Source organism: Periplaneta americana, chromosome 2, assembly GCF_040183065.1.
Source record: "Periplaneta americana isolate PAMFEO1 chromosome 2, P.americana_PAMFEO1_priV1, whole genome shotgun sequence".
Lineage (NCBI taxonomy): Eukaryota > Metazoa > Arthropoda > Insecta > Blattodea > Blattidae > Periplaneta > Periplaneta americana.
Genome location: NC_091118.1, coordinates 183,534,143 through 184,013,959, shown reverse-complemented (window position 1 = coordinate 184,013,959; position 479,817 = coordinate 183,534,143). Strand labels below are relative to the sequence as shown.

Sequence of the window (479,817 nt, the reverse complement as noted above, 5' to 3'; positions counted from 1 at the left end):
GAATTGATTTAAATCACAGGCGAGAAATTGCGTAACTAGCCAATAATATTCCATCACGTTGTATACGTTTATTTTCTTGAATATTCTGGCGTTTATCAAGATTACAACCCTCTGTATTATTATATAAGTCAGAGTTTCTCAAACTTTTTTGAAGTGGGGACCACTTTTTCCAGTCACTTTTGTTCCCTTCGAAAGCAAATTTAATCACTTTTGTAGCATATTTTTATACCACCATACTTATATTTTTAAATATAATTAATTAATTAAAATTAATTTAATTAAATTAATTTTATATTAGTATTAGCTAATTAAACTAATGATAATAGAAGAAAATTCACTTTTGTTTCTTTAATAATTCAAGGTTATTAGAGTTTGGATTATCTTTAACATATTAAATAAAAAAATAAATAAATGTTGGTACTCATATTAATGAGATGGATGAGCCTGCCGATTCTTCCACAGTTCTATATTTGGAGTATGCTGGTAAGCTTAAGTTGGAGATCGTCATACATCGAGTCGATTTCGGTACCCTACTTTGTTTTTATTAGAAAACCTTTTCTTACACAGATACGTAGAAGCAAACTGAATTATAATCTCTAAAGCACCATTGTACAGTTCACTATTATTCTCTTTTCACTTGTGATGGGGGTCCAGAAATTAAACATACCTTTCGCTTGGCATTTCATTTTAAGTCCGGTCTTATTCGAGAGCTCAATTAGCTGTTCTCTATCACTCAATGAAAGTTTGTTAGTTTCAATATCGCAATGAAAGTGATCACGAACCCATGAAAATTCGTTATATTTACTTGCAAATAAGTTTCAAATTGTGACCTCAGAGTTGTATTATTGGTGTACGACGTACAGTATGTGACCATTTCAATGTGCAGACTGGGTGTCGGCAAAACTATTAAGAAAGTCATAAATACATGAAAAGGTTCGGTACTCTGTTATGAATTCGGGTTGTCCCTGGCTGGATTATAGGCGCGGCGCTAGATGTGCAAGGGAAAGATGGCGAGAAACACCACATTCATAGTGCTTTAAATCCCTCTATTGTTATTGAGAGTAGAGTGGGAAGTCAGTAGGGGGATAGAGTAATAATCTATACTAATAATAAATCTGTAGCCGAAATTTTTCTGGTACTTTTCGATTTTCCAAAAATAATTGGTCCTAACATATATAATTAACCACCCTGAAACCGAAAATCGCTTTTTTGAAATTTTTGTTTGTATGTCTGTCTGTCTGACTGTATGTTTGTTACATTTTCACGCGATAATGGCTGAACGGATTTCGATAAAAATTGGAATATAAATTAAGTTCGTTGTAACTTAGATTTTAGGCTATATGGCATTCAAAATATATTATTTAAAAGGGGGGTTATAAGGGGGCCTGAATTAAATAAATCGAAATATCTCGCTTATTATTGATTTTTGTGAAAAATGTTACATAACAAAAGTTTCTTTAAAAATAATTTGCGATAAGTTTTATTCCTTGAAAAATTTTGATAGGACTGATATTTAATGAGATAAATGAGTTTTAAAATTAAAATAACTGCCATCTTAAGGCCGTGTAATGAATTAAAAAAAATGACTTCGTCTATAAGGGGCCTTGGACAGCAACAATCGAAAGCTATGAAAGATAGCCTACAGATAATGTTTCTGCGTTTCTATGAAGTAATATCGGAAGCTAAATTAACCGATTTGTATAATTAATTATTAATTCACCATTGGAAAGTGTAGTTTCTCTAGATGGACATAATGCTATAATGTTATCACAGCAACTTCTGAGTGAATCGAGGACAGGTAAGATTAAAATAGATTCTTATGCACAGAAAACTCGATAGGCTATTCTGTATATTCGTTTCCTGTATTTCCTAAACTAATTTTTATGACCAAATGAGTTGTCTCTGGATCAAAATGATCGCATTTTAATTTTTTAATTCAATTTAAATTAAGTAACATAATAAACGATTTATCCTTCTATCAAACACGAATGTTCCCTGGATCAAATGTCCTATTTTAATTATATAATTAGAGACGTAGATGGGAGGATAATATTAAAATGGATTTGAGGGAGGTGGGGTATGATGATAGAGACTGGATTAATCTTGCACAGGATAGAGACCGATGGCGGGCTTATGTGAGGGCGGCAATGAACCTTCGGGTTTCTTAAAAGCCATTTGTAAGTAAGTAATTACTTTATATTTATTTCTAACGGGTGCAGCGGAGCGCACGGGTACGGCTAGTATTTCATAAAATATCAGTACTGGGAGGAAAAGTGAAAGAGCGACTGCCATGTGTCATTTCCAAACTCTGAGATTTTCAGCTATAGAGAGATACGAAATTCGATTTGAATTTTATTTTTTCCTCTGCCATTTTTGAAGGATCACAAAGGCAGACCTCGAGGACCACAGGTAGTCCGCGGACCATAGTTTGAGAAACGCTAATATAAGTTATTATATAAGTTGGCACCTGGGATTTCGGCAGATGAATTTTGTTAATGTGAATTCGAGAGCGAGTTCCTCACCGCTGCAAGATCGGTTGTTATCTCTGTCGCAGTGGAATGGGTAGGACATAAGAGTAAACATGCTCGCCGAGTATTCTATTGGATCTCTGGACAGTCACCTTCAAAAACTAAACAAATATTACACTAGTCTATATGTGTCTTTGGTATTCCCAAGAAACTAGTTCGATTAATTAAAATGTGTCTCAATGAAACTTACAGCAGAGTCCGTATAGCCAGTTTCTATCTGATGCTTTTCCAATTCACTGCGGGCTAAAGCAAGGAGATGCACTATCACCTTTACTTTTAAACTTCGCTCTAGAATATGCCATTAGGAAAGTTTAGGATAACAGAGAGGGTTTGTAATTGAACGGGTTACATCAGCTTCTTGTCTATGCGGATGACGTGAATATGTTAGAAAAAACTCCACAAACGATTAGGGAAAAGACGGAAATTTTACTTGAAGCAAGTAAAGCGATAGGTTTGGTAGTAAATCCCGAAAATACAAAGTATATGATTATGTCTCGTGACCAGAATATTGTACGAAATGGAAATATAATCTGTTATATATATATATATATATATATATATATATATATATATATATATATATATATATATATATGGAAATATGTTAATCCTTAGTCAATAGATAAGACTGAGTTTTACGAAATACGAACATTAAGAGATAGAAAATGGGAGGCAGTAATGATCAAAATAATTATACCGATTTATTTTTTAACCAGCAGACGTGCAGCCTTTAAATTTAAAACAAAGATTCACTCATAAAATTGGGTTAGACTATTCATCTCATCTCTCAGAATTGTTTCTAAAATTTATAAGGAAAGTGAAAAAATTCAATTTAATGTAGGCTACTCCCTTCAAATAACTTGAGTTTTACTCCCGAGCAGAGAGGAGAAAGAAAGGAGTTGACGATTTTAAAAATTAACTAAACTATACTTAACTACAGACGTAGAATTTAAAATGAAGGTTACTCTCTACAATATTGGTTAAACATTCTTAGATTTTTTAAATACCATATCCTAAGGTACTGATGAAAAGGCAGAAGGGAGTGAGAACTCTCATGTCATACGATCTCAATGAAAGTCGATATCTGGGGATCTTTGCGATCACAGAATAGGAATAAGGTATTATTTAGTCCGACTTTGTCCCTAAAGTGATGGAGTGGGACAAAAATGAGTGAAAAATTAAATTAGATATCTTAGGGGTTTTCGAGACAAAAATTACAAATAATATATTTGTGCGAATTCAATATGGCAGTTTCAGTACTATGAATTATATTTAAAAAAATTAAACACCGGACACCGCAAAAATACATAAACACAAGTAACACATGTGCAGTATTTAATGGGGTATGTAACACCTTTTGATAGTAGGGCTATACATTTAGTAAAATCCAAAGTGTAATTTCTACATATTCTGAATTAATTTTGTGCTGGAATTTAGTATAGCCATCAGCAGGCTACGAGACTTCGGACCCGATAGAGTAGTTCAGTGGGAAATCCGCATAACGGCGTACTGAGTATAGTGGTAAAGCGTACAGTGGGTGGGGGTATTGTAGAATGAATGCCAACAAATACGCAAAGGAAAATGCTCCGGATTTGAAGGTTCTGACGAATAATTATTTGGTTTTCATACAAACCTATTTTCAAACTGAAACTATTACACGGTTGGAAAAGTCGGAGCAAGAGATGCCAGGAGCCCTAAAATTAGTTGAGGAAATGACACAGAGATTTAATGAGACACCAAGTACACCGGTTACTGAACGTGTGAAACAGAAGTGGAAATCAGTTTTATGTAAAAATAACGGACATGGAACATTGTTTAACATAAACAGGAAATTACTGGACATGGAGTCACCCGAGAATAAAGGACTGTCTCTTAGAGATTGCAATGATGTTAGCTTTTTTCGTTTTGCTCCTATCACGTCATGCGAAGTAGAGCGCACCTTTCTGCAGTACAAACTTTGGCAGATAACCGAAAAATATTTACGTTTGAGACACTGAGAATGTGTCTCGTAGTACATTGCAATTCGGTACTGTAACTACACTTCCTAAAGACGACCATTAGGATAAATGAAAAAATTAAAATTGCTACATGCTTATTTCCACCATTAACACTGTGTATAATTAAACACAAATGCTTATAAAAGAAAGGAGAATAAATGCTTTTCACATTCTTCTGACATCATTGTGTAATGTATATTTACTTTCAGAATGTACATATGTGTGTGTTCCCCCATACTACCGTACTCTACTCTAAATAGCAACGTTGTTACCTCAACACATCTCTATCTACCTGCAGCGAGTCAACAACCTATAGTGCATGCGCAGTAAACTTATTGTATCGGGTCCAAAGTCTCGAAGCCTGGTCATCAGCCAATACCTCTAGATTAATAAACAACTTTTTAGAATCCATAAAATACAGTATTTATTGTAAATTGTAATTATATTTTTTAATTGGTGCAATTTGTGCAGGGAAAATTGGTTTCTCCGATATTTTGTACGATTTCGAATATTTTAAAATGCTTTCTTTTCTGTTCTATTCACAATGTGCGTGTGAAGAAATTATTGCCCTTGTAATATACATTACAGTCCTATTTATTATACTCTTATATAAATCTAACTTCCGCAGCATGCAATTTTACCCAATTAACCAAATTATATTTTGATTATTAAGAAGAATCGTAATTTTATTAACTTGAATTTTCGCACCACCAGTAGAAGATCCCTCGATTATTACTGGACAAATCTTGTATATTGATCTGGTAAGGGTAGGATTATATATATATATATATATATATATATATATATATATATATATATATATATATGCGCAGTGCAATGCATTTTCCTTTTAATTAAGAATTAATTTAATTTAGAAAATATAGGAGAGGTATTGTAAAATCATTGCAAACGGAAGTCATTTACATATTTATTTAAGCTATTCTTTGAGTAAGACTGTACCGTGGTGTATTTCATAATAAGGATAATTGATATGAGCTGCTGTTACGAAAATATGAACGACTCAATGTTATCGCATCTCATTCTCGCAGCTTACACAAACAATATTGGCTCGCCTACTGGAAATGTCATCGAGGTCATCTGCCAAAATCGGTGCCTCCGACTTATACACGTTACACTAACGGAGAGAAACGTATGAGTTTTCCCGGGATACAGGATTTATCTCGAGGGCTGCAAATTTACCGCGAGAAAAGAATTGTGTTTCGATCCCGTGGTATATAGTCCTATACTCATACAATTTTTTCCATAACTGGGAGTAAACTGTCACATGTTATTTCTGAAATATTTAGTTCACTGGAGCTATTTTATTGAGCGCATATACGCAGATGCATAGGGAATTTTGTAGCAACAACGATTGATGAGTTATAAGTGGGCGCCATCGATTTAGGCAGATGGATTTTGTTAATCAGATCTCCAGAGCGAGTTACTCATAGCAGCAAGGTCGGTTGTTATCTTCGTCGCAAGCAAACTGCAGTTGGGATGGGTGAGACATAAGAGTAAACATACATTCCCGATTATTCTAGTGGAGACCGATGGATAGTCACCTCCAAAAACAATGCACATATAACCACTTTTGTGGAACTGTGTGCATGCGTAAGAAAAGGGTCCAATTCCCGGTACACAGTTTTGAGATAATTCCAGTTGCTGCATAATCTTTTCCTCGTTACTATAAAGTAATAAAGACAATCTACACACACACGCACGCACGCACACACACACCTGTTCTAATATCAACGGACTGACTAATCATCTTAAATCTCCTTAAACCCTGTGTGTAGGTTTCTGTTAATCCTTAGTCATAAGATAAGCGGAGTTTTACGAAATACGAACATTAAGGGATGTAAAATGGGAGGTAATAATGATCAAAATATATTGGTTTATTTTTTGAACCAGCATACATTAAGCCCTTAAATTTAAAACAAAAGCTCCTTTATAAAATTGAGTTAGACTATTTATCTCATCTCTTAGAATTGTTTCTAAAATGTATAAGGAATGTAAAAAAATTCAACTTCAGCTACTACATTCAAATAACTTTTGAGGATTTTTTATCCCCCAAAGGAGCAGAGAGGAGAGAGAAAGGAGTTGACGGTTAAAAAAATTCACTTAAGTATTTTCAACTACCCGACGTAACATTTAAAATGAAGGTTACTCTCTACAATTTTAATTAAACATTTTCCGATTTTTTGTTATTAATGAAGACAATTCGACACAACTCATATCTATTTTTCGCCTGTCGCTTCATGAAGTAATGAACATTTGCAATAATTTCGTGGTTCTAATTATGCAATGCTGTTTTCCTCTTAATTTAGAAAATGCAGGAGGCGAACGAAAGTCATTTACGGCACTCCCATGAATCGGACTGTACTGTGGTGTGTTTATTAATTAATAATGACGATACGAGAGGCGAGTGTGAACATATAAACAACGACAGACAGCCTTATCGCAATTCATTCTTGCAGGTCTCACAAAACAAAACATTGGCTCGCCTATTGGAAATGTCATTGAAGTCATCTGCCAAAATCGGTGCCTCCGACTATATGTTTCATTGTTAATATTTCTTTCCCTTAGAGAGAGAAGAGAGAGGAAGATAAAGTAGTATTTCTCTCCCTATGGAGGAAATTTTATATTTCTCTCCCGATTTCCGTAACCTAGAGCCGATATTTTCTCCCGGATCATGTAAAAATTGACTTACAGTAATGCATTGTGTAACAATTTTTTTCCCGTCTTCTCTTTCTGTCGATAGTTATTTTAATTCTTCAAATAGGATATCCGGGTTTGAATATAGAAGCCATTTCCAAACAACCTTGTTGAAAGCTCTTTGAAACGCTTAGTTAATGTGTTGAAATTGAGAGACTTTTTATACAAATTAGTATGCATCTGTGATTGCAGAGAAAATGTTTAACCGTGTAACACAAAAGGAATTCGTATCACGGTCTATGAAAGCTAAGTAAATAATGATGTTTAAAACAGAAGAAAAACTAACTCCGTCACTGCTTCATACAAACTTTTATTAAAATTCGTTTGACGTAAACATCTCTGTCAACGCTTATAGTTGACAGAATAATAACGAGTCATTTCATTTTTGCACATTTCTTGTCATGCTTCAGACGTCACATGTTTGTCACATACCACATTTTTATCCACCAAAACGCAAGATGCAAGATGATGACGAACTTTAGAATATAATGTCTTCTCTTCTCTTCTCTTCTCTTCTCTTCTCTTCTCTTCTCTTCTCTTCTCTTCTCTTCTCTTCTCTTCTCTTCTCTTCTCTTCAGCTGTGCGGTCCGAAGGTTCATGGCTTCGAATCCCTACTCGGGCGTGGATGAATGTCCTTCATTGATGTTCTGCCCTGTGCGTGTGTGTGTGTGTGAATCTGGAGACCTCTACGCTCGTCCACCATTGTGGAATAACGGTTAATATGTCTGACTGTGAAACGAGCTGGTCCAGGTTCAAATCCTGGTAGGGACAAGCTACATGGTTGAAGTTTTTTCCGAGATTTTCCCTAAGCTCATTAAGAGCAAATGTTGGATAGATAACTTTCGGCGCTGGACCCTGGATCATTTCGCTGGCATTATCACCTTCATTTCACTCAGACGCTAGATAACCATCGCAGTTGATAAGGCGTCGTAAAATGAACCAACCAACTTCCCTCTACGCTCTGCTGACTCCAGACTATGGGAGGCCCACATGTTTATGTTTAGTGTGTGTGTGCGTGTGGTCTATAAAATCGTCCCCTTTCGCTATAGGCAATTGGTGTACAACTGTACAATCTACAACAAGATATTAAGTTAAATGGAAAAAGGACCAGAAGACCATCGGCATAGCTCATAGGGTAGCGCTTTTGTCTGCTCATCCGGAGCTGCGTTTCCGCGTCTGTTCATTTCTCACTTGGACTAATACTCTGTTTGGTTTTTCCGAGGTTTTACCCAACTGTAAGGCGAATGTCTCGTAATTCATAACTATCCTCGGCCTCATCTCGCAAATACCATCTCACTATCACCATTTCCATCGACGCTGAATAACCTAGTAGTTGATATAGCGTCAAATATCTGAAGAACCAGGAACTTGTTCAGATGCCATTAGACGGAGATGTCAGACTCATGGACAGACAATGCTATCATAGACAAGTGATGTCCAAGTTGGATTCGTGACCTTGAGATTATGACGTGAACCTACCTTCACGCAGCGCATACTGGTATTTCATTGTGTGCTCGAATGTGTGCCTTACTGTCGGGACATGCTACGTGTATAATACTGGTCAAGAAATTTTAACAAGTTGCATGTAAAACCAATCAATTATAGCCTAATATATTATAAATTATTTTGTGCGATATCGTGCGTATTTGCTTACTTTCCGCACAAAACCAATACGCGGTAAGTGTGAAATACCACATTCAGTATTCCCAACGTAACACACATAACAATTTCCCTATTCTTACCGCTTAAGCGTCATATTCATTTTACTGCTTTAGGCTTTTAACATATTATTTTTAAAGACGTTCAGTATAGTAATAATTATAAATTGGAAACTTACCACTGCAATTTCACCTAAATTGCACTGTTAATTATTGTTTTTAAATATTTGCAAAAATTAAGTAAACTCTACAACAGCAAAAAAGTTACTGCATTTGTAATGCAAGTAACATTAAGGAAGCCTTGAAAAAATCAACAAGATTCCATACTCATCATAGACTGGGGGGAAAAAAAAGACAGACGTATATCACGGCCTGCTGCAGTATAGTAAACACAGAAAACATTTTATAGGAACATTGTTGAAGATAGATATATTTGTTCTCCAAAGTTGCCGTCATTGAACAGAAACCAAGATGGAGATTTCAGTGCAACTAATTAGAAATTCCTCTTTCAGGTATGTAATAAACAATCTTCGCACAAAATAATGTACGATACACGAGCGGTATGTTTGTTTTCATGTTCGAGGAAAAGATTGAAAAAGCGAAACGTAGTTGAGCTTTTTTAATTTCCGAGAACATGAAAACGTCAACATACCGCTCTTGCAACGCATATTACTATTCTCATTCGCCACAAAACAACAAGTACCCGGTAAATGTTTTTTTATACCTCCGAAGTCAGGGGAGCTAATTCTTAGGGAAATTTATATGCTGATTCCGAAAATGTCATTAGATTTTCTCTATCGGGTCCAGTTCAAAAGATATTCAAGAAAAGATATTCAGTACTTACTTACTTACAAATGGCTTTTAAGGAACCCGAAGGTTCATTGCCGCCTTCACATAAGCCCGCCATCGGTCCCTATCCTGTGCAAGGTAATCCAGACTCTATAATCATATCCCACCTCCCTCAAATCCATTTTAATATTATCTTCCCATCTACGTCTCGGCCTCCCCAAAGGTCTTTTTTCCTTCGATCTCCCAACTAACACTCTATAAGCATTTGTGGATTCGCCCATACGTGCTGCATGCCCTGCCCATCTCAAACGTCTGGATTTAATGTTCCTAATTATGTCAGGTAAAGAATACAATGCGTGCAGTTCTGCGTTGTGTAACTTTCTCCATTCTCCTGTAACTTCATCCCTCTTAGCCCCAAATATTTTCCTAAGCACCTTATTCTCAAACACCCTTAACCTATGTTCCTCTCTCAGAGTGAGAGTCCAAGTTTCACAACCATACAGAACAACCGGTAATGTAACTGTTTTATAAATTCTAACTTTCAGATTTTTTGACAGGAGACTAGATGATAAAAGCTTCTCAACCGAATAATAACAGGCATTTGCCATATTTATTCTGTGTTTAATTTCCTCCTGAGTGTCATTTATATTTGTTACTCTTGCTCCAAGATATTCAATGGAAATCAAAATTCTAGAAATTTTAAGTATTATTTCATATTAAGTACATACCTTACAAACGTGGTTTTCTTAGCCATTCTTATGTATTTTACTTCTGGGAAATCCCTTAGTACTGACCAACAATAATCAGCAATCATCTTAATACTCCATTGACCCTGATATCTTCTTTCTAGAGTAGCGATATCTTGGTTAAAACGTTCCCCATGTTTGTCACTTTTACTTTTCCCTCTTTTCCCTCTTGGAAATTTATGAAAAAGGTACCTAAAAGCATCTCCATCTCTCTTCATACCCTTTACATAGTTTTTCATAAATCCCAGTTTAAAATGCAACCCGGTGATATTTGGGTCTCATCTATCAGTGGCATACGAATAACATTTTTAATGCCTAGTTCTAACTTGGGCCTAAGGGGTCACAGCTTATTTACATAGTGTTTATCTCTTGCACGACTATCCCACTCACACAAAAAGCAACAATATTTTGTGTAACCCTGCTGAAGACCTAATATTAATGCAACTACTTTCAAATCTGAACATACGCACCACGTGTACTTATTATAATTCAAACAGGTAATTAATACCTTAATGTTATCATACTGTATGTCTCTTTCATGGATACTGAATGTCAGACTAGAATACATGATAATTTATTGCAATTATGCAGTAATACTGCTTTAAGACTGGCTTTGGATGAATCTATAAAATGGCGCCACTCGTCTGCGATGTGTTGAGTCTCCATAGCATCCATTAGTCCATCATTAATTACAAAATACAAGATTGTCCTGTATAGAAAAAAAAATCTTTCCAGAGCATGCTGACGAAGTCGAAATTCGATAATTTTAACTTTTTTTTTCAAGATAATTAATTAAACTGCTTAAGTCGTGACGCTAGTAACTCAGCCTTATTCGTAGGTACGTGTAGTTCTAAGTCCTTAACGAGATCATTTAGTTCATATTGAGTCATTATTTAGGAAGGTTTAATTTTATAAGAAATATCTCTCGTTGCCTGCTAAATAAGGCATATTAGTAAATTTTCTAATTGTGTGATAACTGATTTATAAATATGTACACTGTATGTACAGGGACATCATTTTATTTTTACTAACATTTCTAATATTAACCTAGCTATACCTTTGGATCAACGATTAAGAACCGGAAAAACCGTTTGCTACTCCCTTCCACGATTGGAGTTCAATGATACTGGCGTAATATACAAACAAATCACTTTACTAGGTATAGGAGGGAAGAAAAGTAGGTCATCCATTTACGTAAACTAGGAAATATCGCGATTTTGAGTTTGATAATTTTCATTAGGTTTTTGTTTAATCAAAATACAGTAGTATTAACAATAAGTGTTTTTACTACGAACTGAGCTTTCCATGCGGACGTATTCATTATGAGGTGTATATTATACAACACATTAGCGTACAATATAGAGAATGAAGTTAAATTGAAAAATAATCATAATATAGATATTTAAACACATTTTTGAAAATGGTGGCCGTTCATTTCGATACAGACTTCAGTTCTTTTTTGCATATTATCGCACTATTATACGTAATTCCAATTACCAGATTCGTACTTCGTATCAGTAACTCATATTGAAATAATTCTGTACCTACTCTATAAAAGAGACCTTACGTACTGTAAATTCAATCTTCACTTCTGCCCGATCCGAAAAGATAAAATTACTCAGACATGCTATCTAATGTCCGTCCTAGTGGTTACGTCGCAGCGTCGTAGAAAGGGAGGAAATCACGTGACAGTTAATTACTTAACGAGGCCCTTTTATTTAAATTATTGTATGGGTATAATATTACGTAGACGTCCAATTCCTAACAGAAATTTATGTTCTCAGAAAAGAGCAAAGACAGCCCAGCCACTAGCATTTACAGAGAGGCGAATAGAAGCAGGTGGGGGAAACTGGGATGCGACATAGGCAAATGGAAAATGATGCAAAATTGAAACCTCTTTCGTCACTGAAAAACGCGAACAAAGTTTTGGAACGTACTGCTTACTATGACCGTAAGGCTACTATGACTGTATATGCGGTCTTGGATCTGTGTGGAGGACGGTTGAACTTCATTAGTAGAAGGGGTGGGAGTGAAGTACAGTCAAAAATTCGGGTACAATAAAAATTGAAGTAAACATAAAATGATGTCCCTGCATATATACTGTATGTACATATATATATATATATATATATATATATATATATATATATATATTTCTTACTATGTCATTACACTATGTCTTTATCGACATACATAGGCTATAAATATAAATAAATATCATCTCGAGAAAAATCGTGAAATCGGAGCTAAAACGCTATGCAAAATCGAAATGAGAACTAATCCACCAAAATGAAGGTCATTTTCGTTTTTAGCGCCCCAGAATTAGTAAGAAATGACTAATTTCATCTCCGATACAATTTGGCTGTTGACCTGTGTAATTAGTATATTTATTGTATTACTATGGCGCTCCTGTTTCCAAAACTTCAAGCTCTTCACATAAATGTAATTAAAAAAAAATGCGAAAGTGATTTTTTTTTTGTTATAGAATGGGGAGATAATGTGAGATATTCATTATGTAGTAAAATAAAGGCTATTATTACGAGGTGTATAGTTAATTAATCATTATTTCATAATATCACTTTATTTATTTTTTGTCTGCCTAGCCATTCAATTATTTTAGGACATCCGTATTCTGTGACTATAAAATGCGACTTCGTATTCCTTACTGAAGTCTGTAAGCATCATAATCAACTCGATTGCAGACTTCAAGGTAAATACAGTATAAAAACATAACTTATGCTTTTAGCTCTAAAAACATTCATAGACTCTTTAGATTTATGGAAATCTCAGCTGATTGTTAAAATCGCTAAATACCGGTAATACTTCTTATAGCAAGAGTGAACAATATTGAAGCCTTTTGAAAACGTTTAAATCAGAATTTACTCGCCATCCATTTGAATACTTTTAGGCTTTGAGATAGTTTTATTTTTATTATTTGCAAACCCCATATCGTTTTATGTTCGGAGTTCTAATTTAATTTAGAGGAAGAGCCAATAGAAGTGCGGAACTATAGAATTTTAAAAAACAGAGATTTGCGAGGAGAGCATTTATTTAAAGCACTTGAAAAATCACATTATCCTAATCTTCGGATAGTTCCATAAAAATAATGACAATGTTTATTTTACCGATGTCTGCAAGCGTCTTCTAAAGTAAAAGAGAAGTTTAGGAAGTTTGCGTTTATCTGACAAAAAGTTAGGAGCGTAATGAAATATTGCTGTCACAAACATTGAGCCAGATTTCAATCAAATTGTAGAAAATCGGAAAGGAAACTGAATACAGAATGTGTGAACACATTTCTTAGGACATTCCGCCACTGAAACAAAGAAAAGCTGTCATAAAATAAACATACACAGATGGGTGCAGCTTGATTGAGGAATTTTGGTCCTTGCAAAAAGTAGATAGACTAAGAGCGAGTTACTCATCACTACTGGTGGGCTGGTCACACAGGTCAGGCCGCGCAGTCATAACACGTAACACCTCCTTCTTATCATGTCGCGGTACACTGTGTCTTAAAAAACATAATATTCTTCGTAGGTATTTTTTTTACCTAACTTTTTCTCAGGCTGTCATCTAGCGGCTCAAAAAAGAACTATGTGGGAGAGATTTGTAGTGTTTTATATCGATAAATTATCTAAGTTCATATGCGGGTTCAAGGAACGAATTGAACGGATTCAGGCTGAAATGTTGTCAAACCTGCAGGAGAGGACATGGCATGATGACGTCATTGACAAGTATGTAAAGATAACTTATTTGGTGAGTGACGTTTTATTATTTTTCAATAATGATAATAAAAATAATAATAATAATAATAATAATAATAATAATAATAATAATAATAATAATAATAATAATAATAAGGGTAGCTGCGAATATATTGAATAAGCAGTCGTGGACAGCCGATAAGGGGTGGTCCTCCAGCTTGGGGGTTGGGCGAAGGGCTAACAACCCATCACCGTAAAAAACAGCTTGTTACGAATTCCTACAGTAAGCCTCGGAATAGGACTGATTCTCTGGCACGACCACAGCAAAGGAGTTTGAGATGGGCAGGGCATGTAGCACGTATGGGCGAATCCAGAAATGCATATAGAGTGTTAGTTGGGAGACCGGAGGGAAAAAGATCTTTAGGGAGGCCGAGACGTAGATGGGAGGATAATATTAAAATGGATTTGAGGGAGGTGGGGTGTGATGATAGAGACTGGATTAATCTTGCACAGGATAGGGACCGATGGCGGGCTTATGTGAGGGCGGCAATGAACCTTCGGGTTCCTTAAAAGCCATTTGTAAGTAAGTAAGTAAGTAATAATGATAATAATTTACTAATATTAATGTCAATAATAACAGCAAAATAATAATAATAATAATAATAATAATAATAATAATAATAATAATAATAATAATAATAATAATAATGCCGGTGAAAAGTGTCCGGGGTCCAGCACCGAAAGTTACCCAGCATTTACTCGTATTGGGCTGAGGGAAAACCCCGGAAAAACCTCAACCAGGTAACTTTCCCCGACCGGGATTCGAACCCGGGCCACCTGGATTCGCGGCCAGACGCGCTGACCGTTACTCCACAGGTGTGGGCGATAACTATATATATTGCTGATTAATAAGTTATTCGAGATGTCCAATGTAGTCAAATTATTTACTCCAGGAATCATTGCAAACCAAAAGTGCATATTGTTTAAAATACAAATAAATAATATAGGTTGAAACAAAATCTGTTGTGTTCTATAAGCTCTAAACAAAGGATAAACACTCTTCAATACTTATCTAAGGACTAATACTTTTATGCAGTATACAATCATTCAAAAGTTAAAATATGTTGTAGTTGGAATTTACAAAAATTCTTAAACGAAAAAATAGACATTTATATGTAACAAACGATTGCTTTTAATAGTGTAAAATTCAATTATCACTGCCACTGTAATCTTCAATCATTAATAGTTTTCCATTCAGGCTCTGAACGTCATTTGAAAGAAAAATTTGCATAATGTTAAACATTTTCTCAAGATAGAAGGGCCTCTATTACGTTCATAATAACAATGAATAAATTCAGTTCACGTCTAAAAGATAAAACAATTACTTAGGGGAATAGTTGTCTGAATAAAAAAAAATAAATAAAATAACTCACGAAAATGAGCAACTTTGAATAATTTGATTAGTCGCATTAAGTATTAAAGTAAGTCACTTTTTTTGTAAGTGAAATGTTATTTCTTGAAGATCTTTTAGGGCGAATATTGAGCAGTTTCATTTGTCTTCACTTTGTTTCGCATAGCACTTCAATTCTCTCTTTGCTTGAGCTGTCAGTTTGTAGAGGACAGAGTACTGTCTTTTCTGTCTATCAGCTTCAGTTTCAGTGGAGTCACAGGTTTTAGTACAAAGTCAGTTATGAACCGAAGTTCCTCTTTGGAGTCGCTTTCAAGGATCTTGAATTTCCTCATCACTTCAGACACAGTACTTTTGATTTCCAGCATAGCGAACTTCTGACCTGTTAAAAACAAAATTGAGTGTCCTCTATCATTTTGTACGATTGAAATATTATATACATAAGTCATTCGACACTCTTAGTATTCAGCTCCCCTAGCTGTGACTAATGTAAGCTGTCAGTATGAGATGTTGTACTGCCTGATAATATGTGTTATCTGTAGAGATCACAGAATTTAGCATTAATTTCCAAAAGAAATCGTGATAAAAATATATTTCGCGTTTTATCGCTAATTAGTTGTAAGATTATCTGTAGTAATGTCACGAGAGATCTGAGATTTATCTAGGAAATCTCAGACCTCGTGTGACATTTATTAGGACTATTTCGTGAATAAAAAAATGTAAATAATATATTCCTAAAATTCGATTACAAAATGTTAATAATTGTATATTTACGAATACTTAACCTATTCAGACATTGTGAAGTTGAAATAGATGAATATCGATTACTGCAATAAAGAAATTCGATGTTATTATTCAGTAATGCCAATTGCGAAAAGCGAAATACAGGTTTAACAATGTTAATTACATGTACCGCAATTTTCTCTTATTATTATAAATCATAATTTAATTTAAAATTGTATAATATAATTACAGTAATCTAATTAATAACCTACATTAATTAAATGAAGAACTCTTGAAAACGCAGTTATCAAATCTGAATGAAGGAGTGTAATTTTATTCAGATAGCCTACAATGGACATGGAATTAGAACATGAAGATGTAGATGTGGAAGTAGAATTTCGTACTTTATTTAGTATTTCATCGTTAAATTGCACACTACACCGAGAACTAAGAACTATGTAATATGTGTGGAGACAGCTATATCTCACTGTAGTGTGTAACAGGACTAAAGCTGCATCTACACAGTTCAATTTTCCATGCGCGTATACATGCAGTCTGGGAAGAATATTGAAATAATCAAGTTTAAAACGTACGTTCGATCCTAGATCATATTTACATATATGATCTAGGGTTCAATTAAGATGCATCAAGATTTTGTGTCTCTACATAGTGCGCCGTTTTAAACGTCGTCTTCACTGCGTAAATATATTAATATTAAATATCAAACTTGCATTCGTTGCTTCGTAAAGTTGAGAGAAAAGTTTAACCGTGTAGATGCAGCTTAATGGATTCATGCCCATCGATTTAAGGGGAAACAGTTGGCGACACCAACTAAACAAAAGAACGACCATGCGATAAATTGATAGCGATAAATCTAGCTGCAGAAATTATCGCGATGTTTGACTGTGATTGGTTGGAATTCAAAATTTCATTACACTTCATTGGTCGAAAATGGAATGACGTCATATAAACGAAATAGTCGCAATAATTTCGTATAAATTGGAAAGGAATTTTTACGTGAAAAATAACGCTATATTATGTATTATGGGTCAAAATAATGATATAAAAGTTTTAAACATAAATTTATTCCACATTTATTTTGATCCTATGCTAATTTTAAATAATTAGAGGTAATCAGCCAGCTGATCCGTGACACGGGCAGCGTAATTCCAACATTTCGCAAACGGGGTCGATGACGACTGACAAAATTGTTGACAGGGAAGAGGAGATTTTAAATTTGGTCGAGAAAAACAGGGGCCGAAGCAGTCGCTTGATTTTACAGTACGTAGCCTTTCGTTTACATCTTACGTTGGCTGAGTTCAATGCCTCCGTGTGGAATCTTGGGCACTGCGATATTGCCAGCGTGCTTAAACTTTCGATGCAATTATTTAATTAACCATACACTTAATTTCAAAAGTTATAATAGATGTTTTGTTTATTTTCATGTAATCTATGCCTCCTTTCAATACACAGGGCTATATCGCTTCCACAGGAAGTAACTAATATAGTAGGCCAAACTTCAGGTATGGATTCCTCATATGTAGAGAAGAAAAAAAAAGGTTACATGACCATAGGTCCGGAAATGCCTGGTTGCCGCGTTATGGGGCTTACAAGGAGGATCATTGTGCACTACAGAAGTTAGGGATTAGTTGATTAATTCAGTCTGTGCACATTTGTTTACAGAAACAAAATGTCCACCCTGCCTGAATACAGGCCGCAATTCGTCGCACTGACGTCCGGACCTGCTCCCAAATTCCTGGCGTAGCACGTATTGTCCGACAATGTTGCTCAATTCGCACTTATTTCAGTTTGGATGTACGTAGACATCTTAATACAAAATTCCCTGGCCGATGGATAGGGCGAAGTGGACCAACTGCTTGGCCTTCACGCTCACCAGATCTCAACCCACTGGATTTCTACTTGTGGGGGCACTAGAAATCGTTTGTGTAATCCACTCCTGTGAACGATCTGGAAACTCTCCATTTGCGAATTGAGCAACACTGTCGGACAATACGTGCTATGCCAGGAATTTGGGAGCAGGTTCGGACGTGAGTGCGACGAACTGCGGCCTGTATTCAGGCAGGAGGTGGACATTTTGAACAGTTTCTGTAAACAAAAAAAAAAAATGTACACAGACTGAAATATTAATCAACTAATACCTAAGTTTAGTAGTCCACAGTAATCCTCCTTGTGACCCCTATAGCGCGGCAACCAGGCATTTCTGGACCCATGTTCATATAACCTCATGACATAATTAGGAACATTAAATCCAGACGTTTGAGATGGGCAGGGCATGTAGCACGTATGGACGAATCCAGAAATGCATATAGAGTGTTAGTTGGAAGGTCGGAGGGAAAAAGACCTTTGGGGAGGCCGAGACGTAGATGGGAGGATAATATTAAAATGGATTTGAGGAAGGTGGGATATGATGATAGAGACTGGATTAATCTTGCACAGGCTAGGGACCGATGGCGGGCTTATGTGAGGGCGGAAATTAACCTCCGGGTTCCTTAAAGGCCATAAGTAAGTTAGTAAGAAAGCAAGTACGAATAAGTCTAAATAGGGCCTATCATACATTACATTATCCTAAGTATTATATTTTTCTTTACGCACCCTCTTAAAACCTGATGAATCATTTAAGTAATTTTCAAACAATTAAATGCAAAGAAAAGTAGACTACGTTTTTAACATAGCTCGGAGAACAAAAGGCTTTTTTCTTTCTAATCTTTGGTTTTTATTAGTAATTATGGTTTATCCAGTCGCGGCTCGTGGTTTTAATATTGAGGAAGGCTCTAGGCTGAAATGGCAAATTTTCAAGGTTTCGAGCATGAGTATTTGTTTATTTTTTTCTTTTTGTTTATTCGTGTATTTCCGTAAATGGGAATTTTTAACAATAAGTTATTATTATTATTATTATTATTATTATTATTATTATTATTATTGTTATTTTATATATATGACATGCATCTGACTTACCTTCATTCATTTGCTTGTAGACGAAATCGTCCCTTCTGTCTTCCGATATATTACACACACAATTCATTGTTCTCAAATAAACACTCGCAAAAGGTTCTCACAATTACAAGTTCACAACCACATAAAATACTGATACTTACGAAGCAAGCCAAAACTATATAATTCGCACGTTAGAATTTCCGTTGTGTTGTTTTCCATTCCCTGAAGGAGGTTTGAATAACTTTCACTTTATGGGATACTAGGGATACCAATTGTGTCAACGAATAACTAAACGACTCATTCATCTTATCATCGCAGTGTTATCCTAAAATGCCAATTAGGCCTATGACCTACCGTAAAATGAATGAGAGAGCAAACACGTAACCTCAAGAATGGAGTGTCAGACATTGTTTCTTTTCTCTTCTCCAGGAGAGATTTTTAAAACTCAGAGCTAGAAAATGTTGGCAACGACTCAAGGTGTAGATCTCTACGCCTTAGCTGTATCCTTATTGGCAAGACTCCATTAGTAAACCACCCCGTCCTGTTTCTATTGTGCTGAAGGGACCATGAAAGGTTGAGCCTCTATTACTTATAACCTATCTCAAAAACATCTGTCGGTACCAACAGTTCCAAATATTGATATTGATATATTGATATATAGGCTATTTCGTCACGGCACTTCTTTACATGTAATGGTGTACCTCACATTTCTGTATCCGGTGCCACCATTAACATATTATTACAATAACACATTATTTGCAGTACACGTCTGCACAAATATTCCCAATTACACTATGTACCTTTTTGTTACTTGGTCAATCTCCCCTACAGTATTTCTCCTACATTTCAATTGCTATTCTCTATTACTTCATTAATCCTAATATATCTAATATTGTATACTCCTTTCACACACCCCTTTTCCTCTAACTACTATTCACTAAAATCTCAATTTCACTTTTTCTCTATAAATTATCATATTGACTTATTTGTCCTATTTGTTCTTTGACCTTTTATTCATTTACTGTTCCAACGTTCAAATGTTAGTACTAATTTTATGCTGTCACTTGTTCACTTCTCTTAACCCTTTCTCACTATTTTCACTCATTCCTATTTGCGCTCACTTCCACTTTCTCACTACTCTGCTTACACCTAATCCATTGACACTATTCTCACTTCCTATAAATACTTATATTTTATTCTGCACATCTGCTTATACACTTTCTCTCTCCCCTATACTTCTCGATCTTTTCCAGTTTCACTTTACTTGCACTTTTTGATCACATCCCCACTATTTTTTACACATATCAAATATCTCTGCTAAATCCTCAACTGTCGCAAGTTCTGACCTTTCATTACTGTTCGTCTCTGCCTTATTTCTGTCTTTGTCTGTCTTTCTATTTATTTTTTCTTCTAGTCCTCTTTTATCCCCTCCCCTCGCTTCCACTTTCACATACTAGATTTCCACTTACACTTGCACCCTTATTCTTTCCACTGTTTCCTTCCCTATCACTTCCTGGCTCTTGGTTTCTCTTTTTATCACCCCTTGCCTTTTTTCTAGCGCCCGTGTTGTTTGGGTTCCAAATATATTGACCGTTATTAACGAACGAGCCGAGTAAAATTTCGATGTTTCTTCTCCATTGAAAATCTTTATTCTACTATTAAACACAAACAAATGTCAAGATTTTTGTAGGAGATTTTTATAGGGGCGGTTCAGCCTAAGAGCCTTTAACTACGAGCCGCTACTGGGTTTATATCATTAAAACTGAAGAAATGATAACTCTGTTTGAGATATACGTTGTCAGATCTCTCTCTCATACGTACCTATGCAGTTTCTGGGACCAGCAGAAAAAGGCACATAGCTGAACGGATCTCTTGAAATACAGTTTTCCGGCAGGAAGCGATCTGGATCAAATTTCTCAGGATCAGCCCTTCTCATCAGTAAATATGGTAATACCACTATGCCAGTTCCTGCAGGAACGGTGTGATCACCTATAATAACATGTATATACAATTTTAATACACTCCAGAAGTGAGAACTTCAGCGCGCAGCGCTTCCAAAACAGACATTGCAGATACTAACCGAAAGTCATAGTCTCTGTGAGTTGCCGACCGTATAATGGAACGCTGGGATACAGGCGCAATGTTTCTTTAATCACCATCTCCAGATATTTCATGTCCTGGAGATCATGAAAGTTAGCGCTCCGAACAGAATCTCCAAAAATCCTCTCCATTTCTGCAAGAACGTTTTCCTGCAATAGAGTAGATATCCGTAATTATCAAAATTAGCACAATTATACATATTACCTTGTTTTAAAGTACTTTCTTATTTTATAATAGGGATCGTTATGACTATTTTGACAGTATTTTTCCACTCTGTATTTCTGATACTAGATAGTGTATAGTTACTCAATACTCGGTGGAACTCTTTTAGGGCAAGGTTTACATAAGAATAAAAACACAATTATTTTAGTCACAAAAGACTGGAATTTGAGAAATTCTCGTTTAGCCCATTTTTTTTATTTAATATAAGTTATACATTCGAATCCAGCGGACATGAAAAGGAGAAGTCTGTTGAAAATTTATATTTATGAGCGAGGAAAGAATAGGTTAAAACCTAAAACTGCTGATAATGTAGATAATCAGTTTTACAGCTGAAATTCAGAGTTGTCTGATCAGTGTTTCAAAATAGTGCATTATGCAACGAGCCTATAATGGTAGTAATTAAGACGCAAGTATGATTTCTTATGAAACGAGCGCAAGCGAGTTTCATAATTTTCATACGAGCGTCTTAATTACTATTATAGGCAAGTTTCATACGACTTTTTATGCTCGACCACATTTCTAACTTGAAAGTACTCAAAATTATGGTTATGTGCGAACTGACCTGAATTGTGAGATGTGCGCAGACGCGAAAATATTGATTTTTTCCGAGGTCGAATTTAATTGACTTTGGCACAGAATAAGATGAACATTACTCTGGTATAACCTGAAAATTGATTTAGAATTGAAAAACGAGATAACAAATTGAATTTATTTGAATATTATTTACAATTAACTCTAATTATTATAGTAACAGAACATAACCTTCTGCGACAGTATTGGATTTCCAGCCTCCGTGACTTCGCTAATTCTCTTTCGATTGCATATCCGAGAATAATCGATACTTGCAGTTTTATAACGATACAAAGCTGACTTGTCATTGGCTGAACACCTGTAAGCTGAGTTGTCATTGGCTGAACACCTGAATTCTGTATTTCTTCCTTCTTAATTTTGATGATAGATTTGGTGAGGCCATGTAGTACAGAGAGATTTCTTTCCTGTTGCCTCCGCTGAGGTGACAGCGAGAATATAAAGTCAGGATAAAGCCACGGCCTTGCTATTCGATCATATGCCAGATGATCCATACTAAAGACAAAACATCAATGTTGATAGTAAATGACTCGTGCTACAAACATAAATAATCTTAACAATACATGAGTGTAGGGAGCGGATTTTTATGTGCTAAAAAATTTAAATATATTTATTTTTTATGTGCTAAAAATTATGAAAATATTTGCTAAAAATAAAAAAAATATTTCTTTTAAATATGACAAAAATATCTTAATTAGCTTGGAAAAAAAATGTTACTAGATACTCACCAACCACACTTGAGTGCTAGTAGTTGGCCGAGAATTGCAGTGAACAACAAAGGTCATCTCCAAATTCTCCATCACAAATGCATGTCAATTATCTCTGAACAACGACTTATACTGTGAAAACGACCTTTCCACATCACAGGACGTCAGACTTGCATATTTAAAAAGAGGAATGTCACAAACACAAACACCGTCAATTTCACCTACAGGCACACCCTCCAATACTTGAGCAAATTTACACATTTTTATTATATCCACTGTTTTTCCCAAACACATTCTGGAATTGTCCCTTAGTACTTGTACTTGTGAACCTGGTAGCGAGTCTAGTTTAATTTTCACGGCACGCATATCCTTGTTTCAGACAACAGGTTTTTGGATGTTTCGAGTTTTTTTTATGGTGTCACACAAAAAGTTTAGATTTGCTAATAGGAAAGCCAAATCGTTTTTTAAAGAACCATCTTTCAGTATATCTTCAAGGATATCGATTGACGGAAGCCCAATAACAGGGAATCACAACAAAACGTATTGCCTTACTTGATGGACATGAGCGAGAGGCGAGAGATTTGTTTAAATTAAATAATGTTCATACCCGAGCTCTTATCTGTTGTGTTTCACAAACAAAGCGTGGAATGAAATCATCTTCAGCAACAACAAACATTCCTAATTATGTGTTGCAAGATCTCTCCTCCTTGTCCATGTTAATTTATTCTCTAATAATATTGATATGCTGCCTAGCAGTTCTCAGAACTTGAGGCAATACTATTACAAAAATGGATCATGGATGCGCCACACAACGCTTAGAAACACAAAGCAATCAAGAATTCTTAAAAAGATAACGTACGGTACTTCTGAGTGACATAATTGATTTATTTTTAAAATATTTAAAAGTTCTTGTAAAAAAATTATTTAAGTAAAAAAAATCCAAGATTTATGTGTTTATAATAGATTTCCTGAAAATATGTATTTACATATTTTTTTTTGTGAAAATATGTGTTTTTATGTGAAATAAAATTCGAGTTTTAAACTTGAAACTTCATGTTCGGAATTTTTAACTTTGATAATTGTGTTTTATCACACGCAAAAATAATATTTAATTACATAGGAATCCGCTCCTTATACATGACATACACTGAAGAAAAACAACAATACTCTGTGTAATAATTGAAAGAGAATGTTAGACCAAGTCTTATTTTTTCCTTTACATACCATACATATTTAAACTTTTATACGTTTTACATGTAAAATTTTTTGCTCCGGGACTAGGAGAGATGGCAATGCACAATTTCTGATTATTAGATTGTGCTCCAATATGCCTGGGTTAAATCTCACATCTCTCTGCAGTGCATATGAAGAGAAGACATATTTTACTGTTGATTGTGATTCGTCCTTCGGACGGGGACGTTAAGCCTGGTGGCTCCCTTGGTGTTATTCGACAGGAGTAGGCTACGTGCCGGCACCGGGTTTACCCTTCTCTCTTCCTCATCTTCATCTTCATCATCATCACTCATTCCATACACTACACTTACATTTACACATACACTCACCCTAGTACACAACATAACTCTCTACAGATACACATGTACAGCGTGGCCCGCCGAAGTGGTGTACAACTAGGAAATGGGTCACAGTCCTGTCATCTATCCGCAATATGCGGAATCCGAATCACGTAAAGTGAAGTGGGTAGGCATTAGATACATACATACATACATACATACATACATATATATATATACATGCATGCATACATACATGCATGCATACATACATGCATGCATGCATGCATGCATACATACATACATACATACATACAGTCCACACCTGTGGAGTAACGATTAGCGCGTCTGGCCGCGAAACCAGGTGGCCCGGGTTCGATTCCCGGTCGGGGCAAGTTATCTGGTTGAGGTTTTTTCCAGGTTTTCCCTCAACCCAATATGAGCAAATGCTGGGTAACTTTCGGTGCTGGACCCCGGACTCATTTCACCAGCATTATCACCTTCATCTCTTTCAGACGCTGAATAACCAAGATGTTGATAAAGCGTCGTAAAATAACTTACTACATACATACATACATACATACATACATACATACATACATTGAAATTCAGATCTAAATAAAGAGGCTTTTTAGTGTTCACAATGTCTATTCTGACGTGTAATGTCTATATTCCACCTACACGAAGAGAAAAAATGAAGTAATTTTGTGGAACGTAAATTTGACTTCGGTTTCCATTGCAGTAGTTACGTCATATCCGATAAAATGGCACTATGACGAGTCCATACCTATTTCCTATACAGAAGGGGATCCGCATATGCGCTTAACATCCTTGGAAGTGTTTATTATAATATACTTCATGGGGTTTGCAATATATTAAAAAAAATATGGTTATTCAGTTGTACTTTGACATGGACGCGATACAGATGCGTATATGCGTCACTATAGAAAGTTAATACTAGCTTCGTATTACTCACATACGGATGGATAAAATATAATTTATGTGATATTTTCATGTGCTTATATATATTATAGCAGCTAATTGTTATTGTCTATGGCTCAGAAATAGCTCTTTACTCTCCTATCTGTTTTAATGCATTACAATTACTGTTATTCATGGCTTATTTCATTCCGTTCATTACATACACTTAAATCTTAGAGTAAATTGCATTTATTTATCCCAATTCCATTACAATAATTCCTATATAGACGTTACACACGCAGTCATAGGGATTTTCTGTAATACGTACCCCGTTACTTTTTTCCTGTAGGCGCTCAGTTTGATATTTTTACAACAGCTGACATATTGCTGTTATTAAGAGAACTAATCAGGCGTTTATACCCAATAAATGAATACCAGAGTGTAACATCAAATTAATTAAATATGTGACTTCGGTGGGAAAAGTAAGTTTGAAGTAAGCTTATTCATTTATAGCAATAAATGAATGTATCCAATAGCTGAATAAACTTGATTAGTGAAATGGTTCTGCTGGCAAATATAAGCCTAACGAAATATGCTCCTGAAATTATTTTATTTTCTCCTGAAGCGTGTATTACAAATTTGTTGGTTACACCCTTATTCGAGGGGGGTCTTCAATTATAGCTTGAGTTTCATATAGATTGAATGTATGTCCGAATTTGGCCGCCCGAGTGGAAACTGTGCCTAAGTGAAAATTCAACTTATCAGTTGATTCACTGAGTGTACTGGGTCTGAAATATGTGCAAAGCTGTAAGTCGTCGGCATAGAGGTGATATTGGTAATACTATAAGTTATTTGATACGTAATTAATGTAGATAGAGAAAAGTAGTGATCCTAACAGAAAGCCCTGTGGTACTCCCGGCTCTATACGTCACCATGAGGTAAACTGATTATATCAAGTGAAACACACTGTTGGCTGTCACGTAGATAGGAGTCTATCGAGATCAAATTATTATCTCATAGGTGCAAAGTCTTTATCTTTGCAAGATGCAAATCCTTGTCAAAATAAGTTTGCTTACCGGATTGATAAAACAAGAATTCTAAACAATATGAGATTATCAATAAATAGGTAGAAGATCAGAAATATATCTTAAGAGGTTTTGGGCTAGTTGAAAACGGAACGGAATAACCTTTCGCTTACTTTCGAGACTACGTTATGATAATAAATATAGGTACTCTAATGTGAACATAGCGAATGAACTTTACAGAATATTATTTTGGTCACTGCATAAAACAAATATAAGTACAGTAAGTTTGCGTCGCCTGTATACCAACTTGATAAAGTACAAAAATACGAACCTAGAACAGAAAATATTTTGATCGGAATATATCTTCTGCAGAGTTCTCCTTCTATTAAGTTTTAGGGTTTATAAAATATCAATATGAATTACGTAGGTACGAAAATTTAATGCAAACCTAGTGGTTTAGGAAATAAAAACGTCAGGTCGAATTTCGTCTACATGAGGTGACTTTATATGGCAACGTGAACACTTGTTCAGAAATAGTACCGAGATCAAGGTAGGGAATCTAATATTTTATACGAAGGCTGCTATAGGCCCTTCGTATCTCACCTGCGGACGGCGTGAACATACTCCATACTTCCTCCTCGCTGACAGTTCAGTGTTACACCCATAGCTGTTTCTGAAATATGACAAAAATTTGTTAAATATTTACAGACAACTTTCTGTGTTCCTTAGTCTCGCAGGAGATTCATAATTTAATGCTGTTGGATGTGTTTTCAATACGAGTATATATATATATATATAATTTGAACTGGTAATGGAAATTAGGTGAAAACGGCTGAACGGATTTTATTAAATCACTTCTCATTTTGAAGCTTGGAACCCACTATTTTTCAGAAAAATAGTAGTTTTCAGTTTTCAGTAAAATGTCAATTTTTCAACATAATTTTCCTATTTTCTAAAATCCATCTGTCGTCACTAATTGCATTTCAGAATAAAACAAAACACACACACTACAGTAAACAATATTACACGAAGGCCATGATCTGCAAGAATACTGACATATTTAGAGCTCAAATTAAATTGGTTATTAAAAACTTCAAGACTTGCTAAAAATAATTTACAGGTCTGATTCTGTGGTGTGTTATTTTCTGAGTACAGCTGTGTATTGGATATTAAAAACTACAAAACTTGAGGTGATTTGATGACATTATTACCATTAGAAATGAAATGTTATTATAGCTAATGCCATGCTGTGACTATTTTTCATTAATTATACATATTAATGCTATATTGATGATATGAAAGTGAAACGTTTTGGGGTTATATAAGTAGATGTAGAGAATATCTTAAATTAGATCTTAATTTCCTTATGATGAAGTAGATATTGCTGAAAAAATATGTAAATATAATAAAACAATGGGGATCATTAATAAAATCATGAAACCTTCACTAGTACAAAGACACACAAGAATAGGCTTGTATAAAACCTTAGCACAGCCAGTATTAAGCTATGGTAGCGAAGTGTGGACTGTGAAGAATAAAGATGTCAGTAGAATAACAGCAAGTGAGATGAGGTTTATGAGAGCAACAGCTGGATATACTCGCTGGGTTCATAAAAAAAATGAGGACATAATACAAGAACTTCAAATAGAACCCATTATGCAGTTCATCAGCAAATATCAACTTCAGTGGAAGGTTCATCTCGAACGAATGAATCGATGCAGAATCCCAAAAGCACTGTTTCATTACCATCCATATGGCAAAAGATCTCTAGGCCGTCCAAAGGAGATATGGACTGAAAATTCTAGTTTGAGACCGTAACAGGCCACTTGGCCTAATACTTGTTAGGAAGATGATGATGATGATGAGATCTTAATTTCTATAATTTACTGAGTGGCGGCTATATAGTACATCTTACTGAAAACTATAAAACTTACGTAAGATAATAATATTATTGAAAATCAAATATTTTTATAGTTATTAATCAAGTGAGGTTGGGTCTTTTTCATATATTTAATGGCGGTGTGGTGTAGATATTTATATGCGTGATTCTCTTCAGTATTGGCTCGAGAGAGTGCAAAAATTAGAGCTCCTAAGGAAAGACCAAAAGGTATTACTTACTGATAAAATAAGAGGCCTACAAGATTTTGTACTCTCCCGATCATTTCAGCAAGATCTCGTAGCAGGATAAAATGATTTACTTTCTACATTTCAAGGTAGTTTACGAAACATGCAGCAGCTATACCAGGATGCTATGTCTAGTGTTCGAAGGCATAGCAAAACTGACATTTTTTAAATTTTTTTTTTAACTTTACCTACAATCCACAATGACCTGAAATAGGTACTGCTTTACTCCAACATAAAAAACTGACTGATCATCCTGACATTGTTACTAGCGTTTTCGCTTTCAAACTGAAGGTGTATAGGTTCAAGAAAAAGTATTTGGCATAAAAAACCATTCAGAGGGAGTATGTTTCATTATTATGGAAGCAAATAACTTTCAGAATGTCTGGTATTCTTCATTGAAAATAAATCTGAAAAATGTTTATTTGAACGTCTAATGAACTTAGTTTGCAGCATTTGCTGCAAACTAAGTTCATTAGACGTTCAAATAAACATTTTTCAGATTTATTTTCATATATATACATATATATGATCAGCAGTTAAATCGTCTACAACAAATACTGGATGCCTATATAGTGGCAATTCCCAGTACGTATTACTATTTTTATTTTTATTAAATTGTTATTTCAATGAAAGACTGAACAGATGGAAAAAACTATTTTGGGCAACTATTAAATATACATAGGCCAAATAGAAATGATCGGGACGAAATTCAAATACAAACTGCTGAGCCATTTATACCCGAACCCACACTTTCTGAAGTCGAAATTGCGATAGAAAATCTGAAAAAGTACAAGTGTCCAGGTATCGATCAGATTCCAGCAGAATTAATACAAGCGGGTGGAAGCGCATTATCTAGCAAAATGTATAGGCTTGTACTTGCTATTTGAGAAAAGAACATTGTACAAGAACAATAGAAGGAGTCCATAATTGTACCTGTCTTTAAGAAGAGGGGAAAAAACTAACTGTAGTAACTTTCGAGGAATATCACTTATGTTGAAGTCGTACAAAATTTTGTCCAATATTCTTTTGAGAAGATTAACTCCGTATCTAGATGAAATTATTGGGTATCATCATTGTGATTTTAAGCGTAATATATCGACTATTGATCAGATTTTTTATATTTGACAGACATTGGAGAAAAAATGGGAGTATACGGGTGCAGTACATCAGTTATTCATAGATTTCAAGAAGGCATATAACTCGGTTAAGAGAGAAGTTTTATATAACATTCTTATTGAATTTGGTATTACCAAGAAACTAGTTCCATTAATTAAAATGTGTCTCAGTGAAACGTACAGCAGAGTTCGTATAGGCCAGTTTCTGTCAGATGCTTTTCAAATTCACTGTAGGCTAAAGAAAGGAGGTGTACTATCACCTTTACTTTTTAACTTTGCTCTAAATTCTAGAATATGCCATTAGGTATATGATTATGTCTCGTGACCAGAACATTGTATGAAATAGAAATATCATTTCGGAAACTTATCCTTTCAAGGGGTGGAAAGTAACAAATATAAATACCACTCGGGAGGAGATTAAACGCAAAATAAATATGGGAAATGCGTGTTATTATTCGGTTAAGAAGCTTTTGTCACCCAGTTTGCTCTGGAAAAAGCTGAAAATTAGAATTTATAAAACAATTATATTACCGATTGTTCTGTATGGTTGTGAAACTTGGACCCTCACTTTGAGAGAGGAACAGAGATAAAGGAAATTTGAGAATAAGGTTCTTAGCAAAATATTTGGGTCTACTTCCACTCGGTAATGAGTTTTGGAATAATATTCTGGGGAAATTCCACAGATAGTAACAGTATATTCCTATTACAAAAAAGAGTAATTAGAATAATAGTAGGTTCCAAATCTATGGAATCGTGTAGGACTATTTAAAAAAAAACTACAAATAATGCCCATGGCTTGTCAGTATAACCTTTCGTTAATAATCTTCCTCGTATGTAATCGTGAAGATTTTGTAACAAATTCATCAGTTCATAGCATAAATACACCGTCAAAAAATGACTTTCATACTCCATCGGCAAGTCTATCATGCTATCAAAAAGGAGTGCGTTACGTGGCAGTAAACATTTTTAATAGCCTCCCTATGGATATAAAAAATGAAACTCAAAACATAAGATCATTTAGGGCCAAATTAAAGAAGTACCTAATTTCTCACGCCTTCTATTCTGTAGGTGAATTCATCACATTCAATAACGCTTCATGAAATTGATACTAAAGCTATATGTTGTACTAGTAGACTGTATTGTAAATCTCGTCTGTATATATTTCATCTAGATTGTGACTCTATATATATATATATATATATATATATATATATATATATCTATCTGTGTGTGTGTTTTAATTTGAATATTTAAAACTGAAATGTGTCGCTCAATTTTTCAGTAAAATGTCTGATTTTTTTTAAAAGACCGGTGACATATTTAGAAAAACATCAGATATTAGCTTTCTTATATCTTTACTGCAAAAAGAGGAACAAATGTGTATAGCCAATACCTATGTAAAACTAAAAATGTTCCATTCCCTTTATAAATGTTTCATTTTTATTTTAAAAAGTATTGATTTAATCACAAACCTCTTGTGCTGTTTTGTTAACCACAGTACACAGAACACGCAGTGAGAATTTCATGTTCTTAGTATCAAAATTATAAGAGACTTTACACTTCAAACCTGACGAAATGTGCTGAAAAGAAAGTGTGAGAACAGCTTGTAAAATTTGATTGGAATTGAAGTTTAGGAGTGCAGCCATTTATATGTTGCGTAATTTTTGTGCTTTTGAACGCCATAAAGCACTTAAACTTTTTCAACATGTAAATAAGGGATTGGTGATCCATTTTTCACAAGAAACCGAAAATGCTATTTTTTTAATTAAAATAATAAAAATTTCACCCATCTCCCCCCTTAACTTTTGTCAAAGGCTCCATTTAAAAACAATTCAGAAGATTATAAACTATTAGTTACATGTAACTACGTCAATGTGTGCTACTTTTTCATTTATCCTAAAACTGAATTTAAACTATTTCATATACCTACCGGCAATATTATCCAGCGTGCACAGTTCAATATATTGAGTAATCTCGAATTCAGGACCATTGACATGCTTGGACAGATTCTCCAGTAAAATTTTTCCATTGTTGTTGAACACTCCGACAAATTGCTCGAGGATCTTGAAGTGAAATGCTGGAGTGAGAAACTTCCTGTGTGAGTGCCAGCGTTGCCCTGAAGAAAGCATAAGAATTTTATTGCAATGAAATTGTTATTATTCATGAAGAAGACGAAGGCAAAAGCGGCTATGTTAGTTAAATGTTTGTGAAAGAATGTGATTTATGCATATGTTGTTGTTTAGTCAACTGTCCGAAGACAGGTTTCAACCTCATAAGTAACACCAATAAGGCATCACTCATGAGGCAACTAAGCCAGGAGATAATGGGGTAGGTTGGCCAGATCCTCTTCCCCGCCAATGCATACATCGCCGATTAGCTACATATTCCACTACTAATCAGACTTCAGATGCATACAAACAAGTGTTCTTCCTCTGACACAACTGCCTTATAAATATACATTATCAGCCAGACCCTCAATCATATAGGCCTAGCCACCAATTTCGTGAACTAGCCATCGTATTACAGAGGTTGGACAAAATTATATGAACACCCAGCTAATATTGTGTAGGACCGCCTTTGGCGTTGATAATAGCCTCAATCCTCCTGGGAAGAAATGCATACAAATCCTGTATGGCAGTCAGTGGGATTCTATACCATTCGTCGAACCAATTCCTTGAGATTTGTTGGAAGGTAACGGGCCCGTACTCTGATTTCTAATAGAGACCACAATGGCTCAATAATATTCAAATGAGGTGACTGTGCAGGCTAGGCAAGATGTGTAATTTCGTCCTCGTGCTCATGAAACCAATGTGGACAATTAAATAATAGGTAGAAAAGCGCAAAATATGCATATTTTGTGTGTTCGTTCCATGGATGCTTATTCACTACAGAAACTCGTTAGTGATTCGATTCTTAGTCTGCATGAGAGGGCGTGGTATCTTTCACAGGCACCTTCGCACAATTTACACACGTAATCTGCACTGGACTCATGGTAGCCTGTCGTTTTGCAGATCTTGAAATGAAAACCATGTACTGCGAAGCGTGTGTTGGTGTGTCTTGAGTTCGTAGTACGGTCTCTTCCACTCGTCGGACAGCATGGCCTCTCTTGTATAGAAGTCGCTCCATATTTGTGACCTCTTCGTTCGGAGTTCCTGTAGGAGATTCTCGTACTGGGCAGTGGACGGGAGCAGTAGTTGGTGTCTCAAATCTTCGATATAGAAGGGTTCCCTTGACATTTTGTAGCATAGTCGTGATGGAGCATATTTTGATATGGATAGGGCTCTTTTAATAAATGTTGCCTTCACTCGTTCTATGCGTTTTAGATTGTTCTTTGTAAGGTTCTCCCATATGATGTTCAGACCATATTGCAATATAGGGCTGATTTTGACTTTGAATAATGTCATGGCTGTCTCTAGCGATAATTTGCTTACATGCTGTACTTCATGCATTGCTTTTATAGCATGTATGGTTCTTTCATTTACATGTTGTGTATACGTATCCCCATGCGTCTGGAGGGTGATTCCTAAGTACTTGAATTGGGTTACATTTTGTAGTTCCCTGTGCTCCAGACGGAATGTATCTTCAGCTGCTATTCTTCCTCCTCGACGGAAGATCATGGATACGGTTTTGTCTACATTGATGGCTAATTCGTTCTCTCGGGCCCATATTGATAATTGGTCTAGCGAGGACTGAAGCTTTTGCCGTGATGTGGACGCTAGGGCCATGTCGTCGGCATATATATACATGCTGACTCCATCTAGCTTGTGGACAATTCCAGCTGTATGAATGGGATCATTATCATCCTGGAAGACGACGTCCCTTGCTGGGATCAATGATTGCCCACTGAATGGACTTGGTCACCTAAAATGACTTCGTAGACCTTGACATTTACCTTTCCTTTCATTGTGACATTAGGACTCGGTGAATGCTATGATATGACACCAGTGGTTCCCAACCGGTGTGCCGTGAAATTTTGGAATTGAAAAATACATTTTATGCCTTTTTTAAAAATAAAGCCCGGTTCAGACGGTGCGTGTTTCTGTGATGGATTCCAAGGTGGCAGCCGATGGGTAGCCTGCGTGGTCACTCGCCGGAAGTAATTGCGCTCTGGTGGCTCCGTGGATGGCTAGCTTGCTGGATTTCGAGGATAGGTTCCTTGCTATTTTTCGTGATGGTTTGCAGGCTGGAAACCAAAGATGATCATATAATATCACCACTGAAACCATGTCGCCATGTTCGTTGTTTTGCAACTAAACCTGTTTTTTTTCTATATTCTTTAGTTTCTAAGAAACAACAATTAAATATCGGACTTTAGCTGTTTTGCATTTATGGCTTAAATACTTTATTACGACATTTACTACTGTTAATATAGGACTTTAGTTGTTTTCCACTCACTGTTTAGTTTCTTTTTGACCATGAGTGTTGGCAACAGATGAAACAGCAGATGATTTTCCAATTTGAGCTGTGAAAACAGCCAGCTCCGTGTGAACAACTACCATCACCGTAGCCAACACGGGAGCCAGCAAGTGTGCACGCAGGACAGCCATCAGCGCAGCCACCTTGGAATCCATCACAGAAACTAGCACCGTCTGAACCAGGCTTAAGTCCCCATTCCCAAGCGCTCTACGTCATTGTGCCGTTTTTAAGCATGCAGATTAGTGTGCCCCTCTACAAACCATAGACCAGGTATGCTTATTCTCTGACTCGCGATTACGTTCTGTAATCACAACCTTCGAATGTAGAGCGTGCTGTTCCTCGTTCGAAGCTCGACGGATGACTGCGGAAGGCAATTCAAGTACTTAGTAACGTACGAACAGTGCGGGACAATGACAGAGTCAAAACCTTCTGTAAGCAAACGACATACACCATATTGTTTTGCGTTTGGTGTAATTACTATGTTGTAGACCTGGAAACTGACCGTGAACCAGAAGACACAGATTCAGATCTGCCAGCGCAAAATGGAGAGGAAAATCCTAGGACTCTCCCTCAGAGACAAGATTTCCAACACCAAAGATGACAAACACCAGAGACATGGCACACCAAGGGGAACGCCTGAAATGGAAATGGGGAGGCCACGTGTCGAGACTCCAAGGCTGCAGATGGGCGCATATTTCCACCACGTGGGACCCACGCATCGGGAGGCGAAACCGAGGAAGACCTGGGACCACATGGGCGGACTTCTTCAAGAGCCTAGCTGGACCCCTGTGGTCCAGAACAGCCAAGAACCGAGAAGAATGGAGATCGCTACAGTTTGCCAGTATCGAGTGAGAGTGCAAGTGTACACACACGAACGACGAACAAACTTATATACTCGTAGAACAGAACCTACCGTCATGCGGATTAGCTCACCGCATGATCTCTAAAGAGCTCCCCTTTTTAGGAGGCCATAGCCCTTCACGGGAAATCCAAAGGCTATTTCATTCATTCATTCATTCATTCATTCATTCAAGGTACTGTCAGGAATACTGCTGAGCAACATAAAATGACATTATACGCTCTGCCATCCAGAACATGCCGAAGTGACAGGGAAGCTGTTTTCTGTAATATGTATTCATATACCAACGTTGTTATTATTATTGTTACTATTGTTACTATTATTATTAATATTATTATTATTATTATTATTATTATTATTATTATTATTATTATTATTATTATTATTGGTGGTGGTGGTGGTGGTGGTGGTGGTAGTAGTATTGTTATTACTATTGTTAGGTATATTATTATTATTATTATTATTATTTCATTTCAACAGAAATACATGTTATGATAAAATAATTTTTCAGAGGCACTACAGTTTCAAGAATTGAAAGCACTTATGAAAGGCCAAACATTGAAGAGAGTCGAAGAATTCAGAGTCTATGTTTAGGAGCAAGTTATGTAGTGTGTTGGGAATTAGCTAAGGCACTAAAACCCTTCACGGATGGTGAACTTGTAAAGAGATGTATGGTACCGGTACCTGAACAAAATATAGTTAATTATATCTGTGTACTGGAACAAGTCAAATGTGAATTCACAGAACACAGATTTAGTGATTTTAGACGTATGGAAACTGATATTAATCTTTTTATTAATCCTTTCGTAGTAAATTTAGTACAATCCGTGAGAGTGCAGTTCGAGGACGAGTTAATTGATTTACAAAGCAATGTAGAATTCAGAACTAAATGCAGAGAATATGACTTGACAAGCATAAAGTATTAAAAAATTTAAAACACGAAATATCCCAAGATGGCCTTATTCGCTGCCACTATGTTAGCTACCTTTGCCTCGACATACGTGTGCGAAGAATTATTTTAGAGAATGAAAGTTGCTAAATCCAAACATAGATCCCGATTAACAGATGAGCATCTTCTGAGCCAGCTGCGCATTGAGTAAATTCCTTGGAAATAGATTTCCGATTACTTGCAGAAAAGAATCCACATGTTGAACAGACCGCAATGTATGGTGGAATATGAAAATAATATTATCTATGATATAATAATAATATCATATTACAGTGTATATTCTTTACTTTTTCAAATTCAGTTTATTATCCATATTTGTGAGATTATGAGAGCGATGCCACAGGCGGTGCTGCAACGTACAGTAGTTGCAGAGCCCAGATCGTATACTGTGTGTGTTATGCAGTGCAGCATCATCCGTGTAATCGGAGCTTTTACAATTTTGAGCATACCTGCCATAGACCTTCACAACTGAATCAGCGAAATGCTTTATATTATGTGACATATAAGCGGTGAGAATTCCACTCAAAAGGCAAACTGAATGTGCTGTAATTGTTAAACAACGTCTTTAGTTTTAATGCTAGATACCACCTTTACTTGTGAGTAGTCCATAACCCAGCCACGGCGTGAGGAAATTGTACCCAAATCCCTTTTCGATCTCTTTAGTGCTGCTGAGCAGAACCTGGAAATGTCATCAGTAGAGAAGAAAATGTTATTCCTCATATGACAATTATCTAATGTTTGCATCTCGCAATAGGCCTATATTTGGAAGTATTTCTAACTCCTCTTAATTATTGTCATTCAGAATAAAAATTATAATATTAAATTACACATATTCTTCCGTTACTCCTTAACTTTACATTATAACTGAAAAGATATTTAAAGAAAAATTGTGGTATATGAATTATTCTCGATAATATATAATAGCAATAAACAGGCAACAACAAAAGGCTATTATCATAGATCCAACTATACGCATGGAGAGAAATCTAAACCAAACTCACCAGGTTGATCATGAAAAGAGGGCCATTTATGAACCTTGTCTTCCCTACCTTAGTGCCAAGTATAACATCCCTCTCTTCAATTGGTCAGTGACAGGTTTATTTTTTGGTGCTCGGAGTTCTTTATCAAAATTTACATATTTTTTAAAATAATTATCATTATGATCTTTTGATATTCAAAAAATCATCTCGCAAATTCTTAAAGATTCCCTGCAGATTATACAATTTCATTTACACAACTCCGAAGGCCTTAATTAAGGATATGCTAATTTTAAATAAAATCTTTTATTTATAAGTATAATTTTAAAGTCAACTTCTAAGATTTTATTTTATAATTGATAATCAGCGGTGCTTAATTATTACATTTTATTTTTATAACAATACTCATATTTAATTAATTATATTTTTATTTGCTGTTAATTTCCGGATCCTCGTGATCATCCTTAATTAAGGCCGGACGATTTATTTCTCTCTCTCTCTATCTCTTATAACTCGGGAATATTTCAGAAATATGTTGTATTAAAATTACCTTCGGAGAGACCGAGACGTAGATGGGAAGATAATATTAAAATAGATTTGAGGGAGGTGGGATATGATTGCAGGGACTGGATTAATCTTGCTCAGGATAGGGACCGATGGTGGGCTTATGTGAGAGCGGCAATGAAGCTCCGGGTTCCTTAAAACCATTTGTAAGTAAGTAAGATTTTTAAATATGTTTAAATATGGTTGACATGATGCAGGGTACCTCGACAACAAACCTGATAAATTCGTCCCTCCTGTAAATTTTTGTTTTCTCGATGTATAGAACTGCTCTAAAGCTGACTGATGTTGTCTGAACCTCCAAAGTGATACCAATAGGGCATCACTTATGAGGAAACTAAGCCAGGAGAAACTCATTTTTCTGAAATGTTTGTGGTGCAAAGTTCCACTGTGTTTTGAGCATTTTTACAACGATTTCCACTACTGTGATCAGTACAGTGAGTAATTTCAGAGATGCTTACATTTTCTTATAATTTCTTCATTGACTGTTCTATATTCAATTTCATGAATATTATGTATTTGATGTCATTTTCATAACTTGTATTATTTAAGGAGATTTTGACAGTTCGGTACGCAGCTAGATGAAATTTATTGCCTGATATGTCTAGCATATAGCACTGTTTGAATTAGCTGTTACAGCTCTGAATTATTATTTTTTTTGTTTTACTTGGTTATTTAATGACGTTGTATCAACTATGAGGATATTTAGCGTCGATGGACTTGATGATAGCGAGATGATGCCGAGGATTCGCCATAGATTACCTGAAATTTGCCTTACGGTTGGAGAAAACCTCGAAAAAACCCAACCAGGTAATCAGCTCAAGCGGGAATCGAACCCGCGCCCGAGCGCAACTCCGGATCAGCAGGCAAGCGCTTTAACCGACCGAGTTACGCCGGTGGCTCCTCTGGATTGAAAAAAATAATAATAATCTCTAAAACTAAGCCCTTTCCGGATGTAGAAATTTATAGGAAGGTTTCTTATTTGAAATAGAATGTCTGGGAGAAAAATCGTTATGAAAATTCATTATCATTTGGTGAGGTTTCCTTGCTATAATAAAACGTATCGTGTTGAAATCTTCACTGCAATAGTTCTCAAGTAAGCGTAAATATTTTGGCACCGTATTTCAAAAATGAAAATGATCAAAATTGATCAAAACTCGACATCGCACCCTTTAATTGTCATTTTAGTTTGTAATTTATCCTTGTAGGAGCATGAATATTGAGCGTCAAATTACCTCTATATATTTTGGATTCCATATAAGAACATAAAGTTTCGTTCCCATTTGTATTTTGAATATATCTCCATACTTCAATGCTATGCGGTCTGTAACATACCAGTACTCTGAAAAGTGAAACAAAAGGTGATAAAAGCATTTAAATATGACTAGAATAAGAATAGTTTCCCAAGAAACTAGTTCGATTAATTAAAATGTGTCTCAGTGAAACATACAGCAGAGTCCGTATAGGTCATTTTCTATCTGATGCTTTTCCAATTCACTGCGGGCTAAAGCAGGGAGATGCACTATCACCTTTACTTTTTAACTTCGCTCTAGAATATGCCATTAGGAAAGTTCAGGATAACAGGCAGGGTTTGGAATTGAACGGGTTACATCAGCTTCTTGTCTATGCGGATGACGTGAATATGTTAGGAGAAAATACACAAACGATTAGGGAAAACACGGAAATTTTACTTGAAGCAAGTAGAGCGATCGGTTTGGAAGTAAATCCCGAAAAGACAAAGTATATGATTATGTCTCGTGACCAGAATATTGTACGAAATGGAAATATAAAAATTGGAGATTTATCCTTCGAAGAGGTGGAAAAATTCAAATATCTTGGAGCAACAGTAACAAATATAAATGACACTCGGGAGGAAATTAAACGCAGAATAAATATGGGAAATGCGTGTTATTATTCGGTTGAGAAGCTCTTATCATCCAGTCTGCTGTCGAAAAACCTGAAAGTTAGAATTTATAAAACAGTTATATTACCGGTTGTTCTTTATGGTTGTGAAACTTGGACTCTCACTCTGAGAGAGGAACATAGGTTCAGGGTGTTTGAGAATAAGGTGCTAAGGAAAATATTTGGGGCTAAGCGGGATGAAGTTACAGGAGAATGGAGAAATTTACACAACACAGAACTGCACGCATTGTATTCTTCACCTGACATAATTAGAAACATTAAATCCAGACGTTTGAGATGGGCAGGGCATGTAGCACGTATGGGCGAATCCAGAAATGCATATAGAGTGTTAGTTGGGAGACCGGAGGGAAAAAGACCTTTAGGGAGGCCGAGACGTAGATGGGAGGATAATATTAAAATGGATTTGAGGGAGGTGGGGTGTGATGATAGAGACTGGATTAATCTTGCACAGGATAGGGACCGCTGGCGGGCTTATGTGAGGGCGGCAATGAACCTTCGGGTTCCTTAAAAGCCATTTGTAAGTAAGTAAGTAAGTAAGAATAACAACCAATTTCCTGATAAATTCTGTGGTGTTTGGGTAAAGGGAGATAAGTCATAAAAATTAGTTCGGGGATAAATGAAAGTTAAACTTGGAACCTTTATTACAAATAATTTTCTACACAAATAAAACACATCAACTGCTAGTATTCTTTGATTTTTGCACACTCACTTGTATAATTTAACTTGTGTGTTCATCTGGGTAACAAAATTCCATCTGCAGAAAAAAATGACTTATACCCCTTGACCCGAACACCACAGAATTGTTTACATTCCATGGAATTTATTGTACTAGTTCATGACGCATCTTGTATTGCTTAAAATTGTGAGTTGCGCAAGAGAAGTTTACTTGTTTAATATAAACAGCCGTGGAACTTGAAAATTGCATAGGCTATATGCCACTTGCTTATGCGAAATCTGTAAGTTGCTTATAATTTCAAAGTGACATCGTCTTCATAGCTAAATAGACGGAATTGAAAGTGGATTAAAATTTTAGATAATTTTATTTTTGTGGAGAAGAATTTTCGCCGATTGCGATATTAGACTCATAGCCCTGAACTCCTTACATTTTTTGGCATAATTTATCTTCGATATTGGAAGCAACACTGTCTCCATAAAATCTTCAGGCCAGCCGCCTTTCTCATATATTTCGTTGCATAATGATAGAATTTCCTTCTTGTCTTCATCCAAGCATTTCACTAGTTCAGTAGGGATTCCATCAATTCCTGTTGCTTTCCCATTCTTCATTTCCCTAAGCGTAGTTCAACTTCTTCCCTTACAATAGGAAATCCTTTCTCGTCTTCTGATACGGGTGCTTCGTCTTCTATAGCCAAGTCATCTGGACGATTCCCTGTCTCATATACAGTAACTCTACTGCATATTTCAACCATCTGTTCAGCATTCCTGGTCTGTCTGTTATGTCATTTCCGATTTCGTCCTCTATCAACCACATGAGGCTTTGCTATTCTTATTTGTGAAGTCCAAACATTTTACTTCGCGATACATTAAATCATATCTTCCTTTTTTCTCTAGATTCTCTATTTCTTTGCATTTCTCTTTCATCCAGTCTTCTTTCTTTGTTGATGTTTTTCCATTTTCTCCTTTCCTCCATCTTCTCCAACATTTTCCATGTGACCCAAGGTTTCTTAATTCTCACACCTTCTGTTATCCTATTGTTTCTTTTGTTGTTGTCTATTCTCAGGTGTGGATTCTAATGTAGCGGTTTTCTCTTGAAAATTTGCTTCAAATTTTCTTCTTTCCTCTTCATTCTTCAGTTTTTTCATGTTCAATTTCTTCGTCACTTGTCTTCCTCTTATCTTCTTCAGACGAATATCAACTTCGCCTATCAGGAGGACATGATCTGAGTTAATATCTGCTCCTGGTAAAGTATTCGCATCTTTAAGCAATTTCGGAATCTTTCCTGTACTAGTATGTAATCTATCTAGTATCTGCTTTAGTCCCTTGGGCATGTCCATGTGTATGGAAAGTTAAGGGTCATCACAACTTCTCTAAAAATTTATGCTACATTTGAAGAGTCCACTGCAAGAATGATGGATGTCACTTTCTTGTCGAAAATGAATCAAGACTGTCAATGCGTAGCTTAAGACATATAGAATGTACATAGAGAGTTATATGGCATTAACACTGATAGTCATTGTCCAGTAATGATCGGAAAATCACAGTTAAGCTTTGAGCGCTAATCATTTCAAACTTTCAATTGCTTCTCCTGCAAAATGTATTCCAAATGACATCCATCATTCTTGCAGTGGACTCTTCATATGCAGTTTCTTGGGGTGCTGAATCTTAAGCTAAGCGCCGTCTTAATATCTGCATGGAAATATCATATGTACTCGTACTTCGGTACATTAATAGTACATTATGCAACGAGCCTATAATGAAGGTAATTAAGAAGTGAGTATGGGTATTTATGAAACGAGCGCAAGCGAGTTTCATTATTTTCATACGAGCTTCTTAATTACCATTATAGGCGAGTGTCATACGACTTTTTATGCTCGACCATATTGCTAACTTGATATTATTAATTTTATTTGTATCTGAACTTGAGCAATGTTCCGTATGTTGTGAGATGTGCGCAGACGCGAAAGTATTGATTTTTTCCGAGGAACAGATGTCCACATTGACCTTGCTAGGCCATAAGAACCTACAGAGATAACATTCAAATTAAATTAGACATTGAAAAACGAGATGACAAATTGAATTTATTTGAATATTATTTACAATTAACGCTAATTATTATAGTAACAGAACATAACCTTCTGCGACAGTATTGGATTTCCGTGACTTTTCGCTAATTCTCTTTCGATTGCATTTCCGAGAATAATCGATACTTGCGGTTTTATAACTGTAGAAAGCTGACCTGTCATTGGCTGAACAGTTGTAACCTGAGTCGTCATTGGCTGAAAGACCTGACCTATAATGAGTAGGTGTACTTTAATGACATGCATTAAAGGTCTGCTACCAGGTGTATAATTACTACATTTCGGCATGGTCGAGCATAAAATAATATATATGGTATGCGTAAATCACTTCGTGATTTAAGACGGCGCTTATTCCGTCGGATCCCGGCCAACTAGTCACTCATAACGAGTGCACCTCAGCACATGTGTGGACTTCAGTCCTACGTTGATAGACATCTATGACGTAGTGCAGAGGGCGGCCACTAGAGGGAACCCAAGAGTTGGAACTTAAACTGAGACGATTCTGTCCGGCGCCGGGGTGGGTATCCGGTGTGGCTTAGTGGATAAAGTATCAGCACGTAGAGCTGAAAACCCGGGTTCAAATCCCGGAGCAGGAGAGGGTTTTTCTCCGTTCCATTACTCTTTCATCTTAGTATACCCAGTCTGCTGACCAAGAAGCATGCACAACTCTCTCAGATCTCCACAGATCATCCAGTTATGATTTTTATATTTTATCTTTGTAAGAACGAGTTCAAGATTCTCATAAATTTCTTTAAGGTGTATAGAATGACCCAACAGATAACGAAGCATACTTGTTGCCATTGAGCAAAAGCACTGATCACTGCCTTCAGACTTCTTTTGGAGGAAGCAATAAAAGTCTCCATTCATAGACTTCGTACTGAACGTTAAACTTTTGTATCAAACCAGGAATATCACTGCAGTGTACTAAGACACTCTCTTGTGAAAAGTAGAAAGTAAATTCCTCTTCTCTTCTCCTGCACCAATAAAGAAATGTGCCTGGTGTCAGAAAATTCATTTTTTTTTATTCCGTAGTTTAAGAGCTCACCTTTTTCCTTGAGTAATCCTAAATCTCCTACTAAATCATTGAATTCAAACTATTAAACTCTTCAGGACTTTCACTTTCTACATCACACAGCCTTTTAGATTATTTTTCTGATGCTCATGAACAACTTCATACAAAATTTTACATTAGAGCAGTAGGTTATGGATGCATCAAAATCACCAGTATATTAATACTATAAAACATGAAATATAATTTTGTGTAAGAATACTGCGTGATGTGTCATTTTTATGTCATTTATGGATCCAGAACACAAAAATACATAAAGGACAGCTAACTCTTTTTTTTTTTTAATTTTTTCATCGCAGGCCTGTGATTATTAGTCTGCACAATATAATTAAAACTTTCAAGAGACAAAGATAACGCACATGATTCCTATCTTTCTTAGAAATGAGACAACACTGAGGGTATCCGGAAATAAATGCCATGGAGCTCAATGATAGCGTACTGGGCTTTATGTTGGACAATCCCGTGATCCAGAAAACACAGGATACTCCGGTTCCCTGTGACATCCCAGCAATTCTCCATAATTATAATTCATTACGAATGTAGACCTACTGCCTGTGCTGTATTCTGGATAGTCCCTAGAGACTAAGTGGTCTGCTCTTCCCGGCACTAGCGACGTCTATGAGCGACGAGCGTAAAGTGAGGCGGATAACGACAATTTGAGGGTCTGATAATTGAATCAGGATTTTGCAAAAGGAACCAAGTCCATTTTTTTTTTTTTTTTTTGCAAATTGAGTTTTTACCCGTTTCTGGTTCTCCAAACACTCTTCTTGGATTTCAGCATTAAAAGGAACCAAGTTCTATAGAATGTACACATTTAAATTGTGTATCAACATGTTTGGACTGTTAAACATCCAGATCCATAAAAAAAAAGGTTTTGTGTTGTTTTCTTAAGATTTACTTTTTCGGACTTGGTCACTTTTGCAAATTCCTGATTCTGTAGAAAAGTAAAGTTCAGGAATTAGCCGTCACAGTGTTTCTCTTATCCACGACACTTCAGAGTATGAAAGAATACATCTTACTAAAAAAAATGTACCAATATTTTGTCAGTGTATAGGCCTGTAGTCACCAAAGTAATAAGATACATTCATATCTTACCTTTTGAATTACAGCCCATTTGCAACAAATTGCCCAGTATGGGAATAGGTTTTGGTCCAGGAATCGACGCTGTAATTTCTAATACTTCCTTCGTGCTGAATCGGTAATGCAAGTACAGTATAATGCAAGTAAAGCCGCCAGGACGAAGCTGAGCGCTATGATCAACATCCTGTGGAATTATAAATCACCATTTGCAGTTCATTTACAGTAAATATAGTGACAACATAAGCAAACCAATATTGCAAAAACTTCATCATCATCAGGATCATTATCATGATCGTCGTCGTCGTAACGTAGTACAGGGACATCATTTTATTTTTACTTGCATTTTTATTGTACCTGCATTTCTGAATCTACTTCACTCCCACCCCTTCACTAATGTCCTTGCTCCCGTCAGACACACAAATTTACGGCCGCTGTTGCATTCGAAGTCTTCAAGCAGAGAAGTAAACACTGCAGTGTATAGGGTGTTTCATAAATATGATTGCGTTTTCTATAGAAGAAAGAACCTATATTAATAATATCGTACTAAAAATTATATTCAAGAAACGATAAATTCAATTTCAGAGAATATTCTTCAAAATGTTTTTAATAATATGCGTACTGAATTGAAGCCTGCATTGTAATGAGCGGCAACCATTTTCAGCAACTTGTTTAAAAATTCAGATTAGCTTTTTTTGAATTGAGGTGGCTAGAAGCAAAGAAATGCTAGTGACATTTGTAATAACATGAGTTAAGTGCATCCAGTGTAAGCAAAAGTATCTAAAATTTTAGTCGCAAAGGGATATTTTAATCGCATCACACATTAAAATTTAAATAAAAATTTCACCGATTTTACGAAAGCTTAAATATTTAAACCCCATTTTCACAAAAGTAACTTAAGTGCACTTACAGCCCTTTACTTATGACCCCCTCAATTTAAATGCACTCTCTATATTGTATGTTAACATCAATAATTAATATGCTAAATAAAGTAGACATTACATAACGAACATAGCCGCCTGAGTTTAAAAAAAATGTTACTACTCTACTGTATTTTGATAAATTCCGTAAAAGTGATGATCAAACTGAAAATCGTAATATCGTATTTCCCTACAACATAAATGAATACACTACTTTTCTCTCCTCCTATACCTAATAAAATGATTCTTTTACATATTGCACTAGCAACATCAAACTCCTGTAATGGAAGGGGGCAACAGTGTTTCCGAGTATAGCCAGGTTAATGTTAAAAATGTTGGTAAAAATAAAGTGATGTCCCTGTATAAAGAATTGTAAGTTTATAACAAATTGGTCTATTCTTCATTCACAAGGGAGCTTTCCGAAATCTTGTCGGAACGCAGGATTTAAAAGGTCCTATACAAATAAATAGTCTTTATCATTGTCAGGAATGATCATTATTTAGGAGAAATTGAGGACAGTTTTCACAAAACTCAACAAACGCCACTTTAAAAATTTTACAGGAAACTTTTTTTTTTTTTTTTTTTAGTTTATTCTCAGACCTTTGATACTGTAATGCTGAAACAAAAAATAGACATTGTTTTTCTTTCAGATATGCATTAGTTATTGATTTAAAGTGCAAGTATTATTGTTATCTTATTTATTTGGAAAAAAAATGTGACAAAAGTTAAGAATTTAAAAAAAAACTCAACATATCCACTTGTTTAAATGCACATACCTTAAAATGTTTAATTATTCTTCATTCGCAGCTGGTAGAATTCTCATCAAAATCGTTAATTCGTATTTTAAAATAATGCTAAAGTACTGCTGAGTTAAAAAACAGTTAATTGAACACAATGAAACCTAATTTCACGTTTTTTTTTCCAAAATTTGTTACTGTCTTACAGGAACTCTTTATTTGCATGAATTAAATATTTTTATTTGTGCAATACATTAACCAAATCACTGAAAATCAAAATCGTGCAGAATAATCTCAGTGCAGTGGTTCATCATAATCCATTCCATTGTAAGAATATTTGGCACATCTCTTTAAAACTTTGTGATAAAATACCTTGCTCTCTTACGAATTATTATTATGGAAATAATGAGTTATTTCTATAATGATAATTCGTAAGAGAGCTAGGTATTCTATCAGTCAGTAAGTAAGTAGGACTAATAGAAGTTCAAGTGTTTAAACCAAGGAAGACAAGTGCTTCTGTAATGTCTAAAGCACCTGACCTTCCACTGGTAAACCATGTCAGCAAAAACAAAGCTAATGATGTGAGAAAGTTAATCTCACATCATTAGCTTTGTTTTTGCTGACATGGTTCACCAGTGGAAGGTCAGGTGCTTTAGACATTACAGAAGCACTTGTCTTCCTTGGTTTAAACACTTGAACTTCTATTACTTACTTACTGGCTTTTAAGGAACCCGGAGGTTCATTACCGCCCTCACATAAGCCCGCCATTGGTCTCTATCCTGAGCAACATTAATCCAGTATCTACCATCATATCCCACTTCCCTCAGATCCATTTTAATATTATCTTCCCATCTACGTCTCGGCCTCCCAAAAGGTCTTTTTCCCTCCGGCCTCCCAACTTACACTCTATATGCATTTCTGGATTCACCCATACGTGCTACATGCCCAGCCCATCTCAAACGTCTGGATTTAATGTTCCTAATTTTATCAGGTGAAGAATACAATGCGTGCAGTTCTGTGTTGTGTAACTTTCTCCATTCTCCTGTAACCTCATCCCTCTTAGCCCCAAATATTTTCCTAAGAACCTTATTCTCAAACACACTTGAACTTCTATTGGTACAGAAAAATATTCCTTGTACATAACACTTTACGTGATTCTTGCAAATTTTTTGGTACGTAAGTACCCTCATCTCTGACATTTTAAATGGTAGTTTGGCTTTTACAATATTTTTTGCCATCGATTTTGAATCATAAGTATGTCAGTCTTTGCCCAAAACTTTTACGTCCCCAAACATTGCCTTAATTTGATAATACTCTGATGGCAGTGTGGTGTATTCATTTGTTCTCAGCTCTTTCTCTGTCAATCGAAACACATGGTCCGGAGGCATGTACCTTTCCAAGGATACAAAAGAAATGTTTAATTTCTTTAAAACTTCAAAGCTTTCCAGATAACCAACAAGCATAGAAATCATTATGCAATTTTTATTCTGAGACCCACAAGAATCTGAAAACAATCGAAGAGTTAAATTTCAGGATTTTTTTTGTGAGTAAACATTTTTTTCTAAATTATCTATGTAATTCTTCAATGTCGTAATAACATAACTGTCACTTTTCTAAACATAGCAGCACATAGGCCTGCTGGGAAATCTTCTCCATTTCCACCTCTTACGAAATATGAAATAGACACAAATCTTTCCAGCCTTTTGAAGTCTTTCTACACCGTTTAGGTCAGGGTTGGGCAGAATTATGCACACTGTGCTTGCACGGTGTACTACGAGAGAAGTGTGCTTATAGAGTGCACGAAAACCGGTTTATTCAAGTTGCGGTACGTACTGTATGTTTCAAAAGAAAATGTTATTCTACCAAACTAGATAAGAACACAAAGTAATGAAACACTTCCTTAAACACAAAACAAAACATGTCTGTTGCACATTAATTCATATTACTCAATTTCTCAAGATTTGAAGAAACTGTATTAGCACAAGCTATGCGAAGAACTGCCGTTAAAAGCCCATCATTTCTTGTTTGAGATTTATTTTCGTAATAGAAAATAACTGTTCACATCTATAAGTGGAACCAAATAAACACAAAACTTTCTCACACAGGTTTTTCAGATTGGGAAAGCGTTCTCTTGGGAATCCGTCATAAAACTGCATAAGACTCGACCTTGAATCATATTTCGCTCGCATCTCTCGATCACATCGCAGGTCAATCAATTCACACTATAATGAAGGGAGGACGTTATCAATAATTAGTTGCAGTGGCGGCTCGTGCCTTTCTTGAATGGGTGTTCACAAAACAATATGAGTAATGAACACACTGATATATTCTCGTATAGCTGAATCACACGTCAGAGATAAACGTGTTCTAATATGCATGCACCAAATCTACGCATATGAAACCAAAATTAAAACCATTAAACAAGAGTAGAGTAAAATTAATTCATAGGACTCATCTTCACTGCTGTTGTAGATGGTGTTGAAGATCTAGATTTATTTGTAGAGAAACTCTATGCGACTAATTTTGAGAGATGCAAACTTATCAATAACTTGATTATTGAAGTCTCTAATGTTGTTAACAAGTTTTTTTCCACTGCCAACATAGCCAATGTACTTAATCGGTCTTCTGTCATGGTGTTACGGAGGAATGTTTTAATCCTCTTTTAATTTAACACACAATTTCACACACGTCCATTTCCAAACTTCAAGTGTTACTGTTTCAACTCTCAGTACGCACCAATGCATCTTGTATTTTACTTACTTTGCTGAACAAAAGACAACAGAATCAGCCCCCGCGCATAATTTGAAAAGAAAGAGTAAAGAGAGAAAACGAGGAAAGAGGGAGAAAGGTACAGGATGCCAGACCCAAGAGGAACGGAGCATCTCTCTTTCTCTGTCACTAGCACATTGAGATTTGTGCGAGGCAGAGCTATTGTAACCAATGTAACAAACCAGAAAATATTCTCGCCTCAGGCTATTCCACCCTGCTAGAGAAAAATTGTGCGAGCTGCTGTCAACCTGTCCAATGGAGATTTAAAGACACACGACACACGAATGGGACATTCTCTCGAGACGAAAAACGTAGGAACGTCATTGCACATTGGAAAGTAATAGATGTACCGGTAATAATATTAATACAGTAATACGTATGATTATTTTTGGTTTTAAGGTGTTCACATGCTCCTGTGCTCATATAGAGGAACCGCCGCTGATTAGTTGGAATCAGAACATGTAGCAAAAATACGCAAATTCATTTCCAGGAAATCTAAATCGTGGAACCTTAATTTAAATTACTCTAATAGACCGGATAGAATACATGCGTACATTTCGAAATTTTCATTGTTCAAAATTCTATGCGCTTAGATAAGGATGGGAAATGATATATTTCGCCCTTTTGCATTTGACGCATCCATAACAGCAATTTCTCCTTAAAAGCTGCAATTCTATCTGCAAATTGTGTATTAAGAATTTCTTTTCCCTAAAGTCTTAAATTCAGCTCATTTAAAAGCTGTAAGATCTGTTATAGCTGCTGGCACACTACAGCGCTCGCACTTGGAATTCCTCGTGCGCACGGAGGGCAAATGCACTCAAACGCCCATCGCTGGTTTAGGTAGATCAACTTTCATATGTCTTAGCAAAAAATTATCCTGTTCAACTTTCGTGCTATTTCTGTATAAATTGTCTCGAAAATTAATTAGGTCATTTAAGCAGAAAGAACCTGCAGCACGTAACACACAACCAAATACCAACAGGTACTCCGCGCACTAACTAAAAGTAGGTTTACGTCATAGTCTCGAAGACGCGAATCAAAGATGAACATCACTGCTTTAAACACAACAGTACTTTCTTCCAAGTAAAGAACAGGGTAGAGAAAAAAAAATTGTGCGAGATCGTGCGTATTTGCTTGCTTTCCGCACAAAACCAATACACGGTAAGTGTGAAATACCACATTCAGTATTCCCAACGTAACACACATAACAATTTAATTATAAATTGGAAACTTACCACTGCAATTTCACCTAAATTGCACTGTTAATTATTGTTTTTAAATATTTGCAAAAATTAAGTAAGCTCTACTACTCCACAAAAGTTATTGCATTCCTGATGCAAGTAACATTAAGGAAGCCGTGAAAAAATCTACAAGATTCCAGATGCCGATGTTATTACTGCAATATGTTATATAAATAATATTGTTAAAATATTAAAATGAAAAATAAATCATTACATAACCTTACCGTTTGTTTTAAGTTCGCATTTATAGACTGGGAGAAAAAAAAGACAGACGTATATCACGGCCTGCTGGAGTATAGTAAACACAGAAAACATTTTATAGCAACAATGTTGAAGATAGATATTTTGGTATTCCAAAGTTGCCGTCATTAAACAGAAACCAAGATGGAGATTTCATTGCAACTAATTGGAAATTCCTCTTTCAGGTATGTAATAAACGATCTTCGCACAAAATAATGTACGATACACGAGCGGTATGTTTGTTTTCATGTTCTCGGAAATTAAAAAAGCTCAACTACTTTTCGCTTTTTCAATCTTTTCCTCGACCATGAAAACGTCAACATACCGCTCTTGTAACGCATATTACTATTCTTGCTTAGTTCCAAGTATGAATATAAGCATCATGTACGATTAATATTTATATTAATCAGTTAGCCTCCAACAATAATTTATGTCACTGTAGAAACGTTCCATCCTGATGTTACTATTAATAAAGTATTAATCTATATTAATAATAAATCTGTAACCTAAATTATTCTTGCAATTTTCGCTTTTCCAAAAATAATTGGTGTTAACATGTATAATTAACCATCCTGAGACCGAAAATCACATTAAAAAAATTTTTTTTTGTATATCTGTCTGTCTGTCTGGATGTTTGTTACCTTTTCACGCGATAATGGCTGAACAGATTTCTATGAAAATTGGAATGTAAATTAAGTTCATTCTAAGTTAGATTTTAGGCTATATGGCATTCAAAATACTTTATTTAAAAGGGGATTATAAGAGGACCTGAATTAAATAAATCGAAATATCTCGTTTATTATCGATTTTCATTAAAATGTTACATAACAAAAGTTTATTTAAAAATTATTTCCGATAAGTTTTATTCCATGTAAAATTTTGATAGGACTGATATTTAACGAGATACGAGAGTTTTAAAATAACAATACGTTCTATCACCGCCGCCTCAGACTAATAGGCTATAATGAAATGAAAACAAATGACGCCGTCTATTTAAGGCGGCCTTGCACATAACAAACGAAGAATATTATTCATTTAACACTATTTTTATACGACTATATTTCTATTCTATGGTGGGAATATATAAATGTTTATCAATATTAATATACAGAGAATGTTTGTGTGTTTGTATGAAGTGATCTCAGAAGCTAATTAACCTGTTTTGATAATTCCTTCACGATTTGAAATTTGTAGTTTCTCTAGATGGATTTAATGCTATATGAGGATTGAGGTAAGATTAAAATAGATCTTTACGCACAGAAAACTTGATATTATGTCGAAATATTTTATAACTTGATTATTTAAACTTTATTTGGTCCACATAAAATACTCTAATGGAACAACTGGATAATACCCACGGCAGAGCAATGTCGATAGTCGACGTTACTCGCTGGCCACTAGTCACCAGGCCGTACCGAGCCGTGCCAAACAAAACACAATCGAAATGGTGGTAGTAAAATTCGCTACTATATTCTTAAATAATTCACTGCATTAGTCAAGTGCAAGACTCCTGGCTTCTGTTGCATTCAAACAATTATAAAATACGATAATTTGGTCCAGGGAGCATCCTTTTTTGATGCAAAGATAATTTGTTTGCTTGTTTCTTAAATAAAATTACGAAATGGCGTTACTGTGCTTAACATTTAATAAAAAACAAATATAGAAAAGAAACAAATTTCTCCCTCCAACGACGCCACACACCAATGTTCTTATGTCGGCTAGATTGTGTATTTACTTAAATCTGGTGCTAAACGGAACGGCACGGTTCAAAGATACCGTGGGAATTCTCCAGTTTAGCGATTCTTAATTTTATACACTTCAGTTTCTTTTTGTTTACAGAACATAATAGTATTTTTCAGAGTTTTGTCGTAAAGATGGACCAAAAATACTGCACATATAGAGTGAAAATAAGTATTTTATCATTGAGCTCATTGGAGCCGAGTTGTTTTAAAAAGTGTCACGAAATGGCGTTCCTGCACTCATAATGTACCCATATTCGCTTCCTGTGTTCTTAAAATAATATTTATGTACCATATTCATTTCAATTTTTTTATTTACATAAACAATGATGCACAACCGAGCGAGTAGGCTCAGACGGTAGACTTTGAGACAAAGATTCGGGAGGTCACGGGTTCAAACTCTGTGGCCGACCAATGTAACTGAGGTTTTTCATTGTTTCCCTTAGTCATAAAGGCAAATGTCAGGTCGGAAATTTACATGCCATGATTCATCACCGCCTCAATTATCAATGAAAAATGTTAATCAAAATCGTTGGCCTCGGTAGCGTAGTCGGTATAGCGCTGGCCTTCTGTGCTCGAGGTTGCGGGTTCGATCCCGGCCCAGGTAGATGGCATTTAAGTGTGCTTAAATGCGACAGGCTCATGTCAGTAGATTTACTGGTATGTAAAAGAACCCCTGCGAACAAAATTCCGGCACACCGGTGACGCTGATATAATCTCTGCAGTTGCGAGCGTCGTTAAATAAACCATAATTAAAATTTTTAATCAAAATCTATAATCAGTTACGTGAACACAAGCCATCTACAACACACAATAGAAACAGGAGAACTCAACAATAATAAAAATGGCCTACTGGTATGCCCACACATTCTAAACACGCGACATGAAGACAGATGTTAAAGCGTGTATAAATAAACTTACTTACTTACATATTGCTTTTAAGGAACCCGTAGGTTCGTTGCCGCCCTCACATAAGCCCGCCATTGGTCCCTATCCTGAGCACGATTAATCCAGTTTCCATCATCATATCCTACCTCTCTCAAATCCATTTTATTATTATTATCCCATTTACGTCTCGGCCTCCTCAAAAGTCTTTTTCCCTCCGGCCTCCAACTAACACTCTACATGCATTTCTGGATTCACCCATACGTGTCACATACCCTGCTCATCTCAAATGTCTGGATTTAATGTTCCTAATTATGTCAAGATAAGAATATAATGCGTGCAGTTCTGCGTTGTGTAACATTTTCCGTTCTCCTGTAACTTCATCCCTCTTAGGACCAAATATTTTCCTAAGAACATTATTCTCAAACTCCCTTTATCTCTGTTCCTCTCTCAAAGTGAGACACCAATTTTCAAAACCATACAGAACAACCGGTAATATAACTGTTTTATAAATTCTAACTTTCAGATTTTTTGACAGCAGACTAGATGACAAAAGCTTCTCAACAGAATAATAACAAGCATGTCTCATATTTATTCTGCGTTTAATTTCCTCCCGAGTGTCATTTATATTTGTTACTGTTGCTCCAAGATATTTGAATTTTTCCACCTCTTCGAAGGATAAATCTCCAATTTTCATATTTCCATTTCGTAAAATATTCTGGTCACTAGACATACTCATATATTTCGTCTTTTCGGGGTTTACTTCCAAACCTATCGCCTTACTTGCTTCAAGTAAAATTTCCGTGTTTTCCCTAATCGTTTGTGGATTTTCTCCTAACATATTCACGTCATCCGCAGTGACAAGAAGTTCATGTAACTCGTTCAATTCCAAACCCTGTCTGTTATCCTGAACTTTCCTAATGGCATATTCTAGAGTGAAGTTAAAAAGTAAAGATGATAGTGCATCTCCTCGCTTTAGCCCACAGTGAATTTGAATTGCATCAGACAGAATCTGGCCTATACGGACTTTGCTGTAAGTTTCATTGAGACATATTTTAATTAATCGAACTAGTTTCTTGGGAATACCAAATTCAATAAGAATATTATATAAAACTTCTCTCTTAACCGAGTCATATGCCTTTTAGAAACCTATGAATAACTGATGTACTGTACCCTCATACTCCCATTTTTCTCCATTATCTGTCGAATAGAAAAAATCTGATCAGTAGTCGATCTATTACGCGTAAAACCACACTGATGATCCCCAATAATTTTATCTACATACGGAGTTAATCTTCTCGTAAGAATATTGGACAAAATTTTGTACGACGTCAACAAAAGTGACATTCCTCGAAAGTTACTACAGTTAGTCTTTTCCCCCTTCTTAAAAATAGGTACAATTATGGACTCCTTCCATTGTTCTGGTAGTTTCCTTTTTCCAAGTAGGAAGTAGAAGCTTATAAATTTCGCTAGATAATGCGCTTCCTCCCTCTTGTATTAATTCTGTTGGAATTTTATCGATACCTGGAGACTTGTACTTTTTCAGATTTTCTATCGCAATTACTTCAGAAAGTGTAAGTTCGGGTATAAATGGCTCAGCAGTTTGTATTTGAATTTCGTTCCGATCATTTATATTTGGCCCATGTACATTCACTAGTTTCCCAAAATATTTCTTAACAAAGAAAAAAAGATTCACAATGAGGTTAACATAAAAAATTATCTTCGTACACAATTCACTCTATATTAACATTAATTTGGAGTGATTTATTAAAGGATGCAATCAAGACTAATTTTAAAAAATGTTAAACGATTTATCCTTGCACCAAAAACGGATGTTCTCTGAACCAAATGATCACATTTTAATTATTTGCATGTAATAAGGATTAAGGTACATGTTAAAGGAAATATCCTTGCAGGTAATGAGTAGTGTTTGGTCCAAAATGATGGTATTTTAATTATTTAAATCCAATTTCAATTAAGTAACATATTAAGCGGTTTTTCCTTATATCAAACACGGATTTTCCCTGGACCAAATGTCTTTTTAATTATGTAATTACTTTACATTTATTTCTAATAAGTGCAGTGAAGCGCTGTGGCGAGTTATAAAATAAATCTGCTTCTGTAGCTGCGATTATTAGGAAGCTAGTACAAAATGAGTGCGGTAAACTCATTGTAGAAAAACATACTTTGAGCCAGTATTCTTGTCGAAAATACTTCTTTCCACACTTTCGTAGAAAAATAACAAATATGATTTAATAAAGGAAAAAAAACAGCACAGAGATAAACAAAAATAAGTCCATTTCATAGGCGGAACTCGACTGCACTTCATTCCTGTCTAGGCTTCAATACTGCGCTTAAATTTCCGTAATAAAACGAAACTGTATTTAAATTGTTAAAATTGTTGCAATAATATAGGAATTAAAAACTCACGTGCAGACGTCTGTTTCAACGTTCTGGATTCGAGACTTGTCGCACAAAACTGTGCAATAGTCTAGACATGCAAGGTGGTGTCACTGCACTGATGTAAAGCATTGCCAACCCGACGGTTTGACTGATTCGCATAATTGGTTCCAAATTATCGTACTTTTCATTGGAGATCGTACATTACATATAAAAATAGTCCTATTTGGATTATCTTGCCTAAACCTCCTCCACCGTGTTTTATTTAAACGATTTTTTTTTTAAATTCTTTTAAGGAAATAATTGAGTCCTCTAGAATCATAACTCACAATATTAAAAAAATTGTTTTGTGGCAATTAACAAAAAACTTACATCTCAATAATTACTGTTTGGCAGTAATTATTTAAAAAATGCCATACATTATAATTCTAAATATGAATGACTCTTTTAAGTAAAATCGTTTGTTTTATATAAGTTTATGAATTGCTAGCCGTACCCGTGCGCTCCGCTGCACCTGTTAGAAATAAATATAAAGTAATTACATAATTAAAATAGGACATCTGGTCCAGGGAACATTCGTGTTTGATAGAAGGGTAAATCGTTTAATATGTTACTTAATTTAAATTGTATTTAAATAATTAAAATGCGATAATTTCGGTCCAGAGACCGCCCATTTGGTGCAATGATAATTCCTATAACATGTTTCTTAATTGTTATTACATGCAACATAGTTTAATGAAGATTGACATATCATTTAGTTTTAATGCGTATACTTTATATTACTTGCTATATGTTTCCATTGAATTATGGTAATAACTTAATTTTAACCCTTGTTTTCTACGACATCAGTAAATGGCGCTTGGCCCACTATGGTTCTGAACCCTTCAAATAACTTAAATAGTGATACAGCATATGTGTAATTATATTTCTTTCTTTCGAAAATGTAAGAATTCACGATCTCCTATGTACCATTGCTACGAATGAATAAATGTGTTTTTTCTTCCTACTCAAAAATTTTATATTTTGCACATAGGAGTTATTGCAGGAACGACGACGCTATAATCTGAGGCGGCGGTGAAAATGTATTGTATTGTTATTTTAAAAGTCTTGTATATCCTTAAATATCAGTCCTATGAAAATTTTGCCTGGAATAAAACTTATCGATAATCATTTTTAAAGAAACTTTGGTATGTAACATTTTTCACAAAAATCAATAATAAGCGAGATATTTCGATGTATTTAATTCAGACCCCCTTATAAGACCCCTTTTAAATAAATTATTTTGAATGCCATATAGCCTAAAATCTAAGTTACAAGGAACTTAATTTATATTCCAATTTTCATCGAAATCCGTTCAGCCATTATCGCGTGAAAACGTAACAAACTTGCAGACAGACAAAAATTAAAAAAAAGAAGAAGCCATTTTCGGTTTCAGGATGATTAATTATACATGTTAACACCAATTATTTTTGGAAAAGCGAAAATTACAAGAAAAATTTCGGTTACAGATTTATTATTAGTGTAGATTAAAGAATAAGTACTTTTTATATTGTGAGTTATACCTTTAGAGGACTCAGTTGTTAAAAATTAAATATGAACTCACAGAAATATTAAAAAAATTGTTGTGTGCTCCTGGACAGGAGAGCATTGCTTATGCCGCATAGCAAACCTTTCCAAAGGGTGCTCATTGTTGAAGGGAGCACTCAGCTAACGGAGGGGAGTCGAAGAAATAACTCGCGAGCGCAGAGTAGGGGTGGTATCGTTGCGATGGAGGAGTGGGGTAATCTAGTTAGCTGTTCAGAATTCTTCAATATTCTCTTATCCCTTGAGTTGTAATTAACTCTAGTGCATAATGGACGTAGGGAAACGAAAGAAACGTGATCACCAACCATGTTCTTTTCATATGTTATGGGAAAGCTGTTATTTTTTTTTGTAGCAGCTGGAGAACATTCTCAGTGCCTTATATGTCAGAAAATTATAAAAGGAAGACGAAAACATAATATAATGCACCACTACGGCACCATACATAAAGCTGTGTATGATGATTTTGTTGGGGAAGATCGCAAGAGAAAACTTGACGAGTTAAAACTGTCTCTATTCCCTGAGGTAGGTTATAAATGTAGCGTCACATGTTGAGTGGTTTTAAGCATTTAAAATATAATATATTTTATGCTCGACCATGCCGAAAAGTAGTAATTATACACCTGATAGAAGCACTTTAATGCATGTCATTAAAGTACACCTACTCATTAAAGGTCAGGTCTTTCAGCCAATGACGACTCAAGTTACAACTGTTCAGCCAATGACAGGTCAGCTTTCTACCGTTATAAAACCGCAAGTATCGATTATTCTCGGATATGCAATCGAAAGAGAATTAGCGAAAAGTCACGGAGGCTGGAAATCCAATACTGTCGCAGAAGGTTATGTTCTGTTACTATAATAATTAGCGTTAATTGTAAATAATATTCAAATAAATTCAATTTGTCATCTCGTTTTTCAATGTCTAATTTAATTTGAATGTTATCTCTGTAGGTTCTTATGGCCTAGCAAGGTCAATGTGGACATCTGTTCCTCGGAAAAAATCAATACTTTCGCGTCTGCGCACATCTCACAACATACGGGACATTGGTCAAGGTCAGATACAAAGAAAATTAATAATATTAAGTTAGAAATATGGTCGAGCATAAAAAGTCGTATGAAACTCGCCTATAATGGTAATTAAGAAGTTCGTATGAAAATTATGAAACTCGCTTGCGCTCGTTTCATAAATATCCATACTCGCTTCTTAATTACCTTCATTATAGGCTCGTTGCATAATGTACTATTAGTTTGATTTATCAACTGCCACAAAATTAAAAGCACAGAATTCATTATATTTAGTAATTCTGTATTACAATTTTAAAATATTGTAATATGTATTAATTTCTGTGCAATATGTTTCTACAGTTCATAAAAATTATTTAAATCGGAACTGCAAAAATTAGAAGGAGACAACACTAAATAATAATAATAATAATAATAATAATAATAATAATAATAATAATAATAATAAAACAGGGTCGCAATATTAAACCTAAAGTAAATTGAAAAATAAAACATATTTTTCCATCTGGAGTGACAATAAAGTTAATGAACTTAAATTCAAAATTGCATAAGTAGAAAACTTTATTTCTTTTCATTTCTTTCAATATATAGGACTCTGATCAATATACTCTCAAAATAAATACAAAGAAAATCAATTAATTCTAACTCCATACGAGGAAGCTCTTTCTTCTGTGTATGTGGTGTATACATTTTCAATCGTATGTAAACACTCAACCCTTCGTTTACTTCTTATTTCTCTCTCACTCCTTTTCCGTACGATTTTTACATGCCCTGTCCTTCCTCTTTAAATTAAGACAACAAACAACCCTCCCCTATATATTTCAGTTTTGGAGTTTTGGCCAGGAATGCGGGAAGATGAACCACTGTGCGGCGGCCGAGCGTTGTAAGCAATCTGTTCCGCTCGCGTACGATCCTGCCATAATAATTTATAGGAATCTGTGTTGCGCTAATCTACTGTACAGCACATAGACCTCTAACGCAGAAGTGCTATATGCAAAAACTACTTTAAATGGATAAGCGGGATATAATACTGCAGAGATGTAAAAATAAGATTTCGAATGTCGTAAATTGTAACAAAATGTTTAAGATTCCCTATTTTTGACATGTTTTTCCCTTTTTGCGGACAGATCGTACATTTTGCGTACTACCCATGGGTTGGAACGTACGATCGTGCATGATATCAAATTATCGCTCATGTACGATCCAGGTCGTACGGTTGGCAGCAATGAGTTTGTCTGCTGTGCAACTTACGTAATAAACAAGAAATGCGCGAAAGTGCATACGTATGTGCAACTCTGTAGTGCTCGGGAAAAGTGGCACAAGTCAAAAATGTTAATTTTACAGGAGAAGGAAAAGAACTGTCTTTACACTGGTGTATGTCGATTTGATTTTCTTTTGTATGAATTATTGTAATGGGAGAAACACTTACGTCTCTTTTCCCAAGCGAGCAGATGTTTCGTAAGTTGTCAATAAATTAATAAAACATGTTTGTGGAAACTGACTGATGCTACTTTTCCCAAGCATTGCAGAACTTGTATAGAGACTGGTTCAAGGGAAGGAGCAGTTAGATCATGGCCGGAGCGACGACAGAAAGAAGCGTCAGAATAATAATAATAATAATAATAATAATAATAATAATAATAATAATAATAATAATAATAATAATTAGATATTTAAATATAATCACTGTTTAACATATTAAGAGAGAAAAAGTTCACTAAACTAGTCTAAAAAAAGCTGAAGTTCACACCTGTGGAGTAACGGTTAGCGCGTCTGTCCATGAAACCAGGTGGCCCGGTTCGAATCCCGTTCGGAGCAAGTTACCTGGTTGAGGTTTTTCCGGGGTTTTTCCTCAACCCAATACGAGCAAATGCTGGGTAACTTTCGGTACTGGACCCCGGACTCATTTCACCGGCATTATCATCTTCATTTCATTCGGACGCTAAATAACATGAAATGTTGATACAGGTCGTAAAATAACCCAATTAAATATTGCTCATGAATTTAATATTTACTATGTCCGTTAAAATAGGTAATTGTAATTTTAATTCCGAAAGACGATAGCGTGCGACAAGCTCTGATATGGGCCGAAAGAAGATTCCACTTTCGAGAGGTATAGATGTTGAAAGATTGAAAAAAAAAAAAAACAGCATATTCTTTGCTTAGGTATGAGAAGAGTATTTTCTTATTGAGACTGGATGTGAAATAGTTCCATATTTCCTATCAACCTGGTATGACAAACACGCGCTAGATTCAAACAACAATAATATGTCGTTTGAATGTGAAGTTAAGAATTATTTATTAGGATGAAGTTAAGGCCATCAGGCCTTCTCTTGCACTTCACCATAACTCAACATGAGGTACAAGGTAATTCATACAATATAAAAACATTATTACATTCAATGGTATTGGCTATAAAAGGCTGTATGACACATGCCACAGATGTTAGTAATAATTAGGAACCGTATTTTGTACCAGGACATACGGAGATAAGGTTAGCTTTCATAGACTATATTGAAGTGACGTCATATTGGACGCGTGCCACAGCATCTTGTGTTGAAGTTGACTTAATATTCGTGATTCAAACCTAGAGCTCATAGACTGTTTACAACGCATTACACTGATAAAGACTAACGATGATGTTTCCTCCGCGATCACCTGATTTGACTCCTCTGGACTTCTTTTTCTGGGGATTCATCAAGGATCGTGTCTAAGGCCCATATTCATAGACATTCTTAGCGCGGGCTTCCGGTGGATGATCAGCGAACTAACGTTTTTCGTATTCATAAACCAGTGTTAGCGATATGATATGATATGAATCCTGTACAAGATCCTACATACGTTTCACATTGGTACTGATAATAATCTTTCACTTTACTCTCATCTCACTCGCTGTAGTGGCACTATGACGCATTTCACTGACACTTTAGGACACATTTCACTGACACTCTATAACACATTTCGCTGACGCTGTAGAACACATTTCATTGACACTATAAATTATCACTGATCGTAACTATTCACTGCACTGTAAAACCATAACTTCACTGACTCACCACGCTTCACTGATGCTACAGCTCAAATAAGACACATAATTATAGTAGACACATAATTACACGTATTAAATGAACGTACCGACTATAGATAATTGAGGAGTTGGGTGCAATAAGAGCGTTAGCCTATTAACGCTGTTATTGCATAGATAGCTGTTCTTAAATATATACGTTATAAAATCTCTAATTTTATTAATATAGAATACACCGGGTAACCCCTGTGGTAGCGCGTTTGCCTGCGATCCGGAGCTGCACTCGGACGGGGTTTGATTTCCGCTTGGGCTGATTACATTGTCGTGTTTTTTCTAAGGTTTTCCCCAATCATACGACGAATGGCAGGTAATCTATGGCGAATCCTGGACCTCATGTCGCAAAATACTATTTCGTTATCACCAATTTCATCGACGCTAAATAACCCAGTAGTTGATACAGACTTCGTTAAATTACCAAGCATAAAATAATATAGGATCCCTTAACGTATTAATTATTACTAGACCACGGAACTTCATGCAATTGCATGTTTTATTGATTTGGCATATTGAAAAAGAAAAAGCGAATCTATGCCAATCATGGTTTTTACATTCGAATAAAGTCAATTTTATTTTGCATAAATGCATATTTTGGAGGTTTCTCCTTAAATGCATGTATATTTTTAATTTGCATATTTAAATACTTATATTAACATATTTTCTTGTTTTACCGATTTATTATTCAATTTCAAATTTATCTATGATAAATATAAGAATAATTTCGAAGAAATATAAAAATTATGTTGTTTGTTGTTTAGTCAACTGTCCGAAGACAGGTCTGAACCTCACAAGTGATACCAAGAAGACACCACTTATGAGGCAACTAGGCCAGGAGATAATGGGGAAGGGTAGCCAGTTCTTGTCCCCCTCCATTGCATACATCCCCGACTGGCTACATATTACACTAGTCAGACTTCAGATGCATACAAACAATTGTTCTTCCTCTGACACATATCGTCAAGTGAGATGTACTGCCTGATAAGAGATGTACATATCAGCCAGTATCTCCACCAGAGAAATGAGAAACAGTAATTAAGTTAATTACTGTTGATTTGAAATTGCTGCGATGACAGTGCCGCTAGTGAGCTTTGATTTCAAAAAACAAAACTAAATGTAATTAGGCAATGAAGTCACTTGCCACATCACGTGATAACGGGAGATCGTTACCGGCTTTTAAACTAATTCTGACAAATAAGAGAAAAAGTTTCGTAGTAGAGAGTCTCGAGAAATCGTTGGTTGTTTACTGTCATAATTTTATTTATTTATTTTTTTTTTTTTCAAAATTCAGTTCACTGTGCAATGATGAAGCGTTTCCCACATAACTAAAAAACTATCCAAAATTCTGTGATGAAATCTTTTGTGTTCATTTATGCATGTCATATCTATAATATGATGCAAGATCACTTCTCTACCTTTGATAGATTGTCTAATAAAAATAAATTCATTACAAATGGTCAAATATCAGTATTGTCTCTAACACAAAATAAAACAAATATTATTTATCAAGGAATATAGTTGAAAGAGCATGATATTGTAAACATGAGTTTCAGGAATAAAATAAAAGAGAGAGAACATGAAAAAGTTAACAAGTTTATGAGTTATGAGGGAAACGCTTCATCACTGCACAGTGAACTAGTACCATTATGAGTTTTGAAAAAATATATGAGTAGTTTAATATCAAAGACTGACATCTGTCGTCTCCATAGTTTTGATCTAGATGCAATTTTTTATTTCACTGTGTTCTTTGTAATATTTAACACAATTTATTTTATAAATATAGTGTTAGAGTTTGCATATGGTTTCACTATAACTGGAAAGAGCATGAACAATTGTATAAGAAACCACAGGCATCCAAATTTCGATTGAGGTCAGATGTCCGTCTTTGATATTAAGCTACTCATATATACTAGTGGCTTGTGCAGCAAATGCTGCTGCAAACTAAGTTCGTTAGACGTTCAAATAAATTTTTTTCAAATTTATTTTCAATGAAGAATACTTGTCTTTTTGATAGTTATTTGCTTCCATAATAATGAAACCTACTCCCTCTGAATGGATTTTTTTAGGCCAAATACTTTTTCTTGAACCTATCCAACTTCAGTTTTTGAGTTTTAACGCGAAAACGCAAGTATCAATGTTAGGACGATAGCAGTAGCTATTTCAGGTCATTGTGGATTGTAGGCAAAAGTTAAAAAAATGTCAGGGTTGCTAAGCTTTCGAACAATAGCATTTTCGTATAGCTGCTGCATGTAGAACTTGAAATGTAGAGCGTAAAATCATTTTATCCTACTAAGAGATCTTGCTGAACAGATCTGGAGACTACAAAATTTTCTAGGCCTCTTATTTTATAAGTAATACCTTTTTATCTTTCCTTAGGAACTGTAATTTTTGCGCTCTCTCGAGCCAATACTGAAGACAATGACACATATCAATATCTACACTACACCGCCATTAAGTATATGAAAAAGACCCAACCCCACTGGGTTAATAAGTATAAAAATATTTGATTTTTAATAACAATATTATTATCTTAAGTTTTGTAGTTATATATATCCGTCACTCAGTAAATTATAGAAATGAAGATCTAAATTAAGATATTCTCTACATTTACTTACATAACCTCAAAACGTTTCACTTTCATGTCATCAATATAGCATCAATATTATGTACAATTAATGAAAAATAGACGCATCATGATATTAACTATAATAATATTTAATTTGTAGTGGTTATAATGCCATCAAACCATCTCAAGTTTCGTAGATTTGAATATCCAATACACAGCTGTATTCAGAAAATTATACACTGCAGAATCAGTTTTTAATAACAAATTGAATTGAGCTCTAAATATGTAGGCAATCCTGCAGGTCATGGCCTTCGTGTAATAGCCTATTGTTTATTGTAGTGTGTGTTTTGTTCTGAAATTCAATCAAGTCTTCCATGATTCAATAAAATTAGTTCTCAAAACTGACAACAGATGGATTTTGTAAAATAGGAAAATTATGTAGGAAAATTGACATTTCACTGAAAACTACTACTTTTCCGAAAAAACTTTGGATGCCAGGCATGAAAATGAGGGGTCACTTATTAAAATCCGTTAGCCATTTTCCCGTAATTTCCATTACGAGTTCAAATTATATATATATATATATATATATATATATATATATATATATATATATATTAATTATATAAATAATTTTTTTAAATCGTAAAAATATATTTTTTTTTCATATAGCAAAAGGGCAGTATTTTAAACATGCTTATTGTACGAGATACAGTAATGTTGAATATTTCCAAAAAATTTTACTGCTGTAAGCTGTATCTAACCCCTTAATGTTGGTTCGAAGAAAGGCATTTAACACCTTCTTATAAATTAGACATTTTACACTCTCGTAATCTTTTTTTTTTTTTTTTCGTTGTTGGTAACTCTATAGCATCTATTAGATGCTTTATGGTTGTGATAACAGATGGAGTTACTTGTCAACAATGTGACGCTGAAACGTGTGTTCAGGTTACTGCCCAGCGACAGTCCTGATGTATTTTTTTTGTGATGATTGATTAATTAATATTAACCCGGCACACTCACAATTACACTCACATTCACACAAATTTCCAGACTCTAGACACCCAGGGAATTCTTCTTATTCAAGAAAAATTCACCGAGAGTCGAGCCCGGGAATCGAACCCGGGACCTCCTGATCTGGAAGCCAGCATGCTGACCAACAGACCACGGAGACAGTCAAATTAATCTTCTTTTTTTTTTTTTTTTTTTTTTTTTTACAACAGAAAAAAACTTGCTCTCATTCCACCAAAAGTTTCCGTTTTTTGGAAGTACAAGGTTTAGATACAGCTATTGCTCCACCACTGCTGCCGCTTGCTTGTACACATTTAAACTGAGTAATGTGCCAAGGGAGGGAAGTATGCTCTGCGGACAGCATATCTACACCGCTTGAAGGTCAGGAATCACAGGGATTCACGAATCCTCCTTTGCCCAGCGATATAATCTAAACCTTGGACGACTTGTTAGCGTCGATGAAATTGCTGATAGCGAGATAGTATTTGGCGAGATGAGGCCGGAGTTTCGTCATATGATTACCTGACATTCGGCTTACAGTTGTTGAAAACCTTGGGGAAAAAATTCAGCCAGGTAATCAGTCCAAATGGGAATCGAACTCATGCCCGATACAATCCCAGATCAGCAGGCCTGCCGCCTCAGCTCTGCTATTGGCATGTTAGAGTAGTTACACAACATTTAGCCTCTAATAATGTTTATACAATTTTAATTGGCAAAATTAGAAAATATTACCATTTTGTTTTCAGATGATTATAATAAAAGACTTATTGGCCTAGACGATGGGGAACATGGGTTGCTACTCAGTTTAAATTGTTGGCGATTTCCTATTTCTAATCATCTAGGCAATCATCACTGCCTTCACTGTGTTTTTTTCCTTCCACTTTTTGCTTTTTTTAATTATAAATTTCATTTAGTAGTTATTTATAATAAGTATTTTAACGGTCTCTTTAAAACAGCGTTCAGTGAAACATCTCGTGTATTCTATTCGTAGTAAATCATTAATAAATTCTTACTTTGTGATAAAGTGCACGTATGCTCGCAGAATTCTTTTCCTGCCATTTTATCTACAATTGAACGGATGAAGTCAAGAAGTGACCAAGTCATTTGATTCAAAATTTAGAAAATTCATAAAAAAAACTGTTTTGTATTATTTATACTGTTTTCATAGTTATGGAAATTACACAATACATACTTACTTACTTACTGACTTTTAAGGAACCCGGAGGTTCATTGCCGCCCTCACATAAGCCCGCCATTGGTCCCTATCCTGAGCAAGATTAATCCATTCTCTATCATCATATCCCACCTCCCTCAAATCCATTTTAATATTATCTTCCCATCTACGTCTCGGTCTCCCTAAAGGTCTTTTTCCTTCCGGCCTCCCAACTAACACTCTATATGCATTTCTGGATTCGCCCATACGTGCTACATGCCCTGCCCATCTCAAACGTCTGGATTTAATGTTCCTAATTATGTCAGGTGAAGAATGCAATGCGTGCAGTTCTGTGTTGTGTAACTTTTTCCATTCTCCTGTAACTTCATCCCTCTTAGCCCCAAATATGTTCCTAAGAATCTTATTCACAAACACTCTTAACCTATGTTCCTCTCTCAAAGTGAGAGTCCAAGTTTCACAACCATACAGAACAACCGGTAATATAACTGTTTTATAAATTCTAACTTTCAGATTTTTCGACAGCAGATTGGATGATAAAAGTTTCTCAACCGAATAATAAATAACAGGCATATTTATTCTGTGTTTAATTTCCTCCTGAGTATCATTTATATTTGTTACAGTTGCTCCCAGATATTTGAACTTCTCCATCTCTTCAAAAGATAAATTTCCAATTTTTATATTTGAAGGGCTAGTAGAAAAAAGGGGGAATGTCCATTTTTATTGCTTTTGAGATATTAAGGTTTTAAAGTTTAAATCTTTTGTACTTTTTTATAAAATGAGTTTTTATTTTTGAATTTATTTTCAGCTTATACCTTTATCAAATATACATGTCTGGAATAGTATATTATAACCTTGGTACACATTTCTTATTAGTTAAATAAAAAATAGAACCCAAACTCACATTTTGTTATGTTAAAAATGGGGAATGTCTATATATATTGCATTATTGAAGAGTGAATGTTGTTTAATTGTTAGAAATCACATTAACTATATAAACTTAGCATGGAATGAAATGAATTTTCTTATCAATTCTGCAATGTTTGGGAAAAGTGGCGTAAGTCAATTTCCACAATTTTTTTTATTAGTTTATTGACAATTTATGGAACATCTGGTCGCTTGGGAAAAGAGAAATAAGTATTTCTCCCATTAGAATAATTCATACAGAAAAAAATCAAATTGATATTAACCAGTGTGAAGGCAGTTTTTTCCTTCTAATATATAATTAACATTTTTGACTTCTGCCAATTTCCCCGAGCACTACAGAATTAATATCACATTTTTCACACCGATCAATCATTTCTCGGCAATTTCTCATAGAATCCTCTTGCTTCCTCTCCATAGAATTTTTTGAGTTGTTGAAGATCGTTGTACTTCCTCTTTGAAACTGGTAATGGACTTAAAAAGAGAAGAGTAGAACGAAATATTAAGAGCATGAAATGTTTGCAATAACTATTCTCGTTTTTATTTCAATAAAAAACTTTCATTTACCTTTGTATGTTTTTTCTGGTAAGATAAACTCTCTGCAATGTGAAGAAGCAACTTGTGGCAGCGATCCAGGGGTGTTCACTACACTCTCCTCCCATGCTTCATTATAGGTGGTCCTATACTTCAAAAATCTAGGATGTGATCGGTCTGCAACAATTTCCTTCACTGGACGCGTTGCGAAGGAACACTTGCGAAGATATTTCTTCTCCAGAAGTGCTGACCAGTTTCGAACAAGGGTTTGTCCACCTGTGTTACTGTGATATGACAAAGTTTTTGTCTTGCTGATTGTAGTTCCTGGATCCAGTCGTCTGGCAATTCAGCTCTTTTATGCTGATTAACTAGCCCAAAATTTTTATCGCACTCTAAGTACGAGTGACCAGTATTGGAAAAGTTATTTTGATTGAGTGTAATCTGTGAGTGTGATGCACAATGTAATTCATTAGTCTAAAAACAGTCCAACTCTTGTTTTGGCCACAAGCTGAATCACAAAATATCTCAAGATATCGAACATTTTGATTCATATGACACATGATGAAGTGATGCGAAAATGAACATACTTCATTTGCACCTTTATTAACAATGGTTTCGTCATAAGCATAAAAATGACTCTTTAGTTGATAGAACGTGAATGTTAAAACTGTAAAATCCAAGCTGTCTGCGATAACATGCATCATTCGACGTAACATTAGATAGATTCAAATTTTTTTGATAGTCCATAGATATTGCCTCCCGTTCCGAACGTTTTTCACTGTTTATTCCAGCTGCTCTTTTCCTTTTATACAAAACATCGGCTTTCAATTTATGGATTATGTTGGCTGTGATAAGATCCTGTATTTTTTTCTCAACTAATTTATGTTCATTATCAGACACTGGAACATAAAGTATTTTTTTCTTCAGGGATTCAACTTCTGTTACAAACTCATCACATACACTATAGGTATCAGTTCTGGGATAACCAAACTTTATGTTAAATTTTTCATTAAATATTGCAATAAACTTCTGATAAAAAACATTCAGATTTGTATACCGCTCTCTGAAGTGATTATGCATCTCAGTGACATTCCAAGTTCTCTGGAAGATATATGCGTTTGGGATCATACAAAGTATGACTCTGTCTCCCTTTATACGATGAAATATGATCACACACAGCTTTCAACGTATCCTCACTTAGACGATTTTTTCTGTTTTTGTGACTACCTCGGCAATCTTTGGGAGAGACTCCTTTCAAGTACCTTTGAATTACTTCTCGCCTCTTCTTGGTAATTCCATGCACCGACACAAAAGCTTTGCTGCATACAGGGACTTCAATCACTGCATCCTCCCTCTTAACCCATACCTTGTAACCATAAGAATTGTCGTGAAATATAGCATCTTCCTCAGGTTTCCTAGGTCTTCTGCGTTTTATGAGTTTACTGCAATAAGTCCACCAAGATACGAATTTTGTTCATTGTGTGTTAACTTGTTGAAATTTTTAATAATCTGGTCTCTGTCAACTTTCGGTATAACTTGAAAGCACTTATATCTTACACATTTACAATCGTCACCAGTCTCATTGCTCTGAGCTAGGATTTTTTCTTTTATATCAGTTAAACTACCCAGTCTAGGTCGTTTCTTGGCCTGTGTAAATTTTGCCTGGCTTTCCTCACTACTGGAAGACATTTTTCACAAACTTCTACGTTGAAATTTAATAGCTCTGTAATACTGTGTAACTAACTCACATTTAATCATTAAGCCAAACTCCCCAGCCATTTAAACGAAACGAAACAATGTGTACATTGTTGAAGTACTATCTGGAAAGAATAATTAGCTTAACTATAATTACAAGATTGCAAAATTTACAACATATCGTACATCAATGGACATTCCCCCTTCTTCAGTATAAACCTTTGGACATTCCCTCTTCTTTTAAAAAAAGTAGAAAAACAACAAGACCTGATATATTTGTGACCGTGCATGTTATTGCTTGGAAACGTTAGTGAAACAAAGTACATCGAATAAAGAAACGGAGGGTGCTAATGTCTCAATTTTTGACAAAAGTGGACATTCCCTCTTATTGCTAATAGCCCTTCATTTCCATTTCGTTCAATATTCTCGTTACGAGACATAATCACATACTTTGTCTTTTCGGGATTTACTTCCAAACCTATCTCTTTACTTGCTTCCAGTAAAATTCCCGTGTTTTCCCTAATGTTTTAATAACATTTAGGTTAATATCAAATATATTCAAAATCCATTATATTAATAGTTTTTTCTGCAGTTTGAAATTAAAAAGTGAAGACTTGGTCAGTTGAAAAAAAATGAACATATTACCTGCAAACGTTACATTTATTGTAAGACAATACATTACAATAATTATTTGTTGTAACATCATGATGATTATGGCATGAATAAGATTATCGACGAGTAGGATACAACACTTTATGACATTTTAGCATTATAAATTGTGTGAAATACATTATAAATCATCCATAGCTGACAAAGTCTTCATTGTTCGTATCGATTAGTTGCGCCTGGCATTGGCATTGAATAAAGAGAAATTGATGATCTTGCAGGTATTACAAACTCTAGTTATAGGTTAGGTATAAATTTTATGTCACAAATGTTCCTTTATTTTGTTAATATAGTTTCTCTGAACCGCATAACAGTTTTATGTGATATTACAAAAGTGATACAAAATTGTTAAAGATTAGAAATGCAGTACATGATACGTTACCTTGTGTCCTGCATTTTATTTCTTGTTACACGGCGCGTAGAAGCGGTAAGCAAGAGAGTCAGACGGTAGAGCCACAGTGTAGCATATACAGTCACGAAGCTTAATACTTACTAAATATGCAAACATAGACATTACTAAATATGCAAACCTAGACAGTTGAAATATGCATCCGTAGATAGTTGCTCACCACCAGGATCGCTACTATCGCCTCATCACAGACTCTTTCCCTAGCAGACCATAAAATGTATTGTACTTTCGATATCGTGTTCTTTTGAAAAAATTAACACTTTCCTTCCACTATTGAAATATGAAATACATAAGGTTTATGTATTAGTTTCATAATAGTACATTATGCAACGAGCCTATAATGATAGTAATTAAGAAGCGAGTATGGATGCTTATGAAACGAGCGCAAGCGAGTTTCATAATTTTCATACGAGCTTCTTAATTACCATTATAGGCGAGTTTCATACGACTTTTTATGCTCGACCATATTTCTAACTTGAAATTACCGGTATTCAGATGTATACATTTTATTTGTATCTGACAAGATCGGAATTGACCTTGTTCTAGGTCGTGAATTGTGAGATGTGCGCAGACGCGAAAGTATTGATTTTTTCCGAGGAACAATAATATCATTGACCTTGATGTAATCCCGTTAAACTTGATATAACCTTGATTATTGAATTCGACATTGAAAAACGAGATGACAAATTGAATTTATTTGAATATTATTTATAATTAACGCTAATTATTATAGTAACAGAACATAACCTTCTGCGACAGTATTGGATTTCCAGCCTCCGTGACTTTTCGCTAATTCTCTTTCGATTGCATATCCGAGAATAATCGATACTTGCGGTTTTATAACGGTACAAAGCTGACTTGTCATTGGCTGAACACCTGTAAGCTGAGTTGTCATTGGCTGAACACCTATACTTTAATGAGTAGGTGTGCTTTAATGACACGCATTAAAGGACTGCTACCAGGTGTATAATTACTACATTTCGGCATGGTCGAGCATAAAATATAACATATTATATTCTATAAACTCATCTTCCTGGATCTTTCGGAAGAAGGATAACTCTAACCTATTTTTCTTACAATTTATAGTACTACAAACATCTCCTTGTCCCATATTATTATTCAAATTATTGTATTTTAGCCATTTTCATTTATTATAACCGATAACGAACATTTCACAGTTTACATAGCTTTTCACAAAAATGCGAAATGCGGCACAGTCAATGCTTTTTCGATCTAGACCAGACCGTAATGTTTGTTCGGGTTTTCTATTTCAGTGTATGGAGCTCAGTGAAATATTATATTATAGCTTTATTGCTTATCATTGCTAAGCTTTATTTAGTGTAATGTGTCCATAAGTTCCGTTTACTTCTTGTTGCATAATATGTTGCAAGAAATAATTACAAAACTGTGTTATTTTAATGTGAAGAGAATTTTACATGTTAACATAGTCTGTTCGCGTGAAGATTTCAAGTTTAGAATAGAAGCTATTTTGACGTTTAATAAAAAAGAATTTATATTGTGATTTCAATTTAGCACATCTACCTTCCTTAATTTTAGACAAAACATTTACCATACCACTGCTATGAAATTAGTGTACGTAGAATTGTGTTACCTCATCTCTTAAGTAGTAGATAAATACAATAATTCAGTACTCAATTGTAGTATTAAAATACAGACAAATTGAATGTCCGGGGTATCATACATGACATTATGCTTAATTATAATGTATAATTGCGAATTTAGGAATATAAGTTAAATATAGTAAACATAACCTATAATTTTCATATGAATGGCATTGGAGATCACTAAATTTAGACAGAAAGGGGCAACTGGTACAGTAAACATAACCTATAATTGCAACATATCTAAATATCTGTGCGGTGCAATTGAAAATTATTGAATCATGCATAAATGAATGTACAAGAATTTCGCAATATTTAATCGAAATAAAGGCAGGTAGGTCTATTACACATACGAACAACGTAATTTTCACACCATAAATAATATTACATCTTAACTCGCAAGCAAATTATGTCTGAAGTGTCTCATAATCATTGTTTTAATTTTACTAATGGAATTACACTACATTTTAGAGAAATATATGTTACTGTTTATGCATTCCAACTAATTTATATGGTTGAAACGCCGCCCTTCATGATCGGGTTAAGCGAGTTACATGGTCTGCCTTACGGCCTGTATTAGATCACGATGGCTGTGGCACAGTCTATTTTTCCTAGTACTCACAGCGCTCCAAGCGGCTAGCAACTATCGTGAGATTTGCAAAAAATCATCGCAAGCTTCGTGACTGTATATAGTAGACTGTGGTAGAGCTCCGCTTATCGCTCGAACCTTGTTGAGGCATAATCGTCCTGTATACACTTCTAGATTACTGATGTAATGGTTAACGCTGTAACTCCACTGCATAACAGCTGATATCACACGAGAGAGCCCAACAACTTGCCATAATTAAAGTGATCTTGCTTGCGTTCAGTAAGAAAAGGTGAAAAGTAAGCCTAGTGTTCTTTTAAACTTATCAGATAACAAACAAAATTACGAAAAATGTAATAGAATGGAACTTTTCTCATTCTGATTTTTTTCAATTCATCGTTCAATCAGAACTACTACATCTGTCTGTCAGTTTTATTTTCAAGGGGTTTGTAGTTTTTAAAACAAAATCTGCTGTGAACTGAATTTCTTCTTTGTAGTCGCTTTCCAGAAGCCTGAATTTTCTCAGCACCTGGGACACCGTGCATTTGATCTCCAGCATTGCGAACTTCTGGCCTGGTGAACACAAATTCAATTTTCCCTTTTAATTTACAGTCATTACAATATGACTAATGTAACATAACACTTGTAAAGAAATTCATTAATTTTCTTTTTGGAAAGAAGGAGAGTTAAAATTTCTTTCTTGTATACCTTTTGAAATTGAAGTGCAATATATCATTTGCATTCCCATAAAAGTCTTATTTTGGATGAAGAGTGTTAATTATTACATCTTATCATAAGGACATTCACCTAATTTCAAAATTCTCATTCAACATAGAATCAAGGTTTCTCCATCGGCAAGAGTAGTTTGCTGAGTTTTTTTTTATTCTCGAAATGACAGTATGTACACATTGCAACTAATATAATTCTGTAGATTTTAATAGCTTATTCCTTGGATTGAGTAACTAATATTTCTAATATCATAAATTAGTCCCAAATTATCATTTTCTTATACAAAAGTATTTTTTCCAGAAGTTAATACTGTTTTAGTCGATAAGTGTAACCGTGAGATTCTCATTTTTACTCTAGAGAAACTGATAAGGAAAGATTTATCCCTTTGCAGTTTTTAAATGGAATGGACAGTTTTCTTGAAAATTGCATAAAAAGATTACCACATCGTTATTCGCTGTCTTTAGGAAATCTGGGAACTCTACTACTATTCACGTAAGATTATTTCTTAATATGCTAATATTGCCTTCTTTTCAAGTGACCAATTCTTGCCAAATATCATCAAAGCAGGTAAAATGACAATGTTATGTACATTATCTATCTATCTATCTATCTATCTATCTATCTATCTATCTATCTATCTATCTATCTATCTATCTATCTATCTATCTATCTATCTATCTATCTATCTATCTATCTATCTGTCTGTCTGTCTGTCTGTCTGTCTGTCTGTCTGTCTGTCTGTCTGTCTGTCTGCCTCTATCTATCTATCTATCTATCTATCTATCTATCTATCTATCTATCTATCTATCTATCTATCTATCTATCTATCTATCTATCTATCTATCTATCTATCTATCTATCTATCTATCTATCTATCTATCTATCTATCTATCTATCTATCTATCTATCTATCTATCTATCTATCTATCTATCTATCTATCTGTCTGTCTGTCTGTCTGTCTGTCTGTCTGTCTGTCTGTCTGTCTGTCTGTCTGTCTATCTATGTCTATCTATCTGTCGGTCTGCCTGCCTGCCTTCCTCCATCTATCTATCTGTCTATCTATCTATCTATCTATCTATCTATCTATCTATCTATCTATCTATCTATCTATCTATCTATCTATCTATCTATCTATCTATCTATCTATCTATCTATCTATCTATCTATCTATCTATCTATCTATCTGTCTGTCTGTCTGTCTGTCTGTCTGTCTGTCTGTCTGTCTGTCTGTCTGTCTGTCCGTCCGTCCGTCCGTCCGTCCGTCTGCCTGCCTGCCTCTGTCTGTCTGTCCCGTCCCGTCCCGTCCTGTCCTGTCCCGTCCCGTCTGTCTCAGGATTATCAACCGTATCTTGAACTGGGCTACGTAATGAATGTTTCGGCATTATTTACAGTATACGTTTGCATTCTCCTACACATGTTCAGTTCTGTACATACCTAGAATTTTAAATCTGATATAGGACTCAAAATTCCAGGAATTTACAGAGTTCCTTCACAATTTGGCGACGTATGCTCTGGTGAAATTGTATAGAATTCCATTTCGTACTAAAGGCGTTCACAATTCGTTGTATTGTGATTGAATTGTGATTTATTCACAGAATGCATCAGCAACAACGGCTGTCTGAATCCTTACTAGTTACCTTAGGGAAACAAAACATGAAACTTCAATTCCAAAGAAGATCACATCTTAAAAACTTTGTCTCACGAAATCTGTAAGGACATTTATTTTAAAACCAAGGTCGATCAAGTATGATTAATGAAACTCGTACCAGTAAAGTAACAAGACAAATATAATACAGGGACATCATTTTATTTTTACTAACATTTTTAATATTAACCTGGCTATACCTTTAGAGAACCGGAAACACAGATTGCTACCCCTTCCACGACTGTAGTTCGATGATACTGGCGTGAAACATAAACAAATCACTTTACTAGGTACAGGAGGGAAGAAAAGTAGTTCATTCATTTACGTAAACTAGGAAATATCGCGATTTTGAGTTCGATAATTTTCATTAGGTTTTTGTTTAATCTTAATACAGTACTGTATTAAGAATAAGTGTTTTTACTCACGAACTGAGTTAGCCATGCGAACGTATTCATTATGCAGTGTATATTATACTGTCTACAGCACATTAGCGTACAATATAGAGAATGAAGTTAAATTGAAAAATAATCATAATATGGATATTTTAACACATTTTTGAAAATGGTGAACGTTCATTTCGATACAGGCTTCAGTTCTTTTGTGCATATTATCGCACTATAGACTATTGCATCTAATTCCAATTGCCAATTTCGTCCTTCGTACGAGTAACTCATGTTGAAATAATTCTGTACCTACTCTATAAAAGAGTACCTTACGTACTGTAAATTCAATCTTCGCTTCTGCCCGACCCGCACAGATAAAATTACTCAGACATGCTATCTACTGTCCGTCCAAGTGGTTATGCCGCAGGATCGTAGAAAGGGGGGATATCACGTGACAGTTAATTACTTAACGAGTCCCTTGTATTTAAGTTATTTTAAACAGTGGTATAATATTATGTAAACGTCCAATTCCTAACAGAAATTAATGTTTTCAGAAAAGAGCTAAGACAGCCCTGCTTTTACAGAGGGGCGAGCAGAAGCAGGTGGGGGAAGTCGGAATGCGACGTAGGAAAACGCACAGTACCTGTGCGAAAATATGATTCAATATTGAAAGCTCTTTCGTCACTGGAAAACGCGAACATATTTCTGGAACGTACTATACTCACTAAGTCAGTGCTGTTTACTATATGCAGTCTTGGATCTGTGTGTAGAGGACGGTTGAACTTCATTAGTAGAAGGGGTGGGAGTGAAGTACATTCAAAAACTCAGGTACAATAAAAATTGAAGTAAAAATAAAATGATGTCCCTGTACAATGAACAAATATTAGGCTTGAGAAATAAGAAAGTCGAGAATGTCATTCTTTACAGTACGTACCTATGCAATTTCTGGGGCCAGCAGAGAAAGGTATATAGCTGAACGGATGTCTTCCAACGCAGTTCTCTGGCAGGAAACGATCTGGATCAAATTTCTCAGGGTCAGGGTAAACTTCGGCTCTTCGCATCATCATGACCGGTAAAGGCATTACAATAGCTCCAGCAGGCACGATGTAGTCACCTGTAATGCACACTTGTAGCGTATGAGCATATTACAGAACTTTAAACATCACGATTCCAAAGCAGATTCATGAACACATTACCAAAGGACATGTTGTCTGTGAGTTCCCTCGCTGACAATGGAACGCTGGGGTACAGGCGTAATGTTTCCTTAATCACCATTTCCAGGTATTTCATGTTCTGAAGATCATGATGTGTCGCGCTCCGATCAGAATTTCTAAAAATATCATTCAGTTCTGCAACAACTTTTTCCTATAATAGAAATGATAATTCTTAGTTAAAACATTTTTGCAATACCTCAAAAAATAATTTCTATGTTTTGCAATAGCTTGATGATTTTATGAAAAATTCAGCTGTTTGACTTTTTAAGTAGCATATGACTTGGTTTGATAGGTTTGGTTTCTAATGACTCGAAATTCAATCTGCGCGTAAACAACGTGTTGATAAGTCAAGTTTGATAGTGATATAGTACAGAAACTGTAGTTATTTGAGTAAAATGTGTTAAGAATGGATGACATTGGTATCTAAAAAGCTTCAGGTATTGCTTGTGCATCGCTTTTATCCCAAAAATCCTAGCAAAGGTAGGCTACGAAATAAGTTGTAATCGTTCTCGAAAGTGTTGCGGCGCTAAAAACGTAGATATTCATACCAAACGGTTTACTCTCATATTTCATTTAAAAAATCGGGAAAAATACACTGTTGATAACGTGACCAATTATACTTTTCACATTTCAATAAATGAAAAATGTGTTTAAAATGGAGAATGCGATCTTGACCTGGGAAGTGTCACAGTTCATGGTACTGGACATTCCATGTGGAATCGGACATATAAATATCTTACAAATGTGTAATTCCTTGGAAAAAATACGTGTAGAAGAATGAGAGATATTTAGTACTTTACTCTGTGGAGTATGTTCTCGTATAAATCTGTTAGTTTTCTTGTTTTAATGAATTAAATACATATCATCTTCTATACTAATAATAAATCTGTAGCCAAAATTTTTCTAGTAATTTTCGATTTTCCAAAAATAATTGGTGTTAACATGTATAATTAACTATCCTGAAACCGAAAATCGCTTTTTTGAAATTTTTGTTTGTATGTCTGTCTGTCTGTCTGTCTGGATGTTTGTAACTTTTTCACGCGATAATGGCTGAACCGATTTATATGAAAATTGGAATATAAATTAAGTTCGTTGTAACTTAGATTTTAGGCTATATGGCATTCAAAATGCTGTATTTAAAAGGGGGGTTGTAAGGGGGCCTGAATTAAATAAATCGAAATATCTCGCTTATTATTGATTTTCATGAAAAATATGACATAACAAACGTTTCTTTAAAAATAATTTCCGATAAGTTTTATTCCATACAAAATTTTGATAGGACTGATATTTAATGAGGTAAATGAGTTTTAAAATTACAATAACAACGCCATCTAAGGCACTGTACTGAAATAAAAACAAATGACTTCGTCTATGAGGGGCCTTGGACAACAACAATCGAAAACTATTAAACATAGCCTAAGAGAATGTTTCTGTGTTTGTATGAAGTAATATCGGAAGCTAATTAATTGTTTAATTATTATTTCACCATTGGAAAGTGTAGTTTCTCTAGATGGACATAATTCTACAATGTTATTACAGTAACTTCTGAAACATATAGCAAGTAATATAAAGTATACACATTAAAACTAAATGATATGTCATTCTTCATTAAACTATGGTTGCATGTAATAACAATTAAGAAACATGTTAAAGGAATTGTCATTGCACCAAATGATTGCTCTCTGGACCCAAATGACCGCATTTTAATTATTTAAATACAATTTAAATTAAGTAACATATTAAACGATTTATCCTTCTATCAAACACGAATGTTCCCTGGATCAAACGTCCTATTTTAATTATGTAATTACTTTATATTTATTTCTAACAGGTGCAGCGGAGCGCACGGGTACGGCTAGTATTTCCATAAAAATCTTCAGTTTCAAAGGACATACACTTGAAACGATTTAATGTATTGTAGACATTCCAACAAAAGTTCACATTGTAGCTGAGGGTACGATTTTCGTAACTATGTATGCACCATATTTTATATAATTTTTAACAGGTGCATAAATCGATATATCGATACTTGATAGACACTCCCACGGAGAGCATGAATTTTAATTTCGGTGTTACATAAAGAAGTGTTCCTGTAAAAAAAAAGGATTAAATTATACCGTATTAGCTACGCTCAAGCCTCGAGTCGGGTAATGGCGCGCTCACGCTTCGCTTCTGTACGCGTGACAGCAAACATTTTCCTAACGGCAATTAGTTTGTCTAGAGCAGTCCTGATGAGCATAAGAGAGGAAGTGAAAGGGACGGAAAAACCCCCGCCAATGTCCCTTTCGCTTACACCGCCTTACAAACAAACGCACAATAAAGCTCTGCATCAGTGGTGAATTTTACGCGACCAGGGAGAGCCGAAAGTTAGTAAAAACTATGATGCCCGCCTGATACAAATCCGCCACTGACCTTCCTGTCTGGTCGTACTGTACCAAAACATTACTGTCTCAGTCGGGGAAGGTGGAGTGGCGAGTTAAGTGGTGGTCTGCAGTGACTCAATTAGCGCCCAGGCCTGTTCTGGAGTGTACGAACATGTCATAACTCCAATGATAGTCACTCAATCGCGCTGTAAATTTTTGATTGCTAGATCAATTTTCAAGGAAAACATAGAAAAAAATTCGAAATTAATATCTTTTTTTAAAAGCTATAAAAAAGATACTAATGTTTTATGCATTCTTAGCATTATAAATTGGGGATAAATTACAAAATGACATTAAATCTCGAATACGTTTATGTCTTATGCGATGACATAGGGGTATATACGAGGCGCATCCAGAAAGTAAGTTCCCTATTTTTTTTTAAAGAACACACACTTTCAGGGAAACATTTATTGGCAACAGGTACAGCAATGTTTCAGCTATTTTTCAACATAGCCACCATCAGAATTGAGACACTTGTATCGTGGGATCAACTTTTGTATCCCTCTGTCGTAGAACTCTGCCGCCTGTGAATGGAACCAGCGTGTGACAGACGTCTTCAGCTCTTCGTCGTTGCCAAAACGCTCACCGGAAGACAGGAATTTCTGAGAGAGAGAGGGGGGGGGGGAGAGGAGGGAGAGAAGGGGGAGAGAGAGGGAGATGTTCGGCCCATAGACCTGACAGAGCTGCCGATGAATTTCAATTGGCGCAATGCTTTGTGCATTAAAGAACTTTATCACCGACCGAACCTCGCAGGCGGCGGCAGAAGGAATAAGAGCTTCCATTTCGGACCACTGCTGCCACGCTACTGGCACCAGGCGGGACCTGTCCGGCTGGCATATGATTGATACGTCATAGATCTGTTACGCATGCGCAATTGACACGGCTAATTACGTTTACTTTCAAGGGGGAAAAATCGGGAAACTTACTTTCTGGATGCGCCTCGTAGCTCTTGTTGAATAAGTAGACTAACTGTTAAGCATAGGCCTATTTGTTTTTGTTTTTCGTAAAGTCATTTCGTCATAATTTGTATTTTCTTTAAATTACTATGGATATTGTAGATAAGTAGAAACATAAAGAGAACAGAAGTTGTGTTAGGATAATAATTACGGTATCTGTGGAATCTTAATATGTAATTATCAGAAAACAAGTTTCTGACTGTTCTTACCTGGACATCTGGGTGTTTTGACAAACTCCAAAGTGCGAACGAAAGAGCTGACGTGGTTGTATCTTGACCCTGAGGGAGTGATATATTATTTAACTCAAAGAGTTCTTCGTTAAAGAATTCAAGCGTTTATATAATAATTTGGAATATTGTGAAGTGGAGATTTTTACCTCGAACATGAACGTGTCTACTTCCTCTCTGATCTCTTCGTCTGTAAGTTTGAATCCATCTTCTGATGTTTGAAGCATCAAATCAAGCAAAGCCAACCGGCGCTTAATGCCTGAAATCATTTTACAAGGATGATCAAACAAAGTACATTCTTTAAAAATGTTGACTTTTGTTCCGATATTTCTTTTAAAATTATGACTTCACAGTACATATTAATAATATCATGTCGTATTTAATGTAACCCGATTCCGTTTCCAAACACAGCTTAAGGTGAAAACGCATGTCTAGTCTGAGTCAAAGATATACATTCCACTTATCTGATTATGAATTGATATCGTGTTCTTGTTGTTGGAGTGTGGCATTGTATGGGGCAGAAATATGTATATTACGACGACGTGAAGAGAAACGAGTAGGAGCATTTGAAATGTGGTTATGAAGAAGAATGGAGCGTTTAGAAGCGATAGATAGGGAGAGCCGGTCCTGTTGCGTGGCCAGCGTGATCACTCGACTTCACGCATTAAACTTTTTTTTTTTATTTCGGGACATGTTGAGTAATACACCACTCGAATTGACAGCAGAAGGAACCGAGAATCATTTGCAATCGATAGGTTATGTTGAGTCGCATTGCTGATGACGAAAACTTTCTATAGCGCATAATGTTTTCAGACGAGGAAAAATTCCCATGTAGTCCAAGAACATGTGCTCCATGCCACATGGCGTGAAATCGAGTACAGACCGGACAGTCTTCGTGCTAAAAGAGGCGCCCATGTTCAAGTGCACTAAACTGAAAACTTTGTGAGTTTTACAATCATTTCCATACCTACTATTATTTGTATTCAATTTCCTTTAACTGTATGTGTTTAAAATGTTGAAGGCTCATGGTGGACACTCTGTATAATGGAAAGTTTTAAATTACAAATAATGAGTTGCTTACCGCACTGGTCTTCCGCAGAGTCTTCCGTAGTTTTCGACGTGGATTTCTGCAATTCCTCCTTCCTAGTCTTTATGATTCTTTTGGTAAGTCCATGCAGTATAGAGAGGTTCTTTTCTTGTTGCCTGCCTTCAGGTGTGAGTGGAAAAATGAAGTCAGAATGCAACCACGGTCGTACTAGTCTTTTAAGAACGATGTCAGCCATGCTGGAAGGAAGAAATAATGCCGTTGGTAATTCGTAGACGAATCAGATGCGACTTTGAAAATCCATCCGCTAGTACCCGTGTCTCACGTCCTGAACCGAGAGTTCCCTAGTGCTTATAACCACGCCTCTTAGGTCTGCTCGGAACGTCACGGGAGGTGCAACGTGGCGGCACGGCAGCATATTACATGTTCTGAAAACATCCTACGCCATCGCAGGGATCTTTACTGGTTATAATACTGGATACTGTAATCGTGGTTACCACTATCGCTATTATCTCTGATGGCGATTTCCTAAAATGTAAGTACACACTAGGCCACTCTTCGTTCAGTCTGGACAACTGCTGAATTACCATAGAGCAGCATTTCTCAAAGTATGTTCTGGGGTTCCGTGAGCCTTATATGATTTTACTTTGTTATTTAACATTGTATCAACTACTAGGTTATTTTGCATCGATGGGATTGATGATAGCGAAATGGTATTTGGCGAGATGAAGTCGGGGATTCGCCAAAGATTACCTGACATTCGCCGTACGGTTGGGGAAAACCTCGGGGAAAAAACCCAACCAGGTAATCAGCCCAAGCGGAGATCGAACCCGCGCCCGAGCGCAACTCTGGATCGATAGGCAAACGCCTTAGCCGACTGGACTGCTCCGGTGGCTATTTTATACTTAGTGGATATTATAAAAATATATAAATGTTGCGGAAATATGAATCAATAACATGAAACCACCGATAATAATAATAATAATAATAATAATAATAATCCAAGAATATGCGTAATAATAATATGTTTAATGAACATCTAAAACGGAAAATATCCATAATATTTATCACCTTCATCACTGGATTCTCTGCGCCTCTGTTCACTAAAACAAAATATCGAAAAGACAAAATTTAGAAATAGGCCTACAATAGAAATGAGACTACAACTTTCCGCCATAAAACCAGATTGCAGGCTTAAAAAGCAAATACATTCGTCCCACTGAACAGAATTATTGAGATACTAGCTTTCACTTGTCTGTTAATTTAAACACTAATAAAATATTATAGGGATTCCGCAGTTACACTTTAGATTAAAAGGGGTTTCGCGGTGGAAAAAGTTTGAGAAACACTGCCATTGAGGAAAGAGTTTACGGATGTGTACACGTGATAACCGTAATCGCGATTAGGTCTATAATGTCTTGTAGAGACTGTAGTCTACAACTGGTATTAGTGTTTAGTTACAGGAATTGATGGGGACATAATCTGTTTCGTGAGAGGACAGCCTATACATTCGCTTGTCAATGGCTGATCTTGCTCCATAGCTGACGAAAGGAATCCTGAAAAGGCCGATGTGTTGAACGTAGGGTAGTAGGCACATGCGGTACGCAGCTCCTCCTACCCTGTCCCTCTGCGTCTCGCCCCGCAAAGAAACAGCTCAGGAAGTGAGGCACGGGCAGTATAGATGAGGAAGTTAGACCTGGCATATGAGCTGTGCGACGAGGCAAAGAATTAGCTATCAGAAAGAGGATTTATTTCATGGTGGTTAATACGAGTATTATACGAATCTACCGACATGGATGTCCATCTCAGACTAAAATCTATCTTCCCCCTCCATACCTATTGGTGATACAGCCACGATACATGATAAGATCACAGTCTACTATATACAGTCACGAAGCTTGAGTTTTGAGAGTGCTAGAAACAATAGACTGTGACGGTACTATTTTGCATTGCTTGTAATGAGGCGATATTAGCGATCCTAGTGGTGAGCAACTATCTAAGGTTTGCATATTTACTACGTATTGAGCCTCGCGACTGTATATACTAGACTGTGATAAGATCACAGGAGAGGTCTTTCCTCCTCTACTGTAGAACACAATATAGAGAAAATATCAATCTAAAGACACGGAAGTGTCACCATATGACTCACGGTGAATATTTCATCATCATCATCATCATCATCATCATCATCCTTGCATGTATTGGGCCTAGTGGCCCGTTACGGTCTCTTGCCAACGCTTGAACGGTCTGCCCAAGGATCTCTTGCCCACAGGATGGTAATTTATATAAAAATCGCGCTATCAGCTCAATTAGCTACTGGCTTTCACCTCTGGAGAACATATATATTTTAATCGTTTATTTAATAAGGATAGAAATGGCAAATGAAGCTTTCAATAGGAAAAGGGACATTTTCTGCGGATCTTTGCAAAATAATGAAATAGGAGTCTAGTAAAGTGCTTTGTGTGGAGTGTGGCATTGTATAGAGCAGAAATACGATCATTACGACGAAGTGAAAAGAAACAACTGGAAGTATTTGAAATGTGGATACGGAGAAGAACGGAGCGTATGAAATGGATAGAGAGAATGAGATATATGGATCGTATGCGGAAACTAAGAGAAAGGCGGAAAATTGGGAAAATTGGAGAATGCTGGATTTTTTGTGAAAGACCTGCTCTTGGGCAGAACACTGTGTATGAATGAATGGATGAATGAAATATGGTCTCACAGAAGTAACTCATTCCTTGTCGAAATAGTCATTTAATTCTTTGCAAAAGCTAGATTTTATATTGAAATCAAAACCTGATATGTATGCGGATCTTCTTGAAAGGGCGTCACATCAAAGACATTTTTTCCCTATGCTATTGTCTTTGATCTTCCACACTGACTTATTCTTTATGTTTTCTGATTCGTTGAATTTACGTACCTACTATTTTCGAAAACTATTGCTCGTGTTTTGTAGCAAAGTGCACTTCATTTAGTAAATCACATTCATGCTTATGATTAGGGATTACTCATTTTTTCCCCATGACATTACACCGAAACGAAGAGAAACGAATTGAAGCATTTGAAATGTGGATATGGAGAAGAATGGAGCGTTTGAAGTGGACAGACAGAATAAGAAATGAAGTTGTGTTGGAAAGAGTGGGTGAAGAAAGAATGATGTTGAAACTGATCAGAAAGAGAAGAAGGAATTGGTTAGGTCACTGGCTAAGAAGAAATTGCCTACTGAAGGATGCACTGGAAGTAATGGTGAACGGGAGAAGAGTTCGAGGCAGAAGAAGATATCAGATGATAGACAACATTAAGATATTGTATTGTATTGTATTTATTAACATTCCATGGTATTCATACTTTGCTTTACAACTAGAATATGGAACAAGTCAAAAAACTTAATACTATTATAAAGTCTTAATTTATAGTCACAGTCTAGATGAAATATATACAGACGAGATTTACAATATTGTCTACTAGTACAACACATAGTTTTAGTATCAATTTCATGAAGCGTTATTGAATGTCATGAATTCACCTACAGAGTAGAAGGCGTGAGAAATTAGGTACTTCTTTAATTTGGCCCTAAATAATTTTATGTTTTGAGTTTCATTTTTTATATCCATAGGGAGGCTATTAAAAATTTTTACTGCTATATAACGCACTCCTTTTTGATAGCACGATAGACTTGCCGATGGAGTATGAAAGTCATTTTTTTTAGGTGTATTTATGCTATGAACTGTTGAATTAGTTACAAAATTTTCACGATTACATATGAGGAAGACTATTAATGAAAAGATATACTGACTAGCCATGGGCATTATTTGTAGTTTTTTGAAAATAGTCCTACACGATTCCCTAGATTTGGCACCTACTATTATTCTAGTTACTCTTTTTTGTAATATAAATATATTGTTACTATCTGTGGAATTTCCCCAGAATATTATTCCACAACTCATTACCGAGTGGAAGTATGCAAAGTATATTGTTTTTAAGGTATTGATATTTACTATCTTTTGCATAGATCTAATAGCAAAACAAGCTGAATTTAGTTTGGGGGTAATTTCTTTAATATGATTTTTCCAATTTAACACATTATCAATTTTTTAGCCAAGAAATTTGGTTGTTGTTCTTTCTAATAGGGATCTATTGTTAATTGTTGCGCTAGAAATTTGCGGGGTTGAATTTGCACAGGATTTAAATTGAATTATGTTAGTTTTGTTACAATTTAATACCAATTTATTGACTGAGAACCAGTCACATATTTTGAAGAGAATTTCCTCTGTTGAAGATTGGAATGTGTTGAAGTTATTGGCTGTAATTACTATATTTGTGTCATCTGCAAATAATATGGGATGACCTACATCTTTTATAAGGGGGGCAAGATCATTTATAAACACTAGATCATATGAGAAGACAAAGAAGAAGGCAGAAAATAGGAAAGATTTGAGAAACTGGGTTTGCAGTGAAATACCTGCCCTTGGACAGAACACTGAATGAATGAAAATTGCATATTTTACCTGCGAATGGCTTCAACATATTCCAAATTTTCTCCTCGCTGGGCATTCAGTATTACACCCATAGACGTTTCTGGAAGATAGAGATGCTGTTACACGTACACATAGAAGAATTTTAAGCCCATAAGTGTTATCCTAAAATTCTACAGAAGTTCAAATAAAACATTAAAGGAATTAAAATGAGTTCCAGGGAATTGAATCGAATTGACTAAAGACAAGAATATAAAACTCTTAAATCAGGTCATGTGCAGTTGCCTTGATCTCGATTACAAGAAAAAGCTGAATTACATAAACCAGAACACAAACTAGATCATCCTGTGCATGGATGTAACATGGGAATATCTAGTCCAAAGAATAATATGTTTAGAATAATTCATTGGAAATTAAAATTAAAATAATTATTATGTCAAGAAACATGCATTAAAGTCAATGAAATTATTGGAAAACTATCACCATTTTTGTGATATTACTGTTGGAAGTACTATTATGAATAATAATAATAATAATAATAATAATAATCATCATCATCATTATTAACAATCATTATATGTTCCTCTTTTCTGTGCTGGTACATTATAAGATATTTTGGCAATCATTAAATAGGCAATTAATACATAAAATGAGTCGCCTAGAATCAAACTGCACTTTCTCCAAATTATGAAATATGGGATTAAGGGTATCATACAGTAGCGTTGCTGCAAACTGTAAACATTTTAAATACAGTATCTTAGAGATGATTCAGTGAATCTTCCTCATTTTTTGTACGCAAATAAGTGGTATTTGATTCTCTCATTTGGCATCAAAAAATTTATAATTGTCATATTGGTTTATTATTTTTATTTGCACAATTTAAAGGAAATAATTTCCTGCTACATAAGAGGTAAAATATAGTATCACCTCAATCACTTGTCAGATTGTAAGTTTCTTTTTTATTTTTTACTTCAGAAATGCAGTGTTAGAGGATGGATTACAGTGGTCTTCCGATGTTATAAAACTACATTTTTTATTTTGTCATAAGGAAAAAATCATTTTGATTTTACATTATTTACTTACAATTTATGAAATTATGCTTATATCTCTATGAAAGTAGTTCATCCTCTACTTTTTCAATGGCTACAGATTTCCTGAAAATTTGAAACTATTTGGACAAATAGTTCAAGAGATATCATGTTTTGAGCTGTAAAAAACAGCAAATTATTTCCTTTAAATCGTGCAAATAAAAATAATAAACTAAAGTGATAATTATATATATATTGATGCCAAATGAGAGGTCCAAATACCACTTATTTGTGTAGAAAAATGGTAACGATCCACTGAATTATCTCTGAGATTTTTAACATTTTGTGTAAGCTTCACAATCTGCAGCAACACTACTGTATGATCTCCCTTAAGGTATGTTTCAGTGCAGAATTTTGCAGGGAATATGAAAAACTGCTCGTTAGCAATCAAATTGGGATTTATCTGCCTTCACATTAGTAATAAAATCACCGTGTGGAGTCTAACTGTATTTGTTTTTTGTCTTTTTTGGCAAATCAGGTTTTTGGATAAGGTATGGTTTGATTCTAGGAGACCTAAATATGCGATTCTTAATACAAATCTAAGAATTTTCTTCTATATAACAGATCTAAAATATTACTGTTTTTTTTCTGATATACGTGGTTTTGAATGAGAGCTCTTACCGCTAATATTATCCAAAGCGCACAGTTGCATGTATGGTTTGATTTCGAAGTCAGGGCCGTTGACATGTTTGGACAGATTCTCCAATAGAATGTTTCCATTGTTGTTGAACACGTCGACAAATTGCTCGAGGATCCTGAAGTGAAAGGCCGGAGTGAGCAGTTTTCTGTGCGAGTGCCAGTGTTTCCCTGAAGAACATGTATGGAGTTCAGCTGTACATTATATTTCATAAGTAACTGGTCACTTCAAGACTTTACCGACAGGGTTCATTCTCGAATATTTTATAATATAATTAGAGTCCAGTGTTCGGTCACATTGAACTACAAGTTTAGAGAACATGCCGACGCTCTCCACTGTTTTGTGCAAAGAACGATGCGACGTGACCCAGCTACTGATAATGGACATGTACGAGTATAAACAAGAACGATGCGACATGACCAGCTACTGATAATGGACATGTACGAGTATAAACAAGAACGATGCGACATGACCAGCTACTGATAATGGACATGTACGAGTATAAACAAGAACGATGCGACATGACCAGCTACTGATAATGGACATGTACGAGTATAAACAAGAAGGATGCGACATGACCAGCTACTGATAATGGACATGTACGAGTATAAACAAGTTTAGAAAACATGCCTACGCTCTCCACTGTTTTGTGCAAAGGACGATGCGACATGACCAGCTACTGATAATGGACATGTACGAGTATAAACAAGAACGATGCGACATGACCAGCTACTGATAATGGACATGTACGAGTATAAACAAGTTTAGAAAACATGCCTACGCTCTCCACTGTTTTGTGCAAAGAACGATGCGACATGACCAGCTACTGATAATGGACATGTACGAGTATAAACAAGAACGATGCGACATGACCAGCTACTGATAATGGACATGTACGAGTATAAACAAGAACGATGCGACATGACCAGCTACTGATAATGGACATGTACGAGTATAAACAAGAACGATGCGACATGACCAGCTACTGATAATGGACATGTACGAGTATAAACAAGTTTAGAAAACATGCCTACGCTCTCCACTGTTTTGTGCAAAGGACGATGCGACATGACCAGCTACTGATAATGGACATGTACGAGTATAAACAAGAACGATGCGACATGACCAGCTACTGATAATGGACATGTACGAGTATAAACAAGAACGATGCGACATGACCAGCTACTGATAATGGACATGTACGAGTATAAACAAGAACGATGCGACATGACCAGCTACTGATAATGGACATGTACGAGTATAAACAAGAACGATGCGACATGACCAGCTACTGATAATGGACATGTACGAGTATAAACAAGAACGATGCGACATGACCAGCTACTGATAATGGACATGTACGAGTATAAACAAGTTTAGAAAACATGCCTACGCTCTCCACTGTTTTGTGCAAAGGACGATGCGACATGACCAGCTACTGATAATGGACATGTACGAGTATAAACAAGAACGATGCGACATGACCAGCTACTGATAATGGACATGTATACCTTATTTTATTTCAAGGAGTGCAGTTGGGTGTTCAAAGGAGCCACCGAACTGCACTCCTTGAAATAAAATAAGGTATACGAGTATAAACTTGTACAGTCAGCTCACGAAAGAAATTAGTGTATTCATATGCAAAACACTGTTTTTAGAAATAATGATTACTTATAAGTAAAACATCTCGTACATGAGAAATTCACGCCATCATAACATCCGAAAACTAATAGCACAAGCCCTTAGAAACAAATCCTTCGAGGTCCATGAAGAGGCGCACTGCGTTGCGTCTGAAGGCGGCGGAATTAGAAGAGCGGACATCGTGGCTCTAGACAAGACTAATAGTAAAGGCTTTATACTGGACCCAACTGTTAGATTTGAGTTGAGCCAGACCCAACCATCCGAGGTCAACAAAGAGAAACAACAAATTTATGAGCCTACTATTCCGTATTTTCGAGAAAAATATCAGATGGAAGACACCTGGGAAGTACATGGTTTAATGATCGGAGCGAGGGGCATCATCCCACGATCAACTGTAAACACTATCAAAACATTTGGAATCCATGACATCATTCCAAAAATAATTACTTCAACCATTAAAGGGTCTGTGGCAATTCTGAAAAATCATTTATACGGAATATCATAATCCCCCACCCCTTTTCTATCCGTTAGTGTGTGATTGTTACAAATATATGTACAAATTTATTATTTCTTAAATTTAAGTTCCTAGTTTACATTTCAATTTGACTCATCTATTTTACTGTAATCGTTACTATTCTTATATGTGTGTTATTCTGTGTTTTTGGCAACCCAGGATGCCTGGGCAGACTATTTCTCGGAAATAAATTATATATACTTACTTACAACTTACTTACTTACAAATGGCTTTTAAGGAACCCGAAGGTTCATTGCCGCCCTCACATAAGCCCGCCATCGGTCCCTATCCTGTGCAAGATTAAGCCAGTCTCTATCATCATATCCCACCTCCCTCAAATCCATTTTAATATTATCCTCCCATCTACGTCTCGGCCTCCCTAAAGGTCTTTTTCCCTCCGGTCTCCCAACTAACACTCTATATGCATTTCTGGATTCGCCCATACGTGCTACATGCCCTGCCCATCTCAAACGTCTGGATTTCAAGTTCCTAATTATGTCAGGTGAAGAATACAATGTGTGCAGTTCTGTGTTGTGTAACTTTCTCCATTCTCCTGTAACTTCATCCCGCTTAGCCCCAAATATTTTCCTAAGCACCTTATTCTCAACCACCCTTAACCTATGTTCCTCTCTCAGAGTGAGAGTCCAAGTTTCACAGCCATATAGAAGAACCGGTAATATAACTGTTTTATAAATTCTAACTTTCAGATTTTTGGAGAGCAGACTGGATGATAACAGCTTCTCAACCGAATAATAACACGCATTTCCCATATTTATTCTGCGTTTAATTTCCTCCCGAGTGTCATTTATATTTGTTACTGTTGCTCCAAGATATTTGAATTTTTCCACCTCTTCGAAGGATAAATCTCCAATATTTATATTTCCATTTCGTACAATATTCCCGTCACGAGACATAATCATATACTTTGTCTTTTCGGGATTTACTTCCAAACCGATCGCTTTACTTGCTTCAAGTAAAATTTCCGTGTTTTCCCTAACCGTCTGTGTATTTTCTCCTAACATATTCACGTCATCCGCATAGACAAGAAGCTGATGTAGCCCGTTCAATTCCAAACCCTGCCTGTTATCCTGAACTTTCCTAATGGCATATTCTATAGCGAAGTTAAAAAGTAAAGGTGATAGTGCATCTCCCTGCTTTAGCCCGCAGTGAATTGGAAAAGGATCAGATAGAAACTGACCTATACGGACTCTGCTGTATGTTTCACTGAGACACATTTTAATTAATCGAACTAGTTTCTTGGGAATACCAAATTCAATAAGAATATCATATAATACTTCCCTCTTAACCGAGTCATATGCCTTTTTGAAATCTATGAATAACTGATGTACTGTACCCTTATACTCCCATTTTTTCTCCATTATCTGCCGAATACAAAAAATCTGATCAATAGTCGATCTATTACGCCGAAAACCGCACTGATGATCCCCTATAATTTCATCTACGTACGGAGTTAATCTCCTCAAAAGAATATTGGACAAAATTTTGTACGACGTCAACAGAAGTGATATTCCTCGAAAGTTACCACAGTTGGTTTTGTCCCCCTTTTTAAAAATAGGTACAATTATGGACTCCTTCCATTGATCTGGTACAATTTCCTTTTCCCAAATAGCAAGTACAAGTTTATAAATTTCGCTATATAATGCACTTCCACCCTCTTGTATTAATTCTGCTGGAATCTGATCGATACCTGGAGACTTGTACTTTTTCAGATTTTCTATCGCAATTTCGACTTCTGAAAGCGTGGGTTCGGGTATAAATGGCTCAGCAGTTTGTATTTCAATTTCGTCCCGATCATTTCTATTTGGCCTATGTACATTTAGTAGTTGCGCAAAATAGTTTTTCCATCTGTTTAGGATTGATGGAGAGTCTGCAAGCAAGTCACCATTCTCATCCTTGATCACGTTTACCCTTGGCTGATATCCGTTCTTAAATTCCTTTATACCCTTATATAAATCTCGAATGTTTTTATTCTTACTATTTGTTTCTACCTCATTCAGTTTTTCCTTCAAGTAACCTCTCTTTTTATTCCTAAGTGTACGACTTGCTTCCCGTCTTTCATTGAAATAATTATCTCTCTTCTCCTCAACTGGATCCTGTAAGAATTTCAATTTTGCCTGTTTCCTTCTTTCTACTACCATGCAACAATCTTCATCAAACCACGGTTTCTTTTTCTTAGTTTCATAATAACCTATGCTCTGCTCAGCTGCAATTTTGATACTATCTCTGATATTTTCCCACACGCTATTAACATCTAATTCTTTCTCAACTTCGTCGGAACTTTCTAAAGTGGCAAACCTATTCGAAATTTCGACCTGATAATTTTGCTTAGCTTCCTCGTCCTTTAATTTCAAAATATTGAATTTAGTAATATTAACTTGTTGCTCTACTCGCTTGGCTACTGATAATCTTTCTCTTAATTCTCCAATCACCAAATAATGGTCAGAATTACAGTCTGCACCCCTGAAAGTTCGAATATCTACTATACTAGTATGTCTCCGTTTATCTATCAAGATGTGATCAATTTGGTTGTGTGTCAATCCATCTGGAGAAGTCCAAGTATATTTATGTATATCCTTATGGGGGAATGTTGTACTTTTGACAATTAAATTTTTCGATGTGGCAAAGTTGACTAATCTAACTCCATTGTCACTACTAATTGCGTGTAGGCTCTCTTTTCCAATAGTTGGTCTAAAAACCTCCTCCCGTCCTACTTTAGCGTTGAAATCCCCCAATAAAATTTTCATGTGATATCTAGGGAACTGATCAAAAGTATATATATATATATATATATATATATATATATAATTTCAAAAAAGAAATAGGCTTATGCACGAAATTACAATTTATAATAAAAAAAATTGCAAGATTTTCACAACAATAAGAAACTATGACATCTGTTCAAACATAAAAAGCAATAAACTTTATGACTATAATATTCACCAGCCCCATTTAAAACCATTGAGTCTAATGTCTTTGTACATTTTAAAATTTTCAAACAAAAATATATTTTGGACAAGCAATGATTGTACTTTGGGGAAACTTCTTTCAATTTCACAAAGTTACAGGCACATACATAAAATGTGATACATCGATGTGTCCATTGGCATGATCCTCGTCCACCAAAACATGCAAACCTTTATTAATAATTGAGTCGAGTTGGGGTGTGTTGTGTGTTTGTGAGTGGTTGTATGTTTCAATTTCCTATGCAAGTCGGCAAAAAAACAGTTTCAATCAGGCTAATAATCGACACCTAAAATATTACATAGCCACTTTTTTACTTTTATCTTTTATGCTGATTATACCGAACGTTCCGTGTGCATGTGCTAGAGCTGAGTCGAGATGTTATGGCACCAACCTGCGCGAAGTTTTAAATTGCCGGCCAGCAGGGTAGAGGAGTGAGGGTTGTTTCGGTTACGGTTCTCAAGCTCAGAGCGGCAGACATGTCCGTTTCATCTCTTTCTAAAAACATTCGTCTTACCTTAGTATCCCAACTTTCCTACTCAAGAGTCCGAAGGTACCTAATGGAATTACGCCCGCTATTCCATTTTTATATTCTTATTCTCCGTCCGAATCAGACGACTGATCTGTGCTGGAATCAGATGTCCCTAAGTTTATGGAAATGTTCTCCAAAATACTGTCCACCACGTGCTCACTTTCAATGCAATTGTTCTCTATTTTCTTCACATAATCATACACTGATATCCATTCTTGGAAGAAGCGATTGCAGAGTCTGCCTCTGCTTATGCGTAGCGTAGAAATTATAAATGAGACTTCTTATGACTTCCTCATCAAAATTGTCTACAGCTACAACAATCTTCTTCTTCGGCTGTGATTTTTCCGGGCTGGAGAAAGAATCTGCTGTTCCTGCCTCAATATTTCTCCCTTCTTTCCTGATTCTTGCCAAGGTTCGCTTGGAAATACCAGTGGCAGCCAGTACTCTTGCACACATATTTTTCAATGGAATAGGTATTCCATTTACAGCCTCTTCTGACATGAATTTCCATACATTGTATGCTATTTCATGTCCTTGACTATGAACTACTCTATGATTTCACACCTTAGAGTGGAAGAGAAGGCCTCATGGCCTTAACTCTGCCAGAAAAAATAAACCTACTACTACTACTACTACTACTACTACTACTACTGCTGCTACTACTACTACTACTACTACTACTACTACTACTACTACTACTACTACTACTACTACTACTACTACTACTACTACTACTACTAGACAACACCATAATGAGAGCGCTCAGAAGGACAACGTTTTCAGTATTAGCAATAGCGGTAGTAGCAGAACGATCTGAACACTCGGAATGCTAGTAACCAACTGACCCAACATCCCTCCAGTTGAGTGTGAGGGCGAGTCAAAGCAAACGAACTAAAATGCGTCCCTCGCGCTGGTGCCATAACTTCTCGTCCGGGCTCTACCACCTATACTCCATAGCACAGCTGATCTCTTTTCTTCACTTGGTGACCAAACGCTGTCTTTTAGATATAACCTTTTCATTAAAAATATTTCCTGGTACCTTACAGCCAATCTAGCAAAAAATGTGCCCGGTGGAAAGGGCTACATCTCCATGAGTAATGTGGATTTTCTGTTGGTACAATCTAATGCATTAATGCCGTCACGTTTTGTAGATTGTTTAAAGCCAACACTTCATCCCGCTCCCATTGTTATGCTAGTAAATTATATACAACAGACACACAGCCATTCCCATGAGCAGTGGCGTGCCGCTGCATCTCTTAAATGTTGACAAACATCGCAAAAAAATTCTAATTGTGTAGTTACTACTACTCTAGTAAGAACACCACTGAAAACCGGAATACATAATACAGGCGAATCAACCCGTACGTGTGTAGTACGGCGGGTGGAGATAGAAGGCGCAGTTTTCGTTTTCAGTAAGGCTTAGAAACCGGACAGTATTAATGGAATCCAGTGTATCTGGTGAGTTGGCATTCTAAGCATCGACACACTATTGGTATGGAATAGACTAACAAAATGCCGTGTAGACATTTAACTGTACTACATAGAAGACAAATATCTGTCTGGTTTGAGATCGGGAACTGTGGCTCAAATTTAGTCTTTTTCACCTTCAGATGTATTTTATTTTGACTATTACACTTTTACTACGTCATACTACTTTTGACCAATAAAACGATACGAAAGGACGTATTTCAACCAATAATGGCTGCTTATCGTACAATTTTATCGCGTCCCTAGCATTTGTTTCTTTGTTTGCTAACATTTCAAACTGCGCTGGTCTGGACGTCAAAAAAAAAAAAAAAAAAAAAAAAACAGAAAATTACAAACCACTCCAGTCGATGCACAGCAGTTTCAAATATGACTCGCATTGGCATTCAAGAACAAGAATTAATAAAGATCACTGGTCATACCTATGCATCTTCCCTGAAATCCTATTTACAAATAAATGAAGAGCACCATTCGGAAATCCTGAATAAGTTGAGGAATACACCATGTAGACCTACATCAACGAGTTCCACTTCTTTTACGCACACGTACAATATAACATCAACCGAATCACCAACCACTAAAACATTCAAATTTGAAAATTGTACATTCAATTATTAGCCTATTCCTTTTAAATTTAGTCATGTTTATTTTTTATGTCATCGTCGTTAATTAAAACTTTTCTAACACTTGTATATATTATTAGGTTATGTTATAGCTTCTGCTATATGATATTATGGATAGTCACGTATCAGATATTGTTTAATATTAAGATTTATTGAAAATCATCTGTCAAGTGACGTTGATTACTGGGATTTGGATAATTGAAGTGGAATGCAACTGTTTTAATAAAAATGAAACTGAATCTACAAAGCCTTCTTGACTAGTAACACTGCCATCGTGATCTAGATCGAGAAGACGCTGCTAGTAATCGTCTACAGAGTTCAATGAAGATTCCATAGTTGGCACAACTGATAGTAAGATAACAGCTAATCATAACACACTACTGCCATCTAGCATGCATCTAGCGTAATATTTGTAATGTTGAGATGGTACAATAATACATTTGAAGAGAGTTATATTTTCGTAAGTCAATATTTTATTGTATTGGAGTACTTCGTTACTTCTAATCTTTATATTCTTTCTTCTAATCGTGTAATAGTCAATTAAATCCCAATCGAGTTTTGATTTTCTCTAGATAAATCAAAACCTCTAGTGAGATTACTGTTGATTAATTTTCATTTTAGTCTCCTTTCTCATCAGTTTTTTTTATTGTCTAGAATCCTTTTATTTCAGTTTTTTATATTTGAACGCCCGTTTTCTAGGTTAATTTTTATTTTTAAGTCATTTATTTTAGTTGGTTTTCATGTTGACACTCCTTTTATTTTGTCATTTAATAATCTTAAGACTCCTTTTATTTATACTATTTTCATTTTCACACTCCTTTTATTTTAGTCAGTTTTCATGTTGAGGCTCCTTTTATTTTGTTATTTAATCATTGTAAGACTCTCTCCGTTTTACAATGTTTTCATTTTCAGATTCCTTTTATTTTAGTGAATTTCCATCTGAGACACCTTCCATTTAAGTTAGTTTCCATTTTTATTGCAGTTAATTGAAGACTTGAAATAAAAAAGGCTCTAAATGCCGTAATCATGAATTTCAGGTAATTATTACTAGGTAATTATTGGTCATAATTTCAATATTAATGTGTTTTATTTGAAAGATAAGCATAATATGGAGCTAGTGTCCAAAGGAACTTACAAACGTAATACTGCAATAGTATGAAAAACGTACTGAAAGTGGAAATTTAATGAAAGGCTCTAAGTTCCATAGTTCAGAATCAGCAAAAAGATAGTGAAGAGGACAAACGAATGAAACAAAAATGGTTTTTTGTTCATAAAGTAAAAGTTTATTCTGTAATGCTTCTGAAAACTGTTTATGGTTATCATTTTTGTCAGGTACTGTATCATTTCAGTCAAATTCTTCTTCTTTTCGGTTAATACCTGGATTTTCTTCTAAGTTAACGAAAATATTTCAGAAAATGTTCCTCTGCAAACTTGCACTAAGTCACCTTGCCCATCTGGAACAGAGTAATGAATAGTTGCTTGTCTCCTGCTCTGTGAAGGGTCATCGTAGGTACCATGACGTCTTCTTTTAACATGTGATACTTGCATCAGCCCCATCAATAAACTCGCTTTTCAATATCTTCCAGGTCATAAAAATCTTCAAACAGCCCGACCTTATGTTCATAGCTGAGGTTCAAACAGTCTGTCCAGGTATGGTGTAGGTTAGCGATCAGTAATGAGACTAGCATCCTGTGCTGGACGAGGTTTTGCAGGAACATGTTTATTATTTGAACTTGTGTATTCATTTCCTCCATTTTTCAGCCTTCTTTTCATTGCAGCCGCAGTACCTTCTCCTTTAATTCGTCGTTTCTTTCCACTCAAACTCTTACAAATATCTGCCGCCTCCGCCATTTACTCTAACTATGAGGAGGAAGCGCGCGGGACATAGAGCCTTTCATATGTTAACAGCAGCGGCAGTTAAACCGCATGCTATCTGTCGATTGCATTTGGTACAGTACTACATTTTCATTCGTGTCAGTTCGAGCTTTTCATACATTATAGGGCTTGGCATATAGATCCCATTTTGCACACAATTTCAAAATTCCTTATTATGGCACTTAGAGCCTTTTTTTATTTCAAGTCTTCAATTTTCATTTCAGACTCCCTTTATATTAGTTATTTTTCCATTTTTAGAATCCTTTCATCTTAATCAATTTCCATTCCTAGGCTCCTTTCATTTTAGTTAGTACTAATTTAAGACTTGTAATTAGTTTTCATTTTAATCGTTTCCTATCCTTTGACTCCTTAAAGCGTAAAATCAAAACGTGACAACAATTTATTGTTATTGTGTCGAGACATGTGCCGATTGTATGTTCTGTACCCCTGTGGTGGCTAGGGTGGTCAGACTTTCAGCTCATCACGCAGGTGGTCCAGGTTCGAGTCCAAGTTAGGCCTGGAATTTGGCATTAAAAATCTATCTTGACACTTATGAAGGACAAGGTCGCAGTTTGGAGTTTTTCTCGGGGTTCTCGGATTTTAGCGCTGCGAAGTCAGATGTGGGTTCAGAATGTGCTTCGCTGGGAAATAGTGCAATAGATCAGACATGGTTTTCGTGGTGTAAGACCTAGATACAAAAAAAAAAAAAAAAGCGAGGGCTATCATAAATGGGAAAAACGTAATACGGCGAACGCAAAGCTCCGCCCACGTCCCCTTTCCACTTTTCCCCTACAAGCTCACCACACACCCTAGCGGGAAAGAGTGGAAATAGGGGTTTAGGGTGGGGTGACATCTAGTGTAGGAAAGTGGAACAAAAAGAATAACGACATATCTCTCTCTCTCTCTCTCCAGCCTCTCCTTCTCTGTTCCTTGCTTAATGTCTCTCTCTTTTTTTTTTTCTTACGACTTCGCAGGAAGGGAGATTCGATCCGAGAAAGTTCGTAACTAAACCTAAACGCACGCTTTTTGTTCACGCTTTAGACCTCTCGGCTATCGAGGCGAGTTGGGGGTAGAAGGGAAAATGAATCTATTTTTGTTTAAGGGAACTGCCATAACGTATTGTACAAGGGGACAATGACCGAATAGCGTGGGTAGAAACTGGTGGGCTTGTGAATGTCGCTTGGTAGGGGTTGACTACGGGGGTGGCTTCATTGTGTCCGTGTCCAACTTCGTGTACAGACGTAACCACGTGTAATAATGATCCGTACCGAAGACGTGTACTCATTATGAGTGTCCAACCTGTGGGAAAAAAAGACTACTGTGTTACTTCGAGGACGTGCAAAGTTAACAGGTGAGTGTTGTTTAATGAAAACCACATTACATTGTGTTGTGTTGTGTTGTGTTGTGTCAGTACATGTTGTGGACAGATGTCTAATGCGTATTGTCTAATGCGTATAGCATTGTGGTTGTGGACAGTTGTCTAATGCGTATTACATAGTGGTAGGCAGTGATCCATCGAAGCGGGACAGATAGTAGAGAGAGACAGTAGAGAGAGAGAGAGCTTGCGAGCGAGATGCCGAGCGGCGCGGGTGGGGATAACTTCCCCTACTGGCGTTCGCCGTAATACGTTTTTGCCTCATAATTATATTAATAGATGTCAGTATTAAGCTTCCGCGTCTGTGTTTGAAGTCCTAACGCGCTGGTCTTCCATCCAGGCGGCCCGGGTTCGTTCCCAAGCCAGGTCGATGTGGAGTTTGTGGTGAAAATAGCAGACGTTGCAGAGGTTTTTCTCGAGGTACTTCCGTTTCCCTCTATCAACCACCAACACACTTCACCTCCCCGTCATTTCATTTATCTTTTGCAATAACAAAAATAGGCTAAGCTACAGTGAACTCTTTGGTGTAGTACACGTTTCTGATGCTGATATACGAAGGGCTTGGAGCTGCAGGCCTCTGGGGCTTGTCATGCTACTTACGTGCGGATTGGATCCAACTCTAAGCTTTGGTTTTTCTGAACCGACGCATGCGACGTGCGAGGTGCGCACAAATCCGGACTACAGGAGAGATAATGAGTTGTTCCTATGGCTGCGAGGTGTGCAGACCAACGAGTTAGAAAGAGAAAGATATAGAGTGGTCATTGCGCCGCCATGTTTGAAGAAAATTGAACGACCGTCGGTAATGAACTTATGCGCCCAAAACAAAGTGGGCGTGGTGATAACTGACATTAGAATCGTCAGCTGTCTTAATTTCATTTGCATAAATCAGTTAAACTGAAGTGGAAAAACCTAGTATTTCGTCAAATTCGTGCTAGAAACTTAATCTAAACTTATGTACGCTAAATTTAAAACACTTGAGCTATTCCTAGAAGGAATGCTTAAAAGAATAACCTAAGCAAAATTGTCATGCAGTATGACAAAAAGTCCTAGCAAATATACTGAAGAAAATGTTAATATTCCTAGGTTCTTTTAAATGCGACCTGCAAGATTGCCTATAAAATGAACGAGTATGATTCGGATGATTTTATTAAATTGTTTTCCCAGTCTCTATACGTTGCAAAACTATTTGCTATACCATAAGATATAGAATGAAAGTAGGCCCTATCTCTAGTAAACAACCTTTACCTCCAAGCTTGTAACGTGGGTGAAACATGACAAAACTCGCTTTCAGTTTTTTTGTTACATTAAAGTATAATTATTATCGAAATGTGAACGTGAGGCCAACAGCCGGCTGGTCTGTCTGAGCCTTTCAAGGGCTGTGGCACCACAGATAATTATTAGTGTATAATTGAGCACCCACGTACTATAGTGGGGTAAGTAGTTACGAAAATATATATTCATACTTACCCCATTATTGCACATGGGTGCTCAATTATGTTCTTTCATGTCCTTCCAGTCAAAATATTAACAACAATACGATCTACCCCAGAGTTTTGCGTTATTTTGAATGCGAGTGTCGAAATACAATTTTAATATTTGATTGCTATTACTAGGTTTGAAACTGAATTGTAGCGGTTTTATCCGTATTTAGTTTAACTTTATTACTAGTGAACCATTTATTTGATTAATCGTTTGTCTTCGAAATAGGCCTACTTCTTATAAGCTACAGTTCATCGTCTTCTTGTATAAGCAGTAATGACAGAAGGAGCAGAAATAAAGGATGCCGGTGTCGAAATACAGTTTTAATATTGTATTGCTATTTGTTTTTCACTGGGTCTGAAACGGAATTGTATTGATTTTATCCGTATTTAATTTAAGTACATTACCAGTGAACCATTTATTTTGTTTATGCCGGGCGTTGTTACACATTTATGCATGAAAAAAATGCTGCTAATTAACAAAACTATGGACTTAACTTCATAAAATTTACATGAAATATGATATATCAGTTGTCTTTTTCCTTTTGACATTGCAGTTATATGCAGCATGCACAACAGGCATGTTTTTTCTTCGTTTTCTTGTGCTTCTTACCTCCGTTATACAACATTGTAAGCAGACGAATTTTTACAAAGGTGGGCGCTTAGCTCAAATCTGCCGTGTTTCGCGGTGGCACCGCAAAGAGCGCTGTACAGGACAACATGACCACTCTATAGTCTTCTCTTTCTAACTCGTTGGTGCAGACCTCGCATCTCGCAGTTATAGAAACCACTCACTATCAGTGTTGCCAACACATAAATTGTATCCCTGTCAGTCTAAGACCTGGAAATCCGTCAAAATCCGTCAAAATTAAAAAAAGACACACTCGTTATATTCATATACAAATAAAAGCAATTATTAACGCAACTTCCTTACCAGTCTTGATTAAAATAATAATAATAATAATAATAATAATAATAATAATAATAATAATAATAATAATAATTCACATCTGTCTCTAGTTCTGCAGTGCTTTGTGGGTCTATGCTCCCCCAAAATTTAAACAATTAAAAGTGACAGCAGCTAAAAAAGTCAAAGACGATGTGAATCATAAATTCCGCCAGAAAATCCGTCACTCGTCAAAGCCATTCTTTTCCCGTCCGTTACATTGAAATTCTGTCACTTTTGACGTAATTTCCGTCTAGTTGGCAACATTGCTCACTATCTCTGGTGTAGTCCGTTTCTGTGCGAGGCGAGCCTCGGACGTCGCATGCGTCGGTTCAGAAAAAACACGGCTTTAGGGGGCAGAGACAGGATGGACCACATGTCAGCCGACGATGAGAGGAAGGGCTTGGGGCTCCGTGCCCCTGGGGCTAATAAGGCTACTCGTCCGCGATAAGGGACCTGACTCTATCGGGGGCTAATGCAGACTGCCTACCTGTGTCAGCATCGGAGTCACGAATGCCACCCAGACCACTTGTCGACCTTGGACAGTCATCGCATATACAGCGAGAGCAATGGGTCAAAGCGTGCCTGACAGCGTATTCCGAATCTCACCGGTCCGGTGGCATCAATGACGTCACGTTGCAACGAAAATAAGGAACAAAACTGCTGGAAGAATCGATGCTGTCATGGCGACTGTGTAAGTGGTTATCTGTGCTACGCTAGCAAAATTTTGCGAAATTTCCGTACTGCCATCTTGTTCAAATAAAAGAGATCATAAACAACTTATTTCTTGAACCGGTAGTAATAACTGGTCCGTTGACATGTTAGCTAATAAGCCATTAACATATTGTTTTTACGTTGTGCTCATTACAACCAATACAGCAGAACACACCGCCATGTCACAACAGTGCACGATGTCATTCGTCTGCTAATTCCCGCCCTATACAAGAACCAATCAGATTCACTGATGGCGGTTGATGGGGACTGCCACCACCTCTGCAAGTTGATGGCACCGGTGCGACACTGGTGGCGCATCAATGAAGTCATCGGTGGAATTCGGAACACCGTGATGCCATCGGATTGCTCACGGGTGAGATTCGGAATACGCTCTGAGTGTACGGACCAGTCCTGGGTCTATACTGTTTTCGCTGTAAGAAAAATCCTGATGTAAACATAAGCATGTGGCTGTCATACCCGTGATTGTCTCCCAGTCGAAACACTCACACGACGCAGGAAAATATAGTTCGTATTTGGAAACCATAATCTTGTATTATTTGAAAATAAAACATTGAATTCTAGTTGTTAAATACTATGAAACATATAACTTCACTCATATGTAAAACGATACGTAAAAGAAAAGCTACTTTTATATTTTGTTTGCACTATGAACGCGGATGAATACCAACAGTAATACCGAGGTAGTCTGTTCTTGTAACAAGCTGGCGTCACTTGAGCTCCTAGTTGTTCACATAAGCGCATGATACTGTCACAATATACTATATACAGTCGCGAAGCTTGAGGTGATTTTTTGCAAATCTCGTGATAAAGCGCTCCAAGCGGTTAGCAACCAGAAACAATAGACTGTCCACGGTCGAATTTGGACTGTGTCGTATTTCCATCGAGTGCTAGCTCGTTGCGTATTTCACATTGATGCTTGTGAAATGTTCGTTATTGGTTGTAATGAAAATGTTTATGGCTAAAATACAATAATTGGAATAATAATATTTTACTAGAGACGTAGAAAAATTGTTTGTTTTAATGAAATTTATTGATCACGTTTTATTTTCAATTCTGGTGGGATTATTATTGCTTAGGCCTACTTTTTTTTTTCAAAGGATATGTTTTTAATTATAGCTGTTAATTTTGTTGTTATTTTTATTTGTTACTTTACTAGAGACGTAGAAAAAGTCTGTTACAATAAACTTTATTGATCACGTTTTATTTCCAATTCTGGTGTGATTATTATTGCTTAACCTCATCCCACTTTGTTAACTACGTAAGCCTACACTACAAGTCCCGGTACACGTAGGTTACTTCATTAATTCGTATTTCCATTATTATTGTTGTAAGGGGAAATGCAAATTAATATTTATTGGTTTCATAGTTAATTATCGCTATAATCTTGAATGAGTGAAGCGAATATAGTAAATTTCAGTTCGTTTTGCACAAATAAAAATAATATTAACCTATTTCTTGCAGGTATCTTCGAGTTTATGGTGGAATTTAATATACTTCATTAAAATAATAAATTAACTTCATGCATTTAATATTTCAATAATGGAAGGAAGGTGTTAATATTTCCAAAAGAACACAACGAAAGTGTAACATATTTTGTCGTCTGCTAGGAGAGAGATCTGCGATGATGAGGCGATAGTAGCGATCCTAGTGGTGGGCAACTACCCGTGTTTGCATTTTTACTACATATTGAGCTTCGCGACTGTATATAGTAGACTGTGGTACTGTAGTATGGCTTCTGCACCCTCAACTGTCCATTGTGAAGACATAAGACTTAAAAATCATTTAATTGCAGTAATTATAAAGTAAATGCTTCCTAAGCAAACGAATGCATAGTAGTGAGGTTAGGCCCACTTGACGAGTAACGGGAAATGTTTAACATGAAACAGATGTACAACAGTAGGCGGGAACACGTACTAAGAATCTATGGCGCCAAACAGCGGCCAATGAAGCCTCACTTCAGTCACGTGCTATTGTTTACATTAGGATTTTTCTTACGGCGAAAAGATTATAGTATTCATAAAGCAAAGCCAAACCAATATTAAGCTACTGTAGGAGTTACAAAAAAAAGTTTTATCATAATGAAACGAACTGTACATGAGCTCCAGAATATTTTCATAACAAACTGCAAGAAGTAATTGCCTGGCTGGAATAGTAACTCACGCAAACTTTTGGGTCACGTTATTCAAATTGGAAACTTCATCTTCCTGCCTCAACTGACAATAGAAAATTACCTGTACTTGTAAGGAGTCCGAGACCCAACCACGGCGTGAGGAAGTTGTATCCAAATCCCTTTGCGATTTCCTTATTGCTGCTGAGCAGAATCTGAAAACAACATCGTTAAGCATTTGCTTTACTGGTATTTGAAGTGGACGGGCAGTGACATGAATATTAATCTCTTAATAATTACAAGGCGGTTTTGATAAGTTCTTAAACTAACATGCAGAAAGTTACTGCACCTCAAAATAAAGTTTTATCTATTCAAGATAATTACCTTGTAACTGTATGCACTAGTGTCCTGCAATGTTCGAACATGAGAGAGACAACCAAGACATTTTAAATGTCGTCTTATTTCATATGAGCAACTAATCGGAAGATGTGCTAAAATCCTTAAGCGGCTAATACACGAGTGGAGAACAGCGAATATTTTTATGACAAGTTGGAACAAACACGACAGGCCTCTTCCTGTAGAGCGAACATCGGCGAATATCGAACTTCGCTATACTCGACTAACCTGAACCGAACTGTAACTCACGATGCTAGTATACGCTTAGGACAAACAAAGAGTTTGTAATATATAACTAGAGACACCAACGGCGCTAGTTTCGCGTACAAAATTGAACCGCTGTTCGGCCGCCATTAAAGGGAGTTGATGCTTCGCCGGGAGTGCAAGCAGTTCATGCTTATTGAGGAGTACGAATAAATATAAGTACACTTGAAGGGAAATAATAAGAAAATGGTGAAATACTACGCCGCAAATATTTGTTCGAACATAGCTATTATTGTAGGATGCCCAGGAAAGCATGCATATCTTAATATTTGGAAGAATGTTCCAAATGCAGTTCCTCCTTTGAATGTGTTTACAGAATGTCGGAATATTTCATGGATAAAAGTTTTTCCAGAAACACATTAATCAGGTTTTTAAGACTGATTTCAACAATGTATGTATGGGTTAGGTGCCATCACATTACACTGGATTATAATAGCAGAGTGCATAAGAAAATCCGCAGACTATATCTGTCTAAAACTTTTTTGTTTCACAATAAATGAATTAATCATGTAATTTCCGTTTTGTACAGCATGTACTTCTAGTTTTTGGTTATATTAAATGCAAAGAAATTAGTGAAAATATAGCTGATGGCCTAGCTAGGCCTATTATTACCACTGCTACTAGGTCTACTATGACCACTACTAGGCCTACTATTACCACTACTACTAGGTCTATTATTACCACTAGCACTGACTAGGTCTCACTACTACTAGGCCTACTAATACCACCAAAAACTAGGCCTACTATTACCACTACTACTAGGCCTACTATTACCACTACTACTAGGCCTACTATTACCACTACTACTAGGCCTACTATTACCACTACTACTAGGCCTACTATTGCCACAAAAACTAAGCCTACTACTACCACTAATATTAGGCCTACTATTACCACTACTACTAGGCCTATTATTACCACTATTACTTGGTCTATTATTACCACTACTACTAGGCCTACTATTACCACTACTAATTGTATTAAAAAGCCTGTACTGACCTCTAACTTGGTGGTCATCAATTACACAATGAATAGGTTGTTTTATGATAAAATTTATTCTCATAATTTTTATGATCTCATGTTTCACCACTAAATATTTTCTAAGCACCATATACCTTCCTCTTCCTTTGCATGAAAGGACTGAAATATAGATCATGTAGATATTTATTACAGTAAATATCCATTATTATGTCTTTAAAACAATACTAGTAATACTGAAAATTAATGTTGACATTGCCATTATTCAATATATCACATACTTATCCCGAGTGTAGGTGGTGATTTAATTTATTATTTAGAATATCGCCATTACAATACTTTGATAAATATAGCGCTCCTCTGCCATTCATGTTTATTTCATCACGACTCATCCTTTGTAAAAGATGTTTAAAACAGTGTCTATCACCAGGCTACATCAATGTATTGTGGTACTGTTTTCGAATTTCGCGCCGCAAACGCTCCCTTTAATGGCGGATACTAGCCGGTTCAATTTGTGACATTTTTCTTGCCTGCCACTCACGGATATGTGTCTCTAGTAAGTATTACAAACTCTTTGAGGACAAAGGTCATAGACCAATTATTATAAGCCTTTCAATAACAATTCGCTGGTGGATGGAGAAAAAGGGGATAAGTCCAAAATTGTAAAAAAAAAAAAATGAGTTAAGTGTACCTCGGTACTCATTGGGATCGAGCGCACATTTTTGTGACAGAAGGGATAAGTAAATTTCATTTTTAACACATTTTATGCTGTAGTGAAATCTGATGTAATTGCGGGTTGTTTTGTGCGAAGGGAGAGGGGGCAGAACTGGGAAAAGTCTTGGTTTTTCTGAACCGACACATGCGACATCGTTCTATATCTGGAAATTGTTTTGTGTAGCACAACTTTAAATTATTTAAAGCATGACTTTGGAGTATTCTTGAAATTTACAACTATCGACAAGCTTTAGAAATTTTAAATTTTGAATATCATTAAACCTTGAATTCATTTCCGACATTACATTATCCAATATTTCATAAAACAGGAACTTCAGGTTTTGTTTGTACTGTTCTAAAAACATATTGCGCATTTCAAAAGGGGCTTTCACTTTTGATGAAGTGGATTGAATAAGGCGGTTGAAAGTATCGTCGTTTCTCTTCCTGTTCAAAGTGTCTATTGTATTGTGGATCATGTTTGCACAGAATCCAATATCTAACGATTTCTTTTGCAATACTTTGAATAAGATATGAGTCATATCAAATATTTCTTTAAAAGCAAAAGCCAGGAACGCAAATTCAAAGTTACTAAACTTATTTACGATCCCTCAGCCTGACGAATACATGTTGAATCATCAATTTTCATAATATGTTCAAATACGTGTAGTCGTCTACTATTACCTTTAAGGTCTGCGAAACTAAGGACCACCTAGTGTCTGTTCCTGTAGGAATGTCTTCCGACCTCGGTATCAAGAACGTAAGATCGTTGACTAGAATGATAGAAGAAACCTACTATCCCACTTACGTTTGCAAAAAGAAATGCAGCATTTCTGAATTCTATCACAATTTTGTCGCAAAACTAGATTAAGTCTATGCGCAAAGCAGTAAATGAAGACTGCTTGGGGTGCAACGTCTTTCACCTTCTTTTGGAGACCGTTTACATGCCCGGCCAAAACTGCAGCACCATCATAGCATTGCCCCACAAGTTTAGATTTGTGTTGAAATTCTGATAATGAGTCATCAAGAGCTGGAAAAGTAGGGAAGAAGTACTGCCTTCACTAATGTCATGGAAGCCCAAAAATCTTCAAGCTATACTTCCACAAGAATTCACATATCGCAGAATTAAAGAGCAAAGAGCACTATGTTTTTGTGAAATATCAGTAGTGTCATCTATCTGCACCGAGAAAAATTGTGTGTCCTTAAATTCGTCATTAATAGAGCTCCTAATATAATTGGAGATACACTCGGTAATTTCATTTTTAATTGTTCTTTAATGCTCTACTAAAACAGATTTTATGTTTAAATAGTGATTTTGAACTTCTATGGGACTTCGCTCGATATATGAATCCAAACGTTCGTTAAAATTACTTTGTCAAAAATGGAGTAACAATTCATTAAACAACATACTCTTGTCCTTGTAACTGCTTTCGCTTTTGTTTTATACCGAAAGTCCAAAGTTAACAATAGGTTTGTTCATGCGCAGTAGTTCAACAAGACTAGAACTGATTGCGAACCAATACGAACTTCCAGTTTCCAGTTCCCTTTTTTCATTCATTGATTTATTTTATTCCATAGATCTTACATGAGCAATGAAGCTTTAAGATGTGGAACAAGTCAAAATTTTACAATATTACAATTACAATTTTTACAAATTTTTATAGTTTTACAATTTAGTAATTTTCTACAATTTTCACAATTTTGTGCAATTTTTTACAATATTTTGGCGAGATGTAGTAAGATGAAGTGAGGTCCGAGGATTCGCCAAAATATTACCCGGCATTTGCCTTTTGGTTGGGGAAAACCTCGGAAAACCCAACCAGGTAATCAAATCAAAGGGGGAGTAATCAAATCGAAGGGGTTGATGCCAAGGACTCGCCATAGACTCGCCATAGACCATCCGGCTTCAGTCCCACGACTGTGGAAAACCTCGGAAGAAACCAAAGACCAAAGAGGGATCCAACCCAAGCCCGAACGCAGCTCCGGATCAGCAGCCCAGCGAGTCTGCCGACTGAGCTGCATCGATGGCTCTACTAAAAGTATACAATACATAGCCAATCAGATTATTAAATTTACAAACGCAAACGATCAATCATCAGTTGAGCTATATGTATAATACAAAACAAGCACGTTAATTAAATTTAAGGCATAAACAATTCAACCAGTTGTGATATGCAGAAATTGATAATACATATCATGCAAACTACTTTAAATTACAAACACAAACAATTTATCAATAGAGCTATATAGATTACTATTCAATTTAAAGCATACACAATTCATCGGTCAAAACTATACAAATATATACATACAAAGTAGCATACTTTCATTCAGCTATACAAATTTGTGCAATTAATATCAAGTAGATTAATTCAATTTATAATCATACACAATTCATCAGTTGAGCTATGCAGACTACTATACAATTTATAGCATATACAGGGACATCATTTTATTTTTACTAACATTTTAAATATTAATCTGGCTATACCTTTCTATTAACGATTGAAACAGGAAACACAGTTTGCTACCCCTTCCACGACTGGAGTAGGTATAGGAGGGAAGAAAACTAGTTCATCCATTTATGTAAACTAGGAAATATCGCAATTCTGAGTTTGATAATTTTCGTTAGGTTTTTGTTTAATCAAAATACAGTACTGTATTAACACTTAGCGTTTTTACTCACGAATTGAGCTATCCATTCGGACGTATTAATTATGCATTGTATATTGTACTGTTGCTGCGCATTAGCGTACAATATAGAGAATGAAGTTAAATTGAAAATTATCATAATATGGATATTTAAACACATTTTTGAAAACGGTGGCCATTCATTTCGATACAGGCTTCAGTTCTTTTGTGCATATTATCACACTATAGAGTATTGTACCTAATTCCAATTACCAGTTTCGTCCTTCGTACGAGTAACTTATGTTGAAATAATTTTGTACCTACTCTATAAAAGAGTACCTTACGTATTGTAAATTCAATCTTCACTTCTGCCCGATCCGAAAAGATAAAATTACTCAGAAATGCTATCTACTGTCCGTTCAAGTGGTTTTGTCGCAGGGTCGTAGAAAGGGGGGGATCACGTGACAGTTAATTACTTAACGAGGCCCTTTTATTTAAGTTATTTTAAACACTTGTGTAATATTACGTAGATGTCCAATTCCTAACAGAAATGAACGTTTTCAGAAAAGGGCTAAGATAGCCCAGCTACGAGACTTTACAGAGGAGCGAACAGAAGCAGGTGGGGGAAACCGGGATGCGACGTAGGCAAACGGACGACAGTACCTGTGCGAAAATATGTTTCAATATTGAAAGCTCTTTCGTCACTGGAAAACGCGAACATATTTCTGGAACGTACTGTACTCACTCAGTACTGCTTACGCGCCCTCGGCTCTGTGTCGTGAACGGTTGGAAGTTTACTAGTAGAAGGGGTGGGAGTGAAGTACATTCAAAAACTCAGGTACAATAAAAATTGAAGTAAAAATAAAATGATGTCCCTGTACAATTCATCAATTGAGCTATACAAACTATCCTGTTCCAACGTGCTTTAGAACTCGTTCGAAACGAGTGAAATTGGATCTCGATTAAGAACAGGAACTGGGAATTTGAACTGCTGACGCATGCGCAGATGATTTAATCTGAAGTTTCGATTAAAATGCTTCGAAACTAGGCAGGTTAAGATAAAAAAGAGTGATTTAGAGGGCCATAACGATATATTTTACGAAAATTAAGTTCGAAATATGAATATAATTTTAATGTGAGAAGAAACTCCGAAGACCCTGAAAGAAGAGCTCAAGAATCGTTTCAAAAACGTAAAATCCTAAACTACTAGTACTGACGCAGTACACAACTAGCGCATGCGTCCAAAGAACTTCTGTATTAGTTCGGAACGCGTTCGAATTGCTGGAAGAAACCTTATATATCACAATTCCTATGTCTATTACCTCAACGTATTCAGGACTCCAGATGAAAACCACGAGTTTTGTACCAAACCACATCCTGAATATATCTCCATTAGACAAGGCTTGGTCTACTATAACACCTCAATACTCTGGAAAAAGAAAAGTAATTAGCACATATTTACATTTATGAAAATGTGTGTAGAAATTGTATAGATATTACACAGATGTTCAAGTAGGTCTAGAGGCAAAGGACATATACTGAAATAGTAAAAAGTATACTATCTTACGGGGGAGACATGAAACGTATTTACATAAAGCTTACTTCGAAATACTTATATATAGTTAAATATGAATTGAATTGTAGCCAGAGCTTGCAAATGCAGTATGTTTATGACCACTGGACATTTGACGTTTAGGTTTAACACATCAAGTTTTCAGGTACGGTACGGTATTTAAAATGGCACTTAAAATATGAATTTAGACAGTTAAAATGACTCTTAAAAGATAAAAAAATGGACGCTAAAATTGTGTATGGTACCACTGTATGACATTGTAGCCAGACAGTAGACATATTTAAACGCACGTAATTTATTTATCCTACTTTATAAACGTTAATTATTCTCGTTTCCAAACGTTCAAGTTGTAAGAGGATGTTTCACGAAGAAATGTCATAACTTTATGATATGGTTCTTCAAGACTTTTTGAGTGAAAAAACTTCCTATGATCATAGTTCCGAATTCGAACGTCTGAAGGGACAAAGGGGGGAAAAACAGAAAACATCTAAAAAGGTAGTAAACAAGCCATATAACAAAAATTGGTTCGTGCCAGTTACCGCATTTCCAAATTTATTACGAAAAAAAGAAGCCATTCGCAATGGAGGGGAATGTTAAAGACTTTAATTTCAGCTGTAGAAGATAGTTTCCTCTAACAAAGTCGAACAATTCAAGTACATCAGCCCGTCACCTCACATGATTCCTGACAGAATAGTAAAAATGGATTCTGTTGCAACGAAACATTATTAAATAATAAATTAAAAACTTTCAAAAGTTGTTTTAGAAGAAATTATTTTAGAACAAGTTTCTAATTTTAAATATTTAGATTGTGATGTAAGTTTTAACATTGATAAGGATATGGATGAAAAAATCAGTAAATTTCAGGCAATTTGTATAACAATTCAGAGAACGTTCAGAAACAAAATAAGAAGCGATACGAAAATAATATTCTACAGAGTAATGATGATACCAATGCTGCTTTATGGTTGTGAAACCTGGGTCCTAGCAAAGAAACAAATAAATATAATATGATATAAGGTTGTAACCCAATGGAGAAAATTAAAAATGAACAGATAAGCAGCTACCTAAATGTATGCAATAAGGTAATATAATACAGACAACAGTGGGTTGATCATATGAACAGAATGAGATGAGATGATGATGATGATGATTATGATTATGAAAAACTGTCAAATGATATTCCTTGGCATTAGACATTAAAGCTACACATTGTATGATACATCGGGAAAATTTACGTACAGCAGTAGCATATCCCTTAGTATCGTCTCCTCTTCTGCTAACAACGCCATATCGTCAGCAAATATTATGCATTTTATTCTTCTTCCTCCTACTTTTACCCTTCTTTTGTTCTGAAAACAGTTCTTCACCTAATCCTCCAAGTAGATGTTGAAAAGGGTAGATGATAAAGGGGATCTTTGTCGTACTCATCTCCATATTTCGCTTCCTTCTGACATTTCTTCTCCTGTCGTGACTTTGATTCGTTGTTTGATATTTATCATTACTGAACAGCCTCTTGTCTTTCCAATCCACACTTTTTTCTTCAGGATGTCCATCAGTTTGTTCCAATCCACTCTGTCAAATGCCTTTTCTAAATCCACAAATAATATATACACTTCTTTATTATTCTCAAGGTATCTTTCGCCGATTGTTCGTAGTAGTCCAATTGTATCGCTTATACCTTTTCCTTTTCTGAAGCCAAACTGGTCTCCCTCCAACTGTCCTTCAATCTTAGGATATAAACGTCGATTCAGTATTCGCAGGAGAATCTTCGCCGAGTGCGACATCAGGCTGACAGTCCTGAACTCCTTACCTTGGCATTATTTTTCTTCTGTATTGGCAGCAACACCGTCTCCGTAAAATCTTCAGGCCATTCGCCTTTCTCGTATATTTCGTTGCATAATGATAGAATTTCCTTCTTGTCTTCACCCAAGCATTTCACGAACTCAGTGGGGATCCCATCAACTCATGTTGCTTTCCCATTCTTCATTTTCCTAAGCGCTAGTTCAGCCTCCTCTCTTAAGGTAGAAAATTCATTTTCGTCTTCTGATATGGTTGTTTCGTCTTCTATGATTAACTTACTGGACGATTCTCTGTCTCATGTATCTCTCCTACATATTTCGTCCATGTGCTCAGTGTAATAATAATAATAATAATAATAATAATAATAATAATAATATAGTTGGCCTTGTAGTTTCACTTTGTTACATTTTTTTTTCATTCTAGTGAACTAGCTAGTGTTATATAAAAATAAACAAATTTAATAATAATTATATTGTTTTTTTTTCGGTCGTGGCCATTATAAAATCGCTAAATATTATTATGTTAGCTGTGTCCTGAAGCAATCACAATACGTGACGTAAAGTAACTAAATTGGGGAACCGTTTGATCATCTATTGGAGTGGAATACACATTACTTGGTAGAAATCCCGTATTTATTTCCGGGAATATCTCTTATTCTGCCTTTTTTGTTATCCTCCTGAGTCCTGAGATATTTTCTGTTTTACTTTTAAAGTTCAATATAATTCTACACTTAAAAAGTCACTGACATGAGTAAAAATGCTAAAAAAATTCTGCTGGTTACACTTAGGGCACAAATACAGGTATATTATACTATACTTCGGGTCTATGCACATACATCGTATATCATAATCCTGTATGAAGTATGATATAGTATACTATACTCTCAGGACTGAGAGGGATTCTTATGTATTAACTATACTCTATCCTTAATATCTATGGAGTGCCAGTCACAAATCAAGCCTTCTGCGCAAATGACATCATAGCTGGTTGGTCCAGTGAGTAGTCAGGGCGCGAAAGGAAATGCACGTGGGAGAGGGAATACAATACGCTATGTGAACTCTCGCCCGATCGCTCGCTAGCTTGGGAAAGGAAAGGGAGCAGGCTCCGCCCTCTCCCCAAGTGACGTCATGCGCCAGTTTACAGAGTACATGCATATACGGAGTATATATATTTAAACTTATTTACTGCTTATTAAAATTGGTTAATTGCACTTTATTTATTCATTGCTGTTGAATGAAACCTTTTTATAAGTGAGAAACTGGAAGTACTAATCTTATTATCTTACAATTCAGTTTAATAATGATGTGCTCTTCTAAAAACAACTGCAACGAAATTAACAAATGTGCTTCGATTTCTTTGCAGTCAATTTCTGTGAGCACGGAGATAGTTTGAAGGTTAATTCTATATTATTTTTGGGTCTTGGTATTGAAAGGAAAAAAAAATAATGTAATTGTTTTCATAAATTCACATATATTTACGAGTATATTGCATAAAGTTCGTTGCAAATTCTTACTCTCTACATCAAGCCCGAAGTCCAAGAGGTTGCCCAGGACGGGGATCGTTTTTGGTCCAGGAATCTTCTCCGCAAGCTTCATTGTAGCCTGAGTCTTGACTCGATAATATGCCAGTAATGCCATTAAGCCTACCAGGAGGACACTAAGAACTGTGACCAGCATCCTGTAACAACAATCAACAATGAAAGTCCATTTACAAGAAATAAGTTGTCATATAAAAATGCAAAAATAAAATAATCGATGTCACAGTGGTGATACAGTTTACGCATCTCATAAGAATTTGGTATGTGATCGTGCTACGAATGCAGTTCATTTTCATGTAGACTACCAAAGAGTTTGTAATACTTACTAGAGACACATACCCATGAGTGGCAGGCAAGGAAAATGTCACAAATTGAATCGGCTGACATCCGCCATTAAAGGGAGTGTTTGCGGCGCGAAATTCGAAAACAGTACCACAATACATTGATGTAGCCTGGTGATACTAGATATGTGATATGTAGACACTGTTTTAAACATTTTTTACCAAGGATGGATCGTGATGAAATAAATATGAATGGCAGAGGAGCCATTTATTGAAATATTATATGATTCATCTTTGGCGATATTATAAAAAATAAATTAAATCACCCATATGTACTCGGGATAAGTAAGTGAAATATTGAATAATGGCAATGCCAACATGAATACTTATTGTCAGTATTACCAGTATTGTTTAAGGCCACAATAATAGATATATACTGTAATATTTAAAATAATCTATACTTTTGTCCTTTCATGCAAAGGAAAAGGAAGGTATATGGTGCTTATGAGATCATCAAAATTCTGGAACCACTGATTTAAAACATTGTAAGAATCAATTTTTGTCATCATAATCTATTAATTGCATAGTTGATGACCACCAGGTTAGAGGTCAGTACAGACTTTTTAATGCAGCAGTAGTAGTAGTAGTAGTGGTAGGCCTAGTAGTAGTGATATAATAGTAGGCCTAATAGTAACAGTAGGCCTAGTAGTTGTGATATTAGTAGGCCTAGTAGTAGTGCTAATAGTAGGCCTAGTGTTAGTGATATTAGTAGGCCTAGTGTTAGTGATATTAGTAGGCCTAGTAGTAGTGCTAATAGTAGGCCTAGTGTTAGTGATATTAGTAGGCGTAGTAGTAGTAGTAGTAGTAGCAGTAGCAGTAGCAGCAGCAGCAGCAGCAGCATGTGTTAGCAGTGCCATTATAGAAAGTGGAAAGCAAGAAGAAAGCTGAGGATAACCACAGATACGATTTTCACTTTTCATTGGAATATTATACATGATATAAGACGAAATATTGCTTAAACGTATGAGATATTTGGTTGATATTTTAAACATATACACCCTTGCCTCTTTTTCGATGAGTTATACGAAGAGTATTAACAACGTTCTTCCTTAAGAGCATTAAAAAACTTTATAAGATAAGCAATTTAATTACATTTCATTAAAATAAATACGGGCATACTAGAAACGAGAAGATTTTACAATTCCCAAACTCAATTCCTATTTTAAAAACCTCGCGTTATATATAATATATTACATTTTATATGTTTTTCTAATATACAAATTTACATTCAATATATTAACGATATTATTGGGTTACTGTTTTCACATTCACTTCTATATAATTACCTTCACTCGTAGGATATGCCACAAGCCAGAGTGATAGAACATAGAACCCTGGACCTCTAGGTAGATATAAGCCTGAGGATTAAATTAAATTAGATAGGCTTGATTTTAAAAAGTAAAAGAAAGTAATCTTCAATTTCAATATGAGTACTGAATTAGACCTACGTATATATGAGCAGATATGCCTATAATATAAATATAAATATTCTTATAGCCGGATTCTTAGCCAGAATATAGAACCCTGGACATCTAGATACGTAAAAGTTAGAGAATAAAATAAAATTAGATAGACTTAGTTTTACAGAGAAAAATAAAATAATCTACAGTTTCAGTATGAATACTGAATTATACATTATGAACACATAATTATTATGATTACGTTGCATTATAGCCAGATTCGTAACCAGAATATAGAACCCTGGACCCTAAGTAAGGTATAAGCTAGAGAATTAAATTAAATTATATAGGTTTCATTTAGCAGAGGAAAAATAAATTATTTTTCAACTTCAATATCAATACTAAATTACGTTTCTACAAACATGTTTACGTTTTATTATCGCTAGATTCGTAGGCCTACAAACAAACTCTATCTCATCTTTCCTCTGAAGAAATAAACAATAATAAATTGAGCACTGCTGTACAAGAAAGTCTGAACGTTTGGGTAAAGTTTTTCGCCCTCAATTTTTTAGGAGAGAATTTTCACATGTCAGATAGTGCAATACAATATGCAGCCATTCCTTTTTTAAATTAAGACATTCTTCGTCTGACATTAGCAAAGTAAATTTCTACGTATCTGTCAATTTATTTCGCAAGTTAGTGACTCCAAGATCTACTGATCTGTGAAGCGAAGAATAATAAAAATTGGGATGAATATTACTTCAGTAAGAGTAATTATATTTAAACATTACACACAATGAAGGAACAGGTCTCAAACCTTTCACTCACTGCACCCAGCAGCGACTGATACTGATGTTTTCTGTCCTTATCTGTTGTCTCTGTCTTCCACGTCTCGTACACCGTGCACCGTGTGACAACGCCGCACTGCTGCTAGCACTCGATTGGCGTAGGCCATATGCCTTCTTATTCTGAAAGCGCTATAGTACAGTGGTACATATTGCTAATAGAGCTCGCCAGCCCAACTACCACAAAATCCAAAAACACTAGAGGACTTAGTGGAGATACCTGAAAGGCACAAAGTGACTCTTAGGAATAATGCCTTAGACGCAGGATGAAATGTTAGACAGCCTCAGCGACAGAGATCCCTGCAACTGAATTTATTTATTTATTTATTTATTCTGGTGTAGTTAAGGCCATCGCCGATTACAAAGAATTACCCCCAACACGTACGGCAAGGGCGTGTTCCTGAGTACTTGCGTCATAACTTCACAGGGTAGTGGCGAATAATTACATGTATTTAATCATTAAAACAATAAATATGTCATCCATTATTAAAAATAATAAATTAACTGCACCGAATGTTGCTGGGGTGTAAATCTTTGTGGGGTGTATTGTCGGGTGCCAAAAGGTAGTAGGCTAGTTTAAACAGCCGGGGAGAAATGTTATGGGTTGAGAAGTCCCTGGAGGTAAGTGACTTGGGGCGAATCGGAGGGGGTCAATTGGCATGTAATCATTTTGCCATGTATGTTGATGCCATCTACTTTATTATATATTAATTTATATAAATATAGTAAAGCATTGCAGTCTCTTATGTGTGATGAAAAAGAAGTATTAAAAATTAGCATCATATTTCATATTGTTAATAATGATTATAACTTAAAAATATATTTTTATTTAAATTCTGTGGCGCCTATGGGCAAATAAGGATTTAATGAACGGAGGTCTGTTATTTTAATGTGTCTGCAGTATACTGCCACCTCTATATCTCTACTGCAACTTTGTACTCAACACATAGAATTTCGGGGATGATAGAACGGTTCAGCATCACATTAATAATATGACCGCCTTTTTTTTTTTTTTTTTTATAGGGTTATTGCTTTCGTGCGCAGTGCCACAGAATATATTGTGAACTTGTTGAAGAAAATTAACATGTTTAATTGTGATTGGATTCCAAATCATCGAAAGATAAACTAAGCATATGCATTTATTTATTTATTTATTTATTTATTTACTTATTTATTTATTTATCTAATAATTGTAACATGAAATATAATACAGTATAAATATAAGAACTTTACCTCGCCCCGTCCACACCTGTGGAGTAACGGTTAGAGCTTCTAGCCGTGGAACCAGGTGGCCCGGGTTCGATTCCCGGTCGGGGCAAGTTACCTGGTTGAGGTTTTTTCCGGCGTTTTCCCTCAACCCAATATGAGCAAATGCTGGGTAACTTTCGGTGCTGGACCCCGGACTCATTTCACCGGCATTATCATCTTCATCTCATTCAGACGCTAAATAACCTAAGCTGTTGATAAAGCGTCGTAAAATAACCCACCAAAAAAAAAATTTACCTCGCCCCTGAAAGAGTAGAACTCGTCCTCAGAGGCATTGCAAACTATTTTAACCCTTAAATTGACATTGTATCCTATAGTATACAACAGGTTAATAAGCTATCTATATATATAATTTGAACTGGTAATGGAAATTACGGGAAAACGGCTGAACGGATTTTAATAAATGATACCTCATTTTGAAGCTTGGAACCCAAAGTTTTTCAGAAAAATAGCAGTTTTCAGTGAAATGTCAATTTTCCTACATCATTTTCCTATTTTCCAAAGTCCATCTTTCGTCAGTTTTGAGAACTAATTAATTGCATATCAGAATAAAACAAAACATTCACTACAATAAACAATAGACTATTACACGAAGGCAATGACCTACAGGTTTGCTGACATAGAGCTCAGATGGCTCAGATTCTTTCATATCAAATGTCAATATGTCGATCTTCATTTGTGTAATTTTTTGATAACGTATAAAAAATAATTTACAGGTCTGATTCTCTGGTCTGTAGTTTTCTGAGTACAGCTGTGTATTGGATATTAAGAACTACAAAACTTAAGAATGTTTGATGACATTACTACCATTAAAAATGAAATATTATTATAGTTAATGCAACACATAATGATATACTGATGATATGAAAGTGAAACCTTTTGGGGCTTTAAGTAAGTAGACGCAGAGAAAGAATATTTTGTATTAGATCTTCAGTGTTATAATTTACTGAGTAACGGCTATATATATGTTACTGAAAACTATAAAACTTACGTAAGGTAACAATATTGTTATTAAAAATGAAATACTTTTATAGGTATTAATCAAGTAGTGTGGGTCTTTTTCATACATTTAATGGCAGTGTGATATAGATATTTATATGTCTGATTCTCTAATTTTCCTTGGTAGTAATTGAGTCATGCTTCCTATTTTGCTGCGTCTTTAAACCACATCAAAATTAATTTAGTATTTCTTTGGTTTAATCGATTAAATTTGTGATCGCTGCCAAGCATATTTTGTTGTAGGGAAAATAGCATGCCATTTCACTTCATGCTACCATGATGAGTAAGTTTATTTCCCGCAACCAGCAACGAATGAAACACTAAAACTGCTAACGATTTACGATGGACAATTTTATTTAGGGCGTATATAAGATTCTACAACTCTGACATATCATTCGCCTCATTTTCCGCATCTCAGCAAAATGTTAAGTATTCTTCACTGAAAATAAATCTGAAAAATTTTTATTTGAACGTCTCATGAACTTAATTTGCAGCAGCATTTGCTGCACAAGCCACTAGTATGCTATAATTTTAACAAAACAATAGAAAAAGAATTGATAGGAAAATTAAAATTTCACAATACTGTAATATTGTACAACATATAAAAAATGGACATTGCGATAGTTGTTTCCTTTACGGTCCGACAAGGTTTAATAAACCAGTGTGAGAAATGAAGCTTTGCCAAGTTAAGAGTTAATGATATCTTTAATTTATGAAATATGATTTAACTTAACACCCTTGATACAATATTAATATGAGAATTATTTTGAGTTTCTAGAGAATTTATTGTTTTGCACTTATAAGTGCAGTTTCCTTGTAGATTTTTAAATGCATTACTTTCTTCTCAAGTAACTAGCAATACTGTGAGTGAAACAATCAATAGTCAGTGTTATTTCATTGGCCAATTTCAAGAAGATGAAGCCATGTATACAGTATGCATGGTTCCACTGCATACACAATTGAATCCACACCTGTGGAGTAACGGTCAACGCGTCTGGCCGCGAAACCAGGTGGCCCGGGTTCGAATCCCGGTCGGGGTAAATTACCTGGTTGAGGTTTTTTCCGGGGTTTTCCCTCAACTCGTAAAATAACCCAACAAAATAAAAAAAATAGAATACAAAATTGAATCGGTTATTGTTGAAAGGAACTAAGTCCACTTTTTAAAGTTTTGAGATAATCGAAAAAAACTGTTTTGTGGATAATCTATCGAAGATTAAACCAACATATATTGTACACATAATAAGTGGACTTAGTTCTTTTCAACAATAACTGATTCAATTGAAAGATATAAATACAACATTTGACTGAGATTTTCTAAAATGCATAATTTCTAAAAGAAAATCTATGGCTCTCACGTTCCACAGACCTGAAATCTGCTATAAAATCACGAGTATAGCATCTTCCGAGAGGGAAGTGTAGCTGGAGTTCCGTGTCGTATACTTACGGTACATAAAAGAACCGTTCTTTATACAGGGCTGCAGGCAAAATTTGTGGACCACTTCTCAGCCACTCGATTACGACGTTGAATAACATGTAACGTTGAAAGCATTGCTAAATAAAATACTACTAATTCTACTACTGCTACTAATTCTACTACTCCTACTGCTGCTAAAAATGCTGTTACTAATTCTACTACTGCTACTGCTGCTGTTATTACTTTTACTGTACTACTGCTGCTACATATGCTATTACTAATTCTAGTGTTGCCGTTATTCTATTACTTCTACTATTGCTGTTACTAATTCTATTACTTCTACTGCCGCTACTACTACTACTACTACTACTACTACTACTACTACATCCATCATCTTTTTATTTGATCCGATAACATAAGTTATTTATATTCAATTTATGAATCAAAGTCAAGAGAGAAATGATCAATGGCACAGGAAATAAGAGTGCCACGAGAAAGTCTGCCTTGACAACGTATCTGTCCTACACAAATTCCATTTATATTTATCGGCTTGCAGATAGTATACAGGGTGCACCAAAATGAAACTGGCAATAGATGATGTGGAGAGATTTGAAAAATCTAAATAAGTTTTTTCTCTAACATTCACCGTTTTAGAGAAAATAGTTACGGTATGTTCCTTTGAAGCATTTCGCTACTGCAAAGGCTCCACTCTGCAATGCGCGGCCTGCACTCCTTACCTTCCCCTCCCCCTCTGCTGTACTCAGTCGTTGACGCGCTATAGTGCAAGATTTATTTTAACGATTTTTGCAATTATTGAATTTAAATTCATGGCTAAACGGTTTGATATGCGAAAAAAAAATTCAAGGCATTAACTATTCAGATTATTTTACCTATCTGCTTGTATAGCAATCGGCCATTTCTCTCGGGCCATTACCGCAATAGAGCGTTGTAAACATTTGGCAAAGATTATTTTTTTCCTGCTTAACGGTGCAATAAAAGTTTCGTTACATTTAACATGTGGAATCACCTCTTAAAGTTTGGTGCATTGGTCTCCTTCCATCCTGTATTGTTTTGTATTATTTTTTTGGGTAGTGATATTAATTCTATTTAAAGCTGTCTTTTATTTCTTTTATATTTATTTGGATTCGGTGTAGCCTACAATACCGGTGGCCGACATGGAAAACAAATGCGATGCTTTTGTCGCTGATGCGCCTATAGTATGCTTAGGCCCGGCCCGATAAGAACCACATCCGACACCCCCCCTCCGAAATCCGAGATTACCTTATAACTAGGGAGCGGATTTCTATGTGCTAAACCATTTAAATATATTTATTTTTATTTGCTAAAAAGTACGAAAATATTTGCAAAAAATAAAGGAATATATATATATATATATATATATATATATTTTAAATATGACAAAAATACCTTACTTAGCTTGGAAAAAAAAATGTTACTAGGTACTCACAAACCACTCTTGAGTGCTAGTAGGTGGCCGAGAATTGCAGTGAACAACAAAGGTCATCTCCAAATTCTCCATCACAAATGCATGCCGATTATCTCTGAACAATGACTTATACTGTGAAAACGATCTTTCCACATCACAGGACGTCAGGCGTGCATATTTAAAACGAGGAATGTCACAAAAACAAACACCGTCAATTTCACCTACAGGCACACCTTCCAATACCTGGTAGCGAGTCTAGTGTAATTTCCACGGCACGCACCTCCCTGTTTCAGACAACAGGTTTTTGGATGTATCGAGTTTTTTATGGTGTCACACAAAATGCTTAGACTTTCTAATAGGAAAGTCAAATCGTTTTTAAACAACCATTTTTCAGTATATCTTGAAGGATATCGTTTGACAAACCCGATAACAGGGAATCCGTTCCCCCGCGGTGTCTTTGGAATAACTTACGTGATATGGGAGTAGGGAAGAAAGCATCAGAAGCTGAAGTTATAAACATACCACTTGATAAACTCAATGAATACTTTACCTCACCTCCCACTATACGACCTGAAAAACAGTCAAAACTAAATACAATTAATACTCTCCTAGCTAATCCTCCTCCTTCTCGCGAAAAATTTTTCTTCTCGCACATTACTGATTCTGAAGTAAGAAGGGCTCTTAAAAGCATTAAATCTAAAGCACAAGGCTCTGACAACATAAGCATAGTCTTTATCAATAAGTTAGTTGATATCGTGCTTCCTGTAATAACCCATATTTTCAATTCTTCAGTTATCACGTCTGTTTATCCGCAACTCTGGAAAACAGCTTTGGTACGCCCACTTCCTAAAGTAAATTCACCAACTTCTGCAAAAGACTATAGGCCAATCTCCATTCTTCCCGTTTTATCCAAAGCCCTGGAACGCATCATTCATAAGCAGTTGTCAGACTACCTAATAGAATTTAATCTTTTAGACCCTTTACAATCAGGATTCAGAAATGGCCATAGCACTTCTACTGCTTTGTTGAATGTTACTGAGGACATACGCGCAGCCATGGATAAACGACAGGCTACTGTAATAGTTTTATTGGACTATAGCAAAGCCTTTGATTCTGTTGACTTCGATCTACTATTGACTAAACTACAAACGCTACACCTTTCTGATAGTGTTATCACCTGGATGTACTCCTACCTTACTGGCCGCCAGCAGCGTGTCATATCTAATAATCGTTTCTCATCCTGGCGTACTGTAGATACAGGAGTTCCTCAGGGATCAGTATTAGGCCCCTTGCTCTTCTCTATTTATATAAATGGAATTTCTAAATCATTTAAGCACTGCAGATATCAAATATATGCAGACGACGTTCAATTGTATATTTCAGCGCGTCCTGATGCACTAAATGATAGCATTAATAGTCTTAATGAAGATCTTGATTCCATCTCTTCCTGGTCTCAACAATTTGGGCTTAACCTAAACGCATGTAAATCACAGGCTATTCTGTTCGCGAACCGTAGATTAATTCCTGAAGTCAACGACCTGAATATTCCACCTGTGAAACTGGATAAAACAATCATCCCGTTTAGCTCTACCGTAAAAAATCTCGGAGTGCATTTCGAATCTAATCTTAGTTGGGATACGCATATTAAATATACATGTAAGAAGGCATTCTCTATTCTCCATTCACTAAAAAGATTGTATCATTATCCATCTAAATTAAAACAGACGCTGGTACAGACACTCATTCTACCTCACTTCGATTATTGCGACGTTTTGTTCAGTGATCTCAGGATTGATTCCGCCCAGAAACTACAGCGTGTTCATAACGCGTGCGTCCGCTTCATTTGTAATGTTCGATACTATGATCATATCTCACCTTCTTTCGAGAAGTTATCATGGCTTAGGTTACATGAGAGGAGAAATCTGCACTCACTTTCTCTCCTATATCGAATTATGCACACTTCATCCCCCTATTATTTATTCGCTCGTTTTCATACTCTCTCTCGCTATCATAATATTAATACTCGATCACAACGCGATAACACGCTAGAAATTCCACTTCACACATCATCTCTGTATTCCTCATCTTTCGCTGTTGCTACCTCTCGTCACTGGAACTCTCTGCCGCCTGAAGTCAAGGGCTGCCGAACATTGAAATCTTTCAAATCCAAGTTAGAAAATTATCTTATGACGAGTTGCCAAACTAACTTACTATTATGACAAGTGTTGTATTGCATGTTTCCACGTATTCACAATTTTTTTTTTTTATGTTCTAGTGATATTTAACTTATTTTATATTTTTGTTCTCATATTTTCCGATAATGGTATATCTCTAATGTGATAAGTTGAGCTATATATAAACATAATTTTCCTTACTGTGTATACTTAAAAATATTGTATTCATTGTATGCTTTGTACTGCACTATTGTATTACTACTATTAGTATTATTATTGCTATTAGGCCTGTTATTATTATTATTTTATTTATTATTATTATTAATATTATTATTATCATTATTGTTATCATTACTACTCTATTTATTATTATTATTATTATTATTATTATTATTATTATCAATAATTCTTATTTTTTTATACTTTGTAGGCCTCATTTATTTTTGACCTGCTGTTGACATTTTATTATGCTTTTTTTTTTTTCTTTCTTTCTGTATGTTATATATTATGTCTGATTTCTTCTTACTTGTTGTTTACATTTTATTATTATTATCTTATTCAGTTTTGTGTGTACTTTGTAAATTTGTAGTGTTTCTATAACGCAGTTTTTACTCCTGGTTGAGTGTTAGAGAAGGCCGTATGGCCTTAACTCTGCCAGGTTAAATAAATCATTATTATTATTATTATTATTATTATTATTATTATTATTATCATATATATTGCCTTGGGAGAGGCGAGAGATTTGTTTAAATTAAATAATGTTCATACCCAAGCTCTTATCTGTTGTGTTTCACAAACAAAGCTTGGAATGAAATCATCTTCAGCAACAATAAACATTCCTAATTATGTATCCATGTTAATTTATTCTCTAATAATAACGTTGATATGCTGCCTAGCAGTTCTCAGAACTTGAGGCGATACTAATACGAAAATGGATCACGGATATACCACAGAGCGCTTAGAAACACGAAGCAACCAAGAATTCTTAAAAAAGATAACGTACTTCTGAGTGATATAATTGGTTTAGTTTTAGAATATTTAAAATTTCTTGTAAAAAATTGTTTAAGTAAAAAAACTCCAAGATTTATGTGTTTATAATAGATTTCCTGAAAATATGTATTTACATAATTTTTTGTGAAAATATGTGTTTTTATGCGAAATAAAATTCGGGTTTTAAACTTGAAACTTCATGTTCGGAATTTTTAACTTTGTTAATTGTATCTTAAAAATATTTATTTCAGTCACTGACTTCACAGCATAGGTTTAAGGTGCTATACCTTTACATTACATATTTTAAAAGACGTATGAACGTTTTCGTTGGTCTACGCCAACATCATCAGACACGAAGTACATTTCAGCAATACAGTGCTCTCTACATAATATCTACAAATACAAAACATATTTAGTAGCATGCAAAATGGGACATATTAAAAAATCAACATTGCTGTGATACACATTGACATTCTATATGACTGCCTTCATTGTCACTTACTTAAAATACACGTATAGATTACAAAAAATATTGATTTACATATATATAAAGTCTTCACATATGAGATAATAAAATGACATAATTTAACAGTGATAAAAATAATAAAATATAAAACTAAGATAAAAAGTAGTATGAATATGAAGAGTTGCAAAATGACAGTAATTACATTTATTATATTCCTATTTCTGTTTCACAATAATATATAATTCCACCATTCAGAAACGTATGCATCGTGGTTTGTGTCACGTAATTATTTGAATATTTTTCAAGTTTATATGGTTTTATTATAAATGTCAATTGACATTTATAATAAAACCATATAAACTTGAAAAATATGTCAATTGACATTTATAATAAAACCATATAAACTTGAAAAATATGTCAATTGACATTTATAATAAAACCATATAAACTTGAAAAATATTCAAATAATTACGTGACACAAACCATGATGCATACGTTTCTGAATGGTGGAATTATATATTATTGTGAAACAGAAATAGGAATATAATAAATGTAATTACTGTCATTTTGCAACTCTTCACATTCATAATACTTTTTATCTTAGTTTTATATTTTATTATTTTTATCACTTTTAAATCATGGCATTTTATTATCTCATATGTGAAGACTTGCATTTATATATATATATATATATATATATATATATATATATATATATGCAAATCAATATTTTTTGTAATCTATACGTGTATTTTAAGTAAGTGACAATCAAGGCAGTCATATAGAATGTCAATGTGTATCACAGCAATGTTGAGTTTTTAATGTCCCATTTTGCATGCTACTAAATATGTTTTGTATTTGTAGATATTATGTAGAGAGCACTGATATTGCTGAAATGTACTTCGTATCTGATGATGTTGGCGTAGACCAACGAAAACCTTCATACGTCTTTTAAAATATGTAATGTAAAGGTATAGCACCTTAAACATATGCTGTGAAGTCAGTGACTGAAATAAATACTTTTAAGATACAATATAGACTTCTCTGAAAATTAAAAATGAATTGCAAAATTTGTTAATTGTGTTTTATCACACGCAAAAAGAATATTTAATTACATAGGAATCCGCTCCTTACTTATAACCATCACCCGAGCCCTATCCGAAGATTGGCAAATAAAGCATAGACCAGAGACCATAGGGATCAGGAACAGCTGCGAGAGAGATCACTTCTGTAGGAGCATGATAATGAGTAATCTATCTGTCTCCCACGTAAAACAAGTAATCATGCTCTGTGTCTATGACAGAGTACAAACGAGATAGATGTCGTTACGAAATACGAAGTCGAACTAAACAATAACTTACGATACTGGTGCTCTGCTGTTCTGGATGGGTGTCGGGTACACATCTAATTGTGTAGCCTATGCATTTTTTTTAATCCGTACTTATTTCGCGGAAAAATATAATTCGCATTTCTTTAAGGTCTGAGGGCCGGTTTGTCCAAGTATTGTTAGAACACTTAACGACTGTTAAACCTTCAACAGTTTGTTAAATACAGTTTTTCCATTTGTTCAACACCAGTTTGGCTTAACAGCTTCTTAACCGTTTGTTAACTTTAAATGTAGGATTTCAGGCCGTTAACTCATTTAACAAACAGTTAAACATGGCGGATAACACCACAGCTGTTCAGACAAAAGTTGTGAAAATAACATGTTATGTTTCTCTTTGAGGAATGTTTAGAGTAAGGGCCGGTTTCACCAAGCTTCGGTAAATCAGTCCAAATGAAACATTAACTAGTACTGAACATTAAAATATTTACACGAGTGCGTTTACATGTGCGCTGTCTCCGTAGACCTCAAGCTGAGCTCCTATATGTGCCTCGTCGCGCTAGTTACGTCACTACTCTCTGATGGCGCAGTCAGTAGTGAGTTGGCTTGGCATCCCAGGGAGCCGTGTTCGAATCTCGGTGGTAACCTTTTTTTTTATCAACGTAACTAATTTTTATGCATGTTACCTTTCATTTTTTTTTAATATTGCGTAGTGGAACGAATTATTTCGCAACTCTGGCTCCACTAGGAGAATTAAAAAAACTCTTGGGAGATCAATTTTCTTCCCGAAATAAAACAAAGATAAACAAACAAATTAAAGAAAAATAAAAGAAATACACATGTGGATCTAATACATTGTCCACATGCCACCGGCGTCTATCACTGCCTGGCATTTTCGGGGCACTGAGTCCACCAGATCGCGGAAATAGTTCTGGTCCTTAGCGAAATCTTCCCAGGTAGCCAGAACTTGATCCCAGAACTGATCTGGATTTTGAGGTGGGATGTCTCGATATTTGTCAATCCTCCTCTTTTTCATGCTTTTCCGTGAACCGTCTTTGAACGTATATGGCGGAGTGCGCGGGGTGATTATCCTGCTGGAAAATTAAATTTCCATCGGAAAGAAAACGATTATAAATTCCAAGAATCCAGCTCTTTCGCTTCTGTTTTAAGCCAGTGCAAACATATCTTATCGCAAGCTATAATATAATTCTAATAAATGAAAGTTAATATACCAATTAAGTTTTGTTATGTTTGAATGCACATTATGTATTAATTTACTAATATTTCTTAGGTATACCGGTATGTAGTTATAATAATCACTTTCATGTCTTAAAATAAAACTCAGTTGTATGTTACCTAGTTGACTAGTTTCAGCTTTGTCTCAGCCGTTTTTATGATATTCTAACCTACAATCAGCTTCTTCTAAAATTTTGAGTACCGGTACCACGATCTTCGTGACGCGGTATCTTTTGTGAATTTTTATGTCATTCAAATTTTCAAAATGATCGGTTTTTAAATGGTTAACATTATCTCCATTTGACTCTTAATTTTCGAGCAGTTCCAGATATAACAATTCTGCGTCGAAACGTTCCGCCATTTTATATTGCAACTAATGAATAATTAAAAATTTAAAGACGGAAATTTCTATCACTAAATTTAATGATAGTTTTACTGGTTTGTTAGGCTAAAGATGCTTGGTGAGATATAAAAATGATTTAATGAACCAGTAAATACATTAACGAATCATTAAAACCTTAATGAAGCTTTGTGAAACCGGCCATAAGACTGGTAATATATAATTTCAAAAATATTTTGGAATATTAATATAGGGAAGATAATCTTTATAAGTCAACTGATTATCATACTGACACTTATTTCGATGCTGAGCTATTATCCATTTAATATTGAGGAAATGTGCGATCTCAACGTGGCAAGAAATTGAAGTCAGATTTGAATATCCTATAAACAGAAATAGGCCACTTGTTCCAATTCACCAGCTACTATTAACTCTAGATTCTATGTTACTGGCTCTTCAACTATAGCCGATGTCAATAGTGCTTCAAAATACGCAGTGAGTAAATAATAAAATGTTTCAGCAGCAATTGCTTCTTTAGGACTAAATTACATATAATTTATACATGGACCTGAATTAGAGAATTTTATATGATACGGAATTCTCCTCGGGGTTTTGTGTACAGTTGACTACACACACATTCGTGTAATTATTGTCACCTGGTGGTAATAATGCTGAGTTTTTCTAAACAGAAATTCATATTTAGCATTATAAAATATAACCATACTTATAATAATTATTATTATTCAATAGTAGTCAATGCAACTTTCATTTATCAACTCTCTGTACTGTATGAATCATGGCTACTGTAACAGGTTACGATTTTACACATTTTTCATGACATACTCTACAGTACAGAATTTAAATAATAATAATAATAATAATATCAGCCAATAAGAAGTTGTCTTATATATGCAAAATCATTACCAACTGCTGTTGAGTATTTAGAATAATATTAACGACAGTTAAAGTTAAGTGTTGGTTATTTTAAACAAAATTATGTTGGAAAAATGAAAAAAATCTTAACAAAACGTTAAAAATAAACCAGCTGTTAATTTAACATTTGTTAAGCCAAATTAAACATTACTTGGACAAACCGGCCATTAGTCTGACAACCATAAGTGACTTTCAACCCGAGCCCGGCCCGGGCAGACCTCTAGCCTACAATGCACTATACACTATGTAACACTAAGCACGCCAACATGGAGTAAAAGCATATCGGATATCTAGGCTTGCCAACTGTCCCGTATTTTCCGGGACAGTCCCGATTTCGACCATTGCGTCCCGCGTCCCGAAATAGTTTGCACACGCATCAACATGTCCCAATTTCATTGCATGTTAGACATACACAGCTGATTTTCGTTCCTATTTTATTGTTGGATTTAGTCTGGATTGGAAGATATTTCCGAACAGTCTCATACAGGTGTGTTTCCAATATGTGACGAAACGGAGAAATGACTCTAGTATGCATGTTGAACGCAGAAATTTAATTTTCGTTGATGTGTTAACAGAGTGCCGGGTGCAATGATCATACCTACACAAGTTAGGGCAGGTTTGATCAGAGTCTACAGAATATTTTATGAATCGTCTATTCTTTGTGCTCATCTTATGGGCTATTCCGTTTGAAATCGATCAGTAAAAAACCTCACATTTTTTATACCCTAATTTTTTCTCTATTTATACAAGGTGCTGAGGAGAGTGCATTTGCAAAAATATACTATCGAAAGTCAAACTGTTTTCGTATAGTTGAGCGATAAATTTAACGGATTTTAGAAAAACAAGCCTCTTTCAGCGCTCAGAACTCTGGAACCATTATTTTACTGCAGAACATTGAACGAGAGCTCATTTTGAAGCTGACATTTGGTAGGTTATGATAAGAAGTAATCTTTTTTATTGTATACAGAGAGAGATAATCTGATTTTACTTACTTTTAGGCTTTTTACCCATTTGTAAAAATGTAAAAAAATATTGTGAAAAAACCTTGCATTATTAAGAGAGATTCGGCATTGTTTGCTTAGTGTCACGGCAATAAGTTTCGAGGGTATTAAATAAATTATTTTCATACGCCTGGACTTGAACGGCGCAGTACTGCTCGCACTGGCCGAGAAATGAAGATAAGCGAGCTTTGGGCGTCATTTTACTCCTGTGTTTATGAAAACCTGTGATAAAGCTAGCCCAGCTATGCGCTACTAAACGAAACATCACGTGTTTGTCTCCTGGCCTTGCTTCCCTCGGCTAGATCCCTCCTCACAGTCAGCTGGTTAGCTCACGCGCATACTATATATTTTCTTTATTTGATATTTTCAATACTTTCTTATCAACGGTGCACCAGTAAAAAATATGTGTTTATTTGTACTTTCAATGCGGAATCTAACCATATATTTTAAAAATATTTTTTCGTGGGCAAAGGCGTCTTAATGAAGAAAAGTCTAAATTTTTCCATTTCCATAAAAAGTAAGAAAAACTGTTTACATGTCAATATAAACTTTAACTTTTCAGCATCAAAATAAACCATGATTTTGATCATTGGGTGAAAGGGTTTCGGAGCCACAACAGTTTAAAGTTGCTAATTTTATGAAAATACGATACATTTAAATATTTTTAATTTAAACACTATGAAGTTCTGATGCCTCAAACTTTGCACAAAGCATGGTATCACAGTTGTCTACGGACAGAAAAAGTTTCATTGTATTTAAAAATTGCAAGGTCAATTTTCTCTACATTTCGGTCGATTTGAGATGGAATAGCCCTTATGCACTTTGACTTTAGTTTGGCGCCATTCAATATTATGTCCACTTTGTTCCACTTGATGCGTCATTCTTCATTGTTTTCGGCGGAAAAGTGGGGGGGGGGGGAAATTATACAACCACTTCTACAATAAATATAGATATCAACTACAAGAACAACAATGATTTGTAAAATACCGCAGCCCCTCAAGTGTGATAAGATCTGATAGCTCTAGTAATAAATCATGTAAACATCTGTGTGTTTTCCGAGGAGAGTGGCTGAAATCTTTTGTGTACGTACGTTAAGTTAGTTCAGGTTACGTTAAGTTAGGTTAGTTTATATCACATTAGTAATTACATCAATATTATGAGTTCCTAGTTTCCGAGTTAACGTTTCTTTTTATAAGGAATTTATGTTGTTTTTCAACTTGTTTTGTGGTGATTTTGGTATTTTTTTTTTTTTTTACATATGAATCCAGATTGTTCTATTAATGGGTGGAAATAATTAGTGCAATAAAATTGTCAGTAACGTTTGTGTCCCTCATTTTTACTTACGAAAATTGGCAAGCCCTTATCACATAGAATCTACAGATAACTGATTAATGCCCACACTGAAATATAATTCGACTTCACAGTTCTGTGTCACACGCCACTTCAAGTCTATGGTACAGTTTTATTGAACACAACTGCTGGACTAATATCTTATTTAAAATTACCGAAACTGTTAAACAATACAGAAATAAAGTAAGTTGTAATATAGCACATAATATATGTTCTTTAATATAAGTAAATGTAACTTACTTGAGGATGTGAATTTTGCGGTGTCGAGGCAGAAGTAGTGTGTGCGGCTTGTTCCAAGGTCGTCGACTGCCCAAAATTGCTTGTGTGCAAGGTCGACTGCCAAAAAATATAAAACTTTTTGCTTCTTTTTTAACAGATTATACTTACGTAATCAATATCTTGGGTCCATAATTACAGACATTTTTTCATCAATAGGCTACATGACTTGCCTCACCTTCAGTTGCGTAAAAGGAACTAATTTGCAGGAATTATTGTGACGAATGCAAATCTGTAAAGTTACAAGGAGATATGAAACAACTACAAATTTTACATATTCTTCCACAAAAAGAAATGCCCAAATGCGCAGCGAACTCGCGTGTTGTTACTCTTATTTTTAAGTTTTGGATTTCGGCGCATTCCAGAATTGTAGTGGAGTGAAATTCAAACGACGTTGAACCAAGATCTACTTCTTCAGAAATGAAAATTTCTACTGATCCTAACAGCTTTCGTCTATAATTTTTACGATATTTTTTGCATTGAAAACATAGAGTAATAGTAATATGCGTTACAAGAGCGGTATGTTGAAGTTTTCATGTTCGAGGAAAAGTTTGAAAAAGCGAAACGTATTTGAGCTTTTTTAATTTCCGAGAATTGAAAGAAAACATACCGCTCGTGTATCGTACATTATTTTGTGCGAAGGAATTTCTAATTAGTTGCAATGAAATCTCCATCTTGGTTTCTGTTCAATGACGACAAATTTTCAAAACAAAAATATCTATCTTCAACATTGTTGCTTTAAAATGTTTTCTGTGTTTACTATACTCCAGCAGGTCGTGATATACGTCTGTCTTTTTTTCCCCCAGTCTATAAATGCGAACTTAAAACAAACGGTAAGGTTATGTAATGATTTATTTTTCATTTTAATATTTTAACAATATTATGTTATATTAGATCCACAACTCCTTCGGTCAAAGTAGCCACCATGATGAGTCTGGAATCTTGTTTATTTTTTCACGGCTTCCTTAATGTTACTTGCATCACGAATGCAGTAACTTTAGTGGAGTTGTAGAGTTTACTTAATTTTTGCAAATATTTAAAAACAATAATTAACAGTGCAATTTAGGTGAAATTGCAGTGGTAAGTTTCCAATTTATAATTATTACTATATTGAACGTCTCTAAAAAATAATATGTTAAAAGCCTAAAGCAGTAAAATCAATATGTTACTTAAGCGGTAAGAAGAGGGAAATTGTTATGTGTGTTAGGTTGGGAATACTGAATGTGGAATATTAGACTTTCCGCGGATTGGTTTTGTGCGGAAACCAAGCAAATACGCACGATCTCGCACAAACTAATTTTTCAAGGCCTTGCGTTTTGTTTCATTGTAGGCCAATAGTAACTAAGTAACCTCAAGAATACAGTTTGTTGGTGCTCCAACATTTTACGTAGCCAATTTAACTGTTACACATTCAAAAAATATAATTTAGTGAAAGTTTGTGTTATAATAAATCCAATACAGGGCTCCTACCAAAGAACTTCCCGGTTTCGAACACATGTAATTTACGTTCTATGAATCTGAGGTGTATGAAAATATCACCACTGGAAAGAGAAACTCAAAAAGTTTAGTTGTGACAGCATTGTTTTCCTAGTTGGTATCACTGCCTCATAATAGCGCATATAAACAAATTTGTTCATTGTTGAGGCGAAATGGCTACTATAGAGGACAGAAAAACTTGATTTTCGTGTGAGCCAGTCGGTTATTAATATGCAATGGCAATACCGAACAAAATTTGGTGCAGTCCCACCCAATGGGCCTACAATCCGTAAATGATACACCGATTTTAAGGCAAGATTCTTCGCAAGCGGTAGCGATTTCATCCGTACCGACTACAGTTGGTACCAGCCCTAAAACACGAGAACGAAGAAATTTCTGCATAAGTATACACACTTCAATCGAAAACGATGATGGATCTGTTCGTTCCGTGGTGCTTTCTGCCGAAGCCACTTTTCATCTTCGTGGTAAGGTGAACAGATATAAGTTCAGTACCCTGGGTTCGGAAAATCCGTATATACCTACGTCGCATTTGATTGTGCCGTGTTACCAAAGGGGGGACACATTGAACATGCTTAAGGTGAGGAACTAAACATTTTGAGTTTCTCTTTCCATTGGTACTATTTTCATGCCCCTCAGATTCATGGAACGTAAATTACATGTGTTCGAAACCGGAAAGGTCTTTTGTAGGTGTCCTGCATATCATAGCAGCTAAGATGGTTGAAAGTGATTATGCTGATATGTCTTTGGGCACAAACATTGAAGAGTTATGGAAAATTGGCTTTAATTCTTTGGTACTGTTTTGTCCTATAATATCACTAATGTTTCGCAATTTTTTGATAGGCCTTGATATGTGTTTTCACACAATTACAAGCCCTTCATTATTTTTTTAAATATATTTCGTCATTTTAAGAAGCTTAAAGTATAAATTAAATATTGCAATGCTGAAGAAATTCCATTTCGAAATGTTTATGACAATCACATTTCGTAACTCCTGACGAAAATATTTTGGCTTACCATCTAGGTCTGTATAGAAATTAAGGATGCCTATATCACCTACCCTATTCAACATCTACTTGGAGAATTTAGTGAAGAACAGAACGTGGGAGGAGTGATAGTAGGAGGAAGAATAATAAAGCGTATAAGATTTGCTGCTGATATGGCGTTGTTAGCAGAAGAGAAGATGATATTAAGGGATAAGCTACTAAATCTAAATGACAGCTGTGAACGGTATGGGATGAAGATAAATGTCTACAAGACGAAGACCATGGTCATAGGGAGAAAAGTAAAGAAGGTAAACTTGCGAATTCTAAATGAGACATTAGAGCAAGTAGACAGCTTCAAACTCTATTTTTTTGTCTATGGCTTCTTGGGGAGTACTATAAGCAGTAACATGAGCTGCTGGTAAGAAGTCAAAAGGAGAATAGTAATGGGAAAGGAAGTTTTTAATAGAAAAACTACCATGTTCTGCGGACCACTGGAGAAAGAACTAAGGTAGAGACTAGAGAAGTGCTTTTTGTGGAGTGTTGCATTGTATGGACAGAAACATAGACATTACGACGAAGTGAAAAGAAGCAGCTAGAAGCATTTGAAATGTGGATATGGAGAAGGATGGAGCGTGTGAATTGGACAGACAAAATAAGAAACGCAGCTGTGTTGGAAAGTGTGGATGAAGCAAGAATGATGCTGAAACTGATCAGAAAGAGGAAAAGGAATTGGCTGGGTCACTGGTTAAGAAGAAATTGCCTTCTGAAGGATGCACTGAAAGTAATGGTGAACGGGAGAAGAGTTCGTAGCAGAAGAAGATATTAGATGATAGACGACATTCAGATATATAGATCATATGCGGAGACAAAGAGGAAGGCAGAAAATAGGAAAAAACTTGAGAATGCTGGGTTTGCAGTGTAAGACTTGCCCTTAGGCAGAACGCTGTGAATGAATACGACAAATAAGTACAATAAGAGTATACTGGTTATAAACTTTATTACAAAAGAAACCTTTTTTACATTTGTTTAAAAAAATTCTTGTGACTAATGTAATTTTACCTTTTTTTAAGGCTTAATTGAATGCATATTATTTTTTATTGTAGATTGCTATATTTTCTTAAATTGCTAAATTTGGTGTTAATTATTTGATTTTATTTATACTTTGAATTGATTTCTAGAATTATAATGAGGCAGTAAAGTTGAATATGCACATTTTTTAATATTTCGTAACGAGTTCAAAAAACTTGTTATTCTTAAAATTAATAAATCAACAGCATGTATTCAATAATTAATTTTTAAAATAACATAGTAAACCATAATTGACTAAGAAAGTGATCTTTCTTACGTTCAAGAAGACAAGATGAAAAATAGGCCCAGTGTTCTAAAACTTACCAGGTAACAAACAAAATTACGAGAAAAGTAATAGAATGGAACTTCTCCCATTCTGAATTTTCCCATTCATCATTCAATGAAAACTACTACATCTGTCTGTCAGTTTTATTTTCAATGGGGTTATAGTTTGTATTACAAGATCTATTACGAACTGAATTTCTTCTTTGTAGTCGCTTTCCAGAAGCTTGAATTTCCTGAGCACATGTGACAACGTGCATTTTATCTCCAGCATTGCGAACTTCTGGCCTAATGAATACAAATTGAATGTTCCCTTTTAATTTACAGCCATTACAGTATGACGAATGTGACATAATAATTACAAATCATTTGATTAGTTTCCTTTTTGAATAGAAGAAGTGTTAAAAATTGGAAGGAGTTACGCAATAATAGACCAACAGACAATTTAAAAAAAAAAGAGATATTTACACAAATCTGTTGATGGCAAGCTAATTTAACTCTGAAAAAAGCAAGAATCCGATATCTGAATTTTGCAGCTATTTATGAGCAAAAATTTGTTTATTGCATAAAATTCATTTATTTATTTTGCTTTGAAATATTAATTTAACCGCTGGTCTTTTATTTCAAATCGGTTAGCCTTTTTTTAGTATTATTTGTGCTATTTTTTGTAATAGTATGAATGTTATAATACTCCTTGCATAAGATGTTATATAAAAAAACAGATTTATTTCAATGGTCAGTATCTTGAAACAGGTTTCTGACGCTTGGTCTTTAATTGCGTAACTCCGTCCAATTCATTTCTTGTATATATTTTGGAAGAGAAGTGAAATATAGGCATAACATTTGCATTTCCTTAAAAGTTTTATTTTGGATGAAGAGTGTTTATTATATGTTATAATAATGAAATTCACCTAATTTCATAATTCTCATCTAGACACATTTTTTCGACATAGAATCAAGATTTCTCCATCAGCGAAAATAGTTCGCTGAGTTCTTTTGATTCTCGAAATGGCAGTATGTACAAAGTATAACAAATATAATTCTGTAAATTTTAATAGCTTATTCCTTGGATAGAATACAACAAAACATTCTAATGCCATAAGAGTCCCAAATTAAAATTTTCTTCTGCAAAAATAATTCTGATTTTTATTCTTATCATTAGAGACACTGATGAGGAATGATTTATCCCATTGCAGTTTTCAAATGGAATGGACGGTTTTCTTGCAAATTACATAAAAACATTACCACAAAGGATATCGTTATTTCCTGTAGTTAGGAAATCTGGCAACCCTACTAATGCTAACGTAAGATTATTTCGTAATATGCTAATATTGCCTCCTTTTTCAAGTCGTCAACTCTTACCAAATATTATCAAAGCAGGAGAATTCAGCAGGAGGGTCACTCCTAAAGTAATGCACAACATTTATTTAAAAATTACATTTTTATCCTAGAGCTTTGCTACTTTCACAGAATGTAGATACATACATTGGGAACAAAATGTCACTTCTCCACATAATCCCCGTCCCTTTCACTTGCCTTACGGCACCTTGGAACGAGAGCCTCTATGTCTGCACGGTAAAAGTTTGGACCAACACGTTTAAGCTACTCTTTAGCAGCGTGCACGTGGGAGTCGTCATCTCTAAAACTCGTTCCGAGAAGAGATAGTAATCACATGGTGCCAGGTCAGAACTGTAATGCGGATATTTCAGTGTTGGCCATCCAAGTTTCCTCATCTGGTCTGTGGTCTTGTGACCGACCTGTGGCCGTGCGTTGTCGTACTATAGCAGAACATTCTGCTTCTCCCGATGTGGTCGAACACAACTGAGTCGAGCTTGAAGTTTCTTGAGAGTTGCCAGATACGCGTCAGAATTAATGGTGGTTCCGTGTGGCATGATGTTCACAAGCAAGAGACCTTCTGAATTGAAAAACAAAGTAGCCATAACTTTCCTGCCGAAGGCGCAGTTTTGAATTTCTTTTCGTTTGGTGAATTTGCATGATGCCACTCCATTGTCTGCTTCTTTGTCTCCGGTTCAAGATGGTGGAGCCATATAATCTCCACCATTCTCATACTGATCCAAAAGTTCGCTGCACTCAGTTTTTCGGGTTTCTTTGTGGGCTTCTGTCAACATCCTTGGAACCCACCTGGCACAAACCTTTTTCAACCCCAACTGTTTCGATATTCTGCAGACACTTGCTTCTCCTATTCCAACTTGGAGTGACAATTCTTTCACTGTTACGCGTTTGTCACCCACAACCATGTTGTTAACGCACTGTACATTGTCAGAACTTCGTGCAATGCAGGGTCTGACGCTGCGAGGAGTATCCCGAATATTAGCGTGCCTTCTTTCACCAGATAATCTGCTTGCCCACCGACTAACCGTACTGCGATCGACAACTGCATCTCCATATACCTTCTTCAACCTCTTGTGAATGTTTCACACTCTCTCGTTCTCACAACACAGGCAGTCGATAACGGCACGTTGCTTCTGACGAATGGCAAGTACAGCAGCCATTTTGAAGGCGTGCTATCGTGATGCCACTCACTCACGGGAACGACTTAAATCAAATATCAGTACAAGCGGGAAAAACATATCTATGACTTCCATAAATTCCAAAAGTGCATAATAAAAAAATAAATAAAGACGTGCATTACATTTGGAGTGACCCTCATAATGTACTAACTGAATCTATCTATCTATCTATCTATCTATCTATCTATCTATCTATCTATCTATCTATCTATCTATCTATCTATCTATCTATCTATCTGTCTGTCTGTCTGTCTGTCTGTCTGTCTGTCTGTCTGTCTGTCTGTCTGTCTGTCTGTCTGTCTGTCTGTCTGTCTGTCTGTCTGTCTGTCTGTCTGTCTGTCTGTCTGTCTGTCTGTCTGTCTGTCTGTCTGTCCGTCCGTCCGTCCGTCCGTCCGTCCGTCTGTCTGTCTGTCTGTCTCTCTATCTATATCTATGGTCCTATCCTATCCTCTCTAATCTATCTGTCTGTCTGTCGATTATGAACCATGCCTTGAGCTGGGCTACGTAATGGTTGCTTCGGAATTACTTTCATGTTTGCATTCTCCTACACACGTTCAGTTCTATTCATAGCTAGAATTTGAAATCTGATATAGGACTAAAAATTCCAGGAAGATACAGAATTCCTTTACAATTTGGCGACGTATGCTCTGACGAAATTGCATAGAATTCGAATTCGTATGAAAGGCATTCACAATTTATTGTACTATGAATTGTGATTTATTCACAGGATGCGTAAGTAACAACGGCTGTCTTAATCCTTACTCGTTACGTTAAGAAACACAACGTGAAACTTCAATTATAAAGACGAGCACATCTTAAAAACTGTCTCACTAAATCTGTAAGGACATTTATTTTAAAACAAAGTAGATCAAGTATAATGAAACTCATACTAGTAAAGTAACAACCCAGATGTAATACAATGAACAAATATTAGGCTTGAAAAATAAAACGGTCGAGAATGTCTTTCTTTACAGTACGTACCTATGCAATTCCTGGGACCAGCAGAGAAAGGAATGTAGCTGAACGGATGTCTTCCAACGCAGTTCTCTGGCAGGAAACGATCTGGATCAAATTTCTCAGGATCAGGATAAATATCGGCTCTTCGCATCACCATGAACGGTAAAGGTAATACAATAGCTCCAGCAGGCACGATGTAGTCGCCTGTAATGCACACTTGTAGCATTTGAACATCTTACAGGACTTTAAACATCACGATTTCAAAGCAGATCTATGAACACCTACCGAAGGACATGTTGTCTGTGAGTTCTCTCGTTAAAGTTGGAACACTGGGGTATAGGCGTAATGTTTCCTTAATCACCATTTCCAAGTAGTTCATGTTCTGAAGATCGTGATATGTCGCGTTTCGATCAGAATCTCCAAAAATATTCTTCAGTTCTGCAACAACTTTTTCCTATAATAGAAGCGACAAAATATGTTTAGTTAAAATTTTTTTCAATACCTGAAAAACATAATTTCCTTGTTTTGCAGTAGTTTGATGATTATATGAAAAATTCGACTGCTTGACTTTTTAAATAGCGTATGAGTCTAGACTTTGAAGTTCAGGTCCCGATCGAGGAGATATAGGTTGATTGATAGCGGAGTGAGAGAGATGGGATATGATGATAGAGCAGACGTCTCCAAAAGCGTACTCGCGAGTAAGCCCCTGAACGGAACCGAAGCCAGTACATAATGAGCGCGCTACGCCTCACTCATCCCCACCTGTACTGTACTCAATGTTTATGCGTAAACGAAGAGCAGTGGCGGAATGCCATCATCATTGTGTAGGTTGGCGTGTTCCACCTTTTCACAATGTTTTCTAATCATGGACGTAGTATATTCAAGGATGAATAGGAAGAGACAATTTTTTTGAGTTAGTAGGAAGAATGTGAAATGCTTAATTTGTTCGAAAATTCTTAAGGGTGTGTTAAAATTCAACATGCGACGATAATACTCGACTCTTCACAAAGAATATCATACAATTACAGGCATGTTGGACATGTGAAAATAATTTATTTTGCTGCTATCTGTATGACTGTTGTTTATACATAATAATCAGTATATTACAATACGTTTACACTCAGTTCCGCATAACAAACATACAGTTTTTCGTTTAGTTTTAGGTGAAATGCGTAGGCCTACAAATATTTTGATAAATATAAAAGAAGAATATACAAACACAAATCACTCACGTATCCTTAGTCTTAAACAAAAAAGCTTCTTGCTAGCTGTGTTCTAGCTTGGAATATTAGAAAATCAATGAAGTCCTTTACAGAAGCATCATTTGTAAAATCGTACATACAGGACGTTACTGAAATACTGTGTCCAGAACAAAGTCAAAGTTTAAGAAAATTAAATTGTTTCCGATTACAGTTCAGAGAAGGAATTTCAAGATTGTAAATGCAAATGAATCTGAAGTCGAAACCACAATTAACCAGTTTGTAGCTTACTCACATGCATTGCACGAAAGCACAGATAGAAATGACGAAGCTCACTTAGCCATCTTCATCCGAGGAGTTAATGAACATTTTACTGTGTCTGAATGTCTTCTAGATGTAATTACAAAATACAACTGGAGAAGGTCTTTTCCAGGCACTGAAAGGCACCATAGAACAGAAGAGGTTGAATTTGCAATGGCTTGTGTCTATAGCAACAGACGGGGCTCCAGCTTCATAGTATTTCAAAATAATATACAAGTGTATGATATTTCTTATTCTTTTGATGTTATTATTTGTAAATTTAAGCAGACCGTTGCCGCGATCCCCCACTGATCGCTCCTATCTGTTGAGGTACGAGCCTCTACCCCTTTTCTAACCGTGCAGCACACTGTGTTCGGCGGGCAGCATCGAGAGCACGAATGACGATACGCTTTTTGGAGACCTTTGTGGTAGAGAGTGGATTAATCTTGCACAGGACAGGGACCGATGGCGGGCTTATGTGAGGGCGGCAACGAAATTGCGGGTTCCTTAAAAGCCATTTGTAAGATAGCGGAGTGTTGGACGGAGAGAGGGGGATCCAGGCTTGTTTACTTTCTCCGGTCTGGTTGACCAAGGCGAGTGGAGCCGCGGGCGTAATGTGAACTATCGCGATGCGCTATTACGAACGCAGGAGCAGTGGCGCCACGGCTCCGGGCTGCAGGACTCCACCGGCCTTGGTCGAGTAATACTTACTAGCACTGAAGCTGGGACAGTTGAGACTGCGTGAAGTCATTGCGATGTCGAGAACGAAATTCAATGAATGCATGAAAATGTTTCTCTATGTCTTGTGAATTTAACAAAAAAATAAAAAAATAAAATGAAGCTTAAAAATTGAGATCTTTTACTAAAAAGTTGGGATTGAAAATATTTGTAAAAAAAATAGAAAAAAAAAATCAAAAGCCAAAAACATTTGTGAGTTATATATTTGGATTTTGTTAGTCCTTTACATAGTAAACATGGTCTCAAAATTTTGTTGACAAAAATGATTAGGGAAAAAGTTGTCATTTTTAGTGGTGTATCCCCTTAAGTCCGTTAGTTTTCTTGTTTTAATGCATTAAATTTATCACATTTCCATAAAAATCCCCAGTTTCAAAGGACGTACACATATAGACATTGCAACAAAAATTCATATTATAGCTGAGGATACGATTTTCATGTCTATGCATGCACCATATTTTATATTAATTTTTAACAGGGGCATAAATCGATTTATCGATACTTCATAGACATTCCCATGGAGAGCATGACTTTTAATTTTGGGTTACATAAAGAAGTGTTCCTGTAAAAAAAAAAAAAAGTCGTTAAATTAAACCGTATTATCTACGCACAAGTTCCGAGTCGGGTGATTGTGCGCGCACGCTTCGCTTCTGTAGGCGTGACAGCAAATATTTTCCTGCATTACTAGCAGAACGGAAGATTAGTTTGTCTAGCCCTTCAGTACTCGCGTGGATTACAATAGTAATCCACTGATATTTAATCCTGTATTACGTCACCGCCTGCAGCACTGCGTAGCTGAGCGTCAATGCAATTTCTCGTCACAGTCTAAGTGAGGCATTACTGGTGTTTAGACGTATTTGTCGCAACCCTTTGGAAAGTTATACGGAGTTTTATCAAGTTATACGCAGTTTTTCCGAGTGGATTACCATTGTAATCCACGCGAGTACTGACGTCAGTTTCTTGCTCAGGTAAGTGAAATAGTTTTTATATGGTTATGAGTGATGCAATGCAGGAACTTGATGAAAAAAGTGTGTGATATCGTTCCATCCTCTTTGTAGTTGGCTCCAATGGGTACGGAAAATACAAGCAATATTTGCAAGTGGCTAGATGAAGATCTGGATGTTGGCATTGAAAATGAAAGTGATGATGAAAGCAACAAAGAAGATCTTTTGAATGAAGTTCACGATTCTAATTCAGAACAAGACAATGAGGAGGAGGATGATGATTATGGTGATGGTGATGAAAGACTAATGTCTATAAATGATGGAAACTGCTATACGGGAAGAGACAACACTACAATTTGGCAGGAAGAACCAGTATCTCTACGAGGGAGAAGAAGAGCACAAAATATAGTGATTCATTTACCGGGCCCTAAAAGAGCTGCAAAAAATGCGCGGACACACACAGAGTGTTTTGACTGCTTTATTGATCAGACAATAATCAATGTAATAGTAAGGTGTACTAATATTTATATTGAAAAAGTGAAGCGTAATTACGGACGTGACAGAGATTGCAAATTAACAAATGACGTTGAAATTCGAGCACTCTTAGGTATTTCGTATCTTGCTGGTGCTTTGAAATCGGGAAGACTGAACGTAAGAGAACTATGGGATAAAAATGGCACAGGTATAGAGTCAATTTACCTGACTATGACCTATAATAGATTCCAATTTTTGTTACGATGTCTACGCTTTGATAACATTCATGACAGGCAGGAAAGAAAAGAAATTGATAAACTGGCTGCTGTACGTGAAGTGTTCGAGTTATTTGTTCAGAATTCACAAAGGTGCTACATTCCAAGCGAATATGTAACTATAGACGAGCAGTTGGTTGCATTCAGAGGACGATGTCCCATGAAAGTGTATATACTTACTAAACCAGCAAAATATGGGATCAAAATTTTTGCTATGGTGGATGTGAAAACATATTACACTCATAACTTGGAAATTTATGCTGGTATTCAACCAGATGGTCCATTTCACCAAAGTAACAGTGCACATGCAGTGGTGAAGAGGCTGGTTCATCCCATCAAAGGAACAGGAAGAAATGTGACCACCGATAACTGGTTCACGAGCATACCTCTGTGTTTAGATCTTCTAGAAAATGACAAAATTACACTTGTAGGAACCTTGAAAAAAAAAACAAAAGAGAAATCCCTCCTCATTTCACAACTACTCAAGACAGGGAAGTTAACAGTACATTGTTCGGATTCAATGAAAACTGCACAATTATTTCGTATGTACCAAAGAAAAACAAAACAGTGTTAGCATTATCAACCATGCATTATGATAAGGCAATGGATGAGGAAACAGGAGGAAGCCAGAAGCCTGAAATAATATATTTTTATAATAGAACTAAATGTGCTGTGGATGTCCTGGACCAGTTATGCTCAGCCTATGATGTAAGCAGAAATTCACGCCGCTGGCCTCTGACTATTTTCTTTGACTTACTAAACATAGCAGGGGTCAATGCTCTTGTTGTTTATTCTGCAAACAAACAAAAAATTCTACGGAAAAACTTCCTAAAAACCCTTGCTCTGGACCTAATGAAGCCACTAATTTCCGAGCGTATCACCCAACAGACAATTCCAAGAGAAATAAAGAGAAGAGGAGAGCAACTGTTAGGCATTCCACAAACAGGTCAAGAAGAAGGAACACGGCCAGAAGGTATTGGTAGGTGCTACATGTGTGGTAGAACAAGAAACAAGAGCACAAGACAATCTTGTTCCCAGTGCTTGAAGAGAATTTGTCCTACTCATTAAGATGTAATTTGTTTGAACTGTGTAGAAGAAATGCATAGGCCTACTCAGATAATTGAATCAGATGTAGATTAGACTCACGTGTGTAAAGTGTGTAATGCAAACATAAACATGAAAGTGCATCAATATCCTTATTACAATACACAAAAACATCTGTAAAATATTACAAGTGAAGTGAGAATGATTGTTACATCCCTGAATTTTTTCATTGCTACACCCCTGAGTGAGGTATTCGGTTATCAAATATGACGTAAGAAAGGTCAGCAGTAGTGAACTTGCGTTTCCCGTGGGAGACATTAAGAGAGATCAAGAGTTCAGATGACCTTCAAAAATCGAGTGAGCAACAATGCTAGATAACCTACATAATTATGATGATAGTGAACTAACTCATAACTATGATGCAACAATAAATTATGACTCAAAGACACGACCAGTGTTCAAATATTATGCAAACATGTCACTTGAATGCAATTTGTGTACTATCTATTTCATTATTAATATTTATATTTAATACGTTCCGTTATGCGTACCATATCCATTCTTATTACTGTAATAACTGAAAACAATATATTTCTTAACATTTAAATCTAATTCCAAAGTTTAAACCTTGTCTGTAAACAAAAACAAATGTGGATTACCATTGTAATCCAGGTGAGTACTGGTGTTACGGAATTTAACGCGAGTAACGAAGGGCTAGAGCAGTCCTGGGCATAAGAGTGAAAGGGACGGAGAAACCCCCGCCCATGACCTTCTTGCTTACACTTTATAAACTACTGTCCACACTTCACGAGATGATCTCTGCGAGGGGGAATGGTCCTTGCGGGGTAAGAGGCGAGGGTAAGGAAATGTACAATAACTTAGCGCGTCTGAAAGAGCAGGTAGATGAGGGTGGTGCCATTGACTGGCTGGGACAAAGTTCAGTGACACGCGACCTGAAAACGTTGGTTTTGCAAACTGTGCAAGCATTTTAGTTACTGTTGACATTTTATTGTAAGATGTTGGTGTTTTGAATACTGTGGATAACAAGTGTAGTTTACATTAAAACATTCTTAAGTCAGATTTTAATTTCTTAAGTTAACTCAAATACCGTGTCAGAATGGCTGTATTACGCTTTAATTAGGCAATTATCTTAAATTAGTAATTTAGTTAGACAATGAGTTACGAATTTGTTTAGTCAGTGAAATATTTAGTTAAGTAGTTTTAAAGCGTAGTAGAGTTCTGTTTGATTTCAATAGTGTCACATATCAGTTATCATAATGTTTACAAAGCGTAAAAATGGAAAAACTATTCATAGTGAAACACGACAAAGTATAGCGAATGTAATAAAGATGTATGGTGAAGAAGAAGGCAGAAGAGATTATTGTGTCCTTTGATGAACACTACAGAAAGGGCTGCTAAATACGCAGGTATTTATTTATATTTTGTAATTTAATACTAATTTCATTTACACTAACTTAATAATATTCTCATAATGTCAACATTAAATTATTGAAACTTACAATAACTTCAGTTAACCACGGGCGTGACTTCGAGAGGGGAACAAATTTAAAACTTTAGTTAGCTCAAAAGTATACATGAAGCTTTAATATTTCGTTTATATAACATGCAGCATTATACTCTTAAAAATTTTAATTCCTGTATATTAAAAAATCTTAATAAATTTAATAATTAAATTAATAAATTAAATTATTATTATTATTATTATTATTATTATTATTACTATTACTATTATTAATTAGTATATTGTAAACCAAACATATATTTACTTTGACTGGTGTAGTATAACACTGTCATTGAATAATTGCTTTCCGTAATTAACTTAATTATAGATATTAAATGTATAATATATAGCCTGTATGAATTAATAATCCGGATACAAAGTTAATGTTTTACTGAGGGACAATGTTTTCACTGTAGTTGATAGCGACACCAGTGGAGTAACGGTCAGCGCGTCTGGCCGCGAAACCAGGTGGCCCGGGTTCGAATCCCGGTCGGGGGAAGTTACCTGGTTGAGGTTTTTTCCGGGATTTTCCCTCAACCCAATACGAGCAAATGCTGGGTAACTTTCTGTGCTGGACCCCGGACTCATTTCACCGGCATTATCACCTTCATTTCATTCAGACGCTAAATAACCTAGATGTTGATACAGCGTCGTAAAATAACCCAATAAAAAAAATAAATAAAAAGTTGATAGCGAAAGTTTAGAGCACACAAACCCGGTTCTGTCTCGATGTTTGGTTTGAGAATGGGGGAAAACCTTGCATTCCTTGCTCGGATCATCTCTTGAAATGTGGACAGTAACGTACATGTCTGTGTGATGTATCTTGTCTCACTGTGAAAAGAGAGAGAAAGGAGATACGTCTTACTTCGTCTGTATTGTTATGGCGATGGGGGAATGGAGCGATGCCGTCCATCCATCCAGTGGCGGAAGGGACCAGTTGATACATTCAGTAGCGCAAAATAAAATTACAAAATATCTCTCTTTGTACTGTGTAGTTCCGTCACTGAGCTTGTCTTTAAAGAAATTGAGTTCCGGTAGCCTGTACAATAATAAGGTTTTGAAAGGAATACTGAAAATTTACAACCCTCCTATAATCTCCACCCTCATTTGAAGGGACTTGGTTTTATTGCTACTGAGACAAGATAAACCTTACCAGGTATAAGGCTCTGTGCATCAGTTGTGGATCTTAGGCGAGCAGGGAGAGCCGAAAGTTCGTAAAAGATATGATGCCCGCCTGATATCCGCTACTGGCCCTCCTGTCTGCTCGTACCGTACCAAAACAGTACTGTCTCAGCCGGAGAAGGTGGAGTGGGGAATAAAAGGGTGGTCTGCAGTGACTCAGTTGAGTTATTAGCGCCCAGCACTGGTCTAGAGTGTCGTAGCTCCTATCATAGGCAATCAATCGTGCTGTAATTGTTCTTATTGATAGTTTAATGTCCAAGGAAAACATAGAAGAAATTCGAAATCAATATATATATTTTTTAAAAGCTATAAAAAAAAACTAACGTTTTTTTTTTTTACATTACTAGCATTATAAATTGGGAATAAATCACAAAATGACATGAAAATCTCGAATACATTTCTGTCTTATGCCATGACATAATGATTTTTAGTGTTTATAGCGCTTATTGAATAAGTAAGCTAACTATTAAACATATTTGTTTTTGTTTTTCGTAAAGACATTTCACCATAATTCATATTTTATTTAAATTACTGTGGATATTGTAGATAAGTAGAAACATAAGAGAACAGAAGTTGTGTTAAAATAATAATTATCTGTCAAATCTTAATTATCTGTCAAGTTTCTGACTGCTCTTACCTGGACATCAGGGTGTTTTGACAAATTCCAAAGTGCGAACGAAAGAGCTGCCGTGGTTGTATCTTGCCCCTGAGGAAGAGATATATTATTTCACTCATACTAGTCTTCATTAAAGAATTGAAGCGTTTACCTAATAATTGAGAATATTGTGAAGTGGAGATTTTTACCTCGAACATGAAAGTGTCTACTTCCTCTCTGATCTCTTCGTCTGTGAGTTTGAATCCATCTTCTGATGTTTGAAGCATCAAATCAAGCAGTGCCAACCGGCGCTTAATACCTGAAATCATTTTACAAGGATGATCAAACAAAGTAAATTCTTTAAAAATATTGACTATTTTTCCGCTACTTCTTTTAAAATGATGACTTCACAGTACATACTACTACTACTACTACTACTACTACTACTACTACTACTACTACTACTACTACTACTACTAGAGCCCGATCGCAAACTTGTGACACCTGCGCGAAAGACGAATTGGCATCCACTTACATGGACTCGCCCAAGAGTCTTGCTAGGAGTGTGTTTGAACAGTAGTCCCTGTGAGTCAGAGACCTGCACAGCGGCCCAGCCCATGGGCTGCTTCCCCATTCTACAACACTGGGCTCCACAGTGTCGCACGGAACAAACTCGTGACGTCACCGCACTGGCCGGGCGGGCTGCTTTGCGAATCGGTTCTGTGCGGTGGGCTGATATGAAGCAGAGTCCTATACATCAGTCTAGCCCATGGGCTGGTTTTGCACTCTAGCGCACTGGACTCCACAGTGTCGCACGGAACAAACTCGTGACGACACCGCACTGGCCGGGCGGGCTGCTTTGCGAATCGGTTCTGTGCGGTGGGTCTGATATGAAGCAGAGTCCTGTACATCAGTCTAGCCCATGGGCTGGTTTTGCACTCTAGCGCACTGGACTCCACAGTGTCGCACGGAACAAACTCGTGACGTCACTGCACTGGCCTTGCGGGCTGCTTTGCGAATCGGTTCTGTGCGGTGGGCTGATATGAAGCAGAGTCTTATACATCAGTCTAGCCCATGGGCTGGTTTTGCACTCTAGCGCACTGGACTCCACAGTGTCGCACGGAACAAACTCGTGACGTCACCGCACTGGCCTTGCGGGCTGCTTTGCGATTCGGTTCTGTGCGGTGGGCTGATATGAAGCAGAGTCCTATACATCAGTCTAGCCCATGGGCTGGTTTTGCACTCTAGCGCACTGGACTCCACAGTGTCGCACGGAACAAACTCGTGACGTCACCGCACTGGCCTTGCGGGCTGCTTTGCGATTCGGTTTTGTGCGGTGGGCTGATATGAAGCAGGGTCCTATACATCAGTCTAGCCCATGGGCTGGTTTTGCACTCTAGCGCACTGGACTCCACAGTGTCGCACGGAACAAACTCGTGACGTCACCGCACTGGCCTTGCGGGCTGCTTTGCGATTCGGTTCTGTGCGGTGGGCTGATATGAAGCAGAGTCCTATACATCAGTCTAGCCCATGGGCTGGTTTTGCACTCTAGCGCACTGGGCTCCACAGTGTCACACGGAACAAACTCGTGACGTCACTGCACTGGCCTTGCGGGCTGCTTTCGAATCGGTTCTGTGCGGTGGGCTGATATGAAGGCATCGAATCCGAGTCCCCTCTATTATCAGCTTATTAATTGAGCTTTCGCGGGCTTCTGCTTGCCTATGGATATTTATGCCTACGACATACAAATCTATCTGCATACTCGACCTAACTACACAAATGACGCTATAACTAAAGTTAATGATGACTTGAATTCAATATCCATATGGTCGAAAACGCATAAACTTAATTTAAATGCAAGCAAATCGCAGGCTATCTTAATAGAACATCAAAGATCGAAGTGTGTGAAACAAAATTTGCCACCGATAATTGTAAATAATACTACTATTCCATACAGCTCGACTGTGAAGAACCTTGGCATTTATATGGATTGTCACCTGGAATGGAATGAACAAGTGAATCACACTTCTAAAAATATTTTATATTATTTACTCATTAAAACGACTGAAGCACTTTCTTCCTGATAAATTAAAATTAATCCTTGCACAAACACTCGTGATGCCACACTTCGACTACTGCGATATTATATTAAGTAACCTACATGAAAATTTGAGCAGCAGGCTACAACGTGTGCATAATGCGTGCGTCCGTTATATTTGCAATATTCGTAAGTATGATCATGTTTCCCCGTCTTTCCAAACTTTGTCTTGCTAAGGCTAAGCGATCGACGAGCCCTGCATTCTCTTATTCTCTTATTTCAAATTCTGCGCACCGCTACCCCAATCTATTTGACTTCTTGTTTTCAAAATTTATCGTCGACCTGGTTGACGAGTTGGTATAGCGCTGGCCTTCTATGCCCAAGGTTGCCGGGTTCGATCCCGGGCCAGGTCGATGGCATTCAAGTGTGCTTAAATGCGAAGGCTCATGTCAGTAGATTTACTGGCATGTAAAAGAACTCCTGCGGGAAAAAATCCCGGCACATCCGGCGACGCTGATATAACCTCTGCAGTTGCGAACGTCGTTAAATAAACATAACATTAACATCAATATTTATCCGCATATCATCAGCTAAGTACCAGGTCTCATAACAATTTACTCATTATACCCTACTACAAGACATGTTTATATTCTTCATCCTATACAGTTACAGTTGCTATAAATTGGATCTCGCTTCCAAGTGATGTAAGGGGTTGTTGGACAATAACTTCATTTAGGTCAAAATTACGTAACTTCTTACTTAACAGATTAATTTAATATTTGTTACTTATAATGAAACTAACATCTGTCCATTCTCATTATTATCATTAATTTCTGTCAATAGAATACAAAACTTCTAATGGTAAAATTTCATTACATTAATATTCTCATTATATAAATATAATTTAGATTTATACTTTTTCTCCCTATAACATAGTTCTAGTAAACTTATATTAAATTAACTCTCATCACTTTACTAGCTATCTCAACTTAATTATAATTGATTGAATTAAATTAGCTCATAAATTAAGTTATTACTTTATCTTATCCCCTTCAGGCCTGGTGTACATTATAGTGTACATGTTTTTTTTTTCTTTTTTGGAATGTCTTCCATACTTTTAAATATTTTGAAAAATTCAGTGTGATAGAAATGAAGAATATTATTTTTGAAACATTTCTATACCTGAATTAAAAATAAAATTTAAAATTTTGGGGCCCCAGGGGTCAAAATTGTCCCAAAATTTTGATTTTCTATGAAGATTTGATTTGGGAATTTTGGATCCCCAGAATGTTTATGTGACCTATTTTTTTTTTTTCAATTTTTTAAAATATAAATTCAGGTCTGCAGGGGTTATAGGTTTATCTAAATTTAAATAAACATTACTAGTCGTTAAAATTTAACTGAAAAATATTGCTGGAGAATCTTTTAAGTGTAGTGTAAATATTCGTAATTTAAATATGTATTGTATTGTATTGATTAAGGCTGGTTGAGTGGAAGAGAAGGCCTAAAGGCCTTCTGCCAGCGAAAATAAGACATTCTATTCTATTCTATTCTATTCTATGCGGTACGATCAACGATCATCTACTGTTTCAAACGTTTTTGTTTTAGATTGTGATTTTTGTTTTTCAAGATGAGCTCTAATAATAGTGCATCGCAAAGAAAATACAGTCTCTCTAGAAAAAAGTAGTGAAGGAGAAAATCGTACTAGAAAGTTTAAAACAACTGAGCAGGACGGAAATTAAAAAGTACCACTGGGTCAGTTTTTAAATCTGTGTTTGACAGCAGTGGAAAATAATTTAATTTTTGTGTGTTGTCCGGTATGCTGGAAACTGTATGCTTATGCCAGACTCCAGCCCGCGGGCTGCCTCGTTACTAGATGCACTGGCTTCACAGCCTCGAACGAAACAAGCCCGTCACTGCACCGCGCGTAACGTATATGTGCCGTAGACTGGTATCAAAGCATCGAACCCAAGTCTCGTCTGTAATCAGTCACTTATTTGCGTTCGAGCGGGCTTATTCTTATGTACGCTGTTCAATCAACACCAAATTACTATTTAAAACATTTTTGTTTAGCTTTTTATTTGTTGTTTTTATAATGAGTTCAAGTAGTGGTGTATGGAAAAGAAAAGACAGTCTCTCTAGAAAAAAAGAGGTGAAAGAGAAACTCGTTGCCGGAGAGTTCAAAACAGCAGAGCCAGATGTAAATTTAAAAAGTACCATTTGGACAGTTTTTAAACCTTTGATCGACAGTACTGGAAATACAGTCAATTTTGTTTGTTGCTCAATATGCGGGCAACTATAAGGTATTCGGCATAAGTAAAATGTCGCAAAATGTCGATTTTTTTTTTACATTATTTACTTTTTCTGAGAATAGAAGTTATTTTTCACATCATTATTGAAGAGCATAAATAGTGTTAAAAGTTTTATACAACTCCCGTTACCACATTTTCAGTGAATATTACAATAGACGTGAATCGGTAAAGAAGACAGGAAATACAACTCAAAGGTATTTAGTGGGCCTCTGATCCACTGGCCACGCGCCAAACGTCACCCAGCGGACTGCTTGAGGAGCGGTTTTGTGCGGTGGGTTTGTATGATGCCTCGAGCTCAAGTTTCCGCTTCTATCAGTTACTTATGAATTTAGTTTGCGCGGGCTTGTGCGGTTCGATCAATGGTCAACTACTGTTTCAAACGTTTTCGTTTTTTATTTCCGTTTTTCAAGATGAGTCCAATTATGGTAGGCCTACATGCAAAGAAAATATTATCTCTGTGAGGCTACTATTACACTATCAAAGTTCTTTGACAAAGAATATGATACAATATTTTATCTGCGATCTTTGATAAAAGATAGGATTTGTTGTATATTACACTACATAAATTCTTTTCATAAAATCTTTTATAAAAGATTTTAGGAACAAAAGCTCTCCCAGCACTTGTGCCACAACAGTGATTACTGATTACGTGTTCCGAGGATTTGTTGATACTAATATTTACGCGTTAAGTTTAAAAATTTAAATTATGGTTTATTTTACGACACTCGCAAGTGTATATCAACGTCGCCGGTGTGCCGGAGTTTTGTCCCGCAGGAGTTCTTTTACATGCCAGTAAATCTACTGACATGAGCCTGTCGCATTTAAACACACTTAAATGCCATCGACCTGGGCTGGGATCGAGTAACCTCGAGCACTGAAGGACAGTGCTATACCGCCTACACTACCGAGGCCGACCGTTAAGTTTATAACACCATGAATGAAGAACAGTATTACGCTTGTTTAGCTACAATTAGTTCAATTATTACAATATGCATGTTATTGAAAAAGAAACGCCTGTGAGTTAAACCCCTGATCACAATACAAATATGTGATCAGGGCTGAAACCATGGATTGGAAAACGTGATAAGAGATATATACATCAGAACTTATTGAAACAGCTACTATGCGAGGACTTGAAAAGTTATACAAATTATTACAAATTATTATTATACTTACTTACTGGCTTTTAAGGAACCCGGAGGTTCATTGCCGCCCTCACATAAGCCCGATTTGAAGGATTCGTAACAAGCTGTTTTTTACGGTGAAGGGTTGTTACAAAATATTATTATAGAATATTAATATTATGCTATACAAATTATTTATTTACAACATTTTATTTCCTTCATACTCCGATATCAGAATTTTTGTGGTAGCACCAGTCCAGTTATATTTGCGTTCCGCCATATTTATTTCAAGGTATAGAAATCTTTTAGCAAAGATGACAAGCTGCACTAACACTTTATAAAAGATTTTTTATCAAAGAAACTTTTATAAAAGAAAACCCATTACACTGTCATATATTATATATATATATATATATATATATATATATATATATAATAAAAGATCTTTATCAAAGAACTTTGATAGTGTAATAGCAGCCCGGAAAGCCTTCATCACAGACACCGGCTGTGAAAGCATATATTAAAAAACAGTCTCTCTAGAGAAGTAGTAGTAAAGGAGAAAATCACTGCTAGAGAGTTAAAACAACAGAGTCGGTTGGAAATTTAAAAAAGTACCGTAGAGACAGTTTTTAAATCTCTGTTCGACAGCAGTGGATAATAATTTAATTTTATAATGTGTCCGGTATGCTGGTAACTGTATGCTCATGCAACATGCCAAGCCAAAACACAACCAATACGCGCAAGCAGGAAAGGACTAGAATGCAATCAACTGGTGCAGCCTGAGCAGTGCGGCGGGCTACGCCGCAGAGTGATGGGCTATAGTAAGCGGCCGCGTCAAGCAGTGTTGGTCTTGGGTGGGCTGGGCTGCTGATGCATTAGGACTAGCTGTGGGCTAGTCTGCAGGACTGTGCTTGGAAGCCCAATGCACTGGGCTAGGAAGCGGCCGCGTCAAGCAGTGTTGGTCTTGGGTGGGCTGGGCTGCTAGTGCATTAGGACTCGCAGTGCTGAGCTGTGGGCCATTCTGCACGACTCTGCTGTGAGTAAGCAGTCGCCCGCACACACAGAACTCCCCACTTCGAAGCCTCAGAAAGAAGCTCGCGCATGTTCGTGCCACGAGTTTGCGATCGGTCTCTACTAGAACTCGAAAATTCGAACATACTGGTATCTTCTATTTACTTCCTATTCCATATTAATATTATAAAGAATTCCATCAGTCATTATTTGTGTGAAAGTTTTAAATTTCAAGTAATGAGTTGCTTACCGCACTGGTCTTCCGCAGAGTCTTCGGTAGTTTTCGACGTGGATTTCTGCAATTCCTCCTTCCTAGTCCTTATGATTCTTTTGGTAAGTCCATGCAGTATAGAGAGGTTCTTTTTTTGTTGCCTGCCTTCAGGCGTGAGTGGAAAAATGAAGTCAGAATGCAACCACGGTCTTCCTACTCTTTTAAAAATGATGTCACCCATACTGGAAAGAAGAAATAATGCCGTTTATAATTCGTAGACGAATCAGATGCGACTTTGTAAACCTGTCCGCTGGTAAAACACAATAAGCTTATACGAGATTCTCTCAATCTAAAGACACGGAAGTGTTGCCATGTGGCTTACGATGAATCTTTCATGAATATATGAAGGGTTCAGAACCATAGTGGGCCAAGCGCCATTTACTAAAACCGTAGAAAACAAGGGTTAAAATGAAGTTATTACCATAATTCAATGGAAACTTATAGGAAGTAATATAAAGTATACACATTAAAACTAAATGATATATCAATCTTCATTAAACTATGGCATTCACTTAACTTTAACCCTTGCTTTCTCCGTTTTTAATAAATGGCGCTTTGTCCACTATGGCTCTGAACCCTTCATATAAAAATCGCCCTATCACTTCTATTATTGGCTACTGGCTTTCACCTCTGGAGAACACACATATTCTAATTTTGAATTTAACGATGATAGCGACGGCAAAGGAAACTTTAATAGGAAATGGGGCATTTTCTGCGGACCTTTGCAAAATAATTAAGGAAGAGCCTAGTGAAGTGCTTTGTGTGAAGTGTAGCATTGTATGTAGCAGAAACATGAACATTACGACGAAGTGAAGAGAAACTACTGGAAGTATTTGAAATGTGAATATGGGGAAGAATGGAGAGTGACTGTGTACGTTAACAGAAAACCACAATTCCAAGTCACACAGAGTTTGTGTGCACTCGATGTGGGTCTCTGGCGTTTCGTCAGCCCACGCGAGTTGTGTGGATATAAAGGGAAAAGTTGAGACGGTGTCGGGTGGAGTTCCCGGGTAGCTCAGTTGGGAAGAGCGCTGGTACATTCAACCAGAAGCCCCGGGGTCGAAACCCGGCCCCGGAACAATTTTTTCCTTTGAAAATTATTCAAATCTGCTTTACAGGGAGCCTTACCTGAAAGACTAGATTTGCAAGTTATGTTATATGATTTGTGATTTCTCTTCTTCGTTATATCTGTGGACTTCTCACTTTATTTTTCATAACACATTCACAATCACAGCTCAATGAGTACCCGTACTGATCTGTGTTACTGAAACCAAAACTGTTCTGCTACTCCTGGTAATGTACAGCCCTGTCGCGTTCCCCTCCAAGCCGATTCACTCTCTCCAGGTAGGGGAATAGGAACTGCACATCGCTCAGAGACAAGCGCACAATCTGCGCGACTGCACAATGTGCAGGGTTTTGACATTCCTGACTTACGTTCAAACAAGATGGTAGCCGAGAATCGTCTAGGCTTGACAGAAAAGATCCTACGTTATGGTACTCGTCTTTATACAGAAAAATGTCTTACGTAATATCGAGTTTGAAAGGATATAAGTTTTTCTGTGAATATAATTACAGATATTGCATATTTTACCTGCGAATGGCTTCAACATACTCCAAATTTTCTCCTCGCTGGGCATTTAATATTACACCCATAGACGTTTCTGGAAGATAAAAATGCTGTTATACATACAAATAGAAGAGTTTTAAGCCCATAAGTATCATTCTAAAATTCTACAAGGTTCATATAAAACATTAGAAGAATTAAAATGAGTAACAGCGAATTGAATCGAATTGACTAAAGATACGAATATAAAACTGTTAAATCAGTACGAAAACTACTCATAAATCCAAAGAATAGTAAGGCCAGGTAAGAGTTTGCAAAAATTTATCAAACATGGAACACTACAGACTGGTATATGGTGTTATGGAGTGATGAGAGTAAATTTAATTTATTTTCTTCTGTTGGTGTGCAGTATGTATGTCGACCAAAAAACCAGAGAGACAACAGAAAATACCATGGTTGCGGTAGCATCATGGTGTGGGGATGTTTTTCTAGAAGTGGAGTTGGTTCTCTACTCTAAATAGAAGGGAATATGAACCGTTTCTTATATATAGTAACATTTTAGAAAAGAATATGAGTTCCACATGGGAGGAAGAATATGCCACGTAAATGAATTTTTCAGGAGAACAGTGATTCAAACACACCTCCAGCTATTTAAAAAAATTCTTTGCAGATAAAAAAATCAAACTTTTGGATTGGCCAAGCCAGAGTCCGGATCTGAATATTGTTGAACATCTCTGGGATAAATTGGGTCGACGTGTTCGTCGTAGAAGTTAGTCAAATAAGGATCAGTTCTTTGCTGCCTTATTGGCAAAATGGTCACAACTTCCACACGAGCGATTGCAGAATCTTGTGGATTGAATGCCAAACAGATGTACTACTGTGATCAAAGCTCGGGGTATGCAACGAAGTACTGATTTTTTCCTAAGCGTCCAGAATATTTTTGTTTTATTACATACGAAGATTTCGCGGGAAGAACGATGAATGTCACAGTTTTCTTAAGGTTGATGGCATTATCTAATTCAATGGATCACTGCGAAATTTAATGTTGTTCTTATGAAAAATTGTGAAAAGGAGAATTATCACCACGAATATAGTAATCCTTTCCTTTATTTTCTATAGAAACAGCACTACATCTTGCACTTACAGACTCAATTAAATCATTATCTAATCCTTAACAGAAATGTGACATGCATCGTTTTTCCCGCGAACTCTTCATACTTGAACTTACAAATTACTTTTGATCCAGAAGAATTTTCAATTATTTTTAAGCAAGATAACACTGTTTACACTATATGGATTTTCGTACTAAATAGGTTAGAAATACATACTTTTCAATTTCCCACTGGCATTTTTTTCTGTTCAGTACTTATCTTTATGTAATATTGTGACATATGCTTTCTACAAAATACTTTTGAGCGCTACTGAACATTACAAGATATTTTGGCAATCATTAAATAGGCTTACTTATGGCTTTTAAGGAACCCGGGGGTTCATTTCCGCCCTCACATAAGCCCGCCATCGGTCCCTATCTTGAACAAGATTAATCCAGTACCAAAAATCATATCCAATTTCCCTCAAACCCATCTTAATGTTACCCTTCCATCTACATCTCGGCCTCCCTAAAGGTCTTTTCCCTCCAGTCTCCCAACTAACATACTATATGCATTTCTGGATTCGCCCATACGTACTACTTGACCTGCCCATCTGAAACGTCTAGATTTAATGTTTCTGATTATATGAGGTGAAGAATACATTGCGTCCAGTTCTGCGTTGTGTAACTTTCTTCATTCTCCTGTAACGTCATCCCTCTTAGTCCCAAATATTTTTCTAAGAACCTTACCATTAAATAGGCTATTTATACATAAAATGAGTCGCCTAGAATCAAACTGCACTTTCTCCAAATATGGGATTAAAGTATGTATCAATGCAGAATTTTGCAGGGAATGTGATAAACTGCTCTTTTGGAATCAAATTGGAATTTATCTGCATTCATATTAGTAATAGAATCACCGTGTGGAATCTAACTGCCTCTTTTCTGCCAATTCAGATTTTTGGATAAAGTACAGTTTGATTCTATGTGATCCAAATCTGCGATTCTTAATACTCGTACAAGTCTAAGAATTTTCTTCTGTACAACAGATCTAAAATATTACTGTTTTTTTTTTTCTGATATGTGATTTTGAATGAGAGCTCTTACCACTAATATTATCCAAAGCGCACAATTGCATGTATGGTTTGATTTCGAAGTCAGGACCGTTGACATGCTTGGACAGATTCTCCAGTAGAATGTTTCCATTGTTGTTGAACACGTCGACAAATTGCTCGAGGATCCTGAAGTGGAAGGCCGGAGTGAGCAGTTTTCTGTGGGCGTGCCAATGTTTTCCTGAAGAACATGTATGGAGTTCAGCTGTGCATGATCTTTCATAAGTAACTGATCACTCCAAGACTTTACCGATAGGTGTGATTCTCGAATATTTTATAATATAACTGTACTTAATTCCATAATGTCGGACAGGAGATGTAAACATTTCCGCCGGCAGAAGAGGAGGGAAATATAATTGCTATTGAACCAGTGGCAGAAGCCTCATCCCACGCTTGTCTTGTAGCTGGGCGAGATAGAACGCTTCAACGTCAAGATAAGCGTGGAACGAAACCTCTGCTATTGGTTCAATAGCAATTATACTTCTCTTTCCTCTGCAGGCAATATTTACGTTGCGTGTCAGACATTATACAACGAAGTATAGAGCCCAGTGTTTGGTCACATTGAACTATAAGTTTAGTAAACATGTGTACGATGTCCACTGTTTTGTGCAACGAACGATACGACAAGGACCCAACTTGTACAGTCAGCTCACGAAAGAAATTAGTGTATTCATATGCAAAATACTGCTTTTAGGAAATGATGATTGATATTAGGGTCTATAAATAAAACAGCTCGCAGATCCACATGATTGTTCATAAGTAAAAATATATATATGTATATTACTTATATAGTAAAATTATAATTGAAGAGTCCACTGCAAGAATGATGGATGTCATTTGGAATGCATTTTGCAGGACAAGCAATTGGAAATTTGAAATGCTTAGCGCTCAAAGCGTAACTGTGATTTTTCGATAATTACTGGACAATGACTTTCAGTGTTAATGCCATAATAACTCTATATGTACATTCTATATGTCTTAAGCTATGCATTGGCAGTCTTGGTTCATTTTCGACAAGAAAGTGACATCCATCATTCTTGCAGTGGACTCTTCAATTTATAATAAAAATATCGCTAGATTTTCACAACAGTAAAAAACTATAACCTCTGTTCAACATAAAAAGTAATAAACTTTACCACTGTGATATTCACCAGACCTCTTTAAATAATTTAAGTCTGATGGCTAAGGTTCGAATAAAGTAGCTGTATCAGAATAGGCTATATAGCTGTATAGGATAAGGCCTTGACTTGCTTCAGACTAAGTAAGCACTACCCCTTCCACTAGCTAAAACTCTGCCTGCTGGGAAGGGCAGTCCCCACTCCCTAGTTAAAACATCAGTGAATGGACAATACAGCCGATAAGAACTGAATAGAGTATGTCCAAATACCTTACTATAAGGTATTTGATATGTCGTCGCTACTGTCGGCTGGGGGACACGCGACAACTAGTTAATATTTGTAAACAAAACGCACGGACCAAGGATGCCTATCCTGATACATCCCTTTATCCGAATCTTACTAATGACTAAGTAGGCCTACATTTTAAAATTTTCAAACGAAAATGTATTTCGGACAAGCAATGATTGTACTTCAGGAAACTTGTTTCAATTTCACAAAAGTTACTGGCACATATAATATATCGATGTGTACATTGACATGACACCTTTATTAATAATCGAGTCAAGTGAATTGGGGTAGGTTGTGTGTTTATGATGTGGTTGTATGTTTCAGTTTCCTATGCAGGTCGGCAAAAAATATTTTCAATCAGGCTAATAACACTACCCAACATAAATTTACCTCCGTGAAGATAATACATGTTTTTAATCCATTTTCACGAGTAGATTCTGAAATCAATGCTTAAAATGTCACATCACTTCACAATTTTGAGATATATTAGATATCCTACATCGAAAACGAGTTCGCGTGCCACCTGGTAACACACGTGTCATGTGTTGGCTGCCCTCGTTCTTACAAAATGTAAAAATGAAAATGTGTTATTTGTTATACTATCTAACCAAGTCTTATGGCCGGTTTCACCAAGCTTCTTTAAATCAGCACAAACGACTTGTCAGTAAATGGATCGTTTAATTTTAACGGAATCTTTAAAAGTTGACTCTTTCACCAAGCCTCGTATCTTTAAAATTAACAGGCGTTTACTAACGAGGGGATTTTGTACTTGTATCTTGCATGTTTTGTTTTTCATACGACCATGGCTTCGAAATCGCGAATTTCATTGGTTACATATGATCATGGCTGACTTTGTTTGGCATGAGGAAACAATCATAGGCAAACGGGTAAGAGGCAGTAATTTTAAGAACATCTTCCTAAATACAGTATGTTGTCATACCGCAATTAAAAAATAAAAAAAAAGACAGCTGCTTCCAAATGTAAATAATAGGAATGTAGAGCAGTTAAATTGTAGCTTCTAAAGGAAATCTGAGAAAATTTAGCGGATTACAAGGTCGACAGCTTAAAAACTGATGCCACAATTAATTCTATACAGAGCATTTTAAGCAGTTATATTAGGCCTAAATTTAGGACGGGAAATCGCCTCTTCCATAAATTGCATACTACTTTTCCACTGTATTTCATGCAGATTTATTAGTACCCTGTAACAGTTTTGCCATGCTTGTGTGGCAGGATTCAGGAGAGGTGTCATTAAATTGGATTTTAAGGGGTATCCATTGTCACCTAAAAGAAAATCTCTTTGCACCCTTTTCATTTAAAAGGCATCCTCCTTTGGAATGTTATGCTATCCGTGTAGACCGTAACATTATCTTAAACCGAGAAGAATCTGTTGGAGAGGAGTTAAGTGGGTGATTCCATCTGTCGTATTCTAACCTATTACAATTTCAATAAACTAGCGCTGAGGTAGTTCTGAGGTAGAAGTGAAAATCGTTGAACTTATAAGGGATTTTTTTTGTGGTAATGCAGTTGATCGTATATGCAAGGCATAACAAAAACCTAAACTAATCAAACGTAACCTGTCACAGATTCGTATGTCCAAAGTGTATAAGCAGAGTACGAAGGAAACTACCTCAGCGCTAGTTTAGCCACAATTTTTCTATGCGGAGCGTTACATAGGCCTATGAAATTGTTTGAATATTGAAGGTAAAATAGGATCTTCTATTGCAGAATCTTTTGGCTATATTACTGCCAGGATATACGATTGGAACATGTACACAATCTATGTTGTCTATGACAACATAAAATTTAGCTATAAGCTTATTAGGCCTATAGAAATAATGACTATTGTAATGTTGATAGTACGTCTGATAATTTATTCACATATCTAGACAGTACAGCTTTTGATACCCCGTTCTTATCATCAATTACTATTTCAAAACTTCCCGCAACGTTATTTTAAAACGAGAAGAATCTGTTGAAGAGGCGTTAAGTGGGTGATTTCTATCTGTCGTATTCTAACCTATACAGTATACCGGTATTCAGTTTCTTCTGGAATCATACTTACTACTATTTCCTTAATGTGTAGCTTTCGTGGAATTCTTTATCACTTAAATCTTCAAAATGATTATTCCGAGTGTTATTACAACATATAAGTTCGTCGTTATGTTGAAGTTCTAAATAAAGAACTTCATCATCGAATAATTACGTCCGCCATGTTGTTGACTTCTTAACGCATCGTTACTGTTTTAACGCGACGAATAGGTCCTAATAAATTAACGATGAATTTAAAGATGCGTTAGCAATAATGATACTTGGTGAAACACAAAAACTGACTAACGTGTCATTAAATTATTTAACGAGACGTTATAATGATAACGAAGGTTGGTGAAACCGGCCATCAGTCAGTTGTCAGGATACCGGTAATAAATCTGTCTTTTCTTCTAGAAGTTAAGAAGTAGATACCGCAAAGAGATAAATCCAGGTAGAGATCGGTCTGGCACTTCTAATGGAGTTGCAAAGTAAATACTATTTCCTGCATAAAACGTGATGTACTAAACGTGATGTAACTTATGTTATTCACGTTTCTGTTTACTAAAACAGAACCGGAAATTTGTCGGTAAACAACAATATTTGAAGAAATAACTTCTCTTATTCCTTTTAGGACAATGTTAACCGGAAGTTGAATATACTACCTGGGTGGTGATGTCGCCTATCAGCTTAAAATACTCATACTCCATCTGTGAAACGAATTGTCAGTCTCATTGTGGATGTGTTGATAGCAGTGTAGTATATTGAGAAGTTTCTTTTTCACTTAGTGTATTTTTTTCAGAAGTAATTGAGTGTTTTAGTAATGCAATGCAAAGGGCTAGTTCACATCGGAAGTGCAGAAATAATCCGGATAAGTTTTGTTACGTTTGTGGACGGCTTACTCCCAAAAATCAGAGGAAAGAATTTATAACATTACTAAACGTGCATATTCTTTATACTTCGGGTATCAAATTGGTGACCAGGAAAAACAATGGTCATCTGATCAATGTTGTATTACTTGTACGACAAATCTTAGATTGTTGTTACGTGACAAACTCAAAGCGTTACCATTTTCTGTATCTATGGTGTGGCGAGAATGAACAAATGATATTAATGATTGTTACTTCTGCATGGCAAATATATCTGGCATGTCTAGGAAAAGCAAACACGTTATTCAATATCCAGATATACCTTATGCCATGCAACCTGTTCGAGAAATTGCCTGTACCTGTACCTGAGTTATGTATCCCGACTCCAGTGGTCGAGCTACGAGCCCCAATGGCCCAAAACCTAGGGTTCTAACAATTAATATTACTATAATTATAATACACGGGTAAGAATCAGTCTGGTTCATATTGCTTCACAATGTAGCCAGACATATAGTCTGGGATTTATCACTAAGAAAGTAACTCATAAATTTAAGTCATCCATCTTATCGCCTCACGAGGATACGAGTCACCGTTCACACTAGCTGGACTCATGTGGGATGACACCCTATCACGGGGTCATGACTATCAATATGCAACGTCATGACCCTCTCTTCTGTCAGATCATGTAAGTTTGACACCAGAATTGACTTTAAACCTTGATTAATTACTTTGCTGACATGTAGATCAGTCTAAAAGGATTGTACATATTATAACCAGCTGTTCAGGATTCAAATAAACAAAATAACATTAAATTGGCTTCTCATTTCGATTGAATTTAGATATCACTCAGCGCGAATTGAACCTACGGAACCGTTAGCTTCAAGTTCGCAATCTACAAGACTTGTTAAGCTGCAAACTTAACTCCTGTACCCCCTAAGACATGTAGTAGTGATAGCAGTCCTGGTGATAGTAATGGTGAAAGAAATAGTGATCCCCGGTCTGAGTTGTCCCCGGAGCCAGAGGCCTCTACATCAAAAGGTTTTAACTTTCAAGCAGATAATTCTGAAAGTGAAAGACATTTTGTAGAGCAAGTATACTTGAATGATTTGGCACGTGACTTAAATTTGTCTAAAGAAGAATCTGAAGTTCTAGGTTCTAGGCTACAGCAATGGAAATTTCTTGCATCTGGTACAAAAAATTATAGTCACTTAAACTTTTGGGCCGCGTTATTCAAATTATTAACACTATCGTTCTATCTCAAATTTTAATCCTAAAGTACTTTTTATCTGACAATAGAAAATTACCTGTACTTGTTAGAAGTCCGAGACCCAGCCACGGCATGAGGAAGTTGTATCCAAACCCCTTTGCGATTTCCTTATTGCTGCTGAGCAGAATCTGAAAACAACATCGTTAAGCATTTCCTTCACTGGTATTTGAAGTGGACGAACAGTGACATGAATGTTAATCTCTTAATAATTAATTTTGATAAGTTCTTAACCTAACTTTCAAAAAGTTACTGTATCTCAAAACAATGTTTTATTTATTCAGAATAATCACCTTATAACTGTGTTAACTTAGGACAAAGGTCACAGAGCAATTATAAGCCTTTCAATAACAATATTGTTTGTCTCGGACTGCAAACCGTTCCTCCACAGTACTTATTACTTTTTTCCTTTTTTTTTTTAGCTTTGAAAATAATTAATAGTCTAAGAAGGTTACTAAATCTAGTGATTATAGATAGAGTCTACAGCGGTCTCAAGGTTAAAACTGCATTGGGCAAAGATCGTTAGTTATTGCCATGGGTGGGCAACTCGTACTCCCGAGGCGCTAAAAGTCTTGGCACAAAAAAAAGCACACACCGAGGCAGCCGCTGCAGTTACAAGCTGTGTGTAGTTTCGTTACAGAAGCAGTTCACTACCATGGTGTGCTGTGGCGGCTGGTGCAGGTGATCGTGGTATCTAGGGCTACTCTATGATTTGTATTTCAGAAAGACGCATTGTACAATAATTACAGTAGTTTTAGACAGGTTGTAACTAAATACTCAAAGCTAAAGAGGCCTACTCCAGGATTTGTATTTCAAAATTATGCTTGGTACAATAATTAGGCCTACAGTAGTTTCAGACACGCTATAACTAAATACACAAAACTAAAATTACATTATTGCCAAGCTTTGTAAATATAATACGTTATTATTTAGTGTTGAAAACATAAATTAAACACAACCCTTTCAAGATACAACAAATATACTTGCAGCATTTATTATACTGTTTGTTAATATTAGTTATTATTTGTCTCCATTGAAACATAGAAAGTAATCAGAGTTTACAAGTGTTTATAGAATAAAGAGATTTCAAAAAGGTATTACATTCCTAAATAATCACAAAATCAAGGAAGTAATTTTATACATATAACAGAAACTGAAATAAACTTACTCCTGAACTCCTTCTGTACATTTAGACGTTTGGCATCTTTTTCTTGCTGTCAGAGTATTAAAATCTGGTTCAAGTTTGGAAACACATAAGCGTAAAACAGCCACTAAATTGTCGTCTGTGACCCTGGATCGCCAAACAGTTTTGTTGTTGGTCGTAGTGAAAAACTACTCGCACACATAGGGTAAACTGTATAGTGATTGACCACTTAAGCTAATGAATAATAAAACAATGAAATAGCGGAACACAGTGGTAACTTATTGGGAGAAATTTAAAGGCATTGGGTCAAGTGAAGATTCAGAAACAAATCAAAATCAATAAATAAAAGAAAAAATTAAATTTTAATGCAAAGGTAAATTAAAAAAAACATAACAAGTCCACTTTTACAGTTATTGACCTTCTACTGCACAGTTATTGACCACACACTTACTAGTGATTGACCGTCTACTGCACAGTTATTGAATACTCACTTATTAGTGATTGAACAACACATTTTCACAGTTTCCACTTTTTTCTTGTCTGTTTCGTTTCTCTTGTTCTGATCTTTCTCATTAAGAACTCTTTGCCACCGGCGTAGCTCTGTCGGCTATGATGTTTGCCTGCCGATCCGAAGTTTCGTTCGGACGCAGGTTCAATTCCCGCGTGGGCTGATTACCTGGTTGGGTTTTTTCCGAGGTTTTGCCCAACCGTAAGGCAAATGTCAGGTAATCTATGACGAATCCTCGGCCTCATCTCGCCAAATACTATCTCACGATCATCAATCCCATCGACGCTAAATAATCTCGTAGTTGATACAGTGTCGTTAAATAACCAAGTTAAAAAAATTTAAAAAATAAATAAAAAAGAACTCTTCTCGCTGCCTTTTCTTTCATCTCTTATTCGCTTCCTTTCTTCTCTTGCCTCTTCTTCCATTTTTCTCTTTTGTGCCTTTTATCATGTGTGTCATTTCTCTGATGTTATTACAAATGGCTTCACTCAGCACTGGGCGAGGACCAAAGGACACTTCTCCTTCAACAGGATAGGCCTATTTGTTTCTGGACGCTAAGGTTGCTTTCAGGACACCAAACTTCTTGGCAGCTTCATTTAAACCAATTCCACTGCGGACAGGTTCTATATCATTTCGTAAAGCTTCCTCTGTATAATGCACTTTACCTGGCTTAGGCATTATAATATAGTATCAGTCCTGTAAAAATCCCCATCATTTAACCGATAACATATACTGTATACAATTGGAGCAAATTGGTCGTTATTCTAACAAATAATTTATAAACGACCAATCACTGTAGTTTGCGGACATTCATTTTATAGTAATTGACCACGGGTATTTTATGTCATATAAAAACTTTTACAAAATAATATTCTGTGGACGGAAACCTTATAACTTTTCTCACATTATGAGTGTAAAAACGAGCACCAGAATTTATGTATTCTTTGCAGAATAAATAAATTATTGTGTGCATTATTCTTAGCAATTACTCTAGTTACTTGCACTTGTTTACGTTCAGTTGCATTTCCAATCGATTTCAGTCCTCTCAGACAACAGACACTAACTCAGTGGGATGAACAGCGACAACTAACCACAAATAAGGGTTGTTACTAGAGGTTTATGCAGTAAAAAGTGAAATCACGATCGTGGTTTATTCACAATATACTTGAAAAAAGGAAGCGGTCAATCACCGTATACTGGTCAATAACAACCTAGTTTACCCTATGTGGAACCAAACATGGCTGCTAGGCGGGAGGCAAACAAGCATAGATTTGAAAATTATGACCTAGACAGCATTACGAACAGTTCGATTCCTGATTTCGCCGAAACTCTGAGCGTCGTGCTGTTCTGCAGATTTTCAATTCTACTTCCAAATTTTCAGGAGCTTCTATCTGCTGAAACCCAAAAGGATTGCAGAATAATCTCCATTCCTTGTCCATTGTCGCTAATTCTCCAAATCTACCAGTGAATTCTGTTGAGAGGTATTGAATAAGGGTTTTATATTTGATAAGCTGACTCTATTCATCGCTCTTGAAAACAGTTTCTAGTGAAGGAAAGTGGTGAATGTTGTTTATTTTCTACTTGATACTGCCATCCTTAATTTACCTACAAATGCTCTCAGATGGTCGATCATATTTATGATCAAGTTATCTTTTCCTTGTAAATGCACGTTCAGATCATTAAGTGTGTACAAATGCCAGTCAAAAAAAAAAAAAAAAAAAAAAACAAGATCAGAAATCCATACTGGGTCTGTTTGTTGTGGAATTTCTATACCTTCGCTTATCGTAAAAATATCTATTTCTTCCTTGAGCATGAAAACCCTGTATAACATGGCACCCCTGCTAAGCTATCTTACTTTAGTGTAATGAATTGGATCATGATAATCACTGTCAATGTTCTTAAGAAATTTGTGACGCGTAAGAAAGTGTAGACGAACATATAAGACACACAGCTTTACCTTCCTTCTTAACAAAAAGGTACTTGTTTTCCCATTCGTTAATAAAGGGAAAATATTTGAACGGATTACACTGTGATTCACTCATTACGAGCCGCCACTCACTATAGACGCAAGCGAACCAACAACCACTCGTGTTGCAAGGCCACGTACACTGCAGCTAGCACAGAGTTCGTTCTACCTGACTGAGTTTGTTCACAGTTTGGGAGCACGAGTTGCCCACCCATGGTATTCCGAAACCGAAGGAATCCGATCGTACATTGATGTAACCTTGAGAGCGCTGATCGTAACGCTTCTGTGATAAGACGTGTACCCAAATCACCTTTGATTCTTAACATCTTATTAACGTATTATAGTTCACGTTACGCATGTACATAATCCGTAGCGTGTGACACTGTGAGTGGTCTCTGCGTAAGGAAAATGAAAGTAAGCTTTCTGAATGGATATATTCCATATATGTGTATTCATTCATATTTGGGAATGATAAAATAGCTTACTTATGCATTGTAACATTCATGTTAAAGAACCTCAAAATTAAATTAAAAGTGTAAAAATATTAAAAATGACGAAAGCTAATCAATTGTAGAAAACTGTATAAATGAACACACACACACACACACACACACACACACACACACACACACACACACACACACACACACACACACACACACACATATATATATATATATATATATATATATAAAATGTTATGTTTTATTTACCGACGCTCGCAACTGCAGAGGTTATATCAGCGTCGCCGGATGTGCCAGAATTTTGTCCCGCAGGAGTTCTTTTACATGCCAGTAAATCTACTGACATGAGCCTGTCGCATTTAAGCACATGGCCCGGGATCGAACCCGCAACCTTGGGCATAGAAAGCCAGCGCTATACCAATTCGCCAAGCAGGTTGACTATATATATATATATATATATAATACACACATTATGCATAACCGAAAATGGAGTTGTAACCAATTCAAAATCCTTTTTAAAAAGATGAAACTCCTTGAATCTATGCTCAAAATTTCACTGTATCTAAGATGTTACTGTTCTGTTAAACCAGATAACCATATAACGTTCCCGATTTTCCAATAACGTGAGCATCATAATAAAACATTTGATTTTATCATACATGTCAGTTATTAAGCTAGCTTTCCCTTGTAGACTTTGACTAAGACGCAGTGATATGACTAAGAAAGGCTAAATCTTGTATCCATTCCTCATCAGTAAGCTCTGATACTGGGTGCTTAAAGACTGTCTAAAAATTCCTTTATCTCAACCTTATTAGTTTCACTTTCTGTAAACAAATAATATTTTTCCAAACTTTCTCGTAACGCAAAGATTTCAGATTTCCTAGCTACTTTAGACAGTCATTTCTCTACGGACGCTAACGGAAAACAATGTGTAACTGTAAGTCTAGATCATATATGTAACAGATAGGTTATCGCTATGTTAAAATCGTTTGCCGTAAACGAACACGAGATGGCAGTACAGTCGCTAATGCAATTCAAATGGGAATTATGACGTGAATCCTTATGTAACAACTAGATGGCAGCGTAGTAAACCTGACAAAAGTTGTTAACGTCAAAGCCTACTATATAAGGCCGACCTGTGTGGGGTATATTATGATCTAGGCCAGTGACCGGCATGTTCCGTGCTCTGTGACGTCATACCACGGAGCCGCCACGCTCTTTGCTCGGGAAACTGCATACTGAGCACAGCGAGGAGAGAAGGTTCAAATGAACAGTGGTGGTACGGCGCCTATGCAATGACAGAGCGCGATCCATTCGTCTGAGGTAGTATGAGAGCAGCACAATTACAATACATTTGTATGAAAAGAAAACTGTACAACCGTGATAAATCAGTGTAACATTATATTTTGGTTTGTAATCAAATTTAATATACTTATAATAATATGAAATTCATAATACAGCCAGCTGCAGAAGCATTCGCATTATGTAAATGAGGCTCCGAAACTGCTATAAATATACAAATGTAGAAATAAATAATTTAAACATTACTACAACACTTTGTCTACTCGGAATGGCGAAGTGTTTGATTTGTGGCAAGCTGTTTCAGCATGTAAAGAAGTTCAATATACAATGCCATTATTCTGTATGCCACACAAATGATTATGACAAATATGGGGGAGAATATCGACAAATACTGGTGCAGCAATTGAAAGATAAATTGTTAAGTGAAGCTAGGGAACACACTGTCAGTGAATCAATGGTAAGCTTAAGGCTTAAGATATAGGATTTCACTAGCCATTGCAAAGAACATGCGTTCTTTTAATGACGGGGAATTTGCCAAGAATGTTGCCATCATGACCTCAGAGTAGTTATTCCCTAGCAAAATACAGGAATGTGATTCCATCAATTTATCTCCAAGAACTGTCGCATCATTGCTGCACTGACGCCACTGCGCTGGTGCGAATTAACAGTAATACGACTCAACTGCTCGCTCTTCCAAGCTCTTGAGGCCTGACTGGCTCTTACGTCATAACCGCAGCTTTTACCGGCCACTGATCTAGGCTGTAAGTAGAGATGGCCGATATTTCACAAACCGATATTTTGTCACAGGTATTTTTTGTCACAGATAAACCTGTGACTGATGACGCGAAATATCTGTGACAAAATATCGCTATCGAAATCTGCTCCGTATTCAGTACTCTGCGACTGATATTTTCTCCTCTACGTCGTAGGTTTGCGCGTGCGCATGATACAATAACAGCAATCTGGCGGTAGTTTTTCCCATCTTATTATAAATGATGTAGTTATTACACGATTTAAATAATAACACCATTGGTTACCAGTACTTAATCTTGTGTAAAATCCTGTCTGAACAACTGTTTTTTTTTGTAATTATTTTCCAATGTTTTTCCGAATACTTATGTTTCATTAACTTTTATTCTGTGACTCAATATTATAATGTTAATGCACGAGTTAAAATAATTTATCCATTATATTATATGCAATAAAAAGGATCAATTTTTAAAACGATTAGGATAATTATATAACCTCAATTTCTCTATACCCAACTACATTTAAAAATGACCAACTGGTTCAATATCTATAATATAACCTCTTGGTACATGAGGTTAACTTTTGACATGTTGCTGTTCAGTTAGCTAAGTATTTATTTGTTGATGGTACATGTACATAATTTCTTTGTTGAATTTTCCCATACAAATCACTGATGAGTAGTGTGTCTAGAGAAATCGTATTCATATTTCACTGCTCTTCAATATTTCCTGCTAATTTTTATCGGTGTGACAAAATATCGGTGTAATTCATGCTACGTATCGATATAAAATATCGGTGTGACAAAATCACCGATAAAAGTCACAGATATTTAATTGTCACAGCCACAATTGTCACAGATACTTGAAAATATCGTTTAAGCTCATCTCTAGCTGTATGTGACCGAGTCGATCTGTTCATATTACGTGGTGTTTGACGTCACTGTCACGAACATACCCGAACGCTTATCTAGCTGCCCTCGTGAGGGCAGCGTTATTCCGGAAGGAGCGAGGTTTGCCCTATTAGCTAATGTTTGAGACCGCTGATGGTGGATGGTCGATCAATTCAAAGCCAACTTCATGAATTTTCTGCAACGCAAACAGGAACTAGTGAACGGGTGTATTACCTTGCAAGAATAGCACGAGTCTAGTAGTTTTACCACCACGTTTCTCCATAATTTTCCCCCAAAGTTAGTTAATAATGAAGAATAATACGCTCCCGTCAAAATTTGCTTTGTTCTAAGCGGTAGGCCTATATCATAATTATTCTGTCTTAAAAAACTGACGCGAGGAACTTTCGTGTCGAACTTACAGCACACAATTTCTTTGGACGGGGAGAACCAGTGTGTTTCATTTTTTTTATTGTTCTTTTATTTCGGAATCGTAATGATGGACCCATATTTCGACCATAATTACAATATGATCCAAAAAGTTAGAAGAATCATATTTAAAAAGGCGGAGAAGCAACTTGAAAGTTGTCACTCTAGAGTCGTTACTGATCAGGGCTCAGGTATTTAGGGATCCATTTACGGCATCCATATTTCCTGGAGTGATTGTAGAAGATGTCTTCCAACACGGTGTATACCTGCCATCTCCGTTCTTTCTCCTTTAAATTTCGCAACTCATTTTTATGGTGGCATATGAAGGACAGCGATTCTTTAATGCAGCCACTATATCCGAAAAAAATTCTTTACCGGACACCGGACAACTCTTTCAGAAATAGATACTTTACGATCTACTGTTGTTCAGTTTTATCCAAATTTAGTTTCTTGTCTACATAATTTATTTATTTAAAAATTCACAATATAGAAATAGGAGTATCTTCTGCGGACCTCTGGAAAAAGAACTAAGGAAGAGACTAATGAAGTGCTTTGTGTACAGTGTGGCATTGTATGGGGAAGAAACATGGACATTACGACGAAATGAAGAGAAACGAATAGAAGCATTTGAAATGTGGATGTGGAGAAAAATGGAGAGTGTGAAGTGGACAGACAGAATAAGAAATGACGTTGTGTTGGAAAAAGTGGGTGAAGAAAGAATGATGCTGAAACTGATTAGAAAGAGGAAAAGGAATTGGTTAGGTCACTGGTTGAGAAGAAACTGCCTACTGAAGGATGCACTGGAAGGAATGGTGAACGCGACAAGAGTTCGGGGCAGAAGAAGATATCAAATAATAGACGACATTAAGATATATGGATCATATGCGGAGACTAAGAGGAAGGCAGAAAATAGAAAAGATTGGAGAATGCTGGGTTTGCAGTGAAAGGTCTGCCCATGAACAGTACTCATATGTATGTATGTCCTGGATGCCTGGAATATCGTGGCTGAGAACAGTCGCTATTTGCAAAGACTAGTCGATTCCATGCCCACTGGACTGCAAGATGTGATCGAGATGTGGGGAAGTTGACTTTTTGTTTTGTTTTTTGAACGCTTAATTGTTTGAATGTTCTGAGGCAGACGCCAGTAAGTTTATGTTTATGCCACGAAATATATTTTTGTTGAGAATAAAATATTTTATTTTGCTTCTATTTGCAGCCATATTGTCATAATCAGGGAAAGGATTTATATGTAAATACATATTTACTTATAAAGCTAATATAATTTATATTTTGCATTATCTTTATGTTTCACAATGTGTAGGGTTGAAAAATCCTACTTTTATTTTCCATATTTTTCCATATTTTAGAGTTTAGTACATATTTTCGTTAATTTCCATATATTTTCCATATTTCATATAAAACAGTCCATATTATATTAGGTTTAACAATAAAACAAAACAAAATTCCATTAACTTTTAAAAATACATTTCAACAATAGAGATTTAAACACATGTTCAGTAATCCCTTTAACATCAGAGTTATTTGAAAATTAGCAGTCCTATCAACAATGGGAAAGTAAGTTACAAAACTGTATTAATTTAATTTAAAATTTTTAACAGACTTCAGTTGTGCAGCTCAACAGTTAAATGCCAGTCAGAGTACACATAGGTTCAGTTTTGTAAATCATACTATAAAGACGGTAAATATGCCAAAAGTACGTCATTCAGTCAATTTAAAATCAAAACTAACAAGTTACATTTCAGAATTTAAAGAAGATGGTTTATCAACTGACAATAAAATATTATTTTGTAATTTGTGTCAGTGTGCAGTATCATCTACACAAAAGTTCCTGGTGCAACAACACATTACAACTAGTAAACATCAGGCCAACAAACAACTAAATTCCAAGCAGAGACAATTGTTTTTAACACAACCAACAACATCGAATGTAAGATCTGAGTTTAACATCGACCTGTGCCGTTCTCTCATCTCTGCTGATATTCCTCTCTACAAACTAAAGAATAAGGTCTTCAGGGAATTCCTTGAAAAATATACTCAACATACAATCCCGGATGAGTCAACACTTAGGAAGACGTATGCTCCATCCATCTACGATGAGACAATACAGAAGATAAGAGATGAAATTAAAGATAGTTCAATTTGGGTTTCCATTGATGAGACTCCCGACAAAGAAGGTAGACTTGTTGGTAATGTAGTTATCGGTTTGTTAAGTGAACAATATTCTGAACGAATTCTTTTACATTGTGATGTTCTAGAAAAGTGCAATAACAAAACTATAGTTAAACTGTTCAACGAAGCTATGGGTATCCTGTGGCCAAAGGGTATTATGTACGATAATGTGTTATTCTTTATTAGCGATGCTGCCCCTTATATGGTCAAAGCTGGACAAGCATTATCTGTTGTATATCCTAAATTGACTCATTTTACTTGTGTGGCGCATGCATTTCATCGTGTGGCAGAAGTGGTCAGAGACAATTTCCCTAAAGTAGATTTGTTGATTTCATCAGTGAAAAAAGTATTTCTCAAAGCTCCCAGTAGAGTTAACGTGTTGAAAGAAATGTACCCTGAAATTCCATTGCCACCAAAGCCAATTTTAACTAGATGGGGTACATGGCTAGAAGCAGTTGAATATTATGCCGAACATATAGACTCTATTAACAATGTTCTCCTTGCATTGGACTCTGAAGATGCAGTCTCAATTGATACTGCGAAAACAGTTACCTGTGACATAAGTGTGAAGAATGACTTAGCTCACATTCAGCATACATTTTCATGCATCATAAAAACGCTCAAAAGTCTCCAAAATAGGCACCTTTCACTATCTGAAAGTTTTGAAATTATAAATAGTACTGTGGAACAACTGAATCGTGGTAGAGGTAAAGTTGCAGATGCAGTAAGAGCTAAGGTGGACACTGTACTTTCAAAAAACCCTGGATATGAAGAACTACAAAAGGTTGTTGCTGTGATGAGTGGTGAATCAACAGTGAAGATTAACTTGGACTTATCCCCAGCAGACATTGTGAAATTGAATTATGTACCAGTTACTTCTTGTGACGTCGAACGCTCTTTTAGTCAGTATAAATCTATCCTCAGAGACAATAGAAGAAGATTCACTTTTCAGCACTTGAAAGAAATGTTTGTAACCTATTGTTATGGTAACAGACAATAAAAATTGTGTTTTGTTGAAACTACATTGGAAGATAAGGTACGTCCATTATATTTGTTGTTTAGTTTGATTAAAATGTACCAATATTTAACGTACATAGTCATTTTTTTATAATTTTAAGTCCATATTTAATTCCATATTTTGGTAAAAATCCATATTTAATTCCATATTTTGGTAAAAATAACTACATATATATTTACATATTTCATATATTTTTAGTCCATATAAATCCGTTCCCTGGTCATAATAAATAATGATAAAGTCATGGAATAATAAATTCATGAACCTGATGTTAATTACTAAAATAATCATAAAACAGAAAGGAACAATTATATATATATATATATATATATATATATATATATATATATACTCTCACTCTGTCTCTCTCTCTTAAAAAACAAAACAAAAAAGAACATAAAAAGCACTAGGTTGTGTTCGAACACAGGGTCTCACGAGTACCAGGCCGGAATCCTATCATTACGCTATAAAGTAACAGAGAACACTTTAGTTATATCTGTAGATATCAGGCAACGTGGTCCAACAACATATAACATCGCCTGTCTCCGAATTGTAGCGAAGATACCCGAAGAGAACTTTGCTTCTAGAGAGCTACCACTTTTTCTTTTGACAACTGTACGTTACCTCAACGTATTTAGGACTCCAGACGAAAACAAGGACTTTTGTACCAATCCACATCCTGAATATATCTCCATGAGATAGGGCTTGGACTTTCATGTTATCCCAATACTCTGAAAAAAAGAAAAACAATCACTAATAATAGCATATTTACATTTACTGAAATGTCTGTAGAAATTGTATAGATAAGAGCCGTTCAGAGCAGAAGTGGTGTAAATAAAAAATTGATAATGAAGATTAAAGTAAACATTCTGTAAAATACAGCGCAAAGTAGCAATTAATATTCAATTTATTTAAACTATTAGTAGTCAGTGGTTAGCAAGAAGGTCATATTAATTGCTAATTTGCGCTGTATTTTACAGAATTTTTACTTTAAACCTCATTACCCAATTTTGACTTACACCACTTTTGCTCTGAACGGCTCATATTATTGTTCAAGTCGGTCTATAGGCAATGTACAGTACCGGTACGTGTACTGAAATAATAAAAATTATATATTATGCGAGGGACATGAAACTTGCTTCGAAATACTTGTATATTGTATATTTAATACCGTATTTGCTCGCGTAATTTGCGCCCCCGCGTATTTTGTGCAACCTAATTTTTAAGGGATTATTTTGAACTTTATTTTTGCTCCGTGTATTTTGCGCACACATTTTACGTACATATTTTTTTCAGTGTAGTAGGGATTACGTACATATTTTTTTCCGTGTAGTAGGGATTTTCCTTCCCTACAGTCGATCGTAGGTCATTCACCAGCAACTGAAGTACCTGCTTCAGAAAGAAACCCCAAAGTCCCGCTACTTTAACAATGCTTGTCCTTGGTAGAGACAAGTTACCGGTATAGAAAATTAGCCCTACCGTAAATACTTGTATTTCAGAACAGGACCTCTTATTTGAAAAATCCGCATATTTTACCCACCCCAATTTTTCAGTGGCCAAAGTTAATTAAAAAGTGCGCAAATTACGCGAGCAAATACGGTATTAGATTTCAGTTTATCAATTAAAAATGTTCATATAATTTTAAAAAGAACTATATTTCCTTAGGTACACTATTTAAATTATGAATAAGTGTATTATAGTGTTTTTACTCTGGTTTTTAAACAATTCTGCACTATTATATTGACATTTGGCACTAATATTAACTGCAATATTTTATTATAGCATTTAATATGTATCTTTCTTTCTTTCGTTTGTGTTGCTTTTTTTTTTTAATGTATTTTCTAAATCGTGCTCAGGATAGGGACCGATGGCGGACTTATGTGAGGGCGGCAATGAAGCTCCGGGTTCCTTAAAAGCCTCAACTAAGTAAGTATTATGTATTTTGTATATACATTGTATCAAGTAAGCCACCTATAATTGGAAGCTTGCTTCTGTTGGTGGTGAAGTTTAAATAACATTGTAGCGAGAGTTGCACATCCAGTGCGTTTCTGACCACTGGACATTTCACGTTTAGGCTTAACACATCAAGTATTCAGATACGGTAGTTAAAATGACACTTAAAATATGAATTCAGGCAGTTAAAATGGCTCTTAAAATATATGAAAATATTGAGAAATATGGACGCTAAAATTGTATATGTTACCCCTATACAGGGTGTTTAAAAAATATGGGGCATAATTTCAGGTATGTATTTTCCACATGTAGACAATCAAAATAGTTCATTACCAACATGTGTCCGGAAATGCTTCATTTCCGAGTTATGGCCTTCACAACATTGAAATTCACCGGAACGTTTTTCTTTCCGCAGGTCGTTGTCATTACAGAAGATGTTCAAAATGTCCACATCCTGCTTGAATACAGACCTCACATCGATGTCTCATTGACCTGCGAACACGATCCCAAACTCCAGGAGTATTGCGTATCTCCTCAGAACATGCCACAATTCGATTCCGAAGGGATTCAAAATCAGGCACCGGAGACGAATAAACCAATGATTTTAAATGGCCCCACAAGTAGAAATCGAGAGGGTTCAGATCAGGTGAGCGTGGAGGCCAAGCAATTGGGCCACCTCTACCTATCCATCGAGTTAAATTTTCCATACTCGCACAGACGGTAATGGAGACGTACAAATGTCTTCCGATCTGGACATTGTCGCTGTGGGTACCTCCCCCGGTACAAACGACGAGCCAGCGCAGCATTGCCGTCCGCCTTACCGTACATGAAGTGTATCTCTGCCAGCTCTTGATTTGAATACATGTCGCACAGTCTAACGCCTACACAACACTGAATGTAACCTTCGCCTCGGAATGAACTGCCCTCTTAATGTCTGCTTTGACGGCAACGACCTGCGGAAAGAAAAACGTTCCGGTGAATTTCAATGTTGTGAAGGCCATAACACGGAAATAAAGCATTTCCGGACACATGTTGTAATGAACTATTTTGATTGTCTACATGTGGGAAATACATACCTGAAATTATGCCCCGTATTTTTGAAACACCCTGTATGACATTGTACCCAGACAGTAGACGTATTTAAGCGCTCGTAATTTAGTTATTCTGCTTTACAAATTTGTATTACTCTCATTCATTCAAGTTAGAAGAGGATTTTTCACGAAAAAATGTTATAAATTTATGATACGGTTCTTGAAGCCTTTTTGAATGAAAAAAAAAGTTCCTATGATCGATCATAGGTCCGAATTCGAACGTCTAAAAAGACAAATGAAAAACATAAAAAATCTAATAAGGTAGTTAACAAGCCACAGAACAAAAATTGTTCATGCCATTTACCGCATTTCCAAATTTATTGCGGAAAAAATGAAGCCATTCGCAATGGAGGGGAATGTTAAAGATTGTTTAGTTTTAGCTGTAGAAGATGTTTCGAATAATTTAAGTACATCAGCCTGTCATCTCTCACGGTTCCTGACAGAACAGTGGAAATAAGTTATGTATGTATGTATTTATTTATTTATTTAACCCTATTTTACCCTAAAGTACATTAGGGTTATAGTTATAGACTGATAGTTTATATTATTACAAGGATAATACATTTGACGTGGGTAACCCCGTCTTGCTACTTGAAATTAACCATATCTACTGCATTAATTTGAATTAATTACAAATTCTTAAATATATTACATATAAAATTACATAACTGTTTATAACAGCATGTTTTTCTGTTCTGTTGTAGGGAAACAAATAGACAAGTATGTATTTATTCACACTGCAATGGGTATATATCCGGTGGCAGTGGTAACTATACACTCAATAATGACAATAATAAACTTATTAAATTAAAATACAATTAATAATAATACCAATAATTAATACTAACAATAATTTATAATAATAATAATAATAATAATAATAATAATAATAGGGAATATCCTAAATTAAATGAAACGATAACTTAAAATAACATTTGAAATAAATCTAATTTGTATCTTAAAACTAAGATCGAACTAAAACCCATGAGTATGATATCTTCATATCTGCACAAGTACCTTTCAACATTACACTAATTTCGCTGTCAACTCACTCGCTGCACTGGAACTACGACACATTTCACTGATTCTATCCTGATTACACTAACACTTCAAAAACATTTCACTGTTCAAATACTTTGCACTGCCACTATAAACTATAAAGCTTCACTGACAGAAACACGTTTCACTTACACTACACACTTCACTGACACAACATAATTCTTCACTGATACAACAGTTCAATAACAACATATCATTTACACCCTTTAAATACTGTGTATAATTACCGTCTATTAGTAAAGTCCTTAAGCCTATTTTTAAATACATTTTTGGTTGTTGGTAAAGCCTTCAGTAAGTCTGCAGGTAAAGCATTCCAGTCCCTGATAGTACGATTGAGAAAAGAAAACTTTCCAGTGTCCGTCCTCTGCCTTCTTTCCCTCAGTTTATATGAGTGGTCGTTCCTTGAAGAGTAATTTGGCGGCTGCAACCTATTTTTTATTTCTCTTCAGGCAGGCTCACCTCTGTATGTTTTGAACAGTGCGCATAATCGAATTCGAGTTCTCCTGTCCGTGAGTGTGTTCCATTTTAATGGTGAATTTTTCCGACAACACGTGAGAGCCCGTTTTTGAATCTTTTCCAGTGTCTTAATATGTTCTAATCTGTAAGGATCCCAACATGCACCACCATATTCCATTACTGGACGTACTAGTGATTTATATGCAATCTCTTTGGATTTATCAGAACCTTATCACAAAGTGTAACGCTCTCCATGCTTTTCCCGCTGTGTCTGTAACGTGTTCCCCCCAGCCGAGATCGCTGCTAAATGTTATTCCGAGGTATTTACATTCATTCCGAGGTATTTACATTAATAAAATAAAAACTTTCCACTGGTATTTTCAGTGGGTTATTTTACGACGCTGCATCTGAGTCCAGGGTCCAGTACCGATAATTATCCAGCATTAGCTCGTATTGGGTTAAGGTGAAACCCCGGAAGAAACCTCAACCAAGTAACTTGCCCCGACCGGGATTCCAACTCGGGCCACCTGTTTTTTCGCGGTCAGACGCGCTAACTGTTACTCCACAGGTGTGAACTCCAGTGATACTCCTTGGCTTTAGACTTTAAAGCCATACATTGAATAATACATCGGGAGAATGTAAGTGCGGCGTCTGCAAATATAGGCTAAAAATATTATGTGCATAGTTGTAAAGAGAATCAATTCCAGTAAATCATGTCCACTACTGACGCAGACTGCGACTGTCCTGTAACTCGAGCGCTGTTCTTCAGTTGGTTCCCAAACAAAATATCAATAACGTGAGTAGGTTCCCCATGTTCAAATATCAACAACGTGAGTAGGTTCCCCGTGTTCAAATATCAACAACGTGAGTAGGTTCCCCATGTTCAAATATCAACAACGCGAGTAGGTTCCCCATGTTCAAATATCAACAACGTAAGTAGTTCACCATGTTCAAATATCAACAACGTGAGTAGGTTCCCCATGTTCAAATATCAACAACGTGAGTAGGTTCCCCATGTTCAAATATCAACAACGTGAGTAGGTTCCCCATGTTCAAATATCAACAACGTGAGTAGGTTCCCCATGTTCAAATACCAACAACGTGAGTAGGTTCCCCATGTTCAAATATCAACAACGTGAGTAGGTTCCCCATGTTCAAATATCAACAACGTGAGTAGGTTCCCCATGTTCAAATATCAACAACGTAAGTAGTTCACCATGTTCAAATATCAACAACGTGAGTAGGTTCCCCATGTTCAAATATCAACAACGTGAGTAGGTTCCCCATGTTCAAATATCAACAACGTGAGTAGGTTCCCCATGTTCAAATATCAACAACGTGAGTAGGTTCCCCATGTTCAAATATCAACAACGTAAGTAGTTCACCATGTTCAAATATCAACAACGTGAGTAGGTTCCCCATATTCAAATATCAACAACGTGAGTAGGTTCCCCATGTTCAAATATTAACAACGTGAGTAGGTTCCCCATGTTCAAATATCAACAACGTAAGTAGTTCACCATGTTCAAATATCAACAGAGTGAGTAGGTCCCCCATGTTCAAATAACAACGCGAGTAGGTTCTAAAACTGTTTGGAAAGGGGATGTTTATCGATCATGTACCAGAGAAGTGACAGTGTTCAAATATCAACAACGGGGATGAAGTAGTTGTTATTGCCTATAACGCCACCTAAAATCGATAATTACTTCTTCCTCAGAGCGCACAACCAACTGTTGTGAATCTTTTCACAGTAAACTTAATGCACAATTTTGTGCCCCACACCCAAATATATTTTGCATTAGGAGATACTCTAAAGGATGTTCAGTGTGATACTTACATTAAGCTTAGAAGTAAAAGTAAATATAGACCAAAGATAATGCGACAAAAGGTAAATTTTGTGGAAGGTTTGATGGGAAAAACTTTCTAATAACAGAGTGATAGATATAGCCTACATTCCTGCGACACGTTTGTTACAAATTTTTACCGATAGAAAAATAAAATTATGAAGTTATTCGACGCTACGTGTCCGCCAAGCACAAAACATTTTTAACATACCCAGTACCGTAGACAGTAGTTGACAGTTCTAAGTCTGTATAAAATAAGAAGGGAAATGTTTTCTGGCTTGGTCTAGCGCGGGAACCAATTGCAGTACACAGATGAACCCAACCTGGAACCAACTCGGGTATAGCTCTGGAACGAACTGGGAACTGATTCACAGATTTGGGAACTAATTCCAGTACGCCCAACTCGAGCGGCCGACCCGTGCAGCGGTTGAGTGGTCAGACCTCCGGCGTGTCACGCAGGTGGCCCGAGTTCGCGTCCCGGTGAGGTCTGGGATTTTTCATTGAAAAATTCATAGTGACACTTGTGGCGGATAAGGTCGCAGTTGGAGTTTTTTTCCTCGGGATTCTCCCGTTTTTACCCATAGTAGACATCTACATCATGCCGTCACCATTTGTCCATTTCGTCATCATTCCATAGCATTCTCCGATCGAACGGGGCTGGCCTAGGCACGAGAAGGGTTGTCTGCTCGAAACTTAGGTACGAAGCGAACCTTAGTGTAGTCAGCCGGTGTGGGTTTGGGAATGCGCTTAGCTTGAGGGTTGGCGTAATAGATCGTAACAGGTCGCAGTGCTGGGCCATAGTGCCTCCTCCCTTCCGTTCCAGACTCGAGTTGCCCATCGTTGACTTCGCTTTGTTACGTGAACAAAAATTGGAGTCAGATTGCCACTGTGTTTATCCTTCAATATGAGCTCGCGACCTGTGCTAGGCAGACAGGAGAGACATGTGCGGGGCTATTACTTCAGATTCATAAATGGTACAACAATCTGAAGTAGAAGATGATGATGATGCTACTGAAACTTTTCAACCTTCAACGAAAGTTAAAATGCGATAGGTGTTAAAAGTTCTGCTATATAACGTTCAGCACAATCAGTAGATTTTCGAAAAAGAATATGGTAATGCAGGATTTGTTAGTGATGAAACCACAAATATCAATAAAAGATTTTTTAATTAATATTCAAATATATTCGGTGCAATATATTTGGTGAAAACGAACATTAAAGTAAAATCTCATTCTATTGCTATTAGACCCTAAAGCCTTTACAAGGATCTGGTAAATTTTAACAAAACAAAATATTTTGTTGTTACTTGTAATTTAAATGTGAATAATAACATCAAAAACTTACTTACTTACAAATGGCTTTTAAGGAACCCGGAGGTTCATTTTGCCGCCCTCACATAAGCCCGCCATCCGTCTCTATCCTGAGCAAGATTAATCCACTCCCTACCATTATAGCCCACCTCTCTCAAATCCATTTTCATATTATCCTCCTATCTACGTCTCAGCCTCTGCAAAAGTTTTTTTTTTCCTCCGACACCTCAACTAACACTCTATATGCATACGTGCTACATGCCCTGCCGATCTCATACGTCTGGATTTAATATTTCTAACTATGTCGGGTGAAGAATACAATGCGTGCAGTTCTGTGTTGTGTAATTTTCTTCATTCTCTTGTAACTTCATCCCTCTTAGCACCAAATATTTTCCTAAGCACCTTATTCTCAAACACTCTTAACATCTGTTCCTCCCAAAGTGAGAGTCCAAGTTTCACAACCATACAGAACAAACGGTAATATTCTAACTTTCAACTTTTTTGAGAGCAGACTGGATGACAAAAGATTCTAAACCGAATAATAACAGGCTTAACATCACAAACACATATGAAAAGGTAAATGAGTTTAATTAATACTTAGACACATTAATTATTTATGACAATAATATAAAATTGGTGCCCTATACAGAAAACAGAAATATGTTATTATGCGTTTCCCGATATATTAAAGAGTAAATTAATTTAAAAAAAATGCATAGGGTAAACCATACAGTTATTGGCCACTTAAGGAAAATTTTATGTTTGAACGTCGAGGATTTCAATGCATTATATTGTAAGAAGGAACTGTTTGTGCATCTGTAATTGTCAATTATTTCTTTATTCGAATCACTGTTACAAAAATGGAATCAAGAATACTGTGTGATACTAGTGACCAATTAAAATTAATATGTGTGAAATTATAGTTATTGGCCACTTCTTGACAGTTATTGGCCACCGATTGCATAGTTATTGGCCACTTCACAATTATCATCTCTAATAGACATTTATTTTTGTTTTGGCTGCAAATATTATTTTAAACTGTTGCTATCATTTCTATTAGTTATTTACACATGCATTGCACTGCCCTAATACCAGTTTTATGTAAAATATAAATCCACATGTCTCTTTACTGTATACCCTTATTTATATGTTGCTAGTTTATCAAATTTTTCAAGGTAATCACCATCCTCCGAACTACCCTTAAGATCCATACTGTTATGTGAATCTTCTCCTTTATAAAAATGAGTGACATAGGGAGATATCACCATCAGGAATGTGTTGTCTGTGTTTACGTGAATTATAATTTACATAGCATACGTTTTTACAATATTCACATCAAATTTCACTGGAAGCTTCTTGCAAATGTCACAAATTGGACTTCATTCATTTTGCAGTTCTCTGAAGAGTGTTCGTTTTCTTTTTTCTGTCGCAACTTTACGTTTTCTCTTTCTTTTTTCTTTTCTTGGACAACTTTCCGTTCACGCTTCTTTCTGTGAATATCCTGGTAGCTCTGTGATATTATCGAAAACGGCAATCTTTCTATATCATGTTTGCCTTCTCTTTTAGGTGTCTCTGGCCACACCAGAAACTTGCCGATTGATGTATTCTTGATTCTTTTGAGGATGGAAGATATTTTCTTACTTATGTCCTTTTTACTTGGTTATTTAACGACGCTCTATCAACTACGAAGTTATTTAGCGTCGATGGGATTGGTGATAGCGAGATGATATTTCTCGAGATGAGGCCGAGGATTCGCCATAGATTATCTGACATTTTCCTTACGGTTGGGGAAAACCTCGGAAAGAACCCAACCAGGAATCTAACCCGCGCTCGAACGCAACTCCACATCGGCAGGCAAGCGCCTTAACTGACCGAGCTACGCCGATGGCTCTCACTTACATATGTTACCACAACCAGAATGTTGACTACTGCAACCTGCATTCACACTTGTTGAAGTACTGTATTGCCATGGGGAGTCGGCCACTGGCGTAGTTCAGTCGGCTGAGGCACTTGCCTGCCGATCCAGACTTGTGGCCTAGCGTGGGTTCGTTCCCGCTTGAAATTATCATTTGGTTGAGTTTTTCCGAGGTTTTCTCCAACTGTAAGGAAAATGTGAGGTAAACTATGGCGAATCCTCGGCCTCATCTCGAGAAATATCATCTCGCTATCACCAATCACATCGACGCTGAATAACCTAGTAGTTGATACACCGTTGTTAAACAGCCAACAAAAATGCAATATAAAAATTGTCATGGAGAGTCACATTCCGGGGTTCATCTCTTGCATTTTATAATAGGCGTAATTGTCAATATTGTCAGCCAAAACTTCTTGTTGAGTACAGGGTTGTTTCCGATCTCTGATAACGAATTTGAATGACGTCATGTGAGTCAGGAATCACATCGACAACTAAATTGCGGCGAGAGGTGACAGACCAGTAGTGAGTGATTTCATAATCAGAGTGCACGGAGTATTACAGTAGCAACGCCCAAGAAAATTTAACCTTTCTGGGAGGTGTACATAACAACTCTTTCCGATGTCAAGTACAGTTACATGAAAATCATAGGAGCCTGTAAAAAACGTGGTTTCATTATTTCCAAGAAAGACATCTTATGTGTACTTAATAAGACTGGCAAAGCTCGGATGGGATTAATTCCAGAGTGGAAAAAGCAAGCAAATCCACCCCCCTGTCACAAGTCGCCGCACCCCACGAGATGATACAAATTAATTCCATTCGAACTTTATCAATATTATTAAGTATACAGAAGATGCCTTTCTTGGAAATAACGAAACCTCGTTTATTGCAGGCTTCTTTATTTTCACTTAACTGTACTTTGCATCACAAAGAGTTGTTATGTACCCCTCTCAAAAAGGCTCGATTTTCTTGGGAATTTCTGCTGAGAGTCGCCCTGCACTCTGGCTGTGAGATCACTCACTACTGGCTTGTCATCTTGCGCCACAATTCACCTGTCATGTGACTCCTAACGCACATGATGTCATTCAAATTCATTTCAGAGATCGGAAACAACCCTGTAGACTTGTCTGCATCCAGTGTTCGATATGAAATGACATTTTTCAGAACACTCATTATCGATTTCCTCCTAAGCTATAAGATTCAAATCACCTTTCCTTTTTAGCATTTTTTATTTTGATTTTTAGGGTTGCCTTAGGAACACCATACTTTTTAGCAATGACTCTAAGTGAAATCCAGTGAGTTTACAATTCTTCCACTGTTGCCTTCATCGCCTCTGGCTTATAGACAGCCCATTTTGGAATCTTAAAAATAATCTAACCAGGGTATAAAATAAATAACAATAGTTATTGGCCACCCAGTAAGACAGTTATTGGCCACGTGGCTAATAACTATGCACATATTTAATGGACTGAAAATAAAAATACTAGTGAAATAGTGGCATATAATAAGTTAAATGAAGGAAAATAATTTAATTTTAAAATTATTATAAAATTACAGTTATTGGCGGGGGTGGCCAATAACTGAAAAATGCGTTATTATTAAACAGTTATTAGCCAGTAAATTTTCAAAATTTAGGGATTGTATTTTATTACGTTTTATAAGTGTAAAGTCAAAATAGAGATGTACTTACCTCATAATTGGAATAATAATGAATACCAGTTAAAAGAAACAGTAATTATTACGACTCAACCACAACACAATTCTTAAGAATTTCACAAGAAACCAAAGTCTGGGAACGTATGTTTTGCAGAAATATCTTTTTCATCTCACAGTGCTATCTGTTGTTGAAAATTAAAGTAACAACGAAATAAGAAAACATGCTGCTACCACCTGGCAAAATATTAATTAATTATTTGCACATCCTGTCTTATAATAACACATCAAAGTTCAAGTGGCCAATAACTGTAAGGTGGCCAATAACTGTATGGTTTACCCTACCTGTTCCAGTCTATGCTTGTAAGACATACATACTCACAAAAACAATGAGAATAAATTGAAATTTATTTTAAAGAACAGTTTTGAGAGCAGTTCGAAATGTAGATATTTTCATGAATTGTAGGAAATTACAGAATAAAGAAATGAACATGATACTGTAACCACAATTAAAGCAAGAAAACTGCAATGGATTGGGCATGTGCTAAGAGCTTCAGAAGGAAGAAGAGCAAAAGGATTTTCACAGAAACTTCTTTAGGGAAAAGACCAATGAAGTTCAAAATAATTCTACACTTTAAAAAAAGTCACTGATGTGAGGAAAATTTCTGAAAAAATTCTGCAGGTTACACTTACGGCACAAATACAGATAAATTATTACTATACTTGTCCACACCTGTGGAGTAACGGTGAGCCTGTCTGGCCGCGAAACTAGGTGGCCCGGGTTCGATTCCCGGTCGGGGCAAGTTACCTGGTTGAGGTTTTTTTCCGGGGTTTTCCCTCAACCCAATACGAGCAAATGCTGGGTAACTTTCGGTGCTGGACCCCGGATTCATTTCACCGGCATTATCACCTTCATTTCATTCAGACGATAAATGACCTAAATGTTGATACAGCGTCGTAAAATAAACCAATAAATTAAAAAAAATTACTATACTTCAGATCCCTGCACATACATCTTATGTCATAATCATGTATGAAGTATAGTATACTATACTCTCAGGACTCAGGAGGATTCTGATGTATTAACTATACTCTGTCTTTGGAATATGTAGAGTGCAAGACGCAAAATAAGCCTTATGCACGTGGGAGAGGGAACACAACATGCTACGTGAACTCCCTCTCGGTCGCTCGCTAGCTTGGGGAAGGAGTGACGTCATGCACCAGTTTACAGAAGTACATACTGTACATATACGGAGTATATACATTTAAGCTTATTTATTGCTTATTAAAATTGGTTGATTGCACTTTATGTATTCATTGCTGTTGAATGAAACCCTTTTATAAGTGAGAAACCGGAAGTAACTAATCTTATTATCTTACAATTCAATTTAATAATAATGTGCTCTTCTGAAAACAACTGCATCGAAAGTAACAAGTGTGCTTTGGTTTCGTTTCAGTCAATGTCTATGAGCACGGAGATAGTTTGAAGTATAATTCTATGCTATTTTTGGGCCTTCCTATTGAAAGGAAAAAAATGTAATTGTTTTCAAAAATTCACATAGGTAAAGTTCTTTGCAAATTCTTACCCTCTACATGAAGCCCGAAGTCCAAGAGGTTGCCCAGGATGGGGATCGTTTTTGGTCCAGGAATCTTCTCCACCAGCTCGACTGTAGCCCGATTCTTGACTCGATAATATGCGAGTAATGCCATTAAACCTACCAGGAGGACACTAAGAACTGTGACCAGCATCCTGTAACACCAATCAACATTGAAAGTCCATTTACAAGAAATAAGTTGTCATATGATAATGCAAGAATAATAAACGATGTCGCAGTGGTGATTCAGATTACGCATCTCGTAACAATTTAATATGTGATCGTGCTACGAATGTAGGTCATATTCATGCATTATCGTTTAGAAGACATACGTAAATTACATCTAAACTAAATAGGCACATACAGTATCTTTCTATATTGCACTGATCATTCTTATATTCCGAAACATTGATATATCTTGACATCAAAATCATAACTTTTGGTGCGCAGAGTTTGAAATAAGAGAATAAAAGAATGCAGAGCTCGCGATCACTTACCTTAGCCAAGACAGACTTTGGAAAGACGGGGAAACATATCATATTTACGAATATTGCAAATATAACGGACGCACGCTTTATGCACACGTTGTAGCCTGCTGCTCAAATTTGCATTTAGGTTACTTAATATAATATCACAGTAGTCGAAGTGTGGCATCACGAGTTTTTGTACAAGGATTAATTTTAGTTTATGAGGAAGAAAGTGCTTCAGTCGTTTTAATGAGTGAATAATAGAAAATATTTTTTTAGAAGTGTGAATCACTTGTTCATTCCATTCCAGGTGACAATCCATATAAATGCCAAGGTTCTTCACAGTCGAGCTGTATGCAATAGTAATATTATTTCGATCTTTGATGTTCTATTAAGATAGCCTGCGATTTACTTGCATTTAGATTAAGTCCGTGCGTTTTTGACCATAAGGATATTGAATTCAAATCATCATTAACTTTAGTTATAGCGTCATTTATGTAGTTAGGTCGAGTATGCAGATGGATTTCTATGTCGTGAGCATAAATATGATGTCGGCAGTATGTTAGATTAGAAGAAATATCATTAATATAAATAGAAAATATTAAAGGTCAAGTTCTCAAGTTACCAGCAATACTTTGAAATGAAACAATTAATAGTCAGCGTTATTCTGTAGCATTCTGTACATTTCCATTGGCCAAATTCAAGAATATGAAACCATGTATGCAGTACGTATGGTTCTAACAAGAAAGTGCCACTGCACATACAATTGAAAGATTTATACAACGTTTGACTGAGAATTCTTTAAATGCATTTGTTATGGCTCCCGCGTTGCACAGGCCTGAAATCTGCGATAAAATCCCGAGTATAGCATCTTCTGGAAGAGAAGTATAGCTGGTGTTCCGTGTCTTAGATTTACGACTCGTAAAAGAACCGTTCTTTATAGAGGGTTGCACGCATGGTGGAATAACACTGGTGTGGCGGTGCGCAGGTATCGTCCCCTCTCACTTGCACAGATGACGTCACGCTGGGACCAAGATCCAACCTTGCCTTCAGTAAAGCATTACATTGACGCTGTTCTGATCATAATTGTGTTACTCGAAGGCATCGTTGATGAAAATAAATATTTGTTACGGGACATTATAATTATGAACAATGATAATATGCTGACGATACAGCAATGATGTGCACTGAAGGAGAAAAATGAATTAATAGACAACCGCAAAAAAAAGTAGTGAATTACGAACAAGTATTGAACTCTCTTTTAATTTTGATAATTATTATATTACAGCTGTGAATAGTACCACGTTTCTTGGAATTTGTGACGACAACACTTTAAAATGGTAGGCCTATGTTCATATTTATTTTACCTTTTATGGGGAAATGCTATTAATATTACTAGACCATTTATTCTTAGAAAAAGTTATTAGAACGATTTTATTATTAAAAGTACTGAATCTTATCAATCTTCTTTTTTTTTTAAGGAATAAAAAATATTAGAGTGTTGTATACTTATATCTATAGCCTATGCTGTTTAAGCGTAATGAAACTGAATATATAATAAAATATTAGATAGTCATGATTCTAATACACGTAATGCAGAACTATAATAACAGAACGTCACAGATTAAATAAATATAAAACGTCTTCTGATTATTGTTTAATAAGTTAATTTCTAGGGAGTCGGCCATGGCAATGACTGTGATCTGAACTGATTTTTTATCGGTATACTGAATTAAGTTCAATTATATAATAATCGACAGTGACTTCAGTTTTGCGTTAACATAGAGCAGTGGTTCCCAACCTTTTTTGACTGACGACACACTTTACTGAACGCCTACGATATCGCGACACATATTTGTTTTTATTAATAACAATATAATAATAACAACCAGTGCTTTTCTTCTGGAGAAAAAGGTGATGGAACTCTGTGTAGAATATTTTATAGCGGACAGGGAAATGATTACTGTTCACTGCACAGGAATTTTGTCGTTTTTAACTTCCTTTACGCCCAATTAAGACTGTCAAGGTCTAAGCGAAATTCAAAGAAAAATTATATTGAAAACATAGTTATTCACACATATTTCAGTTCAATGATGAAAAATGTAACAAAAATATGCCCGAACGCCGTTCCAGCGCGTTCCGCCAGAGAAAAGCACTGAAAACAACTTCTATGTAGTGTCGGATATCCAGTGTTGTAGATAGGTAGATGTTAATACACAATAAAAATAATAAAGAAACATGTAGCAACTTGAGTAGCATTAGAAAAAAACAAAGATATGTGTCAAAAAATTTAACCTATCTATGCTGGATGTCCGATAAAAGATTTTTATGATCGTTTTTGAAAACTCACCTATTTAAATTAATGTGAAGTCTGCGCTTGGTAGATTGCAAAGTGTTTATCTATACGTGGTCTTATAGTTGACAGGACAACACGTAAATAATCATCACGTAAGTCTGTTCCTTTGTTTATATTTCACTATTTTCATGGTAGAAAATGTTGATTCACACAATTATGACGTTGAAAACAGCAGTTCTGTGTGTATTTTTAGTTTATTCAGCACCGTCGACAAAACATTTCCGCATATAAGGCACTTGGGATTTTGTTTATATTCATCTTCACTGTACGTAAAACCATAGGCCTATTGCAAGTATTAATCAGTCTAGCTACGAAACGCAGTACGTTTTTATAAACCCTGGAGGGAAATTTCGCTCACATTATTTGAATTAGCACTGCTGTCATCTAACCCAGAACTTGATTCAGATTGTCTCTTTCGCATTAAACATTTGCCCATGATAAAATCTAAATAAAACGCTTTTGATAAAATAGTCGCACTATCACCCGCTCACACATACCGTATAGCTATACTAAAAGTGACCAATATATTCTGACGATTATAAACTCTTGTTTTTATTAGTGGGAAGAGTAAACGAATTACTAAGGCGTTCACTTCCATTCGAATTATCGCCAGGCAGAAAAATTAAACTGAGCAATGTTGCAGGTGTTCACGTTTTATTGGTAAAGTCTGTCTCAAATAAAATGTACCATATCAGAGACTTCGTTGTAAATAAAAAAAAATGCGTTATAAAGAGACTTTCTGGATGGCATAAAATTTATTTTTCAATTCCAAAATTTCGCGACACACTCCATGGCTTTTAAGGAACACGGAGGTTCATTGCCGCCTTCACATAAGCCCGCCATTGGTCCCTATCCTGAGCAAGAACCCCTGATATAGAGAGTTCAATTACTTTTCAGTGTTTGCGTTTGTTTAATTTTCGAAAAATGGTTCATTATGGCGTAGGCTTGGATGTAGTACGGACATCAGCAGTGCACACGCAAATAATTATTTTTACTTGTTAGAAACTACATTATTGTTATAAATTTTTGCATGACAATAAAGTTTTGCTTACATGATTATTCGTATTATTGGCAGTAATATTTTGTATATTGACAGTGATTTTGATTTCAGAATATGAATGGACACAAATGTTAAAATTTCGGACCGTATTGGTTGAATAGAGTATCTCTAAATAAATGAAATGAAACTAATTTTCAGAAGATAGTCAACCAGTGAGACATATTACAATATAAATTAATAATAATAATAATAATAATAATAATAATAATAATAATAATAAATTTGTATTAAGAAAAGCTGCCCTAAATAAGGGTTCAATAGATCGGCCTACTAATCAATTCACAAAGGACAATCATTACAAATAATTATGTGAAATTTGAAAAAAAAAAAAAAAAAAAAAGAAACATTAAGATAAATGATAAGAAAACATAGGAAATCATCCTTAATGGTTGCATTCGAAAAGTCATTTTCTCTGGTTTTTGCATAACCAACATAAATTTTGAAAAACTTATGGACCCAGAAATAATAAATAAAAATAGAAAAATAATAAGTGTCAATAAAAATAGTGATATTAATGTAAATAATAATAATAATAATAATAATCATAATACAACTTTTAAGGAACTCGGAGGTTCATTGCCGCCCTCATGTAAGCCTGCCATTGGTCCCTATCCTGAGCAATATTAATCCAGTGTGTACTGTCAAATCCATTTTGATATTATCCTCCCATCTAAGTCTCGGCCTCCTCAAAGGTCTTTTTCCCTCCGGCCTCCCAACTAACACTCTATATGCATTTCTATAATAATAATAATAATAATAATAATAATAATAATGGTAATGGTAATGGCAGTAGTAATAATATTAATAATAATTGTAATGGTAATAATAATAACTAAATAATAGGCCTAATTATTATTATTTCCACATCAATAATATTTAATATATTTGTAAATGCGTACATTCAAATGTTTCTACTATCATGAGAAAGACTTTAACAAGTATTTTACTTTTATGAAGTTATTGTAATGTCAGAACAAACATTCTTGTTTTAAAAATCGTAATTTAGCGTCTTATAAATTGAACTTGTCCGCCCTTCGACAGTGATCCACGAGCTCGCTAGTCGCTACGTCTTTGTCCTTCGGAAATCCATAGTATCTTATGTTGGTTCATTTCGTTTTCTTCGAGTGGCTGTTGTAGCCATACATAACACAGCCCGGTGTTCTATTGCATATTTATTTCACATAGATTAAAAAAATTCGCGCAATCTTTGTCACCATAACTAAGTTCAAAGCGACTGCTGTGCTTGATTCCCAGCTCTGACCTCCCAGTGTGACGTCACATGCGCAGACCCGACGCATTTGTGTCAACGATCCGCCACACCAGTATTCTTCCACCATGGTTGTAGGTAAATTTGTGGACCACTTCTCATCCATTCAATTACGACGGTGAATAACATCTAACGTAGAAAGCATTGCTAAATGAAATGCTACTAATTCTATAGCTGGTACTACTGCTGGTACTGTTGTTACTAATTCTACTACTACTGTTCCTGCTGTTATTGCTTCTACTACTCCTGCTGCTACTAATTCTAGTACTGTTACAAGTACTGTCACAAATTCTACTGCTGCCACTGCTGCTGTTACTACTTCTGCTGTTACTGCTGATCCCACTGCTCTTACTAATTCTACTACTGCTACTGCCGCTACTACTACTACTACTACTACTACCATTGATGCTACTACTACTGCCAATACTGGTGCTTTTACTACTATTACTACTACCACTGTCACTACCGCTTCTGTCAACTACTACTACTACTACTACAACTACTACTACTGCTGCTGCTACTATTAATACTGCTACCATTGATGCTACTACTACTGCCAATACTAGTGCTTTTACTACTATTACTACTACCACTGTCACTACCGCTTCTGTCAACTACTACTACTACTACTACTACTACTACTACTACTACTACTACTACTACTACTGCTGCTGCTGCTACTATTAATACTGCTACCATTGATGCTACTACTACTGCCAATACTAGTGCTTTTACTACTATTACTACTACCACTGTCACTACCGCTTCTGTCAACTACTACTACTACTACTGCTGCTACTACTATTAATACTGCTACCATTGATGCTACTACTACTGCCAATACTAGTGCTTTTACTACTATTACTACTCCCATTGTCACTACCGCTTCTGTCTACTACTACTACTACTACTGCTACTATTATTACTGCTACCATTGATGCTACTACTACTGCCAATACTAGTGCTTTTACTACAATTACTACTACCACTGTCACTACCGCTTCTGTCTACTACTACTACTACTACCATTAACAACTAGCTCATCATCTTTGTATTTGATCCGATAACTTAAGTTATTTATATTCAATTTATGAAACAAAGTCAAGAGAAAAATGATTATCAATGGCACAGGAAATAAGAGTGCCACGAGAAAGTCTGTCTTGACAACGTATCTGTCCTACAAAAATCCCATTTGTGTTTATCGGCATGCAGATAGTATACAGGGTGGATGGTATCTTCTGCACCAGAATGAAACTGGTAATAGGTGATGAGGAGAGATTTGAAAAATCTAAATAAGTTTTTTTTTTTCTAACATTCACCGTTTTAGAGTAAATCGTTATGTTTCTTTAAAGCATTTGGCAACATCACGGCTACTGCAATAACTTTACCCTGCAATGAGCGGCCTGCACTCCTTACCTTCCCCTCCTCCTCTCCTGTACTCAGTCATTGACGGGCTATAGTGCGCTACGTTGCAAGATTTACTTTAACGGTTTTCGCAATTATTGAATTCAAATTCATAGTTAAATGGTTTGATATGCAATATATATACGAGTATAAAGATTCAAGACATTAACTGTTCAGATTATTATTTTTATCTATCTGCTTGTATAACAATCAGCCATTTCTCTTGGGCTCTTACCGCAATAGAGCGCTAAAACATTGGACACAGACTATTTCTTTCCTGCTTAACGGTGCTTTATCGAAGGAAATGTGTAATAAAAGTTTCGTTACATTTAATATATGGAATCACATCTTAAAGTTTGATCCATCGGTTCCTTTCAACCCTGTATTATTTTGTATTATTTTTTGGGTAGTGTATAAATCCTATAATTTTTCATTTCAAGTTTTCTTTTATTTCTTTTAAATTTATTTGTATTTGGTGTACAATACCGGTGGCCGACATGGAAAACTAATGCGGTGCTTTTGTCTCTTGACTTCGGATGCGCCGACACGTGGTCCGGAGGCATATACCTTTCCAAAGATAGATAAGAAATGTTTAATTTCTTTAAAACCTCAGTGCTTTCCAGATAACCAACAAGCATAGCAATCAGTATGCAATTTTTATTCTGAGACCCACAAGAATCTGAAAACAATCTGAGAGTTAAATTTCAGGATTTTTTTGTGAGTAAACATTTTTTTTCTAAATTACCTATGTAATCCTTCAATGTCGTAATAACATAACTGGCACTTTTCTAAACATAGCAGCACATAGGCCTACTGGGAAATCTTCTCCATTTTCACGTCTTACGAAATATGAGATAGACACAAATCTTTCTAGCTTTTTGAAGTCCATCTACACCGTTTAGATAGATCAACTTTCATGTTCTTAGCAAATAATTATCCTGTTCAGCTTTTGTGCTATTTCTGTATAAATTGTCTCGAAAATTAATTAGATCATTTAAGCAGAAAGAACCTGGCGCACATTTTCTTTTTTCCTGTTCTCAATGATTACAGTCTAGTTTGGACTGTATATTTGTATATTTCTTACTCTTAGATTAACTAACTTGCTTCTACTCTTCCTACCCCTTTCAGTAGCTTGAACGGATTTTGAATTTTCATCACTACTCACAATACATGCACATACAACAACGGCCAGATTTATACTGAATTAGCGCAGGAAACAACAAAATATTATATAATATTTGAGCTCCAAAGTGTGTCACTGTTGTCAAAATGCAAATGTATTACATTGTTGTAAAATATTGTAGCTTGTGAAACAGGATAAAAGTGTGAAATGTTGAGTTAGAGGACATGTTGAGTTTTGTGAAAATTTAAGAAATGGAGAAGTTAAGTTTTGTGAAAACTCTCTACATTGAGGCTCTCTTTTCAATTGAAAATATTGAGTTTTTGTGCTATTATGAGCACTGCATCATTTTCCTCTCATTACAATTGACCAGAATCCGTCAAAACCCGCAATTCGGAAAAAATGAGTTTTGTTAAAACGATCCTCAATAGAATTTATCTATCCCCTCCTCACAAGAGAACATTCCCAGATCAATTCGAAGCCCCCGTCTTGTACCAGTGGTCGTCAGCACTCACTGAAATGGGTAACGGGTAAGAAGTGTATCGCAATATGTACCGTCGAAAATTTAGCCGAAACCCCACCTTAAATATCTTATACAGAGAAGTATTCATCTTTGTCATGAATAATAGTGTCATTAATTAAAACAAATTGATACATAAAGACGTTCCTAGACTCTTTAGATTTATGCAAATCTCAGCTTCTACTGAAAGAGCTTCACTATTTTGACAGATAATCGCTAAAAAATATAATATTATCTTTTCACAAGAGTGAACAATATTGGAATGTTTTTATATTTCTATTGAAGTTTGCAATTGAGAATATTAAGATGCTCACATATTTCAGTAAGGAATCCGAGGTCGCTTATGAAATCCTCATTTTCTACTACCACAGACGCTTACTACTGACATCATAACTTCAGTTTTGAAACCCTCTTGCCAAATTCTGAGTCATCAAATTCACTCTGTTTAATTTATTTTTCTTCACTTTATAATGCATATATGTTTATTTTAATTTTCTGTCAACAAAATTTATGTAAACATTTAATATTGTAAAATTTATGTAGGAGAGTATACTGATACTTTCTGGGCTACCTCCAATAGGAGGCAGTTAAAAAATAAAAAAATAAAATAATAATAATAATAATAATAATAATAATAATAATAATAATAATAATGAGGGATTTCCTAAAATAAATAAATAGACGAAAAATATATAAAAAATATTAATTAATGTTAATTAATTATGTACCCAGTAAAGCATATTTTACTACATAAAATCATCAAAATCTCTTCAGTCTATGACAAAAAATCACTTTCGCATTCCTTTTTAAAACTGCATTTACGTTAAGATCTTGAAATTTTGACAGAGCACCATAATGGTACAATGAGGGGGGAGTAGAAGCCTTTTCCCAAATAGCAAGCACAAGCTTATAAATTTCGCTAGATAATGCGCTTCCACCCTCTTGTATTAATTCTGTTGGAATTTTATCGATATCTGGAGAATCGTACTTTTTCAGATTTTCTATCGCAATTACTTCAGAAAATGTGGGTTCGGGTATAAATGGCTCAGCAGTTTGTATTTGAATTTCGTCCCGATCATTTCTATTTGGCCCATGTACATTCACTAGTTGCCCAAAATAGTTCTTAACAAAGAAAAAAAGATTCACAATGAGGTTAACATAAAAAATTATCTTCGTACACAATTCACTCTATATTAACTTTAATTTGGAGTGATTTATTAAAGGATGCAGTCAAGACTAATTTAAAAAAATGTTAAACGATTTATCCTTGCACCAAAAACGGATGTTATCTGAACCAAATGATCCTATTTTAATTATTTGCATGTAATAAGGATTAAGAAACATGTTAAAGCAATTAGTAGTGTTTGGTCCAAAATGATCGTATTTTAATTATTTAAATCCAATTTCAATTAAGTAACATATTAAGCGATTTATCCTTATATCAAACAGGGATTTTCCCTAGACCAAATGTCCTATTTTAATTATGTAATTACTTTACATTTATTTCTAAGAAGTGCAGTGAAGCGCTATGGCGAGTTATAAAATAAATCTGCTTCTGTAGCTGCGTTTATTAGGAAGCGAGTATGAAGTGAGTGCGGTAAATTCATTGTAGAAAAACATACTTTGAGCCAGTGTCCTTGTCGAAAATACTTCTTTGCACACTTTCGTAGAAAAATAACAAATATGATTTAATAAAGGGAAAAAACACCACAGAGATAACAAACAACAATAAGTCGGAACTCGACTGCACTTCATTCCTGCCTAGGCTTCAATGCTGCGCTTAAATTCCCGTAATAAAAGGAAACTTTATTTAAATTGTTAAAATTGTTGCAATAATATAGAAATTAAAAACTCACGTGAAAACGTCCATTTCAACGTTCTGGATTCGAGACTTGTCGCACAAAACTGTGCAATAGTCTAGACATGCAAGGTCGTGCCACTGCACTGAAGTAAAGCATTGCCAACCCCGCGGATGGACGGATTCGCATAATTGGTTCCAAATTATCGTACTTTTCATTGGACGATCGTACATTACATATAAAAATAGGCCTATTTGGATTATCTTGCCTAAACCTCCTCCACCGTGTTTTATTTAAACGATTATTTTAAATTTTTGTAAGGAAATAATTGATGCCTCTAGAATCATAACTCACAATATTAAAAAAATTGTTTTGTGGCAATTAACAAAAAAACTTACATCTCAATAATTACTATTTGACAGTAATTATTTAAAAAATGCCATACATTATAATTCTAAATTTGAATGACTGTTTTAAGTAAAATCGTTTGTTTTATATAAGTTTATGAATTATTAAAGAATAAATACTTCTTTATATTGTGAGTTATGCCTTTAGACTCAGTTGTTAAAAATTAAATATGAACGCACAGAAATACTTACTTACTGGCTTTTAAGGAACCCGGGGTTCATTGCCGCCCTAACATAAGCCCGCCATTGGTCTCTATCCTGAGCAAGATTAATCCATTCCCTATCATCATATCCCACCTCCCTCAAATCCATTTTAATATTATCTTCCCATCTACGTCTCGGCCTCCCTAAAGGTCTTTTTCCCTCCGGCCTCCCAACTAACACTCTATATGCATTTCTGGATTCGCCCATACGTGCTTCATGCCCTGCCCATCTCAAACGTCTGTATTTAATGTTCCTTATTATGTCAAGTGAAGAATGCAATGTATGCATTTCTGTGGTGTAACTTTCTCCATTCTCCTGTAACTTCACCCCTCTTAGCCCCAAATATTTTCCTAAGCACCTTATTCTCAAATACCCTTAACCTAAGTTCCTCTCTCAACTTTTATGAATAAAGAATCCTGTTCCTAATTGGTGATTATCGTTTCCTTCCCCATAATACAACAAATAATCTATTTGTCTTATGCCGTTCCCATCTAACCTAACCTCCTGTAGTCCCACGAAGTCTATTCTATATCTAGCTAGTTCTTTTGCTACTAATGTTACCCCTCCTGTTCTATATAGACTTGTAACATTCCAAGTACCAAATCTCAAAACCTTATTCCTTTTCTGTGGTCATGCTAGAGAATCAGTCCCTTTCCGAGGCTTATTTGAAGGATTCGTAAAAAATCTGTTTTTTTACGGTGATGGGTTGTTTGCCCTTCGCCCAACCCCCAAGCTGGAGGACTACCCCTCATCGGCTGTCCGCGACTGCTTATTCAATATATTCACAGCTACCCTCCATATCTGGAGGCCGTCTCCTCGATCCGCAACCTGAGGACGCAATATTTAAAAAAAATTGTTGTGTGCTCCTGGACAGGAGAGCATTGCTTATGCCTCATAGCAAACCTGTCCAAAGGTTGCTCATTGTTGAAGGGAGCACACAGCTAACGGAGGGGAGTAAAAGAAATAACTCGCGAGCGTTGAGTAGGGGTGGTATCGTTGCGGTGGAGGAGGAGTGGTGTGCTCTAGTTAGCTGTTCAGAATTCTTCAATATCCAACATTCTCAGTGCCTTATATGTCAGAAAATTATAAAAGGAAGACGAAAACATAATATAATGCATCACTACGGCACCATACATAAAGCTGTGTATGATGATTTTGTTGGCGAAGATCGCAAGAGAAAAGTTGACGGGTTAAAACTGTCTCTATTCCCTGAAGTAGGTTATAAATGTTGCGTCACATGTTGAGTGGTTTTAAGCATTTAAAATATAATGCATTTTATGCTCGACCATGCCGAAATGTAGTAATTGTACACCTGATAGCAGCCCTTTAATGGACCTCATTAAAGTACACCTATTCATTAAAGTTGAGGTGTTCCACCAATCAGAAAACACCATTGTAGCAATATGAAAGCGCAAGTATCGATTATTCTCGGATATGCAATCGAAAGACAACTAGCGAAACGTCACGGAGGCTGGAAATCCAATACTGTCGCAGAAGGTTATGTTCTGTTACTATAATAATTAACGTTAATTGTAAATAATATTCAAATGAATTCAATTTGTCACCTCGTTTTTCAATGTCTAAATCAATTTCAAGATTATATGAAAATTAATGTCTATTTTACGCTCTAGATTATATCAAGGTCAGTGACATTTCTTTCTCGGAAAAAATCAATACTTTCGCGTCTGCGCACATCTCACAATTTACGAGATATTGTACAAGTTCAGTTCCGCTCCCCAGTCAGGTAAGAATAACATGAATACTTATGAATAATTTCAAGTTAGAAATATGGTCGAGCGTAAAAAGTCGTATGAAACTTGCCTATAATGGTATTTAAGACGCTCGTATGAAAATTATGAAATTCGCTTGCGCTCGTTTCATAAACATACTCGCGTCTTAATTACTACCACTATAGGCTCGTTGCATAATGTACTATTATACATCTTGATTACACAATTTTTAACACTGTATCACTTCGGAATATGACTTTCTCGTGTTAAATTCTATCGTACTTGATTTACATGTTTCGACCTGTTATTGGTCTTCTTCAGAACTCTGAAGAAGACCAATAACAGGTCGAAACATGTAAACCAGGTGAAATAGAATTTAACACGAGAAACTCATATAATACATATTCCGAAATGTATTTTACTTTGATTTATCAACTGCCACAAAATTAAAGCACAGAATTCATTATATTTAGTAATTCTGTATTACAGTTTTAAAATATTGTAATATTTATTAATTCTGTGCAATATGTTTGTACAGCTCATAAAAATAATTTAAATCAGAACTGCAGTAGTTAGAAGCAGACAAGACTAAACAACAACAATAATAATAATAATAATAATAATATCAGTAACTACAATTAAAAAGGAAGTTTATTTCTATGGAAAAATAGTTTTTTATTTTTTTTAAGAGGAAGAATTCTAACATACTTCATAGCAGGCTCTTAATATGTAAGTTCTGTCTGTATATTATAACATTGTTAAAATAATAACATGTTTGCTATTTAAGTATTTTTCACGACAAAAATGAAACTTCATTTAAATTGGTATGATGAATATTATTTTCCCATTTTGTTCAGTGTTAATGATCATCCTTAAACTGGCAGGCTAATTCTAAGTGCCGTACATAATACAGTAAAACTTTATTTACACGTTTTTATGGAGATCTGAAGAAAATAAAAATGCATAGGTGAGAAAAATGTTTAACTGAAATAACATTTATTTTTTTTATTTTATTAGGTTAGGTTATTTTATTAGGTTATTTATCAACATCTTTGGTTATTTAGCGTCTGAATGAGATGAAGGTGATAATGCCGGTGAAATGAGTCCGGGGTTCAGCCCCGAAAGTTACCCAGCATTTGCTCATATTGGGTTGAGGGAAACCCCCGGAAAAAACCTCAACCAGTAACTTGCCCCGACCGGGAATCGAACCCGGGCCACCTGATTTCGCGGCCAGACGCGCTGACCGTTACTCCACAGGTGTGGACAGTAACATTTAATAATACATCATGAATAATAATAAAACAGGATCGCAGTATTAAACGTAAAGTAAATTGAAAAAAAAAATACTTTTCCATCTGGAGTGACAATAAAGTTAATGAATTTAAATTCGAAATTGCATAGGTAGGAAACTTTATTTCTTTTCATTTCTTTCAATATATAGGACTCTGACCAATATAGTCTCAAAATAAATACAAAGAAAATCAATTAATTGTAACTCCATATGAAGAAGCTCTTTCGTCTGTGTATGTGTATACATTTTCCGTCGCCTGTAAACACTCAACACTTCTTTTACTTCTTATCCCGTCTCACTCCTTTTCCGTACGATGTTTACATGCCCTGTCCTTGCTCTTTAAATTAAGACAACAAACAACCCTCCCCTATATGTATCAGTTTTGGAGTTCTGGCCAGGAATTCGGGAAAATGAACCACTGTGCGGCGGCCGAGCGTTGTAAGCAATCTGTTCCGCTCGCGTACGATCCTGCCATAATAATAATGATAATAATAATAATAATAATTATAGGAATATGTGTTGCGCTAATCTACTGTACAGCACATATAACGCAGAAGTGCTATAAGCAAAAACTACTTTAAATGGATAAGCGGGATATAATACTGCAGAGATGTAAAAATAAGATTTCGAATGTAGTAAATTGTAACAAAATGTTTAAGATTCCCTATTTTTGACATGTTTTTCCCTTTTTGCGGACAGATCGTACATTTTGCGTACTACCCATGGGTTGGAACGTACGATCGTGCATGATATCAAATTATCGCACATGTACAGTACGATTCACGTCGTACGGTTGGCAGCAATGAGTTTGTCTGCTGTGCAACTTACGTAATAAACAAGAGTGCAAGTGCATTGGTATGTACAACTCTGTAGTGCTCGGGAAAAGTGGCACAAGTCAAAAATGTTAATTTTACAGGAGAAGGAAAAAAACTGTCTTCACACTTGTTTATGTCGATTTGATTTTCTTTTGTATGAATTATTGTAATGGGAGAAATACTTATGTCTCTTTTCCCAAGCGAGCAGATGTTCCGTAAGTTGTCAATAAAATAATAAAACATGTTTATGGAAACTGACTTATGCTACTTTTCCCAAGCATTGCAGAACTTGTATAGAGACTGGTTCAAGGGAAGGAGCAGATAGCTCATGGCCGGTGCGTCGACAGAAAGAAGCGTCAGAAAAAAAAAAAAAAAAAAAAAAAAAATAATAATAATAATAATAATAATAATAATAATAATAATAATAGTAAAACCTCTGATTGAGATTATGGCTGATATGTGCATCTATTACCAGCCAGTACATCTCACTTGACGATATGTGTCAGAGGAAGAACAATTGTTTGTATGCATCTGAAGTCTGACTAGTGTAATATGTAGCCAATCAGCGATGTATGCAATGAAGAGGGAAAGGAACTGGCAGCCTATCCCATTATCTTCTGGCCTAGTTGCCTTATGAGCGATGCCTTGTTGGTGTCACTTGTAGGGTCCAGATCTGTCTTCGTACAGTTAACTAAATAATAATAATAATAATAATAATAATAATAATAATAGACTAATACTAATTAGATATTTAAATATAATCACTGTTTAACATATTAAGCGAAAATCAGTTCACTAAACTAGTCTAAAAAGAAAGCTGAAGTCCACACCTGTGGAGTAACGGTTAGCGCGTCTGACCGTGAAACCAGGTGATCCGGGTTCGAATCCCGGTCGGAGCAAGTTACCTGGTTGAGTTTGTTCCGGGGTTTTCCCTCAACCCAATACGAGCAAATGCTGGGTAACTTTCGGTACTGCACCCCGGACTCATTTCACAGGCATTATCACCTTCATTTCATTCGGACGCTAAATAACCTGAAATGTTCATACAGCGTCGTAAAATAACCCAATTAAAGAAAAATAGAAAGCTGAAATTATTAAATATTGGTCGTGAATTTTATATTTACATGTGAATATGATTTACTATGTCCGTTAAAATAGGTAATTGTAATTTTAATTCTGAAAGACGATAGCGTCCGACAAGTTCTAATATGGGCTGAAAGAAGATCCCACTTTCGAGAGGTGTAGATGTTGAAAGACTGAAAAAAAAAATGCATATTCTTTGCTTAGGTATGAGAAGAGTATTTTCTTATTGAGACTGGATGTGAAATTATTTCATATTTCCTATCAACCTGGTATGACAAACACGCGCTCGATTCAAACAACAATAATATGTCGTTTGAATGTGAAGTTAAGAATTATTTATTAGGATGAAGTTAAGGCCATCAGGCCTTCTCTTGAACTTCACCATAAATCAACATGAGGTACAAGGTAATTCATACAATATAATAACATTATTACATTCAATGGTATTGGTTATAAAAGGCTATATGATACATGTCACAGATGTTAGTAATAATTAGGGACCGTATTTTGTACCAGGGCGTACGGAGATAAGGTTAGCTGTTCATAGACTATATTGAAGTGACGTCATATTGGACGCGTGCCACAGCATTATGTGTTGAAGTTGACTTTATATTCGTGATTCAAACCTAGAGCTCATAGACTGTTTACAATGCATTACACTGGTAAAGACATAATACGATGATGTTTCCCCCCCCCCCCATATAGCAGGACAGTGCTTTACACATACCAAATTTTCATTATTGTACAAGATACAGTAATGGAGGAAAAAATGTTGAATATTTCCAAAACTTTTACTGCTGTAAGCTGTACCTAATCTCTTAATGTTGGTTCGAAGAAAGACACTTAACACCTTATAAATAAATTAGTCATTTTACACTCTCGTAATCTTTTTTACAACAGAAAAACTCTTCCTCCCATTCCACCAAAAAATTACCGTTTTTTGGAAGTGGGAGGTTTAGATACAGCTATTGCTCCACCACTGCTGCCACTTGCTTGTACACATTTAGTTGTTGTTATGATTTCTTTAAGGACGTCCTATAGCCTTTTCTCCTGGAAGGCAATTTCAACGTCCTTATGGACCAGCATTAGTTTCTTATCTGAATTATTCTCTTATCGAGTTATTTGTACATGAAAAACTTATAACTTCATTTTGCATCTACGTATGTGTCGTAGAAGTGCTTTCAATATTGGGATCTTATTAGTATCTATTAGGTTTGGTATTGAAAATGGACCATTCCCCTGTATTGAACTAACTTCCGATATAAATTTGTGTGCTTGAGAGGAGATAAGGTTGCATCCTAGTAGGACATGATTAATGTCCCCCCACTGTCCACATACACATCTTGCTGAATCCGCCCTTTGTATTCTATATTGGTATGCTGGAGTCAGTGCTACCTTGTGTTTGATGTTCATTATGGTTGTTATCTCATATCTGGTTAGTGCTTTTGATAAATATATCGGTTTCTATTTTTTTCCTCCCCTTCTTTGTATTGACTGATTATGTAGTAGTTGAAAGTCCTTCGTCGTTATCCTTTCATTGGTGGTTGAGGCTATGTGTGTCGCGGATTTTGCCAGCGTGTCAACATATTCATTTCCTTGTATGCCTGTGTGACTTGGGATCCAGACCAATTGGATGTCATTGTTCGCTATTTGTAATTCTGATATCAGCTGTTTGCAATGTATTTCGGCCATAGATCTAGTAGTATTTACTGTTGTGTTTTTAATGGCTTGTAGTGCACTCCTCGAATCGATGTGTATCCGTATACAGGCTTCTTGGCTACTACGTATGGAGAGCAGCGCTTCTTCCACGGCCCTAATTTCTGCCATAAAAATAGAGGAATATTTATGTAGTCCAATAACTTTCTGTTCTCCATTGGTTTTATTATAGTATGCCGCTCCCGTACCTTCATCCATTTTCGATCCATCCGTGAAAATTTCCTGTACATTTGGATGATTCCTTTTCGATTGTTGGGAATATTCTAGGAATTCTGCCTTACTAGTATATCGATTTGTGAACGGTATCATCTCTTCTGGTATATTATTTATGATAACTTGGTAGCTCGTACAGTAAACTGGGAATCGGGGAGATGTATAAATTATCGAGGAAGTATAATATTTCCCAAAAATCTTTATGTATTGCGGGCTCTTCCCTATCCTGTTCTCTCCCCCTCTTCGTACTAGTAATAGGAACAGCCATTTGAGCTTTTTGTATAGATAAGACTCTGTGTTGGAGAATACCGTTCTCATAATCTGGTGACAGGCTCTTATTTGTTGGTTGTAGAATTTTGCCAGTTGTAATTCCTGAAATATTTTTATTTTTTTTGGGTTTCCCTCTCACTCCCAGTATTTGTTTGGCTATTCCATAGATCATTGTCGATAATTTGTTCTGAAGTGACTTATTTGGGTGAGGGAGTGCCCCTATGCCATATTCTAGGACCGATTGTATCATATTATTGTACAGTAATTTTAGTGTTTTGGGGTGATTTCCCCATCTCCGACCCGTAATATGTTGGAAAATCCTCTTCCTATTATTAATTTTTTGGATAACAAAGTTGTAGTGGTCGGATCCTGTCTGCCTAGCGTTCAGGATCACCCCTAAGAATTTACATTTTAGTACTGTTTGCAAAATATGATCCCCCATTTTGATGTAATGGCATTCTTCTTGTCGGGTCTTAGCCGGTGTCAGGTGTAGATGTTGGCTTTTCCTAGGGTTAACATCCAATCCTAATCTCTCTAATTCTGAGATCACCTTGTTTATATCACTTTGGTGTTGACTTGATTTTTCCTGAAACTCATTTTTATGATATGTGTAATATAAGGCTATGTCATCAGCATATAATATCATTTTTGTAGTTTGAAGTGGTAATGTGCTCAAAGATGCTATGTATATAGTGAAAAGGATTGGACTTAGGGCTGATCCCTGGGGTAAGCCTGTGGAAGATGTCCTTGTTTCTGTATTCGCAAACACTGGTTGTAGTCTTATCTTTCTGTTAATCATTAGTAAATTTATTAATTTAATAAACCTCGGTGGGAGATGTATGGTCTTTTTTTTTTTTTTTTTTTTTTTTTTTGTATATCAGCATGCTCCATTACCTTGGAGTAATACTACATGCTTTACATAAAATATTACAATAATTAGTTACATAATTTATGAGAACAAGATATTTACAATTTTGATTGCGATGTTGAAATTCTTATAGATACAAGTGTTGCCTAATTGTACTTCTATATATTTTAGGTTACCATCATTGTTAATATTACTTCTAATTTCAATTCTGTTACATTTTGCCAAATTCTATGGATTTTATAAATTTTCTGAAGCTTTTGAGGTATGCTGTTGTGAACTGATCAAAAGGTGGAGGCCAGGTTTGACCTGTGCGTATTATACTAGCTCGTAGGATTCTTCTTTCTTTTATCAGTGTGGCACATCTTAGTAGTATATGGTTGACTGTCTGTTCTTCTTTTAGTCTGCAAGGGCACGTTGGAGTTGGAATAATCTTGAATCTGTGAAGGTACGATCTTGTGAAGCCGTGACCTGTCACAATAGAAGTAAATTCTGCCCCGACAGGTAAATTTATCTTCAATCTATCTTTAATTGATGGGAAGAATGATTTCGTTATTGCGCCCTTAGTTGAGATAGTCCACTGCTCTTGCCATTTTCTTAAGGTCTTTTCTCTCTCTTCTGTTACTATGGTATCTCTCGGTATTTTGTTATAAGCTATTTCCCCTTCATCTTCTATGGCGGCTTGTTTGGCAAGACGGTCAGCTATCTCATTCCCTACTATTCCGACATGGGCCTTCACCCACCTAAAGAGAACTGTCCATTGCTGTCTCTCCAATTTTTTCAATTCTCTCTTTATATTTTCAATTATTGGATTATGTTTATTCTTGTTCTGTAAAGTGTCCAGTGTCACTTTGCTGTCTGTGTTAACTACTGCAATATTCTCTGTTTCTTCTGTTATTTCTACATTCTCAATGTGTTGTAGTACCTTCAAGATTGCTATTTGTTCTGCCTGATTGTTAGAACATTTTTCATGCAGTTTGTATTTGGATCGGTGGATGACCATGTCGTTTTGGATTATGACCGCAGCAGCTCCAACTTTTCCTCCGATTTTACTTCCATCCGTGTATATATCTATTTTGTTTGCCGTATCCTCCATAGGCGCTCTTATGAGTGGTTCTTCAGCTGGGTGTGGCCAGTGAATCACTTCCAGAGGTGCATCGTACTCCATGTTTTTGTGGGTGGCTCTATAAATTCTGACCTTTTCTTCTATGACTAGACGAATTGGAAGAACTCCTGCTATTACACATGAGGCGTCATATGAAAGTGTTCTAAATGCCTTCGCTATTTTTATGTTCATTAGTCTTTGAACACGTTGATATTTCCTTAAGTTGTTTTGTTTTGTTAAGGCCTTCTCCCATATCGGTGCGCCATATGTTAGTACTGGTTCAATTGCACCCATGTATATGGTTTTTAGTGCCCGATGTTCTAGACCCCATTTGAGTTTAGCTACTCTTGCTAGCATGTTTATTATCGGAGTGCATTTCTCTGTAATGTAATCTACATGTTTGTCAAAATTAAATCTGTTATCGAGATAGATACCCAAGTACTTTAGTTCGGATACTTGCTCCAGACGTTTATTGTTTAAGTAGATGTTCAGTGTTTTGTCGTCTCCTGATCTTTTCCTTGATATTAATAATGTTTTGGACTTCTTTTCATTGAAGTGCATTTTGTTTTCTCTCGCCCATTTTTCAATTTTCTTCAAATCTAGGTTGGCATAATTCTCTGCATCCGTAGTGGTTTTTCCTTGCGTTAGAACCATTAAGTCGTCCGCGAAAGCAATGACCCTCGTACGATGAGTGAAGTCCAAATTGAGCAGCGAATTATACAGTATATTCCAGAACCCAGGACCGCTGCAAGAACCTTGTGGACATCCCATAGTCACAGGTCTCTCTATTTTAAAAGTATTAGTCCCTAGAGCAGCAATTCTATTGCTGAAATAACTTCTTGCAAGATTAAAGAGATTCTTAGGACATTTCAATTCTCTAAGATTGTAAAGAATGCCTGGCCACCAAGCCGCATCAAATGCTCCTCGGACGTCCAAGCTAACTACTGCAATACAGTTATTTTCACTTAAGTTTTCTTCAATGATCTCCTTAGCCGCCATCAATGCGTCCACTGTTCCTTTTTGGGGCATGAAACCATATTGATTCCTGTTCAAACCAGCAGTATTAGTATGCACATGATGCAGGATTCTGTTAATCATTAATTTGTCTAGGACTTTACCCGCCACGTTTAGCAAGCTGATAGGTCGATATTTTGACACGTCCTTAACCTCTTCTTTGCCAGGTTTAATTATCGCCACTATGTTAGATTTCTTCCATTGTTGTGGGAAACAGCTTTCTTTGAGACATTTATTGTATATCTCAGTCATAAATGCTGGAAAAGCTTTGAAAACTTGAAGGAGTATCTCGCTTGTCAGTCCATCTTCCCCGGGTGCTTTCTTAGGATTGAATTGTTTTATCGTATATAAAATTTCTTCACGAGTGAAGAGTTTATCATCTTCAGTACGTATGGCCTCCGTTGTTAGCTCTCTAATTCGCTTATGACTTGCACTATCGTTGATCTCTTCGTCCTTGGGGGCGAAAGCATCTAACATATGACTAATCGTGCTTTCTGCATTATCGGTGAAGGTTCCATCTGATGTTTGAAGAGTTGAGAGGCAGGTCATGGTTCTTGCTTTTCCAGACGCGATTTTATAAATTGTATCCCATGGATTGTTCCCTTCAATAGAGGAGCAGTGTTTTTGCCAGGATTTAAATTTTTCTTCCTCTATTCTGGATTGGTATAACCTTTTTCCTTCCATGTACTGTGTTTTCCGCTCGCTCCTTAGGTCTTCATTGTTCCGAGTTCGTTGGTATCTTCGACGTAGTGCATTTGTTTTTTTCCGTAGTATTTGTAGTTCTGTGGACCACCATGGAACAGTTCTACCTGTTATTTGCTTTTTACTTCTTGAGATTCTAAAAGCTGTATTGCATGCTGCTGTTATACACGAGAAACAGTCCTGTATTAATGCTTCAGCGTTGTACTGTTTAGTTTTTTCTCGTAATTCCTTGTCGAGCTTCGTTACTTCTAGTTCGTTGGAGCAGTTAAAGGTAGAGATGAAATTGTTGGCCAGACTAGTTTGAAACTTCTTATAATTCTCCTGCTTAGTGATGTAACGTACTCCCAAGTAGCTCGTCTTGCATTCTCCAATGTTAGAACTTTCAATTCTGAATTTTATGATGTTGTGGTCCGAGCAACTTTCTTCCTCCCCGCACTGCCACTCAGAAAAATAACGAAGCAATTTGTTATTAGTTATTGTTAAGTCAACGCGACTACTTCCTCTACTGGATTGGAAAGTTGCAGCATCGGTACTTTCATTCATAACATAGAGGTTGTTACAAATAAAAAATTCTTCCAGATTTTGTCCGCGTTGGTTGGTTACAGTGTCATGCCACATTCTGCTTCTAGAATTACTGTCCATGGCTATGAGCAAACCGTTTCCCTTAGCGTAGTCTATTATTTTTTCCAGTTCCCGAATATCTACTTCTATGTCTCTTCTGCAATCGAAATACATGCTAACAGTACAGAACTTGATCGCTCCCGTCGTTACTTCGACGACGACACAGTCCTCGCTGGACAATTGTGTGATTAATGTGGCATCTATCTGGGCATTGTTTATAATAATAGCTGATCTCTTCCTTCCATTTCCACAGACGTACACTTTTAAGGATTTTGGTAATCCTGCAGGTTTATTGTTCAGTGTGTATGGCTCCTGTATACAGGCTATATCGACTCTGTGTTCATTTAGAAGTTGCACAAGATTGCTAGTGGCTGCTCGTGAATGCTGTAAATTGAGCTGGAAGCAATTTATCCTATGGTTATTCCTATGAGCCATGTTAGTAGCCAATGCTTTGTTGATACCTTAATATTGCGGCCTGATGGCAAGGACAGTTTGAATCGAGCGTGGAGTGATTGACGTTAACTACATTCTCTTTATTATGCTTATTATAGTTTATGCAATTGATACATTTGTAGTCTACTTTGTTCACTTTGCAGTCCTTCAGTGCATGAGTTTGGGTGCAATTTGGACATGTTTGATTTCCTTTGCATTCTTGAGCCCTATGGTTATATTTGCAGCATTTGAAGCAACGGCTTATTCTTATATAGTCATCCCAGTTACACATATTCCAGCCAATTTTCAACTTTCGCCCTATAATTTGTTTTCGTGCTTCTGCACTTACTTCAATAACTATGTTTGTGTTTTTCTTTCGGTCTTCAAAACTAAACTTTGGCTGCACTTCTTTTTCGTATTGTCCCAACTCCGGGTTCTGTGTTGTAATGGCGCCTATTATGTTGTCGGTAGTAATTTCATCTGGTACGTTGAAGATAATTATTCTGGGATTCCTTAGTTTTGATGCCCTTGCTTCAAGCTCTTCTCCACACTTTTCATTGATAGTTTTACAAATTGTATCAATGTCCGTTTCATTTCCTGACTCTATTAGTAACTGCCCATTGTGTAGTCCCTTGAATGAATTGATGCCTACCTTCATTTCAATTGGGTTCACATTCTTTTTAACGATAGCTTTCATGTGCTCAGTACTATGATTGGTCTTAGTTTTAACGAAAAGTTTGAATGTCTTTGCTTGAATTACCTGCTGAGGTCCTCTTGCAACAGCTGCATAACTTCTCCGCTGTGCTGACGATGTCTCCCATTGCGAGTTCCCCGCGAAATGCAGGGGTTGCTGCTGTCCGGCAAGAGATGATGCGGCAGGTATCCTCTGTGATGCGGGCTCCAATGGTTGTAGATGTCCAGCAAGTGATGAAGCGGCAGATGTCCACTGTGATGCAACTCTGTGATTTTTCACGCGGAGCTGGTCTTGGGCGTTCTTACACTTCACTCGTAAATCATTCAGCTCATTGTCCTTGTCTGTGAGTTCACTTTTTAAGAGTGAAATTGCTTTCCGTAAGTCACTTACCGAATGTACAATATCTTGTTTAAGATCCTGACGCAAGTTCTTGCTTACTTCCGTCACATTCAACAGTGTTTTGAGAGCATTCTCGACGCAATCATCCAAATCGTCCACCATGTTTGCTGGCATCATGCACATACACTGACACGCATGCGTTCGACAGCAGTGTTCTACAATTTGTCGATCAGTATCACACGCTCATGAGGCCCTTCTCCTGCTATTCACAGTGAGACAAGTTTGTTGGTCGTGCACTCAAGTGGTTTCTCACGGATCAAGCCCCTTCGCAAGTATATACACTTTCTCCGCTCGGCGCTTGTGTATCGTTTCTTTCCGGCCAGTGTCTCCTTGATTCCTAACGGATGATAGCGGTCTTGTAGCGGTCTTCCTACCGAACAAACCCGCGACGATCGAGAAGGCAGTGACAGCGTTTCGACAAAGTCGCAGTTATATTTATGATAATTCAGAATTATTAGAGTCAAATAAGCTCCACTAACACTTCCAGCAACACTTCCACACCCGCCACACACTCTGCAACTCCAACCTCGCTCGCTAACCACACAAAACGTAAATTTTCCGATCACAATTCTCTGCTCCAGAACCGTACGTACTCACAGATCCGCCATGGTAGCTAGACGCTTCTGTAGTATATGTGTTAACATTGCTATGTTGACCGAATCATAGGCCCTAGACAAGTCAAGGAAGACAACCGACATTCTTTTCTTTAAAAGTTGGGCTATTTTTGCTTCTGTATTGATTGTGATAACGTTCCAAATTGTATTGTACCCTTTTCGGAAACCGTATTGGTTGGACGGCTATAGTCCATATCTTTCCAGGTGAAAGGATAATCTTGTTGCCAGAATATTCTCGAAGATTTTTCTGATAACGTTGCCCAAAGCTATGGGTCTATAATGTGTTACCTGGTCCCCTACCGTGTTAGGTTTTTGAATTGGCAGTACATTGAAGTCTTTCCAACTTTCCGGTATGCTCGGCTGAACTAGTAATTGCGTAAATAGGTGTGCCATGTGGTGTATTATCTGCTCCGGAAATATCTCTAGGCTATTGTATGTGATGTCGGGTCCTGGGGCAGAATGACTTCTATGGGCTTTTAGTATATTATGGATTTCTGTACTGGAAATAGGCTGTAATAATTCTGATGGAGTGTTATTCGTAGGATAGTCATATACTTGTACTATATCATCTGGTGCTATAAGTTTAAGGAAGTCATATTGTAGTTTTGTGTTGAGCATTATAGGTGAGGTGTTCCGTGCTTTATATCCAGTAAACCATTTGATGTTGTTCCATATGTCTGTTGTTGATGTTTGCGCCGTAATTTGGGTCATGTAGGCCCTCCAGGCTTATCGTTTATATTTATTTATTATTCTTTTAACTTTAGCGTATTGTTGTCTGACGGCCATAAATGTAGATAAGGAGGGCTGTCTCTGAAACATATGTATGCACCTTCTTCTTATCGCAATTTCTTTTTGGATGTTACCATTCCACCACTTTGGTTTTAATTTCGTTGCGATTTTCTTCGTGGTCGTAGGCGGCTAATTTACATCTAGGTGGTGATAAATAGTGTTTTGAAATTCGTCTATAGATGTACAGTCTACTAGTTTATCTTGTAGGTCAGCTGCTACCCTGTTCCATTCAACCTTCCTCTTCTGAGTAGTTCCATGTGGGCACTGGGTATATTCTTGCTGTGCATTTATGGTAATGCTTATCGGGAAGTGATCGCTGCCCATTGTATCCATATGTATACTCCATTGAGTTTTAGGTATTAGCGGTCTGGATATTAGTGTTAAATCCGGTGCTGAGTGTTGTTGGTTACCCGCGCCTAGACGTGTGGGCCTTGTTGAATTTATAATACGCATCCCTGATCGATACAGTGTTGCCAGAAATGGGAATCTACCCGGGTTATTATTTAGGTAGCTAGGCGAGTAGCCAAGATTAAAATCTCCGCAAATTATGTAGTTTAGGGTATTATCATGCGGGAAATGAGTTGTCCAGAACATTTCTGATATATAATTTTGTGGAGCGTTATACACACATATTATATGAAGACCATGTGTGGCTAAGATTAATTCAATGGCTTGGAATTTATTGTTATAGTTTGTAATTGTCCTATATTTCTCCACCTTTAATTTTGGGGATACGAGCACCAGTATTCCTCCTCCTTTTTCAGGGCGGTCCAAACGGATCTGCCGATATGGGGGAAACCTAGTTTTGATATTTTGTGTGAGCCAAGTCTCACAAATAAGGACCAAATCTAACTTGTTATCATGTATAAGTTTTTTGGTTTCGTCGATTTTGTTAGATATGCTACGACAGTTCCACTGTAATAAACGGTATGTTATAGGTTGAATGGTGCTGTTAAGTTTTGGATAATTTCTTTAATTTGTGGTTTCTCAGTTTCCGCACATGTCGTCATAATTACTTCCAATGATGCTAGGGTCTTTTTTAAAACGCTATTTTCTATCATTTTGAAGACTGGGATTTCTAACGTTCTATTCTGGTGGGTATTTGTCTGCTGGGCTTCCGATTCCCCGTACCTTGCTAGAACCACAATGGGGTTTCTTTGATTTGGGATCAAGTTTGCCACGTATTTCTTCTTAAATTCAGGGGATAAATTAGGTTTATCTTGAGTAATTTTTACCTTTAATGGCGTCGATTGTTGAGCTTCATATCGTCTCTTCTGGGGGTGGCCTCCCCATTTTTGTGTTGTGGTACTTCGTTGACTGGGGCGATGGACATCCTGGGGCTGCTCCTTGGTATACTCACGTTCCGGTGATAATCTTGGGAATGCCTCCCCAATGGAGTCTTTCACCAGAGTTTGTTGAGCCACGATTTCTGTAAAAGTTTTTTTACCTTGGTGTATTGCTATTGCATCATACCTGGAAATCTTAAGTTAATCTATTTTTTTGATTATTGCAAGTTCTATTTTGTATTTAGGACAGTCGGCACTATTAGCCTTATGGGCTAGTGTGCAATTTCCACATGTTGCAGTTTCCTCTGTACAGTTCTGAATTTGATGACTTCCCGCGCATTTTAGGCACTTTACATCATTTCGGCAAAACTTTTTGGTATGTCCGTACTTCCAACATTGTCTACATTGTAATACTCTGCTATTATATTTATGTACTGGATATACCATATAAAAAAGTTTTATTTCCTTTGGTAATCTTTGCGCCCTGAATGTGACCATGACTGTGGTGGATGGGCGCCATTCTATTTCGCCGCTTTCATTTTGGCATTTTTTATTAAATCTGATCACTGATTTAATAGAATAGTTCTCTGAACACATACTATGTTGCCTAATTTCCCCTTCTGTAACCTCTACTGCTACATTCTTCAGAATACCCTTCACGTGTATGTGATATGTTGGTATAAATGTGTTGCAGTTATGTTTGTTGTCGAAGTCTGACGACAGAAATCTATTGGCGTCCAAATAAGTCTTGAAATGTATTTCGAATTTTGCTTTCCCCGCAGGTTTAACCACATGAATGTTTGGTATATTATCGTCAAAAAGTATTTTACCTAGTTTGAGAGGATGTATATTACTAATTAGTCCCTCTTGAGCCCTAAGTATCACTAAATAGGGGCCAGAGTCTTTGTACGAGTATAATTCTTTCTGTGAGGTTATGGTTGGTGATATTTCCTGTCCAAGTGTTGCCTGGGTCAATTTCATCTCTTCTGGTTGTTGCACCGATTTATCTGGTCTAGAATGATCTCCGGAAACCTGCCTATCTGTTGTAAACACTGATGTTATGTTTCCCTGACTTGATGTTAATACATCAGGTTCTATACTCATCTTACATTCTGCTTTATTCCCTTCCACTACCCTGCTGTTTAAATTCTTATACTTAGGTATGGCCACCCGTGATGACCCTACATGATCACAAGTCTCTTTCTGTTCGTAAACATCGACTTCCATTTTCCTGCTCCCCTACCACCTTGCGGAGGGATAACTCCGCAGGAATATCCTGAACCTTTAAAACTATTGAGTGGAGTCACTAATTAGTTACAAAACACTCAAAGAAAGTATCAGTATTACGAGCACTTCTACTAAACACACGTATTCGCTAGAAAACACAATTAAGCGGTCTTGGGAGAATCCAACTTCACCGTATCACCTCTAACTTACGTCTGTGTACACATTTAAACTGAGTAATGTATCAAGGGAGGGAAGTATGCTCTGCGGACAGTATATCTACACAGCTTGAAGGTCAGAAATCACAGGGATTCACGAATCCTTCTTTGCCCAGCGATATAATGTAAACCTTGGACGACTTGTTAGCGTCGATGAAATTGCTAATAGCGAGATAGTATTTGGCGATATGTGGCCGGAGATTCGTCATATGATTACCTGACATTCGCCTTACAGATGTTTTTTTTATTATCCAATTTAATAAACCCTATTTCACCCTGAGGTGTATTAGGGTTATAGTTGATATCAAAATACATATTTTATAAGCAATAAACAATAATAAAATTATAATACAAAATTGTGGTGTGGTCAAGGTTACAATTCACATGAATTATGTACAAGAATGCACCTTAATGAAAGAATGGGTCGTTTCATAAAGCCTCAAGGCATGTCTCTATATTTATATCTAATAGTTATAGGAAGAAATATATATATATATATATATATATATATATATATATATATATATATATAATAGCTATTAAACATGTTATTTTAGAAGCAATAAATAGCTATACTAAGAGATGGCTTAAAATTTACGAATTAAATACATTATTTAGTAACAACAATTGGCAATAATCAGGTATTACAAGAAATGGCTCAAAATTAGAAATCAAATGCCTAATTAAAATAAAAATTAAAACAAATAGTACAATATTATAGTATGCGAAATTGAAGACTTACAGTTTCATTATAGTTGATTAGAACTAATACGATTTTTTTTCCCCGGAATAATTTAAAATTTTATAGTTTCACGAATATTCTATTCAAGAAGGACATGAAATACTTATATGATTTGGAGTTGGTAAGTATATTGGTTAACGGTTTGGTAAATGTATAGTTTAAAGTGTTCAGGAACAACTCAAGCTCGTATCTTTCACGGCAAAAGACTGGACAATCATATAATGCATGTTTGACATCTTGAGATTCCTCCCCACAAATGCAAGTTGCATCGTTTTTAATATGGAATCTATTTAAGTATTCCCCGAATTTTCCATGCCCAGTCAAAAACTGTGTCAGTACGAAATTTGGCGTTATTACTTTACATTTATTACGATCATAGACCGTTGGAAAATAAAGCTCTTTTGTAAGAATTCCCTTATCACTATTGACTCATCTTTCGTTCCATTCTTGCATATAATGTTCTTTGGCTACTTTTTTGATATAGGATATCGGACATAAATTGTACGACAGTGGCACATCAGAGTTGACTGCCATCTTTGCCAATTCATCGGCTCTCTCATTTCCAACTATCCCAGTATGCCCTCTGACCCAAGTTATACGAATATGGACGGCACTTTTCATTATTAAAGTTCTTATCTCTGAGGCTATAATGTAAGTGTTATATTTATCATTAATTGATATTACTGCTGACTGCGAGTCACTGTGAACGCAAGCGCTGTAACCAGACTGACTACACCATTTGATTGCTTCTCGCAAGCTAATACTGGATGTTCAGTTCAAAATGTGTCATGGCTCGCTGTATGCCGTCATGTGGCTAGTCGATGAGCCTAGACAATTCAATCTTCCTACACTTCTGCAGAGGTGTATAACCTGTGGGGCAGAGAAGTTGCCTAGCAAGTACGGCGTTCATTCTGAAGAGTACGTACCGATACGTACGGTACGCCGGTAGTGGCAGGAATGTGAACTATTTGGAAATACGTACTGTCGGGATATGGGGAGAGGGTTAAGACGATTACTTACGTAGGCTATTTGTTGACATTAACTTCGACGGTCAACATGGACACGGAGCATTTGATTTGTGTTGTGGAATGTTACCGTACGCAACCGATGATAACAAATACCCTGCGTACGACTTTCCGGCGCAAAACACAGTTCGAAAGAGGTTATGGTAGCACACAGACCGTACAGACCGCCATCTGTTGCTACGACGTTCAAGTTATACCGTACACGTTCTCAAGTTCAGATTGAAGAACGCCTTAAATAATAGGCAACTTCTCTGACATATAAGCTGAAACTCGCTTCAAATCGGTGACCCAACAACAGTGACGTCATGACACACTTTGAAATGAACACCCAGTAGTTCCGCCTGAAACTCTGAGCACTCTGAGGAGAGTCTGAAGTTGGCTGAGGTGTGTTCGCTGTCGCCTTACAGATGTTGAAAACCTTGGGGAAAAAATTCAACCAGCTAATCAGTCCAAATGGGAATCGAACTCATGCCCGATACAATCCCAGATCCGCAGGCCTGCCGCCTCAGCTATGCCGTTATATTTTACGAAATAAAATAAGCATATAATAACCATTGGAAGAGACATACTTACGCGTGAAGAATTGTTTTCCGCTGTCAGTTTATCTACAATTATGCCTCATTCATTCTTATAGGTCTGTACTGCAGATGAACTTATTTAAAACCTCTATGAGTAGAATCCGGCATTGGTTGCAAAAGCAGCACAGCTAGAAGATTGCAGATTTGTATGTACCCTATCGGAAGGAAGGAGAAGTGAAAGTGTACTCGCAGGCACAATCAGTTAAAGAAAAGATAGTCACTTTAAAATAGAAATGGGATAAACTGTTCTTTTTAAGAAACAGTTTCGACTGTAACTGTTTCATGAACGAAGCTGTTCCAAAATAACAGTTTCAAATGAATATGTTTACAACATCAGTGCCAACTGTTCCAAGTGTTCCAACTGTTTCAACCTCTCATCTACTTCGGGAATATGTTTCAAAGTCCTTGAATCGTCTTTAAATCAGCTGTTAAGTGTATTACGACAACGAAAGTCATTTTCGTAGGTTACTATTAAGGATACAGTAAATTACTACAATTCAAAATCAATCGATTTTAGTAAAAAATAATGCATATAATCCTAAGAGAGTTTAATAACGATGACATTAGCCAATGATATTTTTCGCGGTATATTAATAATTAACACTGTGTTAGGGCACCATGAACATGTTCTCCAACAATAGACAGCTAGTAATTAGGAGATTTAGAAGGGAATTTGAGTCGTACAATTAAATTGCGCGATCCTACATAGGCTACTGTTACACGAAGGCCGTGTGGAACATGGATAATATTATATCTACTTTCGATTGGAGGTTAATGATAGCGCTACACGTGACCTTTGCAGACAACAAAGAAGAGGAAAACTGTTTAGAAATTGAACTGTTTATCTCTTGGAATCATGTGGAACGTTGAAGTGATCACTGGAACAGTGTAACACTGTTTGGAACAGTTGCAACAGGTTATATCACGAAACTGTTTCGTATCGAAACAGTTTCAATCGTGAAACGGTTTCAAATAAACTGTTCCAGCTTTTTTTACCCATCTCTACTTTAAAGCCAATCTTCAAAGAGTCGAGATCTTAGTACAAGGCGTGGAAGGTAGAGTTCAAGAGTATATGATAGGAAAAAATGTTTGTGCATAAATTGACAACAGTGACAGCTCGTGGATAAAAACAGTATGCGCTACAGTTATTTATTAAAATGAAACATATATACAGGTTGATTCAGGAGAAATAGTAAATATTTGACGGGATGGTAATCATAGGCCTATAAACATGTGTCCACTTTTCAGTGGTTGTGGAGATGCATCTGTTTGAATGTTGCCTATAAGAAGCGTTAGAAATGGCAAAAAGGAAAGACAAATGAGAGGTGTAGGTCCAAACTGATAAAAAATTACATTTCCTAAAAACGACCAACTAGTCACTCATAACGAGTTCACCTCAGCACATGTGTGGACTTCAGTCCCACGTTCATAGAAATCTATGACGTAGTGCAGAGGGCGGCCATTAGAGGGAACCCAAGAGTTGGAACTTAAACTGAGACGATTCTGTCCGACGCCAGGGTGGGTATCCGGTGTGGCTTAGTAAATAAAGCATCAGCACGTAGAGCTGAAAACCCGGGTTCAAATCCCAGCGCCGGAAAGAATTTTTCTCCGTTCCATTACTCTTTCATCGTATGATGACGCAGAATATCTGCATGGAAATATCATATGTACTTCGGTACATTAAAATAATATATAGTTTAAAAATGTTACATAGTGTTGGGAATCTCTCCACAAAATTTTACGGCCCAAATTTTAGTCTAAATGGGTTTCAACCAAGAAGAGCCAGAGAGTAATTCTAGAAAAAAAAAATTGGAGAGGGACTTGAACTAGAAAATAATTGTAAAAATGATTCTTCTTCAGGATTTAGATTAATTTATTTAACAATTCTATAAATAGTGCCTGTTATTGTCTTTGTTGGTCACAAGAGGTAAAAAAAAAAATAATAATAATGTGGCATGTACAGTATATTCATACTTTACGACTTGTAATTCGGAGTACCCACTTTTCAATTAAGAAGGAACATTTTCTCAGAAACTGTTTGAGATAAAGTAATGAAATTTTACACATTCCTTTATTATTACATAATGCAAATTCCTCTGCAAGAAATTTGTTTTCAGATGAATATTTAAAGAATTTTACTCTTGCAAAGCAGTGATACATTTTTTTAAACACTGCCTATATATCAAAATTCCTATGTCTATTACCTCAACGTATTTAGGACTCCAGATGAAAACAACGAGTTTTGAACCAAGCCACATCCTGAATATATCTCCATTAGGCAAGGCTTGGTCTACTATAACATTCCAATACTCTGGAAAAAGAAAAGTATTAAAATTAGCACATATTTACATTTATGAAAATGTCTGTAGAAATTGTAGGCCTATAGATATGACACATGTTCAAGTAGGTCTAGAGACAAAGTACATATACTGAAATAATAAAAAGTATATTATCTTACAGGGGAGACATGAAACGTATTTACATAAAGCTTACTTCGAAATACTTGTATATAGTTAAATATAATTGAATTTGTAGCGAGAGCTGGCAAATGCAGTGCGTTTATGACCACTGGACATTTGACGTTTAGGCTTAACACATCAAGTTTTCAGATGGTTAAATGGACACTTAAAATATGAATTCAAGCAGTTAAAATGGCTCTTAAAATACTGAGAAAAATAGACGCTAAAATTGTATATGGTACCCCTATATGACATTGTAGCCAGACAGTAGACGTATTTTATTTATCCTACTTCATAAAAGTTAATTATTCTCATTTCCAAACGTTCAAGTTGTAAGAGGATGTTTCACGAAGAAATGTCATAACTTTATGATATGGTTCTTCAAGACATTTTGAGCGAAAAAAATTTCCTATGATCATAGTTCCGAATTCGAACGTCTGAAAGGACAGAAATATCTAACAAGGTAGTAAACAAGCCACAGAAGAAAATTGGTTCGTGCCAGTTACCGCATTTCCAAAGTTATTGCGAAAAAAAGAAGCCATTCGCAATGGAGGGGAATGTTAAAGATTGTTAATTTTAGCTGTAGAAGATGTTTCCTCTAACAAAGTCGAACAATTTAAGTACATCAGCCTGTCATCTCGCATGATTCCTGACAGAATAGTAAAAATGGATTCTGTTGCACCGAAACAATTATTAAATAATAAAATAGAAACTTTCAAAAGTTGCTTTAGAAGAAATTATTTTAGAACAAGTTTCTAATTTTAAGTATTTAGATTGTGATGTAAGTTTTAACATTGATAAGGATATGGATGAAAAAATCAGTAAATTTCAGGCAATTTGTATAACAATTCAGAGAACGTTCAGAAACAAAATAAGAAGGGATACGAAAATAATATTCTACAGAGTAATGATGATACCTATGCTGCTTTATGGTTGTGAAACCTGGGTCCTAGCAAAGAAACAAATAAATATAATATGATATAAGGTTGTAACCGAATGGAGAAAATTATAAATGAACAGATAAGCAGCTACCTAAATGTATGCAGTAAGGTAATATAATACAGACAACAGTGGGTTGATCATATGAACAGAATGAGATGATGATGATGATGATTATGATTATGAAAAACTGTCAAGTGATATTCCTTGACATTAGACATTAAAGCTATACATTGTATGATACATCGGGAGAATTTACGTACAGCATTGGCATATCCCTTAGTATCGCCTCCTCTTCTGCTAACAACGCCATAACATCAGCAAATATTATGCATTTTATTCTTCTTCCTCCTACTTTTACCCTTCTTTTGTTCTGAAAACAGTTCTTCACCTAATCCTCCAAGTAGATGTTGAACAGGGTAGATGATAAAGGGGATCTTTGTCGTACTCATCTCCATATTTCGCTTCCTTCTGACATTTCTTCTCCTGTCGTGACTTTGATTCGTTGTTTGATATTTATCATTACTGAACAGCCTCTTGTCTTTCCAATCCACACTTAGTTTCTTCAGGATGTCCATCAGTTTGTTCCAATCCACTCTGTCAAACGCCTTTTCTAAATCCACAAATAATATATACACTTCTTTATTATTCTCTAGGTATATTTCGCCGATTGTTCGTAGTAGTCCAATTGTATCGCTTATACCTTTTCCTTTTCTGAAGCCAAACTGGTCTCCCTCCAACTGTCCTTCAATCGTAGAATATAAACGTCGATTCATTATTCGCAGGAGAATCTCCGCCGAGTGCGATATCAGGCTGACAGTCCTGAACTCCTTACCTTGGCATTATTTTTCTTCTGTATTGGCAGCAACACAGCCTCCGTAAAATCTTTAGGCCATTCGCCTTTCTCATATATTTCGTTGCATAATGATAGAATTTCCTTCTTGTCTTCACCCAAGCATTTCACGAACTCAGTGGGGATCCCATCAACTCATGTTGCTTTCCCATTCTTCATTTTCCTAAGCGCTAGTTCAGCCTCCTCTCTTAAAATAGAAAATTCATTTTCGTCTTCTGATATGGTTGTTTCGTCTTCCATGATTAACTTACTGGACGATTCTCTGTCTCATGTATCTCTCCTACATATTTCGTCCATGTGCTCAGTGTAATAATAATAATAATAATAATAATAATAATAATAATAATAATAATATAGTTGGCCTTGCAGTTTCATTTTATGTTACATTTTTTTTCATTCTAGTGAACTAGCTAGTGTTATATAAAAATAAACAAATTTAATAATAATTATATTGTTTTTTTTTTTTCGGTCGTCGCCATTATAAAATCGTAAATATTATTACGTTAGCTGTGTCCTGAAGCAATCACAATACGTGACGTAAAGTAACTAAATTGGGGAACCGTTTGATCATCTATTGGAGTGGAATACACATTACTTGGTAGAAATCCCGTATTTATTTCCGGGAATATCTCTTATTCTGCCTTTTTTGTTATCCTCCTGAGTCCTGAGACATTTTCTGTTTTACTTTTAAAGTTCAATAAAAATGCTAAAAAATTCTGCAGGTTACACCTAGGGCACAAATATAGGTATATTATTCTATACTTCGGGTCTATGCACATACATTTTATATCATAATCCTGTATGAAGTATGATATAGTATACTATACTCTCAGAACTCAGAGGGATTCTGAATCTGTAGAGTGCCAGTCACAAAACAAGCCTTCTGCGCAAATGGCATCATAGCTGGTTGGTCTAATGAGTAGTCAGGGCGAGAAAGGAAATGCACGTGGGAGGGGGAACACACCACGCTATGTGAACTCTCGCCCGATCGCTCGCTAGCATAGGAAAGGAAAGGGAGTAGGCTCCGCCCTCTCCCCAAGTGACGTCATGCGCCAGTTTACAGAAGTACATACAACATACATGTACGGAGTATGTGTATTTAAGATTATTTACTGCTTATTAAAATTGGTTAATTGCACTCTATTTATTCATTGCTGTTGAATGAAACCTTTTTATAAGTGAGAAACCGGAAGTAACTAATCTCATTATCTTACAATTCAGTTTAATAATGATGTACTCTTCTAAAAATAACTACAACGAAATAACAAATATGCTTCGATTTCTTTTCAGTCAATTTCTGTGAGCACGGAGATAGTTTGAAGGTTAATTCTATACTATTTTTGGGCCTTGGTATTGAAAGGAAAAAAAATGAATGTAATTGTTTTCATAAATTCACATATAGGCTATTTATATAGCATAAAGTTTTTTTGCAAATTCTTACTCTCTACATGAAGCCCGAAGTCCAAGAGGTTGCCCAGGACGGGGATCGTTTTTGGTCCAGGAATCTTCTCCGCAAGCTCCATTGTAGCATGAGTCTTGACTCGATAATATGCTAGTAGTGCCATTAAGCCTACCAGGAGGACACTAAGAACTGTGACCAGCATCCTGTAACAACAATCAACATTGAAAGTCCATTTACAAGAAATAAGTTGTGATATAAAAATGCAAAAATAAAATAATCGATGTCACAGTGGTGATACAGTTTACGCATCTCATAACAAGTTGGTATGTGATCGTGCTACGAATGCAGTTCATTTTCATGTTGACTACTCGTCATATCGTTCAGAAGCGTTGCAGGTTATTTTACCCCGGCATTTTCACCCCCTACCCCGTCTCATATTGTGCCCTGCAGGACGTTTCACTCCCACTTTTTAATCCGTCTTATTAATCCGCAATATCCGTTATTAACAGCTGTTGTTAGGAAAAGTGATTTTTAATCTTTGTTGTTATTAATTCCCAGTAACCATTATTAACTTTTGTTAGAGAACGTACTTTGCTTGTGGACAGCATTTCAACAACTCGCTCAAAAAATTGCAGCTGAATTAATACCAACAAAACGTGGATGGCAACAACTGTCATATGAAGAGTACTTGTACCATAAGCAGAAAACGAACGCAAAGGAAGATGGGACATAATGGACATGTATACGAACACCAGCAAGCAGTGGACGAGAAACAAGTACAGGGACTCCACCAGTTGTGCAAGCGAGTACGGAACTTTGGCTGCGTTCAGTCGGGACAGCGCTAATTCAACTATTCATTTTGGCTGAGTTACAGCAGCTGTGAGGTCCTGAACGACCATTGCAAAATGTCCGCTGTGTTTACAAAGAAACACGCCGCTATTGTTCCGTCTACTCCGTAATATATGATACCATTGGTTGTTGCCTAGCTCCTCCACTTTCGCTGGCTAGCAGCAGGTTTGCAGCGAAAAAAATGGGGAAAAACGTAATACGGCGAACGCAAAGCTCCGCCCACGTCCCCTTTCCACTTTTCCCCTACAAGCTCACCACACACCCTAGCGGGAAAGAGTGGAAATAGGGGTTTAGGGTGGGGTGACATCTACTGTAGTGTAGGAAAGTGGAACAAAAAGAGTAACGACATCTACGAAGCAAAAGAGGAACTTCGTCCTGTCAGTCTCTCCTCTCTCTCTCCCTCCAGCCTCTCCTTCTCTGGTCCTTACTTCATGTCTCTCTCTCCTTTTTTTCTTACGACTTCGCAGGGGGGGGGGGAGATTCGATCCGAGAAAGTTCGTAACTAAACCTAAACGCACGCTTTTTGTTCACGATTTAGACCTCTCGGCTACCGAGGTGAGTTGGGGGTAGAAGGGAAAATGAATCTATTTATGTTTAAGGGAACTGCCATAACGTATTGTAGAAATGCAATGTGTGTCGTTGGATATGTCTTAGCCTATAACATCTTGCAGTATCGTCCAAGGGTTGTTGCAAGGATTCATAACGGGAGACAATGATGGAATGGCGCGGGGGGAAAATGACCAAATGGCGTCGGTAGAAACTGGCGGGCCTTGTGAATGTAGCTTGGTAGGGGTTGACTACGGGGGTGGCATAAGTGTTAAGGCGCGCTGGTGGAGCTTCATTGTGTCCGACGTCCGTGTCCAGCTTCGTGTACAGACGTAACCACGTGTAGTGATGAGCCGTACCGAAGACGTGTACTTCTTCCTGAAATTGGCGGGTCCTGATAACAGCAAACGAGGCTCTGGTAACTATTGTGTTACTTCGAGGACAGTGCAAAGTTAACAGGTGAGTGTTGTTTAATGAAAACCAGATTACATTGTGTTGTGTTGTGTTAATAGTACATGTTGTGGACAGTTGTCTAATGCGTATTGCATTGTGGTTGTGGACAGTTGTCTAATGCGTATTGTCTAATGCGTATTGCATTGTGGTAGGCGTTGTGTTGTGTTAATAGTACATGTTGTGGACAGTTGTCTAATGCGTATCGCATTGTGGTAGGCAGTGATCCATCGAAGCGGGGTAGATAGTAGAGAGAGAGAGCATGCGAGCGATGTGCCGAGCGGCGCGAGTGGGGATAACTTCCCCTACTGGCGTTCGCCGTAATATGTTTTTGCCAAAAAGTGTTGCTACAAAAAATGGCGCCCGCTATTTGAGCGCTGTCGGCCAGCAAGGCGTTCAGTGCTGTCGCTATTTCAGCGCTAATTCAGCTATTCATTTTTGCTGAGTTACAGCAGCTGTGAGGTCCTGAACGACCATTGCAAAATGTCCGCTTTGTTTACAAAGAAACACGCCGCTGTTGTTCCGTCTACTCCGGAATATATGATACCATTGGTTGTTGTCTAGCCCCTCCACTTTCGCTGGCTAGCAGCAGGCTTGCAGCGAAAAAAATTTTGCTACGAAAAATGGCGCCCGTTATTTCACCGCCAGCATGGCGTTCAGTGCTGTCGCTATTTCAGACGAGACGATAAAAGTCACCCTCGGCTCTCTTTTTGCGCATGCGCCATCGGTGTAGTATTTCCGCTTCCGGTGTGATGCTGGGCCTCGTTGTAAGCATAAAAATTGTGTTATTCACCGCATTCTAGATTCACCTTCGTCACGATCATAATATATTATTTACATTTCGGTGATACAAGTTACGTAATTATAATAATAGTGCATTGATAGATTTCACAATTATTACTCCAGCTCCTGTTATCCAAGTCAAACGTTATTTTCTATAATTGTATTCCAGAATATTTCCTCATAAGTCTTGATAGGCTATATGTATTAAGAGTTAATTTCTGGTGGTAGTATTGATATTAAACTTGGCTAACACAATATTCCATCTAAAACTTCAGAGGGGCGGCAAGAACTAGCGCTGAGGTAGTTCTGGATATTTCAACTGTAAACCAACTTACGAATCTCGTGATATGCAAATAAATATCACCAAACTTAGGTGCCAACTTCAGAGGGGCTGCAAGACACTTTGTGTCCAAATTTATAAAACCAGGGGCATCACATCCAGTAAAATTAAGAGTGATCTCAACCTTGTTAACAATTCGCAGAGATATTCCTATGTAAATAAAGCGGCGAAACTAGCGCTGAAGTAGTTCTGGTGATTTCGGAAGTGAAAATTGTTGAATTTATAAGGGTTTCTTTTTATGTAGATACAGTTGATCGTATATGCATCATAGACAAATATATGCATGGCGTAACAAAACCCTAAACTAACCAAATCTAACCTGTCACAGATTCGTATATGCAACATGTATATAAGCGGGGAACTACTTCAGCACTAGTTTAGCCAAAAATTGAATTAATTTGTTTGAAAGATGAAGTAGGTTATAGTCCAAAGATTATTATTTGAACTCTATAGAGAGTAGTGGTTTGGTTCGGCTGGAACATCTCGGAAAAAAGAAGATATATATATTTTTTTTATTATTACCGGTATAGACCTATATTCATTATTATTTATTATTCCACAGTTGAGTAACAAAATGGACAAGGAACCATCCAAAAGAACAAATCGGGACACCCTTAGAACAATAGCATTTTAAATATCATGGTAAATTAGGAAACATACCACTAACTTTATGAGTTCCTGTAGGCCCTAAATGTTTTTACCCATCTAAATCACTGATAGAGGAGGTCAGCTGTCGAACATGTTAGTAAAGCAATTCACAATGCCGCTATCTTTCCTGAATTTGAGATCGGTGAATCTTCACACATGCAACAGAGTGACTCCACTTCTCTATCCATGATCCACATTTTTGTAGTTCACTTCAAATCTATGAACTATTGGGATCGAACAGTAATGGTCCTAAGTCTTACCAAGCGGAAATAACACAGAGCTAACAGTTAATTAACAGTGTATGGTAATTATGTAGTAATATTCGGCCAGGCCTCCATATTCCCGCAATAGAGGTCCAGGGCACCTTCGTTATCATATGTATTTTCTTTTATTAAATTTCGTTTGTATATGATTAACTTGTCATCCAGTATCCACTTTACACCCTGGATCTCTGTTGTAGTAAGATGATGGCCTGGCCGATATGACCTGTCGATGGTTTGTTTCTACACAATTATTAAAATATATGTATATACTTGGTAATGTATCTATCCTGGATCTCTATTACGGGAAGATGGCCTGGCTGATGATTACTACTTAATTACCCAAAATTTAAAACTAACCATTATCAACACTCGTGTTTAGGTTGATTTTTTTTGTTATGATCGTCGTCGTAGGTGTATGCTCGTTAATTGATTAGCAACGGCTATATAACTACTGATAATGGATAAATGCTTAATAAAGAAAATTGTCCCCACTGAAAGTGCAGTGAACGGGAATACAATGATAAATTGGGTTATATTAATGACAGTGAAACTAATGGCTCATCGTCGGGTGGCGATCAAAACCTTGTAATTCCAAAACTGGAAATTTTACAAGAGAAAGATATAATATTACTGATACGATATCATGTTCACGTGCTCTATTTTATGTACATGTCTTAAATGTCTGTTTAAATTCGACTGTTTACTAAATATGGTACTGCAATGTTTGCATACCACAGGCATTATTACAGAAGTTTGAAAACTAATCCATCAATCTCGAATGAAAGTAAAAGAAATCCAGTTCACAATTACTGCGGTAAATAAAACATTTTTATGCTTACAACGGGGCTCAGCATCACACCGGAAGCGGAATTTCTTCACCGATAGCGCATGCACAATAAAGGGAGCCGAGGGTGACTTTTATCGTCTCGTCTATTTCAGAGCTACCTCAGCGCTGTCCCGGCTGAACGCAGCCATTGTCATACCACAGTCAAGTATATACAGTCACGAAGCTTGAGTTTATGAGGGTATTAGGAACAATAGACTGTGCAGGTACTATTTTGCATTGTCTGTGATGAGGCGATAGTAGCGATCTTAGTGGTTAGCAACTATCTTCGTGATTGTATATACTAGACTGTGGTCATACTCCGAATCGTGATGTCGTTGATGTTGTTAAAATCACAACCGCCATTAAAAGAGCAGTCACTGAACATGTGGAAGAACCAACTTCACGCATATTGAGAAGGGAACTCCTGCAAGTTACATCTACTGTCGGTGACTCAGGAGAAGACGAAGACGATTTTTCACTCACCGGTGAAGCAGTAACAGCTCATTTTCGATCACCGTGATTTTAACCAGTGATCCAGTGATTAGAGGCGATTTCCAGTTGCCAGTGATGACGTCGAGAGACCTGCGCTATAGAGCGATCTTGGATCAGCTGATCACTAATAGATCAGTGATCTAGTGAGTGGGGGCGATTGGGAGTGATTTCTCACTACGAAGTGCGAGCAATCAACTGTTTTGGATTAATATTGGAGAATGTGATCTTATGTGTCCATTGACAGTGCAGAGAAAAAACAGAACTAACTCAGAAAAAACATATTATGATGAAATCAGACACATTAGTTGAGATTATTTGCGGAATTTAAAAATATAAACGCACATTTAACTTAAATATTACCGGTATTATATAATTTTTATTTGACAGTATATATAATAATGATAGGTGTGGTTGAACAAAGATTGTAGGCCTGCATTGTTACATTAACCTTAATAATTCTAGCCTCACGCTCCATTTTATTCACACGTTCCACAGCTATTTAGTAGTCTATGGTTAAACGATTATAATATAGATCAATATTAGTGGAAATTCTCGAGGAAAGCTACATCCAAGAAGGCAAAATTTTCTTTAGCTTAACTGGCTTTTGTGATATGTATATAATGATAAACACGTGGAATTAGTTTGTAGGTACCAATACTTTCAAAATAAATATCTCTTGATGCTTGCCGGTACATTCTAGTGCTCTATTGTAGCCCTCATTCTTCTGGTTGTTTAACGACGCTGTATCATCTACTTGGTTATTTAGTGTCGATGGAATTGGTGATGAGTTTGTATTTGCCCATATGTGGTCATTCGACGTAAGTTACCTAACATTCCCCTTACGGTTGAAAAAAACATGGAAGAAACCCGAATAGGTAATCAGCCCAAGCGGGAATCGAACTCACGTCCGAGCGCAACTCCGGAACAGCAGGCAAACACGCTACCGCTTGAGCTACACCTGTGGCCCCATTCTTGTTACTAGGCCTAATTAATTTTCATTTCAATGAAAGAAATTCCGACTTTTTAATTGCGCTTCTGTAATTCCACCATGCTGACTAGTGAAATGTTTGCCTCACTGGTGAGCCACCATAACATTTTTAAAGCCCCGCTAATCTGCTGATTACCAACATAACATGCGAGAAGTCCAGGATGAATTAATAGAAAAATGTTCGTTTCCCTAGTATTGCTTTCATGGACCTCTAGTGTTATACAGAGTGATTTATATAGAACTGACACATTTCTTTCTTTAATTATTCCGTTGGAAATTCATTCAATGACCCAATTTTAGCACCAAATTAAGCAGAATGTTCTGGAGTTTCGATTCCTTGTCACTAGATGCGCAGATGTTTATGTTTTATTGCTATTGTTGGCAGCACTGACCCAATTTTAGCACCAAATTAAGCATAATATTCTGGAGTTTCGATTCCTTGTCACTAGATGCGCAGATGTTTATGTTTTATTCATATTGTTGACAGCACTAGTTGCGTAGATGTTTATGTTTTATTCCTATTGTTGGCAGCTGTTTTCAACATTTTGTGTCAACGTGAAAATGCAGTACACATTATATCAACGACTCTTTATGTGAACTCACAGAACTCTCGCCATTGGGCCATCGAAAATCCACATATCATCCATGAAGCACCTATGCACCCGGTTAAAATCGGAGTTTGGTGCGCAATATCCGCACAGAGAATAGTGGGGCCAATTTTTTTTAACCAGACTGTGAACACTGCAGAGTACCGACTGATTTTCACGGAGTTTGTTGAGCAACTGGACGATGTAGAGCTGAGTCAAGGATATTTTCAGCAAGATGGCGCTACATGCCATACATCAAATGAATCCATGGAACTACAGTAATTGCAAGTTTCTTTGACGACCGAATAATTTCCAGGAACCTGTGGCCACCGAGATCTCCGGATTTGACAACGCCGGACTTCTTTCTATGGGGTTACTTAAAAGACAGGTTTAAGCCACACGTCCCCAGACATTGGACGATCTGAAGCACAACATCACACAGGAGATTCAAGCTATTGACAACAGAGTCCTCCAACGAGTGGCCAGTAACATGGAACGACGTGTTGAGTTGTGCCTTATGCAGGATGGAGGACATTTTCAACATTTGCTATAGAGGTAAATAATCTCCCAAAATTCCTCTACATTTTTGGTATAATAAGTTGTCGCTAGCACAATTCGTTTTGAAACATTTAATGAAAGAAATATGTCAGTTCTATATAAATCACTCTGTATTTGAAACAAGTAGGGGCAGGAGGTCTACAACAGTGTATTAGAATATAACTTAGCTATAAGTTACTATAGCTAACTATCGAACGCTTTTTATGTTGAAAGTGTTTGCGGCTGCAAAGTAAAACCACTGTTTATGAATATATTCATCTCACAGGAGTCATAAATTGGCAATTCTTCATAAAAGCTACTCTTGCACAATTTTTAAATCCCTACAGAAGTTAAAAAATTATCAAAACTTTAAAATCTTCAAAGTCTCTGGGCCAGATAAAATTAGTAACCTAATTCTTAAAAATGTACCGTACAAAGTTATGCCATATCACTAAGTTGTTCAACTCAGCATTGAAATTTCAATATTTTCCTTCATCACAAATCATTACAATCTTAAAAAGAACAAAAATCAATGTAATGTGAAGCAGTTAAAAAATTATTCAATAGGTGGCACAAGACTGCAACTAGGAACATTGAGCTGTATGTTGAAATCACTTATGAAATTGTGATACGTTAAGGTACGGTCACACGTCGCTACTTTTGCTGCGCAACTTTTGTACTGCAGCTGCAAAAGTTGCGTGTCGTGTTCACACGTAAGCCAAAAGTAGCGCGCTGCACGCTACTTTTCGTGCTGCGCAACCCGAGTGCAGCAAAAGTTGCAACTGGAGGTTGCGAGTCTGTTCACACACAAGGCGCTACTTTTGCAGCCGCAGTCATGCTGCAGGTTTCCATCTCCGTGTTGACTTCTCAATATACATTTTGTGGTTATGTTCGCATTATTAATAAACTCAAGCGAAAGCTTAGTTATCTATTATTTGCTTTTCTGTCCTAACTAGTATTCAGAAATTGGCATTATTTTTGCTATAAAGCTTTTAAAAACGCCTCTATACTTAAATGATAACCAACAACATATTCACGCAGTCAATGTTGGCAACCCTCCTGTTTGAAACTACGCTACAGAAAATTAAAAAAGTGAATTATATCGTCAGCAAATATGCTCAGACTGTGTTTTGCATTTAATAACTGTTACAAATAATTTATTTTCATCACATCTAATATTAAAATACATTCAAACAATAAAAGTATCATTGACACATTTGGGTGGCAACACTAGTCGCAACCGCAGCAAAAGTTTCAACAAAACCGATATCAAAAATGCTGCGGCTGCAACCCTGAGAACCCTGTTCACACGTCGCTACTTTTAAGCTGCGCGCAGCATGGAAAAGTAGCGGGCAGCAGGTTCGGCAGCCGCTGCTTTTCGGGTTGCACCGTTGTTCACACGTCGCAGTACGAGAGTTGCGCAGTTTTTTGTATTGCAACGCTGCAAAAGTAGCGATGTGTGACCGTACCTTTACAGTTGCTTATGGTGCAGTGAGTGAATCACCGCTTGATCACTGTTTCACTGGTTAATGAACAGTTCACTCACTGGAGTGAAAGTGATTTTTAATCACCGGTGAAAAATCGCTGCTAGTGATTTTTCCTCCCATCTCTAGTACAGACGAGATAGATGTCGTTACGAAATACGAAGTCGAACTAAATAATAACTTACGATATTGATGCTCTGCTGTTCTGGGTGGGTGTCGGGTACACATCTAATTGTGTATGCATTTTTTTTAATCCGTACTTATTTCGCGGAAAAATATAGTTCGCATTTCTTTAAGGTCCGAGTCTGACAACCATAAGTGACTTTCAACACGAGCCCGACCCGTGCAGACCTCTAGCCTGCAATGCACTGTAGACTATGTAACACTAAGCACGCCAACATGGAGTAAAAGTACAGTCTACTATATACAGTCACGAAGCTTGGGGTGATTTTTTGCATTTCTCGCGGTAGTTGCTAGCCGCTTGGAGCGCTGTGAGTACTAAGAACAATAGACTGTCACTGCCATCGTGATCTAATACAGGCCGTAACCCGATCACGAAGGGCGGCGTTTCAGCCATATAAATTAATTGGAATGCATAAAGAGTACATATATTTCTCTAAAATGTAGTGTAATTGCATTAATAAAATTTAAAACAATGATTAGGAGACACTTCAGACATATTTCCTTGCGAGTTAAGGTGTAATATTATTTTTGGTGTGAAAATTACGTTGTTCGTATGTGTAATACCTGCCTTTATTTCGATTAAACATCGCGAAATTCTTGTACATTCATTTATGCACGATTCAGTAATTTTCAGTTGCACCGTACGAATATTTAGATATGTTGAAATTATAGGTTATGTTTACTGTACCAGTTGCCCATTTCTGTCTAATTTTAGTGGTCTCCAATGCCCTGCCACTACATATGTGTTATGCGTTGCTTACGATGTTATGTCATATGGAAATTACAGGTTATGTTTTCTATATTTAACTTATATTCCTATATTCGCAATTATACATTATAATTAAACATAATGTCATGTATGACACCCGTCACATTCTGTTTGTCTGTATTTTAATACTACAATTGAGTACTGAATTATTGTATTTATCTACTACCTAAGAGACGAAGTAACACAATCGTAAGTAATTTCATAGGAGTCGTATGGTAAATTTTCTGCCTACAATTAAGGAAGGTAGATGTGCTAAATTAAAAGCACAATATAAATTCGTTTTTATTGAACCTCAAAATAGCTTCCATTCTAAACTATGTTGATGCGAACAGATTATGTTAACACGTAAAGTTCTCTTCACATTAAAATAACACAGTTTCGTAATTATTTCTATAAACATATTACGCAACAAGAAGTAAACGGAACTTATGAATACATTACACTAAATAAAACTTAGCAATGATAAGCAATAAAGTTATAATATAATATTTCACTGAGCTCCATACACTGAAATAGAAAACCCGAACAAACATTACGGCCTGGTCTAGATCGAAAAGGCATTGACTGTGCCGTATTTCGCTTTGTTGTGAAAGGTTGTGTAAACTGTGAAATGTTCGTTATCGGTTGTAATAACTGTAAATGGCAAAGATACAATAATTTGAATAATAATATGGGACAAGAAGACGTTTGTGGTACCGGTACTATAAATATTGTAAGAAAAAGAGGTCAGAGTTATCCTTCTTCCGAAAGATCCAGGAAGGTGAGTTTATAAAATATAATATATACTTTATGAAAATAATATATAAACCTTGTGTATTTCATATTTCAATAGTGGAAGGAAAGTTTTAATTTTTTTTCAAAAGAATGCGATATCGAAAGTACAGTACATATTATCGTCTGCTGGAGAAAGGCTCTGTGATGAGGCGATAGTAGCGATCCTAGTGGTTAGCAATTATCTATGCATGCGTATTTCAACTGTCTATGTTTGCATATTTAGTAAGTATTGAGGTTCGTGACTGTATATATTAGACTGTGGTGAAAGCATATCGGATATCTAGGCTTGTCAACTGTCCCGTATTTCCCGGGACAGTCCCGATTTCGACCATTGCGTCCCGCGTCCCGAAATAGTTTGCACACGCATCAAAATGTCCCGATTTCATTGCATATTAGATATACACAGCTGATTTTCGTTCCTATCTTATTGTTGGATTTAGTCTCGATTGGAAGATATTTCCGAACAGTCTCCTACAGGTGTGTTTCCAATACGTGACGAAACGGAGAAGTGACTCTAGTATGCATGTTGAAGGCACGAATTTAATTAAGGCAATGATCATACCTACACAAGTTAGGACAGGTTTGATCAGAGCCTACAGAATATTTTATGAATCGTCTATTCTTTGTGCTCAGCTTGTACACTTTGACTTTAGTTTGGCGCCATTCAATATTATGTCCACTTTGTTCCACTTGATGCATCATTCTTCATTGTTTTCGGCGGAAAGGTGGGGGGGGGGGGGAATTATACAACCACTTCTACAATAAATATAGATATCAACTACAAGAACAACAATGATTTGTAAAATACCGCAGTCCCTCAAGTGTGATAAGATCTGATAGCTCTAGTAATAAATAATGTAAACATCTGTGTGTTTTCCGAGGAGAGTGGCTGAAATCTTTTGTGTACGTACGTTAAGTTAGTTCAGGTTACGTTAAGTTAGGTTAGGTTATATCACATTAGTAATTACATCAATATTATGAGTTCCTAGTTTCCGAGTTAACATTTCTTTTTATAAGGAATTTATGTTGTTTTTCAACTTGTTTTGTGGTGATTTTGGTATTTTTTTTACATATGAATCCAGATGGTTCTATTAATGGGTGGAAATAATTAGTGCAATAAAATTGTCAGTAACGTTTGTGTCCCTCATTTTTACTTACGAAAATTGGCAAGCCCTTATCACATAGAATCTACAGATAACTGATTAATGCCCACACTGAAATATAATTCGACTTCACAGTTCTGTGTCACACGCCACTTCAAGTCTATGGTACAGTTTTATTGAACACAACTGCTGGACTAATCTTATTTAAAATTACCGAAACTGTTAAAAAATACAGAAATAAAGTAAGTTGTAATATAGCACATAATATATGTTGTTTGATATAAGTAAATGTAACTTACTTGAGGATGTGAACTCTGCGGTGTCGAGGCAGAAGATGTGTGTGCGGCTTGTTGCAAGGTCGTCGACTGCCCAAAATTGCTTGTGTGCAAGGTCGACTGCCAAAAAATATACAACTTCTTGTTTCTTTTTTAACAGATTATACTTACGTAATCAATATCTTGGGTACATAATTACAGACATTTTTTCATTAATAGGCTACATGACTTTTGCCTCACCTTCAGTTGCAGCAATTATTGAGACGAATGCAAATGTATAAAGTTACAAGAAGATATGAAACGACTACAAATTTTACATATTCTTCCGCAAAAAGAAATGTCCAAATGCGCAGCGAACTCCCGTGTTGTTACTCTTATTTTTAAGTTTTGGATTTCGGCGCATTCCAGAATTGTAGTTGGGTGAAATTCAAACTATGTGGAACCAAGAGCTACTTCTTCAGAAATGAAAATTGCTACTGATGCTAACAGCTTTCGTCCTCAATGGTGTGTTGGATTCGAGACTACCAGGTTCAAACCCAGTCGAGAACGACAGAGTTTAAATAACAATAAAATCGATATCACGACTTCAACTGTGAGTGAAATAAGGTGTTGGTGCACTTGTCATAGGTTTACGGCTCGTAAAGTATTCTGACCTAATAGTGGGTTACAAGAAAAATTTATCGGCCACTTCTTACAATTATGCGAAGATTTGGGTAAAGGAGCCATTGAATACGACTGGTGGTGGAGTTACGGATGCAGGGGCCAAGCACTTGACTGCCAGAGTCAATTGCTGCGTTTGTGAGAATTAGATGTGGAGTGTGACAGCGTTTCCCCGTGACAGCTCCGGAAAAATCGCTGCGATAGCGATTTTGTCACAGTGTGCAATTTTTGTGTTCGGATGACTATTATTGATTGTGAATGTTCCTCATCACGAGCGACAGATGTTTATGTTTACCGTTCTTCTGGAAATTGAACTGATATACCGATACCATGTTTTATATCAACAATACTGATTAGTGCGGCGAGTACATTGAAAACAAAACACTCTCTGAGCAGACTTAACGTGATGTGTCGCTGCACTTACTCGCCCAACAATGTTTACGAATGTTGAGATGTATATATGTAGGGTAAAGGATGGTAATATTGTGAATAGTTCTTTTTGAGGATTTATTACAATTTTACTGAGCGGTTTTTTGTGTCAACGTATTGAGGGAATGTTCGTGAATAAGTTTCTGCACAAAACCGGTCCACCTCTTGCTCAGCAAAATCGTAATAAATTCTCAAAAAGAACTATCACAATATTACTTGTATCACAGTTTACCAACCTTTACTCTATGTATTTATTCACACTGCAAATTGGTAAATACTCGGTGGCAGTGGTAACTAATTACACACAATAATAATGACAATTAATAATAAATTACAATTAATAATAGTACTAATAATAATAATAATAATAATAATAATAATAATAATAATAAGGAACATCCTAAATTAAATTTAAGCACGATCACTTAAAATAACATTTAAAGTAAATTTAATAAGATGTACCACTAAGTATTTTCATGCACCTCAGATTCATGGAACGTAAATTAAATGTGTTCGAAACCGGAAAGGTCTTTTGTAGGTGCCCTGCATATCATAGCAGGATACTGAACATCCTGGTTTCGGAAAATCCGTATACCTACCTTAAACTTGACTATAGGCTTGATTGTGCCGTGTTACCAAGGGGAGACACATTAAACATGCTTCAGGTGAGGAACTAAAATTTCGAGTTTTTCTTTCCATTCGTACTATTTTCATGCACCTCAGATTCATGGAACGTAAATTACATGTGTTCGAAATCGGAAAGGTCTTTTGTAGGTGCCCTGCATATCATAGCAGCTAAGATGGTTGAAAGTGATTATGCTGATATGTCTTTGGGTATAAACATTGAAGAGTTAATGAAAATTGGCTTTAATTCTTTGGTACTGTTCTGTCCTATAATATCACTAGCGTTTCGCAATTTTTTGATAGGCCTTGATATGTGCTTTCACCCAATTACAAGCCCTTCATTATCTTTTTAAATATACTTCGTCATTATAAGAAACTTAAAGTATAAATTAAATATTGCAATGCTGAAGAAATTCCATTTCGAAATGTTTATGACGAAAATGTTTTGGCTTACCATCTAGGTCTGTATAGAAATTAAGGATGCCTATTATCACCTACCCTATTCAACATCTACTTGGAGAACTTAGTGAAGAACAGAACATGGGAGGAGTGATAGTAGGAGGAAGAATAATAAAGCGTATAAGATTTGCTGATGATATGGCGTTGTTAGCAGAAGAGAAGATGATATTAAGGGATAAGCTACTAAATCTAAATGACAGCTGTGAGCAGTATGGGATGAAGATAAATGTCAACAAGACGAAGACCATGGTCATAGGAACAAAAGTAAAGAAGGTAAACTTGCGAATTCTAAATGAGACATTAGAGCAACTAGACAGCTTCAAACTCTATTTATTTGTCTATGGCTTCTTGGGGTGTACTATAAGCAGTAACATGAGCTGCTGGTAAGAAGTCAAAAGGAGAATAGTAATGGGAAAGGAAGTTTTAGAAAAAAGAGCATGTTCTGCGTACCTCTGGAGAAAGAACTAAGGTAGAGACTAGAGAAGTGCTCTTTGTGGAGTGTTGCATTGTATGGGCAGAAACGTGGACATTACGACGAAGTGAAAAGAAGCGGCTAGAAGCATTTGAAATGTGGATATGGAGAAGGCTGGGGCGTGTGAAGTGGACAGACAAAATAAGAAACGAAGCTGTATTGGAAAGTGTGGATGAAGCAAGAATGATGCTGAAACTAATCAGAAAGAGAAAAAGGAATTGGCTGGGTCACCGGTTAAGAAGAAATTGCCTTCTGAAGGATGCACTGGAAGGAATGGTGAACGGGAGAAGAGTTCGTAGCAGAAGAAGATATTAGATGATAAACGACATTAAGATATATAGATCATATGAGGAGACAAAGAGGAAGGCAGAAAATAGGAAAAACTGGAGAATGCTGGGTTTGCAGTGTAAGACTTGCCCTTAGACAGGACACTGTGAATGAATACGACAAATAAGTACAATAAGAGTGTAGTGGTTACAAACTTTATTACAAAAAAACCCTTTTTACATTTGTTTAAAAAAATTCTTGTGACTAATGTAATTTTACCTTTTTTTTAAGGCATAATTGAGTGCATATTATTTTTTATTTTAGATTGCTATATTTTATTAAATTGCTAAATTTGGTGTTAATTATTTGATTTTATTTATATTTTGAATAGATTTCTAGAATTATAATGAGGCAGTAAAGTTGAATATGCACATTTTTTAATATTTCGTAACGAGTTCAAAAAGCTTGTTATTTTTTAAATTAATAAATCAACAGCATGTATTCAATAATTAATTTAAAAAATAACATAGTAAACCATAATTGACTAAAAAAGTGATCTTTCTTACGTTCAAGAGGACAAGATGGAAAATAGGCCCAGTGTTCTAAAACTTACCAGGTAACAAACAAAATTACGAGAAATGTAATAGAATGGAACTTACCCCATTCTGAATTTTTCCATTCATCATTCAATGAGAAGTACTGCATCTGTCTGTCAGTTTTATTTTCAAGGGGTTTGTAGTTTGTATTACAAAATCTACTACGAACTGAATTTCTTCTTTGTAGTCGCTTTCCAGAAGCTTGAATTTCCTGAGCACATGTGACAACGTGCATTTTATCTCCAGCATTGCGAACTTCTGGCCTGATGAATACAAATTGAATGTTCCCTTTTAATTTACAGCCATTACATTATGACGAACGTGACATAATAATTACAAATAATTTGGTTAGTTTCCTTTTTGAATAGAAGGAGAGTTAAAAATTGGACAGAGTTACGCAATAATAGACCAACTGACAATTTGAAAAAAAAAAAAAAAAAAAAAGAAGATATTTGCACAAATTTGTTGATGGCAGGCTAATTTAACTCTGAAAATAATCAAGAATCCGATATCTGAATTTTGCAGCTATTTATGAGCAAAAATTTGCTTATAGCATAAAATTCATTTATTTATTTTGCTTTGAAATATTAATTTGACTGCTGATCTTTTATTTAAAATCGGTTAGCCTTTTTTATGATTATTTGTGCTATTTTTTGTAATAGTATGAATTTATTTATTTATTCATTATTTTGCTAATAATTGTAACATAAAATATAATACATACAGAAACACTTTAGCTCGCCCCTGAAAGAGTAGAACTCGTGCTCAGGGGCGGATTCTTGAATTGAAATTAATAATTATACAATACAATTTGTCTTATGCCTACTGTGCAATTATAGTATATAAATTTAAATTTACAATTTTTCAATTTTTATAAAATCCATACATAACTTTTTAAATTTAATACTAGAACTATTAGATTTGACAAGATTAGGATATTTAAATATAAACTTGTTATATATTCTTGTGCCTAAATTACTACTATGATTAAATACTGTAACAGTGTTGCATTTTGGTTCAAACAATCTTAAAGAATTCATACCTTTTGTTTCATAACTGTGAGAATACAATTCAAAATTATTTCGATTTTTATGTATGAATTTTATTAATACAATATAATAAATTTGTCTTACGTTAAGTACATTAAAGTGTAGAAACAAATTTTGAGATGGAAAATCAATAGTTTTATGAAGACATATTATATTATTTACTTCTGTAATAAATAAAGTGGATTAAAATTGAATTGAAATGAGCTACCCCATCCTATAATTCTATACATAATTACCGATTGAAATAAAATTAAATATATTGTACGTAATAAACTTATTAACAAGTAATTCCTCAATAAAACAAAATAATATACTATTTTACGTAATTTATTATAAAGGTAATTAATGTGTTGGTTCCATTTTAAATGATTATCGAAAATTATGTCTAAATACTTAACTTCAGAGGACTCTTTAATAATCGGACATTTACACTGTATAAGACAACAATCAGAATTATGTAATTTAATACTTAATGTAGATGTAGGAGGTTTGTTACATTTTTCAGATAATGAGAATGGAATAATTCTGGTTTTATTTTGGTTGATAGAAAGATAACTTATGTCAAACCATTTTTTTATTAATTTAAGTCCATTATTTGAATTATTATATGCATCATACCAGGTTTTTCCACCAAAAAGTAAAACTGTGTCATCTGCATATGAATAGTGAACACCATTGTATTGTTGTAAGTCAATTTTTAAAAAGTCATTAATATATATTAAAAATAGAATAGGACCTAGAACTGTGCCTTGGGGAACACCTGTATTCATAATTAAAGGTTCACTTGAATAATTGTCAATTTTCGTTATTTGAATTCTGTCGTTAAGATACGATTTTATTAAGTTTAAAGCATTACCTTTGATTCCTAATAAGTATAATTTCTCAATTAAGATGTTATAATACTTCTTCTTCTTCTTCTTCACTTCATGGTATGGGCAATTGCCCGTTCCGGCTTCAAAGGTCGCTCCATCTTTTCATCGGTCGTCCCTGATCTCTTCGTCCTTTTGGTTTATAATTTATTGCTTTCTTGGGAAGTCTGTAGTCGTCCATTCTCTCTACATGTAATTTCCAATCTTGTCTGTAATTGTCTATTTTATCAATAAGTGGGTATACTCCTAGTTCCTGCCTAATATCTTCATTTCTAATTCTATCCAATCTCGTGCATCCTTTTACTTTTCGCAAGAATCTCATCTCTGCCGCTTGTATTTTACTGACTTCAGGTTTTGATGTAATCCAACTTTCACTTCCATATAAAAGAGTAGGGACTGCCATTACATTGTAGAATTTCATTTTTGTTTCCTTTCTGCTTTTATTCTTCAAAGTTCTATTAATTGTGCCACATACTGTCTGGAATGATTGTAATTTTATTCTTATATCATTATCCTTTTTGTAACTCACATCACATCCCAGGTACTTAAAATTTGTTACTTGTTCTACTACTTTATTATCTATTTCAATCTTAGATCTTACAGTATTTTTGCCTTGAAATGCCATTACTTTTGTTTTTGTATTTGATATGTTAAAGTTATGCTTCTGGCATATTTTATTCAGTTCATATACTGCTTTTTGAAGTTTTGTTTCAGTATCTTGTATTACAATCATATCATCGGCAAATACCAGAATATTAATTTTTATTCCTCTATCAATTAAAATTCCAGGATCTACTAAAATTTTCCATTGTCGAACAATTTCGTCAGCATAAATATTAAACAGTGTCGGTGATAAACTACACCCTTGTCTTAAGCCTATATTTGTTTCAATTTCTCGAGTTAAATGTTTTCCAGTATTTACGGTAATTCTTGAGGCATTATATAAACTCTTAATCATTCTGATAATGTGCTGTGGGTAGCCTTTAGATTGTAATATTTGAAATAGTTTTGGCCTGTCGACTTTATCAAATGCTTTCACGATATCTATAAAAGCCATGTGTGTTTCTAAATTGAACTCTCGGCGCTTTTCTATTATTTGCTTCACTGTGAATACATTATCAGTGCACGATCTTCCCTTTCTGAATCCGCTCTGTTCTTCCAGTATCAGAACGTCAGATAAGATTTGCAGTCTTTTATTTATTATTCTTGTGAGAATTTTATAACCTACATTCATAAGAGTTATTCCTCTATAGTTTTCACATTTGTTTCTATCCCCTTTTTTAAAAACTGGAATTATTAATCCAACGTTCCATTCGTCTGGAATTTCGCATTTTTGCTAGCACATATTATAGAAATGTACTAATCTTAGTTTCAAGATCAGTCCGCCATATTTAAGGAGTTCTGCTGTCATTCCATCCAATCCAGATGCTTTTCTATTTTTGGTTAATAATAGTGCTTGATTTACTTCTTCCAAAGTTATGGGGTCGATAATTATGTTATCATAGTAATTTTCTTCATTTGGCTCTATTTCGTTCGCACTTCTGTTAGTGTCATACCATAATTTTCTATAGTGATCTATCCATTGTTCTTCTGATATAACATTTAGGCACGAGGTTTCCTTTCTGCTTTATTCATATGTTTTAACACCTTATAAGCCATTTGTTGACGTCCATGAACATCATCCTCTATCCTAGATATAAAAGTATCCCAGGATTCTTGATGTGCGTCTCTTACTAATTTTTTAGCCTGGTTCCTCTTTTCTTTATAAATCTGGTACATTTCTGCATTTTTATTTTGAAGATAGTGTAAATACCATTTTTGTTTTTCTTTAATTGCTTTTTCAATCTCTTGGTTCCATATACGCACCCCTTTTTTACTTCGTATTTTCTTTTTCTTTCCTAAAACTTCAGATGCCGTTTTAATTACAGTATTTTGTATTACTTGCCATTCTAGCTTTATGTCTTCCTCAGTTGGTATGTTATAATACATCTTGCATAAAATATTTTATAAAAAAAAAACAGATTTATTTCGATGGCCAAATCTTGAAACAGGTTTTTGACGCTTGGTTTCTTATTGCGTAACTCCGTCCAGTTTATTTCTTGTATATATTTTGGAAGTGAAGTGAAATATAGGCATAACATTTGCATTCCCTTAAAAGTTTTATTTTGGATGAAGAGTGTTTATTATATCTTATAATAATGAAATTTACCTAATGTCATAATTCTCATCTAGACACATTTTTTCGACATAGAATTAAGATTTCTCCATCAGCAAAAGTAGTTTGCTGAGTTCTTTTGATTCTCGAAATGGCAGTATGTACGAAGTATAACAAATATAATTCTGTAAATTTCAATGGCTTATTCCTTGGATAGAGTACAACAAAAAATTCTAATACCATATGAGTCCCAAATTAAAATTTTCTTGTGCGAAAATAATTATGATTTTTATTCTTATCATTAGAGACACTGATGAGGAATGATTTATTCCCTTGCAGTTTTCAATTGGAATGGACGGTTTTCTTGCAAATTACATAAAAACATTACCACAAAGGATATCGTTATTTCCTGTATTTAGGAAATCTGGCAACCCTACTACTACTCACGTAAGATTATTTCGTAATATGCTAATATTGCCTTCTTTTCAAGTCGTCAACTCTTACCAAATATTATCAAAGCAGGAGAATTCAGCAGGAGGGTCACTCCTAAAGTAATGCACAACATTTATTTAAAAATTACATTTTTATCCTACAGCTTTGCCACTTTCACAGAATGTAGATGCATACATTGGGAATAAAATGTCACTTCTCCACATAATACCCGTCCCTTTCAATTGCCTTACTCTACCTTGGAACGACAGCATGTATGCCTGCACTGTAAAAGTTTGGACCAACACGTTTAAGCTACCCTTTAGCAGCGTGCACGTGGGAGTCGTCATTTCTAAAACTCGTTCCGAGTAGAGATGGTAATTGCATGGTGCCAGGTCAGAACTGTAATGCGGATATTTCAGTGTTGGCCATCCAAGTTTCCTCATCTGGTCTGTGGTCTTGTGACCGACCTGTGGCCGTGCGTTGTCGTGCTATAGCAGAACATTCTGTTTCTCCCGATGTGGTCGAACACGACTCAGTTGAGCTTGAAGTTTCTTGAGAGTTGCCACATACGCGTCAGAATTAATAGTGGTTCCGTGTGGCATGATGTCCACAAGAAAGAGTCCTTCTGAATCGAAAAACAAAGTAGCCATAACTTTCCTGCCGAAGGCGCAGTTTTGAATTTCTTTTCGTTTGGTGAATTTGCATGATGCCACTCCATTGTCTGCTTCTTTGTCTCCGGTTCAAAATGGTGGAGCCATGTTCATCTCCTGTCACAATTCTTGCAAGAAAATAATCTCCACCATTCTCATCTGGTCCAAAAGTTCGCTGCACTCAGTTTTTCGGGTTTCTTTGTGGGCTTCTGTCAACATCCTTGGAACCCACCTGGCACAAACCTATTTCAACCCCAACTGTTTCGATATTCTGCACACACTTGCTTCTCCTATTCCAACTTGGAGTGACAATTCTTTCACTGCTACGCGTTTGTCAGCCACAGCCATCTTGTTAACGCACTGCACATTGTCAGAACTTCGTACAGTGCAGGGTCTCCCGCTGCGAGGAGCATCCCGAATATTGGCGTGCCCTCTTTCACCAGATAATCTGCTTGCCCACAGACTAACCGTACTGCGATCGACAACTGCATCTCCATACATCTTCTTCGACCTCTTGTGAATGTTTCACACTCTTTCGTTCTCACAGCACAGGCACTCGATAACAGCACGTTGCTTCTGACGAATGTCAAGTACAGTAGCCATTTTGAAGGCGTGCTATCGTGATGCCACTCACGGGAACGACTTAAATCAAATATGAATGAAGATATATCTATGACCTCCATAAATTGCAAAGGTGCATAATAAAAAAATAAATAAAGACGTGCATTACTTTTGGAGTGACTCTCGTATGTACTGACTATCTATCTATCTATCTATCTATCTATCTATCTATCTATCTATCTATCTATCTATCTATCTATCTATCTATCTATCTATCTATCTATCTATCTATCTATCTATCTATCTATCTATCTATCTATCTATCTATCTATCTATCTGTCTATCTATCTATCTATCTATCTATCTATCTATCTATCTATCTATCTATCTATCTGTCTGTCTGTCTGTCTGTCTGTCTGTCTCTCTGTCTGTCTGTGTGTCTCTCTGTCTGTCTGTCTGTCTATCTATCTATCTATCTGTCTGTCTGTCTACCTGTCTACCTATCTGTCTATCTGTCTACCTGTCTACCTATCTATCTATCTATCTATCTATCTATCTATCTATCTATCTATCTGTCTATCTGTCTGTCTGTCTGTCTGTCTGTCTGTCTGTCTGTCTGTCTGTCTGTCTGTCTGTCTGTCTGCCTGTCTGCCTATCTGCCTACCTGCCTACCTGCCTACCTATCTACGTATCTATCTATCTATCTATCTATCTATCTATCTATCTATCTATCTATCTATCTATCTATCTATCTATCTATCTATCTATCTATCTATCTATCTATCTATCTATTTGTCTATCTGTCTGTCTGATCCTATCCTATCCTATCCTATCCTATCCTATCCTATCTGTCTGTCTGTCGATTATGAACCGTGCCTTGAGCTGGGCTACGTAATGGTTGCTTCGGAATTACTTTCATGTTTGCATTCTCCTACACACGTTCAGTTCTGTTCATAGCTAGAATTTGAAATCTGACATACAGTAGGACTCAAAATTCCAGGAAGATACAGAATTCCTTTACAATTTGGCGACGTATGCTCTGACGAAATTGCATAGAATTCGAATTCGTAATAAAGGTATTCACAATTTGTTGTACTGTGATTGAATTGTGATTTATTCACAGGATGCGTAAGCAACAACGGCTGTCTTAATCCTTACTCGTTACGTTAAGAAACACAACATGAAACTTAAATTTTAAAGACGAGCACATCTTAAATACTGTCTCACTAAATCTGTAAGGACATTTGTTTTAAAAACAAAGGAGATCAAGTATAATGAAACTCATACTAGTAAAGTGAGAACCCAGATGTAATACAATGACCAAATATTAAGATTGAAAAATGAAAAGGTCGAGAATGTCTTTCTTTACAGTACGTACCTATGCAATTCCTGGGACCAGCAGAGAAAGGTATGTAGCTGAACGGATGTCTTGCAACGCAGTTCTCTGGCAGGAAACGATCTGGATCAAATTTCTCAGGGTCAGGGTAAATATCGGCTCTTCGCATCACCATGAACGGTAAAGGTACTACAATAGCTCCAGCAGGCACGATGTAGTCACCTGTAATGCACATTTGTACCGTTTGAACATGTTACAGAACTTCAAACATCACGATTCCAAAGCAGATCTATGAACACCTACCGAAGGACATGTTGTCTGTGAGTTCTCTCATTAAAATTGGAACACTGGGGTATAGGCGTAATGTTTCCTTAATCACCATTTCCAAGTAGTTCATGTTCTGAAGATCGTGATATGTCGCGTTTCGATCAGAATCTCCAAAAATATTCTTCAGTTCTGCAACAACTTTTTCCTATAATAGAAGGGATAAAATATGTTTAGTTAAAAATTTTTTTGTGCGAGATCGTGCGTATTTGCTTGGTTTCCGCACAAAACCAATCCGCGGTAAGTCTAAAATTCCACATTCAGTATTCCCAACCTAACACTCATAACAATTTCCCTCTTCTTACCGCTTAAGTGACATATTGATTTTATTGCTTTAGGCTTTCAACATATTATTTTTAGAGACGTGCAATATAGTAATAATTATAAATTGGAAAATTACCACTGCAGTTTCAACTAAATTGCACTGTTAATTATTGTTTTTAAATATTTGCAAAACTTAAGTAAACTCTACAACTCCACTAAAGTTACTGCATTCGTGATGCAAGTAACATTAAGGAAGCCGTGGAAAAATCAACAGATGCTGATGTTATTACTGCAATATGTTATATAAATAATATTGTTAAAATATTAAAATGAAATATAAATGATTATATAACCTTACCGCTTGTTTTAAGTTCGCATTTATAGACTGGGAGAAAAAAAACAGACGTATATCACTGCCTGCTGGAGTATAGTAAACACAGTAAACATTTTAAAGCAACAATGTTGAAGATAGATATTTTTGTTTTCCAAATTTGCCGTCATTGAACAGAAACCAAGATGGAGATTTGATTGCAACTAATTAGAAATTCGTCTTTCAGGTATGTAATAAACTTTCTTCGCATAAAATAATGTACGATACACGAGCGGTATTTTTTCTTTCAAATGCTCGGAAATGAAAAAATCTCAACTACGTTTCGCTTTTTCAAACTTTTCCTCGAACATGAAAACTTCAACATATCGCTCTTGTAACGCATATTACTATTTCAATACCTGAAAAAAAAATAATTTCTTTGTTTTGCAGTAGTTTGATGATTATATGAAAAATTCGACTGTTTGACTTTTTAAATAGCGTATGAATCTAGACTTTGAAGTTCAGGTCCCGATGCAGGAGATATAGGTTGACTAATAGTGGAGTGAGAGAGATGGGATATGATGATAGAGAGTGGATTAATCTTGCACAGGACAGGGACTGATGGCGGGCTTATGTGAGGGCGGCAATGAAATTGCGGGTTCCTTAAAAGCCATTTGTAAGATAGCGGAGTGTTGGACGGAGAAAGGGGGGATGCAGGCTAGGGCTTGTTTACTTTCTCCGGTCTGGTTGACCAAGGCGAGTGGAGCCGCGGACGTAATGTGAACTATCGCGATGCGCTATTACGAACGCAGGAGCAGTGGCGCCACGGCTCAGGGCTGCAGGACTCCACCGGCCTTGGTCGAGTAATACTTACTAGCACAGAAGCTGAAGTCATTGCGATGTTGAGAACGAAATTCAATGAATGCATGAAAATGTTCCTCTATGTCTTGTAAAAAAAAAATCAAAAGCCAAAAGCATTTGAGAGTTCAAAATTTGGATTTTGTTAGTCCTTTACATAGTAAACATGGCCTCAAAATTTCGTTGACAAAAATGATTAGGAAAAAAGTTGTCATTTTTAGTGGTCTATCCCCTTAAGTCCGTTAGTTTTCTTGTTTTAGTGCATTAAATTTATCATATTTCCATAAAAATCTCCAGTTTCAAAGGACGTACACTTGAAACGACTTATGATATACATTCCAACAAAAATTCATATTATAGCTGCTGAGGATACGATTTTCATATCTGTGCATGCAGTATATTTTATATTAATTTTTAACAGGGGCATAAATCGATTTATCGATACTTCATAGACATTCCCATGGAGAGCATGACTTTTAATTTTGGGTTACATAAAGAAGTGTTAATGTAAAAAAAAAAAGTCGTTAAATTATACCGTATCGTCCACACCTGTGGAGTAACGGTTAGCATGGCTGGCCGCGAAACCAGGTAGCCCGGGTTCGAATCCCGGTCGGGGCAAGTTACCTGGTTGAGGTTTTTCCGAGGTTTTCCCTCAACCCAATTTGAGCAAATGCTGGGTAACTTTCGGTGCTGGACCCCGGACTCATATCACCGGCATTATCACCTTCATATCATTCAGACGTTAAATAACCTGAGATGTTGATACAGCGTCGTAAAATAACCTACTCAAAAAATATACAGGGTGTTTCAAAAATGCGGGGCATAATTTCAGGTATGTATTTCCCACATGTAGACAATCAAAATAGTTCATTACAACATGTGTCCGGAAATGCTTCATTTCCGAGTAATGGCCTTCACAACATTGAAATTCACCGGAACGTTTTTCTTTCCGCAGGTCGGCGTCATTACAGAAGATGTTCAAAATGTCCACCTCCTGCTTGAATACAGACCTCACATCGATGTCTCATTGACCTGCGAACACGATCCCAAACTCCACGAGTATTGCGTATGTCCTCAGTACATGCCACAATTCGATTCCGAAGGGGTTCCAAATCAGGCACCGGAGACGAATAAACCAATGATTTTAAATGGCCCCACAAGTAGAAATCGAGAGGTTCAGATCAGGTGAGCGTGGAGGCCAAGCATTTGGGCCACCTTTACCTATCCATCGATCAGGAAACCTTCGATCCAAGTACCGGCGAGCTGTACGACTGAAGTGTGCAGGAGCACCATCATGCAAGAAGTGAATGTGTTGACGATTGATCAGTGGAGTGTCTTCTAAAACATGAGGTACGGTGTTTTCCAGGAAGTTTGTGTACGCCTGCCCCGTAAGTCTGTTTACAAGTACATGGGTTCCAACTAATCGATCACCAATGATACCGGCCCACATGTTGAGGGAGAACCGCACCTGGTGATGAGATGGAACAGTTGCAGGTGGGTTTTCATACGCCCATACATGCTGATTGTGGAAATTCGTTATGCCATCTCGTGTGAACTGTGCTTCATCTGTAAATAATACTAAGGCAGGAAAGTTCGGATTTACACCACACTGCTGCAAGAACCACTGACAGAACCTAACTCGTGCAGGGTAATCTGCTGGTGACAGGGCCTGTACACGTTGCAAATGATAAGGATACAATTGATAGGCTACTCTTTCAACAGTCTCCAGACAGTCGTATGAGGAACATTGACTTGCAACGCTACCCTTCGTGTGCTGATAGAAGGAGTCATGTTCACAGCCTCCAGAATCTCCTCCTGTACTTCTGGAGTTGTAGATCTTGGTCGTCCCCTTCCCAAACCAGGAGAGTTAAATTTTCCATACTCGCACAGACGGTAATGGAGACGTACAAATGTCTTCCGATCTGGACATGGTCGCTGTGGGTACCTCTCCTGGTACAAACGACGAGCCAGCGCAGCATTGCCGTCCGCCTTACCGTACATGAAGTGTATCTCTGCCAGCTCTTGATTTGAATACATGTCGCACAGTCTAACGCCTACACAACACTGAATGTAACTTTCGCCTCGGAATGAACTGTCAGAGTGCCCTCTTAATGTCTCCTTTGACGGCAACGACCTGCGGAAAGAAAAACGATCCGGTGAATTTCAATGTTGTGAAGGGCATAACTCGGAAATAAAGCATTTCCGGACACATGTTGTAATGAACTATTTTGATTGTCTACATGTGGGAAATACATACCTGAAATTATGCCCCGTATTTTTTAAACACCCTGTATATTCCGTATCAGTTATGCACAAGTACCGAATCGGGTGATAGTGCGCGCACGCTTCGCTTCTGTACGCGTGACAGCAAATATTTTCCTGCATTACTAGCAGAACGGAAGATTAGTTTGTCTAGAGCAGTCCTGGGTATAGGGAAGACCAGGTAACTTGATACCCTAAGGGTGAAACCTAACCATTTTTCCCCCATTACTACAAATGCTAGTGGATTATGGTGATTTTGTAGTTTGAAGGTTGAATTTTCTTTTGCCAACTTCGTTTCGAATTTCGATACTGACAAATACTATAAATGGTAGTGATTTTGTAACCGGTATGTTGGCAGCTGAGGCAAATATCGACAATATTTGCCGGTACTGGAGTTCCATGAAATTAAAATTGTACTAGATTTCTCAGCCGGTTACTGGAAGATAGTGAAATTCGAACTTATTAATAATTAATTAATATTAGTATTAATATTAATACATAATAGTTATTTTATGTGTTGCGTTGTGGTTATAATTCAAGAATAGTCAGATAAGTACGAATGAATATTATATACTTGGGCGTGATAATGCACGTGGGTAATGGATAGAAATATTATTTCAAATTTTAATGAATTTCTTTCGTGTTTAGATTTTTATTACTATGTCAAAAAAAATGAAATAGTGTTGCAGTGACTCCTCCAAGGAAGAAAATGTGTGGCATTCAGAGTACGCTTCAGAAATCTGTAATTCACGTGTATAATGAGTTGAAGAAAGAAGATAATGAAGAAGGAATTATGCTAACGGAGACAGCAATTACAACCAGAATAGGACAATTATTAGGAGTAAGTATTCTTAAGCATACATTTCAAAGTGGTATTCAGTTTTAGGAGTTTGCACTAATAATTTCATGATTGTGGTCAAACAAAACAAATTTTTAGGTTAGGCCTACATGTTTAATCAAGTCAGTGATTTTCATATTGCCAAACTAAATACATTTAAGATACTGTAATACTGCAGTAGGTGATAGCTTAAATACATTTACAAATTAGACGAACAAGTAATCAAACAGCACGAAAGTAAATTTCCAGTTTTCTCCTTTGGTATTAAATTAACCGTTCAGATCACAATTTACATGCCACATCGGCCGAAGAAAATACAAGTCATATTGTAATTATTAACTTGATATTGCAGCAAATATTACATGAATGTTGGCCTGTTATGGTGCTTAAAAATAATTCAATTTTATATAATAACTATATAACATACTCTATAAAGCATAGGAACGTTGACTCTGGCTGAATAATTTATTCATGACTGGTCTAAGTAATATTAAATATGGTGTTTCTTCAGAAAAGCTACCCCACCCAACGTACTTGTTAAGATATAACACTCGAGAGGACGAGGACGCACTACTGGGAAACTAACCATTTCTCTTCGTCCTGGACCTCTCGCATGTTATATTGGTAATTAGTAACACGTTTGAGGGAGGAACTACAACAATGCATTAGAATATACAGGTGTCAAAGGATTTTTGTGCTGAAAGTATTTGTGGCTGTGCACTAAAACCACGTGTTCATCACTATGTAAATATCACAGAAATCAATTAAACAAAATAAAATTATGCCTTCTTTGATGTAGCTTTTCTGGAGAATTACCTAAATATTAACCTACTTAAACCTATCGTAGATCCAACCTAACATGTTGATCATTTTCTATTCATATAGCTGTAAATGTTGGTATCATGCATGAATTTTATGATATAACAATTTTTAGAAGTGTTATGTTATTGTTTGTTATTACAGCTTGGTTTTACTACAGCCACGAATGTGATAAATTCACAGAAGGGGACCCCACTTGTGACACCAGGAAAACATAGACTACGTAAACATCCAGTGACTGATGCTGATGATTTTACGAAAGATGCAATTGCGAGATTTATTTATGACAAGTTACATAAAGGTAGGGAAGTTACAGGAATTATTGTGTTGATTTATGCAATGTAATTCTGATATTAGTCATATGTATAAAAATATGGCATAATTTTCATTTATTGTTACAGGGGAAGTACTAACAGCAGCAAAAGTTCTGGAACATATGAATGATGATTATGAAACATATTTATTTAGAGTATCCTTATCATCGGTGAAAAAAATTTTGAAAGAGATGAAATTTCTATGGAGCAAAGGGGATCCTTATACACATGTACGAGAAAGTGATGTTATTCGTTTATAAGAGAATAAATAAGAAATGTGGAGCGTGAGAACACTAAACCCGTAGTATTCTTGGATGAGACTTGGATTTTTATGAATGGTAAATTTCAATGTATTGTGAGACATTGAGTGATTGAATTTTTTACTAACAAATAGGTTAACACTTATGTGGAATATGAAATTGCAATTAATATAGGCTACTAGTAATGAATTCAGGTGGGAACAACATGTTTTGCAATTAATAGTTTCATATTATAACTAGAGGCTAGTTATAAAATTCTTGAACGGTTTTCCTGTCTTTAAAATTTTTGTGTCTCTTAGAGTGTCAATGTGAATTGCTTTTCTCTCTCTGTTTTTTTAAGTAGGATCACCCACTTATTCATGAAATAAACCAGGTGAAGTTTCCAGTGACATGAATGGTGTTATTCGTAGACCAACAAATGAGGGTGGAAGATTAGATGCCAGAACGAAAGGTGGATTTATACTCGGTAAGTTATATTGATTTATATTTTACATAAATTTGGCAAGAGTAATTTTTTAAATCAAGGTACAAAAATATAAAAATTGGTGACTAAATAAAAACGTGGGAAAGCCTTTCACCAAAGAGGATCTCATGTCATGTCATGTCATGTTATGTTATGTTTTATTTTCTTTATTTAAATGCTGTGAATTCATGTGACGTAATTATATGCCCAGGTATAATTTTTATTGCAGGTGCTGATTTAATTTTTTCATGCAATTGAAAGAAAAGTCAGGACTACCATAGTGCTATGAATAGCCCTGTAGTTGAGAAGTGGGTGCAAACACAGTTGTTAACCTGAGAACATTAGGGCAATGCGTTGTTGTCATGGATAGTGCTGCATATCATAGCAGACTTGTGAAAAATCAGCCAACAACAAAATGGAGGAAAGAACAGCTACTGGTGATTGCAACTGAATATAATAGATTTGTTGTACTAAATGATAAGAGTTGATGGTGTGAAATCACCTTTTGATATTACATTGCAATATTAATTTCCATACTTTACAGTCATTATTATTATTATTATTATTATTATTATTATTATTATTATTATTATTATTATTATCATTACTACTACTACTACTACTACTACTACTACTACTACTACTACTACTACTACTACTATTGCAACCGTTTCTCTTATTTCTCATAATTAGGCATACTTATAGATGCTACTTTTTTCTTTCAGGTGAAATTGAATCTACATAAGAATCCTAAAACAACAGAGCCTTGCCAATTACTGTTCTGAAGCGGCCTTGTCTTATGTGTTGTGTCTATATACAATTAATTCTTTCAGTTTTTTTTCCCCTTTAATGTAATGAAGTTGTTGGTTGATTGATACCAAGTGTTCAGCAGTAGATGTCATTTGTTATCTTGCACTCCAATATTTAACCAGATGATTGAAAGCTGTGTAAAGTTAAACAGTCAAGACAATGATCCATATCTTCATTGAGATTTCAGAAATGACACATGGGAGATTCTGAAATATCAGTTCTTTGTAAATATTTGAGACAATCATGGCCTGTGATAATATGAGTACTGCCACTGTAGATTTTCATAGAAGTTCAGTTATTAAATTAGGTGTATTATTTTTACTATGTATTGTACTATATTTTTGTTTCGCTTAATTGATGAATTATATATGCTGTAAATTGAATAGTAGACTGTAGGCCTATAGCTTAACTGATGAATTGTATGTGCTGTAAATTAAATAGTAGGCTGTATACCACAAGTGATGAATTGTTTATGCTTGTAATGTGAAGTAATTTGCATGATATTTATTATCAATTTCTGTATATTTCAACTGATTGAATTGTTTATACTTTTAAATTGAATTAACTTGCTTGCTGTGTATTATATTTTATAGCTTAACTGATGAATAATTGTTTAGGTTTGTCAATTTAATAATCTGAGTGCCATGTACTTCATATTTTTAGTGGAGCCACCAATGTAGCTTAGTCGGTAGACTCGTTGGCCTGCAAATTCAGAGCTGCACTCGAGGGTAGTTTGGATCCCCCATTTGGTCTGATTAGTTGGTTTCTTCTGAGGATTTTCCTCCATCGTGGAGTGGATGCCGGATGGCCTATTGCAATTTTTCATTTGCTTTAGAATCATTCCGATTTTTGTTACCACATTGTCATGTTCTGATCTTGTTATTCTTTTAACAGTGTGGTAAGATGCAGGTATAGATAACCTTACAGTAATTTTGCTACCTTTCAGCTACCTCATTACCTCCCACTCCATAAAGTTCATGGATCCACGGAAGTACCAGTCATCGATGTAATTCGACCATTTTGCTTAAAATATTAAAACACTGTAAAATATTGAGATTTCATGCTGTTACGTCCAATACTGCAGCAAGAATATCTGATTTCGAATCTGATAGTATGACAGCCTTCTCAGATTTATGAAGTCGATACTGGAGATTTTGTAAGCTTAAAAGTGTATCTAAATTTTCACTATCAAAATTAGTCAGTGTTTGAAGTTAGTTAGTTAGTTAGTTAGTTAGTTAGTTAGTTAGTTAGTTAGTTAGTTAGTTAGTTAGTGGCGTTTAAAAAGGGCGCGTCAGCTACTATGGCTATTTGCGCCCTTATCTAAAATCTTTCACTAAACACAAACACAATACAATAACCAGAATGTTTAAAAAACTAAAAAGCGTTGTCACGGTTAAAATGGGGCAAACAAGTGTTTGAATATAATTCCCTGTAAAAGGGAATATACTGGTATTGTACTACAACACCACTACATCTATGGCTTGGTAAACAGGATCCATCTATAAAAAAATACTGTATGTAGTCACTCACTGACCAGATCATTTATCGTTTCTAATGATTTTTAAAATGTCTGGAGAAGTATCACATTTCTTAACATTATCTGTTAAAGTTAACTTATATACTATTCATTTTGAAATAACTTGGGATTGTGTTTCATTAGTGAAGTTTCCCTTAATTGAGCAAGTTTGAGTTCTCCAAGTAGAGTCAAAAAGTCTGTTGGGATTTTGGCTCAGTTTATTAATATTTGTGGACTGTGATTTTTTGTTCTAGAGAACCATATTATCTGCAAATGATGAGATTATCATAAGATCTATTTCTTTAGTTAGACCATCGACATTAATATTGGAAAATGTATTCCTGAAAACAACAATGTGGGAAGCCCAGATGAATCTGTCTCTATTTACATATTTGTGACAATGAATCAAATAATCAAGTCACAGGCCCAGTGTAACACTTTATCATGGACACCCTAAGTTTGCAATTTCTTAAGTGATATATATCTACAGAGCCATATGATCCTTGAAAATAAATTAAAATTGTTAAGGTGTTTTGTTTTCTGTTTAAAATATCTTTAATATCTTGACTAAAATTTAAAATCTGTCCATTTGTTGAATGCAATTCTCTAAAGTCAACTCAATAAGATGAAAGTTAGTTACTAGATTCCAGGAACCAATTCAATCTATGAAATCATCTCTTCCATAATTTTGGCTATCATACTAGTAAGTGGTATCTGTCGATAACTCGAAAAGATATTAGTTGAATAATTGCTTTTCAAAATTGATGTTATGATAGATTTTCTCCAGACAGATATTGTATTTCAGATGAGATTACAAGATAAAAGTAGTGAGTTTGCTTGTTTGCCAACATGTTTAAGAAAATCAGCATGTGTATTGTCTGGACTTGGAGATGTTTTGGGTCTTATGTTATTAAATTAATAGTAATATTCAGTTCTTGATTAAATATTGTTATATAAAGTAGATTGTAGATTTAATATTTCTTTCAGTTTTTCCTTAATAGTCTGACGTACACAGATAAAACTAACAACCACACCACCAACTAATCTAATAGAAATTAAAATATAATTAAAGGTAGAAAAAGTAATTAAAATTATAAATACACGTAATAAACCATAACCCCCTAATTTCAACAATATACTATTTTATTCCCTTTTACAGCTTGTAGATAATTATTAATTATAGTTATTACTTATTAGCATAATATTTATTGAACTTATTGGCTATTTCACTTCGTTTGAAAGATGTTATTGTGTACAAAAAGCATTTTTTGATGATCGTTTCATGCTGTATGTTGTGTATAAATCTATGATTTCTGTCCATCTGTTCTGTGTAATCCATCTTTTGTATAGAATTAATAAAATACTCTTTTGGTAGTAATTGTTTTATTAATTGAGTATTTAATTTTCACCAGCTCACATTTCTTGAATCATTTGTTTTTTCTTATTTAAATTTAGGACACAAGAGCCAAAAAGAGACTTCTCAGTTATGTATCATACATTTTTTCAATGACAGACGTGGAGTTGCAGAAATAATAAGTGTAAGTGTAACATTATTAAGCAATTTACAAACAAATGAAATCTTTAAAAAGGTATCTAGAAGTGAAATTACTTATGGCTTTTAAGGACCAAAATTATTTTTGTAAGTTGATTTATTATTATTTCAGTTTTAGCCTAGTTGTATTATCCATTTCCTTACTAATTTCAAAAGATAATCAGAAGTTCATTCGAATTCCAACCAAAAGTCAATTGGTTATTAATTTATCTACCTTTAGGAAGTACAGTATATGTACGCTGGAATCTTTGAAGTGAAGTGACAATAATTTAATTGGTCTTGGAACAGATTTGATTCTTGAATATTATATACTATACTTTGTTGTATATTTACGTATAGTAACCTATTAATGCTAATACTAATAATAATGTAAAGGAATAAAAGAAGTGTCGCCATGTGACTTACGATGATTCTTTCATGAATATATAAAAATCGCCCTATCAGTTCTATTATTGGCTACTAGCTTTCACCTCTGGATGACACACATATTTTAATTTTGAATTTAACGATGATAAGCAACGGCAAAGGAAGCTTTATGAAATGGGGCATTTTCTGCGGACCTTTGCAAAATAATTAAGAAAGAGCCTAGTGAAGTGCTTTGTGTGGAGTGTAGCATTGTATATAGCAGAAACATGAACATTACAACGAAGTGAAGAGAAACTACTAGAAATACACTCAGGGACAAAAAAAACCGGACACTTTAATATTTGCTGGTATTTTGCAAAACATTATCTCCTCATGCAATATTATGGTAGCCATCTGTTGTTATGGAGACGTGTATACATTGTTGATTGTTTTTTGTTTTATAAACAAGCCATTACAACCAAATATTCCAATTTTGCTTTCGGAGTCTCAGCTATAACAATTTTGTCTCAACCATTTTGTGCTTCATTATCGTTATCATTCGTTATTTCTTTATTTTTACATTTTCTGAGTTTAAGTGGGGTTGTAACATTTGTCTTAAAACAAGATGCGACCTGAAGATGTGGCTCGAACTGTAGCCCTTTACGATGATGGACGCAGTGTACGTTACATTGCAAATGTTATGAATACGGCTAGAAGCACAACCCACGATGCCATAAAACGGTATAGAGAGACCCTAGAATATACCAGAAGACCAGGTTCGGGTCGTCCAAGAGCTACTTCCGAAATGAAGACAGGTATGGTGTTGAGAGTTCTTAGGGAGCGCAACCTGCCAGCTACTAGTGTAGCCCAGCAATTTGTTAACATGCATGGACGCCCAATTTCGGCCAAAACAGTTAGAAGGAGGTTGAAAGCAAGTGGACTGATATCAAGTAGACCTGCAACTGGTCCCAGACTTCTCAGGATGCATCGAGTTGAACGACTGCGTTTTGCAAACGATCACAGGGATTGAAGAAATGGACAGTGGAGCTGTGTTCTGTTCACCGATGAGTCCCGTTTCAATCTGTGCTCACCTGATGGACGTGAAAGAGTTTGGAGAAGGAGGGGAGAACGATTTTCACAGTGTTGCATTTCCGAAAATGTGCCGTATGGAGGTGGTGGAGTAATGGTTTGGGCAGGAATGTGTACGGATGCTCGTACAGAGTTGGTTTTTGTTGAAAATGGAAGACTAACAGCTGATAGATATATAAATGAATGTTTGGCTGATCATGTTGTGCCATTTGGCCAATTTGTAGGCGATAATTTAGTTTTAATGCATGATAATGCACGGCCGCATATTGTCCATGCGGTCGGAGATTATCTCCAAGAAGTGGGAATCCATGTTCTTCCATGGCCAGCAAGGAGTCCAGACATGAACCCAATTGAACACGTGTGGGACATGCTGGGACGGCGTGTTAAGAATAGACGACCGAGACCAGAATCGTTACAAGAGTTGAGGCGAGCACTTGGCGAAGAATGAGAACTTATTCCTCAAGAAGACATTGCTAACCAAATTAAGAGCATGCCAAGACGTATGGGTGCAGTTATTCAAGCCAGAGGGGGTAATACCCGTTACTAAAAAGAGTTTTTAATGTTTAAGGCACCATAAAATGAAAAAAACAGTTGGACCAAACGATGCCATAATTATACGCCCTTTGTAATTTTTTGTAAATTTTCTCATCAGGGATTTTTTTTTTCAAACGTCGTATAAGGTGCTAAATGAAACATTATTTTGTTTAAATGGGTTTTCTTTCATTTTGAAATAATTGGCAACAAATTACAAGCAAATATAGAAGTGTCCGGTTTTTTTTGTCCCTGAGTGTATTTGAAATATGAATATAGGGAAAAATGGAGAGTGTGAAATAGAACAGACCGAATCATAAATAAAGCTGTGGTAAAAAGAGTGGATAAAAAAGAACAATGCTAAAAATGATGTGAAAGAGAAAAACAAATTGGCTGGGTCACTGGCTAAGAAGAAACTAGCTACTGAAGAATTCAGTTTTTAGGAATGGTGAAACGGAAAAAAGATAGAAGCAGAATAAGGAAATATATAACATTAAGATAGGCCTATATGAATCGTAAGAACTAAGAGGAAGGCGGAAAATGGGAAAGATTGGGGAATGCTGGATTTGCAATGAAAGGCCTGGCCTTGGGCAGAACACTATGAATGAAAGAATTATCGTTTCACAGAAATACCTCATTCCTTCTGTCGAAATAGTCATTTAATTCTTTTCAAAAACTAGATTTTGTACGAAAATCAAAAACTGACATTATATTCAAGTGCCATCTCTCTTCTACATGTGTACGAATTTTCATGAATGGTCATTGTCACATCAAATGCATTTTGTCCTTCTATTTGCTTTCATCTACTAGACCAGCGGTCGTCAGCACAGAGCACGATCGGGATTGAGTCTCTTACCCGCGGATAAGAGACTGCAATATCACAGTCTAATATATACAGTCGCGCAACTTCAACACTTTTTTTGCCAACATTCACGACACAAGCGCTCAAGTGGCAGGCAAGGCACTGGTCATAGGGTTGATACAGCCAGCACGTGCTTTGAAGGTATGCGAGATGTTATAATAACGTTTTAATCATGCGTCGGAATAAAGGCAATGTGTGCAATGACGAAAATTGCAGTAACAACAAGTTTAAATCTCCGAATTTGTCGTTCTTCAGATTCCCTAAAGACCAAGAGAAAATTATAACTCAGTCATAACCTATAATCCACGCTGTAGGTAGCCTACGTATTGTGCTCTATAAAACATTTATTAGTTATCAGTTACCTATTACCTATTTGTACGTCAGGAAGGAGAGTTTAAATAAAAACAAAGTAAATACCTGTTACAGTATATTATTGTTTTGCAGAGATCATGTGTAAATGTGTAACAATTCCGATTTTGGACAATGTATCTACAGTTTTTAATGCAAGTAATTCCATAATTTTTGTATTCGTGTTTTTTTCTTTATATTTTTCAAAAGTTGAATGATGTTATATTGCATTCAAGTAGGGATTATGGTGTTAATTTTTTCAAGAATTCCTGGTGTATTATAATCCTTTTGCAAAATATTCACTTCTTGAATAAATCCAGACTATGTCGATAAATTTCTGATGTGTTGGTGTAGATTCATGTGGCAGACGTATTAAGTTCTCAAGAAATAAAAGAGCCTTTTTAAATTTAATATAAAAAGCAATCTTTTCTGTAATAATTTGCATGACTGTTATTGGTGTTGATTTTACATCACCAGTGATTATTTGAGCCGTTCAGAGCAGAAGTGGTATAAGTCAAAATTAGGTAATGCGGTTTAAAGTAAAAATTCTGTAAAATACAGCGCAAAATAGCAATTAATATATCCTTCGTGCTATTCACTGACTACTAATAGTTTAAATAAATTCAATATTAACTGCTACTTTGCGTTGTATTTTACAGAATGTTTACTTTAACCCTCATTACCCATTTTGGACTTACACCACTTCTGCTCTGAAAATAAAATTAGGCCTACATTTTCTGAGTTAATTGAAGTTACAATTTTTTCAACAAAGTTGTGTATTCATTTGTTCTCACCTACGTCATAATAACAGTAAGTGCATGTAAATTACATATTATATAGGTAGGGTAAGTTAAAATTAAGCTTATGTGTGAAAACTGGAAATGTAATGTAAAATGCGGTAAACTTTGCATAAAAATTTAAACCATAATATTAGCACTATTAGCGACTCAAAATAATAATACAAAAAATTGAAAAATAATTAACTTCATAAATCAATGTCTGTCAAATTAAGGTTTAAATCTTCCCCTTTTTTATTTTTAAGTTTACCTCAGCGGCCGAGTTTACCCCAATTTGCGGTATGGAAAATAGTTAATTTCTCAGGAAATAGGGAGAGGAGTTCACCACGCGATGTACCCTACGAGATATGCCCTACAATTTTGACTCTTCTCACAGGAAATATAGAGTTCCAATGGTTTATAAATATATTTAGGAATGAATTGAATTAACCGTCCACGTACAAACAATTATATTATTTCAAACCATGATACGTGATCAGGGCCATGATTCAGTTGTAAGGAGCAGAAAGAATTACGTTTATTCCCAGCTTCTGAAACTTGTAGATTAACTGCGTGTGAAATTCTTCCAGGATTCTAAATTAGAATTAGTAAGAACCATATACACTTATTATATAGCGTACAAATATAAAATAAATTACGCAAAACTCGTTTTCTGATGTGTTATCATATGTAGTGTGCACACTTTTAACTTGCCTGCCGCTAGAGGGCTACTATCGCGCCAGCTGTCAAATGTTGGCATATTTTATACGTATGAGTTGCGTGACTATCTGTTAGACTGTGGCAATATGGTGTACCGTAGCTGCTGGCGGGTATGCTCTATCCCTCTCTGCTTGTTGCACCACGGTACATTTGATGTTGCTCCGGATACCCTTTACCCATTTCAGAGAGTGCTGACGACCACTGTCCTAGACTCTGACTTATTCTTTACATTTCCTGATTCGTTGAATTTGTTTAGACCTACTATTTTTTAAAACTGTTGATCGCGTTGTATATATATCCAGGTGTGTTTCATTTACTAAGTCACATTCTTCTTTCCGATTACTCAATTCTTCCGATAACTAACCATCCTTAGAACTTCTGTTCTCTGAAGAAAACCATGATAAAAAATTTTCTGCGCAGAAATGAGTAATTTTCATGTTGATATGTTTTAATGCTTTTTCTGTTCATGATATTAATGTTTTACTAAGTGATCTACTCTACATGAACACCTACTTATTTTGTATAAGATTTTAAGGCCGTGTAAAGAATTATTACAAATAATTAAAAGCATATTCAGTGACATAAGAGAAATGTTTCTCTTTTCACATATTCCAAATGTGTAAATGTAAATATAGAACGTCATTTAATAGTACATTATGCAACGAGCCTATAATGATAGTAATTAAGAAAGCGAGTATGGATGTTTATGAAACGAGCGCAAGAGAGTTTCATAATTTTCATACGAGCTTCTTAATTACAATTACAGGCGAGTTTCATACGACTTTTTATGCTCGACCATATTTCTAACTTGAAATTACCGGTATTCAGATGTATACATTTTATTTGTAACTGACAAGATTGGAAGTGACCTTGTTCTAGGTCGTGAATTGTGAGATGTGCGCAGACGCGAAAGTATTGATTTTTTCCGAGGAACAGTAATGTCATTGACCTTGTGCAATCCCGTTAAACGTGGTATAACTTTGTTTATTGAATTCGACATTGAAAAACGAGATGACAAATTGAATTTATTTGAATATTATTTACAATTAACGCTAATTATTATAGTAACAGAACATAACCTTCTGCGACAGTATTGGATTTCAGCCTCCGTGACTTTTCGCTAATTCTCTCTCGATTGCATATCCGAGAATAATCGATACTTGCGATTTTATAACGGTACAAAGCTGACTTCTCATTGGCTAAACACATATAAGCTGCGTTATCATTGGCTGAAGACCTGCACTTTAATGAGTAGGTGTACTTTAATGACATGCATTAAAGGACTGCTACCAGGTGTATAATTAGTACATTTCGGCATGGTCGAGCATATGGCAAGGTCCTTAACTTACTTTTATTCGCTCTGACTCATAGCTGTCGCTTATGGTGAGAACCGTAGACCACTTAGTTTATCAGAGACTATCCAGAGTGCGCCACAGGTGGTGCGGTGAGTTTTCATTACACTCCTAATGATGATGATAATGAAGAATTGTTGAGATGTCATAGGGGTACCGGAGTACCTGGAAAATCCCCCTATGTTGCCTAGACTGCAACAAAAGTTATAAATTCAGAGCGAAACAACCGGAATTTGAACTCGGGTCCTCTGGCTTAAAGACCAGCGCGCTAGCTCTGAGTCACTGTGGCGGTTCATTAAAAAATATTGCTTTGTGTATATCACATTCTGTATACCTGAATAAATTATTTTTATGCTCGACCATTCCGAAATGTAGTAATTATACACCTGGTAGCAGTCCTTTAATGCATGTCATTAAAGTACATCTATTCATTAAAGTTCAGGTTTTCGATTATTCTCGGATATGCAATTGAAAGACAACTAGGGAAACGTCAAGGAGACTGGAAATCCAATACTGTCGCAGAAGGTTATGTTCTGTTACTGTAATAATTAGCGTTAATTGTAAATAATATTCAAATAAATTCAATTTGTCATCTCGTTTTTCAATGTCGAATTCAATTTCAAGGTTATATCAAGATTAATTTTTATCTTACTCTCTAGATTATATTAAGGTCGTCGACATTCGTTTCCAGGAAAAAATCAATACTTTCGCGTATGCGCACATCTCACAATTTATGAGGTGGGCTATTGCACTCACTCACATGACAATAACATGAATACTTATGAATAATTTCAAGTTATAAATATGGTCGAGCATAAAAAGTCGTATGAAACTTGCCTATAATGGTAATTAAGACGCTCGTATGAAAATTATTACCATTATAGGCTCGTTGCATAATGTAGTTTTATAAAATAGTGACATAATACTTTACTTGATTAAAATCCAAGAAGTTTTCTGCACAATATTTTATAGCAAAAGTATAAATTATAAAAACATAAAATTGCTTAGTCACACGTTAAAAAGTGTTATTTTTTTTAAAGGTATACCTTCGACAGACGGCCCGTTTCGACGTAATGTTACGTCTTCATCAGTGTCTCTTGAACTCTTAAAAACATAAAATTGCTTAGTCACACGTTAAAAAGTGTCATTTTTTTTAAAGGTATACCTTCGACAGACGGCCCGTTTCGACTTGATGTTACGTCTTCATCAGTGTCTCTTGAACTCTTAAAAACATAAAATTGCTTAGTCACACGTTAAAAAGTGTCATTTTTTTTAAAGGTATACCTTCGACAGACGGCCCGTTTCGACTTGATGTTACGTCTTCATCAGTGTCTCTTGAACTCTTAAAAACATAAAATTGCTTAGTCACACGTTAAAAAGTGTTATTTTTTTTAAAGGTATACCTTCGACAGACGGCCCGTTTCGACGTAATGTTACGTCTTCATCAGTGTCTCTTGAACTCTTAAAAACATAAAATTGCTTAGTCACACGTTAAAAAGTGTTATTTTTTTTAAAGGTATACCTTCGACAGACGGCCCGTTTCGACGTGATGTTACGTCTTCGTCAGTGTCTCTTGAACTCATTATAATTACAAATGGTCTAATAAATAGTCCATATTATTTTCTTTGCACTGTGTGTGTGCGTGCTTGCGTGTGTGATTTAGTTACTTGACCGTTGCCTAAAATATCTACATACAAAGTAGTGTTTTTGCCTACTTGTGAACACATGTTCACTTACGTTCAAACAAGATGGGAGCCGAGAGTCGTCTAGGCTTGACAGAAAAGTTCCCACGTTATGGTATTCGTCTTTATACAGAAAAATTTCTTACGTAATATCGAGTTTGAAAGGATATAAGTTTTTCTGTGAATATAATTACAGATATTGCATATTTTACCTGCGAATGGCTTCAACATATTCCAAATTTTCTCCTCGCTGGGCATTCAGCAATACACCCATAGACGTTTCTGGAAGATAAAAATGCTGTTATACATACAAATAGAAGAGTTTTAAGCCCATAGGTGTCATTCTAAAATTCTACAAAGTTCAAATAAAACATTCGAAGAATTAGAATGAGTAACAGCGAATTGAATCGAATTGACTAAAGATACGAATATAAAACTGTTAAATCAGTACGAAAACTACTCATAAATCCAAAAAATAGTAATGCCAGATAATAGTTATGGTGTGATGAGAGTAAATTTAATTTATTTTCTTCTGTTGGTGTGCAGTATGTATGTCGACTAAAAAACCAGAGAGACAACAAAAAATACCAGGTACCGACCATTAAGCACGATGGTGTGGGGATGTTTTTCTAGAAGTGGAGTTGGTTCTCTACTCCAAATAGAAGGGAATATAGACCGTTTCTTATATAGTAACATTTTAGAAAAGAATATAGTTCCACATGGGAGGAAGAATATGCCACGTAAATGGATTTTTCAGCAGAACAGTGATTCAAACACACTTCCAGCTATTTAAAAAAATTCTTTGCAGATAAGAAAAATCAAACTTTTGGATTGACCAAGCCAGAGTCCGGATCTGAATATTATTGAACATCTCTGACATGTTCGTCGTAGAAGTTAGTCAAATAAGGATCAGTTGTTTGCTGCCTTATTGGAAAAATGGTCACAACTTCCACACGAGCGATTGGAGAATCTTGTGGATTGAATGCCAAACAGATGTGCCACTGTGATCAAAGCTCGGGGTATACAACGAAGTACTGATTTTTTCCTAAGCGTCCAGAATATTTTTGTTTTATTATTACATACTTGGACTTACAATTTACTTTTGATCAAGAAGCATTTTCAATTATTTTTTAAGCAAGATAACACTTTTTACACTATATGGATTTTCGTACTAAATGGGTTAGAAATACATACTTTTCAATTATCCACTGGCATTTTTTTCTATTTAACACTTATCTTTATGTAATTGTGACATATGTTTTCTACAAAATACTTTTGAGCGCTACTGTACATTATAAGATATTTTGGCAATCATTAAATAGGCTTATTTACGGCTTTTAAGGAACCCGGAGGTTCATTGCCGCCCTCACATAAGCCCGCCATCGGTCCCTATCTTGAACAAGATTAATCCAGTACCTACAATCATATCCCATTTCCCTCAAACCCATCTTAATGTTACCCTTCCATCTACGTCTCGGCCTCCCTAAAGGTCTTTTCCCTCCAGTCTCCCAACTAACATACTATATGCATTTCTGGATTCGCCCATACGTACTACATGACCTGCCCATCTGAAACGTATAGATTTAATGTTCCTAATTATATCTGGTGAAGAATACAATGCGTGCAGTTCTGCGTTGTGTAACTGTCTCCATTCTCCTGTACCTTCATCCCTCTTAGCCCCAAATATTTTCCTAAGCACCTTATCATTAAATAGGCTATTTATACATAAAATGAGTCGCCTAGAATCAAACTGCACTTTCTTCAATTTATGAAAAATGGGATTAAAGTATGTATCAATGCATAATTTTGCAGGAAATGTGATAAACTGCTCGTTTGGAATCAATTGGAATTTATTTGCATTCATATTAGTAATAGAATCACCGTGTGGAATCTAACTGCATTTATTATACGTATTTTCTGTCAAATCAGATTTTTGGATAAAGTACAGTTTGATTCTATGCGATCGAAATCTGTGATTCTTAATACTCGTACAAATCTAAGAATTTTCTTCTGTACAACAGATCTAAAACATTACTGTTTTTTTTTTCTGATATGTGATTTTGAATTAGAGCTCTTACCGCTAATATTATCCAAAGCGCACAACTGGATGTATGGTTTGATTTCGAAGTCAGGACCGTTGACATGCTTGGACAGATTCTCCAGTAGAATGTTTCCGTTGTTGTTGAACACGTCGACAAATTGCTCGAGGATCCTGAAGTGGAAGGCCGGAGTGAGCAGTTTTCTGTGGGCGTGCCAATGTTTTCCTGAAGAACATGTATGGAGTTCAGCTGTGCAAGGTCTTTCATAAGTAACTGATCACTCCAAGACTTGATCGATAGGTATGAGTCTCGAATATTTTATAATATAACTATACTTAATTCTATAATGTCTGACAGGAGATGTAAGCATTTCTACCGGCAGAAGAGGAGGGAAGTATAATTGCTATTGAACCAATGGCAGAGGCCTCATCCCACGCATGTCTTGAAGTTGGGCGGGGTAGAACGCTTCAGACCGTTCAACGTCAATATAAGCGTGGAACGAAACCTCTGCCTTTGGTTCAATAGCAATTACACTTCTCTTCTCCTCTGCCGGCAATATTTACGTTGCCTATCAGACATTATACAACGAAGTATAGAGCCAAGTGTTTGGTCACATTGAACTATAAGTTTAGTAAACATGTCTACACTGTCGACTGTTTTGTGTAACGAACGATACGACAAGGATCCAACTTGTACAGTCAGCTCACGAAAGAAATTAGTGTATTCGTATGCAAAACACTGTTTTAGGAAATGATGATTGATTATATTATAAGTAAAACAGCTCGTAGATCCACATGATTGTTCATAATTTAATATATAGCCTTTACTTATATAGTATATTATAATTTGTAATAAAAATATTGCTAGATTTTCACAACAATAAAAAATTATAACCTCTATTCAAACATAAAAAGCAATAAACTTTACCACTATGATATTCACCAGGCCCCTTTAAATAATTTAAGTCTAATGGCCGAAGTTCAAATAAAGTAGCTGTATCAGAATAGGCTATATAGCTGTATAGGATAAGGCTTTGACTTGCTTCAGACTAAGTAAGCACTACCCCCTTCTACCAGCTAAAACTCTGCCTGATGGAAAGAGCAATCCCCACTCCCTAGTTAAAACATCAGTGAATGGACAATACAGCCGATAAGAACTGAATAGATTATGTCGTCGCTACTGCCTGTTGGGGGACACGCGACAGCTAGTTAATATTTGTCACTTAAACTTTTGGGAAGCGTTATTCAAATTATTGACAGTATCGTTCTATCACAAATTTTAATCCTAAAGTATTTTTATCTGACAATAGAAAATTACCTGTACTTGTAAGGAGTCCGAGACCCAGCCACGGCATGAGGAAGTTGTATCCAAACCCCTTTGCGATTTCCTTATTGCTGCTGAGCTGAATCTGAAAACAACATCGTTAAGCATTTGCTTTACTGGTATTTGAAGTGGACGAACAGTGACATGAATGTTAATATCTTAATAATTAATTTTGATAAGTTCTTAACCTAGCCAATCTCAGTACAAGGAACAGAGATAGAACACGTGGACGATTACATCTACCTAGAGCAGACTGTCTCACTTAACCAAGGGATGGAGCAAGAAATACAAAGGAGGATAACACAATCCTGGAAAGCCTTCTGGGATCTAAAGTTTATACTCCTTGAAAGGTCCATAAACCGCAGACTCAGACTAGAGGCTCTTAACTCCTGTGTATTGTCGGTGCCAAACCTGGGCCCCCACAGAGAGGCAAAAGACGAACATCGAAATATGCCAAAGGAAAATGGAGAGGAAGATAGTTGGCGTTTCACTGAAAGACAAGGTCTCCAACACGGCACTGCAGAAAATTACAGCTTCTGAGAACATCACACAAAAAGCCCTCATAACGTAGTGGAAGTGGGGTGGTCATGTAGCAAGGCAGCAACAAGGCAGATGGGCGCGAGAAACCACCATATGGGACCCGTACATAGGAAGGAGAACGCAAGGCAGGCCAAGAAGACGATGGGCAGATACATTCAAGCAGCAGCTGGGAGGGAACTGGTCAACCATCGCCCGCAACAGGAACGAGTGGAGACAGATAGTGAACAAACTCATATAGATCTAAAATTTGACAAACTCTAGTGTATCTTACATAGTGAATGTGAATGTAAATATTGTTCACGTGAAATAGCTTATCGTGTGAACCACACCAACCGAGCTTCCCCTCCTGTAGGAGGCCCTAGCCCTTCATGGGACACAGTGGCTACATTCATTCATTCATTCATTCATTCTTAACATAACATTCAAAAAGTTACTGTATCTTAAAATAATGTTTTATTTATTCAGAATAATCACATTATAACTCTGTTAACTTAGGACAAAGGTCACAGAGCAATTATTTATAAGCCTTTCAATAACAGTAGCCTATTGTTTGTCTCGGTCTGCAAACCACTCCTTCACAGTACTTATCACTTTTTCCTTTTTTTTTTTTAATTAATAGGCTAAGGTTACTAAAATTAGTGAATATAGAGTCATTATAGAGGATCAGTTCAAAGCCAACTTCATGAATTTTATGCAACGCAAACAGAACTAGTGAACGGGTATATTACCTTGCAAGAAGTCCACACCTGTGGAGTAACGGTCGGCGCGTCTGGCCGCGAAGCCAGGTGCCCGGATTCGAATCCCGGTCGGGCAAGTTACCTGGTTGAGGTTTTTTTTCGGGGTTTTCCCTCAACCCAACACGAGCAAATGCTGGGTAACTTTCGGTGCTGGACTCCGGACTCATTTCACCGGCATTATCACCTTCATTTCATTCAGACGCTAAATAACCTAGATGTTGATACAGCGTCGTAAAATAACCCAATAAAAAACCCTTGCAAAAATAGCACAAGTCTGGTAGTTTTACCACCACGTTTCTCCATAATTTTTCTCCAAAGTTAGTTAATAATGAAGAATAATACGCTCCCGACAAAATTTGCCTTGTTCTAAGTGGTAGGCCTATATCATAATTATTCTGTCTTAAAAAAAACTGACGCCAGGAACTTTCATGTCTAACTTACAGCACACAATTTCTTTGGACGGGGAGAACCAGAGTGTTTCATTTTTTATTGTTCTTTTGTTTCGGAATCGTAATGATGGACCCATATTTCGACCATAATTGCAATATGATCCAAAAAGTTAGAAGAATCGCATTTAAATTGGCGGAGAAGCAACTTGAAAGTTGTCACTCTAGAGTCGTTATTAATCAGCGTTCAGGCATTTAGGGTTACATTTACGGCATCGATATTTCCTGGAGTGATTGTAGAACAGGTCTTCCAACACGGTGTATACCTTCCATCTCCGTTCTTTCTCCTATAAATTTCGCAACTCGTTTTTATGGTGGCATATGAAGGACAGCGATTCTTTAATGCAGCCACTATATCCGAAAAAAATTCTTTACCGGACAATCCTTTCAGAAATAGATACTTTACGATCGACCGATGCTCAGTTTTAGGCCTATCCAAATTTAGTTTCTTGTCTACATAATTTATTTATTTAAAAAATTCGCAATATAGAAATAGGAGTATCTTCTGCGGACCTCTGGAAAAAGAATTAAGGAAGAGACTAGTGAAGTGCTTTGTGTAGAGTGTGGCATTGTATGGGGAGGAAACATGGGCATTACGACGAAATGAAGAGAAACGAATATAAAAATTTAAAATGTGGATGTGGAGAAGAATGGTGAGTGTGAAGTGGACAGACAGAATAAGAAATGACGTTGTGTTGGAAAAAATGGGTGAAGAAAGAATGATGCTGAAACTGATTAGAAAGAGGAAAAGGAATTGTTATGTCACTGGTTGAGAAGAAACTGCCTACTAAAGGATGCACTGGAAGGAATGGTGAACGGGAGAAGAGTTCGGGGCAGAAGAAGATATCAAATAATAGACGACATTAAGATATGTGGATCATATGCGGAGACTTAAGAGGAAGGCAGAAAATAGGAAAGATTGGAGAATGCTGGGTTTGCAGTGAAATATCTGCCCATGAACAGTACATATATGTATATATGTCCTGGATGCCTGGAATATCGTGGCTGAGAACAGTCGCTATTTGAAAAGACTAGTTGATTCCATGCCCACTGGACTGCAAGATGTGATCGAGATGTGGGGAATTTGACTTTTTGTTTTGTTTTTTGAACGCTTAATTGTTTGAATGTTCCGAGGCAGACGCCAGTAAGTTTGTTTTGTTTATGCCACGAAAGATATTATTGTTGAGAATAAACTCTTTTTTTTTTCTTTGCTTCTATTTGCAGCCATAGTGTTATAATAAAAAAAATGTTATGTTTTATTTAACGACGCTCGCAACTGCAGAGGTTATATCAGCGTCGCCGGATATGCCGGAATTTTGTCCCGCAGGAGTTCTTTTACATGTCAGTAAATCTACTGACATGAGCTTGTTGCATTTAAGCACACTTAAATGCCATCGACCTGGGCCGGGATCGAACCCGCAACCTTGGGCATAGAAGGCCAGCGCTATACCAACTCGCCAACCAGGTCGACTTCATACTAAATAATGATAAAGTCATGGCATAATAAATTCATGAACCTGATGTTAATTAATAAAATAATCATAAAAGAGACAGGAACAATTATATATATATTCTCTCACTCTCTCTCTCTTAAAAACAAAACAAAAAAGGACATAAAAAGCACTAGGTTGTGTTCGAACGCAGGGTCTCACGGGTACCAGGCCGGAACCCTATCATTACGCTATAAAGTAACAGAGAACACTTTAATTATAACTGTAGATATCAGGCAACGTGGTCCAACAACCTGTAACATCGCCTGTCTCCGAAATGTAGCGAAGATACCCGAAGAGAACTTTGCTTCTAGAGAGCTGCCATTTCTTCTTTTGACAACTGTACATTACCTCAACGTATTTAGGACTCCAGACGAAAACAAGGACTTTTGTACCAATCCACATCCTGAATATATCTCCATTAGATAGGGCTTGGACTTCTATTACTTTCCAATACTCTGAAAAAAGAAAAACAGTCATAAAACAGCATATATTTACATTTACTGAAATGTCTGTAGAAATTGTATAGATGTTATAGGCCTACAAATGTTAAAGTAGGTCGATAGGCAATGTACAGTACGTGTACTGAAATAATAAAAATTATATCTGATGTGAGGGACATGAAACGTATTCACATAAAGCTTACTTCGAAATACTTGTATATTGTTAAATATTAGATTTCAGTTTATCCATTAAGAAATTTCATACAATTTAAAAAAAAAACTATATTTCCTTAGGTACTTAAATTATGAATAAGTGTATTATAGTCTTTTTACTCTAGTTTTTAAACAATTTTACACTATTATATTGATATTTGGCACTAATATTTACTGCAATATTATATTATAGCATCTATTATATATCTTTCTTTCTTTCGTTTGTGTTGCTCGTTTTGTTTTTGTTTTTTTTTTTACTATTATGTATTTTCTAAATCGTGCTCAGGATAGGGACCGATGGCGGACTTATGTGAGGGCGGAAATGAAGCTCCGGGTTCATTGCCGCCCTCGCATAAGCAAGATTAATCCAGTCCCTACCATTATAGCCCACCTCTCTCAAATCCATTTTCATATTATCCTCCCATCTACGTCTTAGCCTCTACAAAAGTTTTTTTTTTCCTCCGACACCTCAACTAACACTCTACATGCAGTTCTGGATTCGCCCATACGTGCTAATTACCCTGCCCATCTCAAACATCTGGATTTAATGTGAAGAATACAATGCGTACAATTCTGTGTTGTGTAATTTTCTTCATTCTCTTGTAACTTCATCCCTCTTAGCACCAAATATTTTTCTAAGCACCTTATTCTCAAACACCCTTAACATCTCTTCCTCCCGAAGTGAGAGTCCAAGTTTCACAACCATACAGAACAAGCAGTAATATTCTAACTTTCAACTTTTTTGAGAGCATACTGGATTATATAAGCTTCTAAACCGAATAATAACAGGTATAATATCACAGACATATATGAAAAAGTAAGTAAACGAGTTTAATTAATACTTAGGGACATTAATTACTTATGACAATAATGTAAAGCAAGAAATAAAATTGATGCCCTATACATAAAACAAAAATATATTATTATGCGTTTCCCGATATATTAAAGAGTAAATTAATTACAAAAAGAATTGCGTACCTGTTCCAGTCTATGCTTGTAAGACATACATACTCACAAAAACAATGAGAATAAATTGAAATTTATTTTAAAGAACAGTTTTGAGAGCAGTTCGAGATGTAGATATTTTCGTGAATTGTAGGAAATTACAGAATAAAGAAATTTATGATTTATGAACATGATACTGTAACCACAATTAAAGCAAGAAAACTGCAATGGATTGCGCATGTGCTAAGAGCTGCAGAAGGAAGAAGAGCAAAAGGATTTTCATAGAAACGCCTTTGGGGAAGAGACCAATGAAGGTCAAAAGAATGCTACAGTTTAAAAGAAGTCACTAATGTGAGGAAAATTTATGAAAAAAATCTGCAGGTTACACTTACGGCACAAATACAGGTAAATTATTACTATACTTGTCCACACCTGTGGAGTAACGGTGAGCCTGTCTGGCCGCGAAACTAGGTGGCCCGGGTTCGATTCCCGGTCGGGGCAAGTTACCTGGTTCAGGTTTTTTCCGGGGTTTTCCCTCAACCCAATACGAACAAATGCTGGGTAACTTTCGGTGTTGGACCCCGGACTCATTTCACCGGCATTATCACCTTCATTTCATTCAGACGCTAAATGACCTAGATGTTGACACAGCGTCGTAAAATAACCCAATAAAATTTAAAAAAAAATACTATACTTCAGATCCCTGCACATACAACTTATGTCATAATCATGTATGAAGTATAGTATACTATACTCTCAGGACTCAGGAGGATTCTGTCCTTGGAATATGTAGAGTGCCAAACGCAAAATAAAGGCTAATTCACAATGAAAATTAAACATAACGTAAGCGTTAACTTAAGAATATAAACTTTACGGTAAAATCAAGAAGTCATACTATCATTCACGATGGGAACATAAACATAACCGCAAACATATTTGGTAACCATGGAAACATAACAACGACGCCATTTCCTCATATTTTGTCGTATACTTCAGCGCTCCACGATTGTGTTCCGTTTGCAAATCACGTAAGCATAAGGGCCCATTCACAATGAAAATTAAACATAACCGTAACATAAACACAGAAGTTTGCATGGGATCAGTTCACAGTGATTCACATAAGCATTGACATAAACATTACCGTAAGACGTTAACATGAAAGTTCGCAAACTCCAAACTTTGCAAACAGAACACAATCGTAGAGCGCTGAAGTATAGGACAGAATATGAGGAAATGGCGTCGTTGTTATGTTTCCATGGTTACCAAGTATGTTTGCTGTTATGTTTATGTTCCCATCGTGAATGATGGTATGACTTCTTGATTTTACCGTAGCGTTTATATTCTTAAGTTAACGCTTACGTTATGTTTAATTTTCATTGTGAATGGGCCTTAAACCTTATGCACGTGGGAGAGGGAGCACAACATGCTACGTGAACTCCCTCTCGGTCGCTCGCTAGCTTGGGGAAGGAGTGACGTCATGCACCAGTTTACAGAAGTACATACTGTACATATACGGAGTATATACATTTAAGCTTATTTATTGCTTATTAAAATTGGTTGATTGCACTTTATGTATTCATTGCTGTTGAATGAAACCCTTTTATAAGTGAGAAACCGGAAGTAACTAATCTTATTATCTTACAATTCAGTTTAATAATGATGTACTCTTCTGAAAACAACTGCATCGAAAGTAACAAGTGTGCTTTGGTTTCTTTTCAGTCAATGTCTGTGAGCACGGAGATAGTTTGAAGTTTAATTCTATGCTATTTTTGGCCTTCCTATTGAAAGGAAAAAAAAAATAATTGTTTCCATAAATTCACATACACTTATATTGCACAAAGTTGTTTGCAAATTCTTACTCTCTGCATGAAGCCCGAAGTCCAAGAGGTTGCCCAGCACGGGGATCGTTTTTGGTCCGGGAATCTTCTCCACCAGCTCGATTGTAGCCCGATTCTTGACTCGATAATATGCGAGTAATGCCATTAAACCTACCAAGAGGACACTAAGAACTGTGACCAGCATCCTGTAACAACAATCAACATTGAAAGTCCATTTACAAGAATAAGTTGTCATATGATAATGCAAGAATAATAAACGATGTCGCAGTGGTGATACAGTTTACGCATCTCGTAACAATTTGGTATTGATCGTGCTACGAATGTAGTTCATATTCATGCGTTATCGTTTAGAAGACATACGTAAATTACAGCTAAACTAAATAGGCACATAAAGTACCTATTTCTATATTGTACTGATCATTCTTATATTCCGAAACATTGATATATCTTGACATCAAAAACATTACTTATGATGCGCAAAATTTGAAATAAGAGAATAAGAGAATGCATGGCTTCTCGATCACTTACCTTAGCCAAGACAGACTTTGGAAAGACGGGGAAACATGATCATATTTACGAATATTGCAAATACGAGTATAACGGACGCACGCATTATGCACACGTTGTAGCCTGCTGCTCAAATTTGCATTTAGGTTACTTAATATAGCTAATATCACAAAGTCGAAGTGTGGCATCACGAGTGTTTGTTTGTACAAGAATTAATTTTAGTTTATGAGGAAGAAAGTGCTTCAGTCGTTTTAATGAGTGAATAATAGAAAATATTTTTTTAGAAGTGTGAATCACTTGTTCATTCCATTCCAGGTGACAATCCATATAAATGCCAAGGTTCTTCACAGTCGAGCTGTATGCAATAGTAATATTATTTACAATTATCGGTGACAAATTTTGTTTGTCACATTTCGATCATTGATGTTCTATTAAGATATCCTGCGATTTACTTGCATTTAAATTAAGTCTGTCCGTTTTTGACCATAAGGATATTGAATTCAAGTCATCATTAACTTTAGTTATAGCGTCATTTATGTAGTTAGGTCGAGTATGCAGATAGATTTGTATGTCGTGAGCATAAATATGATGTCGGCAGTATGTTAGATTAGAAGAAATATCATTAATATAAATAGAAAATAATAAAGGTGAAGTTCTCAAGTTACCAGCAATACTGTGAAATGAAACAATTAATAGTCAGCGTTATTTCTGTAGCATTCTGTACATTTCCATTGGCCAAATTCAAGAATATGAAACCATGTATGCAGTACGTATGGTTCTAACAAGAAAGCGCCACTGCACACACAATTGAAAGATGTATACAACGTTTGACTGAGAATTCTTTAAATGCTTTATTCCTAAAAGAAAATCTATAGCTCTTGCGTTCCACAGACCTGAAATCTGCGATAAAATCCCGAGTATAGCATCTTCCGGGAGGGAAGTATAGCTGGAGTTCCGTGTTGTAGATTTACGACTCGTAAAAGAACCGTTCTTTATAGAGGGTCGCAGGTAAAATTTGTGGACCACTTCTCATCCATTCGATTACGACGATGAATAACATCTAACGTAGAAAGCATTGCTAAATAAAATACTACTAATTCTATAGCTGGTACTACTACTGCTGGTACTGTTGTTACTAATTCTACTACTACTGCTACTGCTGCTACTAATGCTGTTACTAATTGTACTACTGCTCCTGCTGTTATTACTTCTACTACTCCTGCTGCTACTAATTCTACTACTGTTACAAGTACTGTCACAAATTCTACTGCTGCTACTGCTGCTGTTACTACTTCTGCTACTGCTGATCCCACTGCTCATACTAATTCTACTACTGCTACTGCCTCTACTTCTGCCGCTACTACTACTTCTACTACTGTCGCTACTACTACTACAACTACTACTACTACCACTACTGCTACTATTAATACTGCTACCATTGATGCTACTACTACTGCCAATACTAGTACTTTTACTACTATTACTACTCCCATTGTCACTACCGCTTCTGTCTACTACTACTACTACTACTACTGCTACTATTAATACTGCTACCATTGATGCTCCTACTACTGCCAATACTAGTGCTTTTACTACTATTACTACTACCACTTTCACTACCGCTTCTGTCTACTACTACTACTACTGCTACTACTATTAATACTGCTACCATTGATGCTACTACTACTGCCAATACTAGTGCTTTTACTACTATTACTACTACCACTTTCACTACCGCTTCTGTCTACTACTACTACTACTGCTACTACTATTAATACTGCTACCATTGATGCTACTACTACTGCCAATACTAGTGCTTTTACTACTATTACTACTACCACTTTCACTACCGCTTCTGTCTACTACTACTACTACTACTACCATTAACAACTAGCTCATCATCTTTGTATTTGATCCGATAACTTAAGTTATTTATATTCAATTTATGAAACAAAGTCAAGAGAAAAATGATTATCAATGGCACAGGAAATAAGAGTGCCACGAGAAAGTCTGTCTTGACAACGTATCTGTCCTACACAAATCCCATTTGTGTTTATCGGCATGCAGATAGTATACAGGGTGGATGGTATCTTCTGCACCAGAATGAAACTGGTAATAGGTGATGAGAAATTTGAAAAATCTAAATAAGTTTTTTTTTCTAACATTCACCGTTTTAGAGTAAATCGTTATGTTTCTTTAAAGCATTTGGCAACATCACGGCTACTGCAATAACTTTACTCTGCAATGAGCGGCCTGCACTCCTTACCTTCCCCACCTCCTCTGCTTTACTCAGTCGTTGACGGGCTATAGTGCGCTACGTTGCAAGATTTACTTTAACGGTTTTCGCAATTATTTAATTTAAATTCATAGTTAAACGGTTTGATTTGCAATATATATATATATATATATATATATATAAAGATTCAAGACATTAACTGTTCTGATTATTTTTACCTATCTGCTTGTATAGCAATCAGCCATTTCTCTCGGGCCATTACCGCAATAGAGCGCTGCAAACATTGGACACAGACTATTTCTTTCCTGCTTAACGGTGCTTCATCCAAGAAAAAGGGTAATAAAAGTATCGTTACATTTAATGTGTGGAATCACCTCTTAAAGTTTGATTCATCGGTCCCTTCCCACCTGTATTATTTTGTATTATTTTTTGGGTAGTGATATAAGTTGCATACTTCAACAAATGCTTCGGGAATTAAACGAGATAAGCAAGTCAACAGGCCTGGAAATGAACTTCAGTAAGACACAACTTATGACCAACAAAGCACCAATACCAATCAAACTCGAAGGAACTGAACTGAACTATGTGGATGAATATATATATATATATATATATATATATATATATATATATTTTATACCTAGGACAATTAGTTTCACTCACCAGCAGGATGGAAAAAGAAATCAAAAGAAGAGTGACGCAAGCGTGGAAAGCCTTCTGGGCATTAATCTAAATTCATACTACAAAACAAGTCACTAAATAGGAACCTCAGACTCCAAGCACTCACCACCTGTATCTTTCCAATCCTTTTGTACGGCTGCCAAACGTGGGCCCTCACAGCTAGACAGAAAAACACCCTAGCAGTATGCCAAAAGGGAATGGAGAGGAAAATACTCGGCATATCTTTGAAGGACAGGATTAACAACAAGAGGTTGCAAGAAATCCCATCCTCCAAGAACATAGTTCATGAAGCGGCAAGGATAAAATGGAGATGGGGAGGACATGTGGCAAGGCTGCAGGGGAATAGATGGGCGCAAATAACAACTACTTGGGACCCTTACCAAGGAAAGAGAAGACCGGGAAGGCCGAGAGTCAGATGGGCTGACTCCTTCAGGCAGCAGATCGGAACACACTGGAGCAGGGGTAGGAGAGGATGGAAGGAGCTAGGACGACAGCTAGTTGAGTAGAGACAACGCATCCCAAGAACAAAGTGATACATATCCTAATATGTTAATTTAGTGCGAATTAAACGTAGACCAATGAGTAGGAACTGAATTCACATGAATGACAAAGCCTAAATATTCTAATGTGATAACTAACGTGCAGAACAGACTAACAGCAATGAGTACAATCCTAAATGACAAAAGTGTTGAATATCTTAGTTATAATTAAGTGACAAAGTGTTAATATTTAGTCATAATTGTCGATGTGTAGTACACAACTCCTCCCACGTGGACTAGCTCGACACGTGAGCAAAACGGAGTCAGAGCTTTCCCTCTTGCAGGAGGCCTTAGTCCTTCTAAGGAACACTAATAGGCTATTTCATTCATTTAATTTCATTTCATTCATTTCATTCATTCATTCATAAGTTGCATAATTTTTCATTTAAAGTTTTCTTTTATTTCTTTTATATTTATTTGGATTCGGTGTACAATACCGGTGGCCGACATGGAAAACTAATGCGATGCTTTTGTCGCTTGACTTCAGATGCGTCGACAAAAGACGTTTTTTAGTTTAACCTAGACTCACTACGAGCGCTGTTCCTCGACCAAAAATTGATCTCCATCTTGAGGGTGAGTACCATGTGACTACAATATGTTTACATCACGATTCCGCCTAATTTGAAATAACATAGAAGGTTATTCAGTATTATTGAATGTGTTAGGAGTAAGTGCGTATTAATTTAATCAATAGTGTGTGTGTATATAGTGTTTATATAGTTTAAATGAATCGTTCTCCTGTGATATACAGTACGTGAAATCACAGTGTAGGCCTACTACTGTGCTACATATGAGGCCTATACAAATAGTGTTTATATAGTATTTTAATCATATTTCTTTGTTATAAGTGAAACCATCGTGTGGTCTTACGCTGCATACAACTGTACAAATAGTGTTCTTTTATCATTTATTTTCATCGTACTACTATATAAATTCCGTACGTGGAATCATGGTGCATAGTTGTGCCGCATACGAATCGACGTAAGAAGGATTCGGAAATTTCTTTTCACAAGTAAGTCAGTTACATATATTGTATTAGGATATTGTAAAATGACTGAGAACATTAGTACATATTTATTGTGTTAATAGAAGAGAATGTTTTATAGGAGTAAGCGCAAACTTTCTTTTTAGGTTTCCATTGCAAAAGCCTGAGCTTCTCAGTAAATGGTTATCTGCTGTTAAACGCGATAAATTTATACCATCAATTCACCACCAGTATTGCTTTGCACAAGAAGATAGTTAGACAGCATCTCTCTAAATCAATTTTATATATAAATAAATAGGTGAGTACAAAATAAATCTGGTTAAGTATTTTCATACTATCTAAATATGGCCTAGTTACAATATTTTGACATTCTTGCACATATTCGATTTAGTAATAACAGTTGATGCATTTCCTTGTTTATTGAAATATTTATTACTAGCCGTACCCGTGCGCTCCGCTGCACCTGTTAGAAATAAATATAAAGTAATTAAATAATTAAAATAGGACGTTTGATCCAGGGAACATTCGTGTTTGATATAAGGATAAATCGTTTAATTGTTACTTGATTTAAATTGTATTTAAACAATTAAAATGCGATCATTTTGATCATGTTTCCTATTTGTTATTACATGCAACTATGGTTTAATGAAGATTGACGTATCATTTATTTTTAATGTGTAAACTTTATATTACTATATGTTTCCATTGAATTATGGTAATAACTTAATTTTAACCATTGTTTTCTACATCTTCAGTAAATGGTGCTTGGCCCACTATGGTTCTGAACCCTTCAAATAACTTAAATAGTGATACAGCATATAACTTATAGTGGTATTTAATTATATTTCTTTCTTTCGAAAATGTAAGAATTCACGATGTACCATTGCCATGGAATGAATAAATGTGTTTTTTTTCCTACTCAAAAAATTTATATTTTGCACATAGCAGTTATTGCAGGAACAACAACGCTATAATCTGAGGCGGCGGTGAAAATGTATTATATTGTTATTTTAAAAGTCTTGTATATCCTTAAATATCTGTCCTATCAAAATTTTGCACAGAATTAAACTCATCAGAAATCATTTTTAAAGAAACTTTTGTTATGTAACGTTTTTCACAAAAATCAATAATAAGGGAGATATTTCGATTTATTTAATTCAGGTCCCCTTATAACCCCCCTTTTAAATAACGTATTTTGAATGTCATATAGCCTAAAATCTAAGTTATGACGAACTTAATTTATATTCCAATTTTCATCGAAATCCGTTCAACCATTATCGCGTGAAAAGGTAACAAACATCCAGATAGACAAGACAGACAGACATACAAACAAAAATTAAAAAAAAAAAAAAAGCGATTTTCGGTTTCAGGATGGTTAATTATAGGCCTACATGTTAACACCAATTATTTTTGGAAAATCGAAAATTACCAGAAAAATTTTGGCTACAGATTTATTATTAGTATAGATTAGGCCTAAGCAAAAAGCACACAGTGTGCAAGATTAAGTTAATGTCCTAACTTGATTAATTAAATATTTCAGGAACCCCATCGGTACAGATTATAAATATGAATAGGCCTAATCACGAAGACAATAATTTTTAATTGACAGTTTTAGCATAACAGTTGTTGTTCACAAAGATAACGATTACTGACTGACAGTTCCAGTTTCTTCAATTATTTGCTTTGTAGACTACTACAGGAATGCAGGTGATTACTTTTCACTGTTTATATTTGTTTTTATCCTTGTTACTCTTTTAGCTTATATTTGGTTGTTTTTTATGCTATAGTAATAAATCTTACGTTAGTGTCTTTTTGCGGTTCCGTTCTATCAGCATTACTTTTCGTCCGCTATTTTTCACGACCGCAAGATTCACACAATGTGCCAGATTATTTTAAAATGTTCTCACTCGGTTATTGAAATATATTTCAGGAAGCCCATCCTACGGATATGATGAATTATGTAAATATAAATACGCCCAAGTCACAAAGACGACGAAGATTATTGACTGACAGTTGCAGGATTAATATCTTTGGTTATTTGATGTTATACCACAACAATGCAGGTATTTACGTTTTACTATTTATATTTGTCTTTATCCTTGTTACTCTTAGGCTTATGTTTGGTTGTTTTTTTTTTTTGTTGTATAGTAATAAATCTTAGTTTGTTTTACGATTGCGTTCTATCAGCATTGCTTTCCGTCCGCCTCAAGATGGCGGCGCGCGATCGCTTCAATTTGGGTCCAGTCGTATCTTCCGCGCAGCTGGCAGTCCCAGTGTGGGGACTTGGCTTCGACAGTAGATGTCTGCACGGGCCGAAATTCTTAGGCCCGGCCCGAGCTGAACCAGAACCGAACTCCAACCGAAATCCGAAGATTAGCAGATAAAGCAGAGGCTAGAGATCACATGGGTCAGGAACAGTTGCGAGAGATATCACTCCAGCAGGAGAATGAGAAAGATTAATCTACCACTCTCCCACGTAAAACAAATAACACTGCGTAACAAATTTTAACTTTTATTTTTGCGCTGGGCATGTTTTCTATATAATTTGAGCCTCCTGCATACGATTATGACAATAAAAACAGTTGTTGGTTACAGTTTTCGAGAAATTTTTGAATTTATATCTATCCAAACTACTATTTTATATGACAGTGTCGACCTGGTTGGTGAGTTGGTATAGCGCTGGCCTTCTATGCCCAAGGTTGCGGGTTCGATCCCGGGCCAGGTCGATGGCATTTAAGTGTGCTTAAATGCGACAGGCTCATGTCAGTAGATTTACTGGCATGTAAAAGAACTCTTGCGGGACAAAATTCCCGCACATCCGGCGACGCTTATATAACCTCCGCAGTTGCGAGCGTCGTTAAATAAAACATAACATTTTTTTATATGACAATGAGGTTAAATAGTCACTGCTCAGAAGATTACTGCTTTCTTCTTCTGCATTTTCTTTTATCTGGGCATCAGGTAAATAACGAGATAAAGTTAAACAGTAGTCTGCTAGCATATTGGTACTGCACTGTTCTTGGTATCTTTTTTCCTTAGTTGAAATTTCTTGATGAAAGCGCTCACCATGTTCATCACTGAAATCGTCACAATTCTCGGGGAAGAAGTCAAGATGGAAGTGAATTAAGTGAATTTTCAGGCACATGTTACAACCCTAGTTTCATTCGCCAACAGTAAATTTTGCACAATTTCCTTCCAACAAAGATTCGAAGTGATTGTCCTCCATTATTTCTCTAATTTGTGGTCTATTGAAAACTCCCTCTTTTTTATTTTAGAGTCACTAATAGCAGGAAATTTTTCCTGGACAAATTTAAATCCTTCAGTTTTATGATTCATCCCTTTAACAAAATTCTTTATTAACCCTATGTGAAGGGGGTAAAATTACTTTACTTTGATGTACAAGGGATTCATATACAATATATTTCTTCCCTGGCTGTAGTGATTGTCGTTTTATTTTATAATGCTTATCTCGAGCGCGACTGTTCCATTCCCACAGAAAGCAGCAAAATATTGTGTAGCCTAATTGCATTCCAAGAAACAATGCTACAACCTTCAAATCCGCATATATAAACTATTCGTAATTTTAATATTACCATTAAAGCACACTTTAAAGAAATAAACCTCTTACACAGAATACTAACACCACATAAATTTCCTGGTAAACTGAAGCGATTTCATATAGCGAATCTGTTTCTCCCTCTCCAAATGAAATCGAAAAGGGCAATAAAACAATTTTCGCTTCTAGAAGCCGTTTTGAAAAGGTGGTCTCTATTGCAAAATATAAACTACAGGACAGTCATTAAAGCTCACAGTGAAATAAATGCACATCTCAAGTAAAATCAGGTAAACTCAAGCAAATTCATACCGCGAACCTGTTTCCTCTCTTCCAAATAGAGTCGTAAAAGGTTAATAAAACAATTTCCGATTCTACAAGTGATTCTAACATGGTGGCCTACTTGTATTAATATTGTTTTCGCATAATGGATCGTCATATTTGTAAAACAAAGTAGTTACGCACCAAATGCGGTGATTTTTTAAATACAATGCATATAACATTAATGAAGAGGTGGAAAAATTCAAATATCTTGGAGCAACAGTAACAAATATAAATGACATTCCGGAGGAAATTAAACGCAGAATAAATATGGGAAATGCGTGTTATTATTCGCTTGAGAAGCTCTTATCATCCAGTCTGCTGTCCAAAAATCTGAAAGTTAGATTTATGAAACAGTTATATTACCGGTTCTTCTGTATGGTTGTGAAACTTGGACTCTCACTCTGAGAGAGGAACATAGGTTAAGGGTGTTTGAGAATAAGGTGCTTAGGAAAATATTTGGGGCTAAGCGGGATGAAGTTACAGGAGAATGGAGAAAGTTACACAACACAGAACTGCACGCATTGTATTCTTCACCTAACATAATTAGGAACTTAAAATCCAGACGTTTGAGATGGGCAGGGCATGTAGCACGTATGGGCGAATCCAGAAATGCATATAGAGTGTTAGTTGGGAGACCGGAGGGAAAAAGACCTTTAGGGGGGCGAGACGTAGATGGGAGGATAATATTAAAATGGATTTGAGGGAGGTGGGGTGTGATGATAAAGACTGGATTAATCTTGCACAGGATAGGGACCGATGGCGGGCTTATGTGAGGGCGGCAATGAACCTTCGGGTTCCTTAAAAGCCATTTGTAAGTAAGTAAGTAATAACATTAATGATATTGTGCATCTCGCAAACCCGAACTGGTAGAACATTTTGCTTGTTATTTTTTAATTCAGGAGGTCGAGATTAGTCAGAATTTGTTAGTCTTAACTCTAGCGAGAAGTGGCTGTTGTCCAGTGTAACCAATTCTCTGTGTCAATGACAAGTCGAACTAAACAATAACTTACGATACCGGTACCCTGCTGTTCTGGATGAGTTCGGGTGTACATCTAATTGTGTAGGCTATGCATTTTTTAAATACTATGGTAAACTAGGTAGTTATTGACCAGTATACGGTGATTGACCGCTTCCTTTTTTCAAGTATATTGTAAATAAACCACGATCATGATTTCACTTTTTACTGCATAAACCTCTAGTAACAACCCTTATTTGTGGTTAGTTGTCGCTGTTCATCCCACTGAGTTAGTGTCTGTTGTCTGAGAGGACTGAAATCGATTGGAAATGCAACTGAACGTAAACAAGTGCAAGTAACTAGAGTAATTGCTAAGAATAATGCACACAATAATTTATTTATTCTGCAAAGAATACATAAATTCTGGTGCTCGTTTTTACACTCATAATGTGAGAAAAGGTATAGGCCTAAGGTTTCCGTCCACAGAATATTATTTTGTAAAAGTTTTTATATGACATAAAATACCCGTGGTCAATCACTATAAAATGAATGTCCGCAAACTACAGTGATTGGTCGTTTATAAATTATTTGTTAGAATAACGACCAATTTGCTCCAATTGTATACAGTATATGTTATCGGTTAAATGATGGGGATTTTTACAGGACTGATACTATATTATAATGCCTAAGCCAGGTAAAGTGCATTATACAGAGGAAGCTTTACGAAATGATATAGAACCTGTCCGCAGTGGAATTGGTTTAAATGAAGCTGCCAAGAAGTTTGGTGTCCTGAAAGCAACCATAGCGTCCAGAAACAAACAGGCCTATCCTGTTGAAGGAAAAGTGTTCTTTGGTCCTCGCCCAGTGCTGGGTGAAGCCATTTGTAATAACATCAGAGAAATGACACACACTTGCTTCTGATAAGGCACAAAAGAGAAAAATGGAAGAAGAGGCAAGAGAAGAAAGGAAGCGAATAAGAGATGAAAGAAAAGGCAGCGAGAAGAGTTCTTTTTTATTTATTTATAAAAATTTTTTAACTTGGTTATTTAACGACACTGTATCAACTACGAGATTGTTTAGCGTCGATGGGATTGATGCTCGTGAGATGGTATTTGGCGAGATGAGGCCGAGAATTCGTTATAGATTACCTGACATTTGCCTTACGGTTGGGCAAAACCTCGGAAAAAACCCAACCAGGTAATCAGCCCACGCGGGAATTGAACCTGCGTCCGAACGAAACTTCGGATCGGCAGGCAAACACCATAGCCGACAGAGCTACGCCGGTGGCAAAGAGTTCTTAATGAGAAAGATCAGAACAAGAGAAACGAAACAGACAAGAAAAAAGTGGAAACTGTGAAAATGTGTTGTTCAATCACTAATAAGTGAGTATTCAATAACTGTGCAGTAGAAGGTCAATAACTGTAAAAGTGGACTTGTTGTGTTTATTTAATTTACCTTTGCATTAAAATTTATTTTTTTCTTTTATTTATTGATTTTGATTTGTTTCTGAATCTTCACTTGACCCAATGCCTTTAAATTTCTCTCAATAAGTTACCACTGTTTTCCGCTATTTCATTGTTTTATTATTCATTAGCTTAAGTGGTCAATCACTATACAGTTTACCCTATATATTTCGCGGAAAAGTATGATTTGCGTTTCTTTAAGGGCCGAGTCCGACAAGCATAAGTGACTTTCAACCCGTGCCCCTGCGGACCTCAAACCTACAATGCACTATACACTAAGCACGCCACAATAGAGTAAAAGCATATCGGGTATCACATAGTCTACAGACGACTGATTAATGATCACTCTCCAAATGTAATTCAACTTCACGATTCTGTGTCACACGCCACTTCAAGTCTGTGGTACACAACTGCTGGTGTATTATCTTATTTAAAATTAGCAGAACTGTTAAGAAAAAGGTACAGAAATAAAGTATGTTGTAATATAGCACGTAATGTACGTTCTTTGATATGCATAAATGTAACTTACTTGAGGATGTGAATTCTGCAAGTGTCCAGGCAGAAGTAGTGTGTACGGCTTGTGTGCAAGGTCGTCAACTACCCAAAATTGCTTGCGTGCAAAGTCGATTGCCAGAAAATATACAACTTCTTGTTTTTTCCCCCTCCAGTCAACAGTTTATACTTACGCAATCAATATCCAGAGTCCAAATATACAAACATTGTCTCATGAATATATTACATAACATTTTCCCTCGCCCTCATTGGCAATTATTGCAACAAATACATACGTGTTAAGTTACAAGGAGATACGAAACGACTACAAATTTTACATATTCTTCGGAAAAAGAAATGCCCAAATGCGCAGCGAACTCGCGTATAATTAATTATTACTCATTTTTTTATGCTCTGGATTTCGGCGCATCCCAGAATTGTATTGGAGTGAAATTCAAAAGAGGAGGAACCAAGATCCACTTGTGCAGAAACGAAAATAGCTACTGATCCTAACAGGTTACGTCCTCAATGGTGTGTTGGGTTTAAGATTACCAGGTTCAATCCCAGCCGAGGACGACAGGTTTTAAAAACAATAAAATTGATATCACGGCTTCAAATGTAAATGAAGTAAAGTGGTACGGCACTTGTCATAGATGTAAGACTCTTAAAAGAATTCTGATCTTATAGAGGGTTATAGGAAAAATTCATCAACCACTTCTCACAATTATGCGAAGACTTGGGTACAGGAGCCATTGAATAAGACTGGAATAAAACTCAGGTGCTGGAGATTAGGGATGAGGGGCCAAGAACTGCAGTGTGAAAGTCACGTTTGTGAGGATTAGATGTGGAGTGTGACACAGTTTTCCCGTGACAGCTCCGGAAATTCGCTGTGACAGTAGCGATTCTGTCACAGTGCGATTTTTGTTTTTGGATGATTATTGGCTATCACATAACTTATACGTACATGAGTCGCCATCGGTATGAATCACATATCGGTCGAATCTGTCGTCATCGCTATCAATCACGTATCGGTCGCATTTGTCGCCATCGGTATGACTCACACATCGGTCGAATCTGTAGCCATCGCCCTGAATCACATATCGGTCGGATCTATCCCCATCGCTCTGAGTCACATATCGGTCGAGTCTATCGTCATCACTATGAATCACATATCGGTCGGATCTATCGCCATCGCTCTGAAGCACATATCGGTCGAATCTATCGTCATCGCCCTGAATCACATATCGGTCGGATCTATCCCCATCGCTCTGAGTCACATATCGGTCGAGTCTATCGTCATCACTATGAATCACATATCGGTCGCATTTGTCGCCATCGCTCTGAATCACATATCGGTCGAATCTATCGTCATCACTATGAATCACATATCGGTCGGATCTATCGTCATCGCTATGAATCACATATCGGTCGGATCTATCGCCTTCGCTCTGAATCACATATCGGTCGAATCTATCGTCATCGATATGAATTACATATCGGTCGAATCTATCGTCATCGCTATGAATCACATATCGGTCGCATTTTCGCCATCGCTCTCAATCACATATCGGTCGAATCTATCGCCATCGCTATGAATCACATATGGGTCGGATCTATCGTCATCGCTCTGAATCACAAATCGGTCGGATCTATCGCCATCGCTCTGAATCACATATCGGTCGAATCTAGCGTCATCGCTATGAATCACATATCGCTCGGATCTATCGTCATCGCTCTGAATCACATATCGGTCGGATCTATCGCCATCTTTATGAGTCATATATCGGTCGAATATATCGCCATCGCTATGAATCACATATCAGTCGAATCTGTCTCCATCGGTATGAATCACATATCGGTCGAATTTGTCACCATAGCTATGAATAACATATCGATCGGATCTGTCGCTCTCACTGTGAATGACGCATCAGTAAGAAATGGCGATTTCTCGGAGTTGAGGTTTTGGAACTACATATTTACAGTTGAAACAAGTGACAATCCTGTCACAGCAAAGAAATCATAGGTCTTTAAGTCACACCCCACAACTAGTGAGAATACGTCTATATCTGTCTATTGGATTTCTGTGTCTCTGTGAACATGTAACATTTCTACTTTCGTAGCTAAGTTTCTGATTATAGGTACTACTTTAGTATTGTAAACCCCAACTTTCAGATTTTGATAGCAGACTAGATGACAGAAGCTTCTCATCCGAATAATAACAGGCATTTTCCATATTTATTCTGCGTTTAATTTCCTCCCAAGTGCCATTTATATTTGTTACTGTTGTTCCAGTCCCGCGCCGTGGCGTCGCGGTCTAAGGCATCCTGCCTAGGACTCGCGTCACGGAATGCGCGCTGGTTCGAATCCTCATGGGGGAAGAAATTTTCTCATGACCGGTGCCCACCCAGCATCGTGATGCACTTGGGGAGCTACGATAGGTAGCGAAATCCGGTTGCGAATGCCAGCTATAACGGCTGGGGGGATCATCGTGCTAACCACACGATACCTCCATTCTGGTTGGATGATCGTCCACCTCTGCTTCGACATGTGGGTGTGAGGCCAGCAGCCGGTTGGTCGGTCTAGGCCCTTCACGGGCTGTAGCGCCACGGATTATTATTATTATTATTATTATTATTATTATTATTATTATTATTATTATTATTATTACTACTACTACTACTGTTGTTCCAAGATATTTGAATTTTTCCACCTCTTCGAAGGATAAATATCCAATTTTTATATTTCCATTTCGTACAATATCCTGGTCACGAGACATAATCATATACTTTGTCTTTTCGGTATTTACTTCCAAACCTATCGTTTCACTTGCTTCAAGTAAAATATCCGTGTTTGTGTTCATTGTCACAACTCTGCTGTTTGTAGACTCTCTGGTAGGCCATCTAAATATTCCTGATGCCACAAATTACGAAATATCTGGGAATTTTGGCAGACACTGCTTGCGTTTCATTATTTTTTTTCTGAAATTGGTGATTGGTGCGTACTTTGACGATTTGAGAAGTTGACTAGTTTTTTATTAAAAAAGAATACATTCCACTTCATTTATTTATCTGCTTAGATTAAACAATCTCTGATACGTGACTATCCATAATCTCATACAGCAGAAACTATAACATAACCTAAATAATATAAACAAGATAAATGATATAAACATTTTTATTAAGGATAATGAAATAAACATGACTTACTATAAAATGTACAGTTATTAAAAGTACAATGTTGGCAAACAAAGAAACAAATGTTAGGGGTGATAGAAACAAACAAATGCTAGGGAGGTGATAAAAACAAATGCTAGGGAAGTGATAAAGAAGTGGGATAAGCAGCCATGATTGGTTGAAAGACGTAGATACCGTTTTATTAGTCAAAAGTAGTATGAGGTAGTAAAAGTGTTACAGTCTTGTAAATAGTAAAATAAGTTCCTACAATTGAAGACTTATCCAGAATAAGGGTGAAACCAGAAAATTTATAAAACATGTTTCAAGAGAAAGGGAATTAATTTCAGTTGTATATTTCGTTAGGCCTACATTTAGTAGCGCAATCATTTGATTAATCAAGGATACAAGTTTATTCAGCTATTGGATGTAATCATTTATTGTTATAAATATGTTAATGCTTCAAAATTACTTTTTCCATCTAAGTCACATATTTCGGTAATTTGATGTTATACCATTATTCCGGAGAGGTCTTCAATTATACCGAGGAGATAAACTTGAATATGTTAATTTTATAAAGAGTTCATGAAACTACGAATAGCCTACAACTAAACATTCTTCTAGTAATAGTTCTTTCAAATGAAACATGCACTCAGACTTGCATACGCTTTGTGAAAATATATTTAAATATATACTTATAAGCACTGAACACATACCATAAGCTCAGATGACAGATGGGTCTAGAAATACTATACTCTATATATTATATATTAAAATGAGTTTGGATCAGTGAAGGAACTCTATTCAACTCCAATCAGGAAGTGAAAGAAGTGGTGTAACAGTAGTTTCATCATTAATTGCCATGCTTCTTCACTGCTAGTATCGAAGGACTACTGTAACTTTTGGACCATTCTATATTAAGATAAACACCTCTTCACCGGTACAAAGATAAGGAAATGATAGGGTGACAAATCGGAACTGTAAGGAACTGTGTCTCTCATCTGAATTGTAGCATGTTGTAACTGTGTCATTCGGAGCGTGGGCATAGCGTTGTAAAGAACTCTCTGAGACAAATTTCCTCGACTCTTGGTTCTGACAGCTTTTCGAAGAGGATGCAGGGACTCACAGTAATGGGTAGCATGGATGACGTCACCTGGTTTCAGCCAGGAGACTTTGCTCGCCAACAAACACATCCAGCCAGAACTTTCCACTTTTGGCGGCGGAATGAGGTTTTTCGGTCTGAGTTATTCAGCACGTCGCCATTCCATACTCATCCGTTTTGTTGATGGATCAAACCACAGACATTATGTTTCATCACTGACAACAATCTTGGACAGGAACTGATATCCCTTCTTGTGGAACTGAATCAGGTATTGCAATGCCATGCTTCGCCAGATGTGCGCTCCTTGCTTATGAACTGAATCACACCCCGTTGCACGTGCTTGGATGTACCATGAGCAAACTTATTTCACTTTCCGTGCTCTTGCTCTTAACACACACGTCAAGGATACTGAACGACACGTGCACTAACACGATCAGGGGCGTACACAAGTGGGGGGAGTGGGTTACCGGGATTGAACACCTCTCAGAACCAAAAAAAGAAAAAATTAAATTTGAGTATTTCTTTATCCATAATCGTTTTCCCTTTAATTTTTCAGTTAGAGTAACAAAATCTACATCAACATAAGGCATAGTCGTTCCACCCCTCCTTCAATATATTCATCATGCCAGTTTCATTCAACATCATTGGTGAGTTCCATGTTGCATTATTGTGTTTAATATAGATAGGCTATATTTCAATATATTTGTTTCCAATGGATTTTCTATTAAGTAAAGTGTCAAACCTATCATATACAAATATCTGTTGCCTATATATAATTCATTCATAGTTCTGCCCAAGGGCAGGTCTTTCACTGCAAACCCAGCTTTCTCCAGTCTTTCCTATTTTCTGCCTCCCTCTTTATCTTTGCATATGATCCATATATCTTAATGTCGTCTACCATTTGATATCTTCTTCTGCTACGAACTCTTCTCCCGTTCACCATTCCTTCCAGTGCAACCTTAAGTAGAGGCAGTTGCTTCCCAACCAGTAACCCAGCCAAATTCTTTTCTTCTTCCTGGTCAGTTTCAGCATCATTCTTTCTTCATCCACTCTTTCCAACACAGCATCGTTTCTTACTCTGTCCATATCACATGCTCCATCTTTATCCATATCCACATTTCAAATGTTTCTATTCGCTTCTCTTCACTTCGTCGTAATGTCCATGTTTCTGCCCACACAATAGATATGATGAATGTGTAAGTATAATAATGACACAGGCATTTTTTATTACACAAAATTAAACACAAGTTAAAATTTGTTGAAAATTGGATGACTGTGAAAAAATTACGTCTCAAAGATTTTATAAGGCTATTCATGAATATATGCTATTAGAACATATTATAATATTAATAAAATATACGCTAAAATAATAATAATAATAATAATAATAATAATAATAATACACAATTTAAAATGCCGATAATGTAAATTGTAAACAATTTTAATAATACCACCCCCTTGACAAAATCCTGCATACGCCACTGAACACGACAGTACGCCAATGACAACCTGTATAGTGGAGCTACAATCTTCCACGGCCCACAGTATCGACAGTGTTGCTATTCCAGACTATTTTCATTTTGTTGGTAGTTTTAACCGATAAGCAGAAATACAAAAGGTTTGGTCTGAATGGGGCCGTCTATTGCTTATCTTACAAGATATCTTGTAAGATAAGCAATAGACGGCCCCATTCATTCCATACCTATTCCAGTCTATGTTTCATTTGAATGAACCAGATACTTCATTTAGAAAAGGATTTTACTTACATTTAGTGGTACAGGATATGAATTAATACAGAATGAACCTATAGTTTTTCCTTCATTCTCGCATCTTTATTACTGAAAAACTTCGCTAGATACAGGGATGCGGCTTTCAGCAAATGATACCTCATCCTCCGAAGTTTTCATGGATACACCTCAACATGTGCTCCGCTTGTTGCTCGGAGAACGGCAGATCGTAACCCGATTTCATGTCATGTTTTTGCCTACATCTAAATTTTCCGACTCCCAAATCCGAACATCGAGTGTGTTGACTTTTCCGGAGGTATGAACGATTGCCTCATCAGAAAAACAAATTTGCTTAAGATAGTCATTGTGTCGTTTATTTCAATTCAATCGCTTCTATGCAGGAAAAAGCGCAGTGTTTTTTTTGAGGTTCAGCGACACTTCTGGAAGGAATATGGACGAAATCCACCATAAATGGAGACATCAAATTTAAAAATACTGGCAGTGTTGGAGAACAGAGAGATGGTATGCTTAGAAGTACAGATGAACTGTTGAAGCTCTTCGCACAGCTTTAGAACACTGTTCGATAAAATCGACTCTTCGTCCTTCAAAAGAACTTGGCGTACAGATCTCAGATTATATCTCTACCGATCAATGGCTGTTAAATTTCAAGTGGCTTATCTTATAACGTACTGTAGGTGTCAGCGCATTGGAAAGCATTACAACTCTCCTCCCTCGCCTCACCTCTCCGCCGCAAATGTGCCGTTGGCCAGAGGTAGAGATTAAAATACGAGATCTGTACCTCAGACTACTGTGGTTAAAATTTTTCACAAACGGCTGCAGTTCCACGCGTACAAAGTGCAATTCATGCACGTTTTGGTGCCAGACGACCGTTCCCGAAGTGCTGCATTTGCTGCGGATAATCTAGAAGAAATTGAACGACACAGTGACCACCTTAAGTAAGTTCGTTTTTCTGAAGAGGTAATCTTTCATACATCCGGAAAAGTCAACAAACACGATGTTCCGATTCGGGAGTCGAAAAATTGAGACTTTGGCGAAAACATGACAATGAAATCTAGTTCCGGTCTGACGTTCTTCGGACAAAAAAACAAACGTACCACATGTTAAACTCAATCCATGAAGAGTTAGGAAGTTGAACACATCAACACTGTCGCTGTCACAAACTTCATCAGCAACATCTTCCGCACACTTCAAGAATAGACTCTAAACAATAAAATTGTAGTCACCACTGATGTAAATATCTTGTGATATGCCTATGGCAAAACACAGGTTGTAGAATAGCACGTAAATAAAAAAAAAAGTATCATTTGCTGAAAACCGCATTCCTGTATCTAGCGTAGTTTTTCAGTAATAGGAACTAACTATTCTGTATTGTTAAATTGATCAGTTTTCAAACAAAAATAAAAAAAACGAACTGTATTTCCCATGTCATCGTAACACTTATCACCACTGAAGGTTGAAGTGGGGAAAATTCAGAATGTAGAAAGTTTCATTCTATAACAAGAACAGTTCAATGAGAACTGCTACTTCTGTTTGTTAGTTTTATTTTCAGTGGTTTCACAGTTTTCATTACAAAATCTAATGAGAACTGGACTTCTTCTTTGCAGTCGCTTTCCAGGAGTTTGAATTTCCTCAGCACTTGACACATCGTACATTTGATCTCCAGCATAGCAAACTTCTGACCTGTTGGATACAAATGCAGTGTAATCTTATGTTTTACACGGTTTATGCAGTATGACGTTTGTAACATCATAACTAGAGCAGCATTTATATGCACAGAAAGTTTTAAATGTGCAGAATAAAACATGAAAAAGCAATTGTTAGAGCTTACTATCTTTGTAAGAAAATAAAATGTGAATTATAATACGCCAGCTAGATATACTGTATGTGTTTTCCTTTATTTGACAGGGTTCACTGTGTCTGTTTCTTTCTTTGTTTACCTTACTTTTTTTTTTGTTATAGAACACAACTAACAGATTTGTAAGATTTCTGTTGTCATACTTTGCTATTTATAAGGATGTTTTTGAATGCTGAAAATGGTCGTTGAACATCATAATGAGGTAGCTGCAAGAATTTAGTGTAAAAATTGTGAGTTTGTAAGATCCAGGTTCAAGCAACCAACATTGTCTTGGCAGAAAGCCTTCTTCACTTTGAAAACAGTGGTGTAACCACGACTTTTGTATTGACAGCCTCACCAATAGGCTCTTGTGCGCGGGAAATGTTATCTGTTAAGAATTCTACAGTGCGATCGAAAAGTCCCTCCACAGCTCCATTAATTGTAGCCCTGATCACATATGACAGTCTAATTCACTTAATTAAAGATTCAGGATTATCATCTATTTCCCCTCCTGCAACTAATATCCGGGCCACCAGGTCATCTTCTGATTCAACTGAGGTTGCGTAAACAAGATTACGCATCTGTCTCCACACAATAAAAATCAGGATATCGGAAAGGCCAAGTTACAGGACTGCCTCTGCCAATCCACTTCCCTGGAAATTGTTCAAGTAGTCACGCACACGATGTTAATTTGTAGAGTAGTCATTAACTGAAAAACGCATATACATGTGCTCTGGCGGTTTAATAAAGTCCCTAAAGAAAATATGATATTAGAGAAAAACAATTGTTTTGGTGTCCCATACAACCTCACGGAGTTTGTCGGTTTAATTACTTTTCACCCTGTATGAACAAATAAAATTACCTCTTATTCTGAAATAAATATATATTTCCACGTGTCCACATTCCTCGAATTTAGAGTTCTATATCTTCTTTCACGGACCAGTAAATCGTAACAAACGCAGCATAATGCCGGGTCCTTTACATCTTAAGGTAAGCGTTCACGACATCGTATCGCACTCCTTGTACGAATCGCAAGCAAAGGACATTTTAAGTGCAGTGCGTTCACTGTAACGGCTCCACCACATCGCCTCATCGGATTCCCTTATTAGCTATTTAAAACGTGACGTCGTACGATATTGACATTGCTGAAAAAAGAGGAGTTGAGGTTAGGTCTATTAATTATCACTGTTAGCGCATAAGAATTTGTAATTGCTTCATGCGTCTTAATTGAAGAGGAAGAGACGAAAGTAATATTGGATACACAATGTATCTGTAAGAAATGACTCCATTACTATAATGGGAACACCTCAAATTATATAATTCGCCGCAATTTTCTACCAGCAAAATAAGTTTTCCGTCTGCCATTTTGGCGCGACACTGAACATGGCACAACATAATAGTAACTGTTGACCAATTAAAATTGATTTATTAAAGAAGGCCATGATCGCACGCATCGGAAAAGTTGCTCATCCGAGAAACGTGGACGCATTTGCCGAGAGGCGATCCGTGCGATACGATGTCGTGAACGCGTTTACATAACAATTACAGCAAAGATAGTCTTTTTCCGATCCGTGCGATTCGTCCGATGAGTGCGATACGATGTAGTGAACGCTTCCCTTTATGCAACACGACCATGATCAAGGAAGATATTAGTATTTCCGAAACGTCAAAAATGTATCTTGGGACGCAGGTGATAATACAAGCTAATCTTAAAACCTCAAATTTCATATTTTATATATAATACGTACCAATGCAGTTTCTGGGGCCAGCAGAGAAAGGTATGTAGCTGAACGGATGTCTTCCAACGCAGTTCTCTGGCAGGAAACGATCTGGATCAAATTTATCAGGATCAGGATAAATATCGGGACTTCGCAGCACCAGAAACGGTAAAAGCAATACATTGGCTCCAGCAGGCACGATGTAGTCACCTGTAATACACAGTTGTACCGTTTGGACATGTTGCAGGACTTTAAACATCACGATTCCAAAGCAGATCTATGAACACCTACCAAAAGACATGTTGTCTGCTAGTTCTCGCCCAAACAATGGAACACTGGGGTACAGGCGTAATGTTTCCTTAATCACCATTTCCAAGTATTTCATGTTCTGAAGATCATAAGATGTCGGGTTTCGATCAGAATCTTCAAAAATCTCCTTCAGTTCAGCAACCACTTTTTCCTGTAATAGAAGTGAAAATAATTATAATACACCGTGTCCCGCTTAGAGGGATCGAGAAATAAGTCCTACTTTACGGTATAAATAAAGGTTTTATAACATAACATTTTGTACAACTTGATCTAAAAACTCTCAGAATTTCGGAGAATAGTCAGTGCAACTCGATGTGTGCGCCTCGAGCTACCCTGAAGACATCCGATAGGTAGGCCTACTCAACCTTCTGCCAAGAGTTCCATAACATTTGTGGAGTGATTAGCGCAGCTGCATTTATAATGCGTTGTGTCAGTTTTTCCAAAGTGTCAACTGTACAACGTTGGTACACAACATTCGTCATAAAGTCCCAGAAAAAGGTCCTGGAGGAGTTGATCAACAACAAAAGTTCTGCATATGTTCAGATACACATTCCCTTTGATTGTCGCTTCGATGGAGCAGAATGGTCCAATAACAGAATATTCTACTGAATGGCAGCAGGCTTGTTTCCACGATAAACGTTAGTGCGCATGCGCATGAACATGCAACTGTTTTTAAGCCATTGGTACATAAACGTGGACAGTTTCTGCATCTTGTAAGATGTAAATCAAAACAATATCTTCATCTGATTTTAAATGGTGAGCATTTATTTCTCGATCCCTCTAACAAAAGCGGGATGCGGTGTATTTACGTGGGTTGATGATATAAAAACTAAGGTTTCACTCTTTCATAATACTTTCGTTTAGAAATTGCACGACAGTTGAAATTACTGTGTCAAACAACATAGAGGTGACTACATTTGTAGCATAGTTTCCGAGAACGATTATACATTTTTCCAAACTAGGCACGAACTTGTAAGATACCCTCTGTAAAATTCTGTTTCTTAATCTTCAAACTGTTCTCGGACAATAACCCTACAGATCCAACATCCTAAATCCATCAACCTTCGTGATGTTTCTTCAGAGTCCAAAAAGAAATAAAAGTCGGAAAGGGCAAATTCTAAGCTGCAATTGATTTGTTTCAAGATCCACTTTTGACGTAAACTGCAAACTTTTTCTATATTTTACGTTAAAATTTTTAATACTAAGTATATTTAATTTTTTAATCCCTTTATGTTGATTGCGTAATTGTTGCTAAATGTTTCAGTTATTATTACATACTTTAATAGTGTTTGTAACTATATATTCTGTAGCTAATACATTTCAATTCTTTGGAATAAAAGTGTTTAAAACTGCAAGTACGAGTACATACGATTGAATAATAATTGTTACTGCTGAGAAGTGAAGGTCCGGCACCATGGTGTTCTCCACACCAGTGAAGAAATTGGTTTTCGAAACAGTTTTTTATGTGAAACCATTGAAATCATAATTTGTGTCGTATGTATTCACTACTTTGTTAATTTTCATTAAGGAGACACTCAACTTAAAAATTGGAGAAAAACTGTCATAGAAATGAAAAATTTAATTTCTACACTAATTTACGTGACAGAACTAAATTAATATGCAGAATTCTTCCCCTATTCATGAGAAGTCAGAGTCAAATGCACAAAGCCAAAAAATAAAAAAAAGATAATTAAAAGTGATATTTCAATTAATGATTGATTAAAAATTGAAATATTTTTTATCTTGAAAAGTATTGGATCTAAAGAGCTGAGATTTTGCATGTTACTTTCCATGTGTATATTAAATTTTTTCTCCAAATTTGAAAAAGATTGGTTAAATAGGAAAAAAGTTCGAAACTATAGTTGAGTGTCCCTTACGTGGAAAGGTCTGTGAGCACAACTTCTTGTCATATCACTCGACGAATGAATTAAAGGTCATGTTTTGTAGCCATAATACAAGAAAACATTTTTCTAATGAATTTCGTTGACAATGCTCACCTGGATATCTGGGTGCTTCGACAAATTCCAGAGTGCGAACGATAGAGCTGCCGCGGTTGTATCATGGCCCTGAGGAAGTAATGTATTAGTTTCACTCGTATAATAGATTACTACACCAAAAATTGTGAAGTTAACATAATTAACTGTGAAATGTGTGAAGTTGAGATTCTCACCTCGAACATGAATGTGTCTACTTCTTCCCTTATCTCTTCGTCCGTGAGTTTCAATCCGTCATCTGAAGCTTCAAGCATCAAATCAAGCAATGCCAACCGTCGCTTAATGCCTGAGAATATTTAAAAGAGTGATTAAACATAGGAAATTATTTGAACTGTTGACTTTTGCTCAGATAATTAATCTTTCACTGGACACTAATAATTAACTGGAATCTTCACATTGTATTCGACATGGCCAATCATATTTTCAAACTCAACATAAGCTAATAACACGTCATGTCTAGTTACAATGGGAGGATATGTTTCCTTTTCCTGACTACGAATCGATATTGGTTTCCATCAGTCTCTCTGTCCGTCTGTCCGTTCAGCGGACCGTCGGTCCGTGTGTGTGTGTACGTGTGATGTCTACGTACCTTCCATTCAGTTTCAATGCCGGTTCATGCAACCATCCCCTTAGGCCTATACATAGGCATCTAACCATCTATTCTTTTGTAGGACTCCTTTCATTCTCGTTATGTCTTTCTGCATATTATAAGATGGTAGAATACCAGACGTAAAAATCTGATATTCTGAGTGTAGAGATAGCATAATACTCCGCAGTTTCTCCATCTACATCAGTCATTCGAAATTGGTACCAACACTTTAATTAATATCAAAGCCTATTTATCCGCAATTGACATAATTATAATAATTCTGAAAAGTAACCTCCTCCAGCATCACGTACCCTTCGCCACACCTCTGGAAAGAGATGGATGCCATAGCGTCACTTTGCTCTAAGCTTCTGATTGATCGCTCTACAACTGTTAATATTATTTATTCTAAAGCGTAACCCTTTCAGTGGTTTTTTCATCTAAGGGAGTAAGTCGTAATTGCAAAGTAACTCGAGTCCGGAGAATACGGAGGATGCTCTACAATTGTGCAGTTCCACTTGTTAAGTAAATTACTCACTTGGGCAACCATGTGACAACGAGTATCATCGTGAAGCACAATGGGATAGGTGTTAAAGAGATTCCGGCCTTTCTGACGTCCAAAAAGTGGTTGCAATATGTATCATCCACATACATTCCAATTAGAACGCAATGACTGATTATTATACCTTCATAAGCATAACAATCAACATAATTTTGAGTGGGTTCTGCTCTTATCTACATTTTGTTGGCATCAGGGCGTTGCAGATAACAATATTAGTACAATCATTGCATGTAGATTATAAATAAAATAATTATCTTATAACTTGCAAATAACACATATAGGCCACGACGCCATCTCATGCTATCAGTTTACATTGGTCACCGCTAGGGGAGTTGAATAGTAGCAGTGTTGCCACTAATTTGTGTTACCTCTCAAAAATTGTTTTAGATGTAGAATTTGTATTTATTTCAGTTATAAGCAGGGATTGCAGTCCAGTAATCTATGATCTGTGTGGATATAGATTTAAAAGTTTTGAATGGCATAGAATCAGCTACTTACCGCACTCGTCTTCAGCAGAGTCTTCTGAAGTTTGGAATTTCGATTTTTGCATTTGTTCCTTCCTGGTCTTTACGACAGATGTGCTAAGTCCATGCAGTATAGACAGACATCTCTTTTGTTCTTTTCCTCTAGATGTAAGCGAGAAAATGAAGTCAGGATGTATCCACGGCTTTGCTAGTCTTTGAATAAATATATTGCCCATGCTGCAGAGACAAGAAACAACATGAATGGTATATGAAGAATGAAAAACATAATAGTATGTAAGCCATTGAGTCACAAAACGCAAAGTTGTTATATATCTTTTGTTCCGAAGGCATCATACAGAAAAAAAAAGTTTTTGTGAAGAAATAGAATATTTCAAAACCAAAACGTGAAACATTTTCGCCCTTGTAAGGTACATTATTTTATTTCATACTATGTTGAATTTCCTTATTTTTTATTTAAATAATATTAAAATGAAGACATTCGTTCAGGGCCCACCATTCAAGCAGTCGACATCGTTCATGAAGGAGTCTATAACATTCAGCAATCTGTCGACAGATGAAATAATCATGGAGGGAGATTCAGATTCAGAAATTGATGTTCCAAAAACTATTTTGGATAGATTCAAGGAAGGATTTGCAAACTGATTCCTGCCAAATCAGAATTAATATATGAAAAGTAACATTTACAGTTTTGTTCTTGGAAAACAATGAACAGCGTAAAACAATATTGCACGAAAATGTTAGACTAGCCTAGGGGTATAGTAAATGTTGGATTTAAGTGTTGAAACTTATGTATGTTTACAATTATGTGTTGCAATTATTACAATCCGGTATTTACAGTGGCTAATTAATTACAGAGAAGTTAGTTTATTTTCTGTTAATAAACGTATATTTATATTAATAAGTGTGTTATTATGTATATTCTATCTAATTAAATATTCAGGTTGTGGGCTGGTACGGAAGTTGCTGTATTTATAAAAAATCATTGTATTTCCTTAGATATTTAAATTATGAAGAAGTGTAGTTATATATAATAAAAGTGATATAAGTCAGTTATATGAACACTTTTAAAAAGTGCTCATATAACTGTATTATATCACTTTTATTATATATAATTATCTTAATCATGAACACTGTTGCATCTGACCTAACTTAAGTAATTTAATGAAGAAGTGTATTATAATGTTTTTACTCTAATTTTTAAATAATTTTGCATCATTATATTCACATTTGGCACTATTTATTAACTGTAATATTGAATTCTAGCATCTATTGCCATTATTTATTTTCTTTCTTTCGTTTGTGTTGTTTGTTTTGTTGTTTTTTCTCTTATTATGTATTTTGTGTATATATCTGTGTAAGCCACCTGTAATTGGAAGCCTGCTCCTGTTGGTGGTGGATTTAAAATAAAATATATACTCAAGTTCCACTCCATGTAGCCAGTTGGTTTCTGTTTCCTTTTTATGTTAGGCCTACCATTATTGACCGCAAGCCACTCACTCATGATACGGTGTTTATTTTATAAATTGTCACACATCTGAGTTTTTCACAACTGAACTCCAACATTATTTCCCATGCACTTTGTTTTGTTATTTTCCTTTAACTCTACAATGTTTACTTCATCACTTAATGATAGTGCCACATATTTACGGAACTTTTTTTACCACGAAATCACTACACTTGCACTATTTCCTAGGGCGAGGAAGAAACGAAATGTTTGTTTAAACAAGTGTCAAAGATTGGTGACAAGTTTCGGCGTGTCAGCATTGATAATATCTAGTACCTCATTTTATGTCTGTCATTTGATTGGATTAGCGATGTATTAGTAATGACCTACTCAATAGAATAAAGTCAATAAAACAAAATAAATAAACGATTACGTGAGGGTTTTCTAAGTCGCCCAGATTTCGCAAAATTCCAGGCAAAAATCGCCCAAATAGTGATAGTCGCAATTCTCAAAAGAAATGTTGCAAAACCTCTATGTTGCCCAAACGGCGAAATGTCGTCCAATCTGGCTATAATTAGTGGTTCAGAAGTGGTGACATCTAACGCAACGCACTGCAACTCGATAATGAGTCGAGTGTGGGACAATTTGCAGACGTTGTCAGCTCGTTATGGCTCAACTGTCAGCGGCCGTAAATACCTCATTTGATGCGGTGTTCCTTCTTCTATCCAACGGTATATGCACCATCTCTCTGTGTCTGTGCGAGCAGTAACGGCGAAACGTTACTGCATTTCTAGTGCCCGTCAATAGGGATATCCTGAACTAGCACCAACAGATAGCGCACGTGTACTTTGAGGGATGCGCTTTGCGTGTGAAATTGTTTTTCGGCATATAAACATTGAGGATATACGTAGTGTATTAGTATATTAAATACTCTTAAAAACAACTAAAAATGGCAAATTTTTGTTATGTTCCTATATGTAAAAACCAGGTAAAGCTTTTTGTCTTCAATCAGGTCCCGAAATATTCTGAATATATGCTTTAAACCTTAAAAAATATAAGTAATTAAATTGCGCCTCGAAAGTGCTAGCTATTAAATAAATGTAACTACTTCAAGTTAAGAAATTGTTGACTACAGTTTCATTTTGGAAGAGGGGAAAGAAAAATTAATAAAAATATATGCAACCTCGACAGCAAGTTATGTTAGCTTAAATTATGTTATGCAGTAGTTGTAGGAGTTTCCGAAGTTTACGCCTGCAGTAAACTTTCTGTAAACTGGGATTTTCATTGTCCAGGACGATCCGTAGTATAATCCATTTCGTGAATAATGTTTTTAATGTACTGTACCCTAATTATTAAAATCATGTTTTAACTTCAAATTTTCAAAATCATCCTACATAGTATTCAAAACTGCATGTCCTTAACCTACAAAACGCACGACAAATCGTGATACTATTGCGATTATATTATATCATCCTTGAGACGGTTCCTCGTATAGGATAAGGAGATTTTCATCGGATTAGTATTTCTTGTTAATATTCTTATATGGATAGAAAGCGTAGGCGTGTAAGAAAGTTCCAGAATGTGAAAAGGAAGTAACAGCTGGGCAGAAATGCCGAAGCCACGCTACGCGGACAAGAAACATGTGTCCAGGCGTGGAATCGACCGTTGGGGGCTACGTGGACTTTGCCTGCGGGTGGTCAGCAAGATGACTCCAAGCCAGGTTCGAAAAGGAGACGGTCTGGAATATTTGAGAGAGTTGTCAGAAAACACCGGAAGTGGGGGAGGATCTAGTTAACGAACAATTTTTGAAGAGCGCATCTTAAGTGACGTAAGAGTAATCATGGCCAATCAGGATTCATAATAGAGACACGTGATTTATAGATAGAAGGGCGAAATGAGGATATTTGGTGGTTGCAAGTAGAGGGTAGGTTTGGCAGATAGACAGAGGGCAGATAGAACGCGTGCGGTCAGGACGCACTCCACATATTCTCGGCGAACCTAACTCAGAAGGAGACGGCGTGGATAGCAATTTACGGACTTAGAATTTTTAGTGGGTATAGGAAGAAGTCGTGTGTGGTATCATTCTTGTAAGTCCGAATTCTTTTCTCGTCACTATTATTACATTAGGAATAAATTGTCATCACGTTATCAACTCTCCGTTACATTACCGGTGTTATAGTACAAAACATAGAATTACGCGAATACGGAAATTAGTCTACCAACTTGTAGGCAGTGAGAGCAGTATATTATACACTTGGATATGCATTTCTGCTAATCCGAAACCAATACTTCATAATAATAAACGTTCTCATCGAGATTTATTACCAACAACTTCTGGTGTGTCCGCTTACATCATTTCAATCAACGAGCACGTCTCCCAAACCCCATGTCCCAACCGTTTGCAGCTGACCTGGGAAACCTCATCTCTACTAGAGTAATCTCGAGGAGGCTGGCGCCCAAATTAATTACTGTACATCGTTAATTATTGACATCAAAGTGCCGCCTTGAGTTACTCTCCATACACAACGGGGCTGGCAGCCGAGGGCAAAGAGAGGCGACTTGGGCAACACCAGCATCGGCGACGACGACGACCGCCTCCTATTAAAATTTGCATTTGATCTTTCTGCAACTACAGAAAAAATACAAGGAATTCAATCTCGATAGTCCCTCCCCTATAAAAAAAACTACATTAGTGGCTGCATATTCTGTTTTTAGCGTACGTTTCTTAAATACTAATGATTAAAGAGGGCAATATTGACCTTCGACATAGTTCCTATTCTTTTTATTCGTATACCTCGTTCTCAGAGTTCTCATTTAGGTTCATGAATATCCAATTTACTCGTATCTATATTCTGCATACTGCAGATTTCTCCACCCGCCTCGGGGAATCGCTCAATATTATACAGGTTTACGTTATTATTTATTGTAAATTTAATTAAATTATGAGGTAAGAAAATATTGAATTATGTTAAATTATACTAGGTTGTACAAAATAAAATAAATATGATTTTGACAGCACAGAAAACCAACAAGCGGGAAAACGTAATCAACTGTAACATTTGACATAACATAGTCCTACAACATGTTGCGCCGCATGGAACGCTCTTGTCATCTAGCGGTAAAACTTCGCATAAGATATCCCTATTTCCAAGTTACCTCTGACCTATAGGCTACCTAGTGGGTAGAGAAACGTAGTTCGACTTCAAAATGGTTGGAGTGAATTTTTTGGGGTAGGGTCTAGTACGGCTTTCCGATGCAGATTTAGAAAGGACATGGCACTCCGGGGTCTGGAACTTAAGAGGTGCTCGTCTTAGAATGGGTCCTGGATCTGTCAGGCCCGCCTGTCAGCATAGGATTCACGAATCCCACCCAAGCCTCTTGTCGGACTTGAACAATCATCGCATATATAGAGCGTACAATGGGCTGATTTCTGCCTATGTGCAGGAGTCTATCCCAGGCCAGGCCTTCCAAAAAACCAAGCTATGTTAAGTCCTTATCTACCTCTCACACAGACAATGGTAGAATTTTAATAATGCAGTAGTTACCGTTTATCTTACCTGCGAACGGCTTTAACGTATTCCGTATTTTCTCCTCGCTGGGCATTCAGAGTCACACCCATAGACGTTTCTGAAAGACAAATCCAAACGTAACAGTTAAAGTCATAGTGTCAAAGTCAGGATAGGAGAATAAATGTTAGAAGGAAGTGAAATAGGGAGAGAAGTACGACAAGGATGTCCTTCATTATCTACCCTGTTCAACATCAACTTATAGGAGTTAGTGAACAACTGTTTTCAGAACATGGGATGAGTGATAGTAGGAGGAAGAAGAATAAAGTGTATAAGATTTGCTGATGATATGGCGTTGTTCAGTGGTGATATTCGGCCGGTTCGCACCAGTTCGGACGAATCGGTTGTTAAATTATTTCTAGGTAATATTTGCATTTACCATGGATATGTACCGTATATGTTTAACATAGGTACACATGAGAGAACTGGCTGTTAAACTTCTTGAATACCATTACTGGCGTTGTTAGCAGAAGAGAAGATGAAACTAAGGGATATGCTCCTGGAGCTAAATAACAGCTGTGGAATGAAGATAAATGCCAACAAAACGAAGGCCATGGCCATAGGAAGAAAAGTAAAGAAGGTAAACTTGCGAATTCTTAATAAGGCAGTAGAGCAAGTGGACAGCTTCAAATAATTAGGATGTACTATAAGCTGTAACATGAGCTGCTGCCAAGAAGTCAAAAGGAGAATACCAATAGCAAAGAAAGCTTTTAATAGAAATAGGATCTTCTGCGAAACTCTGGAGAAAAAACTAAGGAAGAGAATAGTGAAGTATTTTGTGTAGAGTTTAGTATTGTATGGGGCAGAAACATAGATATTACGACGAAGTGAAGAGAAGCGACTAGAAGCATTTGAAATGTGCATATGGAGAAGAATGGAGCGTGTCAAGTGGACAGACAGAATGAGAAACGAAACTGTGTTGGAAAGAGTGGATGAAGAAAGAAAGATGCCGAAACTGATCAGAAAGTGGAAAAGGAATTGGCTGGGTCACTATTTGAGAAGAAACTGCTTTCTGAAGAATGCACTGGAAGGAATGGTGAACGGATTCGAAGAAGATATCAGATGATAGACGACATTAATATATAGGATCATATGCGGAGATAAAGAGGAAGGCAGAAAATAGGAAAGACTGGAGAAAGCTGAGTTTGCACTGAAATACCTGTCCTTGGGCAGAACACTATGAATGAATGAATGAATTAATTAATTAATGAAAGTGTCACTCAGCAACCTGCTTAGCTCACAGGCGAGCATTCTGATGGGGGCAGATAATTTTTTTTTCCACCATGTTAATAATGTCAAAACAAGTGCTTATACAAAATTAGGCTACTCGAGCGCAATTACGAGGGATCAACAGAGAGATGCAGACGGTTGTCAGACACTGGTTCCGATCCCAGATCGCAGATTCTATTGCACAGGGATACAAAATATGATCCCATGGTATGAGAAATGTCTCTTTTCCGGTAGGAAAATATATTGAAAAATAGCTCAACAATTGATGTATCAGTTCTAATAAATCTTTCCATGAAATTGTGTTTTCCTTCCGTAAACGGTTTCAGGGAAACTTACTTTCTGGTCGGACTCGTAATTGAGTGGTCAAAATTTGTATAAGCACTTGTTTTGACATTATTAACATGGTGGAAGAAAAATAATAACTTTTTATCTGCCTCCATGAGAATGTTTGCTTGTCAGATGATAGTTGCACATGTCTCCTGATCCGAACATAACGACAGGCAAGTCTCCTCGTGTATGGGTTAAAAGTACGAGGGTCGTTCCGAAATTAATGCCTGCTATTTTTTTTTAACCTGTAACGTCTGAGCCGGATGTTAGTGGCGTTGTAGTAAAGGTTGAACCTTCTCGCTAATGTCCTGTTAGTTTGGTTGTCGTGCAAGAGATAGTGGCAACAGGGCAGTCTACCAAAATGACATCTCAGAGGTGCGTAAGAAACAGTGATGTGTTAAGGTAAGCGTTCACTACATCGTATCGCACTCATCGTACGAATCGCACGCAACGGATATTTAAGTGCAGTGCGTTCACTGTAACGGCTTCACCTCATCGCCTCATCGAATTCCCCTGTCAGCTGTTTGAAACATGACGTCGTACGCTATTGACATTGCTGAAAACAGAGGAGTTGAGGTTAGGTCTATTAATTATGACTGTTAGCGAATAAGAATTTGTAATTGCTTCATGTGTCCTAATTGAAGAGGAAGAAACGAAAGAAATATTGGTTAGATAATATATATGTAAGAAACGACTTGATTGCTGTAATGGGAATGCCTCTTACTTACTTACATATGGCTTTTAAGGAACCCGAAGGTTCATTGCCGCCCTCACATAAGCCCGCCATCGGTCCCTATCCTGTGCAAGATTAATCCAGTCTCTATCATCATACCCCACCTCCCTCAAATCCATTTTAATATTATCCTCCCATCTACGTCTCGGCCTCCCTAAAGGTCTTTTTCCCTCCGGTCTCCCAACTAACACTCTATATGCATTTCTGGATTCGCCCATACGTGCTACATGCCCTGCCCATCTCAAACGTCTGGATTTTAAGTTCCTAATTATGTCAGGTGAAGAATACAATGCGTGCAGTTCTTTGTTGTGTAACTTTCTCCATTCTCCTGTAACTTCATCCCGCTTAGCCCCAAATATTTTCCTAAGCACCTTATTCTCAAACACCCTGAACCTATGTTCCTCTCTCAGAGTGAGAGTCCAAGTTTCACAACCATACGGAAGAACCGGTAATATAACTGTTTTATAAATTCTAACTTTCAGATTTTTGAACAGCAGACTGGATGATAAGAGCTTCTCAACCGAATAATAACACGCATTTCCCATATTTATTCTGCGTTTAATTTCCTCCCGAGTGTCATTTATATTTGTTACTTTTGCTCCAAGATATTTGAATTTTTCCACCTCTTCGAAGGATAAATCTCCAAATTTTATATTTCCATTTCGTACAATATTCTGGTCACGAGACATAATCATATACTTTGTCTTTTCGGGATTTACTTCCAAACCGATCGCTTTACTTGCTTCAAGTAAAATTTCCGTGTTTTCCCTAATCATTTGTGTATTTTCTCCTAACATATTCACGTCATCTGCATAGACAAGAAGCTGATGTAACTCGTTCAATTCCAAACCCTGCCTCAAATTATATAGTTCTTCGTAGTTTTCTACAAGCGAAATAAGTTTTCCGTCTGCCATTTTGGCGCGACACTGAACATGGCACAACATAATAGTAACAGTTGAGCAATTAAAATTGATTTATTAAAGAAGGCCATGATCGCACGCGTTGGAAAAGTTGCTCATCCGAGAAACGTGGACGGATTTTCCGAGAGCCGATGCGGGCGATACGATGTAGTGAACGCGGTTACATAACAATTACAGCAAAGATAGTCTTTTTCCGATCGGTGCCATTCGTCCGATGAGTGCGATACGATGTAGTGAACGCTTACCTTTATTGTATTCCTCACCGCTGAACAATTTGCACCCATCAACATCCATAGAAGCGTGCTAAACGTGTACGGAGATCATACAGTATATTGGTCTCATATAGAATGCGCTCATTAAAAAATTAACGTATTTGATGAGTTGTGTAAAACGTTTATGAAACAGAATTTAGACAATTAATAAAATTAATTTCAAGACTGTAATAATATTACTTAATATTATTACTGTGTTTATGAAACAGGCCCTTGATGTGAAGATCTGTATGCACAGTTTGAGGCGAGGTTATAACTTATGGCGTGAGCTAATTAACAGTTTTCTTCTCAGAATATTTGAGAGGATGAAGTAAGTAGCATATAATTACATCCATGTAATGCCACAACAATATTTGTGCGAGATCGTGCGTATTTGCTTGTTTTCCACACAGAACCAATACGCGGTAAGTGTGAAATACCACATTCAGTATTCCCAGCGTAACACACATAACAATTTCCCTCTTCTTACCGCTTAAGCGCGACATTCATTTTACTGCTTTAGGCTTTTAACATATTATTTTTAGAGACGTTTAACATAGTAATAATTATAAATTGGAAACTTACCACTGCAATTTCACCTAAATTGCAATGTTAATTATTGTTTTCAAATATTTGCAAAATTAAGTAAAGTCTACTACTCCACGAAACTTACTGCATTCCTGATACAAGTAACATTAAGGAAGCCGTGAAAAAATCAACAAGATTCCAGATGCGGATGTTATTACTGCAATATGTTATATAAATAATATTGTTGAAATATTAAAATGAAAAATAAATCATTACATAACCTTACCGTTTGTTTTAAGTTCGCATTTATAGACTGGAAAAAAAAAAAGACAGACGTATATCACGGAATGCTGGAGTATAGTAAACACAGAAAACATTTTATAGCAACAATGTTGAAGAAAGATAGCCTATTTTGATTTTCCGAAGTTGCCGTCATTAAACAGAACCCAACATGGAGATTTCATTGCAACTAATTAGAAATTCGTCTTTCAGGTATGTAATAAACGATCTTCGCACAAAATAATGTACGATACACGAGCGGTATGTTTGTTTTCATGTTCTCGGAAATTAAAAAAGCTCAACTACGTTTCGCTTTTTCAATCTTTTCCTCGAACATGAAGACGTCAACATACCGCTCTTGTAACGTATATTACTATTATGTGAACTTAGGCTCATTCGCTATATAAATATAAAATATTTCAAATACTTACCGCTGATATTATCCAGTGCGCAGAGTTGGATATATGATCTGATTTCGAAATCAGAGCCGTTGACATGTTTTGACAGATTCTCCAGTAAAATGTTAGCATTGTTGTTGAACACTTCGACAAATTGCTCGAGGATCCTGAAGTGGAAGGCCGGAGTCAGCAGCTTCCTATGGATGTGCCAATGTTCTCCTGAAGAACATAATGAAAGGTTTTCGTTCATTTTCAAGGAAATAATAGCCTTCCTGAAAGAATAAATGCTGTTCGCAAAGAACTGCATTACTGATGTCATCGGAAATTTTGCATTACTTTTTAGCATAAATCACATTTGATTACACAGGAGGTGTGAAAAACTCAGGTATGGCTTCCTCATATGTGTAGAAGAAAGAATATGTTGTGACCTAAGGTGTCACTACCCTGTAGCACTTTCTCTATTGGTGTATGATCTAAGATCATTTGAGAAATATTGTAACGCTTTATAATAACCTCGAGAAGGAAGTATAGTTGTGAAGAATGCATTGTCTGGCAGGAAGGAAATTAGCTGACATAGCTATGAACATTGATCAGATGTCAGAAGTCGTTGTCACGCACGTGGATACGAATCACAGTATTCAATAAGTGTATTCATTCACGCCACATAAAAGTAAGATGAACGCGTATGGTCGTGTTTAATTCTAATTGGCTATCGATGACAGAATGTTAACAGAATTATTTTCCTCTGTGGAATTGCATTGTTTTCACGAATAACATTATTGCTGTTAAAGATAATCGGACGTGTTGATTTGTATTCTGTCTTAATTATGATGAGACTATGGTTTTTCTTAAAAGATCAACGTCTTAAGAATATTTTTTCGAATAAAGGTGAGATGCGGTTGTCGAAAATACAAAACCCGTTGCTTAAAGTCGCTTAGAGTATCAGATCATTATTATTGAACTGTTTAATTAAGCTCTTGACAGACATGAATTGTAGAAGATATTTCAAGAAAGTTCGGAAGAAATTACGTATTATGTATTATTACGTAATAATTTGAAATACGTAAATAATCACTTAGTGATTTAAGACGGCACTCATTCCGTCGGATCCCGGCCACTTAGTCACTCGTAATGAGTGCACCTCTGCACAGTGTGTTGGACATTGTGCCACTGTCACACATATGTGACACAGTGTATGAGGGTTGGCCACTGAAGGGAAACTAAGAGATGGAACTTAACTGAGAGGATTCAATCCGGCATCGGAAATGGAATCCGGTGTGGATAAAGCGTCAGCACGTAGAGCTGAAAACCCGGGTTCGAGTCTCGGTGCCGGAGACAATTTTTCTCATAGAAATATACTTTAAATATCTGTTTAATGAAATGGAAAGGAGGCGTTGTGTAAATAATCCAAATTAATTTTGTTATATTTGTGGTAATTTTGTTGTGAAAAAGCAAAGACAAAATATAATTTCATTTGTGACTGCAATGCGGGAATATTGTGTGGTAGATGATAGAGCTGTTACAGCGGCAAGCAACTTATTCTATCACGGGCACAAAAGCCTCTTTAGCTTAAATCATGAATGGGCATCGTGCCTCACTTGAGAAATAATGCCTCACTGACCTTCACAGAGCTTATCGCTCTGAGTGACATCACCTTCACAGTCCCCGTTTCTCCCTCACGCAGCTCCTAGGCGTGGGCAGGTTCTATATCAGTTTCATAAGCAATATCAGTGGTGGCATAATGGCATTATCAAAGCAGTGTGTACGCGTTAGAAAACGATTATTTCATGAGAAATGGGAGGAAGAGTTTTTTTGCTGTTTAGAAGGGGAGAACATACGATGTGTTGTTATGCTCGAAAATCCTGTTAGGCATTAATAAATTTAATATACAACGACATTACTCCTTATGTCATAAAGAACATGCTGAATTAGAAGTTAAGACAAATTAAATGTTATTTTTCGTACTATTCCGAAGAAAATTTATGATCTTAACACTTGCACTGTATACTAAATACGACATTATACCTTAAACACGCTGCATTAAAAGGTACGAGGAATTAAATTTTTTGTACGTATTATTTCCAAAAGAAATTATATATATATGTATATATATGTATATATATGTATATATATATGTATATATATATATATATATATATATATATATATATTATATTTGCGTAAGAAACGAAATATGATTTTCTGAAATTATTTTAGGTCGATAACGTGCAAATCTATTAAGTAATCTTGATAAACGCCAGAATATTCAAGAAAATAAACGTAGACAACTTGATGGAATATTATTGCCTAGTTACGCAATTTCTCGCCTGTGATTTAAATCAATTCAATGACGTAGAAATAGTAAAGAGGTTTATGATTAAAGCTGCCGAATTAATTTGGCAAATTGAATAAAAGTTTTCGAGTCTCTCACATTAACCAAGCGCTTTCCTAATAATTCGCCACTGACGGCCTTAGCGATTACAATAAGGTGACGCAGGTCACAGCAGTTTTATTTCCCATCCTACTCTGCAGTCTCCTCTCCTAGTAAACAAACTATTTCAAATCGAGTGCCTCACGTAACCGAAAATTGTGCCCATGTATGGCTTAAAGTAGACGTCTCAATAGGGCCTTCTCAGAGCACTTCCTCCTCTTTCTCTTTTTTAATGTAAGAGTGGAACAAGATGCAGGAGCAGTTCGTGTATCTCCGGATGACGTCATTGACCGCGACGTTTGAATAGACCTCTGCAACCGCTACGATATAACAGTCAGTCATTGTGTCCACCTCCGAGGAAAGAATGTTCTTATAACCGCAAATGTATGAAGAAATAAAAGCTTTCATAGGGAAAGCGAAATTGTGGGAGACGCAAGTTTCAGTGGGTAACTGTTACCAATTTATTGATCTAAAATTGTTACCCGATTTGAATCAAGACCAGTGTAACAAATATAATGAAATACTGAAGGACTTGAGAAAATAATTTCAGACCAGATTTAAGTTTTGAATAGTTCTAATTTAAAATAATTGCTTGTGAATTTCTAAGATGTTTAGGTTATTTTTAATTATTGAAAACATTACGAAATATATTATTTAACTATTATTGTAATTAATATATTAATACTAGCGTAAAGTAAGAATACTTACTTTAACAACCAACAAGTTTCATTGTAATTTTATTATTATTATTATTTAATTGAATTCTATTTTATTAAATATAGTATAAACTTAAAAAAAAGAGCGATACCAAAAACCTTTACTAGAAATGAAATATCGTTATTGTTTGGTCAACTGTCCGAAGACAGGTCTGAACCTCACAAGTGATACCAACAAGGCACCACTTATGAGTCAACTAGGCCAGGAGATAATGGAGTAAGGTGGCCAGTTCCTTGTGCTTAAATAATTACGTAACATGTATGGTTCTTCATGCTTCAGATGTCTTCTTTTTACTCATTGATAGTATATAATTAGAAAATAAATGTATTATTATTAATATTATTATTATTATTATTATTATTATTATTATTATTGTTACTGCAAACTACTTAAGAAATTCCTTCCGAAAACAACTGTCTATTGTGACAGTACAACTCAAAAGTGCAGCTTTGTGGCATTTCTCCCGCGACAGTTACAACTTAGCTCGCTCATGCTTGTAACATTAATCAGCGATCGGCTATCTTCGGGTACCGCGCTTATATCTCTTCAGCTGACTATGTTATCTAGACTTGCTCCCTGTGACAACTTTATGCGTTGGCCTTCAGACGCCTGGCTTAAAGTGTTTAGGGATGTTCCATGTATCACCCGATAAGGACAACTATACCTTATGAATCACGTCTACGTTACGTCACCATATCACATGGTAAATGGAACTTCTCGTACAAGCGGTCGAACATCCATACCTGAAAATAAGTGCGCAGTGATGCTTCTAGTTTATCTCCTATATTCAGCTTAGAAATTCTCTCCGGTACCGGGTTTCCAGCTTTACGTTCTGGCGTTTTACCCACTAAGCCACACCGGATTCAAGTTCCGATGCCGGATTGAATCCCTCTCAGTTTTAGTTCTTACCTACTGTGTTCCCCTTTGTTGTACCCTCGTGTACCGTGTCACAGTATGTGTATTAGTAGACACAATGTCCAACCACAAGTACAGAGGTGCACTCATTACGACGGAATATGGCACCGTCTTGAATCACAAAGTGATTACTTACGCTTTATCGTATTCTCATTTTTACCAATTCTTCAACATATGGAAACGCAGAATTACTGCACTGAAACTCCATATGCACTTCGGTACATCATAGTAATTAGAACTTCACCTTCACTTGTTAGCAGTCCAAAGCCCAGCCACGGTGTAAGCAACTTGTAGCCGAAACCCTTTTCGATTTCTTTGGTGCTGCTGAGCAAAATCTGAAAAAGGATATCGTCAACATTAGTAATGATGTTTAGGTGAGGGGTTTGGACTTTTTCCATTGCTGGTTGTCACAATCAAAAATTAAGACACAACGTCTCGAAGGGTGGTTCGCCCTTCGTCTTCAGGTGGAAGGAAGGAGAGAAAGGAAAAAACCTCTGTTGGGATCGTTACGTATAGCTATTCTGTATGACGATCGATTGATTCCTGGCTTCGGTGGAGATTCTAATTAAGAAATCAATCGATCAGTCATACAAATAGCTGTACGTAACGATCCCAACAGTAGGTTTTTTCCTTTCTTTCCTTCCTTCCACCTGAAGACGAAGGGAGAACCACCCTTCGAAACGTTGTGTCTTAATTTTTGATTGTGACAACCAGCAATAGAAAAAGTCCAAACCCCTCACCTAAACATTAATGATCCACCATTGCTTTCCAACCCCTCATTTAGATCAACATTAGTAATGATGTGTCTAGAAACAGAATGTATACTTGGCTCGGAAACATGACGGCCTCTCTTCTTGGAATTGGTAATCCCTCATAAACCCCCATCCTCTACTCAACCCCTAGCCGCGTGGCAGAAATACAATAGATCCCAGCATTGCCAAATCTAACAGTCATTGCCTCTACCTGATGGCTTTCACCCGTTCTCAGTGTCTTTGTCGACGTGTTGTTTTATACCGTTGTGCGCCTCAATATGTCTAATTTATTCCGGCCATGATTAATGAGTGTTGGAGCAGATGATCCGCAGCTAGGCCTCCTGATACACCTGAAGATCACGACAAGAACAACAAATAACACCGTCGAAGAAAACAGAATATCTTATTTGCAGAGGAGCGTAGCTAAGAAAACAAAGTGTTAAAATTGTGTCTAACGTTAGAAATTCTATCCATAAAGTAATCGAAAGTTCAGGCAGTTTAATAAGTATACATCTTAATCACTTAACATCGGACGCAACAGGCGGAGTTGGATATATGGGCATAGAAATTAAGAATTACGGTTCACCAACTAAAGAGAAAATAAACAAATTAAAACAGAATTCGGTAAGATAGACGATTTTATACGTGATTTACTTCGCCGAACAGTATGTGAACAGTACGCGAAAGAGATATGGCCAACAGCAACACCGTCCTTAGCAACCTAAATATGACATTATTCACAACAGTGCTTAAAAGTTTTCTAACTTACAGCAGTGAATTAAATGTTTTTAAATCACTCTCTACATGACAACCAACATATTAGCATTAATTAAAATGAATGTAAATGAACTTCTTCGCCAACAACACATTACAAAGAAAAGCCCTACAATTTAAAATTAAATTTACATACCAGTAATGAATAAAATATTGTATAGCACACTAGAGTAAACAGATTTTATGCGTTCGTGGAAATTATCACCCAAGGCGAAGCTGATAAAATCTAACTTTACTCTTTTGTACTATAAATTCTATAACTATTCAATGATCACAATTTCAGAAAATTTTACCAGCGCAACATTCTTAATTAAGTATAAAATTCTGGAACTTCAATAACATGAGAATTTAACACTTATTATAGAAGTCTGCATTTTTTTGTTTATTTAGGCAAAACATGTTAGTGAAAATATAAATATAAAGTGTTTTTAAAATAAGTTTGTTCATTTTTATACCAATTTTGTTTTAGTAATTATAAATTAAGGTATATTTACAAAGATAATATAGTCTTTCTGAAAATCGCGGTTTCACGGAACACAGTTTGAAAAACGTTCGCAAATCACAATGACTTCAAGAATTGGCAACTCGGCTAAGGGTTTATCCCTTGCGCGTGCCTGCAGTTAACTGGTGAAGGGGATGAGGGAAGGTCGTCATGTTTTCGTGCGAAGTATACCACGTACAAAATCGTTTTTTTTTTTTTTCGGAAAAATGCAAAAAGATTCCACGATTTTGTGTTTAAATATTTTCAATTTGCTTGTTTTCCATGTTAATAGAGTCCAGTGATATAAATGAAATATTGTTACCTTTCAAAATAATTTGTTTACAGAAATACTAAAGACTGTTAATTTACATTTGTACTTGGTACGTTTTGATGCCAAAACTTTGAAATTACTTACTTTGGAACTTAAATTTATTCGATTTTGCTGCATAAAAATCGAAAACTCTTAATAATTTGTCTCTCCAATAGACTACATGACAAGCAATCATAATAGCTTGGAATTTTGCTTGAACTAAGAAAAAATACACCTGACCCATGTCATGATCCGGAATGCGAAGTCGTTTACAACAGCATTCATTTTACATTTTGAAGGATCGACGCAATCACTAGCTAGCTCAGAAACCTACTAAAAAGGATTGACTCGATAAATCCAGCTGAAGAAGACCCCGCCAAAATTTGTAACATGTAAACGTTGCATAATGCAAATAGAAATGGTACGTTTTCTTCCTACATTAGGAAAGATTTTCAATGCATATTGTACATTTTGTAATCAGATAATTTTTTCCATTATCAATACTGCATGCAAATGATTAAAAAAGAAAATCATAACTGCATTATTTGGTAGTGTTTGTTTTCACCTTTAGGAAATAACTTTTAATTCTAACTGTGAAAAATTGCATTTGCTATGTTCTGTTTCTAGACCCCACAGTTTTGCTAGTAGTCTAAAATGTATTGACGTTAATGCCATAGCATTAATGTAGGGTGACCAGACGTACCGTTTTTAACGAAATTTCCCCTTTTTCAGCATCTTGTCCTCTGTCCCGAGAAAAATGTGAACAGGACGCTAAATGTCCCTTTTTTTAAATGTCCATTTTTTACACTTTCGTGTTTTCGTAAATTCCACGATTTATTTTAAAGTAATGTAAACACATTTGAGAGGTGGAGTGAAACATTCAGAGTGTTGAAAAATTAACACATTGGTTTTAAGAACATTATCCAGATTGTGAGTTTTGTATTATCAATCCGTTTTTTTAATTCGTAACTTTACGGCGATTTTTCAACTGCTATCGTTACATAGCATCTGAAAGAGATGAAAGTAATAATGCCAGCGAAATGAGGCCAGGGTCCAACGCCGAAAGTTACCCAGCATTTGCTCTTAATATGTTGCGGAGAAAATCCCAGAAAAAACCTGAAACATGTAACATATTCATAACAGGATTTAAACCCGAGCTCGCTCGTTTCAACGATCAGGAATGCTAACCGTTACTCCACAACGGTGGACAATCCGTTGTTCCTGCGCATCTTCAGAAAAGGGGTTTTCATTAATGAAATCTCTTTGAAATTATTAGATAAATCAGCTCTCTGTTGAAACTGTATGCCGAAAGGTAATATTGATTGCAAGATGTCATTTGAAGCGTGTTTCTTGCATGGAGGTCTACGGTTTCTTAATGAAAAGACACAAATTTTAGAGGAATTCCAATCATCACAAATATATGGTACCATACAAGTTTGGAGCCGTAACCTTTCGCCACCCACCCTCTGGGCCGACCTGGCCTGTCATAGGGTTGTCTTTATGGGTGAAAGTGAAATAACCCTGCAGCTTTGCAGAGCGAATTGTTCTTATTGAATGTAAGAGAAAAGTCTAATACCATATGGGTTGGAAGTATATATTTTTCCAAAAAGAAAATGTTTCTTTCGAAAATTTTAACGTCGTCTCTGTGGATAATTAGTATGCATAGGTTCTTGAATTTTATCAATACCAATAGATATTGTAATAAAGAATATTTTTTCCTGTGCCGTATTTCGATAGAATGGACCGTTTTCGTGTAAATTATATTAAAAGTATTGCAAATTTGTTATCTGACTGACGAGACTAGACGTGGCAACACGATCAGCTGTTCTCGCTCGACTGTCTTACGAAGATCAAGGTCGTCTTGTTCTACTATTACGTGATCTACTTATCTGAAGTAAAGTGAAGTGAAGTGAAGTTTGTTTTGCCATTCAATTTAGCGTATCGAAGTGACGTGCCATTCTACGCGCGTATACAGAAAGATTTAATAATCCGTGGCGCTACAGCCCACGAAAGGCCAAGACCGACCAGCCGGCTGCTGGCCTCACGGCCACATTCCGAAGCAGAGGTGGACGATCATCCAACCAGAATGGAGGTATCGTGTGGTTAGCACGATGAGCCCCCAGCCGTTATAGCTGGTTTGCGTAACCAAATTTCGCCACCTATCGTAGCTCCCCAAGTGCATCACGATGCTGGGTGGGCACCGGTCCCATACACTGGCCGAAATTTTATGAGAAAATTTCTTCCCCATGAGGGCTCGAACCAGCGCGCATTCCGTAAAGGTTGACGCTCACTGGCACGAACCGACCGGAACGGAACGAACCGGAAATATTCTGTGAGAGACGTATGCATGTACGCGTATTTTAAACGGCAAACGCTCGCTTGTCCGAACGGAAGCAACCGGCTGCCGGTCCTGACGGACAGGGTTCTCGCGACACGACCCTAGCGGAATTTCCGAGACGGCTGATGACGATCGTCAGCATTCGTATGTCTTCGCTGGTCTTCGGAGAAAAGTGTGTTGGCTGTTCTCAGTACTTTCCCACTCAACATGTGCTGGTGCTTTTTCCAGACACATTATTCTTAAAATGGGTGATGAAAAGTTAATTTTAACAGTGCTAATCGCGCTTCTGTGCTGATTGATTTTCGAAATGTGATGTTTCCCTTCATTATTTCAGGTGCTAATAACAGATGAAGCTTTAAACATTTTTCTTCGCTCATACGAAATTACTAAAAAAAAACCATTACCGGTACTCGATCTTTACACGGATGTGGGAAAAGGTGGTTAAATTAATCAAAACACTTTTTATAATGTTATGACTAGAGCCCGGATTGTATGTAATTACATATTCCGTTCTTACATATGTAGCTATAAGGAAAGCTAAAAGTCCGTAAATCCTATTAAAGGGATCATTATTCCGAAGTTTTAAATGTTTTTACATATTTTGGTGCATAATAAATATTTATGCATATATTATATATTTTTACATTTTTGAAGGATATTGCATATTTTGAAGGAATATATATATATATATATATATATATATATATATATTTCACCAATTTTCTCTCTGCGTAATTAAGTTAATTTTTAAAATTGTTTATAAAGCTTATCCCTTCATCTCTTACTTACTTACTTACTTACTTACTTACAAATGGCTTTTAAGGAACTCGAAGGTTCATTGCCGCCCTCACATAAGCCCGCCATCGGTCCCTATCCTGTGCAAGATTAATCCAGTCTCTATCATCATACCCCACCTCCCTCAAATCCATTTTAATATTATCCTCCCATCTACGTCTCGGCCTCCCTAAAGGTCTTTTTCCCTCCGGTCTCCCAACTAACACTCTATATGCATTTCTGGATTCGCTCATACGTGCTACATGCCCTGCCCATCTCAAACGTCTAGATTTAATGTTCCTAATTATGTCAAGTGAAGAATACAATGCGTGCAGTTCTGTGTTGTGCAACTTTCTCCATTCTTCCTTCGTCTCTAGTGCATAAATATAATTTAATAATTGAAAATAATAACGTATTCTGTCAAAAAATGGACATCTCTTTGCAATGCTAATAGTTTGTAGGCTATATCCCTAGAGAAGTAACGGTAAAGTAGGTACAAATACCAATGCAAATGGTGGATCATTGTACTGCAAACGTAGTGAAGGAAAGAATGAAAATTATCCTGTGGGTATGACCGTTTCGCACAAACACCCCCAATCAGTTGCTCTAAAAGAAAACAATAGTTTTTTCTGTTTTTTTAAGAAACTTATTTTGACATCAGGTAATACAAGTAGCAAGTCTACTGCCATTCGCATCCAAGTTAAAAGACTGGATTTCAATTGACGATACGTTTACTAAAATGGTAAAATCGTGCAGTCCAAAGTGTGTGACAAACGCATTGGGTGCTCCATGAAGTCACAATTAGAATAACATTTAAAAATTGGACTTCATGTGAGAAATAAAAAACGCGCTCCGTCGAAAAGAAACAAGTTCTTCTTACACAATTGGTGCTGAAGCATTCGTCTTCTACAAGTGAATTTAATAAAAAATTGTGCATAGCAATGGTTGCTGCAAACGTACAGTGGTATAAACTTGGAGTTCCAAAGTTCCAAGCATTCCTACGCAAATACTGCAACTTCAATATTTCGCATGAATCAACACTCCGGAAAAAATATTTGAACTCCTGCTACACTGACACAAAGGAAACGATTAGAGGTGGACTTGATGATTCCTACGTATGGGTTGCTGTTGACGAGACGATCAATGACCGCAGAAAATATGGAAAAATATTTAATTATTAATTGCGCCTCCAAACAATAATTAAATGACGTTCAATCACATGTGCACCTGTAATTTTTTATTAGTGTGCAAAACTACATCTAATAAAGCTTAGATTTTAAATTACCAACGTTTTTTTTTTATTTATTACATATTTATCTACATACTTCGTCATTTTTAGCTTCATATTTATGTAGTCTACATAGTTCTCATTTTCACATTACATAAAATCCGGGCTCTAGTTATGGACCCATATTTTCTTTTTTCTTTTTTTCTTCCTCATCAGCTAAAGACTCAGTAAAATAAAATAATATTCGGAACTACTATCCCACTCCATGTTTAAACCAGACTACCTGTCGACTGTACCGGAATATTCCGAGCAGTGAGCGTCAGAGCTTCCGCGGAAGACGGACGGCTGTAGATTTCCGTTCCGGTCGGTTCGTGCCATTGAGCGTCAACCTTAACGCGAGTCCCAGGCAGGATGCCTTAGACCACGACGCTACGGCGCGGGACACAAAGGTTTCCGGTAGGATATTAAATATTGTAGATAATAAACTGAAAGTGATAGTTGAAAATAGCAAACAAACATGTCAAAGTATTGTAAATAGTAAAGTCATTAAGTGCCAATTAAAATATTGTAAGTAATAAAGTCAGTGTTTGTGGAAGTGCTAGTTCAAATAATGTAAATAGTAAAATCAGTGTCCATGGAACTGCTAGTTAAAATATTGTAAATAGTGATCTCGGTGTATGTCAAAGTGCTAATGTTAGTCATACGTGGACAGTGCATAAAAGGACCGTCCCACGACAGTATCTACAACTCGCCTGGATTAGCTCACCAAGCGAGTACACATGAGCCACCCCTGTAAAGTTGTCCTATCCCCAGCCTTTGTCCAAACATGGGACTTCATGGCTATATCATTAATGAATTAATTCATTCATTACCCAGTGCATAGATATCCATCGCTGTCTGCTAGCTGGTGTTTGACGCGGACAGCGTAATTCCAACATTTCGCAATCGGGGTCGGTAACGACTGACTAAATTGTTGATAGGGAAGAGGAGATTTCGAATTTAATGGAGAAGAACCCGAGTCGAAGCAGACACTTGATTTTGCAATACGTACCCTTTTGTTTACATTTCACTTCGGATGAGTTATGTGCCCCCTTACAAAATCTTGAAGTTGCGACGTTGCCAACGAGTTTAAACTTTCGATGCAATTATTTTATTAAGCACACATTTAATCTAAAAAAGTACAATCGATTTTTTGTTTATTTTTGTATTATCTATCCCTCCTTTCAATACCCAGGGTTATATCACTTCCACTCTGTATATATTGGAAATCTGGTCATCCTGCATTGATGTTAACATTTTGAGAATTACATTACCTCGATGTACTTAGGGCTCCAAATAAATACAGCAAGTTCCGTACCAGCCCATAATCTGAATATTTCTCCATAATCCATAGCCAATTTTTTCATACGACTCCAGTACTCTGAAATAATCAATAAACAATTATTAAAAATTACATACAGAGTGATTCATTTAGTATGGCCCACGGTTTACGAATCAGCTCTAGGTTACATTGGAATATATATATATATATATATATATATATATATATATATATATATATATATATACAGGGTGTTTAAAAAATACGGGGCATAATTTCAGGTATGTATTTCCCACATGTAGACAATCAAAATAGTTCATTACAACATGTGTCCGGAAATGTTTATTTACGAGTTATGCCCTTCACAACATTGAAATTCACCGGAACGTTCTTCTTTCCGCAGGTCGTTGTCATTACAGAAGATGTTCAAAATGTCCCCCTCCTGCTTGAATACAGACCTCATATCGATGTCTCATTGACTTGCGAACACGATCCCAAACTCCACGAGTATTGCGTATGTCCTCAGAACATGCCACAATTCGATTCCGAAGGGATTCCAAATCAGGCACCGGAGACGAATAAACCAATGATTTTAAATGACCCCACAAGTAGAAATCGAGAGGGATCAGGTCAGGTGAGCGTGGAGGCCAAGCAATTGGGCCACCTCTACCTATCCATCGATCAGGAAACCTTCGATCCAAGTACCGGCGAGCCGTACGACTGAAGTGTGCAGGAGCGCCATCATGCAAGAAGTGAATGTGTTGATTGATCAGTGCAGCGTCTTCTAAAACATGAGGTATTGTGTTTTCCAGGAAGTTTGTGTACGCCTGCCCCGTAAGTCTGTTTACAAGTACATGGGGTCCAACTAATCGATCACCAATGATACCGACCCACATGTTGAGGGAGAACCGCACCTGGTGATGTGATGGAACAGTTACACATGGGTTTTCATACGCCCATACATGCTGATTGTGGAAATTTGTTATGCCATCTCGTGTGAACTGTGCTTCATCTGTAAATAATACTAAGGCAGGAAAGTTCGGATTTACACCACACTGCTGCAAGAACCACTGACAGAACCTAACTCGTGCAGGGTAATCTACTGGTGACAGGGCCTGTACACGTTGCAAATGATAAGGATACAATTGATCTCCAGTCAGTCGTATGAGGAACATTGACTTGCAACGCTACCCTTCGTGTGCTGATAGAAGGAGACATGTTCATAGCCTCCAGAATCTCCTCCTGTACTTCTGGAGTTGTAGGTCTTGGTCGTCCCCTTCCCAAGTTAAATTTTCCATACTCGCACAGACGGTAATGGAGACGTACAAATGTCTTCCGATCTGGACATTGTCGCTGTGGGTACCTCTCTTAGTACAAACGACGAGCCAGCGCAGCATTGCCGTCCGCCTTACCGTACATGAAGTGTATCTCTGCCAGCTCTTGATTTGAATACATGTCGCACAGTCTAACGCCTACACAACACTGAATGTAACCTTCGCCTCGGAATGAACTGTCAGAGTACCCTCTTAATGTCTCCTTTGACGGCAACGACCTGCGGAAAGAAAACGTTCCGGTGAATTTCAATGTTGTGAAGGCCATAACTCGGAAATAAAGCATTTCCGGACACATGTTGTAATGAACTATTTTGATTGTCTACATGTGGGAAATACATACCTGAAATTATGCCCCGTATTTTTTAAACACTCTCTGTGTGTGTGTGTGTGTGTGTGTGTGTGTGTGTATCTCTCAACATGGGTTCAAATATTGTAAGTTTCTGCTTTATGTGTAAAAATCCATACGTCTTACCGTGAACCAGACTTGTAACTTGTTTGTGTCTTAATACAACAGTGGGGCCTGCACCAAGAGGGTTATAGTGAATTCGAATATGATAGCGAAATTCTTATATCATTTACCATTTACTGGTGAAAACGTTTAAATGATAGCTATGTTTTCAGCATAAAAAAATAATTTTATTTTTCATGTGATTCCATATTTTCATTAAATGTAAATCAAAAAAGCTATGCAGAAAATGAAATTTAAAAAATATGTTGCAGTTCATTATGTGGAAGAAAGAAAATAGCTCCTCCGCGAGCTCCATGCAGTTGTGTGACATTTTCATATCCTAGGAAAATGTTGCGTATGTTGTAGACATCCTAAACTTTTTTTTACACCATGTTCAAATTGGATCTGAGTTCAGGATCTTAAAAAAGAATTGTTTATCCCGGGAACAACGAATATCCCTTATTTTTATCTCGATCTTACGGATGTATAGAAAAAATAAATATTAATTTCCGAAACACTTTCCTTGCGAAATATAAAAGCTGTACTTTCCAAAATACATATTAACACAATTATAAAGTATTAAAGATATTCTAAAATCAAATCAAATGCTTTTGCATAGAACCAACTGGTAATATCTATCAACAACTCCTCGAGAGAGGTGGATGTCCTTGTCCATACGTCTTGACCTTCTCCAGCTTCAAGGATCTCAAAGCTGAGTACTGAACAATATTTAAATTTATGAAACTATATGTATTAGTAGTGTAGCTGACAACAAATCCACAAATTCACTATAAAATTATTTCGAGATGCAGGTAATATGCAAACTATACTACTGAAATAACCCTTTTCTATTAAACGGAGAACTTAAAATAATTTACGTAAACTAATGTACATACTATACTATTGAAATAAATACCTATGATTTTTCATGGTTTTCACGTAGAATTACGTCTATCAGATCGTTCCTCAGGGATGACATTTCGAAGTTGGATGTAACGATAAACGTGTGACGCAGAAACATCATTGTCACTGAGTCGAAGTAGAAGCTGCGAACCCCGTATTAGATTCGTAAGGGAAAGGATGTGGATACACGATCGTGAAAATTTCGTTCTCGCGCTCCGCTTCTAGCGGAAACGATGGGGAGCATACATTGGGTACCAAACCATGCTCGCGAGGCTCCCCGACCACAGCGAACTGATGTCTTCCACGTCTACCCAAGCTATCGACTTCGAGCATAATGATATTAACACATATTATCTCTATAAAATCTTGTACGGTATGTTTTAAGACTGTAAAATTAGAAAAATTAAGTAAATAATGAACTTGTTCAAAATCTTAATTTTTTTTCTAACTTTCTTGAGAAAAACAACTCCTTTCTCACCGCATGAACTCTGGTGCAAATCTACGACTCGCGAACCTCTCCATAGGAGCATGTTGTTGTTTAGTCAACTGTCCGAACACAGGTTTGAACTTCATAAGTGACGCCAGGGGGGACGGATGATAAATAAGATTGTTACTGAATTGCCTATAACTTTCATATGTTTGGACCTAGGACCATTTTTTTTTAGAATTTTATGACTAGGCCAATAGTTTTTATTTTTCATATATTTAATTTTAAAAAATGACGTAGGCCTACCTTTCTCTAAAAATTTGCTAAATCAATAAACCTAAAACTGTGCAAATGTGTTACCAATACTTAGAATAACATTTCCCTGCAACCAAATATTCTATTTAGGCTTTATATTATTTTGAAAAAAAAATGAATAGGTATGAAACTCTTTTTTTTCTAAGTTTTGTAATGTATGAAACTCACAAATATTAACAAAGCAAAATTTCGTTGCAGATAATTATAGATAATACAGTTTTAAGTTTGTGTGAAAAATTATATATGTTTATTCCTAATGGTTGCAGAGAAAAAGGTAGGCCTACATAAGCATTGAAAAACGGAAAACGACGTTTAAAGTTACATTACTATTTATCTACTATCTCACGTCATACAGTGCACGCAATGTTCTCATCTATAAGAAAGTAGTAAGCCATAGTTTTCCTAGCACTGTTCAGATAGTTTGCCTGTCTAAATTCCAAGAAAATTTCTATAACACAGAAACTCCAAACGGAGGAGTGACACATTGCGCCGTGCTGTGGTATTTAAATGTTAAAGACGACTTAGGTCCTTGAGACAAGCAAAATATTTCAGTATTTAATACAGAAAAGTATGTATCATTTATTAAAGCAATAAAAAATTCCATTCTTGTGACAATTTCGCATCTGTTTACCCTTAACTTATATTCTGAGAAATACATTTTGAAGCCTACTTACTTACTTACAAATGGCTTTTAAGGAACCCAAAGGTTCATTGCCTACTGGCAGTGCTTAAGAAAACCGGTACTGAAATCTTCAGGGAATTCTCAATTCTTTCTATAATTCAAAATATTGTACACTGACTTTATGTTGTCATAACCTGTTGTTGAATTTCTTGTGGAAACGACTTAAAATTAAGCTTACTTAACTTATACAGGGACATCATTTTATTTTTACTTCAATTTTTATTGTAACTGAGTTTTTGAATGTACTTCACTCCCACCCCTTCTACTAATGAAGTTCAACCGTCCTCCACACAGATCCAAAACCGCATATACAGTCATAGTTGCCTTAGGGTCATAGTAAACAGTACGGCCCAAAAATATGTTCGCGTTTACCAGTGACGAAAGAGCTTTCAATTTTGAATCATTTTCGCACAGGTACTGTCGTCAGTTTGCCTACGTCGCATCCTGGTTTCCCCCACCTGCTTCTATTCGCCTCTCTGTAAAGGCTAGTGGCTGGGCTGTCTTAGCTCTTTTCTGAGAACATTAATTTCCGTTAGAAATTGGACATCTACGTAATATTATACCCATACAATTATTTAAAATAACTTAAATAAAAGGTCCTCTTTAAGTAATTAACTGTCACGTGATTTCCTCCCTTTCTACGACGCTGCTACGTAACCACTTGGACGGACAGTAGATAGCATGTCTGAGTAATTTTATCTTTTCGGATCGGGCAGAAGTGAAGATTGAATTTACAGTACGTAAGGTACTCTTTTATAGAGTAGGTACAGAATTATTTCAACATGAGTTACTGATACGAAGTACGAACCTGGTAATTGTAATTACGTACAATAGTATAGTGCGATAATGTGCACATTAGAACTGAAGCCTGTATCGAAATGAACGGCCACCATTTTCAAAAACGTGTTTAAATATTCATATTATGATTATTTTTCAATTTAACTTCATTCTCTATAATGTACGCTAATGTGCTGTAGACAGTATAATATACACTGCATAATGAATACGTCCGCATTGACAGCTCAGTTCGTGAGTAAAAATACTTATTGTTAATACAGTACTGTATTTTGATTAAACAAAAACCTAATGAAAATTATCAAACTCAAAAGCGTGATATTTCCTAGTTTACGTAAATGGATGAACTACTTTTCTTCCCTCCTATACCAAGTAAAGTGATTTGTTTGTATATTACTTCAGTACCATCGAACTCCAGTCGTGAAAGGAGGTAGCAAACAGTGTTTCCGGTTCTCAATCGTTAAGCCAAAGGTTAATATTAGAAATGTGAGTAAAAATAAAATGATGTCCCTGTACATATGTACAGGGACATCATTTTATTTTTACTTCAATTTTTATTGTACCTGAGTTTTTGAATGTACTTCACTCCCAACCCTTCTACTAAGGAAGTTCCAACTCCACACAGAACCAAGACCGCAGATAGTAAGCAGTACTGAGTTACTGAGTATAGTACGTTCCAGAAATATGTTCGCGTTTTCCAGTGACGAGAGAGCTTTCAATATTGAATCATATTTTCGCACAGGTACTGTCCGTTTGCCTACGTCGCATCCCGATTTCCCCCACCTGCTTCTGCTCGCCCCTCTGTAATAGCTGGGCTGTCTTACCTCTTTTCTGAAAACATTAATTTCTCTTAGGAATTGGAAGTTTACGTAATATTATACAGCTGTTTAATTTAACTTAAATAAAAGGGCCTCGTTAAGTAATTAACTGTCACGTGATTTCCTCCCTTTCTACAATCCTAAGGCATAACCACTTGGACGGACAGTAGATAGCATGTCTGAGTAATTTTATATTTTCGGGTCGGGCAGAAGTGAAGATTGAATTTACAGTACGTAGAGTAGGTACAGAATTATTTCAACATGAGTTACTAGTACGAAGGACGAAACTGGCAATTGGAATTAGATGCAATAGTCTATAGTGCGATAATATGCACAAAAGAACTGAAGCCTGTATCGAAATGAACGGCCACCATTTTCAAAATTGTGTTTAAATATTCGTATTATGATTATTTTTCAATTTAACTTATTTCTCTATATTGTACGCTAATGTGCTGTAGACAGTATAATATACACTGCATAATGAATACGTTCGCATGGATAACTCACTTCGTGAGTAAAAACACTTATTCTTAATACAGTACTGTACTTTGATTAAATAAAAACCTAATGAAAATTATCAAACTCAAAACCGCGATATTTCCTAGTTTACGTAAATGGATGAACTACTTTTCTTCCTTCCTATACCTAGTAGAGTGATTTGTGTTTTACGCCAGTATCATCGAACTCCAGTCTTGGAGGGGGGAGCAAGCGGTGTTTCCGGTTCTCTAAAGGTATAGACAGGTTAATATTAAAAATGTTAGTAAAAATAAAATGATGTCCCTGTATATGCAACAAAATACTCCATATATTTCTTACTGTCTGCATTCAGCCCCAGTTCCAAGGCGTTACCCAGAATAGGAACTACTTTAGGCCCAGGAATCTTCTCTGAATACTCCATCATCGCCTTCGTCTTCACTCGTTGATATGCATGTAACGCCATTAAGCCCATCAGAAAGAGAATGAGAATTGTAAACAACATCCTGTGTGAATAACAATCAACATTGAAACTTCATTCACAAGAAAGGAGCTTAATTATAATTTGAGGGCTTAGCGTGAAACTAACGTAATTACAAATCTTAAATATTTCAAGAGAGATAAAATAACGTTTTTTAAATACAAAATTGTTGATATTTCTCATATGGATGAAAGGAAATTATTTCTTTAAGAAACCAAAGCACCACATGTAAAGCAAGTATTATTTCAATGAAAGATATTTGGAATATTCTTGAAAGAACAGGGAAGCAATTAATTATGTGCATAATTAGTGACATAAAGACGTATCTCAATAAACAAGCTGAAGAAAAATAGGAAGTTATATTAAGTTTTGTTTGTCTTTACAAAGAAATGCAACTTGAAACTTCTTCTCAAATATCTTCGTCATTGCAATCATCACAGATATCCTCTTTCCCATATGTTTGATTCAGTTTTTTACATATTTGTAGGAACGATAGTGCTAGGCTGGTACATAGCACTGTTAACAAGTCTATCAGATGTTTATGTTTGCTTACTTATAAATGGCTTTTAAGTAACCCGGAGTTTCATTGCCGCCTTCACATAAGCCCGCATTCAGTCCCTATCCTGTGCAAGATTAATCCAGTCTCTACTATCATATCCCACCTCTCTCAAATTCATTTTTATACTATCCTCTCATCTATGTCTCGGCCTCCCCGAAGATATTTTTCTTCCGGCCTCCCAACTAACTCTCTATAAGCGTTTCTGGATTCGCCCATTCGTGTTACATGCCCTGCCTATCTCAAACGTCTGGATTTAATATTCCCAATTATGTCAGGTGAAGAATACAATGCGTGCAGTTCTACATTATGTAACTTTCTTCATTCTCCTGTAACTTCATCCCTCTTAGCCCCGAATATTTTCCTAAGCAGCTTATTCTCGAATACCCTTAGCCTCTGTTCCTCTCTGAAAGTGAGAGTCCAAATTTCACAACCATACCAGCTAATATTTCCATTAGTCCATGCTGAAAGCTGGGTGCAGTGCAGGGGAGTACGCAAGGAGGGGTTGCCGGGTTTGAACACCCTTTGAACTAAAAAAAAAACATATTTAGATTGGAATATATTATTTTTATTTATAATCGTTTTCCCTTCTCTAATTATTCACTGTCAGAGTAACAAAATCTACATCGACATATGACATAGTCCTCCTACTTCTTCGAATTATAACAATGCTATCTTTATTATAGAGAGATCTACCGCGTAGTACCGATCTTGTAATAAAATGAAGCCGACACAATATGAAATTTAACTTGTGAAACATATTGAAAAGGTTGTTATGACAGTTCTGCAGTGCAGATGTTAAATATTGTGCATTGTCGATTTTAAACTCATTTTAAGAGCGGTATTCACCCGTTCGTTAGTTGTAGTTCTGATTTTATTGTGAAACGTTCGTTTAACGTTTTCTGCATTCGACAGTTCATATTTTGGATAATAATAATAATAATAATAATAATAATAATAATAATAATAATAATAATACACAACATTTAGATGCCGGTAATTACATTGTAAACAATTTTAATAAAACCCCCTTGACAAAATTCTGCATACGCCACTGGTGCAGTGTTACTAGTTTGCATCTTTTCTTCTTATAGATTTCACAACATTCACATTTCTGTATTCTTCGTCATGACTGTATTTGAAATACAAAATATGAGTCACTTTTCTTGTACCATAAATTGAAAATCTTCATTCAGTGTACAGACTCACTGTTGGAATACATTTCATATTTTGAATTATTTATTTCTGCATCTTTGAAAAGTCTAGAAAGTCTTGTTGGCTGATTTCAATAATAACACTTTTTTCCCTTTCGAAGCAATGCTCACCAAAGTCTGCCAACCTGAATGGTCTTGATGTCTTGCTAGCCTTTTCAATTTTTACATGGATACTATCTCATTCAATGTATGAATATCTTGGCGTGTAGTACGAATGTGTTATTTTATGAATGTTAAAATTTCTAACAGCATACATAAATATAGCTGACATATTAATATTTCTATCCGATATGAAAATGAAATCTTTGCCATCAGCTTCCTTCTGTAGAAGAGTGTAAATACATTTAAAATTTTCAGTTGAATCCCTCTTGGCGACAATTTCAGGCCACACATGGCGTTGTTAGCAGAAACGGAGATGATACTAAGGGATATGCTACTGGAGCTAAATGACAGCTATGAGCAGTATGGGATGAAGATAAATGCAAACAAGACGAAGACCATGGTTGTCGTAAGAAAAATAAAGAAGATAAACTTACAAATTCTAAATGAGACCAAATACTTTGGGTGTACTATAAGCAGTAACATGAGCTGCAGCCGGAAGTCAAAAAGAGAATAGCAATGGCAAATGAAGCTTCTAATAGAAAAAGGAGCATCTTCTGCGGACCTCTGGAAAAAGGACTACGGTAGAGACTAGTGAAGTGTTTTGTATGGAGCAGAAACATGGACATTACAGCGAAATGAAGAGAAACGAATAGAAGCATTTGAACGTTTTGTAAGGAAGCGTCTTATCTGATAAGATGCCTCGTACAATACTTCAGTGTCAGTCACATAAAATCAAGAAATGCCAACAAAATTTAAATTTGAAAATTGCGTTTTCAATAACTGGAACTTAAAGTAATAAATAAATGTCTATAAAAAATTCGTGTTTTTATTCTGTTAATGTAACATTTCAGATTATCTTACTTTTGAGGTTAAGTATTGTGTGTGTATTTATCTAATGCCTACCCACTTCACTTGCGTGATTCGACTTCCTCATACTGCGGACAGATGGCAGGGCTGTGATCCATTTTCAAGTTGCACACCACTTCGGCGGACCATGTTATGCATGATGTCTATCTGTGAAGAATTATGTCGTGTACTAGGGTGAGTATATGTGTAAGTGTTCGTGTAAGTGTAATGTAGGGAATGGTTGTGGATGATGATCAAGGTGAGGAAGGGAGAAGGGGAAACCCGGTGCCGGCATGTAGCATACTTCTGTCGAATAGCACCAAGAGGGCTGCCAGGATTGTTGTTTCGTATTTCCACTCTGAGTAGTTGGCAGTAGTATTTAGTATGCCAAGTGTTAGTTGGGAGACCGGAGGGAAAAATACCTTTAGGGAGGCCGAGACGTAGATGGGAGGATAATATTAAAATGGATTTGAGGGAGGTGGGATATGATGATAGAGACTGGATTAATCTTGCACAGGATAGGGACCGATGGCGGGCTTATGTGAGGGCGGCAATGAACCTTCGGGTTCTTTAAAAGCCATTTGTAAGTAAGTAAGATAGATAGCAGTTTGTTTTTAACTTCATTACAAGGAAACATAATAATGTCATATTGTTGTGTGTTATAATATTATTTAATTATTATCATTTACTACAAGCTGTTAACTTATTACTTTAACCGTTAAATTCCGTTTACATTCCTAATTTATATAGTTTAATAGAATTAAAACACCACATTTTCACCGCTGAAATAAAAAGAAACTTTTATAAATAATGTAAGTAATTCGGTTCTGTAAGTTACTTAATTCTAGTCTTGAATAGTCTTATTAAATTGCACTCGTGGTTTCATCTTATTAGCATAATTTCACTCTCCCTTCGGGCAGATGAAATTATCAATAAGATGAAACAGCACTCGTGCAATTACTACAGATAATTATGGCATTATGCATGTTTTCTTAATTTATTATTTTATAAAATATTAAAACATACAATATAATACAGTAATATATTTTGCCAAGGTATTTAATGTATGCACAATATCTTACAAATTACCAAAGCTATGCAAATAATAGATAAATTAAATGTATGTTTATTGCAATTAAGCACTTACACTTGATATAATTTATTTAACGACGCTCGCAACTGCAGATGTTATATCAGCGTCGCCGATGTGCCGGAATTTTGTCCCGCAGGAGTTTTTACATGCCAGTAAATCTACTAACATGAGCCTGTCGCATTTAAACACACTTAAATGCCATCAACCTGGTCCGGGATCGAACCCGCAACCTCGAGCATAGAAGCCAGCGCTATACCAACTACGCTACCGAGGCAGACCAATTGATATATATTGATATAGTACGTAAGCGTAACTCACCTGTTAATCTGAATTCTACGTGTTGAGATAGTGTAAACTTGTTGCAATATGATGTCTCTTTTGTACAAAATCGTACTAACGGAAGTTAGTTGTGTTGCTCTCTGTATAGGCATCCACTTCAAGTTTGCCCCTGAGCAATAATAATTCTCTAGGACAACTACTTCAGCAATTCCCATTAGCAGACAACTTTTTTGCCTCACCTTTGTTGACTCTAAAAAGACGACCGAAATATGCAGCATCTGTTGCAACAAAGTATACGTATATTGAAAGTAGGAGAATATAACGAACAACTCAAAATTTTACACATTTCTCGAAAAATACATTTTCAAATTCGCAGCTAATTCACGTATAAGTTAACAATAAACTCGTCTACCGCTATGGAGTAACAGCATGTACGTGTCCGGGTTCAAATCCTGGTTGGGACAAGTTACCTGGTTGAGGATTTTTCTGAGGTTTCCGCTCAACGAAATTGAAGCAGAATTGTTAGAGAAATGTCGGGGTTGGACCTCGAACTCACTGCGCCTTCATTAAATTCAACTTCATCTATCATCTTTCAATAGAGGACGCAGCAGGATGTAGTACCGCCATCTGCATAGAGATGACATCTATCTTAGAAAGCTGCAGAAGTCTCAGAGGGACGCACAGTTATTCAAAACGGAAATTTAGCGGGACAAAATTGATAATGTATGTATGTATGTATGTATATATGTATTTATTCACACTGCAATGGGTATATACCCGGTGGCAGTGGTAACTAATTACACTCGATAAAGACAATAATAAACACAATTAATAAAAAATACAATTAACAATAATACTAATAATTAATACTAACAATAATTAATAATAATAATAATAATAATAATAATAATAATAATAATAATAATAGGGAACATCCTAAATTAAATGAAGCACGATCGGTTAAAATAACATTTAAAGTAAATCTAATTTGTACCTTAAACCTATGTTCGAACTAAAACCCACGAGTATGATATGTTCATATCTGCACAAGTACCTTTTCACACTACACTCATTTCGTTGTCAACTCACTCACTGCACTGGAACTACGACACATTTCACTGATTCAATCCTGATTTCACTAACACTTCAAAAACATTTCACTGTTCAAATACTTTGCACTGCCACTATAAACTATAAAGTTTCACTGACAGGAACACGTTTCACTTACTCACTGATAGAACACTTCAATAACAAAATATCAATTACACCCTTTAAATACTGTGTATAATTATCGTCTATTAGTAAAGTCCTTAAGCCTATTTTTAAATACATTTTTGGTTGTTGATAAAGCCTTTAGTAAGTCTGCAGGTAAAGCATTCCAGTTCCTGATAGTACGATTGAGAAAAGAAAACTTTCCAGTGTCCGTCCTCTGTCTTCTTTCCCTCAATTTATAAGAGTGGTCGTTCCTTGAAGAGTAATTTGGCGGCTGCAACCTATTTTTTATTTCTCTCCAGGCAGGCTCACATAATGGATGTCTGTTCTCTTTAATAAGCATCTAAATCTTGCCTTCAAACTATGTAGGCTACACCAAAAGCATTTTCGACGACAACTCTACCCTGACTTATATATATGTTGAAAGATTCTTCTTCGAAAGTCAAATTGCCTTTGTAGCCTTTCATTAGCCATGGTAATAATGGATAAGCTGGGTCACCTATTAAGAAACATGGTATTTCTGTTTCCTGAATGGTTTTCGTAATTTTTGGTAGAAGAGTGTTAGCAAATCTATATAGGCTGGAATCATTTTAGTACAGATGCATCGTGTGCACTTCCTACATGTTGGCAGGTTGCAAATCTGAATCTGTAAAAATACACTACGTTACCTATTATGATCTATTTTGTTTGAGCATTCCTTAACACATCTAACCTCTCTTAACGTTCACTTTAACAATGTAATTTTAAAATAATGCTGTATAATCCTTAAATTATCTTACTTATTATACCTTGGTGATATGCTTATAACTTAAGGATAACTTTGAAATTCATAGTCTTTGAAACATAAATACACGTGTATATATATATATATATATGTATATGTATATGTATATATATATATATATATATATATTAGTATATTAGTATATTACCTATATAGATGATCCACAACTGCCATTAAATTGTATGATGGCCAGCCTTTTCGATTTATGAAGTCACGATATCCAACTGTTGGCTGTAAAATAGGAATGTGAGTTCCGTCTATTGCACCAATTATATTAGGTATCCCACAGATGCTTTCGAAACCATAAGAAATCTCCTGTGCCTCTATTTTATTTGGTAAACACAGATAATCAGATTTAAATTCACAATACAGTGCTTCACAAACATCATAAACACATTTATGTACAACACGCATAAGTTCCAAACTGATTAGCCACTACTCTGTATTCTGCACAAGATGCCAATTTATGTAGGACTATAGCAACTTTTTTTTTTTCAACTGTCATTGGTTCCCTGACAAAATTACTTCTGGGTTTCAGCCTAGATCATATATGTAACAGATATGTCGGGGTTATAGGCTTTGAGGTTAACAACTTTTGTCAGGTTTACTACGCTGCCATCTAGTTGTTACGTAAGGAGTCACGTCATAATACCCATTTGAATTGCATTAGCGACTGTGCTGCCATCTCGTGTTCGTTTACGGCGGACGGGTAGCGATCCTGGCGGTTGTTCTCTTCAAAGTGCTGCAAATTTTAATGTAGCGAGGAGTTATCTGTTCATATATGAGCTAGGGTTTCAGGTACCGTTCTAACCGCCGCCACATGAATTTAAATGCGCTTGAACTCATTCTGAAGTTCTCTAGCCAATCCTCTTCGGTGAAATGGTGCTGAACTACTCGTTCCCACCAGTCCTGGCTCCTTTGTTTTACCCAGTACCTTTTCTTCATATACTTTATTTTTGACTTCGATGTCAAGTACACCATAGATTGAGCATGCAATTGTTTAAGAAAAATTAACCCCTCTCTTCGTCTTGTTAGTCGTTCTGTTTCCCACTTTTTAGTAAGATAAAAGCAACTTGCCAAAAATTGATACACAATAATGCACACAATATTCGTACTTTCCCAACATCCATTTTCTCTATACATTCACAGTCAGCCAGAACATTCAAATTTACGCGCGCCTTATCAACATACGTTTACAGCTAAGACTTACAAGTTGACCAACATGCTTAACATGTTAACCAACGTAAGTATCTTCGAAACTTCCGTTTCCGTATATTCAATTCGATCTCAATACGAATTGAAAATTGCATGAAAACGGGGATCGTATTCAATACGGCAGTCTTGCGATGGCGACATGTACTTTAGAGCGAGAGCTCTTTTCTGCCCGCTGCGCGCGCGGAGCTCTTTTACCTGGAAACATGTACAGATCTTAGAACACAGCGCATCATGACGTAACTGAAGCGCTTAAAGCTTTCAAGGAAGAGTGGAAGATACAATATTTATGCTTCGAACATGGTGATAAAGTTAAGTGTTTGTTGTGTAAAAAATATATCATTTGAAAAAAAGCAACATAAAACGGCATTATGAGACGCAACATGAATATATATATATATATATATATATATATATATATATATATATATATATATATAGGCATTATTCAGGAGAAGAGAGAAATAAATTGCTTTCGGAATTGACATCGAAGGTAAATTAATTTACATTTGGGTCAGTAGACTGTATCTAGATTACTTTTATTTCTTTATTTTAAATGTATTGTTGATGTTTTATTTATTGCTTGTTTCTGGATATTTACTTTTATTAGGCTACGTGTTTCTTTAATTTAGAAATAATATTTTATCTTTGATTGCACTTTGACTTATACTATTACTAAGCTCAAAAAGCTAATTCACTTTTATTCCAATAACTATTTTCAGGACTTTGAGCAAATATGAACTAAACATTTTGAAAACTTTGATGCAAGGAGCTTTTTTAGTAACGTCAATATAAAAATATACTTAAAAATATAATTTCAAAACCATTAGACCTAATTGCACCAAATTTTGTACAGATGATATTATTATAGATCTGTTTATATAGTTTAAATTTCACAAATTTTGGCCGAAAATTGTGGAAGTTTTAAAAATTATACATATCCCCTTAAATGATTGACTCCAAAAATTACGATGGCTCTCAATATCTTAATTTAATCAATTTGTTTTTTCGTATTACATGCATCTCAAATCGCTCTAAGAAAACTCATTACATAATCACGACTGGAGAGTAAGGACTACATTTTATAATCACACAATCAATATACTCTATTTCAATCAATACTGTCATTATTATTTTTTCAACAAATACTCAAAAGTACTTAGAGATCATACACGTGGAACAGGTAGACCCTATTAGTTTCTCCTAACCAATGATGTGAAGTATTTACATAATAAATAATTGCTGTTAACAAGAAAATGGTTCACATACAATTAACTTTTCCTATTTCTCTTTTTGTTCCTAAAAACCCCTTCCCTTTGCGATTTGTTTATATATGTACATGTATATTAAATAACTGAATAATTAGCCCTATTACACAGCCAGAAATTTAGTAACGCAAGTTATTGTAATAATTATTGCTGCCTTTATTCCCTGCATGTGCATGTACATCCCCGACGTCTACGTTACGACGTTATGTAGCGGATGCGCTATGCGCTCGTGATCAAGGTCGAGCTCTTCTACCATGATTGGGAGCTTATATCCTCTCATCCCTGCAATACGGTATTGGACTCAGTTCGATCTGAATACTCCATGAAAACGTAGTAAATACAATGTACGTACGTATAAGAGACTGAGAAAGAAGTGAATGTATAGTCGGAGGCAAGGATTTTGGCAGATGACCTCGATGACATTTCCAGTAGGCGAGCCAATATTGTTTGTGTAAGCTGCGAGAATGAGATGCGATAACATTCTGAGTCTTTCATATTTTCATAACAGCAGCTCATATCAATTATCCTTATTATGAAACACACCACGGTACAGTCCTACTCAAAGAATACCTTTAATAAATGTAAATGACTTCCGTTCGCAATGATTTTACAATACGTCTCCTACATTTCCTAAATTAAATTAATTCTTAATTAAAAGGAAAAAGCATTGCATTGCGCATATATATATATATATATATATATATATATATATATATATATATATATATATATATATATATATATGTGTATATATATATATGTATAATCCTACCCTTACCAGATCAATATACAAGATTTGTCCAGGAATAATCTAGGGATCGTCTACTGGTGGTGCGACAATTCAAGTTAATAAAATTACGATTCTTCTTAATAATCAAAATATAATTTGGTTAATTCGGTAAAATTGCATGCTGCGGAAGTTAGATTTATATAAGAGTATAATAAATAGGATTTTAATGGATATTACAAGGGCAATAATTTCTTCACACGCACATTGTGAATAAAACAGAGAAGAAAGCATTTTAAAATATTCGAAATCGTACAAAATCTCGGAGAAACCAATTTTCCCTGCACAAATTGCACCAATTGAAAAATATAATTACCATTCACAATAAATACTGTATTTTATGGATTCTAAAAAGTTGTTTATTAATCTAGAGGTATTGGCTGATGACTATACTAAATTCCAGCACAACATTCATTCAGAATATGTAGAAATTACACTTTGGATTTTACTAAATGTATAGGCCTACTATCAAAAGGTGTTACATACCCCCTTAAATACTGTACATGTGTTACCTGTGCGATATCCGATGTGTAATTTTTTAAAATGTAATGCATAGTACTGAAACTGCCATATTGAATTCGCAAAAAATTGTATTATTCGTAATTTTCGTCTCGAAAACTCCTAAGATATGTAATTTAATTTTTCACCCATTTTTGTCCCACTCCAGCACTTTAGGGACAAAGTTGGACTAAATAATACCTTATTCGTATTCTATGATCGCAAAGATCCCCAGATATCGGCTTTCAACGAGATCGGATGACATGAGATTTCTCACTCCCTTCTTCCTTTTCATCAGTACCTTAGGATATGGTATTTAAAAAATCTAAGAATGTTTAACCAATATTGTAGAGAATAACCTTCATTTTAAATTTTACGTCTGTAGTTAAATATAGTTTAGTGAATTTTTAAAATCGTCGACTTCTTTCTCTCTCCTCTCTGCTCGGAAGTAAAAAAAAAAAAAAAACTGAAGTTATTTCAAGGGAGTAGCCTACATGAAATTGAATTTTTTTACTTTCCTTATACATTTTAGAAACAATTCTGAGAGATGAGATGAATAGTCTAACCCAATTTTATGAGTGAATCTTTGTTTTAAATTTGAAGGCTGCACGTCTGCTGGTTAAAAAAATAAATCGGTATAATTATTTTGATCATTACTGCCTCCCATTTTCCATTCCTTAATGTTCGTATTTCGTAAAACTCAGTCTTATCTATTGACTAAGGATTAACATATTTCCATATACATATATATTTCCATTTATATAACAGATTATATTTCCATTTCGTACAATATTCTGGTCACGAGACATAATCATATACTTTGTATTTTCGGGATTTACTACCAAACCTGTCGCTTTATTTGCTTCAAGTAAAATTTCCGTCTTTTCCCTAATCGTTTGTGGAGTTTTTCCTAACATATTCACGTCATCCGCATAGACAAGAAGCTGATGTAACCAGTTCAATTCCAAACCCTCTCTGTTATCCTGAACTTTCCTAATGGCATATTCTAGAGCGAAGTTTAAAAGTAAAGGTGATAGTGCATCTCCTTGCTTTGGCCCGCAGTGAATTGGAAAAGCATCAGATAGAAACTGGCTATACGGACTCTGCTGTAAGTTTCATTGAGACACATTTTAATTAATAGAACAAGTTTTTGGGAATACCAAAGACACATATAGACTACTGTAATATTTGTTTAGTTTTTGGAGGTGACTGTCCAGAGTGCACAAATACTCGGGCGTGCATGTTTACTCTTATGTCCTACCCATTCCATTGCGACAGAAATAACAGCCGATCTTGCAGCGGTGAGGAACTCGCTCTCCAGTTCACATTAAGAAAATCCATCTGCCAAAATCCCTGGCGCGACCTTATACCTACTATTTAGGCCTAAGCTTACACTTCAATGCTTAGTCGTTACGAGCAACAACAAAGAAACATTCCTACCCCCGCGCAGTAGGTACTACTTACACAGCACATCGACATAGCACTAGTCTCAAACTATCTGATATTATCAGCCACAGTATAATAAATAATAATAAACATCATGTGGTGACTAAGATGTCTTTGTTTAGTGTCATAAGGGTCAAACTCATAACAACTCATCTTATCTCTGGTCACTTCTAGGAAAAGCGGTACCTCCCCGCACCGCACCTAATTAAAATACATCTCGCAGAGACTTCCTTATCAGCTCGTCACAGTATCTTTTCGCTCCATTGCATTCCCGTTATGCCAACACTAGCGACATTAAGGCGAAATCACTACCAACTTTAAAGGAGGACTAATGGGTAAAGTGACACGACAGGACTAATGGGTAGTCAGTCGTACGCATACGACTATTTTGACTAATTATACGAGGTACGACCGAACTCTTTGGACAGCATCAATCGAAAGCTATGAAAGATAGCCTACAGATAATGTTTCTGTGTTTGTATGAAGTAATATCAGAAGCTAAATTAACCGATTTGTATAATTAATTATTAATTCACCATTGGAAAGTGTAGTTTCTCTAGATGGACATAATGCTATAATGTTATTACATTAACATCTGAGTGAATCGAGGACAGGTAAGATTAAAATAGCTTCTTATGCACAGAAAACTTGATAGGCTATTCTGTACATTCGTTTCCTGTATTTCCTAAAATAATTTTTATGACCAAATGAGTGGTCTCTGGATCAAAATGATCGCATTTTAATTATGCAAATATTAAATTAAGTAACATAATAAACGATTTATCCCTATATCGAACACGAATGTTCCCTGGATCAAATGTCCTATTTTAATTATGTAATTACTTTATATTTATTTCCAACGGGTGCAGCGGAGCGCACGGGTACGGCTAGTATGACAATAAAAAACAGTTGTTGGTTACGGTTAGTGAGAAATTTTCGAATTTATATCTATTCAAAGCACTGCTTTATATACTGAGAAAGTCGACCTGGTTGGCGAGTTGGTGTAGCTCTGGCCTTCTATGCCCAAGTTTGCGGGTTCGATCCCAAACCTGGTCGATGGCATTTAAGTGTGCTTAAATGCGACAGGCTGATGTCAGTAGATTTACTGGCATGTAAAAGAACTCCTGCGGGACAAAATTCCGGCACATCCGGCGACGCTGATATAACATCTGCAGTTGCGAGCGTCGTTAAATAAAACATAACATTAAACATTATACTGACAATAAGCTTAAATAGTCTAGTCACTGTTCAGAATATTACTGCTTCCTTCTTCTGCATTTTATTTTATCTGGGCATCAGGTAAATAACGAGATAAAGTTTAACAGTAGTCTGCTATATTTAGCATATTGGTACTGCACTGTCCTTGGTATCTTTTTTCCGTAGTTGAAATTTCTTGATGAAAGCGCTCACCATGTTCATCACTGACGTCCACACCTTTGGAGTAACGGTCAGCGCGTCTGGCCGCGAAACCAGGTGGCCCGGGTTCGAATCCCGGTCGGGGCAAGTTACCTGGTTGAGGTTTTTCCGGGGTTTTCCCTCAACCTAATACGAGCAAATGCTGGGTAATTTTCGGTGCTGGACCCCGGACTCATTTCACCAGCATTATCACCTTCATATCATTCAGACGCTAAATAACCTAGATGTTGATACAGCGTCGTAAAATAACCCAAAGAAATCATCACTGAAATCGTCACAATTCTCGGGGAAAAAGTCAAGATGGAAGTGAATTAAGTGAATTTTCAGGCACATGTTACAACCCTAGTTTCATTCGCCAACAGTAAATTTTGCACTATTTCCTCCCAACAAAGATTCGAAGTGATTGTCCTTCATTATTTTTCTACTTTGTGGTCTATTGAAAATTCCCTCTTTTATTTTAGAGTCACTAATAGCAGGAAATTTTTCCTGGACAAATTTAAATCCTTTAGTTTTATGATTCATCCCTTTACCAAATTCTTTATTAACCCTAACTTAATATGTGAAGGGGGTAAAATAACTTTACTTTGATGTACAAGGGATTCATCTATACTAATAATAAATTTGTAGCCGAAATTTTTCTGGTAATTTTCGATTTTCCAAAAATAATTGGTCCTAACATATATAATTAACCACCCTGAAACCGAAAATAGCTTTTTTGAAATTTTTGTTTGTATGTCTGTCTGTCTGTCTGTCTGTATGTTTGTTACCTTTTCACGCGATAATGGCTGAACCGATTTCGATGAAAATTGAAATATAAATTAAGTTCGTTGTAACTTAGATTATAGGCTATATGGCATTCAAAATACGTTATTTAAAAGGGGGGTTATAAGGGGGCCTGAATTACATAAATCGAAATATCTCGCTTGTTTATTTTTGTGAAATATGTTACATAACAAAAGTTTCTTTAAACATGATTTGTGATAAGTTTTATTCTCTGGAAAATTTTGATAGGACTGATATTTAATGAGATAAATGAGTTTTAAAATTAAAATAACTGCCATCTAAGGCAGTATATTGAAATAAAAAACAAATGACTTCGTCTATAAGGGGCCTTGGACACAACAATTGAAAGCTATGAAGCATAGCCTACAGAGAATGTTTCTATGTTTGTATGAAGTAAAATATCGGAAGCTAAATTAACCGATTTGTATAATTAATTATTATTTCATCATTGGAAAGTGTAGTTTCTTTGGATGGACATAATGCTATAATGTTATTACAGTAACTTGTGAGTGAATTGAGGACAGGTAAGATTAAAATAGCTTCTTATGCACAGAAAACTTGATAGGTTATTCTGTATATTCATTTCCTGTATTTCTTATAATAATGTTTATGAACATATTCATTTTTATCTCAGAGAATTAACGAACAGCGAGAGTGTATTGATTTAGTATGCAGTAATAGTACGTTAGCTTAGCAATCCATTATTTTATAATTCAAATTTTAACTATGCTTAATTGAATCGTATTAAAATACATATGCAATAAATGCAATGCAAAAAAATTGGGTAATGAGCCAAGCAGATTATGTTGCGCTGTTGTAAAAGTTGTTCCTCCTGAGGTTCAAGAGCTCCCACAACAAATTAAAAACTTTCTAATTCGAGTACATCCGTTATCAACACACTTTTTCATAATATAATATAATATAACCATAATAATAAATCTGTAGCCAAAATTTTTCAGTTAATTTTCGCTTTTCCAAAAATAATTGGTAATAACAATTAAGAAACATGTTAAAGGAATTGTCAGGTAAACTTAAGCGAATCCATACCGCGAACCTGTTTCCTCTCTTCCAAATAGACTCGTAATAGTAATATGCGTTACAAGAGCGGTATGTTGAAGTTTTCATGTTCAAGGAAAAGTTTGAAAAAGCGAAACGTAGTTGAGCTTTTTTAATTTCCGAGAATTGAAAGAAAACATACCGCTTGTGTATCGTACATTATTTTGTGCGAAGATCGTTTATTACGTACCTGAAAGAGGAATTTCTAATTAGTTGCAATGAAATCTCCATCTTGGTTTCTGTTCAATGACGGCAAATTTGGAAAACAAAAATATCTATCTTCAACATTGTTGCTTTAAAATGTTTTCTGTGTTTACTATACTCCAGCAGGCCGTGATATACGTCTGTCTTTTTTTTCCCCAGTGTGTAAATGCGAATTTAAAACAAACGGCTTCCTTAATGTTACATGCATCACGAAATGCAGTAACTTTAGTGGAGTTGTAGAGTTTACTTAATATTTGCAAATATTTAAAAACAATAATTAACAGTGCAATTTAGGTGAAATTGCAGTGGTAAGTTTCCAATTTATAATTATTACTATATTGAACGTCTCTAAAAATAATGTGTTAAAATCCTAAAGCAGTAAAATCAATATGTCACTTAAGCGGTAAGAAGAGGGAAATTCTTATGTGTGTTCGGTTGGGAATATTGAATGTGGAATTTTAGACTTACCGCGGGTTGGTTTTATGCGGAAACCAAGCAAATACGCACGATCTCGCACAAAAGGTTAATAAAATAATTTCCGATTCTACAAGTGCTTCTAACATGGTGGGCTACTTGTATTAACATTGTTTTTACATAATGGATCGTCACATTTGTAAAACAAAGTAGTTACACACGAAATACGGTGATTTTTTTAATACAATGCATGTAAAATTAATGATATTGTGCATCTCGAAAACCCGAACTGGTGGAACATTTTGCTTGTTCTTTTTTAATTCAGGAGGTCGAGATTAGTCAGAACTTGTTAGTCTTATGTCTGGCGAGAAGTGGCTGTTGTCCATCGCAATCAATGCTCTGTGTCTATGACAAGTCGAACTAAACAATAACTTACGATACCGATACCCTGCTGTTCTGGATGGGTGTCAGGTAGACATCTAATTGTGTATGGATTTTTTTTAAATACTATATATTTCGCGGAAAAATATGATTTGCGTTTCTTTAAGGGCCGAGTCCGACAATTTTTTATTTTATTTTATTGGGTTATTTTACGACGCTGTATCAACATCTAGGTTATTTAGCGTCTGAATGATATGAAGGTGATAATGCCGGTGAAATGAGTCCGGGGTCCAGCACCGAAAGTTACCCAGCATTTGCTCGTATTGGGTTGAGGGAAAACCCCGGAAAAAACCTCAACCAGGTAACTTGCCCCGACTGGGATTCGAACCCGGGCCACCTGGGGAGTCCGACAAGCATAACGCCATGTCCAAGGTTAAGGCGGGCAAGGCGGTGCGATGCGTTTAAGGTAGAAACACATTATTGCCACGGCACGGCACGAAATGTGATTTCCTGTGCTGTCACGTTCTGCATTCAATGTGTGGTATTCGTTTTCTCCATTTATTTACGTTGCTTAGAATCACACTGTTCCCACGCCACGGACGCCACGTCCTCTCCTGTGTAGCACTCGTGCCATCACGTTTAGATTTTCTGTCGCACCGGACATTGTCGGACGGTGGAGAGCACGTGCAGGTTCATTATGGAGGAATATATCATTGAAAAAGTAAGGCAATATGAATTTGTGTATAATTTTAAGTCATCCAATTACAGAGACTTAAACATGAGAAAAGAAGCTTGGGAGGAAATAGGAAGAGAGATGAATATAAGCGGTTAATACTGTATGTTAACTTATTTCCAAGAGCTATTCCATCTCAAATCGACCGAAATATAGAGAAAATTGACCTTAAAATTTCTAAATACAATGAAACTTTTTTTGTGCGTAGGGAACAGTGATACAATGAGTATAAAAAATGCGAGGTTTTTTACTGATCGATTTCATATGGAATAGCCCATAAGTAAATCATCGATTCAACTTAACCTCATTATTACTACTATATTATTATTATTATTATTTTAGGAGGTACATCAGTGTAGATGCGACCATACACATAAAAGTGCATATTAACAATGACTACAACAGCTGTACTGTAGACATTAATCTTAATTTTGCGATCTACCTCGACGAACAACATTTAATTGCCAAGGCACTGAGCCTAGAGAATTAAAATATTCTTTGAAGTTTCCTCGCACTTGAAAAGACTCGCTTGTACTGTTTCTTCTCAAGTGATCTAGGTTTCTTAGGGCACAGGTTGGTAGTGAAACTGCTTGCACATCAGGCTCAAACATATTGTCTTTACATAGCATATTATGCAGGCAGCATGGCGCAAGTACAGTTCTATCGACCATGTTCGGTTGTACCTCCATATATCTTCGAAAAATTCTCCAACGAGCAATCAAAATTCCGAATGCATTCTCGACCACATTTCTCGCTCGGTAAAGTCTATGGTTGAAAATCTTTTTTGTTTCGTCTCCATCTAACTGGTGCCTGCCATATGGACGCAGAAGATATTTTTTTAGTGGAAATGCTTCATCCCCAACAATTATGTGTGGTTGTGGCTCCCCATTTTCAACTAATGGAGCATTTTGTGGCACATTTAAAGTATTAGATTCCAGTTTTTTCCCAAAGCGTGAATTAGCAAAAACACACCCATCACTGTTTCTGCCGTAAGAGCCTACATCAATTGTAATAAATTTATAATCCGCATCAACCAGAGCATTTTCGATGACTTCTTCAAACTCTGAAGAGCTACTGGAACTACTAACCCATTCACCTTCCATCTCTGCTACAGAAAGCTACTGAATAAAATAGCGACTGAACAGATTGTAAGTTTAGTGTGAAGTGGCATGGCGTGGCGATTATGTGCACACAACGCGACACAGCACGTGCCTTCCAACTTATATGATCTCACAGGAGAACACAAGCCGTGGCAATAATGTGTTTCCGGCTTTACTGCGGTTGACGTTCACAATCAATCTGAGTGTAATAAATGGAGTTGTCCAACGTGAACACGAGACGCGTGCGGTTCATACGATGCTGTGAAACCGCACCGCACGCATTGTTTGGAATTTAAAACGGTTTGATTTTCACCGCAGATGTCGTCCGGCAAGCAATAGCAATTGAAGTGTTAATTTCCGAAGTATAAACAAGAAATGTATTGTGGAATAAAAGAAGCCCTTAGTACAAGGATCGTTTAGCTATTGACAAAGAATGGAACTCTGTAGCTGATTAGTACGGAATAAGTAAATATGTAATTATATAGGTTTTAATCAATGTTTATTGTTTTCAAAACCCGTGATAATGAGATTACTTAAACATTAAATTACTTTCAATTAAAATTAATGATAAAAGGTGTCTCGCACATTTTCTGCTGCTCTCGACGTACGACTGTTTGCCTTCGAGTGCTGCAAATTATGATATCCTTGCGTCACATTATCTTCCGAGACATTGGTAGAAGTATCCTATTCCTTGTCATTTATAGCGCCATGGAAAATTATTTTACAATATGAAATGCATTTTCTACAATAATTTCAATACATTTCAACAACATTCCATTCTATAGTCATTCTTCAAAGTGATAAACGGTAATTGAAATATGAGGCCGTTATCTTGTTTTCAACTCTTCTAGTATAGGGTCTCATTAGATACGTTCTTAAAGGATAAGCTTTGTGTCCTGTGAATAAAAACTAAGGCCCGATTGTATAAACCATTTAATCTTAGCTCAGAGGTTAAATTGATCCTTGTTTCAGCTGAACTTGGAATTTTGTGTTGTATAAAGTCTAATCTGAGATTAATTTGTCTCAAACTAAAGTCAACTTTGACTGAAGAAATTTCTCCGATTAAGTTAGATTATCCAAGTTCAGTTATTTCTTTTCTGTTTGAAATATACGAGTGACAGATTGTGCAAATAAAATATCCATTATTATTAATACTAATAGGTATAATATATATATATATATATATATATATATATATTTCTTTCAATTTCTTGCCTTAATACACAAACAATCTTATATTTTATAAGGCTCAATCGTGTTCAGCACCTATAATTGTATTATGTTTATAACAACCATTAATTATTAGTGGATATGATAGGTACATTCATAAATTTTCAATTAACTGTATTACTAAACGAAAATTGTCGTTTTATAAAGCTTTATTATGTTTAGCAATATCTAACACCATAACATGATAACAACTCGGAGAACAGTCAACCTTCTTCTTATTGTCCGCCATTATTTACAATGCACAAAAAAACCAGTGTACGGAAAGTCGCCAAAAAGTAGTTGTAAAGTCGCTAGATTTCTCATTATCAACAAAGAAAGATTAAATTTTGTCACTATGGGGTGCTAAAAAGGTCACTAAATCCCTATTTAAGCAATATAAAAGTTAAAAGAAATTGTTGTTGAAAAAGAGTTAAAGTCGCAAGATTGGCAACACTGAACAAACCTGTCCGCGCATCACGTATTTCACCTGTTTATGCGATGTTGCCAAATCGTTTTCACGTGAACTTAGATTGCATTTGAACCAAGGTAATTTGATCGCAGAAAAGTTTTATACAATAGAAGAAGTGTCTGAACTCTGTTCACTTTTCGATCTTCGATCAAAGTTGATCTTTAGTCAGAGAGTTTTATACAATTGGGCCTAAGTCTTTTTTTTTTCGAAGTTAGGTACCTGAGCACTTTTTCGTAAAGGTAAATAGTAATTTTTTATGTTTTAATAAATAGCTGAGTTATGAAATAGTCATGCATAATTGTCTTTTCCATATGCGTCCACGTCGATTATTAAAAATCGATATTTAGCATTAAAAACTGCCGTACGCAGTTACATTGGACACCTTCGCTTTTCCTCGCAGATATTTGCGATGCGTGTTAAAACGCAGTGCCCGCATCGCTCGTGCTCGCATTTTCTTAGGACACGGCATATGTGACTTTCAACCCGTGCCCGTGCGAACCTCTAGCCTACAATGCACTATACATTAATTACGCCACCGTAGAGTAAAAGCATATCGGGTATCACATAGTCTACAGATAACTGATTAATGATCAGTCTCCAAATGTAATTCAACTTCACGATTCTGTGTCACACGACACTTCAAGTCAGTGGTACACAACTGCTGGCGTATTATCTTATTTAAAATTAGTAGAACTGTTAAAAAAAGGTAGAGAAATAAAGTATGTTGTGATATAGCACGTAATATACGTTCTATGATATGCATAAATGTAACTTACTTGAGGATGTAAATTCTGCAATTGTCCAGACAGAAGTAGTGTGTACGGCTTGAGTGCAAGGTCGTCGACTACCCAAAATTGCTTGTGTGCAAGGCCGATTGTCAGAAAATATACAACTTCTCGTTTTTTCCCCCCTCCAGTCGACAGTTTATACTTACGCAATCAATATCCAGAGTCCATAAATACAAACATTGTCTTATTAATAGGCTACATAAATTTTTTGTCGCCTTCATTGTAACTCGTTTATTTGCAGCAAGCAATTATTGCGACAAACGCAAATGTGTTAAGTTACAAGGAGATATGAAACGACTACAAATTTTACATAATCTGCGGAAAAATAAATGCCCAAATGCGTGGCGAACTCGCGTATAATTAATTATTACTCACTTTTTTAAGTTCGGCATTTCGGCGCATCCCTGAATTGTAATGGAGTGAAATTCAAAAGACAAGGAACCAAGATCTACTTGTGCAGAACCGAAAATTGCTACTGATCCTAACAGGTTACGTCCTCAGTGGTGTTTTGGATTTAAGATTACCGGGTTCAAACCCAGTCGAGGGCGACAAATTTCAAATAACAATAAAATCGATATCACGGCTTCAAATATAAGTGAAGTAAAGTGGTGGGGCACTTGTCATAGGTTTACGGCTCTTAAAAGAATTCTGATCTTGTAGAGGGTTATAGGAAAAATTCATCCACCATTTCTCACAATTATGCGAAGACTTGGGTACAGGAGCCATTGAATAAGACTGGAATAAAACTCAGGTGCTGGAGATTAGGGATGAGGGGCCAAGCACTGCAGTGTGAAAGTCACGTTTGTGAGAATTAGATGTGGGGTGTGACAGTTTTCCCGTGACAGCTCCGGAAAAATCGCTGCGACAGGTAATAGCGATTCTGTCACAGTGCGATTTTTGTATTCGGATGATTCTTGGCTGTTACACAACTTATACGTACAGGAGTCGCCATCGGTATGAATCACACATCGGTCGAATCTGTAGCCATCGCTATGAATCATATATGGTTCGAATCTGTCGTCATCGCTATGAATCACATATCGGTCGAATCTGTAACCGTCGGTATGAATCATATATGGTTCGAATCTGTCGTGATCGCTATGAATCACATATCGGTTGGAGCTGTAGCCATCGGTATGAGTCATATATGTTCGCGTAGGCTTCCGCGGCTGGTGTACATGGTGTGTGGATAAGCTTCAGGGCTTCTACCGCGTTGTTTTGGTGTTATTGGCTGAAGTTTCGAAGTGCTGGCAGACTATTTCCTTATCCAACAACTGCTCTGAAGATGGCCACAACACAGCGGTCGAAACGTCAGCCAATAACACCAAGACAACGCGGTAGAAGCCCTGAAGCTTATCCACACACCATGAATCATATATGGTCGAATCTGTCGTGATCGCTATCAATCACACATCGGTCGAATCTGTAGCCATCGCTATGAATCGTATATGGTTTGAATCTGTCCGTCGCTATGAATCACACATCGGTCGAATCTGTAGCCATCGCTATGAATCATATATTGTTCGAATCTGTCGTCGTCGCTATGAATCACATATCGGTCGAATCTGTAGCCATTGCTATGAATCATATATGGTTCGAATCTGTCGTGATCGCTATGAATCACACATCGGTCGAATCTGTAGCCATCGCTATGAATCATATATGGTTCGAATCTGTCGTCGTCGCTATGAATCACATATCGGTCGAATCTGTAGCCATCGCTATGAATCATATATGGTTCGGATCTGTCGTGATCGCTATGAATCACACATCGGTCGAATCTGTAGCCATCGCTATGAATCATATATGATTCGAATCTGTCGTGATCGCTATGAATCACATATCGGTCGAATCTGTAGCCATTGCTATGAATCATATATGGTTCGAATCTGTCGTGATCGCTATCAATCACATATCGGTCGAATCTGTAGCCATCGCTATGACTCATATATGGTTCGAATCTGTCGTGATCGCTATGAATCACATATCGGTCGAATCTGTAGCCATTGCTATGAATCATATATGGTTCGAATCTGTCGTGATCGCTATCAATCACATATCGGTCGAATCTGTAGCCATCGCTATGAATCATATATAGTTCGAATCTGTCGTGATCGCTATGAATCACATATCGGTCGAATCTGTAGCCATTGCTATGAATCATATATGGTTCGAATCTGTCGTGATCGCTATCAATCACACATCGGTCGAATCTGTAGCCATCGCTATGAATCGTATATGGTTTGAATCTGTCGTCGTCGCTATGAATCACATATCGGTCGAATCTGTAGCCATCGCTATGAATCATATATGGTTCGGATCTGTCGTGATCGCTATGAATCACACATCGGTCGAATCTGTAGCCATCGCTATGAATCATATATTGTTCGAATCTGTCGTCGTCGCTATGAATCACATATCGGTCGAATCTGTAGCCATTGCTATGAATCATATATGGTTCGAATCTGTCGTGATCGCTATGAATCACACATCGGTCGAATCTGTAGCCATCGCTATGAATCATATATGGTTCGAATCTGTCGTCGTCGCTATGAATCACATATCGGTCGAATCTGTAGCCATCGCTATGAATCATATATGGTTCGGATCTGTCGTGATCGTTATGAATCACACATCGGTCGAGTCTGTAGCCATCGCTATGAATCATATATGGTTCGAATCTGTCGTGATCGCTATGAATCACATATCGGTCGAATCTGTAGCCATTGCTATGAATCATATATGGTTCGAATCTGTCGTGATCGCTATGAATCACATATCGGTCGAATCTGTAGCCATCGCTATGAATCATATATGGTTCGAATCTGTCGTGATCGCTATGAATCACATATCGGTCGAATCTGTAGCCATTGCTATGAATCATATATGGTTCGAATCTGTCGTGATCGCTATCAATCACATATCGGTCGAATCTGTAGCCATCGCTATGAATCATATATAGTTCGAATCTGTCGTGATCGCTATGAATCACATATCGGTCGAATCTGTAGCCATTGCTATGAATCATATATGGTTCGAATCTGTCGTGATCGCTATCAATCACATATCGGTCGAATCTGTAGCCATTGCTATGAATCATATATGGTTCGAATCTGTCGTGATCGCTATGAATCACACATCGGTCGAATCTGTAGCCATCGCTATGAATCATATATGGTTCGAATCTGTCGTCGTCGCTATGAATCACATATCGGTCGAATCTGTAGCCATCGCTATGAATCATATATGGTTCGGATCTGTCGTGAACGCTATGAATCACACATCGGTCGAATCTATAGCCATCGCAATGAATCACATATTGGTTCGATCTTTTGCCATCGCTATTAATCACATATCGGTCCGATCTATCGCCATGTCCACACCTATGGAGTAACGGTTAGCGCGTCTAGCCGCGAAATCTGGTGGCCCGGGTTCGATTCCCGGTCGGGGCAAGTTACCTGGTTGAGGTTTTTTCCGGAGTTTTCCCTCAACCCAATATGAGCAAATGCTGGGTAATTTTCGGTGTTGGACCCCGGACTCATTTCAACGGCATTATCACCTTCATCTCATTCACACGCTAAATAACCTAAGATGTTGATAAAGCATCGTAAAATGACCTACTAAAATTAAAAAAATATATATATCGCCATCGTTATGAATCACATATCGGTCGAATCCGTTGTCATCGCTGTCAATGACGTATCGGTCGGATCTATCGCCATTGCTATGAATCACATATCGGTCGGATCTATCGTCATCGCTATGAATCGCATATCATTCGAATCTGTCGCCATCGCTATGAATCACACATCGATCAAATCTGTCGCCATCGCAATGAATCACACATCGATCGAATCTATCGCCATCGCTATGAATCACATATCGGTCGAATCTGTCGCCATCGGTATGACTCACATATCCTAATCGTTTGTGGATTTTCTCCTAACATACTCACGTCATCAGCATAGACAAGAAGCTGATGTAACCCATTCAATTCCAAACCCTGTGTGTTATCCTGAATTTTCCTAATGGCATATTCTAGAGCGAAGTTAAGAAGTAAAGGTGATAGTTCAGTACAGCAAGAATAGACCTTTTGTGCAACCACAGTGGAATGAGTTGCATGCCAGTTGTACAGATGCCTCAAACTAGCAAGCTGTCTCGTTCGCGCAGGCGCATAGAGCACTTCTCCCCTACCACTGTCCGCCTACTGCTGTGCACTGTGGACTAGAACGGTACAGCTCAGTTCTAATAACAGTTGAGAATGCTGCATAGAGAGGGTACATCTTGAATACATTGTCAAGAGGTCAACTTTTCAGATAACATGACTATACTTGGGTATCTGAGTCTAGGTGGGCCCCCTCCGTTAGCTCTACTACTTCTCCTTTCCAGGCAGCTTCCTAGTTTGAGGCATCTGTACTATTCGGTAACCCTTCTCTGCCATTTGCTAACACAACACGAATGGTCCATTTCACGACGTAGTAACACGAGAAAACATAACAAAACCACGTGGTAATCATGCTCAGACCGCCACCGGCGCCATTTTGGCCACTATCGATACCTACATTAAGTTCTGAGTATTGGAGACGGTCCTGGTATAGTGGTGCTGCGGTGACTTCTGCGGTGACCGGACAAAGGAAGTTGGAACTGTCAACTTTCTACTCGGAAACTGATGGCCTACTTGCCGCTGTTTTTGCCTTATGAATGAAGTCTGTATTCCATACTGTGGCCTAAACATTCGCTGCACTGTAATTGGAGATTTTGTTTCTGCTGTCCATAGAACGGATTTGAGTTTTTTTCTGCACTGAATCCATTTTTTTATAAGCAGCAGCAGTGTAAACTTTTGTGGACACCCCGTATTTATCCTTTATAAATGTTATTATAAACTTAATCTTTTTACAAGTATGTAAATTCTTGTCCCAGATGTGATAATACTTTCTTTATAATATAAAAGGCTAGTTCTTTATTTTTCATTTAGATTATCTACCTATCAATATTTTATTATATTCTTAAAACTCAGTCACAGTTACTCATCTTCATTCATTTTATCTACAGTAATCTCACTAGAGGTTTTGATTTATTTAGAGAAAATCAAAACTCGAGTGGGATTTAATTGATTATTACACCATTATAAAAAAGTACTGTATATAAAAATTAGAACAAATAAAGTACCGTGCTCTCATACAATAAAATATTGACTTACTAAAATACTAAACTACCTTTGATTAGGTATTATTGTATCATCTCATCATTACAAATATTCCGCTAGATGGCAGTAGTGTGTTACGATCAGGTGTTTTCTTGTTACCAGTTGTGCAAATTATACAATCTTCATTGAACTCTATGGACGAGTACTAGTCAAGGCTTTGTTGATTCAGTTTCATTTTTATTAAAAGTCATACTCCACTTCAATTACCGTCGCGCGGGGTGACTTTGTGCCATTCGCGAAAAACGTATGGAAGTATTCTTTAAGACAAGGTTTTAAAGTCTACTTCCTTACGTTTAGTAGTCTTTAAAACCTTGTGACGGTTTCAAAGACTAATTCCTTACGTTTTTTTTTATGAAATGCGCGAATGGCACAAAGTCACCCTCATGGCACAAAGTCACCCCGCGCGACGGTACTTATCAACATATATTAAACAATCTCTGATACGTGACTATCCATAATCTCATACAGCAGAAGCTATAACATAACCTAAATAATTAAACAAGATAAACGATAGAAAAATGTTTAATTAAGGATGATGAAATGAATTTGAATTACTTTAAAAGGTACAATTATTGAAATTATAATGTTGGCAAACAAAGGAAAAAATGCTAGGGATAATAGAAGCAAACAAATGCTGGAGAGGTGATAAAAACAAACGCTAGGGAGGTGATAAAACAAATGCTAGGGAGGTGATAAAACAAATACTAGGGAGGTGATAAAAATTGTAGGATAAGTAGCCATGATTGGTTGAAAGACGTCGCACAGTGGTTCCAAACTCATATCTTACTGGACAAAAGGTATAAAAGTTTGAGCTTCAAAACAATATGAATACTGCAGTTCTATAATCCTAAATAGTCGTATATCTACGATTCGTATTCAGTTTTCCATAAAAATTATTGTGGTCTGCGCAGGAGCAGGTAGAAGTCAAGTGTGCAGCACAGACATTCTATTCTCGTTAGCATCGCCCGGCAAGTTACCTTCGGAACATCGATGTGTGAAGATATAATATATTGCCAATCCTCTTCGAGTTTCGATGAATAAAACTACAGGTATTTCCCTACATTTTTAGTGCATTTTCGAACTTTAACATTGTGTTATTTAGTTGCAATACTCATTAATACACAGAGAAGTGTTCTATGAAAATTTTAAAAATTGTATTTGCTGTAGCTGGCCCGCAAAAGCAAAGGCCACAAAAGGTCTTTGTCAGAGCAGGTTCAGCATTTACATTAGTCATTTAGATATGTAATTATAAAGGTTTTATAACCAACTTCAACCACCTTCTCCTTTTATTTATATTTTAGTGATGGTGGACGGAATTCCAAGAAGAGAACTACTTGGCATTCCGTGAAAAGAAAATAATATTTTTAAGAAGATTAGCTTGTGTGTGTGTGTGAGAGAGTATGTATTAATTAAAATTGTTTAGGAGATTCTGATGACCATGATCGTAAATTAGTGCAGAAAAAAGTGCTGAATTCTGAATGAAACTTACAGAGCAATGGACTAATTGCCTCTACGTATTAAACAATTTTCTTAAGGAAATACAAGGATTGGTTAAGTGCTGAAATGACTTAAAAAAAATAGACTGTGTCTAGCAACGAAAAAACAAAAGTCGTCCACAAAAGCCATTTCATGAATGTGCTGAGAAAAGTCAGAAGAGAAAGCTGAAGCCTTTGCTGGAAACACACTTGGTTGATGAGATTGCTCTTGTCGCAGAAATGAATTTGAGATCAACATACAGGCCTGATGCAGCAGAAATGGTAAAGCAAGTGTTAAGTTTTTACTCAGAAAGGGTCACGAAAATGAATGAAAGAAAAGAAAACAAGATCGCTTACGTAAAGAAATGGGACTTCTTGTCTACCTTCCCAAACCAGAATTTGGTACGACTAATGACGGGATTAGCGCGCGGAGATTCTTTGAAGATCTAGGTTTGGCATTAGAAACTACTGGCGTAGATGAAGGCTTGATTCGGTGATTTGGAACCATCTTTAAAATCAGTGGTCGTCATTTCGTAACTCGCGAATTAACCCCTTAATATACAAGCAGGGCGGAGAGGTAAGGCATGATTTCCAACCCCTTAGCCAACACTTGTTCATTCAACGTTAAGCAATCTGGACATTCTTCTCTCCTACATTCCCCTTCGCTGTGTATTGCGGGCTGCAATTTATATGACGTAATCTTTGCCGACCACTGCTTAAAACAATCGCCAGTGGGTACAGTATTAATATTGGAGAGTTTGAAAAAATACTGTTTGGGCACTGTAGAATTATACATCCAGAAATATAAGTGGTATTACATGCGGGAAAGTGTGCATAACATACTTACTCATGGTGCGCAGTTGATAAAGGAAGCCGTTCTTCTGTTGGGATGATATCTGAGGAACCTCAAGAAGTCCGAAATAAAGATTACAAGAATTTCAGGGAATAAGCTTATCATGCGCGCAAATTTTGTAGAGCAGATACGACGATCGATTTGATGGAATTTCCTCTGGCCCGATGGTAAGCAGTCTTCATATCTAACGCCAAAAGATTATAAAAAGTGTATCTTCTGATGTAGACCTAATGAGACTGCTCCAGGATAACTATGGTGGTGGTGATGATGATGATGATGATGATGAAGATGATGACGATAATGATTGAAAATTAATAGAGGTACAACTCTCTCAAATATATGTAAATATTTCAGTAGGTTTATTTAACCAAAGTTAGCGGTTTTGTTAAAATTTTATTAATATGTAGGCTATTTCATTAAAAAAATTAAATGATATTTGACTCAATATGTACGACTGTTGTGTATTTTTAACATCCTTCACAGATTAAAATCAAATAGAAAGTATATAATGCATTTGTGATTTCGTTCCAATCCCTGCGAAAATCAGTTTTGTAAAATTATTATAATTCTTTAAAATTCAACCCCTGTAAAAGGGTGGTTTATTTTATCCAATCGTAATCAGAGTTTACACGCAAATGCAAAATGCCATTTGTAACCTGTATACAAAATTTTATGAACATCTGTCAGAAATGAGGAGAGTTATTCATTTTGTCCTGCTAGATTTGTATTTGGAACCACTGTGCGTCGTTCCGTATCGTTTTATTACTCAAAAGTAGTATGGGGGTAGTAAAAGTGTAATAGTTTTTACAAAATAAATTCCAACAATTGAAGACTTATCCGGAATAAGGGTGTAACCAACAAATTTATAAAACACGTTTCAAAAGAAAGGAAATTAATTTCAGAGGTACATTTCATTTGGCCTATATTTACTAGCAGAATCATTTGAGTAGTCAAGGATAAAAGGTTTTTCAGCTATTGGATTCAATCATTTATTGTTATCAATAAATGCTTCAAAATTACTTTTTCCATCTAAGTCACATATTTCGTTAATTTGGTGTTACACCATTATTCCGGGGAGGTCTTCAATTATACTGAGGAGATAAACTTGAATATAATCATTTTATAACGAGTTCATAAAACTACAAAAAGCCTACAACTAAACATTCTTCTACAAATAGTTCCTTCAAATGAAACATAGACTCAGACTTGCATACACTTTGTGAAAACATGTTTAAGTATATACGTATAAGCACTGAACACATACCATAAGCTCAGATGACAGATAGGTATAGAAATATTCTATTCTATATTAAAATGTGTTTGGACCAGTGAAGGAACTCGATTCAACTCCAGTCAGTAAGTGAAAGAAGTGGTGTAACAGTATTTCAGCAGTAACTGCCGAGCTTCTTCGCTGCTAGTATCGAAGGACTAGTGCAACTTTTGGACCATTCTGTATTAAGATAAACACCTCTTCACCGGTCCAAAGATAAGGAAATGACAGGGAGACAAATCGGAAATGTAAGGAAGATGTACAAGTGTCTCTCATCTGAATTGTAGCATGTAGTAACTGTGTCATTCGGAGCATGGGCATAGCGTTGTAAAGAACTCTCTGAGACAAATTTCCTCGACGCTTGGTTCTGACAGCTTTTCGAAGAGGATGCAGCGACTCATAGTAATGGGTAGCATGGATGACGTCACATGGTTTCAGCCAGGAGACCTTGCTTGTCAACAAACACTTCCAGCCAGAACTTTCCACTTTTGGCGTCTGAATGAGCTTTTTCGGTCTGAGTTATCTGGGACGCTCATCCGTTTTGTTGGTAGATCAAACCATAGACATTATGTTTCATCACTGACAACAATCTTGGACGGGAACTGATATCCCTTCGTGTGGAACTGAATCAGGTATTGCAATTCCATGCTTCGACAGATGTGCGCTTCTTGCTAAATCACACCCCGTTGCACGTGGTTGGATGTACCATGAGCAACCTTATTTCACTTTCCGTGCTCTTGCTCTTACCACACACGTCAAGGATACTGAACGACACGTGCACTAACACGATCAGAGGCGTACACAAGTGGGGGGGGGGATTACCTGGTTTGAACCTCCACCTTCAATTAAAAAAAAAGACATATTTGAATTGGAGTATTTTTTTATCCATAATAGATTTCCCTTATTTAATTTTTTACTGTTAGAGTAAGAAAATCTACATCGACAAAAGGCACTGTTCTCCTACCCCTCCTTCAATATTTTCATCATGCCAATTTCATTCAACATCCTTGGAGAGTTCCATTCAATTATTGTGTTTAATATGCATAGGCTATATTTCAATATATTTTTTTCCAATGATTTTCTGTTATATAAAGTAAAGTGTCAAACCTATCATATAGAAATAATTCTTTGTTTATACTTATTGTGTAAGTATAATAATGACATAGGAATTTTTATTGTTCAAAATTAAAAACAAGTTAAAATTTGTTAAAAATTGGATGGCTGTGAAAGAATTACGTTTCAAAGATTTTATAAGGATATTTATGAATATGTTCTATTGGAGCATAAAATATACCGTAACATAATGATAATGATAATAATAATAATAATACACACTTTAAAATACCGATAATGTAAGTTGTAAACAATTTTAGTAATAATCCCCACCTCTTTACAAAATTCTGTTAGCGCCACTGAACACGACAGTACGCCAATTTCATCCTGTACAGTGGAACAACGATCCCCCACAGTATCGACAGTGTTGCCATTGCAGTTTACGTTTCATTTGAATGAACCAGATACTTCATTTAGAAAATTATTTTACTTACATTTAGTGCAGTGGTCGTCAGCACTCGCTGAAATGTGCAACGAGTACGCGATGCCGTCCCATGTACACCGTCGTGCAGCAGGGAGAGATAGAGAGCATACCCGCTAGCAGCTACGCAGTGGACTATGGTGTGCTGCGTTTTAAGCGGGTAAGAGATGCTAGCCCCAGCGTGCTCTGTGCTGACGACGCCTGATTTAATGGTGCATGATAAGAAGCAATAATACTGGTGAACCTAAAGTTTTTCCCTCGTTCTCGTATCTTTATTACTGCAAAACTTCGCTAGATACAGGGACGCGGCTTTCATGAATGCACTTCAACATGTGCTCCGCTTGTTGCCCGGAGAACGTCAGATCGAAAACCGATTTTATGCCAGGTTTTTCCGACCCCCAAAGGCGAACATTGTATCTGTTGACTTTTCCGGAGGATTGAAAGATTGCCTCATCAGAAAAACAAATTTGCTTAAGATAGTCATTGTGTCGTTTAATTTAATTAATGGCTTCTATGCAGTGTTTTTTTGTGGTTCAGCAACACTTCTGGAAGGAGTACGGACGAAATCCACCATAAATGCAGACTATCACATTTAAAAATACTGGCAGTGTTGGAAAACAGAGAGGTCGTCGGCCTGAAGTGAGAGATGAACTGTTGAAGCTGTTCGCACAGATTTAGAACGCTGTTCCGATAAAATCGACTCTTCGTCCCTCAAAAGAACTTCGTGGACAGATCTCGGATTATATCTCTACCGGTTAGTGGCCGTTAAATTTCAAGTGGCTTATCTTACAGCGTAGGTGTCAGCGCATTGGAAAGCTTTACAACTCCCCTCCCTCGCCTCACCTCCCCGCCGAAAATGCGACGTTGACCAGAGGCAGAGATGAAATACGAGATCTGTACCTCAGAGTACTGTGGTTAAAACTTTTCATAAACGGCTGAAGTTCCACGCGTGCAAAAAGCAATTAATGCAAGTTTTGTTGCCAGACGACCGTCCCCGAAGTGCTGCATTTGCTGCGGATAATCTAGTAGAAATTGAACGACATAGTGACTACCTTAAGCAAGTTCGTTTTTCTGATAGGACAATCTTTCATACCTCCGGAAAAGTCAACAAGTACGATTTTCCGATTCGGGAGTCGAAAAATTGAGATTTTGGCGAAAACATGATAATGAAATCGAGTTCCGGTCTCACGTTCTTCGGGCAACAAACGGAGCACATGTTAAGGTAAATCCATAAAACTGAAGTATCATTTACTGAAAACCGCATTCCCGTATCTAGCGTAGTTTTTCAGTAATAGGACCTAAATATTGTGTACTGTTAAATTGATCAGTTTCAAAAAAAAAAAAAAAAAAAAAAAAAAAGAAAGAAAGAAAAAGAAAAAAAGAGTACTGCATTTCCCATGTCATCGTAACATTTATCACCACTGAACGATGAACTGGAAAAATTCAGAATGTAGAAAGTTTAATTCTATTACAAGAACAGTTCAATGAGAACTGCTACTTCTGTTTGTTAGTTTTATTTTCAGTGGTTTAAAAGTTTTCATTACAAAATCTATTGAGAACTGGACTTCTTTGCAGTCGCTTTCCAGGAGTTTGAATTTCCTCAGCACTTGACACATCGTACATTTGATCTCCAGCATAGCAAACTTCTGACCTGTTGGATACAAATGCAGTGTAATCTTATATTTTACACGGTTTATGCAGTATGACGTTTGTAACATCATAACTAGGGCACCATTTATATGCACAGAAAGTCTTAAATGTGCAGAATAAAACAAGGCAAATGTAAATACATGAAAAATCAATTGTTAGGGCTTACTATCTTTCTAAGAAAATAGAATGTTAATTATAATATGTCAGGCAGGTATACTGTATATGTTTTCGTTTATTTGATATTAAAGTTCACTATGTAGGCGTCATTTCTTTGTTTACCTTATTTCTTTTGGTTGTAGAACACAACTAACATATTTTCAAGATTTTCTATTGTCATACTTTCTATGTATAAGGATGTTTTTGAATGCTGAAAATGGTCGTTGAACAACATATGGTCCACACCTGTGGAGTAACGGTCAGCGCGTCTGGCCGCGAAACCAGGTGGCCCGGGTTCGATTCCCGGTCGGGGCAAATTACCTGGTTCAGGGTTTTCCCTCAATCCAATATGAGTAAATGCTGGGTAACTTTCGGTGCTGGACCCCGGACTCATTTCACCGGCATTATCACCATCACATTCAGACGCTAAATAATCTTAGATGTTGATAAAGCGTCGTAAAATAACCTACTAAATTAAAAATAAATTAAAAAACATTACATGAGGTAGCTGGACAAAATTTAGTGTAAAAATTGTGAGTTTGTAAGATCCAGGTTCAAGCAACCAACATTGTCTTGGCAGAAAGCCTTCTCCACTTGAACACGGTGGTGTAATCACGACTTTTGTATTGACAGCCTCACCAGTGGGCTCTTGTGCGCGGGAAATGTTATCTGTTAAGGATTCTACAGTGCGATCGAAAAGTCCCTCCGCAGCTCCATTACAGTTGTAGGCCTGATCACATATGACAGCCTAATTCACTTAATTAAATATTCAGGATTATCGTCTATTTCCCCTGCTGCAACAAATATCCGGGCCACCATGTCATCTTCAGATTCAACTGAGGTTGCGTAAACAAGATTACGCATCTGTCTCCACACAATAAAAAGTAGGAGATCGAGGAGGCCAAGGTACAGGACTGCCTCTGCCAATCCACTTTCCTGGAAATTGTTCAAGTAGTCACGCACACGATGTCAATTTGTAGAGTAGTCATGAACTGAAAAACATATACGTCTCTGCCGGTTTAATAAAGTCCCTGAAGAAAATATGATATTAGAGAAAACCATTTGTTTTGGTGTCCCATACAACCTCACGCAGTTTGTCGGTTTAATTATTTTTCAGCCTGTATGAACAAATAAAATTACCTCTTATTCTTAAAAAAATTATATATATATATATTTATTTCAACGTGTCCACATCCCTTGAATATAGAGTTCTATATCTTCTTTCACGGGCGAGTAAATCGTAATAAACGCAGCATAATGCCGGATCCTTTACATCTTAGGCAATTCGACCGTGATCATGGAAGATATTATTAATTCCGAAACGTCAGAAATGTATCTTGGGACGCAGCTGATAATAGGCCTATAACCTAATCTCAAAACTTCAAATTTCATATGTTATATATAATACGTACCTATGCAGTTTCTGGGGCCAGCAGAGAAAGGTATGTAGCTGAACGGATGTCTTCCAACGCAGTTCTCTGGCAGGAAACGATCTGGATCAAATTTATCAGGATCAGGATAAATATCGGCTCTTCGCATCGTCATGAACGGTAAAAACAATACAGTAGCTCCAGCAGGCACGATGTAGTCACCTGTAATATACACTTGTACCGTTTGAACATGTTACAGGACTTTAAACATCACGATTTCAAAGCAGATCTATGAACACCTACCGAAGGACATGTTGTCTGCGAGTTCTCGCCCAAACAATGGAACACTCGGGTATAGGCGTAATGTTTCCTTAATCACCATTTCCAAGTATTTCATGTTCTGAAGATCATAAGATGTCGCATTTCGATCGGAATCTCCAAAAATATCGTTCAGTTCAGCAAACACTTTGTCCTGTAATAGAAATGAAAGTCATTATAATACACCGTGTCCCGCATAGAGAGATCGAGAAATAAGTGCTAATGTAAAGTATAAATAATGGTTTTATAACATAACATTTTATACAACTTGATGTAAAAACTCTCCCAATGTCGGAGAATAGTCAGTGCAACCGTATGTGTGCGCCTAGAACTACCTACTCTGAAGACATCCGAAAGGTACTCAATCTTCTGCTAAGTGTTCCATAACATTTGTGGAGTGATTAGCGCAGCTGCATTTATAATGCGTTGTCTCGGTTTTTCCAAAATGTCAACTGTACCACGTTGGTAAACAGCATTCGTCATAAAGTCCCAGAAAAAAGTCCTGTGGGAATTGATCAACAACAAAAGTTCTGCACATTCCCTTTGTATTTCGCCTCGGTGAAGGAGAATGATCCAATAACGGAATGTTCTATTGAATGGCGCCAGGCTTGTTTCCACGATAAACGTTAGTGCGCATGCGCATGAACATGCAATTGTTTTTAAACCATAGGTGCATCTTGTCAGATGTAATTCAAAAGAATATCTTCATCTGATTTTAAATGGTGAGCATTTATTTCTCGATCTCTCTAATCGGGACACGGTGTACTTGATGATATAAAAACTAAGGTTTCACTCTTTTGTAATACTTTCGTTTACAAATTGCACAACAGTTGAAATTACTGTTTCAAACAACATACAGGAGACTACTTTTGTTGCGTAGTTTCCGAGAACATTTATACATTTTCCAAACTAGGCACGAGCTTGCAAGATACCCTCTGTAAAATTCTGTTCCGTAATCTTCAAACTGTTTCTCGGACAATAACCCTACAGGTCCATCATCCTAAAGCCATCAAGCTTCGTGAAGTTTCTTCAGAGTCCAAAAAGAAATAAAAATCGGAAAGGGCAAATTCTAGGCTGCAATTGATTTGTTTCAAAATCCTCTTTTGACATAAACTGCAAACTTTTCTATATTTTACGTTAAAATTTTTAGTATATTTAATTTCTTTAATCCCTTTATGTTCATTGAGTAATTGTTGCTAAATGGTTCAGTTATTATTACATATTTTAATTATGTTTTATAACTATATATTCTGTAGCTAATACATTTAAATTCTTTGGAATAAAAGTGCTTAAAACTGCAAATACGAGTACATACGATTGAATAAGAATTGTTACTGCTGAGAAGTGAAGGTTCGTCACCATGGTGTTCTCAACACCTCTGCAGAACGTGGTTTTCGAAACAGTTTTTAAAGTGAAGACATTGAGATCATAATTTGTGTCGTATGTATTCACTACTTTGTTCATTTCCATTAAGTGGAAAGACAATACTTCAGATATTCTGTGAGAACAACTTCTTGTCACATCACTCAACGAATGAATTAAAGGTCATGTTTTGTAGCCATAATACAAGAAAACATGTTTCTAATCAGATTCGTTGATTGTGCTCACCTGGATATCTGGGTGCTTTGACAAATTCCAGAGTGCGAACGATAGAGCTGCCGTGGTTGTATCATGGCCCTGAAGAAGTAATATATTCATTTCACTCAAAAATGTTGAAGTTAACATTATTAACTGTGACATGTGTGAAGTTAAGATTCTCACCTCGAACATGAATGTGTCTACTTCTTCCCTTATCTCTTCGTCCGTGAGTTTGAATCCGTCATCTGAAGCTTCAAGCATCAAATCAAGCAATGCCAACCGTCGCTTAATGCCTGAGAAAATTTAAAAGGGTGGTTAAACATAGGAAATAATTGGAAATGTTGACTTTTGCTCAGATAATTAATCTTTCACTGGACACTAATAATTAGGCTTCGTATTCCAGCTACCTAAACACTGAAGTTAAAGACTCATTGGGTATATAATACGCCGAACACAGATAATGCAACGGATAAGGATATAAACAAACAGGTCGTCGCTGCGTGTTCGTGGAGTACAGTCAACTCCAGACATTCTGAAGCTGTACTAGTAAACACTTGCTTGAGCCGTGATGTTCATTTTCGTCATCTTTGCAGTGAATAATAACGTGCATTTGTAAGTTACTTAACTTGAACATGTGCGGATGTCACTTGAAATGATTTTATATTGCAAGAAATTCTTTCAATAGCACATGACGTTATTGGTGCATGATATAGAGCAAGATATTCCTGTTGTCTGATATTTTTTTCATATGCTAAGCGGCGAGTTAATATCTACGTAATATTCAAATTTTGATGGTACTGGTTTTATATATTACGTCCAACACATTTTCTGTGCCTTTTGGTATTGCATTGTCTTTCAGTGCACTGTTTTTATAACTTTTACGTTTATTTTACACAATTTATAAATGTAATGTTGTCTACATTGACAGTGAAAATATTAGTTCAAAAATTCCCAATAATGTCCTGCAATATTACACTCTTGAGCGTCTTACCTAAGGCATTTTACCTCTGTAATGAACCTTCAATCAGCCACAAAGATGTAGTTATTTAAATAATACGACTTGCAAGAGCAGTGATCGATAAGACTACTCATTATGACTGCGTCCCGATTTTGATTTTCTAGAGGAAGAGGGCAGAAGATGCGTAACTATTTTGTATACGAACGTACCTGTACCAGCGCTGTGACGTCGCATATACTTCGAATCAGACAACTTCATTCCAGTTTATAGGTAGCTAAAATACGGAGCCTACTAATAATTACCTAGCATCCTCACACTGTATTCGGCATAGCCAATCTTATTTTCAAACTTAACATAAGGTAAGAAAACGTCATGTCTAGCTACAATGGGAGGATATGTTTCCTTTTCCCGACTACGAATCGATGTTGGTTTCTATCAGTCTCTCTGACCATCCGTCCGTCTGTCCCGGTCCGCATGTTTATGTGTGCGTGCGTGTGACGTCTACGTACCTCCCATTCAGTTTGAATGCCAGTACATGCACCCATCCACTTAGACCTATACATAGCCATCGAACCATCTATTCTTTTGTAAGACTCCCTTCATTCTCATTATGTCTTTCTGCATATTTTAAGATGGTAGAATGCCAGACGTAACAATTTGATATTCTGAATGTTGGGATAACATGATACTCCGCAGTTTCTCTATCTACATGAGTCATTCGAAATTGGTACCAACACTTTAATTAAAATCCAAACTTATTTATTCGGAATTGACATAATTATAGGGGAGAGTCGGGCAGTACCGGACATCGGGTAGTATCGGACAGTGCGTTTTTTTCATCTACCACCATATGGTAGTACCTGAATGACATGGTTACGTTTCTTTATGAGACATCACAGAAACGTAACCATGTCAATCAGGTACTATCATCGTGTGGTAGATGAAAGAAACTCACTGTCCGATATTACCCGATGTCCGATACTACCCGACTATCCCCTAATTCTGAAAAATAACCTCCTCCAGCTTCACGTACCCTTCGCCACACCTCTGGAAGGAGATGGATGCCATAGCGTCACTTTGCTCTAAATGTCTTATTGATCGCTTTACAATATTGTTAACATTGGCCTGTCTATTTCTAAAGCTTACTCCTCTCAGTGGCTTTTCATCTTAGGGAGTAAATCGTAGTTGCAGAGAAACTCATATCTGGAGAATACGGAGGATGCTCTAGAATTGTGCGGTCCCACTTGTTAAGTAAATTAACCACTTGGGCAACCACGTGACATCGAGAATAATGGTGAAGCACAATAGGATGGGTATTCAAGAGAATTCGGCCTTCCTGGCGTCCAAAAAATGATTGCAATATGCATCATTCATATGCATTCCAATTAGAACAGAATGAGTGATTATTATGCATTCATAAGCATAACAATCAACTTACTTTTGAGTGGATCCTGCTCTTATCTACATTTTGTTGGCATCAGGGCGTTGCATTGCACATAACAGTCTTAGTACAATCATTGCATGTAGATTATAAATATTCATTTCGGCCACGACTCCATCTCATACTATCAGTTTACATTGGTCACCGCTATGGCAGTTGAATACTAGCATTGGTGCTACTAATTTTCGAATGACCTATGTATTGTTATTGCTCTTATACATTTTGGTTATACCCTTTAGTTGTAGAATTTGTATTTATTATCAGTCATAATCAGGGATTGGAGTCCAGTAATCTATGATCTGTGTGGATATAGAATTAAAAGTTGTGAATGACATAAAATCAGCTACTTACCGCACTGGTCTTCAGCAGACTCTTCTGAAGTTTGGAATTTCGATTTTTGCATTTGTTCCTTCCTGGCCTTTACGACAGATTTGCTAAGTCCATGTAGTATAGAGAGACACCTCTTTTGTTCTTTTCCTCTAGATGTAAGCGAGAAAATGAAGTCAAGATGTATCCACGGCTTTGCTATTCTTTGAATAAATATATTGCCCATGCTGCAGAGACAAGAAACAACATGAATGGTATATGAAGAATGAAACACATAATAGCATGTAAGCCATTCAGAGTCACAAACGCAAAGGACGGCACTTATCCCCTTTACCCCTATATAGAGAGTACAATGAGCCAGTTTGCGCATATGTGTAGGAGTCCAACCCGGGCCCGGTCTTCCAAAAACCAAGCTATGTTAAGTTCTTTTCTGCATCTCACAATTGTATAATTATTGTATATTACGTTCACTATTATCTCAAACGATATGGTAACTAACAAACTGTCGTCTTGACAGATATTGAATTTCATATTAATCTCGACTCTAATTGCGAGATAAGAGAAGGGCAGTGTTGTCATGGACGCCATACGGGGCCATACATCGTATGGGAACCTACAATTTTTTTAATTAATCGTATGGGGAAAAGAAAATTTTCTCTGTATGCAGCCATACGGCATATGGGTGCCTAAGTTTTGTACGTGGAGATTTATACAGATCTTAGATCATCTCTTGCTATTCCTAATGTATTTTCTTTGATGTTCATAAACAAAAATTGTCCACCTCTGCAGCATTGGAATTCAGAATTAAATACGAGTAAAATAATGGTTGAAAAACAAGGAGTACTCTAAATACACACTCCAAGATTCATCGAGACAATAGTGTGCATCTACGGTGGTGCTACATGGTGTATTCTTTAAATCAAGCTTGTTGTACAATTAAAATATAAAGGAAAACAATTTCTTTACTTTTTCTTTAATATTAAAAAAATCATTAAGTGACAGTCGGAGAAATAAAGGAAGGAGAGTAAAATATATTTCTAGGGAAAAAAGGGGTGGGGCCTATGGCCAAGAAAAAAATTATCATGACAACACTGGAGAAGGGGTATATTGTTTTAATAATACGGTAGTTACCGTCTATCTTACCTGCGAACGGCTTTAACGTATTCGGTATTTTCTCCTCGCTGGGCATTCAGAGTCACACCCATAGACGTTTCTGAAAGACAAATCCTAACGTAACATTTAAAGTCATAGTGTCAAAGTCAGGATAGGAGAAGAAATTCCAGAAGGAAGTGAAATAGGTGGAGGAGTACGACAAGGATAACCTTTATTACCTACTCTGTTCAACATCTACTTGGAGTAGTTAGTGAAAAACTGTTTTCAGAACATGGGAGGAGTGATAGTAGGAGAAAGAAGAATAAATTGTATAAGATTTGCTGATGTTATGGCGTTGTTCAGTGGTGATATTCGGCTTGTTGGCACCGGTTCCGACGAACCAATTGTTAAATTATTTCTATTTTTAAATTATTCGGAATGACCATGGACATATACCGTATACGTTTAACATAGGTACACATGAGAGAACTGGTTGTTAAAATTCTTGAATATCACCACTGGCGTTGTTAGCAGAAGAGGAGATGATACTAAAGGATATGCTCCTGGAGCTAAATGACAGCTGTGAGCAGTACGAAATAAAGATAAATGCGAACAAGACGAAGACCATGGTCATAGGAAGAAAAGTAAAGAAGGTAAACTTGTGAATCCTAAATGAGGCAGTAGAGCAAGTGGACAGCTTCAAATACTTGGGGTGTAATATAAGCAGTAAAATGAGCTGCTGGCAAGAAGTGAAAAGGAGAATACCAATGGCAAAGGAAGCTTTTAATAGAAAAAAGTAAGTCTGAGCGTATGTGGATAATCATACAGACTTACCTCCACGTAAGCCAGAAATTTCAGAAAGTCCTGTATTACGTGCCCATACTACAAGGAATACAAATGCAACAAAAACAAAACAAACAAACAGAATTTATCATTACAAAAAGGGAACTATAAAAATGCATATTAAATATAATAGAAACAAAAACTATTATACACAGTATATCAAACAAAAATGACCATGCCAAATATTAAAACAAAACAGAAATATAAATTAAATGAATTTAGCCATGAATGAGCAACGCTCATAGTCGGGAGTTCAAACCCGCAGTGTAGATAAGCAGAAAGAAGAATAAAACAAAATGAACAATAAATATAAGCAATAAAATAGCACAGATTACAAGAACAAGAGTTTGTATGATAAGAAGGAAACACAATTGAAAAAGTTTGTAAGCTATATACACAAGTAAGTAATAAGACTTGCCTTAATAATTTCTTTAATCTTAAGTTTAAATTTTTCACTTTTAAACAAGACAAACTGCAATCATCGTTCTTAAAGAAATGTTATGCGAATTGTTGAGTTGCATGTATGAGATCCTTTCCACAGTAAGAGCTGGTAAGAGGGACTCATTTTTTATATTTGTCTATCTGGTGTCAAGATCTGTATGCACAGTTTCAGGCGCGGTTATTACTTATGGCATGAGCTAATTAACAGTTTTCTTCTCAGAATGTTTGAGAGGAGGAAGTAAGTAGCATATAATTACATGCATGTAATACCACAACAATATTTATGTGAACTTAGGCTCAATCGCTATTTAAATATAAAATATTTCAAATACTTACCGCTGATATTATCCAATGCACACAGTTGGATATATGGTCTGATTTCGAAATCAGGGCCGTTGACATGTTTTGACAGATTCTCCAGTAAAATGTTAGCATTGTTGTTGAACACTTCGACAAATTGCTCGAGGATCCTGAAGTGGAAGGCCGGAGTCAGCAGCTTCCTATGGATGTGCCAATGTTCTCCTGAAGAACATAATGAAAGGTTTTTTGTTCATTTTCAAGGGAATAATAGTCTTTCTGAAAAATTGCTGTTCGCAAGGGATCGCATTACTGATGTCATCGGAAATTATATTATACTTGCATTACTTTTTAGTATAAATCATATTTGATTGCACAGGAGGTAACGAAAAAGCTATGTAGAAGAAAGAATATTATGTGACTCAAAGTATAACTATCCTGTAGCACTTTCTATTGGTCTTTGATCTACGAAATATTTGAGAAATATTGTAACGCGTTATAAAAGCCTCGACAAGAATGTTAAGTTGTGAAGAATGCATTGTCTGGCAGGAAGGAAATTAGCTGACATAGCTATGAACATTGGTCAGATGTCAGAAGACGTTGTCACGCACGTGGATACGAATCACAGTATTCAATAAGTGTATTCATTTACGCCACACCAAAATAAAATGAACGCATACGATCGTGTTTAATTCTAATTGGCTATGGATGACAGAATGTTAACAGAATTGTTTTCCTCAGCAAAATTGCATTGTTTTCACGAATAACATTGTTGCCGTTAAAAATTCGACGTGCTATTTGTATTCTGTCTTAATAATGATGAGACTGTGGTTTTTCTTAAGGCATAGGGGAGAGTCGGGTAGTATCGGACAGCGGGTAATATTGGACAGTGAGTTTCTTTCATCTACCACACGATGATAGTACCTGATTGACATGGTTACGTTCCTGTGATGTCGCATAGAGAAACGTAACCATGCCATTCAGGTACTACCATATGGTGGTAGATGAAAGAAACGCACTGTCCGATATTACCCGATTTCCGATACTACCCGACCCTCCCCTATACGTCTTTTCCGAATAAAGGTGAGCTGCGGTTGTCGAAAATACAAAACCCGTTGCTTCAAGTCGCTTAGACGATGAGATCATTATTATTGGACTCTTATTAGGTTTTCGACAGACGTGGATTGCAGAAGATATTTCAAGAAAATTGGGAAGAAATTAAGGCATCAGGTGTCTTACACAAGAATGAAGATAGCAGATACTTCTTTTAAATAATTTATCATACTAGTAAATTCGATAAATGAAATATAATTTTGTTTGTAATTAATTTAATCTTGAATCTGAATTAAGAAACTAAGTAGATTTCTTATATATCGTGAAAGAACCTGCTCATTCAGCACAGTAAATAAAAGCTATAATCATTTCAGCCGTGCTAAAATTCATATTAATACCGTCATGAAGAGTAATAATTTCATTGCAATGAAATAGGAAAATTTAACTTTGTATTTTCGTAAAGAAAATAACTTCAACAATACTCATGTTTTAACAGAATTTAGTTTCATTTCAAGAATTGGTAATGAAACTAAAAATGTAAAATATTTTTAAATAAAACATAACCCATATTATTTTCATCTCTCTTCATATAATTCATAGTACAGTTATTATACTCTAATAATTTCAAGGAAAAATTGTTCCGGGGCCGGGTATCGATCCCGGGACCTCTGGTTGAACGTACCAGCGCTCTGCCACTGAGCTACCCGGGAACTCCACCCGACACCGTCTCAACTTTTCCCTTTATATCCACACAACTCGCGTGGGCTGACGAAACGCCAGAGACCCCTGAAAGACTAGATTTGCATATTATACTCTAGTACAGGCATTATGGTAATAATTGTTTGATAGATAACATCAGTTTCAAAATAATTTGTAAATTTTTAAAAGAAGCTCTTCGTATCTTTACTATTTATCTTTTACTTTAGTTTCCAACATTTCTTTCAGTGCGAAGAGAGGATTCCCACTTCTTCTTTCAAACAGCGCAGTGGCGCCAACTTATACGGGCTCGTGGAGTCCGAGCCCACCTAATAATTTGTCGTGTTATTATACTTAGGCTATGAGATTTATTTAACACTAGCCGTACCCGTGCGCTCCGCTGCACCTGTTAGAAATAAATATAAAGTAATTACATAATTAAAATAGGACGTTTGTTCCAGGGAACAACTTTTACAACAGCGCAAGATAATCTGCTTCGCTCATTACCCAATTTTTTTTGCATTGCATTTATTGCATATATATTTTATGTATTTTAGCACGATTCAATTGAGCATAGTTAAAATTTGAATTATAAAATAATGGATTGCTAAGCTAACGTACTATTACTGCATACTAAATCAATACACTCTTGTTGTTCCTTAATTCTCTGAGATTAAAATGAGTGTACATAAATATTATTTTAAGAAATACAGAAAACGAATGTACAGAATAGCCTATCAAATTTTCTATGCATAAGAAGCTATTTTAATCTCACCTGTCCTCGATTTACTCAGACGTTACTGTAATAACATTATAGCATTATGTCCATCTAGAGAAACTACACTTTCCAATGATGAAATAATAATTAATTATACAAATCAGTTAATTTAGCTTCTGATATTACTTCATACAAACACAGAAACATTCTCTGTAGGCTATGTTTAATAGCTTTCGATTGTTGATGTCCAAGGCAACTGTTTCGATTGTTGTTGTCCAAGGCCCCTTTAGACGAAGTCATTTGTTCTTAATTCATTGCACCGTCTTAGATGGTGTTATTTTAATTTTAAAAGTCATTTATCTCATTAAATATCAGTCCTATCAAAATTTTGTAAAGAATAAACCTTATCGGAAATCATTTTTAAAGAAACTTTTGTTATGTAACATTTTTCACAAAAATCAATAATAAGCGAGATATTTCGATTTATTTAATTCAGGCCCCCTTATAACCCCCCCTTTAATTAAAGTATTTTGAATGTCATATAGCCTAAAATCTAAGTTATAACGAACTTAATTTATATTTCAATTTTCATATAAATCGGTTCAGCCATTATCGCGTGAAAAGGTAACAAACATACAGACAGACATACAAACAAAAATTTCAAAAATGCGATTTTCGGGTTTCAGGATGGTTAATTATATATGTTAGGACCAATTATTTTTGTAAAATCGAAAATTACCAGAAAAATTTCGACTACAGATTTATTATTAGTATAGATATACCTCAAATGTTTGAACCCACCCAGTGTTTTCCAAAAGTTGGCGCCACTGCTTCCAATACTGCCAAACATGTTCCGTTCTGTGAAACAGGCGTTGTCATAATGTAATTCCAAAGTGGAACGAGTATTTTGTAACAGCAAGTATTTCGTACTAGCTCAGAACAACACTCTAATTTTGGAACGTAGTATTCCAAGGTGCTGTTACTTTTCGGAACAATTTCAAGCAAGGAACTGTTCCAAGATAACCGATTTTTATTTTAGTAGGTTATTTTACGACGCTTTATCAACATCTAAGGTTATTTAGCGTCTGAATGAGATGAAGGTGATAATGCCGGTGAAATGATTCCGGGGTCCAACACCGAAAGTTACCCAGCATTTGCTCATATTGGGTTAAGATAACCGATACGTTATTTCTTTCCGACCTCTAATATTTTCGTATAGTTCAATTGTGAACTCTTTTAGGCTTGTAAATTGAATTAATCTGCTGGTTGTGTACTGTATAGCTGAACTGTTGCAAATGCATGCTATGTGTTGTATATTTCAGTGCAGTTCGGTCAGCTGACTCGCTTGCCTATTGATCTGGAGCTGCGCTGATGCTTGAATTAGATTCCCGCTTGGGCTGATTATAACTAGACTTCGTGGAATTGCCACGAGAAACGCAAGGTTTACTACGCACGCGGTATAGACTGTATGACAAGGGAGCGTGCAAAGGATGGTGTATGCCTCTGATGTAAACACTGAGCAGTATACTGCGGTTACAATAAAACCTCTCTCCTGCATTCAAGAAATATAATGAATGACCATTGAAGTAGGAAATGTCCAAACATGTAAATACACAATTATTTTGTAGCGAGATATATTAACTCTTAAAATTTAATGTAAGATACTCACATAATTCTTGAATATGTGCATTGGAGTGAAGAGTTACGTACATTTTCAGCGACTGCAAAGTAACCTCCTGAGATGGTCACTTAAACAGTTTTTATATTGGGAAAATGTACGTTCAACAATCACACGATGTAATACGTACATATTCGAAGAACGGAAAGTCACTACTTTTTAGTACACCAACTTCAGATGTCTTGTCGTGGCCTGATAGTACATCATTTATAATACGAAGTTGTGAATAGGCAGAATTTTTAGCAATAATGTTTCGCAACTCACATTTCACTTTTTCTGAAATTAGTGAATTGTTATTTTGGATAACGGTTTGTGATACTTTATCCACTATATTAAGGGCTTCTGAGTGTTGTAGTTTAGACGATTCTAACAGGATGATGCTTTGGACACAATTTTAAAATTAGAATCAATGAACAGAATATCTTACAATAGCTGCTCAGAAGGCAATGATTTTACAGCTGCAACAGCGGAACTGTCTGTGCTATCCAATGCATCAATTACCTCCATTATTTTGCCGTAAAGTTCTGCATAATAATTAACAGCATCCAACCACGTTCCCCAACGGGTCAAGACTGGCTGCGGGGGTAAGGGTATTCCAGGGGCAATTATTTGGAACTCTCATTGTAGTATGATGGAATTCTTGTCTGCACTTGACTATTCGAACCACAGTAATGCAAAAACAAATGCTTACTTAGGTATACATTAGCTGTAGCTGCTCTATCTATTTGGACCGGTCACATTTCTTAATATGAACTGCTTATACTACGAGACCGGGTGGTCGCTCACCTCCTCTATACTACCGTACATCGGCAACCTGATTGCATGCTGCGTGTGGCAATTCAACGAAGTCTAATTATAACTGATTCGGTTTTTTCCGAGGTTTTTCCAGGCCGTAAAGCAAATTTTAGGTAATCTATGGCGAATCATCGGCCTCACCTCATCTCGCTGAAAAAATGTAATAAATCTTTATTTGTTCCACATCTTAAGGGGGAGACTCCAGTGAAAATCATGAAAATTAAAAAAGAAAAACAATTAGGCTATTTCACTTCTTTAGAATTTATATTTTCATACCCCAAATGGATTTAATTCAATTCTGATTACAAATATATATATATATATATATATATATATATATATATATATATATATATGTATTTTTAAATTAAGGCTGTAAGAGGGCGTGGCATTTAAAGAGCTGTCAAAATTATTCTTTCATCATAGCATTCTTTTTAACAAATTTCTGATTACAAATCTAGTAACTTTCTGTTCTCAAGTCGACTCCCTGAAGTTACTAGGTGAATTTTAATTTACATAAATATTTATTTTACTTTCAAATCCATTTTTCGCAAGTTTATTTTTCTTTATTCAACACCAACTTTTTTATGTCAAATATCAATCAATCTGGATGAAATTTTACTGCAAGTATTTATGAGATAGCTGAATGTGTCTATGCATTGATTTTATGATAAATGCTGCTAGTTTATTTAATTAATATATATTTTTAATGAATTATAGGAAAAATAACATTTCTGATATTTAAAAAAAATCTAAAGTGAATAAATGAGATATTTTATAAAGTGAATGCATAGAAATGTTCCCCTTTGTATCGTTAATATAACCAAAAATATCGAAGCTTAAAAATTGAGCTCTTCTACTAAAAACTTGGGTTTGAAAATATTTCTAAAAAGAATAGAAAAAATCAAAAGCCAAAAACATTTGGGAGTAAAAAAATTGGATTTTGTTAGTCCTTTACATTGTAAATATGCTCTCAAAATGTAGTTAAAAAATTATTAGGAAAAAAATTTGTAATTTTTAGTGGAGAGTCCCCTTAAAGCTTCAGTACTAATGTAAGATCTATGGAATAAACAAATGGAAAAGGAAATGAAAAATTTCGTCGCGGCCCTCCATTAACTATTATCCCTCGATCTACCAGAGGGCCGCGGTCCGGCGGTTGAGAATTAAGCCTACTGCTCTAGACCAGACCTGTCCAAGGGAGCTGCCCCGAAATGGCTTTCATAGCACGGGGGCAGAGGATGAGTGTAGTGGCGGATTGAAGCACAAGTCGTGTTTTACTCAGTGGAGCGGCTTTTATTTGTATATTCAAATAACTACTTCTCCGATAACAATTGTCAGTTTAAGTGTATGTAGAAGAATTGATCTAAGCATTTATTTAATAGGTCTATTAGTTATATACGTTTACCTTCGCGCCTTTGAATATACCAAAATAAACAAAATCAGATTAGATTAGTTCAGAGATTACAGTATAAGACTTAAGATATAAAGACTATTTCTCTTGACCACAAAAAATTCCATGAGATTACACTACATGTGTATCTGTGCTTTGAGACGGGAAATATCTGGACATACAGACTTACAAAACAGAGATAAAAATCACCGGCACGTAAACAATGCCAGTACGACAAGACTATAGTAGGCCGGCATGTCTAATAGCTAATAGTGATGGGCGAAGTTGTTCTTTTCCCGGAACAGTTCCGACTGTTCCGGTTCCGAAAAAATACTATGATCCAAATAACAGTTCCGAAATAACAGTCACCAGTGGTGATGAGTCGGAATCGTTCAAACGAACGGTACAGTACCCTCCCTCTTCACCATGCAGCACTCATAGGCATGACATAGTACACATTCTTATCTATAGATGGCACTGCAATGCACATTCGAATCGATTTTGGAAAATTGCTGTGCATGCGGACAGAACTGAAAAGCTTAATGTTAGTAATAAAACAGCTGTTGACTACAAGGACAGAATACAACACTTTGTTTTCGTACACAAAGTTATAAAGACATGGTAGCCTACTAAAAAAAAATAACATAACATTTAAAACATATGGTATGTAATTTCTGTTCTCTCTATTACATAATAATAAAAAACAAATCATTAATTTTTATTTTTACTTTTCTTAATGCACAGTTATAATAATAATAATATTACAATTTCATAAATAATAAAAAAGATATATATATTGGCAGTACTGAAACCTGGAAACCCCGCAGTGGGTTAGTAAAATGTTGGAATCGCATCTTTACCAAAGTGTAATTTAAACTTCGCATTAAACCTCACTCTCCAAATCAGTACTTATATGGGTAGTTTCCAACAAATAATGCTACAACATTTTTGTCGTTCTTTGATAACAGAGAAGATATCACAAAAACTTGTGCTTGTCAGACTTAACCCCAACAAACGACATACAGACATTGTAACTAAACCACTCATTACCATTTACGACTTTAACCTTTGTACAGAATCAGCTGATCAATGAATTAATAATAGTATGCGTACTTTATGACTTTGTAGAATGTTTATAAAACAGAATTAGTCAACTAATGGTGAAATAAACCATAAAGCGGGAATGAATATTACAGATTATTAAATACTTACTATAACATTGCAGATGATTGGCCAGTCTTACAAATGTTGATATTAAAGTTCGCGCCACCGCAAGGATTTCAATTTCCATGCGCCCCCCTCCAACCACGTGAGAGTTTCAAGTACCAACTTCATCCAACGAAGTTCCAAGTACAACATAAAGAACAACGAGAACAGTGTAACCGCAGCTGTCATTGGTTCATCGGAACGAGCTCCGACGTTCCGACAGTTATCTCGGAGTCGGAACATACCTTGTGCAACCGGTACTGCGAGCCCGCAACAGCTGGGCAAGTGAGCAGCTGAGTCGGAACACTGTTATTTCGGAACAGGAGGTTCCGACCTACTGTTCATTTTTGCAACAGTTCCGAGACCGGAACAGTTCCAAAATAACTGTTGTGTTATTTTTTAGCCATCTCTAATAGCTAACATCAGTCGTCAGATTATTGTGATGTACCGAAGTACATATGATATTTCCGTGCAGGAATTTGCATCGCCATATGATGAAGGATGGGTGGAGCGGAGAAAAATTCTCTCCGGCACCGGGACTCGAACCCGGGTTTTCAGCTCTACGTGCTGACGCTTTATCCACTAAGCCATATCGGATTCCAGTTCCGATGCCGGATCGAATCCTCTCAGTTTAAGTCCCACCTCTTAGTTTCCCTTTAGTAACCAACTCCCATGCACTGTGTCACAGATGTGTGACAGTGGCACAATGTTCAACACACTATGTACATAGGTGCACTCATTACGAGTGACTAAGTGGTCGGGATCCGACGGAATGAGCGCCGGAGAGAATTATTCTCCGCTCCACCCATCCTTCATCATATGGTAATGCAGAATTCCTGCACGGAAATATACGTATTTCGGTACATTACAACAAAATGATATGCGTAAGTAATCACTTAGTGATTTAAAGACATTTGTTTTTATAGTGGCGCTCCACATTATATTGCCCTCGAAAGTCCACATATCAGGCATCTCGATCGTTCATCTACTTTAAGAAAGAAATATTTTTCCTTCCAGTCTACATCCTGGGTAAAGGAACCTGCGCGTCTCCTCTCCAATCTGCATTGTTCGAATCCATATTATTAGAGCGATCGGAGTTCAGAAAATGCTATTGGGTACATTATAGACGTTTTCTTAGCGGACGTTCCCCCTCTTTCTACTACAATTTAAATAAGTTATTTGCGTATTTTCTAACGTATATGAAATAACAGAAGTAAATCTATTCCATTTATTCTGTTATTGGAAATACAATTAAAGTAACATATAGCTTACGCGTAAGTCTATTTATAAGCAATATAAACCGTTTATATTGGAAGCAATGCTTACATTGTATTTAGATTTACTTCTGTTGTTTTATATATGTTAGAAAATACTTAAATAACTTATTTTAGTTGTATTACAATGAGGGGAGATGTCTGCTAAGAAGACGCCTATATACCCAGTGGTATTTTCTAAACACCGAACGTTCTGTACACAATGCACATTGTAATGTACTGCTGTATATCCGCCATATCACAACTCTCAGACCCAGAAGTAAGCAATAAATGGCGTTCTGTGCAGTCCCCGTTTCTTGCTGTATGCCCTGGGAGCTGAATGCCACACTGCTCTAGACTACTCATAAATCTGCATCAGAGTACCACACTCCCTCAGGATCTTACCTTCCTTTTGACGGGGACATGAGTCAGTAGACCTTTGAGGAATGGTAGATCACCACCAGAAGTATTGTATCCGAATCTGGAGGTTGGAGAGGAATATTTTATGGTAGATGATAGAGCTGTCACAGCTGCAAGCAACTTATTCTATCACGGGCACAAAAGCCTCTTTGGCTTAAAGAGCTAGGGATATTCCATGTATCACCCAATAAGAACAACTATACCTTTATGAATCACGTCTACTTTACGTCACCATATCACATGGTAAATGGTACTTCTCATACACGTGATCGAATGTCCATACCTGAAAATAAGTGCGCAATAATGCTTCTAGTTTATCTCCTATATTCAGCTTAGAACTTCACATGATGAAGAATCGGTACAACGGAGAAAAATTCTCACCGCCGAGATTCGAACCCGGGTTTCCAGCCTTACGTGCTGGCGTTTTATCCACTAAGCCACACCGGATTCAAGTTCCGATGCCGGATTGAATCCCTCTCGTTTTTAAGTTCTACCTACTGTGTTGCCCTTTGTTGGCCTACCCTCGTGTACCGTGTCACAGTAGACACAATGTCCAACCACAAGTACAGAGGTGCACTCATTACGAGTGTCTAAGTGGCCGGGGTCCGACGGAATATGGCACCGTCTTGAATCACAAGTAATTACTTACGCTTTATCATGTACTCCTTACTACCGATTCTTCTTCATGAAAACGCAGAATTACTGCACTGAAACTCCATATGTACTTCGGTACACCATAGTAATTAGAACTTCACCTTCACTTGTTAGCAGTCCAAAGCCCAGCCACGGTATAAGAAAGTTGTAGCCGAAACCCTTTCCGATTTCTTTAGTGCTGCTGAGCAAAATCTGAAAGAGAATATCGTCAACATTAGTAATGGAGGCGCCTAGGAACAAAATGTACCACGTACAAAATTGTTTTTTCCGGAAAATGCAAAAACATTCTTCGATTTTGTGTTTAAATTTTTTTGAATTTGCTTTTTTCCATGTTAATAGAGTCCAGTGATATAAATGAAATGTTTTTACCTTTCAAAATAATTTGTTTACAGAAACACTCAAAACTGTTAATTTACATTTGTACCTGGTACGTTTTGATGCCAAAAACAATGACATTACTTACTTTGGAACTCAGATTTATTCGATTTTGCTATATAAAACATTGCATAAGAAAAAACTGAATAATTTGTCTCTCTAAAAGATTATTGGAATTTTGCTTGAAGTGAGAAAAAAATACACCTGACCCATGTCGGGTCCGGAATGCCTAGTCCCCCGTCACAACAGGATTCATTTCCCATTTTGAAGGATCTACGCAATCACTAGCTAGCTCAGAAACCTACTAAACAAAAGATTGACTCGATAAATCCAACTGAGGAAGAACCTGTCCAAACTTGTAACCTGTAAACGTTGTATAATGCAAATGCAAATGGTACGTTTTGTTTCTACATTATGAGAGATTTTCACTGCATATTGTACATTTTGTAATCAGGTAATTTATTCCATTATCAATACTGGATGCAAATGATTAAAAACTAAAATCATAACTGCATTATTTGGTAATGTTTTTTTTCACCTTTACGAAATAACTTTTAATTCCAACTGTGAAAAATTTCATTATTGGTATGTTCTGTTTGTAGGCCCCACAGTTTTGCTAGCAATCTAAAATATATTGACGTTAAAGCCATAACATTAATGTAGGTGACCAGACGTACCGTTTTTAACGGAATTGTCCCTTTTTCAGCCTCTTGTCCCCTGTCCCGAGAAAAATGTGAACGGGATGCTAAATGCCCCTTTTTTTAAATGTCAGTTTTTTTTCTAATTTCGTGTTTTCGTAAATTACATCTTGCAGTGTAAACACTATTGCGAGGTGGAGTGGAGCATTCAGGGTGATGAAAAATTAAGACGATAGTTTTAAGAACGTTATCCAGATTGTGAGTTTTGTATTATCAACACGTTTTTTTTATTTGTTATCTTACTGCGCTTTTTCAACTGCTATGATTACATAGCGTCTGAATGCGATGAAGGTAATAATTCCAGCAAAATGAGTCCAGGATCCAACGCCGAAAGTTTGCTCTTAATAGGTTGAGGGAAAAATCCCAGAAAAAACCTGAAACATGTAACATGTCCAAAACAGGATTTAAACCCGAGCCCGCTCGTTTCACGGTCAGGAATTCTAACCATTACTCCACAACGGTGGACAATCCGTTGTTCCTACGCATCTTCAGAAAGGGTGTTTTCGTTAATGAAATCTCTTTGAAATTATGAGAGAAATCAGCTTTCTGTTGAAACTGTAGGCCGAAAGGTAATGTTCAGGGAAAGGATTTATATGTAAATACATATTTACTTATAAAGCTAATATAATTTATATTTTGCATTATCTTTATGTTTCACAATGTGTAGGGTTGAAAAATCCTACTTTTATTTTCCATATTTTTCCATATTTTAGAGTTTAGTACATATTTTCGTTAATTTCCATATATTTTCCATATTTCATATAAAACAGTCCATATTATATTAGGTTTAACAATAAAACAAAACAAAATTCCACTAACTTTTAAAAATACATTTCAACAATAGAGATTTAAACACATGTTCAGTAATCCCTTTAACATCAGAGTTATTTGAAAATTAGCAGTCCTATCAACAATGGGAAAGTAAGTTACAAAACTGTATTAATTTAATTTAAAATTTTTAACAGACTTCAGTTGTGCAGTTCAACAGTTAAATGCCAGTCAGAGTACACATAGGTTCAGTTTTGTAAATCATACTATAAAGACGGTAAATATGCCAAAAGTACGTCATTCAGTCAATTTAAAATCAAAACTAACAAGTTACATTTCAGAATTTAAAGAAGATGGTTTATCAACTGACAATAAAATATTATTTTGTAATTTGTGTCAGTGTGCAGTATCATCTACACAAAAGTTCCTGGTGCAACAACACATTACAACTAGTAAACATCAGGCCAACAAACAACTAAATTCCAAGCAGAGACAATTGTTTTTAACACAACCAACAACATCGAATGTAAGATCTGAGTTTAACATCGACCTGTGCCGTTCTCTCATCTCTGCTGATATTCCTCTCTACAAACTAAAGAATAAGGTCTTCAGGGAATTCCTTGAAAAATATACTCAACATACAATCCCGGATGAGTCAACACTTAGGAAGACGTATGCTCCATCCATCTACGATGAGACAATACAGAAGATAAGAGATGAAATTAAAGATAGTTCAATTTGGGTTTCCATTGATGAGACTCCCGACAAAGAAGGTAGACTTGTTGGTAATGTAGTTATCGGTTTGTTAAGTGAACAATATTCTGAACGAATTCTTTTACATTGTGATGTTCTAGAAAAGTGCAATAACAAAACTATAGTTAAACTGTTCAACGAAGCTATGGGTATCCTGTGGCCAAAGGGTATTATGTACGATAATGTGTTATTCTTTATTAGCGATGCTGCCCCTTATATGGTCAAAGCTGGACAAGCATTATCTGTTGTATATCCTAAATTGACTCATTTTACTTGTGTGGCGCATGCATTTCATCGTGTGGCAGAAGTGGTCAGAGACAATTTCCCTAAAGTAGATTTGTTGATTTCATCAGTGAAAAAAGTATTTCTCAAAGCTCCCAGTAGAGTTAACGTGTTGAAAGAAATGTACCCTGAAATTCCATTGCCACCAAAGCCAATTTTAACTAGATGGGGTACATGGCTAGAAGCAGTTGAATATTATGCCGAACATATAGACTCTATTAACAATGTTCTCCTTGCATTGGACTCTGAAGATGCAGTCTCAATTGATACTGCGAAAACAGTTACCTGTGACATAAGTGTGAAGAATGACTTAGCTCACATTCAGCATACATTTTCATGCATCATAAAAACGCTCAAAAGTCTCCAAAATAGGCACCTTTCACTATCTGAAAGTTTTGAAATTATAAATAGTACTGTGGAACAACTGAATCGTGGTAGAGGTAAAGTTGCAGATGCAGTAAGAGCTAAGGTGGACACTGTACTTTCAAAAAACCCTGGATATGAAGAACTACAAAAGGTTGTTGCTGTGATGAGTGGTGAATCAACAGTGAAGATTAACTTGGACTTATCCCCAGCAGACATTGTGAAATTGAATTATGTACCAGTTACTTCTTGTGACGTCGAACGCTCTTTTAGTCAGTATAAATCTATCCTCAGAGACAATAGAAGAAGATTCACTTTTCAGCACTTGAAAGAAATGTTTGTAACCTATTGTTATGGTAACAGACAATAAAAATTGTGTTTTGTTGAAACTACATTGGAAGATAAGGTACGTCCATTATATTTTTTGTTTAGTTTGATTAAAATGTACCAATATTTAACGTACATAGTCATTTTTTTATAATTTTAAGTCCATATTTAATTCCATATTTTGGTAAAAATCCATATTTAATTCCATATTTTGGTAAAAATAACTACATATATATTTACATATTTCATATATTTTTAGTCCATATAAATCCGTTCCCTGGTAATGTTGATTGCAAGATGTCGTTTGAAGCGTGTTTCTTGCATGGAGTTCTACAGTTTTCTCAATGAAATACCACACTTTTAGAGGAAATTCAATCATCACAAAAATATGGTACCCATGTTGGACGGTGCATATATATATATATATATATATATATATATATATATATATATATATATATATAATTAACTTCCCGATTGTCTGTAAAGGTGGGAGCCTTAACCTCTCGGTACCCACCCTCTGGGCCAACCTAGCCTGTCATAGGGTTGTTTTTATGGGTGAAAGTGAAATAACCCTGTAGCTTTGTAGAGCGAATTGTTCTTATTGAGTGTAACAGAAAAGTCTAATACTATATGGGTTGGAAGTTTATAGTTTTCGAAAAAGAAAATGTTTCTTTCGAAAATTTTAACGTCGTCGCTATGGATAATTAGTAGGCATTGGGTCTTGCTTTTTATGAATACCAATAGGTGATGTAATAAATAATATTCTTTCCTGTGTCGTATTTCGATAGAATGGACGGTTTTCGTGTAAATTAAATGAAAAGTATTGCAAATTTGTTGCCTGACTAACGAGACTAGACGTGGCAACATAATCAGCTGTTCTCGCTCGACTGTCTTACGAAGGTCAAGGTCTTCTTGATCTAGTATTAGGTGTTCTACTTATCTGAAGTAAAGTAAAGTGAAGTGAAGTGAAGTGAAGTTTAGTTTGTTTTGCCATTCAGTTTAGCGTATCGCAACTGACGTGGCAGTCTACGCGTGTATACAGAAAGGTTTCCGGTAGGATATTAAATATTGTAGAAATGTAGATAATAACCTCTGATTTTGAAGGTGCTAGTTGAAAATAGCAAACATACAAATGTCAACATTTTTTAAATAGCTATATCATTGTTTGTCGAAGTGCCAATTAAAATAATGTAAATAATAAAGTCAGTGTTTGTGAAAGTGCCAATTAAAATATTGTAAATAATAAAGTCAGTGTTTCTGAAAATTCTAGTTAAAATATTGTAAATAGTGATCTCAGTGTATGTCAAAGTGCTAATGTTAGTAATACGTGGGCAGTGCATAAAAGGACCGTGCCACGACAGTATCTACAACTCGCCTGGATTAGCTCACCAAGCGAGTGCACTTGAACCAATTCTGTAAAGGGGTCCTACTCCCGCCTTTGCCCAAACATGGGACTTCATGGCTATATCATTAATTAATTAATTCATTCATTACCCAGTGCATAGATATTCACCGCTGTCTGCTAGTTTGTGTGTCACACGGACAGCTTAATTCCAACATTTCGCAATCGGGGTCGGCAACGACTGACGAAATTGTTAACAGGGAAGAGGAGATTTTAAATTTGGTGGAGAAACACCCGGACCGAAGCAGACAATTGATTTTGCAATACGTAGCCTTATGTTTACATCTGACTTCCGATGAGTTCAGTGCCTCCGTACGAAATCTTGGGTGTTAGCCTATGACGTTGCCAACGATTTTAAATTTCGATGCAATTATTTAATGAACCATACATTTAATCTCAAAAAGTATAATATATTTTTTGTTTATTTTCATCTAATCTATCCTTTCTTTCAATGCACAGGGTTATATCGCTTCCACCCTGTATATATTGGAAAACTGGTCATACTACATTGATGTTAACATTTTGAGAATTACATTACCTCGATGTACTTAGGGCTCCAAATAAATACAGCAAGTTTCGTACCAGCCCACAACCTGAATATATCTCCATTAGCCAGACACAATTTTTCCACACGACTCCAATACTCTGAAATAATCAATAAACAAAGATTAAAAATTACATAGAATGATTCATTAAGTATTACCCATGCTTTACGAAACGGTTCTGTAGGTCACTTTGAAAAAAAAAAAAAGTTACATCAACATGCGTCCAAATATCATAAGTTTCCTTCTTTATTTGTAAAAATACATACACCTTACCGTGAACCAGGCTTGTAACTTGTTTGCATCATAATGCAAACAATGTAGCCTGTACCAAGAGGGTTATAGTGAATTCGAATATGATAGCGAAATTCTTAGGTACATCATTTACCATTTACTGGTAAAAACGTTTAAGTGGGAGCTATGTTTTCAGGATTTAAAAAAATTTTTTCAATATGATTCCATATTTTCATGAAATGTAAATCAAAATAGCTATGCAGAAAATGCAATTTAAAAAAGCTATTGCAGTTCATTGTGTGGTAGAAAGGAAATAGTTCCTCCGCGAGCTCCCTGCAGTTGTGTGACATTTTCATATCTAAGGAAAGTGTTGTGTATGTTGTAAACATCCTAAACTTTTTTTACACCATGTTCAAATTGGATCTGAGTTCAGGATCTTAAAAGAATTCTTTATCTCGGGAACAACGAATATCCCTTTTTTATCTCGATCTTTCTGATGTGTAGAAAAAATAAATATTAATCTCCGAAAGAGTTTCCTTATGAAATAAAAAAAATATGTACTTTCCAAAATACATATTAACTCTATTATAAAATATTAAAAATAATCTAAAATCCAATCAAATGCTTTTGCATAGAACCAACTGGTATAATCTATCAACAACTCCTCGAGTCAGGTATCTCCTCCCAAAGTGGATGTCCTTGTCCATACGTCTTGACCTTCTCCAGCTTCAAGGATCTCAAAGCTGAGTATTGAACAATATTTAAATTTATGAAACTGTATGTATAAATAGTGTAACTGTCAACAAATCCACAAATTCACTATAAAATTATTTCGAAATGCAGGTAATGTGCAAACTACACTACTGAAATAACCCCTTTCTGTTAAACGGAGAACTTAAAATAAGTTACATAAACTAATATACATACTATACTATTGAAATAAAAACTCTTTTCTATTAAACAGAGTACTTAAAATAATTTACGGAAACTAATGTAGATACTATATATTATAGAAATAAAAACCTATGATTTTTCATGATTTTCACGTAGAATTACGTCTATCAGATCATTCCTCAGAGATGACATTTCAGAGTTGGATATAACGAAAAACGTGTGACGCAGAAACATCGTTGTCACGGAGTCGAAGTAGAAACTGCGAATCCCGTATTCGATTCGTAAGGGAAAGGATGTGGGTACACGATCGTGAAAATTTCGTTCTCGCGCTCCACTTCTAGCGGAAGCGATGGGGAGCATACATTGGGTACCAAACCATGCTCGCGAGGCTCCCCGACCACAGCGAACTGATGCCTTCCACGTCTACCCAAGCTATCGACTTCGAGCATAATGATATTAACACATATTATCTACTATCACATCTTGTATGGTATGTTGTAACACTGTAAAATTAGAAAAAATAAGTAAATAATGAACTTGTTCAAAATTTTAATTTTTTTTTCGAACTTTCTTGAGAAAAACAACTCCTTTCTCACCGCATGAACTCTGGTGTAAATCTACGACTCGAATCTCTCCATAGGAGCATGATGTTGTTTAGTCAACTGTCCGAAGACAGGTTTGAACTTCATAAATGACACCAGGAGGGACAGATGAGAAATAACATTGTTACTGAATTGCCTATAATTTTCACATGTTCGGACCTAGGACCTTGAAATTAGAAATATTAGTTTAAAATAGCTTTTTTTTCACCTTCAATTTTTTTTTCAGAATTTTATGAATAATAGTGTTTATTTTTTCAAATCTTTAATTTAAAAAAATATAAAATGATGTACCTTTTCCTAAAAATCTGCTAAACCAATAAATCTAAAACTTTGCACATGTGTCACCAATACCCAAAGTAACATTTCCCTGCATCCAAATATTTTATTTAGGCTTTAGGCTATATTATTTAAAAAAGTACATTAGGTATGAAACACTTTTTTTTCTAAGTTTTGTAATGTATAAAACTCACAAATATTAACAAAGCAAAATTTCGTTGCCGGGAATTATAGATAATACAGTTTTAAGCTTGTGTGCAAAATTTTATATTTTTATTCCTAATGCTTGCAGAGAAAAAAGTAGGCCTACGTAAGCATTGAAAAATGTGTGTCTAATGCCTACCTACTTCACTTTGCGTGATTTGGGTTCCACATGCTGCAGATAGTTGGCAGGACTGTGACCCATTTTCAATTTGCACACCACTTCTGCGGGCCACGTTATGCATGATGTGTATCTGTGAAGAGTTAAGTCATGTACTGGGGTGAGTGTATGCTTAATGTTCGTGAAAGTGTAGTGTAGGGAATGGGTGAGGATGATGATGTTGAGGAAGGGAGAGGGGGGAACCCAGTGCCGGCACGTTGCCTACTCCTGTCGAATAGCACCAAGGAGGCCGCAAGGCTTAACGTCCCCATCCGACGTATGAATCACTATCCACAGTGACATATGCCTTCCCTTCTTATGCACTGCGGAGAGATTTGGGATTTAACCCAGGCATATTGGTGCATAATTTCGTGATTAGAAGTTGTACACCGCCATCTCTCCTAGTCCGGAGGTAGAAATTTTAAAATAAAATCTCTGACCCCGCCCGGAATCGAACCCGGTCCGGGTAGTCTGAAGGCAGACGCGCTACCACAGAGCTAACTCGGTGGAATGCATTGAAAAATGTAAGTTACGGAAAACGTTTGAAGTTGCAGTACTATTTATCTACTATCTCACATCATACAGTGCACTCAATGTTATCCTTCCTTACCCACAAGGAAGTACCGTAGTTTCCCCTAACTATGGTCCACATTAGTCACATTTTTCTCTGTATATTCAATACTATTCATCCAGATTATGTGAAATTTTGGCTTCGAACTCTTGTAAGTGTATGTTAAATAAATATTGACATATGTGTTTGAAATTATTTAATTAGAAGTGTTGAAAAAATAATAAGCATTGGTACATAGTTGTATTCTGAGTTGCCCAACTATGGTTCACTCATATATTCATGCTTGAAAGCATGAATGGACTAAAGCTGGGGCTGTAATTATTCGTAAAACAATACATTGAGTTTAAGAGTAGAGACATAATCTAGCACAGAAATATTAAAAATAAATAAAAAGTACATGGATTCTTTTTATTAGTACACATTGCATAAACATACAATAAACGTGTCAAATCTGAAAGTCATTTTCCTGCAATAATGAACAACTACACTCACTGGCAAAAATACCGGGCCACCTAAAGTTTCTCAATTTTTTATGAGGTGAGAATCAGAAAACCCATTATGAAATGAAGAAAACATTGCTTCCCAGAAAAAAACTCTTTTTTATTATCACTTGCGCTATTATTTTTAACGCCAAACAATGGATATAATTAAAAGGTGTAAAAACTTACAAATTGTTTCAATTTTCTTCCAAATGTTCAACGATGTTGCTGCAGCAATTCTGGGCCTTTAGCTGGTTCTTCTGGAATTCAGCCCACATTCATCCAGTCGTCTGCTTACAGTTCTCTCACTCACGTTAACTTGTCTTGTTTTCTGGAAGGCTCTTCTGGTCCCAAGAACTGCAGCCACATAACGCTGACTGTTCCCATCTTCTATCAATGCAACCATTTTGCTGAATCGGTAGGACTTAGTGACATTTGTATACAATGAAGTAATCCAATACTGCCTCTTACCAGTCCGTAGACTTCTTCAGCATATATATTTTGATGTACCGAAGTACATATGATATTTCCATGCAGATATTCTGCGTCATCATATGATGAAAGAGTAATGGAACGGAAAAAAAATTCTCTCCGTTCCATTACTCTTTCATCACATGATGACGCAGAATATCTGCATGGAAATATCATATGTACTTCGGTACATCAAAATATGTATGATATGCGTAATAAATCACTTTGTGATTTAAGACGGCGCCTATACCGTCGGATCCCGGCCAACCAGTCACTCATTCGAGTGCACCTCAACACATGTATGGACTTCGGTCCTGCGTTCATAGACATCTATGACGTAGTGCAGAGGGCGGCCACTAGAGGGAACCCAAGAGATGGAGCTTAATCTGAGACGATTCTAACCGGCGTCGGGGTTGTATCCGGCATGGCTTAGCGGATAAAGCATCAGCACGTAGAGCTGAAAACCCGGGCTCAAATCCCGGCGCCGGAGAGAATTTTTCTCCGTTCCATTACTCTTTCATCATTCTTCAGCATAGCTTGAAATGGGTCCGAGAAGTTTAGACACAATATAGTAAGAAGAACGAATCTTCTTTTCAGATCATTGTTGGCTATTACGTATTCAGTATTACATTACGTTGTTACGTATCACAAAATAAATGAATAACTAAATGAATATCAGCACACCTACAATTATTTAAATAATCCTAAAATTTTAAAAAATTTTAAATAAAATGTAGCTGGTCCGATTTTTTTTTTTTGCCGGTGAGTGTATATTAAAGAACAAAAGTACGGTATCAAAATAAACTAACACTTCTTAGCAAGATATTATTCACATAAATTCACTGATAATGTTCATTTGCCATACTGAGAACTATATTCAGTACGCTTATTTTTATCCTTTGAATCTTCACTTCTCTTGTAATTCTGTAATTGAAAATAGATCTCTCTTTTTCGAGACGCATATGGGGTCTTCAATTTGTTTTATTATGTTTTCCTTTCTATAGAATAAAATGTCTTCTATTTCTCGCCACCTCAGTAATTGCCGCTTCTTACTATACATGAAACAACAGCTCCATTGTTCTTCATTTCCAAAATTTTCCCTGGCCACAATTCCTCCTCATAAGTAACTACCATATAACTATGTGTCTTTAGCATTATTTTAAGAGATTTCGTCTTCTTTTCCACGTCTGACCCATTGTCTGTATATATGGAGAGTACACCGGAAAATCATAATCTGTATCCAATTCAATTTCGTCGCTCTCATAGTCACTTACAGGGACGGTTGTGATCCTTCTACCCTGAAGTTTTCGTTTTACCGGACCATTATTCGTGCTAGTACCATTGATGCTGGAACAGCCTATTTCTTTATTTACTGGACTATAATATTAAATGGTGTTTTAGAATATACTGAGATATCGTATTTGCAGAAGTAAATAATCAAATTGTTCACATTTAATTAAAACAAATATTTCAAAATGAAATACAACTGTGGTCCACGAAAAATTGTGGTACATAGTTGAGGACTGACTTCTAGCCTTGAGGTTAAACATTTTTCACGCAGAGTCCTTAACCTCTGCCAGTCTAATTATTACGTGAAAGTAAACACTTTATAGCCAGGTTTAATTGTACAAACAATCATATATCTATAATTTACCAGTTCTACAGAGGAGAGCTTAATAAAACAGACAAACACAAATTGAATGATTTCGTGTCTTCACACATTCAATAGAACGATGCACACTGACCTTGTTAAGCATCCATATCATTGCAACGTGTAATGGTAGATAGAAGCATCTATGGGGAACATAATTCCATCACAGTGGCGCCTTAAATGGCAAACACCGAACTCTTGGGGGACTAAGTAGTACATGATGCGTTTTGGACCATAGTTGGGTGCCTGGACCATAGTTATGGGAAATTACGGTACTAAGCCACAGCCTTCCTAGCACTGGTCAGATAGTTTGCCTGTCTAAATTTCAAGAAAATTTCTATAACACAGAACCTTCAAAATGGCAACTAAAAGTGAGAGTGGCATATTGCACCGCGCTGTGGTATTTAAATGTTAAAGACAACTTAGGCCCTTGAGACAAGCAAAATATTGCATTTATTTATAAAAGCATAAAAAATGTTTCAATTTTGTCACAATTTCGCATATATTTACCCTTAACTTATATTCTCAAAAATACATTTTGAAGCCTACTGGCTACACTTAAGAAAATCGGTACTGAAATCTTCAGGGAATTCTCAATTCTTCCAACAATTCAAAATATTGTACACTGACTTTATGTTGTCATAACCTGGATTTCTTGTGGAAGCGACTTAAAATTAAGCTTACTTACTTAATTTAAACATATGTATATGCAACAAAATACTCCATATATTTCTTACTGTCTGCATTCAGCCCAAATTCCAAGGCGTTACCCAGAATGGGAATTAATTTAGGCCCAGGAATATTCTCTGAATACTCCATCATCGCCTTCGTCTTCACTCGTTGATATGCATGTAAAGCCATTAAGCCCATCAGAAAGAGAATGAGAATTGTAAACAACATCCTGTGGGAATAACAATCAACATTGAAACTTCATTCACAAGAAAGGAGCTTAATTATAATTTGAGGGCTTAGCGTGAAATTAACTCAACTACAAATCTTAAATTTTTCAACAGAGACAAAATAACATTTTTAAGTACAAAATTGTTGATATTTCTCATATGAATGAAAGCAAATTATTTCTTTAAGAAACCAAAACATCACATGTAAAGTAAGTAAAGATGTTTAGAATATTCTTGAAACAACAGCAGAGTTACTAATTATGTTCATAATTTGTGACATAAAGACGTACCTCAATAAACAAGCTGAAGAAAAATATGAAGTTACTAGCCGTACCCGTGCGCTCCGCTGCACCCGTTAGAAATAAATATAAAGTAATTACATAATTAAAATGGCACATTTGATCCAGAGAACATTCGTGTTTGATAGAAGGATAAATAGTTTAATATGTTACTTAATTTAAATTGCATCCAAATAATTAAAATGCGATCATTTTGGTCCAGAGATCACTCATTGGTGCAATGACAATTCCTTTAACATGTCTCTAATTTTTATTATATGCAACCATAGTTTAATGAACATTGACATCATTTAGATTTAATGTGTATACTTTATTTTACTTGTTATAGGTTTCCATTGAATTATGGTAATAACTTAATTTTAACCCTTGTTTTCTACGTATTCAGTAACTGGCGTTTGGCCCACTATGGTTCTGAACCCTTCAAATAACTTAAATTATATAATATAATATAATATAATATAATATAATATTATATTATATTATATTATATTATATTATATTATATTATATTATATATTATATTATATTACATTATATTATATCACATTATATTATATCAGAAGTTACTGTAATAACATTATAGCATTATGTCCGTCTAGAGAAACTACACTTTCCAATGGTGAAATAATAATTAATTATACAAATCGGTTAATTTACTGTAGCTTCCGATATTACTTCATACAAACACAGAAACATTCTCTGTAGGCTATCTTTCATAGCTTTCGATTGTTGCTGTCCAAGGCCCCTTATAGACGAAGTCATTTGTTTTTTAATTCATTACACGGCCTTAGATGGCAGTTATTTTAATTTTTAAACTCATTTATCTCATTAAATATCAGTCCTATCAAAATTTTTCAAGGAATAAAACTTAACGCAAATTATTTTTAAAGAGACTTTTGTTATGTAACATTTTTCACAACAATCAATAATAAGCGAGATATTTCGTTTTATGTAATTCAGGCCCCCTTATAACCCCCCTTTTAAATAATGTATTTTGAATGCCATATAGCCTAAAATCTAAGTTACAACGAACATAATTTATATTCCAATTTTCATCGAAATCCGTTCATCCATTATCGTGTGAAAAGGTAACAAACATACATACAGACAGACAGACATACAAACAAAAATTTCAAAAATGCGATTTTCGGTTTCAGGGTGGTTAATTATATATGTTAGTACCAATTATTTTTGGAAAATCGAAAATTACCAGAATAAGTTTGGCTACAGATTTATTATTAGTATAGATATTGTTTTGTTTGTCCTTACAAATAAATGTAACTTCCAACTTCTTCTTAACTATCCTCGTCATTGCAATCATAACGTATATCCTCTTTCTCATATGTTTGATTCTGCCTTTTTGCTTGTCACTTTTTAATTCAGGAGGTCGAGATTAGTCAGAATTTTATTAGTCTTATCACAGTCTATTATATACAGTCGCGAAGCTTGAGGTGATTTTTTGCAAATCTCGTGATAAAGCGCTCCAAGCGGTTAGCAACTAGAAACAATAGACTACCCACGGTCGACTTTGGACTGTGTCGTATTTCCATCGAGTGCTAGCTCTTTGCGTAATTCACATTGATGCTTGTGAAATGTTCGTTATTGGTTGTAATGAAAATGTTAATGGCTAAAATACAATAATTGGAATAAAAATATTTTACTAGAGACGTAGAAACATTAAGTTTGTTTTAATGAAATGTATTGATCACGTTTTATTTTCAATTCTGGTGGGATTATTATTGCTTAGGCCTACTTTTTTTTTCAAAGGATATGTTTTTAATTATAGCTGTTAATTTTGTTGTTATTTTTATTTGTTGCTTTACTAGAGACGTAGAAAAAGTCTGTTACAATAAAATTTATTGATCACGTTTTATTTCCAATTCTGGTGTGATTATTATTGCTTAACCTCATCCCACTTTGTTAACTACGTAAGCCTACACTACAAGTACCGGTACACGTAAGTTACTCCATTAGTTCATATTTTCATTATTATTGTTGTAAAGGGAAATGAAAATTAATATTTATTGGTTTCATAGTTAATTATCGCTATAATCTTGAATGAGTGAAGCGATTATAGTAAATTTCAGTTCGTTTTGCACAAACAAAAATAATATTAACCTATTTCTTGCAGGTATCTTCGAGTTTATGGTGGAATTTAATATACTTCATTAAAATAATAAATTAACTTTATGCATTTAATATTTCAATAATGGAGGGAAGGTGTTAATTTTTCCAAAAGAACACAACGAAAGTGTAACATATTTTGTCGTCTACTAGGAGAGAGATCTGCGATGATGAGGCGATAGTAGCGATCCTAGTGGTGGGCAACTACCCATGTTTGCATTTTCACTACATATTGAGCTTCGCGACTGTATATAGTAGACTGTGGTCTTTATGTCTGGCGAGAAGTGGCTGTTGTTCCAGTGTAATCAATGCTCTTTGTCTATGACAAGTCGAACTAAACAATAACTTACGATACCGGTACCCTGCTGTTCTGGATGAGTTCGGGTGTACGTCTAATTATGTACCGGTATGCATTATTTTTATCACTACATATTTCGCGGTGAAATATGATTTGCGTTTCTTTAAAGGCCGAGTCCGACAGGCATAAGTGACTTTCAACCCGTGCCCGTGCGGACGTATAGCGTACAAGGCACTATTGACTATACACTAATTACGCCACCGTAGAGTAAAAGCATATCGGGAATCACATAGTCTACAGATAACAGATTAATGATCAGTCTCCAAATGTAATTCAACTTCACGATTCTGTGTCACACGCCACTTCAAGTCTGTGCTACACAACTGCTGGCGTATTATCTTATTTAAAATTACCAGAACTGTTAAGAAAAGGTACAGAAATAAAGTATGTTGTGATATAGTACATAATATACGTTCTTTGATATGCATAAATGTAACTTACTTGAGGATGTAAATTCTGCAAGTGTCCAGACAGAAGTAGTGTGTACGGCTTGTGTGCAAGGTCGACTGCCAGAAAATATACAACTTCTCGTTTCTTTCCCCCTCCAGTCAACAGTTTATACTTACGCAATCAATATCCAGAGTCCAAAAATACAAACTTTGTCTCATTAATAGGCTACATAAATTTTTTTTCGCCTTCATTGTAACTCGTTTATTTGCAGCAATTATTGCGACAAACGCAAATGTGTTAAGTTACAAGGAGATACGAAACGACTACAAATTTTACATATTCTTGTCCACACCTGTGGAGTAACGGTCAGCGCGTCTGGCCGCGAAACCAGGTGGCCCGGGTTCGAATCCCGATCGGGGCAAGTTACCTGGTTGGGTTTTTCCCGGGGTTTTCCCTCAACCCATTACGAGCAAATGCTGGGTAACTATCGGTGCTGGACCCCGGACTCATTTCACCGTCATTATCACCTTCATCGCATTCAGACGCTAAGTAACCTGATATGTTGATACAGCGTCGTAAAATAACCTAATAAAATAAAAATAAAATACATATTCTTCGGAAAAAGAAATGCCAAAAAGCGTGGCGAACTCGCGTATAATTAATTATTACTCATTTTTTTAAGTTCTGAATTTCGGCGCATCCCAGAATTGTATTGGAGTGAAATTCAAAAGACGAGGAACCAAGATCTACTTGTGCAGAACCGAAAATTCCTACTGATCCTAACAGGTTACGTCCTCAATCGTGTTTTGGATTTAAGATTACCAGGTTCAAATCAAGCAGAGGGCGACAGATTTTAAATACCGGTAGCAATAAAATCGATATCACGGCTTCAAATGTAAGTGAAGTAAAGTGGTGGTGCACTTGTCATAGGTTTACGGCTCTTAAAAGAATTCTGATCTTGTAGAGAGTTATAGGAAAAATTCATCAACCACTTCTCACAATTATGCGAAGACTTGGGTACAGGAATCATTGAATAAGACTGGAATAAAACTCAGGTGCTGGAGATTAGGGATGAGGGGCCAAGCACTGCAGTGTGAAAGTCACGTTTGTGAGAATTAGATGTGGAGTGTGACAGAGTTTTCCCGTGACAGCTCCGGAAAAATCGCTGCGACAGATAATTGCAATTCTGTCAGTGCGATTTTTGTGTTCGGATGATTCTTGGCTGTCACGTAACTTATACGTGCAGGAGTCGCCATCGTTATTTATTTATTTATTTATTTTATTTTATTTATTTAATTTATTATATTTATTAAAAATATTTTATTTATTTAATTTATTATATTTATTTAAAATATTTTATTTATTTAATTTATTTATTTATTTTATTTTTTTATTTTATTTATGTATTTATTTATTTATTTATTCCTATAACAGGGCAAAGCCCCAATTACAATAGACAGTACAGATATTCGTAAAAAAACATTGATTGGATATAACATGAAAAAGAGATAAAACAAATACAAGTGTAAATACAAATTAAAATGGAAAATGAGAAAAGGAAAAAAAGAGAACAGACAAATAGATACTACCTAAATAAAAGACACAGATATAGATATAAATCAAAAATACAAAAAAAAATGAAAAATAGTTAAATATAGATATCATAGCAAAAAATGTAAAATGTAGCTATAATTGGCAAATTACAGAGTAACAAATAGCAATATTGTATAAAATCAACTATCTTCAGTATATTAATAAGAAAATGTTTGTATTCCATGTAAGAAATGCACAAATCTAGATCCCATGTTTTACATATTTCATTGAAATTTGAACACATTTTTAAAACTGGTGAATTTTTATGTGATGAAGTGTTTTTTATATAATATAACAATTCACGATTTCTTAAATGTGATGTTCTAGCGTTAAGCTGGATTTGTGATAATATTTCGCTGTTATCCAGTAGACCGTTGAATATCTTATATAATAAAAGTTGTTCAGCAAGTAATCTACGACTTCCAAGAGACATTAAATTAAATTGAGCAAGTAGATTGTTGTACGAAATTTTGTTATGAATCACATATCGGTCGAATCTGTCGCCATCGCTATCAATCACATATCGGTCGGATCTATCGCCATTGATATGAATCACATATCGGTCCAATCTGTCGACATCGGTATGAATCACATATCGGTCGGATCTATCGCCACCGCTATGAATCACATATCGGTCGTATCTATCATCATCGCTATGAATCATACATCATTCGCATCATATAGGTCGAATCTGTCGCCATCGGTATGAATCACATATCTGTCGGATCTATCGCCATCGGTATGAATCACATATCTGTCGGATCTATCGCCATCGCTATGAATCACATATCTGTTGGATCTATCGCCTTCACTATGAATCACATACCTGTCGGATCTATCGCCATCGGTATGAATCACATATCTGTCGGATCTATCGCCATCGCTATTAATCACTTATCTGTAGGATCTATCGCCATCGGTATGAATCACATATCGGTCGGATCTATCGCCACCGCTATGAATCACATATCGGTCGTATCTATCATCATCGCTATGAATCATATATCATTCGCATCATATAGGTCGAATCTGTCGCCATCGGTATGAATCACATATCGGTCGGATCTATCGCCACCGGGTTTGCTGGGTAAAGTTATCCGGGTCTCCTAGAATATATGGTTCTTTTAGTGATAGTATTGTTAATAATATAATTAGGATTAGAAATCCTACATCTTTAATTGTGAAATAAGGATGGAATGGAATTTTATCAATATTTCTATTTAATCCTGTAGGACTATTTGCATCACATATCGGTCGTATCTATCATCATCGCTATGACTCATATATCATTCGCATCATATAGGTCGAATCTGTCGCCATCGGTATGAATCGCATATCTGTCGGATCTATCGCCATCGGTATGAATCACATATCTGGAGGATCTATCGCCATCGCTATGAATCACATATATGTCGGATCTATCGCCATCTGTATGAATCACATATCTGTCGGATCTATCGCCATCGCTATGAATCACATATCTGTAGGATCTATCGCCATCGGTATGAATCACATATCGGTCGGATCTATCGCCACCGCTATGAATCATATATCATTCGCATCACATAGGTCGAATCTGTCGCCATAGATATGAATCACATATCTGTCGGATCTATCGCCATCGCTATGAATCACATATCGGTCGGATCTATCGCCACCGCTATGAATCACATAGCCTATCGGTCGTATCTATCATCATCGCTATGAATCATATATCATTCGCATCATAGAGGTCGAATCTGTTGCCATCGGTATGAATCACATATCTGTCGGATCTATCGCCACCGCTATGAATCATATATCATTCGCATCACATAGGTCGAATCTGTCGCCATAGATATGAATCACATATCTGTCGGATCTATCGCCATCGCTATGAATCACATATCGGTCGGATCTATCGCCACCGCTATGAATCACATAGCCTATCGGTCGTATCTATCATCATCGCTATGAATCATATATCATTCGCATCATAGAGGTCGAATCTGTTGCCATCGGTATGAATCACATATCTGTCGGATCTATCGCCATCGCTATGAATGACATATCGGTCGAATCTGTCGCCATCGGTATGACTCACATATTCTAATCGCTTGTGGATTTTCTCCTAACATACTCACGTCATCAGCATAGACAAGAAGCTGATGTGACCCATTCAATTCCAAACCCTGTGTGTTATCCTGAGCTTTCCTAATGGCATATTCTAGAATCTAGAGCGAAGTTAAGAAGTAAAGGTGATAGTTCAGTACAGCACGAATAGACCTTTTGTGCAACCACAGTGGAATGAGTTGCATGCCAGTTGTACTATTCGCTAAGACGTCTCTATCATTTGCTAACACAACACGAATGGTCCATTTCACGACGTAATTAACACAAGAAAACATCATAACAAAATCACGTGGTAATCATACTCAGACCGCAAATGGCGCCATTTTGGCCACTATCGATACCTACATTAAGGTCTGAGTATTGGAGACGGTCTTGGTATAGTGGTGCTGTTCTGATTGACTTCTGCGGTGACCGGATAAAGGAAGTTAGAACTGTCAACTTTCTACTCGGAAACTGATGGCCTACCTGCCGCTGTTTTTACCTTATGAATGAAGTCTGTATTCTATACTGTGGCCTAAACATTCGCTGCACTGTAATTGGAGATTTTGTGTCTGCTATCCATAGAATCAATTTGAGTTTTTTCTGCACTGAAGCCATTTCTTTAATAAGCAGCAGCAGTCCTGGTGGCAATATCAGTTAACTGAATATAACAGTTTGGAAACTTTATGAGTGCCGAAGTTACCGGCAACAAAATATATTTAGTCAGTTTCATTGTTAAAATATTACGGCCATACGAAATCAAAGTAAACTTTTGTGGACACCCCGTATTTATTCATTATAAATGTTATTATAAACTTAATCTTTTTACAAGTATGTCAATTCTTGTCCCAAATGTGATAATACTTTCTTTATAATATAAAAGGCTAGTTCTTTATTTTTCATTTGGAATATCTACCTATCAATATTTTATTATATTCTTAAAACTTAGTCACACTTATTCATCTTCATTCATTTTATCTACAGTAATCTCACTAGAGGTTTTGATTTATTTAGGACTGGACAAAATCAAAACTCAAGTGGGATTTAATTGATTATTACACTATTAGAAAAAAGAATATAAAAATCAGAACAAATAAAGTACCCTACTCTCATACAATAAAATATTGACTTACTAAAATACTAAACTACCTCGAAAAGATATTATTGTACCATCTCATATTACAGATATTCCGCTAGATGGCAGTAGTGTGTTATGATCAGGTATTCTCCTGTTACCAGTTGTGCCAATTATACAATCTTCATTGACCTCTATGGACGATTACTAGTCAAGGCTTTATTGATTCAGTTTCATTTTTATTAAAAGTTATATTCCACTTCAATTATTTATCAACACATATGAAACAATCTCTGATACGTGACTATCCATAATCTCATACAGCAGAAGCTATAACATAACCTAAATAATATAAACAAGATAAATGATAGAAAAGTTTTAATTAAGGATGATGAAATAAAATGAATTACTTTAAAAGGTACAATTATTGAAAGTACAATGTTGTCAAACAAAGAAAAAATGCTAGGGAGGTGATAAAAGCAAATGCTAGGGAGGTGATAAAAACAAATGCTAGGGAGGTGATGAAAACAAATACTAGGGAGATGATAATAATTGTAGGATAAGTAGCCATGATTGGTTGAAACACGTCGTTCCGTATCGTTTTATTACTCTAAAGTAGTATGGGGGTAGTAAAAGTGTAATAGTTTTTATAAAATAAGTTCCTACAATTGTAGATTTATCCGGAATAAGGGTGTAACCAACAAATTTATAAAACACGTTTCAAGACAAAGGGAATTAAATTCAGAGGTATATTTCGTTTGGCCTATATTTACTAGCGGAATCATTTGAGTAATCAAGGATAAAAGATTTTTCAGTATTGGATGTAATCATTTATTGTTATAAATATGTAAATGCTTCAAAATTACTTCTTCCATCTAAGTCACATATTTTGTTAATTTGAAATTACACAATTATTCCGGGGAGGTCTTCAATTTTGCTGAGGAGATAAACTTGAATATAATCATTTTATAACGAGTTCATAAAACTACATATACCCTACAACTAACATTCGTCTACAAATAGTTCTTTCAAATGAAACATAGACTCAGACTTGCATACACTTTGTGAAAACATGTTTAAGTATATACGTATGAGCACTGAACACATACCATAAGCTCAGATGACAGATGGGTCTAGAAATATTGTATTCTATATTAAAATGTGTTTGGACCAGTGAAGGAACTCCATTCAACTCCAATCAGGAAGTGAAAGAAGTGGTGTAACAGTATTTCAGTAATAACCGCCGAGCTTCTTCGCTGCTAGTATCGAAGGACTAGTGCATTCTATATTAAGATAAACACCTCTTCACTGGTTCAAAGATAAGGAAATGACAGGGTGACAAATCGGAACTGTAAGGAGGATTTTCGGTGTCTCTCATCTGTAATTGTAGCATGGTGTATTGATGGATCAAACCACAGACATTATGTTTCATCACTGACAACAATCTTGTATAGGAATTGATATCCCTCCGTGTGGAACTGAATCAGGTATTGCAATGCCATGTTTCGCCATATGTTCGTTCGTTCCTTGCTTAGAAACTGAATCACAACTCGTTGCGCGTGCTTGGATGTAACATGAGCAACCTTATTTCACTTTCCGTGCTCTTGTTCTTGCCACAAGGATACTGAACGACATGTGCACTACCACGATCAGGGGCGTACACAAGTGGGGGGAGGCGGTTACCGGGATTGAACACAGCTCCGAACTAAAAAAAAATATATATATATTTAAATTTGAGTATTTCTTTATCCATAATCGTTTTCCCTTTAATTTTTCAGTTAGAGTAACAAAATCTACATCAACATAAGGCATAGTCCTTCAACCCCTCCTTCAATATATTCATCATGCCAGTTTCATTCAACTTCATTGGTGAGTTCCATGTAGCATTATTGTGTTTAATATACATATATTCCAAGATATATTTGTTTCCAATGAATTTCCTGTTATGTAAAGTATATTCCAAGATATATTTGTTTCCAATGAATTTCCTGTTATGTAAAGTAAAGTGTCAAACCTATCATATAGAAATATCTGTTGGCTATACATCATTCATTCATAGTTCTGCTTAAGGCCAGGTCTTTCTCCAGTCTTTCCTATTTTCTGTCTTCCTCTTTGTCTGCGCATATGATCCATATATCTTAATGTCGTCTATCATTTGATATCTTCTTTTGCTACGAACTCCTCTCCCGTTCACCATTCCTTCCAATGCATCCATCAGTAGGCAGTTGCATCCCAACCAGTGACCCAGCCAATTTCTTTTCTTCTCCCTAATCAGTTTCAGCATCATTCTTTCTTCATCCACTCTTTCGAATACAGCTTCGTTTCTTACTCTGTCTGTCCATTTCACATGCTACATCCTTCTGCATATCGACATTTCAAATGTTTCTATTCGCTTCTCTTCACTTCGTCGTAATGCCCATGTCTCTGCCCCATACAATTGATATGATTATTATGTAAGTATAATACTGACACGGGCATTTTTTGTTATACAAAATTAAACACAAGTTGAAATTTGTTAAAAATTGGATGGCTGTGAAAAAATTACGTTTCAAAGATTTTATAAGGTTATTCATGAATATGTTCTATTAGAACATAGTATAATATTAATAAATATACCGTAAACTAATAATAAAACTTACTTACTTACTTACTTACAAATTGCTTTTAAGGAACCCGAAGTTTCATTGCCGCCCTCACATAAGCCCGCCATCGGTCCCTATCCTGTGCAAGATTAATCCAGTCTCTATCATCATATCCCACCTCCCTCAAATCCATTTTAATATTATCCTCCCATCTACGTCTCGGCCTCCCTAAAGGTCTTTTTCCCTCCGGTCTCCCAACTAACACTCTATATGCATTTCTGGATTCGCCCATACGTGCTACATGCCCTGCCCATCTCAAACGTCTGGATTTAATGCTCCTAATTATGTCAGGTGAAGAATACAATGCGTGCAGTTCTGCGTTGTGTAACTTTCTCCATTATCCTGTAACTTCATCCCGCTTAGCCCCAAATATTTTCCTAAGCACCTTATTTTCAAACACCCTTAACCTATGTTCCTCTCTCAGAGTGAGAGTCCAAGTTTCACAACCATACAGAACAACCGGTAATATAACTGTTTTATAAATTCTAACTTTCAGATTTTTGGACAGCAGACTGGATGATAAGAGCTTCTCAACCGAATAATAACACGCATTTCCCATATTTTTTCTGCGTTTAATTTCCTCCCGAGTGTCATTTATATTTGTTACTGTTGCTCCAAGTTATTTGAATTTTTCCACTTCTTCGAAGGATAAATCCCCAATTTTTATATTTCCATTTCGTACAATGTTCTGGTCACGAGACATTATCACATACTTTGTCTTTTCGGGATTTACCTCCAGACCGATCGCTTTACTTGCTTCAAGTAAAATTTCCGTCTTTTCCCTAATCGATTGTGGATTTTCTCCTAACACATTCACGTCATCCGCATAGACAAGAAGCTGATGTAACCCGTTCAATGCCAAACCCTGCCTGTTATCATGAACTTTCCTAATGGCATATTCTAAAGCGAAGTTAAAAAGTAAAGGTGATAGTGCATCTCCCTGCTTTAGCCCGCAGTGAATTGGAAAAGCATCAGATAGAAACTGACCTATACGGACTCTGCTGTATGTTTCACTGAGACACATTTTAATTAATCCAACTAGTTTCTTGGGAATACCAAATTCAATAATAATAATAATAATAATAATAATAATAATAATAATAATAATAATAATAATGATGATAATAATAATAATAATAATAATAATAATCTATTTAAAATACCGATAATGTAAATTGTAAACAATTTTAACAATAACTCCAGTTTAAAAAATTCTGCTTACGCCACTGTATACGACAGTATGCCAATGTCAACCTGTACAGTGGAGCTACAATCCTCCACAGCCCACAGTGTTGCCATTACAGTCTGTGTTTCATTTGAATGAACCAGATAATTTATATAGAAAAGGATTTTACTTACATTTAGTGGTACATGATAAGAAGTAATATTGTGTGAACATAAAGTTTTTCCATCATTCTCGCATCTTTATTACTGAAAAACTACGCTAGATACAGGGACGCGGCTTTCATGAATGCACTTCAACCTGTGCTCCGCTTGTTGCCCGGAGAACGTCAGATCGAAACCCCAATTCATGCCATGTTTTTGCCACCATCTAAATTTTCCGACCCCCAAATCCGAACATTGTGTCTGGTGACTTTCCGGAGGTATGAAAGATTGCCTCACCAGAAAAACAAATTTGCTTAAGATATGCATTTTGTCGTTCAGTTGAATTCAATGGCTTCTATGCAGGAAAAGCGCAGTGTTTTTTTGTTATTCAGCGACACTTCTAGAAGGAGTATGGACGAAATCCACCATAAATTGAGACCATCAAATTTAAAAATACTGGCAGTATTGGAGAACAGAGAGATGGTATGCCTAGAAGAGTACAGATGAACTGTTGAAGTTGTTCGCACAGCTTTAGAACGCTGTTCGATAAAATCGACTCTTCGTCCCTCAAAAAGAACTTGGCGTACAGATCTCGGATTATATCTCTGCTGGTCACTGGCTGTTAAATTTCTTGTGGCTTATCTTACAGCGTAGGTGTAAGCGCATTGGAAAGCATTACAACTCTCCTCCCTCGCCTCACCTTACCGATGCAAATGTGACGTTGCACAGAGGCAGAGATCTGTACCTCAGAGTACTGTGAGTAACATTTTTCACAAACGACTGCAGTTCCACGCGTATAAATTGCAATTCATGCCAGACGACCGTCGCCGAAGTGCTGCATTTGCTGTGGATAATCTAGAAGAAATTGAACGACATAGTGATTACCTTAAGCAAGTTCGTTTTTCTGATGACAATCTTTCATACCTCCGGGAAAGTTAACAAACACGATGTTCCGATTCGGGAGTGGAAAAATTGAGATTTTGGCGAAAACATGACAATGAAAACGAGTTACGGTCTGACTTTCTTTGGGCAACAAACGGAGCACATGTTAAGGTAAATCCATGAAAACTTAGGAGGTTGAAGTATCATTAGCTGAAAACCGCATCCCTGTATCTAGCGTAGTTTTTCAGTAATAGGACCCAAATATTTATGATCAGGGAAAAACATTGTGTTCACTCTCTTTATTGTCAAATTGATCAGTTTTCAAACAAAACTAAAAAAAAGAACTGTGTTTCCCATGTAATCCTAACATTTATTGCCACTGAACGATGAACTGGGAAAATTCAGAATGTATTAAGTTTCATTCTATTATAAAAACAGTTCAATGAGAACTGCTACTTCTGTCTGTTAGTTTTATTTTCAGGGGTTTCGTAGTTTTCATTACAAAATCCATTGCAAAGTGGACTTCTTCATTGCAGTCGCTTTCCAGGAGTTTGAATTTCCTCAGCACTTGAACAATCGTACATTTGATCTCCAGCATAGCGAACTTCTGACCTGTTGGATACAAAATATGCAATGTCACCTTTTATTTTACACGGTTGATGCAGTATGACGATTGTAGGGCCAGCATGTATATGCACAGAAAGATGTAATGTGCAGAATGAAACAGGGCAGATGTAAAAACATGAAAAATCAATTGTTAAGAAGAAAATAAAACTGGAAGTATAATGTCAGATAAGTATACTATATATGTTTTTCTTTATTTGACATTAGGATTTAATTTGTACGCTTCATTTCTTTGTTTACCTTACTATTTTTGGTTGTAGAACACAACTAATAGATTTTCAAGATTTTCTATTGTCATATTTTGCTATCTTAAGAATGTTTTTGAATGCTGAAAATGGTCGTTGAAAATAATATGAGGTAGCTGGACAAAATTTAGTGTAAAAATTGTGAGTTTGTAAGATCCAGGCTCAAGCAACCAACACTGTCTTGGCAGAAAGCCTTTTTCACTTTGAACATAGTGGTGTAACCACGACTTTTGTCTTGAGAACCTCACCAGTGGGCTCTTGTGCGCGGGAAATGTTATCTGTTAAGAATTCTACAGTGCAATCGAAAAGCTTCTCCGTAGCTCCATAAGTTATAGCCCTGATCACATATGACAGCCTAATTCGTTTAATTAAAGATTCAGGATTATCGTCTACTTCCCCTGCTGCACAAATATCCGGTCCACCATGTCATCTTCTGATTCAACTGAGGTTGCGTAAACAAGATTACGCATCTGTCTCCACACAATAAAAATCAGGATATTGGGAAGGCCAAGATACAGGACTGCCTCTGCCAATCCACTTCCCTGGAAATTGTTCAAGTAGTCACGCACACCATGTTAATTTGTAGAGTAGTCATCAACTGAAAAACACATACGTCTCTGCCGGTTTAATTAGGTCCCTGAAGAAAATATGATATTAGAGAAAACCGTTTGTTTTAGTAATCTCATATAACCTCACGGAGATTGTCGGTTTAATTACTTTTCACCCTGTATGAACAAATAAAATTACCTCTTATTCTAAAACCAACGTGTCCACATCCTTTGAATTTATAGTTCTATATTTTCTTTCACAGGCGAGTAAATCGTAACAAAAACAGCATAATGCCGGGTCCTTTACATCTTAGACAACACGATCATGAACATGGAAGATATTAATATTTCCGAAACGTCAGAAATGTATCTTGAGACGCAGCTGATAATATAAGCTAATCTTAAAATCTTAAATTTCATATTTTATATATAATACGTACCTATGCAGTTTCTGGGGCCAGCAGAGAAAGGTATGTAGCTGAACGGATGTCTTCCAACGCAGTTCTCTGGCAGGAAACGATCTGGATCAAATTTCTCAGGATCAGGATAAATATCGGCTCTTCGCATCGTCATGAACGGTAAAACCAATACAGTAGCTCCAGCAGGCACAATGTAGTCACCTGTAATGCACACTTGTACCGTTTGAACATGTTACAGGACTTTAAACATCACGATTACAAAGCAGATCTGTGAACACCTACCAAAGGACATGTTGTCTGCTAGTTCTCGCCCAAATAATGGAAGAATGGGGTACAGACGTAATGTTTCCTTAATCACCATTTCCAAATATTTCATGTTCTGAAGATCATAAGATGTCGGGTTTCGATCAGAATCACCAAAGATCTCCTTCATTTCAACAACCACTTTTTCCTGTAATGGTAGTGAAAGTCATATAATATTTACGTGGGTTGATGATACAAAAGCTAAGGTTCCACTCTTTTATAACAATATCGTTAACAAATTCCAAAACAATTGAAATTACTGTGTCAATCAACATCCAGGTGACTAAATTTGTTGCATAGTTTCCGAGAACGTTTATACACTTTTCCAAACTAGGCACGAGTTTGCAAGATACCCTCTGTAAAATTGTTTCTTAATCTTCAAACTATTCTCGGACAATAACCCTACAGGTCCATCATCCTTAAGCTGTCATCCTTCGTGATGTTTCTTCAATATAATGTTTTCTTTCGCTGGCAGAGTTAAGGCCATAAGGCCTTCTCTTCCACTCAAGCAGCCTTAATCAATACAATACATATTTAAATTATGAATATTTACACTACACTTAAAAGATTCTGCAGCAATATTCTTCAGTTAAGTTTTAACGACTAGTACACGCTTATTTAAATTTAGATAAATCCATAAGATAAAGGTAGTAATAGTAGTTTTCAGTGAAATGTCAATTTTTCAACATAATTTTCTTATTTCCTAAAATCTATCTGTCGTCAGTTTTGAGAACTAGCTAATTGCGTTTCAGAATGAAACAAAACACACACTACAGTAAACAATATTACACGAAGGCCATGATCTGCAAGAATGCTGAAATACTTAGAGCTCAAATTAAATTGGTTATTAAAAACTTAACTTACTAAAAATAATTTACAGGTTCGATTCTGTGGTGTGTAAATTTCTTGGTAAAGCTGTGTATTGGATATTAAAAACTACAAAACTTGAGGTGGTTTGATGACATTATTACCATTAGAAATGAAATATTATTGTAGTTAATGCCATGATGTGACTATTTTTCATTTTAATGCTATATTAATGATATGAAAGTGAAACGTTTTGGGGTTATATAAGTAGATGTAGAGAATAACTTAAATTAGATTTTGATTTCTCTATTTTACTGAGTGGCGGCTATATACTATATATATATATATATATATATATATATATATATATATATATATATAGTATATGTTACTGAAAGCTATATAGTTATTAATCAAGTGGGATTGGGTCTTTTTCTTATATTTAATGGCGGTGTGGTGTAGATATTTATATGCCAAGTTCTCTTCAGTATTGGCTCGAGGGAGAGTATCTTTCATTATTATGGAAGCAAATAATTTTCAGAATATCTGGTATTCTTCATTGAAAATAAATCTGAAAAATGTTTATTTGAACGCCTAAAGAACTTAGTTTGCAGCATTTGCTGCACAAGCAACTAGTATTTATGTAATGAGAATATTAATGTAATGACATTTTGGCATTAGAGGTTTTGTATTCTATTTAGAGAAATTAACGGTAATAATAAGAATGGACAGATGTTAGTTTCATTATAAGTAACAAATATTAATCAGTAATTAATCTGTTAAATAAGAATTTATGTAATTTTGACCCATATGAAGTTATTGTGGAACAACCCCTTACATCACTCGGAAGCGAGTTCGGAATTCTAGCAATAGATTGGGGTAGTGGTGCGCAGAATTTGAAATAAGCTCGTCGGTCACTTAGCCTTAGCCAAGACAGATTTTGGAAAGACGGGGAAATATGATCATACTTACGAATATTGCAAATATAACGGACGCACGCATTATGCACACGTTGTAGCCTGTTGCTCAAATTTGCATTTAGGTTACTTAATATAATATCGCAGTAATCGAAGTGTGGCATCACGAGTGTTTTTACAAGGATTAATTTTAATTTGTCAGGAAGAAAGTGCTTCAGTCGCTTTAATGAGTGAATAACAGAAAATATTTTTTAGAAGTGTGATTCACTTGTTCATTCCATTCCAGTGACAATCCATATAAATACGAAGGTTCTTCACAGTCAAGCTGTATGGAATAGTAGTATTATGTACAATTTTATCGGTTGCAAATGTTGTTTGTCACACTTTCATCTTTGGTGTTCTATTAAGATAGCGTGCGGTTTCTAATCAAATTCGTTGACTGTGCTCACCTGGATATCTGGGTGCTTTGACAAATTCCAGAGTGCGAACGATAGAGCTGCCGTGGTTGTATCATGGCCCTGAAGAAGTAATGTATTCATTTCACTCGTGTAATAGATTACTACACCCAAACATTTTGAAGTTAACATTATTAACTGTGAATGTGTGAAGTTGAGATTCTCACCCCGAACATGAATGTGTCTACTTCTTCCCTTATCTCTTCTTCCGTGAGTTTGAATCTGTCATCTGAAGCTTCAAGCATCAAATCAAGCAATGCCAACCGGCGCTTAATGCCTGAGAAAATTTAAAAGGGCGATTAAACATAGGAAATAATTTGAAATGTTGACTTTTGCTCAGATAATTAATCTTTCACTGGACACTAATAATTAACTAGCATCTTCACATTGTATTCGACATAGCCAATCATATTTTCAAACTCAACATAAGGTAAGAAAACGTCATGTCTAGTTACAATGGGAGGATGTTTCCTTTTCCATTCTACGAATCGATGTTGGTTTCTATCAGTCTCTCTGTCCATCCGTCCGTCTCTCCGTTCTGCGGACCGTCGGTCTGTGTGTGTGTGTTTATTTCAGTATATATTTCAAGTACGTAGGTTGTAATATTACGTGTGTGTCTGTGTGTGTGTGTGTGCATGCGTGTGTGTCTAACCATCTATTCTTTTGTAGGACTCCCTTCATTCGCTTTGTGTCTCTCTGAATATTTTAAGATGGTAGAATACCAGATGTAAAAATCTGATGTTCTGAATGTTGAAGTAGCATGATACTCAACCTCTATCTACATGAATAATTCAAAATTGGTACCAACACTTTAATTAAAATCAAAGCTTATTTATCCGCAATTGACATAATTATAATTCTGAAAAGTAACCTCCTCCAGCATCACGTACCCTTCGCCACACCTCTGGAAGGAGATGGATGCCATGGCGTCACTTTGCTCTAAGCTTCTGATTAATATTGGCCTGTTTAATTCTAAAGCGTACCCCTCTCAGTGGTTTTTTCATCTTATGAAATAAGTCGTAGTTGCAGAGGAACTCATATCCGGGGAATACGGAGGATGCTCTAGAATTGTGCAGATCCACTTGTTAAGTAAATAAATTAATCACTTGGACAACCACGTGACAACGAGTATCATCGTGAAGCATAATGGGATAGGTATTCAAGAGATTTCGGCTTTTCTTGCGTCCAAAAATGATTGCAATATGCATCATCTACATGCGTTCCAATTAGAACAAAATAAGTGATTATTATACCTTCATAAGCATAACAATCAACATAATTTTGAGTGAGTCCTGCTCTTATCTACATTTTGTTGGTATCAGGGCGTTGCATTGCAGATAACAGTCTTAGTACAATCATTGCATGTAGATTATAAATAAGATTCATATCGGCCACTACTCCATCTCATACTATCAGTTTACATTGGTCACCGCTAGGGGAGTTGAATACTAGCATAGGTGCCACTAATTTTCGAATGACCTGTGTATTGTTATTGCTGTTACACATTTTGGTTATACTCTTTAGATGTAGAATTTGTATTTATATCATTTATAAGCAGGGATTGCAGTCCAGTAATCTATGATCTTTGTGGATATAGAATTAAAATTTCTGAATGATACAGAATCAGCTACTTACCGCACTGGTCTTCAGCAGACTCTTCTGAAGTTTGGAATTTCGATTTTTGCATTTGTTCCTTCCTGGACTTTATGACAGATTTGCTAACTCCATGCAGTATAGAGAGACACCTCTTTTGTTCTTTTCCTCTAGATGTAAGCGAGAAAATGAAGTCAGGATATATCCACGGCTTTGCTAGTCTTTGAAGAAACATATTGCCCATGCTGCAGAGACAAGAAACAACGTTAATGGTATATGAAGAATGAAACACATAATCGTATGTAAGCCATTCAGAGTCACAAACGCAAAGGACGGTACTTGTATCCCTAACCCCTATATAGAGAGTACAATGAGCCAATTTATGCATATGTGCAGGAGTCCAACTCGGGCCCGGTCTTCCAAAAATCCAAGCTATGTTAAGTCCTTTCCTACTTCTCACAATGGTAGAATTATTGTATATTACGTTGACTATTATCACAAACGATATGGTAACTAACAACCTGTCGTCTTGACAGACACTGAATGTCATATAAATCTCGTCTCTAATTGCGAGATAAGAGAAGGGGTATATATTTTTAATAATACAATAGTTGCCACTTTAGAATTCCTGGCTATATTGCATATCGAGCAGATCACCCCAGTGGTGTGAGAAAAGGGTGTTCTGCGATATTTATCAAATCAGACTTATACACAGTGACCTTGCACCTATAATTGAACCTGAAATTCAAGTTTCTCGCATACAAATCACCTTTGAAGGCAATGAATTACAAATTCCATCATTTTATTCTGCTCCTGCAAATAGAGTAACTATGGCGCATTTCTGGGACATTATTCATATCATGAAGACACATTTTCTCATTGGAGGTGACTTTAACAGTAAGCATCCTAGATGGGGAAGTAACACTACCAATCCTAGAGGTAAATTACTCCACGATGTAATTTATCAGTTTACTTTGCAAGCTATTTACCCGAATGAATCAACACATTATCCTCAAGATGGAAGCACTCCAGACTTGTTAGATTTTTTTCTGGTAAAATATCTTGCCGATTTGTGTTCAGAGGCTTCTGTATTACATGAATTAAGTTCAGATCATCTTCCAGTAATGATTCATTTGTCTGTAAATAATTTAGATGCTCCTCTACATCCTACACTGATGAAATTTCCATTTAACTGGCAACTATACAGTTCAACACTAGAAGCAATTACTGAAACACAAATACCTCTCAAGACTCCCAAGGATATAGACATTGCTGTGTCTACGTTAACCAGGAATATTCAATTTGCAGCGAATGTCGCCAGTAGCCATTCCCAGAATTATAAAAACAAAAATAGAGTTACATTTACACCACATATAAGACAACTTTTTCTCATTAAAAAGCAATATAAATTATTCTGGGAACAGACAAAATACCCTCCATACAAAACCAAATTAAACGCAGCCACCAGAGAACTCAGCAGAGCTTTAAGAAACCAACATGAGGCTGCAATGGAGAGTGAATTAAAATCTTCATTTGCTGAAGATGGAACATTATGGCAAAAAACAAAGTTTGCCATAAAACATACTGACAGTAGGATTCCTCCACTTAAAGTCGGCAACCAATGGTTTTCAACATCTGAACAAAAAGTAAAAATTTTCTCTGAACAGTTATATCAGCAGTTTCAACCAAATCCCAGTCTTGACCCAGATTTCGCTCATCAAATTCATGAAAGTTTAACACAACCTCTTCAAATATCTTACTTTGGAAAATTTTTTACACCAGGACAAGTCAGAAATCAAATTGAAAGATCTCCAAAGAAGAAAGCTCCTGGCCACGATCTTATTGTTCAACCTCTCCTTAAAAATTTTTCTAGAAAACCACTCGTTCTTCTAACACAAATCTACAATGCAGTTCTACGTTTAACATATTTTCTTCGACAGTGGAAGCATGCCATAGCGGTTATGATCCCCAAGCCTGATAAAGACAAAAGCAACTTTTCAAATTACCGCCCAATAAGTCTGCTGCCATTACTATAAAAAATATTTGAAAAACTGCTTATACCTCATCTCTTAAAACAACTCCAAGGGACTATTCCTTCTACGCAGTTTGGATTTAAAGCAAAACACTCTTGTCCACAACAACTTCATCGGATCAGAGATACTATTTTAGATACATATGAGGAAAAGGCGGTGTGCTTGGGTCTCTTCCTAGACACAGAAAAGGCATTTGATAAAGTATGGCGTGAAGGCTTGCTCTCAAAGCTTAAAAATCATGTATCAGATACGTATTATTTAATAATCAAGTTCATACCTTTCCCAACGTACATTCTCCGTTAAATACGAATCTGTTCAGTCAAAATCAAATATTGTTCAATCTAGAGTATCTTAGGGTAGTATTTTGGGACCACTGCTTTATATTCTATATACTGTACATCGGATTTTCCAACTCAAGATAACTTAACAATAGCCCATTTTGCTGATGATGTTGCCATTCTTAGTAAAGGTACTTGTGAATCTGCAGCAGAACAACTGAACATTTTTTGTGAAAAAATATCCACATGGTGTAGGCAATGGCGAGTAATTATGAATCCTCACAAATCAAATTTAGTCAGATTTACTTATAAGAGAAACACTGTAAATTATCCAGTAACATTATGTGGTTCAGTAGTACCAATGGCTCAATCTGTGAGATATCTTGGATTAATCTTGGATAGCAAACTTACTTGGCATAACCACATATCAGCTATTGTTAAAAGAATTTGGACACAGAATCTACCTGCTAAAACACATTATTCAAGACAGGTCTCCATTGCCTCTACACTACAAGAGACTTATCTATATTTCAATCGTGCGCCCTGTGTGGCAATATGGATGCTCAATTTGGGGATCTGCTTCTGCATCACAAATAAGAAGAATACAGGTCATGCAAATTCGCTATTTGAGGCTGATGTCTGGTGCACCTTGGTATATTAGCAATAATAACCTGAAAGATGATCTCTGTATTCCTGAGGTGACGGTGGTCCTAAGACACAGCTACATCAGACTGTACAACTCCTTCCTAAACCACATGAATCCGCTACTTCAAGTAATTGTCACTAATCCACCACAAGATCCAGCCCACAGAAGACTAAAAAGAAAACGGCATAGTGACATGAGGCTATAGGGTACTTTTGGGATTGCCAGTGGGCAATACCCATAAACAAGTGTCAAGTTATTTTATTTTATTTTATTATTTTTTCTTTTGTTTTCTTTCCTTTGTTTGTTATTCACAACTATAATGTATTTATTTATGTACAATAACGTTTATTTCAATTTAAAAAAAAAATACAGTAGTTACCATTTATCTTACCTGTGAACGGCTTTAACGTATTCCGTATTTTCTCCTCGCTGGGCATTCAGAGTCACACCCATAGACGTTTCTGAAAGACAAATCCAAACGTAACATTTAAAGTCATAGTGTCAAAGTCAGGACAGAAGAAGAAATGTCAGAAGGAAGTGAAATAGGGGGAGGAGTACGACAAGGATAACCTTTATTACCTACCCTGTTGAACATCTACTTGGAGGAGTTAGTGAAAAACTGTTTTCAGAACTTGGAAGGAGTGATAGTAGGAGAAGGAAGAATAAAGTGTATAAGATTTACTGATGATATGGCGATGTTCATTGGAGGTATTCGGCTGGTTCGGACGAACCGGTTGTTAAATTATTTCTAGGTAATATTTGGAATTACCATGGACATATACCGTATATATTTAACATAGGTACACATGAGAGAACTGGTTGTTAAACTTCTTGAATATCACCGCTGGCGTTGTTAGCAGAAGAGGAGAGCGGCATACAGGCTCTTATTCATCGCTGACAAAAATACATAACAAATGGTGGTGATAATGTGAAAAAATAACTATATGTAGCTGAAATCTTCCTCTATTTACCTGTGTTATTACGCCCTCTGGATCTGTTATAGTTTGCATGAAAATAAATAGGAGACATTACTTTTAAAACGACCTTCATATCAAAGCTTTTGGCCTTGAGACTACTTGAAATTTTCCGACTATAGCGCTCTCCAAATTAAGTGGCAGCAAAGGTAACGATAGAAATAAAAGATATTTATCGAGCATCTGGTCGAGATTTCATTGCTTTTTTTTTTTTTTCTACATAGCGAATTGGCGACACGCTATGAATTTCAGATTTAGGAACTATTCTCGTGTATTTCTCTTAAAATTTATAGAAATGTATCAATATTTTCCATGCTTTTAAATAAGAAATAAAAAGCAAAGAATATTCCAATGACACATTGAAACTCCCTCATTACACTATTTTCGTTTTTAATCAGTGGAACCAACACCTTAAAAAAATTCGAGGTATGTTTCCTCATCCTTACTCAAATAATTATTTCTGTCTTTAGGTTCGAATCAGCAGATTGATGTGGGAATGTTTTTTTCCTTTCCAACAACCAGTTCCTACTCAATTTGGATCTTCTTTTGCGCTTCTAATTACAGAGAGAGAAGACAGTAAAGAGAAGGAAAATGTTTGGATAGAGAAGAATGGTTTCTTGCAGTACGAGAAATTTATTGATTTGGCTGTCAGAAGATGTTAATACACTTTGCACAAGTCGAGTTAGCACATCATCTTACATCTCGTACGTTTGTGTGCGATCTGTGTTCTTTTATAAGTTATAATAACACTTATAAGAGCGAAACTACAGATGTAGTATTTAGGAATGACGCTAAGGAATCGCGAACAAATGAACTCAGAACCATAGAGGAATAATATTTCTCGAATGATTGCATTTCTCCATGGGAAATAATTTGACTACAGCGACCCTTCATGACTTCTTTGCATAAATCTATGTGGTAAGTCTGAGCGTATGTGGGTAATCGTGGAGACTTACCTCCACGTAAGCCAGAAATTTCAAAAAGTTCTGTTTTACTTGCCCATACTACAAGGAATACAAGTGCAACAAAAACAAAACAAAGAAACAAAATTTATCTGTAGTAATGTCACGAGATATCTGAGATATGCCGATAAATCTGGATTTATCTGGGAAATCTCAGATCTCGAGTGACATTTATGAGGACTATTTCGTGAATAAAATAAAAATGTAAATAATATATACCTAAAATTCGATCACAAAATGTTAATAATTGTATATTAACGAATACTTAACCTATTCAGACAATGTGAAGTTGAAAAACTCGTAGATGAATATCTATTACTGCAATAAAGAAATTCGATGTTAAGCTTAGTATTCAGTAATGCCAATTGCGAAAAGCGAAATACAGGTTTAACAATGTTAATTACATATACTGCACTTTTCTCTTATTATTATAACATAAATACATTTTCATTATCTGCTGAAATCATAATTTAACAGTAACAGTGGGGACAGATATATACCAATGCTTATGTATTCACAGCGAGACATGTTGCTATATAGTGAAGCCATCTCTATATAGATAGGCCTAATTAAAACATGAAATTATTATAACCCATACGGAAGGCAGTTTCATCAAAGACCTTATTATTACTATGCAAGGTGTTTGAGTTTGATATGCGATGATGTTACATAAATTTGAACATCTGACTTTCTATTAATTGTTTAATTTCATTCACAAAATACAAATTTTTATAGGCTACAGTTATAGGTTAATTTACTTGTGGAAGCAGGACCAATGTCAGCTGTGCCTTATTTCGACCATTACTTACAATCAGTGCTACACGAAAGCATTTTTTATAGCTCGTCAAACGCATTCTCGCTGTAGTGTGTAACGGAACTAAATTGCATCTACACAGTTCAATATTCCAATCGCCGATGCGTGCAATCTGGTAAGAATATTGAAAGAATCAAGTTTAAAAGGTACGTTCAATTCAAATGCATGAATATTTTGTGTCGCCATGGTGCGCCGTTTTGAAAGTCGTCTTCACTGCGTAAATATATTAATTCATATTAAATATCAATCTTGCATTCATTGCTGTAAAGTTAAAATAAAAGTTTAACCGTGTAGTTGCATTTTAATATATTCATAATCATCAATTTACGGGGAAACAGTTGGCGACAACGACTAAACAAAAGTACGACCATGCGATAAATTGATAGTGATAAATCTAGCTGCAAAAATTATCGCAAAGTGTGACTGTGATTGGTTGGAATTCAAAATTCCATTACACTTCATTGGTCGAAAATGGAATGACATCATATAAACGAAATAGTCATTACAAAAATGAAACTATAAAAATGCATATTAAATATAATAGAAACAAAAACTATTATACACAGTATATCAAACAAAAATGACCATGCCAAATATTAAAACAAAACAGAAATATAAATTAAATGAATTTAGCCATGAATGAGCAACGCTCATAGTCGGGAGTTCAAACCCGCAGTGTAGATAAGCAGAAAGAAGAAGAAGAAGACAAATTAAACAATTAATATAAGCAATAAAATAGTACAGATTACAAAAACAAGAGTCTGTATGATAAGAAGGAAACACAATTGAAAAAGTTTGTAAGCTATATTCACAAGTAAGTAATAGGACTAATATTTAGCAGTTATTCATCTACTCAATTGTAAAATTACCTACCTTACTAATTTCTTTAATCTCAAGTTTAAATGTTTCACTTTTTAGCAAGACAAACTGCAAACATCAATCCTAAGAGAATGTTGTGCGAGTTCTTGAGTTGCGTGTAAGAGACCCTTGCCACAGTAAGAGCTGGTAAGAGGGACTCATTTTTTATATTTGTCTATCTGGTGTGAAGATCTGTATGCACAGTTTGAGACGCGGTTATTTATTTATTATTATTTATTATTTATTTATTTATTTATTCTGGTGTAGTTAAGGCCATCAGGCCTTCTCTTCCACAACACCAGGAATACAAATACAATAATAGAAATAAACAGAGAAAAAAATACACTATTAACAAAATAAAGCTACACAAAAAATAAAGAGAGAGAAAAAAACACTATAAACAAAGTAAAGCCGCACAAAATATACACAGGTTGCAGTCACACAAACTTTAAATGAGTGATTAAGTATCATAATTAATGGTATCCTAACTAATTAAGTAACATGAACAAGAAACTTACAATTTTAATCTAGATTAAAAAAGAAAAAGAAAGAAAAAACACAAATTAATACTTCTAGCAATACCTAAAAACATTAACTAAGACAAAATTTTCCAATTTAATTTTGAATTGTGATAAAGTCCGGCAGTCCCTGACGTCATTAGGTAACGAATTCCAGAGGCGAGGTATTTCTACAGTATAGGAAGATGAGTATAAAGACGTTCTGTGATGAGGGATAGAAAGAAGTGCTTGATGTCGGTTTCGAAGAATTGTAAGAAATTGAAAGCGCAATAACAGATAATTCGGAGTAGAAGTATGCATGATTCTAAACAGAACATACAGTGAATGTGTTGTTCTTCGTTCCTTCAGACGCACCCATGAAAGTAACTGGAGGCAAGGTGTTATATGGTCAAATTTACGAGTATTGCAGATGAATCGTATGCACACATTATGAACACGTTGTAGTCTCTCAGCTAAGAGTGAACTTACATTAGTTAGCAAGGAATCGCAATAATGAAAATGGGGCATTACAAGCGTCTGAATAAGATTCTTTTTTAGACTAAGTGGTAGAAATTCTTTCATATGAAACAAGGAGTGAAGTTGAGAAAATATTTTTTTGCAAATGTGTGTTACTTGAGTGTTCCAATTTAGATCGCTATCCATAAAAATGCCAAGATTTTTTAACTGTTTCACTGTATTTAACAATAATCCCATTCAATATTATATGTGGTGTAGTACTACTATCAAGAGTGCTTCGTAGACGATTATATCCCATTACGATTACTTGCGATTTCTCTGGATTTAACCTTAATCCAAATTTGTGTGCCCACAGTGAAATCGAATTCAGGTCTTCGTTTATTTTGTTTACTGCGTCATTAGTCTCGTCAGGGTGGAAATGCAAATAAATTTGCAAGTCAGCATACATATGGTATCTGCAGTGTTTTATCATATTAGTCACGTCATTAATATAGATCATGAAGAGTAAAGGTCCGAGAACTGATCCTTGTTGAATTCCAGATTTCACGACACACCATTTTGAAGAATAATCGCATGCAATGACACATTGTTGACGTTCGCGAAGGTGGGATTCAAACCAAGTAACAGAACTTTCAGAAAGATTCAGAAGTCTTAATTTACATAATAGAAGGTCCGTGTCAACTGTATCAAATGCCTTACTGAAGTCAAGTAATGTCAGTAATGTTAATTTACGTTCATCTGTGCTTCACGTATATCCTCATTCACTTTTAGTAGTGCTGTAGTCATACTATGTCCATTTCTGAACCCGGATTGGTATTCGTCCAGTAAGGCATGTTCGGTTAGATAGTTCATTAATTGTTTGTGAACAATACGTTCCAGAGCTTTTGATAGAGCAGGTAGGATACTAATTGGACGGAAATCATTTGCACATAATGGGGTTTTAATTTTGGGGATCGGACGGATAAAGGCTTTCTTCCAGAGGTTCGGGTAGGTAGAAGTTATGAGTGACGCGTTGAATATATGTGTTAATGTCGGCAGTATTATGTCCAATATTTTCTTCAATAATATTATACTAATATTATCCACACCTTCAGCTTTAGAAGTAATACGTTTTATTGCCGCTCTTACTTCAGTTTCAGTGACATAAGTGAAGTAAAATATTTCTCCATTCGGAATTGGAGTCATTTGTAGTTCGTTAACTGTCTGCTGTTTGTCGACCGTATCCAAGGTTATTGACTATACCGTTGCAAAATGGTCATTTAGTTCGTCAAGAGAAACTAGCCCACTGTCTACCTGAGTCCTGGGATTTCCTAAACCAATTATGACTGATGGCATGAGCTACTTAACAGTTTTCTTCTCAGAATGTTTAAGACGATGAAGTAAGTGGCATATAATTACATTCATGTAATACCACAACAATATTTATGTGAACTTAGGCTCAATCGCTATATAAATATAAAATATTTCAAATACTTACCGCTCATATTATCCAGTGCGCACAGTTGGATATATGGTCTGATTTCGAAATCAGGGCCGTTGACATGTTTTGACAGATTCTCGAGTAAAATGTCAGCATTGTTGTTGAACACTTCGACAAATTGCTCGAGGATCCTGAAGTGGAAGGCCGGAGTCAGCAGCTTCCTATGGATGCGCCAGTGTTCTCCTGAAGAACACAATGAAAGGTTTTCGTTCATTTTCAAGGGAATAATAGTGTTTCTGAAAGAATTGCTGTTCGCAAAGAATCGCATTACTGGTGTTTTGTTATCGTTCTTTTAGCGATATAAATAATATTCAAGTTATAGTATTTTGTATTCTGTTATCGTTCTTCGGAGATATAAATAATATTCAAGTGATCATTTGTATTCTGTTAGCGTTCTTTAACGATATGAATAACATTTACGTTTTTCATATTCTGTTATCGTTCTTTAGCGATATAAATAATATGCAACTTATCATTTATATTCTGTTTTCGTTTTTTAGCGTTATGAATAATATTCAAGTTATTAATATTCTGTTATTTTTCTGTCACGATATAAATAATCTGTATTTTATGAAAGCAATTACTATAAAACAAATAACTATTTTTCTTGTAAAATAGGTTATGTTCTTTAAATAATTAAATATATATTATATAACACCGGTATCTTATATTAATTAAATAAACCGTTATTTAGCATTTATATTCTATTATCGTTCTTTAGCGACATAAATAATATTCAAGTTATAATTTATATTCAGTTATCATTCTTTAGCGATATAAATAACATAAATTTAATATTAGGTTTGGAACAATACAGTTGCATAATACTGGTGTTAGTTTTTCTTTTTATATTATTACACTATACTATGAAAAGGAGTAACGAGGAATTGAACCTGAGACGTCGACATCTAAATTCCGACATTCTTCCGCTGAGCTACGAGGGCACAAGTGTGGAAACACTTGCGGAAAAATTGGCCCAATACCCCTCCAAGATTTTCTGATGATTTGTAGAAGCTAGTCCAGGATGCGAGGGGGCAAAGGCTAATTGGGAATTCCCGGTCTCTGATAGGGTCTAACATCCTGATATAACTAATATTTAACCCTTGCGATGAATTTCGGTGAAGTCCAGAGGGCCCAATTAGTCAAATCCACTCTCCTAATCTCCACGCTTGGGCCCCCTGGGATCTAATAAGATGTGAAAGAGACAGTGGTGTCCGGAAAGCAACGGGAAGTTACCGCATTTATCCTTCCCAAGAAAAACTGCAAATATGAGCATAATAGGCGATGTAACATAATAGGAAAATGAGCATCTTCTGCGGACCTCTGGAAGAGAACTAAGGAAGAGACTAGTGAAGTGCTTTGTGTGGAGTATGGCATTGTATGGGGAAGAAACATGGACATTACGACGAAATGAAGAGAAACGAATAGAAGCATTTGAAATGTGAATGTGGAGAAGAACGGAGCGTGTGAAGTGGACAGACAGAATAAGAAATTAAGTTGTGTTGGATAAAGTGGGTGAAGAAAGAATGATGCTGAAACTGATTGGAAAGAGAATAAGGAATTTATTGGATCTCTGGTTGAGAAGAATAATAGACATTAGGCATATGCGGATCATATGCAAAGTCTAAGGGGAAGGCAGAAAATAGGAAAGATTGGAGAATGCTGGTTTTGCAATGAAAGACCTGCCCATGGGCAGAACATTTATGTATGTATGTTCAGAATGCCTGCAATGTCGTGTCTAAGAACAATCGCTATTTGCAAAGACAAGTCGATTCCATACCCATTCGACTGCAAGATGTGATCGAGAGACTAAATATTGAATCGTGGTTTTTTGTTTTCTTTTTGAACGCTTAATTGTTTGAATGTTCTAAGGCAGACGCCAGTAAGTTTGTTTTGTTTATGCCAGGAAAGATATTTTTGTTGATAATAAAATCTTTCTTCTTTCCATTTGCAGTCACAATGTCATAATGAAAAGCACATGGCATAATAGTCTGCATTAATGAACCTGATGTTAATTACTAAGATAATCATAAAAGAGAAAGGAGCAATTATGTATATTTTGTCTCTCTGTCTTAAAAACAAAACAAAAAAGAACATAAAAATAACGAGATTGTATTCGAACGCAGGACCTCACGAATAAGAATCCGCAACGCTACCATTACGCTATCAAGTAACACGCAAAATACTTTAATTATAATTGTAGAGATCAGGCAACGTGGTCCAACAACATGTAACATCGCCTGTCTCCGAATTGTAGCGAAGATACCCGAAGGGAACTTTGCTTCAAGAGAGCGGCCACTTTTTCTTTTGACAACTGTACAGCTGTCAAAAGAAAAAGTGGCCGCTCTCCTGAAACAAAGTTCCCTTCGGGTATCTTCGCTACAATTCGGAGACAGGCGATATTACATGTTGTTGGACTACGTTGCCTGATATCTACAGTTATAATTGAAGTATACTGTGTGTTATTCGATAGCATAATGGTGGCGTTCAGGCCTCTTATTCATGAGGTCCTGCGTTCGACTACAACCTCGTGCTTTTTATGTCCTTTTTTGTTCTGTTTTTGAGAGAGACAAACTAGACATAATGGCTCCTTTCTCTTTTATGATTATTTTAGTAATTAACATCAGGTTCATTAATATATTATGCCATGACTTTATCATTATCATTATGATATTGTGGCTGCAAATGGAAAGAAAAAAGATTTTATTCTCAATAAAATATCTTTCGTGGCATAAACATAACAAATTTACTGGCGTCGGCCTTAAAACATTCAAACAATTAAGCGTTCAAAAAATAAAACAAAAAGCCACAATTCAATATTTCGTCTATCTTCCTCTTATCTCGATCATCTTGCAGTCGAGTGGGCATGGAATTGACTAGTCTTTGCAAATAGCGGCTGTTCTTAGACACGATATTCCAGGCATTCTGAACATACACACATAAATGTTCTGTCCATGGACAGGTCTTTCATTGCAAACCCAGCAATCTCCAATCTTTTCTATTTTCTGCCTTCCTCTTAGTCTCCGCATATGATCCACAATGTCGTCTATTATTCTTTTCAACCAGAGACCCAACCAATTCCTTTTTCTCTTTCTAATCAGTTTCAGCATCATTCTTTCTTCACTCACTTTTTCAAACACAATTTTATTTCTTATTCTGTCTGTCCACTTTACACGCACCGTTCTTCTCCACATCCACATTTCAAATGCTTCAATTCGTTTCTCTTCATATCGTCGTAATGTCCATGTTCTTTCCCCATACAATGCCACACTCCACACAAAGCACTTCACTAGTCTCTTCCTTAGTTCTTTTTCCAGAGGTCCGCAGAAGATCCTTCTTCTGTTTGCAGTTTTCTTGGGAAGGATAGGCCTAAATGCAGTAACATCCCGTTGCTTTCCGCACACCACTATCTCTTTCGCATCTTATTAAATTCCAGGGGGCCCAAGCGTGGAGATGAGGAGAGTGGATTTGACTAATTGGGCCCTCCGGACTTCACCGAAAGGCACGGCAAGGGTTAAATATTAATTCTGTCAGGATGTTTGAGCCGGTCAGAGACCGGGAAATCTCAATTAGCCTTTGCCCCCCGCATCCTGGACTAGCTTCTACGAATCATCAGAAAATCTTAGAGTGTGATTGCGCCAATTTTTCCGAAAATGTTTCCACACTTTTGCTCTCGTAGCTTAGCGGACGAACGTCAGAATTTAGATGTCAACGTCTCAGGTTCAATTCCTCGTTACTCCTTTTCATTCTATTGTGGTTCAAGATAGTATAATGTAATAATACAAAAAGAAAAACTAATACCAGTATTATGAACTGGATTTTTCCAAACCTAATATTAAATTGATGTTATTTATATCGCTAAAGAACGATTACAGTATAAATAACTTGAATATTATTTATACAGTATCACTCAAGAACGATAACAGAATATAAATGATAAATATCGGTTTGTTTAATTAATATATTGCGAAAGAACAATAACAATATAAATAACTTGAATACTGTTTTATAATGCTAATGAAGGAAAACAGAATATAAATGATAACTTGAATATTATTTAAATCGCTAAAGAACGATAACAATATAAAAAACGTGAATATTATTCATATCGGAATTTCAGAGATTTATTACAGATGTATTTAAGAAATTGTAGAAGAATAGTAATTAGTAACAGTGTCCTATTTATTCTTCTTGGAGCCAAATTTGTAACTTTTAAAAGTGTGGTTACTATGTTGAAGTGTATGTGTTGTAACGGATGCTTGATTTGGTGTGTATGTGAGTCAGTTATGGGATGCTTGATGTCGTCGCAATGTCGTAATTATAGTTTGATTGTGTTTGTGTGACTATTGTGTATTAATTTATGATGTATGGTACGGAAAGCTGCATATTTGTGTTATAGAAGTGTTACATATGTGTGTTGTTCATGTTTTTGTATGTTTCAAATTGATACCTGATATTTGTTTTGCAATCGCAATGCCTAATTTACGGATTGGTTATGTTTTGTTTACATCGCGTAAGCTAATTTAATTTTCTTTTCCATTTCTCTTTATGCTTATCTTTTTTGTGTATAAAACTATAGCCCTAACATACATATGTAAAATAGGGCTAACCCTCATTGGAGATACAATAATAATTATTATTCATATCGTTATAATACGATAACAGAATACAAATGATGACCTGAATTTTATTCATATCTCTAAAGAACGATAACAAAATATAAATAACGTGATATCCATAAAGAACGATAACTGGATATAAATGATAATTTGAATATCATTTACATCGCTAAAGAACGATTAAAAAATAAAATGAAAACTTGAAGAAGGCCCGAACCCACGACCTTTGAATCATTAAACAAGCACTCTACCGCTGGTCTACGAGGCGCAGATACGGAACACTTTCATAGTTCCGGAACTGCTTGTACAAGCACATGCATCGTGTAACATCGCCGCGACCCGAAGTGGACTTTGAAAATATTCGCTGTTCACGAGTGCGGCCACTTTTTTTTTTGACAGCTGTACATACTACAGCTGCCACACCACTAACTCTCAGACTCAGAAGTCGGCAATAGTTGACGCTCCGTGCACTGCCCCGTCTCTGGCTGTATTCCCTGGGAGCTGAAGGTCCCCAGTGGGCAGGGCTGCTCTAATCTGCATCAAAGTACCACAGTCCCTCAGACTCTTATCTTCCTTTCGACAGGGACATTTGAGGAATGGTAGATCACCACCAGAAGTATTATATCCGGATCTGGAGGTTGGAGAGGAATATTTCATCAAAGAAATTTCACTGATACATACAGTAAACTCTCAATTTCACCAATGTTTTCTTGCGCTTCTAAAACTTTGGCAACTTTACACGTAGCATGAAATCCATAATTATTTTGAAATACACTTTAAATTTTTGTTTAATAAAATGGAAAGAAGGCGTTGTGTAAATAATCCAAATTCATTTGTTTACATTTGTGGTAATTTTGTTGTGAAAAAGCAGAGACAAAATATAGGCTAATTTTCATTTGTGGCTGCAATGCTGGAAAATTGTGTGGCAGATGATAGAGCTGTCACAGCGGCAAGCAACTTATTCTATCACGGGCACAAAAGCCTCTTTAGCTTAAAGTGTTTAGGGATGTTCCATGTATCACCCAATAAGGACAACTATGAATCACGTCTACGTTACGTCACCATATCACATGGTAAATGGCACTTCTCGTACACGCGGTCGAATGTCCATACCTGAAAATAAGTGCGCAGTGATGCTTCTAGTTCATCTCCTATATTCAGCTTTGAACTTCTCATGATGAAGAATCGGGTTTCTAGCTTTACGTTCTGGCGTTTTACCCACTAAGCCACACCGGATTCAAGTTCCGATGCCGGATTGAATCCCTCTCAGTTTAAGTTCTACCTACTGTGTTCCCCTTTGTTGGCCTACCCTCGTGTACCGTGTCACAGTAGACACAATGTCCAATCACAAGTACAGAGGTGCACTCATTACGCGTGACTAATTGGCCGGGGTCCGACGGAATATGGCTATATCTTGAATCACAAAGTGATTACTTACGTTTTATCATATTCTCCTTTCTACTGATTCTTCAACATATGGAAACACATAATTACTGCACTGAAACTTCATACAGGGACATCATTTTATTTTTACTTGCATTTTTATTGTACCTCCATTTCTGAATGTACTTCACTCTCACCCCTTCACTAATGTCCTTGCTCCCGCCAGACACAAACTTACGGCCGCTGTTGCATTCGAAGTCTTCAAGCAGTGAAGTAAACACTGCAGTGTATAGTGTGTTTCATAAATATGATTGCGTTTTCTATAGAAGAAAGAACCTATATTAATAATATCGTACTTAAAAATTATATTCAAGAAACGATCAATTCAATTTCAGAGAATATGCTTCAAAATGTTTTTAATAATATGCGTACTGAATTGAAGCATGCATTGTAATGAACGGCAACCATTTTCAGCAACTTGTTTAAAAATTCAGATTAGCTTTTTTTGAATTGAGGTGGCTAGAAGCAAAGGAATGCTAGTGACATTTGTAATAACATGAGTTAAGTGCATCCAATGCAAGCAAATGTATCTAAAATTTTGGTGGCAAAGGGATATTTTAATCGCATCACACATTAAAATTTAAATAAACATTTCACCGGTTTTACGAAAGCTTAAATATTTAAACCCCATTTTCTCAAAAGTAACTTAAGTGCACTTACAGCCCTTTACTTATGACCCCCTCAATTTAAATGCACTCTCTATATTGTATGTTAACACCAATAATTAATATGCTAAGTAAAGTAGACATTACATAACGAACATAGCCGCCTGAAAAGTTGAGTTTTTGAAAAAAAAATGTTACTACTCTACTGTATTTTGATAAATTCCGTAAAAGTGATGATCAAACTGAAAATCGTAATATCGTATTTCCCTACAACATAAATGGATACACTACTTTTCTCTCCTCCTATACCTAGTAAATAAAATGATTTGTTTACATATTGCACTAGTAACATGAAACTCCTGTAATGGAAGGGGGCAACAGTGTTTCCGAGTATAGCCAGGTTAATGTTAAAAATGTTGGTAAAAATAAAGTGATGTCCCTGTATGTACTTCGGTACATCATAGTAATAATATTAGAACTTTACCTTTACTTGTTAGCAGTCCAAAGCCCAGCCACGGTGTAAGAAAGTTGTAGCCGAAGCCCTTTCCGATTTCTTTGGTGCTGCTGAGCAAAATCTGAAAAAGAATATCGTCAACATTAGTAATGGAGGCGTCTAGGAACAAAATGTACCACGTACAAAATCGTTTTTTTTTTTTTTCGGGAAAATGCAAAGCATTCTATGTTTAAATTTTTTCATTTGCTTTTTTTTTTTTTTTTCCTGGTTGTTGAAATGTTGTTACCTTTGAAAATAATTTGTTTACAGAAATACTCAAAACTGTTAATTTACATTTTGTACTTGGTACATTTTGATGCCAAAACAATGACATTACTTACTTTGGAACTCAAATTTATTCGATTTTGCTGTATAAACATTGCATAAAAAAACTCTGAATAATTTGTCTCCCTAACAGATTATTGGAATTTTGCTTGAACTGAGAAAAAAAATACACCTGACCCATGTCATGGTCCAGAGTGCCTAGTCCTCCGTCACAACAGGATTCATTTCACATTTTGAAGGGTCGACGCATCACTAGCCAGCTCAGAAACCTACTAAACTCTAGTGTTAATATTATATTATATAATTCCATTGCCGCTGTAATTATACTTTAGTTCCTCTTTTATTTTACTTATTTTATTTTTATTATTAATATGTTTTATTTTTATATTATATCTGAACTGCGACCGAGCACGAGCGCTGCTCATTCGGTCTCAAATTTTGTTAATACTACTGTATCTTCTTTTTATATTGCTTGTATTATTTTATTTCTATTTCTCTTGTTTGTTTTGTAATTATATTCTTTATTCTGTATATTTAAATTTAAATAAAATAAATAAATAAAAATAAAATAAAATAAAAGATTGACTCGATAAATCCAACTGAGGAAGAACCTGTCCAAACTTGTAACGTGTAAACGTGGCATAATGGAAATGCAAATGGTACGTTTTGTTTCTACATTAGGAGAGATTTTTCAATGCATATTGTACATTTTGTAACTAGGTAATTTTTTCCATTATCAGTACTGCATGCAAATGATTAAAAACTAAAATCATAACTACATTATTTGGTAGTGTTTCTTTTTCACCTTTAGGAAATAACTTTTAATTCTAACTGTGAAAATTTCATTTGGTATGTTCTGTTTCTAGACCTCACAGTTTGGTAGTAGTCTAAAACGTATTGACGTTAATGCCTTAGCATTAATGTAGGGTGACCAGACGTACCGTTTTTAACGGAATTATCCCTTTTTTCCGAATCTTATTCCCTATCCCGGGAAAAATGTGAACGGGATGCTAAATGTCCATTTTTTTTCTAATTTTGTGTTTTCGTAAAATCCACGATTTATTTTAAATTAATTCGTGCGTGTAAACACGATTGTGAGGTGGAGTGAGCATTCAGAGTGATGAAAAATTAAGACGTTAGTTTTAAGAACATTGTGAGTTTTGTATTATCAACACGTTTTTTTAATTTGTTATCTTACTGCGCTTTTTCATTGAATGAGGTGAAGGTAATAATGCCAGCGAAATGAATCCAGGGTCCAACGCCGAAAGTTACCCAACATTTGCTCCTAATAGGTTGAGGGGAAAATTCCAGAAAAAAAAAACTGAAACATGTAACATATCCATAACAGGATTTAAACCCGAGCTCGCTCGTTTCACGGTCAGGAATGCTAACCGTTACTCCACAACGATGGACAATCGGTTGTTCCTGCGCACCTTCAGAAAGGGGATTTTCGTTAATGAAATCTCTTTGAAATTATGAGAGACATCAGCTTTCTGTTGAAACTGTAGGCCGAAAAGTAATGTTGATTGCAAGATGTCATTTGAAGCGTGTTTCTTGCATGGAGTTCTACAGGTTTCTCAATGAAAGACCACAACTTGTAGAGGAAATGCAATCATCACAAAACTATGGTACCTATATTGGACGGTATAAATAAATATATATATATATATATATATATATATATATAATAATTAACTTGCCGATTGTCTGTAAAGGTGGGAGCCTTAACCTCTCGCTACCCACCCTATGGGCCGACCTGGCCTGTCATAGGGTTGTTTTTTTGGGTGAAAGTGAAATAACCCTGCAGCTTTTCAGTGTAAATTGTTCTTATTGAGTGTAACAAAAAAGTCTAGTACCATATGGGTTGCAAGTTTAAAGTTTTCAAAAAAGAAAATGTTCCTTTCGAAAATTTTAACGTCGTCGCTGTGGATAATATGCATAGGGTCTTGATTTTTATCAATACCAATAGATAATGTAATAAAGAATATTTTTTCCTGTGTCGTATTTCGATAGAATGGACGGTTTTCGTGTAAATTAAATGAAAAATGTTGCAAATGTGTTGCCTGGTTAACGAGACTAGACGTGGCAACATAATCAGCTGTTCTCGCTCGACTGTCTTACGACGGTCAAGGTCGTCTTGTTCTAGCATTACGTGATTTACTTATCTGAAGTGAAGTGAAGTTTGTTTTGCCATTCAATTTAGCGTATCGCAACTGACGTGCCATTCTACGGGTGTATACAGAAAGGTTTCCGGTATGATATTAAATATTTTATTTATTTATTTGAATATACATTTTCTTGAACCCTATTTTACCCGAAAGTACATTAGGGTTATAGTTATAGCCTGAGTTTATATTATTATAATGAAAATTCATTTGATGAGGATAACCCAGTCTTGCTACTTAAAATTAACACATATCTACTACAATAATTTGAATTATTTACAGGTCCTTAAATTAATTACATATAAAATTACATTGACGTGGGTAACCCAGTCTTGCTACTTAAAATTAACACATATATACTACAATATTTTGAATTGTTTACAAGTTCTTAAATATATTACATATAGACTTACATTGACGTGGGTTACCCAGTCTTGCTATTTACAATTAACAATTATATATACTACAATAATTTGAATTATTTACAAGTTCTTAAATATATTACATATAAAAATACAAAACTCTTTATAGCAGCACGTTTTTGTGAACAAATTGAATAGTGGTTTGTCATATATTATATTACAAAAATGTAAATGTCCGGCCAAAATAAATCTTTTGTTTTCGAACACTGGACAGTGGAACAGAAGGTGATCCACAGTCTGCTCTTCCTCACAGATACATAAATAGCCATTGTCCTTATGCAATTTAAATCGTTCTAGGTAAGCCCCAAATTTCCCATGACCCGATAAAAATTGTGTTAATATAAAATCTGGTATAATTTGGTTTCTATTTAAGCGGGTGTCGACGCTGGGAAAGAAGATTTCTCTCGTAACTGAACCCTTTGTACTGCACAGCCACTGATTGTTCCACCCATTTATTATGTGCTCATTTATTTTTCTTTTTGCATATGAATAAGGACATAGACTATAGCTCAAATTTAAGTTCGAAACTGCAGCACTCTTTGCCAGTTCATCAGCCCTTTCATTTCCTTCTGTTCCACTGTGTCCTCGCACCCATGAGAAACAAATGTGTTTGCCGCAATGTATTACATTTCTTCTGATTTCCACTGCCAGAGGATTTAAGTTAAACTTATTATCTATTGATTTGAGGGCTGTTTGTGAATTGTGAATTGTAATTATTAAGTTTAGTCCATATCAGTGCCTCATTAATAGCTAATAATTCAGCTTGCACAATGGAGCATCTAGGTGAAAGTTTGTTCCTCTGTGTGTACACTTCTTGGCCGTTGCAATATGCAACAAAAGCGCATCCAACCTGATCAGTAGCACCTTCTTGAGATATTTTTGATCCATCTGTAAAGATCTGTACATTGTGGTTGCTCATGCATCTGGTGTATTTGACGAAGTCGTGAAAATAGGCTGGATGTCCGGATGTTAAGAAATGGGCCGGTTTCTCAACCTCAATCTTTAAAAGTGTATCCTCATATGTGTGCTCCTTTCGAAGTAATGTAAGTTCTGCTTTAGCTGTTCCAGTCAAGTATAAGGGCTCGATACCTGCAATCACTAACGCTGCCTCCGTAGATATGGTTCTGTATGCTTTTATGATGCGCAAAACGAAACCCCGTTGGATTTGTATTAATTTATTCTGGGCCCAACGCATACTGAAGCATTTTCGAAAAGCTGAAGCGCAATATAGCACTAAAAGTTCCACTGCTCCTCTATATATAATTCTTAACACACTTGAGTTTAGTCCCCACGTTGGTCGTGATGCAAAGGCCAGCCTGTTAAGTAGTGTATTGGATTTAGCAGCTAGATATTCAAGATGGGGTCTGAATGTCAAGTGCTTATCAAGGATTATACCTAAGTAAGACATCTGATCAACTAATTTTATATTTTCTTGATTCATTTTTATTAATGGCAGCATGATTTTGCGTTTCCTTGTGACCATCATAGCTGTTGTTTTCCGAGGATTGAATTGAAGCTTGTTTTCACAACCCCACTGATACAGGCCACCTAATGCTAAATTGGTATTTGAGGTCAGAATCGGTATAGTTTTGGCTTTACACATTAATAAAGCATCGTCGGCAGATGCGAACAATTGGCACCCTTCAGGAAGGGTCTTTTCGAGCATATTATCATTATACATAATAAACTCTGATTTTGAAAGTGCTAGTTGAAAATAGCAAACATACATATCAAAATATTGTAAATAGCAAAGTCATTGTTTGTAAAAGTGCCAATTAAAATATTGTAAATAATAAAGTCAGTGTTTGTGAAAGTGCTAGTTCAAATAATGTAAATAGTAAAATCAGTGTTCATGAAACTTCTAGTTAAAATATTGTAAATAGTGATCTCAGTGTATGTCAAAGTGCTAATGTTAGTAATACGTGGATAGTGCATAAAAGGACCGTGCCACGACAGTATCTACAACTCGCCTGGATTAGCTCACCAAGCGCGTACACTTGAACCAGTTCTGTAAAGGGGTCCTACTCCCGCCTTTGCCCAAACATGGGACTTCGTAGCTATATCATTAATGAATTATTTCATTCATTATCCAGTGCATAGACATTCACCGCTGTCTGCTAGTTTGTGTGTGACACTGACAGCTTAATTCCAACATTTCGCAACAGGGATCGGTAAAGACTGACGAAATTGTTGACAGGGAAGAGGAGATTTTAAATTTGGTGGAGAAAACCCCGGACCGAAGCAGACACTTGATTTTGCAATACGTAGCCTCTTGTTTATATCTGACTTCCGATGAGTTCAATGCCTCCGTACGAAGTCTTGGCTGTTGCGACGTTGCCAACGAGTTTAAACTTTCGATGCAATTATTTACTGAATCATACATTTAATCTCAAAAGATGTAATATTTTTTTTTTGTTTATTTTCATCTAATCTATCCCTTCCTTCAATACACAGGGTTATATCGCTTCCACCCTGTATATATTGGAAAACTGGTCATACTACATTTATGTTAACATTTTGAGAATTAAATTACCTCAATGTACTTAGGGCTCCAAATAAATACACCAAGTTTCGTACCACCCCACAACCTAAATATATCTCCATTAGCCACAGCCAATTTTTCCATACGACTCCAATACTCTGAAATAATCAATAAACAAAGATTAAAAATTACATAGAATGATTCATTAAGTATAACCCATGCTTTACGAATCGGGTCTGTAGGTCACTTTGAAAAAAAAAAAAGTTAAATCAACATGCGTCCAAATATCATAAGTTTCTTTCTTTATTTTTAAAAATCCATACGCCTTACCGTGAACCAGGCTTGTAACTTGTTTGCATCATAATGCAAACAGTGGGGCCTGCACCAAGAGGGTTATAGTGAATTCGAATATGATAGCGAAATTCTTAGGTACATCATTTACCATTTACTGGGGAAAACGTTTAAATGAGAGCTATGTTTTCAGGATTAAAAAAAAAAAATATTTTCAATATGATTCCATATTTTCATGAAATGTAAATCAAAATAGTTATGCAGAAAATGCAATTTAACAAAGCTATTGCAGCTCATTGTGTGGTAGAAAGAAAATAGTTCCTCCGCGAGCTCCCTGCAGTTGTATGACATTTTCATATCCAAGGAAAGTGTTCTGTATGTTGTAGACATCCTAAACTTTTTTACACCATGTTCAAATTGGATCTGAATTCAGGATCTTAAAAGAATTCTTTATCTCGGGAACAACGAATATCCCTTATTTTTATCTTGATCTTTCTGATGTATAGAAAAAATAAATATTAATTTCCGAAACAGTTTCCTTATGAAATAAAAAATCTGTACTTTTCAAAATACATATTAACACAATTATAAAGTATTAAAGATATGCCAAAATCAAATCAAATGCTTTTGCATAGAACCAACAGGTAAAATCTTTCAACAGCTCCTCGAGACAGGTATCTCCTCCCAAAGTGGATGTCCTTGTCCATACGTCTTGACCTTCTCCAGCTTCAAGGATCTCAAAGCTGAGTACTGAACAGTATTTAAATTTATGAAACTATATGTATAAATAGTGTAGCTGTCAACAAATCCACAAATTCACTATAAAATTATTTCGAGATGCAGGTAATGTGCAAACTATACTACTGAAATAAAAACTCTTTTCTATTAACCGGAAAACTTAAAATAATTTACATAAACTAATGTACATACTTTAAAATTGAAATAAAAACTCTTTTCTATTAAACGGATAACTTAAAATAATTTACATAAACTAATGTACATACTTTACTATTGAAATAAAAACTCTTTTCTATTAAACGAAGAACTTAAAATAATTTACATAAACTAATGTACATACTTTACTACTGAAATAAAAACCCTTTTCTATTAAACGGAGAACTTAAAATAATTTACATAAACTAATGTACATACTTTACTATTGAAATAAAAACTCTTTTCTATTTACATAAATTAATGTACATACTTTACTACTAAAATAAAAACCCTTTTCTATTAAACGGAGAACTTAAAATAATTTACATAAACTAATGTACATACTTTACTACAGAAATACAAACCCTTTTCTATTAAACGGAGAACTTAAAATAATTTACATAAACAAATGTACATATTACTATTGAAATAAAAACTCTTTTCTATTAAACGGAGGACTTAAAATAATTTACATAAACTAATGTACATACTTTACAATTGAAATAAAAACTCTTTTCTATTAAACGGAGAACTTAAAATAATTTACGTAAACTAATGTACAGTTACCCTGAAAAAGAATGAGACGATTCTTGGTCGTCGGAAGTTAAAGTTCTACAGCGCGGTTCACTCGATATCGACGTAGGGATACATAACATGACAGATAGTACAAGAATTGTTACAAGGACCACAACAAGGACAAGGACCAGAATAAGGATCACGAAGAAGACTGCCATTTAAGGCCAGGATTTCACAACATAGCTCGAGTCCCAAAATATCATTGCTTCACTGTACCGAATGGCAAATGCCTGCTAAGGGATCTACATTCTGGACTGCTGCTATCACTGTCTTGTCTCGGTAGCTCATATAGTAGCGTGCCGGTTCCATTGTATAACCGAAACGTCTCGTGTTCGATCCCAGGTAAAACTTTTTTTTTATTGAGGTGTAATTAATTTGTTCAGAGTTCCTCGACTGTCTAATTTGTCGAAAAATATGGAATAATTTATGCCCAATTTCTGGGTCTTACAAGTGGGCTGAACCTCGTCAAAAAAATAAATCTTACTTGGAAGTTAAATGTATTCTTCCTCAAACAAAAATCATAAGAAACAAAAAGAGACCTGTTAACTTAAAATCTTGTTTCACATGCCATCAGCTTCTATTACAGCTCTAAGTCGATCCGGCATGGATGTCACGAGATTGTGGAATAAGTTCTGATCCCCGGCGAGATCTTCCCAGGTGTCAACAACTTGATCCCACAATTCGTCTCGATTTCGAGGGCGTCGGTGGGCATAGGTGGCTATCCTTCTCTTTTTCAATTCCGCCCATAAATTTTCGATGACATTCAAATCAGGTGACTTCGGAGGCCAATTAATGATTTCGATCTCGGGTCTCCTTTGAAACCATCTTTGAATGCTTGCACCATAGTGCACGGGATGGTTATCCTACTGGAACAGCAATGTTCCTTCGGGAAAACGTTCTCGGGCGGAGGGAAGGAATATATTTTCCAGAATGTGCTCGTAAGTTCTCGCATTAAACCGGCCATCGATGCGTTCTATAACGCCAGGTCCATCGTAAGACATCCACCCCCAACACGATATGCTAAAGCGCCCCGATCTTTCACTCGGTGCACATAGCGCTGATCATGTCGGAGACCATCCTCACGATAGACACGGACAGGACCTTCGTAATCACTCGAGATGGTTGTTTCGTCGGAGAAAATTACATTTCTCCAATCGAAATCCACTCGATTGGTAGCGAAGGCAAGACGGTCGACAGCTTGTGCTTCCCCCAATATTTCCATTTGCGCAGCCCTCCGGCTCCTAATACCGCGGTTCCTCAACCTGCTGATCACAGTCTGTGAAGAGCCGGGAAAGTTAGATGCTGCTCTTATTTCGTTAGCAGTCAGAAAGGGGTCCTGTCGAACTGTCTCGAATAAAAGAGCATCCTCTTCGAATGAAGAAATCCGCGGACGCCCAGGAATAGGGCGATTTTCGACCTCCCCAAAATTTTGGTAACGATGAACCCATCTCGCGGCTGTACTTCCAGGAACACCGACCAAACGGCCAGCAGATCTAGCCCCATATCCAGCCTCAACTAGAGCTATAACTCGCTGTCTCATGTCACGTCGGTTCGCCATTACGATGAGAAATGAGAGATGACGATAATACTTTAGTGTAGACAATGACTATTTAACATGATACAGAATTATTGAAATAAGAGGCATCTTGCATAGTAAGAGTTAATAAATCAACCCTAAATTAAATATCTAAATAACAGGATATAACAGGAAGTCCAATTGTTGCGAAACTAATCAAATTAAATCTAATTACATTAAATAAACAAACCCCAAGTTATGACACCACATTGCTACAGCTAAATTGTATGTTATTAACGTAAGCATTGAATAGGTCCGTGGTTGTGCGTTGGACGACAAAACCAAACATCGAAAGTTCGAATCTTGCCGAGGAATGTAACTTCTTGCTTTTTATAATGTAAATCAGACTTATAACTACAATCATTCATATTTCTTACATTATTTATTAATATTTATAGCCAACATTGAATTTGTAAAGAAAAGACTTCAGAAATCTCATATGGAATTTGTGATCTGTAGTGACATAAACATAGATTATCTCTCGGAACTTTTCCGTAAAAGTAAATTAAATTCACTCCTTGAAACTGGAAACCTTATTCGTAGGGTCATTTTCCCATAGCATACAAGCTGAAGTAACACAGCCATTGATCAACGTTTTGTACACAGAATTAGACTGAATTCCTATTCGACAGAACCTATAATCAATGGCTTGTCTGACCATGATAAACAAATCCTATGTTTTTCCAATGTCACTGAACAATTTCAAAATATTAATTTAAAAACTAAGAAAGGATCGTAATTGCTGTATCTAGTGATTATTTACATTTATGTCTACAAAATGAATCTTGGAAAAACATATATGATACTGGTACTACTGATATTAAGAGTAAATATATTGAATTTTTCACTTAATTTCATAATCACTTCAGTGGATGTTCTCCACTCAATGTTGTGAAAAAATTCAAAAGTTAAAACATGTAGATAACGCAGGGACTTCAAAATCTCATGTATTAAAAAGAAGAATCTATATGTAATGAGTTGCAATGTAATGATCTTCATGTTCTTAAATACTGCAAGAAGTACAGTGTAATTTATCAAAAATTATGAAAGAGGGAAATAGAATATATTTGAGTAGAAAAGTACAAAATTCAGATAATGCAATTAAACCTATTCGTAAAATTATTAAATTTAAACTTGTAGATATCCTAAGAAAGAAAATATTTTTTCATTAAAACCAATGATTATAAAGTAGAGGATCCCAAATCTATTACAAATTCTTTTAACGTATTATAGTATATAGTACAGAAATATTATTGACAACTTAAACATTCAAGATTTTGCAAAAGATACTGCAGTTGGTTACTTAACAGATGTATTTAATAATTATTATTAATATATGTAATTAGTCAATAACTGCAACAGTGCTTATACATTCAATCATAGCATGAATAAAATTGAATGCAAACACGTAGATAAAATAGTTAAAATTAACTGCAGGGGTGAGAATGAAATAATCCAAAGCCATACTTTTAACAAATATTGTTTTTTGCGAGTGCATTTCTTACACATATGGGAAAGCTATTAATAAATTATTGTAATAATTACTCAACAAATGACATAGCCTAAGGACTCTAAACCTTTGTAAAAGTTTGTCTATTATTATATATTTTTTTAATTTCATTTTAATTGTTAGTTTTTAATATATATGCATTTACATTCTATATATGTGTGTGTATAAATGCATTCATTAGATTAACGTTTATAATATTATAACTTGTAATTTTGTATTGTTTGCGATCATTAACACTTAATCTCAGGACTTTGTAAAACTATATTTCAACGTGACTTAGCTATTTCAACGCTATTTAGACAAAAAAAATTGTTGTGTAGACTAAGAATCGAACTCGCACTCTTCTACACAACACGCAAAAGTCTTACCGTCTGAGCTATGGAAACGACATGAAAGCTTTCCTTTCTCTGCGGAGTGTCGATCTAGTCATGAAGGTCCATTGTCGATTTAACTACACGATTTATGTATATATTTATCTTTTATTTACGTAATATTATCATATTTTTTGCAGTTTTTTAATTGAATTTCGGAACGATGCTAGTAACAAACCAAATAGCCTGAATTTAAGTAACTCAATATTCGTTATCTTGTGTATCGGTGCTCTGGTCTCCGATCATGCGCAGTGTCTTACATCTGAGACTTAGGAATATTCAATAGTCTCATCCTTTTCCAGGGAAACTGTACATACTATACTATTGAAATAAAAACGTATGATTTTTCATGGTATTCACGTCTACCAGATCGTTCCTCAGAGATGACATTTCGGAGTTGGATGTAACGAAAAATGTATGACGCAGAAACATCGTTGTCACCTAGTCGAAGTAGAAACTGCGAACGCCGTTTTGGATTCGTAAGGGAAAGGACGTGGGTACGCGATCGTGAAAATTTCGTTCGCTCGCTCCGCTTCTAGCGGAAGCGATGGGGAGCACACATTGGGTACCAAAACCATGCTCGCGAGGCTCCCCGACCACAGCGAACTGATGCCCAAGCTAACGACTTCGAGCATAATGAAATTAACGCATATTATCTCTGTCAAATCTTGTATGGTATGTTTTAACACTGTAAAATTAGAAAAAATAAATGAATGAAGTTGTTCAAAATTTTAATTTTTTTCTTAGAACTTTCTTGAGAAAAACAACTCCTTTCTCACCGCATGAACTCTGGTGTAAATCTACGACTCGAATCTCTCCATAGGAGCATGTTGTTGTTTAGTCAACTGCCCGAAGACAGGTTTGAACTTCATAAGTGTCACCAGGGGGGACGGATGAGAAATAACATTGTTACTGAATTGCCTATAACTTTCACATGTTTGGACCTAGGACCTTGATATTTGAAATATTAGTTTAAAATAGCTTTTTTTTTGCCTTCAATTTTTTTTTCAGAATTTTATGAATAATAGTGTTTATTTTTCAAATCTTTCATTAACAGAAAATATAAAATTATGTACCATTTTCCTAAAAATTAGCTAAACCAATAAACCTAAAACTTTGCACATGTGTCACCAATACCTAAAGTAACATTTCCCTGCAACCAAATATTTTATTTAGGCTTTATATAATTTAAAAAAGTACATTAGGTATGAAACACTTTTTTTTCTAAGTTTTGTATAGTATAAAACTCACAAATATTAACAAAGCAAAATTTCGTTGCAGGGAATTATAGATAATACAGTTTTAAGCTTGTGTGCAAAATTTTATATTTTTACTGCTAATGCTTGCAGAGAAAAAAGTAGGCCTACGTAAGCATTGAAAAATGTGTGTCTAATGCCTACCTACTTCACTTTGCGTGATTCGGGTTCCGCATACTGCGGATAGATGGCAGGACTGTGACCCATTTTCAATTTCCACACCACTTCTGCGGGCCACGTTATGCATGATGTGTATCTGTGAAGAGTTAAGTCATGTACTAGGGTGAATGTATGTTAAATGTTCGTGTAAGTGTAATGTAGGGAATGGGTGAGGATGATGATGTTGAGGAAGGGAGAGGGGGAAATCCGGTGCCGGCACGTAGCCGACTCCTGTCGAATAGCACCAATAGGGCCGCCAGGCTTAACGTCCCCATCCGACGTATGAATCACTATCAACGGTGACATATGCCTTCCCCCCTTATGCACTGCGGAGAGATTTGGGATTTAACCCAGGCATATCGGTGCACAATTTAGTGATTAGAAGTTGTGCACCGCCATCTCTCTGACCCCGCCGGGAATGGAACTCGGTCCGGGTAGTCTGGAGGCAGATGCGCTACCACGGACCTAACTCGGCGGAATGCATTGAAAAATGTAAGTTACGGAAAACGTTTAATGTTACAGTACTATTTAACTACTATCTCACCTCATAAAGTGCACTCAATCTTATCCTTCCTTAACCTTAAGAAAGTACTAAGCCACAGCCTTCATAGCACTGGTCAGATAGTTTGCCTGTCTAAATTCCGAGAAAATTTCTGTAACACAGAAAATCATAATGGCTACTGAAAGGGAGAGTGGCATATTGCGCCGCGCTGTGGTATTTAAATGTTAAAGACAACTTAGGCCCTTGAGACAAGCAAAATATTGCATTTATTTATTAAAGCAATAAAATTTTTTTCAATTTTGTCACAATTTCGCATCTGTTTACCCTTAACTTATATTCTGAGAAATACATTTTGAAGCCTACTGGGTACACTTAAGAAAATCGGTACTGAAATCTTCAGGGAATTCTCAATTCTTCCAACAATTCAAAATATTGTACACTGACTATATGTTGCCATAATCTGGATTTCTTGTGGAAGCGACTTAAAATTAAGCTTACTTACTTAATTCAAACATATGTATATGCAACAAAATAGTCCATATATTTCTTACTGTCTGCATTGAGCCCAAATTCCAAGACGTTACCCAGAATGGGAATTAATTTAGGCCCAGGAATCTTCTCTGAATACTCCATCATCGCCTTCGTCTTCAGTCGATGATATGCATATAACGCCATTAAGCCCATCAGAAAGAGAATGAGAATTGTAAACAACATCCTGTAGGAATAACAATCAACATTGAAACTTCATTCACAAGAAAGGAGCTTAATTATAATTGGAGGGCTTAGCGTGAAACTAACTCAACTACAAATCTTAAATTTTTCAACAGGGACAAAATAACATTTTTTAAATACAAAATTGTTGATATTTCTCATATGAATGAAGGCAAATTATTTCTTTAAGGAACCAAAACATCACATGTAAAGTGAGTATTATTTCTATAAAAGATGTTTAGAACATTCTTGAAACAACAGCAAAGTTATTAATTATGTTCATAATTTGTGACATAAAGAGGACCTCAATAACCAAGCTGAAGAAAAATATGAAGTTATTATTAAGTTTTGTTTGTCTTTACAAAGAACTGCAACTTCTAATTTCTTCTTAACTATCCTCGTCATTGCAATCATAACGTATATCCTCTTTCTCATATGTTTGATTCTGCTTTTTGCTTGTCACTTTTTAATTCAGGAGGTCGAGATTAGTCAGAACTTGTTAGTCTTATGTCTGGCGAGAATTGGCTGTTGTCCAGTGGAATCATTGCTCTGTGTCTATGACAAGTCGAAGTAAACAATAACTTACGATACCAGTACCCTGGTGTTCTGGATGGGTTCGGGTGTACATCTAATTATGTACCTGTATGCATTATTTTTATCACTACATATTTCGCGGTGAAATATGATTTGCGTTTCTTTAAGGGCCGAGTCCGACAAGCATAAGTGACTTTCAACCCGTGCCCGTGCGGACCTCTAGCCTACAATGCACTGTACACTAATTACGCCGCCATAGAGTAAAAGCATGTCGGATATTACATATTCTACAGATAACAGATTAATGATCAGTCTCCAAATGCAATTCAACTTCACGATTCTGCGTCACACGCCACTTCAAGTCTGTGGTACACAACTGCTGGCGTATTATCTTATTTAAAATTACCAGAACTGTTAAAAAAAGGTACAGAAATAAAGTATGTTGTGATATAGCACGTAATATACGTTCTTTGATATGCATAAATGTAACTTACTTGAGGATGTGAATTCTGCAAGTGTCCAGACAGAAGTAGTGTGTACGGCTTGTGTGCAAGGCCGTCGACTACCCAAAATTGCATGTGTGCAAGGCCGATTGCCAGAAAATATACAACTTGTCGTTTTTTCCCCCTCCAGTCGACAGTTTATACTTATGCAATCAATATCTAGACTCTCATTAATAGGCTACATAAGTTTTTTTTCTCCTTCATTGTAACTCGTTTATTTGCAGCAAGCAATTATTGCGACAAACGCAAATGTGTTAAGTTACAAGGAGATATGAAACGACTACAAATTTTACCAATTCTGCGGAAAAAGAAATGCCCAAATGCGTGGCGAACTCGCGTATAATTAATTAGGCTTTTACCCATTTTTTTAAGTTCTGGATTTCGGCGCATCCCAGAATTGTATTGGAGTGAAATTCAAAAGACGAGGAACCAAGATCCACTTGTGCAGAACCAAAAATAGCTACTGATACTAACAGGTTACGTCCTCAATGGTGTTTTGGATTTAAGATTACCAGGTTCAAATCCAGCCGAGGGCGACAGATTTTAAAAGCGGTAGCAATAAAATCGATATCACGGCTGCAAATGTAAGTGAAGTAAGGTGGTGGGGCACTTGTCATAGGTTTACGGCTCTTACAATAATTCTGATCTTGTAGAGGGTTATAGGAAAAATTCATCAATCACTTCTCACAATTATGCGAAGACTTGGGTACGGGAGCCATTGAATAAGACTGGAATAAACTCAGGTGCTGGAGATTAGGAATGCAGGGGCCAAGCACTGCAGTGTGGAAGTCACGTTTGTGAGAATTAGATGTGGGGTGTGACAGAGTTTTCCCGTGATAGCTCCGGAAAAATCGCTGCGACAGATAATAGCATTTCTGTCACAGTGCGATTTTTGTGTTCGGATGATTCTTGGTTGTCACATAACTTATACGTACAGGAGTCTCCATCGGTATGAATCACATATCGGTCGAATCTGTCGTCATCGCTATCAATCATATATCGGTCGCATTTGTCGCCATAGGTATGAATTTCAAATCGGTCCAATCTGTAGCCATCGCTATGAATCATATATGGTTCGAATCTGTCGTCATCCCTATAAATCACATGTCGGTCGAATCTGTTGCCATCGCTATGAATCATATATGGTTCGAATCTGTCGTCATCGCTATAAATCACATGTCGGTCGAATCTGTAGCCATGGCTATGAATCATATATGGTTGAAATCTGTCATCATCGCTATAAATCACATGTCGGTCGAATCTGTTGCCATCGCTATGAATCATATATGGTTCGAATCTGTCGCCATCGCTATAAATCACATGTCGGTCGAATCTGTTGCCATCGCTATGAATCACATATCAGTCAAATCTGTCGCCATCGCTATGAATCACATATCGGTCCGATCTATCACCATCGCTATTAATCACATATCGGTCCGATCTATCGCCATGTCTACACCTGTGGAATAACGGTTAGCGCGTCTAGCTGCGAAACCAGGTGGCCCGGGTTCGATTCCCGTTCGGGGCAAGTTACCTGGTTGAGGTTTTTTCCGGGGTTTTCCCTCAACCCAATATTTTCGGTGTTGGACCCCGGACTCATTTCACCGGCATTATCACCTTCATCTCATTCAGACGCTAAATAACCTAAGATGTTAATAATGCGTCGTAAAATAACCTACTGAAATTTAAAAAAATCTATCGCCATCGCTATGAATCGCATATCGGTCGAATCTGTCGCCATCGCTATCAATCACATATCGGTCGAATCTATCGCCATTGCTATGAATCACATATCGGCCCAATCTGTCGTCATCGGTATTAATCACATATCGGTCGGATCTATCGCCATCGCTATGAATCACATATCGGTCGGATCTATCGCCATTGCTATGAATCACATATCGGTCGGATCTATCGCCATCGCTATGAATCACATATTGGTCGGATCTATCGCCATCGCTATGAATCACATATCATTCGCATCTGTCGCCATCGCTATCAATCACACATCGATCGAATCTGTCGCCATCGCTATGAATCACATATAGATCGAATCTGTCGCCATCGATATGACTCACATATCTGTCGGATCTATCGCCATAGCTATGAATCACATATCGGTCGAATCTGTCGCCATCGGTATGACTCACATATCCTAATCGTTTGTGGATTTTCTCCTAACATACGTCATCAGCATAGACAAGAAGCTGATGTAACCCATTCAATTCCAAACCCTGTGTGTTATCCTGAACTTTCCTAATGGCATATTCTAGAGCGAAGTTAAGAAATAAAGGTGATAGTTCAGTACAGCACAAATAGACCTTTTGTGCAACCACAGTGGAATGAGTTGCATGCCAGTTGTACTATTCGCTAAGACGTCTCTATCATTTGCTAACACAACACGAATGGTCCATTTCACGACGAAATTAACACAAGAAAACATCATAACAAAATCACGTGGTAATCATGCTCAGACCGCCACCGGCGCCATTTTGGCCTCTATCGATACCTACATTAAGGTCTGAGTATTGGAGACGGTCTTGTTATAGTGGTGCTGTTCTGATTGACTTCTGCGGTGACCGGATAAACGAAGTTGGAACTGTCAACTTTCTACTCGGAAACTGATGGCCTACCTGCCGCTGTTTTTGCCTTATGAATGAAGTCTGTATTCCATACTGAGGCCTGAACATTCGCTGCACTGTAACTGGAGATTTTGTTTCTGCTGTCCATAGAACGAATTTGAGTTTTTTTCTGCACTGAAGCCATTTTTTTAATAAGTAGCAGCAGCAGCAGCAGTCCTGGTGGCAATATCAGTAAACTGAATATATCAGTTTGGAAACTTTATGAGTGCCGAAGTTACCAGCAACAAATCTATTTAGTTAGTTTTATTGTTAAAATATTACGGCCATACGAAATCAAAGTAAACTTTTGTGGACACCCCGTATTTATCCTTTATAAATGTTATTATAAACGTAATCTTTTTACAAGTATTTAAATTCTTGTCCAAGATGTGATAATATTTCTTTATAATATAAAAGGCTAGTTCTTTATTTTTTATTTAGAATATCTACCTATCAATATTTTATTATATATTTTTTTATACTAGATAGATTTATTGATATAGTTCACAAAAGTACGAAACTTAATAATTTAACAAAAGATCTATATACAAATGTAGTTCTACATAATAATTATACAATTTCCTAAACTAATTAATCTATCGCAAATCTCAATAATTTATTGGTTCAAACTTGCACTTACGTCTTGTTTTAGTGTATGTTTAAACCAATCGTGATAACCCTTAAGACTTTAAACCTTATTTATTTGCTCCTTTTCAAAATCTAATTGTAATATTTAGGTCTTATTTTACATAATAATTTATTATTCCAATTAGGTGATCAGATGTCGACATACTGTAAGTCATGAACCTGAAATAGCTGAATCGGTACATTCCATATGTAGGTTAATCTTTATTTCTTGCAATATTTTCATGTTAGCAGAAACGTTTGCGTAACTTCTATGAACTACCGCATACCTGCTTAAAAACAAACTTGACAAGTTGCTTACATAATCAACCTCAATTTAGTTTCATCATTGTGTCGCATGTACTCATTATCGATTCATTGCTATTATGATGACTAATAAATTTATTATAATTACATTCTTATTGAAATTAAAATATATTAGTTAACCAATTTATAAAGTCAAATTTTCTTCTGAACTTTTACTAATTAATATAGCTATCGGAACACATTAATAACTACATTAATTCTCTATTTTAAATTTTTTATTATTATTTTAAAGACCTTGACGTAATTCTATCTTATTTTCAAAACCTGTCTTCTTATCTTATTTAATTAATAATAAGTTTTTCTGATTTTAGGAAAATTTAATCTTTGTTGATGCCTATCTCTTAGTAGGTGGTTTCGTTCAGTATCTATAGTTTTTATTGAATCTACTTTATTTCTGTTAGAGTTTCTATTTGTCATTTTACCTCTTATTAACTGTTCGTCACCTGCTTCTACTTCATCGGTCGGTATCGCACAGCTCCTCCAAATTGTAGCACTTCCTCTCGCGCACCCCGTACTACCAACGGCATGTGGCATTCTTATTAATTGATCTTCACTTGCGCTGACTTTGCCGGTTGATCCACAATCGCTTCTCCTTGTATTTTCACTTGCGCGCCTCAGACTACCCTCACTGGTCATTCTCTCAGTCTGTGCCCCAGCTCCCTAAACAGCAACTTCACTGGTTCCAGCCTCTTCTTCCATACTAGGTTTTCCTTCTTCACTCTTCTTCCTTCTAAAGGGATCTGTGAAAACAGTGCTGTCTAGTTTATTTAGGTATGCTCTAATATCATTCACTCCCGTAAGCTCATCAATTCTTCTATTTGTTATTTCTGATTCCTTCTGCCCACTAACAATACCATCCCATCGCACCTCCTCATACTCATCTTCTTTCACAATAGCCCTGCCAAGACTCTGGAATTCGCTACCTGCTAGCATCAGGGACTGTCGAAATAAAATTGAATTCAAACGAAGACTTACTAGGCACTTGGTCAGTAATTGATTACTTGTAAATAGTTTCTTTAATCTATCACAAAATATTTCAATATTCAGTAATTTCATCACTATACAATTTTGTTATTCTAGATTTAATTTGTAATTCAGTAAATATAAAATATTCTTTGTTTCTCTATGATAAATTATCTAGCTTTAATTATTCAGGTAATCTTTTCGTACTTTGATTTTATTGTAATTGTAAATTTAATACTAATTGTAATATTATTTGTAATTGTAATTGTAAATTTAATACTAATTGTAATTTTATTGTTGATATTGTAGTTGGAATCTCCTGGTAGAGGGGCAGAGAAGGCCTGACGGCCTTATCTCTACCAGGTTAAATAAATAAATACTACTACTACTACTGATGAGTTACTTTTCTTATCAGTCCTCTCTACGCTTCTAGACTTCCTGTTTCGTGATGCACTTCTGTTTACGTGTGGTGTCGATGATGCTCTATATCCACAAGTCTCTATTTCGTTATTTCTGTTCTTGTTGCAGCAACTGAATAAATCCTCAGTGAATTGATTATTTAAGGCCTCTACGTTAACTATGTTTCCGTTTATCTTCATTTTATCTTTTACTAAAGTTGCCCTCAATGCTTTACCTCGAGCTTCTTTTAATATTGGAATTAGTTTCTTTCTTTTCTCTCTAATTTCTTTTGCAAAGTCATTTTCTATGAATATATTTGTGCCTTTGAGTTGACGCGTATTGGCAATGATGTGCTCTTTGATAAAGTAACTGTTCAATTTCACAATAATTGGTCTTTTTTTTCCGTTACCGACTCTATACGCGTTATTAATCGCATTTATGTCCAAGTTTAGACTGAAATACTTAGTTAATAATTCTAACACTACGAAACCAGTATCAATTCCTTTTTCATATTGCGCTCTTCAACACCATAAATTACAATGTTATTAATTCTACTATCATTTTCCCATTTTTTAACTATCGATTTTAACATCACCTGCTCTTGGATAAACTCCTTTAACTTCTTTTCCACTTCAGTGTATCTGTTTACTAATGCATCTATATCACTTGCTACTTTGTTTAGTAGAACACTTGCCTTTAGTCTGTCTTCTCTCGTTTCTTTCATATAGTCTATCCATTCTCTTTGAAACACTTCATCACTGTAGACCAGCCGTGGCGAAAATGCGACTCACGAGCACATTATGGCTCGCAATGATAGCTGTGCATTTCCTTTGCATCCTACCACCCCTAACCCCCACCCTCTCGCTCACTCCGTTCCATTTGTATTTGTCTCTGATCTGCGAGTAGCGTATCGTCGCAAGTCTCTCTCGAAACCATGTACCTCTACAAAAAACGAAAGTTCCAAGTAGGATGGGAGGGCGCATTTTTTTGCTGCAAATATGATGAGAATATTAAATGTATGATTTGTTCACAAATATTACTAGGAAAAGGGTTGCATAACATAAAACGGCATTATACTACATGTTACTCATGAAACATTAAAAGGTTAAGTGTTGTCATTATCATCATCATCATCATCATCATCTCTGTACGTCGATCCGTTTTCAGCAGATGTACGAATAATGCGGTTAGACCTTCAATTTAAACTCACATATTTACAATGTGATGCTAAATGAAAGCTAGATGTAAGAACTTGACAAATGTTGAACTTTTCAAATCTTTGCCAAAAAATAAATATCCGAACCTTCGTTCTTTCGCTTGCTCTTTTGAAGCCACGTTCGCTACAACTTACGTTTGTGAAAAATTATTTTCAACAATGAAAATAGTAAAAACCAAATTTAGGTCACGACTGACAGACAGATACCTTCGTGATCAACTACGACTGGCAGTAAGTGACATAATTCCTGATTTTGAAACTCTGTCGCAGAGACATTGTGAAGACAATTAATTTTAGGTTGTGATAATGTGTCCTATGTTTTCTTGTTCATTTCTTTCTTCGTTACACGTACTAAACATTAGTTTGTAGCCTTATACTATATAAAATTATATTTAAGTGCTTGACGTAAGGAAAATGAAAATCCGTTAATAAGTCAGACAGTTGCTTCACTTCCCCTTCGGGTGTCCGCCTCCCTTCATAGGTGCTATGCACGTTGCAGGTTACACAGTGGCTCGGCGCACGATCGCATTTTCGCCACGGCTGCTGTAGACTCTTCCTTCTGTATCTCCAGGACCAGGGTTTAACTCCACATTTCCAATAATCAGTAGAACTGATAAAACAGCCGCGGCCACAAATATGTTGATGCTATCCGACATTATAGCATATTCACCTTTTGAACATCTGCAACACTGCCCTGCTTTGAAGCACCCCATTCGCGCCCTGTAAGAATTTAGGTCATCGCCCATACTTTCTTCACACGCTAACATACTTGTATATGCTGCTTACTACACAACCGTTCTCTACGACTGCACTTTGCGAACAGATTTTATTATATTATTAAAACTCAGTCACACTTATTCATCTTCATTCATTTTATCTACAGTAATCTCACTAGAGGTTCTGATTTATTTAGGACTAGATAAAATCAAAACTCGAGTGGGATTTAATTGATTATTACACCATTAGAAAAAAGTATATAAAATTAGAACAAATAAAGTACCCTACTCTCATACAATAAAATATTAATTGACTTACTAAAATACTAAACTACCTTGAAAAGGTATTATTGTACCATCTCATCATTACAAATATTCCGCTAGATGGCAGTAGTGTGTTATGATCAGGTGTTGTCTTGTTACCAGTTGTGCCAATTATACAATCTTCATTGAACTCTATGGACGATTACTAGTCAAGGCTTTGTTGATTCAGTTTCATTTTTATTAATAGTTATATTCCACTTCAATTAAATATCAAACATGTAACGTCGGGTGAAACACGCCTCCTTGTCTGGATGCAAACAACTGAACAACTATACAACTATGGCATTCACCACGACGAATTAGACTGCGTGCTCTTCTGCCATCAGCATTTGCACCACAGCTTTCTCCATCTCTTTTAAATTCATACATTATATTTAACATTTTAACATAGTTAATATCAAACTGTACAAATTTAATTTTAATGATATGACCTAATGAGAATATTTAGCCTTAATTGTATAACGTTAATATCATGCTGTGCCTTTCCTTGTCTTATATACATACGAGAATCTAGCATCAGTGTTCAGCTTTACCATGTACAGTTTACCTCAAGAGACACGAAACTTATATAATTGTAAATGCCAGCACGTGCATTACATACTATATTATTAATTGTTAGATCAACTTATCACCTATTTTTAAAAATTGTTTGCATCTCATGCACCTGAAGATGACTTTTTAAAGTCGAAAATATTAGTGACTTCGTATTAAATATTGTGATGTAACAGATTATCTGACCTCACAAATTGAAAAGTGTATTTGACTGAAAATTTATTATATTATATATATTTATTAATTGTATTCACACTTTTCTGAACCAACATGTCTTTCAAATTTACTTAAGATAGTCATTGTGTCGTTCATTTCAATTCAATGGCTTCTATGCAGGAAAATCGCAATGTTTTTTGTGGTTCGGCGACACTTCTGTAAGGAGTATGGACAAAATCCACCATAAATTGAGACCATCAAATTTAAAAATACTGGCAGTGTTGGAGAACAGAGATTGGTATGCCTAGAAGTACAGGATAGACTGTTGAAGTTGTTCGCACAGCTTTAGAACGCTGTTCGATCGAATCGACTCTTCGTCTCTCAAAAGAACATGGCGTACAGATCTCGGATTATATCTCTGCTGGTCAGTGGCCGTTAAATTTCAAGTGGCTTATCTTACAACGTAGGTGTCAGCGCATTGGAAAGCATTACAACTCTCCTCCCTCGCCTCACCTTACCGATGCAAATGTGACGTTGCACAGAGGCAGAGATCTGTACCTCAGAGTACTGTGATTAACATTTTTCACAAACGACTGCAGTTCCACGCGTATAAAGTGCAATTCATGCCAGACGACCGTCGCCGAAGTGCTGCATTTGCTGTGGATAATTTAGAAGAAATTGAACGACATAGTGATTACCTTAAGCAAGTTCGTTTTTCTGATGACAATCTTTCATACCTCCGGGAAAGTTAACAAACACGATGTTCCGATTCGGGAGTCGAAAAATTGAGATTTTGGCGAAAACATGACAATGAAATCGAGTTACGGTCTGACGTTCTTTGGGCAACAAACGGAGCACATGTTAAGGTAAATCCATGAAAACTTAGGAGGTTGAAGTATCATTAGCTGAAAACCGCACCCCTGTATCTAGCGTAGTTTTTCAGTAATAGGACCTAAATGTTTATAATCATGGAAACACATTGTGTTCACTCTCTTTATTGTTAAATTGATCAGTTTTCAAACAAAACTAAAAAAAAAAAACTGTATTTCCCATGTAATCGTAACATTTATCACCACTGAACGAATGAACTGGGAAAATTCAGAATGTAGAAAGTTTCATTCTATTACAAAAACAGTTCAATGAGAACTGCTACTTCTGTTTGTTAGTTTTATTTTCAGTGGTTTCCAAGTTTTCATTACAAAATCTATTGAGAACTGGACTTCTTCATTGCAGTCGCTTTCCAGGAGTTTGAATTTCCTCAGCACTTGACACATCGTACATTTGATCTCCAGCATAGCAAACTTCTGACCTGTGGGATACAAAATATGCAATGTCACCTTTTATTTTACACGGCTGATGCAGCATGACGATTGTAGGACCAGCATGTATATGCACAGAAACACTGTAATGTGCAGAATAAAACAGGGCAGATGTAAAAACATGAAAAATCAATTGTTGAGAAGAAAATAAAACGTGAATTATAATGTCAGATAGGTATACTATATATTTTTTTATGCTCGACCATGCCGAAATGTAGTAATTATACACCTGGTGTAGCCCCTCAATGCACCTCATTAAAGTACACCTATTCATTATAGTTCAGTGTTCAACCAATGACAAATCATCATTGTACCATTATAAAACCGCAAGTATCGATTATTCTCGGATATGCAATCGAAAGACAATTAGCGAAACGTCACGGAGGCTGGAAATCCAATACTGCCTCAGAAAGTTATGTTCTGTTACTATAATAATTAACGTTAATTGTAAATAATATTCAAATAAATTCAATTTCTCATCTCGTTTTTCAATTCTAAATCAATTTCCACCTTATATCAATATTAATGTTCGTGTTATTCTCTAGATTATATCAAGGTCAATGACATTCATCACTCGGAAAAAATCATTACTTTCGCGTCTGCGCACATCTCACAATTTAGAAAGTCAGTTCCACTCTTCACTTAGATAGCCATAACATGAATACTTATGACTATTTCAAGATAGAAATGTGGTTGAGCATAAAAAGTCGTATGAAACTTGCCTATAATGGTAATTAAGACGCTCGTATGAAAATTATGAAACTCGCTTGCGCTCCTTTCATAAGCAAACATACTCCCGTCTTAATTACTGCCATTATTATATAGTCCACACCTGTGGAGTAACAGTCAGCGCGTCTGGCCGCGAAACCAGGTGGCCCGGGTTCGAATCCCGGTCGGGACAAGTTACCTGGTTGAGGTTTTTTCCGGGGTTTTCCTTCAACCCAATACGAGCAAATGCTGGGTAACTTTCGGTGCTGGACTCCGGACTCATTTCACCGTCATTATCATCTTCATTTCATTCAGACGCTAAATAACCTAGATGTTGATACAGCGTCGTAAAATAACCCAATAAAATAAACTACCATTATAGGCTCGATGCATTGACATTAGGATTTAATATGTACGCTTTATTTCTTTGTTTACCTTACTTTTTTTGGTTGTAGAACACAACTAATAGATTTTCTATTGTCATATTTTGCTATCTATAAGAATGTTTTTGAATGCTCAAAATGGTCGTTCAACATCATATGAGTTAGCCGGACAAAATTTAGTGTAAAAATTGTGAGTTTGTAAGATCCAGGTTCAAGCAACCAACACTATCTTGGCAGAAAGTCTTTTCCACTTTGAACATAATGGTGTAACCACGACTTTTGTCTTGACAGCCTCACCAGTGCGCTCTTGTGCGCGTAAAATGTTATCTGTTAAGGATTCTACAGTGCAATCGAAACGTTTCTCCGTAGCTCCATAAGTTGTAGCCCTGATCACATATTATGACAGCCTAATTCGTTTAATTAAAGATTCAGGATTATCGTCTATTTCCCCTGCCACCAGGTCATCTTCTGATTCAACTGAGGTTGCGTAAACAAGATTACGCATCTGTCTCCACCAATCCACTTCCCTGGAAATTGTTCAAGTAGTCACGCACACGATGTTAATTTGTAGAGTAGTCATGAACTGAAAGTAGAGAGATAGGGTTGGAAGCAAATCCCGAAAAGACAAAGTATATGATTATGTCGCGTGATCAGAATATTGTACGAAATGGAACTATAAAAGTTGGAGATTTATCCTTCGAAGAGGTGGAAAAATTCAAATATCTTGGAGCAACAGTAACAAATATAAATGACACTCGGGAGGAAATTAAAGGCAGAATAAATATGAGAAATGCTTGTTATTATTCGGTTGAGAAGCTTTCGTCATCTAGTCTGCTGTCAAAAAATCTGAAAGTTAGAATTTATAAAACAGTTATATTACCGGTTGTTCTGTATGGCTGTGAAACTTGGACTCTCACTTTGAGAGAGGAACAGAGATTGAGGGTTTTTGAGGATAAGGTTGTTATTAAAATATTTGAGGCTAAGAGGGATGAAGTTACAGGAGAATGGAGAAAGTTACACAACGCAGAGCTGCACGCATTGCATCCTTCACCTGACATAATTAGGAACATTAAATCCAGACGTTTGAGATGGGCAGGGCATGTAGCACGTATGGGCGAATCCAGAAATGCATATAGAGTGTTAGTTGGGAGGCCAGAGGAGAAAAGATCTTTGGGGAGGCCGAGACGTAGATGGGAGGGTAATATTAAAATGGATTTGAGGGAGGTGGGATATGATGGTAGAGACTGGATTAATCTTGCTCAGGATAGGGACCAATGGCGTGCTTATGTAAGGGAGGCAATGAACATCCGGGTTCCTTAAAAGCCAGTAAGTAAGTAAGTAAGTAAGTAAGTCATGAACTGAAAAACACATACGTCTCTGCCGGTTTAATAAAGTCCCTGAAGAAAATATGATATTAGAGAAAACCGTTTTTTTGGTATCTCATAAAATCTCATGGAGATTGTCGGTTTAATTACTTTTCACCCTGTATGAACAAATAAATTTACCTCTTATTCTAAAAAACAACGTGTCCACATCCTTTGAATTTAGAGTTCTGTATCTTCTTTCATAGGCGAGTAAATCGTAACAAAAACAGCATAATGCCGGGTCCTTTACATCTTAGGTAACTTGACCGTGATCATGGAAGATATTATTAATTCCGAAACGTCAGAAATATATCTTGAGACGCAGCTGGTAATATAAGCTAATCTTAAAATCTCAGATTTCATATTTTATATATAATACGTACCTATGCAGTTTCTGGGGCCAGCAGAGAAAGGTATGTAGCTGAACGGATGTCTTCCAACGCAGTTCTCTGGCAGGAAACGATCTGGATCAAATTTCTCAGGATCAGGATAAATATCGGCTCTTCGCATCGTCATGAACGGTAAAAACAATACAATAGCTCCAGCAGGCACGATGTAGTCACCTGTAATGCACACTTGTACCGTTTGGACATCTTACAGGACTTCAAACATCACGATTCCAAAGCAGATCTATGAACACCTACCAAAGGACATGTTGTCTGCTAGTTCTCGCCCAAATAATGGAACACTGGGGTACAGGCGTAATGTTTCCTTAATCACCATTTCCAAATATTTCATGTTCTGAAGATCATAAGATGTCGGGTTTCGATCAGAATCACCGAAGATCTCCTTTAGTTCAACAACCGCTTTTTCCTGTAATAGAAGTGAAAATCATTATAATATATGGTAGTAGTATTTAGTAGTATTTATTTATTTATTTAACCTGGTAGAGATAAGGCCGTCAGGCCTTCTCTGCCCCTCTAACAGGAGATTACAACTATAATATGAACAATAAAATTACAATTAACATTAAATTTACAATTACAATTGCAATAAAAATTAAAGTACGACAAGATTACCTGATTAATGAAAGCTAGACATTCTATCATAGAAGTTAAGAACAAAGAATATTTTTGTATTTACTGAATTACAAGTTAAACCTACAATAACAAAAATCTATAGTAATGAAATTACCGGATATTGGGTTGATGATACAAAAGCTAAGGTTCCACTCTTTTATAACAATTTCGTTTACAAATTGCACAACAGTTGAAATTACTGTGTCAATCAACATACAGGTGACTACATTTGTTGCATAGTTTCCGAGAACGTTTATACATTTTTCCAAACTAGGCACGAGTTTGCAAGAGACCCTCTGTAAAATTCTGTTTCTTAATCTTCAAACTATTCTCGGACAATACCCCTACAGGTCCATCATCCTTCGTGATGTTTCTTCAATACAATGTTTTATTTTCGCTGGCAGAGTTACGGCCATAAGGCCTTCTCTTCCACTCAAGCAGCCTTAATCAATACAATATCTATTTAAATTACGAATATTTACACTATACTTAAAAGATTCTCCAGCAATATTCTTCAGTTAAATTTTAACGACTAGTACACGCTTATTTAAATTTAGATGAAGTAGTAATTTAATTTATGAGCTAAATTAATTCAGTCATTTATTATTAATTTGAGATAGCTAGTAAAGGGATGAGAATTAATTTAATATAAGTTTACTAAAACTATGTTATAGGGAGAAAATTTATAAATCTAAAATATATTTATGTAATGAGAATATTAATGTAATGATATTTTGCCATTAGATGTTTTGTATTCTATTTAGAGAAATTAACGATAATAATAAGAATGGACAGATGTTAGTTTCATTATAAGTAACAAATATTAATCAGTAATTAATCTGTTAAGTAAGAATTTATGTAATTTGGACCTAAGTGAAGTTATTGTCCAGCAACCCCTTACATCACTCGGAAGCGAGTTCCAATTTCTAGCAACTGATGAAGAAAATAAAGATGTCTTGTGGTAGGGTACAATGAGTAAATTGTTATGATGAGACCTGGTACTTACCTGATGATATGCGGATAAATTTTGAAAACGAGAGGCCAAATAGATTGGGGTAGTGGTGCTCAGAATTTGAAATAAGCTCGTCGTCACTTAGCCTTAGAGCGTATTCCGAATCTCAGCGCTGAGCAATCTGATGGCATCACGGTGTTCCGAATTTCACCGATGGCGTCACTTATGCTCCACCGGTGTCGCACCGGTGCCATCAACTTCCAGATGTGGTGGCAGTCTCCATCAGCCGCCATCAGTGAATCTAATTGGTTCTTGTATAAGGCGGGAATTAGCAGACGAATGACATCGTGCACTGTTGTGTCATGGTGGTGTGTTCTGCTTTAGTTCTCCTGTATTGTTTGTAATGAGCACAATGTAAAAACAATATGTTAATGGCTTATGAGCGAACATGTCCACGGACCAGTTACTACTACCGTTTCAAGAAATAAATTGTTTATGCTCCCTTTTCTTTGAACGAGATGGCAGTACGGACATTTCGCAAAATTTTGCTAGGGTAGCACAGACAACAAGTTATACAGTCGCCATGACAGCCATCGATCCTTCCAGCAGTTTTGTTCCTATTTCGCTGCAGCGTGACGTCATTGTTGTCCACCAGTCCGGTGAGTTTCGGAATACGCTGATAGCCAAGACAGATTTTGGAAAGACGGGGAACATGATCATACTTACGAATATTGCAAATATAACGGAGGCACGCATTATGCACACGTTGTAGCCTGTTGCTCAAATTTGCATTTAGGTTACTTAATATAATATCGCAGTAATCGAAGTGTGGCATCACGAGTGTTTGTACAAGGATTAATTTTAATTTGTCAGGAACAAAGTGCTTCAGTCGCTTTAATGAGTGAATAATAGAAAATATTTTTTACAAGTGCGATTCACTTGTTCATTCCATTCCAGTGACAATACATATAAATGCCAAGGTTCTTCACGGTCGAGCTGTATGGAATAGTAGAATTATGTACAATTTTATCGGTGGCAAATTTTGTTTGTCACACTTCGATCTTTGATGTTCTATTAAGATAGCTTGCGATTTACTTGCGCGTTTTCGACCATAAGGATATTGAAATAAAGTTATCATTAACTTTAGTTGTAGCGTCACTAATGTAGTTAGGTCGAATATGCAGATATATTTGTATGTCGTCAGCATAAATATGGCATCGGCAGTAGCCCAATAATAAATAAAAATCGGAAAGGGCAAATTCTAGGCTGCAATTGATTTGGTTGAAAAGCCTCTTTTGACGTAAACTCCAAACATTTTTATGTTTTATGTTCAAATTTTTAATATATTTAATTTCTTTAATCGTTTTGTGTTCATTGAGTAATTGTTGCTAAATGGTTCACTTGTTATTACATATTTTAATATCTTATGCATTTAACTACTTTAGAATAAAAGTGCTTAAAACTGCAAATACGAGTATATAGGATTGAATAATAATTGTTACTTCTGAGAATTCAAGGTCCGGCACCATGGTGTTCTCCACACCAGTGAAGAAAGTGATTTTCGAAACAGTTTTTTTATGTGAAGACATTGAGATCATAATTTCTGTGGAATGTATTCGCATTAAGTGGAAAGACAATACATCAGATATTCTGTGAGAACAGCTTCTTGTCACATCACTCGACGAATGAATTAAAGGTCATGTTTTGTAGCCATAATACAAAAAAACGTTCCTAATCAAATTCGTTGACAATGCTCACCTGGATATCTGGGTGCTTCGACAAATTCCAAAGTGCGAACGACAGAGCTGCCGTGGTTGTATCATAGCCCTGAAGAAGTAATACATTCATTTCACTCGTGTAATAGATTACTACACCCAAAAATTTTGAAGTTAACATTATTAACTGTGAAATGAGTGAAGTTGAGATTCTCACCTCGAACATGAATGTGTCTACTTCTTCCCTTATTTCTTCGTCCGTCAGTTTGAACCCGTCATCTGAAGCTTCAAGCATCAAATCAAGCAACGCCAACCGGTGCTTAATGCCTGAGAAAATTTAAAAGGGTGATTAAACTTGGGAAATAATTTGAAATATTTACTTTTGCTCAGATAATTAATCTTTCACTGGACACTAATAATAGTACATTATGCAACGAGCCTATAATGGTAGTAATTACAGTAAGACGCAAGTATGTTTGTTTATGAAACGAGCGCAAGCGAGTTTCATAATTTTCATACGAGCGTCTTAATTACCATTGTAGGCAAGTTTCATACGAGTTTTTATGCTCGACCATATTTCTAACTTGAAATTATTCAAAAGTAGGTCATGTTATGGTTATGTAAGTGAGTAGCGAACTGACCTGAATTGAGAGATGCGCGCAGACGCGAAAGTGTTGATTTTTTCCGAGGCCGAATGTCATTGACCTTGATATAACGTAGAGAATAAGATGAACATTAGTCTTGACATAACCCGGAAATTGATTTAGAATTGAAAAAACGAGATGACAAATTGAGTTTATTTGAATATTATTTACAATTAACGCTAATTATTATAATAACAGAACATAACCTTCTGCGACAGTATTGGATTTCCAGCCTCCGTGACTTTTCGCTAATTGTCTTTCCATTGCATATCCGAGAATAATCGATACTTGCGGTTTTATAATGGTACAATGGTGATTTGTCATTGGCTGAACACTGAACTATAATGAATAGGTGTACTTTAATGAGGTGCATTAAGGGGCTACTACCAGGTGTATAATTACTACATTTCGGCATGGTCGAGCATAAATAATTAACTAGCATCTTCACATTGTATCCGACATAGCCAATCATATTTTCAAACTCAACAAAAGGTAAGAACACATCATGTCTAGTTACAGTGGGAGGATATGTTTCCATTTCCAGACTAGGAATCGATGTTGGTTTCTATCAGTCTCTCTGTCCATCCGTCCATCTGTCCGTTCAGAGGACCGTCGGTCTGCGTATGTGTGTTTATTTCAATATATATTTCAACATGCCCCATGTGTGTGTGTGCGCGTGCGTGTGTGTGTGGTGTCTATCCATTTATTCTTTTGTAGGACTCCCTTCATTCTCTTTTTCTCTCTCTGAATATTTTAAGATGGTGGAATACCAGACGTAAAAATCTGATATTCTGAATGTTGAAGTAGCATGATACTCCGCAAGTCTCTCTATCTACCAGAATATTTCAAAATTGGTACCAATACTTTAATTAAAATCAAAGCTTATTTATCCGCAATTGACATAATTATAATTCTGAAAAGTAACCTCCTCCAGCATCACCTCTGGAAGGAGATGGCTGCCATAGCGTCACTTTGCTCTAAGCTTCTGATTGATCACTCTACAACTGTTAATATTGGCCTTTCTATTTCTAAAGCTTGCTCCTCTCAGTGGTTTTTTTCATTTTATGAAATAAGTCGTAGTTGCAAGAAAAACTCATATCCGGAGAATACGGAGGATGCTCTAGAATTGTGCAGTTCCACTTGTTAAGTAAATAAATTAATCACTTGGGCAACCACGTGACGAGTATCATCGTGAAGCACAATGGGATAGGTATTCAAGAGATTTCGGCTTTTCTGGCGTCCAAGAAGTGATTGCAATATGCCTCATCCACATGCATTCCAATTAGAACAGAATAAGTGATTATTATACCTTCATAAGCATAGCAATCAAGATAATTTTGAGTGGCTTCTGCTCTTATCTACATTTTGTTGGCATCAGGGCGTTGCATTGCAGATAACAGTCTTAGTACAATCATTGCATGTAGATTATAAATAAGATTCATATCGGCCATGACTCCATCTCATACTATCAGTTTACATTGGTCACCGCTGGGGGAGTTGAATACTAACATTGGTGCCACGAATTTTCGAATTACTCCTTAGATGTAGAATTTGTATTTATATCAGTTATAAGCAGGGATTGCAGACCAGTCATCTATGATCTGTGTGGATATAGAATTAAAAGTTCTGAATGATACAGAATCAGCTACTTACCGCACTGGTCTTCAGCAGAGTCTTCTGAAGTTTGGAATTTCGATTTTTGCATTTGTTCCTTCCTGGCCTTGACGACAGATTTGCTAAGTCCATGCAGTATAGAGAGACACCTCTTTTGTTCTTTTCCTCTAGATGTAAGCGAGAAAATGAAGTCAGGATATATCCACGGTTTTGGTAGTCTTTGAATAAATATATTGCCCATGCTGCAGACACAAGAAACAACATTAATGGTATATGAAGAATGAAACACATAATAGTATGTAAGCCATTCAGAGTCACAAACGCAAAGGACGGTACTTATACTCCTTACCCCTATATAGAGAGTACAATGAGCCAAATTTGTGCATATGTGCACGAGTCCAACCCGGGCCCGGTCTTCCAAAAAACCAAGCAATGTTAAGTCCTTTCCTACTTCTCACAATGGTAGAATTATTGTATATTACGTTCACTTTTACCACAAACGATATGGTAACTAACAACCTGTCGTCTTGACAGATACTGAATTTCATATAAATCTCGTCTCTAATTGCGAGATAAGAGAAGGGGTATATATTTTAATTATACATTAGTTACCGTTTATCTTACCTGCGAACGGCTTTAACGTATTCCGTATTTTCTCCTCGCTGAGCATTCAGAGTCACACCCATAGACGTTTCTGAAAGACAAATCCAAACGTAACGTTTAAAGTCGTAGTGTCAAAGTCAGGATAGGAGAAAAAATGTCGGAAGGAAGTGAAATAGGGAGAAGAGTACGACAAGGATAACCTTTATTACCTATCCTGTTCAACATCTACTTGGAGAAAAAATGTCAGAAGAAAGTGAAATAGGGGGAAGAGTACGACAAGGATAACATTTATTACCTATCCTGTTCAACATATACTTGGAGAAGAAATGTCAGAAGAAAGTGAAATAGGGGGAAGAATACGACAAGGATAACCTTTATTACTATCCTGTTCAACATCTACTTGGAGAAGAAATGCCAGAAGGAAGTGAAATAGGGGGAAGAGTACGACAAGGATAACCTTTATTACCTACGCTGTTCAGCATCTACTTGGAGAAGAAATGTCAGAAGACAGTGAAATAGGGGGAAGAGTACGACAAGGATGACATTTATTACCTACCCTGTTCAACATCTACTTGGAGAAGAAATGTCAGAAGAAAGTGAAATAGGGGGAAGAGTACGGCAAGGATAACATTTATTACCTATCCTGTTCAACATCTACTTGGAGAAGAAATGTCAGAAGGAAGTGAAATAGGGGGAAGAGTACGACAAGGATAACCTTTATTACCTATCCTGTTCAACATCTACTTGGAGAAGAAATGTCAGAAGAAAGTGAAATAGGGGGAAGAGTACGACAAGGATAACCTTTATTACCTATGCTGTTCAACAACTACTTGGAGAAGAAATGTCAGAAGAAAGTGAAATAGGGGGAAGAGTACGACAAGGATAACCTTTATCACCTACCCTGTTCAACATCTACTTGGAGAAGAAATGTCAGAAGAAAGTGAAATAGGGGGAAGAGTACGACAAGTATAACCTTTATTATATATCCTGTTCAACATCTACTTGGAGAAGAAATGTCAGAAGAAAGTGAAATAGGGGGAAGAGTACGACAAGTATAACCTTTATCACCTACCCTGTTCAACATCTACTTGGAGAAGAAATGTCAGAAGAAAGTGAAATAGGGGGAAGAGTACGACAAGTATAACCTCTATTACCTATCCTGTTCAACATCTACTTGGAGAAGAAATGTCAGAAGATAGTGAAATAGGGGGAAGAGTACGACAAGTATAACCTTTATTACCTATCCTGTTCAACATCTACTTGGAGAAGAAATATCAGAAGAAAGTGAAATAGGGGGAAGAGTACGGCAAGGACAACCTTTATTACCTATCCTGTTCAACATCTACTTGGAGAAGAAATGTCAGAAGAAAGTGAAATAGGGGGAAGAGTACGGCAAGGATAACTTTTATTACCTATCCTGTTCAACATATACTTGGAGGAGTTAGTGAAAAACTGTTTCCAGAACTTGGAAGGACTGATAGTAGGAGAAAGAAGAATAAAGTGTATAAGATTTACTGATGATATGGCGTTGTTCAGTGGTGATATTCGACCGGTTCGGACGAACCGGTTGTTAAATTATTTCTAGGTAATGTTTAGAATTACCATGGACATATACTGTATATGTTTAACAAGATACACATGAGAGAACTGGCGAAGCGAGTGGATTTATCTGGGAAATCTCAGACTTCGAGTGACATTTACGAGGACTATTTCGTGAATGAAATAAAAATGTAAATAATATATCCCTAAAATTCGATCACAAAATGTTAATAATTGTATATTAACGAATACTTAACCTATTCAGACATTGTGAAGTTGAAATACTCGTAGATGAATATCTATTACTGCAATAAAGAAATTCGATGTTAGTATTCAGTAATGCCAATTGCGAAAAGCGAAATACAGGTTTAACAATGTTAATTACATGTACTGCACTTTTCTCTTATTATTATAATATAAATGCATTTTCATTATCTGCTGAAATCATAATTTAATTTAACAGTAACAGTGGGGACAGCTATAGACCAATGGTTATGTATTCACAGAGAGATATGTCGCTATACAGTGAAGCCATCTCTATATAGATAGGCCTAAATAAAACACGAATTTTATTACGCCATACGGAAGGCAGTTTCATCAAAGATCTTATTATTACTATGCAAGGTCCTTGGGTTTGATATGCGATGATGTTAATTGTTTAATTTCATTCACAAAATACAAATTTTATAGGCTACAATTATAGGTTACGTTACCTGTGGAAGTAGGACCAATGTCAGTTGTGCCTTATTTCGACCGTTACTTACAATCAGTGCTACACGAAAGCATTTTTTACAGCTCGACAAACGCATTCTCGCTGTAGTGTGTAACGGAACTCAATTGCATCTACACAGTTCAATATTCCAATCGCCTATGCGTGCAATCTGAGAAGAATATTGAAAGAATCAAGTTTAAAAGGTACGTTCAATTAAAATGCGTGAAGATTTTGTGTCTACATGGTGCGCCGTTTTGAACGTCGTCTTCACTGCGTAAATATATTAATTAATATTAAATATCAATCTTGCATTCGTGGCTTTAAAGTTGAAATAAAAGTTTAACCGTGTAGTTGCATCTTAATGTATTCATGGTCATCAATTTACGGGGAAACAGTTGGCGACAACGACTAAACAAAAGAACGACCATGCGATAAATTGATAGCGATAAATCTAGCTGCAAAAATTATCGCAAAGTGTGACTGTGATTGGTTGGAATTCAAAATTTCATTACACATCATTGTTCGAAAATAGAGTCACATCATATAAACGAAATAGTCATTACAAAAATGAAACTATAAAAATACATATTAAATGTAATAGAAACAAAAACTATTATACACAGTATATCAAACAAAAATGACCATCCCAAATATTAAAACAAAACAGAAATATAAATTAAATGAATTTAGCCATGAATGAGCAACGCTCATAGTCGGGAGTTCAAACCTGCAGTGTAGATAAGCAGAAAGAAGGAGAAGAAGACAAAATAAACAATTAATATAAGCAATAAAATAGTAGAGATTATAAAAACAAGAGTCTGTATGATAAGAAGCAAACACAATTGAAAAAGTTTGTAACCTATATTCACAAGTAGGCTAAGTAATAAGACTAATATTTAGCAGTTAGTCATCTACTGCATTGTTAAGTTGCCTTACTAATTTCTTTAATCTCAAGTTTAAATTTTTCACTTTTTAGCAAGACAAACTGCAATCATCACTGCTAAGAGAATGTTATGCGAGTTCTTGGGTTGCGTGTAAGAGACCCTTTCCACAGTAAGAGCTGGTAAGAGGGACTCATTTTTTATATTTGTCTATCTGGTGTGAAGATCTGTATGCACAGTTTGACTTATGGCATGAGCTAATTAACAGTTTTCTTCTCAGAATGTTTGAGAGGATGAAGTAAGTAGCATACATTTATGTAATATCACAACAATATTTATGTGAACTTAGGTTCAATCGCTATATAAATATAAAATATTTCAAATACTTACCGCTGATATTATCCAGTGCGCAGAGTTGGATATATGGTCTGATTTCGAAATCAGGGCCGTTGACATGTTTTGACAGATTCTCTAGTAAAATGTTAGCATTGTTGTTGAACACTTCGACAAATTGCTCGAGGATCCTGAAGTGGAAGGCCGGAGTCAGCAGCTTCCTATGGATGCGCCAGTGTTCTCCTGAAGAACACAATGAAAGGTTTTCGTTCATTTTCAAGGGAATAATAGTGTTTCTGAAAGAATAAATGCTGTTCGCAAAGAATCGCATTACTGATGTCATCAGAAATTATACAGTGTTACTATAAATGATCTTTCCGATTACAAACTTGAAAGACTCGTTAGGAGACACTTAGAAATATGATATTGGTATCAATGGAAAGAGAAACTCAAATATTTTTGTTATGTTGGTGAACTTATCGCATATTTATTAATTTCGTTGCTAGGAGACGATATAACAGAAAAATGGCTGCAAACGAAGACAGGAGGGCATTTTGTGTGCTAGATTTTCACATATCTCAGTCTGTTGTCACTGTACAGCGCAATTTTAGAAGAAAATTTGGTGTTTATCCGTAAGTGGTACGCTGACTTCAAAACGAGGGGATGCATCTGTAAGCGGAAGTCAACCGGTCGTCCATCAGTAAGTGAGGCAAATGAGGAGCGTGTGAGAGAGAGTTTCACACGAAGTCCACAGCAATCCACATATTGGCAACTTTACACATAGCATGAAATCCATAATTATTTTGAAATACACTTTAAATTTTTCTTTAATAAAATGGAAAGGAGGCGTTGTGTAAACAATCCAAGTTCACCTGGTTACATTTGTGGTAATTTTGTTGTGAAAAAGCAGAGACGAAATATAATTTCATTTGTGACTGCAATGCTGGAATATTGTGTGGCAGATGATAGAGCTGTCACAGCGGAAAGCAACTTATTCTATCACGGGCACAAAAGCCTCTTTAGCTTAAGGTGCTTAGGGATGTTCCATGTATCACCCAATGAGGACAACTATACCTTTATGAATCACATAAATTTTCATATCCATTGTTCAAGAATTAAAACAGAAAATCAATATCCCGAATTTAAAAGAAAACTTACAAATTAAACCAAACCCTTTAACTCTATTAAATATAGAATATAATCTAAATTTAACAGAAGAAATACTAAAAATCAGAAGTAAACACTGAAATACTGAAACAATTGTCTTTAGAGACAATTAATATTAGGTACCCTCCACAAAACTGGCTTCATTTATACACCGACGGATCCTTGATCTCCAGAGAACAAGGTGCCGGTGCAGGTGTTACGTGCTGTCTCTTCTCACTTTATAGATCACTTGGATATGGAACAACAAGTTTTGATGGTGAAATCATTGCAATAAGTGAATGTCTCAGGAATCTTCTATGCCACATCAATAAATTTAGGAATTCAGTTATATTGTCAGACTCCAAAGCAGCTATTCTATCAATAGTTTCTAAACACACACCTTCATCTCAAACAGCAGAAATAACTAAAATGCTCTCTCAATTAATATCACTCAATAAAAGAATTGTATTCCAATGGATACCATCCCATTGTGGAATCCTGGGAAACGAGAATGCGGATGCTTTAACAAAGAAGGGCAGCACTGCTACTTACAGACCTGTTACTAAATCTACGTATTACTCTGTGAAGAGATTTATTAAATCTACATACTTAGACTTCAACAAACAAAATTTGATAACACAATCCCAAGGGAAAAAATGGAACTCTCTGCATCAAAATCCACAGTTAATTCCCGATTTACCACGAAAATCGTCTGTAGCTGCATTTAGATTGGCAACAGGCCATGATTGTTTGGCTAAACACCTGCATAGAATTGGAATATATCAGTCCCTAACTGTCCATTGTGCATTTCAAACCAAGAAATGGATTCGGAACACCTCAAAATCTGTGCTTCATTGGCTGGTCATGATAATATCTTTGAAAAATATTGGAGTGCAAGAGGTCAAATGACTTTATTGTCAAACGCCTGGCATTAGAAAACAACAACAACCTTTATGAATCACGTCTACGTTACGTCACCATATCACATGGTAAATGGCACTTCTCGTACACGCGATCGAATGTCCATACCTGAAAATAAGTGCGCAGTGATGCTTCTAGTTTATCTCCTATATTCAGCTTAGAAATTCTCATGATGAAGAATCGGCAGAACGGAGAAAAATTCTCTCCGGTACCGGGTTTCCAGCTTTACGTTCTAGCGTTTTGCCCACTAAGCCACACCGGATTCAAGTTCCCATGCCGGATTGAATCCCTTTGTTGGCCTACCCTCGTGTACCGTGTCACAGTAGACACAATGTCCAATCACAAGTACAGAGGTGCACTCATTACGCGTGACTAATTGGCCGGGGTCTGACGGAATATGGCTCCATCTTCAATCACAAAGTGGTTACTTACGTTGTATCATATTCTCCTTTCTACCAATTCTTCAACATATGGAAGCGCATAATTACTGCACTGAAACTCCATATGAATCGGGGAATACTAAAACGTTCTAAGTCATCCAACCTTGTTTTTTGGAAAACTAAAAAAAAAAAAAAACTGATTCTTTATTTTCAGGGTTTGTTTAAAAATATGAAAAAATTACATTTTAATATATGACCTAAACAAATGATGACCAAAATCACTTTTTTTCTTCTATAAACCTAAAAAAAATTCAAATTAGGGTGTCTGACTTAGAACCTTTTAGTTTACTTTCAGGAAAATTAATAAGAAATTGAAAAATTGTTAATGGAATATTTATTTTGTATAGACTGTTTTGTGTACGAACAAAAGTGTCAACTAAAACTCACATTTTAACAAAATGTATGAGAAAAAAATAAAATTGGGGTGTGTGACTTATGTAGAACCTTTTAGTTTACTTGAGGGAAAATTAATAAGAAATTGAAAAATTGTTAATGAAATATTTATTTTGTCTAAAGTATTTTGTGTACAAACAATAATTCAACTAAAACTCACATTTTAACAAAGTGTACTGGATAGAAACGTATTTTAGGCCAATTTTTATTATTTTAATCAACTTCTTGCTCCTACGCGCCGCTATCTACGCCTCCAGTGGGCAAGTTTAACAACTCTCCATAAAAGTCCGTGTACGCTAGAGGTACATATGGCAATAGTGATCTAATGTGTTGTACTTTTTGGGGTTTTATATGTACTTTACCTGTCTCGTACGCTAATCGCACTGGAAAAGATGGTCGAGGGCCACTGTTGTGCAATAGCTTGTACGTGTGTACTAATAACCCATCAATGTGGCTTCTTGTGACTATGGTACCTTTAACAGCTGTGTCACCATCATAAGTACAGGGACATCATTTTATTTTTACTTGCATTTTTATTGTACCTGCACCCCCACCCCTTCACTAATGTCCTTGCTCCCGTCAGACACACAAACTTACGGCCGCTGTTTCATTCAAAGTCTTCAAGTAGTGAAGTAAACACTGCAGTGTATAGTGTGTTTCAGAAATATGGTTGCGTTTTCTATAGAAGAAAGGACCTATATTAATAATATCGTACTAAAAAATTATATTAAAGAAACGATCAATTCAATTTCAGAGAATATGCTTCAAAATGTTTTTAATAATATGCGTAAAGAATTGAAGCCTGCATTGTAATGAACGGCAACCATTTTCAGCAACTTGTTTAAAAATTCAGATTAGCTTATTTTGAATTGAGGTGGCTACAAGCAAAGGAATGCTAGTGACATTTGTAATAACGTGAGTTAAGTGCATCCAGTGTAAGCTACAGTATCTAAAATTTTAGTGGCAAAGGGATATTTTAATCTCATCACACATTAAAATTTAAATTAAAATTTCACCGATTTTACGAAAGCTTAAATATTTAAACCCCATTTTCTCAAAAGTAACTTAAGTGCACTTACAGCCCTTTACTTATGACCCCCTCAATTTAAATGCACTCTCTATATTGTATGTTAAAATCAATAATTAATATGCTAAATAAAGTAGACATTACATAATGAACATAGCAGCCTGAAAAGTTGAGTTTTTGAAAAAAAAAATGTTACTACTCTACTGTATTTTGATAAATTCCATAAAAGAGATGATCAAACTGAAAATCGTAATATCGTATTTCCCTACAACATAAATGGATACACTACTTTTCTCTCCTCCTATACCCAGTAAAATGATTTGTTTACATATTGCACTAGCAACTCCAATCTCCTGTAATGGAAGGGGGCAACAGTGTTTCCGAGTATAGCCAGGTTAATGTTAAAAATGTTGGTAAAAATAAAGTGATGTCCCTGTACAATGCATTACAGAACTTATACCAAATTCCACTTCGTTTCTTTTTTTGTATCTGTCGCCCTCTTGTTTCCTCGGATAAACATGTTTTCTTGTAAAACTCTTGCTACCAGACTTTACAATTTTTAATGTCACATATTTCAACTTCTGCTACTGTAAACTTTCTAGATAAACTTGAAGTTATAATAATTTTGGTCAACTAATGCATGCTGTAAAGTCTGTCATGTTTTTTAATGGCTCTTTTGACAATTGCGAAATCCCTATCGCAGGGCAAAAAAGAATGTCCTCTGATAGGACAGAATTATTCAATTTTCTCTCCGAATCTGTGAAGGCCAAAAATATACTATTAAGAGCATGGCTTTTATTCTGACCTCTACAGTTGTCACAGTAAACATGAACTTCTTTTATATCATTTAGGACAGAGCTAAGGTATTCGAAAACGAAAGAACACACCTCATTAGGGCCTTTTTTTGCGATGCCTTCATTGTAAATGTATAAATTTGCATAGTTTTTCTTGACATCATGAATGCAGAATGAGTTGACATTTAGCTGTCTCGATAAAAAGTGCCTTGTACAGGGATAACTGGCAATGAAATGTTCTGCATATAATCGAATGCAATGGCAAGAACATGATGTTCATCTTTAGATTTGTCAGGACATACCTCAGACTGAAGCCATGAATAAAACTTTTTTGATTGATTAATTCTCCTTATATTTTCTTCATCCATTTTCAATCTCTTACTAACATTGAAATCTTACAAAACAAACTCAGTTGCCACAGTTTCAATTTACCGGGAGAACAGTCTAGCCAATAGAAACGAAAAACTTCCGAGTCAGTCTGGCCAATGGAAACAAAATGGTTCTGTGTCATTGACTCAGAACGTTTTTGTTTCCACTACGCAATACAGAACTCTTATATCACCATACAAAGAGACTTGACTTAGAATATTTTTGCATACATAGTTGTATTTACCTTCAAAGAATGACTACCCGCCATTAAATCAATTTCGTAAAAATAGCGACTTAGGACGTTTTAGTATTCCCTGATTCATATGTATTTCGGTACATCATAGTAATAATAGTCCACACCTGTGGAGTAACGGTCAGCGCGTCTGGCCGCGAAACCAGGTGGCCCGGGTTCGAATCCCGGTCGGGGCAAGTTACCTGGTTGAGGTTTTATCCGGGGTTTTCCCTCAACCCAATACGAGCAAGTCCTGGGTAACTTTCGGTGCTGGACCCCGGACTCATTTCACCGGCAACTTACCTTCATTTCATTCAGACGCTAAATAACCTAGATTTTGATAAAGCGTCGTAAAATAACCCAATAAAGTAAAAATAAATAAATAAAATGCTAATAATATTAGAACTTCACCTTTACTTGTTAGCAGTCCATAGCCCAGCCACGGTATAAGAAAGTTGTAGCCGAAACCCTTTCCGATTTCTTTAGTGCTGCTGAGCAAAATCTGAAAAAGGACATCGTCAACATTAGTAATGACGCGCCTAGGAACAAAATGTACCACGTACAAAATCGTTTTTTTTTTCGGGAAAATGCAAAAACATTCTATGTTTAAATTTTTTCATTTGCTTTTTTTTCCCATGTTATTGAAATGTTGTTACCTTTGAAAATAATTTATTTACTCAAAACTGTTAATTTACATTACGTACTTGGTATGTTTTGATGCCAAAACAATGATATTACTTACTTTGGAACTCAAATTTATTCGATTTTGCTGTATAAACATTGCATAAAAAACTCTGAATAATTTGTCTCTCTAACAGATTATTGGAATTTTGCTTGAACTGAGAAAAAAAATACACCTGACCCATGTCATGGTCCAGAATGCCTAGTCCTCCGTCACAACAGGATTCATTTGACATTTTGAAGGGTCGACGCAAGAACTAGCTGTAAAAAAAGCTCAGAATCTACTAAACAAAAGATTGACTCGATAAATCCAACTGAGGAAGAACCTGTCCAAACTTGTAACGTGTAAACGTGACATAATACAAATGCAAATGGTACGTTTTGCTTCTACATTAGGGAATATTTTTCAATGCATATTGTACATTTTGTAATCAGGTAATTTTTTCCATTGTATATAATTTATTTCCAAGAAATAGTCTACCCAGGCATTCTGGGTTGCCAAAAACACAGAATAACACACATATAAGAATAACAACGATTACAGTAAAATAGATGAGTCAAATTGAAATGTGAACTAGGAGCTTAAATTTAAGAAATAATAAATTTGTACATATATTGTAACAATCACACACTAACGGATAGAAAGAGGGGGGGGGATTATGATATTCCGTATAAATGATTTTTCAGAATCGCCACAGACCCTTTAATGCTAGAAGTAATTATTTTTGGAATGATGTCATGGATTCCAAATGTTTTGATAGTGTTTACAGTTAATCGTGGGATGGTGCCCCTCGCTCCGATCATTAAACCATGTACTTCCCAGGTGCCTTCCATCTGATATTTTTCTCGAAAATACGGAATAGTATGCTCATAAATTTGTTGTTTCTCTTTGTTGACATCAGATGGTTGGGTCTGGCTCAACTCAAATCTAACAGTTGGGTCCAGTATAAAGCCTTTACTATTAGTCTTGTCTAGAGCCACGATGTCCGCTCTTCTAATTCCGCCGCCTTCAGACGCAACGCAGTGCACCTCTTCATGGACCTCGAAGGATCTATTTCTAAGGGTTTGTGCTATTAGTTTTCGGATGTTATGATGGCGCGAATTTCTCACGAGTTCTCCATGCTGACAGGATCCTAGGACGTGTGCTAAAGTTTCAATCTCGTTGCAGTATCTGCATGCAAATGATTAAAAACTAAAATCATAACTGCATTATTTGGTAGTGTTTCTTTTTGACCCTTAGGAAATAACTTTTAATTCCAACTGTGAAAAATTTCATTTGGTATGTTCTGTTTCTAAACCCCACAGTTTGGTAGTAGTCTAAAATGTATTGACGTTAGGGTAGGTGTTAATGTAGGGTGACCAGACGTACCCATTTTAACGGAATTGTCCCTTTTTTCAGCCTCTTATTCCCTGTCCCGGGAAAAATGTGAACGGGATGCTAAATGTCCCTTTTTTTTAAATGTCCATTTTTTTTAATTTTGTGTTTTCCTAAATTCCATTATTTAGTTTAAATTACTTCGTGCAGTGTAAACACTATTGTGAGGTGAAGTGAGCATTCAGAGTGGTGAAAAATTAAGACGTTAGTTTTAAGAATGTTATCCAGAGTGTGAGTTTCGTATTATCAATCCGTTTTTTTTTAATTTGTTATCTTACTGCGCTTTTTCAACTGCTATGATTACATAGCGTCTCAATGAGATGAAGGTAATAATGCCAGCGAAATGAGTCCAGGGACAACGCCGAAAGTTACCCAGCATTTGCTCTTAATAGGTTGAGGGGAAAATCCCAGAAAAAACCTGAAACATGTAACATGTTCAAAACAGGATTTAAACCCGGTCAGGAATGCTAACCGTTACTCCACAACGGTGGACAATCCGTTGATCCTGCGCATCTTCAGGAAGGGTGTTTTCGTTAATGAAATCTCTTTGAAATTATGAGAGAAATCATCTTTCTGTTGAAACTGTAGGCCGAAAGGTAATGTTGATTGCAAGATGTCATTTGAAGCGTGTTTCTTGCATTGAGTTCTACAGTTTTCTCAATGAAAGACCACAACTTTTAGAGGAAATTCAATCATCACAAAAATATGGTACCCATGTTGGACGGTGTATATATATAATTAACTTGCCGATTGTCTGTAAAGGTGGGAGCCTTAACCTCTCGCTACCCACCCTCTGGGCCAACCTGGCCTGTCATAGGGTTGTCTTTATGGGTGAAAGTGATATAACTCTGCAGCTTTGCAGGGCGAGTTGTTCTTTTTTGAGTATAATAAAAAAGTCTAATACCATATGGGTTGGAAAATTTAGAGTTTTCGAAAAAGAAAATGCTTCTTTCGAAAATTTTAACGTCGTCGCTGTAGATAATTAGTATGCATGGGATCTTGATTTTTAGCAATACCAAAAGATGGTGTAATAAATAATATTTTTTCTGTGTCGTATTTCGTGTAAATTAAATTAAAAGTATTGAAAATTTGTTGCCTGACAAACGAGACTAGATGTGGCAACATAATCAGCTGTTCTCCCTCGACTGTCTTACGAAGGTCAAGGTCGTCTTGTTCTAGTATTACGTGATCTACTTATCTGAAGTGAAGTGAAGTGAAGTGAAGTGAAGTGAAGTGAAGTTTGTTTTGCCATTCAATTTAGCCTATCGCAACTGACGTGCCATTCTACGCGAGCATAGAGAAAGGTTTCCGGTAGGATATTAAATATTGTAGAAATGTAGATAATAACCTCTGATTTTGAAGGTGCTAGTTGAAAATAGCAAACATACAAATGTCATAATATTGAAAATAGCTAAGTCATTGTTTGTAAAAGTGCTAGTTAAATAGTGTAAATAATAAAGTCAGTGTTTCTGAAAGTGCTAGTTAAAATATTGTAAATAGTGATCTCAGTGTATGTCAAAGTGCCAATGTTAGTAATACGTGGGCACTGCACAGGGCCGCCGAGAAGGGGAGGCAAAGGGGGCAAGTGCATATGGGCCCGTGAGCAGTAAGGGCCCGTCAGATTTAGTGAGTCTGATTACTTTTTATTATCATGAATAATTCTGTGGTGTTTGGGTAAAGGGAGATAAGTCAATAAAAATGAGTTCGGAGATAAATGAAAATTAAACTTGGAACCCTTATCCAAATAATTTTCTACACAAATAAAACACATCAACTGCTAGTATTCTTTGATTTTTGCACACCCACTTGTATAATTTAACTTCTGTGTTCATCTGGGGAACAAAATTCCACCTGGACAAAAAAATGACTTATACCCCTTTACCCGAACACCGCAGAATTATTCACAGATACATACCAGTACTATAAAATTTTGTAAGAACATTTGTTACGTGAATCTGACATATAAACCAACAATAGTAGAATTAATACCAATTACCAGTTCATTATGTAAATGTTTAACTTTTGTGTACCGGTAATAGAATATCGGTTTCCCACATTAACAATCATCAACACGACACTTGAGGACTCCGGGATTTGCGTGAAATATGTTCCCGTCGCTTGTATACCTTATTTTATTTCAAGGAGTGCAGTTCGGTGGCTCCTTTGAACACCCACTTACAGATTTATGACTTCCTACACAAACAGCTCTGACAGTTCCATCCTGTCCCTTCGTCCCAACATTGCACAGTTGCCACAATCCTGGTGACCTTCGAAATTATGCAGTGAAACTGACGGGATTCTTGAAATTGGGAAAAGATGCGGCAACTCTGCCTCCACGTGGATTTGACGGGCACCTGTCAATTCTTCTGAACGAGAGTTGTGATTGGTTACTAACAAGAGAAGACAATATTTCCGTCACAGTAAGGAAGACATTTATTTATGACAATCAATTAGTAGGGGGCAGTAGAAGGTCTGTCGGCAAAGTCCTTTCTCTGAAACTGCACTCCATGAAAAAAAATAAAGTATACTGAACACGTTCAATTGGCTTGTCCGCTTAACTACCAACCCCTGCCGGCCCACCGCAATATGTTAGTGGACTTTCCCAAATCCAAGCCGGAGGATTACGTTTCCTTTTCAGTAGGACCTATATAGCATGTTTCGTGACGAAACTTTCGTATTTTCGTTGTTTTTCTAGTAAATTCTGTGTTACCAGTGGACAATGGACAAGTAGAAGCATAAGTCGGGAGCTGAGAAGCGCAAGGAGAGACAGAAAAATTGGAAGAGATTAAGAAAGGGAGTAGAACTTTGTTTGAAGTTGGTGTGAAATTGAGCGACCTTGGAAAACTAAAAAGTAGCAGACAGATTGTGTCATTGAATGTGTTGTTCGAAAACAAGAGCCTTTCCAAAAACAGTATTACAGTATTTTCAAAACTCAAGAATGGAGAATGTGTTCCCAGAGACTGGCTAGTGTGGAGTGAAACAAATCAGGGAAAATAGCGCAGTGACTGATTTGTTTCACTCCACATAGCCAGTCTCTGGGAACACATTCTCCATTCTTGAGTTTTGAAAATAATACTGGAAAGGCTCTTGTTCCGCCACTTAGGAGTTTATTAGGCAGGTTGGGGATACTTTTTCGAACAACGCATTCAGTGACACAATTTGTCTGCCACTTTTTGTTTTCCAAGGTCGCATGTTACTTGCTATAACTCACTTGCACATATTAACACATCATTTTTACTATTGTTTGCTTGTTCTGGTTCAATACTACTGTTATCAGAATTTTTTCTAGACAGCCACAACCATCAGTATTCACTTCTAAGCATGAACTGTCTTCATTTTTGACAACCTGAACAGACGGGCTTGAGATTGGTTTATTTTCTGTGCCTTCACAAGCAACGCTTAATTTCACACCAACTTCAAACATAATGAAGGAAATAAAAATGTATTCAGAGTAACAATGTGTCAAGAAAGACTGAGTAACCTTGGCCTCCTTAGTCTGGAGAGCGATCTTGCTAGGTCTTTAAATTTTGATGATATAATTGATGATTTTGCATCAATGAATCAAAGTGTTTTATGAAAACGAAACGAAACTAACGACAACGAAAAGACGAAAGTTTCGTCACGAAACATACTATGTAGACCCTACTGAAAAAGAAGCGTGATAAATATAATATATTGTGCTAATGTGAAGTTTTTCTAAAAGTTTTCAATGTAACAAAAGTGTATATTTTTTAATTCGTATCTATGTAAGGGGGTACCTTTTATTTATTTTGCAAATAATTATTATGGTCAGAATAAATGGTAACTTGCCACTTTTAACTTTTTTTTTTCAATGGGGCCCGAGCACAATATTGCACAGGGGCCCATAAATCCTGTCGGCGGCCCTGGCAGTGCATAAAAGGACCGTGCCTCGACAGTATCTACAAATCGCCTGGATTAGCTCACCAAGCGAGTGCACATGAGTCACCCCTGTAAAGGGTCCTATCCTCAGCACAGGTGGCCTTTGTCCAACCATGGGACTTCATAGCTATATCTTTAATGAATTAATTCATTCATTACCCAGTGCATAGATATTCACCGCTGTCTGCTAGTTTGTGTGTCACACGGACAGCGTAATTCCAACATTTCGCAACAGGGATCGGTAACGACTGACGAAATTGTTGACAGGGAAGATTTTAAATTTGGTGGAGAAAACCCCGAACAGAAGCAGACACTTGATTTTGCAATACGTAGCCTCTTGTTTACATCTGATTTCCGATGAGTTCAATGCCTCCGTACGAAATCTTGGCTGTTGCGACGTTGCCAACGAGTTTAAACTTTCGATGCAATTATTTACTGAACCATACATATAATCTCAAAGGGTATAATATATTTTTTGTTTATTTTCATCTAATCTAGCCTATCCCTTCTTTCAATGCACATGGTTATATCGCTTCCACCCTGTATATATTGGAAAACTGGTCATGCTACATTGATGTTAACATTTTGAGAATTACATTACCTCGATGTACTTAGGGCTCCAAATAAATACAGCAAGTTTCGTACCACTCCACAACCTGAATATATCTCCATTAGCCACAGCCAATTTTTCCATACGACTCCAATACTCTGAAATAATCAATAAACAAAAATTAAAAATTACATAGAATGATTCATTAAGTATGACCCATGCTTTACGAATCGGTTCTGTAAGTCACTTTGAAGAAAAAAAAAAGTTACATCAACATGCGTCCAAATATCATAAGTTTCTTTCTTTATTTGTAAAAATCCATACGCCTTACCGTGAACCAGCCTTGTAACTTGTTTGCATCTTAATGCAAACAGTGGGGCCTGCACCAAGAGGGTTATAGTGAATTCGAATATGATAGCGAAATTCTTAGGTACACTTAGCGGCAAAAAGAATGGGCCGACTCTTGGTCGATAGAAATGCTAAGTTCTATCGCGCGGTTCACTCGTGTAAACGTAACCCACTGCAAGGCATTGCTGTGGTGTCTCTTCATTGAAAGTCATCCGTCTATAACGCAGTAAACCTTACGAGCAGGGTGTGGCCCAGTCGTAAGAAATCTGACATCCGTACAACAGGTTGTGAGTTCGCCTCCCGATACAGTAAAATTATTATTTTTTTTTATTTTAATTTTTACTTAATTTATTAGTTTAAATGTGAAATGGCATTTGTTAACAAACTTTGTTACGCCTGCCCATCACCTGTGGACTATTAATGGACGAGACCTGGCCGGTATAAACAAAACTATTTGTTTCACATCCTAAAAAAACCGGACGCATATCAAACACAAATAAATAATTAAATTAACAAAAACAAACAATTTTTAATATATTAACAAAAAAGGCCTGTGGAGGAGACTAGTATCTCGTCCACAAACCACCTGCGTCAGCAACTGCCCTCATTCTGTGCGGCATGGAGTCCACAAGATTATATAACAGGTCTAAATTCTTGGCCATCTCCTCCCACGCATCTAGAACTCTGTCCCACAATTCCTCAGGTGTCCGAACGAGTGTTTTTCTGCCCAATTAGAGCGTAGGATCCTTTTGACTGCAGCCCACAAATTTTGAATCGGATTCATATCTGGTGATTATCTGGTGACTATCGTTGCTATTGGAGACAATTACCTCGTCGGAGAAAATGACATTTCTCCAATCGAAGTCCTGTCGGAGAGTAGCATACGCAGAATGCTACTGGAGACAATTACCTGGTCGGAGAAAATGACATTTCTCCAATCGAAGTCCTGTCGGAGAGTAGCATACGCAGAATAACCTATGCGAACCAGGCAATGAGTTATTGTTTCTGTGGTATCTTCAAGCGTAATGAGGAGACAGAACGTTGTATTAACAGATAGCAGTATTGCTTGAAAGTGAGAGGGAGGTTTATTATTTATTAGAGTTTGGACATATTCTAAGAGATATCGCCACATAATTATAGCTTTCCGAGACACATATGATGGCAAATTTGTAATTAAAAAAAAAAAGATTGGGGGAGATTCGAACCTTGAGCTCTAATATCAACTTGTTCAACAGACCAATGCCGTAACGACTTACGCTACTGTGACTGTTAAGTCTGGTTCACAATAAACCGGGAACGGAAACGACAACGAGAACGAGAACGGAAATATTGTTAAAATAAATGTATTTAAATGTGAGGATTCACAATTAACTATTGTGAATGCTCACATTTAAATACATTTATTTTAACTTTATTTCCTTTCTCGTTCTCGTTGTCGTTTCCGTTCCCGGTTTATTGTGAACCAGCCTTTACTATCGGTTCGGCATAATACATGGTTTTCCTGTTCATATTCGCTCCGGTTGATTTTGTATTTATCAATTTTACTATTTTTTTAACTCTTCAAGGGCCCTGATGTATCTAGAATCAACCCGCTATTCGATTTTATTACATATTTTAGACTCTTAAACAAAATACAGCAAATTTAAATGGTTTAATTATGTGTTACCTAGTGAACTATGGCTTTGACGAGACGAGCATGCGCAATGTTATGTCTCTGGAACTTGGAAATTGTCGCCCGGCCCATTCTTTTTGCCGCTAAGTGTATATCATTTACCATTTACTGGGAAAAAACGTTTAAATGATAGCTATGTTTTCATGGTTAAAAAAATATATATTTTCGATATGATTCTATATTTTCATGAAATGTAAATCAAAATAGCTATGCAGAAAATGCAATTTAACAAAGATATTGCAGTTCACTGTATGGTAGCTCCTCCGCGAGCTCCCTGCACCTGTGTGACATTTTCATATCCAACGAAAGTATAGCGTACGTTGTAGACATCCTAAACTTTTTTACACCATGTTCAAATTGGATCTGAATTCAGGATCTTAAAATAATTGTTTATCTCGGGAACAACGAATATTCCTTATTTTTATCTCGATCTTACTGATGTATAGAAAAAATAAATATTAATTTCCGAAACAGTTTCCTTATGAAATAAAAAATCTGTACTTTTCAAAATACATATTAACACTATTATAAAGTATTTTGCATGGAATCAACTGGCAAAATCTATCAACAACTCCTCGAGACAGGTATCTCCTCCCAAAGTGGATGTCCTTGTCCATATGTCTTGACCTTCTCCGGGATCAGGGATCTCAAAGGTGAATACTGAACACTATGTAAATTTGTGAAACTATATAAATAGTGTAACTGTCAACAAATCCACAAGTTCACTATAAAATTATTTCGAAATGCAGGTAATGTGCAAACTATACTAGTGAAATAACCATTTTCTATTAAACGGAGAACTTAAAATAAGTTACGTAAACTAATGTACAAACTATACTATTGAAATAAAAACTCTTTTCCATTAAACGGAGAACTTAAAATAAGTTACGTAAACTAATGTACATACTATACTATTAAAATCAATTTTTTTTAAACGGATAACTTAAAATAAGTTACGTAAACTAATGTACATACTATACTATTGAAATAAAAACTCTTTTCTATTAAATGGAGAACTTAAAATAAGTTACGTAACTAATGGACATACTATACTATTGAAATAAAAACTCTTTTCTATTAAACGGAGAACTTAAAATAAGTTACGTAAACTAATGTACATACTATACTATTGAAATAAAAACTCTTTTCCATTAAACGGAGAACTTAAAATAAGTTACGTAAACTAATGTACATACTATACTATTAAAATCAAATTCTTTTTTAAACGGAGAACTTAAAATAAGTTACGTAAACTAATGTACATACTATACTATTGAAATAAAAACTCTTTTCTATTAAATGGAGAACTTAAAATAAGTTACGTAAACTAATGGACATACTATACTATTGAAATAAAAGCTCTTTTCTTTTAAATGGAGAACTTAAAATAAGTTACGTAAACTAATGTACATACTATACTACTGAAATAAAAACTCTTTTCTATTAAACGGAGAACTTAAAATAAGTTACGTAAATTAATGTACATACTATACTATTGAAATAAAAACTCTTTTCTCTTAAACGGAGAACTTAAAATAAGTTACGTAAACTAATGTAGGCCTACATACTATACTATTGAAATAAAAACTCTTTTCTATTAAACGGAGAACTTAAAATAAGTTACGTAAACTAATGTACATACTGTACTATTGAAATAAAAACTCTTTTCCATTAAACGGAGAACTTAAAATAAGTTACGTAAACTAATGTACATACTATACTATTGAAATAAAAACTCTTTTCTTTTAAACGGAGAACTTAAAATAATTTACGTACACTAATGTACATACTCTACTATTGAAATAAAAACCTATGATTTTTTATGGTTTTCACGTAGAATTACGTCTATCAGATCGTTCCTCAGAGATGACATTTCGGAGTTGGATGTAACGAAAAATGTGTAACGCAGAAATATCGTTGTCACCTAGTGGAAGTAGAAACTGCGAGCGCCGTATTCGATTCGTAAGGGAAAGGATGTGGGTACACGATTGTGAAAATTTCGTTCGCGCGCTCCGCTTCTAGCGGAAGCGATGGGGAGCACACATTGGGTACCAAACCATGCTCGCGAGGCTCCCCGACCACAGCGAATTAATGTCTTCCAAGTCTACCCAAGCTATCGACTTCGAGGATAATAAAATTAACACGTATTATCTCTGTCAAATCTTGTATAGTATGTTTTAATACTGTAAAATTGGAAAAAAATAAATGAATGAACTTGTTAAAATTTTTATTATTATTATTATCTTTTTTTTAGAACTTTCTTGAGAAAAACAACTCCTTTCTCACCGCATGAATTCTGGTGTAAATCTACGACATGCGAACCTCTCCATAGGAGCATGTTGTTGCTCAGTCAACTGTCCGAAGACAGGTTTGAACTTCATAAGTGACGCCAGGGGGGACGGAATTGCCTATAACTTTCACATGTTTGGACCTAGGAACTTGAAATTTGAAATATTAGTTTCAAACAGCTTTTTCTTTGCCTTCAATTTTTTTTCAGAATGTTATGAATAATAGTGTTTATTTTTCAAATCTTTTATTAAAAAAATAAAAAATGAAGTACCTTTTCCTAAAAATTTGCTAAACCAATAAAACTAAAACTTGGCACATGTGTCACCTATACCTAAAGTAACATTTCCCTGCAACCAAATATTTTATTTAGGCTTTATAATATTTAAAAATATACTTTAGGTATTAAACACTTTTTTCTAAGTTTTGTAATGTATAAAACTCACAAATATTAACACAGCAAAATTTCGCTGCATTAGATAATATAGTATTAAGCTTGAGTGCAAAATTTTATATTTTTACCCCCAATGCTTGCAGAGAAAAAAGTAGGCCTAAATAAGCATTGAAAAATGTGTGTCTAATGCCTACCTACATCACTTTGTGTGATTCGGGTTCCGCATACTGTGGATAGATGGCAGGACTGTGACCCATTTTCAATTTGCACACCACTTCGGCGGGCCACGTTATGCATGATGTGTATCTGTGAAGAGTTAAGTCATGTACTAGGGTGAGTGTATGTTAAATGTTCGTGTAAGTGTAGTGTAGGGGATGGGTGAGGATGATGACGGTGAGGAAGGGAGAGGGGGAAACCCGGTGCCGGCACGTAGCCGACTCCTGTCGAATAGTGCCAATGGGGCCGCCAGGCTTAACGTCCCCATCCGACGTATGAATCACTATCAAGAGTGACATATGCCTTCCCTTCTTATGCACTGCGGAGAGATTTGGGATTTAACCCAGGCATATTGGTGCACAATTTAGTGATTAGCAGTTGTACACCGCCATCTCTCCTAGTCTCGAGGTAGAAATTTTAAAATAAAATCTCTGACCGCACCGGGAATCGAACCCGGTCCGGGTAGTCTGGAGGCAGACGCGCTACCACAGAGCTAACTCGGCGGAATGCATTGAAAAATGTAAGTTAAGGAAAACGTTTAAAGTTACAGTACTATTTATCTACTCTCTCACCTCATACAGTGCACTCAATGTTATCCTTCCTTATCCATAAGGAAGTACTAACCCACAGCCTTCCTAGCGCTGGTCAGATAGTTTGCCTGTCTAAATTCCAAGAAAATTTCTATAACACAGAAACTTCATAATGGCTACTAAAACTGAGAGTGGCATATTGCGCCGCGCTGTGGTATTTAAATGTTAAAGACAACTTAGGCCCTTGAGACAAGCAAAATATTGCATTTATTTATTAAAGCAATAAAAAATGTTTCAATTTTGTCACAATTTCGCATCTATTTACCCTTAACTTATATTCTGAGAAATACATTTTGAAGCCTACTGGCTACACTTAAGAAAATCGGTACTGAAATCTTCAGGGAATTCTCAATTCTTCCAACAATTCAAAATATTGTACACTGACTTTATGTTGTCATAACCTGGATTTCTTGTGGAAGCGAATTAAAATTAAGCTTACTTACTTAATTTAAACATATGTATATGCAACAAAATACTCCATATATTTCTTACTGTCTGCATTCAGCCCGAATTCCAAGATGTTACCCAGAATGGGAATTAATTTAGGCCCAGGAATCTTCTCTGAATACTCCATCATCGCCTTCGTCTTCACTCGATGATATGCATATAACGCCATTAAGCCCATCAGAAAGAGACTGAGAATTGCAAACAGCATCCTGTGGGAATAACAATCAACATTGAAACTTAATTCACAAGAAAGGAGCTTAATTATAATTTGAGGGCTTAGCGTGAAACTAACTCAACTACAAATCTTAAATTTTTCAACAGAGACAAAATAACATTTTTTAAATACAAAATTGTTGTTACTACTCATAGGAATGAAACCAAATTATTTCTTTAAGAAACCAAAACATCACATGTAAAGTGAGTATTATTTCTATAAAAGATGTTTAGAATATTCTTGAAACAACAGCAAAGTTATTAATTATGTTCATAATTTGTGACATAAAGAGGACCTCAATAACCAAGCTGAAGAAAAATATGAAGTTATATTAAGTTTTGTTTGTCTTTATAAAGAAATGCAACTTCCAATTCTTCTTAACTATCTTCGTCATTGCAATCATAACATATATCCTCTTTCTCATATGTTTGATTCTGCTTTTTGCTTGTCACTTTTTAATTCAGGAGGTCGAGATTAGTCAGAACTTGTCGGTCTTATGTCTGGCGAGAAGTGACTGTTGTCCAGTGCAATCAATTCTCTGTGTCTATGACAAGTCGAACTAAACAATAACTTACGATACCGGTACCCTGCTGTTCTGGATGAGTTCGGGTGTACATCTAATTATGTACCGGTATGCATTATTTTTATCACTACATATTTCGCGGTGAAATGTGATTTGCGTTTCTTTAAGGCCTATATTACACTATCACATTTCTGTGTCAGAATATGATAAAATGTTTGATCAAATAAATATGATAAAATGTAAGATTTTGACTATATTACACTATGTCAAAACTTTTATAATATCTTTCATCACAGTTCTAATAATGGATCCACAATAGTTCTATGATTGTTGTAACTGCAAAATATGCAGTAATGGTTATTGCATTAATACTAAAGAAATCAAAGAAAAAATGTATTTCGTCAGCTTAGAGTGTAAACCTCCTAAACAACAAAAAGGAAATTTTACAGGGGAAACAAAAAAATGACTATATATTAACTCTGAAACTTTAGGACAAACCAAAAGTACCGGTGGTGAAGTTTCAGAGGTTATTTATACTCAATTTCTTGTTTCCCCTGTAAAATTTCCTTTTTGTTAGTTAGCAAGATGACACTCTAAGCCGACTATTTGGGTTAGAGATTGGGGTAGGGAGTAAAAATACAAAAGGAATCCATCAAACTCTACTGAGAGAACTTCAGTACAAAGATGTGAAATCCTATATATATATATATATATATATATATATATATATATATATATATACTAAATATTTAATAATGGATGATGAAAGATTTCATGTGACTCATAATGTGATATGAAAAGTTTCGTCGTTTTCACAAACCATGTGTACTTAATGTCTGCCATTTTCTTTCTTCCCAGTCACAGATTTTATCAAAGGTATGATGATGACCATAACTTTTATCACAGAACTATGTCGTAGCTAGATGTGATTAAAGATGCTCTATTACACTGTAAAAGATTTTATCATATAGAGTATATTTTATCAAACTTCTGTGACACAGAAATTTGAAAGTGTAATATAGGCCTAAGGGCCGAGTCCGACAAGCATAAGTGACTTTCAACCCGTGCCCGTGCGGCCTCTAGCCTACAATGCACTATACACTAATTACGCCACCGTAGAGTAAAAGCATATCGGGTATCACATAGTCTACAGATAACAGATTAATGATCAGTCTCCAATTGTAATTCAACTTCACGATTCTGTTTCACACGACACTTGAAGTCTGTGGTACACAACTGCTGGCGTATTATCTTATTTGAAATTAGCAGAACTGTTTTAAAAAAGGTACAGAAATAAAGTATGTTGTGATATAGCACGTAATATACGTTCTTTGATATGCATAAATGTAACTTACTTGAGGATGTAAATTCTGCAAGTGTCCAGAAAGAAATAGTGTGTGCGGCTTGTGTGCAAGGCCGTCCACTGCCAAAAATTGCTTGCGTGCAAGGTCGATTGCCAAAAAATATACAACTTCTTGTTTTTTTCCCCCTCCAGTCAACAGTTTATACTTACACAATCAATATCCAGAGTCCAAAAAAACAAACATTGTCTCATTAATATATTATATAAGATTTTTCCTGGCCTTCATTGGCCTAAATGGAACTGGTTTATTTGCAGCAATTATTGCGACAAATACATATGTGTTAAATTACAAGGAGATACGAAACGACTACAAATTTTACATATTCTTCGGAAAAAGAAATGCCCAAATGCGTGGCGAAATCGCGTATAATTATTACTAATTTTTTTATGTTCTGGATTTCGTCGCATCCCAGAAATGTATTGGAGTGAAATTCAAAAGACGAGGCACCAAGATCTACTTGTGCAGAACCGAAAATAGCTACTGATCCTAACAGGTTACGTCCTCAATGGTGTTTTGGATTTAAGATTACCAGGTTCAAACCCAGCCGAGAGCGACAGATTTTAAATAACAATAAAATCGATATCACGGCTTCAAATGTAAGTGAAGTAAAG

The 479,817-nt window shown here is 36.1% G+C and overlaps 11 protein-coding genes across 14 annotated transcripts; 1 reads left to right on the top strand and 10 right to left on the bottom strand.

Moving 5' to 3' along the window:
• Positions 1 to 15,142: 15,142 nt before the first annotated feature.
• On the bottom strand, positions 15,143 to 21,490 carry LOC138694901 (cytochrome P450 4c3-like). Its single transcript, XM_069819076.1, has 3 exons — positions 21,301 to 21,490; positions 21,042 to 21,209; positions 15,143 to 15,924 (listed from the first exon to the last, which is right to left on the bottom strand). The coding sequence occupies exons 1-3, from the start codon at positions 21,449 to 21,451 to the stop codon at positions 15,740 to 15,742; spliced, it is 504 nt and encodes a 167-aa protein (XP_069675177.1). The 5' UTR covers positions 21,452 to 21,490; the 3' UTR covers positions 15,143 to 15,739.
• Positions 21,491 to 22,159: 669 nt separating this feature from the next.
• On the bottom strand, positions 22,160 to 55,185 carry LOC138695214 (cytochrome P450 4C1-like). Its single transcript, XM_069819674.1, has 8 exons — positions 55,082 to 55,185; positions 44,139 to 44,307; positions 38,531 to 38,637; positions 36,346 to 36,436; positions 31,464 to 31,649; positions 26,898 to 26,967; positions 22,414 to 22,625; positions 22,160 to 22,206 (listed from the first exon to the last, which is right to left on the bottom strand). Exons 2-8 carry the CDS (start codon positions 44,155 to 44,157, stop codon positions 22,160 to 22,162), a joined length of 732 nt encoding a protein of 243 aa, XP_069675775.1. The 5' UTR covers positions 44,158 to 44,307; positions 55,082 to 55,185.
• A 14,016-nt stretch (positions 55,186 to 69,201) lies between these two features.
• On the bottom strand, positions 69,202 to 130,802 carry LOC138694900 (cytochrome P450 4C1-like). 2 transcript variants are annotated; one of them, XM_069819074.1, is made up of 12 exons: positions 130,694 to 130,802; positions 112,904 to 113,067; positions 109,340 to 109,446; positions 103,162 to 103,252; positions 86,729 to 86,914; positions 85,053 to 85,122; positions 80,578 to 80,780; positions 79,646 to 79,755; positions 79,479 to 79,547; positions 75,873 to 76,041; positions 75,611 to 75,790; positions 69,205 to 72,491 (listed from the first exon to the last, which is right to left on the bottom strand). In XM_069819074.1, the coding sequence occupies exons 3-12, from the start codon at positions 109,391 to 109,393 to the stop codon at positions 72,319 to 72,321; spliced, it is 1,305 nt and encodes a 434-aa protein (XP_069675175.1). In that variant the 5' UTR covers positions 109,394 to 109,446; positions 112,904 to 113,067; positions 130,694 to 130,802; the 3' UTR covers positions 69,205 to 72,318. The 2 variants fall into 2 exon arrangements, with proteins under 2 accessions (XP_069675176.1, XP_069675175.1); XM_069819075.1 differs by lacking the exon at positions 86,729 to 86,914 and having other exon boundaries at positions 69,202 to 72,491.
• Positions 130,803 to 134,223: 3,421 nt separating this feature from the next.
• Positions 134,224 to 196,084, bottom strand: LOC138694897 (cytochrome P450 4C1-like). Its single transcript, XM_069819071.1, has 12 exons — positions 195,987 to 196,084; positions 185,928 to 186,091; positions 173,688 to 173,794; positions 162,447 to 162,537; positions 156,835 to 157,020; positions 154,665 to 154,734; positions 153,053 to 153,255; positions 146,527 to 146,636; positions 146,360 to 146,428; positions 138,333 to 138,501; positions 138,072 to 138,251; positions 134,224 to 134,847 (listed from the first exon to the last, which is right to left on the bottom strand). Exons 1-12 carry the CDS (start codon positions 195,998 to 196,000, stop codon positions 134,675 to 134,677), a joined length of 1,536 nt encoding a protein of 511 aa, XP_069675172.1. The 5' UTR covers positions 196,001 to 196,084; the 3' UTR covers positions 134,224 to 134,674.
• Positions 196,085 to 199,682: 3,598 nt separating this feature from the next.
• LOC138694899 (cytochrome P450 4g15-like) lies at positions 199,683 to 233,639 on the bottom strand. Its single transcript, XM_069819073.1, has 4 exons — positions 233,541 to 233,639; positions 221,659 to 221,822; positions 218,171 to 218,277; positions 199,683 to 200,029 (listed from the first exon to the last, which is right to left on the bottom strand). The coding sequence occupies exons 2-4, from the start codon at positions 221,819 to 221,821 to the stop codon at positions 199,901 to 199,903; spliced, it is 399 nt and encodes a 132-aa protein (XP_069675174.1). The 5' UTR covers position 221,822; positions 233,541 to 233,639; the 3' UTR covers positions 199,683 to 199,900.
• Positions 233,640 to 236,634: 2,995 nt separating this feature from the next.
• Positions 236,635 to 284,257, bottom strand: LOC138695213 (cytochrome P450 4C1-like). Its single transcript, XM_069819673.1, has 10 exons — positions 284,157 to 284,257; positions 272,406 to 272,569; positions 269,297 to 269,403; positions 265,727 to 265,817; positions 264,449 to 264,634; positions 262,583 to 262,652; positions 260,796 to 260,880; positions 244,379 to 244,547; positions 244,118 to 244,297; positions 236,635 to 237,286 (listed from the first exon to the last, which is right to left on the bottom strand). Exons 2-10 carry the CDS (start codon positions 272,566 to 272,568, stop codon positions 237,114 to 237,116), a joined length of 1,224 nt encoding a protein of 407 aa, XP_069675774.1. The 5' UTR covers position 272,569; positions 284,157 to 284,257; the 3' UTR covers positions 236,635 to 237,113.
• Positions 248,560 to 255,022, top strand: LOC138694898 (uncharacterized). The gene is made up of 6 exons (XM_069819072.1): positions 248,560 to 248,934; positions 249,895 to 250,051; positions 250,152 to 250,294; positions 250,668 to 250,790; positions 251,017 to 251,224; positions 251,513 to 255,022. Exons 1-4 carry the CDS (start codon positions 248,803 to 248,805, stop codon positions 250,716 to 250,718), a joined length of 483 nt encoding a protein of 160 aa, XP_069675173.1. The 5' UTR covers positions 248,560 to 248,802; the 3' UTR covers positions 250,719 to 250,790; positions 251,017 to 251,224; positions 251,513 to 255,022.
• A 3,018-nt stretch (positions 284,258 to 287,275) lies between the features above and the next one.
• On the bottom strand, positions 287,276 to 345,941 carry LOC138694892 (cytochrome P450 4C1-like). Of its 3 annotated transcripts, none has more exons than XM_069819065.1 (12): positions 345,860 to 345,941; positions 325,883 to 326,046; positions 319,337 to 319,443; positions 311,611 to 311,701; positions 307,337 to 307,522; positions 302,629 to 302,698; positions 297,641 to 297,843; positions 296,171 to 296,280; positions 295,998 to 296,066; positions 293,983 to 294,151; positions 293,722 to 293,901; positions 287,276 to 291,819 (listed from the first exon to the last, which is right to left on the bottom strand). In XM_069819065.1, the coding sequence occupies exons 2-12, from the start codon at positions 326,043 to 326,045 to the stop codon at positions 291,647 to 291,649; spliced, it is 1,521 nt and encodes a 506-aa protein (XP_069675166.1). In that variant the 5' UTR covers position 326,046; positions 345,860 to 345,941; the 3' UTR covers positions 287,276 to 291,646. The 3 variants fall into 3 exon arrangements, with proteins under 3 accessions (XP_069675166.1, XP_069675167.1, XP_069675165.1); XM_069819066.1 differs by lacking the exon at positions 345,860 to 345,941 and adding an exon at positions 330,582 to 330,711; XM_069819064.1 differs by lacking the exon at positions 345,860 to 345,941 and adding an exon at positions 330,151 to 330,341.
• Positions 345,942 to 357,620: 11,679 nt separating this feature from the next.
• On the bottom strand, positions 357,621 to 391,832 carry LOC138694896 (cytochrome P450 4C1-like). Its single transcript, XM_069819070.1, has 12 exons — positions 391,717 to 391,832; positions 388,333 to 388,496; positions 382,053 to 382,159; positions 376,645 to 376,735; positions 366,720 to 366,905; positions 365,151 to 365,220; positions 364,032 to 364,234; positions 361,465 to 361,574; positions 361,312 to 361,380; positions 359,689 to 359,857; positions 359,428 to 359,607; positions 357,621 to 357,860 (listed from the first exon to the last, which is right to left on the bottom strand). Exons 2-12 carry the CDS (start codon positions 388,493 to 388,495, stop codon positions 357,691 to 357,693), a joined length of 1,518 nt encoding a protein of 505 aa, XP_069675171.1. The 5' UTR covers position 388,496; positions 391,717 to 391,832; the 3' UTR covers positions 357,621 to 357,690.
• An 8,132-nt stretch (positions 391,833 to 399,964) lies between these two features.
• On the bottom strand, positions 399,965 to 437,717 carry LOC138694894 (cytochrome P450 4C1-like). Its single transcript, XM_069819067.1, has 12 exons — positions 437,632 to 437,717; positions 436,444 to 436,607; positions 428,770 to 428,876; positions 423,356 to 423,446; positions 416,202 to 416,387; positions 410,534 to 410,603; positions 407,228 to 407,430; positions 405,760 to 405,869; positions 405,587 to 405,655; positions 403,393 to 403,561; positions 403,132 to 403,311; positions 399,965 to 401,886 (listed from the first exon to the last, which is right to left on the bottom strand). The coding sequence occupies exons 2-12, from the start codon at positions 436,604 to 436,606 to the stop codon at positions 401,714 to 401,716; spliced, it is 1,521 nt and encodes a 506-aa protein (XP_069675168.1). The 5' UTR covers position 436,607; positions 437,632 to 437,717; the 3' UTR covers positions 399,965 to 401,713.
• Positions 437,718 to 445,890: 8,173 nt separating this feature from the next.
• LOC138694895 (cytochrome P450 4C1-like) lies at positions 445,891 to 479,295 on the bottom strand. Its single transcript, XM_069819068.1, has 12 exons — positions 479,198 to 479,295; positions 477,151 to 477,314; positions 471,204 to 471,310; positions 465,058 to 465,148; positions 459,382 to 459,567; positions 455,881 to 455,950; positions 455,296 to 455,498; positions 453,216 to 453,325; positions 453,042 to 453,110; positions 449,957 to 450,125; positions 449,696 to 449,875; positions 445,891 to 446,847 (listed from the first exon to the last, which is right to left on the bottom strand). The coding sequence occupies exons 2-12, from the start codon at positions 477,311 to 477,313 to the stop codon at positions 446,675 to 446,677; spliced, it is 1,521 nt and encodes a 506-aa protein (XP_069675169.1). The 5' UTR covers position 477,314; positions 479,198 to 479,295; the 3' UTR covers positions 445,891 to 446,674.
• Between the last annotated feature and the right edge of the window lie 522 nt (positions 479,296 to 479,817).

Excerpts from the sequence above, each read along its gene's own strand:
- LOC138694901 (XM_069819076.1), bottom strand. The coding sequence starts at position 21,451 with ATGGAGAGGATTTTTGGAGATTCTGTTCGGAGCGCTAACTTTCATGAT. Across the intron at positions 21,210-21,300 it reads CACAGAGACTATGACTTTCG|GTGATCACACCGTTCCTGCA; the intron begins GTTAGTATCTGC and ends ATGTTATTATAG. Across the intron at positions 15,925-21,041 it reads TGGTCCCAGAAACTGCATAG|GTCAGAAGTTCGCTATGCTG; the intron begins GTACGTATGAGA and ends TGTTTTTAACAG.
- LOC138695214 (XM_069819674.1), bottom strand. Across the intron at positions 36,437-38,530 it reads GGAATCCAAAATATATAGAG|GTTCTGCTCAGCAGCACTAA; the intron begins GTAATTTGACGC and ends TGACATTTCCAG. Across the intron at positions 31,650-36,345 it reads TGGACTACTCACAAGTAAAG|GGCAACGCTGGCACTCACAC; the intron begins GTGGTATCTAGC and ends TGCTTTCTTCAG.
- LOC138694900 (XM_069819074.1), bottom strand. The coding sequence starts at position 109,393 with ATGTGGTTTGGTACAAAACTCGTGGTTTTCATCTGGAGTCCTGAATAC. Across the intron at positions 86,915-103,161 it reads CGGACTCCTTACAAGTACAG|GGAAACACTGGCACTCGCAC; the intron begins GTAATTTTCTAT and ends CATGTTCTTCAG. Across the intron at positions 76,042-79,478 it reads CAAAACACCCAGATGTCCAG|GAAAAAGTTGTTGCAGAACT; the intron begins GTAAGAACAGTC and ends TTTCTATTATAG.
- LOC138694897 (XM_069819071.1), bottom strand. Across the intron at positions 162,538-173,687 it reads GGAGTCCTAAATACGTTGAG|ATTCTGCTCAGCAGCAATAA; the intron begins GTAACGTACAGT and ends TGTTGTTTTCAG. Across the intron at positions 146,637-153,052 it reads CTCTGCGGAAGACCAGTGCG|GTATTAAGCGCCGGTTGGCA; the intron begins GTAAGCAACTCA and ends AAATGATTTCAG.
- LOC138694899 (XM_069819073.1), bottom strand. The coding sequence starts at position 221,821 with ATGCTGGTCACAGTTCTTAGTGTCCTCCTGGTAGGCTTAATGGCACTA. Across the intron at positions 218,278-221,658 it reads CTTCGGGCTTCATGTAGAGA|AGTATTGGAATGTTATAGTA; the intron begins GTAAGAATTTGC and ends TTCTTTTTCCAG. Across the intron at positions 200,030-218,170 it reads GGAGTCCTAAATACGTTGAG|GATCGTACGCGAGCGGAACA; the intron begins GTAATAGACATA and ends TTATTATGGCAG.
- LOC138694898 (XM_069819072.1), top strand. The coding sequence starts at position 248,803 with ATGTGTGGCATTCAGAGTACGCTTCAGAAATCTGTAATTCACGTGTAT. Across the intron at positions 248,935-249,894 it reads GAATAGGACAATTATTAGGA|CTTGGTTTTACTACAGCCAC; the intron begins GTAAGTATTCTT and ends TTGTTATTACAG. Across the intron at positions 250,295-250,667 it reads AAGGGGATCCTTATACACAT|GATCACCCACTTATTCATGA; the intron begins GTACGAGAAAGT and ends TTTTTTAAGTAG.
- LOC138695213 (XM_069819673.1), bottom strand. The coding sequence starts at position 272,568 with ATGCTGGTCACAGTTCTTAGTGTCCTCTTGGTAGGTTTAATGGCATTA. Across the intron at positions 244,548-260,795 it reads TTATCATCATCATTAGGAGT|GAAAAAGTTGTTGCAGAACT; the intron begins GTAATGAAAACT and ends CTTCTATTATAG. Across the intron at positions 237,287-244,117 it reads TGGTCCCAGGAATTGCATAG|GCCAGAAGTTCGCAATGCTG; the intron begins GTACGTACTGTA and ends TGTATTCATCAG.
- LOC138694892 (XM_069819064.1), bottom strand. The coding sequence starts at position 330,326 with ATGGGAATTGCTGAAGTAGTTGTCCTAGAGAATTATTATTGCTCAGGG. Across the intron at positions 311,702-319,336 it reads GGAGCCCTAAGTACATCGAG|ATTTTGCTCAGCAGCACCAA; the intron begins GTAATGTAATTC and ends ATCCTTTTTCAG. Across the intron at positions 294,152-295,997 it reads CGAAGCACCCAGATATCCAG|GAAAAAGTGGTTGCTGAACT; the intron begins GTGAGCATTGTC and ends CTTCTATTACAG.
- LOC138694896 (XM_069819070.1), bottom strand. The coding sequence starts at position 388,495 with ATGTTGTTTACAATTCTCATTCTCTTTCTGATGGGCTTAATGGCTTTA. Across the intron at positions 382,160-388,332 it reads ATTTGGGCTGAATGCAGACA|AGTATTGGAGTCGTGTGGAA; the intron begins GTAAGAAATATA and ends TGATTATTTCAG. Across the intron at positions 364,235-365,150 it reads TACGTTAAAGCCGTTCGCAG|CATGGGCAATATATTTATTC; the intron begins GTAAGATAGACG and ends TTGTCTCTGCAG.
- LOC138694894 (XM_069819067.1), bottom strand. The coding sequence starts at position 436,606 with ATGTTGTTTACAATTCTCATTCTCTTTCTGATGGGCTTAATGGCGTTA. Across the intron at positions 407,431-410,533 it reads TACGTTAAAGCCGTTCACAG|CATGGGCAATATGTTTCTTC; the intron begins GTAAGATAAATG and ends TTGTCTCTGCAG. Across the intron at positions 405,656-405,759 it reads TAGACACATTCATGTTCGGG|GGCCATGATACAACCACGGC; the intron begins GTGAGAATCTCA and ends TTACTTCTTCAG.
- LOC138694895 (XM_069819068.1), bottom strand. The coding sequence starts at position 477,313 with ATGCTGTTTGCAATTCTCAGTCTCTTTCTGATGGGCTTAATGGCGTTA. Across the intron at positions 465,149-471,203 it reads GGAGCCCTAAGTACATCGAG|ATTTTGCTCAGCAGCACTAA; the intron begins GTAATGTAATTC and ends GTCCTTTTTCAG. Across the intron at positions 453,326-455,295 it reads CTCTGCTGAAGACCAGTGCG|GCATTAAGCACCGGTTGGCG; the intron begins GTAAGTAGCTGA and ends AAATTTTCTCAG.